General features: G+C 40.7%; 15 protein-coding genes and 2 long non-coding RNA genes across 56 annotated transcripts; 11 read left to right on the forward strand and 6 right to left on the reverse strand.

The window, feature by feature from the left end:
- The first annotated feature begins 6,833 nt into the window (after positions 1-6,833).
- LOC131575722 (uncharacterized) lies at positions 6,834-28,642 on the forward strand. The gene is made up of 16 exons (XM_058831603.1): positions 6,834-6,988; positions 9,149-9,309; positions 9,854-9,878; positions 9,970-10,083; positions 11,020-11,160; positions 14,113-14,219; positions 14,735-14,855; positions 15,046-15,581; positions 17,606-17,927; positions 20,098-20,258; positions 21,698-21,722; positions 23,960-24,073; positions 24,644-24,784; positions 25,385-25,635; positions 26,422-26,539; positions 27,298-28,642. Exons 1-16 carry the CDS (start codon positions 6,919-6,921, stop codon positions 27,837-27,839), a joined length of 2,949 nt encoding a protein of 982 aa, XP_058687586.1. The 5' UTR covers positions 6,834-6,918; the 3' UTR covers positions 27,840-28,642.
- A 770-nt stretch (positions 28,643-29,412) lies between these two features.
- On the forward strand, positions 29,413-37,267 carry LOC131576885 (coagulation factor X-like). 6 transcript variants are annotated; one of them, XM_058833986.1, is made up of 8 exons: positions 29,413-30,686; positions 31,327-31,459; positions 32,105-32,335; positions 32,930-33,043; positions 33,614-33,754; positions 34,321-34,571; positions 35,358-35,475; positions 35,962-37,267. In XM_058833986.1, the coding sequence occupies exons 3-8, from the start codon at positions 32,116-32,118 to the stop codon at positions 36,501-36,503; spliced, it is 1,386 nt and encodes a 461-aa protein (XP_058689969.1). In that variant the 5' UTR covers positions 29,413-30,686; positions 31,327-31,459; positions 32,105-32,115; the 3' UTR covers positions 36,504-37,267. The 6 variants fall into 6 exon arrangements, with proteins under 6 accessions (XP_058689969.1, XP_058689978.1, XP_058689952.1 ...); XM_058833995.1 differs by having other exon boundaries at positions 32,108-32,335; XM_058833969.1 differs by having other exon boundaries at positions 29,414-30,686; positions 32,060-32,335.
- A 1,079-nt stretch (positions 37,268-38,346) lies between these two features.
- LOC131585737 (uncharacterized) lies at positions 38,347-40,536 on the forward strand. The gene is made up of 3 exons (XR_009279030.1): positions 38,347-38,804; positions 39,279-39,305; positions 40,256-40,536. It is a non-coding gene; the product is annotated as an uncharacterized LOC131585737 (long non-coding RNA).
- Positions 40,537-44,436: 3,900 nt separating this feature from the next.
- LOC131585731 (coagulation factor X-like) lies at positions 44,437-45,845 on the forward strand. The gene is given in 5 exon segments (XM_058852133.1): positions 44,437-44,682; positions 44,685-44,832; positions 44,834-44,891; positions 44,893-44,948; positions 44,950-45,845. Coding segments are annotated over 5 exon segments (546 nt in total). The 5' UTR covers positions 44,437-44,519; the 3' UTR covers positions 45,071-45,845.
- A 5,067-nt stretch (positions 45,846-50,912) lies between these two features.
- PROZ (protein Z, vitamin K dependent plasma glycoprotein) lies at positions 50,913-61,983 on the forward strand. The gene is made up of 8 exons (XM_058826386.1): positions 50,913-51,222; positions 52,796-52,959; positions 54,325-54,349; positions 57,170-57,283; positions 58,627-58,758; positions 59,957-60,042; positions 60,122-60,245; positions 60,771-61,983. The coding sequence occupies exons 1-8, from the start codon at positions 51,156-51,158 to the stop codon at positions 61,280-61,282; spliced, it is 1,224 nt and encodes a 407-aa protein (XP_058682369.1). The 5' UTR covers positions 50,913-51,155; the 3' UTR covers positions 61,283-61,983.
- A 378-nt stretch (positions 61,984-62,361) lies between these two features.
- PCID2 (PCI domain containing 2) lies at positions 62,362-74,482 on the reverse strand. Of its 3 annotated transcripts, XM_058826400.1 has the most exons (14): positions 74,296-74,482; positions 72,733-72,822; positions 72,082-72,155; positions 71,327-71,394; positions 70,790-70,829; positions 70,232-70,286; positions 68,536-68,639; positions 67,807-67,882; positions 67,551-67,692; positions 66,415-66,515; positions 64,318-64,391; positions 64,034-64,159; positions 63,700-63,823; positions 62,362-62,716 (listed from the first exon to the last, which is right to left on the reverse strand). In XM_058826400.1, the coding sequence occupies exons 1-14, from the start codon at positions 74,329-74,331 to the stop codon at positions 62,624-62,626; spliced, it is 1,203 nt and encodes a 400-aa protein (XP_058682383.1). In that variant the 5' UTR covers positions 74,332-74,482; the 3' UTR covers positions 62,362-62,623. The 3 variants fall into 3 exon arrangements, with proteins under 3 accessions (XP_058682383.1, XP_058682391.1, XP_058682397.1); XM_058826408.1 differs by lacking the exon at positions 72,733-72,822; XM_058826414.1 differs by lacking the exons at positions 71,327-71,394; positions 72,733-72,822; positions 74,296-74,482 and having other exon boundaries at positions 70,790-71,026.
- A 783-nt stretch (positions 74,483-75,265) lies between these two features.
- CUL4A (cullin 4A) lies at positions 75,266-109,715 on the forward strand. 8 transcript variants are annotated; one of them, XM_058826324.1, is made up of 20 exons: positions 75,266-75,563; positions 76,086-76,201; positions 79,469-79,572; positions 81,615-81,684; positions 83,434-83,507; positions 84,895-85,057; positions 86,820-86,909; positions 87,348-87,430; positions 90,499-90,566; positions 93,673-93,791; positions 96,238-96,430; positions 97,865-97,969; positions 99,938-100,048; positions 100,440-100,525; positions 101,453-101,560; positions 102,777-102,890; positions 103,818-103,923; positions 106,671-106,843; positions 107,699-107,851; positions 108,131-109,715. In XM_058826324.1, exons 1-20 carry the CDS (start codon positions 75,398-75,400, stop codon positions 108,224-108,226), a joined length of 2,298 nt encoding a protein of 765 aa, XP_058682307.1. In that variant the 5' UTR covers positions 75,266-75,397; the 3' UTR covers positions 108,227-109,715. The 8 variants fall into 8 exon arrangements, 6 of the variants coding, with proteins under 6 accessions (XP_058682307.1, XP_058682314.1, XP_058682342.1 ...); XM_058826331.1 differs by lacking the exons at positions 79,469-79,572; positions 81,615-81,684; XM_058826347.1 differs by lacking the exons at positions 75,266-75,563; positions 76,086-76,201; positions 79,469-79,572; positions 81,615-81,684 and adding an exon at positions 82,307-82,375.
- Positions 109,716-109,829: 114 nt separating this feature from the next.
- ADPRHL1 (ADP-ribosylhydrolase like 1) lies at positions 109,830-220,029 on the reverse strand. Of its 5 annotated transcripts, none has more exons than XR_009276062.1 (9): positions 219,534-220,029; positions 215,441-215,605; positions 210,370-210,495; positions 207,698-207,838; positions 204,530-204,657; positions 201,475-201,607; positions 200,319-200,472; positions 187,324-194,375; positions 109,830-111,491 (listed from the first exon to the last, which is right to left on the reverse strand). XR_009276062.1 is itself a non-coding variant. In XM_058826265.1 (9 exons), exons 1-9 carry the CDS (start codon positions 219,745-219,747, stop codon positions 180,728-180,730), a joined length of 1,284 nt encoding a protein of 427 aa, XP_058682248.1. In that variant the 5' UTR covers positions 219,748-220,029; the 3' UTR covers positions 180,713-180,727. The 5 variants fall into 5 exon arrangements, 4 of the variants coding, with proteins under 4 accessions (XP_058682248.1, XP_058682239.1, XP_058682226.1 ...); XM_058826265.1 differs by lacking the exon at positions 109,830-111,491 and adding an exon at positions 180,713-180,748 and having other exon boundaries at positions 194,174-194,375; XM_058826243.1 differs by lacking the exon at positions 109,830-111,491 and having other exon boundaries at positions 182,283-194,375.
- Positions 114,307-133,013, forward strand: LAMP1 (lysosomal associated membrane protein 1). Its single transcript, XM_058826380.1, has 9 exons — positions 114,307-114,473; positions 123,469-123,584; positions 124,914-125,127; positions 125,232-125,393; positions 128,355-128,572; positions 129,992-130,114; positions 130,988-131,057; positions 131,225-131,395; positions 132,005-133,013. The coding sequence occupies exons 1-9, from the start codon at positions 114,437-114,439 to the stop codon at positions 132,142-132,144; spliced, it is 1,251 nt and encodes a 416-aa protein (XP_058682363.1). The 5' UTR covers positions 114,307-114,436; the 3' UTR covers positions 132,145-133,013.
- GRTP1 (growth hormone regulated TBC protein 1) lies at positions 134,493-168,622 on the reverse strand. 3 transcript variants are annotated; one of them, XM_058826472.1, is made up of 8 exons: positions 168,338-168,618; positions 166,707-166,858; positions 160,541-160,699; positions 153,293-153,417; positions 151,459-151,555; positions 137,071-137,243; positions 136,773-136,958; positions 134,493-134,979 (listed from the first exon to the last, which is right to left on the reverse strand). In XM_058826472.1, the coding sequence occupies exons 1-8, from the start codon at positions 168,373-168,375 to the stop codon at positions 134,890-134,892; spliced, it is 1,020 nt and encodes a 339-aa protein (XP_058682455.1). In that variant the 5' UTR covers positions 168,376-168,618; the 3' UTR covers positions 134,493-134,889. The 3 variants fall into 3 exon arrangements, with proteins under 3 accessions (XP_058682455.1, XP_058682463.1, XP_058682472.1); XM_058826480.1 differs by lacking the exon at positions 160,541-160,699 and having other exon boundaries at positions 168,338-168,622; XM_058826489.1 differs by lacking the exon at positions 166,707-166,858 and having other exon boundaries at positions 168,338-168,617.
- On the forward strand, positions 217,085-221,050 carry LOC131573003 (uncharacterized). Its single transcript, XR_009276104.1, has 3 exons — positions 217,085-217,642; positions 219,017-219,088; positions 220,693-221,050. It is a non-coding gene; the product is annotated as an uncharacterized LOC131573003 (long non-coding RNA).
- Positions 221,051-224,053: 3,003 nt separating this feature from the next.
- On the reverse strand, positions 224,054-249,914 carry DCUN1D2 (defective in cullin neddylation 1 domain containing 2). 5 transcript variants are annotated; one of them, XM_058826426.1, is made up of 7 exons: positions 249,448-249,914; positions 246,841-247,057; positions 243,550-243,718; positions 240,962-241,092; positions 230,000-230,082; positions 228,649-228,745; positions 224,054-227,247 (listed from the first exon to the last, which is right to left on the reverse strand). In XM_058826426.1, exons 1-7 carry the CDS (start codon positions 249,853-249,855, stop codon positions 227,168-227,170), a joined length of 1,185 nt encoding a protein of 394 aa, XP_058682409.1. In that variant the 5' UTR covers positions 249,856-249,914; the 3' UTR covers positions 224,054-227,167. The 5 variants fall into 5 exon arrangements, with proteins under 5 accessions (XP_058682409.1, XP_058682427.1, XP_058682441.1 ...); XM_058826444.1 differs by having other exon boundaries at positions 246,841-247,412; positions 249,448-249,548; XM_058826458.1 differs by lacking the exon at positions 249,448-249,914 and adding an exon at positions 249,007-249,408.
- TMCO3 (transmembrane and coiled-coil domains 3) lies at positions 247,769-286,981 on the forward strand. Of its 8 annotated transcripts, none has more exons than XR_009276070.1 (14): positions 247,769-248,370; positions 252,574-253,116; positions 257,573-257,794; positions 258,644-259,006; positions 259,470-259,661; positions 260,457-260,585; positions 263,584-263,676; positions 264,807-264,993; positions 265,932-266,049; positions 266,661-266,856; positions 272,988-273,138; positions 273,732-273,798; positions 279,225-279,304; positions 279,814-279,865. XR_009276070.1 is itself a non-coding variant. In XM_058826279.1 (14 exons), the coding sequence occupies exons 2-14, from the start codon at positions 252,670-252,672 to the stop codon at positions 281,707-281,709; spliced, it is 2,442 nt and encodes an 813-aa protein (XP_058682262.1). In that variant the 5' UTR covers positions 248,244-248,370; positions 252,574-252,669; the 3' UTR covers positions 281,710-286,981. The 8 variants fall into 8 exon arrangements, 2 of the variants coding, with proteins under 2 accessions (XP_058682262.1, XP_058682289.1); XR_009276068.1 differs by lacking the exon at positions 273,732-273,798 and adding an exon at positions 275,929-276,092 and having other exon boundaries at positions 279,814-279,851; XR_009276069.1 differs by lacking the exon at positions 273,732-273,798 and adding an exon at positions 275,929-275,988 and having other exon boundaries at positions 279,814-279,836.
- Positions 286,982-288,309: 1,328 nt separating this feature from the next.
- Positions 288,310-326,670, forward strand: TFDP1 (transcription factor Dp-1). Of its 7 annotated transcripts, none has more exons than XM_058852850.1 (12): positions 288,310-288,427; positions 289,874-289,955; positions 302,548-302,614; positions 313,013-313,119; positions 315,810-315,931; positions 317,365-317,530; positions 317,723-317,869; positions 320,371-320,439; positions 321,721-321,872; positions 322,436-322,602; positions 323,107-323,188; positions 325,336-326,670. In XM_058852850.1, the coding sequence occupies exons 2-12, from the start codon at positions 289,944-289,946 to the stop codon at positions 325,481-325,483; spliced, it is 1,239 nt and encodes a 412-aa protein (XP_058708833.1). In that variant the 5' UTR covers positions 288,310-288,427; positions 289,874-289,943; the 3' UTR covers positions 325,484-326,670. The 7 variants fall into 7 exon arrangements, with proteins under 7 accessions (XP_058708833.1, XP_058708819.1, XP_058708798.1 ...); XM_058852836.1 differs by having other exon boundaries at positions 288,317-288,427; positions 289,844-289,955; XM_058852815.1 differs by lacking the exon at positions 288,310-288,427 and adding an exon at positions 288,939-289,077 and having other exon boundaries at positions 289,844-289,955.
- Positions 326,671-335,205: 8,535 nt separating this feature from the next.
- On the reverse strand, positions 335,206-341,565 carry ATP4B (ATPase H+/K+ transporting subunit beta). 2 transcript variants are annotated; one of them, XM_058864498.1, is made up of 7 exons: positions 341,401-341,565; positions 339,838-339,966; positions 338,578-338,691; positions 337,532-337,731; positions 336,155-336,211; positions 335,548-335,640; positions 335,206-335,367 (listed from the first exon to the last, which is right to left on the reverse strand). In XM_058864498.1, the coding sequence occupies exons 1-7, from the start codon at positions 341,510-341,512 to the stop codon at positions 335,206-335,208; spliced, it is 867 nt and encodes a 288-aa protein (XP_058720481.1). In that variant the 5' UTR covers positions 341,513-341,565. The 2 variants fall into 2 exon arrangements, with proteins under 2 accessions (XP_058720481.1, XP_058720472.1); XM_058864489.1 differs by having other exon boundaries at positions 336,149-336,211.
- A 28,407-nt stretch (positions 341,566-369,972) lies between these two features.
- TMEM255B (transmembrane protein 255B) lies at positions 369,973-437,414 on the forward strand. 2 transcript variants are annotated; one of them, XM_058853958.1, is made up of 9 exons: positions 369,973-370,070; positions 377,272-377,414; positions 382,040-382,102; positions 398,818-398,907; positions 420,905-420,985; positions 424,860-424,945; positions 427,694-427,853; positions 433,855-433,998; positions 436,795-437,414. In XM_058853958.1, exons 1-9 carry the CDS (start codon positions 370,010-370,012, stop codon positions 436,960-436,962), a joined length of 996 nt encoding a protein of 331 aa, XP_058709941.1. In that variant the 5' UTR covers positions 369,973-370,009; the 3' UTR covers positions 436,963-437,414. The 2 variants fall into 2 exon arrangements, with proteins under 2 accessions (XP_058709941.1, XP_058709951.1); XM_058853968.1 differs by lacking the exon at positions 382,040-382,102.
- A 4,054-nt stretch (positions 437,415-441,468) lies between these two features.
- GAS6 (growth arrest specific 6) lies at positions 441,469-481,083 on the reverse strand. The gene is made up of 15 exons (XM_058828455.1): positions 480,981-481,083; positions 480,462-480,628; positions 466,913-466,937; positions 466,068-466,130; positions 461,241-461,363; positions 459,566-459,685; positions 457,437-457,562; positions 456,109-456,230; positions 455,876-455,994; positions 455,302-455,491; positions 449,728-449,892; positions 448,104-448,272; positions 446,389-446,561; positions 445,392-445,617; positions 441,469-442,071 (listed from the first exon to the last, which is right to left on the reverse strand). Exons 1-15 carry the CDS (start codon positions 481,048-481,050, stop codon positions 441,920-441,922), a joined length of 2,010 nt encoding a protein of 669 aa, XP_058684438.1. The 5' UTR covers positions 481,051-481,083; the 3' UTR covers positions 441,469-441,919.
- Positions 481,084-528,946: the final 47,863 nt, after the last annotated feature.

The following is a 528,946-nucleotide window of genomic DNA, read 5'->3' on the forward strand; positions in this document are numbered from 1 at the left end:
CACCATGTTCACCCTTGCTGCATCTGAAGAGGAACATGCTTGTGCATTCACTGACTGGTGATTTTAAAGACCATCAGGCCATGCAAGGTGAACTTCATACTGACTGGAGTGATTTGGGCTGAGCTGTTGGCCACGTGCATTACATGGTCCAGTTATGGTTTACTCAGACTTGATAGCTTTTTGTTTACTCTTGTCATCATAACAGCTCCCTCTGTAAGAGGTAGTCCTACCTCTGAGGTAGTCCTGCCTCTGCTCCTTTTCTGAGCAGAAGGAAGTCCAGCCTTTTTGAATAGATCCACATCATACTTGTTAGTGCAAAAGAATGAAAGAATTCCAGCCTAAATGTACCTTAGTAAAGAGTAAAAGTAAAGGGGTTTCTGTGTAAAAACGTAATAATGATTGGTTTCTCACATGACTGTCTCACAGTTGGGCCACAAACTCTTTCATTGGTACAGAAGCAGTTTGCTAGTTGGAATATAAAACATTTTCTCCATCCTGCACAGCTGTTGTCATTGAGCAAAACTGCAGAAGTTGTACCATAACTCATTACATCACCTAATTCAAAATGACAGGAGCTCCCATTCCCTTTCTCAGTGATATGTTAAATGTTACTATGAACTCCACTGTGATGGTTGGAATGTCCACACAAGTCCCCAGAATTAGCAGCCTCCCTAGATGTGTGTGGCAAGAACCAGGTCTGCCTGGTAGTATGAAGCAACCCAAATTCAGGGGTATTCAAGTACATTCAGGTAAAAATAATCAATTCCCTTAAATAAGGATGCAGGAATAGAAGAGAAATTCTGTTTCTCCCTAAGTCTCTGTGTAAACTGTGTTTAGAGATTGTATTACCAAAAATAACACATTTAGCTACTGAAGGGCCTTCTCTGAGAATTAATTTGAAAGGAGGTGAATTTTTATTTATTCCCCATCCATTGACAGGACAGCAAGGTCCCCAGCTACATTTAAAAGACTACAGATTTGCTAGTGGTGCTGTTGTAGCTGTGATGGCCTCAGTCAAGAAAAGGTTTGTAGCAGGGTTAGTATCTTTCATTACCAACTGAGATCTGAGGCATTAAACAGACAGACTTTGAAGCAAACTGCCTTTATTATCTTTTTCTTCTTTCATTCTCACTGTATTTTCAGACATTTTTATCCAGCAGTGAAAGAACAGAAAGATAACCCTCATCAAAATGTAAAAATATGATGTTAAGCTTGTATTCAGAGCTTGTCACAAAAACAAAAAAAAAGTCTTTCCATCTTCTCTTTCCTCTTTATGAGAATAATTGGGGTAGAGAACTGTCAAACAGGCAGGTAGTTTTATCCTAGAATGTGGTTCTATTTTGAGGTCTAAATCTCAAATAATTTGCTTTAAAGCTTAGCAGCATAATACACATATATTTGTAGATTAGCGTAACAGAAATTATTAACTTGCTCAAAGTCTTTGCTTTTAGTCAGTCTGATGAATGATTGATGGCAAGTTGCTATTGTAAATTCAAGAAGCAGATTATTTCTAAAGCTTTCTTACCTGGACACAGTTTTGATCAAATGATCTCTGATAGCCTCTTCAAAATGGAATTAATATTGATTTATTTTTTTTAATTGTTTCCTGACAAGAAAACTCATGTTGAAATGACCAGTGACTTGTTGGATCAGATCAAACAGCCCAGTTCCCAATAGCTTCCATATATATCTTTTCTTCAACTCAGCAGAAAGCAAAGAAAATATAAAGAAGGGCATGTTCTGAGACGTCATCATGTCTTCAGGCTCATATTTCTGCTTTAGATTTTATTTTGTAGTGTTAACATTTTTCCTGTTTAATTTTTTAACTTTCTTACTTTTTTAAATAAAAACAATTTGGCACATCAAGAAATATCCTAAATCATACTTTGTAAAGAGCTGTTCCCAGACTGATTCTAGTGGCATCCATGAAAAGAGGTACATGTTTGCATTAGTATATATTAATTTTTAATTGAACAGCAGTTCATTTTTCTTAGAATTGCTCAGAAAACATAAGCCAAAGCTGAAGACTGCACTGGCAAAGAGATTTATAGAGCAGAACTACAGGGGAGAGCTCATGAACTAGAGCAAGACCACACAAGAAGGAAAACAAAAAAATACATAGGGATCTTCTGGGGAAGAAAAGCAAACTGTTTACTCCTCTGGCTGGCGACGTGGTTTAACCCCAAACAGGACATGACCATGCAGCTGCTCACTCCCTCCTACCCAGTGGGCTGAGGAGGAGAATTAGGAACACAAAAGAAGTGGGTTAAGATAAGAATGCTTTAATAATTGCACCAAAGTAAAATATTAGAATACTAATAAACTAATGATACTACTACTAGTAGGAGCGAGAGAAAAAAAGAAAAACCAAAACAAACAAGAAAGAACAAGTAATGACTATACAATTGCTCTACACCTGATGACCAGTACCCAGCCCAGCTCTGACTGAGCAGCAGTCATCTCTTGCAGCTTATGTACTGGGCTTCTAAGAAAGGAATATCCCTTTGGTCAGTTTGGGTAATCTATCCAGGCCAGACTCCCTCATGGGCTCTGGTGCAGCTCCTCAGTGGCAGAGCATGAAATTCAAAGTCCCTCATTTAGGGTAAGCACTACTGAGCCACAGCCAAAACATCAGTGTGTCATCATTATTCTACTGAGTCCAAAATCCCAGCATTGCATTGAAGAAGAAAACTCTGTCCCAGCAGAAACCAGAACAGAATTCAACCCTTATTCATGTGTCATGCCAGGTCCCACACTTCCAAATACCCCATCACCTTTTCCATCTCTTGATACATATACACACAGATACCATTCTCTAAGTCTGTCTTAGACCATCCTTACAAAAGTCCACTGAATGCAATCAACCCATGACCCTAGTCCTTATCTTTCATAACAATTTTTCAGGGCAGGAAAGATGGCACATAGTGCTGGATTGTTGCATGTTGAAACCAGTTTGGATTCCATCATCACCGTGCCACCATCGGTTGCATGATGTGAAGAGGGGACCCTTCCTTTGAACGTGCAATGAAGCACGAGTAACCAGGCTGCCAGGAAGAGCTGTGCTTCAGTACCAATCACTTCCAAAGCTGCTTGAACATCTTCATAAGCTGCCAGTAGCTCTTCAGCAGTTACAGTACAGTGGACTTTCAATCCTCTGGAATCAGCGTGACTCCATATGGATCAATCTCAGGCTCCCCTGGTACTTTCTGCCAGAGGCTGCAGGTAGGACAGTCTCCCCTGTCTGTGGTGTAAAGCACATTCTTTACATTGTGCCCTGTTCAGACTGGCTCAAGGGCTACAGCATGAGTATCTCTTGCTTGACTTGTCCAAAGGCTTGTTGCTCAGGACCCCAGTTGAAATCATTCTTCCTGGACACTTGAGAGGGCTGACAATCAGACTGCAGTTTGGAATGTGCATTCTCCAGAAACCTGTAGCACTTAAGAAATCTTCTATTTCTTTCTGGTTAGTTGATGGAGACGTTGCTGTTACTTTATGATCACATCAATTGCGATGTGACAACACCCTTCTCTGCTGTTCTCTCATCCTTCTTCACTGCTGTATTCCCTAAAGCTGCATCTCCTGTGCAGGTCCCTTGTCCTTACTTTGTTTTATGGCAAAACTGTCATTCAGAACAGGTTAGACTACTTTCTTCCCTTTCTCAAATAACTTTTGCTGTATCGCCCCACACAAGATATCATCAACATACTGCAGGTGTTCCAGAGCTTCACCCTGTTCCACTGCCTCTGGATCCATCCATGGCAGATGGTGAGGCTGTTCTTCCACCCCTGGGGCACTCAATTTCAGGTGTATTGGACATCCCTTCAAGTGAAATCAACTGAAGTGCGAGTAGCCCCAATGTTAACAGAATTTGAGTAGCTTCAGAGCCTGTTGCTGGAATTTGAATCTGTTTCCTCCTCCTTCGAGTAGCAGTGCTTGTCGCGGGGTTTGGGGCTAGGTGTAATTATTAATAGTTCCCAGTAGATGGCTCCTGAAATACAAAGAGGACAGCGATGCTAGGAACACAGCGGGTTCGTTTCACAGCCAGAGGATCTATCAGACCAAAAACTGATACGAGGAAGTACAACAGAACCCAGGCCCCGAAGGCAACAGACACCAAAACAACAACAAACACTGCAAGTAAAGTATTGCATAACTCAGACCTGAGAACAAGCACAACCACTCTGGTGGCAAATAAATCAGCATTGTGACCAGTGACTATTAAACCAATGCAATGAATTCTTTTAAAAATTTTGTTTTAATACTCTGGTCAGATTGGTAATCATCTCAACTGTCCAGGCCCTACAGTGAGCATTAAGGGGGGACAGTCATGGTTTAATTGCAGACACTAACTAACTACCAGGCAGGTGCTCACTCAATGCCAGCCTCTCCTTGAGATGAGGAGAATCAGGAAAAATGGGTTGAAATAAGAACAGTGTAATTATTGAAGTGAAATAAGATATAATAATATTAACAGTACTAATGTAATAATATTAGTACTATAAAAAGCAGAGACATAGAGAGAGAAAGAAAAAACCCAAGAGAAAAAAGTGATGCACAATACAATTGCTCACTACCCACTGACCAATGCCTGTCTTACTTCCAAGCAGTGATCATCCCCTGCCAACCAACTCGCTCCAGTTTATATATTAAGCATGACATTCTATTCTATGGAATAGCCCTTTCCCTGTTTGGGTGTCCTGTCCTGGCCATGCTCTCTCATTGCTTTTTGTGCAGCTCCACACTGGCAGAGGATGAAACACTGAGAAGATCCTGACAGGAGAAGCACTGCTCAGCAACAGCTGAAATATCAGTGTGTTGTCCTTATCCTCACACTGAATCCAAACCACAGCACTATACAAGCTACTGAGAAGAAAATTGCCTCTATGCCAGCTGAAACCAGGATATTTGGGGTCTAAGACTGTAAGGAAGGGGAACTTCCCTTTAAAAGCACAGCTCTTTAAGCAATGAACAGGCCCAGCTGAAGTTAGTAGGAAACACCTGTGTGATGAGATCTGTCAGTACAAAGTTCTTAAATAGTTGGAATGTAGTCCTGAAGTGCTGAATCCTCAGTGACCTGTCTCAGGTTCGTCCTGATAGAGCCTACTTGCATTAATTTTTTTGGAAAAAGGATGGTCCCTATATGAACTGACCCTTGTTCCTAGCACTTAGGCTTCTTCCTGGGCTCTAAAAATAACTGTTTGGCTGCATTCCCAAGAAATAAAAGCAAAACCTTTCAGGTTTAAGGGATGCCAGCGGAGGAAGGAAGACAAAAGGAAAATACTGCATCGATCTGCTAAGGATGTACAGAATCTGCACATTATGAAGAAGGAGGTTGCAGAGGTGCTGCAATGTCACTGTGGAGTGGCAGCCACCCCACTGTTCCTGGCAGGGAGATGCCCACCCTGTGTAAGGAAATAAAGGGAGTGGGGGGTATAGGTGCAAGCTCAGGCTGGCCTCAGGCAGAGAAGGCAGAACTTCATTCTCTGAGCTGCATGACTCATGCAGATAGATGGGGATAGATCATTCCCAAGAAGATGAGATAAAAATAAATTTTCAGGCTTAGTTTTGCTAATCTGAACATGCACTTGCTATTTTCAACTCACTGCCACAGGCAAGTGAACAAGGAGTAAAGGCTGTGTTGGCAGGCTGAGAGGTATGGAGAGAGTTCCCAAAAAGCAGCAGAGGGCTGCTGTAGCTTCTTTTTTTGCATTTCAGTAACTGGCTTCCTTCCTCTGCCTGGGACAGGACATGCCATCTGTTCCCAGCCATCCCAGGAACTGGGCTGCTGGGAATTAGCCAGACTGTGATCCAGAGAAGTGCCTGGATACTGCCTCTTGGGAAAGAGATTTCAAAGCAGAATATCCAGCTGTGTGTACTGCCCCGAAACAAGAGGACTGCATGGAAACAACAGCCAGGAGCCTGACTTTCCTAAGCAATCACAGCTTCTGCAAGGAGTTATGCTGAGCGTTGACACAAAGTGAAAATCCAGCTGTTGATTTCCTTTGCTGTAGCATTCAGATGCAGAGCTGACCCTTCTTCCTTTCCAGGCAGGAAGGGGAAAACAGCCTGGAAAACTTAGCCTTCAGCTAATGCTTCACTTCTCGTAGACAAACATGCTCTTTACCTTGCTGCTATCTTGAGTAAATATTTCCCCAAGAATGTTGTCAGCTCTCCAGTCTGGTGCCATTAATTGATTTCCATTAAATCAGGGGATTGCTTATGTTCCAGATGAAGCACTGTCTGCAGAATGGCCCCTCAAGCCCCGGCAGTTCCTAATGAAGAACAACATGAATCAGCTCAGCGCCACTTCCAGCTGGTACAACCTGTGCAGGCCACACGGGTCTGGCAGCAAAGATGGACGGAACCAGTGTAGGGTGTCTCTTGCTGGTTAATTATTGTCTCCAAGCAAATTCAGAAAGAAGTGCAGAATTTCAAGTGGTGATAGAAAATTGAGAATAGATGCCAGTGGTACAATCATACTCCAAAGCACTGAAAGGCTATACCTTGACTGCAGATGCAAGATAAATGTCACATCACTTCTCTCTGCATGTGGCACTATGTGGCCAAATTACTGACTGTCCTATGGACTCAGGATCCGAGCATTCATGTTTCTCATGGAAAAGGTGTGTTAAATGGAAAATGCAGGCTGGGGCAGCAGCCTGTGTAACCAGTATAGCTTTTGCCCAAGTCAGGAGAGCACACTCCAAACCCAAGCTCCCTGTTTCTGTGAAAAGTGCACACTGCAGGATTTGCATGTGCCCTTCTGCTCAGCTTGCCAGGCTGTCATGGATCTTTTGCTGTTTCCATGACTTGCTGGCCCCTCCTCTGGCTCCGAGCATTTGAAGCTGAGCCCTTTGGCCAAACAGTCCTTGTTGAAATGTCAATACACTACCAGAACACTGGCTTTCAGGGTTCATCATGATTTCCAGGCAGTATATGGCTTTGTTTCTCTGCTTTCTGCTACTGATCCCTCTTTCTCTGGATGCAGGTATGTTGTAAGATATAGCTGTAATTATATTTACTAGCAATGGACCTCTTTCCTCTTTCCTGTTACTGAGGTGATTTCCACTGCAAGTTTTGAGCATTGTTGCATGTTTGTTCTGTCTCCTACTGTGCCTGTGCATTAGCTCTAATTTACTCTCAGCAATGGCTCCATACACTTGTTCTGCCAACTAAGGAAAAACACCTCTAGACTGCTAAATTAATTTGTTATCTTAGTGCACAGACAGCAGGCAAACCACCAGCTGTCTACGTGAAGAAAGGAATTGGGATTTACTGCTATTTCATGCAGAACTGGGACATTTTTCAAAGCAAAGCATCAGTAGCCTGTCATTCAGCTGATGAGTAATTAAAGTGGGGAGGATCCACCCTATTTCAGTAGAAGGCAGAGAAGAGGTAGCTCTTCAGTTGCTCGGTGTATGTCCAAAAACCAGCTCCCACATTAATAAAGCAGATCCAGTGCCCTCAGATTCCTCATTAGCCATGGACTAGGTCTTGTTTGTTACAGTGAGGAAAGACAGAAAAATAGGTAGCAAAGTCAGAAGTGATCCAATAGAAATAAGTAGATAATGGCAAAATGAGTGGATGGACAGCCCAAGCCACGTGCTCAGGCATGGTCCTGTGTCAGAGTCTGTGCCCATGCACTGGTACATGTGCCATGTATCTGCAGTATAAGGTTAAATAAAAGCCTTTAAGAAAGCCATATCAAATGCATTCAGCCTGACTGAAATCAAGGCAGAAAGACACAGCTGACATTCCTATAATGACCAAATGCTTATGAAGCACCCAGGGATGGATTATTCTTCTAAGTAACTTTGAAATACAGGGGATAATTACCACTATTCTGCATGTAATTCAGCAAATATCCTGAATTAGAGACAAATGTTTATGGAGACATCACTTCAGACTAAACCCTCTCAGCATTTATGATTTGGTATATATTGGTGATGCCACATGAGTCTGTCTTTCAGCATCCCTCAGGGCCCTTTCAGCAGGTAGAACATAACTCTCACTATTTTGGAGAGACTGTCCTGGGGAAAGGCAGGAGATATGCATCAGCCTCAATCACCAAATCTACCCACAAACAGAAGTGAAATAGTTAAAGCGCTGAAATGTAAGCTGTCATGAAGCTCCAGAAGCTCCCCTACTGACATAAAGGAGAAAAAAAGAGAAAAATTAATTATTTCAAGGCTTTTTCTGTGTAGTGCATGGAGCACAATTACCCATTGGAATTCGGACTTCTTGTTCCTTAACCTGAATTACACTGGGAGAGCACAGCTGTGTGATGTGCTTATATCCTCAGGCTGAGGAGCAGGTCAGCATGGGGGCAATGACATTAGTGTTTCCAGTGCACACTTCTGCCAGTTGAAGTGGATGCAGCTCTAGAAAGTGAGCTCTGCTGAGGCCTGATATCAAACCTGTGTACCCAATATCTTTCCAAAGCATGGTTGAGACATACAAGACCCCTTCAATGGCTGTAGTCTGTGGTGATGTTAAGAGCCAGGAGCCATTCACAGGCTCCACTAGGAAATGCAGTCAGCATTGTCCAGCCTTCCTATGTACCTTAACATGACCTTTTCCACAGAAGAAAATAAAAGATAATATATTAAAGCAGTAGTCCATAAATTGTGGTCTACTAATGGTGGGATAAATCCCCTCTTCAGGTCCCACAAGTGGAGGGGTGTGAATGTGACATATGACTGTGGGTGAAGGCATGACTATGGTCCACCTGTCACTGTCACTGACTGTATCAAGTACAGAAAAATCAGCTTTTACCATGTACACCAGTGCTAGATAAAGTGACACAGGCTCTCCAGCTGTGACAGCTGTAAGAAACTGCTGCATATGTTAAGATGCATATGAGATGCAACATGGGTCACTGACATGCATACAACACATACACATACCCCTCTCTGTTGTAACACGTCACCTTCTCCTAAGCTCCGGGATCTCTAAAATTCCTGTGCTGTCACTTTACTTGTGAGGCAAGCCAGAGGAAGGACACTCTTTCACATCTATCCATTTATTTTCTAAATTGTCTCAGAAAATGCTTGGGAAGCAGAAAATCTTTCAGGGGAAATCGTCCCTCCATCCTCTCTGTCTGGCAAGTGCAGCTGTATGACAAACAGAACGTGCTGCTGTTTTTCAGTCTTTCTAAAGCAGGAAGAGGCAAGCAACGTTTTGCAAAGACATAGACGAGCCAACAGCTTCTTTGAAGAGATAAAACTGGGGTCACTAGAACGAGAATGCATAGAAGAAAAATGTTCCTATGAGGAAGCAAGAGAGATTTTCCGTGATATTGAAAGAACAGTAAGTAACACAGGGCTGGGTGAGCACTCATTGTCTTAAGGACTCTCCCTGCTCAAGGGTGTGCTTTGACACTTTAAAACACCAGAGTTAAAAAAGCACTTTGTGTCTTTGCATTATTCTTTTCTATTTACAGGGGTACACAGTAGCAATGAATTGCAGGAGGGCACACTGCATGGCAATCCCAAGCAGTAACCATCTAGGGGATGGTGGGAAAATGGATCTCCCCAAACCCCCAGTAATGCCTGCCCTGACAACACCTTAAATTATTGTATTGTGCAACATTTTTTTCAGTCAATCCCACCTCAGCTATATAGAGCTAATTTATGTATGACCCATTTACGTGCATTAAACAAGGCCCTTCTCTGTTAGTATATTAAAACAATGTACAATCTAGAAAATAGAATTCTGTATGGATATTAACTGTCACAAACTATAAAGAAAGAAGTGGCATCACTCTGACTGTCTGTAACCCATCCTGTGCAACAAAGGCTGTAAGACTTGAGTTGATTCTTTTTTAATTAAATATCACATTTTTTTCTTCCAGGAAGAGTTCTGGCACATCTATTCTGGTATGATCATTCAGGATGTTCTAACAGCTGTGGAACATTCCCACTGCTGCAGCTCTTTGCGTGAGCTGGACTGACATTGAGTGTTTTACAGACCCTAACCAGTGTGCCTCCAACCCCTGTCAGAATGGTGGGATTTGTGATGACCAGTTTCAGGATTATGTTTGCCGCTGTCCCGTCGAATATGAGGGCAAAAGCTGTGAAAAAGGTCAGCTGTGGCATAACTTAACAAAATAAAAATGTTGTTATTAATTCAAATGCAAGGCATTCAGATAAACAGTAGCAGTCATTATAATTCAGGATTTGGACTTGATCCTCATTGGTCCCTGCCAACTCAGGCTATTGTATGATTCTGTGATTCTGCATCATTCTAGCTGTGACAGCTACCATTCATACCACTTTTGGTGTTGTGTGATGGATCATCTAACCAGATAGCAGTGGTTAGTGCAGATACCACTGCAAGGCAGCTAGATACTTAGTGCCCTATAATGACATTGTGGGGAAGAAAAAAAAAAAAAAAGAAAATTTGCATTTGTGCATCAGCTGAGAGAAAAGGAAGAACTCTTTCCTACTCGAGTGCTGAAGTTATTTTGGCTTAGAAGCTCCATGTAGTATATAAGTGAGAACTACATTGTATATGCATGGTAAAAAGCCCAAAGGGAAGGATCCAGTGGTTGATGAAGTTAATACACACCTTTCCACTGATTTCAGAGGACGCTGAACATTAAGTGTTATATCCTCAGAACACAGTCTGGACAAGGGCTAGTCACTCATCAAGTCTAGGCAGGCAGTCTCAACAGCCATCCCAGAACATCCTCCTGCTAAATGGCAAAATGTCAAAGAATTATAATTTTTCAGTCAAATTTTACAATGGTTACCACACAATTACAATATCTCCATTCTTAAGACAGCTCAGGTACTGTATTAATGCTGATTGATTTAATTTTAGGTATATATTTCTTAAGCAAAGCCTTTTCTCCCCTAATCCCTGGAGATCCAGGCCTACTGAGCTTTTGATGGAAGGCACTTTTGATGAAGTTGCTCTGTATATCTTTTTTCCTGCCTTGCATTCCTGTTGCAAGTTATCAATGTTAAGCACAAAAATCCAAGTCTTGAATCCTAAATGCTCTTTCTCTGACTTCAGCTGTGGCTGACAAACTGAAGTGCATTTTTTACAACGGTGGCTGTGAACAGTACTGTACTGACACACAGTCCAAAATACGACTGTGCTTCTGTGATGATGATTACACTTTAGCGAGTGATGGCGTGTCCTGCATCCCTCAAGGTAAGACACTAACAACCTAATGCTAAGCCTAAGCCAGCTCTAGAAGAAAAGTTTTCAATGTGTACATGTCAGGACATGCATAACCCTCAGATACCAGCTCCTCACCTCCATGGGCAGAGTCCCACGCTGTACATTTGGCTTCTGGTGCAAGTTAGCCTCCCCAGAAAAGCAATTGTCAGCATGACCACCAAGCAGAGATCCTTTTGGACTTCTTCCTAGAAGAAGTCTACCCCTCTGGAATGTGGGAAATTCAGGTTTGACCATTCAACCCGCTTACAGCTAGGAGGGAGCTGAACCTGTCTCTTCCTTTGGGAGCACATTCACCCAGCATAGTTGAGTAGAAAGGAACTGAGCAGTGGAGACACTGCTCACTCCTCACCATGTGATCTAAGTAAAGCAGGGAAGCAGGTGGTCAGGGATTTGGGGTCAGGCTGAGGGATATCAGGTGAGTGGAGGGCCTCTGGGCCTCACAAGTCCTTTTTCTGTATTAGCTTACACTCACAGTAAGAAAATACTTCGGAGGCAGATTTGTTTTACTGTTGTCTCTCCAGTCTGAAATTGTGACTAGATTTTATTACTGTATTTATTTCTGCACAGGAGTCAAGAGAGGAAGAGGCCTATGAAAACCAAAAAGAAAAACAGTTTTCCTTCCTTCCTTCCTTCCTTCCTTCCTTCCTTCCTTCCTTCCTTCCTTCCTTCCTTCCTTCCTTCCTTCCTTCCTTCCTTCCTTCCTTCCTTCCTTCCTTCCTTCCTTCCTTCCTTCCTTCCTTCCTTCCTTCCTTCCTTCCTTCCTTCCTTCCTTCCTTCCTTCCTTCCTTCCTTCCTTCCTTCCTTCCTTCCTTCCTTCCTTCCTTCCTTCCTTCCTTCCTTCCTTCCTTCCTTCCTTCCTTCCTTCCTTCCTTCCTTCCTTCCTTCCTTCCTTCCTTCCTTCCTTCCTTCCTTCCTTCCTTCCTTCCTTCCTTCCTTCCTTCCTTCCTTCCTTCCTTCCTTCCTTCCTTCCTTCCTTCCTTCCTTCCTTCCTTCCTTCCTTCCTTCCTTCCTTCCTTCCTTCCTTCCTTCCTTCCTTCCTTCCTTCCTTCCTTCCTTCCTTCCTTCCTTCCTTCCTTCCTTCCTTCCTTCCTTCCTTCCTTCCTTCCTTCCTTCCTTCCTTCCTTCCTTCCTTCCTTCCTTCCTTCCTTCCTTCCTTCCTTCCTTCCTTCCTTCCTTCCTTCCTTCCTTCCTTCCTTCCTTCCTTCCTTCCTTCCTTCCCAGTTGCTAGGAATAATACACTTCTCATATTCCAATAGACACTATGGTTAGTATTTCTTTCATCTAGCAAGGTAAAATTCAACTGGGACTAGGGTAGTGCAAGTTAATCTTTTTGCCAACACATCAGCTGGCACCTGACTCTTTTGCAGATGCCTACTTGAATTACTTTATTAGAGGGAAAGGGAGACCCCTGGGGATATGAGCATAAGAACATAATGGACAGAGCCACAGGAAGCATGCAAAGTAATTCTGAGGGGTGATGCCCCCCTACACATACCTCAATGGAGCACTCATGCACAGAGCTGGTAATGACAACCTAGCTCCCAACAACAGCAATTTCATTAGAAAAAAATGTCTACTAATGTGCTTATCCCTTATTAACAGATTCTGCAATACCACCTGATGGGAAAGCTGCTTTTGTTAAAAGCTGAGAACAAAGAATTCAAAATTCCTCACAGGCTTTTCAGTGCATCTTTCCCTGCAAGGAAGATGTATTTGTTGCTGCTTGCTTCTTGAGGACCAAAATAGCCGTAGAATTGAGCACGTGTTGCAAGTAGAAAAAACTGTGTAACTGCCAGGCTGACAGTCCCCTCACTGTCCCTCTGTCATCTCCCACAATGGCACAAATTTGTGTTGCCCTACACACAGCATTAGAGACTACAGGTGTTATGTGTTATCTGTTTAATCTTTCACCAGCAGCCACCAGAAAGTTAGTCCTGTTTCTCCATACCTTGTGTGTACCTGTAAAACCTTGATGCTGTCTTCATGTCAGCTGAAGTACTTACAGCTCCATGGAGATGTTGTATGCAGCTCAGCAGAGACTATAGGACCCTGGCTCCCAAAGAGACAGAAAAAGAGCACTGCTCCTCACAGTGCTGTCACACAGTGAAGTGACTGCCAGACAGAAGGGCTGGTGTGTTCAGTCACAGCACAGACATGTGGCACACAGCCAGCCCCAAGGGCAGACCTTCTTTACAGGAAAACTCGGTTGGATGAAGGATGTACCAAAACCACCAAGACTTCCTCTGCACTACAACTTAATTGCAAGTTCAGTCAGGATTTGGGTCTCTTTATTGCCAGTCTTTACATGATAGCTCAGGCAGAACAGAGATGTGCAGTCTGGAATAATCCAGCATGCTCTGGATGCATGCAAACAAGGTAGTCTGGGAGAGGCACACCAGAAGGCAGTGTCTGCTCTTGGGACATCTTTGGCTCTGCCCAAACAAAGGATGGCAAGATGTACAGCCCACTATTACACCTCTGTCTCACCCTATGCACTTGTTACAACTGACTTAAAGTCAGCAGGGACAAGGAAAATGTGGAGACTACAGAGCTTGTCAGGGTCACTTCTGCACTCCAGCCTGCATCCTACCTCATTGTGTTGATGTATATCTGAAGCAGGTTTATTGTTTGCAAAGACCTATGGTAGGTGACTACGTGTCAATATGCTCTAAGGGCCTGAACTCAAATTGTAAGAGCATTTCTGGCTGTTTCCAAACAAAAAAGACTACTTACCTGCGGAGCTGCTTTACGTTATTTTTGAGAATCCATGCTCCTAGACTAGAAATCAGTTTTTCAGCTAACATAGCTTCACTGAAGATATTGCACATTTTGCTGTGAATTCAGTACAATAAAATCCCACTTGATGCCTTTTGTTGTTTTGGATTTTGGGTTTTTTAGTTGTTTGTTTTTTTTTTTTCCCAGTGAAATACCCATGTGGAAAAATACCAGTTCTGGCAAAAAAAAATTCAACTGTACATGGGAGAATAGTAGGTGGTTTCATCTGTCCTCCAGGTGAATGTCCATGGCAAGTGAGTTTTCAAAAATCTTTCATTGCTTTTATTTTTAAAATTTCCTTATGAAATCACTACCTTAAATTTATTGTTTTAAATCTGTGATGTTAAAAATTCTTAAGAAGTGCCATGTCTTGATAACCAAATTCCTTCTTCATCCATAGCCAGCAGATCCACCTGTTCCACTTAGGCACCTTAGCATTGTTCTGGAGTATCTGGTTTCATAGGACTAGAGTGGAAGCACAGCTGTCTCTCTTTCCTGACCCCTTAGTCCTTAACTTTACTGCCAGCAAGAATTTTAGTTGCAGCTTCCAGGGATACACTCTGGGCCATAATATGCAGGGTCCATTCCACAAGATGAAGAAAATGTCTGTGGGAAGACTTCCCCTGCAAAGTTCTCCATGCAGTCAGCATAGTACTGTCAAACACAGCTGCATAAAGGGACGGGAAGAACCAATATGTAACTCATCTCTATGATGAGATTCATGTCAAGCACATTTGATGTAAGACATAAATTTGCTTTATGTTGGCAGGCCCTTATAATACAGGATCAGAAAGAAAAGTGTGGTGGCACCCTGCTTTCCCCAGAGTGGGTGATCACTGCAGCTCACTGTTTGGAGTATACTCACCCTAAACAGCTTCGGGTGAGACTGGGTATGTATCTTCCCCTCCTCATCTTGTCAAGGTGGTGGCAGCTTCTCATCCTGATAAAATTAGGGTAGAAGGCTTTGGCATTACAAGGTAATCATCCTTAGAGGTGTCAGACTAGAAACACCCTATATTCTCAAACTTCCAATGAATCAAGGAGCTACATAACATGGCCTGCAATTAATAACTTTTCCAGGTGAACACAAAATAAATGTTGATGAGAAAACTGAGCAAGAAAGTGGAGTCACCAGGATGATCATTCACGAAGAATACATGAATGGACACGTCAATAATGATATTGCCCTCCTGAACCTGGACACGCCGGTGAATCTCACTGACTATGTGGTGCCAATATGTTTGCCTGAGAAAAGGTTTGCTGTGTATGAACTGTCCACCATCAAGTTCTCCACAGTAAGCGGATGGGGACGCCTAATAGATGGAGGTGCGACCTCTTCTGTTCTGATGAGAGTTGATTTGCCACGTGTAAAGACACAAGAATGTGAAAAGGAGACTGGTTTAAATATTACAGAGAATATGTTCTGTGCAGGAGACCTGTCTGGGGTTAAGGACTCCTGCAAGGGAGACAGTGGTGGTCCTCATGCTACACAGTACAAGAACACTTGGTTTCTGACTGGGATTGTCAGCTGGGGAAAGGGCTGTGCTGCTGAAGGCAGCTACGGGGTTTACACAAGGGTATCCAAATACATTGATTGGTTGAGGAAGCACATGGACTAATGATGTTGAGCCACAGCTCAATTCCAGGTTGTGTTATTGCTGCCCAGTCCCTCTGTACCGTTTTCCCATCAAAAGATCCCTTCATTATCTTAGATATTTGATACATGCCCACAACACTATTAAAGATTCAAAGTGAGCCTAAGGCTTACTTGAACACATGAAATAACTTCCCTCTCGTGTTGTTTGTAAATTTGTGTATCTTGTCAAGCAGGCAGATAATGACCATAACAAATCAGACACAATGTCCCTTCTGTTCTGCATCCATTTCTGCTAAAGGTAAGAAATAGATGCCGAGAGGAAGACTGCCAGCAACACATCATGCAAACCATAAGCCTTCCTCCAGCTACTATCTCAGCTTCTGGTAATCAGAGAAATACAGCCTTCCTGAGACAGAAGTTGCATTAGATTGAACAGTCATGAATGAATGTCCGTAAACATGTGCAATTTCCTTTGAACACACTGATGCTTCTATCTGTCATAAATTCCTATGCTATGGGCCCTGTAATATAATGATGAAATAGCAGAAACAAAAATAGGAAAGGTGTTTCTTTTAGCTTATGTTAAAGCAGCTTTCTCCTGCAGTTGCAGTGGTAACAGGGAGATTTGAAGGGGAGAACTGCAGACACTCTCCAGGACTAGAAACCTGGGAAAAGGTTGATTCCATATTTACAGGTCTGCTATGAAACTTGATTTAAATCTTCTTACATCAAGCGTTATTGCTGTTAGGCTAGTATGCAATACTTAACCCTATATTTATGAGTGGTAAAGAATAACACTGATTTAATCTTATCTTTGCCTTGGTATTATGTTTGTCAATATTATGTATTATTTACGTTGATACAAAGAACACAAATGAAATGTTTATCAGTTGTCCAGTATAATCTCAATTGTATTGTCTATCCTGAGATCTAAAACCAGAACAGGGTAATTGTATACCTCTCTGAAAAATGCTGACCAAAGACCATTCACTAAAGTCTTCAGGTAGAACCTGAAGCTCTCTGAAAACATATACCATTCAAAAATGTACTTTCTAACCTTAGCATGAAATTGAAAAGGTGAGGAAGATAAAACTGAACTAGGAGATTAGAACACAGTTTAACTAACTCATGCAGAATTTATGCTCTAGATTGTTCAAATAATGCAGAATATCAACTCAACCAAAAAAGCTTATCAGCAAGTAGGGCACGATCATACTCTATTATTAGGGGAAAACATTGACACTGTATGGTACATATACCATGCAATACTGAACATCCTATAACCTGTTTTACTGACAGGAAGTCTTACTGTTCACTTAGGTAATGAACTGAACTGAGAAAGGCAGCAAAGAGACCTGAAAAACAAGAGATGTTACACTATATATAAATACATGCATTAGAGGTTCTCCTTACTCCTAAAAGAGAGACCACTCTCAAGAAGGAAGGTGACTGTAAGTAGTGACCAGCAAATAAACCTCATTTTCATTTAGATAAGGCGCTCAGCACTGTAAAACTATCCCTGAGGACTCCTCAAGGTAGAAGAGTTTGTGTTTTCCATGATCCACAACATGATTTATCCTCTGTAACATTCCAGTGTAAATACTGACATTTATGAACACATCACCTTGCAGAAACAAGGGTAAAACGCTGAAAGAAATCAGTACTAATACTTCCCACACAAAATTACTTTTTCAAAACAAATCTGGGTTTTAGATTAAAACTTTAATGTAACAGCCTGCTTAGGAAAGCCAAGGAGATGAAGGAGACCCGATGGCTGGCTCTGGAAGCACGGAAGACACGGCCTGAGCAGCGCACTGTGAACTCCCCACAAGAAAGGGGAGATTAAGGCCGATGTCAGTGGTCCAAAGCCAACAGGTTACAGTGCTGGATGTGGATGGGACACACGGCTGGGAGCAGCCAAGGACAGCGCCTGCTGTGGGCTGGGAGCCTGGCTTTGCCCAGCGCCGGGCCGGGGCCACGCCAGCCTGCTGAGGGGACGATTCACTTCCCTTCCTCCAAAATAAAAGGTGCGATTAAAAACAAAACAAGACAAACCCCACGCTGCCTTGGGCTTTAAAAAAAAAAATAAAGAACAAAAAGAAGAGCAGCCTCATGCCCCCGACTGAGAAATCCCGCCGCGGCTGTCACCCTGTCCCGGCGCTTCCGCTATTTCTGGGCAGGCTGAAGCAACGCGGCTCCAGTCTCACCCCGCCCGAGGGGGTGAAGACTTCGGCTCCCGCCCGTCCCGCCCGTCCCGTCCGTGCCGCCGGCGCGGCCCCGGCAGCGGCATCGTTGGGCGCCGCCATGGCCGGGCCCCTGCTGCTGCTGCTGCTGCCGCTGCTGCTGCTCCGCGCTCAGGGAGGCGGTGAGGCGCCACCTTTTCCATCTTCTCAGCGGGGGAATCTCCCTTCTCAGCAGTCTTCGGGGGAGGAGGGGGCTGCCGGGGAACGCCGGAGGCGGTGGCGGGTCGATGTTGCGGGAGAGTGGCGGCGGGGAAGGGGAGCGGCCACGCCACGGCCCGTCTTCCCCGGCTGAGGGCTTATCAGCACTTGTGCCGACCCCGCACATCGCCGTAAAGCGGGGGGCTGAGCTGCCGGGGCAGGGAGCTGCTGGCCATCTCGGGGACGGTGTAGGGAAGGGATTGCCCGCCGTTCGCACCCCGAGGACAGCTGGCCCCGCAGCCTGAGGTGCTCTCGTGTGTGAGGGGAAACCTGGCCGAGTCTTGGTTGGATGCGCTTGGCAGGGGAGAAGCTGGGACACAGCGTGTGAGCAGGTCCCGATGCCCTCTTGTGCCGCCAGAGTCAGCGGCTGAGTCCGAGGCAGCATCAACAAATAACTTCTCAAAAGTGTTAAATCTTCCTTCAGTGTGTCTGACTGCTTGGGATTTAAAACAAGGTCTTTGGCATGTTTCTGGAATATCCTGCTTCGGTTGACCAGTGCCTGTTGCTCCTTGATGTCTCTAAAGAAGGAAGTATGATAGAGAGCTTGGGAAAAAGAATGAGCAGCCTCAGAAAGAGACTAGTCCAAGTTTATGAAAACATCCGCTTGCGCGGGCGGTGTGAAAGCAAAGGAATATAAAAGTGATAACCCCACCGGCTGTGTCCTGTCACTGAAGAAAGGGATTTAAGGGCAAATGAGATAGCGGGTGAACGAACTAACAGTCGCTGAGCTGCAAGTTAAAAGTACTTTCTGTAAGCCTTACTTGAGAGGAGCCTTTTCAAAGTAAGTGGGGGCTTCAAACTACGCGTGGGATTGCTTAATATAAGAAAAAACAGAACTTGTCTCCCTGTGGATGATCCACCAATTTCATTGAAAGCAAAATAAATCTCCTGTGTGCTCAGTTGGTGGATATTATATATTATTATTATTATTATTACCAAGTTTATTTATCATTGAATTAAGCTGTGTGAAGAGTGCTCCAAAAGGAATGTGCAGGCCTCCCAGTGAGCATAAGCTACTGTCCTTGAAGTCACATATGTAGCATACTATTCCATACTCCAGCCTGTGATTGGAAAGTATTTCTTCAGTGTAAATTCCAGGTGATAGAACTTGATTAGATGTCAACTTCCAAATTATTCACGCTTTCCTAGAAGATACACTCTTTACAAGGTAATTGGCAGCTTATTTATTCCAGTGTTGTGTTTATTTTTCCTTCCTGGTAACCTGTGCACAAGTCACTGGAGGTTAATGCTGTTGTCCACAGAGGCAAGTGCCTGCAATGACTTTAATGGTTTAATGTCTCTGATCCTCCAGTTTAAATCAACAGCTACCTGAATCTTGAACTTGAAGGCAGCAAGCTCCAGGCTTCTGTGCCACCAAGCTTTTCAGAATAAAACAACTCAGCAAACTGACTTCAAGCTGTACTTTCCTGCTAAAGCAGGAAAAAAAGCTGATGTTCATTTACTCCTGCTCTTTGTAAAATCTTACAAGGCAGCTGCCTTAGCTCTGCATGCACATAAATCAGATGGCAGGAACATTTCTACAGGCAATTGGGAGGTGCTGTTAAGAGGGCAGGAAGATCCCAGGGCAGTTCAGTGGGATTTAGAGTGGTGAAGATTAATAGAACTCACACATGGGCTTTTTCCAGCTGCTAGAAGATATGTTGCTGCATCTTGAGTGGCATTTAGTTTCTGCAGCACCGGCCCCTGGAGCAGACAGCAGTGTTGCCTGGTGGTCAGCTTTAAAAACAAATCAAGGAATGTAATCTCCCCAGCATTCAAGGAAAGTCATTCCATTCAAGACTGAGAGTCTTGAGCTGAAGAAGCCGAAATATAAGCCCTATTGGCAACCTTTCTAAGATTAAAAAGAGTAGGAGAAAATCTGGGGGTCCTACATTTTTTTCTGAGGCACTGATTCTCAGAGAGACTGCTCTGAAAGATCTTGGAATGTATCAGCCTGTGTGAGGACTAACCACACAGGTAATGTTGTATATAGGTAGCGTGGTCTGTTTTGGTTTTGTTTCTACTTCACTCATTTGTCATGACTTTTCCACCACCAAATGTTACCCACCTTTATAATTTTTCTCTGCTATCTAGTATTCATCGAGAAAGAAAATGCCAACAAGTTCTTGGAAAGAACAAAACGTGCTAACAGTTTCTTCGAAGAAGTGAAGAAAGGGAATATTGAAAGAGAATGCAATGAGGAGCGCTGCTCAAAAGAAGAAGCAAGAGAAGCTTTTGAAGACCAGGAGAAAACTGTAAGGAAACTGTGAATATGAAACATAGGTTTATGTATTTCATGTTTAAAAAATGCTATTCAAGTCCTTTGAGCTGGGCATCAAAACTCACAGTTTGTTCCAAATCACTCAACACAAAGAACAAGTAGTGATTGACTGTGGGTAGAATTGCTAAGGTAATAATCATTCTCTAGCAGTCTTAATTTAGCTCTTGCATGGCCAGCCCATGTTAAATCCTCCATTCTTCTGATTTGTTTAATTGCCTTTGAAAGTTATTTCACCTTCAATGGCTTTGTTGCTATCAGTGTTGAAAATATGTTCACCCTATCTGGGTTACATGTGTTACCCTATCTGGGTCACTAAGTGCCATGACTGTGGTCAAGGCAGTCCACGGGAAGTCTGAGAAGGCAAATACTGAAGTGGAACCTCATGAGGGAATTTTTCTGAACTTATCTCAAGAGCTTTGCTTGTAATTTTGTAGCTCTCTTTATCTGAATTGAGAGAATGTATACTGTGAACAGTTCTTAAATGCCTTAATGTTGGTTGGAATGAAGTTTGTGTGACTCTTGTGTCACCTGCCCTCCCCCAATGGCTTGCTTAACTTTAGACAGAAATGTGATTTGTTCCCAAGTTGAAGGGGAAGTTAAAGAGATGGGACAGCTGTGTGGACTGGAGTAAGTAGAAAAGGTGGTATTGCAAACATAGACTGCAGCTGTATGGCTGTTTAGAACTACCCTGAAACTGGACCTAAGGCCAAATTCAATTCCCTTTAACATTACTTGATGGCCAGAATGTTCTTGGGGTGGCCTTGAGGTGTCCTGGGTGGGGAGTCATGGGTGCATCTCCAGTGTACTTTAGAACATAAATGTTGACTTACCTATAGCAGAACCGGCACAGCCAGTTCTGCCTGGTGACCAGATTTCACTGGAAAGGACTGTCTTGGACAGACAGCATCCTGGAGTCCTCAGTGCAGGCGGAAAGAGAACATGAATCACACAAAATATTTTTAAATGTCAGGATTTGTGAGGTCCTGATTGATGGGAGTATGGGGTGGAGATCAAGACCGAGAATTTGGCATTACAGGAATATAAGTAAATTCAGTCAAAACTGGTGGGAAGATAGTTATGCAAGAAATCAAGTGGCTTACGCTGAATGGGTCACACTGGAAAAAAACGCTAAGGAGTTTCAGATATTTCTGAAAAATGTATGAGACTTTTTTCTGTAGAGCTGGACACCATATGGATTCTGTAGAGCTGGGCAGCAGATGGGACCAAATGGTTTTGTTATTAAATGGTAATGGTGGGCTGCAAGACACTGTATGTACCTATAAGGTAAATATTTCCTTTAACAATTCTTAGCTGCAAGTATCTTGTATATGAAAAGGCTAATATTTTTCTGAGGAATTCGGTAATTCTTATCTATCTCCTTTTTTTTTCTCCATTTCCCACACTTACCTGTAGGAGGAATTCTGGAACATCTATGTAGGTAAGAAATACTCTGTGCTTGTTTAAGATTTAGGTTCCTTATTGCAAGGTTTGAAAGTATACACATCTGAAGTAACCCCTTCCTGCTCCCTTGCTTCCTCTCTTTTTACTCTGGGACATCCTCACATTGTGTTTCCTTTGAAAAAGGAATCTGATTTACTGCCTGCTGTTGTTTGAACCCAATTGCTTCATTTGAAGGCAAGGTTCAGCTGTCTCCAGTTGCTGGGCTGACCTTTGTCCTCTCAAAAAGAGGACTGTGGGGCTTTGCACGCAGAGGACAGTGAGGAGCAGAAACTATGTGTGGTACTGCCAGATAGTTTTCTTTCAGAGGGGCAGCCCCAGATGGGAGAATTCAAGATGCAAAGAGTCACAGATGAGAGTGTCTCTTAAATGCCATAACTAACACAAAGTTAAATTGCATTGCAATGTTATTTGCCAGTTTCCTGTCTCCTTCCATGCCAAAGTGTTGTTGATTCCTGTCTTAAAGAACATTTTTTAGGTTGTGTATTTTACAGAACTGTTTGGCATTCAAGGAAAATATGCCAGTAGATCAGCAGATACTACCTAACAGTTTCTGTTTTTTTATCTAAATATGTGAGATTTATTAGGGTTCCAGTGTGTGTAAGCACTGTGCAGGGATAGATTTTTAATGTATTAGTGTTTGATAACATGTTTTCCAGAAAGTATATGTCCACTTTACAAACTAGGAGGAGTACCTCAAAAATGTTGACCAGCTTTGTCTTTTGGAATCTGCAGAAAAATGAAGACAGTTGCCATGAAGACTTGCCACAAACTTTCACAATCCTCTAAGCAGGGGATGAACTCTGCAACCTACAGAATAAAATTTCAAGCAAAGCTTGTGTCAGTGTTACAGTAAACAGGATTGGAATATTTCAAACCATTTTCTCATGAGAATACAAGCAGCAGAATATCAGTGCCAATGCTCCTAGCAGAAATGTTAGTTTTAATACATTTTAAACCACAGTCCACAAATGCTTTATGTGTGTTCAGAATTACTGAAAAACACAGCTACATTCAGCCAAGTTACTAGAACAATTTGTTCTTGCTTCCTTTTTTAGTAGGGGATTCTGCAATTTGTGTGATATTTATATAAATTTGATATATTGATATAAAACTCATTACCACAGCTGCAACTACAGTGTAGGATAAGACTAAATAAGTATCTTTTCTAGCAGTAGAATGCTGCTTAGCTGAGAACACTATAGAATAGAGTGCTATGGCACTACAGAGCAGGCACAAACCAGAAGTTATGCTGTAAGCCCTCAGTCTGTCTTGTGTTTTTTCATTAAGGTTGGTCTTGCCTTCCCTCTGTTAAGCATGGACATCATGTTTCCAGAGCCTCCATGGCTGGAGCATTTGGAGAGCTATTGGTTTTGGCCACGTGCAGGTAGAAAAGGGATCTTGATGTGTGGGTGCAGTACACAAAGCCCAGCAACTGTTCCCTGTGACAGGCAAAGCTGCAGCAGATGAGGTCAGCATCCAGAAACGCCACAGAGGGAGCATGCTGGGTCCTTGGGATGAGTAGCTTCTTGCATGTTGTTTCTGCTCTGGGCATTGCTGTTCAGGCCACTCCAAAGAGGGGCAGAACAAGTGGTAAAATAGGGGGATTGCAGCATGTTATCTAAAGCAGCAAATTATCAAGCATCACTTTTCTGAATATCCTGCATTTTGTATGGAAACAGAGCAAAAGCTATATGGAAATGCAAGAGGACATAAGTTCAGTATCTTTAGGCAGTAATTCCAATGCAGAAATGTCCTGTCAGCTGTTACAGGCTTCACTCTATGTATAATCTGACCACCATCACAGTATGAAAGAATATTCTGGGTTGGAAGGACCCACAAAGATCAATGAGTCATTGATCATTCTTAAATGAAAAGCCCATACAGGGATTAAATCTACAACTCTGTCCATATCATCATCATGCCCTAACCAACTGAGCTAATCCCTTTACCTTCCCACAAAAAAAGGCTTGTGTACACGCTGTCAAAGAGTAGCCCCCAAAAAGAGATTGCAAAACTGAGGATATGTAGATGAATCATTGCAGGTTTGGAATGATTGCATTTATACTGTTTGTTCCATCTGGAATGTGGCAACTCACAGGACCTATATTGGAAAAGAAAGGATGAAAGGTGGCTTAAGAAAACTAAGAGCCCTTCCATGTTCACTGAAAATGCTTGCACTCTTCCAATAATTTGGGTTTTGGTTTGTTTGTGCAGATGGGAACCAATGCAGTTCAAATCCTTGTCACTATGGTGGCCACTGTAAAGATGGAATTGGTTCCTACACTTGCACGTGCTTGGATGGCTATCAAGGCAAGAACTGTGAATTTGGTAAGTTTCTGCTTTAGAGAGCTGTGGTGGTGATCTTCCCAGGGAGTCTTGCAAGGAAACATGTTTTGCATGGAAATCCTTCCTGGGGCTCACACCTGTGGCAAAGAGCTGCGACTGCGATCTTGCCATGGGCGGGTGTATCGTTAGCCCAGCAGTAAGAGTGGGAGTGTGGAACTGAGGTGCAGTCACAGCATGGAGGGGAGTGATGAGGAGTTGAGTGTTTTAGGGCAGGAGGGAGGAGTCGTGTGAGGGTTTACACAGTTATGTTCTCGGTGAGTTTTGTTCATTCTTCCCCTGACAATTTGTCTCTGCTATTCTGAGCTCACCATGCCATGGCCACTGGACCCACCTGGACTTGGCAAGTACATTTTGTAGGCTGGATGCAGCTGCTTTGTAAGGCACAAGCTGATGTTCAGCACTCACATGAGGGGTTCCTAAAAGGTGCTTCAGGTGCTCGGCAGGTGGGGATACGGATCCCATTTAAAGAGCGTGTTTTGTTTTGGAGAACTTGCAGATGTTCCGTGAAGTCAGTGTTTATGTAGAGATTTTCTCCCACCGTCTCTTTTATAGTCATACCCAAGTTCTGCAGAATAAACAACGGGGACTGTGAGCAGTTCTGCAGTGTCAGAAGAGATGGACGGAAGGATGTGCTGTGTTCCTGTGCAGATGGGTATGCTCTAGCAGAGGATGGCAAACACTGTGTTGCAACAGGTACAAAGCCACGAGACAAATCAATAGCGGTGGTGGTGAGACTTGTTTCACAGTTAAGCGATGTGTTGGTCTACAGTTGAAGAATGTTTTTCAAACCACCAGTATCCTACATGACATAGGCTCAACAATGAGGCCAAGAGATTTCCAAAGCCTTCCATTTGTGAGGTGCTGTGATGGATTGGATCAAAATCTAAGTGTTTTAGACCCTTTGCAAGGTGCCTCTCAGCAAATGACCAAGTTCCATTACTGCCAAATGAAAACTAATTGCAGTAATAACTAATATTCTTAAATACTTACACACCACATAAAGTGGCAGCCTGCAAAACTTTCTTTTCAGAACCTTTCTTTTTATAGAAACTGAAAATATTCAATACTCATAATTAGTGCTACTTACACCTGTACATTTTTAGACTCTTGTAAGAGGGCTGGTCAGAAATCTCAAACATATGGTCATGATGTTCTTCTTTATATCCTTTAAAAAATAACAAATTGCTCTTGTGAGCCACATTACTCCACTCAGTTTCCTTGACGTTGCCAAGAAGTTTTTTCATATGCTGGTGTTTCTCTTCTTCTTCAATTTTAACATTCTTCTCTTCACAGTAAAATACCCTTGTGGAAAAGTTTTTGTGGCAAGGCAAAAAAGGTCTGTTCTTTCACCCGCTGACTTTAGCAATGGAACAAGTGATCAAGAAATGACTTCTGCAAACGAAACGAGCGCAGAGGAGGGCTTTGCAATTACCACAGAAAGCCCAACTGCTCCCCCTGACAACAGAACAAGCAGCAAGACTCCATATGTCGATACCAGGATAGTTGGTGGGGATGAGTGTCCTCCTGGCCAATGCCCATGGCAGGTAAATGGAGGGGGTTTTGCCCTGCATGGGGCAGAGTGTGTCTCTGAGGGAAGGGGAGCAGTGGCTCCTTCCAGCTGTTGCCTTCTGAACGTGACGCGTGCCATGTGCCAGTGGCAGTGAGACGTAGCTGAACTGTGTGGCCCTGGGCACTTGGATGAGCTGTTCTGCAAACTGCAGCCTCACAGTGTCTAAACAAAAGGCTTTGTGCCATTTTTGATGGAGCTGCCTACCCTATCCACAGAGAGGACTTTTGGGTCATGCTGGTCTCCCAGGCCATTTTTGCAGGTTACATTTTGGTTGTGTCTGAGACCATCCACTGAGGCAGCACACCTGGGAGCAGGGTGATAAAGCAGAGAAAGCCAGTGTTTTGCTTCACAAATACAGCCTCGTGTCTCAGTTTTACTCTTGAGTTTGGGCCAGCCAAAATGAATTCCTGTATTTGGGACATTCTTTGAGGGAGAAAGTCCAAGAGATGGGGTGATCCGGAGTGTGCGCTCTGCCTGCTCAGCCAGTCAGTGCCTCGGGGACATTGCTCAGCAGTGGGAGTGAGGTCGTGTGGAAGCCAAATGTCAGCTTGACATAAAGTCAGTCGAGAATCTGAAGCAGCAGAAGTCAATCTGTGGCCTCTGCACCTGAGAACGCAATAGCAGGAGAGACCTGGCGGGCCACATGCCCACTGCTGTAAGAAGCATCTCTGTAATGTGCAGAGAAAGCAGTTAGCTCTTCATAGTTCATGGACATTAACCTGCACTTGCTCCTTCTGCACTTACCTGTTTTCATTCACAGGCTGTTCTGTTAGACGAGGAAGGAGAAGAGTTTTGTGGTGGAACTGTTCTGAATGAAAATTTTATACTTACTGCAGCTCATTGCATAAACCAATCCAAAGAAATCAAAGTTGTTGTTGGTGAGTGATTATTTCTTTTACTCCTCTGAGGTGGGACTATCTGTTGTGCTTAACCTTCTGTGGCATAAATCTCCTGTGAGATGTACTCCCGATTCATTAAGGTTTGTTACCTTTCTGCTGCTATTTATAATTTCTTGTTATTGTGAGAATCCTGATTGTAACAACAGGTGCCTCTCTTTCTTCTCTGTCAGCTAGCTGGGAGTGATTACAGTCAAATATTCTAGAACTGTTGGCTATCAATGTGTTCAGCAGAGCAGTGCTTCTGCAGGAAGCTCATCATTCCTAGCACTTCAGAAGCATCCAGGTTTGTTCCTGCAGGAGCCCTCGGGAAAGCCATGACTCATTGAATAGAGCACAAAAGAACAGACTCAGATTTATCATTGCTTCCCTTTTGAGCCAGGACACAGGATCAATACAGCTTCAGCTTTGCACTGTTGTAGTCCAGGCCATGTTCTCTTCCCTAAGCCAGGCTCAAGCTCCTGTAAGTGCTCCTACACAAAATTGCATTAGTTTAGCTGAATCAGCTTATGCCTTTATGTAAACTGGTACAAAAATCTCCATAGACCAAACCTCAGGATCAATGGTGATCCATTTGCTGCGAAGAAATATTGCCATACCTGTTCACAGTTTCCTTGTGTGATCTAAGGTCCTGGGCAAAGCGCTCAGAATGAATATTCTGCTCTCTTCCTTTGCCAAGGTTGTTCTAAAATTCTTATCCTTTCTCATTCATTAATGACCCTTTTAATGCTCTTTTACAGGTGAAGTGGACAGAGAGAAGAAAGAGCCATCTGAATCAATGCACACTGTGGACAAAATACTTGTTCATTCTAAATTTATTATTGACACTTATGATAATGACATTGCCTTATTAAAGCTGAAGGAACCTATCAGGTTTTCGGAGTACGTCGTTGCAGCGTGTCTCCCCAAAGCCGACTTTGCTAATGAAGTTCTGATGAACCAAAGATCTGGGAGGGTTAGTGGCTTTGGGCGTGAATTTGAAGGTGGACGAAGATCCAAAAAACTGAAGGTGCTCGAAGTCCCCTATGTTAATAGGAACACTTGCAAGCAGTCCACTAACTTAGCCATAACTGAGAACATGTTCTGTGCTGGTTATGACACAGAACAAAAGGATGCTTGCCAAGGAGATAGTGGTGGCCCCCATGTGACCAGATACAAGGATACTTACTTTGTTACTGGAATTGTTAGCTGGGGAGAAGGATGTGCAAGGAAGGGTAAATACGGTGTCTATACCAAACTGTCCCGGTTCTTGCGTTGGGTAAGAACAGTCATGAGTTTGTAGTGGTGGTGTGTCCCTTGATCCTTCTTGCTAGCTACCAAGATGCAGGACTGGTTATGGAAACTTTCTTTTCCTGCACATCTGCTAAGTTGGTTTTGAAATCTAGTTCCTTAAAGTTATGGTCAGCTTCCATTTGTACTCTTCCTGTCTTTAGAGCACCTCTCTGTGGACTGCAGAGGAGTTTAGAATTGGTTGAATGAGGGAATTTCTCTAAACAAAAAGGCTGCTGAGCAGAGTCTTTGGCTTCTTTCAATTATTTATCAATGGCCATTTTGGTTCCTATGTGTTGACACCAGTGCTCCTACCAGAGGCTGCTAAACATGCTCTGAGCAGTCCCTAGTCATGATGAAAGCAGGAAGGACAGGACTCAGCTAATCCTCATATTGCAGCCATCTGGCTCAGCAGGGAGTTTGTCCTTACTGGAGTTGTTTAGCTTCTACCTTTAGATATGACCAGAAGATTAAGGAGCAGGGGATCTTGCATGGCAAAAGCTGAGACACAATTAATTAATCAGGGTTTGGTGCTAAATGAACACATGTTCCACAAATGGCCTGCTCAGATCACAGCCGCTCATTAAAAGGGGTTTTGCTTTGTAAGGATTGTACTTCACTTTATTTTTATTTGTACACTTTGTTCATCGGAAAAAGATATATGTGCACATTCACTGTTTTCTGTATCTTGTTCTGGATTACATATGGCTGAGGGAGTGGAAAGCTCCTTACAAGTGTATTGTTCTAGATGTTTCTGTTAGGTGCAATATTGATGTACACCAGCATTTGAAATAAAACATTCTTTCTCTTTTGTTCTCCTTTGGTTGGGTTTTTCTCTAACAGAGCCCCATTCACTGACAGAGCCTCTATTCCACTGACAATTCTGATGGCTTTTCCAAGGCTCCTCCAATCTCTTATGCTCCCCTGTGCTCTGAGGAACACTGAACTTCATTAGACACCTGCTACTTCTTTCTCAGGCTTTGAGCTGGTACTGGCTTGTTTCACATAGCAGGTACTGTGAGCAAAGCAGACTGACAAAAACTCGAAATACAACTCTGCAAACAGCGAGTATTGCTGCAGCCAGCACTAATTGTGGGCAGGAGTGTGTGTGGGCAGGTCAGCTACCCCAGCGTGATGGTCTTGGCCTGTGCAACTCCTCAGTGGGATTTCTTCAAAGTTTCCTCAGCAGTGTTTGTTCCCTGGGTTGTTCTGTGCACTGGATTCCTGCTCAAATCCCTTGTCCCATGGGTACTGTGCCTTGTGCTCAATTTCCCTGTTCAAAGGAAAACCTCAGGTCTGGGTCCTACCCAAATCCTACTTCCATACTCTTGCTCAGGGCTTTCTTCTACTGAAGCAGAGCTTGAGGACTGAAGCAAAACACAGACTGGGCTGGAAAGGTGTTGAGGTAGCTGAAGGCATCACTTCATGTCCATTGCTCTTTCTGTGCCAGCATCTCTGCCATGCTGAGAGGCATGGGTGAACCATCTGCTTGCCTCTGGACCTCCTATCAAAGGTCATAAGCAGCCCTAGGGCCTGCAACAAAAGGAGGAATTAAAGCACTCTCTTGTTTTAATGTAGATAAATGATTTAGGAGTAATTTCACATAGCAGATTTGAACAGAATGCAAAATCCAGGAAAGGGGCACTGCACACAGCTGCTGAGTAAACTGGTGGATTTTAAGATACCAGAATTCCTCCTGGCAAGCAGACACAGCTGGATTAGGCTAAAGCTGGCATGTACCAAGGATGATGGAGAGAGAGGCTCTAAGGTACCCTCTAGTGCTCAGGCTTCTGCCTTCAAGGAAAAGCCAGTCCTTATGGACTTAAGGGCTTAAGGGAAGAAAGGAAGGATGGTATGTAAGCCCTGTGGCTAGAGGAGCCCTGCAGTGGATTTTCTCAGGAGGGCAGTGAAGTCTCTGGGGCCGGTTGTCTTCCAGAGTGCGAGATGTAAGTAGCTGTCATGTGTGCAGCATGATGGGGGCTGTCCTAAGGAACCAATGTGAACAAACTGCCTTTTGTTATGGTATCCCACAGTATGGGAGGAAAACACACTGCAGCAGGCCCAGGGTCCAACTGGATGCAATTTTCCAGATAGCGTCTTCCCTGGAGCCTTGGCCAGCGTGCCAAAACTATAATAGAGGTCAGCTTGATCCCCTGTTGTCCCAGTAGGCCAGGCTGGGTGCCCTTGGCAATCTTTCCAGGTGAGCAACACAAGCAGAGTGTCACTGTTAGGATTGTGCCTTTGTGTCCTGCACTAGCATGACAAGAACAAGCTTCCTGTGTCCTGCTCCCAGGCACAAGTGACTCACCTGTCAGGATTGTCCTCCATCGCCTGATTCCCAGACAACTCTGCCCTGTCAAGAGCTGTCCCCTTGGGGTGGTTTGAACAAGAGAAAACAGCACATAAATCCCATAACCCTCTGTCTTAGGTTACAATGTAATTGTAGCCAGAAATATGTATTCTATCACAGTCTTCATATGTTGTTTAAACCAGGTAGGGCAATGTTCCTTGTCTCCTTCATGACTCACCCCTGATCACTCCAGGGGTTATCTTCCGTTAATGGTTCATTGGGTCTCACTGCATGACTTCTAAAATTACATCATCCCACTGTGAGATGCTCCACCGAGGAGGAGGAGCCAAGCATTCCTACCTGGATATATTCTGAGCCTTGGAACACCACAATCAGCCTTATCCACTGAATTCCCAGAGGACAAGAGCTGCATAACCACCACTGGACTTTCAGAGGAAGATCAAACCCTTCTACAGGATCACTGCTTCAACAGAGCATCTATCACTTCAAGAGGACTGAAGCCACCAATTAATAGGACTGCTACAAACACACAGACAGACACGGTATCAGGTTGTATTCTAACTATGGCATTGCTTCTGTATTATTACATTTATTTTAATTTTCCAATTAAATTGTATTTGTGACTTGGGATCTCCCTCTGGTTTGCTTTCAAACAAGAACACCCCCCAACATTCATAAAGGGATGGAAATCAATGGCTTTGGGGAAGTGTGCTCTGTCGTTGTGCTTATGACGGAGCTGGTGGGTAACATCTTTGCAATGTGCTTGCCAAGATCTGCAAACTTGGTGCCTTGATTCACTCCTCACTTCTGGGGTGCCTTCTCTCTTTGGCCCCGCATGCAGGAGGCACAAAGCTCTGGCTCTGGTTGTTCTGCCTTCCTTGGGACAAGAGCAAGAGCCAATCACTTACTCTAGCTGTCTGCTGCCTGTATAGTCAAACTGTTTTAGATGGTCTGTCAAAATTTCCATGGGAAAGCCTCTTTGAGGTGCTCTGCCAGCACAAGGCTATCAGTGCAGCACACTCACTTTTTTGTGTCTTCACACTGTGCCATGGTGACATGCACAGTGAGAGCAAAGACTTTGCTCTCACTGTGCCATGGTGACATGCACAGTGAGAGCAAAGACTTTGCTCTCAAAGGTTTTGTTTTCTCATGAGTGAAGGACCTTTGCACTGCGGTGTTTCTCATTTAGCAGCTGCCCCAGAGCCCTGCAGAGAAAGCAGTGGGTGATGCGCAGTGAGCTCGGAGGATGAGCATGGCAGGTCATCGTGGGACAATGTGGCTTCTTCCTGTTGTCCTCCTTTTCCTTCAGATGAGGCAGACAGGTAGAGTGTTTGCTTTAACTTGGCTTTGTGCTGCTTTGCCTAAACCATGCAGGTAGCTGTCAATAGTTTTACTTTGCAGGACAGGGGACATGAGTGAACACCCGGTAGCTTTGCTGTCTCTGCCTTGCTTCCCTTTGCCAGCTGCAGTGCAATGACATCCAGGGCTCAGGCACATGGGGAATTCCATTTTGGACTGGGAGTTGTGTCAGTGTGAATTATGGGGTCAGTATGTTGATACACAGTGTTTTCAAATGCTCAGCACAATTAATGGGCTATTTCTGATTTTGTCAAGAGACATGATAATTAAAAATCCTTACTATCCATTTGTAAGCTTCTGAGGGACAAAATTATTCCCACAATGTTTTACTGTGCAGAGGAGAACAAGTACCCTACCCCATATAACACTGTGATTTTCTAATTCTCCACACAAACATCATAGCTGTACTTGATAAAATAAATTGTCCCACCTATTCTGACCCTGCTCCAAACAGGGGTTGAACAGGTGCTAAAATTTAGAAATTAGAATTTTTTCTTGTCTAAAGCAATGAATTATTAAGCAAGTGTCACTTTTCTGGATATCCTACTTCTTGTATGACACAGTGCATCCCAGAGAACATGTGTGAGGAGCGAACACATTTTTTGCAGCAGAGCATTAAATGGGAAAGACAATGTCAGCACCAGAGATGGGAGCGAAAGAGCTGCTACATGAAATGTGTCTCCAAATGCAGAGTTACCTCCCTATCCTCCATATTACTGAGTTTATGAGATATGTGTGGCTGGGGCCCTGGAGTCAGGTCTGCCAGTCGTGTCTGGTAAAGGAAGAAAGGCTGCAGAACTTGAGATGCCAGCAGAGATGTGAGCAGCATGAGGTAAGAGGTAATAAATTCCAGCTCAAGCTCGTACCTCAGTGGATACAGTGGGAAAATTTTGGTGCTCTAAACAGTACAGACATCTGGCCTGCTCATCTGTATTTAGCAGGTTTTCTTAAAGTTTGGGAATTTTATTAGCTTTTGTTTAATATGATGATATCTGTGTCTTAAAATTAACAGCTCTGCAGGAAGAAGATATGCAGAAGGCCTGAAATGAGCTTTAAGGAAATAAAAGTTGATGGGTTTTAGCAAGTAGTTGCAATATAAAAATTTCTGTCTGGTTTTACAGGATTCACTGCAAGTTACGTAGACTCTGTCCACTATGTATTACTTTACTTTGCTACAAAAAAAGGCTTGTGTACACGCTGTCAAAGAGTAGCCCCCAAAACGAGATTGCAAAACTGAGGATATGTAGATGAATCATTGCAGGTTTGGAATGATTGCATTTATACTGTTTGTTCCATCTGGAATGTGGCAACTCACAGGACCTATATTGGAAAAGAAAGGATGAAAGATGGCTTAAGAAAACTAAGAGCCCTTCCGTGTTCACTGAAAATGCTTGCACTCTTCCAATAATTTGGGTTTTGGTTTGTTTGTGCAGATGGGAACCAATGCAGTTCAAATCCTTGTCACTATGGTGGCCACTGTAAAGATGGAATTGGTTCCTACACTTGCACGTGCTTGGATGGCTATCAAGGCAAGAACTGTGAATTTGGTAAGTTTCTGCTTTAGAGAGCTGTGGTGGTGATCTTCCCAGGGAGTCTTGCAAGGAAACATGTTTTGCATGGAAATCCTTCCTGGGGCTCACACCTGTGGCAAAGAGCTGCGACTGCGATCTTGCCATGGGCGGGTGTATCGTTAGCCCAGCAGTAAGAGTGGGAGTGTGGAACTGAGGTGCAGTCACAGCATGGAGGGGAGTGATGAGGAGTTGAGTGTTTTAGGGCAGGAGGGAGGAGTCGTGTGAGGGTTTACACAGTTATGTTCTCGGTGAGTTTTGTTCATTCTTCCCCTGACAATTTGTCTCTGCTTTTCTGAGCTCACCATGCCATGGCCACTGGACCCACCTGGACTTGGCAAGTACATTTTGTAGGCTGGATGCAGCTGCTTTGTAAGGCACAAGCTGATGTTCAGCACTCACATGAGGGGTTCCTAAAAGGTGCTTCAGGTGCTCAGCAGGTGGGGATACGGATCCCATTTAAAGAGCGTGTTTTGTTTTGGAGAACTTGCAGATGTTCCGTGAAGTCAGTGTTTATGTAGAGTTTTTCTCCCACCGTCTCTTTTATAGTCATACCCAAGTTCTGCAGAATAAACAACGGGGACTGTGAGCAGTTCTGCAGTGTCAGAAGAGATGGACGGAAGGATGTGCTGTGTTCCTGTGCAGATGGGTATGCTCTAGCAGAGGATGGCAAACACTGTGTTGCAACAGGTACAAAGCCATGAGACAAACCAATAGCGGTGGTGGTGAGACTTGTTTCACAGTTAAGCGATGTATCCTACATGACATAGACTCAACAGTGAGGCCAAGAGATTTCCAAATCATCACCTTCCATTTGTGAGGTGCTGTGATGGATTGGATCAAAATCTAAGTGTTTTAGACCCTTCGCAAGGTGCCTCTCAGCAAATTACCAAGTTCCATTGCTGTCAAATGAAAACTAATTACAGTAATAACTAATATTCTTAAATACTTACACACCACATAAAGTGGCAGCCTGCAAAACTTTCTTTTCAGAACCTTTCTTTTTATAGAAACTGAAAATATTCAATACTCGTAATTAGTGCTACTTATACCTGTACATTTTTAGACTCTTGTAAAAAGACTGGTCAGAAATCTCAAACATATGGTCATGATGTTCTTCTTTATATCCTTTAAAAAATAACAAATTGCTCTTGTGAGCCACATTACTCCACTCAGTTTCCTTGACGTTGCCAAGAAGTTTTTTCATATGCTGGTGTTTCTCTTCTTCTTCAGTTTTAACATTCTTCTCTTCACAGTAAAATACCCTTGTGGAAAAGTTTTTGTGGCAAGGCAAAAAAGGTCTGTTCTTTCACCCGCTGACTTTAGCAATGAAACAAGTGATCAAGAAATGACTTCTGCAAACGAAACGAGCGCAGAGGAGGGCTTTGCAATTACCACAGAAAGCCCAACTGCTCCCCCTGACAACAGAACAAGCAGCAAGACTCCATATGTCGATACCAGGATAGTTGGTGGGGATGAGTGTCCTCCTGGCCAATGCCCATGGCAGGTAAATGGAGGGGGTTTTGCCCTGCATGGGGCAGAGTGTGTCTCTGAGGGAAGGGGAGCAGTGGCTCCTTCCAGCTGTTGCCTTCTGAACGTGACGCGTGCCATGTGCCAGTGGCAGTGAGACGTAGCTGAACTGTGTGGCCCTGGGCACTTGGATGAGCTGTTCTGCAAACTGCAGCCTCGCAGTGTCTAAACAAAAGGCTTTGTGCCATTTTTGATGGAGCTGCCTACCCTATCCACAGAGAGGACTTTTGGGTCATGCTGGTCTCCCAGGCCATTTTTGCAGGTTACATTTTGGTTGCGTCTGAGACCATCCACTGAGGCAGCACACCTGGGAGTAGGGTAATAAAGCAGAGAAAGCCAGTGTTTTGCTTCACAAATACAGCCTCGTGTCTCAGTTTTACTCTTGAGTTTGGGCCAGCCAAAATGAATTCCTGTATTTGGGACATTATTTGAGGGAGAAAGTCCAAGAGATGGGGTGATCCGGAGTGTGCGCTCTGCCTGCTCAGCCAGTCAGTGCCTCGGGGACATTGCTCAGCAGTGGGAGTGAGGTCGTGTGGAAGCCAAATGTCAGCTTGACATAAAGTCAGTCGAGAATCTGAAGCAGCAGAAGTCAATCTGTGGCCTCTGCACCTGAGAACGCAATAGCAGGAGAGACCTGGCGGGCCACATGCCCACTGCTGTAAGAAGCATCTCTGTAATGTGCAGAGAAAGCAGTTAGCTCTTCATAGTTCATGGACATTAACCTGCACTTGCTCCTTCTGCACTTACCTGTTTTCATTCACAGGCTGTTCTGTTAGACGAGGAAGGAGAAGAGTTTTGTGGTGGAACTGTTCTGAATGAAAATTTTATACTTACTGCAGCTCATTGCATAAACCAATCCAAAGAAATCAAAGTTGTTGTTGGTGAGTGATTATTTCTTTTACTCCTCTGAGGTGGGACTATCTGTTGTGCTTAACCTTCTGTGGCATAAATCTCCTGTGAGATGTACTCCCGATTCATTAAGGTTTGTTACCTTTCTGCTGCTATTTATAATTTCTTATTATTGTGAGAATCCTGTTTGTAACAACAGGTGCCTCTCTTTCTTCTCTGTCAGCTAGCTGGGAGTGATTACAGTCAAATATTCTAGAACTGTTGGCTATCAATGTGTTCAGCAGAGCAGTGCTTCTGCAGGAAGCTCATCATTGCTAGCACTTCAGAAGCATCCAGGTTTGTTCCTGCAGGAGCCCTTGGGAAGGCCATGACTCATTGAATAGAGCACAAAACAGCAGATTCAGATTTATCATTGCTTCCCTTTTCAGCCAGGACACAGGATCAATACAGCGTCATCTTAAATTCTAAAATTCATACCCTTTATCCACATTAATGACACTTCTATTGCTCTTGTACAGGTAAAGTGCACAGAGAGAAGAAAGAGCCATCTGAATCAATGCACACTGTGGACAAAATATTCGTTCACTCCAAGTTTGTTGCTGAGACTTATGATAATGACATTGCCTTATTAAAGCTGAAGGAACCTATCAGGTTTTCGGAGTACGTCGTTGCAGCGTGTCTCCCCAAAGCAGACTTTGCTAATGAAGTTCTGATGAACCAAAGATCTGGGAGGGTTAGTGGCTTTGGGCATGAATTTGATGGTGGAGAACTCTCAAAAAAACTGAAGGTGCTCGAAGTCCCCTATGTTAATAGGAGCACTTGCAAGCAGTCCACTAGCTATGTATTTACTGAAAACATGTTCTGTGCTGGTTATGACACAGAACAAAAGGATGCTTGCCAAGGAGACAGTGGTGGCCCCCATGTGACCAGATACAAGGATACTTACTTTGTTACTGGAATTGTTAGCTGGGGAGAAGGATGTGCAAGGAAGGGTAAATACGGTGTCTATACCAAACTGTCCCGGTTCTTGCGTTGGGTAAGAACAGTCATGAGTTTGTAGTGGTGGTGTGTCCCTTGATCCTTCTTGTTAGCTACCAAGATGCAGGACTGGTTATGGAAACTTTCTTTTCCTGCACATCTGCTAAGTTGGTTTTGAAATCTAGTTCCTTAAAGTTATGGTCAGCTTCCATTTGTATTCTTCCTGTCTTTAAAGCACCTCTCTGTGGACTGTGGAGGAGTTTAGAATTGGTTGAATGAGGGAATTTCTCTAAACAAAAAGGCTGCTGAGCAGAGTCTTTGGCTTCTTTCAATTATTTATCAATGGCCATTTTGGTTCCTATGTGTTGACACCAGTGCTCCTACCAGAGGCTGCTAAACATGCTCTGAGCAGTCCCTAGTCATGATGAAAGCAGGAAGGACAGGACTCAGCTAATCCTCATATTGCAGCCATCTGGCTCAGCAGGGAGTTTGTCCTTACTGGAGTTGTTTAGCTTCTACCTTTAGATATGACCAGAAGATTAAGGAGCAGGGGATCTTGCATGGCAAAAGCTGAGACACAATTAATTAATCAGGGTTTGGTGCTAAATGAACACATGTTCCACAAATGGCCTGCTCAGATCACAGCCGCTCATTAAAAGGGGTTTTGCTTTGTAAGGATTGTACTTCACTTTATTTTTATTTGTACACTTTGTTCATCGGAAAAAGATATATGTGCACATTCACTGTTTTCTGTATCTTGTTCTGGATTACATATGGCTGAGGGAGTGGAAAGCTCCTTACAAATGTATTGTTCTAGATGTTTCTGTTAGGTGCAATATTGATGTACACCAGCATTTGAAATAAAGCATTCTTTCTCTTTTGTTCTCCTTTGGTTGGGTTTTTCTCTAACAGAGCCCCATTCACTGACAGAGCCTCTATTCCACTGACAATTCTGATGGCTTTTCCAAGGCTCCTCCAATCTCTTATGCTCCCCTGTGCTCTGAGGAACACTGAACTTCATTAGACACCTGCTACTTCTTTCTCAGGCTTTGAGCTGGTACTGGCTTGTTTCACATAGCAGGTACTGTGAGCAAAGCAGACTGACAAAAACTCGAAATACAACTCTGCAAACAGCGAGTATTGCTGCAGCCAGCACTAATTGTGGGCAGGAGTGTGTGTGGGCAGGTCAGCTACCCCAGTGTGATGGTCTTGGCCTGTGCAGTGGGCTTTCTTCAAAGTTTCCTCAGCAGTGTTTGTTCCCTGGGTTGTTCTGTGCACTGGATTCCTGCTCAAATCCCTTGTCCCATGGGTACTGTGCCTTGTGCTCAATTTCCCTGTTCAAAGGAAAACCTCAGGTCTGGGTCCTACCCAAATCCTACTTCCATACTCTTGCTCAGGGCTTTCTTCTACTGAAGCAGAGCTTGAGGACTGAAGCAAAACACAGACTGGGCTGGAAAGGTGTTGAGGTAGCTGAAGGCATCACTTCATGTCCATTGCTCTTTCTGTGCCAGCATCTCTGCCATGCTGAGAGGCATGGGTGAAACATCTGCTTGCCTCTGGACCTCCTATCAAAGGTCATAAGCAGCCCTAGGGCCTGCAACAAAAGGAGGAATTAAAGCACTCTCTTGTTTTAATGTAGATAAATGATTTAGGAGTAATTTCACATAGCAGATTTGAACAGAATGCAAAATCCAGGAAAGGGGCACTGCACACAGCTGCTGAGTAAACTGGTGGATTTTAAGATACCAGAATTCCTCCTGGCAAGCAGACACAGCTGGATTAGGCTAAAGCTGGCATGTACCAAGGATGATGGAGAGAGAGGCTCTAATGTACCCTCTAGTGCTCAGGCTTCTGCCTTCAAGGAAAAGCCAGTCCAAAATCTCCAAACTTGGTGCGCTAATTCACTCCTCACTTCTGGGGTGCCTTCTCTCTTTGGCCCCGCATACAGGAGGCACAAAGCTCTGGCTCTGGTTGTTCTGCCTTCCTTGGGACAAGGGCAAGAGCCAATCACTTACTCTAGCTGTCTGCTGCCTGTATAGTCAAACTGTTTTAGATGGTCTGTCAAAATTTCCATGGGAAAGCCTCTTTGAGGTGCTCTGCCAGCACAAGGCTATCAGTGCAGCACACTCACTTTTTTGTGTCTTCACACTGTGCCATGGTGACATGCACAGTGAGAGCAAAGACTTTGCTCTCAAAGGTTTTGTTTTCTCATGAGTGAAGGACCTTTGCACTGTGGTGTTTCTCATTTAGCAGCTGCCCCAGAGCCCTGCAGAGAAAGCAATGGGTGATGCGCAGTGAGCTCGGAGGATGAGCATGGCAGGTCATCGTGGGACAATGTGGCTTCTTCCTGTTGTCCTCCTTTTCCTTCAGATGAGGCAGACAGGTAGAGTGTTTGCTTTAACTTGGCTTTGTGCTGCTTTGCCTAAACCATGCAGGTTGCTGTCAATAGTTTTGCTTTGCAGGACAGGGGACATGAGTGAACACCCAGTAGCTTTGCTGTCTCTGCCTTGCTTCCCTTTGCCAGCTGCAGTGCAATGACATCCAGGGCTCAGGCACATGGGGAATTCCATTTTGGACTGGGAGTTGTGTCAGTGTAAATTATGGGGTCAGTATGTTGATACGTAATGTTTTCAAATGCTCAGCACAATTAATGGGCTGTTTCTGATTTTGTCAAGAGACATGGTAATTAAATAATCTTTACTAACTATTGATATGCTACTGAGGAACATATAGAACCCCACAATGTTTAGCAGCGTAGAGGGGAATGAGATCCCTACCCCATCACCCACTTTTGTTTTGTTCGTCTCCGCAAAATCATCCCATCTCCACTTGATATATCATCCCACCTCTCTTTCAGGTTGGACCCTGAGATCTTCTCTACATAGTAAGTTTCTGAATCATATTGCAGACAAGATGCATGCCTTATGGTTGAACTTTCTGTTGTCTCTGATTGGAGACAACCGAACAAACACCTGAGTCATCACCATTACAAGAGCTATGAGTTAGAGGCGGATTTTGACATCCCAGAGATGAGATGGGAGAGGTACTTAGTGGGACACAGGGTGCCCTGAGAATCTTCAGAATGAGGATAATCTCATATAAACATGTCGAAAGCAATTTTGACTGCATTTATGTGCATTTAATATTAAAATATAGACTAAAACTTCCTGAAATAACAAAGTTGGAAGGTAACTTTTATGAAAGTAACTGTAAAAATGACAGAGCTCATTAATGAAGTAAAGAAAAAGAATAAGAGAATAAAAATAATGTATTTGTAAAAGAGAGGCTACTTCTAAAATCCCCACAAAACCCCAAAGTATCTAAGGCATATGTCAAAACTATCCCAAGGTCAGGAAAGTACAGGACAACTGATTAAAACTGTGAGATCTTTCGTGACCTGACCTCCAAAAACAAGTGTAAAAGTGCCTAGCACTGTATCAAAGAATTGTAAATATCCTGACATAAAACCAGAAAAGCTGAGGAGTAAATACAATAAGATAAACATGATGTGAAAATCAAGAGCTGATCTAAGCTAAGTATTTGAATAATGGAAGAAAGACTATGAATGTTAGTCTGTGCCCGATGAAGAAGAAAGTCTTTCTTTCTTAAGGTACCAAATAACTTACACCCAGCAAAGAGGAAAGAAACTGCTGAACTGCACTATTTGGGAAAAAAATCACATCAAATTTCTCCAAGTGAAAAATCACATCATTTTTCCCCAAATACAGGATAACAGGCTGGGTGGCTGCAAAAGATGGAATAAACTTTGGGTCTCTCCTCTAAGGGAGGCTTCTAACATCATTTCATCTGACACTTTCATTGCAACAGAAAGAGAAACATCTGTAAATTTGGTGCAAATCTGGTCAAGAACCTATGCTACTTGATTGAAAGACTGTATGGAGTGCAAATCTCCACATAGGTGAGTCTGAAGACCTCTGACACTGATATTTTCACAGCAACATGCAAGACAAAAGAGAGTGTTTTCTCATTGCTTTTTTACCTCATTCCAGACTGGAAGGACTACCATAAATTGAGATGAGCATTCAGGCAGTCTTGGGAAACTGAAACACTGAACCAATGTAAATAGAAGGCAATTACGTAAAGATGAAGCCAAAATTTCACCTTTGGTCCCGCAACATGCAACCACAGAGATTTGTAAAATATGTAATAAAAGCAAGACTTCTTCATTTTCATGAGGATGAACAGCTAGGACAAGAAGTAATAGGATCCCATCACTCTAAGGGCTACTCAGATTAGATATTAGGAAACACTTTTTAGACATTATAAGACTAATTAAGGAGTGCTTTAAGTTGTGTGGGTAAGCTGTTGAATCTCATTAGGAATCTGTAGGAACAGGTTAGACAACATCCTTAGGACCAGTTTACTTGCTCTTGCACTGTTATGGCCAGAAAGAGCTCTCTCACTCTGCCTGTGGTTTTGCAATACCAGGGTTGAGCTAAGGTAGCATGAGCCATATACAGATGGAAAAGGAATATTGCAGGGATCCACCAAGAGTCTAATACCTCATTTGTTACTGATGCTTTAGTTGTTGATATTTTTTGCCTCTCACCCACACCCAAGTTCATCTTTGCCTTAGTCCAATGGCTGGTCTGGCAAGTACAGGGTGCTGCTCCTTGAGCTTGCCTCTGAGAGTTGTTAGTTACACCTGGAAAACACAGCATAAGGTGTAGAATAATAGTGTTCTACGTCATGTTGACAGCTTACCATTTTTTAAACTATAATACAACTTTTGTTATTATTAAGGCCTTTTGCAGGAACTGTACTGCATTTCCTAAAGTGCTGGGGTGGTTGGCTAATGTTTGTGAGCCAGTTTTATAAGCTACTTCTACTTTTATGAAGTCACCACAAACTTGTAACCTGCCTATACGTCTGCCTCCCTTGCAGTCATACCAAGTGATGCAAGATTTCAGAACTGTGAGCAGTTCTGAAAAACTGAAGATGGAGGAATTATATGTTCCTGTGCTGCTGGCTATGCCCTGGGCAATGGCAAACCTGTGTTTCTGCAGGTACAAAACACAATTATAGTTCATTCTATGGGACATATCTCATCTGTACCACGTTTAGGAAGTGCTGCGGTGTTGCAGTGCTGCTGTAGCATAAAGAATAATGTTAATTATTATTCAGGCCTTTCACATGGCTTACTTGAGCTGCTTATAACAAGTTTAGTAAGACCTTAGCCAGAGGACATAATTTTAGTAACATCAAATTATGCAGCTGTGAGGGATGTGTGGCAGCAAAAATAGCTCAAGAAAGTGTTCTGTGCAATTGAGTGTGTTCTCTCAGGGGACTGCAAAATCCATGTCCCAGCAGGGGGAAAAGCATCTCAGAAAGTGGTGATTACAACAGGGCTCAGATTCCTCTTCTCCCAAAGACAGAAACAGGCCTTTCATGCAAGGAAGGATTTTGTTAGAAAGTAACAGGTTAGATTTTTGATTGATAAAAGTTGGTGTCTTGTTTCAAGGCCTCTGGGACATGCTGAACACCTACAGATCCAAATAAGTAGAAATCCAAGAGATTTCTCCTTTTACAGTATACAGTTCACAAAGATTCATTTTCATTTCAGTAGTAGTAACATCATGTGACTGAGTTATATTTCACTTGTTTCTCCTCCAATACCACCTGTCCATTTGAAAGAAATACAATCTGCCTTTCTCTTTTCTTCTAACAACAGGTTTTCTGCAGTTAATATGTGGCAACCTAAATACATTAATAACTACTGCCACTGAACTTAGTTCCATCAGTTTTGCCTCCATTCAAATTGAACATTAACAATTGCTAGTCTTAGTCTATTCTTCTGGGTATGATATATGTTATAGTACCCTTTGTAATTTAATGCCAAATTATTATCATGACCTTATGATTCCAAGCATTGAATACTTTATTCTCTTTTCTAATTAAAAATATTTATTAACAGCAGGTACATAACAATAATTAAACCAATAATGGAAGATGTCTAACTTTTAAATACTTTGAAAATGCTGAACCAATTTGCCTACTTGCTCAAAATGGGTAAGTTTTAAAAGAAATTAAAATTATTTTCATTATTCAGACATTCCAATCTTTTTGCATGTGCAAAGTTTGTGTTAATATCTTGAAAAATCTAGCAGAGCCAAACCTGACAAGGACATCTGCATATTTAATTAGATTGTAAAAGACTGCTGTCAAGGAGTTTTCCTTGAAATTAATGTTAAGCAAGTTTTCTCTTGTTTTCAATGCAATGGAAACTAGGTGTACTTTCCTGACCATAAAACTATTCTTTTATATCAAGGGCTCTGTCAAACAAGCTCTGCTGAATGGCACTTCAGTAACAGAAATTGCTTTCAAGAGCAACTGTCTGTCCTTCTGCTCTGAAAGTTTCCTTGCATGTCACTCAGCTTGGTACCTCAGGGACAGCACAGGCACCATCTCGCACAGAGATAGAAAACCATAGTCCTCCATTTTCTATATATTGGCTTAAATCGTGTATTTCTGAGCTCAGGTGGAGGCTGGTAACATCAGCAGAGCATTCACAGAGTGTGTTCAGTGTTATGGACAGCGGCTCTTTGCCGTCAGCATGCAACACATGATTCAAAGTCCCAGTACCATACATCAAGCATTTTGGTTTTACCTTTGCAGTCCAGTTATTCTGAGCATAAAGCTCAGAAATCATGAACTGGATGTCAGGACATCACAGGAGTCACAGCAAATCAGATGCCCATCCTGAAAACGAGGAATCCCCTGAGACCTTGAGCAGGCAGTTGGAGGTCACCAGGGAGGCTGGCATTCACCCAGCACGTCCCCGTGGCAGCCAAGGACCCTGGGCTGGCAGCTGTTCTCTCCTCATGGTGCTCATCCAGCCCTGGTCCCAAGAGGGCCAGGCTTCCCTGGTGTCAGCATTTTCCGTGGGTTATTCCACTCTACTGTGACTACTGTGCTTCTGCACAAGTCTCCAGCCCTGAATGATCTTGTGTCTCCATTTCAGCATCAAGCAAGTGCTGAGAGGGGCAGCCTAGGGAAGAAGTGGATTGCAGGTGTGGGTTTGTTGGTAAGTGCTCCTCCTTTTGCCCTTTACCACAAAAATAAGAAACTGCCCCACGTTTTATTCTCCATATGCGAGAAACCATATTCTAGCAGAGTTTTTCTTACTCTCTTGTTTCTCACTGACTTATTTTATCTCTTGACTAACAATGAAATACATAGACAAATTTATAGAATAGACAGTTTCTTTAGGCTTGGCTTGACCTAGTGTATTTTATGTACGTTAGAAGCCAAATATAAACTAGGGAGTCATGTGGGCAGGTAAGGCTGAGATGATGTAGTTAAATTGCTGTAATATTACAACTTTATGCAATTTCCTGTTTTGGCCAAACACTGAGGAATTCCAGATGCCTCATTCAGATATTAGCAATAACTGTTTCAACAGCATGTAGATATTATTCTGGGACTGTTCCATACTGAAACCTCCAATGTATTATTTACTATTGTTGTTTATTAAAAAGTAGTTTATCACAAATTCTAGGCACTGAAAAATGGTGTTCTGAGTCATAAAATTTGTATGCAAGAGTAGAGCAAAAATTGTAGTTGCCTTAACTCCAATTGCCTGACCATTTAATTCCCAAAGATACTTCATATAAATTGAGGAAGATCATATATATATGTGAATTTGTTAATTTTTGTATGCAGAATGTTGAAGATTTAAAAGACCATAAATATCTATTTTCTGTTTAAGTCTGACTATATTGCTCTACAAATGAGGCACAATTCTTCTGTGTTGAGGCTTGTCTATCATGAGATAGACAGTGCCATCGGAATACTGTAATGAAGCTCAAAATGTTTTATCCAAGTTTTCATTGAAAGAATTTTTCTGATAGAAAAGTTCTGATTTCCTACCTTCTTGGTATTTTGTCAGCCCTCTAAAATCTCTCCAAAATGGGTATTAATTGTTATAGCCTCAGGATACAGGATTGGTTGATTTTATTTGTATAGCATATTACCTATATAGAGTGTAAGGAATATTTCGTCCCTTTTATTATTGAGATGCCTTGGAGTAGTTGGTGTTGTTTTATTAACAGCTACAAGGAAAGGTAAGAAAGAGTCAATGCACAGAGTGGAAAAAATAATTAGCCATGCTGAATTTGATACAGAAACTCGCAGCAGCAGAAGCAGCACAGTCTTTCTCAAACTGGAGAAACCTATCACATTTTCTGAGGTTGTTGTCTCAGCATGCCTTCCAGAAGATTTTGCTACATACATTCTGATGAATTAATTGGAATTGTCAGTGGCTTTGAGACCATGTTTGAATGTGCATGGCCAGTCAAAAGAGTGAAAGCACTTCAAATCCTTTATGTGGACAGGGACATTTGTAAACTCACCCTTCATAGCCTGGTCACAGAAAACATGTTTTTTACTGGTTAGGACAGATGGAAATCATGTCTTCCAAGAAGATGGAGGAGACCCCCATGGAACCCAAGAAAAACTGTGTTTGCTTTGTTACTGGTATCATCAGCTGGGGAGAAGGCTGTGGGAGGTGAAAAATATGGGATATACACCAACTTGTTAAATTTCCTACCCTGGGTAAGAAGTGTTTTGACAAAAAATGTAATGGCTTTGACATTTGATAAACCAAGTTGCCTTAGTGATCAGACATAATTCATAAGTAATATTTTCTTCTTTTTTAACATAGTTGCTAAAATTTTGACAGTTTGTTCTACCTTTAAGAGATGCTATATATTTATTCATGGGCTAATATCTGGTTCTCGGAAGGTGGGCTTGGACAATCTGAAGAGCTTGCTGGTTCCAGACAATAATGAAATTTCTTTAAATGGTTTAGGAAGGTCTTCTGCTCTTGCTGTTATGACCTGGATTTGTTTATTGGAGGCTTTGCTTTTGTGGATAAGCCCCCCACCCCTCACAATGAAAGTTGGAACTACCTCAATGTTTTTGTGTCAGTACATGCTTTATAGAAACAAGCTGCACCAGGATAACAGCAAAGCAAGACAGTATCCAAGTTGGACAGCATTTTAAAAGCCTCTGAAAAATCTACCTGATTTCCTAGATATATAAACATGTATACAGAAAAAAGCCCTAGAAAATGCAAAAAACACTCCAGAAAAGTCTAATCAACTGTGCATGTCACTGAGTGAAATGAGTTGCTAGATGAAGTTCCTTGAATTGGAAAGGCTTTCTTGCTGTCACCAAAATCACTGCTGTTCTGATAGCTTCTTGCTTTCTTTCTGAGATACTTTCTTCACCAACATTATTGATATAATGATTTTGGCTATCATAATGTAAATGCATTGCATACCCTACAAATTATAATATTTCTATATGTTATTTATATAAAGTATTATTTAAATCATTCATAACTGAAAAAAATTTAAATCTGCAAGGGTAGCTAATATTTCAAGACTAATAAAAGCCTAACTCTCTTATCATCTGAACCTGACATCCTCTATCTGCCTTATTTCAATCCAGAGAAAAAAATTATTTGTTTTGCAGCCAGTTCAATGGTATGTAAAAACTGTGAAGCAGTACTGAGATATTTGAGCCTCTACAGAAAAAAACTCTGTGTGGTACTTCAAAAAGTGCATCAGTATATATATTTTGGGAGAGAAGAAAGGTGTTACAAGTTGAATTTTGGCATAAAATGTGCAATATTTTTCTCATTCCCTACCTTCACCATATCCAGTTTTCAAGTCTGAAAGTCACCATTTGGGGATGATTTTTATAATGAAACTTGTTGATCAGTTTGAAAGGAATAGAACAGTCAACTTTGTTCTGCAGTGATCACTGTCTGGTTTCCCTATAAAACCTCAAAAAACTCACTCTGGAGTCTGCCCCAGTTGTATCATTTCCCTGACGTTTTTCTCTGTCACGTCCTGAATTTCAGGCTGCTAAATGAACTCAATTCAGGGGGTGACAGTGCATTGTCGGTCATGGTGTTCAAGCCACGGATAGAAGCTCAACCCCTGATGGCTGCATATGTCAATCCCTAACATCTCTGCTCCAAAGGATATACCCCTGTTTGAATTCCCATAGGACCTTCTCTGAAAGCTCTGATTATAGTTCAGCCCTAAACTATAGAGAGAGCCAGCCTGATACATGGAACAGTGGGCCATGCTCAGATGTGCCCCAGGGACTACAGGGAGGCCATAACACAGGGCTGGCAGTTGCTGACCCATTCCCTCATTGCCATCCATCTCTCCTCAGTTGCTGACCCATTCCCTCATTGCCATCCATCTCTCCTCCCACCCAGCTCTCCATGACTGCTTGTTCCAGTTCTGCAGCACTCCTGGTTTATCCATAATCAATTACTGAGGGCACAGACACCTCTGATGGACTTTGATTGCTGTCTTTAGCTCAACATGCATTCAGAGGAATCAGTCATCTGAGCTTCTCCTTCCTCACCTCCCAGTTTGCATTGCCAGGCATGAAACACCATCATCAACCTCCTCAGACATTCAGTACCAGATAAGAACAAATTCTGTCTGCAGGGACACTCACCACAGCTGCTTAATTGCACAGAGCTGCAATCCTCACTCAACACATAGCTAGGCACACACCATCAGTGCTCTGCCCCAATGCTCTTGGGTTCTCACAGACAGGATAGAGTTTTAACTCTAGTCATCCTGAAGATGCACTTTGAAACTTGAATAAGCTTTTTTTGCCATCCAATTTCATTATGGATAGAGCATTTTCCTGTGGTAAATGCAGAAGCCAATCTCCAAAAGCTGTCTGGCAGTGTGACAGTTGCACAAGTCCACAGAATCCATGTCTCCCCTGGCTTGGAAGTCAGGTTGATGGCAAAAGGCAGTTCCACCACACAGTTACATATGTCTGTGTGGGCTGTGGGTGGAAGATGTCGGGTGCAGTCTTTGCACTGGTGCCACTGAGGTCATGTTAGGGCTTCCCTCCTGCTGAGTCTGTTGCAGAAGGACTAACTGGTTGGTGAAAGGAACAATTTAAATTACAGTGTCTGGATGCAGCTGCAGGGCTGCTGCCCCATGTCCTCAGTGATGAGAGTCAGGCAGAAAGACAGAGGAACAGGAAACTGCATTAAAAAGTCTGAGTTCTGGGTAAAGTCCAAATACTTTCTTATCTCTTCATTGTCCACTTCAGACTGCATCAGTGTTCCAGGAGTTTTCCTGAAAAATCTGCTGTTTAGCTTTCTCTGAGAGCCATCCTTAATAATTTTTATGCTGAACTCCAAGTTAGGGCAATAAGGAGATATTACCAGACAAAACTGGAGGGAAAACAAAAAAATCATCATCCAAATGGCACAGATTCCAAAGTGATTTTGCTTCATTTTTCACATAGGATGAGGGGATATTCCTCATCTCAGAACAAAATGAAGCATCTTACCAACCCCTTTATCCATCACTGAAACTGTTATCAGGAGCTGAAGTGCAATGATGCTGTCTGTGCATGTGCTCTGACATCTCATGGTTCTTCCAAAGCCAGTTTCTTTGGTTGGAATTTTGGTAGGGAAAAGAATTTTAATATATAAACTGAGGGAAAAGGTAAAGAAACATGAAGGTGGAAGTAAAGAAATAATTTATTTATTTTAATAAGTGAAATATCAACAACAATTGCTATTTTTAGCAATATATGCACAGGAAATGTCAGAGCTTGCATCTACAGAGATTACAGAATCATAGAAGGGCTTTGGTTAGAGGAGACCTTCGAAGATCACCTCATACAACACTGTCTGCTATAGGTAGGGACACCTTCTGCTAGACCAGGTTGCCGAAAGCCCCATCCAGCCTGGCCTTCAATACTTCTGGGGATGGAGCAAATGTCAGAGGAGTTCCAAGGTGGTTTTTGTGTTCACTGCCAGGCCATCAGAACACTTGCACATCCTTGAGGGTAGGCTTGTTGTGAGTGCAGCACCCAAAGGAGAAAATGATAGCTCTCTGGGGCTCCATTCCTTCCCTGTTCTCTCCTCCAAGGTTTCCTGCAATCTGTAACCAAAACATTGAGTGCTGATGTTCTGTTGAAACAGCCGCAAGTTCCTCCTGCATTTAGAAATGCTGATGCAATTTGGATTTGGCAAGAAAACCTTTTTTTTTTTTTTTTTTTTTTTTCTGCAGGTGGTGGACAGGCTGGACTGATCTCAATCCAGGTGTTTAGCTGAAATCACTACCCATTTTAACTGCAGTAAGCAGCTCACCAGCTGAGGTATGCATTTCCAAAAATGAGGGGTTACTCAGGACAGCTGCCCTTGGCACATCATGCTGCAGCAGGGTTGATGGCCAACCCATAGCATGAGATGGGTGGCACTGACGTGTCCCCATCACTGCTCCGTCACTGCCTGGGCAGCAGGTCTGCAAACCCACTTCCCATGGGCTGCTGCACTGTGCAAGGAACAACTTCCTTCCATGTGAACCAGTTGCTAAAGCAGGACTAACTCCCTCAGCTACTCCACCCTGAAGAGCTGCTAATTTCCCATCTGACACTGCCTGCAGGCTTCATCCTGGAATGAGTAACCCTTCAAGAGGAAGGCAATCCCTAAACAGGGCTGCAGGAAATAGGGAGCAGGACTCCATAATGAAACATGTCACCATACGATTGCTGTGGTAATTTAAGGAAGGGAAAAAGAAATCCCAGTAACTCTTTATAAAGAAACACATGAGCAAAGGACTGCCCTTTTAAACCCCTCTGTTTTATGAAGTTTTCCATAGTAATATGAAAGTTAAAATGTAAACCTGTTGTATTGATGTCAATACAGAAAGAGCAAAGTCAGTGCCATACGTACTGAGTACACTGTGTCCCATTCCCAAGGACACAGCTGCTCAGTCAAGGGATATATTTTATAAAAATGATGCCACAGTAAGAGTAAAAATGACCATGTAAACTAAGATCTTGTGAGAATACAGCTTCTGAAGCTCTGTGTTATTAATATTAAACCAATTTGAATGGCAAACTTATCACTACAAGAGTTCCTCAGTTGACACAGGTTTAGGTTTTTGAAATGTAAATATTTTCTTTAAAAAAAAAATACAAATCTGCGGATCCACATTTTTGTGCTGGGCTCTGCAAAGTCCTGTGCTGACATCCAGTGGTGACATGTTCTTCACACCGAAGGGAGCCAGACTGGCTGTGCTGTGAATGCATGGGATGATACCCACTATCACAAGCAGGTGAAGGTGTAGGTGGGACTACAGCAGCAGCCTCACTGGCAGGTACTCCCGTGGGGATGGACAGCCAGAGGAGTGTGGAGAAGCAACACAGCCACTGCCATGCAAGGCAAGGGGGGTGAGGTGAGCCTCCACAGTGACTCCTGGGCACAGAAGGTGCTGTCTGAGCCCCCAACACCCACCAAATGTGACCACTGGCAACAGCTTTCCCTTTCCTAGCCAAGAAAGCTCTGGCTGGGAGAGGTACAATGGGGCTTGGCGGCCTCAGGGGACTGAGGAGAGCATGGAGAGCTCATTTACTAAGGAAAGCTGGACACACAGTTAACCAGATAGGAGGCTGAGTTAATTAGTTCTGCAGAAATATCAAGGAGGGCAAAACAAATATGTAAGGACATGAAATGGCTGTGAATAAAATTAAGCTTGGTATTAGAAGGGTTTTAACTCCAAGTGAACTTCTGGAACCACAGCCCTGCAGAAACTGCAGGAAAACCCTCCCACAATGGAGTTTCAAAGTGCAAGTTGATTATTTGATGGGAATTGAAGTTTTATTTGTGTATTTACCCATGGATGTTCAGGTCAATCATACTTTGTTAAAAGAACTGCATAATCAAATAATAGCTGGGGATTTATGATATGAAACACTGAATGGCCTCAGTTCGTAACTCAGATTACATAAAAAAACACTCTTCCTGTCACTGGTTGCTGCTCTGTAGAAATGGTTTCCTGCTCTTCCCAGGAGCCAGCCTGTTCTGGGAGCCCTGCAGAAACACTGCCATTGCATGGAGATGGGTTCATCCTTCTTCTTGCCCAGGGCTGGCAAGCAGGGTCACCCTGTCCACAGCCCTGTAGTTCAGCAGGGTTCAGCTATGCACAACCCTGCATAGCTCAGCAGCCCAGGGAGTGTTTCTGCCCTCTCCATACCTACAGCTACTTCCATGGACTCCGTCTGTCTGTCTCTGTGTGACTGGAATCCTGATGTCAGGAAAAATTTTCCATGTTCTTCTTCATGGCTGAGCATTACAAACCTAAGAGTGAAGAAGAAAAACGCCATATCCATTCAGATGCATCCCTAGGAGGAAAATCATGTTTGTGGGCTTGGTTTCTCCAAAAGCAGGTGGGATTTCCCCATTGCAGCCAAGCCTTGATAAATGTTTTGTGGGGACAACGAACAAAAGGGCCACATCATGTAATTGCTCCCTGAGGTCATTGTCCAGCCTGTGCTTTGATCTGGTACAAAGAAATGTTCGTGCTGCTCATCTCCACCCACGCTGTGCTATGGTAAGTGAACACTGGGGCATGGGAGGAGCACCCAGATCCCCGAGCAGCTCTCAGTGGCACAGGCAAAGGGCCCCACAGTCAGGGCACAGAGAGAAGGGGCACCGTTGCACTACTGAGCTGGGCGTTGATTTTTTGGTTTGGTTTGGATTTGTTTTTTGTTTCTTTTTCCCCCTTGTGTTGACATTGCAGCCAGGATTTGCCCATAGAAGTTTTGTTTTCTCATGAGCAGCTGGACTTTAAACTTCAACACCTCTCCTGTAGCCATTTCCCACAAGAGCTGCAGGAATGCGGGCAGGCACCATTAGGCTCAGAGGGAAACAATGGCAAGTTGCTCTTGGATAATATTCTTCCTTCTCTCTGCCCTTTTCCTTCAGACAGAGCAGGCAGGTATGGCTTTTGTTTTGTTGCACCTTTAATTCTGATTTGTGCTGCTGCTTTTCTAAAAGCACTAGCAAATTTGTACCTTGTAAAATGTTTACCTTGTAGCACAGAGTGAAATCAATGAAAACACTCCGTTCCTTGTTTTCTTTAAATTTCTGCTGTTTATTGCATGGAGACAAGTGAAAACTGCTCTGGGCTAATGGGGCAATGCAGTTTTGAAGTACCATCATTTATGCCAGAGTAATATTTTGTCTTTCCTTACAATTTTTAGAGTGTCTCAGGTATTAAAAAGAATTTTGTTATATATTTCTAATTACTGCTGAAATAAAAATAAGAGAGTCCTATGAAAGAGGCCATGCTTGTTACAGTATGAAGAAATTTATGTTTCTGTATTAATCTTCCATGGTTTTTCAAAAATAAGGAGGAACCAGGCAAGGAAGAAAAAGATGGTGATCTCTTATGAAAGTCAAAACACCCCGCAGCAGAAGTTCACTGTCAGCTGTGCTGGATGTGGCAGAACCACCAGCAGAAACTTGTGCTGGGGATCAGATAATATTTAAAATGCAGAACAGAGTCATAAAGCTTTTGTTTCTTTAATACCATGTGCAAGTCAGCTGCTTATGGGATATCCTTCAAAAAGATAACTAAATATCTGTACACAATTTCAGAATAATTTGCCTATTGCTCTTACTTTTTCCAGTTCTATGATTATTGATTACTTCAGCTCGCAGTCAAGCACTGTAAAAAAGAGAAAAAAACCTGAATATTCCCTGCCCCAGCGCATTCACTTGCCAAGCACAGAAGAGCTGACAAACATGTGCTGACATACACAGTCACACATTGCTTCGTGTGGAAGAGGAGGCTCCAGGGCAGCACCAGCTGCCCAGCTGGCAGGCAGTTTTTGATGGAGGTATCATTTGCAAAGAGGAGTCTTAAGATCTGTTAACTTTTGTGTCTCTGGTCTCTCCTCCTCTTTACTCAAATCTGAAAGATTACAGTGTCTTCCACATAAACAGTGGTATGGGATATAGCCCTCTTAACTATGAGCATTGCTGAGGGGTAGTTTTTATTTACTCTCCTTAAAAGAGAGCTGATTGAGAACTCAGCCATGCCATGGCTTTGCTTCTCAGCAAAAAAAAAAAAAAAAATTGCCATGAATGAAGACTGAAAAGCATCAGTTTGGATCCACCATCATAACTTAATACAAGTAATATCCACTTCTACCAGTGACTCTGAAACCCCCATGCAGTCTCACAAAATAGCCTCTGCCTTTTATAATAATGTTTTTCCCCTTTTCCTAGCAGTGCCACCACACCCTGCTCTGTATATTTTGTGCAGTAAAATAATGTGCCAGGAAGGGCTTCAGATTCCTCCTGCTTGGGAGCAAGTCAGGCATTCCCCAGAAGTAAAAGGTCACAGCTCCTCACCTGAATTTGGGCTAAGACAGTAGAGCTCTTTAAGTATGTAAGTTTTATGTGGCTGAAACCCCAAATCAACCAAAATCATTTATCTTAAAAAAGAAGGTGAAAGGAAATTAATCTAGGTACTTACATTAGTGTTTTGTCATACAATGCTCTAGTATTCATATCAGCTGATGATGCAAACAGTGTTATCAAGAGACAGAGACGTGCCAGTTCCCTGCTTCTGGAGGAAGTCCTTCAAGGTAGCTTGGAAAGAGAATGCCTGGAAGAGAGATGTACACATGAAGAAGCAAGAGAAGTATTTGAAAATGATGAAATGCTTGTAAGTATTTTGTTTCCCTGCATGCACAATAAAAACTGCTGCCACGATCCTTTACTTATGAAACACAAGACTGCTTCATTTGTTTGGGTTTCTCTCCATGTGAAATCTTTGCATTTGCCATCTCAGCAGGTAGCAAGCAGGTGTCTTCCATGGTCAAAATGGAAATGAGGAGGTCAGCTCTGGAATTTTTTCAACTCCTCTCCTGAAAATGATGTGTCATGCTCCTTATATTAGTAAATCACATGGCTGTTGTCCCATCCTGACCATAGAAATACAGCTTCAGCATCCCTTAGGGACCAGGAGGGGCAAAGGGGTGTTGGTGAGCAGCAGAGCACGTGGAGAGCAGCACGAAGGAATTCCAGCCACTCCAGCCAGCAAATTGGCTTCATCAGGACCCAGCTCAAATGCCTCTATACATATGCATGCAGCATGGGGAATAAATGAGAGGAGTTAGAGTTGTATAGGGCACTGGAACAGGTTTCCCAGATAAGCTGTGGATGCCCCATTGCTGGGAATGTTCAAGGCCAGGGTGGATGGGCCTTTGAGCAGCTGGTCTAGTGAAATATGTCCCTGCCCACAGCAGGAGACTAGAACTAGATGATTTTTAAGGTCCCTTCCAACCCAAACCATTCTGTGATTTTATGATTGGGACAGAGGAAATCAATGCACCAGCAAGTAGTGGGACCTATAGCAAGAGACTCAATTGATGAGTAGCTGCAGATTCCTTTGCAACAAGGGCTCTCCAGACACATACAGATGGATGCTGGGCTCTTTAATGGGAATCTGGGTGGAATTTTGTGTGCAGGGAAGGCAAAGGAAACAGCTGTAGGGCTGCCCATGGTGCTTTGGGGAAGGGAGGGGTGGACAGAAGTGTTGCTTCAAGGAAAGCAGCTTCAGGGTCAGCTTGCCAGGGGAAAGCAGGGCACATGGTGGTGGTGAGCAGTGGTGGTGCCCCACAGCTCTGCTCTGTGCTGACCACTCTGCCTCCAGCAGCACCTGCCAGGGGCCAAGTGGGATGGACAGGATGGGGTCACTTCCCAGGCTGCTGCACAGAGAAACAATAGCCAGACAGTTTTGTCAGGAAGCTGCGTTGCTAAAGGGTCCAGCTGTTCCTCTCTGGCCTGTAAAGTGTTTCTTTTCCTTTACAGCTTCTTAAGAAACAATAAAGTAAGCAGGAGGCAAAGGCCCTCCCTTCTCATGTGCATTTTGCTAGCAGGGCAGAAATTATAGTTGTGCAACTTTGTAAACATAAAACCATTGCATATATGCTCTCATAACATGTTTTTTGGTTTAGCTAAATATTTATGACATATTACATTACTTGAGAATTAAAATGTAATTTCCTTTTTTTTTTTTTCCACCCAGGATATGTTTTGGGATATCTACTATGGTAAGATGGCCTCTTGATTTCTCTCCTTCATAGTACTGTCACATTATGAACATTATGATTCAGTCTAATACTGGTTTTCTAAGAGTTTATCCTATGAGAATCCGTCTCTATTTGTCATGTCTGTAGTAAAGCAGAAAGAAAATTCTTGATGTGAAATGATTTTTAAAAAGTAATATACAGGAAAAAACATTTAAAGCTGCAAAAATAATAAAAGTAGAAGGTAAGTAAATGTTGTCACAGCAAATAGACGACTTCTTTTCCTGAATCTAAATCTGTTCTGAAACAGCCTGTGACAAGAGAAAGTATGTTTTGCTGATACAACACAGCAGCACAGTTGAACCAGCAAAATCTACCAAATACAGAATTAGCACTTAAACCTGAGAAAGATAAATAGATATTAAAAGCTACTGAGCTGTCTACAAACTCTGCACACTGGGATTGCGTCATTCCCTATCAGCTGCCAAGGCGAGAAACAAATCTAGAAGCTGAGGGCCTGATGTAACTGAATGCCACCTGAACAAAGAGCCTTTGGCACCAGCTAATGGTGACTATGCCCTACTCCCTCCCTTTTTTCTGTATGCTTCATCCCTAGTTTTTCTCTTGTTTTTAATTTAGCTATTATTAATTTCTAATCCTAGGTTTAAAGAGTGGATTAGGAAGTAGCAAAACCAGCAGTCAGTAATAATTTTCTGCACAAGCCAGTAAACCACTGAGTCCTGGGAATCATTGCATAGAAGGATCCCATCAGTGCTATAAATGTTATGAAGAATGATGCTAAATATCTGGCATTTTATTACTTCTGTGAGGGTGGGATTAATTTCTAATTTGAGTCATTGGATATTTGTACTAAGCATGTCATGCAGGCTTCCTCTCTAGTCTGAGAGGAGAGAAGGGCAACCAGTTTGGAGTGGTCCCTGCAAACAAGCTTAGCCACAATCAGGACACAGGACTTCAGTCTCAGGAGTGGCTTTCTTGCTGTAATTGAAACCCATGTGCTCTGTCTTCTTCCTACAAACTACAAACAGCAGTGTGTGTTTCCTTCTCTGTGATATTTTCTTTAACATTTTGAAGTGTGTTGCCTTTGAAAGGTGGCTTCTTTCCTCCTTGCTAAACACACACATTTTTTCATCCTGTCTTCCAATAATCTCAATTTCTAGACCTCTGGTATCCATGTTGCTTTCCCCTGAAAGTCCAGAGTGCAGTGGATAAATCTGCATGTGAATGAAAGAGGGCTGGGCAGAAAGGCTAAGCACCCACCCAACTCCTGGGTCACCCACCAGCTCTGTTTTGTACTGCTCCACCTTTGTCCCTTCAAGTCAAAACTGATGTAGTGGCATCTTGCTGGATGTCTGCTGTCAGGGTACTTTGCCTGAGGTCACACTTGTCCCCAGCCCTCTTTTATCAACAATCTAAACTTAGCACTTGACAATCTCTCTTTAAACATCACTTTCCAAAAGTTTTGTGCATGCCTTATAGCAGTCTGCTCACTTAATGACAATATCATTGGAGACATTTCTATTCTATGCTGTTTACTGATTCCCCCTAGGTCCCTTATCCTATCATATGATTACATTTAAATGGTTTGAATTATCTGATCTTGAAAAATGTATGATGGTTTTTACTTACCACCTTTTGGTATTGCTGGGTGCTTACAGTTTAATTGTAGCTTGCCAGTAACAGAAATCAGGCCAATTTCTCAATATTTCCTTGAATTTTCTCTTTCCTCCTTTAATAAAGCTAGGTGCTGGATTTATTTTCTTCCCAGCATGCATTTCAGAGTCTTGAATCCATCTAACTGCTTCAGGCTGCAGGGGCAATCCCTCCCTAGCTCCAGCTCCTCAATTCTGCCTGCTCAGCTGTGTAGGTGAGATTCCCCTAATTCACCCAAACCCCCTCCCTGGAGGCCTCCATTGTGCTTGGATATGCTGCTGGCATCTGACTGCAGATGGGTTGAAGGTGCTAACTCTTTCAGCCAGTATTTTAGTACATCTAACACTCAAAGGTATGGTGACCATAGCCTAAGCAGATGGTGATGGGTGTGTTTTTTCCCTGTAGCTGGCAGAATTTTCGCTTTTCCATCCCTGAAACCAGCTAGGGCAGCTTGCTGGCTGAGTTAAACTCTCTGATGAGGCTAATTTTTAGAAAGGTTGGACAACATGTCCCAGGTTGGTCTCTTCTGGCTTGCTTACTGATAGCCTATGTCCATAATAAGTAGTTATTACTTGGAGCATGTTTTCAAACTGCTTAGGAGTCATTCCTGTGGGCAGCTTGAAGGGGAAGTGGCAGCTCTGCATGGTGCTTCACTCATGTTGAGGACACCCTCTTGTTTCAATGTTCAGTTCATCAGAAAGAGTAAGCTTGCTTGTGTCTGAGCTGCTGTATGATAATTGTGCAGATATATAAAAGTTATATTTCCTCCTATTTTGGTGTTGCTTGCTGTACACTTGCTCTATAATTTTGATGCCAGTTTTTCTATCCAGTGCATATCAATCTAACATAGGAGACCTTAAACACCAGTCTTATATTACATTTGCAAAAGAGCAGGAACTGCAACTCCATTCTTTTCCCTAAATCAGAGCATCCATCCTTCAGAAGGAGTCTCTGCCTCTGGGCAGTTCCCAGCCACTCTTATGGGGGCTGCAAGAGTGCTTCTGGAAGCAGATTTGAGCTAAAATTACTCCTGAGGAGCAGTTCAGTGACACTTAGCTTATTTCCTTCCAAACTGCTCTCACAACATTTCTCTGAACGGCTCATGCGCCGTGACGGGGGCTGTGGAATTTGGGATCGGTGGTGGTGGTGACTCCCTCTCCATTTCTCCAGGTGGCAGGAGGTGCTCCTCAAGCCCGTGCCAGCACAATGGTGTGTGTGAGGACAGCATCCGCGGCTACACCTGCACCTGTGCTGAGGGCTACGAGGGAGAGAACTGTGCTTTCGGTGAGGCACTGCCCCGCTCCCGAGGAGCCCCATCTCCGGCTGTCACAGGGTGTCCTTGTGAGTGGCAGCTCTCCCGTGATGCCACTTACCATGGTTTTGGTTAAAGCACACAGCTCTGGGCAGAGCAGGGGTGATGTGTGGTGCTGCCCGTCTACAAAACACTATGGCATCCTCAGGTTCTGCAGGCTGGCCCTGGGCCCTGAGCCTCCCTTCTCCGGGGATGCAGCAAAAGGGCTGAAACCGAACCACTTCATGGGTATCCCCCAAAGCCAGCCCTGCCACTGCCACCTGCACTGCCTGGCTGCTGGTCCTGCTGTGGTCCCAGGTGTGTGGCCTGAAGGACAAGGCTGCGGTGCCAGCGTGGCTTCCCAGGCACCCTGCTGCCTCCGAGGCCACACACACCCACAAGACAGTCCCTCAGGACAGGACTCCAGAAAACAAACCATTTCCAGTGGAAGTAAAAGCATAAAGCAAAACAGATGCTTTCTGGAACAGGAAAATCCTGGGCCAGATATTACATTTTTATATCTGCCAGGTTCTACTTTCCAGCCCTTACATCAGTATTTCTGCTGGTTCAGAGGTCCCCTGGGGTGGGAGACGCCCTGGTTCGAGCAAGGCAGGGTCATCTTCTGTAAAGGGGTGTGACTGTGACCAGCTCCTGGGGGAGCACAGAAGGTGACACAGCTTGGACCAGTGCTGGGAACAAGATCATCTCAGTATGAGCCTCAGGCAGCCATGTTACACAAGATTTTTTGCTGCCTATGAGCTAGGTCAAATAGCTGTTGCTTTGTGCTAAAGGTTCAAGTGTTTTCTCAGCTACGGAAAGTTGAACATGTTTCTAAGTTAATACTACCTTTCTTTTTTTCTTATCTTTGGTGGCTGATAATTTAAAATAAGTGTGCAAAATGAGAGCTACGGGTTTGTTCTTTCTCAGAACCAGAAACCTTAGCTGCATTCTTCCTCAAGCAATACTTGTCTTTGTAACACTGTGCAACAGTTCCCCTCGCTGTAGATACTTGGTGTTTTGTTTAAAAACCATGATATCCTTCCATGGGTTCACATGGAAGACACAGTTTGACCCATGGCTAATGCTCCCCAGAACTCAGGGGTGCAATGTCTGGTGCAGGGAGGTGCTGAGGGGAGCAGCTTGCAATGAGTCTCTGAACAGTGCAGAGACTCATCTCTCTCGAATTTCTGCTTTACTAGGGAAAAAAATCCCAGTGGTAAATACTACCAAGCCAGAGTCCCTACTCACCTCCACACAAAGTAAATAGAAAATAAAACATAGAGGACTTGGGCAATGAAAGAATACTCCATGTTTTTCCTCTGCCTGTTCTGTTTAGCTAAGAATGAATGTCACCACCAAGCAAAGGTGGGATGTGACCACTTCTGCTACCCAGGAAGTGATTCCTACCGCTGTTCCTGTGCTGATGGCTATGAGCTCGGGAAGGACCATAAACAGTGCATTGCATTAGGTAGGTGTGAGCATGGACGTGCTGGGGGCACCTGCTCAGGCCTGGGATGATCAGCCTGCTTCAAGCCTAAAACAGTATTACTGGGTAGAAAAAGGAATCTAGGGACCACCACCCAAAATACCAAAGTAATGGTAAAAGAAGGGCTATTTGATCAGAACATTTAAATATGAATCAGCAGAGAGGACTTGCATCACCCTACGTATCACTCACTGCACCAGGTTTTCCACTCCTGTGTTTAGTAAAGAGTAGTTCTGCCAAACACCTTTTTGCTTGGCATGAGATTTGGTTGATTCAGGTGAAAAGTGATCTGATAAATGGAGACATTTGCTGCCACATTAATTAGCTTGAAACAGTAGCCCTTTTTATTTTTTCAGTCTCATATTTGGTATCTCATCCAATTTCATCCCCTTACAAAGTAGGTCTACTATAAACACAGACATATGCTTAGACCTGTGTCTGTATTAGCAAAAGCGGGGCAGCCAAATTGGAGTTCAGCTGCAGAGCCATGCTTTTGGTGGTGAAAGACAGATGTCCACACTCAGTGCACGCTTCTGGTGGGCTTTACATCCAACTGGCTTAGTTCAGTCCTGTAGACTAAGCACCAGCCAGCTGTGAGAGAATGTCATATGTGCACCTGGAAGGTGTCCTGTGGTTTAGCTTCACCTGAACAGAATCCAGTGTGTGTGACCCAAACCAAGTGTGACAAATGCAGATAACCAGGTGATCCAATCAAAAAGCATATGTGTTGTTTGAACCAGATGAGAAAGGCACACACATCCCTAGAGTGACAGCTGTAACAAGGAAAACCCAGGATTTACCTGGTCCAGACTGGGCCACAGTTATCAGATATTTGATGCAATTTGAATATAGGATACAAAGATGAAAAAGCAAGCTGTGCTAATGGATGGCTGGAGAAGAAGCCTCATTTCATTAGTGACAGGCATAGTGAAACCTGGTCACTACAAGCCTAACACAGTGACCCAAAATGTTCAGTCCATTGCTAACTATTATGACTACAATTGCCAAACAAGTGATTCTGATTTTCACCAGCTGAGAAACTGTCATTCTTCTTTTCCTTTGTGCAAAACCAGAACCCCAAAGTCTAGGTGGAACAGTAAGGCATTTCCAGGTATTAGCTATCTTGAAATGATACAGCATGTAGTATTAATTTTTATTTTTTTTAAAATTTATTTGTTAGATGCATGTGCATGTGGCAGACTTCAAGACAGTGATAACCTCATAAGTGAAACCAGGAAGAAAAGTGATGAGCGATTTCCTTGGCAGGTATTCCTAGCAATTCATGGAAGCCATTACTTACCCTCACATGGATAGCGCTATCTATTGTCTTTTTGCATTTTCTTAGGTTTTGCTGCTAAATTCAGAAGGGAAAGGCTTCTGTGGAGGAGTGTTGCTAAAAAGTAACTTCGTGTTGACCACAGCAGAGTGTGCCCTTCTGCACAGCCATTTTCACATCAGGATTGGTGCTGGTAGGTAATCCAATACATTTTTTCTTGCTGCAGCACATTTCAGTATTGACAAGCTAAATTTTAAAAAAGCTTACGAAACTTCTTGCTGCATAAAAATATTGTTAAAAGAAACAAATATGCTGTCATTTCATTTGAGCACCTCAGTCAAGTATCTGAGCTAGAACTACAGCTACCCCACGTTCCCCTTTACAAGGCAAGCAGAGACGAGTGCCTCTTGAGCACTGCTCCGAACTCAGCACCCAGAGATCAGCTAAACATGGTGGATTTAGTTGTGACTTTAGCTTGATGCCAAAATTGACATCAGTACTGGCTATATTTATCCTCACTGCTGAAATTATGCATGCTCCTACCAGCATTAAAAAGCTGCCAGTGTACTATTCCTCATTTCCCTTTACTGCAGGTTTTGAGGAAGAGTCCTTTTAGCTCCTCTGCTGCATGTCTCTCAGCATGACCAGGCAGCTTGCATGCAGCTTTCAGTTCTCTGATAAACATTCCTAAGAGCAGTGAAATGTCATTGCTCCACAGGGCCTAATGGAACAAATGGAACCAGGAAGATAATGCAGGTTAGTGAGAAGCACATACACATCCGGTATGACGAAGACACTGGTGAGAACAACATTGCATTACTACAACTTCAAGAGCACGCCAAGTGTGACAACCACCACCTTCCTGTGTGCACCCCTGAGAGAGACTTTGCAGAACATGTTTTAATTCCAAAACTGGCTGGCACGGTCAGTGGCTGGAGAATGGAAGGTGATGAACTTCAAGTCGAAGAGCTGCAGGTTTCCTACCTTCCTGCTGAGGACTGCAAACAAACACTCAACATCAGCCTCACAAACAGGCAGTTCTGCGGGCACCTCCAGGAGGCCGTAGACAAACGCCTGGCTGGAGGAAGCTTCTTGGTTACTGAGTACAAGGGCACATGGTTTCTGACTGGTATCCTGGGATCCTGGCCACTAGAAGATACTGACTGGGAAACATTGCTTTTCACCAACACTGCAAGGTATATGGTATGGGTTAAACAAAAAATAAAGTAAGACACAAACACAAACAACTCTCAAGCACCAAGCCCCTATCAATCATTGCAAGGAGACATATGGATGCAGCCAGTACCCCTATTTGACTACTACTATTTGCAGCAATGGAAGTTGCAACAATGACACGTATCTAACTCCAGTTTATACAAAAAGCCTGTTTGTCTTCCCTTCTGCTACTGTGAAAGTCATGATACAGTAAACCTAGTTATTGAACTAAAAACTGATTTAACTTTAAATTTCCTAGAACTGTTCATCCTAAACCTCAAAACATGATAAGTATTTTTCTGTGATTTTAAATGCTGCTAGTACCCTGAGGTTTGATTCAGCAAATTCATATTCTTGTTTCAGGATCCATAGAAGTAAAACTTACAAAGACATAAGGAATGTCAAGCTTTTAAATGTCTATGTAGGACTTGGCATTTTTATCACTCTAAAAAATGCTTCCCTTCATACATGGAATCTATGTTTTCCCTTATGAATGATGCCCATGTCAGTTAAAGAGTAAAATAAAACCCAACTGTCAAAGAGAAGGGGAAAAAAAATAGTATTTATTTTAAAAGTAGTTTTAAAACCCCAAAACTACAATCCTATCAATCTGGATGAAGTTATATTGTACCACCCCCAAACAAACAAACCAGCCCCCAGGGTAGTAACATTTAAAATACTGGATCCAGTGGTAGTGTTTTCACCAGAAGCAAAGTAAAACAGAGTATGGATAATTTAGCTACATGAGTTTGTGTTCATCATAACAAAAATTAAACAAAATATTACCAGAGTTTTAAAAAATCCCAAAGCCATCTGTGGGCACCTACCACATTTACTCAACAGCACAACTGACACAGTAAAGCTTTTGGTGTCAAACATTTCTCTATTTATTAGAGACAGTTTGAAGAGAATATTTAATACCAGCAAAATTGTTGAGACCTAAAGAGAACTGGAAACCATGTAAGAAAACATTACTTCCACTCTGAAGAATGGGTTAACACAAGTAACAAAGGCTGATACTTCTCTCTGAAGAATAAACACAGAAATAGCAACATGAAGTACTTTATAAAAGCTTTTAAGTAGTTCAGAAGGAATTTGGAATGCTTTGCTTTATGAAATACTCTGAATGATCTAGAAAGCCTGTGGAAATGACCATTTAAAAGTCAGCATTTCATTTCAATGCACTTTGTAACACTGGCAGCCTTGGCCATTCTGGGAAAGGAGCCACAAACAGTTCCTGATATTTCAGTCCTGGACAAGAACCAGGCCATTTACAGTGTTCTTGGGGTCACTGGGAGCAGTTCCACTGGGCAAGTTGAGCATCTGAAGAGTACTTGCATGTCTAAGATGCAGTACTCAACAACACACTGTTGACAGTGGAGGAAATGGGTTCTGCTTGCTGACCACAAGCTTCTGATGCTGATGGGATATGTAGCCTTTAATGTGACCCTGGCAGAAGTAATAAAAGGCAGTGTTAGTACTTAGAGCTGGTAAAACAATCCCTACAACCCAAGCAAATACCTACAAACTAACCATAGCAAAGCTGTGTGTGCTCATTCACCACTGCACTACTGTATTTAAATATCCATAAGGGTCCAGTTTATGTAAGTGGGTCACCTTGGGGAGTAAGCAGAACGTTGGAGCCACCACCCCGTTTGTGTACTAAGGGTGCTGTCAGACTGAGAGCCTCTTGCCAGGGCTCCCTACGGGTCTGCTTACACTGCCTCAAAGAGACAGAGCTCTACAGAAGTGTTTCTAGATTCACTCTTGTTCACTTTAAAATGAGGATTTTAATCAATTAGTATTCCATACCTAATAAACTAAATGATATAGTACTTCCTTTTCAGACATAGTGTTGTAACAGTGAAAGAAATCTAGTTACCTAGACCACACCAAATGTTTCAGAAACAGAAAACTGGTTAATTTTCTTGCTGACACTACAATGATGCTTCAAAATCTCTGATTGAATACAAATATTTAGATTTCAAGCTTTTATCCGTTCATAAGCAGTTGAGATTCATTTAGAGTAAGAGACAAAATGTGGAACAGAACCAAAGAAATCTGGCTCTATTGTTTTCTAATTTGAGAAGAGCAAGAGTCTCCAACTTCAAATACTGAACAAATCTTTTTGGTGCCACTTGAGAGGTTTGTATTTTTAAATCAATATTTCTGCATATATAGAAATGTCAGTATTGAATTTGTAATGTGAAATTCAACTTCAGTTTTAACGGATTCCTGCAAAAAAAGGCAGGAACTAGAGCAAGTCTTCAGGGCAAAAGAAAACATTTCACTTTGAGCACAAGTCCCAAAAAAAACCACAAGAAAACTTGGGATTACTGATGTGCTTTTTGTCACAAACTGTTATTCTCCATCTAATATTTTTTCACTTTTGGAAGTCTGGAAGTACCAGAAAATGAGTGGTCAGCACTTACCAAATATATAAGGTTAGCTAAAATACACTGGACTTCATCAATATCAACATCATCTACTTGCATGAACTTCAGAGCAATCAGAAAAGCATCTAGAGATAGCTGATGGGTTTTGAGTAGTAAATATCTGAAAGAAACAACACAAAAAATGTGTTTTTGAGAAATAATCACTTAAAAATGCTGTTTCTTAGAAAAATTGCCTTTCTACAATAAATTCACCTTAACAGGAAGTCAGCTCCCTCAGAGAAAACTAAGGAGCATATACAAGTCTACCCCAGTTCCAGGTGAAGCCATATTAAATCTGCTTTTGCAAAAATGTAGGTTTTGTTATGCTTACACTTTCTTGAAGAGATTCCTGTATGTGATGATTTTCAGCTTCTCAAGGATAAGAAAGATTCCACATCGAATAAAAAAGGTCTCATGCTTTGTCAGAGCATCATTCAGTAGAAGAAGATTTCCTTCACTGCAAGGATAAAGAAAAAGTGAGAAGGTCTCACCTCTATAAGAAAAGAAACTACAACTTGGTAGGAACATAACCTCCCCTGCCTTCCTCAATCACCCCAAAGAAACACTTTTTACTTAATACTTTCGGAACACAAAGCAGAAAAACAAGCATCATACCTCACAGACTTTGTTACTTCAGCAAACTGCATAAGGTCATACTTTTTTAAGAGCTGAACTGTTGGCATATGGCCCTGAAAAATAAATGGTGTCCAAGTTTTCCAGGGTAAAGTCAAATGAGTTTTAAATAGAATCTAGTAAGCTATAAAAAAAAACACTTGTAAAGAGAGAAAAGTGGAATGTTTAACCACTTTTTTTTTGGCTACAGAGTAAGAAGTGAATAGAAGTATTTGTAAGACAACCCCCTTCTCCCTCTCAAACACCTCATAGCACAACTCACAACATCTAGTGATTTATCATGATTTAGGGACAATTAATGTTAGGGAACAACTACTGAACTTGTAGAATCAAGATTCTGTGACATGAGGCCTTGGCAGATTCAAATTTTATGTCACAACTGTATCATCTAATCTATAAACAGAAGAACTGCAGGAATCCCAAGGGAATACGAGCAATGCTTCAGCCTTGTTAAGTGCTATCTCAGTCTGTAACAGGCTTTCTCCCCCTCTATGGCTCCATGCAGAAATAAAAATGTTCTCACAAAAAAACAAACACCACCACCATACCCCCCGCAAAAAAAAAAAGGCAGACAAAATGTTAAATTTAAAGAAACAAAATTAATTCTTATTGCTAAATCAGGTAAGACAACCATCTACAGAATCAAAAGGAAGCTTTGTCTTTTATCCCCTGCAAGGCAAAGAGCAGAGTGCACACTGATTTGGTCAGACTTTAAATTTAGTTACATCATGCTATGCTGTTGCTAACTCCTTTCCTGGATGAAGGATTAGCTGAGAGCAGAACTGAGCTGCAGGTTTACTGAGAGCTGTTAGGAACAAAAAAACCAACACACAATGTTTGGGCTCTGATTTAAAAAAAGCAACTGTAAATACAATGACCTTTATCTAGTTTCTTTGATGCCTCTTACACACTCAAACTGCTTTAAAAAAGCATAGTAATTCTAGGCACTAAGAGAGCCACCAGTTTAAGGCACCCAGTCAGGACTGGGACAAAGCTTTTAGGAAAACTGTTAATAAGTTCTCCTTTATCAACCTGACCAGTGACTGATGTGAAACCAACCACTAAGAAATTCAACAAAAAAACCAAGGAAAACAGAAGCCAGTTACCATACCCACTATACTTCCCTTTTACCCACTTGACACAGCAAGGGATTGGAAAGGCAGCACTGAACGGAAAAGGCAGAAAGGTCACAAACAGGTCAGGGGAAGGCAGAAAATGGCAACTCAATGAAGGCAGGTGATAACATTTTCCATGGGTAACTGTGGTAACAGGGCCACAAAAGGAAACTCTGAAATCTAGTTCCTGTCCCCTCAGTTACAATGAGTTAATACTCAGCATAATCCACTAATTCAGGAATACACAAATGTTAGCACAGCACATGGGAAAGGACAGGAGCAAGAAACAGATGTGCTTAATTCTTTTAACAGAAATACAAAATTATCAAATAGTAAGTCTTCACTGATTTTTCAGAACCAAATGCTGTCTCATGACCCTTCTAACATGCCTCAAATGGGAAAATGTACAAGTACAGATAAAAAAGCCAAAGACAGGCTGTAGCTGTGGCAAACCCCTCTCAACAGTCCTCAACCATCTGTTTGCACATCCTTCTTTCTTCCACCAGGTGAAAGAAGCAAACAAATTTGTTCTAGTGAATCCACACCTTCCCTGGCTTTTGTGTGAAGTTGATCAGCAGAGAGGCACTCTGCTACAAGGCAGAAGTTACACTGTTGAGTGCTTCTCCAAAGAATTCAAATATACCTTTATTAAAGTAATAAGATGAGGTTGCACCCTTAGGAGGGGTGGGAGAAAGACAGGGGGAAAGGAGGGCGGGGTTGGTTTTGTTTGGGGGTGGGGTTTTCTTCTTTGGCTGTGTTATTTCTCCCCCACCTCCTTTCCTGTGTTGCTATAAATGACAACACTTTTTGCCCTCACATAACAAGGTGTGCATACGCTGCCTCTTACAGGGGTAAAACAGCCTCTGAATTCCACTAGGGGAAAACCAGGAAAATACTGACCATCAGTTTTATAATCTGCATGTGTACCCCCATCCCCTTTTTTAGGAACGTAGTATCTACTCACCAACAACATTTTTACTGGCAGCAAGTAGATCAAAATCATTCTTTTGTTCTTCTGGCTTGATCGGTGACAGTGCTCAAAGGCAAATGAGAGATACTCTTCAGCTGCAAATACGAGTAACATAAATCAACCACAAAAATGGATTAAAGCTGTAACCCAAATTCTGTGTTCAATGCCCATCTCTGACTTGAACATATAATATTTGAAACTGTATATAAAAGAATCACACCACTCAAAATACATAAAGAAAAATTGGAGATTCACACAAAATACAAAGTATTACCAGAAAGGTAGGTTCTCCTTCAGAAAGTCAAAGAAAAGTTGCCAAGATCTTGATGTCAGACATTACAGCTATAAGTAATACAGGAATTTTCATCTCATTTCAGTAATATTATTGTGCTCCTATTAAAGAAGCAGAGAATCTCAAGAAGCACTGATAATACACTCTATTTCCTAAACTCAGATCAGGTTCTTCAAGAGATGAAAGCTGAATGCAATGCACGCATGTCCTGAGCTGCAGAAACGTGCCAGTGAGACCACGCAGCACAACAGCATGAAAATCTCTCAGCAGCTTCCACTGATAGAGAAAAAATTATAAGCCTGACAGACAGAACACACTGTTTGGAGTAAGAGAACCAGCTCCAGAACAGATGTGAGTCAGGGGCTTCAGTTAGTGATGAAGCTGAACACCTTAGCTCTGGAAGCATTTGTGCTAGTGTAATCTATTAGAAATCTAGGAAATGCAGTTTGTACATCTTCCAAGATCAATGAATCAAGAAACTAATTCTACACTACAGTTTGCTGAAGATTTCCTACATGGCACACAGCAACTTGAAGATTTGAAGGCTCCTCTGTGAAACTTTTACAAACCTACTCTTTTGGATGCTCACACATTTTGTAATGCACACACATAATGCATAAGACTACAGGATACTTCAGTGACACATACATTTTAAAGCTGGGCATATGCTACAATTAGAAGTGTCATGTAATCTCATCTCTTTCGAGTCAGCCTGTGAGCCTTGGACCTTTCAGCATGACTTTTCCTTTGATCAATGCAATTTTGAGTCACACACACACACACAACTTCAGCAAGATTTCATGCCAAGTAGCAAACGTGTCTTACTGGCACACATTACCTTGCTTAAAGTCACTGTCAAACATGGCCTTGCGTCCAACATAGTATTTGTATGTAACTCTCTGTGCCATACTATACTCATCCTTCAGATTTGAGCTGTCAATTGCTCTAATTAAGGGCTTACAAAGATGGAGCTTGTTGATCTGTTAAAAAAAATACCATTTTAATCACAGTGTAGATAGATGGTATATAAAAACAGGGTGGGTTTGACTTAGAATATGAAATACAGAACACAGCTTACCAGACTTGAACCGTACCTTAAAATAAATTTTAAACAGCTGATTCACAAGAAACAACATGCCCCACTTTTTTGAGTCTTCGATGCCTGCTCGACTGTCATAAGGAAAAAGAAAAAACCTGCTAGTACTAAACATTGTAAAAAAGTAATAACTTTGTCCTCACAGTAAATTCATTCCATAGATATCCACTCCATAGCATTTTCAGGGTAAACATAGGTGTAGATCTGCTATATATTTTCTCAACATAATGGAAAGATTTCATGCAGAATATTATTCACCGGCATCAGGGTCCTCACTCCAGTCTGCAGATAACATACACAAGCACAGCAGTGGCTTATAATACGTGAGGTGAAAGAAAGACCCGGAAAAAAGCATTTTTTCCACTTCAGAAGTGTTAAAATTGCTAACACTAGAAACCAGAGTCACCTCTTTTCCATCTAATTAATTCTAATGGAGCAAACTTCACAACTAACAGGGCACAGAAGCATTAATCATCTTTCCTGAGAGACAGGGACATAATCAGTCCCTCCCAACAATACCTGCTAGGAATGCTAAACCTGAAGTGAGGGCTCTCCCTCTGTAGTTAATAGTGAAGAGAGAACAGCCTATAAACGAGAAGAGACAAGCCTCAGAAGTGTTCATTCTAAGATCCATATATGGTCTAAGTCAGTGGGAAAATCTAAAGCAAAGTTCATTAAGTTCTTAGTAATTTACTAGTGCAAGTTCAACAGAGGGTCTTTCACTTACGTGTCACTGGCACAGACTCGGAAGCAGCCCATCAGCAGTTCTGCTGCTTTTTCCAACATGTCACCAACTTTGCTTTTCCCTTTCTTCACAAGCTGTTGATCTGCCTAGCATTACACAGCGAGAAACAATAAGCAATTCTACATCATGGTTCACTGTCTGCAAAGTTTAATTCTTTAATACAGCATTTTATAAAGTATTATAGAAAGAGATCTCTCATGGCTGCTATCTCCCAAATCTAGAAGACAGTCAAGCTCACAGAACAAATGAAAACACTCAGAGAGGCTCCTGGACATGTATCGAGCCCAATGTAGAGAAGGACAATCCTTGGAAAACAGCACTGATCACTATTACCTTTAGCATCACTCTGCCTAATGCATGTCTCAGAAACCTAAATTCAGGTTTAACACCTGAATTAGAGCATTTACACTTCAACTCAAGTGTATGAAGACCAAGAGCCTGGAAAAAATTATGTAGTTTGAGTCTTAGAATTTATAATTCAGTTTATCTCCACAGGCACAAAGACTAGATTTTATTTCTAAACTATATTCAACAGTTTCCAGTAGTAACATACATTGCTGGGACCTGAGACTTCCAGAAGAAAGATAAAACATATATTACGGCAGCAAGAGGAAAAAATAAGAAGTTCAGCTGTCAATATATGGGAAAGATCCACACACTGACTAATGCAGAACTTCAACAGAAAAAACATAGCAAGTAGGTATTTATTACGTGCTTTCCAAAAAGTTTTATTATAGTGTTTGCATTCTCACTAGCTGAAACATAAATAAAAGAAATGGAAATGCATCCTGCTGCAGAAGTCTTCTCTGAAACCAAATCCTCTGAATACATTAAGGTTAGAAGACAGAGTTCAAACACTTCCAGCATGACTGATTCAACACTTCCCTTCCTTATGCATCTCAGAGACAGGGATTTCGCTCATTCAAACTGAGAACTGAGACTTGCTGCAGAGCAATCACACACATGAAAAATACTCCTATGCAAGCATTCCACATGTGTGGTTTTGTGGGTAAGTGGGCACAAGAGAGTGATGAGAGGATGAACACTGAAAATACTGGATATTGTCAAACCCTAACCTAACTTGAACTCTAGCCTCAGCTCTTCAGGTAAAGTGACTAGGAACAAAATCACAAATCTGCCACTTACCTTAGCCTAGAAGTTCTCAAACAGATCCCTACACAAGCTACTTCAATTCACCAGACTGGGAAAAATAATGTAAATTTGGGCATTATTTGCATGTCAGCATTTGTATGGGTCCACCAAGGGCTCCAAAGAGCATCAGAAAGTTCCCTCTTCAGATCTGGTGAATGGTTAGATCAGCCTGGTTGTCTGTGATAACTCTAATTTCCACCAAAACCCAGAGATAATATGAAAATAGTGACTTATACCATGTGTTACTCAATAAAGAAAATATTTATCCCCTCATAAGTTCTAAGCAACTGCTGGGAGTTGCATTCAGCTCCTCAGAACCCCTCTAGCTCCATCTGCAAATAGGAGGTGGACAGACAGAGCAACCTCATTTTTCAATAGGACTGGATGAATTTAGTGTGTCAACAAAATCATAAACAATGAGTTAAAGAGAACTGAGCAAAATTAGACTGTGTAATAAACTCTATAAAAATATTTTGGAAATACCAAAGAGATAAAAGTAATGAGGTTGTTAATCAGATGTACTTACATTATTAGCAAAAATTCGAAGATCAAGGGCTACAGAATACATAATAGGTAAGGCCCTGGGAAAAAAAAATAAATCATAGTATACTTAGAAGATGCAAATCAAGCAATAAGTATGACATGAGAAACAAGAATTTTTTTTTTTTTGTTAGTTGGTTATACAATTTAAAAACTTAAAAAGTTGGTCATATATTTAATCTTTAAATGAAGAAGGATGCACTTCTTAAAAGGACAGTTCTTCAAGATCTCAGCATTTCAGAAATCCTACACTACAATAATTATTTCTAATGTCTTTTTTACTGTGGCTTTAATAAAATTCCACTTCTCTTTGAACAAATCCTTCATATATTTACATATGGACCATTCCACATAATTAAGCTCAAATGTTTAGTTTTCACACTTTGGACATGAAAACTCAACCAAGAAACAAAGCCAATTAGGCTTGATTTTTAGCATCACTGGGGATAAATAAAACTATAAGTATACTTTTAGTTTGACTACAATGGTATTATACTATAAAAAGATGAGTCTATTTTCTAGTAGCTTTCTACCATGTACTCACCAATTTTCTTCTTTATGTGCCTGAAACGCTCGCAGGAAAGATGTATAGTATTGAGGGAAATTTAAAATGCCATGAAATGAAGCACAGATTTGAGAAACAGCTGTTCTGTGGTACAGCTTTCTTTCATGAAAAACTAAAAATCAAAACACCATCAAGAAGCTGAGGAGCCGAGTTTCAGTATGGAAGAACATGAGCACAGCCACGCACTCCTTTGAGTGGCAGCAGCAGTATGAAACACTGGCCAGAGATAAGAGAGAAGCTTCTTTATCATTATCTTCCCCTCTAGCCAAGTACAAACTGCAAGGTATTATAATGATTTGAGACTCTCCTATATTCTAGAAATTAATATTCTATTTTAGACCCAAGTAGAAAATTCCTTCTTAGCCCTTTAGAAAGCTGGGAGAATGTATGTGCTTGGAAACATAAAAAACTGAAGCGTATTGAGAAGCAGACCCCATTCTATTAGATTTTTAAAAATCATACTTATTCAACAAAAAGTTAATCTGAAAGCAATATGCAAGATTTATGGAAAAGGATATTGGACAATAACTGTTTGGCATTTGTATGCTTCTACAAAGTCGTGGTTTGCAACAGCATAAGTACACCTGCCAAAGAAAAGGCGCATTAGTGCATCAGAAAATATACATAAATGACATATTTATTTTTGTGTCCTACCAGGCATGAAGTTTTACAGTTTATTTAAGGCACAAAGAAATAGAAGTATTTCTTAAAATTGGCACAAGTATTTTAATAGAGCAGTAAGTTTGATAATTGTAGAAAACAAATCCTAGAGATGAATAGGTATTTGTTTTATATAAGCTAACACTTATTGAAACTGCCACCAAGATTAGATTTTAAAAATGCATGACTGTTGAAAGAGACTAGATGCAGAAAATTATTAAGTAAAAGCCCCACAGAATTACTTAGATACTAAGCTCTCTTAACAGTACTTTTATGATTAAAATTCCCGTTTAAAATTTTTTATTTCCCTTACTTATTTCACTCTAAATTCTGGTGCAGCTAGTAGGCAAAACAAGGTCAACAGCAAGCACTGACACCAAAGCTGTGTCAATGGCCATACACAGATGACAGCCAGGTACATAGAGCAAACTTTATACGGAGAGGAGAAAGAAAGTCTTTATTTCCTGCAATTCTAGCATTATTTATAAAAGTAATAAATACCAAGTTTTCAGGTGTAAGCCCTTCAAAACAGGCAAGTAAGCTTAAGGATATCCTTCCCCATCCCTGCTGTAAACCTCACAAGCACCTTTACATTACAGGTCCATCTTTACCTTAGGTGGGCTGCAAACATTTCATCATACGGAGATTCCAAAACTTGTTGACACTTCTCCTCTGGAGACGGAAGCTAAGTGTAGAATAAATCAATAAAACATTAAAGGAACATCCAATGCACCAGAAACATCATGTGCATATTTTGTCATGGCAGTTCTCACAGACTTCCTAGGGTTGGAAGGGACCTCTGGAGATCATATAGTATGCATCTACCAGAACTTTAAATTACATTAACAATCATATCCAGAGAAATTAATTGCTAGTGTGCATTCTGTCTCCAGAACCTGAACAGAGCTAGCCCTAAGTAAAAGCATCAAAACACACAAACACCAGGTCCTTACTACTGACTGCTTTTTCCTCTATAGTGCCTTGCACTGTGCTATGCTAATAACTAATGCAGACCTGGTCAGACAGGATATTCAAAACTGTATCTATCCAGAAAACAATTCAGAGTGGAACACAAAGAGCCAACTGGAAAACAAAACTTTTACATAGTATCCTTGTAAGAAGAAAAGGGAAGCAAATCTACAAGGGGATCCTATCTCAGCCTGTGAAACAGATTTCTGAGGTTTCTCTCCCATGGAAAGGAACCCACATATAGAGCTAGGAAAACTGAAAGTACAATAAAAGGTCAAAAAACAGATCCTCACCTGCAGCCTTGGGTTTGCAACATGTGGATGTTTAAATGACACTAATTCTGCACAGAATGTACCATCTCTGGTCTCAATGGCTTCTTGTACCTACCAAAGTAAACAATCACATAACAGGCACACAAACATATTTACACAACTACAGAAGCCACCACCTTGTCACCACTGTTCATACATAGTAATATCAAACGAAATGTGAGTCTTTAAAGGCTTAAAAATGAATAAATAATTTTGTATTTCCAATACACCTGTTGCTCAAAAAGGTCTCAGGGAGAAGGTAGAGAGAACATCACTGTGTATTTTTCCTTATTTGTAGGATGCAAGCGTACCCCGTACATGGGTTTAGCATTGTAAAACAGCAGTTGAGAGCCAGATTTGGTTATGCTTTTTAAAATTCCTGTTGGACTTCTAGGCATCAAACATAGATGCAAAGGCGTGACCTTTAAGAAATGCTTTAAAATGACAACAGGCAGATTTAACATGTAGATATTATTCCAAAGGCAATGCCTGATATTAGACTGATATTTTATCTATATCGAACGCTTTTGAAACCTGCTAAGACTGTAAATGTTATATTATGTAGAATGGTTTAATTCTGCTTCCTGCTAAAGATAACTCCTTGTAAAAAATAGTCTGCTTGGACAGGTTATTGTGACATCAAGGTGGAAATTTCTTCAGTTATGGAAGTAGCTTTAGGCATTACTTCTCAAGAGCTCCCTTCCCACTGCTTGCGCTTTGTCGTATTTTTGTGTCCCAATGTGAAACAAAATATTTTTTTGATGTATAGAAAGCTCATACCAAATGGGAAAAAATCCCATAGACTAAAATAGCAACAAAAGAGGGAAAATCAACTATTTAAACTCTTTCAGAAATTTGTGTTTAGCTTTTATTTAAGGAAAAAGAAGAGATAATTTTATGTTTGCCGGATAGCTTTCCATACTGAATGTTCTTCAATGAAGTGTCAACCGAAAAATGTGGACTTCTCAGAGCAGACCACTGTCCTGGGAGAGCTCAGATGCTCCATTTTTGGAGACTAAAACCCAAACAATTATTTTCTTTTTGTGCCTTAACGAATTGCAGATGAAGATAGATGGCAACAGTGATGAGAATACGATAGTCCAGGAAGAACCATGCAGAACAGACACACAAAAAGCTTGTCACTGACAGCTCCGTCCAGCTGGAATCCCTGCGGCTCTGCTCCTGCCTCTCCATCCTCCATTTCAGCAGTGTGTCCGCAGTTCTGTGCGCCTCAGATCCCTGCACTGCTCCAATCCCTGAGCTGCACCTGCTCCTGGACACACACACAACCCTCCGTGGCGGCTCTTACAAACAAATTATCTCAGAAACCTCCACGCTTTGCAGCCATTCCAGGTGTACATCCTTGCCACTCAGACGGCGTGTGCTTCAGGCACACTGAAGAAATAGATTTCCCCACCACATCACTCATCCTACGTTGATTTATTCTTAGCCAAGGCAGCACATTTACAACGAACAGGAACGCTCGCGCATACTCAAACAGGGCCCACAGACCAATTTTAAAAAATCAATAAAAATCTTGCTTACTTGCTGCAAGTACTGATTTATGGTGATGTGCGCCATGAAGGGGTATGGGGATGCGGCGGGATCCCCACACCCTTGGCGCCCTCCGAGCCCCGGAACTCCCGGAACTCTCTCCGCCTTTCCGGATCCCGGCACGTCCGAGAGGAGGCGGGGACGCACCGTGAGTCACGTGACGGCCCCCAGCGGCCGCTGCCCCGCCTACCGCGGGTTCGGGGCGTGGCTTCACTCGGACAGCCAATAGGGGTGAGCGGTGGGCGGGGCAAGGGGTGCGCGTCAGCGGTGAGCCGCGTGCGCTGGGGCGCGCCGCGCGTTCCTGGCTGGCGGTGCGTTGACTCCTGTCGCTGTCCCAATTGTCGCTGTCACCTTGTACCCTTGGCTTGTGCAGGAGGCAGGTGGCGGCTTCCACATGGCAGGACCCCAGTACCGGGATAGCCCAGTTAATTCCCCGGGAGAGCGATGGAGACTCCCCTCCCTCCGCGCTAACTGCGCCGCGCGCGGGGAGCGCTGGAGAGGGGTCTCGGTGAACTTGGGTCGAAAAAGTTGACTCGAGCTCATAAACTCCCGAGCAGGCTGACTCCTAAAGGCACTGCCGCCAGGGAAATGTGTGAGACAAGGATGCGCTCCGTGTTCCTGCAGGCTGGGCTCGGTTGGGTTTGGGGGGTGCCGGTGAGCACGGCGCGGGCGGCCTCTCGGGCTGGTTGTGGGCGGGAAGCGCGGCTGCTCCTTGGCTTTCGTTCCGGCCGCCCTTCGGCGGGCACCAGCAAAGAGAGCCAGGGCAGGCGGGGGACACCGAGGGGCTGCTGCCGCCCGCGGGAGGCTGCCCCGGCCCGGGAGCCATCTTGTGAGCGGGGCTGGCGCTGCCCGAGCGCCGCGGGCCGCCCGGGCTCCGGAACTGACTCGAACCCGGACCCGCACCCGAGGCGGCGGGCGGGCGGCTATCGGAGCCTCCCGCCCCGGCGGCACTTGGCAGCCGCCCGCGGGCAGTGGGGGAGGGCGGCTGGGTGGTGGCGGAGGAGGAGGAGGGGAGCGGAGGCGGAGACCAGCCGGGCCCGGCCCGGCCCAGCCCAGCGCGTTGCCCCGGCCGGACACGGCGCCCGGGGCGGAGATGGCGGACGAGCCGCAGAAGAAGCCGCACTTGTCGGCCTTGGTGGGACACACGAACGGGCTCACCAAGCCCGCCTCGCTGGCCGCCACCGGCACCCGCTCGACGGGAGGAGGAGGCGGAGGCGCGACCGCCTCCTCCAAGAAACTCGTGATCAAGAACTTCAGAGGTGGGTACGGGGCAGGCCGGGCCCTCTGTCCTGGCAGGTGCGCTCGGCCCGATCTTTGTTTACTGCGGCCCCGGCCGCTCCCCGCCCCTTGCCCGCGGACGGGCCCCGCCGCCGTATCGGGGCGAGGGGCGGCTGCCGCGGGGCTGATAACGCCGTGGGGCTGATAACGCCGCCGGCACCGTGCCCGTGTCAGGGCTCCCGGGGACACGCGTGGGGCTCCGTGCGCGGGGGCAGCGGCCGTAGGGACCGGGCAGAAAGCCACCTTGGTGTCACCGCTGATTAAAGCCAGGCGACGATGGTTGCCTCGCTAGAAGTAACACGGGCGTCAAACAGCGCAGCCGGGGGGTGAAGCGCGTCGTGCAAAGGCTCGGGTGGAATTAGTGACCCCTCTGAGTGTGCCAGAGTTACGTGGCCGAGAGCAGAGTGGCTTGGCAGAACCTGATGGAGCAGCAGGGAGAGAGACATTGCTGCAGGTTCCCGTTGGGTGGCCGTTTCAAAACTACCTGTGTTCTTACTTCACAGAAAGACCCAAATTACCAGATAATTATACTCAAGACACCTGGCAGAAACTTCATGAAGCGGTGGGAGCAATACAGAGTAGCATTTCTATAAAATACAACCTTGAAGAGCTCTACCAGGTAAGCAACATAAGGTTTTGGTTTCGTTTTTAGCAAATAAACTGCTTTGGCACACATTCAACGTAATGTATTTTGATTTGTTAAAAACTGATTGAATACTTCGCTACATGCTCTGTTTCTAGTCAGTTTCTGTGTATCAGTTCCTTGGAGAGCTACCAGGATCTGGGCCCATGAAAAAGGAATTTATGTTGGGAGGCATAGAACGCTATTCCTAGTCAGGGTGAGAGCTAAGTCTTAGGATCTTCAATACTGTGCCCATTCAGCATGCTCAAAACAGGATGTTATTCTAAAAGGGTTATGAAGATGTATATTTTATTATGATCTTTGTACATGCTATGGTCTCTTGTAAATAGTAATGTTGAAATGTTTGATATTATTAGATTATAATATTACACTTCTATACTTTTTGGGGAATTAAAAAGGAATCCTGATTGAGCAGGCAACAAGCTGTCACTTTACCCACATTTCAGGTTACTATTGCATTTTCAGAACAATCAGGATCTTAGGTTTTTCTGTTCAAGTGGTGAAAAAACATTTCTGGAACACTGGGACTATTGGGGCAGGGGCTAGGGAGGGTAAAAGAGCAGTGGACTCCCAAGCCATTTCTATTTTCTCCAATTATATGTGGTTTAGGTCTATGTTATTTTAGATGTGTGTACCTTGAGGTATTTAACTGAAGCAGTAGCTTTTTAGAGTGATCATGTTATAAAAAATTACTGATGCGCTGAATTGTGCTACATAGCATAAGTTAGTTATGAGTTTTCTGTGGGTTGAGGTGTTTGATCTGCAGATTGATGTCCTTACCATCAATCAACAGGACTGGCCCGTTTGGAAAACATTATTATACACACCTAAAACTTTCTAAATGTTTAGTTGAGGTGCAAAGGGGAGACTGTGAGAAAGGAGAACACCAGTAGTATGTACTACGTCCCTGTTCAAGAAAATCAGGATGGATTTCAGAAATGACTATACTTGTCTCTTTAGTTAGGGTATGTAATATATGGGTCTAAAATGGCTGATTATGTAAATGTATATTGACTTAATGTAACTATTCCCTTTAAATAGAAAACTTGACTGTAATATATTTATCTAGTAATACTTGCAGGTTTGTAGAGCTTGAGTGACATAATGCATTTTATCGTTTTAAATTCAGCATTTTAAAAACACTGCTTTTTCATGTCTAGCAAAAAAATAAGAGAAAACCAGCCCACAGATGCTCTTAGTGTTACCTAATTTGTTTGCAGAGGCTTAGAAATGATATTATAGTAATATGGGTATGAAATCACTAGGGTACATGCTTGAGAAGAAGAGAGAGGTTTCAGATAAACTGTGAAGGGTAAACTGTAGTTCTTTCTCTTTTTGTCTGCTTAATTGTTAAAGCTGTTTAAGGCTGGTCGAATAATCTGTAATGCAGCAAAATCAGAAAGATTTCTGCACAGTGGGTGGTGGTGCTCAGTGTGCCTGTGCATAGACAGGTACTTACTCTCCTGCCAGAGGAATAAAAGATGAGGTTCAGCATCCATTGGAAACCTGATCTGTATTTACAGATCATTTTAACTGCCTGTTGGTGAGCATCAAGTCATTCACAGGGAAATTATCTCTGGGTGCCATCAGGCCTTTTTGGTGGTTATTTTTTTTTGAGTCTTTATTTGACATTATGGGAGGAAGTGAGAGGCCTGCTAGAGTTCAGTGCACTCAGCGGGTTGGTGTACCAGCTTACAGCTGAACCTTCTGATTTATTTATTTAATTTGGCACAGTGGCTCAGAAGAAACTGAAGAACAATGATGAAGCTGTGTGGGAAGCCTGAAGGATACTCCTTTCCAGGCATTAGAGGCAGCATGGGATCAGGCTTGAAGGTGCTTGGCAGAAATTTAGTCAGTGAGCAATGGGAGGGTGGCAGCCAATTTTTTTGCGACTAAAATAGAAATGATGTCTGGGATTGGTGGTAAATTGCACAGATTGTGATAGAAGTGGCTTATACTTGATGGGATAGAGAAAGTGGGGCAGTACAAAGAATTGTCAAATGAGGAGTGAGTGATAAAAATAATGGAAAAAGAAAATTACCTTTTCAGCGAGGTCCTAAATAATGTGAAGTGGGGCAGCACTGCCCTTCTGGAGGACATAGAACAGGACAGTGTAGTAGCAAAGGAAAGACAGGAGAGAAGTGAAGGAAAAGATAAGAGTCCTGACTTATATTGGGATGGGTAGATAGGAGTGGCTATAACACTATCTGCAAAGTGATTGTCTGAATACTGTTTGTTGCAAGTTATCATTTTACTTACCTTAAGGCCAGATGAAAAATACATTGTAGGCACTGTGTTATAATTTTGTTTTCTTGTATGCTTTAATGTATCAAAATTGTGGAGGCCATTTTTATGTGCATTTAAATAAATTTAGATTAGGTAGGTTAGAATCCTCTGGAGCAGAGGAAAACATTCTTGGGTCAGTTTAGTTGCCCAAGTGACATAGTGCTTTAAATCCTTGGCAGTGTTCTGTGCAGTATTGCCTCATAATATAAGGGCAGTTGATATTAATATAGCAACCACTAGAACATTTGGTTTTGGGCAGAATTGGCCTCCTTAGTTAACTAAGGATAAATACTCAACTAAATCCTATGAGCTCCCAATAAATCAGTTCAAGTCTTTATGTAATGATTAATGTGGGGTTTTTTTTGAGGGTTATGATATAGTATGGGATTTTTCTTAATTATTTTCCCCCTCAGTTTATCTACCTTAGTATGAGTGTGTGAATCAGTGGAAATACTTGGGAAGAAATAAGTTGATTAAAAGACAGGAAAGTAGCTATACTCATTTACCATTTAGACAGACTGGTTGAAATGTCTACCTTAAAGTTAGGGTTAGAAGAAATTAAAGTATTTGGTATGATTGTGTTCCTGCCCCAAAAAGGCACTTGTGTGCATATCGAAGGATGCACAAAATGGACCCTCTGGAGGAGTTCTACTGATGAGCAGTATTGAAGGAGGCAGAATTCTGGTAGTGTTTAAGAGCACACCTGAAATATGACCCAGATTGTGGTGGTGGATCTTGTTTGAGACACAAAATCTAGCAGAAGAGGGGACCAAAATCAGAAAAGACTCCTGAAGTCTTAATTTTTCTGCATAACTTTGTTTTGATGTTTTGGTTTTGTGCAAAGCTTGAACATATAGCGCTGATTTTTTTTTTTTCCTTTGTCAGTCAGTAATTACACGGACAAAAAAAAATTAAGTTCTCTTTTTGTCTCATTCATAATCCTTTTTTGGTTTTTAGGCTGTTGAAAATCTCTGTTCCTACAAAGTCTCTGCTACACTGTACAAACAGCTGCGACAAGTCTGTGAAGAACACGTGAAAGCACAAATCCTTCAGTTTAGAGAATATCCTTTTGTCATGCACAGAAGTGGTTAGAATGGTTAGTTTAAATGATTATTTTTTAAAACAAGACTGAAAAAATTGCACCAGTCAGTGTGTTAAAGAGGTTCTTTGACTGTTTACATATTTTTAAATCAGTCAAAGGCAACTTTAGTCATCTGGGTGAATAGTTTTTGTGTATTGACATGTAGCATGCTAATAAGAATGTATTTATCATTTTAATAGGGATGCAAATTTTACACTAAATCTAGAAAATGTCAATACCACTGTGAGATTTCTCAGCAGGTATGAATTTCTGTGGCAGGTGAGTAGTTGTGATGCTTACAGAAGCAATACCTTAAATCACAGTAATTGTCAACAACAGTGAAAGAATTTTCAAACATACTGCACCTGTTTGACCAAAAATAACTACTGGTCAGGAGTGATACATCAGAGGCATTCAACAAGCCTTCATGTATCTTATATGTACCATGGGAGGTTCTTGGAAGAGACCTCTAAGGTCAGGAGATCATTTGGCTGTCTTGGGATGCATAGAAGGATGAAGTTTTATAGTAGATTTCCCCATGGTTTACTGAAGTTACATTGCTGGACTCTTCTGGCTGAATAAGTCACAGAAGTGCCTGTAGATCTGTGGACACCTAGCTGTAGCCAGCCCTGTTTTCTGAATCCAATCAAGCTTTGCATGCTGAGAAGGTGCTTTATATCATAGGTGTCTTTTATGTAGTAGCCATGGGGTTGCATTTGCTAGAGCAGCAGATTAATAGTCTTTGTCCACCTTCCTGTCCCCATATTCCTGAAAATGCCTTATCCACCAGATGATGGATGGAGAGTGCCATGTTTAACAGATATTACAGCACTGTGGCTGCTGGCATTGTTTCCCAACTCTAGAAGAAAATGATAGGATAAAGTAGAAAAGATAGGATAAAATAGAAAGAAACAGAGGGCCAGGGCCCAGAATGAACCTCTTTTCCAAGTGAATGCTTTAAATGTGCTTTGGATTGTAACTCTTCAATTTCTTGGTTCACTGCACTCCCCAGGTAGGTGCCTACACTCAGAATAATTTGGGGTTTTTAACTGTATGTAGCACCAATGTGGTTTTGGGCTGTGTGATTTTGGTTTTTTTGGGTGTTTTTTTGAATCCCATTTATGGCATCTAGCTTCTACATAGCACATTAGTACAGTAGTCTTTAACATACCTGGTCTTTGAGAACCAAATCTTGCAGTCTTTTTTAAAGCAGTGTACAGCCATCTTTTGCATTCCTGCTTTTTCAGACTTCAGATGATGTAATAAAAAAAAATGTTTTAAAGCTAGTGTTTTCAAACTTTACTTTCACCATGCCCTCTTGACAGGGTGATGGTGGATTGGAGAGTTGAAAATTTGATATTTTACAGGTGTACCATTTTGTCTCCCAAGGGCGTGAGATCAGATGAGTCAGATTTGGCCAGAATGAGCTGGAAATGATAATGTATGAGAGAGGAAGGTAAAGCCTTATTTAGATTTGCTTGTGAGACACATGATTCTATTATTTGTAAATAACAGTTGGATCTGTTGTGTAATGAAGAAAACTCAGTAGATTACTTAGGGTGACCTGGAGATGTATATGAAAAGAGTGGTATTTGGATTTGTTGAGGATTATTTAGAACTGTAACTGCTTTTAAGAGATTAGGGTCATTCCTGTTGTGCACAGTGTGAACTCATTAAATGAACAAAATAACCTCTCCATCCATCTCACCTGAGTTGGTGACAAACGTGTGTTTGACGCTGGTGGGATTTCTTGTTTAAATCTGTATTAAGGTTACACAGTACAGCCACTAGATGGTATTACTGAAGAGCTGTGAGTGTTATTCCTTAAAAACACAGGGAGGCCTTCTGGAGAGCTGCCAGCCACTGTGCTGGGCAGCTCTGCAATTAACGGTTTATCCCTGGCAGGCACAGTAGCATTGGAATATCCATGGAGCAGCTTTGCCTAATGGCTGGCAAAGATCATCTCCAGAATCTGGCCTCTAAAGATACTGGCAAACTAGTTTTCCTTAATGGATGCTGTACAGATTCTCTGGATAGTCTTTTATTTTTGAAGAAGATAAATAAATGCTGGCAAGATCATTGCAGACAAATGGTAAGTTGAATGTTTGTTCAGAGTACATATCCTTGAGGTGTGAAATCTGGCTAAAATGAGTTTGTTACAGTTTTAGCTTGGGACTTCACCTCCTCCTCCAAGTTTCAGCATTGCTTTTCACTTTGCCCTTTGCTGGCTGAGGGAGCTTTTGTTGTTGAAATGTAGGTTCTCTTAACTCTGACTTTCATAGGTTCATATGAGATTTGAACATCACTCAGAAATATATTGGTATCTCTTTTGCTTTGGGTGAAAAGAAAAACTAACCAAGAAACAGTGAAGTTGTTTGCTGTTCATAATTTTAAGTAATTGGAGAGTCTTTGTTTTTAGATAGTTCCAAGAACTAGGTTAACTTGTGATTTTTTTTTTCCAAAGCAGAGGTGATTATCCTGAACATAGAGCTAAGAAACAGAGAGGATAAAGAACTGAAACTTGATTTCTATTTGCCTTTTTTGTCTTCTACCTCCACAAAGATTTATGTTACAGAAAGAAGTCCTCTCTGAAACACTATGAAAACACTCTATGAAAATTGTGCCTTCAGGAAGGCATAACTATAATTCCAAACCAATTTTTTTACAATGAGTTTTTATTTCATTGTCACTTAGCTTTGGCTGCAGATGCCCTATATGGTTGAATTTCTATTTACATTCCTCGAATCCACTGATCTTTACTTTCCTGTGAGGTTTGGGTACAGGTATGTGATTTTTATCTGAGTTAAAAATGGAAGGTGTTAGGGAAACTGCTTGAATTCAGCAGTCTGATGAAAACAGAGTTGAAGATACTGCCTTGAAAATGTAGTTAGCATGAACCTGTGTTTTCATAAAAGGGTTTTTACTGTGATCACAGTTTGCTTTAATTACTTCTAAGCATTTTTTTTTCTTCTTTGAAGCAACAACTGTAGCAAGTGGCTTTCTTGCCCATGTGCTGGGTTAGCACTTGTGCGATATAAGAAAAAGAAAAAAATCAACCTTGCTGCTGTTTTACTTTAATATGCTTGGCCAAAAGCTATGTCGGCTTGAGAATTGCTTCAGAGGCAATGAAATCTCTTAGGGAAGGAGTAGGTGGACAGCTGGGAATAGAAATCTCTATCTGGCCTGGGGGTGAGTTACTGACATCCGGAGTTATGCTAATGCTAAACTGGGAGTTGAGTCAGGCAGCCTTCTTATGAGCAAAGTTAAAAATGGATTTTTGAATGTAAAAGTCTAGTAATCTACGAAACCACCTCCTTCTCCCTCTTTTTTAATTTGAAGAAGAGATAATATATTTTTATACCCTCTTTCTACTGTTGGATTTAATGTATCTCTATTTTTCTTATGCATTTTGGCAGCTAACTTTTATTATGGAAAGATCTATTGCACAGCTTATTACTGTCTCAGCTTAAACCTTTGTTTCTTTGTTTGTTTGTTTGTTTTATAGCAAAAAGCATGGGAGCATGCTCTTTCAGGGTGTTTAATGGCTGTATTGGAGGTGCTGTTTGAGTAGCTTATGTATATCAGTGGTATAAAATTCCTAACAGGCTAATAAAGCTATTTAGTTAAAGGTTATGAATTTAAAAGCTGTCTTGGATGTACTTGGGAATACCACCAATAGTATTAACTTCAATAAATTGCATACCTCTGGTTGTACAAATTACCATAAAAGTTTAAAATACCTACATCATGTGTGTCTGTGATGTAGTTTTTCAGAAGTTGTTTTAAAATTTAAAATATCACATGGAGGTGAAGAGAAAAATATTTTCTTTATATATTTCAGATCATGATAAGAAGCATTTTCTTATTTTTGGATCGTACATATGTGCTTCAGAATTCAGTGCTTCCTTCTATATGGTAGGTATCCATGTAAGTATTCCTATAATCTTTAGAGTGTTGGCGTGCTATTACATTTGCAAAGATTGAAAATAAATTTTTTACATTATATTTGAGCTATATAGTAGATCTCTATAATTTTGTGTCCGTTTGTGGAAATGCATGTGTCATGTCCTCCTTCCCCAGGAATATTCACTGTCAAGTGGGAGTAAAAGGTCTGTGAAAATGGGCTTAAAAATCAGGGCATATGTGTAGCTGTAGTTGTCAGAGCCTGGGTGAGGCTGGGTCTGTGGGAATCTCCTCTTGACTGCTGCCTCCCACCTTAGCAGCACCCCAGCATTACTGTAGGTGCTCCTGGTTTTGACCAACATTCAACTTCTTGCCCTGTTTTTTTAAGTAAGTCAGATACATTGACAAGGTGCAAGTTATCTTTCCAGCTCTGGTCACTTGATGATGCTTTTGTACTTTCAGCCCACCATAGTCACATCTTTTGGCATTCTGCTTTGAAGCATCCCCCCTGAGGGGCATTTGACATCATTGCCTGAGCAAACAAACAAAAGCTTTGCCAAAAAATTCTGGTATTGTTACTCTTTCATCTAAAGCACACCCTCCTTACCTGCCCCCAATCCTTGCCCCCCCACCTGCAAAAAGAAAAGTAGATAAAGTACTGAAGTAAGAGCATGTCTTCTCCCTGCCTAGCTGGCTGCTGTGCTCTTGTGAGTTCCTCAGGCTGTCTGAAGAGCCTGGTATGTTTTGTTCCCAGCTTCAGCAGTTTTCCTCTAACTCTTCGTGTTAGGCTTCCTTTTACTAAATATTGTTGATGAGGTCTGTTCATACTTTGTTTTATTTTTCTCCCACTGGGAAAATTCCTTTTTTTGAAAGCCTGTTGCATGTGAAGAAGTGGGAGGTAACAAGCTTTATCGAAGATTGCTCAGTTTTCAATATTTAACAGTTAGCTGCTTCATGGCATAGAGGCACCATTCCTCATCATCTCAGAATGGAACAAGAATCTAATTGAGGTGATAAGATCCTAAAGATACAAAGAATTCATGCTTTTGAGCAAAACTTAAAAATTACATGTAGAATGTCTGGCCCAGGGAATCTTATGTTAAGGTATATGATCAGGTTTATTTTTTTTAATAAGCAGGGAAACTTACAGTCTATTATGTGAAAGTTGCACAGGCTGGTAACAGTTTTTCACTGAAGTGTATGCCTGTGATAGTTTGTGATCTGGTATTTTTAGAATAATTCATGTTATGATTTTGTTAGAGGACAGTGTCAAAAACAGCATACACACCCTTAATATATTCTTTTTGCATATAATATGTATACACTGTATACATTTTAAACCTATGTATAATTTTTCAAAATTATCATCAGTGTTGACTAATTTTCAATATTTACATAGGGATATGGGGCTAGAGTTATTTAGAAACCATATCATTAGTGACAAGCAAGTTCAGACCAAGACTATTGATGGAATTCTCCTGCTAATTGAACGAGAACGAAATGGTGAAGCTGTAGACAGAAGTTTGCTGCGGAGTTTGTTGAGCATGCTCTCAGATCTGCAGGTGAGTGCAGCCAAATTCATTAGTAGCTTTGTTTAGAAACACAGTGTGGACTACCTAAGTCATGTTTTATACAAAAATTATTCTGTTCATCTAGTAAATGTGTGTAAAATCTAGCTAATACATGGATATGATTGCCTTGTCTTTACCCCATGTGCTGTCTTGTACTGTTTTTAATGAGACCTCTTTGCCTGTTTTCCTTAGCAGAAGTAATGGCCTCAGATCTTAATAGATGTACAGGTCTTTTAGTATGTGCAGTGTTTTGTCTGTCTGAATCACTCACTGTCTCATCCTAGTGCCAGTTAAATGTAGGAACAGAAAAACTCTCTCTGTCACTGTAAAAAGTGTCACTTTTTGGAGTCCAGATCTTGGGTCTGTATCACAAAAACATCTCTACTGGCAACTTCATAGAAATGCTGAGGATAGAATGGGATGCTGTAATAAGGCCAAGGTTTTCAGATAGATCATATCAAGCTGCAACTTATTGGAATGAGCAGAGATAGTAAGTAACCGAGGAGATTGACAAATGCTGTGCTTCTGTTAATCCACATAGGTTGTCCTTGAGTTAATGTTGCAGCCTTGTGTGATGTACAGTGAAACCTTTCTGTGCTTCATTCCTAAAACTTTGTGAGGTTGCTCCATTTCAAAGTGGCAGTACAGCATTACAAAATTGGCTGGAGATTTGAAAGAGTTTGAAGAGGCAGACTACATAAAAAAGTCCTTTCTGGTTAGGCAGTTTACCTGTTTTTCTGCCTTTCATGTTAATCCTCTTGACATTAATCTGTAGCTTCCTCTATCATCCCAGAAAAATTAGTCTGTTCAAGAGAGAAGCCATTGAACATATTATTGTATCACTTCGAAAGTGATACAATAATAGAATGGTTTGGGTTGGAAGGGGCCTTAAAGATCATCTAGCTCAAACCCCCCTGCATTGGGCAGCAAACTTTCAACTAGGCGTCCTTAAGAGACAAAAAGTAATCAGAATATAATGAGGTTTATAGCTCTATGTTTTGGAAGAAGTACTTTCTTCTATTCTTCCACCACACTCACGGAATTTTCCCTTTTTCTTTTCACTGTCCCTCTGTTTACGTGTTAATCCCTAGTTCTTCAGACTGTTACAACTTTACCTTTACATAGTTGTTCTTTCTGACTTATTTCCTTTCTATGATAAACTGTTAGTCATTATGCAGAAGTTTTTTAATGTCTCTGACTGTTATTGGTGCTCTTTTTTACTCACTTTATTTGTTCTCTGTAGAAAGAGTTCACCTTACTTGATACACATTTTTCCTGGGCAACTGAGAGAAGCCTGGCAGATCTGAAGATGTGTTACTGAGCATATTAATACTTTACTGATGAGAATTACCTGTTTTGTGCCCATGTTTCACTAGCTGGAAGGGGTTTCTTGCCACAGAAATATCATTGGGAGTTTAGGTCCTTGGATGGATTGGATGTTGCTGTGCTGTGATGTTGGATACTGGTGTTGGGCTGTGTGCCTTAAACAGAATTAAACAGACTGTTAATCTAGACTTGTTCAAGTACTGATGACTGGAACAAACCATTGCTGCTCTGGGAAGTCAGTTCTGAGCTCAGTCTTTCTGAAACCAGTGGGCAAGCAGAGAGTTTAACATAATGTTACATTGACATTCCTCACAGCTGTGTATATTCTTAAAATTTTACTTGTCCTCTTATGCCTGACAAACAAAATACGTTACAGCTACTGTTACTGTGAGCTTAATGTAAGTAACTAAATTGATTTCTTGAGCAGGTTTACAAGGAATCATTTGAACAGAGGTTTCTGGAAGAGACTAATTGTTTATACGCTGCAGAAGGCCAAAGATTAATGCAGGAAAGAGAGGTAGGTGCATGTGGTGGATGATTGCTTTTATATTAGTTTTATCAACTCTGGGATTACATGAGAACTTTGGTAGTGTCATGGTGTATTAATGTCCAGTGAAATTTACTGGCACACAGGTGTCCATGTGTTTTGATATGGACCATGGTATTGTATCAACAGGGAGAGCAGACCCTAGGTTGTCATGGAACTTGACAGATACAATTGTGTAGTAACCCAGTGATGTTTTTGTAGCTAAAGTCACATTACCAACTATAATATGTTTAATATGAAATAACATTGATTAATAAAAATACAGATTATGTAGTACATAACAGTGTTCTGGTGGAATAGTCTTATCCAACTAATGTTCTCTTTAAAATGTAGTTTAATTGTCATGGAACAAGATTAGCTGCCTTTCATACCTTTATAGTTGAACTGGTTGTTCTCTTGTCTTATTAGGTCCCAGAATACCTTCACCATGTTAATAAACGTTTGGAAGAAGAAGGAGACAGAGTAATAACATACTTAGATCACAGCACACAGTGAGTACAAATTTTATCATTTTTACTGTAAGTTAAGCATTCTTCATAAATCAGTATAATTATCTCTGGTTGTAGAAACAGTGAGATAATTTCTTCATTATCTTACACATATTATCTTGTTGAGAGTGCTTGTGAAATAGCTTGTTTTTTACAAGACTTCAGTTTTATCAAAAGTTACTTATTTAAAATAAAAGGATATTTTCAGTAAGAAATAAGAAATTTATTCAGAAATATTAATTCTATATATTGCAGCTTAAAAAAAACATTGTATAAGAACTCAATTTTCCATTTTCAAAATAGCAGCTGATTTTATGTAGCAGCCATTCATGTACTTGATAACATCTTTGACCACAAATCCCTTGAGGGAAGAAAGGACTCATTAGAAAAAAACCCAATCAAACAAGCAAAACCACAAGCAAAACAAACAAAAACTTAAACAAAACCTGAAAAAACCCAGAAGGGCAGAGGATATGAGTATCATTTGTAAACAGTCCAAGGTGTGAGCTTAGCAGTACATCAGCTGCTGCCCATGTACTATATGAGGTTGCTTGTCCTTTTTTCACTTGGGTTTTAAGTAATAGTTTGTGTTTTGTTGGGTTAACACATTCCTGCAGGAACTGACACACTACATAAATCCATATATAATTTGTCCTGTAGGAAGCTGGTGCTTTTTTTCTTTAGTTAAGAATGTGGCATTGAATTTATTGGGTTTTAGTCTTCTGGAGGATTTATTGGCATTTTGTTTGGTGTCAAAAGGATAACTGAATAAAAGTTTATCTTTTTACTTACTGTTTTCTTCAGACATTTTATATATATATATATACACATATGTGTGTTGTGTGTCATGGCACATATTTGAACTTGGATCGTCTTTCTGTAAATGCTGATTGCAGGGTGACTAGCTTTTCCTAGTGAAATCAGTCACATTGAAATACATGGAACTATTTCTGTTTATAAAGTTACAGAAAATATATGTATTTATTTACTGTTTAGGTTAAAAAAGATTGATACCATTACATTTTCAGTCTAGATAGACATCAAGTACTTGTGTTGAATCTCACCCTTAGTTAAAGGCTTAGAAACCTACTTTTAGAAGGCTTCACACTAGTTACCTTCCCTTGCATTAAGAAACAGCAGTTAAAATTAGAGCGCTTGAGTTTTCCTGAGGCCATACTTGTTTCTCTGTGTGTGCGTGAGAACAGCAGAAAGGATGCTGTTTAGTTGTGACTGGCTTGATCTTGAGATGGAAATGGTACTTCAAACACAAAAGCATCATGTGAAACGCCATTCCAAATACTCCATACAACACCTGGGAAGTGTGTTGTTGCAGCCCACACAGGGATTCTTTCGGGCCAGCGGTACATGCTCTTCTGGACAGCTGACCAGATAAACGTGTCTCCTTGTCAGTCAGTAGATGACCAAGGTACATGGCTTTGAGGTCATACAGAAGGTGCCTTCTGGCTCCTTCCTTAGCCAAGATAAATATTCATTTTGTTTGCTTGCTAGGATGTGGTGCTTTGCCTTTTGGCCTGAAGCAAGACAAATTGTCCCTTCTCCTGCTCTCAGAATAGGTCTTCCAGAGCAAGGGATGTATTTCATACAACCCCAACTCCTGCTCTTGGAAACAGCCAGCAAGTACAGATAGCAGTAGTTGGAAGTGGCAGGCAATATGGAAAGTACTATAAAAATAGCCATGTGTGTTAAAAACATGGGTCTGTCTAAACAGTATTTCATATTCACTTACAACCACTGAAGGGAACAAATAGAGGAAGTGTATGTGATGCCCTGGTACTCTACTGGTGTCTGCCTGTTTTCAGCTCAGTGTTCATTTTCTGAACCTGCTGTGGTTCGTGTCTTTGTATCTGTGAAATACTTGCAGTCTCTCATGGGTATTCACATCAGCTGTTCTGTCTGTGCCAGGCAAAGTGTTCCACAGGTGATAAAGTGCACAGCCACCAGGTGATAAAGTGCTTCCTTTTAAGTCTGGTACCCAGTACCATTGCTGATGACCCCACTGAAAAGAAAAGTGATCAGTCAGTTCCCTTCACCCCTTTCCTGCCTGTTAGTGGTATCCCTAAGTCATCTCCTTCCCAGAAAGAAGAGTCTTAACATGTGTAGTTGTCTCTCGTGTAGCTGCTGTTGCATATTTGGATCATCCCTGCTTCCTTCTCTGAACCTTTCCAAATGAAGGACCTAACCTGGTGTGTTGTATGGAAGGTCAGGCATGTCACAATGGGCAGTTTCAGGAGTGTGTTAGCAAAGATTCACTTTAGTTTTAGCAAAAGTGTATCCTCCTACAGGAAAGGCTTCCATCAATCCAAGTTGAGTACCTCTCTCCTAGGAAATCTCGATTAAGGTTCTGAGAACCAGTTTTATAAAACTTTACTCACAGAGAAATGGTTGGTCTTATGTTGTTCCATTGTAAGCAGGGTAGACCTTTAAACACTGGAATTAATTATGCCTTTTTACTTCAGGCATTTATTTTATCTTTCAGGCATTGAAAGATGTTAAGGAAAATTACCCACTATTTTTCAGGCCTGTCTAAAATGAATGTATAAGTGTAAAAAGTAGGGGATATTCAAAGACAAATTTAAAAGTTTCTGCAAATTTCTGTTTTTTGGCTCTAACTCGATTTATGCTTGTGTACATACATAACACAATTAGCTGAAAATTTTACAGTTAGCTGAATTTTGAACATAACTAGTGTGTATTGTTTTGGTTTGAAGTTCAAACCCTCGGAAGTTTTGGTTTGTTTTCTTGTTTGTTTCCAGAATTCAATATGACTTTTTTCCAGTTATGCTTTTGTACTGGCTTTTGCAATGTAAGCTTCTCCCTTCTGCTGTGTAAGGAATTTCATTTTATCAATTTTGTTATTTTTTAATTACATACATTGTTTATTGTTGTCTTTCTTAAATCACGTGATGATTTTTGTCTTAATTAGTAACCTCTAAGCAGAAAATCGTTGGGGTTTTTTGCATTATAATGTAAGTTATGCACAAATACACTGTGACAGAAGGCAACTCCTTTATACTCTAATGCTTCCTTTATGTTTTTCTTGCCTAATTCAGGAAGCCCCTGATTGCTTGTGTGGAGAAGCAGCTACTAGGAGAACACTTATCAGCTATTTTGCAAAAAGGTATTTTTTAAAATTAATGTTATCTTTGATTAACAATGGATTCTCGTTTTCTGCAATAGCTATAAATTCCCCAGCTTTTACTTTAAGAGGTATATTAGCCATGAGACAAACTTCCACAGACACAGAAAGCCAATCCTGTGATTGTTACCCTTACTGTGACAAGTAAATGGTGTATTTGGAAAGAAATGTCTAAAATCTAATTCCATATTTGTAAAGGTTGCTAAGCCTCTAAATCTCCTTTGATTTGCAGTAGTAGGCTTAGGAATTAAACCTTTGGAACTGCTGCTTTTCTAGAATTATATAAACTCCTAAATGAGAGCTGCAGTTACTGTTGTAGCTTCTTTTATGTGATAATCTCACAGCTCAAGTGCAATAGTTTCACATATTCTCGTGATTTGTGGCTTAAAAATTGTGAGTTACTGGCAATGGCAGCATTCGAGGCAGTGAGCTTTTATATACTTTTGTCTGTACTTTACCTTTTGTCTGGCAATTTCAGATGAGAACTGCAGCCTTCTTAGGAAGTCCTTATTCAGACATTAGTGTGTTCAAATTGTCATTTCTTTGGTCCTCTTAAATTTTAATCTCTCCTTTTTTACTGAATTTCTGAGTTTGTTCAGTATTCCCAGATATTTTAGATCTTTTTCTTCTTTTGCAGTATTTAAAGTTTTAGATCTTATTGCAAATTGTCCTTACATCTTTGTTTTCTTTTATGTTGCAAAACAGATGTCCCTGGTAGTCTGGTATCTTCAAACTCCATCATATCCATGTTTAACACTTTGATGTTATACATACTTTCTCTGTGTCTTTCTTTGTCCCTTTTAAAGATGACTTATGCTCACAGTTTTCTCTCAACTACCCTAGGAATAGGTTGTTTCACTATTTTCAGTACATTTATAGAAATAAGCTTAGTTACTTCATCTTGGCTATTATTAAACTTACAGGCAGAAAGTAAGAATAATTATATTTTGCTGATGTATGCCAATTTTGCTTGCTCTCTAATTCAAGTATGATTAAGTAACTTTCCTAGTGAAATGCTTGTTTATCAAGTGGCTTAAACAGAAAGTATGTGGTCTTGTTTTAAACTAAACTTTTTCTTCATTTACAATGTGTATGAGCCATCCACGTAAATACAAAGATATTTTTACATTTTTCTAGCTTTCTGGTTTTACTGTGCTTCAGGACTCAAGTATTGTTGGATCAGCTTTTGCATTCTATGTCTTCACTGGAAAAAATAATTAAAAACGCTTCTGCCATCACTTGGCTTGCTTAGTTTTCTGTATTCATTTGATCTAGGACACATTTTAATTTGCTTATGGTATCTTAGTGTTCTGTTCAATTAGAAGACACTGCATTTTGCAGGTTTTCTTCATTAAATCAAGGAATGTGAAGTAGTCAGTTTGATACAGGAGAAAAAAGCTTAGAAATGCAGGGTCTGTGTGAGAAACATTTTTTTCCTTATGTTAGTATAACTGCTACTGACTAGGTATTTGGGATCATACCTAGTGGTGAGGTGGGGTTTTTTGAGTAGATTTTTCCAAGGCTATGGCAGTGCTGTCTGGAAGCTCTGTGAAACCTTTTATCAGAGGACTTTGCTGCATGTCTTTTTTGTTTGTCAAATGTGTGACTAAATACTATTTTTTCAGTCAAACAGCTCATGTTAGAGAAAGAGGGAAGGCTATATTTAATTATCTAGTTTATAATAAAGCAGATAGTGTACTGGTGTCTTTAAATGAATAGGAGGTAATGCTTGAATGGGATGGATGTTTCTTAATTAAGAGAGGTGGGTTATTCAGCATGGAAAAGAGAATGCTCACAGTGACTTTCCAGTACTTAAAGAGGGCTTATAAAAATGGGGGAAGAGGGGGCAGGGAAGCAGATAGTGATAGATAAGGGGGAACGGTTTTAACTAAAAATGAGATGTTCAGAGAAATTTTCTGCTATGAGGGTGGTGAGTCACTGGAACGTGTTGCCCAGAGCTGTGGATACCCCATCCCTGGAAGTGTTCAAGGCCAGTTTGGAAGGAGATGTCTGGTAGAAGGTGTGCTTGCCCACAGCAGGGAATTGGAACAAGATGATCTTGAAGGTTCCTTCTAATCCAAGCCTTTTTATGATTCTTTGATTTCCAGGATTTTAATTCCATGCTCAATGAAAAGAGAGCACTAAAACCCTGTATTAGAGACTGTGTAGTCTGTTGTCTTACATTTAAAGTATGTCTAGTCCTCTGATATCTCAGATGTTTAGGAAATCTTAAAATAGCAGACAAGATTTACCTGATATCATTCTGGAACAACGTTTGCCTTTCTGAACGTGTACATAAGTAACAATATACAGTGAAAGTATTTTTGAGCTGAAGAATATAGTAGAATATGGGATAATTTGGTAGTCATTTGCAAATAAATTTTTAATATAATTTAAAAATTAGCATTAATGAAATATATTTGGTGAAACAGGACAGTTGTTCACTGTCAGCTACACTGATGGTGTGAATTGTCAGCCTGTGCAAAAACAAGCTTTTTGTTTTTTAAAAAAAATTGTCTTAAATCTTTGATGCTATGCTATGGTATTACTAAAGCCGCTGTAACTGACACGAGACAAAGTACTTCTGATTACACTGGAACTACATTTGTCATATTCTCAAATGGAAAAATGTGTATGAAGTTATTTGCTTGTTATATTTCTTGGGCTTCACAATTTGTTAGCCCAAAGCTTAGTCTCACGTGAGGTGAATTTGACAGAGCAAAAGTTGCTTGAAAGGGATTTGTAAGCTTGTGTTACTCCATTGGTAGGAGTGTAGACTGTTCCCAGCATGTTCTTAATCTAAAAACATGGCTCACTGTGCTCCACAGAAAATAATCTCGTAAAGTATTTATCATTACTTTAAATTTAGGACAGCTTACTTAGCTTTTTGTTTTCTCTAGAGGTTCTTGATAAAACTATACCCTTGAAGTCAAGCGCTCTTCATGATTATTCTCCAAAAGGCTTATGATCATCACCTTGTTGGGAAAGTATTTCAGTTGAAATACTAGTATATTCTCTAATAGATATAGTCTCTAATATATTTCTAGCTGTATTCAAATTTTCTTTTTTTCTAATTTAATTTTTGTAGGACTTGATAGCCTGCTTGATGAAAATAGAATATCAGATTTGACCCAGACCTACCAGCTATTCAGCCGAGTAAAAGGTGGACAGCAGATCCTTTTGCAGCACTGGAGTGAATACATCAAGGTATTTCAAAGATCTATTACTAACATAAAAGTTTATGCTGTTACAATTTCTTCTGTCAAAGTCAAAAATAACATAGGTGTATCACCAAACTTCTGTTTTAAGTAAATATGGGGAGGGATGTTAATGCTGCTGCCTCAGTAACAGTCATATGATAAGTAACAGCAACACCTGCTTTGGTTTTAAATTTCTCCTTAGAAATTACTTTCCTTATAGGTTTGAATATTATACAGGATGGTTTTGGTTGCATTGCTTTTAAACAGAACCACATGCACATGTGTTTAGACTATGCTGAACTGTGCTATGTGTTGTTTTGCTGCAAATGCACTCAACTCTTTACATACCTGCAAAAGCAGTGAAATATCAGATGTTGCTATTCTTCTTCAGCTTAGGCAGTGCTACTCACTTGATGGGTGTTATAGCTGTTGGGAAGGGAATGGTCCTATTGAAAATAATCCATCAGTTGTATTTAGATGCTTTGGTTTGTTAGGCATAATGTCCATATAGTATGCTGCCCCAGAGAGCTTGCACTCTAGTGCCCTTGCAAGATGAAGGCAGGAAGGCTTCACAGAAGATTTTTCCTCCCTGGAGTTGATAATTCCTGATGTCATGACTCTCCCCTGAATTGCCCATGTGTTCATCAACCCTCAGGACTAAGTGCACAACATCACAGAGGTGCCTTCTCTGCACAGCTATGTCTGGAGTTCAGCATGATCCACCAGTGCTGCAGCTCATGGGAATGGAACATGGTTACCCTCTGTCCCCAGAACCAAGGTGGAGTTTACTCCTTAGGATGTTGTCCAATTGAATGGTGGTGCTGTGGCTGAGGAGGATCATCTTTCTTCTTCCTTTCTCCCAGATCATGCTCCTCGCTTAATCCTAGAGTGCTGCCTGCCACTCCATAGGCTCTCCTATGACCTGTTATATTACAATACCTGGGTAAGGTCAGTTTAATCCCAGGTTTAGGGAGCTAAAGAGACTCAGAGAAAAGTTCATGTGCTGGTCCAAGGAAAGAAGCAGGAGTTCAACATGGGTAAAAAATAAGGAAAGGAACCTTTCCTTTCACAGCAACAAGTTGTTAAATTGGCTTATCATCCCCTGTATCTCGCAGAGTCAGACCTCCTATGGCTTTAAGATGGTTTTGTACATACTCAAAAACCTAGAAAACCTTTTCTGTAGTGTCAGTAAATCTCCTCCTTCCAAGCTTTCTGTATGGCAGTAAAGAGAGGCTTCAAGAATTTGTAATATTTATCTTGTGAGCCAATTTACTGTGGTAAGGGTCTGTGCTCCTTTGTCACCTTTTTGTGATTTCAGAGCTGTCATTCAGCTTTCTTTGTCTTGGTTTGCCATTTACAGAGTGGGGGAATAGCCCTGCAATTTACGGATATACCTGACAGAGACTGTGAGACACCCAAATGCAGTATTAATGAAGGGGAAATTGTGACAAGTGGAAGATCTGATGGACTAGGTGATCATCAGAGGTTTCTTCCAGCCCAGACTATTCTGTGATACATGTGTTGAATCTAAGGATCTTGGGGGCATAGTGTTCAGCTTTACTCTGAAATGGTACTTGAGAGAAATCTCCATGGCAGATGCCAGTGTCTTAATTAGATAATGCAGTGAAAATTCTGAGGCTGGAGAGGGATTTCCCCCTATCTCTTTTACTGTTGGCTAACATACTTAAGTTGGTGAAAATATACCAATTGAATACTGTTTTGCTTTTACTGTGCAGATGTTCCTCTTTCTCACCTTGGAAAACTGATCGTTCTGTCCAGGGCACTGATCAAAGTGTTATTAAGCAAATGTAAATAGTCCATTAGGTGAAAATCCTCTCCTACAGGATATTTTGGTTCATTAGACAAATGGTGTTCTATTTCTGAGATAATAAATGTAGGGACAGGAAGAGAAAATCAAGTCTGTGTCTACTCCTTGTGCATGAGAAAGTTTTGTTTACTTGTAAGTCAGCTAGGATTATTCTGGTTTAGAGCCCTTGATGAAAGAAAAATAGGGCTGAGCAGCAGTTAAATTTTTGCTACCTGTTTAATCAATTAAGCTTTTTAGTGGGTTTAATAAAAACAGTGCAAAGTTTTCCTTTATGCTTAACATTTCTGAAGCAGTTTCCATTAAATTTACTTTACATGAATCATAGTTCTGTATGTCACTGTAAATTTGCACATCATAGTCATGTCTACTGTGTATTTATTATTTTTTTTACTTTTGTCTTAAATGTAAATAATCTTTAAATCAAACACTAATGTTTGAAATCCATTAATGTGTGTCTAGTTTTTATTTTAAATTTCAATGCATCTCATTTTTTAAAAACTTGCAGTCATAAGTAGTTCTGTAAAATAATTTTTCTAATGATACATTTTATGAGGGTAAATGATTCTGTTGGGGGAGATAGGTAGCACTCTAAAGTATTTTACTATCAAAAGTGTTTGTTTTACAGAACTTTGGGACAACAATAGTGGTTAATCCTGAAAAAGACAAGGATATGGTGCAAGAGCTACTAGATTTTAAGGATAAAGTGGACCATATCATAGAAGTGTGCTTTCAGAAAAATGAAAAATTTATAAACTTGATGAAGGAATCCTTTGAAACATTTATCAACAAGAGACCAAATAAGCCTGCAGAATTGATAGGTACACAAATATTTTTCTGTAAAATATTTCAAAAATCTCTAGAAAGCATGATAATGCTGCTGAGTGTGCTAGTGCAGTAGCAGTGCAGTCGCATTCTGCTTTAGGAGACTGGTTTTGGGATGAGGCAAATGTTAACTTGGGCGTGTGGTGGGCCCCAAGAGCTTGGGTGTGCTGTTAGGGGGTCCTGGTGGAGCATGTCACCCTCCTGTCCCTGCGCTCTGCTGCTTGCACGGGGCTGGTGCTAACAGCTGCTCAGTGGAACACTGGGGCTGCCATGGGAGTAAATGGTTAGGGGGAAGAGCAGCTGTGGCAAGTAAAGGGGATTTAATTGTGATAGTATAGGAGTTCTGTGGATGTTCTGGATCTCTCAGAAAGGAGTGAGTACAGCTCCTCCATCTGCCTTGAAGGCTGAAGTTGGGATAACAATTTAAAAGCCTTCAGGTACAAGGAGTTTTATAGAGGGGAAAAAAACCCACTACGTTAACAGGAGAACTCATACTTATTAAGGGGAAAGATAATAACAAATACTTTAAAAATACTATTATTTAGTTTATCCCTTATCTGGCAAAAGCTATCCTTACAGTTTTGCCTGCTGAAAAACTGGAGCTGTGGCATTTTATATCAGGAGAGGATCCTGCTTCTTGGTTGTTTGTTTTCCCTCTTTACATTCTTTTGCCTTTATTTGGCTTATTTTGTGTCTTCCTTCTAAAATCAACTTTATGTAGGACAGATTGCACATTGCAGTCTGTACACAATTGATTGTATCGCATAGTGATACAGGCTAAAGCCATGATAGGAGCTGTTGTAATTTGTGGATCATGGTGTTCCAGCTCCCACAAAGGTTTTCTTCTTACACAAAAGGTTGTGTAAGGATACTAATGTGGCTTAATAAATACCTAGCTAAACTCAAGGCTTAACCTTATTTCTGGCATTCTGAAACTACTAACTGGAATTTAAATTTTAATATGCTTCTACTAAGGAGCGAGGGACACAGTAGAGGTCTACAAAAATATAGTCTTCTTTATGTTGTTTGTTTCTGTTTCTCATAAAATGCATTCATATACATTGTACACTTCCAAAACATTGTCTTTCAACAAGTAATGTGCTTGTGTAACTATAAAACAAAATGTGGGAATTTCTGATGTACTCATTTTAATTATTATACTGTATTAATTTTTTGCCTTGGACTATTCCTTTTTGCAGTACTTTTCCGTTAGATATAGTAGGGCTCCAGTAATATTCCAGTAATATAGTAGGGCTCTGTCATTCCACTGAACATAGGGATGGGAAAAGGGAAAATAGAAAATTTAGCACTTATCCTATATTTTAACATCTAGTAGTATTTAACACATAGTAATATGTCAAGCAGGAGATGCTTAAGTCGGTTATTTTAGATCTATTTTTAAGCTGTTACCTAATTTTATTTATTTGTAGCAAAATATGTGGATTCCAAGTTAAGAGCTGGTAATAAAGAAGCAACAGATGAAGAGCTGGAAAGAATCCTTGACAAAATCATGATCATATTTAGATTCATTCATGGTAAGAAACAGCAGTTCACTGTTGATGCAATTAAAACTGTTCCACTTGCTACTAGCGGGGCTGTGTCACTGTCAGACACTAAATGATTTACACAGACACAGCTCGAAGTGTGATGAAAGATGAAGAAGGTTTATTTGTTCTTTCAGTATTTATAGATTTTTGACAACGACCAGGGGTTGGATAGTCAGGTCACCACCTTCCCAACCACACTGGCTGTGAGAGACGTCCATCAAAGGCATATCTTTAATGGAATGTATAAACACCTATGTTTATTGTTACTCTCCTGGGAAAGTGGCTAGAAATTGTGAAAACAATATCAGAAGGCCTGATTCTCAGGGCAACAGGGCTGCTTTCCTCTGAATGCAAGAGATCTTTTTCAGCATGAATTTCAGCTCAACTCAGTCTTTAATTCAGGTTGCCTTACACCAGAGAAGACATGTAGTTCTGTGGAGATTTGCAAGTTACAGACCTTTAAGAGCCTTGTGAGTGGAGACCTAAGAATTCAAGGTGTTGTTGGAAGATTTTTAACATAAATCAACCATGATTGTAACCACAAACTCTCCTCTAATGACAGTACAGACTTTCTCTTTCCTGTCCACTTAGGTATGTTGCAGGTACAAAGCATGAAAACCCAGCAACTTTTCTTGATTTCTCTTTTCTCTTCATAGCTGAGGAGGAACACAGAGGAGGGCTCAGAATGATAGAAAAAAGTGTTATGCTGAGTTTCACTGCTTTTGAAATGCATTTCCCTCATGTATGTCTCTGTCTGAGCAAAACCCTTGAATGTGTTAGGAATTTTTATTTTTTTTTTCCTAGATTGGATATCAGAAAAATCAATGGTCTAATCCAATACAGTTGCATGGTCACTGCTCTGAGGGAAGTGGAATGTGTTTCCTGGGGTAGAATAGCAGGAATTACCCAATTCTATATTAGTTTGTCTGAGATCTGTGGGGTTCTCTTCTCATAAAAATCCCAAAGAAGTACAATATGATGGGAAAGCAGCCAAGTCAAAAAGTAGTATTACCATTTGCATAGTTGAATCATAATTGCATAAATTTTGTCAGATGGAGATGGTGAATGAAAACAGTTTGTTCTGGCAGCTTCTCAACATAAGAGATTAATTTTTTTTAATCTGATACTTTCACCAGCTCTTTTTCTCTTCATATTTTAAAAGCACAAATTTCATTTTGAGCTGTCTAGTACATAAGAGCTCTTGTAAGAGCAGATGATAACTAGTAGGTAGATTGTGGGCATTGGCCAGATATTTTCGATAATATCTTGATGCAGCTGATTCATGAAACTTCACCTGGACAGGATGGGGAAGGAAGAAGACTACCATAAGAAGAACTAAACTGGAAGCTGTTTACAAGGAATTACAAGGGGCTACTGTAGGCAGCACAAGTAGTGGCTTGGGTTACAGTAAATTTGTTCCTCTTGCTGGTATCTTTGCACTGTCAGTAGGGAGAAGCTTGGGTTTAAGGTGTGAAAGTTTCTGGGTATCTATACGACTCCTTCATTTCAAAAGGCTACTGGCAAACCATGTGGGAAGACTTCTGTTAAATTTTCTTTCCCATAGGCTTTTAAAATATATTCTTAATACATAGAAAACCTCTTCCCCCCCCCTTCTTTTTTTTTTTTTTAATAAATCAGACCAGTGGAGGGAGACTGTTTTTCTGGACCCCAGAGTAATTTCATGTGTTTTGGAGGTGATCCGACGGGAAATACAAGGCAGTCCGAGTTTCTGGGGCAGAAATAAAAAAGAAATAAGAAATTTTTTTTCAAATTATGTTAAAATTATTAAAATATAAAAAGAACAAAATGTCTACATGTTTTTCTTCACTACTGCATAATGAATATTGTTCTGCTAATCAGCCTTTCATGAGAAAGGCTTGTGCCACAAGCCTGAAGAGCAGTGATGCAGATAGAATGTATAATTTAATTTTATTTTTTGTTTCAATTTCCTTGCAGGAAAAGATGTGTTTGAGGCATTTTATAAGAAAGACTTGGCCAAAAGACTGCTGGTTGGAAAAAGTGCATCAGTAGATGCTGAGAAGTCCATGTTGTCAAAACTTAAACATGGTAGGTGTCTTCAGATGTGTTAAATTTGTATTAGTTTTTGGCATGCAAATTTGGAATCCCTGTTTTCTCATGCTTTTAAGAAGGGACAAGCCAAATTTTAATTAATAGCTGGACAGCTCTTAACCTAAACACTTAGGGGGAGGTGTGTATATATATAGATATATATAGATATCTGGCCTTTCATTATGCTCAGCAAGAACTAATAGGCTGCCATCTTAGGTATGAGACTGGTTTATTTAATGTACCTACAGAGGAGCAGAATCCTGAAAAGTCTAATTGTGGGTGCTCTGTAACCTGGTAATGTGGCTCAACTGTCTCAGGTTAAATGTTTATCACTTGTTCTGTGCTTCTTTGTAATTGTGGGATTTTTACTTTCTTATGTGTGTGACAGAATGTGGTGCGGCTTTCACCAGCAAACTGGAGGGCATGTTCAAGGACATGGAACTGTCCAAAGATGTCATGGTACAGTTCAAGCAGGTATGTTTAGTTTTTGTTTGTATACAAAATTTTGCACAGTCACGTGGAGGCATTTAATGGTGCTATCTCCTGGATTAAGCTAAAATAGTCATAATAATAGTGTCTACTTACTGTTCTGTTTATGCAACAGAATTTATTTATTGTATACAATAAGTTTACAGTTCTATTTGATCCCTTTTAAAGTAAATTAGTCTAAATACCACATAATAATTTAGTTGACTAATATCCTTGCAAGTCTGTATCCTTTCATTCTGTAAACTGGTACTGCTCCGATGAATTTTTTGTGAATGGCCCGCACCAGAGAAACTCCCTGAAGGTTTGGATCTCAGCCCCAAAGTTTCAAACATGTTGGTGACCAATGAATGCTTGCAGGAAATACTGTACTTGCTCACCCTGTTGCATTTCTCTCTGGGTGCTTATTTTGGGGCCTTACTGAAGTCAGTATGCTGAGTTAGAGATCTGACCCAGGACAACACCCATAATAAAATACTGTAGTGACTCTTCTGTCCCACATTTTGCAGTCTGGCTTGACTAATGCTTTCCTCCAATTAAATTACAAAGTTTTGTCTAATAGATGTAAAACTCCAAGGGGATCCTTTTGATCTCACAGTCCTTACTATGGTTGCTTTTCTTTCGCTTTATTTGCCTGTGATTAAGGTTTCTTTGACCATAGCACCCTGTATTGACAGTGGTCTAGGATATTTCAAGGCATGTTGATCTTTTCTTTGTACTTCCAACCTCTTGCTTTGTTTTGGAAGTGGTCATTAGATAGTTACTCAAAATGCTGGTAGAGCATGTAACCAAGAATGTGGCCTGTAAGAGTTTTTCATTGTTATACTAATCCTAAATTTCTAATTTAAGTATATAAATTTTCTAATTTACTATGCAGGTAGTATACTTGAATAATTTTTGTCTCTTATATTTCAGTATATGCAGAACCAAAGTGATCCAGGAAATATAGACCTGACAGTAAATATATTAACTATGGGATACTGGCCAACTTACACACCTATGGAAGTCCACTTAAATTCAGAGGTTTGTGTTTGAACTATTTTTCTAAATGCACTTTACAGAATGGAATCATTATCACAGGTGCATTAATGCCCTTCATTCGATGTTTTTCTGCTAGATATTTAAGGGGTTGATAAAATTTTAAGGATTCCAGAATTGCAAAATATAAAATGTAGTGGATAAAATCCACTTTCTTCAGATGATTATTTCATTCAGTGTGGTTTTTTTTTTACCTGTATAGTAATATCATTGCCTTACTTAACACTGTGGTCAGTTACTTAAAAGTTTGCAATTGGTCAGTTCACCATAATTAGTCAATCTTTAACTACATTGGTTAGGCACTTTGAATTAGTCAATAGTTAAGTTATTGCACGTTCTTTTTTTCAAAGATCCTTTCTCTGTTCCCTGCAATGTGTCACACAAAACTAGCCCCTGCATTTAAGTAATATTTGCCTGAAAAATGATTGTTTCCTAGTTGAGAGATTTTTGCAAAGCTCCTCCAGTAGCAATTTAGGTTGAAATGTGTATTTGGAGTCCCTATTTCCTACAATACCTTGCTTGATCAGAGGTGTGGGAAGCACTACAGAGGCCAGAGGTGGTAATGAGGGTTCCCACTCAGTTTGGAAGGTATGGAAGCTCTTGTACTCTTCTTCCTGAAGTGTCTTTTCTTCCATGGCAGACTACTTTTGAAGCATCCAGCCTGAGCCCTCATTAAAATGGAGGGGTAGATCCTTCTTACTTGGAAGCAGGAGGGCATGAAGTAGTGGAATTGGACTGGAGTTGCATTCCATCCACAAACTACAGGAAGAACTTAAGAGCAGATGGTACTAGCCAGTGTAAAGGTGTGAGATGGATGTTTCTTGTCCCATGAGAGATGGATGCTTTTTGTCCCATGGCTGCTAGGTCAAATTCAAAGTCCGGGACATTGAATCTCTGATAATGAAACCATTATCTCTCTTGAGGTTTAAAACCTTTTACAGGAAGTTGATTTTACTATTACTTGAAACAAAACAAGCAAATTAACCCAAGGAAAATTCAGTTATCTTTGAATTGAGGCTTTCTTATGTGTATAATAGTACCAGCGTACTTGTGAGCAAAATTTTGCTCTTTGGATTAATATTTTACCACAAAAGAAGCCATTTTGAAACATGGTTGAGGAGAATAAAGAAATTACATGTGTGAAATCATTTGGCATCACTGCATTGATACAATGCTGGTGGTTTTTCTCTTCTCTTAACAGATGATAAAGCTTCAAGAGGTATTTAAAACCTTTTACCTGGGAAAACACAGTGGTCGAAAACTTCAGTGGCAGACAACTTTAGGGCATGCTGTTCTAAAGGCAGAATTTAAAGAAGTAAGTTTGCCTGCATAATACTTCACCTGTTAGGTTAAAATTTAAGTCAATTATTTGGAATCTAATCATGTGTTGTGTTTTTTATAAATCTAGTAACATTTTTGTGGCAGAACAATCACAATTCAATACTGTTATTTTGTACAGAAAGTAGGCTTTTTATTATTAAACTGAAATACTACTTAGATAACACAACAATGTGATACCTTTTGGTAATACTAATTTGATAGGAATTCTTGCTCATTCAAATAATTTAAGTTGTAATAAAGCAAGAAATTAAAGCGAGAAAAAGAACACAGTATTTTTTGTCTTTAATTTGGAATTGTTTTGATTGTAGAAATCCTGGTGATGCTCTTAGTACGCTTGACATACATAAAGTGTCTGAAGGGGTGTTAGTCATGTGATGGTTGTGGTTAAAATTTAAATGCTTGTTGAATTATTTAACTGTTAAATAATTGTACTGTTTTTTCATGTAGTTTTGTTTTGTCTTATGCAGTATCTTGCCTTGTAATAGTGTAGCTTCACTGAGCCACAGCAAAGACATAAAAACCCTTGAATTCTTTTACTAACTCGTTGTGAATATTGACTTAACTATGGACAAATTGGCTATTGATGGAGGCAACACCAAAATTGTTTATATTGTAATTAAAATGAAGTGAAGGATGTGAAGTAGATACCAGGCCATTCTAATGACCTTCTGCTGTGTATTGTATTGTTACTGTTAGAGGAGCAAGAAAAAGAGGTTTTACAAATTTCCTGTTTCTCCAATACCACATTCAGGCAGATTTTTCTGTGTGCCAAGCATTCTAAAATGCATATCCATTCTTCTAGAAATAAAAAAATGAATGTATACTTTCTGTAACTGTCAAATGTAGGGGGTACAATAGAAAATTCTCTGAATATTGCTGTTATTTGTTTTTTCTCTTTTAGGGGAAGAAGGAGTTTCAAGTATCCCTCTTTCAGACATTAGTATTACTTATGTTTAATGAAGGAGATGAATTCAGTTTTGAAGAAATTAAAATGGCTACTGGTGTAGGTAGGAAGAATACTTTGATTCTTAAATTTATTCATCAAGTGATCAGCAATTGTGATTTGGTGTGTGAAGGCCTAATTTTAAGAAATTTGTCACAACCATTAGGACAAACTTTGTGCCAGTAGCATACACACACCAAAAGAGATGAGGAAAACACAGTGCACGTATTTCTTAGTGTATTTTCTTGGCGTCTAAAATGGATGCTTTATGAAATTATTTTTAAGAGCTGTGTCATGTGGTACTACTAACAACCTATTAGATTTACAAAATGTATCACTGCAATTCCTAAAATTTAAGTGGTGATAAAGACTGTTGTGTGTTGTTGTGTATTTTTGCTCCCTTTCAGTTTCACATACTATATTTTGAAAATGATCTGTTGTAGAATGTCATTTGGGGGTGTTTTAAGAGAGTATTTTCAGTTGAATTGTTCTGTGAGCTCACTAAAACACTGTCATCATTACTCTCTGCAAGTTTTGCATCAATCAGCAGCTTATACCCAGTAGTCCTTTACATGTTGAAACTTAGGATCAACCTAATACAGCAGTATCTGACAGAGTATTTGAGCCCTTACAAGTACTAAAATATTGTAATATATTTACTAAAAGACGGTAAAATGAGGATACCAAGAATCCTTGCAGTTCAGAATGATGTATTACAGAAGGAAGTACAGCATGGGTGCTCCATTGTCTCAGTGTTGGTGTTTCAAGTTACTTAGTTGTCCTCTCCCTTAATGGTAAAGGGAGCTGAAGAAAATCCATGCCAGTGATAATAATAATCAGGATTGTCTGGAGAGGCTCATTAGGTTGGAGTACAATATTTACAGAACAAACACAGGTTCATGCAAGCCTCATCCAGGTCCTGTTTTTGCATCTTGGATTGTTGTCCTGCTGTCTCATCTTGGATTGCTCTCCCTTGGAGCTTGCATTGTGGCTACCTGACAGCAACAGCTAAAATCTGGTGCGTGGAAATCCATTACATATAGCACAAAATAAGGAATTCATTTTAAGGCAGGTGGCTGGAATTGGTAGTTAGGAGCCACCTATATGTCATTGCACTGAGCACCATGCCTGTATTTCTCTCCCCTTTGGAGAAGTGGTATAGAAATTAGGTAGTAAAGACAGTTCATGGTCCACAGGGTTCCTGTGAGGCGTGGATGAATAGCACAGAGTCAGGGAATGGCTTGGGTTGTAGTTCCTGCCCTCTGCCCTGGGCAGGGACACCTTCCACTAAACCAGGTTGCTCAGAGCTCCATCCAGCCTGGTCTTGAACACTTCCAGGCAAAGGGCATCCAGAACAACCTGTTCTAGTGCCTTGCCACCCTCACAATAAAGAATTTCTTCCTAATACCTAGTATATTCTGTTTCAGTTTGAAGCCATTCCCCCTTGTCATGTCACTACATGGTCTTGTAAATTTTCTTTTAGGGATTTTTTCATGTGGGGATTAACTGGCCATGATTGGAACTGTTACAATAAATTATCAGTCTCTTTAATGAGATTGTCCCTGGAACATAGGAGAGTGAGAAGATGGATAAACTTACTCAGAGAAAGAATGGTCACCTTCTTTCTAATTGTGCTGCTTTGAGATGTGTTATCCAAATATATTCTCTCCTTTTAATTGCCTTATTATCAAGGAAGCCTCTAGGAGCTGTAGTTTTTATTTCAGGGATTGATAGGTAATTGTGAATTCCTTCCCTCTGGCATATTCTAACCTGTGACTTCACATGCAAAGTTCCAGAGTCTTTTAACAGCAGCCTTGTATTTGGATAAAACAGAGTTTGACAATCTGCATTTACTGAGACTGAAACACAGAAAATGTCTCAAATGTCATAAATACCTGTTCAGCCCACATTGTTTAAAAGGTTCTTTTTAGAAATCATAGAACAGTTGGAATTGTAAAAGATGGAAAAGGTTGCTCTGTGCAAGAGCTTAAGTATTTTTAAAATAGCAATAGTGTTAATTTTTTACTCAGCTGTACTTCAGCACTAGATTGCAAAACTTTTCTTTCAGTTTTTAAACTAAAACTCTGTTCAGGAGATCCAACACATTTAATGATAATTTTATACTGTGAATAAAGTATTCTGGAGACTGCAGAGCATGTTTCAAAGCAAAATATTGATACAAGACTTTGCAACATAATTAGAATGTTTAAGTCTTCATTTTACCTTCTTGTCTAAATGCTTTTAGCCTTAAATATTACTAGATAAATTTTTTCTCACACACTTGTCTACTACTTTCCTGTTTTGGGGGAAGTTTGACTATAATAGCTGTCAGCTCTACCCTCCCACAAAACATCTTCCTGTCAATTTAAATTTCTTTATTTTTATTCTATTAGATTTTTTTGCTGTGTGACAAAAACCCTGATCAAATCTTACAATAGGTGGCTTTGAGTTTCTTGTCATACACTGACTTTTTGTTTTCCAAAGTCCTGTTACTACCACGTAAAACTAAAGCAATAAAACTAAGTTTGTGTTCATGTGAAATCTTTTCTGAAACTGTTTTGGATGGAAAACTCAGATGAGCCTAAATCTTTCTTTCTGATATATATAATCCTGTGCATGCTCTCAGCATTTAACCTATGAAAGATAAAACCAAGTTTGAAGGCTGTGAGCTACTTCCTAATTGGAACTTAGTTGGAAGAAAGTATTAACATAAAAAAAACTAGCTTTTAAATTTATTTCTAGATTAATCACATAAAGCTCTTGATGTTAATGTTTTGTTCTGATTTCTCTCATATTTGAACTCCTTCACAGAGGACAGTGAATTAAGAAGAACCTTGCAGTCTTTAGCTTGTGGAAAAGCACGAGTATTGATTAAAAATCCAAAGGGCAAGGATGTAGAAGATGGAGACAAATTCATCTTTAATGATGATTTCAAGCATAAATTGTTTAGAATAAAGATCAACCAGATTCAAATGAAAGAAACAGTACGTACTTTTTGCATTCATTCCGTTTATGTATTAACTGTTTATCTACAGATCCCATATGGATTTGTATTTTTTGCATATAAAGAAATGAATATTTAATTTCAGAGGATATTTAAATTTTTTGAGTAGTCAAGATGACTCAAAGAGGCAATAAAGATTTTAAAATCACTGAACTTGAATGCAACTTAGGTTGCTTCCTGTGGTTGCAAATTTAAATGCCTATATATTAAACTGAAAGGATCTTGTAGACATTTCAGCCCATCTTAGAAGTTTCTGTGGTATTGCTGAAGTGTTTGTACTATATTGAACTCGGGAATCAAATGTCACCATGCCACTTCTATATTTAGCAGGTAAGAGCGCTATAAAATCAGGGCTGTTCCCTTACTCTGCAGTGAAAACAAACCTTTTTTTGTTGTATCTGAATCCCCATTCTTGACACATTCTAATTAACATTTGTTTGTTTCTTTTTTGCCTTTGCATATTAAATTCCAGGAAGTCAAACTGGAGTTCAACACAAAATGCTGCTGTATTTGGGCTGTCAAAGTGTTGTGTTCTTTGAGAAATCTGAAGGGAACTTCTAAGATTTAGTTTAGTTTATCAAATAATGTAAAAAAATAAGGCACATTTTTTTTCCTTCACATTATCCTTAATTTTCTCTTTTTACTTGCTTTAGCAGTACACTTCAGAAAACACTTAGCAATTAGAATGCAGTAATGCGTGCATCTGTCTCAAGGATTAGAGTGCATGAGTTTCCTTTTATTGTGAAGGTTAGCTATAGAGATATAATTAATAAAAAGTAGCAACAGAGGATGATATGATGTTGTGATGATATTGTGGTGTTGTGTTGTTCTTTAGGCTGAGGAACAGGTCAGCACAACTGAAAGAGTATTTCAGGACAGGCAATATCAGATTGATGCTGCTATTGTACGAATAATGAAGATGAGGAAGACTCTTGGTCATAATCTTCTTGTTTCTGAATTGTATAATCAACTGAAATTTCCTGTGAAGGTAACTTACATTTTTGTTTGTCAAACCATCCTAGATTTATGTAAATATATGTAATATATGTTTCTATTCAGCTTGTCTGTAAGAGCAAGAAATGAGAAATACCATAGAATTAAACTCAAAGATTAAGGTATTGTGTGGACAGAAATAAGTTGGAGTAGCAGTACTACATCACTTATATACTATGGTGCATTTCATATGTAGCTTTTAGCAGTATTTTTTATTTTTAAATATGTTTGCCTGTATGTTACTCTTATACTAATCTCTTTTTTCTTCTTGTAGCCTGGAGATTTGAAAAAGAGAATTGAATCTCTCATTGACAGAGACTATATGGAGAGAGACAAAGACAACCCCAATCAGTATCACTATGTTGCATAAAGGCAAAGAAATAGTTTTATTTAAAAAAATTAAAAAACTAAAAAATAAAAACCAAAATCATCCACATATATCTTCAGGACACCAAATACCTATGCTGTTCCAGACTTTCCTTTTTGCAGATTTCAGGTTGATATATATTATTCAACCAGCTGCATGCACTGCTGTGGAAAAGAAAAATGACATGTTAATTGATCACCTTTGTCAAGACTTCTTACTAATTTTAAATGTCCTGGGGTTTTTTTCCCCCTCTAGTTAATCTTTTGTTCTCCTGGGTTCTTCAAAATTTAGTTTTACAGTTTTGTTTAAAAATGTCATTGAAGTTGGATGGAAAGGTAAAATGACCTGAGAAATATTTCTGTCACGGATGCAAGTCTGGTTTCTTCATTTAGGTGTTTCTGCATCCATAAAGTCCCTAAATGCTGCATTCTTTAGCTACAGTGACAACTTGGGTAACTTTTTAAAAACCTTTCATTCATGAACATGTATGTACAAGTAGTGTTGTTGAAATACACTGAAGTTTTGCACCATGAAAACCCTTAAACTTGTGTTCAGTTAATTTTCTTTCAAGTTATTACAAACTTCAGTCTGGTTTGGATAAATCAGGTTTTGAAGTGAGATTCTTGAAGTGCCAAGAGGACAACTGCATTGATGTGTGTACTGAGCTGTTGGATTATTTAGCTAAAATATGGATTGTTCTATTATTACTACTTCTGCTGGCTTGGGTGGCAAAGATTAGATCTGAGTCAGAGGCCCTACCTCATTTTAGGGCAGCAGGTGTATTTCACTGTTTCCGTAATTGCCGTAACATTTAGTTCTGCCTTGAAAATAACATCCAGGGAACCTACTTTACAGCGTGCTCCACTTTGAGAAAACAAAACCTTTTTTTAGAAAAAATACTTTTATGGTCTCAATATTGGGAAAGCATAGCTTTTTGTTTTGAAAGACTAAGGATTTTGTGATAATATTGTTACATATTGTACATATGTAAGTTGATTCGAATTAAAGAGTGAAAGACACTGTAGATCTGTTAGGTAACTGTAACTATAAGGAAGACACCTTTTCTGGTAATACTTGCAAGACTGCTTACTTTCCTGATTTATCTACTGGCATGTTTAATTCTGAAAAAGTGCTACCAAAGGAGTTTTGATCACTACATAAATAGTAATTTAACTGAGCAATATTTTCTTGAGAGGTACCTTGCAAGTTTATGTAACATATGGGGTTTGTGCATCAATTAAAAGGCTACTTCTTAAAGTAAACAATGCTATGAGGTGACAACTTGTGGATCTACATATTAAAAGTCTTTATTCTGTCATCTGGTGTCATTAATTGTATTGCATTCTGAATTATTTTTGTTCCCTTTGTGTTTAGAAACTAAACACATTTAGTTTATTGTATTTAAAGCATATTTAATATTATAATTTAATGTAGACCTATTTTAATATTGGAATCTTCAGTTAATGCAAATAAAATCTTTGATGCATATTAATTTCTTAGCCTTTGTGAGAATGTGGCACTTCTGTTTATTTTTCAGTTGTTATTTTTTTAGTGTTAGTTATACCATTCACTTTGTAGTTCACTTTTTATGTATATGGTAAGATGGATCTCATTGGTTTCCAGACTTCTAAACCAGAAAGGAATGTGTGCCTCACAGAAAGGTAATGGCCAGAGAGGCTTTATCCACACTGAAAGCTGTAGTGTGCAGTAGCTGTTAGGAAGCAGTGCGAATGTACTGCCTGTCCCTTCTCAACCCAGATGTTCTGGTTCAGTAATTTTAAACAATAGCTTAAAGCAGTGGTGTTATCCTGAAGATGACTAAAATGGTTTTGCTTCAAGAAGCAGTGTTAATTAAAAGTGCTGAGATGTGCAGTTTTTCTTAATTGCCACAGACTAAGAACTCTTTGGCCATATTATTCTGGTCTAGCAATTAAAATTAGTTGTTCCACAGCAATGGATATTATGAAGCCTGTCTTTCTGTGCTGGATGCCCTTGGTCTCCAACTGTATCATCCCCTCCAAATAACCTCAAGCATCTGTACTTAGAGGGGCTCTCCTTGGTTCTGCCTTTCTGTTTGTGCGAGTGTGGGTTTTGTTCCTCGTCCAGCTGCTGATCTGTACCCATCCCCTTACCACCCTGAACATACAGAGAATGTCATGATCCCTGAAGACTTCTACTCTTCCAGACTGGTCTGCAAGTGAGTTCAGAGGTTCAAAAGCTTTGGGAGAGGCTGATAGACTCAGGTAATTGTGACTCTTTCTCAAGTCTTTGTCTTTGTTTCCCTCAAATTTTTCTTACTGGGATTTTTTATGTGCTGAACCAGACAGGTAAGCAGTTACTTCATGAGTCAGCATGGAAACCACTTCTCCATAGTGAAATAGCTGCAGTTGATTGCTTTTCAGTAGCTGGTGATAGAATTTGGCTGAGCAGCCTGCCTCAGTCACTTGGTTCTTTGGAGTCACATTGCCTGAGTGTACCTGTACCCATAGGGCACAGGTTGTTAAACATTTATTCCTGGAAGATCACCCAGTGTTGAAGATGCTGGGCAGTAGCAAGGTAACAGATGTCCTCTATAGAGCATCTATGTTCAGGTATGTCTGGGAAACCTGGATCTTGGCAATTCAATGTCCTTAGAACAAACTGTATAGCAGCTTCTATGGAATGATAAAAATAACAGCAGGAGCCTGGATACAGATAGGGGCTCATTTAAAAAGCAGTTTTCCTAAATGTGACCTGCTGTTAGCTAGCCCAACATTTCTTCAGGGAAAGCAAGTGTGAGAATGTAGGCTGGGGGCGGACTTAAAGGTGCTTCCCAAGTCTGGCAGGTACAGCTCTCCTTAACCAGCCAAGAGCCTCCTTTCTGCTCTCTCCTTGGGTCTTCTTAGTTCTGTATTTTAGCTTCCCCTGGACTCCTTTATCTGAACCTCAGTTTATCATTTAACTCTCTTGATTTGCTGCAGCTTTTTTCATCTTTTCTTTGTGCTATACATCTTTGAAAAAAAAAAAAACTACACCCTTTTCAGGTAACTTCAATGTCTCAATTTATGCAGACCTACCTGTGCACTGCTCCAGGAAGGGCCACTGGATGCCTGGAAAGCTGCCTGGTAGAAAAGGACCTGGGGGTGCTGGTTTGACAGTGGCTGAACATGAGGCAGCAGTGCCCAGCTGCCCAAGAAGGCCAATGGCACCTGTCCTGTATCAGCAATAGTGTGGGCAGCAGGAGCAGGGCAGTGATTGCCCCCTGTACTCAGCACTGGGGAGGCCACACCTCAAATCCTGTGTTCAGTTCTGGGCCCCTCATTACAAGACACTGAGGGGCAGGAGAGTGTCGAGAGAAGGGCAGTGGAGCTGGTGAAGGGCTGGAGCACAAGTCCTATGCGAAGCAGCTCAAGGAGCTGGAGTTGTTAAGGCTGGAAAAAAGAAGGCCTGAGGAGGGAGCCTTATTGCTCTAACTGCCTGAAAGGAGACTGTAGCCAGGTGGAGGTCTCTTTTCCCAGATAACAAGTGACAGGATGAGAGGAAAAGAACTAAAGCTGTGCCAGAGGAGGTTTAGATAAGATATTAGCAAAAATTTCTTTACTGAAAGGGTTGTCAATCACTGGATCAAGCTGTCCAGGGAAGTGATGAAGTCACTATCCCTGCAGGTATTTAAAAGACCTATAGATGTAGAGCTTAGGGATACAGTTTGGTGGTAGGCTAGGCAGTGCTGGCTTACCAGTTGAACTCAGTGATGTTTGAGGTCTTTTCCAACCTAAATGGTTCCTTTCTGTTTGTAGGTTTATTATCTTTGGCAGGTATGTTCAGGAGCGTGGACTCTATACCATGAACCATGGTATAGAACCATAAACAATGAACTCATTTAACCATTCCTAGCAAATCTCTTCAGAAAGGAAATAACCATGTGATGTCAGGTAATCCTCAGCAACTGGCTATGGGAAATTAGGGTCATGTTTTCTGGAAGTTCTTTACTGGTAAAAATTCCTAGCCTTGTACTCTGTCTCCCTTGCTTTGTACTCTACCTTGACCTCACAGGACAGCTTTTACTGTAGTAATGGGTGCTACATCTCCTGCCTGTTACCCATGAGTGGCCCATTCTGCATCTATGGCTCTGAAGAAAGGCCAGGGAGTGCATCATGGTTCGTATCTGGGCCTGTGAGCATGCTGGTTCGCCAGCAGCTCTGTCAGATGAAATGTGTAGGGGCTGGGCATGGATGGACTACATTTTGTTTCCCTCAGTGACAGCTCAAATTTAGACCACCAGGCTATGTATATAGCAGCTTTTACAGAAGCTGTAACTGTTTGTTTATGTCTTACCCTGCTATCACATTTGATTGATATCAGCCAACAAGTTACCAAACAGTAGGGCTGATGGCCAAGATGGTTGTGCAAGACTTGATGCATTCATCTAACACCCTGGTAATACTTGTACTGAAAGGAGGTGGAAATTGGTATGGTGCCATCTCCATTAATAAATGGCACCATTAATAAAGGCCAAGTGAGCCAATGATCCACAGCATGGATCCAACATCATTCTGTGCTGGCAACCTTATGTTCTTTATTTACCAAATTTTACCACAATATTGTTGCTTTATGCAACTTATACATATATGTGTGTGTGTATGTATATATATATATAGTGATCATTTTTTTAGTAGCAATCCAAGCATCTGTCATTTTTCCATTGATAGACACCTACTGACTTTCCAGTAGAGAGGCAGAATATTGCACACCAAGTTTAAACCTGACCTTGGGCCTCCGTCTCCACTTGTCTTGTGGCAGACTTTGTGTTCCACAGACCTTCCACCACTCCCAGTGCAGCTTCCAAAAACAGTGATCCATAATGAAAACAACCCATGTCCCACCTCCATTACCCTCAACTCCTCTGCAGATGAGTCATTCAAACACTTGACCAGAGCTGTTCATTATGTCCTTTTTCTAACCAACTTCTGCTTTTAGCAATGCATGGCAAGGATAAAGATTGCTAGAAGTGTTCCAGGGAAAAAACAAACTAAAATAATACATTACTGTGTCGAAAAGTGTGCAGATAAAAATGCAGCATTAGTAAAGAAATACGTGTTTATAGCAATAGCATTGAAAATGAAAGGTAGATCCCCATGCCACCCTAAGGAGCAACTAAACTTATCCAGGATGTTTTGGGGAAACAGGAAGTGTGAGTGAACTGAGACAAAGAGCAAGGAAAGGTCAAGTTCACAGCAGCTGAACTTGACTTTAGCAGCTGGGAGTAGATAAATTGCATTTCAAATGGGTTCAGAGTAAAAATGTATAAAGGCAGCTTGGGAGCAGAAATCGTTCTGCCTCAGAGATGATTAATCTGGAGCAGCCTGTAATGAGGAGAGGGACTCTATGACAGTCATTGTGAGAAAGCAAAGGCACACCGCTCCTGGCACACATTCCAGTCGTACTAGAAACAGGATTTCAGGAGCAAGATACATGCTTCTGAGGTTTCAGATGAAGTAAGTGTATCCCTAACAGTGTGGGTAAGAGAGAGCATTGGATTACAGAGTGATCAAATGACCTGGGCTGTCCATCTCCATTACATCTGAGAATGTTTACAAATTAACTTCATCTTTCTTTTCTGGTTTTCTCAAAAAAAAAAAGTATTCTTTAAAAGCTATCAGACATCTGTGTCTGATATCAGAACATATCAGAAGCTATGTGAAATTGTAATTTTTACCCATGTAAACGCACGCCATTAGCAGTCCCTGTTTTGTCCTGAAACACATGTGATTCATATGTATGTATACCCGTGTATATACAGATAGAACACTTCATAGATAACATACCACCAACTTCCAGTGTTATTATACAGCTGGGACTGAATTAATTCTTTGCGAGACGACTGTTTTCACCTCAGACTGCTCATGTTCAGAGGCATGAAGCACATTCTGGAGGTAAAGCAGCGCTCCGTGAGGTAACTTTCACCCCTCAGTCACCCCCCCTCACACCGCTCCCCCGGAGCTCCCCGCGGCCCCGCTCCGCTCTCGCGAGATCCTGCCTTCCCTCGCGGCCGGGGGCCCCGCAGCGCAGGCTGTGTCACGTGACGGGCGGGCCGGCCTTGTGACGTCACAGTCACATGACCGGCCGGGGCCGTCGCCAGAGCGCCCCGAGCGCGGAGCCGCCGCCGCCGCCCCCAGCCCGCGACCGCCCTCGGCCCGTGCCCGCTGCCGCCGCGCCCTGTCCCTGCGCCCCGACATGGCCCGGGGGCTGCTGGCGGCAGCCGCCCTGCTCGGTAAGGGGGGCGACACGGGTGGCCAGTGCGCTCAGCGGAGTGGCGGGGGGGCGTCGCAGCGGCCTGAGGTGGCCCCGGGGCCGGCGGCGCTGGACTCGGCACCTGTAACTGGAGACCCGCCCGCCCGTCCGCCCGCCCGTCCGCTCCCGCCTGCTGTCGGCGTTCCCGGGTGCTGACTGACCCACGGGGGCTCAGGGTTCTTGGGGGATCCCGCCCCCTCCCCGCGCCGGGCCCCTGTGGCGCCCCGGAGCCTCTGAGGGCCTCCGAGGTACGAGGGCAATGGTGGACGGGAGGCGGCGGCTGCCGTGCTCGGCGCGCTGAGCCGCGTTAGAGCCCGGGAACGCCGCTCTGAGCACCTGCCTTGGATGTAGGGACAACGCTCCGGGAAGAACCTAGAAACGAGCCTGGAGCACGAGGCGCGGGAGCTACTGGTGTCATTGCTAGGAAACAGCGCTTTTCTATAGGGCGTGTAGTGCTCCGTTGCTTAATGTTTTTTTTCCTGCCCTATCTTGAGTAAAATATGAAACGTGTCTGGAATAGAGAGATTTCAGTGCCTTGATGAGAAGGTTTGTTAGGACAGCAAGGCTGTTTAACGAGGAAGTGTGTCATGCTTGTTTACTGATAACTACCTTGCTTTTGGTTTCTTGTCTTGAAAGCCACATCACACAACGCTGTCAGGTTTCTGAGATGTGGCTTTGGCAGCAAAGGAAACTTGTTCAGCAACTGGCCAAAATATTTCCCAAATACAGTAGCGGTTGAGAATGTTTATCTGCCATCATTTTCGAGATAGGACAGTCTTTGCGACTCCTGTAACATCTCTTTGGTAGTAAATATCGTTATTCCCGTTGACTGTAGTTCAATTTCACAGAGCCCAAAAGATGCCACTCACAAAGGGCAGTGAGCAGTTCAGACATCCAGCCCTCATGAACCAGTCTAGTGAGCACAGTGATTCACAGTGCTCCTTGACTTGCTTTTTAGGGCTGCCAGCTGAGCTGTCGTTGAACTGGTGTTATCGTAGGAATTACTTGAATAGTTTGTTTGAGATAGTTATGGCTTAAATGAATCTAAAGAATTGCTTTTTAGTTTGCTTTCAAATCAGCTTTTATGGTTTTTATGTGGTATCACAGTTAATGCTTTTGGCCACTGCAGTAGTCTTCCTCTGCTTAACTGGCAGTTACAAACATCATTCGGTGCATTATCTTTGTCACTTTCTGGCATGTAAAATGTGTTAGGTTTCTGCAGCTGAGGCAACAGAATAGTTTATTTTACCACAGTAACTATTTACTGGTAGTCGGGACTTTGTACCAGTATCTAGTAGCTTAGTAGCTGGGTGTTTCTGCATAACCTTAGACTATAATCTTAGGGGAAGATTTTGTGGTGCAAATAGAGACCCCTTTCTTGCTAGAGTGTGGGGTTTGGGTTGTAGGTGAGGGGAGAAGAAGAAGAGATAATATATGAGCTGAAGTCCTCAGATATTTTAGCTCATTTACAGCCTTTTAGTTATCTGAGTGAACACTGGTTAGGATAAGGTCGTGATCACAGGAGACTGCACGATTAGCATGGGTGGGGCAGATGTGAAAACTTGTTTGGTGATGCCTTGACTTTGGGACAGCAGAATTTTTTTTTTTCTACCTGAATATCTCATCATACTTCACTTACTGTTTCCGTTTTCTGTTTTGATTGTGCAGCAAGCACTAAGCTGACTAAGCTGAATGTTTCAGGTGTCAGCCTTGAGCATTTGTAATTAATTTCCTCATTAACATCAAACATACATATGGAGTTGAGAGAGCATTTTGGTAGTGTATGGTACATGCAGGGAAAGGGGCTATGGGAAATGGAAGTACCTGCCCTGAACTTAGCTGCTGTTTTTTGAAATACTGAGTAAGATGGTGCTTGTCTGTTGTTGAGCACGATGAGTCAGTTGGGTTGTGTGCCAAACCCAACAGAGCTGCGTGTGCTGAGATTTAGAGCACCCGTACATTTTTTCATTACTGAAACACACATCAGAGAACACTTTCCTGAAAATTTAAGATTAGAATCAGACAGGGATTCACTGTAGTGAATAAGTGGTGAAGTGTTTGAGATTTGCAAAAGGGAAAATTATTTTTTTCAAGGTAGCATGATGTCATTTCAGAGTCACTGACGTATAATCCACATGTTTCTATTGCACAACTCTAGTCCAGAATGGAATTTTAAACCTTGGTACCAATGTAGAGATAGTTGAGAGAAACTTGATAATGAATTACAGTCAGTGAGCAATCTGGTGCTGAATTATTTTTTTTTCAGGTTTGGCATAATCGGGTGTTTGGAACTGAGACCAGTATAACTTGATTTTCGCAAAATCTAACTGCTTGAACATTGAGCAACTTTAGAAACATTGTTTTAGTAAATGCTGCCCTTGACATAGTGTTTGCTTGATAGCTGCTTGAAGGGTGTTGACAGAGTCTCTAAGGATCTGAATTAGTGTGCCAGTCATCATGTGATAGGTTACTTGGCTTTGACTTCAGCAGCTTTTCTGACTCGTGAAGTAACTTCTTACTTGCTGAGAACTCCGCAGATTCCCTGACAGGCCGCTTTTGAGATCTGTTTCCAAGGTTTCTGTTCAGGCTGACCAAGGAGTTTTATTTTTGGTGTAACCTGCTTCTAGGTTGTTCTGTAGAGATTAGGATGTTTTCTAATCAGTAGCAGATGACAAAGTGAAGAATTGCCTCTAAGTACAGAGGAACCTGACTCAAAGAAAAGATTGATACTCTGTTGCAACATTAACTGCTGTCGTTATCGCTGATAAGCCTTTGTAGGCCTCAAAGATAAAAGCTTATTTGTAGCAAAAGGCACATCTCGCTTTTGCTTGTTGCAGCTTCAACAATTTGTCTTTGCTCTCAAGTCAGCCATTATTTGGAAATTCCTTGAGAGAGCTTGGTGCTGAAATGGATTTCTTGGTATGTGCTCTCTTAAGCTTGGCAGAAGACATTTTTGGGCATGTGAGTGGTGGGAATTATGACACCTATTTCGACACTCCCTTGCATTATATTGAGTCTATATTACATACTTTTAAATGTACCTTATGTTTTGGTAAATCAGGATTACGCAATCTGACTTCAAGATGGACTGGTGTCCCTTTCAGTCTTAGTATAACAGTTTCTTAACCTTCTCTGTCCCTTGACAGCACCACTATCAGTACTACTTTTTCTACTGTTAATTGTAAATGTGACAGTCTTAGGTGCACCCTGGCATTAGGAGTACGGAGTTTAAATGTGCTTCAACTCTGCACAGTGGATACTTGTTCCCTCTTTGGTGTTCACCCTTGAGTACAGTAGTTCACACTTAATATATTTGGTTTTCTTGTATTAAACTTCTGATGGCATCTGTTTTCTTAACAAGAATTCACTCCGTGTGATACGGGAACACCTGTATTTTTACTTTCCTTGACAGGGTTAAGATCTACTCTGTAGGACTAGGAGAGTGGTTTTACTCAGGCAGTTAGTTTATTGCCTTATTTCCAACATTCCCTCTCCCCTGGGGAGGCCTTCTCTTTAAATTGTCACACAGTGCTTCTTTCTTCAAAACATTGTTTGGGGCTGGCAGCTGCCTTGAAGAATGTGTGTTAGTTGTGTGGTGTGATACAGCAGCACTAACCAGAGCCAGTGCAAAATGGACTTGTGTGAATGCTGAAAAGGGTCTGGCCAGGGGAGTTTAGCTCTCCCAGTGCACTCATGTAATTATTTGATGTAGAACTATCTCAAGACTTCCTTCCTCTAGACAGAAAGCCATAAAGAAGTTTCATGTGACAAAACTTGATGCAGTTGTGCAATTCTCTGGTCAAATGGCAAGTGTATGGCTGTTAGGTAGCTGTTCCTTTCTAATGCTTTTGTACTTGTATAAATCGTTTATAATTATAAAGACAGAAGTTATTCATCTGTAAACTTGAATTGAAAAAACAAAATGTTTACTGCCTTAATTGAAGTCAATAATACCAAAACTATAATCTGAGATTGCATGAATTTGTCTCTTGGTTGGCAAGAATGCATATTCTGGGCTGGATCAGGAACTTGATATAATCAGATGCTGCACCTGCACAAGTACAGCTAGTTCTCTTATCCCCTAATGCAACCTTGACTTAAGTTCTGTTCTCCCTTTCCCCACCACTGTGTGTGTATTCAAGTGAGTCCACCCTTGGCTTTTCAGTCTCGTGTCTGTTCTTGAAAGGTAATAACTCATAATTTCATGGAGACCATCTTGCCTCTTGCAAAGTGTTTTGTATGTCAAGCCTATCAAGGGATTTTCCTGCTTTCAGTTGTTCTTGTCTTTTTGTATTATCTCAAGGTGGTTCTGAATCCTAAGGAAGTGATCTTGGTCTTCTGATAAAGGACTTGGACCTGGTGTCCCTCAGGGAGTGGTGTATACATTAGTGGACCGAGCATTGTAGGAGAGCATAACTCCTCAGGGATTTTTCCATTCTGTTCTCTGGCATAGATTTAGGAGTTTAAAGTGGTGACTAAGGTTACCATTGGTCACAAAATGGCACTGAGATGACAGGATCATTCTGAACCATCAGAATGAGTAAATTACTGGGCAGTTTTGTTGACATGTACAATAGAGAATAAACCTTTAGATAATAACCAGCATTTCTTATCTCTGTGGAGTAATGCCCCACAGGTATCAGTGTTCGCTGTGTTTGTCATCAAAACACCTGGGCAAAGGTGCAGGGCAACACATCAGTGCTGCAGCTTAGCTACAGAATGATTAAGGGCTGGCATCCCTTACCCCAGAGTGCTCTGCACAGTAATTCCAGGGTGGGCTGGAGCTGAGGAGAATCTGTGAGTGTGACTAGGCTGTGGGATACTCTGAACCCCATCCCAATATCCTGGGAGCTGGCAGCTGCTCTGTGCTGCAGCCACAGTTTTCCTCCTGAACAGCATAGGCAGTTAATGTAACTGCAAGCAATCTCATCCACTGGATATCTGTATGGCTTAAAGTACTGATGATGTGGGATATGTGCCCAGGTGGATTTGAATGGCTTGCTGCCCTTTATTCCAAGAGGGAGAAGAATGCTAAAGAATTTTTTACTTATGCAGGAAATGTGACTATGTATCTCCAGTTTAAAAAGAAGTAGCTTTTGTGTTTCCTTATTGTCAGTGTTCCATGTTTCTAATAGAAATTGGAGACAAAGTAAATCATTAACTGTAGTAACTGAAGTCCTCTTTGCAAGCAGATGGTGTACTCAATTGCCATTAAATGTACTTGGTTTTCTAGTGCACTGCAACCATTCATCTCTCTCCCTTGGTAGGTTTCCATTATATGGGAGAGTAAATCAGGAGTAGCTGTGTTTGACAAACAGGATTTCAGTTATAACAAAGTTGAAACCTGAAAGCATATGCTAGATTGTTTTATTAACTTTGTAGTTTCCAGATTAAACAAACAACTTTATGAGGTGGATTTCTTTAAGACAAATTGTTAGACAATCAAGGAAGTATTTGTTTTGTTTGTCTTACTTATTTTGTCTCAGACTGTTAATATACTTTGGGGTTTTTTGAGGTAGGTATGTTAGATAAAGAAGGATGCTGGATTTAATTCAAGCAACATCTCTAGTTGTTACTTTAATAGTTACCTTAAGTGTTTTCTTGCATGAGACTGTAATTGCAGAAATTAGGTATAAAGGGAGAGAGTGCCTTATGATTTTCAATTGGAAAGATGCAGCTAGAATAAATATTATAAGCTGTCTTTTTTTGGAGCTTACTGGAATACAAAGGAAGCATCTGAACCAAGTGAAACTTCTTTGATGTAAGTACATTTTTGGTAATTCCTTTACTAGATATCCATAATGTAGTGTTTCCAGCCAACTGAATAATGAGCCTGACAAAACTTACTTTTTGCTATTGAAAGGTCTTGGACCGCTTCATTTAAATCTGAAGTACTGCACTTGCTGTGCCACAGATAGTTGTCATAGAGGGCTCTGCAGTTTATTGAGAGAAACATTTAAAGCTTAAAGTTAAGAATCTGGAGGTTGCATCAGTTTTTGTGTATAACTGCAAAGAATGATATTGTTATGAGATCTACAAACAATATTCTCAACTTGTAGATATGCCCTGATAGAATTAAGCAATACGTTATGTAACATTATTAGAAATATTCCCAGGATGGATTGATTCAATGTCAGTTTGCTTTTCTGTAGTCTTGACATTTTGACTGTAGGGTTGTAGTGTTTGTGGGTTGGTGATGATTCATGCATTAATCACTACTCAACACTGAAACTGCCTTCACAGAACTCAACAGCTGCTTTCCTGTGAGACACAGCAAGCTGTTCCTCTGCCTTAAACTGGCTGGAGCAGAGAGTAGTAGGCATGACCTTCTTTCCTTCAGTGTCTTGATTTGTTCATCAGTGTTTTTTTCCTAATTTTTCTTTGCTCCTATGTCCCATACATTTCACTCAGTATCATCTGCATTCTTTCAAGACCTTGGGAGCGGATGATGCTGCAGCTCAGTTCCCTCTGATCACCATCCCTGTGAGTCTTGCCTTACTTGCAGTGAAACAGCTCTCACCACTCCATTGAGGACAGCTCACTGTCTCGTGCTGGATGCGTCTGTCTCATCACTGAAACTGCAAATCCAGCAGCTGCTGAATATTTCTTAAGAAGGATTGGGGTTTTATAGCAGTTATTCCACACTAATGAAGTCAGGAGTCATGTAATGATGTGACTTTAACCTTACAAAAATCGAGTAGTTATGCAAGTATTACTATTTAATGTTTATTTGTGTCCCTTATTCTTTATTACTTAAACTTGCTGAGGGTGACTTATCAGCTCTTTATTACCAGAATTTGTCTTCCATTTGATGCTTTCTGGTATCTCTGCATTGTCTGTTGTTCTCTGAATCATTTGTAATGGACAGGTCTGTCATGTTTTCATTTAGGTCAGCAACATTTTTTTAAATTGTTTTTCAGTCTTTTCTTTTCCCTGCATTTCTTTTAAAAATTATTTTTCTTTCATTCTCTACTCTGTTACTTCATTATTTTTAGCTCTAAAATTGCTGAGATCTTAATAGCTATCAAACAAGGGAGTCTGCATGCAGACTGAATGTTTTCATTCTAGCACATTTTTCAGTCATAGTGTTAGTTCAAGGAGCAATGGATTCTTATTCCCTACACTTTTCATCTTATTTCCCTCTTTACATCTTATTTCCCTTTACATCTTATTTCCCTCTACACTTTTCTATGCTGTGCTAGAAATCTTCAGGAAAGTGTAAGCAGCTTGCTTTGGAGAAAACTAGTGCTTGCAGTAAATGTAAACAAGTTCCAGATGTAAATGTAAAATGGAAGGAAACTTTGCAAATTGAAACTTCCATGTGGATGAACATGTTTCTGATACTGCTTTGAATTGCAATAAATAACATTTCTTTGTGAATATGTGGTCCTTAATGAACAGTTTATGCTGGACATAAGGCAAAGGTAGGACAGTTTTTGTTTGAAATAAGTTTTCTACACTATTTGTTCTTAAGTACTTTGTTTCTTCTGTCTATATCTGATTTCAAGTCCAGACTCTCCAAAAACTGGGTAAAGTTGAATGAATTCCAGTTTCAGCTTTGCCCTCTCTGGTGCTGGGAGAGGATGTGATGTTGCTAAGGGGAAGGCAACAAGGGAAAATGCTTGCTGGGTGCCAGAGAAATAGTTTCCAATGTGTTCCTGCAACTGATGTGCCTTCTACTGAAGTCCAGCTGATACAAGTCCAATTTTTCCTAATAATTGTCTTAGTACAATTGTACACACCATAGTTTTGCAGTGAAAAGTTTTAAGATACGTTTTTTGAAAACTTCTCAGGGAGGGAAGCTAGCTAATGGATAATCCCTCATCTGGATCTCTTTGCTATTATCAACAGTTGAATGGATTAGCATGTTTGACTCCTTAAAGCTTATTTGCTTGTGATAATGGCTTATGTCTTACAGCTGTTTCTTTATCAGGTTTTCTGCAAGACTGAAGTTGTTGCAAATGCAAACTGATAAAGTGCTAGCATGAAAATGATGCAGGCTTTTTGCAGTGAGGTTCACTTGGGGGGTGGTGGTGGTGACAAATTGAGGATCTGAGAAATAAAATAAGAAACCGGTCAGGTGCAGGAGTATCTCTTGCCACAAATGAAGTAGGAGATAACCATCTTTCCAGCTGTTTCCAGCCTGCCACAGTGTGAAGCTTTGTTGGCAGTGGACACTGTCACTGGTGTGACACTGGTGCCAGTCCATGCTGCCATCAGAAAGGACGATTGTGTGCTCCCCTTGCTGTGTGTTCTTGCCCTGTCAAGTCGGTACTTTGGGCAGTTGTACTCAGCGTGCTATGGGCATAGAGGCTGGAATGGAACAGGGGGCAGAAAAGCTTTTCTCTGCTTTTCTCAGCAACTCAGTCTGAGTTCAGCTTAAACCAGTCAGGAAAACATAACCTCAGTCTGTGTCAAGGTCTTGGCCTCCTCCTCTAAAAGTGTGGACCGTGTGAGGACACTAAAGAGAAGTTCTGGCAAGGGTAGCATGCTCTATCATGCTATTTTTGGCAGTGCCTTCAAAACATCTGCAGTCAATCCAGGCTTTCTAAATGCTGCATTCAGTGCATGTGCAGCTGAGTGTCCTGGTACAGTGGGAGTGAAGGCTGTGTGATACGCTGTGGGGGGAAGGCAGAGTGTTGGAGACATGCAGGTTCAAATAAGCTGAGTCAGGTCTGAAGCTGCTTTGAACACTATGACTGATGTTTGTTGCATGTTTTTCTTACCTCTTAGGACCCAGCGTGTCAACAGTTTTGGTTTGGGTGGCTTTGCATTTTTATAAACGAGGTGTTTAATTTGTCTTCTGTTTGTTAGTGATGTCGAAGCTAATCTAGCGACTGCTAATGCTCAAGTTTCCAAACTCCATCGATGCTTAAGTTGTACTCCCAAAATGTGCAGTGGTGCATATTTGTCTCTTTGGGATTAAAAATGCAGATTTATGTGACACCAAGTTAACCACTTTTTATTTTTATCAGGCTTTTTACAGGCTTCTTCTTCATTTGAAGTGAAAGATTCAAGTGGTAAGGTCTGCATAATTGCTGATTTGACAGTAGCCTTCTCAGTGGAATACAAAAACAATGGGCAAAAAGAGGTAAGGGCAGTGAGTATCTTACTGCTTGTCATTTAGTAGTATTTTTAGTATTTATAAAATATGTGGTATCTTTGCACATGTGCAGTATTTAAAGTTTCCTCAAGTATCTGCATGAAAAACTGCTTCAAGGATGATTTTTACTCTCCCAGTCAGGTTGCATCAGCTTTTCTTTATTACAGATGCTTCTTCTGATTAAATGGTGAGATTGAGGCTGCCTGAAACAATCACAAACAAAACATGTGAAATTACTTTTTGACTGAAATTCCACACCTGTCCTATTGATAACTAAAATGGCTTTCACTGGAACTTGTAAAGGCAAAAATACTACGAGTTCTCTTTTGGTAACTTGGTCACTTGCACGTGGACTAAATCTGAACTGAAATGGCTGTTGGCACGTAGCTTTTAAACTTTTTAAACTCTGGAAATCTGTGACCTTCTTACTTAGCAAATCTCTAGATTTCAGTGTATCTATAGACTAGTGCAATGCTTACAAATTGTTCCATGTTAACAGCAAAAGCTTGTTAATGGAAAATTAAGAATTTGCTGTAACAAATAAATTTTGGTGTTTTTTTGTATCTTCACTACTGAATAGGAGTTGAGGATTATTTATAGTCTTATTGCAGTTTTGTGTTGTTGAAGTAGATTTTTTTTTCCTAGCCATCAGTGTAATATAAGGTTAAAAAAATCCTACTGTTTTACCAGTGGTGCACTTGCTATGTGTGATTTGAGCTGAGCCTTATATTGTATAATCCATGTTTTCAGTGATGGTCTGAAATCCTGCTGATACTAGTATATGTGTTTGCATTCAGAACTGACTTCTTTCATAACATACTTTTGTCTGTTTCTTCTTGGAAGCAGTAAGCTCAGAAGTTCCCAGTAAATGTATTCATCTTCAGATATCACATTTCTTCACAAAGTGTAATAAACTCAAAGTATTACAGCCAAGATATGTAGGATGTACCATCTACTTTTGTTCTTGGTCAGTTGTACTACAAGAAGTAAATCTTAAATTCTCCTGTTTTTCACATGTCCAGAGTTTACCAGATTTGATTCTTGTGGTACAGAATTACCTGCAAATTCATATTGCTGGTTTAGGAGTAAAAAAAGTCTAAGAGGTGCTGTGGGTATGTACTGGTTTGCATCCTATGATTTCACAGAGCAAGATTCTCAAACTTGAATGCCAGTAACATGCTGCTTGCTATATACTGGTATATAAGTAGATATCTTATAGTATATATTATTGTCTGCTGTATGTTTATAACAGTTTCATAGGATATCCAGAAAGCTGTGAGGAAAAGCTTACATGTGTTTTATTTTTTTACCCCACAGTTTGTACACTTCTTTCTTCCACAAAATGCTTCAGTAGACTCACAGAGCTCATGTGGTAAAGATAACACATCTCATCCAGTTCTGGTATTGGATTTTGGAGCAGGGCATTCATTAACCCTGAATTTCTCAGAATCTGCAGACAAGTACCAAGTTGAAGAGTTAGTTTTCCACTACAATCTGTCAGATGCATCTTTATTCCCAAATTCAACTACAGGTAAAATGAAAACTTCCTGTTGTTATTGTGAAACCTTTCCAGATGTAGTACTGAGTCCTTTCTTTAAATACTGGTACTTACTAAGGCAGTGTATCTTTTTACAGGAGAAGTGAAGACTGTATCACATAAAAGTGTTATTCAGGCACATATGGGCACAAAATACAGATGCATCAACTCCAAGCACATCAATATGAAGAATGTGAATGTTACTTTCAGCAATGTCACTTTGGAAGCCTATCTCACAAATGGCACTTTCAGTGTGAACAGTAAGTATCTTGTAACAGAAAATGTTACAGAAAACAGAAACTTGATGAGCTAATATTTCCAATTATAAGTTGTTTAAGTCCTGATTAATCATATTTAAGGTGGGTACAAGCTGGATCTGAAACACTGATAACAGCATCTTTGGAAATGAATGGACTTGCCTCAGGATGTCTCTGTAGGATGTCAGAATCTGTGGCCGAGGAATAGTGCCCTAGGTTCCTGTGGGTATTGTACTGTGCTCTTCATGCATGTGTGTGTTAAACACATGCTGCAGTAGGCTGAGTGGGCACATGGCCAAAATCCTAGTTCAGAAGTATCTGATAACTTCCAAGCATTATGGCCTTACCAAAGCGATTTGAACTAGTTACTGCGTGCTCTGGGAAAAATTAGTGAAATAACGGCAGACAGTAGAGAATTGGTCTGAAGAGAGCAGAAATGTACATCTTTCTACAGGAGGTTTTATGTCAGCTGTAACAGTCAGGTTTTTCTCATTCAGACACAATCACTAAGTCATATTTTTATCCTGATTGCTTGTATTTAAAAGTAGTGTGGAATTTTACTTCAAATTATTAAAGGCCAATTATTTAATGGTGTAAAATGGTTCAGGTCCTTTGGTTTTGTGGCACCAGTCATCAAACACAAAAGAGCTGTATAAACTGATCACCAGGATCTGTCTTCAGGGGTGATAAGTCTTTGCCTTACTTTTAGAGTCTTCATCTTCCCTGGGAAATGTGGAACTTCTCTTTAGCTGTTAAATGAAATAAATATTAAAAATTAGGGTAGCCAGCGCTAGCATGGAATGGATACAGTGAACAAGTGCCTTCTACTGGAGTATCTCTACCTTGTCCCATTTCTGAAAAATACCTTGCCTGATGCAAGATGATGGTGGCATTGACTTCTCTTATGGCTGCTTCACATGACTGGCTCAGATCTGAATGCATCATTCCCTTGTTCAAACTTTTCCATTCAATGAACTAGTTTGCAGTAGCGATGCTTACCTACATTTATGCATAAAAAACCCACACCAAACCCCGATTTCTATTACTGCAGTTCTTCAGAACTGTATCTTTTTTTAATTATGAAACTTTGATCTAATTGTTTTACCAGGTAAGTATGGTAAGTGATCATTTATCAGCAGACTCAAACATAAGACATGATACTGGAAGAAGCTGATTTTTAACTTCTACAAAACGTCAATAAAATCTGCCTACTGTGTAATACTTTCCTTTTTAAGACCTTAAGATCTGCTCTTATATAGTCCTCTGATTCCCTTCTTGAGCCTTCCCCTGTCCCCTAGGCAGGTAGTTGTTGATAAACTTTAGATCTGGACTTTTTCCTTAATTTTTTTTTTTTCTGTAAATCTTTAATGAAAGGATATTTCTGCCAGTGGTCTGTACAAGGCTTACTGAAGGGAAGAAGGGTCAATATTGAGTGCATCTGCATAACTAGTTATTGACTGAGGGGGATGATAGTGGTTATCTGCAGCTCTGAAAGGGAGACTTCCATTTTCTCGCTGTTGGTAGTTTTGCTAGCTTCTTTCCTGTAACTATCAAGAAAAGATGTAAGAATTTGTCTCATCTTTTGATCTACTCTGAAATGCTACCAGAAACTGCTCTAAACCAGTTCAGTAAAAATAATGTATTAAAACTCCAACTAGGCTAAACTTCCAGTCAATGTGATTTGGTTGTTTCCATCTCTGCCGACTTAAATAAGAGCCTCTATGTGTTGAGGTCTTGCAGATAAAGGGTAATTCTCCATTGAAGTACCCAGAAGGCTGCTTTTTGCTTTGTTAGGAAATAATTGCATTTTGGGATCAGTCCATTATCAGTCTAAAAAAATACGGGATCACTCCTTCTTCATCCACCTTCATTCTCCTCTTGGACTTTCTAGCAGTGGAGTAGAAATAGGAAAGCATGCTATGTTGGAGTGTGTGTGACTTCATATGGTGTGATTAGAGTTCCTTTCTCTGAGCCCTAATCAAAAGTTAAGCTGCTGTTTAAGGCTATTTATTAGGTGTCTTGTATCTGCAAGATATGTATGCATTAAATTTTAGAAGTAGGCCCTTTGAATCAGAGTTGATTGTTGCTGCAGTTGCTGTTGTCCTTAAAAAGTTGCAAGTTGTTTTCCCTGGCATGTGGAGATGACCTTGGCTTGGAACATGGAAGCCTCTACTTTAGTAATGTCTTTGTTATGACCTTTGGTTTTGGCTTAGATGTTCAATGCAGGAATCTTCCTGGCTCCCAGATCAAGTTAAGATCTTGCTGCCACATGTTTCCAAGCACTCTGGCAAATAAATCAGAGTTGCTGTTCCTTCGAAGTTGCTGCTGGACTGGATGAAAAAAGAAGGTGAACTTGGACACCTTCACAGCCTTGTTAACCCTGTGGAAGGTGGCTCCTCATGCAGGGCTGAAGGGAGGATGGGTGTGAGACGATACAGCAGAATCCCCTTGTTAAGGACAAAAAGATTCACAGCAGTATATGAAGGCTGCTTTGGGTATTGCCAGAATAATGAGAGTGAGAGGAAGGAGAGCACATCTCCTGGGAGACCACTTTGAACAGTGGGCAGGAGAGCTGTTCCTCTGCTTTTCCCACATGAGTGCCCAGAGAGAGTTATAGGGATCCCAGCCTGGCTGTGAACAGACAGCAGGAACGCTGGCCCTGTCAGATTTATCCTGACCCCATGGGAAAGCGAAATGATGGTCATGAATGAAAGTGGATGTGGTCACCATGAACTTCAGTAAATTACCAGCAGAGGTTTTTCATGTGCCGGGCTTTAAAAGGGTCTCAAACTTTGCAACAAGAGTTTAGGTAATGCTTTGCCATTGTGTTTCTGAGCATTTATTATCTTTTATTAGGAAAAAAAGCTACGTGAAATTGTGTCTTCCTTTCCCTCGATAATTAAAAATATAGTTCATCTCACAGCTTCATTTTGTTTGGTGGTGACTGTTTTCTTTTCTCTGCAGAGACAGAATGTGCTGAAGATAAGGTCCCCACTACTACTGTAGTGCCAACAACTCCTAAACAGATCACTAGCCAGGTTCCAACGACTAGCCCAACACCAACATCATCACCCCCAAATCCTGCAGTTGGTAAATACAATGTGACTGGTCCAAATGGAACCTGTGTACTTGCCTACATGGGCTTACAGCTTAATATCACCTATCAAAAAAAAGATGAAAAGGTACATTTTGTTTTTTGCTTCTTTAAAGCCTTCAGATTTCTTCTGTGGGGAAGACTTGGTAAATTATTATAAGCTAATCTTTTTTTTTTAAAAAAGCCCAGGTGTTAATGTTCATCCATCATTATTCTCTATTTGAATTGCTTAACCTGGTCTAGGCTGGTGACATTTCAAACACTTGTACCGAAAGTGGTTCTTAAGGATTCTTACATTCAATAAAAGCAGTATAAAACTTGTCTGTTGACTCTACAAAGTGTATATATGGTCATTTAAGAGAAGTAGTAAAAATTACCAAGGTATGAGATGGGGAATCCTGTTGTCAAAGTTGCAACTGAAACAAGATTTTTAAAATGTTAAATAAAATACAGAAATTGGGCTGCAGGCATAGAAAGAGTGAATGACCAGTAGAAGAGAAAATTCCTGCTGTAAAACTGGACAGGCTTGTGACTTAATTACCTTCCAGCCAGCACTGAAGACATCTGGGTTTGACTTTGATGCTTAAAAGCTCCTTAACAGCTGATTTTAATAGTTTAAAAAAAGAAAAATACAAGGTTTATGTAAGATCCAGCCCTGCTACAGGTTCTTTCCCTCCACTGTTGGTGCAGAGCCTGATATGCCAGCCCTATAGACCCAAAGGCACTGTTGAATGCCTCCAGTAGGAAACAGTGGTGTTGCAAAAGGAACTACTGCGTTTATGATGTTGATAACTGAAAGGCAAAATCATGAGCCCTTATAGCTAGTGTGTGGCTGTACAATAGCTTGGTATGATGGTAACTGTGTTTTAGGCACCTTAATCATGTGAAATTACCTGATTATGGTGTTCTGCTTCTAGTGGAACAGCTGATTTCTAGTGTAATGACCAGTGAGAAGGTGGCAGATAGGTTTTCTGGTCACATAAGGATCAGCTAAGAGCTACTGAAAGGGTTTCTAACCCACAGCCTTCTGCAGATGCAAGATGGTATAGAATCATGAACCATGGACAAAAGTAAAACATTTTGAACTGAAATGATACTCAAGATGATTGTGCTGACAGGTGGTCCCCTTAATTGCTTCTTCTTTATGTCAAAGCAGTATTTTATAGCATCTTGCCCTCTGTGTAGTGTGCTGGTTCTTGATGTTTTTCCTTCTGCTGCAAGGACCAATGCAGTTTGTGTGGAGAAAGCAGTGGGTTCTTGGCTGCAGCCAGTAAGAGCTGCAGAAAGCTTTGTTAGATGTGCCCTTAGTTGTCTGTTAGCCTGGTCACGCAGGTGCAGCCTGCACAGGTCTGAAATTTGCGCCTGGATCTGCCCTGGTGTCTGGAACATAGAGAAAAAGAAAACACCACACTGTAGGCACGAGACACAAGCCAGCTGCACCTCAGCTGACTGTAAGGTGATGTGCTCAGGCTCTTCAAGTGTCATAATTGCTCCTCTTCTCTCTCAGATGGGTTTGGATTTGCTGAATTTCATACCACGTAATACAACTTCTTCTGGGAGATGCGACAATACATCTGCCTTGTTGAACCTGACTTTTGAGAAAACCAATGTTATCTTCCAATTTGCATTGGTAAGAATCTCTGCACCAAGTATGTAGGGTCTGCAGGACTTTCCATGGGGGAAAACTAACTGGGGCAAGTGCAAGAGGAAAAAAGCTACAGGAAGGGGAGAAACTAGTTCCTTTGATTTTAATACTAGGATTTATTTTGCTTTTTATGCTTGGTAGCCACTGTGTGAAAAGAATATGTTTATGTATATATGCACATATACATATTTGTACACAGAAAATTATTTTGTTTGGAGTGGGAACTTCCTTGAAGATTGTGTTGTTTACTCTTTAAGGCTTCTTGCTGAAACTGGGAGCAGCCTGTGACAAGCAGGCATCTCATCTAATTTTAAGCCTGGAGCTGAATTTAGTCCTCATTAATATTCTGTGTACTGCCCAAAGGCCAAGTGTGCTTGTCTTCTGGTGTCCTATAATGGTTGGGAATCCTGTTTTCCTGCCACAGGTGCTGTATGGAAACTGCATACCTTCAAGGACTGAATCCACTGTTTATCACAGCTTCATGCTGCTTTTAATGCTGATCACCTTGAGCTGTTGCTATTAAATGACTGCAGCTCTGTGAGGTACCTAGTTCACTGCAAGTAGGCTGCTTAATCAATGAGTGGGCCTATGCCTGCAGTGTGGAAGTCAACAATTTGGGGGTAACAAGGTCCCCTTTCTCTGTCTCTTTGCCCTCTCACAAAATATTCTTCCTTAAGGTGCATACTTTATGTTGCTTTTCTCTCCTAAAGTCCAACTAAACACCTCCTATGGATGCTAATCACATTTGTGGTCTACGTTTTAAAAACCTTTCTCAAAATGCATGCAGAATGGCATCTGAACAGCTTGTGTTGTACATAATCAGCTACTGATTTGTTGGTTTTGTTTTTTTTTTTAAAGAACACAAGTGCTGAAAAATTCTTCCTGCAAGGTGTGAATGTAAGCACGATCCTCTCTTCTGAAGCAAAAAGTAAGGACTTCTAAGAAGTCTACTCTCTGTGATTTCTTCTGTAAATATTAAGGGTGGCCTGCGTTAAATGTATGAGAAATGTTGGGAATGAATGTATCAAATTGCAGATCTAGGAGCTTACAGGTCCTGCTCTTCAGATTAGTATAATAAGACTTTCTCTTACACAGATCCAGATTTTAAAGCATCAAAAAACAACATGAGTGAGCTGAGAGCTTCAGTAGGGAACTCCTACAAGTGCAGTTCTGAGGAGAATCTGCAGGTCACGGACCAAGCCTTTGTCAATGTATTTAATGTTCAGATCCAGATTTTCAAGATTGATGGAGACAAATTTGGGCCAGGTAAGAGGTTTGCATTTGGCAGCCCCTGTTGAATCCAAGATTTGTTAAGTATACTTCGATGTAAACATAACATTTTGTAGTCAAATGTCAGCTTGAGAGTGCTATGCTTAGTCTGCATGCCCCACTACAGATGATGTGGGGGCTGATTAACATGTCCAAATTGAGGCTAGTGTGAGAAGTAATGTAAAAAGCTTTGAAACAACTTGGACTTGTTCCTGACGGTCCAGAGAAGAGTTAAGGAGGGCTGCTACCTTTCCTTCCAAACTGTGTGCAGACAGTTGTGTGAAAGGGGCAAACCTGTCCCTTGTGACTATGATGAAAGTAAAATGATTGTGGAAAGGGTCACATGGATGTTTATGATGGCTAAATTTGTGAGTAAGTAACAGCTCTTGAGGAGGAAACAATCAGTATTATCTCCATATTGTGTATACAGCTGGTACTAGAAAGACTTCATCTTGAATAATCATAGTGGACTTGGCTTCCTTTTCATTGTTGGCAAGCTAGCTGAGCCAGTTTTATCTACCTGCTGAGAGCAGAATGCTGAAGTTCTGGATGTAGCCATCTGTTGGTGTATTGGTACCTAACATGGATCTTCTTCTCTCTCTTCAGTGGAAGAATGTCAACTGGATGAAAATAACATGCTGATCCCTATAATAGTTGGAGCAGCCCTTGCTGGTCTTGTTCTAATTGTCTTGATTGCTTACCTGATTGGCAGGAAGAGGAGCCATGCTGGATATCAAACAATTTAATTACTTGCACTAAAATCCAGCATAGATGAAAAGCAATTGCAAGAAGCTGGGGGGAAAAATCCCCCTGCATTTCCCCTGAACTGGTTGATATTGTAAGGTAACATCTTTTCTTGCAAATTGCTTCTTTAAAGTCTGCTTTATTAAATGTGAAATCATCTTGCAGCATTTAACTATGCACAAAAATAACTTCTGAAGATTCTGGTGTTTAATTTTGCTAACTAGTTTTAATATTTACCCACTTAGAAACAAGCTAAAAGTTTTTAAGGGTGCTTTTTTTGAATTGGCGTAAGATCATGTCAGCTGCAGGTTCCAGAGAGGGATGTTGCTAATTCTGACTCAATTTCAGAACTCTTAACAAAGGGAAAAGGTTCATTATTTGCACCGCTGCCATTGAGCAATGATGTTAAGTATACTGATGATGTATTTGAAAAAATTAGTAACAACTGACAAAATTGAAATCTAAAATCTGAACTTCACCTTGTCTCTTAGGTGTGTATTTTTTACTAAGCTTTAAACTCAATGCCTGGCACATGCAGGGTGTGAATGACGCAATACTCAAACCTTACAGGAACTCTTTATGATTGGACAACTCCCCTGTTTGATATTTTTGATGCTATGCCAGCTCGTTAGGAGCTGGTACTTTTTTAAAATGGGTGTTATTTTTATTTACTTTTTTTTGTAAAGTGATTTCAGTCTATTCTGTTGGAAGGTTCAGAGAGATCCTGTTACTGCACATGTGTGTACAATATAGATCTCAATCTGCTGATTCTATTGCTTTAAACTTGGCTGGGGGGTTGTACACTTTAAGGATCAGTTCTTATGTATGCATTGCCTGTAACAATGCTAATAAAGACACTTTTTTTTCTGTATTTCTTAGTATTGCTGATCACTCTTAAAACTATTTGTTGACCATTTATTGAAGGCTGAAGTCATGGTTTGGTGATACTTGAGAAGCTTCAAACACTCTTTAGTGTGGAGTTAAACAACTGCTTAAGTTTTTTCTTCGTGACAGTGTGTGTGTGTTGGAATCAGGTTCGATTTGAACTTTGGAAACAAGGAAAGCTATGGGTTGGTGGTAACCAACCTGAGACCTGGAGAAGTTAAGTCTTTAGACTGCCACTTCCTGCAAGATGTTGGTACACCGGTCTGGTACACCGGTCTGCCTGGCCAAGCCTCACTTTCTGACAATGCTACTGAGGTTCTTAGTCTAAAGACTCTGTAAATGACATTTCATGTTTGTTTCTGAAGCTCTTAGCACAAAGTGGGAAACAGACCTCTGCTGAGGGCTGTGTGCCTTGTTATATGCTGGAAGTGAACCTTGGTGTTTAAACCTTCCCTGACTCCCTTCTGCAGCAAGGCTTTGGTGTTAACAGTACCAGCTCCACAGGGCAGGAACTGGGGCACACCAAAACACTGCACAGAACACTTCTGACCTAGAGAGCCTAATGCAGGGCAGTAAAGCTGCTGTACTTTGGACACTGTCCTGTGATGTTGAAGCTATGAATTTTGCTAGTAGTGAATAGTGTTTCCTCGTACCTGCTGCCATACTAGGAGTATGTTACTGCTGCTGTCCTTATAATTCAGTACTTGAGGAAAAAGGTGTATGTCTGGTACCATTAAGGATAGGATAGCTCAGAATCATTGTTGACACTGGTTATTGGTAGTGAGAATTGTTAGACAATAACAGTCTTTAGTTGTCCAGAAGAGCACTCCTCTGCTTCCTCTGAAAAAGGTGATTTTTTTTCTTTTCCCCCTGCTACAGAATGAAAAAAAATCTCAATTTGCAGAATAGGGGGAAGCCATGCTTCACAAGGAATGAAGAAAGCTTGAAGTAAAGTCTGAAAAGAATTGTGCTGTTAAAATGTGAGGTGTTCCACAGTAGTTTGTTGCACAGGGACCATAAAACCCCAGAAAGTGCTCCAGTTTTCTTTTTGCCTTTCCCCAGCTGGAAGGAGAGGATTTGGCCACGAGAGGGCTCTCTTTGGACAAGAAAGTAATTCCCAGACTTCTAGCCCCAGCAGGGCTGGTAGGGGCCCGGTGCCAGTACAGATTTCGGAACTACCCAGTGTCTTCCCCTGTCAAAGAAGTCTGTTGGAGGATATCTTTACAAATGTTTCTCCTCAAATTTTTAGGGACAGGGGTGGGAGAATTGCACTACAGCTGCTCTATCTCATACAGCATAAACCAACTGTTAGTGAAGATCACTGACTGTGCTCTTGCCCTGCACTTTGCTGTATTTGAGTTCCTGAAGTGAGAGCAGTGAGGAAAAAGATGCTTGTATTCCAGCCACTGACTGGCAGTGAGGACTCGGATCACATATTTTACTCTCTACACCAAGAAACAGGTTCTGACAATTTAAATTAATTTATTTTGTACAAATGGTAACAGTGTCACAGTTAACACAGTAATACATAATTTTATACATCTGTTTGCTTTTAATATTACAAAATTCCCTGGGACTATTTTTTTTTAAAGGAGGGTCCTGACATTGATCACATTCTAGTCTGAAGATACCATAATCCTTAAAAAATAAAAACAACACACCACCAACAAACAGTAACAGAACCACCAGTTCCAGTTATCAAATCTGACATACAGTACAAAGTATTAACACACTTGAAAGGCAGGAAAAAATTGGTCAAGTGTCAATTAATTAATGGAAAGCTTAAAGTGTGCTTTAATCAGTGCAAATAGAGGAATGTGTCAATTGCTGTAGTAGCTGACCACCTGATTATATCTGGCACGTTATCCCTGAGAAAGCAACTTCTCCCTGCAAGTCTCTCGGAGTTTGTTGATTGTTGCCATGGATAAGCTTCCAGGATCGGTGAATATTTTCTGAGGGCAAAAGAAGAAAATTCTTAGTTAAAACGCTGGCCTTGGACAGCATGCTAGAATTCTCACATAATTCTCTGAGGTGTGAAATCCCTGCTTCAGTGTCCATACTGTAAAATTGCTCTCTGCTCTTTGACTTTCCTGTAACAGGGTAACATCTTCATCTACTGAGCTGTAAACACACACTAAACCTGCAGCTCAAACAAGTGCAGTAAATGACGCAAAAGCAGCAACAGAAAATCAGATCTGAATGTGTGTCCAGTTGAGATTATTTTAGATGGCAGGTGGTGGAAAGTGGCATATTTAGAACATATTAAACTGTCCTGGGTAATGTGACAAAACACCGGTGCACTTGTTGTGCGATGCTGGCAGAGGTGAAACCAGTGTCTTCCTACTGTAGAAAATCAGTTTTAATCCCTCATGACATTACCTTTTGCTCCTCTTCTCTACCAGGCTTTCCAGGGGAATAATGGATATGGATGTAAGAACTTGATGTGCTCTGAATTCCATCACACATCTTCAGATACTTTTTTTCTTTTGTTTTCACTTGTTGTTCAAGAACAATACACAGTTGTTTCCACTACTTCACCCAGAACTTCCGAGTGAACAAAACTGTGAAGCAAAGCTACAGGTTTATGCACTTTAAGCTACAGTTAAGGGCATCTCAGTTCTCTGGAGCTGTTAAATGACAGCTCTAGAGATGAGACTAATTGAACCAGTTCAGAACACCTTTCTGGTGAAGAAGCCTTTAAACTAAAAACTAAGGTTCTCTTCTGGGGGAGAAGGCATAAAGACACCTTGGCCAGTACTAATACATGTACTGCTGAAAAAAACCCAAGACAACAAACACCCAAGTACAAAAGTACACGTTTCAAAGTTACAGAAGAACCTAACCTAAATTCTTCACCTAATTGCCTTCAAAACCCCATTACTAGAGTAAATAACAGTTTGAAATCTTTTACTAAGAGTAACTGCAAGAAAAAAGGTGGGTTATTTTCTAAAAACAGCTGGTGTAAAATTTAACACTATTAAAAAGTGGAGAGGGAAGTCCTTCAAGGACAAGTGTTAGCATCAGCCTCTGAACAGGTGTTCTTAAGGCAGTTAACATTTAATAAAATTCTTACTCTAAACTGTTTATGCAATGGAAAAACCTCTCATGCATCTCCCTTCTAAATGAAAGCTGTACCTGTGATTTTTTTCTTGCTCCTTCAATTAAAAGACTTAAAAGTGTCAGTAAGTTATGCTCATTTTTCTTCTATATGAATAATGAAAGTTAGTATAAATGACATCCTGCTGTGACTGACCTATGCACAGAGATGTGCCAGGAGCATGAAACACTTTGGGGGGCAAACGTCACCATCCAGGGCGTGGTTTTGTGCACACTGAGCAAATAATGATAGTGGAGTTGACCGAGTGATTTATGACAGATGTGCTCCTGTTACTTGTTTTGGAGCTACCACCTTTTATGTTTCCATAAGCCCTGAATCTAATGTTTTATACTGATGTGGCACCCACTGTGTTAATATTTTAAAAGAATAATTTGAAATTTCCCCATATGACAGATAATGTGGATGGATTGCTATATATGAAATTAGATAATAACTATTAAATATATTAATTGATAATTATTAAATATAAATTATTTAATATATTAATGTATTTATTATAAAGGTTTTTAAAAAACAATCCTAGCAGCTATGTTTCTCCTAACTGTATCCATCTTTTGCTCAGTGAAAAACATACCTAAGTCAGTCTTGGTTTTAATTTGGAATGACTAAAAGCTGCAGAGAATTTACCTGCATGAAGCTGTGACACTCTGTTACAAATGTTCCTTTGGTGATCTGCTTAAATTTTTCACAAATGTCAGGGAAATTTGTGGCTTCCAAAATAAAAGCTTGGTTTTGCTTAATCAATGTTAAGGCCACACGGAAGATGATTTTTGACCCTTCATAGAATAAACAATCCCATATTCGGAGCACAGTCTGCAGGAAAGAAGAGAATTCAGATTAACCTTGATTTCCAGTAAGCAATTATTATAAGGCAGTACAAATGAAATAATTAGGGGTGTAGTAAGAAGTTTATGTTACCAATTACCTCCACTGGAAGAATGTCAATGAACAAGCATATAAACCAGCGTGACACCACTAGGGTCCACATGACTCCATGTCTTTCCATCAGCTCTGCTACAGCTGGAACTTTCATTTTCACAAGTTCTCCAAGGACTTCCTGGTCAGTTTTCAGGCCCAACATTGCAGGACTGTAATAATCTTAAAGAGAAGAAATCAAAACTCAGGGATCAGTGCACATGATTTTTTCATGAAATTGGAGAGAATGTCCTCTGCAGCTGAATGTACAAAGGCATGCTGAGCCTAGGAATCCCCAGGTGAAGGAAATTAACCCACAGCACTAAGATCTCTGCACTGTGGTCATAGAGTGCTGCTCTTTCAGCCAAGGCTGATCCCTCTGCACAAACACTTCATTCATGCCTACTGAAGTATCTTTTAGAGTATTTCTCTCTGATGTTTTTTGGCGCTTCATTCTTCTTTCACAAGGGAGGATTGTCTACGTGTTTTTTAACTGCTTGCTTAAACTAAAAAAGTGTTACTAATATTTAAGCAGTTCAATATAACCACCACCTCCTTCCTGTGTGGGGGGGCTGCACAACTCCCAGACAGGTAACAAAATACCCAAACCACCACAATAACCTGTAGCCTTTAGACCAGGTCCAGTCAAACTGGAAATGCAAATTCCCCAGAGCATCAGCTGTACAGGGGTGCTGGAGGCCAGATACTCCCCATCTTCTAAGGTGTGACCTAGCCATTAAGGCAGGAATTTTCCACTGTTCTCTGAGCCAAGAAAATCCCACTTCTCATAGAATAATTCTGAAAGGAAGTGAATGACAGATCCCTCAGGCAACATCTCTTCCTACTTAATTTACCTGCAAGACAGGGACTGAAATAAGTCCTACATTCCTGCACTTCTGGTCACTGCAGTAACTGGTAAATCCACAATTAAGAACAACAAGCACTCTGGCTGTCAGTCTACAGCCTGTTTGTCAAGGTGAGCATTTCCATTACCAAGGTGCAGGCTGAGTAATGAGTGTCTCAGCTCTATAAACAAGTAGCTTTGGGTATATTTAAAGGAAGAAAAAGATGGTGTTTCAATTCATAAGTATTCATGCCCCAGTATGACACAAGAATTACACTGATGTTTAAGAAATTTGTATTTTGGGTTTATGTGTTTACAGAAACATTTAAGCTGGACTTGGCCACTCCGGTCCTGGGAAGCAACTTTTGATAGTTCACAAGTGCTTTGCTGACAAGACCTATGGTTTTTGTTTGTTTTTTTAATGGAGAGAAACTAGTGGTAATACAAGTGCCTTTCTAGGCCTTTCTTTCCTTCACTGATTCTGGAAAGCTTCAATTCAGGTTTCTCTGTCTTAACTGGTTTCTGCCAATGTCCCCAGACACACACAGCTTAGGCCAACAGTTCATATAAAAGGTGAAGGAATCAGAGCAAAGTTGAAGACTTTCCGCTCCATGAGCTATTTGTTCTACATTTGTTCTGTCAAAACTCTGGAACATCTACAGGAGTTTTTAGCGGTACTACAGAGCATCACAATCAATCTTTAGGAACCTAGCTTTCTGTCTGGGATCCTTTGTTCCCCCTGAAGAGTGAGGTCTAAAACTCCTCTACAGACCTATGAGTCAAGTCACTGCCACTTATATATATTCTTTAACCATCTGCCTTTCAATGGCTTGTAGGGAAAGTTCCAACAGTTAAAACACACAAATCCCATGGAAAAGTGTATTAAAAACACACCATGACCTCAGAGCTAACACAAACCCCTCTCTTTCTGCATATGTTGCATTACTGCTATGCTCATTTTTGAGCTGGAATGCAGCAACAGTAACATTAATTAGCTGAGTACATATTTTTAAAAATGCTGATTTAATACAAGTGAAATCTAATAATTTCTCAAATAACAAGTAACAGAACAAGCCTTTTCCCTTTCCTATCATTCCTCCTGCTCTCATACATCCACAAAACATTTTTTCCTCTTTATTTGTGCTCCTGAAACACATGCATACTGAAAACTTCTTCAAGCTACCACTGGCAAATGTCCTCAGGAAGAAGGACAGCAGCCCACTTGCTCTGCTCTCTGCAATCATCTGATATGCTGAAATCAACAGCAGCTGCTATTTTTAATTTGTACAGCAAAGTAAATGTCAGGGTCTCAGGAACACAACTGGACACCTACCCAGCTCTTTGAGAGCTGGGAAGCAAAAAGTTAACAGAGAGGCAACATTGATATGTCACTCCACAAATTACTGAAGCAGCCAGGAAGCTTTGGTGTAAATTAAAATTTCATTCAAGTCTGTTAGATTGTACTGCTGGACAGAAAGGAAAAAAGGAACTATTCATCTATCTGGGGCAGCCCCCTGCTGTTCCTCGTGGAGCAGGAGCAGCTCCCATGTGCCCTGGTACACAGCACTGCAATGCTCAGCCCAGTGCTGCTGGAGAAGCCAGTGGGAGGAGTGCTTAACGATTTTTGCAAATGCCAATAACTCAGTAGCAGGGGTTTTCAGGATATTAGCTGCTAGCAGCTCACAACAGAAGTTAGGTTAAAAGAATCTGCACTCAAGACATTTTTATGTAATTATTGTATGTTTTATGTATACAATATGTAATTATTTATGCAATCATTATATGTTAATTATAGTTAATGTGGGTATTAATTATAATTATTACACATAATATGCAATTATAATTTTCTATTTGTTTTTCCTATTTATTTATTTTTGTGTATATACTTTTTATACATAAATATATGTAAATAAAATTACCTCATCAAATTAGGAAAGCCACATTTCCAAATCCTTCAGAAACATTCCTGGAGAGCCTCATATTTGTGCAAAACTTGCCCACAGATCACTTACAAGGAATACCTTTCACAGTCTACATCTGGTTTCCCTAGGGAAAATTATTTTGTAACTTGGTTCAGTGACTCAGTGCTTGGTAACATTTAACCTACATGGCTCTTCTATTCCCTTCTTATTCACTAGGGATTCCCAGCCATTAAGCCTTCTGGAAATGTCCCCTCAGCAAAAATCCTGCAGCTCTCCCTTGTTGCAAATGCTTCACTGTGTGCCCTACTTTCCTAATATTTTATAATTGGCTGCTCTGCCCAGAAGTCAAAATATCCTTGGTTATAACCAAGTCTATACATGCCTACCACTCTCCCACACCACAAAGCTGTTTTTCCACAAAATATAGCAGAGTCAATTATTTTTACTCATCTGTCATTGAAACACATTAGCTTTATATTCCTTACATGTCTTATATCTTACAAATTATTTGAAATTTCTAGATTTGCATGATCCACATTTAATTAGCATCTTAATTATTTTTCCCCTCTCAATAATCTGGCAAAATACTGAGCAGTTGATGACCCAGAACAAACCTGAGTAAGTAACTGCTCCCAATCTGCCACTTGCTAATTAAAAAAAGAATCTAATTATATTGTGTATCTGTTGATCTAGCTGGTTTATAGGAATGTCCTCTGACAAAGTATCATTCCCCTGAAAAACACACATAGCCAGGTTGTTTCCATTTTTTTCTTCAAACGGTCAAACAATTGATAATTTTTAGGTGATCACAAACTACATTATTTTTCATCACATTTTCTGGAAGGCAACAAATGAAATACTGTATTATAAATTATTATTGTATTATTAATTTATTACTAAATTCCAGAAGAATATCTAGATGAAAATCAAACAGCTTTGCATTTTCAAGTGCTTTTGAAAACTGATCCAAGGCTTTCTGTACTTTCCTCTCAGCTTTCCCACTGTTGCTTACCCATGTGCTTTGCCCAGTCTGTTGTTCCAAGTATCTGCCTATGGATTTTGAATGCTTTGCTAAGTTCAGGAGTGCCTGAGAGCATAATAGGGCAATGTGGACAGCATCCCACATGGAATTCATCCTGCCATACTTCCTCATCAAAGTCCTGACCCTGAACAGCAGCGTAGCCCTGTGGCTCTCTCTGCTGAGAGAGATTGGGATCATCAGCTTCTTTTTGGAGTCAAGCAGCAAACAGGAAAAGCCAGCTTCACCAGCTGCCAGCTACTTTATTGCTACTGTACAACACAGGTGACCACATTAAGGGACTTTTTGCCTTGTTCAAAGGGCTTTTCATTACCAACGCTGCACTGCCTGTGGCATGCAGTCACTGAGCTGGAAGCCTGTCCTGGCAGAGACATTATTAACACTACATTTCATTGTCTCCCTGTCACAGTAGTTAGCACCTCTCTGGATCTTACCCGAATGTCCAAGACTAAGACATAACTGGCTGCTTGTGTTCCAGAACATTAATAAGATTTGCAGGAAAGAAGGATAAAGCTTGTAGGGACTCTATGACCTTGTTCTCTATTACAAATAGATTAAGAGGTTCCAAAAATAAAAGTTTAAGAAGCAATACTCTTATAGTCTTAAATTATCTCTAGGAGTCAAGAGCTACAGAGGTTAAAAAAAACCAACCCCTTCCAGTGTGTTGTGCATATGTCAGGTTAAATATACATATTCCTAGAGGAACTAAATTCCTAAGTGTTACAAAAATGCCCAAAACAAGACATTAGCTCTGCTGCTTATCTTACAGCATTTCTATTATTTCAAGAGCCTACACAGCCCAGCCGGGACAGAATGATTTGTCTCGGAGATGCAAACCAACTGAAGTTAAAAATTGGCTGGCTGAACTTTTCTCAGTCTACGCAATGCAAAGTATTTTATTCACAAGAATATGTTTATAATGTCCATGAGAAATGGGGTGGGTGTGTGTGTGTGAGATGATGATAATCTCTCTCCTCCCACAGTAGCAGAAATAGTTCATTTTTATACCACCAGGCAACATTCAAGAATATCTCCTTGCTGGAAATACCATTTGCTACCAGACCTCACTGGAATCCAGGAGGGAAACAGAGCAGGCCTAAGGGCTGGCAAGAAAATTCAGAGGTTTCCATGAACAGAATTTAATGAAAAGCACTCAGTTCTACGTTTCCTACATCTCAAGTCAAACCCAAAATAGATTCCATCATGTGTAGGGGAATTTCATCCATTTGTGAGGAAAAAAAAAGAACATTTAAAACATACCAGTTTTTGTGTCTTTAAAGTATCTACATCATGAGCCTTACATTAAAAGCTGAACAACTACATTTGGGAAAAAATCAGAGAGCCACAACAGGAAAAGGAGGAAACCCAGGAGTACTGCCAATTCTTTCTGCAGTATCAGGACAGAGTGACCCCTGCAGGTGTCCTGGCCAGAGTGATATCCTGCAGATATGTGGTTAAATGGCAAGCTAAAACCTCTTAACTATGTTATTTTTAAACAGAAATTCCTAGTTTTCCAGGGAACAGAAAAAAAAAAAGAAAAAATTGAACAAACCAAGCAATCCAAAACAGGCTCAGCTATATTTTATCTCTTCCTTCAAACTAAACTGACTAAAAACTTCTGTCCTGGAGTACTAAACTTGCACCACAACCAGCATTAGCTGTATCTTTCACAACTGAGCATTTAAGAAAACGTAAGGAAGCCAAAATTATTTTGGATGGCAGAACTATCTTTAAAAAATGGGAATGCAAGCATTTTATAGATCCTTATTGGTTGCTATTGAGATTGCACACAAAATTTAGAGTGATATATCTTCAGAAATTACTTACTATTAACACCTTTCCAGCAACTAAAAGGTAATGTTTGTTTCTACATAATGCCATCTGCCTGTATTCATCTTCTGCTTCTGGTCCCAAACTTGGAAAATAGATCCCAGGGAGCTGAAAGAGCCTTTGGTTTTCCATTTGCATTTCACAGAGCACAATGGGATTCTGAGCAGGTGTAGTAACTACCTGTCATTTGGAAACTGAAGAAGGATGCTTATTAATTAGAAAGACAATGGAAAGGCAGGCAAAGTTGTTATCCTTCCAGACATTACAGAAGGCAGAGATGAAATGCAAAGAAACAAAGACTTATGTGTAACTCCTGCGAAAAAGAAACTGAAGTTAGCAGCATGTTGGAAAACACAAATGCAACTTTCAGACATTCTGCTTCCAGAGAATTAAACTGGCTATGTTAATTATTAATTTACATACCAGCTCTGTTATGTGCTGCTCAGTAGAGACATTTGCATCATTTAAAACTAGTCCACCTTAAAGTCATAGATACCAAACCACTCTCATATAGCTTAGATACAACTGAGCAAAATACTGTTGGCCAGCTCTCCTCTCTTCCCTCTCTCCCCTCTTGGTATCCGCTACCATTGGAATGGCTAGCGGTTTTTTCACAGTATCACAGAGCTGACACAGACACAGTACACACAGTATTCCCCACTTGGCTGTTTCCAAATAGCCGGGCCTGAGCCTCACTACACCCCATGAATTGTGCCTGTCTAAAGAGTTACATGCTTTGGAGAAGTCTGCAGCTTATGGGGCTGACGTTGGTCCCAGGAGCCAAGGCTTTTGACTCACAAAACCCTCTGGCAGACTTTTATCACCAATTTCCTCAAACTGAGAGGAAATACAAAACAAGCACTAAAAACTACAACTGCTTATCACACTTGTCGAGGAAACAAACTTTAAAAATATAATTAAAAAGAAAAGCTTGCAACTGTATAATGAGTCTTAATGACTGATAACTTCAGCTGAATAAGGATTCCTGGATCTGTATTTTTAACTCCTCCACAGGATTAGGAAGCATAGGTATTTTATCAGTTGACCGCACTGACAAGATTTTTCTTAACAGCTCAGCACAAAACACAGCAGTGAGATCCTCTCATGCTTAAGAAGAACCCCAGTGTTATATTTTCATCAACTCTTCACAAGAACATTAGAGTCAGACCATAGGAACCACTGAGCACATTGCTTGAGAGTAGGACAGAAGCACCTTAAAACAGAGCTGGACCAACACATGGTTCTAGTGTGGCACTGCAAGAAGGAAACCAATCTAACACTCTGGTCTGAATAGAAGGGGAATGAAAGTAACAGTCCTCTTACTTTAAGCTTGAAGAAGCTAACGAGAGAATTAATTTTATTCTTGAAGCAGCAGGTTTTAAAACTGTAAGAGGAACAAGACTTCTCCAGTAGCCATAAACTGACAGCTTAGTAAAGCACTCCAGTCTTCTGAACGTGAAGACATGAAATGCAACCAAGGCTGCATTTTCTAAGCACCTCTCTCAAACTAAACACTCCTGGTACATTTATGTAGACAAAAGTTACCACTGTACATGATTTTCTTAATTTCCTTTACTCCCAAAGCTAATCTCCTGACACCAACACATTCTTTATGTTGCCACCTACACTGCACGCACATTATACTATATTTTGAAACAGTATCAAAGCCTGCTGTCAGTGCTTCTTTCTACTAGGACGTATTTTAGAAAACCCAACACTTAATGGAGTTGAACTTTTGAAAAAAACTCTGAATTTTGTAGGATCTTAAGTTGCAAATACAATAAATCCAGAGTAAGCACATCTTCGCTCAGAAAAAGCCAAAGCAATCTTCAGATATATTCACTACCAAAGAGAGAGTATATAATCTCTGATTATGACATTAGCAAAACTGAGGTTAGAAAATTGCACCCAGCTCTGATATTTACAATTCAGGCAGAAAGTTGAAAAACTGAAAGGACATGAAAGAAAAGGTTATTAACATCATAACAGGTTGGAAAAACCTGAGTTCTGTAAGGAACCTCTTTATTTGTAGCATTTATGCAAGAAAAATGAAAAGCAAAGTTAACCACTTTATAGAGAAAATACACCAGGCATTGTGGGCTTTTCAATACAATAGGAGAAAGACTTAAAAAAAAGCAATACCTGCAAATTAGGATAACTCAAATTCCAATTAAAAAATATAGCAAGTGTTCTTAATAAGACTGATTTACAGTTTGAATACACTACTAGCAGTGGTGGCACGGGTACTCTTTCAAACCAAGTCTTAGATATCCTGACCTGGCCCATAACACTTCCAGGGATGTGGCACCCACAACTTCTCAGCCTGTTTCAATGCCTCACTATCCTCTGAGTAAAGAATTTCCTCCTGACATCTAATCTAAGTGTCCCTGTTTTAATTTACAACCATTCCCCTTTGTCTTATCACTATCTGCTCCTGTAAGACATTGCTCTCCACCTTTTTTTAAAGCTCTCTTTAAGTACTGAAAGGCCACAATGGGAAGAATTACTACTATTTCCTCACCTGGCTTTTTGCATGGAAAGTTAGATTTCCAGTTACATTTCCAGTTTTTTGAGTCCTGGCATTTAATACACAGATAACTTCAAGACTATTAATACATGTTATGGGGATTTAAAAGTTAAAATACAAAACTGTATACTGGGATCTGCTTTGATCATGTATAATCCATCATACATTTGTCAGCAGACACGTTATGCTTCTTACTGTCAAAGTGACATATTCAGGAAGGTTCATTTATTAAAATGGTAACAGAACATACAGAGTCCTGGCTCACCATCAGACAGTAACAAAAAATCAAAAAGGTGCTGTGGCTTTGCTGCGTTAATTCTGCAGGTAGAACAGCACAGTCCCTTTAGCATGGAGATGACTGTCAAAAATATAGTTTCAATAACTCATGTACACATGAGTGCTTTCACAACTCCAGCCATTAGATAAAACTAAAACAACCAAAAAAAATTAAAAAAAAGAACATTCCTCCAAGATGGCTACTCTAACAAAATATAAAGCACAAACTAAGTAAGCCTTGTGCTGCATACTAAGGCTTAGACACTAATTGGTTCTTCCACATAAAAAAAACCAAACACATTCTCTTCTCCCAAACCTACACTTCTGTGTTTATACCACTCTACCTACCTTCCTCCTTTGCATGCAGTCTGGGAATCCTACCTTTGATCAGTCCTAGATGAATTAAGATTTCATTTGGCTAGTTATTTTGCTGATGGCTTTTGAAAGGGATGAAACTTTGACTTACTGGGTAGATAAACAAGCAAATAGCACTGTCTGCACAGACAGCCAAAGGCTGCGGTCCCACACAGAGCAGTGCCATGGATGGCCTACTGAAGTAAATGCCATGGGTGCTTTTGCTACATGTTTCCTCACAAAAATAAGGCTGATAGCATGGATATTCTTGTCACATACAGCAAACTTCTGCTTCACCCAAAAGTGTAAAAGCTCTACCCAGCCACCTAAAACACACCTACTAAATACGGAGATTGTTCTTATATTGATGAGGTTTGCGACTGGTGGGAGGGAGGTAGGATACAGAAAGTAAATAAATTATTTCAAATGTATAAATACCTGTGTAATGTTTAAGAAAAAAAAACCCATCAGTTGCTTATTTCCTGCTTGCTCAAGTCTCAGAAATCCCCTAGCAATTCAGATTTGTAAGTAATGAGGATTTCAGGCTTATCACGGTTTCCAGATACAGGCACATGACTCCTTCATTCCACCTTCAGCTTAACAGGACACTTCTTGCTTAATTCCTAGGTATATTCAACTGACCTCTAATGCTCAAACATTAATGCTTTCATCATGTCTGAAGGTTAACAGTATAACATGATCAAGTCCAATATTTCAAAACTCTTAATTGTTCATCTGACCACCAAAATGCTCCGGTCTCTGAGTACCAGATGTGATGTTGGAGGCCAGAAGGGCACACCACTGGCTTCAAATGCAGTCCTGCCAATTCACAGACCTGTAGCTGAGTGCTGCCAGAGGAAGAAGAAGCAGCCTAGAACTGATCAATCTGCTGAAATTTTCTGGGTTGACAGTGCTATAAAAAAGCACAGTTGTCAAAACCTACTTTGCAAACATGGTGTCATGCTTGTCACACATAGCCTTGAATGGAGCTTTCCACACCAAAAGCACATGCTTGAGGTGCTCAAGTCTTCTCTCTGAATTGAAATGCTTTTCCTCACAACAGTCCCCACCTTAGGCTGCAAATGCAGCTCAGTTTAGGTCTAGCAGTGTTTTTTACCTGCACAACTAAATAAAAATGCTTCCTGTGAAGAGTACCACTCCCTTTGGAGATGCAGATCTGAAAAGATGCAGCTGCCAAGCCATTTCTGCCTTCAGAGGTTCTCTGGCAATACCCAATTAGGGTATTTAAATAAATTCAGCCACAAGAACAAAATAAATACAGGCTCAATTGCAATTAAAAGCAAACAGTATAAATAGAAATGCTTTACGACTTAGTACATACAGCCTTCTGCATTTCCCAAGTGGTCCTTCCCTTCAAGCCTGGAAGTTTTTATGATGGGACTCAAAGACTGTTATAACATGAATCACTCAAAAGAGAAGGATATTCAAGAGTCTGATATGTAGCTATGATGACATTCAGTTCAACCATTCACATCTCTTACTGTGCCTAATCTCTTGAGCAACCTGTGGGTCCCAGGCTGATATAATTGCGAGCCAGAGAGCTGAACAAACATGGGAGCTATCTGTTATCTCAGCATGCAGGCACTTGCCTTAACCAGCAGTCACTACACTACACACCAGAGTGGCACCTTGCTTTGCACCTCGTGCACTTGCAGCTAATGCAGTCTAGTACTTTGGTGACTATTTAATCATTCAAAACTCTGGTCTTTTAATTTTTTATAAACAACCAGGCTGTACACATGGGTAAAAAAAATTTAGAAGGTGCTAAAAAGTAATGAGACTGAAGAAAGATTGTTAGACTGATTCTTGAAGAATGCTACACCTCATTTAAGATTTTTATTAAGAACATTGGAGAAAAAGAAAAAAATGCTATTTGCTGACAACCCTAAACTAAGAGATACTGACCCATGTCAATACACAAAACAACAATGGAAAGACTGGAGTAAGAGACATGATGACATTTAAAATAACAACAATGTAGAAATAATATTCAGCAAAAAGGTGTTATGAATTCCTAAATGCTGTGGAAAGAACATCTTTTGACAATGAGAGAGATGGAACAGTACATGAATTATGATGGAGATCACAAATCAAAACTAGAGTGCCACCGGGGAAAAAAGGCAAGAGAAATCCTACAGCTTTTCTCTCAAGAATTCTCCACTGGAAAATAGAAGTGTGCCACTGTGATCAGGTTTAAAAAAAAAATAATTGAAAAATCAATTCAAACTGGAACAAGCACACAGTAATTACTAGGCTAAAACAGGAACAGAGAAAAGTTTCATGCAAGAAAAGATTTTGACTGAAGGAGCATAGCTATACAAACATACATAACCTCCGAAATTAATTGACTGCACCCTACAAATCCATGAAAAATAAGCACAAAAGAGGGGGACTTTTCTCACCCCCAGAAGTCAGCATTGACACTAGAATAAAAGGATATTAAACTGGCCATGAACGAGGTAGTGCAGAACTCATGAGACCTCTCTTAACCACAGCAGAAGTACTCTACAATTAGTTTTCAGTAAGAGTAACTCTAGTATAATGGTCCAGTAGACTAGTTAGAGTATAGGTTGATACACACAATTGCTTCCAGACTGAGAACCACTGAAGGTAGGAGGGGGGATTATTCTTCTATATATAAGCATAACTGTCATGCTAAAGTGAGACCAAATTGTTGAGTTTTTCTTCTCATAAGCTCACCATTTAATCACAATGTAAAGCATGACAAGTATACTCCTTTACTTACATACTGATGTGATAAACAGAGGTGCATTCATAACACTGAGGTAACACAGTTAAAAGATCCTACATACGCAGTGTTTTCTAAAGCAATCTCCCCACTCTTAATAGAACAAAAAACTCCCCTGAACTTCTCAACAAGGATCAGAGTGATGAACAGAACAGAAACATCAGAGCTACACTGAGTAAAAACTGCAGGCATTTCCATTCTGGGCTTGAATTGAATCTATAGTGCTTCTTGTGGGCAATGCTGTCTGCTCCAGCCATCTGTCTGAATGAGCCTGGGAATAAAACAAACTTGGTAACACCCAAAACTTCAGTTAAACAAATAATTCTCTTCCCCCTTGCTGTGTTTAAATGATAATCTCTCCAAATCCCTGGCTGAGCAGCTGACACACAAGAGTCAGAAATGCATGGTCTTGCCCTCAGCAGAAGCAGGAACCTTCTGGCCTCAGCCAGCTGTACCCAGGAGTGCTACATTCAGCCAAATGAAAGGCGTGCACACAACTCCTCTTACCAGTCAACCAAAGCCTAATTTACTGTCTCTCTCTTCCAGCTGTGCTATCTCCATTTGGATGTAACAAAACAATTCAGCCAGAAAACCTTTACTGATGGAGTCCCATTTTCTGTCACTTCCCCAGAATGTTCCCATCTGTCACACTGTACATTTTTCAATCAATGGCATTGATCTGTGGCTGGCTTATAGTTCATCTGCTGACCAAGAAAACCACTGTCAGCATCGCGGCTCTGGAGCAGCTGTTTAATGTAATTAAACACGTGTGGGCAGGGGAGGAAGCACCCACAGGGACATGGCAGAGGACAGAGAATGGATTTCTAAATTGTCCTAAAGCACCACTGATTTTACTGGCAATGACAGGACACACTCGAAAATGAGGACATGACCTGGAGGCATATTTAATGCAACAATAGGGGGAAATTACGTATATTCTAATGCAAACAAATCAAGAAAAACAAATCAGCAACCAAACTAATGGAAAAATGTTGGCTTATCAAACTGTTAGCATCCAACAAAACAGACTCCTAGTCTTCCCTCTGAAGACCTGGAAACATTCAAGATCAACAAGATCTTGAGAAGTACTCTGCTTCCCTAACAAATAATAATAGGGCTTAAAACTGAAATGTGCAATACCTTGCACTGTTAACAGAAAGGCAGTAATTATTTACCTGAGTTGCTTTATGATTATGGTCTGTCTAATTCTTTCTCTCACATATGCACAGACAGTATTTCACTGAAATTATTCCAATTATTTTATCTGTCATGCTTTGACTTTTATAATTATACAAATCAAACTATATAGGAGAGTAGTGGGACTAGAAGGGATAAAAATATTTTTAAAAATCTCAGGGGGTTGGGGGAAAGAACATCAGCAACAAGTTTTCTGCTAATAAAGCCTTATATTATTCAATATATTCGTATTTATACTATATAGAATATTCATGTTGCCCAGCTGGACCCAGGATAAAGTCTTGTTACAGAAAAGTAAAAATATACCTATACCTTGAGTAAATATACATCTCCTTTATACACAGTAATTGCATTTTATGTTATAAGTTTCTTCCCATGACCAGTGCTACCTGCCTAAGATAAAGTCAACAGCTAAGAGGGAAAAGTAAGAACAACTTTTGCCACAAGTATCAGTAAAGAAGGATATATAAAAATGAAGGTTTTCTGATGAAGTGAATTAGGTTCCCTACCAAAACCAGCAAACATAAAATCCTGACTCTAACTCCTTTGCCTCAAATAAAAGTGTGTAAGACTATTGAAAGGATTAACAGCAAGAGTTTCCTCACATCTCTTCACAATAAACCTGCCTTTTACCGAGTGCCTTATCCCTGACGGTGATGTCAAAGCAGGCGTCCACCCAAGCCTGGCAGTGGCAGGTCCTACAGCAGACAGCAGCCCTGTCTCCTGTTTGCACAGCTTAGAGCTCTCAAGGCTGAACAAAGCAACAGACAGCTGATTTCTTTAGACTATTTTTACAGCTTGAAAGTAAACTTCAAGGCTGCATAATGTTAAATATTTGCAGACTGATTCAACAACTCATAACATTCCCTGCCTCTCTCTACTCTTTTGGTCTGGAAACAAAGTCCAACCACTGTTTCCACAGAAGGAAAATCCAAGTTCCTACATGGTGTATTCAGTGTAAAATAATTTCTTACAGTCATTTGAAAGCATGAGAAGAATCTTTCAGCTATTCTTTATTTCTCAAGGTCTTTATATTCCTATCCTAATTTCTATTCTATTAAAATTTGGTTTTTGTTTAATCTTAAACATGAACAGACAGAAGGAAAAGTTAAAGTTTCAATCAACCTTGATGTCCTTGACCAGTACCTAGTTGACAGTGTAATACTGAATTCCATCTCCAACTATTTGAGATAAAAATCTATGTAAAAGCAAAACTAGGCCAATAAGGATTAGTCCTTCATTTTCCACTGGTCTTCCAATGAGACCTTCCACCTACATTAAAGTTGTATCTGTAGTCAGACCTGTGCAATGCTAATGGGAATTCACAATAAAACCATTCTCCCTCTATAATTAAACCCCAAGAAAAAGCATTCCCAAATGTATTTTCACAGGAGTAAAAAATATAGCTGTGCCTGGTGTCTGCTTCTGGTTTTAAATTACCTAACATGTGCAGTGAGGTTCAGCTTATACATGGGGCAAAACTGCTTGTGTGAACACCTCCTGCAAACCCCAGAGATCCAGACAAGGGACTTCAGAAAGCTACTGAACAGACCGATACAGATATTGTCTACAACTGGAGAAGAATGCAAAGATAAAAGCCAACCTCCAATATATAAATAAAACTATGTTTTTAACATACCAGGCAAGATTCTTCCAATAAGGGCATCTAGCAACCAAAAGGACTCCTCTTCATTCTTTGTAATAAGAATCAGGTATCCAGCAATGAAGTTCATACCCTGAAATAGAAAGAAGGGTTTTGAGACGCATACATTTATCTTAGGAGTTTCTAGCTTACTTCTTTTGATTAAGGGCTAAAATACTACAGTTCTACAAAGTGTGCATATTAAAACAATCCTAATGAAGAATGAAGGCCACTGGTTGAGTAACCTGCTCAACCTGCACAACAACAGCTAACAAGAATTATTAACAAAGATCAAGGAGAGGAAAATTAAAAGAAAAAGCTTAGCAGTATTTTTGCATTTCAATTTTGCATTTTTTAAACTCCAAAGCCCAATGTAACTGAAAGCTGCTTGATCAGAACCCAAACACATCTGTATTAGATGAGCACTACAAACACAACAAACCTGCAGGAGGAGAATGTCTGACCCAAACACATTAAGTAAAATGTTGCAGTTCCAGCAGATTTTACAAGCTGTTGCTGCTTAATTCATCCAAAGGCTGTGTACAAACCATTTTCTTCTATATTAGCTCCAGTACTCCACATATACATATAATAGCACTGATCCTGTGAGGAGACCAGATGTGCTAAGAATGCACACAAGGGTTTTTAAGTGTTCTTCTTTTGTTAGCCCATTAAACAGTAAAGGTACCAAAATATTTTATTAACAATTGGACATGTAGAAGCTACTATGGTTTAGAAGTTTTGTGTTATGTTGTGTATAACCACCTCTATGTAGAAACCTGACACTTGCAAGAGTGAGTATTCATAATTCCACCCCTTCTGTTATTATCAAAATATTAAAATTATATTTTGATAAATACATATTACTGAAAATAATATAAATCACTCATATTTTGAAGAATGGGAGTAAATAATTTCTGTACTAAAACTAGTTGGGGTACACAAGAAAATAGTTTTTTTTTAGAGACTTCAGTGTAAGTTGAAGTCCCTGTAAGTCTCCTCTCAAGATTTAAAAATATACTGTTCATATTCTTTCAGCTTTGGAGTAGCTGTATTTACTACACTAACTTTTTCAACTAAAATGAGCTATATCTTAGCACACATTTTCTTGCTCAGGAAGCAGAGAAGACAGGAGAGGACTTAATAAGTGAACCAAAACCACATTTTGCTTAGGACAGTGCCTGCTTCTTTGAGATCCTTAAAAACAGATGCTTTTTTTCTTGACTGTCAGACTATCATGAATCAACTTATCTTCTTTGTCCCACAGGAAACTTTACAGTACTTGACAGTGACAACAGCTTTCTTGAGCTGCCATCAAAGCAGTATCAGGTTGAATTTCAAAGACATTTTCTTCTTACTTGTGCTATCTATATTGGGAGATGGCACTAAATAAATGCTACCAACCCCCAAGTACATGACGCCACATTAACACTGGTCTTTCTGTACTTTGAAAAATGTAACAGTGAAAACAAAGGAAATTGAGATTTCATGATGCCTTGTACATACCAAGGACTGTTTGGGGAAACATGGCAGGACGAGGGGAAGGCAAGCTGGCTTCCTCTTGCTCTCCAAAGCAACTACTCTTCATACAACCATGTGTGATAAAATACTTACGTTGCAACTCACAACTGGAACCAAACTGATCAAGCTGTCTACGAGAACAGCCACTGAGAAATTCAGAAGGACTTTGAACTGGGGACACCCCCCAACCTCCCAGCACCAGTTTACGAACAGAAATATTTTGTGGGTGTGCTTCTAAAACCACACAAATGGACAAGAACAGTTACCATTGGTGAAATGCAGCATTGTTTACAAAACAATGATTACCCACCTGACAATATCCTACTGCTTTATTATGATGCCCATATGCTACCAATACATTGTAGAGTGCATTTTGCAAACACGGATCAGCGGTTTTGCGGAATTTTACATTATCTGGAAATGTTCTGTTCATGTCTAGACAAAAGGGAAAAAGACCAAAATTAAGAGCTGTTCCTTGTCACTTCCCAAAAAAACTTTTACAGGTCTTCTGAAGTACAACTGAAGCTTCACTGAATTGTTGTTTTGGCAGATTAATTTCAAAAAACTGCTTTACCTCCATTTTGGCTAAAAGGGCACTTTCATTCAAGAATAATCTATTCCTGGAAAGAATAATCCTATTAAGTGTACAGAAATCAATTTCAAGCAGGCCTAAAGAAATTCTCCTGCAGACTGGACTCTCTCCATGTCTGACTGCCAAGGCTTAAATGAAAGCTAACCAGGTATTTAGACTGACAGACACAAGACATGGCAAATGTACCAAGTCAAGTGGCATGAAATGAGTTGTGCCTCTAGGAAAGCATATTCTCGTAACAAACCAGATGAACTTGCAATTGACTTACTCAGTGAACGTCTACCAAACAGTAGCAGCCCAAAAAAAATCCAGACCTTTTTCCACAGCTGCTGACTTACACTTAAAAATCACTTTTTAAAATTTAACTTTCTCCATTATGTGATCATGAGAAGAGCTGTGTCTTAACTGGTGCAAGATCATCGAGAATGGGAGTGATTTCTGATAACCAAGCAGCAGAGCACGTTTCCACATGCTTCAAGCTTAGTGCTTAACCAAGTAAGGAGAATGTAATTACTGACATTTCCAACTATTAATTTCTTTCAGACCAAACATTTATAGTAGGACTCATATCTCCTTACAAAGGTCTAAAAATTAGACATCCAAGTCTGAGACGGTCACCCCAGAACAGTCCTTAGTTGTTGGAAAGAAATAGGCAGAGTTAATTTTTGGCCTGCTTCACTCCATAAAGAGAGAACCCAAGGTCACTTGCACAGATCTGTGCATCTGATCTTTAAATAGAATTTTTCTCTCCAACTTAAACACCTAAAAGCAATTTTGCAGATTTTCAAAACCTAAGATTATTAATAAAATATAAGTAGTTGTTTGGTTTATATTTAACAACAACAAATTGGGTTAAAGTTAAAAACAAACTTCAGCACCTCTGTACAGATCTTCATGTCCTAAGAATTATCATGTTTTATCATGCCTTTTCTGGCATAAAGGAAGAAGTCTGTTACAGCTTTGACACAAAGTTCAGCTGTAAGCAACCAAAGCAAAAAAGCTCCCCAAAATCATAAGTAGTGTAGTCACATGCATGAAGAAATTATCACACTAATTGCTATTTCTTCCTTTTAAAGGAAACAAATCACTTGCAGGAAAATATTTCACTTCACCTTCCATATGAATGAGAAGAAAAACACAAGGAAAAAGACGATTTTTGAGGGGATCTGAACAAGAGACAGTTACAGGATAAATAAATTTCTTTTGTTTATTCTTGGTAGGAAGTTTATGCAGCATAGTATTTGCATAATCAAAATTTATTATTTATTAAAGTATATGCTGAATGTTACAGAAAAGATTAATGCTGAATTTTAGCCATGGCTCTTCTCCTCAGCTATGCAGAGAAAGAGTGAGGGGAGAATAAGAAAAGTCCATACATACAAAGCAGGGACTACTCAAGCTGAACTCATCTGTAATTTCACAACCTGCAATTGAGAGAATCAGCTGCAACTTGTTTTCTGATTCCAGAGCAATTTTTTTCCCTGGAGGACTGGAGGAAGCCTTCCCTAGTTTTATGAAGGATCTAAAACTTCCCTTTAGTAACAATACTTTATTTTAGGGCAAGGGGATGGAGAGAAAAAACAAGATACAAGAGCTAAAAGGCTTTACCCTTAATAGAAGATATGAAGCATGGTCTGACAAGCCTACTTGTGCCAGATTATTACTTTGAGCACAAGAGCAGAGGGTCGCATTCCCTCTCCATCCTGCCCTTTCTGCTCCATTCGCATGCTCTCCCTCCCCCTCCAGTTCTGAGCCTCCTCTGACTCAAGGTGAGGGGAACTCAATCCACTCCATGGGCACACACAAGCCAATATGTTTTACCATGCTACAAGATGAGGGTGAGATATGACTTGAGGCAAATGGCAGGCGTGGGCAAAGGCTGTTCATCTGGCTTCACCACTTACATCTAATTTAATACATCTGTTCCAGAAGAGACATCCAAACACCTCCTTCTCATGCTCTGCACAGCCTACCCTCTGACCTACTGTCCATCAATCTACTTTGCTCTTAAATAGACATTACTATCCAAAGGAACACAGCCTCAAACTAGTCCAGTTTTGGAAAAAAAAATCAAGGTTCTTTTCAAGCAGCAAAATGAACATCAGAATCTTACAGTGCTAAGTGTAAAGATAAATCCCATAATTATGACTATCCTGTCATTATATGCAGATCTGCTGATAAATAAACTAGTATGGGAGTATAGGACCAGGAAGAAGGTCACAATGAAAAGACTAGCACTCTTTTGTAGTAAATTCAGATTAAATCCCAATAGCAATTTTTTGGGCAATCTTTCAGCTCTCTCTGAGATGGCACTTTTATGCTGCTATGAAACAAAACCAGCCACGAGCTTTGCTCGTGATTTATCTCTGTGCAGCAACCATGAGAAGCCCATTGGCTTCTTTTCTTCTCTCTCCGAGGTCTGCAGTATTTCTACCTCATTCAGTAACACAAACAGGCAGAACACATTAGCCTCAGTTAATAAAACAGATGTCTATTTTGGTACCAAGAACCACAGTCACTCATGCTATTTCTGGAGCAAAGAGATTTAAAATCACAGTCCAGAAAATCAACGCTTTTGGAACCAGACTCATGCTTTTCCTACTTAGGGTACTTTGAAGGTCAGGCATCTACAAAACAACCTTCTTCACCTTGCTATCTCATCCTTCCTTTTGGTCCTGATTCCAGCCAGGACAGAGTTGATTTCTGCAGTACCTGGGAGGGAGTGTGGCTTTAGGGCCTGGAGGTTGCTCCAGCAACCACCTCATCACTGCCAGGGGTCTGGGAAAGGGACTGTCTTCCAGTGAGAAGGGGTTCCATCCAGTGGAGAAAGTGGGAGGGAGCCTGGTATTGTAAATTATAATTTGTTTTCTTTCTGTGTGAATTGTTTAATACACCTTTTGTTATTAATATTGCTGCTGTTACTGTTCATTTTGTATCTCATCGCTGTTTCCAGTAAATGGTTCTTATCTCAACCTGTGATCTTTGCCTTTTGTCCCTCCAACTGGAGGCAGGGAAAGGAACCCTGGTTTTAGCAGTAGTGCTAAATTGAAGAATACATTTCCTAAACCATGGCACTTTTACTTTCATATCCAAGTATTTCCCACTCAAAGACATAGGTGGTCAGTAAATTACACAAGTATTTTTATAACTAACATATCCTACTCCACTTATGGTCATTTCTTTGCCACTGCTACATCCATGACTGCATCTGCTCTGAAGAGCTTCCAGACAGGTAATTTTTTCTTTATTTACATAGTAGAAAGCAGAGCAAAAATTCACTACAACTGCCAACTACAAGTGCTCCACTGCAAATCCAGAATAAGGAGGTCAGGTCATAAATTGCAACTTGTAAAAACAGTATACTTAGAGAATATTTTAGATTTCTTATAACTGAGTATTTAGTAGTCATTTTCAAGCTTTTCCCTGCAACACCTGGAACTATAAATTGTTTTGGAGGCTGGGGGGGGTTTGCTTGTTTTAAGTTAAAGTCAAGTTTGTCATTAACTAAAGTCAGAAGAATTGACCCTCACAACCCTCAATACCAAGTAACAGTTCAAGAGCTTTCAGCAATCAAGAAAGCCAACAGGGTTAGGACTCCTACAAAAGAACAATATTGACACTGTAAAAATCTGAGAAGCACATGCATAAATTCCAATCTCCAAAAGATGCTACCAGAATTAGAGAAATTACAGAAAAGAGTGGTAACGAAGAAGACCACAGATATAAAATGGTTACCATACATAGCATAAACCCAGGTGGATAAAAGCTCCTTAGTTTAGAGGGAGATGCTTAACAGCATTTTGCAGCACAAATCTGCAAAATCATGAGCATGGTAAACAACATGAAAAAGGAGCAACCAGGAGAGGTTTTGTGAATTTTTTTCCCATCCAGCATTATTAGGTACAAACATACAGCATATGTCTTGGCAACTCTCCAAACAGCAGATAACTGGAGACTAGGAAAAGTTCCTAGTGGAATTCTAAGGAAGTGTCACTACACACTTTACTCCTCCAATTCTCCCTTCAGCTGTTCTGGTACACCAAAGACCAGATGAGGCAGCTGCTTGGATATGACCCGATAGGGCTCCTCCTACAGAGAGCCACAAGAGTTGACAATGCTGTTCCCCTTCCTCTTGCATGGTTAAATGCTTTAAACTTACCTGATAATTCCCAACTTCCACTCACAGTTTCAATGAAGCTTCTTTGTGCTTTGACAGCAAACTATTGCCTGTCTCCAGTGAAATGGCAATGGCTATTGTTTGAATTACTTTTCTGAACCCATCATTAGGTATCATCCAGTCCCTAGTCAGATCCTTACGCCAGCTGCAGCTCAGGCTCTGGGACTGACTGATAAGTATCAAATCGTAGGGTTCACAGCACCTACAATTCCTCCTCATGAAATGCAAGAGTGGAAACACAAATTAGCAGCATGTACATGCCTGAGCACTTGCAGACACAGACACACTTCGGTCCAAAAGCATGTTTTTTCAATGGAGAGAAAAGACAAGATACAAGAGCTGAAATTCAAAACAGCCCAGCCTAAGGGGAGCTTACTCCAAGGAAGCTACAACTTACACTCCAGTCTTTTTGCACCCAGCACGTAGCTTCTGCATTAGGACAGCCACTTTTTATCTTACAATATCATTTGTCCTACTAAACTTTCCTATAATAGGCCATGAAAAACAAAGTGTTGCTGGAATGCATGACCTTTTAAATGTGTATTTAAACTACGACACAAAAATCTAGACACCTGCATTCTTTAAGCTCTTTTTTAATGGTTAGAGTAAGAAGCCTGTTCCCTTCTACATTTTTCTCAAAAAACCAAAAATGTTCAAACAGCAAATACCATATAAAACAAAGTAGCAAAAAAGCTCATCAGTTCAGAATCGGGAAGTTAAAGGGCAAAATGGTGAAAGAACAGATTACAGATTTAATTAGCTGAAAGACTTCCATTGCTATTACTAATCAGATTTTTCTTTAAAGATTAGACCATTTCTTTACACAGTCTACCTGCCCTTTTTAACCTGATTATACCACATTAAAGACTTTCCCATATGAAAACTAGTTTCAAACATTCCTTGTTTACAGTAATGGGAAAACAACACTCAAAGAAACAAAAGGAAAGTCAGGCAACAATTCACACTGAAAGAGTCTTCAGCCAAAGCCCACTATAATATGTGCACAGTCAACAGGAGCACAAGTTCATTAAACACACTAACCACAAAGGTTCATTCACCTTAACTACTTTGTTCCTTTCATCCCTCCTATGTCCACATCAGTTCTTCATTTCTGAAGGAGTGTGTGAACTCTTCATTATATTATTTCCCCTCCAATAAAATCTTCCAAACCATTTTCTTTATCTTTCCCTTCACTTGTTCCATGTTAATTTTCTCTTCTGCAGTATTCCAATCAATGCAGTAGCTCTTCTGAAACTTTATTTCCTCCATAGTTCACAAATAAATCTTTATCATCTCCCAGTATTTTTCCTCCCCGAGAAAAATATTTTAATTTCATTTCAACCTGTGGGGAAAGCCACCTACTGACTCTTCACGTCTTTGTCTAGTACTGGAAAAAAGTTGTTTTCAACTCTCTCTTGCAATAATTTTACTCCAGCTGAATAGTTTGATGCCTCTCCAGACCCTTCCCAAGATGGACTTTAGAAAGTCATCTTACTAGCTCCTTCCTTATTCATAGTAAGAGCTCTACTGTTTCTTGTTCTGAGCAGGATATAAGCCTGCAGATTTCTGGCAAGTCTCCATATTCATAGGAACATAAAGTTTATGCTCCTAAATACCTTACTAAGGCGTGTAGTCTCAAAAGCCCGAAGTAGTGCTGTTGCAGGGAAAGGCAGAGAAGAAACTCCACATAAACTGAAAGTGTTTGGATGCTTATCCAACTCTAATAAAAATCCATAAAGCCCAAACTTTAAGTACCTGTGTTTTTGCAAGAGAAAAAAGACAACCTGCCTTTCTAACCAAATAACTGCAGGATTGTTCCAGAGCAGAGCCCAACCTCTTGACTTTGTAATTGGCAATTCAGCCAATATCAGCTTCGCCACAAAGGCTCTGCTGTAGCAGGTTTCAGGACAAGTATCAGTTACATCAAACTTCTACTTGTTTGTCCTCACCTGCTGCCTTTTTCCTCCCAATGCCTAAGTTCTGTTTGCCCTTATATGCTGCCACCAGTATTGGCCACTGATCAATGTTCACAGAAAGCACACATGGAAACAGACTAATAGAGCAGGGGTATTTCACCTCCTACATTTCTCCCAGGGATTTACTTTTAGTGTTTAATATTTCATGCATCAAGTGGATTCCCCCATCTATCAGTTTATCAAATTTTGTTTAAACCAGTTCATACTTCTAAAGTCTGCAGCAACAGGTGCCACAACTCTTCTAAACCTGCAGCATAGCAAATTTCAGTGTCCTTGGTTCTAATGTTACAAGAAACAAGTAACAATTGATCCTCATCCACCCTCTCTGCACCATTTATAATTCATATAAATCTATCAACAGCTTTTTCTTATCAGTCTTCTTACTCAACCTAAAATCCTAGCATAGTTCACCTGCCTCATATGGGCCCCTGTACCACATCTTCAACCATCCCTGTTGCTTCTCCAGTGTCCTATGGGACAGAATTAAGGAGAAACAGACTCAAATGCAATTGTCATGGCTCAAAGTTACAACTCTTCAATCACTTAGATGACGCTGTAATGTTTTCTAGTTTAGTCCTTCTCAAATTATTTCTAATCTTCCTTAAAAGCATTCCTTAATGCTTTTAACCACATGATGAACCTGGAAAGATCTGTGCTGTTAAGGAGCTTATGGCTAATCTAATTTAAATGTTATTTCAGCACTTAAACCACTACTACAGAAACATTAAGTTTTCCATGACATAACTTGATCTCTAACACTTAAAGACATAGGATGGATAAATACGGATAAACAGCATTATCAAGAGAAATAACCTGTTTTGATTGCTTCAAGCAGCTTGGCATTCTTCTCTCCTTCAAGCAGTCTGTGGTAATACCCAGGGTTTTGTTCCATGTTGGTTTGGGCCCCACTCACAATCATCCAGACCAATGCACGGTGTTCATTGGGGATGCCTTTCCTGATATATCTCTTCACTGCAAGACAAGAAGTTTGGTTTTGTTTGTTCATTCTTAAATAAATAAATAAATAAAAAATTCATCCATATTATTCTTTTTCAAATGAGGAGCCTGAAGTTAAGACATCATAGGAAAACACTTGACTGAAGATTATTATATTTTCTCTCCTATGCTAACATTTTAGGATAAGCTTAGGATTTACTTCTCAACTGCACAGTATATTTTAGATTCACTCCTAAGTTCTTGTCACTCAGACTTCCCTCTCAGATCTTCACACTCAGGTTTTCCTCCCTCCTCTCTTCCCTTGCTAGACTTTTGAATCTTTTCCTTTTCTACTTTCCTGGATGGAGATACAAGCAGCAGTTTCCCTTTGATCTTTGTCCTTTTTCATTCAGACAAGCACTGACTTGACTTTTCCTACATCACCAGTGGCCTCTGACATGATGGGTCTAGCATCAATGGTCATGTTACCGTAACCCTAGTGCTTCAGCTTAGTGCCTGACCTCTAAAATACAGCAGAAACTGAGGAATATGCCTCCTGTCTGAATGAGCCCTGGAAGAACTGGAGATGTGAGTGAGCAGCAGATGACTTTTTCCTAGAATAACTGTGGAAGTCTTTTCAAATCTAAAGTAGCTCTTATCTCCTGCATCATTTTCATCATAAGGGTGTGCTTCAGGGTTTTTTTTTTAAGCAGATGATTCAGTGTAAATAACTATGATGAAAGATTACAGGAAGAAGCATCAAGCTAATGACAACAAAAGCGGCTTCCTCTTGGGAATGGTATGAAAAATATTAATAAGGAGTCAATGCTGCTTATGGGTACATAATCCTAAATCAGTGTTACCTTTTCTGACCCTAAAAGACAGCTGAATGTTTGAGATTCTTCTCTTTCCTTTGGGGAGAAGAAAACGACAAATGAAACAGGCATTTCGTACTAAATGAATCATGTTTTATCAATAAAATCATCAACTTCTCCTCTTGAAATTTTATGGGACTCAAATCTGAGGATTTTATTCCGCCCACACTCTACCACACACAACATTATCACTACCTAGCCAGGTTTTATTGAATCACACAGTTCTGTAATAAATGCTGCCTAAATTAAAGGCCTGAAAAACAGCAGAGTGAAGCAAGGTTGAAAAACCCAGCCAGACACCTTTTCAATACACTCCACGTAATTACAGCTGTATATCCTTTAGGACCCAAAGCTGCTTTCCTCGTGTCACCCAACATAAACATGCACATATAATGAGCATTTCACCCACGTAAAATCTGGTGTTTTCTCTCAAAGAATATATTTGGAATAAATGCCTGGTCTTCAGGGTACAGTTTTTGTTTAGCTTTCCAATGAGGATTTATATTACAGGTTACAGACTCTACAGTTCCAGTCATAAAGTCACCTTAACTACAACCTTCTTTTAGACTGGAAATGATTCTCTTGTTTCCATGGTGGTTCAATAACCCCCAAAAATATTTTTTACAAGATCTTGAACTGTAATGCTCAAGAAATCCTGTAAGTTGACATAGCAAATACAGGAATGACTATCAAGAATCAGTCCCATTTAAATTAACAAAGAGACATTCAGATGAGTCTAGAAACAAACTTACTGGCTAAAATACTGTATTATCACATTTTAACACATAATCCCAATGGTATTTTTTTCTGGAACAATTGCAAACTCTGGAAGCACAGCCAACATTGATATCCAACAATACACATTAAATCCAAGATAAACATGGACAAGCCTTTGACAGTAGCACAAGGGGAAAGCAGCCTGAAGCACAGCACACACTCATTATTCCTCAGTGTCATCGTTCTCATGGCAATAGATAGCCAGGGGCTTGAATCACCCCAAGTGACTACTGACCCAGCTCCCTCACTCCCTGAGGAATGCAAAAGCCCTTTACATTGTGCTTTTTTTCCTCACACCATTATAATACTTGCTAGGATCTGCAAACTGGCATTTAGAAACAGCAAAGTAGTTTTGAAAAGAAGGACAGCTGCAGTTTAATATACATCATTTATATATTTATATAGATCATTCATATATTTAGATACATGTAGATATATTCTATACATAGAATTGTGTTTATCCAAATATATATATATAAATATTTTTAGGCTGTCTTCCACATATCCTTGGGAACTAAGAAGTCCACAACAACAGTTCACACTGCAGAATATCCTCCCACTGTAACATCTGAGAAGCTTTCCCAGATGAAGTCAGATCATGCATGGGTCTCCACCCACACATCCAATCCCAGTTGTAAACCAAGGTCTTGATCTCAAATGTAGCACTGTTGTGCAGCCCCAAGTACTGTACACAGAATCACTCCCAGGACAATCACATTATGTGGTCTAAATTCTAGAACATACATAGGTAAGAAATATCTTAATGTAAAATTTTTGCCTTTGTTCATTAACAAAATATGAAACAGCAATTGTTAAGAAACCCTCTCCCCCTCTTAATAATTCAATTGCCTCTGACACTTAGTGCTAGTTTCACAAGCTTAGAATCACACTTTATGAATGTGGTTTCCTTTTTACAAGAAAAAACAGCTACTTGATAGGGTAGCAGTCCAACAGTGATGATAAATACCCAAAGTAACGTCAAGATCAAGATATGCAGAAAATAACACCTTTCTAATACTGTACATTATTTACAGTAACAAGATGTAAAAATAAGTAATTTCAACCTGCCTGTCCTTGTTTGATGGTAGAATATGAGAATTTTGGAGACTTCTGCTTCAAGGTAAGTGTTGTACTGCCTTTTTCCCCCATTAATATTGTTTCACTCTACAGCATAGACTCAGTTTATGTAGGAAAAAAAACCCCAAACATTTAAAACTGAAAATTATCTCATCTTAAAAATATTAGAAGAGTGTGATTTTGAGAACCATCTGCACTTCTACTTTTTCAGGTACTAACAATTACTGTTGAATGTTGAGGAAATAAACTTGGGCCCTAGAAGAAAAATTCTACAGAAGAGCTGGAAACAGCATACAAGAAACTGAAAGCTTTATTTCATGAATACATAACAGAAGAAACAGAGCAGATCAGTGCTGTAAATCTTAAAAGTTCCAGTCAAACTGCCTTTTCTTCCACCAAGCCCTGGGCTGGAACAGAAGTGCTCCTGTTATAACCACTGTTTAATACATTTGCTTTTCCCTTTCACTGTATTTTATCAAAGACCAGAAAGTATCTTCTGCTACTGGTCACTTTTGACTAATCCACTAACAACCAAATTCTTTTGTGTAGCATGAATTTGGTCAGAATTGGGATACTTTGAGCAATTATGTCAGTGTGTTGCCCACCTGTAAACAAAATAGAGCATAAAGTTGTATTTTGGTCCCATAAAGATAGAGTTGAATGAAGCAAGGAAAAAAAATTGAGAGGATTTCAGTAGTGGCAGAGGGAGAGAGAGAAAGATGGAGAAGGCAAGTGAAAAACAATGACTATAAACTCTCATGTGCCGAGGAAGCAAGGTGAAGATAAGAGGGTGAAACAAAAAAAAATACCAGAAAAATAAGAAAAAGGAAGAAACTGGGGAATGAGTGAAAGGAACTGTCAGCCAAAATTCCCATCACCCACCCTGCCAGCAGGCTGCAATACAGAACAACAGGATACACTGCTTAATTACCATTGTCAAAACATAGTCTAATTATTTTTCTTTATAGTGGAACAGAATTATATACATGGACATATACACCCTGGATATGAGGCAAACTCAGTAGCATGTGAACATGCCACATTTCCAAACTGGAAAATTAACACAGGTCATCACTTCTTCCTGTTCACCTGGGCAGAAATTATGAGCTTCTCTATGTGTAGACAAATGGGTGTGGAACTACTGAGATACCACACATACACTGTGTCATATCTACTCACAGCAGGACACACAACACTGGTTCACAGCTACTGTGTTTGGGGAGGCAGGTCAAATATTCTTCTCAGTTCTAGCTTCTAGCAGAGCCAGCAGCTCTGAGCAAAGCTTCACAGCAATGAAGTCAGGTACTGGAGGAGGGAAATTCAGTGAGTAACTAGCAGAGCTTCTGCTATTTGCCCACAAAGTAATCACTTCATAATCATCTTGCAGGATAAAGCACACACCTGCTTACACAATTCCATGTGCATGTCACAGACTTCAATCTTAATATTGAAATGAGAAGGAAAGTATTTAAAAATCAGTAATTGCACAGGTCAGCCTTTCACTCTCCTCCTCTGAAGTATCAGATGAGGCTAATGCAGAAACCTTTTTGTAATAACTCTGAATCTACACTCTGACTACATATCCTCAATATTACTTATCTTTGTCATGCTCCCTGGAATTACATGTATATGTGAGAATCCATAGCCTAGAAATCCAGGTATCTTTAGCAGAACTCAGTAACATTGAAGATGATGCACCAGCCCACAAGGATGTGCAACAGCCCAGAGCCATTGCCTGTGCCTCCTCAGAGGATTTACAGAATCCCAGTTTCCACAAAGAGCAACCTGCTGGAGACAATCAAAGCCATGTTAAAGGCTGCTTCCATTATGTGCCCAGTGGAGCAGCGTGACGATTGGTTCTGAAGCCTGGTGGACAAATTGAGAGATTTGGTCAAAGTTTTGGCTCCAAAATAAGACCAAAAGCATTCATAGTTAGTATCACAGTAACATTCTGTTTCTAAAATGTTAAAACTGGGAACACAAAGAGAAATGAAGTGAACTCACAGAAATTGCTAAAAGCTGCCATTGCTACCAGTCACACATTAAGAGAAAGGTATGAATCAAAACTGAGATTATTTCTCCTCAACTAGAAAACTAAATTCTGCAAAATCTCAAAATCCTCACTAATTCAAAATGGCATGAAGTTTGCACTGCATTCAAACTTGACACCCCAAACAAAAGCATCTTTACATTTCTAAGAAAAAATAATACAGTAGAAGCAGATACTTTCTTCTTAGCAGCCTATGATCTAGCAGCTACAGCTCAAACCTACATTTTCTGGAATTTCACACCCTTAAAACAGACATCTGTACACAAAATACACTGTTACATTTAAAATGTCTCACTAGTTATCATCCCATTCCTGGTGCCAGGGAAAAAAACAACCCCAAAACAACAAAACCATCAGAATCATGAGCCAAAGGCTGCACCTGGAGCACAGTTCTAAATACCTTACCCATGTTACAATATCTGAATAATCTTTCCTTAGTTTTACTCAATTTTTCCTTAATGTACTTCAGAGAACTTTACCCAATTCCAGAAGACACCCAAAGAGAAAGCAACCTGATTAGCACCATTTAGACCAAACAGGAAAATTTAGATGCTTATATGAAAACAACCCAGAGAGAGTGGGAGGAAACTCCACCCTTTAGTTTCACAAGATTCCCTAACACCTTCTGACTCTATTTGTTTCTACCTGTATCTCTTGCAAGAGATAACCCATTACTAGAGGTTTTCATGCTCTTCGAAGCAGACATTAACACTTCCATCAGCATTTTATCCAATGTTGCATTAGCCCCTGCATTAATCTCACTTTCTTCACTTAGTAAGGCATTTCTCATCAGCTCTCAGCACACACCTTTTTAGCTGCACGGTTAATGTCATTTTACAAAATGAGGATAAGGAGGGCTAGAAAAATCTCAGCAGCCTAAAGAACTGTTAAAGAGGCAGCAACTGAAAGGCCTAACATCCTGATCCCTGGGGTTCAGGACAGCATCTTCCGCATAATCTCATGTCTTTTTAAAGAGAGCACAGAGTACAATACAGCCAACAGCTGCAAAACGGCATCTTGGAGTGTCAGTGGCAACAATAGCTGGGTTACAGATGTAACAAGATATTTGTTGCCTGAAGAGGGATTACTCCTTTGGAAGGTTTTAATGAAATCCCTCTATCAACAGCATACCTGCTTATGCATTATTACTGTTTATACTACTGGCTTTCATTTGAAGACAGAAATAGTATTCAACATTCAAAACCAGAAACCTATTGAACCCTAACATAACACAGTTTTACCTATAATGAGACACGAAGCTCACCTTTTAAACTCTTCTGTATACTGTTATTCCCTTTTAGGAGCTTGGACCATTTTATTGCTCTTCTAGTGAGTACCACTAGGTATCTGGAAAAGAATGCTTCATAGGATGCATAGTCAAAGTCTTCTGGCCTTTCAAACCCATATGGATCAACCCTACAAAATAAAAAGAACTCCTATAATAATGTTTCTACATACCTACAGCTGAAGAAAAATAACAAAAAAAGCAAGCATGCTTTAAATAACTTCCAGTTGCTATTTCTAAAAGCAGCTTAAGGCTCCCTCCTCCCAGCAAAAACCTACTTTACACAAACTGTTACACTCCATTTAGCATATCAAAGCTCTTAAAGTAAATTAATTTAAACATGCACTGTTCACTCAGTTTCACAGATTTCACTGGGTTTTTAAGTAAGGCGTTTTTGGAGCAAAGAACCCATCGTGTACAAAACTGACACAAAATTATGGCCACATAAAAGTCTGGGAAGTATTTTTCTCCACAACACAGATGAACATGAGATGAACACAGAAGTATGAGGTACAGCACAACAGCTCCAATATGGCCTGAATTCTCTTCACAGGCAGTTCTGTGCAGAAAAATGACAACAGAAAGTACAAGTGTAACAAGTTACAAAGGTTATTTTTAAATTGGTAATTTCTGAAATTATCTGCATGAAAATACACAACATGGAAAAAGACAAATCCTTGTGTCAATCTGCCTTCTTCCTATGTAGTACTAAAATGCTTATTTTATTATCTTTTACAATTGTTTACTGTTACAGCACATTATCTCAGGCAGCACAATAATGACAGAGCATCAGAACTCCACGGCTCATCCTGTTCTAATATACCAACTCACCTCGCTAAATTAGATTTATCGCAGCTTCCCAGGGTGTTCCATACCTGCAAATTACCACCTGAGTACAGGACATTAATGGGCTTCACAGAAGTTAAACAGGCAGAGGGATCTGCCAGTCAGACAAGGTTTCTAGACAGACTTCAGAATTTAACTTCCCAAAACACTGCCTGTTTCATTCATGAAGAAGGAATCTGGCCATGGAACAGCATCAGCACAGCCTTGGGAAAACCGGCTCACAGGAGCGTCACAGGTAGTAAAGCATGAATCAGACGAGGAACAATTAAATATTCAGACCCCAAGTTGGTATTACATTGTTGGCTGCTTAGAAGAACACCTTATTATTCACGTACTCCTCAAATCTGACACAAAAACCACAGGTGTAAAAATCAACGATACCGACACAGGTTTCTTTGAAGACACAGAACATGAAAACAGACACACACAAAACACGTCCATAAACACACATCTCTCATTTACGACTGCGACTGCCCAGGCAGCAAATACAGATTAATTTCATGCTCCACTCCATTCCTAAGGCAGAAAAGGAAAAAAAACAAAGAGCGAAGACGCAGGGTTTTAGGGGAGCCACCTCCTCCGCCTGTCCTGGGGCAGGGAAGGCTGCGGCGGCCGCTTCTGCCCTCAGCCGCGCCCGGGCCGGTGTGTGGGGGCTTCCCCCGGCCGCGGCCCCCGGCAGGGCCGGCTCCGAGCGCTCGGGGGGCACAGCTCGCCCTCCCTCCCTCCGAGCCCAGCCCTGTCGGCAGCCCTGTCGGCAGCCCTACCTGTACGCCCAGTCCCGCCCGTCCTCTCGCCCCGCCATCGGCCGCCCCGCTGGCGCCCGGCGGGGGGGCGCTCCCAGGCCGAGCAGCGCCGCGGCCGCGGCCCCGCGCCGAGCTCCGGCTCCCCAGTTCAACTCTCTGCCGCCCTGCGAGGGGCGGGGGCGGCCGCCGGGCCCGCCCCGTGCCCGGGCCGGCAGCGGGCAGGGCACGGCAGGGCAGGGCAGCTCCGCGCCCGCGGGGCCGGCCCGCCTCCCCTGCCCGGCCGCCTCCCCTGCCCGGCCGCCTCCCCTGCCCTGCCCGGCCGCCTCCCCTGCCCTGCCCGGCCGCCTCCCCTGCCCTGCCCGGCCGCCTCCCCTGCCCGGCCGGCCTGGCTGGGAGACGCGGATCTGGTGCTAATCCCAGGTCAGATGTGTGCGTTTCACATTTCGCTCACGTCTTGGGGGGGGGGGGGGGGGAAATTCAAATATTTTAGCACGAGGGAAATGTCTCATTAGTACGGGGGAAAGTGGTTTCAGGTACAGCTCTTCAAACCCAAAGAATTTCCCTATAACCAGGTTGAAGAGGTGGTTGTGTTATTATTTAAATTCGCTGGCTTGGTTTGGGATTCTTTTTTTTCCTCAAATCCAAAAATGGTTCTTTTTAATTTCCCCTAATTATTCATTACAGTCAGAATCACAGAATATTCTGGGTTGAAAGATGGACCCACAAGGATCATAAAAAAGCCCAACTTCTGACCCTGCAGAGGACACCCAAGAGTCACAGCATGTGCCTGAGAGCATTGTCCAAATGCTTCTTGAGCTCTGTCAGACTTGGTGCTGCGACCACTTCCCTGGGTAACCTGTTCCAGTGCCCAGCCACCCTCTGGGGGAAGAACCTTTTTCCAATACACTGAAATATTGCTAACTTCAGCTTCTGCTGATTAGTTCCCACTGTAAACTAACGCACATTTAGATACGATTTAAATAATAGATGCAGATTGGAAAAAAAACCGTGGAGTATAATACAGAAAATTATACTAAAAAAATTGGCTTCCCCATTTCCAGAATCCACCTCAAAAATTAACACACTGTTCACGTTAAGAGGTCTTGAACAAAGCCTGAAGCCCACAAGTCCTACCGGATTGCCAGCAGCTTAATTCGTAACACCCCGCAAAACAGAATGGAAAGAGCAAAATTATATCCCTGCTTGTCCTTTTTCGAACTGAGTTCTGACTTTGCACCCAGCGAAGTGCTTGGAAAATTACAGCTACTGCTGGGGAAACATTATCTTTTTCAGCCAGCAAGTAAGAGTTACTGCAGACAACAGATGGGATTTCACAAGGGAGATCAACAGTTCTTCCAGCACACTCTTTAGGAAAGCTACCTTCCCTCTGCGGGATCACAGGCAGTCACCCACACAGAAATGTAAAAGTAGCTCCAATGGGAAGGAAAAGAAAATAAAGAGGTTTGTACTTGGTTTGACTGCCATTGCAGTGCTGTGAAAATCTGTGATTGTTCAGCAAAACGTAATTCTTACTTCTTTTTTGTGCGGGGAGCAGGGAGGGAATTCTGTGCTTCAGCGGGTATAGGGCTGCTCCTGCAGGAGGATGGTCCTGCTCAAATTACTGTGCGGCATCACGAAGGCGCTCGGGTTCTGGCACAAGTGGAGCGTGATTGCAGCGCAGCCGGGGAGCGCCGGCCGGGGCCGCTGCCAAGCCGGGCTTGAGTCGCCGCCAGCGTTGCCTTGGCGGAGCGTGGGCAGAGGCACGCTCAGCAATCAGCTCTGCCCGGAGAGACGGCCACAGACTCACAGAAAATCCTTGGCAGAGGTGCGAATAGGAGGCAACGTTGTCCCACGGAAGAAAAGAAGGAAGCCTCAGTTAAGCAGAATATCCTTTTCTCCTCTAAACCCTGAAACAGTAGATTTGTTAGGTAACAGTTATACTTCATCTGTCAACATCAGGCCCTTTGATGTGTATGCCCTTTAAAATGGATGAACCAAAAGTTCCCTGCAAACAGCAGACTGTTTCTGTGATTAATTAAGGTACATCTGCTGTGTGTCAAGGGTAGCCTTGTCTATAGCACAGTGTACTTTTACTCAAGCCTCAAATGTTATGAACAGTTTATTTTGGTCTAACACAAACACAACTGTGTGGCTGACTCAGATTTACGCTTGTTACATACAAAAGTTCCCACTAAGAATGCTTAGGTTATTAATTGATTAATGGAAATAATTCCTAAATTTCAGAACAATAATTGGATCCCCATATTTTGTCTGATAGTACAAGCCAGCTCACTGTCTTGCAAGAGAGAATACCTTGGTTGTCCTTCCCGGGGTATCAATGCTGCTCTCTTCTGGGCAGATGATATCATGTTGCTTTTAAAGGCATTCAAAGAAACTAAATAAACCCTTGAATGTGAAAACTGCTTTGGTGGTGTGATCAGCAGAAAAGGATACTATTTACTTTTGATCCTTTACTTCTGGAGGGGCTGGTGAGAGTGGCAGAGTGCAAAAGGGTAGGCTTAGCTGATGTTCGGACCAGTGAAGCTCACAGCCTTCCTATCTGCCACCTGGTGCAAAAGGAAATATACCTTATTTAACTTCTCTCCCACCCCCTTTTTGCATATGAACCTTATCCCTGAAGTTTTTATGTTATGGTGAACGTGTGTGGTAGAAATTATCATCGTTCTGCTCCCAGAGTAAAATACTGACTCCCTTAAAATAGTGACTTCCCTTTAAGGGTAGGCATTTAGACGTGGTATTCCCTGCAAAGACAGATGAAGACAGCAGATGAGTGTTTCACAGGCTGAGGCGTTCAGAGATTTTCTTGTCTCATACCCTGCATTTTAGTGAGCAAGCCTTCCATTCTTGAGTTTGCAGAGCAGTTGCTAAATAACGATACCAGCATGATTGTCAGCCTTATCAGGAATTATTCTGGAGTGGCTTTATGCTTCCTAAAATGTGACATGTGACATGTGTGCCACGTCACCTCTGTCTGATGTATCAGCAGTGCTGAAATGTGGTCCAGTTCCTCACATGCCACCCCACAGCCATTGTTACTCTTAAAGCCAGAAGTGGAGAAGGAGCATCAGGAGAAATTCCCTAATAATATTTGTGCTGAAAGTATTGGTTTGACTGCCTGTGGACCATAAGGATTCTTTATCCATTCAAGAATGAAAGAAATATAGTTATTAGGAAGAAATATAGTTATTATTTATTATTTAAATATATATTTATATTATTTAAATATATATTTATTATTTTGAACATCAGATATGTGTTTTTTTTCCCTGAGGTTCCTTTTTTCTGGCTTCAGGGAGGCCAAAGAGTAGAAATTGTTAGGGGAAAGAAAAGCATTATAGGACTGAGAGTCCTATAAGGTGTGTGTGAATATAGGTGTACATGGATATAGTGTGCCTAATATTTTTAAAACAGCACGACTCAATCTGTTCATAAGAAATACCAGTGAGAAACACAATTTCCAGCAAAGGTAGCAGCTCTGCCTTTTCATACCCACACAGGAATTTAAACTTAAAAAACCTTAGCTGCTTACAAGATGGTTTAATAGCCCCTGTTTAAAAAATATGAATCCAGCAGTATTGAAGAAGAGATAAAAAGATAATTCTCAGTACCAACTGGGTGCTGTAGTATCCTAAGTAAGGGATGAAATTCCCACAGCATACATGGTTTCCCTAGCTCATGTGATTTTCTGTACAGACACTCATCTTTCTGTCTGTACTTGGTTAACCACGCCACACAAGTGTACCCTGCTTCCATGGAGCTCTACTCTGGCTGGAGCTACTTTCCCATGACCTGAAATAAATCTGCTGCTCCATACTTGGGGAAGATAGTTAAGGTTGAGTAGATTTGGCAGTATAGAATATCCAGTAAGAAGTAAACATTATCTATCTATCTATCTATCTATCTATCTATCTATCTATCTATCTATCTATCTATCTATCTATATCTATATATCACTGCTTGTCTATATTCTAACATAGACATAATGTGCTCCAGGACTAGACAACTCATCCAGCTAATGAGGTTAGGGAATGCAACCATCACATCCAGACACCTTTTGTTCCTGTTACAACCAACTACCTACCAAGTTTAGTCAATCCTCATCTACATATGGATTAAGGCTCTCGATCCATAACAAAATGTAATGAAATGCTGAACTTGCTCCATGTTTTTGTCCCAGCAAATTGCATCATGCTTACATAATTGTAGTCTGCAGGCCTGATTAAACCTGTTCACGTGAATTGTTCCTGATGGAATGCTGATGCATTCACTGAACTTTAGAACAGACTACATAGCAAGGACAGAAATGTATTTTTAAATGTTAATTTCCACTATTCCCTAAAGGCTTCACAACTTCATGTCTATGAAGGTTACTGGCTGTTAGCACAAGTTACATCCACATGTAGTCTGGGAACCGCCAGTATTTTGATAATTCTCAGTATGACTGTGGCCCCAGGAGTCAAAGCATACTGATAAGAGCATCTATAAAAAGGAGCTCTAAAGCTTGCTGCATAGCACTGCAGCTGCCTGGAGAATCAACATTACCCATGGAAACCTCTGCAGAAAGGTTTCTGGACTCAGCTGCCATCCTCCAGCTGCGTCAGAAGAGAAGGCTCAAGGCTGTAAGTGACAATATTGGAAACAGCAGGGGAAGAGAAATTATATGGTAGTGCCCTCGGTGTGAAAAACACAGCAAAATTATATGTCAAAAGTGATATGGGAAAGACACTTTAATATTATTAGCAGGAAGCATTCCTAAGGCTGGGACAAGGGTGTCCTTAGGAAAAAGGTCAGTAACTATCAGAGATCAGCAACTTTGCAGTGTGGAACTGTGTAGGGCAGGAGAGAAATTAATGAATCTACCTTAGGTCAGGCTGCAACTCTGTAATACATGTTTGTTCTTCAACTGACAAAGTGAAGTATTTTCTAGATGCCTTTGTTCTGTTTATCTTGTTTTTCCTTATCTACTTGAATGATCATGAGGGGTGTGCTGAAAGCCTGTTAAATCATGCTGATGATGTTTACCGCCCTGGCTGCATGAGTACAAGGCTTATAACTGAACTTTGCAATTTCATAAGGAGAGATGATAGGCAAGATTGGAGAATATTAACTCCTTACTTGTCCCATCCCCTTTTCTTTCTTATCTCAAATTGTGAAGGTACCCTGCCTAACAAATCTGGTAGCTCAAATAACTACTGATTAGGGATGGGGTTTAATTCGGATGTTCTCTGTCTACTATGATTTCACATTTGGTCCTAGCTGAGAAAAGGCAAATCTTCTCCTGGCCTTTGATGGCTTCTTCATTAGGATTCCTCCACAAGGACTCTAATTTCAGTTGTCTCAAGTAGTATCCCAATTGGTAAGCAACAGGAAGAGTTATCATTACAGGCCTTGAAATACAGTATTTGCATGTAAATACACAGCCTTAGCTGTGAAGAACATTAGCTATTTCTCTCTTAGTTGTCCCTATGCAGCAAGGGGTTTCTTTATAAATAATGCATTAGGTAAAAAAAAATTCCTCAAAGTAACTACATGATTTAGTGTAAAGAGAAGAAGGAATATCTACCCACTCAGGAATAGACATCAATTTCACACATGGAATAAGGATGAGTTTTGTAGGAGCACAGATGTGAAGTTTCTGTAATTAAATACTATTTTACAGTGCATACATACAGGGGTATTTAGTTTAAGTTAGATCAGCAAATTCCCTTCCTGTAAGTTCCAAGCTTTGGAGTGCTGAACTCTGTGAAAGGTAATCTGGTCCCAGGAAGGTTGTTCTTCACCACAGCTTTCCACATATTTATCCCTTACACATTTTTCAGACTCACAGCCTGAAAGAAGAAGTTTTGTGAAAACCTAAGACTGGGCTTGACAGCAAGAGCGAGTGGAGCTCCTTGGAACTGCAAGGTTATAGGAACAACCGTCAGTACAGACATGCCTCAGTATTTACATGGGATCAAGATATCAGCTGAAGTATCATGTTTTTAAATTCCTTTGCAAGGGAAAAACTGTGATTGCAACATCTAGGATCAAATTATTACTTTCTTCTGGCTTACTTTGGCAGGTTACAGATGACACCACATGACTAATACTAGAGGAAAAATGTAATTTCAATTTTGTGTTAATTTGTAGGTTAGTGTTCCTAGTACTATGACAAATTGGTACATTATCAAAATTGAAATAATTTAATTTTTCTTTTTCGTATTTCAGGTATTTCTGACACTGTTCTTTCCCATCTTAGAGTAACATATATATTATCATTAACATATATTCTGCTCGTGACATATATTACATGTGGCTGCTCTGTCTCTCACATGGCATTTCTTTGCTTGTGTTACAAAAAGCAGAGGCAGGGACTATTACTACATTAAAGCAGGCCAGATCATAAATGTGAAGGTATACTCACAGTTTTACTTCACATCTGCATACTCTGGGAAAGTAAACATGAAGGAGCTGCAAGTAGAACAAAAGCAAGTTCAGCCTTCCATCTGGTAGAAAGAAATCTGCTGGTGCATTGGATATTGTGCAGAGCAATGCAGAATTTCCCCTCTGCACATTACAGGATCAATTATAGCTCACAACAAAGCTGCAAGTCTAACATCTTTATGCAAGCTGAGAATCAAATGGTCAGATTCTAGGAAGATGGACACCTTGCTGAGAACTTCCTCAGATTCACCCAGTGCTTCAAAAAAGGAAAAAAAAGAAGAAGAAAAAAAAAAAAAAGAAAAAAAAAGAGAAAAAAAAAAAGAAGAAGGAAAAAAAGAAGGGAATCTTGGAAGTCCTCTTCTAGGGAGGACACAGCTTTCAAAGTGCACACAGTTTTCATGAGCATGACTGGGACTTATTCTGTGTGGAAAAACACTGTAGTTCTTTTGATTGCGCTGGCTGTATTTTAGAGTACTGCTGTGTGGTTACTACAAGGAGTGGTCAGAGTTCACAGTGTAGGTTCTAACATGAAACAAATGCAGGATTAGCAAGGTGTTGTATTTCCCACAGCAATGATAGTATGTCCCTGACAATACCTTTCATATTCCCAGGAGAGAAAGCTAATGCTGGTCCTTGCAGTCAAGCTTATGTAGTGATAACAAACAGTACTTAAAAATCTCACAGTTGCTGTCAAGGGTCCTCACAAAGGGTCATTTGTCAAGAAACAAAAGACAGCTCTGGCGGACTTATTTCCGGGAAGAAGTAACAATTAGGTAACACATAAGAATCAATGTCTGGCTTTAGCTTTTCAATGGTCTGATTTGTTGCTCCGGCACCCTTCAGTACCTTTTGTAAACACATCCTCCTGTGCACTTTTTGGCAATTTGCACTCCCCTGACCCACAGAGCTGTCTGGATCCAGCCTGCATTTAACATTCCTTGCTAAATGGTTTTGAACACTAGTGGAGTAATGTCAAATAATATTTGAGAAATTTGCAGCAGATGATTGCAAGGAGCAAAGCTATGAGCACTGAAATATTGACAATAAGAACAGGCAAGATGCTTATCTTTCTGATTTACCACTTACCTTTAATTAAACTAAAAAACAAAGGCATCTTGGATCTCCTCCTTGAACATACATACTGCAATACAGCAATTGTGTTGATGGTCTGTACTATTAAACATGGATAAAAATGTTCAGAAGAGACAGAATCTGTCTTTGACAAATGTGAGGAGAGATGAGGCAGGACACCACAGAGAACCACTGCATCAGGGTTTCTGCAGCTCTAATTTGAACATGACTATTTTTAGAAGACCTGTTGTACATACCAATAACATTAATGACTGCCAGATGAGACAACCATGTTCCTAAAGCCAGTGACATGTGCAGCTCTCAGGATTTAACTAAAGCATATGTTTGGCAAATAGTAATAAAAAGTAACTAATTATTCTTGTTTTCATCAAATTGAATTATGCTTTTATTTTGTCTCTCTTTTCCTTTCAGTAATTAGTCCTGAGAGTAACTTTACAGCCTTTAGTTCTTACTATCTGATGGAGTTAATGATTTTTCTACAAAATTCTGACTTTTTATGATTGGTGTGTGTTATGGACAGAAACCATGATTTCCCGTTGCCTTCATTTTATTGCTCTTCTGTGATTCTTCTAAGATTTTGGGAAGCAAATAATCCCCACCAAGAAACTTGTCTCCCACATTACTAAATGGTGAGAAAAGCAGAGAAGAAGGCTCTATGGTCTCTCACAGGAGACATGCAAACACATTTGCCATATAGATCCACATTTGTAAGAGAGACATCCTAAGATAGCCCAGAATAAGGGAGTAATTGCAGGGCAAAATTCCATCTCCCTTTACCAAGGGCATCTTTCTTATTGCTATTTACTACTAACAAGCTGTTCACTCACAGATCTACCCACAGTCCTGACTGATAATGTTCATAAGTGATAAAGCAGCCTCATTAGAGAAGTTTCCAATTGGTTGTGGTGATTGAGGAATGCAAGTTGAGTGACAAGCAGCGAGGAGTCAGAGAGAGCACTTTGATCTATGCCTGCAACAGAATAACACCCAAAGAAATCAGCAAAATACCATCCAGACCTTGTCAGTTGTGGAAAATGGAAAGAAAGAGTCAAAACCTTCAAAATGCAAGGGCTCCAATTAGGCAGAGCCACTTAGCTGTTGGTTCCTGCTCAGTGCAGGTACTGAGCCCACTGCAGACACAACATAAAATTACAGAATCTTAGTGTCACCAAAACCATGGGAATCAAAGAAACTCTCCAACACCATCTTTTAAATATTGGAGAATCAGGCATTACTTTACTCTGGACACGGTTGCAATGGAAATCTTTCCCTCCACACATGACAATAGTATCAGAGTATCATTTCTATTGGCAACGACCTTTAAGATTATTGAGTCCAACAATTAACCCAGCACTGCCAAATCCACCTTTTGCCCTGAAGTGGCAGAACTTTACAGAAATTGGAAGGGGGGGTGGGGGAAGGGAGGGAGTGGCTCCAAAAATAGTTTGTGTGAGGTGAAGGAGCCAGTGCTCTTCTTAGAGAGATATTGCCGGTGTTGCAGTCCTCCTTTCAATCCTGCACATCCACATCATCTAAATGATGACAAACTGGGATTATTTTTGTCCACAGTAACCTGGAAAAGGAGTTGAAGGATTTCCATCCTATAAAATATAGAAGTACACTCTGTGCCAAGTGGTAATAAGGCTTTAAGACCTTTGTGATCTGGAACTCCTAAGTCCCTGTGGCAACTTCACTGTCAGCTGAGCTTGGAAGCCCTGTGTGCATCAGGAAAGGCAGAGGTAATGACATAAAAGGTCTTGCAGCAAGGAAAGGAGGTTTAGTCAGCCAAAACTGCTGTGTTTTATCAGCCAAAAAGTGCTCTGTGTGCAAAGGGAATGCCCCCAGGCTGGTGAAATATGCTATGGTGTTGCCTCTGCTCCCCTTAGCTTTGCCCATAGGACTCACAAGCTGTTGTGGGGTCAAAGATAAGCTATTAAAAACTAGGAACAAGATAGGGTCTCTGGATTGCTGGAGGGAGGAGTTACCAAGTGCTGCTCTTTGCCAGAAACATGCTCTTCTGGGCATAAATCAATGTTTCCTCTTTGTTACCACAGCCTTTGCTGTGCATTTCTCCTTCCCTGGTACTGTCAGAAGCTTCCACACTCTTCTGTGCCCCAGAGCTGCTCATTGTCATGGAGAGCAGCCCTGCAGCAGCTCCAGGACAGCTCCTGTCATGGCAGCAGCCCTGCAGCACTGGGAGTTGGATGAGCAGGGGGAAAGCCATGGGCAAATACACTGATGTATATGAATGTATATACTCACGTATTTTGTCCAGGTTCTAGCAAAACCCACCCATTCCCATGGGCAGTTGGGGGACAGTGGTGACAGTGGCAGAGCAAGAGGAGGCTGGTGTTTGTACAAGGTTTTGGATCAGGGCTGCAGTACAGAGCACGTCTCTTATGGTCTTGTGGCTTGTAGAGATGAAGACGATGGCAGAGCTCAGCCCTGGTGCAAATATAAGAGCCTGTCTTGTTTGCTGTGCTTTTGTGGTGTGATAGCTAAGTGCCAGATATCCTTCTGCCATGCTGGAAATGTCAGAGGGGATGCTGCTACACACTTTGTAGCAGCAGCAGCAGCTGCCCATCCCTTGTGCTGCCCAGGGCTCCAAGGTGCAAAGGACTTGGCCTTCCTTACCAGGCTCCTCCTGCAGCTGGGGTGGTGGCAGAGAGGAAAATCCCAAGGTATCCAAGGATGAGTGAGTACTGCCCTAGAGCACAGGAGGGGTGGAAAAGCTTTCTCTGCTTCCCCCAGTATTTTAGTTCTTTGAGCACCCAGTTGTCACCAAATTTGAGATCTGCTGCCAGAATGCAGTAGATGTGTGCATATGCGTAGCTGATCAAAATAGCACGTTCAAAATGTTGGAGTTTTTTTAATGTCTATGAGTGCTTTCTTTAAAAAAAACAGCAGTGAAACTTCAGAAGGGAAAGATTACTATGTTACTGAAAACTCTCTTTGTTTTCAGGGTTTTCCCAGGAATTAATGAGCAGCTGCATGTTGGAAAGAAATTCTTTCTCATGAGGCTCTTGGGAAGGCTCAGGAGTCTTTATTGAACAATAACGGGAAAACTTGTCCCAGAGAGCAAGTTCTCTATGCTTCTTGGAAACACATGATTCATGTTCCAGTCTCATTTTGCAGCCCTTGAACAAGACAGAAATGTAAGGGGAAAAGTAGGAAAATGGAAAGGTAGAGAGGGAAGCCAGCAATAAGAAATGCATGTGTCACAGGATGAGCTTAGCAGAGTTTCCATGTGAGCAATGAGGAAAAAATATATATTCTTTTATCTATTAAAATTACTCTTTGCAACATCTAATTTTTACTTTTGTGAAGCATTTATAATTTTTCTTTTGTGAACTGGTGAAGGAATCCAGATGAGTTTTAAACACAAACATGGATTCTGAAAAAATAGATACGAAAAACATATTTTCCTAGAAAGATGCCATGATTCAGTGGGGCCCAGACTCAAAATTTTTGAACTCTAGAGAATTTAACTCATTGTGGCACAGAGATCAGTAACACTGTGTTGTAGTCTAGGGCATAGCGGAGCGGAAGAATTCGGGATGTAACGGAAAGTTAGCAGACCCCTCTCTGTTAGGATAGTAAAGTCTTCTGCAATTAGCCAATAGCACCTAGGTGTGACGTATGTAGATGGGAGTAACACAATGACCCTAGGTTATAAAATGTTAAATTCCCCTGCAATAAACACCATTTTTCGCCATCCATCACATTGATGTTGTGGGATATGGTCCGTGTGGCGAGGAAGGCCACCGTGCTGGCTTCTATTCAGGGTGCTTGCCTTGCCTGAAAAACCTACAACGCTGCAAGTCATTGTTTGAGTCTTAATCTTGGACTTTGCTGTGGGATCTTTGGGGTCAGTCACTATGGGTATCTCTTAATTCATGTCTGTGTATTACTAAAGACTGTAGAGGGACCAGAAAATGATCAGATGATCATCATGTAATGTTGTTTCACCTCCTGGAAGAGCGGTCCTAGTGATTTTGTGCTGTGGGCTGTGCTTGCTGAAGTGGGTAGTAAAGATCGCTATTTCCATTACAAAGAGTAATGTTTAATGATCAGCTGAAATATTGATATTACCATCTTCCCTCCTGCCTGGTAAACAGATGCTCATGCACACAAAACGAAGCATTGTGGGAGAACTCTTGGGCAGGGTGAATAGTTAACTCTTAGCTATCATCTTCAGGCAGAATTTGTTTTCCATATTCCCGTAAGGATGCAGGGCTTTTCCTTGTCAGCAAAGACACATTTCCATATGGCAAACTCGCCATCTGCAGGCCAGTGAGACAACTCGCCAGGGACGGAGAAGAAACAGCCCCACAAACTCAGGAACGCCTTGCTTATGGTGGTCTTATGATTTCCTCTTCTTTTGTGCCCCATTTAACAAAAGGAAATCGCTCTCTGTGTGTTATCCCAAAGGAGTTTAGAGTGTCTGTCTCTTGAGCTTAATCCTATCCCAGTGGATTTCTTAAAAATGTAAAAAAATTACATTTTATGTTCTTCTGCAGCAGGCTTCTCCTACCCTTATTAACTCATGTCTGGTCTCAGCTGCAAGGAGAGAGCACAGCTTCCCAGCCCAGGCCTTAACACCCTCCCCCAGATACTACAAATCATCACTGTTTTGTCCTATGAAACACGGTTTTGATTAGAACACACTGTTTCATAAGCATATTTTTGCCATGAGAACATGTTTTATTTTTTAAAGATACTAAAACATAGTGTTTCAGGAAGTTTGAGCTTTCTTTGTCAGGCTGGAAGAATATTAATGGAACGCATTTTTCTATTTGAAATAAATCTTAAGGAGGATATTTACCTTATTTCAGTGGTTATTTTCTAGTGCTCTTGAATGTCAGTTGCATCCAATTAATCATAGAAAGTCAAAACCTAAAGAAAATGTTTCATTTTCATAATAATGTTTCCATTCAGACCTCAAAAAAAATACCCCAAGAGGAAACTGAAGCAACCTCAGTTTCCCCCCCATTTTGAATAAAACTATCTCTAAGCTGATATGATTTTTCATTTAAACCTGGTTTCTAAAGAAGAAAGCATACATAAAGACCTGATTTTTCATTTCTATCTGCCTAGAGTTGGGCACTGGTGGAATACATTGGAGAGCAGTGTCCACTTATTTTTAAAAAAATATTTAAAGAACACTGAACCAAATTTTTAATTCAAAAACTAAGCCTCAGTGTTAGCTTGTTGAAAGGGAAGCACCCAGAGGTTGTACAACTGCCATGTATCTGCTCCCAGGTGAATTCTGAAAACAGGGGACTGAAGTTTATAGAAAATAGTATTTGGATTGGGTTTTCACATTGCCTGGAAACATCAGGTAAGCTCTGGGTAGCAGTCAGAAGGGTAGCACATCTGAATATATACACTTGTTACAAACTGTCTTGACCCAAAGAACTGAAGTGTATAGACACGGTGAGGGGAAGAGTCATTCATTCCCCTAACACAGGGGGAGAAACCAGGCATAGATCAAGGCTGATTCTTTTGGCATCAGAAAGCCTTACTGCACTGGGGAGGCAAAATCTCGACTTAACTGTATTTTCATTGTATTTTCTTAGTACCCCATTTGGCTTAAGTGTTTGTTTTCATGGGGTACTTAGACATCTGTTTCTTTTAATCTTTAGTGACATCCAGCTTCATACATGGTCCTTCTGGGAATTGTGTTCCCACACAGTTTACACACACCCCTTAGAACAAAGGCCCAGAGCAGGTGTTGGGGGTCTCCCCAGGTTTGCTCCTCACAGACTAGCCCCAGGTTTGCCCAAATGCTCTGGCTGAGCAGCAGGCAGGGCTGGAATGCTTGCTGGTCACACCGGACTGTCAGTGGCTTACTGTATGTCCATGTCCAAAGGTCTCGTTTTGCTGGAGTTTCCTGTTCTGGGGAGGACAGCATCTGGCAATCTCAGCAGTAAAAGCTGTTTTCCTCAAAGGAGTAGCTGCCTGACGCCTTTCCATGGTTCTAACATACTGATTTGGTCACCAGATTACTGACTTCTCTTGCCAGCCTTGAACCACAGGTAGCCAAACCTGATCCAGCCCTGCCACAGCAGCGGGTTTGTTTCAGGTGTGCATTTAAAACCTGCCCTCCCCAGGCAAAGGCAAGGCGGGCAGTCGTGTCAGGTGGTGCAGCTCTGGCCAGCCACCCCCCTCTATGGGCAGCGTAGGAGGAAGCTGGTCCAACCAACCTGTTCCTTAGCCCATTACTGCTCCTATTTCAGTAGCCAGAGTCACCTCCCTGACACAGTTTTCCCCTTTCCCATATCTCAGGAGCCAGCACGGAACAAGCTGCAGAAAATGTAATTTGCTGAGCTCTTTTCAAAACCATGCCATTTGTGTAATTAATGTTCCGTATTTTCTACCTATTCCCAGCTGTCACATGAAACTTGGCATGTGCCAGCTCTCTCAGGCGTAGGGAAAACAGTTTGTACACTGATGAGACATTTACAGGTGCTTCTTGTCTTTATTTTTCATGCTCCTTCCCTGATAATGACAGAATGAATATGAGGTTATTATTTTATATGCTTTTACTATTTTAATCTTCTCAACACACAAAGAAGACTCAGTGGTACAAATAAGGAACCCTCTGAGGAGGAAAACAGTTTTATTGAGAAATCTGTATGGCATGACAATGGTACAGACTTTCTTGTCACATTATGTGTGTAATTTAAATTAATTAATAAAGAAGATGTCTTTTGGGAATTTCTGGTCTTCTGCAATAAGTGTCCTGGAGCTTGGAGACAGTTAGAGTTGAGATATATTTGGTGGGACCTTATTTGGGTGTTTGGGTCACTGCTGCCTGCGCTGTTCCCATTCCTGAGAAGAAAGATCTCAGTAACTGGGTTAGCAATCCAGAGCTGCCTTTTGATAGTCCATTGTATTGGTACAGATCCCAAGGGTACAAGGATTTCACTCTGGTGGTGTAATTTGACTTCACAAGGTTTCTTGAGAAGGATGGACTGGCTCTAAAGTGTCCAAAAGGCTTCTTTCTTTGATTCCTTCCAGAAGTCTTGGGAAGTACAGTGATGGGAAGGGTTCACCTACTATTTAGATTGCATCTCAACCAGAAACTGCAGCAAATGCTGTTGTTCAGATCAAAATGGTGTGTAGCCTGCAGAAAGTAGTTGAAATTCTTTGTGGTAAAAGCATGGCACTGGCTGCATTCCCTACAGGGCTGCAGGGAGCTGGCTGTCTCTGCACACCAATTCTTTTGCTCACGTACTTTTCTTTTGTAGGTGCAGGGGCAAGTAGGTACCCATGAAACTCTGCTGCATTTCTGGAATCAAGGGCATTTTATTTAGAAGGGGCTTTGGTTGCCTGCCACGAGGCATCTTATGAAAGAATCTTGGTTTTCAGAGAGCAAATGCTGAGCACTTTCCCCAAAAATCAGATCTGTGATAACATACTCCTTTTTGGATATCTGGGTTCACTATCAATTTTTCAAAAGAGAACTCATGACAGCTATTTGGTGGCTTTTTTGAGGATAACCAGTTCAATGCACCATAGATTTTTATGGCTCTATTTCCCAGTGATTTTTCCCCCTGGCAGTACATTTCTGCTGTCGCATGACAAGCATCACTGAGAGCCTGCTGTAGTGCTTGTTTGCCAAATGAAAATCTCACCATCTTACACAGTTGTTCTTGCACCTACAACTGAAGGCACATTGAGGTTACCACCAAGTACAGTAAAAGGAAGTGTGTAGTAATTCCCTAAACTGTTTCAGGTCATTCAGGTCAAAAGAGGTAAAATACTGACCTGCTGATTCTTTGGTTATTCAGTATACAAAAAATATTTTAGTTGGCAGGAAGGCAGATACCTAGCAAGCTTTCTTCTCTCCCTATTTTTCCTAAATTCTCATCAAGGAGTGAAAAATATTTAAATTCTATAAAAAGAAGTTTATAGAAATTAAAAGGAGAAATAAAGCTCACAGGACCTACTAAAATTTGGGAACCGCATTGTGAGTGCAATAGCTAAAATGTTTTTCTGATAATACATAACCCTGTGCTCATTTCTCAGGTAACAGAGATTTACTTTAATGTTCCAGAGAAACCCCCTGCCCCAAAACCTGTAAGGATCCCGGCTATTACGTGTCAGGTTTCTCTGATCAACCAGACAAACTTCTTTTGGATGGTGTCCATAGTGCACAGGAATAAGAGAAGAAATGTTTTCCTACTATTTCTGGCACTATTTTTCCTCTGCTTTCGCCACTGCTTGCCTGCATCCCGCTTTACAAATTCAACCGTTAGGTGGGGCATTTCTACTGTCAGCAGCCCAGAGTTCATCTGCTGCTTATTGTGCCTGGGACATGCAGAACAGTCCTGTGTGCTGGGATATGAGATCTCTTCTGTTCTCTTTAGTGCTTTCTCCTTTTATCAGCTCCAAAATAGTATAAAGGGGGAAACCTGAGTCAAAAAGTACAACTTAAGGTCTTGGTCTCTATCTTTTTCGTCATGTGTGATGTGTTAATGGTTATCCAACTGAATAAGATGCTGATCAATTACTGAGTTATACAGTTCATAGCCAAAAGTGCGCACTCGTTAATTTTTTTTTTTTTTTCATTTCACTTGAACAATTTGGAATCAGATAGTACTACCAGGACAACTATTTCTTTCTGGTTTTGATGTCTGGGTGAAAGCAGTGACACATTTCCTGACACTGTAGTGGACCAGTTGTGTCTCATGATACAGCACTGGCCTCTGTTCTTCCATGGGGTAAACTTTCATAGGATTTGAGCTTCTTTTGCTGGAAATAGCTATGCTTTATGTGCCCTTTTAAAATCTGAAATTAATGAAAAATAAAAAAAAAAATCAACTTAAAAAAGAAAGAAAGAAAAAGATCTTTGTTATACAGAGACAATACTCATCCAGCATAGCTGAGCAGCCCTTTCTGAACTGGGGGGAAGTGGAGCTCTCCTATGGCCCTCTGAGCTCTCCTATGACCTGAAGTCCCAGAAATATAGGCATCATGAAACTTCATGAAACTTTTGGAGAAAGTGATTGTCTCTTTGCAAACCCAGGATTCTGAGGTCTGGGTTTATCCCAGTCAGCCCCAAGCACCTTAATCAAGGACTGTGCTGCTGCAGGAGATGGAGAGACAGGCACATCCAGGGGGCAGTTGAACTTGTTCTGAGATTTGACTATGGCCTAATTAGAGAGGACATAAAAAAGTCTGAAGGACTTTAGTGATGGCTGGTGCTGGGAGCCTGCCTGTCTTCTCTGCTGCCTCAGTCTCTATGCACCGCTAGTTTCTGAGTCCCCCTCAGACCTGCTTCTGCAGATGGGATCCTTCAAATACCCCAGCTCCAGCTCAGCATCTGGACTCCCTTTAAATGCCTCTTTTATTTAAAAACTTCTGGAAAGCTTCACTTTGGAGACTCCAAAGCAATGAACTATGCTTGAAGCAATAACATTGTCACTAATTTTGCTCAGTCTCCTTAAAAAAATCTCTTTCCATGAGAGTCTCAATCCACAAAAATATGAAAGTTCAAAATTTCTTCATATTCAAATTTCCCACTCTAGAGGGGGAACCTTGAAAAACCTTGTCTACCTGGGCTTTGGGGTTTTTTAATATTCCCTGTTTCTGGCCTGGTTGTGATTGTGTATCTGTGTCTATAGGTAAGCCAGGGCCTTAAGGAACAATTACTAAAAAAATTCCTGTTACATTTAGTATAGGCTGAGGATATAATTTCTCCAGTGACCTTGAGAGATGCTTGCCTTGAGAACTGTATTAGTAAAACAGAGGGCTGTAGTATGGAAAAGCAACAGAACTGCATAGAATTGCACCCATTGTCCAGAACCACAAAAGCAAAGAGATGTGCTGGAAGATGCCTCAAAAGTATCTGTTATTAGGTCAGATAAATTGAAACAGCAGCTAGGAGGGCTCTGTTCATTACCTCTCCTGTGATGGAGATATGCCTAGAGGATAGCAGGGACAGAAGGGCTCTGCTCCTGGGGGTAAAAAATTTATGAAGGACTACTGGACACTGGGAATGAAACTGTTTTGTGTCAGAAAGGGTCTAATACAAATTCAAGCCTGGCCATTTGCACACCTGGCACCATTTGCATAGATTAATATATCATTCTTCAAACTAGTTTTCTTTCTGAAATACTAGTTTCTAGCATTTCTTTGCTTATCACCAGTGCTAAATTTCCTGCCCACATGGTCTGTAGTGACTTGTTTACTGCAAGGCACACCGGTCTTCTACTGCTCCATCATCACTGGAATTTTTATGGCCTTGCTCTCTTCTTTCCTGAAGGATTAAGTGTGCTAACTCCCAGCACAAAGTGATTTCCTTAAGTGAGGCTTTACCCATAAGGATAGATTTAATGCAAATCTATGTCCGGTTTTAAGTGTACTTTGGGGAGGGTCATTTGACTTGGATGGATGTTTTATTTTACCAGCAGAGATTGAGGCATGTCACAACCTAAAAGTTGACCCCCCACAAGATGACTCTTTCTGGCTTACCCTGAACACAGGATGCTGGATCTTAGTCTGCTAGTGTTGCATCTCTGTTGAGAAAAGCAAACAAGGCAGGTGTAAAATGAAAGACTTAAGGGCCTCCTGGTGTGAAAGGACAAGCGCTGCTGAGAAGTACCTGCTTAATATTTGTCTAACTTTCTGGCAGAGACAATAATTTCAATTTGTTACAGAGTTTACAGTTTGTTACAGAAATATTACTATATTCCCAGGTGGGAATAAGGGGCAAAGTCCTTTTAAAAAGTTAGGAAAAGAATAATTGAGATGGCTTTAAATTAGAATAATTAAAGTCTAATAAGATTACTTAAAACTCCCTCTATGACAAGGTGACCTGTCTAGTGGATAAGGGAAAGACTGAGTATATTGTCTAACTCGACCTTAATAAAGCCTTTGACACTATTTTCCACAGCATTGACCTGGAGGAATTGGCTGCTCATGGCTAGGATGGGTGAACTGTTTGCTGGCTAAAAAACCAGAGGGATGGCCAGGCCCAGAGGGTGAGGGTGAATGGAGTTGCATCCATCTGGTGTCTGGTCACCTGTGATCTTCCCCAGGACTCAGTACTGGGTCCAGTTCTGTTTAATACTTTTATCAATGATCTGGATGCGGGGATTGAGCCTGCTGTGGGTCAGTTCCTGGGTGCCACCAAGCTGGGCAGGAGTGTTGATCTGCTGGAGGGAAGGAAGGCTCTGCAGAGGGGTCTGGACAGGCTGGATCGATGGCTGAGATCAAGTGGTGTGAGGTTCATCAAGGCAAAGTGCTGGCTCCTGCCTTTGGGTCACAATAACCCCAGGCAGTGCTACAGGGCAGAGAGGCTGGAAAGGTGCCTGGAAGAAAAGGATCTTGGGGTGAACACGAGGCAGCAGTGCCCAGGTGCCCAAGAAGGCCAGTGGCACCTGGCCTGTATCAGCAATAGTGTGGCCAGCAGGAGCAGGGCAGTGATTGTCCCCCTGTACTCAGCACTGGGGAGGGCACACCTCAAATCCTATGCTCAGTTTTGGGCTTCTTGCTACAAGAAGGACATTGTGGGGCTGGAGCATGTCCAGAGAAGAGCAATGGAGCTGGTGAAGGGTCTGGAGCACAAGTCTGATGAGGATCTGCTGAGGCTGTTTGGCCTAGAGAAAAGGAAACTGAGGAGGGACTTCATCACTCCCTACAACTGCTTGAAAGGAGGTTTCAGTGAGGTTTGTGTTGGTCTCTTCTCCCAGGTAACAAGCAATGGACAAGAGGAGATGGCCTCAAGTTGTGCTGGGGGAGGTTTAGATTGGATATTAGGAAAACTTTCTTCACCAAAATGAGTGTCAGGCGTTGGCACAGGCTGCACAGGGAAATGGTGGAGCCACCATCCCTGGAAGGGTTCAAAAAATATGTGGATGTGATGCTTAGGGAAGTGGTTTAGTGGTGGACTTGGTGGTGCTGGGTAATGGGTAGACACAATACTCTTAGAAATCTTTTCCAACCACAACTATTCTATGATTCTGTGATACTCCTGTGCAGGCAGAAGAAGCCAGCTAATAGAGAATTTATTATTCAAGTCTGGTGCAAATACTCCATGCTGTAAGGTCTTTTCTCAAATGTGAAATGAAATCTTCGACAATAAAAAGTAAATTGTGCTTTTGGCTTAGTACAAAGTGGCCTTTACGGTTCCCAGCTTATAAAAGTTTGGTGGGCGAAGTAAACCCCTGTGTGCAAGGGCAGTGTTGTATCTCCAATAAAATCTATTTTAGTTTTTGAGCACTGGTATGATATACCAATACATTTTTTATTTTGTGACCCTCTGTATGCCAGAAAGCCTAATTCTTGGCAGGTTGGGAAGGAAAATGAAATCAAAGTTTAAGCCTCTTCAGTGGTCAGGAGACACGATGTTCACGTCCCCACTTCCTCCCAGCAATGTCCCTGACTGGGCCAGCACTGTTGTCACGTATGTGACTCGTGTGCATTGTGCTGACAAATGGGTTTGACCTCAGCTTGCTGTCAGCCTGTTCTTGTCCTCAATCTCTCGATGGCAGTGCGTGGGGGCATTCTGCCAACCTGGGCTTAAGGAACAGCCAGCCCTCAGCTGCAGAGGGTGGTTATGGAGAGCATCATAAAAATGGAATTCGCTGCCACAGGGAGGCAGGGCCTTGTTTGCATGAACCCTCTCTCCTGCTGAAGTTGAGTCCTTAGGATATGCCTTTAGGTTCCTCCACAGTAAGTTTTAATATGAATGTGCTGTTAAAATGCTAGGCTAAACTTGTGTATGGGAGAGCTGGCACTGTGAGACGTTCTGTCTGTCACAGCTTTACAAAGACACCCCAGGCAGCAACCCTGCCCTCCCTTCTCCAGAACAATGTTCATCAAACACAAACCTTTTGCAGAAGATGCTATTATTGTAAACACAAAAATTCATACCCCATTAGTAGGATTCAGTGACACTGGCTGCTTTTTACTGCTTTGTTTCACGTTGCATTGTAAAATAAAAACTTCCTAAGACTTTAAATGTGAGCTGAGGCACCTGCCTCATGTCTGTGTGCCCCAGCATTTGGAATGGGACAGATGTTCCAGGAAAAGCTGAATTGCTATGTCAAAGTGTTGAGCCCCTCTGGCTTACCTTGTCCTCATGGCCTTTCAGCATTGAGCTTTTTTGAGCTCTTACACTTGTTGCATATTCATTTGCAGTAATTAAGAACCTCTTGAAATGGCATACTTTTATAGCAATAATGCATACAGTGTGTGTGGACAGAGTGCAAATAGCTTCAGAGGAGGTGAAATCACAATTTTTCCAATATTAATATTAATGAGGCTGACCATTTGCATTTGCGATAAATCCCCTTGTAGCATCAATGTCCTTTGAGGATTTTTCTGCAGATAAATGAAGCATTCCCCTCCTTCCCTCACTACTTCTGCTAACAGTGTCACTCAGTGCAGCAATAGATCAACAGTTCCTGCTAATCTGTGAAAAGGCAGAGCTTAGAACAAGTGCTTTTTGACATAATTAAAACTATACTGCCTACCACTATTCCTGAAAGAAGTACTAGCAGAGTTTCATTAGAACAAGTAAATACAAATAGAGTTCAGCCTGAACAGTTGTCTTTGTTACAAACAAAGCCCGTTAGTTAGCAAGGAGAATTTGAAGCAGGGCTGAATTCACGCTGATCTTAAAGCCCTTCTCATATTTAATTTATAAACTGATGATTAATTCAGTGATTAGCTAATTCACTTGCAGTGATTAATTTAATTCATGTCTTCAGGCTAATGTTTAAGAAAGAAAAAAACCCTATCTCTGATAGATGCACTTCAATGTCCTTGTGATTAAAAAATGATAATATAATGCCCTGGAGAAAAAAGGAGAAAAGAAAGATCAAGTGAATCGGTAGCATGATCTGTTGTAAGTTCTTGCCTAAGCTGTAGCTGTAATTTTTAGCTGTGATGTTTAAATGTGTCAGTTACTCTAATGATCAATGGTTTGAAAGCCGAATCTAAGGATCCTTCACTGTAGCTTTCCACTGTGTATTTTGAGAATGGTGTTACTTTGGAGCAGTCCTCCAGCTCTGCTTTTTTCTCACTTGTTTTGCCAGCTGCCTGCCTGCTCCCCTCCCTTTCAGCAGCATCTTTCTCATGCCTCACCAATGTCTTTGATGAGAGTGCTTTGTACTTCTTAAATCCAGGGTGCTTTTCTCTGTTTCCAGCAGGATTTACCTCATCTTTTGATGCAACATGCAATGATGAGGATGATTTGGGGGATTTCTCTGTATTAGACAAACTGGTCTCTTTCAGGACAACACTGCTTTTACAGTTTATGCCATTGCTTGGCAATGGAGATTGATAGTTTCTGAAATCATCCACAGGGCCCTCCTGTCCTGAGCCATCAATGCTGTGCCTCTCTGATTGAGCTGAAGAGCCTAGCTGGTATTTCTCTCTTCTCTCAGTTTCACTATTCTTTTCTGGACTATCAGCTTTATATGTTGGCTTTTCATCATGTGGCGGTGGCAAATGCTCCTTTTTGGTTGTGGCATTATTTTCTTGAGACTTCACAGGCAAATTTGGGTGTGGGGACTGGCACATCCCAGAAGATGGATCTTTGCTTTTATCTTTTAGAGCATTTGCATTAGTCTTTGTAAAAGTTTCTGATGCAGTTTGTGGTTTTTCTCCTCCTGGAATATTTTTCTCAGGCTTCAGTAATTTACTTAATGGAGGTAATGGATGGTTCCCAGAACCTTGGTATTTATCTTTCTCTTTTACAGCCTTTTCTTCAGGTGACTTGGTGTCCTCTCCTGCTGGTTTATTTTGCTTCCTGTCTCCTGAAGTGCTTTTTTCTTGAGGATTCAGCACTTCTTTTGAAGAAGGCAGCTTCTCAGAATTTGGATCTCCATCCTTTTCTTTTACATAATTAGTACCAGGCTTCTTAAAACCTGAAGAATCTGATGTTTTTTGCTTTTGTTCTGGAGTAATTTTTTCTTGAGGCTTAACCAATGTTTCTGGTGTTACTGATGGATACTTCCTGGAACTTGGAATTTTGTCTTTCTCTTTTGCAGTATTTGTATCAGGTGTCAGAAAATCTTCAAATCTCATTTGCTGTTTGTCTCCTGGAATATTTTGCTCATCCATTTCTGATTTTCTTGATGGAGGTAGCTGGTTCTTCCCAGAAAACTGCTGCTCAATATCTTCTTTTACTACCTCTGTTTCAGGTGATCCAGTGTCTTCCGCTGCTGGTATATTTTGCTTCCTCTCTCCTGAAGAACTTCTGTCATGACAATTTGGCGCTTTGTTTGAAGAAGGTGACTGGAACTTCTCAGAGGTAGGTTTAGTCTCTTTTTTGTCTGTCTTAGTTTCAAGCTTTACAAGGTCACGTGGTGACATCTGTTTCTGCGTCTCTGGAGCAGTAATGTCCTCATCAGCCATCTTACTGTCCTGCCTTGCTGTATTTCTTGGTGGCACTGAATAATTGTGGAAGTCTGACTCAAGGTTTTCTAGCTCTTTACTGTCATTAGTATGTTTCATTGGCTCATCTGATGAGTCCAGATGTTTTTTCCTATTATTGCAATAGATGTTTTCATCGCCTGTAATATCATGTTTGTGTTTTACCAAATCTCTTGGAGATGCAAGATGCTCCAAACTCACAGTATTTTTCACTCCTTGAATGTTAGTATCATTCTCTGATGAAGGTAACTGGGATGTTTGAGGACTATGAGCATCATTCTCCTTTGAAGAGTTATTATCATGGCCCACAGTATCATTGGGTGTGAATACTTGTTCATCCTCAAATTTATGCAAGACATTTCTCTCTTCTTTCTCCTCTCTCTCCATCCTATCACTTTCATGCTTCATGTCATCATCTGAGGAGAAGAGCTTATCCCTTGTGTGTTCAGATATTTTATTTCTACTTTTTGCATCCTTCTTTTGGTTTGAGACCAATTCAGTTGATGAAGGAATTGGGTTCTCTTCTAGAATATCACATCTATGCTTTTTGGTATCATCTAATATTGGTGTTTGACTCTTCTCCAAGGGTAATAGGGGATTTCCTGATAGTGTGGTTTTATTGTCACATTTTTCTGGCTTTGTGGTTGAATGTGAAAGACAGTTCTCAAGTCTCTGACATGTATTTGTCTCTTTGTCTGTAGAGTTTTCATTTTCTGTTGCATGATCTGGAAATCGTGCTTGGTTCTTAAAATCAAACATAGTTTTCTTCTTCCCCATTGTGTCATTCCCACCATCTGTCAACTCATCTGAAAGGGGGTGTAGATGCTTCTCACAGCCATGGCTGTCATGCTCATGTTCCGCAGCACCAGCTCCCTGTCCCACCAGATCAATAGGTGGAAGTGCTGGAGGATTTCCAAGAGTGTGATGGATACTTAGTCCTGCAATCCCACTCATTGATATTGGTAAAGGGATTGACAAGGGTGACTGCCATGCCTCAGAGTCAGACCAGGGCATCTCATCTGCAGTGTCCTCTTCATGCTCAATGAAAGATTCAGATGGCTCGTGGCAGGTCTCCAGGTCAGTTAAGGAACTCCTTTGCAGGGCTTGGTTGTTTGAGTGATTCATCACTTCATTTGATGAAGATAATTTGTCCTGCCCAAAATCTTCTGAAATAAAGAAACTATGCTTCACAAGGTCACCTGGCAAAGGGCTCAGTGTCTTTTCCAAAGAAGAGATGTCCTCCTCTTCTGCAGCACCAGGCTTTGGCTCCAGGCTCTCATCTGAGAAGAGTGTGGGTTTGTTCTGATTTGCATCTGGAACTGGCATATCCCCATTGGAAACATTGAAGTTATATTGTGAGCTAAAATACACTTGAGGAGGCTGAGCCTGCATAGTTTTTAATCCATTTTGCATTTGGCTGTTGGGTGTCTTATTCTCCTCCTCCTCTATGTTTGGGACATCACTATCATTTTTGCTAGAAGATATTTTGTCTTCACTGTGAAATGTTGCTTCTTTTTTGGCTTCCTTTGAACATTTGACTCTTAAATCCAGCGCCCCTATTGGTGGTTTTGTGCCAGAAGCTGGTGTTAGGACAGTCAGCTGTCGATCATCCATTGAAGGCTCAACTTCACAAGATGCTGAAAATTTTGGAGAGTAAAATGGCAGAATGTTTTCCAGTACTTTCTGCTCTGGAAAACATTTTTGGCCTGCAAAGAAAGGATCCTTTTCTGGCTCTGTGAGCTCTGTGTCATCTTCATCTGAACAGTATACATACAGAGATATTTCAGGAATCTCTCCTGGTTTAGTATCCTGAGGACTTTGTTCATGGGATTCTTCAGCTGTGCTATAGTCAGATGAGTCAGAAGGTGGGCTGTCTTCCTTAACATGTTGCAGAGCATTGGTAATTCCCAATAGTGAAGATGTGTCAGGCCCAGCTGGCATGTTAGTCCTGTCACAGTCTAGACCACATTCAGGTAAGGGAGGAATGCAGTTTGCGAGAGCTTTGTTTTTATGTGTAGTTGAAGAGTTATCTAGAACAAGATGAAAGTTGTGTCCCTGTTTTGTGGAATCTATTTTAGCCTCAGCACAGTCCTTCTCATCTGACATGGCCTCTGGTGCTACCAGTAACTCTTCTTTGTCCTCCCTGTCCTGTGCTGCATTTGCCAGTGTTTTGTTCTCTCCATGATCTCTGTTGGATCCCTCCTTTTCCTTCAGTAGTGCAGCGTGACCAAAAGGCTGCTTTGTGGCATTATTTTTCGACCAGCTCCAAGGATGGTTAATTTTGGTAGCCATGCTGAGTCTGGGCACTGGGACCATGGAGCACACTAAATTTTGTGACTCTGGACTCTTTATACCTGTGGCTGTCATTGCTGCCATGCGCAGCACTCTCACCTCAGGCTTATGAATAGCTTTTCTGCTGGGGAAGTTTTTAGTCTTTCTCTCACCTTTGCGCAAGAGTGATGCTTTCACCTCTGCAGTTGAGCAGAGAGTGCTTTGTTCAAACTGCTCCTTCAGTTTGGACAAGACTGAATTCTTGTTGACTATTTTTGGCAAACTGCTGTTTGTTCCCTTCTTTTTCCAGCTGGGAGACTTCTCCTTGGCTTCTTTTTCTTCAGCAGCTAAAAATTTCTTCAGGATGTTCTTCACTGTGTTTTTTCCAGTCACACTACTCCACCTTGCCCTCTCACTGGGTGTTACATCTGAATCCTCCTCCACTGCTTTTCCATCTCCCTTCCTGTCTCTACTTCTGTCCAGCTTGTTACCAGTCCTGCTCACCCACATCTTCTCTTTAATGACCAGTTTGCCAACTTCTCTTCTCTTCTTGGTGTACGGCTCACGATTGTTGTTCAGAAACCTGGACCGCAAGAGCTGAAATCTGGTTGGATACTGAACCCTGATTGGATCTGGACATTGCTGGTTAGAGCTCACCTGGTTTTCTTTACCTTCTGCCCATTTTGTCCTCTTGTTGCTGATCTGTGGATCCCCGGCCGCGAGCTCGGTGACGTATAGCAGCAGGCTGCTGAGAACAGCAAAGGCTCCTGGCTCTGTTGCCATCCTATTGAGCTTCTTCTTCAGCACCAGAGGGTCAATAAGCATCTTATTATCTCCACAGAAGTGTGCGCTTTTGGTGCTGTGCAAGAGAAAACATAAATGTCTTTTCAAGTCATCAACTTTGTCACTACCTTCTTACTTTGCTTTAATGGCATGCTGCTACGCATGAAATGGGAAAAAAACACTTAAATGTAGAACTTCTCAAAGAGAGTTGATGTTAGTGGCCTGTTAAAAAGCATGCAAAGTGCTCAACAAGCTTCATGATGCATGGTGTAGCAGGAATGTGAGGGCTTTGTCCCACACAGCACCGCCAACCCTTTCTTCTGTGTTTTGTGGGCAGTGGAAGCACTTAGGGAAGCAAGCAATGCTAGTCAGGGTCGCTGCATCTCCTCTGTCCCTCATTTAGAATTACCATGTTCTAAAGTGAGGGCAACACTGAAGGTATTTTCCTTTCCTTCTAGGTAAAATGTAGGCAAAGATAAATATGATGAGATTGCAGTTAGCAGGAAACCATGGTTCTGTCTCTGGTTTATAACCATTAAAACAAAATATCAAGGCTGAGAGGCCCAAATGTTCCACTGATGGCTTTTACTATTGGTACAGGTTAGAAGTCAGTAGATACCACCCAAGAATTAAAAAAAAAAACCCAAACCAAACAACAATGGGGTTGCTGTTATTTGCTTTTTGATAGCATTCAAATCCCACATCAGGACTATGCCCTTAAATCTGCTTTGTGAAGGCTATCACCACAATAGTAACCCTGGCAATGTCCCTTGACTACAACCTCTTTTAATCTGGAGGAAGAGGGATGGTATGTTGGACCTTTGCTTGTTTGAAGAATCAGGCCCTCGGACAGCTGGGGATTTAGGCAATGCTTTAATTGGTGTGGATCTGTTACTAAATAAAATACTGAACTCAGCACAAAAGCTGGAGCTTGAAGTCAATAACAATAGATGGGTCTAGGAGGGAAGAATCAAGAGGTGTCAGCTTTCTGACACCATGAGAAGCTGGAAGGGTACTTCACCATTCAGTGAAGTAGCTTCATGAACAGAATGCAGCTTGCATACCGACAGGGGATTAATTTTGATAAGCAGAAGTGGAATAAAACATTCTTTAAATTAAGTCCACATGTAGAAAATGAAGAAAGGCAGCAAAGACACTCATGCTTTAGGGAGTGTCAAGCTCAAAGGTTGGGGAAGGCCCAGCTGTGCCTCAGCAGCTGGCACCCCATGGTCTCTGAAAGAAACTGGACCCGGCCCCTCAGTGCAATATTATGAAGGCTGTTTGCAAAGTGAGGGGCTGGTCCTTGTCCAGTTTGCTTGTGACATTTGGATTCCATTTGGCTGCATTTCAAGTGCACATATTGAAAATTACATCCTTCAGCAGACGGATGCATTTGCCATCTTGAATGGAAGAAAGTCTATTTATAATGACTTTGTGGGTATTTTTAAAGGCCAATAAAAGAAAAATGCCTGACAACTGGCCCATGTCTAATGTGAAAAACAATACCTTGTAGGGAGTGACCACATTTCAGCATAGCACAGGTGGTATCATCCACCCTTTCCCTTACCAAATTGACCACAGCCAAGGAGACAAAGCTTCTATGTTACACCAAGAAGCTCATTTGTCCCAGCTATGGGAATTTTCAGAATAAAGAAAGAACTGGAATTCAGAGTATAATTCACTAAAAATATCCAGCTTCATTCCCTCTCCTAGCAAGTCTGCTGATATTTTAACTTCAAGATTGCCATCCCTCTCCTCCCTAACTAGTATCTGGTGTACTCAGAAAAACACATGGGGCCATCAACCAATGTGCTTTAGGGTCATCTCTGATCTCTCAGAACAGCAGTGGAACCAGATGCCCTGCTTACCCCTCACTTCAGGACTGCTTTGGAGCTATAAATGGCCACAGTAAAATACAGACTAGTCTTGCTTTCAACATAGCCAAACTACTATTGACTGTGAAGGGAAGAAGATCAGACCCTCTCTGCTAGGAATATTCACAGTAATTAATCACATATGAGCTATAAAATTCAAACAACTTCATTAAAATACACTACAAGTGAGCTCTATTCAGGGATTTCCTTTTCCATGTTAGAGTGTTATTACAGGATGCCATCTGAAATGTAGCATTTGTGGGAATACTCCATTGCCTTAAGTACCAAGACATGTTGCATGGGTTGAGTATTTGATCCATATTCACCAGCCAGCAGCAGAAAATGAACAAACAGCTATGGCACCTATTTAGGGCATCTGCAGTTCTTCCAAGATGACGTCACCTGCAAATGACCATTGTGACCATGTAAATCTGAAATGCATTCTGTGCAAGGGCAGTGGTACAATGACACTGAATTCTGAGACCACCTCAGAAAATGAAGGTAGTGGTAAATCTGCTTTAACCTAGTGTTTGGAAAACAACATGGTTTCCCCTCAAGGAAGGAGGCCTAAGTAAGGGCCTCATGTTTGGGAGCATGACCACCATTCTCAGCAGGCTAAGTCATCATCCCTAATTTTTCCTTACTGTCTTTTCCCAAGTTGCATCCTGTGGCTCTTAAACTATGTCATCTATCAATGAAATATAGTCACCCCTGTATCAACTACAAAGTCAGTTCTAATCCCATTGGCAGTATCCAGACAGGTAATCCCCATGCACGGGGGAACCCTGTGCCAGCAGAATTCACTTCCCAGCGCTGTGAGCCATGCCATATGATGAGGCAGACACTTGGGCTCCTCCCTGATCCTGCAAAATGGTCTAACATGTACTTTATCTCCCTCTCTTCCTCTGGAGAGAAATTTTGGTTTCAAATCTTTTTAATGTATGTGATGTGGCTCAGTGTGCTGCTGGTTTATGGAAATGGAACTGCTGCTGCATGGTTTTCAGTGTCTGGAGGACAGACTGCTTAATCCTGCAGAGGAGGCAAAGCCACCTTCAAAAGTTTCCTGTCTTCTTGGCCCACAAATACTTAGGATGCATAAGACAGGCTGCTTAGTTACTTATTTATAGGTTCTTTGGGGACACTTATCACAGGCAGCATCAGAGTGGTAACAGCCTAATATGCTAATGGGCAGCAGTGCAACCCTATCCTGCTGGCTGGCCTGTCCCAGAGAAACCTCTGCAGTGGACACCCCTGTGTTGCAAGAGGAGGAGAGCTGAGGTGCCAAGGGAGAGGAGCTGGCACTCTCTCCCAGACCTGCCTGCTGTCTCCTGCACCAGTGCACTCCAAGTTTTCCGTTCTGTTAGGGATCCAGATGCTGCTGAGTAGCAGGGTGTGGTGGCATCCCATGGCATTTGCTAAAAGCATACGGTTGTAGGATTTTCTGGTTTAATGTCTCTGGTGTGCAAAAGAGAAGGCCCTGTCTCCTGATCCTGAATTTCATGTTAAATATCTGATCACAGTTTTAGACACTCTGGCAGCCAAAAGGACTGGCTGTTGCAGGGACAGTGGAATGGGCAGAAGGAAACAGCACTATGGAGGCCTCATCAAAAAACAAGAAACAAATTGAAAACACTGTCCAACCTGCAAAAGTTGTCAGAAATCAATGGATTGGTCTGCCTTACTGTTGGTAGGCTCTGGGGAAATGGCCATGAACGGGTGTGTGCAAGGTGCTGCATCTCATAACCTCCCTCATCCCTGGGCATCTCATCACTGCCTGGCTCTGTGAGGTGTTTGGTCCAACAATCTGCCCCTAGATAAGGAAGACAACCAGGAACAGCTCTGCCCACTCAAAACAATGCACAGGCCTTTTGAGTGTGTTCAGTGAAATGATGTCCAGGGCACTGCTCACCCCAACAGCTGCAGAAAGGGTGCTTTATAGGTTCAGTCTTTTTTTCCAATGAGATTCTCTTACTGATCTCTGAAACACAACTTGGTCCTGCCCAGGTTAGATAGAAGGTAAAGTGGGAAAAATTATGAATGCTCTTAATATCTGTTGGTGATTATTTTTTCTAAAGGAAGAAGAAAAGCCAAAGTACTAGAGAAAGTCCTACCTTATGCAGAACATGTTCTTCTCTCTTCTCTACAGCTGAATCTATTACAGGAGAGCTAGAGGCATCCTAAACTAGAAGCAATGTTTTCAGAAAGTCTTGGTATTCTCTGGCACCACAAGCTACTGACACAATTGCTGCCTTTGGTTTAACACATCTCCAAAGCAAACAAGAAAGCACCTTGCGAAGCTGCCAAGAGAAAACATGCTAAAACAACAGAACAAGAGGTAACGCATAGTACGGAAAACCTTTTCATACGGACATTGTCATGCAGGCTGCTATTCCTACTGACAGGCATCACCTGCTCCTGTGTCTGTCACATAACATCCCAGTGATGATTCCAGCAATGGCTTACATGGAAAAAGGCGTAGGAAAGTACTCATGTATTTTTAGCTATCATTTTAAAACACAGGTCAGCAGCTGGAGAAAGACAGGAGAAACCAACACCACGTAGGCAATCACACATGGTAGAAATTAGAAAGTATTATGTGGATCTCACTTTCTGAACTTCTAAGGTAAACCATGAGGTTAAACTTGGGAACAATTTCTGAGCTCACATCTGTGTTATTTCATTGAGGATTCCATATTTGTGCCTGTGCTGCTCTTGGGGGCATTGGGATCTCCTTCATCAAGGCCTACTGTTTGCTTTTTTTGTGGTACGCAACTTTTAACCCAATCGTAGTTTGCTGGTTTTCTTGAAAAATGAGAAAATAAGAGAAAAAGGAAAACTGAAAAGAAGGAAAAAAGGGAAAGGGAAAGGAAAAGAAAAAGGCATGAAAAAAAGGACAAGAAAAAAAAAAGGAAAAAGAAAAAAGAAAAAAGGGAAAAAAAAGAAAAAAGAAAAAAGAAAAAAGAAAAAAGAAAAAAGAAAAAAGAAAAAAGAAAAAAGAAAAAGGAAAAAGGAAAAAGGAAAAAGGAAAAAGGAAAAAAGAAAAAAGAAAAAAGAAAAAAGAAAAAAGAAAAAAAGAAAAAAGAAAAAAAGAAAAAAGAAAAAATAAATGTTGAAGAAGAACTTGGACAGAAGAGGGGAGATGAAGCCAGGCAAGGAAAGGTGAAAAAGAACAAAAGGTAATAAAGGGAAGGAGCAAAAAAAAGGGAAAAGGTAAAGCAGTAACTTTTCTTCTTGTGGTTTTCGTGGTGTTCAGACTTGTGAAATGTATCACAGCCTAACTGTTGACCTATTACAACTGCTTGAAGACCTCAGCCAAAAATTCTGATACTGATACAGCAACATATAATCTGTTCAATCTAAAAATAAAGACTGATACTAGAAAATAGTGCAAGATTAATTTATTTACAAATATTTCAGCCAGTTATATTTTAGAGAAACTTTTGTTCTGAAGACTGAAGAAGAATAAAACCATAATTCGGAAATTTTAGACACACTGATCAGAAATTTTAGACACACTGATGCTTTGCTGTTCCTTGGAGGTATTTTTAGTGTTGGCTTTTCCTTTTCTGGAAGCTTCTAATGTAACAATACCTTACACCACAGTGCTGATAGAGGGATCAGTGATTCATTAAAAGCTAATCCATGAGACATTAGGTTTACAAGTGTCACAGACACATTAGATTTGAGAACAAGGAGGGACACAGTGGTGAAAGGATTGTCAAATATACAGAGAATACCCCCGTGAGTGGGTACTACCATTAGTTTTGCAAGAAAGCATTAGTTCTGAAAATTAATTTTGTATGTGTAATTACTGGAAACAGCTGTTTAGGAAGTGGTATTATAGCAAGTTAGACTGAAATCAGTCAAAAGACATTTTATTTATTTTTTGCCATTTGAGGTTTAAGCAGCACTCCTTATATTTAGAAATCCCTACATCTGTAAAAAACCCACAAATATCACGTGTATCTAATCAGTCTAATAATCCTAAGTAGTCTAAGAACTCAGCTATCTTCACTTGCATGCGATGTACATAGAGCTCTTCAGACTAACCCAGGGCCACCTCCTTCACTATGAATGCCAGTCAGATATCTACAGGGTTTGATTATAGTCTTTATAGAAAGAGAAAATGGCAGAAACTGCTTTACTTTTCCTCCATGGATAGTCGGTAAAGATTCTCGCCCAAGAACTCGAGCCTCTCCCTTTGTTCCAGGTCCTGGTATAAGCCCTTGGGCACCTTGCTCAGGCCGTAAACCAGGCCGAACAGGCAGCCAGCGATGGACCCAGTAGCCGCGCTCTCCCCTGCAGGATTAAGCACAATTGCAGTGGTCTCTTAGTGTCACCTTCACATACACAACTGAAAACTGCACTGGAGGGAGCATTCCACACTGATGGGAGCACGTTGGGCCAGTCCCAAAGGCTAAGGATGCCTGAATAATAGTTGCAGAAGTGTCTACTATACAACAAAGGTCCTGGACTGGACTGTCCCTTCCCTTCTCACAGCCCAGCTCAGCCCAGCCCAGCCCAGCCCAGCCCAGCCCAGCCCAGCCCAGCCCAGCCCAGCCCAGCCCAGCCCAGCCCAGCCCAGCAGTTTTAGAGCACTGTGCAGGCTCTAAAACACCCAGCCTTGCTGAGGATGAGGAGCACTGATGCTCTGTGCATGCTGTGACTGTGGGTTCGTGCCTGCCAGGGTCTGCAGTGGGGGGTCTGTGAGCTCTCAACACTGTGTTGGGGCAGGTGAGAGACCTAGAGCCCCTGCAAAGAGCCCACACCATGTAGGGAGGGAGTGGGTGATTCAGCACTGGGATCCTGCCCCCCAGCTATGCTGGCCCTCCCAAAAGTCCAGCAAGATGCAACTGCTAATGAGAAAGTTCTCTCTCACAAATCTGTAGAAGTAATTAATTGTGTGCCTCCAAGTGCTGGATTTTATTTGGCTGGCCCTTGTTCGGGTGCTGTATTATTCTTCTCCCTTACTTGGTTTCATTACATGCAGCTAAAAGGTTGTTTTGCCAAAGGTGCTTGTGTTCTGTCAGGATCTGTCAGCCCTTTAGAAAGTCATGTTGGCTTCCTCCTCACGCACCTCTGGTGGAACCATGAGATGTGGATGGAGCAACATTTGAAAAGTGCTGTAATTGGCTTGTGTGGCAGCTGCTGCCAGAAGAATGGGGTTTAGAGGCTAAAACCAGAGGTGACAATGTTACAGACAACATGGCAGACTGGCCAAACAGAGGCAGATGACAGCCAGGAGGGCTCTGTGCTGGCCCTGGCGAGGGAGCAGGGGTGGGAGGCACAGGGGACCCTCACCTCCATGGAACATGGAGCGGTTGCAGAGCTCTGTCCAGTCCCCGCCGCAGCCCATCAGGGCATCGTACGCGATCATGGGGGCGTCGTGGCCTCGTCTTCCCCCTCGGCCTTCGGAGCTCCACCGCCTGTACGTCTGTGGGAGAGACAGCACCGTCAGGGCAGGGCACTGGAGCTGCAGGCGTGGGGCATTGGCCAGTCTGCCCTGCTGAGTGGGAATAGCTCCTTGGGCTGGAAAGGGCGGCAGGGGCTGTGCTGGGACTCCTCTGGTGTGGCGTGGGACAAGCCCCAGCAGCCGCTCCAGCAGTCCCGGCAATGCCTGAGGCGCCGGTATAAGCCTGCAGTCCAGCTTAATGCACCAAATTCTTGGCGGGCCAAGAGGCTGGTTTAGGCAAGCCAGAAATGCCAAAAAGTACATCAAGACAGATTTCAAGTTCGCATCCTAGAAATTCCTTATCATATAAAAATTTGAGGTTGGTAAGGACGTACTTCGTCAGTCTTCTTCCTGCCTCTGGGAGTGTTCTCAACTCCCCTTGCTGCACATTTGCAAATGTTTAAAATAGTCAAGTTTTCACGAGGGGTGAAAATGTTCTGATCCAGTAATTTCTTTAGGGCCTTAGTTTCAGACTATGTGATTCAAGCCCTCTTCTCTGTCTTTTTCTTGCCAAGCCTTTTCTCTCCTCTTCTTCTAAAAGCACTTGTCCAACAAAAGGGAAAATAATTTGCAAATGTAAGAAACAGTTCTTCCCCAGGAGAAGAAGTAAGAAGAAAGAACTCCAAATCCACAGTGAGGTTTGCAAAGGAAAATTGGATTTTCTCTAAAGCAGGTACCTCCAGCCCCAAATCCCCAAATTATCTCAACACTGATGAATGTATAGTTAAAAAATACCTTCCCATTAGAGAAATGGGCAGCTTTATTTCCTGAAGTTTAGCTTACATCATGGCCAGTTCAGTGTTGCTGGTTGGCTGGCTCTTGGCTTCTGCAACATGTATGAAGGGTTTGCATTTCTCTCTACTCATTTTCACCTGAGGTGTTTCATGCTTGGTTGAGGTTTATCTACACATCCATCAAACACAGAAGAGTTGGACAACAGCTTTACTCTGCTGCTTTTTTTTTTTTTTTCTTTTTTTACAGTCTAGAGAGATTATTTATGCTTTATATTGTTCTCTGCCCCATGTAAATTTCCAGCCCTGTTGCTGCCGTTTGGATGCTGCTGGTGCAATATGGACACACATGCAATGCTACCAAAGGCAGGAGGGCTCGGCACAGAGGGGCTATTCTGGGTGTGCAGCCAGGCAGATCGAATGTCACTCTGGCTATTCCTCCTCATCCCTGATGCTCTGCACACATCTGATGTCATCCTGCCTTGCTGAAGCAGTTTTATACTGGGGATAGCTGTCCTAGGGCTGAACCTGGCAGGACTTAACTGCCCCAAGGCAGCACTTCCCAAAATGCTTCCTTCTCCTTTCAGCTCCAGCATCTTAGTGCAGCCCTGTGCTGTGCTGTGGCACCAGCCCAGCTTCCCTTGGGTGGGCCAGCAAAGACCTAGGGCTTGGATGGCATTGTGCCTGCAGAAAGGTGCACCTGGCCAAGCAGGAGCATGCATATGGTGCCCTGTGGGCAAGGGTTGTGCCAGATACTGGTGCTTTAGTAATTGCACGTGGAAAGGCAACAAGCTGTGCTCCCAAACACGAGGGGATAGCTAGTCTGGAGGGAAGGCAAAGAGAGAGCACACCTGGGGAAAAGACAGGCAGAATGGTCACCTTCTCCTCATCTATTCTTTCCATAGCTATTAGCACACTAATGAAGTGTCTCAGCTTCTGCCAGGCGATGATCTCTGCCTGGTGGGGGAGTTCGAGGATCAACCAACATTTTTTCTTTCTTGTTCATCAAAATAAATAGCTCAGTAGGCCAAAAGAGTTGGGGTAGGGCAATGAAGGTAATTTTTGTTTCAGCATTAGGAATTCATACCGTTCTCTCTTGAAATGGTCATGGGAAATTATTGTGTGTTTAATATCTCCTAAAGCTTTGCTGAGACTCCATCAGTACTGGAAGGAATATAAAACTAATAGAGAATTCATGGCATTGAATTACTAAAATAAATCTGGAAGGAAATCTATTCTTTATATTTAGAGTAAGCAATTTCTTATTACCCACAGTCAATCAGACTTCCATAGGCACCTTTCACTGCACAGAAAATCACCTAAAGATACACAAAGTGACTTCTCAGCATAGAACTATGCTTAAATAATCTGGGAAAAAAGGATTGATTTATGGCAAAAGGTGACAAGAACCACATACTTATTGCTTAGCTACTAAATGGAGAGATTTGGGGGGTGCCAGCCCATATCAGGAAGCTGTAATGAGCAAGGAAGACACATTTCTCTTGAGTTAAGATGATATAACCAGCAAAGAAAAAATCATGTACATTATAAAATAGTATCTCATGGAATGTGGTGAAGCACCATCTCTCAAGACACTTAAAACTAGCTTGGCACAGCCCAAATTGGCAGCAAATCAATCACTTGGGATGTTGATCTTCTGCTCAAAGGACCAAAAACTTCTAGACTGGTTTGGGTTGGAAAGGAACTTTAAAGACCACTGAGTTCCAATCCCCTGCCATGGGCCGGGACACCCTCCACTAAACTTGACCAAATCCAGATTCTAATACCTTGGAGTATTTTTGTGGGACTTTGGCCACGCTCCATTACCCTTTAATGAGAGTCCCTTGCAGGACATTTGCCTTTTCCACCCTCAGATAGACATGGCCCATCTTTGTACCTGCTTTGGGTGCCAGACCATTAAGCCTGGCTCTCTGCACTGTTTTCTCCCATTGCAGCAAACCCAGGACTGGTGGTAACTGTTTTTCTTTTTTAAGCTAACATGTACCTGAGTTGAGGATGGGAGTTGTTTTTTGTTTCTTGAAATTTCAGGGGGAAAAAAAATATTTCCTGACTACTCTGGCAGTGCAATCAGTTGAAAAATAGTGGTGTGTCTCTTTGAAAATACCTCTGTTGGTTCAGAGCCATCCCAAGAACTTTCAGAAGTTGCAGTTACCTTTTCTCTCTCCTCTGCATCATAGTTGGCTGGAAAGACAGGTTGATTCTGATTTTCCTCATTGATTTCTCTCTCCTCCAAATAAAACTGCCACTTGGCTTCAAAGTAAAACCAGTGCTCTTGATATTCTAAAGGCAAAAGAAATTAATGATGTATTATTTAATTTTGAGAAAATTTTCAGTTCTACTTTAACATATTTTAAGGATAATGACAGTATTTACTGACATGAAACCCCAGGTATTTTACAGTAATGTACTGCATATATACTAAGTATAAAGCAGGACATCTAATTGAAAGCAGAGGATGCAATTAAAAAAATACTTTCATAATTTTGTGCTATTTTAATGTCATTTAAGATATATCAAGATGAAATTTTACAAGAATTTACTGAAGAGCACTCCAAGGAAAAGATAAAAGTCAACAAAAAGAAAATAATCAATTCTTTGCCAGTTTTTATTCCTTTACTATGATTAAAGAATATCTAAAAATGCTTCCACATCCTAAATACAATTTGCCACCTAGATCAGTTATCAATTTTTTGATTGCATAAATTCTCCAGTATTTCTGTTTTATTTTCATCACAACTTTTGTGTGATCATTCAGGAAATATCATCAGATATGAAAGTCCAAATTTCCCATTTGCATATATTATAATAGATATCAAATGTAGCAAAAGGATAAATAACACACACATCTGCTATCTGTGCCCATAGAAATAAGCCTTTTTTAATAACCGTATGTCTTTCTCCCTTTTTTCTGTCACTTTGGGAAGTGATTTCTAATCATGCTTAATGTTCCCCATGTAAATCAACTTAATAAATTTAATTAATTTTTGAGATAATGTTCTGGTTCACCCTTTTTATAAAGAAAAGACACTTATGGACTGTAAAGCACATACACATGCACCTGCCTGCAGAATTGAGGCCTGAGGGAAGCCCTGCCTGGCAAGGTGAAGGGGATAAGGAGTTAGAGAACACTGAGGTGGCCCAGATGGGTAAGTATTCCAAGGCAAACCAGCAATTTTGGATGGGACTATGGGCATCAAATAAAATTTAACATTCCCACTTTTTCCGTCCCTCTCCCCCACTTGGCTGCTCAGTGGTGTGTGCTGCAGGTGGCTGAGAAGCACTCACACAACCAAACCATTCACCTGAAGGATACCATCTGATTTTGCTTATTGTCCTAAAATGCCACAGTGGTGACTGTCTTTGGCAATTAAGATCTTTAAGTAGGGGCATTTTTGAAAAAATCCAAGCTGCTTTGTAGGACCTGATACTTTCACAAATTTGTCAGCTGCCAGTGCCCCAGACATTGATGAGCATTCAGTCACATACCCAAGACACCTGGAAATGTCCAGCTGCCCTTTTTCTGAGTCTATGACCCAGTTTGACCTCATTTCAAAGAAACCATTCACCAGAACCCTAAGAAGGGGTGGTGTTTACAAAAACAGAGTGAAAGGGTATTTACAGCCATCACGCCAAGGAGAGCATCTAGATGTATCTACAGTATCTAGAGGAAAACAAAGGTAAGCAAAACAGATGTAAACTATCAATACCCACTACAGCAGCTGATTATGACAGTTTTTAGAAATGTGAATAAACTGACTGGTCTCTTTCTTTTTTGCTGGCTTTTTGTTTGTTTGTTTGTTTGTATGGGTTTTTTCCTTAATTCCCCCATGACAATAAACCAATGTTTTCTATGTAGCACCTTTACAAGCAAGGTGCTTGTTCCACAGTTGCAGAAATAGAGGGATCAAGCAGCTGAGGAGATTTTTGTTGGGTGGACCTGTAGCACGATCAGAATCCTGTGCCACTAACCCTAGCAAGGCTCTGCACTGCCCCCCGAGCCCAGCAGAGGTGATGGTCACATTCGGGTCCATGGAACTATCTGGGCAGTAATTGCAACTGGATATCAGAGAGGGCTGTAGAGTCGAACTCTCTGTGACACAGATAACAAGCTCTCTGTTTGTTATCCATGGGGGATAATATAGCTAAAATAGGATTTTCTGAAACTGGAGGACTCTGTTTGGCAGGATTTCTTTGCAGCGCATCTCAGCAGCCAAGGAGCTTAACTTTAATGCAGGACACTTTTCCCCACTACCAAAATAGGATGAAGCTCAACAATAAAGGCACTGGCTGGAGGGCATGCCTCAGGAGTCCAGCACACATACCTCCATGCCGAGGGGTCCTGCTCGGGTGGAGTGACAGGGACCTGCTGCAAAGCCACCCAGAGAGACGCCCGATCATATTAATCCTGCACCTGCTCCTCATGGGTCTCTGCTAAAAAAATCCTGGTGTGCAATGAGGCACAGATGAAAACACAGGGTCTTTGAGAAAGCCTTTCTGGGGCTCCTTTCAGATTTTAAAGCAGCAGCTTTTCTTAAGGGGTAAGTTTTAATTTCTGAGTGCTCTTGAGTAAAGATTTCTATTGAGTTCAGTCTTTCCCAACAGCTGCCTCTTAATCTCTTTCTTTGATGTTTCAATGTAATGATACTCGTCTGTCCATGGCAAGCCTCACCATTACAAACATCACTTCCTGACAAGAGGGGACTTTTCCCCAAAGACCGTGTGTGTAGCAATAATAAAGTAGTAGCATCAAGTTCAGTAGTTGGGTGACACACAGTTGTTTAAAACAAGGATTCAACAGGTTGTATCTTAAATATTTGTTCAGAAAAACAACAAGCCAAATCTAAACTGTGGTCAAAAGCTAACTCTTGGTCAGGAGGCATCTCCAGGTCAAATTTTCCTGGCAGGATGAGGAGTGTCAGTGGTTTTTCTTCTGGAAGATGTTGAACTGCACTAATTGATGGAAGGCAGATGAATAATTAATCTCAAGAGTCAGTTTGCCTGATAACCTGCTAAATATAATTTCCTTCCTCCCCCCACCCAGCAACCTCTGAAGATTCCCTAAAAATAAAACTGCGGTAGGGCACAGTCACTGGCTTTGTATTTTGCTTTGTATTTTTGCCACTAATACACCAGTCAAATAACTGGTGGTAGAAGAAGGTGACACCACCTATGAAGAGCTTACTTCCCTGAGCAGAGAAAGCGGGTGGACAACCTTTGGAGGGGGGAAGAGGGGGAAAGCAGCAAGATGTAGACATTTCTTCAGTGCCTTTGCAGCTAAACATAGCTTTAGGAAAATAAACTCTTGATCCAGACTCAGTACCTGCCATGTGACGAATGGTCTTCTTACAGTATTCTTCAGCCATCGGCACAACCTTCATCATGTCTCTTCCCCATTTTACAAGGGGTTTCCCTTGTATTGCGTATGCCACGAAGAGAGCTGTGCAAAGGGACCCTAGAAAACCTAGAATTCACAAACAGCAAGGATTACCAGTGTGCATCTGTGCTGGTACCATCCTTTTTGTCCTTGTTTTTCCCCATAAAATCACCAGTGGAATACCTCATGGCTGTCAGGTAGATTAACAAATGTACACAACCCATCTCCACCTGTTTGCAGCCTGACTTGTGGCATGTTGAGATTATTGGCTAATGACTGCTGCCCATTGGTTTGTGACTTAGCTTACATAGTAGGGAGCTTCTGTTCTCAGTGGTGTAATGTGATAGAAATTGAGGTAGGGGTCAAAAATAAACATCATCTACCAATGGGATACTGAAAATCTTCTAATTGAAGTCACATGGAATAATTGACTTGTACAAAGTGATTCAATTACAGGCTATATCAGCTTGTTTACAGCATCATCCAGCCCAAGAGGAGTGGTTGCTAGATCTAACACTATTTCTGGCTCATTTGACTCTAAGGGAACAAATCCATGTCCCCTTAGAGGAAAGTAGAAATTGTCCAAGAAAGACATGCTGGTCTTCTATTTGTAACTTCAACATTGTAAATATTACAAATATTATAACTGTTGATGAGCACTCAACACTTCCATGACACCAGAAACAGTAGGGCTCATTTCTTATATTTGTTTGTGTCCTTGGCATTCTGTCAAGGGCAACAAAATCAACCTGGTGCAGTGTGCAAAAGAAGCTGAAGAAAAGTAGTCAGTCATTTAAATAAATCCCAGGTGAGCAAAGTATTAATGCATGTGCTTCTTCCAGTGCATGGGTCCAAAAGTGTTCACTCATGCATAAAGATAATCATGAATTTTGTGTGTTTTGCTGAAGGTAAAACAAAATTATCTTAGGAGGTGACAAGTCTAGATGAGGTGATTACCAATTCCCTCTGCCACAAGACCTGCTGGGCCAGGCCCAAGGTGCATCCAACTTGAGCCCCGTAGATGTTTTCATAAAGAGTAACAGCCCGTATAGACCCAGCCCAAAGGGTCTCACCCAGGTAGGCAGCAGCCAGCCCAGATGCCACAAAGATCCTTGAGGGCCACATGTGAGGGTGGAAGCAGAGGGTTTAGAGCATGAATCAAAGAGCTATCAAGGGGACACCTCAGTCAGAGGGGAGAGAGGCTGGGGTGTGCCCTGAAGGTTTTGCAAGGGCTGGCAGTCCCATCCTGCCTGCTCCCCAGGCTGCCCATGCCCCTGCTGCTGTTCCCTGCTCCCCCCGCCCACAGCAGCCCTCGCACAGCCTGCTGCTCCTCACTGGGGAAGAAAGCACGCCCCAGCCAAGGTGTCTGCCTCTGCAGGACAGAGTGAACTCCTATGTGGTTTGGCTTCTCCATTCCCAGAACATCTAGGCTAGTTTTAGGGGCCAATTTAATTACACAGCTCAATTGATTTTGACAAGACAGCCTCTTTGACTGATCTCTGAACCCATGGACTTTGCAGCTGCCTGCAGCCGAGAGGTCTAAGGCTTCACTGTGCATAACATGGGGAAGTATTTCCTTTGTCTGTTTGTTTCAGTCCCAGCTGACACACTGGTTGGGTTTTTCTGGGTCAAGAGGATCATAACTGGCATTTTCGTGATACATTTCAGGATGGCAGTGAGGTGCATGTGGCCCTTCCACCCCTCTCCTTCCTGCCTCCCTGCTGTGCCACACTTTTCCCAGCTGAGAGCTGTTTCTGGATGTAATTTCTCGTGGTATGGAAGGTGTGTGACAGCTTGAATCCCCCTTGCTGCCATTTTCTGGGTCTCATAAGCCCTTTCTGACATGACAGACACAGACTACAAGCGGTTTTATGGCTACTAATGCACCATAGACTCTACATACCAGCCTAATTTTCTGCTTTGTTTTGAACCCTTTTCCCCTAATTTTATGACATCCTGATGGCTTTTCTGCCTGCTTCATAGCACTGAGGGTGTTGAACATGTCACCATTCATTATGGTTTTATTTATTGCTGTTTAAAACAGACAGAATGACTACATAGCATAAAATTATTAAATTGCATAGCATAAAATTATCAAAATGACAGACCTGAATATTAAAACAACATTAAATCTGCTTATTTAGGTTTTGTTTAGAAAATGTTTCAGATAGTATCCAAACATATGTAGAGTTAGGCTTTTTTGGCTTACTACCTTTACCTACAGTGATTAGATATGACAAAACCTGCCAAGAGAAAAATGTTGTTATCCCCTGAACCATAAATCTGCATGATAACAGTGAGTCATCAAGATATACATGAATCCCAAAATTTGATCAGGGAAACTAACATGAATATTGGACAAGGCAGGTTATGCTCAGATATTGGGATTTTAGTAGAGAAAACAACTATGCCTGAGGATGCTGTTGGCATAATATACAAACACATATATAAGCCTATATAAGTTATATACACATGTATGTATTAACCAAGCAACGCTCAAACTGAGGCCTCGAAGCCTGCAAAGCAGAAGTGGTTTAACCAGGGGAGCTCACAGGAGCCATGTCAGTCCCTGCAGAAGAGCAAAGCTGCCTTAGGGGATGTCAGAGTGCAGGCATTACCTGTGGGATGGTTATGAGTCATTCGTCCACATTCAATGCTCACTTCAATAAGTGACTCCAGCCTTTCTGGCTTCCAGTATCGCATCCCCAAACACATGGCTTTTGTGGAAGCTCCAAATCCAGAACCTAAAGTAAAAGGATAACACCAAGCATTTAAAAGGAGACTGATCTCACATAAATATGTTGGTAAAATGTGAGACAAGCACACTTGATTAATTCAGCTCATGTGTGGGAAGGAAACTCCTCAGGGATGGGAAATTACCATGCAAAATGAGTTACAAGTTTTGAGAGTTTCTTGTGAGGAATTCTGCTCCTACATAATCATTCTGGTTTTACAGTTATATTCCAATATAATCAAGTGCTACGAAGAGCACAGTGGGTTCAGAAAGCCATGCACTCTCTTGCTCACAGGATTTGCTTGATCCAAACTCTCATCCCATCTTCACTCCTTTTTGGCTGACACTGCTGTTTTGCCCACACCAGAAACAGAACTTTGAGAAACAAATACATTTCTCCAAACCCTTATTTTATAGTTGTAAGCACACAATTAAAACACTTTATACGAGCTTCACAGTTCACCTTTCAATTTTAATGCATGTTTCATCCTGGAGAGCCTCACCAGTTTCTGCTACTTACAAAAATAATGTGTCCAAAAGAAACTAAAGGCTACTGAGCCAAATCCTATGAATTTAAGCAATGTCAGAACTGAAGTTTCCCATACAACCTTAAATTAGTGCTTGTTGTGCTACAGCCTACACTTACTGAGCTTAGTCTTGGGATCCTCCACCTCCATGCAGCACAGACTTTATTTATTGAATAACAAATTCAGAATTTCTTTTAATCCTTAGCACTGAGTTTGTGATCCCAAGTGTTCAACTTTTAAACACTTCATTGAATGGAGTTAAATTTACTAATGAGTTTCTCTGCAGTACTTATCACAGTAATTTTAGGATCCCAGAAAAGTTTTAATGAGCTTATCTTCACCAGCCACCAGTGAGGTGATTATCTCCTCTTTGCAGCTGGTGAGCCAGTGCCCAAAAAAGCATTAACTCATTGCAGACAACCACCCTGAGATGGATAGGCTTCGATTTTTCAAAGTACTTGCATTTTTCAGTGCTGTCTTTGCTCAATCACACTTCCCAGTGACCTTGGGAATAGCTGAGAGCAATCAGTGTTTCTCTTCTTGGCTCCTGGAAGATAAGGGGCATATTTATGCTACCTAATTTTAGCCTATGTGAACCTGCATTAGCAGCCCAATCTCCTTGTCTTTCCCAGACAGGCAGCATGGAGAAAGGCTCCATGTGTGTTTATGATGGCATAGTAGGAGCAACCCAGGGGCCAGAGTGGATTGAAGCAGCAGATGCTAAGGAACCAGGGTCACAGCTTCCTGTCACTTATCTGGAGAAGGGTCCTCAGCTGCTCCACTGGGCTTTGTCTCCTCTGGAGCAAAGCACCAGGGGCTCTTTTGGAACACCTCTTGCCAAGTGGCTCCAGCTCTGATGTCCTAGGTTGTGAGTGTGATCCAAGTGGGGTAGTGAGGGTGGCAGTGAGATCTACTTCAAGCCAAACTGAAGCCTGAGCCAAACTAACATAAACCACCTGCTGGCATTTCCAGGTGCAATATCTGAATTTCCCTCTTAGGAAAAGAGTTCTTCTCCCCTGAGAGCATCTCTCCAGGAGCAGATAAAACTGCCTATCCCACAGATCACATAGAAACCTCAAGGAAGAGTCAGGAAGGAAATCCAGTCTTCCAGGGCACCATTCTACTGGGAGAAAATACCTTCTCCTGCTTGCAAGATCAAACTCTTCATTAAACCATCTGAGAGTCTTCACTATGCAAACGTGGTTTCTCCGAAGGACACAGTCCATGCTGGTTATCCAAGAGGGGAAGTTCTTGCACTGCACAAAGCTGCTAATTACATGACATCTCTCAGTATATCTGAAGTGGAAGATGTACTACAGTAATCTGACTGCTGGTCTGGAGGAGCTTGTCTTTCCCACTTCATTGCATTCCTACAATCTGGGAAGCTCCATTAAAACATTCTGCAGAATTAGGCAAGTGAACTTGGCAACAAAAAATTCCATCCCATGGAGTAGTATTAAACCCAGACAGAGCTTCAGGGAGCTGACTCTCATGTCCCACGTCTACCATTTGAATTAAGGACACAAGGAACAGCAAGACTAGTCCAAGCAACAGAGGTGACACACGTGACAACATAATGACTGTCCTCCGTGATCAGACCAAAGGTAAAACCAACTCATCACAACTGACAATGAAGAGGATTTACTTAAGAAAGAGTAAAAGAGAAGTAAAAGGACATTACTATTAACTAAACTGCTCACAATTTATCTCCCTGATCCAGGAGGCAGCTGGCTATTCATCTTTCTGCTTAAAAACCCTTGAAGGATTTCCCCTGGGTGAATTTGCTGAGCTCATTTTTGAGCTCACATGAACTGCAGCATTTGAAAACTGGTATTGGAAAATAGTTATGCAGCTTGTGTAGGGGTTGTGTGAAGAAGTCCCTTTTTTAACTTGCTTTGAGCTCATGAACTACTAGTTTCATTTGAAGTCCCAAGTCACTGTCCTGGAGGAGACAGTGAACTTTTGCTGTACCTATCCATGCTTCCCAGTTATTTTCCTTTTCATTCATGCACTACGTTATTCTTTCCTAGTATGTCATACCTCAGTGTGATTTTCTTCACTCTACAACTGTAAAATAACAAAGATTAGGGTAATGGCTGCTAAACTCTGAAGAGGATGTGCCTTTTGTGACTACAGATCATTCTGCATGAAAACTTAGAGCTTAATACCTTTATCTCCTGTGCACCTGCAGCTTGACCTCTTCAACTTTCCCCTCAACTTTCTGCATTTTTCCTCACACTTTTCCCTCAAGCTCCTCTGCCAATACCACCAGCATAAAGTTCTCAAGTGCTTCTAGGAAGCCCAGAAGTTGCTTCCACAGCTGCAAATAAAGACCTGCTTGGATACTGCAGTCTCGGCCTGAAATACATGTGATACAGGCAGAGCCCAGCTATCTGTCCCACCATTTAACTGGCCTTTCACAGTGGCTCCAAAAGCAAATCTCTGGCTCAGGGGATACTACCTTACTCAGATTTTGGTCCCAGTTCTACAACACCAATGATTCTCTTCTGAACAATTTGGAGTTTTGGCAATGGGTCAAAACATTTGTCTCAGAAACAGCATCATAAGCTGCATCAAAACTTTAAACAAATGCTTACAGACAAACAGAGGCAATTGCTTAGTGGAGAGAATTTTAGCCTTGTGCTTATCAATGTTGTGATTTGTAAACAAGCTCTTAAAATGGAAGGTGTTAGACAATCTTGGGCAGGTTTTCTGATGGTTACAGGAATCTCACCAGCCTCTAACATAACACCAGGTATCTGCAAGGAGTGTGGCAATGAGAGTGACATGAGGTGGCAGAGATACATAGTCATAGTTTGACTTAGGGATTCAGTGTGCTGACTAAACCCACAAGAATCTGAGCAGAGAAACATCCATAAGCAATGCAAAATTACCTAAGATAAGTCCATGAAGGCTGGCACATGAATTATTGCTGCAAGCAAGATAGAATGTCCCAGCAAATCATCCTTTTGGTTCCAGCCCATCCAAAATATAATCTGCTAGGCATTTAATCACAGGTATTCAATGCCTGTGGCATGTTTTTGCCTCAAAAAGAATTTTGTGTAAATTCAATTAAAAGTTAATTATGTCCATAGCAGTGTTGGGTCCCATAGAAGACAGAACATCTCCAGGTCCCTGGTTCTTCTTCTCTCAGGGTGAAAAAAAGGCTTCCTGAAATGTTCCAGATGCTTACTTGTCAGACCAGATGGAGAAGGTGGCTTAGCTGCTAGATCTCAAGGCAGGAATTAATTTTAGATTCTTCTAGCCCAGAGTTTCCCCAGAGCAATAGTCCATCATGGAAAGCTGGGCAGGAGGAAGGCTGAAAGCTCCAACTCTGCAGTGGACCAGGGAACAGCCATACCCAACTGCTTGTTGAAAAATGGTAAGAGCTACTTGGGGCCAACAGCAGCTCCCACAATTACTTTCACCAAATTTTATCCACTGTCAGTCCCAAGACATGTGATAACTGCCAAAGGGGCACTTTCTCAGATCTGGCTGGCTGATGGCAGGGTGGGAAGAACACACCATTTTCATTCCCAGAAGCTGTTGTGAGGAACGGGGAACGAGTGAGAGATGCTTTTTTTGTCAGAGAAATCTGGCTGCAGAGACCCAGAAGCAGCTGTGGCATTGTACCACCGGGTCTTTGCCATGGTGTTGTGTCCATACGCAGTTCTGCTGAGGCAGTGTGTTCTGCAGTGGTTGAGTGTCACCTGCACAGCCAGCACCAGTGTGAGCTGACACGTTTTATGGCTGTCTGGGTCTCCCTTCTCTGATCATGGGGTGTCTCCACAGGCTTTCAAGATTAATTGCACTGTGTGTGTCTGTGTGTGCACATAGCTGCTTGTTATTTAACTTGAAATGGAAATTTTATTAATTGTAAAAGTAAATTAACATAAAGGGAATGAAAGAGAGGGTCAGGTGCAGGTAAACCAGGCTAGGAATATTAGAGATTATCAACAAAACAATCATAGTTGTTAGCAGGGCATCGAAATGGAGAAAAGTCTCAGTTTTCCCTCCAGTGAATGTGATGGTGCTTAAACCAATTTATATGCTTGGCATTTTGTTTCAGATCTGTTGTCACTGAAAAGATCCAAGTCTACAAACATTTAAAGGAAAAATGGCAGAAAATATTTCTTAAAATAACCATTAAACTCAAGGACAAAGATCTGGACCCCGAGGCACACAGCCAAGGACAAAGTCTCTTTAAATAGATGTTAAAGAGGGAGGGGTTTGCTTACAAGAGGACACAGTGCCCTACAGAAGGAATTCTTGGCAGATCTCTTGTCATCCTCAGGCAAACATGGAAACGTTTCAGGGGTAGTGGTCTTTGATGTCAGGGGGTAAAAGGAAACAATTTCCATATAGCCACAAACACCAAGAGCATGCATTAGTCTAGCCAGGCCCTCTAAAAGGCAAGCGGTACTGTACCCTTTTCGTTGAAGGGAGTGTGCCAAGCGAGAAGGTGGTTGTCTGGTTTTAACTCCCTGCAGCCTTCGATGGTGGCGGGGTCCGGCCGCCTGCCCGAGAGCTTGTCCACAGCATCCACATAACGCTTCACCAGCTCCCGGTACAGGTCTTCCAAACACCAGTAATCTGCTCAGAGGACGGAAGAGAAGGATGTTGTGTGAAGGCAGAAGAGCAAAAAACCACAGAAATCATGCAAGCAAGCTCATGGTTCATTTGAGAAATGTTTCCACTTCCAGTACAACAAGTCATGTTTCTGGTGCTGCTGTCACACTTTTACACAGCATGACAGCAGGCTGGAGGGAGAATGGTCTTGATTCTCAGCTCTCATCTTTCTCATCTTTCCCTCCTTTCCTTTCTACATTTAAATCCTTCACTGAAATGATGAAGCATTCCGTTAATGAACAGTAGCTGCCTTTATTTGAGCTCTGTGGTGTGAAGTCATTACAGAGATGATCAACTGTCAGGTGACAGCAAGTCTGGGTAAAGCCAATCGTGCCTGGCTCAGCCCCTGCCTTTACAGATGTGAATACAATTTAAAAATTAAAGCCTTTTTTTTTTAAATTAACATATTACAGAATCACTTTAAGAGGTATGTATGACTAGATACAAAAGCAAATTAGCAACTTCCTTTCTTTGCTCTGTATGTTATATGTATTTTGTATAAAATACTGCAGGTCTTTCATGCAGGGATCCAAATATCTTATAATATCATAAACAGTGAGGTTTAAAGAAAAATAAAAATCCTAATAAAATATAAAAATTAAAAAATAAATATAAAAAATTACTATAAATAATTTTGTATTTAAAAGTAGTAAATCCCTACTGCCTGAAGGCAGTTTCCAGCACATAAAATTCTCTCAGTAATAAGTTCACTAACTTCTCTCTGTAATAAGTTCACTAACAATATCTGTTTATAGATTATTTTTACCAAGTCCTACAGTCTTGCCTAAGGAGGAACCTTCCCCCTGTTAAACATAGGCTGCTTCTTCAGAATTGCTGCTTCCCTTGGCTGGTGTTGTCTGTCACCATTCTTGAGGAATCCTGCCTTTGACTAGTGTCAAGGAAAACCTTCCACTGGCAACTATTACAGCTGTGTAATCAGTGCAAACAGAGGCTAGAGGGATTTATCCACTTATAAATTTTCTTCATACTTAGAGGAACCCCATTTAATACTTGGTTGGTTGCACAGGTTGAATGACACAGCAGGGGAAGAAGTCCTTTCAAAAATATCTTAATTTTGTCAGAGATGGTGAATTTTGGAAATTCACGATTTAACTTAAGAGAAAGTTTGAAGTCCCAGAAGCAAGAGACATTCTGAAGTACCAGTCATGGAGGCAGGCAAAAAAAAGAGATGAAGGGTAGAACAAAGATTCCTCTTCTTTCACACAAAATAATACCCTATCAGTTCCACTGGCCATCCTACATATAATCCTAAAGAAACAAGACACGTTCAAGCTGCCAGCTCTTTCCAGATTTAGGAGTCAGGTGTCACAGTTTATCCAGACAGGAGCAGGGAGCAGGGTTTACTGCCTGGCAGCACCTGCAGAAACCTTGACCCCAGAGCACAGAGTCCCTGTGGTCCAGCACCTCCAGACTGTTCAAGCCCACCATGGTTCCCACTTCTGGAGCCAGATTGCTGTCTCAGCCATCAATAGGACAGGTTCTTTCTTTAGAAATGAACTATTATTGTTTTTTTAACCCATGTGTAAGCAAGAGAGTAAAACACCAACACTTTTGTTGTTACAGAGATAGCTTCCCTACAGAGATAGGGTTTGATGATGCTGTCCTTGTTCCTCCCTTGTAGGACAGATTCCTCCTGGAAGCAGATGTTTTGTCTGTCCTTCATTGTCAGATCGGGGCACATGGTGGATTTGGGGAGCAGCAGCTCAGTCTGCAGCAGTGCACGCAGCCCCAGTTGCTTGTGGCCAGGCCCCTCCTGGGATGTTCTCCATGCAGCTGCCAAAGTGCTGGCCAAAATCCCCTCCCCCGGTGAGAACTGCCTTGGTCTTTAATACAAAGCTGCACCTCACTCTTGGCTGCTGCCTCAGCCTCAGGCTGGGAGCTCCCCCGAGGGCAGTGCCCCGACAATGACAACAGGACTTCATGGCTTCGAGCCGTGGGCAGGTTTGTCCCAGCCTACAAGCATCCCACAGCTGCCTGCAGGTGAGCATCCGGGGAATGCTGTGTTATATGGCAGCCAGGCAAAGAGGATGTGCAGGGAGCAGGACAGTGAATGACAGAGATATTTTTAGTGCTGATTTCCCCTCCTTTTGTTTTGGTTTGTTTTTTGTTTTGGTTTGTTTTGGTTTTGGTTTTTTGGTTTTTTGTTTTGGGCTGGTAATGTTCCAATATATTCTTTAAAATCTGTTTCCACAGCAATAAGGGCACAGTCCCAGGGCTGGTGGCAGATGCCTTCAGCCTCACAGACCTTGACTTCTTCAGCTTCTCTCTGTTGACGTGGGTGATTTGGCACCTAGGCTGGGCCATGAGCAAGCCATGGGGCTTTTTTGCATTTCCTGTGTCAGGAGGAGACACTGCCACGGGCAGGAGTGGTTTGTGTTTCCTTTGTGGAACACAGGGAGAAAGACTCATTTTATCCCACTCACAAGTGTTGCTGTGAAATGAAGATTTTTTACTAAAATTCCCTACTCCATCTTGCTGTTTCTTCTCCAGCCCATGAAAGCACCTTTTTAAAATGCTTGTTTGATCAGGTCAAAGAAATGAGTGTAGGATAAACACAGTAAATGGAAACGGTAGCTTCAACTTTTTTCTTTAGAGCAATTTGCAGGCTGCTATATTTAAGAAAAGAATTATTATTTTACTGTTGGTCTAACTGACTTGATTGCCCAGAAGTTATGATTTTAGTGGGTTCAATAAGCAAGAAACATATGATACGTGTTTAATCATAGCCTATATTCAGAAGTATGCTAGTCATCTTTTTTCTTGATAGGCTGACATCTTGCCCTTATCTTTAGTGTATTAGCTACCCCTTAAACCATTGGTTAGCTAATAGCCAAGTATGAAGTGTCCTACACACTCTTCAACTGATCTCTACCTACTAAATTTAGAGCAGATTGAAAGCAGGCAGATAAAGGAGTGAAACACTAGCACAAAGGAAATCTCATTGATGTGAAGGATACTTAGCTACATTGGGAGCTTCTGCTACTGGTAGTTATGCAGTGTTATGAGCTTTAAGAAAAATCGGGAGTACTTTTACAGAGATTAAAAAAAAAAAGAATCATTCTGAAGAGGCAAGATGCTATTGAGAGGTCACTGTCTTCTGGTGTACTTTTATGATCTTGCCAGACTCAGAAAGCTTTAGTTTGATAGGTAAGGTGTCAAGACAAACACTTCTCATCTTAAAAAGACTACCCCCACCTTAAGAAAAAACAAATGTTCTCTCTCAAACCATTGTGATTTCAGAAGACATCTTAGTAACTTCCACCATTCTGACAGATTTCATTATAAATACAGTACTTTAGGATACTTTTTGGACTAAAGACATGGAGCTCTTATAAAACAAATATGTTTTTGCAGATGCAACCCTTTGTCTGAGGAGAAGCAAGGAGGAGACAGCACTAGTGCTTTTAGCCTGAAAGAGGTACAAAGGTAACTCTACTCCAGCCTGGAGTTCTGGACACAAGCATGGAAAAAATGCACTCAGGAGCGTTCTTATCTGTTACAGAAGGCTCTCTAGTGGCTATAATATTCTTTGATGTATTTCAGCATACAGATGATCTACTTGGCAATTATTTTTGTTACGCTGGACATGTGGTAGTTTAGTCTTTAAGCTTTAACCAACTGTGTATCTCTAAGAAAAATATAGGAAGAGCCCCTCCACACTCTAGAAATCAAGACCCCCCCCCCCCAGTTTGTGAGATGGTCACAGGACTGTGCTCATGGAGCAGCCAAACTAATGCACATTATCATTCACATAAACAGCATTTCTGACATGCTTTCTCATGACTTTCCCAGCAATCAGTCTTATTCTAAGAAATGCAGCTCGACAGTTCTGTTCCTCTGCAGACTTGTTGGCTATTCCCGCCGTACCTACCTGTGATGACAGCCTCAGCTGTAGCCATGTGCATGAGCGTGTTGTCACTTACTGGCCACTTGTCGGGAGAGAGCACCAGGTTCTCAAGCCCTCCAATTTCCTTCAGCTCCTGCTGGATTTTTGCACCGAAGGCATTGTTTTCGCGGGAGAAATTGCGATAACCGAGAGCATCCCCGACCCCAGCCAGAACAAGCGCAGCCTTAAATTTATCCATCCCAAAGACACTTTCCACTTTCCTTTTGCCTGAGACAGCCACGGAATCTTGATCTTCCTTTGTTCCTTTGCCTTCAACTCAGCTCCCCTGACACTTTATATCAGCCATTGTGTCACACCATGAGCTCTCTCTATAAGGCAAGGACTTCCTTTTCTGGCTCTGCAGATGCCATCTCTTGTCTGGGACCCGACAGAGAGGAAATATTTCATAACCCAGGGATTTTGCAAGGGCTTTGTTCAATGAAACTGTAAGAGCAGACCTGCAAAAGCCTTGTTTCTGCAACCCAGCTTAAAGCAAGCCAGGAGATCCTTAGCCCTACCCAGCCAAAGTAACTCTACACCCAGAAAAACAGATGCCTCCACAGGGGTGCTTATTTATTCAACAACTTGTAAATTAATATTTTTTCTTCTGCCCGTTTCTGATATGCTGAAGTCAGCCTCCCTCTGAGGGACCAGTCAGAAGTGAAGGCTATTATAAAAGCAGTTTTCCAGGCTCTGTACACACTAGAAGGTGGGATTAAGCAGTAAGAAATCTAGTGAATTGCAGATGACCTCTCTCATTTCTATTACGCCTTATGGAGATATTTTGTTAACAACTTTCTTGTTCTGTTCCACCTAGTGAAAGAATGTTCTGCTAATTCACTGCACCCACTGAGCAAAACACCAACTTCAATTCCATGCCTCGCACTCCCTGGCAAATAGTAACTTTTTCCTAAAGCTGAGGTCAGTCTACACTTGGACTCTGGAAGGAAACTATTTTGAAAGATGCATTGAAATGGCATCCTGTGAGTCTAATAAAATCCTAACGGCTCACAAATTACTACCACTTTACAGACAGAAATAGAAATGTAAATATAAATGTAGAGAGGTAAACATTGATTGACCTGACTGTAATTTTGATAACTGATACCAGGGGAAAGGTCTTTGTTTTTCTGATCTTTTTCAGAGGGCAATACTGACTGCTATTCAGATGGAAAAGACCAGCAATGTAAAGGATGCATCATCCTAGCACCCAAACCAACAAGCTAAGAAGCATTAAGTTAATCACGGTCTTAGTTATTGACCTGTGTAGAAATACCTCTGTACTTAGTGGATTTTCAGGACACACAGAAGCATTGCCATACCTGTTCTACATTAGAAGAAATAAAGTGTCCAAATGGTGAAAGTAGCTTCTGTTAGTGCACTCTTGTTTTAAAGACTGGGATTGGTCAACAGATATGCTGGAAAGGACACTGAAAGTGTGTTTTCATTGCTAGAAAGTAACATCTCCACACTGAAAAAGCCAAAAAAAAAAAAAAAAAAAAAAAAAAAAAAAAAAGAAAAAAGAAAAGGAGGGCAATTATGCCCTAGGGACCAGAGGATATACAGGGACAAGTATCAGTGGGCCACAGCCAGCCTGCTCTAGGACTGGCTTGCCCCTGTGTGGGGCAGGGGGAACAAGCATCATCTCCCACCAGCAGGGCATTTACGCAATACTGAGGTAATCTTAGAGTCACCTCTGCTCTGCCTGTTACCTCACGTTCCACGTGTCTGAAAACAAACACTAAAAATGGAAAACCAAGGCCAGGACAGCTTACAGAACACACCAGGCAGAAGCACTGACGTTGATATCTCTGTTACAGGTCCTTCCACCCCTCTGTGGCACACACCTGTTCTCTATTCCTGCATAGCATCACGGTTGACAGGCACGTGGGAATTTGAACTTGCAAAGCAAGGACAGGAGGAATCACCTGCTGAGGCACTGTGGTGAGCTACTAAGGGCCTCATCAGATGGAAGGTTCCTCCCTGAAAATGGGCAAAGCTATTCTTAGTTTTCCATTTATCTTTTTCTTCTTAATGTGGCTGGCAGTTGAACTGCCCTTTTGCCTCCCATAGGCTTCACTCTGTTGAAACACACTCAGCTGCTCAGAACACAGCCCAAATTAGGAACAAGGCTTTAATAAAAAGAGAAAATTTCAGAGAAGTTTTATTTTTCAACTCTGTAAAACAGAACATGCAGTGAAGACATTTTTATTTACTTTTTTAATTAGACATGATCTCCTTTTCATGTGGTACTTCCAGCTACTGTGAGCTTCCTGGGCAGAGGTAGGCTAGACACACTAAACTACCACTACTTCCCACAAAGGAGACAATTGTTTGTAAAATATCGTACCTACACATCTTAAACAGAGATAAAATACAGTAATTCCTTGAAGATGGATGACTATTCACAATAGGAAGAAAAAACCCAAAACAAACCTGAGCAGAGCTGGCAAAACTATTTGGTAAATCATATTAAAATGCGTCTTTGGTGTCTTTTCATTAGTGTACATACGATGGCTTTCAGATGGGGGGAACCCATAGAAAAAAGGAATGGGAAGGCAGGACAGAGAAAAGGCTTGTCTGTGTTGGTGGCAACACACTGTTCAGCTCAACTGCCTTTGAAACCCGAGGTGAGAACATGAAAGAAGCCTTTGGCAAACGTGGCTGCTCCTGCCCTCCTCCGGCAGAGGGATGTGTGTGGATGGGCTCCAGGCCCAGGACAGAGCCTGTGCACACTACAGGTGCTAAGCTCTGCTCCCAGTCAAGGAACTGGCAAATGGAGCTGGACTGACGTGGTGTCCACACAAGTCCTTTTTAGGTTAAAAGAGGATTACACCCCAAATGCTGCCCCCATGAGTGAGTGAGTGATCCTTTGCCATTTGAAGACATTCGGCAGAGAAATGCTCTTGATTCCAGGTTCACCCATATCATAGAGTCATATCCTGGAAAAGCAAGGCTGAAACCAAATGGGTGCCAGATTTCTGTCAGGGCTACAATTCTTGAAGTGAAGGACTTTACTTGAGCATCAGGATCATTCCTTTAAAATACATTCATTGAGATCCAGGATAAAAACATACTGGTTTTACTCAATTCTTTAACAATGGAGATGAATTATTTCCATACAGCTTTACACCACTGCCTTAAAGGAAGAACACCACAGGATGGACTCCTTCTTTATTGTCTTGACAGAAAGCTGAGGTCATGACATGAAACCTAGAGGGTTTGCCAAAAGAGTAGCTCACTGCTTGGAAAAGGAGGCACAAAAAACCCCCCATGGGAACTGATCAATTATATGCACCAATGAAAGGAAGTATCCTAATACTCCAACAAAATGTGAATGCCCCTAAACTTCCCCAGCCCTTCTCATTAAGAGCTGAACATTGCACCCACTTGTCTGAAATACAGTATTTTCTGCATGTGGCTGTAGGGGCAGCTGCAGTTGCAGATCCCTCTGTCAACAGTTTAGAACAAAATATTTAATTTTAGAGGTGTGTCATCTAGTTCTACCCAGCACACTGCAGATAACGAAAAGATCAGAAAACATGTTTTACTGAACAGGTTTATGGTTGTAAAAACATTACACTTTTTCAGAAGGGCTGTGCCTTTTGAGCTAGATGCTGGTTGGCATCAGCTGAGGGAAGTTACTGGTGCCAATGCTTTGAAGAAAAAATGGTTCAAGTATCAATGTCTGCAGCTTCAGTGTCATAGGAGAAGGAAGACAAGACTTGTGCAACACCAAAGCAGCCTGTGGTTGGTGAAAGCACTGGAGAACGATGGCAGCTGGTGAAAGTAGAGGACAACTTCTTATTTTTATTTCAACTTTCAGAAGAGGATTAACTGATGCCTTAAGTTTTAGCTCTCATATTCTCCAGATTCTGTACTGCATTAGTATGTAACTCTGAACTTCATATAAAGTGTTGTTACCAAGTTCTCCTTTCAGTTTAGTCAGACAAAAATTTGGGAGTAGTCTCGGTCAGGATCTTGTAGTGCCCAAGGTACATCTTCAGAGGGACTTTTTACTAAATACCTAGCTTATTCCTTTCATACTGTCTAGCCTCTGTTCCAGGTTGCCTCTTTAGGCATTGCAACGATAGGTGAATGCAAACCTCTGAAGGTCTTTGCAGATTTCTGAGCGTGCTACTTCTCCCACAGAGCTCAGAGCCAGGACTGAGCAACACTTTTCTGCAATCACAGCTCCAATTGCCAGTACAAACTAATGACACAAATTGTGAAGAGTCTGGTGACCAGCAGATACATGCAGTGAATACGGTACTGCAGCTAAATATTTTGAGCCTCCTAAAAGCTTAAGGGTGACACAGATGATCAAACCAAGTATTTATTAAGGCCATATAAAAATTAATGAGTTACATCCTTACCCTCTTCTGGCTGATGGAGTAGTAACACAAGAACCTAATAAATGAACCAGAAAACAACAAAAAACCTCCCACTAGACCAAGCAAAAAACTGACAAGAACCATACAGACATCTCAAGTGACTGACTTCAATCCTTTGACAGTCCATTTATTTCTTTTTCCACTGCCAAAAAATATACACACATGTACAGCTTACTCAGCAGCAAATCTCCCAGGTGCATTGAATGAGCAGATGCCTGCAGGTTTGCTCTCCTTGGCATGACACACATGATAAATTACGTTTAAATTTAGAACTGGCAAGTACAAATCCTATGGCTCAGTTTCAAACCAAACAACTTGGCACCAAGTTTAAAAATACATACAGCATATCTGTGAAGTAATACTGTATGCACTGAACAACTTGAAGACATCTGTACCATTTAGGATTATAAATTGACCAGCCTAGGTGTTACCACTGTATCAGCTTACTTAAAATGGAAGTCAGAATACCCTGTAAAGTGGAACTGTGGACAGCAGCAAATGATTAAAATATGTAAGAAACTCATAAGGTGAAAGCAGTTTGCTTTTTAAATTATTATTATTTTATATATGTTAAAGTGTGAAGGTGTTACTTCATGCTGTTATATATGGGAACGTAAAAATCACATGTGGTTTAAAATGGGTAGAAGACCAGGAAGAACAAAAGAAAAAGGAAAAGCATAGCAAACCTCAGAAGCTGGTTGACAAGGATCAGTTACTATCTTTGGAGTATTTTTCCCAGTCTTCCTCTGCTGGAAGCTGTCACCCATGAAGGATCCCCCTGGGGAATGAGGTTTACAAGTGTGTGTACATATATACATATATGAACTGAATCCTGGGCTAAGCACCTTCCTTCTTGCTCAGATTAACAAGGAAAAAAAACCTCAACCCACATGCATTTTTTATGCTCTATTTATTTTAAAAGGTAGAAGGTTCATCAGAATGATTTGATGGCGCTCTCACCATAAGCAAATGTTTCACAAGCTCTACTGCTATGAATCTTCAGTTACATCACATACCAATAGATTAAGCTACTTCTGGTCAGTTTTTATCTATATATTTTAAGTGGCAATTGTGTGAGTAATAAACATTCCACTGCTTCTGGCTAGATAAATGCACTTGATGCTGTAAGATGGTACACATTCTGCAAAGCCTGCGGGACAGATATAGAAACAGTTTGTTTTGGGGAGGGGGCATAGATAAACCAAATGCAGCTAAAAGAGCATAACTGCTTCTAGCTCTCTGCTGACTTCTGTAGAATACTTGGAGTTATGTACACAAATGCCCTTCTAAAAAGATGCATTTGGTAATTTGGCATAACCTCAGTGGGTAATTCCGCACAGGAACGCCAGGCAGCAGCAGTCTCAGACGCTGACACCTGGTGGCTGGTTGGCCAGGGCTGACACAAAAAAAAAGACAAATATTCATAACAAATCACTCATAGGGCATTTTAACTTGCTTGCTAGGCTCTTACTAAGAGAAAAATCACTAATTTGTTCAAATTTTCTCTCATCCTGTTTTTTAAACATCATTCACAACTGAAATTTTATCGAGTGGAAGAATGAAGGCAGTCTCTATATGCAGCACGTACACTCGTCCTTGCAGGTTGTGTTGACATAATGAAAGCTGACTGCTTGTATGAAACTCTAAATATTAGAGTTTAAGAGAATATTAAGCTTTTATACTCTGGCAACTACAAAATAAAATAGTCTGCTGTCATGCAACACTTCAACGACCCAAACATATAATTTATATAACTTAATGCACTATTTTCTCCAAAATTCTGGCATCTATTCAGCCTTAAATACAGAAAATATATTATGATTATAGCTGTACATACTCTTTAGCAACTCTTCATTTTAACACACTTTTACAGTGGCTATGACAAACTCATTTGGATGAGGTAGCATTTGCAAGAGCCCTGTGTGAAGACGCGCTGAATAGTCTCTGGTAAAACTTTCTTGTGCTTAGACATTGGAAGACACTGATGAGAAACAGAAGACTGACCTCTGTGCACTTCATAGTCAGTGGCTGGCAAAAGGGGAGAAACAAATGACTCAACAAGTTCAGATTTGGTGAAAACTGGTCCAGTTCCACCAGCCTTGAGATCACTGAAACTGCATTAATTTGCTTTTTTTCCTCCCCTTAAATAAATACAATTGAATGCACATCCACAGGCATGAATACTTACAATCATTAATATAAAGTCTCCTTACCCCTAACTATTTCTCTACCATGGAAGCCAACTTCTCTGAAGTCTTTGGGCTTATTCACATCTATTTTCCATGAGAAGTGCCAGGAAATGAATTTACAACTATGTTGCATTTAGCTAGAATTTATGATATGTTTCAAGCAAAAAAAAAAAATCCATATTCCACCAATTCCTTATTAAAAAGAAATAAAACACATAATAGGAGACTAACTGAATTATGATAATTAAACATTAATTATAAAAGCATCTTTGGTTGCTTAATGTCTACTTTAAAATGGCTATTAAAAAAAGCTGGAGTTGCAACACAGCATAGAGCAGCAGCCTGTCCTCAGCAATGCTATTGTTACATGTCCAAGCACTTCAAGAAGAAAAACGAGGAAGTCAAATTAATTGGGAGAAAGCAAAAGGCTGGATGTAATCACGGTACACATCTAGGATGTGAAAATACAAATTTAGAATTTTGGCAATAAGTTTAAAACAGATAAAACATACTTTCATTTGCTTGGGGTTTTTTTACAATTCTGTATTAAGACAGATCCACAGAACTAGCTTTTATAAAAATACAACATACTGCATAAGTTTTATTTATGGATTTAATTTATATACCACAAATACTGCTTTTAATATAAGTACAATATAATACATTTTTATTTATGTAACTGCTGGTGTTCACTTTGGATTATGAACTGAATGGCATGCTGTGCTGTCAAAACTTTAATAAAATGGCCTCTAGTTAAACTTCTCCAAAGTATAAAATCATGCAAAATCTACATCCTATATGATACAACCAGTACAATAATTGAAGCCAATAGCCTACAAACTGCTTGGATCTTCTGAGTTTGTTCTTGAAGTGTCCAAACATCAGTCATCATTTTCTTTAGGCAGAAAGGAGGAATTTCAGTTTTGTCTGCAGAACATCATCATGACCCCTGAAACCAGCACCAAGGTGCAGTAATCAGCTAATAAATCTTCATTACCCAGTGCAGTTCATTTAGTCTGTACCGACAAATCTGGGGTTAGGAAGTTTTATGTTTTCCTCCTGTGACTACTGGTCGTGCATATTCCACAAAATCATCTATTAGAACAGGCCACGCTCCTACAGAGAAATCAAGGAATTGAAAAATTAACCTATCATCATCAGCAATAAACTGGAATAAAAGTACAAAGGATTAGAAGATCATCTTGACATTTTTTACCTAGTCTAGCTTTAACAGGCACAACATGATAAAACACTTGAAAAAAACACCTAACTAATAAATTCCACATTTGAATCTCTTGCATCAATAGTTCTTAAGACAGTCAAAATGTATTTAAACCACAGAACTCCACAATACAAATATAAACATTAGTTGACAGCAAAACCACTGCATTCTTATTATAGCCATTCATATCTTAGGACTTATTTCTGCACACATTCCAAAACAGAATTAGTAACAGAGAGTAAACTGCATTTAGGATAGCAAAAATTTTGTACAAAACTTTGTTTCACTCAGAGGGCTGTAGCGTAACACATTCAAATAACGTGCTCTATCATAGTGTGACTGTATCTTCTCTTTTCAAATTACAGCAAACCAGTTGACCTTCTTATCACTACTATTCTGGCAATAAGTATGACACTGTACTGGCAGATGAAAATTTAAGGGTAAACAAATTAGGACACGAGGTAACAACATTCTCTTCTTCATTTAAAGCAGTATTTTAATTCTGCTGTACCAATTTTTGAAGAGATTTGTGGGAGTCTGAGATACAGACTGTGTGCCCTTGTTTTTAATATTTAGTTCTAAGATTCAAGGAAACACTGAATTTCATATAATATGAAATTCATGAGCATGTTTTCATAGTGATACATGAAAACAAATGCTAAAGTTAGATAAGAAAGGTATGTGTGTAGATTAGAAAGTTTTTTAAATCACTGGGTGAAAAAGTTAGTTTAGAGAACAGGAGATAATATGGAGGATTTAGAGTGTTGTCCCTTGTCCCTTCTTTCTTCTTCATGTTCTTCTCCTAGAGGTTTTTGGGTAGTAGTGATTGGATAGAAAATGCTGCAGTGCATCACAGAGGTGATGGGTCATTGGGTCATTAAGAAAAATAACATACGTGTCTATTGTTAATTGGGTAAAAATAGGTATAAAGATAAAAGAACTGCGTAGTTCGGGGCCATTTTGTGTATCAGACACAAAGTGTGCCACAAAGCCTTGTTTGTACCATCCGAAGAAAGAAATGTACCAAAATGCAAAGATTAACCTTGTAACCAGCCTGGAGAGACCTGTTAAGTTTTGTAAGGATCCTTCAATAAACACGAGAAACAAGATTCTAACAAGCTCGAGAGTTTACTTCGAATCATAAAGACTGAGATAAGTGGAACTCCCCACGAGGGAGCATCCCAGAAGAATTCAGCCCAAAGGAGGCTGAGAGACTAGAGAAAAGTTGTATCCACAGAGAATTCAGCCCAAAGGAGGCAAAGAAAGAGAAATTACAAGATTCAGGTACTGCTTACCTTCTTCATCATAGTTGGACATATCATCTGCAATCATATTCCCAAAATCTAACAAAAGATTCCAAGTATCTTTTGGAATTGATCTTTTATGATGTTCCTGTACAGAGGAATAACAGTACTTTTCAGTCCAAACTACTTTCAAATTCCACAGCAGTATTTTATATTGACATATATACACATACATTGATATATAGAAATACACCTATTGCAAATATTTCTTCACCTTACCTTAAAAAAACCAATAACCAAAAAAAAAAAAACAAACAAACTCTTTCAGAGTTCCAGCTTGCTTCTTTCTTGGGTTGAAATCTTTAAATTTAAGTATTTCTTCTCAACTAAACATTCAGGTTAAATATTTCTTCTTAACTAACACATTTTAATACCAGGTCGTAATTTGCAGATTCTTCTTCAGTAACATCTATAGATCTGAATTTGGATGTTTTAAAGTGTATTAAGGCAGTTAAAACATTAAATGTTTTCAGAAGCCCTCTTGATAAAACTGGTACATTATTCAGTGATTCAAATAAATACACTGCCAAAAAATTTAGAAAAAAGCTACTACAGAAAAATATTTCAAATAGTCTACACCCTCCCTGTTAAGCAGTGGGGGACAAAAATGCAGAAAAAACTTTTTACTTTTCCTAAACTACAGATAAAAAGATAAAATGAAGAAGAAAATCAAGATAAAATATATTATTATGTAACTTCATTTTTTGTAATTATATAGACATGCAAATGTAGAAACATGGATAAGTGAATTGGGTCTTTTACAATAATATTTTTGAATTTATAAGGTTTAATTTATGCATCTTTACTCCACTGCCCACAGAATTGCACCAGTAATAACAAAACTGTCAAGATCAGTTCACAACTATTGGCTAAAAAATTAATAAAAAAAAATCAAGAAGTTTTGTTGAAAACAAAGTCTCAATGTTAAATTCTGGTATGACTGATTTAAAAAGACCAAGTTTCTCCATTAGTACTACAAAAGGCAGAGCATGGTAAAATTCATGGTGGACAATAATCACAGATGTCTTGAGAATCTGCAGTACCAGTTCCATCTACAATAATGGCTTCCTTTCATGCAGGAACTTTCCTAAGTAAGAGGATGCAGGATTAAGCAAGCAGAACACTATCACTTTGCTGCATTCTTTTGCATTCTTCTAAATTAGAAAATCATAAAGAAGATTTAATTTGGCTTGCTTTCAGACTATTTTATATCAGTTCTCAAAAAGAAAAAAGTTTGAAGGAAGCATAGAGATATCCTATCTTCTTATTGGAAGCACACAGCCAACAAAAGCCAGACTACTGTGGAATAAAATAGGCAGCAAGTAATAAAGTACATACTTACCAACAAAAATTTATTCCAAAGATCTAAAAATTTAAACCTTCCCGACAAGACTAAATTCCAGTATGCAATTGCCATTTCTAGATCTGCAAGAGATAAAGCAACATGTATATATTGCAGCACATTATTAGCAATAAATCCCTTCTGGTTAAACTATTAATGCTACATCTAGTATATTACGATACAAATAAATAACACTCTTTTAAAATCACTAAAAAAATGCTAAGGAATTGTTTTCTACTCTCCCTGACCCAAAAAGTAGAAAGCAAGCAGTAACAGTATAAATTTTGTATTGAACATCCAAGTCAATAAAACTAAAGTATTTTTGTCACCATCCACCAGTGCCAGATTAAAGCTACTTGCAATCTACAGAAACAGAATACTTAAGGATAAATCTCTGAAAATCAAAAAAGAAAAATATACACACACATGCACAAACATAGCAAATATTGATAGAAACAAACATTTAAATCCACAGATGTCAAGTCCTCTTAATTTATTACATTTTGGACACATTTAACTTTGAAAGGAACTTAAGGACATAAGGGGATGAAAGGAGTCATTTGTCTCTGGTATTATGAACGTACAGAAGCCCTTACAGCAGTAATTCTCCTCTTCTGGCATCATTCAATAGACAAACACCTATACCAAGTACAGAAAATACCAGTCCAAGAAATCAGTCCTTATTCTATGTCATGACCAGTGATCTGAGAGCAGGGTTCAAGGAACTTTCAGCACTGCCACATACTCTAGCAGAAAGGCAGAAGCAACATTAGATGAAGCTTAAGGATAGAAAGGATGTTTCCTTGGAAGTCTATTTTCATCCTCAGCAGCTCAGAACACCTAATGGCTTTGGTGCTTGCTCCCACAGGTAACAGCACTAACTACATGATTAATACTGGGCTACCACAAAATAAGGCACGGCCTTTCTTAAACAACAGAAATATTTCAGCTTGTGCTTTCAGTATAAAGGAAGTGTAAACAGAACATGAAGCCTAAGAGAAAGTATTGTGATAGCACATAAAACAGAAACTCAACCTGCACCTACAAGAAGGAAGAATGGTTTTTGAAATTGTATGTATCACACTACAAACCGAAGGCCACTCTGTCCCTGAAATCAAGAGTGAACTTCTGAAAGAGAAGTTCCAGATTTTAACATAGCCATGCCCCTGGAGTCCCTGTTTCAGACAAGGCTGAGGCCTGGATGGAGTGCAGCAGTTGAGATACAGAGATATGTAATATGCCTCTACCTACCTACACAGGGACAGTGTTGGTGTTACGATGATCAGTGCTCTTCAGTGCAGAATTTGAATTATAACCTAATAAACTTCCTTCAATTCTTCCTGTCTATGCCACCACACTAATCTTCCACAAAAAAATTGTAGAAAAGAGTAATTAATAGCACTACTTGCTATTTAGATATGAAGATTAATTATTCTTACCTGTTATACCAAATGAAAAGCAAAAAGAATAAAAAAGGAAAAACTTTAAAAATCTTAGCAGTTTCTAAACTTCACTGTGAAGTAACTGCCTTTGATCCCACTCAGGCTTCTTTATGAAGACTCAACCTCTCCAAGAAAACCTTGCAAATCTATCATGTGACAACTTTAAGCAAAATGCACTTGGAAGAAATAACACCTTAATAGTTCGAAAAGTTTATACTTCTGATGGAAATATTCCTTGAAAAAAAGAAGAAAGTACAGGTAGGGAAACAAAGATGATTAAAAGTACCACAAAAGAAGAGGTAAAAGGGAAAGAAGAGGTTTTTGTCAAAATCAGTATTATTTTAAGGTGAACTTGATTATTGCAAAATTGTATTTAATGTGAAATACTGTCTTAAGTTGACATTTGAAGGATACTGTGTACATGTGCCTGCCAATGAATTCTCCTGTACAAGGTCATGCAGAAATTATTTGCTATAACATGAAAAATGCATATCCCACTAAGGATGCTGCTCTGTAGTGGATAACAGGTCCACAGTGGATCTGCTCTTCCCAATAGGCACAAGGAGGAAAGTTCTTATCTTGATAAAATTTGCTAAATGGGGCGGGGGGAAAAAAGTCCAGTCTTCCTCATCTGGTTCACTGTAATCCCACAAAACCATGAACTAACACAGTATTATATGAACACAAGGACTACGTGGGACTATCACTTTTGGTAGTGGTGCCAGTTTATGCAGTCCTAGAGTACATGAGAAAACTAGGCCTCAAGGTTTGCCACAGTCTCAGAAGATATGTCTACACTTTTGTTTGAAGACAATTCCCTACCTAGGTTGAAAAATTCCGCGGACAAAAAATTAGAGGACAAAAAGGAGGATTTTTCTGCTTTAAAGGGAAAATCTAGTTACAGAGTTCAAATTCTATGTTAGCATGCTGACAGTAGTATCAATAAACAGTAATGCTGTGTGTCTGCTACAATTAGTGCTGCACTGATAGATATTGAAAAAAGAGAAAAGCTCTTATGCCATTAGAGTTCTGCATCCCCACAGGAAGATGCTTTTGCAAGGCAAAAATTCCTCAGGCAGTCTTAGGAATACCTCTTTCAACTCTGCATAGATATGAAGGCATCATTACAATAAGAATCAAACCACAACTATAAAATATGCTGGCCTTTTTTTTACCAAAATATATGCTACCCACATTACAGACCAATAATGCAAGTCTTATAAACAGAAAAAGACAGATGCATGATCTCTGAAAACACCTAGAAAAAGATCAGTCTAAAAGAGACTTCATTGCTAACATCCATGTTCACATCCAAAGCATATAGCTGCTAAATGGTTAAAGTACATTGTAAAAATACAACATCATATACTGTACATTATGTAGTTTGAACTTCCTTTTCAACCTAAAAATATTTTCAGTGCCAATATCTAGTGAGAGTTGCATGTCATGCAGACCCTTAAACAATCAGTTTTTCTCAATCAGAAATAGTACTTTGCATGCAGTAAGAGCTATCCTCAAACATTAAAACCTCATTCTAAACTTGCTTTTAAAAAACCTCAGCCTCCTCCATCCTGATTGAACAGAAAGCTTGAAGTGCTAACAAACAGCACAATTAATGCAGAATGAGAAATACAGCCTGTGTCTACTTTTTAGATTTGATCAAACACTGATCTTGTTAAGAAAGAAAAAAATCATTATTAGGTTGCTGCCAAACAGAGCTTTCTAGTTCTCCGTCTGCCCTACCAACAAGACCTGTTCATGCACTCATGTTTGAAAAGGACAGAATACTATCACTAATTCACCTGAATTACTAATATAACTTTTCAACACTGTATTGAAACTGATGCACAGGTAAGATCAATGGAAATTGATGCCAATCTGTCTCAACAGTAGGACTGTTATACCTGCCTGACCAATAAGCATCAAGTGAATACTTGCAAGATTCAGTGAGTTAATAAATTCCTTATTTCTTCATTTCTGAATGATTTTAAGAGTCTTCTTTGGCCTCCAAATTGCTAAGAACACAGACACGAGAATTAGTTTCTTCTCTCCTAATCAGCAAAATAGCAAGAATATAGGATTAAACCTAAAAACACTTAATTGAATTGCCAAAATCTTTGAGCAAAATAGCCTGTAGCTGCAACTGGGAGTTCCCCCACAGAAGATAGGCAGAAGGGAAAAAAAACAAGTAAGGGGGGAGGGGGGGTGGTGATATAAATGCAGATCATGGCTAAACTTGTGATCTAGCTGAGCTGGATCCACACATCCCTGTGAAGACGTAAGCAAAGAGCTTCCCAATGTGCTGTGTTAGGGCACAGATAATGCACAGTGTCAGGCTTAAGTGCCTGTGGTGGACAGGAGGAATGGTAAAGCACGGCACACGGATTTCAAAGGAACACTGCAGGAATCCAGCAGGGTCTGGCTGGGCTCACTGGCTCTGTCTCAGCATCTGCCACGCTGAAGCAGCCTGACTCCATGTAAAACCTTTCATGTTTATCTGTTTATCACCTTAAGCATAAAAACAGATCAACTCCTTTGGAATGCAAGTTAGACTTAGGAGATGGCCGGCAGCTGAACACTAGTTTGAATGCTGCCTAATGAACCGGATTGTAGCCAGTTCAAAAATCCTTCTGCCTCTGCAAATTCCTCCAGGTACCATTCAGATAAACTACAACAGATGACTTAAAGTTGACTGGATATACATTTCCCAAACGAGGTCCAAACATGAGTAAAAGAATCAATGAGGCATTAGTAGAACTGGCAGTTATGCCACATTTTACTGATCAGAGCACCTCTTCTATACCAAGTTTCTCTTAAACTGCTGGCATTTTCAACATAGAAAATGTGAAAAAATAAAGCAAGAACCATATACACAAACTAAGGTCACTGGAATATCTAAAATACAGCATTCAAAGACCTCTTTCAAAATAAATGTAAAATTCATTTATAGACCTCACTCACCTTCTTCCATGCACTCCTACAAATTCCTATGAATCTAATACTTCATTGAAAGGGGAGGACATAATGATAACTAGGCTGGGAGGAGGGCAGGAGTAAAAAAAGAAAACAAAATGGAAAGAAAAAAATGTCCTCTCCTAATGTCTAAAGATCTCTTAAAAGAATCTTGAGATACTGCTATGATAAAAGCCAAAGTTGATGTTGCTTCAATTAAAAAGAGTACATTATACTCATCTGCTTACAGGAGAGGAAACCTCCTTGAAGTCCACATACCGGATGCAAAGATAGTCATTCTTCTGGTCTTGAGGTAATATTTGATTCAAGTCTGAATGCCCTCCTCATCTTTCATCTCTTGCTTGATCCCAGGCAACTGGCAGAGAGAAGGAAGCACAACCTTTTGAGCCAGCAAGCAGACGAAGGGATCACAAAGAAGTGATGAAGGACCAAATCGGCTTTTTGTTTCCATGTTGGAAGGTGAAGACCATGAAAGAATGCATTAAGCTCCTCCCTGGGACTGAAACAAACTGTAACAACCTCTTGAGCATGTCTTTTTGGGGCTCAAAGGGAGACCCAGTAAGAGAATCACAGCAAGTATCAGGTTAAAAAAACAAACAAACAAAAAAAATTGAGATAGAATTAAGGCCTTCTTTTGAGCTTGAAAGTGCCCTTAGAAATCTGAACTGCTCTGTAGACAACATGACAAAAGACCTATAATCCTATTATTTAATACACTTACCAACAAGAGCTAGGATACAAAATTTCACTCAGACTGCAGTAGAGAAGCTGAACCTTGGGAGTAGAAGGCAGGATAAAACTCTCTAAATTTGCACCATGCAAAAAATTAAAGATTTGACTATATACAGTAGTAAGACTGTAAGAAAGTGGATTAAAGACAGAATCACAGTCATCCATAATAATTCTTTCTAAAGTCTCCTGGCAAACCAGATAACTTGATAACTACACCTTCAAAATATAAAGACAAAATGCAAATCAAGTTTAATATATCTAAATGTTATGTACTCCAGGTCCAACATGCAGCCATTGAGATGGCACTACTGTGTTAAAACTTCGCTGTTTTTTTCCTTAATTCTGTCCACCACTTACAGAGTCACAGTTCTAATAGTTATAAGCATCCATTGTCTTCTTTGATAATGATGAGGTCTATTCAGAAGTATTTGAAAGACACTCGACAGTTGGGCGCTGAGTAACATTAATCAGAACATCATTTTCACTTCAAGATCATCATGGCAGATCTTATGCACTGAGCCTTTGCCTCCTGCATCCATCCTTACACAAGATATCACCCTGGGGGACTGCTACTATTTTCCCTTATTTAAACAGCTTGTGTCCAGACTGGAGCATTCTACTTGGTAATATTGAGCTAATAAAAGTAAATGCAAATATTCGAGTTGGATGAGACCATAGCGACAGAAGTCCTGCAGATACAAAGAGAAATAAAAATTCCCTACTGTCGCCACATGAACTGTGGAAAAGAGATTCCTATAAAAGGCAGTCCTATTTCTAGGAATGAGTATCGGTGTACTGAATTCTGTGTCTATTTTAGGGAATGACAGAACAGATGTAACTTAGTTTATTGGAGAGGATTCTTCCTATCTAGCTTGCATTGATTTTGAGGGGAACTGGAGAAGAATAAGAAATTAAAAAGCAAGGGAAGACAGGCTTTTCCAAAAATAACTAAAACAAAACTATATACACACTCCTACCCTCCAAGACCACCTTCTTGGAGCAAAATCCCCTCTGAATTATGAAGACAGCTGTGTCAGGTATCATCAAAATTCTTGTATCATCAAAAAACCTTCTAAGGACAGCTTCTGTGACTTCCCACTCCCCATCTTACAAATGGCAACTGGTGTGATAAAAGGTACTGTGTCCTGCTGATAGTAACTCCAGAAAGTCTGGACACACAGAGATTTTTTTCCAAGCTATGTTCCAAGCAAAAAGATTCAATGGAAACTGACAGTTATTTCAGACAAAACTCTTAGAAATACCGTCTTCAAGCACCACTGGCTAAAGTGAAACCAGACACGGTGAAATTCGCCTCAGCAATCTCAAACTGCTTCCCACCATGTTTGAAACTTCATAAAGGTCAAAGAAGTTCTGGAAGAACCTCAGGCATTCCCTGCCAAACTGGAGAAAGCAATTCATCCAAGCAGGTCAGTCATGTATCTAAAACTGCCCAATACTTAAGTAACTCAGGTAATACAACAAAGAAAACTTCCGCTAAATTTGCAACTTAGACAAGACCTCAAAAAAGTCTAACATGATAGAAGAAAGGATTAGGACTGAAAATTATTTGGACAAATTGGAAAATCACTTAGAAATAAGTAAGAAAGATGGCACTAAAGAGAAGTGCGAAGTCATAGTGCTAATGAGAATAATCAGTTGCAGAAATGTCAGATCAGAAAGATCAGACTTAACTGGATACACTGCAGTGCTGCAGAAACCCAAGAGTAAAACAGACTGCAAACTGCAGACAGTATCAGACTTAAGCAAACTCAAAAGGATGCAAAAGAAGCAGCAAAATATCTAAGACACATGGAAGGCATCTGGCTTGTTTGGGTACTACATGACAAGAGAAAATTAGACTAATTTGATTGCAAAGGAAATGAGAGTTGAAAAGACAAAATTCCAGTATCGGAGAGCTAGGAGATAAATTTTATCAGGGTAGTTGGTTTTACTCAGTCCAGAGACTAAGTGAAGACACATACATAATCTCTAATTATGTAAGAAGTTGTTTCTCATTCTAAGGAAATGTATTCTGCATATTTACTGGTTAATATTGGCTGGTTAAAGTATTAAACTAGAAAATTCAGAAACAGAGAATTAAGTTATATGCTAGAAAAAGAAGAAAAAAAAATAACAATAGGTTTAAGCAAACATGGAAAAAGATGTATGAAACCTGCCATCAAAAAATTTAAGATTCTATTTTGTGAAGGCAATGACTCTCACACTTATTCAGCCAGAGGACCAGTACAAATCAGACCTTGAATCTTAATACCTATTGAAACTGAAAAGGCAATTTAGTATATATTGTAGCATACCACAGTGCACTTGGTTAGAAAAGCGTGTGCAAGAATGGGTTTTGGTAGATGTTTAGCCTGTCTAGCACAATGGAATACACTGTATAAGTATTTCTCTACCTTTTAAATTTAAAGACCATCTGGCATATTAAAAGGGCACCCACAAGCTGCTATTTCCTGGTGTTTTTCAGAGGAGAGGGGACAATAAATAAAGTAGTAACTGTTGCATATCACTTCTTAAAACAGCAGATAGATTTAAAAAAAAGTAATCTGAAATGATGGAGCAATGAACCTGACTGTCCTGGGGTGACAGGACACCAGACCAGTTGCGGGGAGGAGTCATTTGAATTTTGTTTTCCTGGGGGAACCCCATTTGGAGTTTTCTCCCAAATTTGCCCTAAACTGGGACACTGACTCATAACCAAACCATTGCTGCTTGAACATTCTAGAGGTATTTCACTTGTTTCTTATGGTTTCAATATCCTAAGATAACAAACAACAAAAAACCATGACAAATAATTGTGTAAGTCAGTTTGCCTATCACAGACACATTTCTGGTCTCTAGTCTGGTCTCAAGCTGTATTCTCAAAAGTTATTTCTGTTAAAAAAAAAAAGATGCCCTAGCACTTGGAGGACCCAACAGAAGGAATTTAATTACGTCTTCTTTTATAAAAGGTTTCTATTAACAATCTGCTAAGAATATGAATTCCTCATTTGTCACTGGCACTATGTCAAACTTGCTTAGTTTTCAAATAGACACATTTAAAGGTCATGTGTATATCCAAGAATCAAACAATATTCATTTAGCTTACAGATCAGTCCCCTAACCAATGAGTACAATTACCACACTTGGTGATTTAAGCTCCCAGCCAAATAAGAAAAAGCACTGAATACTTCAGACCCTAGAAAAATCACATATTCTGCAACTGAAATTTAGGACAGAATTCCTAGATTATTTTCAATTCATTAATTCAAAACATTCACTTTTATCCTTTACTTAACATTAACTTACAGACTTCTCAGTGTCCTCCAAGTTTCAATTCACCAGAAAGACTTTTAAGGCAAGCAGCTTGAGCAGGAGCTAAGCAGCATCCTATGAATGACTGAATGATGACCCAGACAGAGCTAGGCACAGATTTCTACCAGCTCAGATGGTAACAAATCTCTTTATTCAATCTGTTTAACTATCTGGACTTAATCAAAGTAAAGGCTCCAAACTGAGTTAAGACAGAAACAGATTTTGAACATGGCCGCTATCAATTCCCACATCTCCTTGGCAACAGGGGAAAGAGTCATTGGACACAAATACCAAACAATCCTGGAGACAGGGATCAAACAGCTGCTGTACAGTTGCTCATTCCAGAAGAAAGTACATAAATGTACACAAAGAGAATGTGAAATAAAAAAACCAAAAAACTAAACCTGTATTAAATGTAGCTGAAGCAACTAAAATTCTCAGCTCATACAGGCACTCCAGTAAAATAACTGGTGGGATCTTCTTCCTTGGTTACAACATACTGCTTCCTTCTGTGATTACTACAAACACCTACCTGTAAATTTAACTTTTTCCTTCACCTCTTTGCTCCACTATGATGGATAATCCCTGTAAAGATTCCATCTCCAAACCTATATACAGTGCTAATTTTTATTTGGGTAAACTATCACTGGCTTCAGTCACTCAAAAATGTCACATTAGTCCATATGTCTGCTCAACAGTCTCTTTCTACTCAACCTATGGTGATCCAAGAAATATGCTGTATCTCCACTGAAGAGAAGTAGCATCTGCTTATACTTCTTTACTATCTAAAATCTTTTTACCAAAACCAGAAAAAGTCTGATGAAAAATGCCACCAATATACTGCCATACAAGAACTAAGTACTACGAATTAAGAGACTGTAAATATTATCAAAATGACTAAAATTCCTGAAAACTGAAATCAGCAACCATCAATTAATTCCAGAGTTTAAGTTTTACTACAATTTTTGCAATTCTTACTTTCTCCTGCTAATAGTTCAACTCTTAGTGCAAGAAGGATCTTTGGTACTTTCTGGCAATAGAACATCTTTCTTACACAACAGAGAAGACAGATTTACAAATGTAAGAACACCCAATACTGAATAAAACAGTACATTCAGTTCCAAATCTGGGTTGGGCTGCCTCCTCTCCTACACTCTTTATAAGTCTTAGGTGAGAAGCTTTTGAAATGTACTGCCCAAGTTAATGAGCTTCATGTTGGAACGACCCAATTAAAACAGGAAGGTATTTGTAGTACTTCTTTAAGTATCCCATCAATTCCAACCTCAGCTGTAACTGACTTAATCTTTCATGCAATTTTAAAGTACTAAGCTTTGTTAATGAAGACTAGCTAAAGGACTAGAATTCTAACCAACCTCAGAGAGCTACTACAAGACCTCCTCATTTTAGTGTCAGTGGCACATGAGCCATGAGTGACAGATGAAGTAAAAAAATAAAAATGAAACTGCTGAAAAAAAAAAGAAGAAAAATATAAAGTGGCTAAACGTAGTCCTTAGTTTTCAAAAAAAAAAAAAAAAAAAAAAAAAAAGACACCAGAAAAGATGAGAGAGATTATTCAAATCAAAGAATATGGAACAGACACACCTGGTTGAGGTATAAATTGATATTTTGCTCTCCTAAGAGTTCTTGAGAAAAACATTTACCAACTTTCCAAGTAAATTAGACACAGATTTAAAGTGGCTATGCTAAAAAAAAAAAAACAAACCCAAACCCTAAAAAAACCGACAAACCACTTCCTCTCACACACAGTACAAAGAACAGGGATGATGGTACAGTGCTATTCTATATACAAACATGAATTCCTTCCTACACACTATCTTCTGAAAGTGGACATAAATTTGAAGAGTGGACTTCATCTTACTATTTTTTTCATCTATTCACAAACTAGAGATTTTTGATTTAAAGAAAGCAATGGAATTTAAATTATGTATCAGTTTTACTCCAGCAATAAAAGGCATGGATTGGGATACACCTCAAACTTTATGAAGAATAAAGTTTAATGCTATATGAACTATGCCTACTTTTACTCACTAGTTTTAAACCAAGTCCATAGAACCCTTTTTCTAAATTTTACATAAAAACTTCTTAAAATTTTTAGTTTTAGCTCAGAACAGTAACTCTTTCCCAGTTTTCTCCCTCTTCCTGAGCTGATATAGACATCTTGTTTCAGTAGTTCTTAAAACACAGAGCTCACTAGCTCAGTATTTAAAAAAAAAAAAATAAAATTTGTCAGGTCTTGAAGAACTGCAGGAACTTCTTTCGACAGGAGGTGAGAGAATGTCAATATTGGCAGAGAACCACATTAAGTTATCTGTACCAAGGGGACATCAAGAAGAGATTAAATGAAAGAAGATGGGAAAGAGAAGTCAGTGAAAGAAATCAATAATGAATTTACTATACAATTGCCAATGAGAATATTGTAGTACTGGAAACATTTGGAACACTTCACTGACTGCAGACATTTTCTCATTTTTTTTCTACTTACCTAGACCTTTTTGTCCAGGATTTTTAGCAAAGTTAAAAGTAAACTGATAAAAATCTTTGAACTTTACTGGATCCTTTAGCTCTTGTTCCAGTCTTGGCAATAGAGCTTTTAGCTTTTCTGTGGTGTCACACCTGTTCAAAAGAGATTACATTATTTGTATATATTTAAAGTTTATTCCTACTTTCATCCCACCTTTTTTATGGTGTAGTTTAAGAGCAAAAGAAAACAGTGGTTAAGATAAAAACAGATTATCTTTGTGGATAGCACTCTGAAAAATATAAATGCTCACATGCCTTCACTGAAGAATTTTAAGTAGAACATTGTATACAGGCATCCATTAGGTAGAGAATGCAAACAGGATTCAGTGGTTTAACTTCTTTTCTATCTCTTTATGAACTTCTGAACAGATGCTACTCTGTTCTTAAAGAACACCCAAACCTCACTGAACTCTGTTATTCCTTCCCCTGAGACAGATGCTGTACCACAAGTGTGTGACGTTTTGCTTTAATCTAGATAGACATTGCTTATTCCCTGCTCCCCTGAATAAAGAGCTTCACACTGCATTTTTATGGTTCATCTTAACATTTGAGAGCTTTCCAGCTAAATGAACTATTATTTGCAGTCATTTTCTCCCCATCACAGAGCACTTTATTATAAAAGTGAGGAACAAAATGAGCCTTGAATGAATGCCTGAAGGCTGGCAAACTAACAGCCTGGCACAGGTAAGCTAAGACAGAATCAAGTTCCTGAAATTCTAACAGAAACACATCCCTGAATAACACCACCAAAGCATTTTCAGTGGAGACATGTGAGCTGACAAGACACTTTTAAAGGGAAAGTGCTTCTGCCACAACGAGGCATTACATGAATGTTCAAGGTTTACAACAGGACATTATCAATACCTTGAATTGTACCTAGAAACTCAAAGTGAAACAAATAGGTTTCATAAGAAGCAGCTATCACAACACTTTGTATTTGAAAGTTCTCTGTAGGTAAATATTTGTATTTATTCTAAAGAGTCAAGAAAAATTCTATTAAAGCATGGGTAACTATAACAACATCCTTAAAACACAAATGCAGTTTTAACTGTCTTGCATGGTAGAGATAAAAGTAAGTATCTTTCTTGCCTCCAGCAGTACCTGGAGGAGAAAAAAAAGAATTCTGCCAACAGTCTTCAAGTGAGACACTCAGTTTCATTGGGACTTGATCTAGTCAATAAATATACCATCCCATATGCATCCTAAAGATGCTGTGTGATCTAAGCCTCAGGGAATGTCTTTCCATTCAACTGCTCACTTGTGTTCATTGCTAAAAACCACAGACACTGTGCCTCCAAGTATGTAACAAAATCATTCCAAATTCTCAGTAAGTGCTGTGGCAAGCGTGTGCAGCCACATTATGCTCCCAAGAACAGTTGTTCCAAGAACAGGTGGTTTAGCAAAACCTTTTAAATCACTTATGAGGAAAAAAAATAAAAAAGGCAGCCTTTTATATAATAGTATGAGCACTTAATTTCTATCCATGTTTAGAAAATCATAATTATTCTTGTCATTTCTACCCAAAGATAAACAACGGAGCAAAATAAAGCAGTGAACTTCAGATGGTATCAAAAGTAATTTCATCATAATTTTATAAAAAGAAAAGTCTAAAAAGAAATCAATAACTGATGAGGTCAGTAACATCAGACTGCTACAATCTCTGCTCAAGAAACAACCACCACATTTCCTAAAAGCTGGTCTGTCTTAGAAATGTATTGATAAGGTGCCATTCTAAGATCAAAAGAAATTGTTTAGCTACAAAAAACAGGAACAAGTAATAAACTGTACTTATCCACCCATTTAATGCAATCTATTAAAAAGAGTAATTTGTCATCTCTAAATATTAGAAATGCTGCTACTCTTGCAAAGAAAAGCTATACACAAAATATTATTTTATGATGATAGATGCTTGACTTCTTTGGTAAACAGAGGCAACATTCAAAGTTTATTATCCAGAATAGCTCCATAATCCAGGAAAGAAATTTTTATCAGTTACATCACAGTTGGACCAATCCTTTCTACTACCTATATCCTCATTTTTATTTCAATTCCTCAGATATTTTATACAAATGAAGTATCTAGTATAAAAGAGAGAAAAGTATGTGTGGTAAAATGGACAAAGAAATATAGGTCCATTTGCTGGTGGCAACATTAAGGGAAAGAATTGAAGGCTCTCTTCTCTTTTCCTATTTCTTTTCTCCTTCAACACTGACATTTTTCCCCTCATACAACTCCAGTGACTTTCAGTTTTTAACAGCAGGAGGTCCAACTCAAATCCTTAACACAAATATGCATATGCTTACTATGAACTATATAAAAAAATAGGTGAATCCATCTACTCCCTTGCTGTACAGGTAGAAATTGTTTTGCTTCCCCCCAGTTCAAAGCACTAGTTCAGGGATGACAAAACACTACGAGCATTTTCCACCTGTTAAGCTTGGCACTAGCCTCAACAGCTTTTTAAAGCTCCATGCAATTTAACTGAAAATGTTCTGAACAGAAACACGGTTCTGGCCTTACATTATGAACTATGCAGAAATGGATACTTACCCCAACTCTGTCATGCCATCAATAAATTCCTTTTTACTAAATTCACACTGAGTAGCTGCCCTGAATTTCCATGCCACAACCAGAACACTGATACTGGCTGGGTCCAGGCTTAAATCATCACAGAACTGCTGAATCCCATCAATGCCAATTTTATTTTCATCTTGTGGGTCTGCACAAAATACAAAGAGGAGAATTATAATTATTTACAAAACATAGTAACAATCGTGTCAACTCTGATGTGCTGCATAATACAGGTATACATTTTTTCATAATCTTCACAAATGTTTTCACTTGAAGTCTAGATATTTTTAAAAGAGAATCAATAAACAGATTACTTAATCTGTAAACTTATAGAGAAATTGGTTTGCAACTTTTCCTGAAGTTGTCTGCTAACATCAACTAAATAATTTTGTTTTCCCTTCACAATCCTCTGTAAGACTTGAATTAACTCAGGAGATGCTGCCTACATTTAGAAACAGGCTGATAAACACATCAAAATGTACAGCATATTTATATTGGTCAGTGTGTATTAAGCTTAAAACAAACAGAAAAAGCAACCCAAACCCCCATTAGATTTTTTTTTCCTGATAGTGACATATGGGTATCCACTACATCCACTTAAAGACCACATTTAAACATTTTGGGGGTTTAATTCTCTGTCAGGGAAATCACTAGAACATTGTTCAAACAATGCCTTAGCATATATAGTATAGTCTATAATGCCTATAGCATATATAGTCTTAAGCTAATTAATACAATTTAGTACAAGCGAAACACAGTATTTTACCAGTAGTACCTTTTTGAATGTTGGTAGATGCCTTATAATAATTCTGTAACAAAATTCTCTCCCAAAAAAGCCCCCAAACAAACAACTCCCTGCATGCAAACTTAGACTGGAGAAGAAAAAAACAATTGAAAACAAAAGAAGATAAACCTAAACCTATAGTTTTCAAAGCCTGAGGTTTTACAAGCCACAAAACTGTCTTTCCAAGCTTTTGAGAGGACGACGTTCCTGTATCATAAGCTGGGCTATGTAGAAAAGGATCTCTTGAGTAGATTTAATACTAACTTCTTAAACTGATACCATTTTCAACCATGCTATTTTTAAGTCCTGACCCAAGTAATTGATTTAAAAAAAAAAAAAAATCAAGCCTAGATAAAACCTTTTGAATTTTATTCTAATTCTTAAGCTCTCTTTTACTTTCCCAGCCAATACTACAGTGAAAAAAATCATAAATTCCAGAGAGAACATTAATTTGGCAAACAGACTTACATCTATTAAACCAAGAATTTCACCTAAGGTATAATTCAGGGACCTTTGATCCCAAATAACAAGTAAATGTATCTATTCAACTAGTTCTAAGACATTAGAATACATTTATATATGTAAAGCATATTTAATATGTATTTGGGGAGGAATTTTAGAACTGAAGGCGAGATATGCACTGTCTTGAAATCACTGGAAAAAATCTGCTGGATTTCAACAAGGACTTTTCAACCCTATCATATTTCACATCATCCAGGCAACTAGTAACAAAATGCAATTGTTTTTTTGACAGAGTTGCCGGATAAATAGGTAGGAAAACTAAGAAAAAACAGCACAGAAAAAGACATTTCAGATTTCAAGTATAGTCCACTATCTTACAGGCTTTGTAGAACAAAGGAATCTCTTATTGCTGAGGGGCCAGTGACTCAAGTTTAAGCCAGATATGAATCAAGGAAAGGTGCTTAACCAAAACTTTTATAGTCTTCTGTCAAATCTTGTCAAAGTTATTAATGTTTACAGTTTCAGTGTTTAAGTGCCACAACTACAAAAGTGTACTGCTAACTAAAACGCTGACTTAAAATGGCTAGACTTGCTTTCACAGAAGTCAGATGGTGCAGTTTGCCACTGCTAGAAATCTATAAGTAACAAACAACATTTGTGATAATCTTCTTCCATTTTAGATATTCTTAACAGCATTTATGAATTTGAATCATATATTCTTGACCCTGTAATCTCCAAGACTTAAAGGAGCAAACAAAAGATTCATATACATATATGTACTATTATATATATATATAAAAAAGCATGTGTATATATGCTATATATATGCTACATATATGTATGCATATGCTATACATATATGTATGTGAACATACACATAGGCATATATAAAGCAAAACATGGTTATGTGAGTTTTGTCTCCGGGTTTTTGTTTTCAGAAGGAAATACTATAGCACTGCTGCCTCTTTGTCCCTACACAATTCATTACCACACAATACTGAACTATTAAAGAATCCCTACACTTAAAATAGAACAGATTATGTAAAGAAGAACAAAAATGATAGAAACAGCAATGTAAAAAAAGGATAAAGTGTACACAAGGCAAACCATATATTTAAATTAGAAAAGTACATAAAATCATAGTAGAGTGGTTAAGGGTTTGTGTTTTCAAACACAAGATGTATGGATTTCAACAGGAGCTAGCAATGATTCCAGCCCACGCTGCTCCAACATGAGCAATGCACACGCATGTCAAATGGCCACAATTCAGCAAGCTCTGTCACCTGGACCACATACATTCTTATATTTAAATGCCTATCTTTTTTGTTGTTGTTGCTCTTTTACCAATGATGTAAAATGAAACTCGGAAAGGAAGCAGCTCTGCCTTTAATCTACTTTGGTGTGGTTTTCCCTCCAAGCCTCTCGGAAAAGGCACGTTACTTTTGCTGTAACATTCCAGCATGAAGGAATTAAATAATGATGTAGTTTCTAGTTTTTGAGTTTTCTTATCTGTTTTGTCACACTCCTAGCTGTAATGTTATCTGAAATATTTTTTATTTTAATATATAGAAGTATTACTGTCTCTGAACAGAATTCTCCCAAATGCTAGTATAAGAACAGTATGTATTATTTTCCCATGGAAAGACCATCATACAGATTTAAGAGCAGCTACTGGCAAAAATTCACATAAGTTGCATAATAAACTTTGCTACCATATTTGACAGCTGGCACTTTTTCCTCACTATTAATTTCCAACTTTTCAAGTCTATAGAAATCTCTACAGAAGTTGTGTACAGATCATTAAGAACATCTAAAACCTCCTTTCATTCTCATCATATTACTATAAACACATAGTGAGAAGCAAAAGCTAGCAAGCTTTACTTAAAATTCCTTAAAACTGGTAGAGGGAAAAGCAGAAAAACTCCTCACACAACATAACGTAGAAAAAACCAAAACAAAATTCACAACAACAACAACAAGCCCAAGCTCACCAACAAAAAACACCCCAGAAAACTAAACCTTACCTTTGTATCGATTATACAATTGTTCTAATTTCTTCTTGTCTACTGAATTTTTCATGGATTCTTTGTAGTACAAGTCTGGATTCTGGAAGTAGTTGTCTGTTGCCACTTCTAGTTTCCATTCATTCTGTGTTAAGCAGTATATAGCAGTCCTTTCACCAGCCTGGGTAAATGCCATAAACTGGCGGACCTTGTCCTTCTGGGACGATTTAAGCTTATGCTTTGGGATGCAAAAGAAGCAGGAAAGCCAATGAAGCTAATCCAGAAGTTTGTTTCAGCATTCTACTACTAATGCCTATCTTTTAAAGGTTTTAGTTTTCTTGTTGATGACAACTTTCACTTCAGAATTACAGGAAGACAAAGCCTTGTTCTTCTGCAGTTAAATAGACAGCATTTTCTTCTGAAAATTGAAATGACAGCATCTATATGTACATTTTTAGCAGCACATATTCTGTCAGTAACAAACTTGTATTTCTGCTTTATTGCTCACATATGCTGACGTTTTTTCTGTTCTGTAACAGCAGTAAACACAAGTTTCGTCATATTACAATATGGTTATCTTCTGAAAGATATGCCTAGTGGTTATAAAAAACAGAAATTAAAAAGGTGCAACTTACAGATTCTCAAATTCTGTATAAGTCCTTCATACATGGAGAAAAATACCCAAGAGTTTTCCTAATATTTTCTTAGCAACAATTAACAGGGCAAAGTTTAACCATTTTAAGTCATTTGAAAAAGGCAGAAGCATCTCTCATATAATTATAAAACATTGCCAACAGAAGACATAAGGCAAAAATAAAATAGACGAAGTGACAAATCAGTCTACTGAATGTTACAATGAAACTAAAGGATGAACTAAAATTTTACATCACATTTACAGCAAACTTTGAAAAATATATTTATACTAGTAATACATTAAACAACAAAAAAGCCTGTTGCAGTGGTCTACAGGAACTAATATGATGTTTCTCTCAATTGCAGCAACCATATTGAGACAATATCCCTAAATTCTGGAACACCCAAGAGGTAGGAATGGGCATTTTACAGGGAGAAAATTTGCTAGTAACATATTTCAACATTATTCTTTACATGAAGTAAAAGGAGATAGCCTAAATCAAACTCTATTTTTTATTATATTCTGTACTTTCCAATTTTGTTAAGCTATACTTAACAAATGTTATGGGGCCAACAATTAAGCTGAAGAATTTGTATAAATTCCCCACTACAGCTTAAATCATCAGGCTTAATGGAAAATTTACGGGTCTCTTATAAGAGAACTGAAGCCTGTTCCAGTGAGCAGTAAACACGAGACCATCTTTCAGTTTACTTTTTTATCTCTTGTACCCATATGAACATCGTGACTATAGATGGTCCTGAGATAAGAAACACATCATGTAAACAAGATAAGGATTTTGGGTTTTCCGACAAGATTTTTCAATTTAATAGAAGAAGAAACATGCTGGGTTTCTTTTTACATAAGAAATACGTAACGTGGGAGGAAAACCATGCAAAATATAACTACTACATACTTTGGTAAGTAAATAATCAATACGCCTTTGGCTGCAAGCTCCAGCCTGCCTCCAAATTTTCCTAAGGGTTTAGCTAAGGGAGACTCTGCACCTACATCTTCCTCAGTTACATAAACTTCTTCTGGGCAACAAACTTAGAGATAACCACTTCAACACAGAGGACTCTTCCAACAACGCCAAAGCAAACCCCATGTCCTTTTTCAAGCCCAGTTAACGCCAGGCACTTACGGCAATTTTCTAGCTTCATTTCTAGCGAAATGAAACAGCGAAATTATTTGAAGCGATAAGAAACAAACTGCAGCCCGCTACCCTGCCACGTAGCACGGTTCCTACCGCCATCCGCGGCCCGAGCCCTGCAGCGGGAGGGCACCGCGCACCTTCCCTGGGGGCCGGCCCGGCCCTGGGGCGCCTGTCCCAGCGCCAGCCCTCGCTGATGGCACCCGAACAAGGATGCGCACCTCGCATCCAGGCACAGCTCAGCTCCACGCTTCTGGAGCCCTCTCCCAGCGCTAATGACACCGTACCGCACACCCCAGGGAAGGGCTGAAGCTGCTGCAGAGGCACCAGGAGAGCCCTTCTTTCCCAAAACAGCCCCGGCCGACCCCGCCACCCCGACCCAGTAAGGGAATTTGTACCGCACCTTTCCCACCGCCTCAGGCTGCACCTGCCGCGTCCCGCGGCGGGGAAGGGGCCGGTGGGAGCGAGGGACTCGCAGCTCCGGTGACCTGCCCCGCCAGCCCCAATCCCAAAAAAGGGAAAGGTACGCGCTAAGCCGGCTGCCTGCGCTCGAAATACCCGCGGCGGGGCCCTGCCCCCTCCCTTCCCCCGCCGCCCCCGGTGACCTTCCCCGCTCCTGGCCCGGCGGAGGAGGCGGCGGGAGAGCGACTCCGCACGGGGGGTGCGCGTCCCCGCGCCGCTCGTCCCCCCCGCCCGGCGCCTCCTCGGCCAGGGCAACCGGACTCGCCGCGGCGGGAGGCGCAGGGGCACTCGGCTTGCCAGCCCGGGGGGTGCCTGGGGGCTGTTCGAGCCTCCCCCTCCCCGGTTTCGCCGCCTCCCCTCCCCCCCGGCTCGCACAACCTACCATTTTATCACCGGCGCTCCCACCAACTTCACTGCCCGGCGCCGCCTCCCGCGCAGGCGCGCACCGGCCCGCCCGCGCCGCCTCCCGCCGGGGAGCGCTCCGGGCGCGGGCCGCAGAGGCGGAGCGCGGGGTCGCGGGAGTGCGGAGCCCGCAGCGCTGCCGGGGTGAGCGGCGGCGGCCGCAGCGCTGGGGCAGCTGCGGGGCCGCGGCTCCGACTACAACTCCCGGCGTGCGGCGAGAAGCCGCCGTGACGTTTCCCGCCGCGAGGCGGCGCTCGGAGCGCGGGTCCCGCCCGGCTGCGCTCCAAGGCGCCGCCCCGGCGCTCGGGCACCGGCGCGGGGCGAGGGGCGGCCGCAAGGACGGGGCTGCTCCGTGCCCTCGGCCAGGGGCCGCCGCCCACTTACACATCTGCTCGCCGCCCTGCGATCCCGCCCTTCCCTCCCCGCCGCTGCGGGCCTTCCTCCGTCCCTCAGGTGAGCGTCGCGGCCGAGAGCGCCGGGCGGGGCGGCCGCCTCTTTTCCCCCGTCACTCCGCCGCCATGAGGGAGGGGGAGCCGGGCCGGTGGCCCCCGCGCTCCACTTACCTCTTTCTGTTGTCCCCTTGTGCCCCGCCGTCCGCCCGGCCTGCCGCAGGAGCGGACGGGAGCTGCCATGGCGCTCAGGTGCGACCGCACCGGGGCGGAGGTGCCGGGCGGGCACGGCCCGGCTGCCCTGCGGCTCCCGGGGAGGAGTGGGATTGGGAAAGGGGGCGACTGGAGAACCCACAGATGTGAAAGGACTCGCAAGAGGGGTCTGGAGGCAGGGTCCGGTATTATGAGCTTGATGAAATCTGGTGCTACAGTGTCGTGTTCAGAAGGAAAAAGGGGGAAGATGAGCTGCAATCCAGCAGGAAGCGAATGCTACTTAAATAAGGACTCCAAACAACAGTAGTTCCCTCCGATTTGATACTTACTGGCTGCGAATGGAGAGGAGTGTTTTTTTGGTGTTTTTTTGTTTGTTTGTTTGGGGTTTTTTTTATTGTTGCTTTTTGGAGGGGGTTTGGGGTTTTTTTTGCACTCAGCATCACATCATTTATTTTGGTACGTGAGATCGTTATCCCCTTAAGAGCTTTTGAGCAGTGCTCCAGGTGTCGCTCCTCTAAACAGTTTTTGCTAGCCAAGTTAAAAGCCCTGAAACAAAACTGTCCCATGTGTGAACCACAGTGCGAAGTTTGCATGGCCCAACAGTGAGTGAACTTTGCTGGTGTAAATCTCTGCTCAAAGTTTAGTTATGTGGTTTGGTCTACCATATAAGACATGCAGTACTTTTCTATTCATCTTGAATATACAGTGGATGTTTTCTTCTTCCTCTTTCTTGCAAAAATAGGTTGTAATACATACTTAGCAAAATCCCTGCCCCAAGCCTACTAAACAAGAAGAGCATTATATATATATGAAGAAATATTTCCTTTAATTTCACTCTAGAACTTTTCCAGGTGGTGGAGATTGTTATTTTCCTGATTCCTTAAAGTAGTAAGCCCCACAGCTTTATCAAAGTAACAAAATGTTTATACTTTATTATTTTATTGACATTAGACTGATTTTTTTATTTTATTTTTTTATAGACATTAGACTGATGTGATACGCTTTTGCTACTTTGACTGCACTTTCAGTTCTAAATTTTAAGTATTTTAGCTCTTTGTGTTGTTAAACCCTAATCCACAGTCAACTATTGGTAACTAATATTCATTTGGCTTGCATTTCATGCATTGAAAAAAGAAATAAACCAACCCATAGACAGATTTTCTCATTTTTCTCTGAAACAGAGATGGGAGGGCGTTTAAAAAATGAAGGTAGTGCCATGACTATGCTTGCTGTATTTCCTTACCAAGGAATCACAGGGTGGCCTGGGTTGGAAGGGATTGTAATGATCAATGGCTCCAACCCCTCTGCTGTGGCCAGGGACATCTACTAGACCAGGCTGCTCAGAGCTCATTCTATGTATTGATGTCTGTCTTGGATATCTGGGATTGTGACTGCTACTGCCTTGTAGGAAAAGAAGATTCTCTCTTAGGCAGACTGCTTCCAGATGGCTGTCCATGTGTTGGGTCCTGATTAAGGCTGCTGGCCCAATGATCAAGACTGTAACTAAATTTTTAGGGAAATGCCTGCTGTTTTGATGATCTATTAACATGTTCTGTGAGATGTGAGTTTTTAGAATGTCGTGTACAGAATTTTGTATATCCTTATGTGTAACTTTGTGGTAAAAGGGGTTTTTTTGAGAGTTTTTGTTTGGATTTTTTTAAAAGAAAATATAGGTATTTTTGCAATAATGTCAGTAGTTCCTTCTAGGTTCTGAGTGGAGGAAATTAGCTTTTAAATTCTATCCTGTTTGGTGTTAAAATTAAATACAGCAGTTTAAGTATAGATCTTCAAGTAGTTGCTGGGAAATGAACTTATGAATTAAATGATTTAGTGTTTTTAAAATTTACTTTAAAATCTTGAACATCCCTAATAGGTTTTGAAGTAAAGTACCTCTAGCCCTGCAGCCTTTCAGGTGAAGGAGGTCTTTGATCCAAACTAGTAGCACTCAGAAGTCCAAGAAGTTTTGCTGTTCTTTCTTCCACAATTATGATTTATAATGTAATCTGATTCAGATAAGTTTTTTATTATTTTGTTTTGTTGAATGTGTGTAGTTGAGTTTGTTGATTCTTCTGAGACTTTATAAATAACAAATTATTATGGTACAATGTTTTAGGATAGGTTTGAGAAGAGACAGGAGATTTACGTATAGCTAAGAATAATGAGTTCTAGTGCTGGGTTGAAATGCAGCCTATGACATCATAGCCTGGTATTTTTAAAGGCTTTTCTTTCATGTGAGAAGTGCAGATGAGTACCATGTGAAGTGACTAAGCTTTCCAGTCACTGCTTTTAAAACAAGATGTTATCTAGGAACTAGTCAAGGGGAAAACAATCTATCAGTAACCTCAGACTATTTCTTGGTTTTCATAAATGTTGGGTGAAGAAGACTATATGTATTCTGTTAAAGCTTGTGGTGCAGGAGGCAGTCTTGGATTTATTTTCTATGTTTGTTTGATCTAATGGCCCAACATTACCATCTTTGATAACTGATTGGTACTGTCTTGCAGCCTGGTGTGCATACTGGAGATGGAGAAACCATGTAGCAGAAAGCTTTGAGCAGCTGTGGATTATCAGTTTCTCCCAAGAGCAATATACAGTGAAGAATGAAGGCGACTGGATTTATTTCCCTGTGGACGTTGGTTTCGCTGCCTTGTGGCCCCTTAGCAAACCCTGCAGAACGTGAAGATGTAGTGAAGCATGCAATAAAGCTGCACCGTGGGAAAGGAGCGGTTATCACTCAGAGGAAGCAGTGGGTGTTGGAGAGCTGCAGAAAATTGTCTGGTCTTCTTCGCCAAAAGAATGTTGTTCTCAACAAACTAAAAAATGCCATAAGAGCAGTTGAGAAGGATGCAGGACTGTCTGATGAAGAGAAACTTTTTCAGGTGCACACCTTCGAAATTTTCCAAAAGGAGCTAAATGAAAGTGAAAACTCAGTATTTCAGGCAATCCATGGCCTCCAGAGAGCTCTACAGGGTGATTACAAAGATGTGGTAAATATGAAAGAAAGCAGTAGACAGAGACTGGAGGCCTTGAGAGAAGCTGCAATTAAGGTTGGTTTCCCCATGTTTGTTACTAGAGGATTCATATCCTACTTATGATTTTAACTTTATTATGGTATGGCTTCAGTCTGTTTTAATAAAAAAGAGTATCTACATCAAACTTGCAATATTTACTGTTTAATGAAGTATTTGTTTTCATTAGTAAATTTACAAATAGTGTAGAGCTTAAAGCTTACTAGCAGTCAATAGTTCTTATCACAAAGCTAAGCTTAATCATAAGACCTATGGCAAATATAATGTTAAAGGGAGGGGAATAAGAAGAGTGAATCAGTGCACATAGCATGCTTGCACTAGACAAGCCAGTGGCACTAGCTGAGTGGAAATAATGCCATCAAATGATGAAATACTGTTTGGAAAAAAACCTGTTTTTTCCATTTTAAATGAGAATTGCTCAGCTGAAGTCCACAGTTAGAACAACTTGCTGCCTTTCATTTCCATGTTTGTATAGATATGGGTAAAATTAACATGCTAAACAATAGGTGACTATATTTTTAAACTCATTATTGCACTCCTAGCCTAAGAAGTGCAGGTTTGAAAAGCAGTGCTTCCAAGAAAGAGTCAGCTGAAAAATTTGCCAAGAAAAAACACAGCTGAGTAACAGTTGAACACAAATACTTCATGGAAAGTTTGAGTTCCCATGTCCCATTAGGTTGAACACAATCTGCCACTGTCTTCTGGACTGGGTAGTGCTCAGATTGTGTACTGAAAGTCTTCCATTGAGAGAAAATGTAATTTTATGTATTTGGTATTTAAATTGTTATTTTCCTTTCTCCACCCCTCAACTACTGAAGGAATATACTAAGGATTTTCTTTGTTTTCTGTTTTCCAAAAGAAGAGGCTGCCCTTGCACAAGGGAGTGAGAGAAGGAAGAAAAATGTAGTTGGCATTTAGCATTTGAATTGTGAGAGTCTCTGAAGGGCAATTGTGCTAAGAAATTTGCAGATCTTGACAGGTGAAGACAGAAAGAAATTTTGTGCAGGAAAGGTGTCCATTGAATTGTGCCAGGATAGGCTGATGGAAGTAGAAGTTAGGATGTAAACTTAGCAGAATGGAGTGACTGTGCAGTGGAAATGAAGACTGAATTACAATAAATTTGAATAGAGAGTATTTTGGATCTAGATGTATTCCAATGAACTGCTTTATATGACTTGTATATTGATACTTTATGGTAGTGGCAGCCTCTGCTGCATAGAAATGTCATAGAAATTTTCATGAGCTTCACTTGATTTTCCACCTTTTTTCTTTCTCAGAGTCTGTAAAATAGCAGCAGTGAGGCTGTCCAGAAACTTCTTTCCCATTTACCTAATTCTTGGTAATGTTACTATAAAATAATGAACTAACTTATCCTTGAACTTGAGAATACTGCTTCCCTGAGAAGGAGGCCCTTGTGTACAGTGATGTGTTTTAGGGGTGTGTCCTGTTGAAAGTTTGCTTTTGCAGAAGTGGATTGTGCAGGCTTTTTTTGTAATATCAAAATATTTACTTGCGTGAGCAATCTTTTGCACCTTCCTTCTTATGCCATGCATGTGATTATTTAAACAGTATTTGTGGTTCTAACCTTATAATTATTGTATAAAGGGAAGCAAAGAATATGGAAAAATACATGCCAAAAAGATGAAAATTGCGTGGGATACATTTATTTTGGACTTGCTCTTACTTTGTAAGACACACTTAAGGTCCAACTTTGTCCCAGTTTCATTTTTCACTGTAATGATTATTTTTTTGGTACATATATATATATATAGAACATCTATTTTTTAAACAGTGAGTGAATGGAAAATACAGTTAACTGTAGGGGGCGCTGGACTCTTCCCTTTATTTCTGTCGAGTTGAAGTGCTTGGAAGTCATTAGTGCTGGGATATGTATGTATGTCTGATGCATTTCTTGATGGTTCTGCTGCTGTGGAAAGATGTAATGGAATCATTCACAGTGTGGGGCAGGGGGAAGTAAGAAAGAAGCACTGAAGATGGTTTCTGCCTTCTTTTGTTCCAGGATCCTGTTTGGAAGTTCAGGAAAAAGCAATCACATCTTACCTACTTTTCAATTAGCTCCTAATTTCTTGGATGCCTTCTAATCAGATATGTGTGGAAAAAAATAAATTACAAGTATGGCAAAGGTGCAACCTCTTCTGCATGTGCTTTTGTCATCTCTGATTAAATAGCAGAGAGCAACAACAACACTGCATTCTGAATCAGCATTGCCCCAAAGTCTTACTTAATCTTACTTCATTTTGCTTATGCGTTTTTAGGTGCTCCTGTTAAGTGCACAATCCTTATCTGTATTACTTTGCTTAAGAGGTTGCTTGGTATGTACCTTGTGATCAAGTGTCTCCAATCCCAGCCTGAGTTGCAGAACAGTGTTTGTACTGTGATACACTTCTGCGTAGCATGTAGCAGGTTGTTTGAATTAACCTGTGCTTTTTATGGACACCACTGCCTGTGGTTGTCCCAGTCTATTGCTGTCACACTTGTCTCTTGATGGAAACAGATGCCGCTTTAATAGACGACAAAAACCTTCATCTCCATTAATTGAAGGAATGTGCAGTTAAACTCAGATTTTTTCAGTGCTTTTCTACCTTGCTATTCAGGGAAAGTTAACTTATTTGAAATTAGAGAATTATTTTTTATGTGGTTTGCGTCTAGCTCTGTTCAGCCTGTTTGTCTTGGCCAACAGAAAGGGCTGAAATGGGCTCCTTGCACCCAAAGCCTCTTCCATTTTTTAGGAGAAACAATCTAACTGTTATCAATTTCATCTTGTGTACTAAGTTGTTGCTGAATTAACAGAGAATCTGCAGCTCATATGGGGGCTGTTTCTTACATCTTTCAAGCAATGTCTGCTAGCAGAGAGCAACAGATAGGAAATGTTTTTCCTTGAGGCTGTATGAGAGTGACTGTGTCTCCTACTTACGTGTTGCATAAGAACCAGTTGTTGACATTGAGCCAAACACATTAATAGTTACATTCTTCCCAGCTCCAGTTATTTTGGGATCTGGGTAACTTTCACCATGAGGGTGTAACTCTGATACTTCTAAACACCAACAGACACCAGCACTGTGGTTTCATCACAATCAGAGGCATTCATCTGACTGTCAGGATTTTAAAAGGGTTCGTTACAGTTACTGGTTGTACTGAACATATTCTTGTCTTTGCATCAAGGAATTGATTAACTTATGTGCTTGTTCCTGCAGGTTCCAAGGGGAAAAAATGTCCATCTGCAAATGTGTGGAGGAGGAGACACTCCAGTTATTTAAGCCTAGGTGTTTAGTACCATTTTATAAGCTCAGGTTATTGAAGATATCTATGGAGGGTAGGCAGATAAAACACACAACCTATGGGAGACCTATGTTCTCTGATTTCTAACTGGGAGTGGCAGGGCATCTGGAGACAGAAACTTGTATTTTCTGGGAATTCAGTCAGACCTATAGATTGCTTGCATTTTTTTTCACTTTTCCCCCACTTTTTAATAATACTGTCTCTCTAAAAGAGCAGAAGAAGGATCTCTCTCATCCAAATATTCTCAGAATAGAGACTTGTAAAGGAAAGAATCTTTTTTTCTCCCAAAAGGATCAAGTTGTTTTCTGTCAATACACAAAGTATTCTGTTTGGTTACTGTCGTGGTAACTATGTAAAACGTGTTAGGCCCAGTTGTGAGTAAATTAAGCTTTTTAGTTCTCTTTTTGAACCTGAAACATCCAAAGAAAAGTGAAACATCATAACTTTATCAGGAAACTTACTGAAATATTTTCACACCGTATCAAACCATATTAGCATATTTTCTCTTTTTGCTTCAGAAACCTAGTAATTTCAGAAGTTGTCAGTGCAAGTTGATAAGAGGCCCAAACCGAAATAGGGGGAAAAGTCACATGTTTTAATTCTGATAGGAAAAATACTTTTTGGGAAACATGAACAGGAAGCTTGGCTAGAGTGATTGGCTGCTCATCTCTTCCCCAGCCCTTTTTCTCTTCCTGTTTCCAAAGTTACTGTAATTTTTGAAAACCATAAACGGACCTTTTCCTATGTTTATAAAAGGGCTTATGGAGTTAAGATGCATTGTGCTTTATGTCTAATTTGTTTGTTTGTTGTAGATAGTATAGCTATGATTTCAAGGTATTATGCTTCCTTTCAAAAGCACAAAGTTCTGACCTTTATTTGGCTCTGAAATGTTTCCTAGAGTTTCTCAAAGTAAATCCTTTCTTGTATTTCTGTATTTTGTATTTTCTGGATAATAACCTTGGGTCAGGTCTACTGTTTAATCTAATAGAAAAGGCAGTTGGTAGATATTTTGATTGGTTGTTGTTTTTCTTGCTCATTTATGCAGTGAAAATTGGCACAAGAAAAAGCAATTTTTAAATATCTTCATGACGTCTATATTGCTTTTGTTATTCCATTGATAAAATGTTTTGTGTCAAAAGAAGCACACATTTATGTCAATTTTTTTTCTGCTCAGAGGCCTGACAAGACTTTATCTGTGTGTTGTAAAATTCAACAGGAAGAAATGGAATATGTTGAACTCTTAGCAGCAGAAAAACACCAGGTTGAAGCCCTTAAGAATATGCAGCACCAAAACAAAAGCTTGTCGATGCTTGATGAAATTCTGGAAGATGTCAGGAAGGCAGCTGATAGATTGGAAGAGGAAATAGAAGAGCATGCCTTTGATGACAACAAATCTGTAAGTGATGCTTTAGATTCAGTCATTTCATTGGAGTGCATTTATTTATAGTTGGTTTTTACACTGTGTGTTTCTCTTGTGTTACATAGTTGTTAGGATTTTAGTGATTGTTAAAGAGTGAGCAAACAGGAGTAATTGCTCATTTTTGCTAGTGATTTCTATGGTTTTGATTTGAAAGTCCTCCCTGCAGCTGTCACTTTGACATGGACATCTCAGTGATACAGCCCTTGAGAGACATGACATCTCTGTGGTGGTGGGGACTGTGATGGTTGGACTTGGCAGGATATGGAGTCACCATGTTAAGTGTTGTTTCCACTTTTTAATTTTCTTGAGAAAGTTACGGGAGAGCAAGAATCCTTGCATTTGGTTTTCACAGTCTGCAAAAAGATATATTGTTCAAAGGAAAGATGTGAAGTGTGTTGGTGATGTTACTTTCTTCCACATCTGACTTCTGTGTTGTACCTTGGCCTATCTGCACTGATATTTGTTTTTATGTTGCATGATGGGACAGTGTCCTTCAGGTGAGGCTATGTGTCTCTGGAGCCAGGAATACGTCACTTTATTCTAGTGTTTCATTTTGCCGTCCTCAAATAGACTCCCTAAATTTTCCCTGTTTGCATAAACACAGGTTACAATTTATTTGGGAGTTTTTTGTTATTTCCAGGTTGACTCCCGAGGTGAGCATAGCTCTTGAGTTCTGCTCAAAAGGAGAACTCTGAGGAGGCAAAAAACAGTTTCTCTGTAGCAGAGAGCGTCAAGCTGTGTGTTGTTTTTTGGTTTTGTTTTTTGCTTGTTTGGTTTTGTTGGTGGTGGTTTTTGTTTGTTTTTGTTTGGTTGGTTTTTTTGTAGCAGTGCTCGAATAGAGAGAAAGCGAAAGCAGCTTTTTTATTTGGCGGCTGTGCCGCACCTGGCAGCGGGCGGGCCGGGCCGGGCCGGCGGGAGCGCCCTCTCCTGTCCCGCCGAGAAGAACAGCCCTGCCCGAGCCGGAGCCGCCTCTGCACCTGGGCGCTGCCGCAACGCCAGCGCAGCCTTCTCCTGCCGGCAGCTCCCTGCTCTTCTGCTTGTAGCTCCACCCGCGAGAGAAGAGCAATCATTAAGTGCAACCTGGAGGACTGTGTGCTTCCCCATCATTGCAAGGAACATCATTTTAAACTTAAACAGTGGGATTTTGGAATAGAGAACTTTAATACAGTAATCAATATTCTGAAAAAGGTACACAAGTTTCTCTTAAAATATAGCCAAATAGTGAAGTGTAGCAGGTGAAAGTAAAAAAAAAAAAATCTGCACTACAACCTGTGTTCATGAATTGCGGTTCTGAGAAATAAAATCCTGAAAATAACTAGGTAGAAACTGTTCTTATAATCTCTCCTTCAAATTTACAGGATAGTGACCTTTTATTGGTTTAGAATTCTGTCTTTAGTTCAGATTATTGTGAACTGAATATCACTTTGTAATCTCTGATTGATTTTGTTCAAGGTAATAAAATGCTACTTTTAAAGACATCAAGTTTTGATAAAGAGAGTGAAATATTTTTAGAGAAAAAACCTGCAGTATTTTTAGTTGGTGTCAACAAGTTCTGTAGAAACTTCAAGCACAGCTAAATAGTCTTTCCCTTTTTATGATATGCTTGAATGATTCCCCTTTTTTGTTTCTTTGATTATTTGTTTTCTTAAAGGTAAGAGGTGTAAACTTTGAAGCAGTTTTAAGGGTAGAAGAAGATGAAGCCAACTCCAAAAGAAATGCTTCAAAAAGAGAAGTGGAAGATGACTTAGGTCTTAGTATGCTTATTGATTCTCAGAACAATCAGTATATCCTTACTAAACCCAGAGATTCAACCATTCCTCGTGCTGATCATCATTTCATAAAGGTAATAATTTTAGAGACATTCTTGTCATTTGCTTTTAAATTTAGTCCCACTAGTTTGCATGTCAGTTCTACTTGGTTGGAGTGAGTATAGTTTCAGAATTTGTCTCTCTGAAGTTATCGCAGTGTTCATGACTCCTCCATCTATGGTGATTCAGCCATGTGTTCCCTACTCTTAGGTTTCTCTTCACAACACTGATCATGATGCCACCTGAATCCTCTCTGTTTTTATTTAGTTTCTCTTGTTAAACCTTTGGGGTACTGTCCCTTCTCTCAGACTACAAAGTGTTAAAGCTACTGCTGTGCTTAATAAGCCACTTGCGTATTGCCAGTAGAGAGAATTTACCTGGTCTTGTGATGAAAAAATGGCTACTAGAAAATACATAGACATGATAGAGTTTTGATTGTATTCATACTTCATACAGAATAACTGGATTGGGATTTTTGTTTTAGTTATAAAACCTAAAACAGTTGTTTCACCATCTTATTTTAATGCAAGGTGTCATTCCACCCAGGAATTTGCCTATTTTCTATAATATATTTAAAATATCTATAAATTGATTTATAGTCCCCCAGTTATTTAAGGTCAGTACCTCATCTGCTTCATCTGGAAAACTGATGTGCTTACACCTGCAACAGCACTGAGGTTAATTTACAGAAGTTTTGTTTCCTTTTCACAGGAAGTAATCTACATTTAATTTTACAGTTCTATTTATCTTTTGAAAGATAATAGTCTTCAATTTCACCCCAAATTTATGTGTTCTTTATATTAATGCCTTTGTAAATTTTATGTATTTAGGATATTGTGACAATAGGAATGTTGTCTTTGCCGTGTGGCTGGCTGTGCACAACAATAGGATTGCCAACCATGTTTGGATATATCATCTGTGGAGTACTCCTAGGACCCTCAGGACTAAATAGCATCAAGGTAAGTGTGCAAGTTACTTCATGATTGTTTTAATTTGTTGAAATCTTTAAAAGTAGTTTTAAAAGAATGCACCTCAAATGTATTTAAAAAAAAAGATATCCCCAAACCTTTGCAAGAGGAGGGCTTCAAATATGATGTCTTTGAATCATTTTGTTTTCAATCCTTTTTCCTCCTGTAAAATTATGACAAGTGTTAAAAGTGAAAACTGGAGGTTGTTTGTTGTGGAAGTTTTATGTAACGTTCTTTTTTTTTCTTTCTTTCTGTTTGATTTTAATCATAAAGCATCACAATTGGGAGCCAAATTATTTAAATTACATAAAATATACAGAAACTTGCAAAAAGTCAGCGTTCACAGTGGAGGAAGCATTTAAAAGAAATAGTTCCCAAAGAACATAGCTTGGCTTTCTAGACAGGTATTTTGTACCTCTGTAGTGCTTTCATCCACCCTAGTCCCCCTATTCCTTTCCCAGTAAGTACCCTGCCCACATTCCTGAAGTCTTTTGAACCTTTTTAGCTCCATCACGTGTACCCTGATTACTGGCTCCTGCGAAACCGTGAGCTGTGGTTGGCTGGACATGTTTTGATTAGTGCTCTGGTGTGCATTAACAGATTGTTTAGCCAGCAGGCAAAACAGAACACGTGCTAGGGCTGCATGGTAATGTCTGCTTAAGTTGCATGTGTCTGTTGCATTGATATCCATGAAACCACTTGGAACTTACTGTCTTTGCAACATCTGCTCCTGCATGGGCTTCTGTTGAAAATGATTGTTGAGCTCAAAAGTAGGGATTAGTAGAAATTGTAGGAATTTGTTGATCTTGTATTGGAAGAAATTAAATAATCTCAGCCTCTGTGTTATACATAATTTCTGAGTTGAGAATGTCTGGAAAGTTTGACCACTTAGACTGAGAAACAATTTGGTAAGCTGACATGAGAAAGAGACCAAACAACAAATTTTCAAGAGACTTACATTGAAGGAGATGATGTGGTCAGAAGAGATACAAGAGAAGTTTCTTTAGGACAGTTTAAGTGACTTGCCTTTTTCTTGTGCACCTGTGATTAAACATTATTCACTAGGATAATACTCATGTTGACTGGGTCTCTTGTGTTTGGTCTGTTCTCTATTTCCTAAAAAAGTTGAATGTCTGAGGAACTGAGAAGGCAGGCATATTCTAATCTGGTAGAAAAGATACACATTTCTATAATTGATGATAAACCTTGTTTTCTTCTACTCTGGGTGGTATATACATAGAAAAGAAATACTAGATTTTTAAAATAGAATAGACTGTTTCAGTCAGCTGCCTGAACACTTCAGGGCTGACCAAAAGTTAAAGCATATTTTTAAGGGCGTTGTCCAAATGCCTCTTACACACTAACAAGCTTGAGGGACCAATCAGCTCTTTAGGAAGCCTCTTCCAGGGTTTGACCACCATCTCAGTAAAGAAATGCTTCTTAATGCCCAGTCTGAACCTCTCCTGGCGCAGCTTTGAACCATTCCCACTCATCCTGTCAGTGCATACCGGTGAGAAGAACTCAGCACCTCCCTCTCCACTTCCCCTTTTCAGGAAGCTGTAGAGAATGATGATGTTGTCCCTCATCCTGCTTTTCTCCAAGCTAGGCAAACCCAGAGTCCTTAGCTGTTCCTCACAGGACATTCCTTCCAGCCTTCCATCAGCTTTGCCCTCTTCCTGGATTCATTCAAGAACCTTCACATCTTCCTTCCATGGTAGGGCCCAGAACTGCACAGTGCTCCAGGTGAGGCCTGTGGGTCCTGAGACCATTCAACACTGAATACAGCAGGATAATTTTGAGTGGCTGGTGATGCTCTCTTTGATGCACCCCAGGACAGGGTTTGCCCTCTGGGCTGCTAGAGCTCTCTGCTGACTCACACTGAGCCTGCTGCCCACCAGCACCCCCAGATCCCCTTCTGCAGGGCTGCTCTTCAGCCACTCCTCTCTAGTCCATACTTGGGCCTGGCATTACCCCCTCTCTAGTCCATACTTGTGCCTGGCATTACCCCATCCTAGGTGAATCAAAATCCAGCATTTTGAATGGTTAAATAACTTCCTCCCATTAATCATTGCCTAATGCTCCAATGTGTGTCTACATCCCTCTACAAGGCATCTTGTCCCTCAAGAAAGTCAAAAGCACCCCCCGGTCTGTTACCACCAGCAAACTTGTGAGTGGTGTATTCATCTCCTCCATTCTGATCACTGATGTATATATGTATCTATTGAACAGAACTGGCCTGAGACCTGAACCCTGAGGGTACACCAGCTGCCAGCCAGGGGTATCCCCATTTTTCTGTTGTGATGGGGAATGTAGCCACTCTTCTTGCTGTTGGATCCTTCTCACTGTAGCACAAAAGCTGGTAATTGTGCTGGTCTGAGAGATGGATGTGTGGAGCCTGGAGGATGGAGAACAGAACAGCAACCATGGTCTAGCAGAAAGATTATACCAATAGACCAATAAAATAACTAGCAAGAAGTAGCTTCTGGAATGCAAGCCTTGGAGACTTAATAGTACATGTATAAAACATAACCTATTTTTTTTCAACCAGCAAGCTTACTCTTAAGGAAACTTCCCAGTCTGACCATTGACAGAGCTCTCTGCCTTCTTCACCTCTGTGGTTATCCCAAAGGTTGGTAGCTCACTGACACTTGTTGCAGGCTTCCACTGAGAGTTCAGTGTCCATCTCAATCTGCAGCTTGCCAGCCAATCTACTTGGATCAGATGTGTTCCTTGACACTTAGCAAGATCAGTGCACATGTTCATGTTGGGTAAACAGCACTCTCCCACCAAATTATAGCCTAGTATCAGCCAGGTGATGGAAAAAATAATTGCACTCCACAGGTGCTCTGGGAACTTCTGAAGTCATATGAGCACCAAGTGAACTACCTGTGGAAACAGAATCAATTTGTTTTGTAACGTACTTAGAATTTTGTGTTATAAGTCTACTGCTGTGCACTGATTTTTTTTTTTTTATTTTTTTTTCCCTAAGTCTATTGTACAGGTGGAGACATTAGGAGAGTTTGGTGTGTTCTTCACTCTCTTTCTAGTTGGCCTGGAATTTTCTCCTGAAAGATTAAGAAAGGTATTTTTTATATCTCTGTGTTAACGGATTTAATTGCTAATTACGGAAACTGTATATTTCAGTTATATTTTAGATTTTTACACATTCTCCACAATACACTGGTGTAGCTTTCTGCATTTTTGAAAAGACAAATGTGACATTTGCTTCTGCACTTTGGAAAGAACAGAATGCATTATTTATTCAGTTTCTCAAAAAACCCTACATTTGCTCCCTATTTTAGTGAAACAGTTTGATTACTACAAAAATCTCTCACAGTTTGACAGTCCATCTCTGCTTTATTCTAACATGCAGAAATGTGCAGTTGCTGTTATGGAGTGTCAGTGATGTTTACCATTCCTGTTATAAAAAAATCAGAAAGTTTAAGTACTGCATACTGAATTGATAATATATACTGGCTAATAAACTGATTGAGCAAGTATGTTAACAGAGGAATATTAAAGGATGTGGCCATCAGAATTCTGCAAAACCTACAAGTTTCTCTTGGTCTTAATTAAAAAAAAAAAAGTTATAAACCAGCTAGAATTTTAATAATGGAAAGTGTGGCTACAAATATGTGAAAAACTGTATTATATATGTAAAGAATTGCACTGTATGATCTGTTCCTAAATTGATGGTTGTGAGTTTATGATACTAGAAAAGCTTTAATTGAAGTATGTTACAATTTATGACCACTTAGCTTAATCTGCTATTTCTAGTCCATCTAATGTCCAAGATAAAAATCAGTAATTCAAGGGATCCTGAACTGTAGTAAATTGCTGCTTCAGAATTGCTTGTGCACTAGTTAGGAGCAGGTTACGGGTATTGGTGACTGCCTTTGCCACACCCATTTTTTCTGCATCTTAGAATTACATCACATAACTGGTCTTCCATTTGATAATTTTAATGTATTTCAGCCCATACTGAACCATTTGGCCCTTAATTTCTCCATGAGCTTTGGGAAATTCACCTGTTTTCTGGAAGGGAGTATTCTGTGTAATAAGTTGGGGGTTTTAGGTGATCTAGTATGTATGACAGGCCATTACTCTGTGCCCCAGTACTCCAGCCCCAAACCACACATCTTTAACTGCTTATTTACAGTGAAAAACATTAGCAGTGAGAAAAGTGTCACAAGAATTTGTTTTCTTCCCAAGGTATGGAAAATATCTTTGCAAGGACCCTGCTACATGACAGTTCTGATGATTGCCTTTGGTTTACTATGGGGGCACTTGCTCCAAATTAGACCAACACAGAGCGTCTTCATTTCTACTTGTTTGTCTTTGTCAAGCACACCACTGGTGTCCAGATTTCTTGCAGGTAGTGTTCGAGGAGATAAAGAAGGTAAATATGACTTTAAATATAGACTACTATAGTATCTAATAAAATTTGAAAGAAGTTGACTTTGTAATATAAGAGAAGCTAGTTAAAAAACCAAAACAAAACCTGCTCTTAAGCCTGGTTACAAACAATCATCCTTGTTTAACACTGGCCAGTGTTGTGTGTATTCTTGCTAGGAAGCGTACTTGATTTGTACATAGCCAGTCCTTTTTGGGCAAAGACAGTGTAGTACTCAACCAGTGCTCTCCATTGAGAACTGACTTTACTGAGTGTCTGGAATCCTTGAAATTTTCAGAGGTTACCAGATTAGCCCACTGCTGCATGTCATCAGGGCAGAAAGGTTAATTAAAAAAATTCACATCCTTCTTCAGGAAACAGAAACCAGTTCAGATGGTCTTTCATAGCTAACAGCTCTTCAAATAAGGACCTTCAAGGGCCATATTTCTAGCTTCTCAAATACATTGAAGTTTTTTCCTTTTGAAAGTTTTGACATCATGCTTTCTTCCAAATCTCCCTCATACAAATTGTGTTAGAGTGCTCCTCACCCTCTAGAATATTCATTCTAATGCCAAAATTCAAGGTATATATTTTACACATGCTGGCTTGAATGTGTGTGTTCAGAATAAAGCCTGTATACTCTCAGTAGAGGAATTTCACTAAATGTGTAACTAGTGCTTAACTGCTAAGCAAAGTCTATGTTTTTGTTGTGTAACAGATGTTTCATATGAATATTTTGGTTTTATTTTAATATGTCTTTATAGGTACATTTTAATTTACCTGTTAGTGGGGGAAAAAAGTCCTTAGACTGCTTTGAATGACCTTCAGCCCATTAAGAGCTATATTGGGCTTCCATTTGATTAAGCCTTTTCTAGATTTCTGCGTGTTTGCAAGCATTCATGATTTCTGATGACTGTTTCCATGACCACTTTGCTGATGTACAGGGGATATTGACTACAGCAGCGTACTGCTTGGCATGTTGGTGATGCAGGATGTGCAGCTTGGTTTATTTATAGCTGTCATGCCTACACTTATTCAAGCAGGAGTGAGCACATATTCCAGGTAAAAAAAAAAAAATCATTGTTGGATTGTATGGATCTTCCCCCTGCCCCTTGCAATTAGTATGTAGATTGCCAATATGAATTTGAAAGCACCACATTTAATGTCAATTCCATGGAAAACAAGCCCTCTGTTCAGTGAGATTTCCTTTACTGCTCCTACTTGTTGTGAAGCAGAAACCTGTAGTAGTCATAAAAAAGCAGTTGTATGAAAATAATCTCTTTGCTGTAGCTGCTTTAGTCCTGTGTGGTAATTAAAATTTTTAGTGAAAGTTTTTTACTGTAAGAAGAAATGTTAATTTCTTCACTTTCTTTATTCCTGCAGGGTATGTTTTTGTCAAAGACTAAGTGATAGTATTATTGTGCCTAATGGCTTGCCTTGAAGATCAGTCAGTGAAAATCAAATCAACATGGAAGTAAATTTTAGACTGTAAGAGAGGTTTCTGGGCATTCCGCAGATTTAGTCTTAATCTTGTTTACTGATATATCTAAATACCTTCCTGTAGCTACTCAGTTTTGAGCATTTATGGAATTGGGTATTTTCATTTATGGGGAACCTGCTTGGGAAGTATGAGAGCCCTTGAAAGAAACTTTTTGTTTGTTCTTCTCTTCCAGCATTTTCAAGGAAATTCTGAGAATACTGATATTGATTGGCCAAATTCTGTTTTCTCTGGCTGCTGTTTTTCTTCTATGTCTTGTTCTAAAGACTTATCTCATAGGACCATATTACCGCAAGTTGCACACAGAAAGCAAAGGGAATAAAGAAATTCTCATTCTAGGAATAACTGCGTTCACCTTCCTTATGTTAACGGTAATCCTTTAAATTGATAAAACATTTTTATACATGTGGTAGTTTACTTCATCAGTATCACAAAAGCCATCACTCTTAGTGTTATTGCATATACACATGCCTCTGTAATTATTTGGTTTTAAATTGTTTTAAAACAACCCCCAAATGTGCAGATGATTCCTGCGTTATAGCTCAAATGAGTAAGAACAGATACAATTTGAATGTGAATCAGCTGAAATTTTGCTGTTAGCTTTTAATAGAGCCAGTTTAGGAATCATGATCTGAGTTTTAATTGTGGGCTACTTCATGCATTTGAAAATAATTCAGGATGGGTTTTGAGATGCTGATAATGACATTTTTAACATTTGCTCTCAAGTTTCTTCTCAATAGCAAATTCTCAACATTGTTTTTATTATAAAATAATTTTCTTTTTGTGTGAGAGACACATTTTGGGATAAAGTTAAGAAAGTAGAGAAATGCCTTAAGGTTTCTAGATTTTGATTAACCCTATTGGGTGTGTTTCTTTTTCCCATGCATTCTCCTTTTTTGTTTCTATCTCACATTTCAGCATTCTAAAAAACTATACTGCTGGGAGAGCAGAATGTGACAGTTGCTTGATAACATTGTGGGTTTGACACTCCATTATCCTGAATGTACAGATTGTTACATCCCCTGAGAATAATTAAGCCAAAAAGTTCCTGTGCCTGTTTTCTGTTTGCTTAGTTAGTACAGTCCAACAGGAAAAGCTGGCCTTCTTTAGGAAGAAGTTTAAAAAGAAGCTAGTTAGTGATACCATAGCTTTAGTTAGTGACTTCTATTGGATAATTTTAAAATGCCATTGCTCTAAACAGCAATTCATTTTTCAGATATGTCCTCTAATGAGAGAAGAAACAAAACTGGTTTCTCATTTTTACTTTCTAACAAACATTACACTTGTAGAACAACTTTAATAAAAAACAGCAAAGAAACCACTGAAGTGTAAAATATTGTGCTATCTAGAAGCAATTTTACTTTAATTAAAACCATGGCCTACATAAAATTTGGCTTCTTGTACCCAAATTGCATTTCAAATACACAAGGAGTTTGTCTATGTGACTTTTCACAATACATGTGTGTACACAAAGATCAGGGGGGAGAATATGTTTGAGTTTGTTGGATTTATACTGCAAGCCCAGAAGGCTTCTTCAGCATTTTCAAAATTCTTTTTTTTTAAAGTTAATGAATAATTTATCAAAGACAATGGTAAAAAGGATACTGCAGGTAACATCAGTGAACCAGTTGAGATGCTTGATATTCACTGACACTTATAGATTCATTATAGTAATGGTACAAGTTAACTTAAAAAAAATAAAGTAAAAAAATGCTTGGTTGTTGAGTTGAATAGGTGAACAAACAAATCTTCTGGAAAACCAATCTTAATTGGTATGGATACTGTACTTTGTTAGGAATACAAACATAGGATGAGTGACTGCAGTCTAAGCTGAAAAAAATGTTATGTATCTTTGGAAAGGTTAAATTAAGGTTTTTGGGTGCCAGGTTGCAATGAGTAATTGAACTGTCATGGATTCTGCAAAGATCTTTCTCCTTGGAATGCCAAGCCTAAATATTGAAGGAGGTTGTATAATTAATCTGCAAACACAAAATTTTCTGTACTGGTATAATTCTAAAAGAGCTTTTGAATCTGTAGAGGATCAATAAGAGAGTGCCTATTTTAGTGTCCTTAACCAAAGACAACTCTGTGGTTCCATTTAGAAAATTTAAGATACATTTTAAAATAAAATAATTTAACTCACTGTCTAGCATTGTGAGTTACTCTGCAGTACTCATCCTTTCCAATAGATGAAAAAGAGTCTAGGGATGATATGGTGTTCCTGTCTCATGCATATAGTTACTTATTACATGCTTCAGTGTTGGCTTCAGTTGGGATTCTGGGATTCAGCTTAGATTATTCTGTATTTGGATTAATGTGTAACACCAGCACATGTAATGCTCCTTATATATAAACTTGATTTATTTTGATTGGTTCCTGTGTTTGAAAAATCTCAGATGATTAATTAAGAATTACCATTTCCCTGCTGATAAGGGCAAATTCTGTATGGGAGAACAAGAGGGAAGATGAGACAGAAGAGGTTTCTATACTGCAGTGCGAGTAAGCAATTTTCATACAAGGAGTATCATGTCAGTTGAGAAGCTTTGAGTATGGTTGTGACTTTTGAGCATTTCTGAACTTGAGTCATTTGGATAACACTGCAACTTGTTATACCTACAGATATTTTAGTAAGACTTGGAGCTTAAGATGCCCTTTCTGTTCCCAGTATTCTCAGAAATAATTGAACTTCCTCTCCCTTTTATCCTTCAACTAGTTAGGCAGATCAGGGCTGGGAAGTGGGGATTGTGTCAAGTGCCAATCCTGTAATAGTTTAGATGACACAGTGACAAAATTGTTCGTCTTTGAATCATGTACCTTGTCTTCAGTAACAAAGGTTCAGTAGTTCATTATTATATTTTCAGCAGCTCCTTTTCAAGCTTTGAGTTATGCAGATAGTGATTTGATTGTTTATTTGCTTTAATTGGTGAACTGTTCTCCTAAATTGCACCATAAGGAACAAATCTTAACTAAAGGTTTTAAACATGACCATTCAGGATCAGTGGAAATGGCTCAGTGATAGTTTTAAGTCAAGATATTTACCATGATAAGCTGAAGTATATGTCAGCCTGAGCATTCACTGGTGTAGTGTTGCTTTTTCATATTCTATATGTATGGAAACATTACAAGGAAGATGGCTTTAAACACTGTCCTGATAATGAAGTGCTGTATTTGAAACCTGCAGGACAACAGTAGTCAGTTTTATTGCCTTTAAAAACTGAAATTCTGGAATGTTATAAGGGGAATGGAAAAATATAAAACTTGACCTGACAAGAAGGACAGCAGTTACATTATATAAATTTAGTCTTTATAGGACTGTGCCTACACATGGGGAAAAGTGGCTTCTAGTTTCACTGCCTGATGGCTGACCTGGGATGGTGGCAGCAGGTGGAGGCAAATTGCCAGTTTGCTTTATATACTGAAAATACAGTGATGTTATTGCAGTACTTTACATATGAAAATTTTGAGGTTTTTCTGCAGTGTCTCATAGATATAATTACTAGTATTGGAATATCATTCTTTGCTTGCCTGAAGTACTTCTCAGTGGCTTATAACCTGCTTATGAACTCTTTTCTATCAATTAAAAGAAGATTAAGGAAGAACTGTAATCTCAAATATTTTAATTAATTATGTCATAAAATACCGTTGAGATAGACAACAAGGTTCACTTAAAATTGTTTCAGTTTCCATTACAGCTACACTTTCTTGAAATGCAAGCTTAAGATTCACTCCTTAACTCTTGAGCAGATTTAAGTTACTAAAGACTGACGTTCTAATACCTTTATTTCCACCAAAATTTTATTTTATGTTACTGGCTTACCATATTCATTAAGCTTCTGTGATGATTAAAGAGTAGCAATAAGATAGACATCATTAGAGAATATAAGCAAAACAACTGTTGAACAGATGGTTGAGATTTGCCCAGAACATGTTATAGCAGTAATGTTTATTTCTTTATTTATTGATGTGGTAGAACATTTGAACATAAAAATCCAATATTGTAGTGAAAGCAAAGCAATCCTTTCTAAATTGGAGTAAAATGGGATGCTAGAATACAATTGAAAACTAAGTTGTGTTGAGAAAAACATGTGTATTGACAAAATTTTTCATGTCATTTTGACTGAAAAAGCTTTCTGTAATGCAAGAGTTGAGAAGAGGACAGTGCAAAGCCCAGGGATTAGTAATGGCTACAGCCCTGTTTGGTGAAAGCTGAACATTACAAGTGATGCAAGCAAAGAGGGAATACTAAATGCTCAATACTTCCCAGGTTTTGCTTATGTAAAAAAGCTCTGCTGCGAATGCCTTCTTGCCAGTAAAGCAAGTCCTCTCCAGTACGTGTGTGCCCATACATTATATATAATAAACCCTGATGCTACGCTTTTAGCTGACGAAATGTGTCCACTTGTAGGTAATACTATGGGACAGCTGGCAACCAGGGTGGGAATTGCAAAAGTAATTTCTGTATAAAGGTTGGACTCGATGATCTCAAAGGTCTTTTCCAACCTAGATGATTCTGTAAATCTGAAGAACAAGTTGGAGGAGGGGAGAAAGTAGATGAAGATGATGTAACTCTTGGTTCTTTTCTTGCTCTCTGATACACATTACACTTTCCTGTATGTAGAGAGACCTATGGATTTTGTAGAGCTGAAGTTGTGTAGTACCCAGAGACTAGACAAGAAATAGTAAAACTTGCCTATTTTTTTTACTAGGCCCTTGAGCTCACTCTTGGTTTGCCATAAACTGAAGGAATGTAATTCAGTTTTTATGCTGTGGGACCAAATTCCCAGTTAGACATGCAGTTTGCTCCAGTTACGTCTGATGCTTTCTGAACAAACATGTTTCTTTCATGCTCAAATTGCTCCATGCTTGAAGAGTGATTCTCACAACAGTGCAGTATCATGCAATTCTGGTACAAGATGTGCTGCATCTCCTCCTTTATGGTAATCTAATCCTGTCCAAGGGAATGTTTAAAATATTAGCTATAAAAGTTTTGATGTGGAGCTCTGTTAAAGCTGATAGCACTTAAGTGTGTGAAGATTATAGCTAAGTAGTAAAAATAATTCCAATTTTATTTGAATAGGTTATATTGGATCTTAATCATTCACAAGAGACTGTGACTTTTAAAACAACTAATGTATGATTGAGAAGAACTTAAATGTTTCCTATTCATAACTGTATCCTTAATTTTATTCATCTCCTGGTGTTTTTAAAGTCCTTCATGTATATGTATTGCCCTCTTCCCTCTTGCAACTTCAAATTGTTCTAAAAAGCACTGAAATTCCTTCTGTCAAAATGAGAATAACATTGCCTTGTTTGCTTTGCATGATCAGCAGTCAATTATATTAGTTAACAGAGCCAATTTCTTACATTAAACATCTTGCAATAAATTAGTGTTATCACAAATACAGTTCTGTGATGAACATTCAGACATTATTATTACCTCAATATGCAAAGGTCTTGGGGTTATTTTTAGGTGGCATCTTATGCACAGCATGGAGACTTGTTTATTGTGTCTTTTGCACTCCTCCATTAGTTTCATATTGCCTGAGTTTTTGTTTAATATCTTACAGTAAAACACCATTCAAGATACGATGAATGGTGTCCCTAAATGTACTACAGTGTATTTTTGCTTAATCTAAATTAGAATAAAAATAAGTAGTTGGTTTTAAATGTTCTATTAATATTAATAACATTTTCCTTTCTCAGCAAGATGACCATCTGCAGCTGCGTGATTTTGAAGTAATTATTTTAAAACATGCTTTATACTATACCATACATTAGAAGTGCAGTTAGCTTTTTTTTGTATTCCAAGCATTGCCTTAAGCAGTTGCTTTGTGTTTTGTTTAGTCTCTTTACATGTGTTTCATCTCTTCTTCTAGTACTGCATTAAAGTATTAAAAAAGAATTAAGCAGTCTGAATTCTTTCAAGCAGTCATTGAGCTTCATCTCAGCAGTTTACTTTACACACTTAAATGAATCCCTGTTCAGTAAAGCACACAGGCACATTTGAACCAAATTTACAATAATAAAACATAATTTATTCCAGGGATTTCTGCTAGATTAAGAATCTTCTCCCAAATATAAACTTGGATTTTCATTTCTTCCTTCTTGTTTGACAGCTAGAAAATACCTTGTTGTTACTGCTTTATTTCACAGCCTCAATGTATTATGTAATCCTGACTTCAAAGCTGTCATAGTCTCTCTCTGACTTGTGAAATCAGATGCGGTCCTTAAGGGTCACACAAAGCATTGCAATGTAGATTAAGAAATTGATTTTAGTTTTTGTGGGAAAGGAGGTAACATAAAGGGAGAAACTAGATTTGTGAGTCTTCTGTATAATTACAATACTGCAGAACATTGAAATACATACACTGAATTCTGTTTGTTGTTGAACTTGCGTAAAGACATTGTAATTTGCATTTGGTATAATGTAAAGTTTTATGGTTTCATTGTGAAATGGTATATAAAGTCACTCAGCAGTAGATTCTCTGTTATTCCTTAACAGATCACAGAGCTGTTGGATGTTTCAATGGAGCTGGGATGCTTCTTAGCCGGAGCTCTGATCTCTTCTCAGGGTCACATGGTTACTGAGGAGATTATGTGCTGTATTGAACCAATACGTGACTTTCTTGCCATCATTTTCTTTGCATCTATAGGTAACTTCCAAGAAATCTTACTCTAAAATATTTGATATTTATATGTAATATTAAATAATGTTACATCTATACTATATAAAATATATGTAATATATAAAAACATTGTTTACAATGTGGTTGAGGAGAAAAAAATGGTGTCTATAACGTGAGGAGAGGAGATAGATTTTATTTTGTTCAAATACTGTACTGTTAATTGACCACAACATTGGTTTGCCTTTGCTACTACTTTAAATGCAACATTCAGTTTCAGAAGATACTTCAATGTTGTACTCCCAACTCTTGGTTTAGTGTCAATATTTCAATGTTAATTCTGAAATAATCCTACTTCAAACATGTAACTAAATACTTTAAGAGAAAAAAGCCTTGGTTTGGTTGTTGATTCATTGAGGGTTTTTTGAATGTTCTTTTGACTTTCCAGCAGCTGTAATTGATACTAAAATTGTATTACTATTTTGAGTCAATTGATAGAGTAGATTTCAGATTTTTGTGACTTGGTTTTCTATAGAAGCAGAATGTCATAATAGCATATTTTTTACAGTTTGTTTCTTTAGAAATTTAGTTGGGAGAGTGTGATCTATATGTTCTCAATGCAGGAAAAAAATAATTGAAAAAGATGTGTCTCAGAGACTACTTGAATGCCAACTGAAATGCAGCATTGAGGTATGAGGGAGTAACTCACTATGCTTGATATCCAAAAGGAGTTAACTCAGAATACTTACAGTAAATCAGTAACTTCCTTTAGAGCTGCTGCATTCTCTAGCTGTCTGTGCACCAGTCCAACCTCCAACTCGTGTTGACTGACTCAGAAAGTCTTGGGTGTTGGGCTTGGATTTTTTCAACACCACCCTTGCTTTTTCTTCGGCTGTTAAGTTTTTTATTGTTCTTTTTATTTCCATAAATTTATTCAGATAACAGTAAAGTCCTATAATCAGCATAATTTTAATGTTTTTCCTTATGTATCTGTTTGATACTCATTGTTTCATAACAGAAACTAAAACTGGTGGCTGTCAAACAAAAAATTAAATACCTAGGCTTGCCAGTCCTAATTTTCTTTTTTTTTTAATCCTGCCCATGATAAAAGCTTCTGCTGAAGACTCAGATCATTTAATAATAAATACATGTATTTGAATAACTTATTTTTTAATAATGGGAGGAAAGTGGTAAGCTCTGATGAAACTTGGGCCCATATAACTGACAAGCTTGGATGAGTAATTGCTAAATGCTCACAGATGTAAGTTGTTTATGTGTTTCAGTAAAGATGGTGATGGAATGGATAGTGTTATCAGGGATACAAAGCATGACAAGTGATTATAAGCCCAAAGTTAATTTTAAAAGGGACTGAACAAAAATACTGTCCTACACTCTTGTGGCTGCATAAATTAAGACTAGAGATAAGATTTTACTAGAGTAAAAGAAAATAGCAAGACCTCAGTTGGCATGCTAGCAGCACTCCATACAGCCTACATTGTACTCTAAGGAAATTATTTTAGTTGTTCTGCTACACAATTTAAAAAAAAAATCTGTTTAACAAATGTTGCCATTATAATTGCAAGAAGGGGAGAAAAGAAAATTGCCTAACAAATTGGTGTGATTTTACAGAAAATGGACATTATTCCTGCCTCAGAAGAAAATTAGCTAAAAAACTAGAACTATGTTACAGGCCTCTGACAAAATATGATAATGCTTGCTTGTTAAAAAGAAACCCCAAACAACAACAAAAAACCCTCCAAAACCAACAAAAGAAGAAGACCCAGAACCATATAAACCTCCCAAACTCAAACAAAATCTCCTTCCTCCCCAAATAAAAATTATCCCCTGCTCCCCCCTTTACTTTCATTTACTTTTAAATTTTGTGCTTAACAAGAAGTTCTGTGGGATGGCAAGGAGGTAGGTTTTAAAAGGCGTGATGTGGTGTTGCAAAGAAAACCTGAGTAGAGCAAGAAGTATTCCTTAATTTTTCTTCTTACTAGATTTCTTTTTAAAGACTTCTTGCTTGCTCTCTACTTACATATGTACACATGCAAATTATATGTATGTATAAATATATAGAGATCTCCTGTGTGAAATTATGTAAAAGCCACAGGGAAAGATTCTTCTTAAAGACAAGGTTGGTTTGTTACTATATACAGCAAGCACCTTATAGAGAGCAGAAACACTTGAGATCCTGAGGAACACTACTGCAGTAGTGTAATTTCTGGTCCCTTTAGAAAAAAGGTACAAATGGAAAAAAATATCTTAATTGAAAAGTGACTGTAAGTATGTCATTTGGAAAAGTTCATTCCTATTTTGCTTGTCTTAACTGCCTGCTTTTCTGTTCTTACTACAGAAACTTAAAAGCTGAGCTGAGTAGTACTTGTTAATGTAATATCCATAGCAGTGGACCTGCCCTTAGCTTGACCTGTGCAATGGTACTGCTTTCAAATTTGCGCTTGGGTGCATTTGAGGGAATAATTTGCAGTTAGGCATTAACAGCTGCAATTTGAGTTACTCTGTCTGTACATTCATTTAGACCTCTGGTGTTCTTCAAGGTTCCTGGCACTCTTTATGCCGTCTGCTGAGGTTAGAGAGTTTCTGCTAGTCTCTGTCCTCACTGGTAGTTTTGAGAGAACATCTTGACAAATCCATTAGAGATACATTTTGGGCACTTTCTTTCTCATTTGTTTTTGTACCTAGTACACATGTCTTTACCCATGCATCGTTTGATCTAGTTTTGATTACTTTTTGGAAAGATGGAAGGCATCTTTGCGTAGACTGTTCGACTGTTTTAAAAAAGTTCCGTGTTTTTTTTAGTCTACATGTGGAGTATAGAGTTTGAAAGTGGGCATCAAGACCTTTTCTGCCACTGGTGAGGTAATATATTACTTCCAGTGACTGACAAGTTGTGTGTTTTCAATGTGCTGTACAGATGTAGCCACCTGCCAGGTTCCATATTTCCCTTCTGGGTGACTCCTATGGTAAGTGTTGGACCTTGAATGCAAGGTGCTGAAAACCCTTTAACAGCTCAGTCCTTTTCTTCAGAGGATGGGTGATGCTGACACTGCCAGCACCACCACTGTCCAGAGCAAACATGCACACAAAGATTGTCCAGTGAGCCTCTTAACATTTCTGTTGAATCTGGAAAAATCAAAGGAGGATCCCAACTGGAATTTGTTAGGTGGCATGCATTGCCTTCTCCTTATCCATCCCGCTCTAATGTTTTGTTTTTCTGCATGGAGCACAATGAAACTTTGAGGTTTCATGCTTTCAGAACTGACAATAGAATCAAAAGGACTTTCCCCTTTGCAGAAAGATTAAGCAGATTGCCTTTCCCCTCTGCTGCTTAATGATCTAGCCAGGGCTGTAGCATTTATTGCATTTGCTGGCTATGATCTTAGGTTCATTAAGACTCCTTGTGGAGACAGCATCTCATTGCATAGCTAATGTGATTTTTCTGATGTCTTGTCTTGAGGATGTGTCAGAATTAATTCTGCTGTCTCCAGTTTGACCCACAGAGTTCTGATTTTTGTAGCCTTGTTTGCCATCAGGGATCTCCAAGATGGCTTTTTTTGATGTTGGATCTAACCAGGATATGGTCAAGACATTTGGATCCTCACATGCTGTTTAGAAGCTATCCAGCAGATTGGTAGAATCCGTCTAATTGAGGAAAGAGGGAGTTTACTTGTTAAGAAAAAAGTACTTTTAAAAAGGTTGTGTAATGTCTTGCCTGTAATTGTCTACAGAATACATACCAACTTCTACCAGTGAACTGTGCTTTTTGGCTTGACAATGATGCCCCCCAAGGCCTCTGTTCCAGCTCCTTGTGAACACTGCTTAGAGCTGAAGTCTTGTAGTTTGTGGTCAGCTCTGTAAAAGCAGACCTAAGTGTTATCCTAGCTGTTGACTGCTGGCCAACATGGTGTGTGCTGATGACACTACTGAAGTTTTTGAGTTATTTGAAGTGTTTCTTCCATGTTAGAGAATGATTTCAGAATTACTCCTGAGCTTAGTCAAATCAAAATCATTGCAATAATTGGCTGTATTCATGTCATATTCTGCCTATGAAATGAATCTTTCTGATGGTGCTTGTGTTGTCAGGAAGGCGTCATGTGCTTGTATAGGAGTCTGATAGCACTTCTGGCCTTACCCTGGGTTTTCATCTAGGAATGGGGCAAAGGTCTGTAGTAACTATAAAAATACCTTATGATAGGATTCGTTTCCTTAAAAAAAAAAATTTGATTTCTGAGATGTTGATTTGTCTGCTCAGAATAGTGTATGTGAGAGGTTTAGGCTTGTTTTCACCTTGCAGACACTCTCCTCCAAAGGATTGGTATAGAAATCTGCTGTAGTTTGTGCTTCAGCTCTTTGGAATATGGCAATAATCTCCACAGTGGCCAGCTGTTCAAATGGACTTCAGACTGCCTGTGTGCTCTAGAACTGAACACATAGTGCCATCAGTAATGATGAGAGCGCTAGGCTTTACTTATAGCCTTCCCTGGAAACCTTCAGTTCTAGATCTGGCAGAATTGTCACTTATCAAAGATGCCATTGCTATGGAATGTATTTCTCTAATTGCTTTCATGTATTTTCTGAGGTCAGCCTAAAGCTGACTGAGCACATGATGTACAGTGAAAACAGAGAAGCTACTTGCCCTTTCCACATGCATCTGTGCATATGTGTGGATTTCTTTTTTTGGTGTGGTTTTCATCTCTTATTCAGCTGTCTCTCTTCTTACTTTGATAGTCTTTTGCACTTGTGCTTCAGTAGTTGGAAAGAAATTAAGAAATAAAACTGGGTGTGTGGGTGCTGACTGGGTGGCACTTGTGTAAAGATCTCTGATGTAATTGAAGAAGCTTTCCATCAGCAATTGAATGTGCATACAGATAAAACCCTGTGAAATTACTGTAAGTCTGGAAGAGATGACGACTCTTGGTTCTCTACAGCTCATCTGGGTCTGCAGCACTTACAGGGAGGGAAAATTGGTGGAACCTTGTCCCACATTAAAATAAGAAGTTATTTACAGCATTGATTTACATGCCTTATGCTTTAGAAAGCTAAATTCCTGTCCTTCATCAGAAATAACTGAGTTGGAGAAATGCCAGCTATTATGAGTTTGTCGGGAACACCACATTCGATTTCACTTTTTAGAAGGTTTTATGAAAAAGAAACGCGCTTCCGAAGACATGCAGCTATGTTTGCCTACGCAAGTTCCTCTTGCTTCAGGAGATAAAAATGGACTTAGTTTGTAAGATTATTCCTCAGTGACTCTAGGACTTCTCCAACAAATATTTCTTTTTCTTATGTTTAATATTTACAGGATTTAGTTTTATGTTTCTGAGTTCTTTGTGGTTCTTGTTACCTTTCTTTATAAAATTACCAAGTTAAAATGGCGAAATATTGCAAAAAAATTCCAAAGACGATCTACTCCAACAAAAGAAACCCCATCAATATCATAACTGGGTTTTTCTATAATTCCTTAACTGTTAGACTATGCTCAGGGGTTTCTGGCTTTACCTGATTCCAGTCTAAGTGACTGTTCAAGTTCAGATGACTTTCAGTGTTTGGAAGTGAGGGTTAGAGAATGAAAACAGTTTGGATTTCTGTTATAGCTGTAGTCTATGCAAATACTGAGTATCATGTTCCTCCCACTGTGATAGTCCATTACCATATCATAAAAACAAATTAAATGACCAGCAAAATATTACAATGACTGTGCATAACAATGGAATTACTTTCTTGCAGGATTTTTATAGCTTTCATTAGATGTGTGTTTCAGTTCAGATTTTGTATTGTTGACTGGTGTGGAAGACAGAAGGCTTTAGAAATGAAAGTACTTGTGCATCAGTCATATGTAACTTAATTCAGTTGTGAGTATTGCCTGTGCTAAACCTCCCCAAAGGAAAAAAGGGCTGGATATTGCAGGGAATGCTTTTGTGATCAAGTAGGTAGTTAGGGCTTTAGTGATCAAGTGGTTGGTTGGTAAGTTAAGGCTTTTTGTTTGATTGGTTCTGTGAATACAGTCTTGCGATTAAAATATATTATTAACCCAGAAGATTACCATAGTAAGATATTGGCCTCAAACTGTGTGTTATTGTTTTCTTTCCTTCTAGGACTTCACGTTTTTCCCACGTTTGTAATATATGAACTCACAGTCTTGCTATTCCTTACACTGTCTGTCGTCATAATGAAGGTATTTTCTTTATACTTTCAAAAAATATTTTTTAATTTCAATAATCTAAGTAATCTTTGTGCTGTGTGCCCTAAAGAAAATTCTGTGCAAGAACTGAACATTTGATATATAACAGAGAATATTACTGCAAACCCGTATTTGGAGGAATCAGAATTAGAATACAGTTTGATACAACATTCTTCAGATATTTAAAAAGAAAGTTATTTCATGTTAAAAGTAAGTTGCATGTGGCAAAGCATCTATTTCTCTAGTTTGGGATTTGTGACAGTTACCAAGTGTTTTATTATAGTAAAGAAGATGCTACTTTTTACTGTTCAATTTATATTTGTCTCTTTTGACATTATTACAGAAGACACACTTGCAAGTCCATTATTTTATATTATGTCAAAAATTATTCTATTTGATGCTATATATCTTACAGAGATAGTACTATTATATTTATTGCACTTCTTTATTTAAACAAACAAACAAAACAAACCCACAATAACTCAAAAAACCTGTTTTTAAAGTTTGTCTTGGCAGTGCTTGTCCTTTCTTTGATTCTTCCAAAGACCAGCCAATATATCAAGTGGATTGTCTCAGCAGGACTGGCACAAGTCAGTGAATTCTCTTTTGTTCTGGGAAGTAGAGCACGCAGAGCAGGGATCATATCTCGGGAGGTAAGCTGTTCCGTGGTTATTAACTTCATTTTTTTGCACCTGAATAACTTACACTGTAATACAAAATCCCAGTATTTGAAATACCAATACACTCCAATTTTGTGGCACCTCTCAACTCTAAAAAAGTAGGTTCATCCCATACAAATGGATACGTGAATGTCCCTGACAGGATTCTTAGTGCTGGTTTTTATTTGTTTCATATTGGTTTTTAGTGTTTTAAATAGCTTAATTATAAATACTTTAACTTCTCTCACAACTCAACTAGGTGAACAGGAGTTGCAGATAGCACCCAAGTCACAAAGACTGGGAGGCCTTTGCTTTTAAAATATTGATACAGTTATTAAAGGAGGTATAGGAGAGTACAGTACAGAGAGAATATAGGATTTGAAGAAGGAAATACCAGTAAATAAGAACTAGAGAGCAGATACTGTGAAAATTGCCGTAACATTTAAACAAGCTAATAAACTTGTAATCACTTTAACCTGTAAAGTTTGTTCATTTTAAATCTTCCATAGAAGAAACAACCAATGTTTTTGGTAGTCATGAAAAATGTCCCCCAGGAAAGAAGCCCTAAACTTAGTTTATACTGAACCTGTGAGAATGTTACTTTTATTTGGAAGATGAAGTCTGATTTATGAAATTAAGTAAATTATGGCTATAGAGATACAGCAACTGACCTCACTTTTTAGTACTACCTGCTTTATCCTCTGCTTCTGCTCACAAAAAATGCTCTCCTGGTGCTCTGAGGTTTTCATTATTTGAGCAAGTGGACTACATAGTGTTGGAACCAATTCCAAATAAAGCACATGTGAAAAACTTACACAGTACAGTTCACTTGTAGGTAAAGGTGATTCACTTGCATGTTCACTCCTTCATATAATTAAGAGTTACAAATATTGCATGTTTGCATAGAGTTTCAAGATATCTGTATGTGATCACAGAACCAGTTTAGGGGCCCACCCACTGAGCTTGGAAGCTTTTAGACTTTCATTTTTTTCTGCTCTCACACGATTATCTACTGTATTGGTTTGTATACCTCTGAAATTTCCTAAACTCTTTCTTTTGCTTGAGACCTCAAAACTACTTCCTGCCACTGTTTTCTAAGACTTATTCAGACTACATAGTTAGGATATTATTTTTTTTCAGATGTACAGTATGACTTAAAGATATTTTATAAGTGAACTACCAGTGAACTTTGCCATTATATCATTAAACCAGAATAGTTTAGAGTGGCGGTGGGTTTGGTTTTTTTTTTTTTTTTGATTGCTTGCTTGGGGGTCTTCTTGGTTTGTTTTTTGGGGATTTTAGGGGGTTTTTTTTAAAACAATTGGCCTTTGACTTTTTAACAGACACTGAATATTCAAAACTGATCACTTCACATAAAAACAACTGTTCTTCTATAAGCTCATAATGATGTTTTTGAAATTGGATCTTCACACCAGGTAAACAGGTAATCAGATGATTTGAGCATGCACTTGTTTGCTTTTGTAGCAATATGCAAAGTTGTTTAGGAAGACAGGTGAAATCTCTTGAAAACATGGTCTAGAAGAGTCTAATCTCCTCACACTTCTATATACTTTTTTGTATTACCATGTAGATAAGAGAGTAATGGCTTTTATTTGCCTTTTGCAGGTCTATCTTCTTATTCTGAGTGTTACTACTCTAAGCCTTTTACTTGCCCCTGCCCTGTGGAGAGCTGCAATTATGAAATGTGTTCCGAGACCTGAAAGACGCTCAAGCACTTGATCAAGATTTGCACAAATAGAAGAATATATCCTCTTGAAAGGAAAACACCTTCATTGTTTGTTGTATTTCTATGCACTCAGAAAACAAGATCTGTTGAGTAGTCAGTCCTCTTGACAAGCACTTGGTTATAAGCCTTATACTGACCTTAAAACAAAATTCAATACTAAAAAATAATAGCATCATTTGATTTGCACACCTTTTACAAAATTTACTTTAACTCTGACAGGTTGGAATCTGCTAGAATATTTGTTTCTGATCCAATCTGTTACTCAGAGCATAAATTATTTTTTTAAAATATAGCATCATGCAAACTATGTTGATTATTTTTTTGCCTGAATGTGCCTTTTAATTTTCATCCTGTTAATGCTGGTTCATCACCAGATTTTGTTCAAAAAGGAAAAAAAAAAATATATATATTATGGTGCCTATGGTATCTTCTTTCACTAAATGACTTGAGTCATTTTCACATTTAGGATTTTAATATAGCAGTATAACATTAATTACAAAAGAAATTTCTAATGGTGAATAAAAGAGTGATCTTCTACACAAAGAAAAGGTTTAACTGTTTAGCATCAGTTCCAAGCATATAATTACATATTCCAAATCATGCAGCCAGTACTGCATGATATTTTATTCCATATTGCAGCATATAATGTATTTTCTTATAGTGGTATATTTTGTGTTAGCTCTTGTATTTATTTCCATATTTGACTAAAAATTGACAGTAAGAAAGGGCATAACTTATGTTTGCAGACTGACAGTTGTTTCCTGTTCTTGTTGCTAAATGCTGCTACAGTAATGGTTTACAGGGATGTTTTCTTTTAAATCAAAAAGAAATGTAGTAAAACTGGGAAGTGTAATTTCAATTAGATGTGAAAAATAGCACTTCTGTAACCTTGGAAGTTGGATCATAGTTGACACTATTCTAGATTTGAAATTATTTTAAGTAAATTAACTTGCAGAAAACTAGAAACAGCAGACTGGATGTGTATTTGCAACCTCATGACCTTTTAAGTTACCTTTACATTGAATAAATTGTTAGTCTTTTTAAAATACCACGATATTTTAGAAAACAGTGTTTTGAATGTGATTTTAAATGTGTTTTTTCTTTAAAATGTTGTATGTAGTGAGATAGGTCTTGTAAAAACCCATTCTTTAAGTGTCATAGAGAAAGCTTACTCGTAGGCTATAGTCTACTCTGACAAAGCATTTAAGCATCATCTTGAGGTTTATCTGATAAAACCAATACCATTTAAGATACATTAACACTTCAGTCAGTATTGCAGTGTCATCTGAAATAACATTGATAGCCACAAAATGGTTCGAAAAATGCATGTTACGAGGTTTAATTGCCAATTAAAATGAAAATTGTCCTCCAAGCAGCAGAACAAAGCTTTGGATGGATTTTTGTGCTCTATACCTCTTTCCCCTGTAGCAGCCTCAGTTTCTTCAGTGTTTTCTCTGACATCTGCTGGGCTTGTCCAAATGAAACTTGGATTAGTCTGGAGTGTGTATGTACTGGTGGGACAGGGTAGAGATCATCATATTTGAGTTCTTGCTCACTGAATTTGGGGCTTTCCCTCTAGGCATAATACTTCATAAAGATTGGAGGAATGTATGGCAATTCCATCTCTCCTCAAATGGTTTCAAAAGTTGTTGCAAAACAGACAAATGCAGAGCAAAAAGCTGCCCTATAAATAAAATATTTTTTAATAAGATTAATCTATAAAAGAAACTCAAAACTGATTTTCTGGCGTGTTTCAGTATTTTTATTCAAAATACAGGAGCAATTCAAGTTATATGGTTCCATTTAACAGTCTACTAGCTCAGATGTTTTATTCTTTTCCAGGTACCTCAAAACAAAATTTGTTTCTTGACTGTCCTATCCACTCCCATCTACTGACCTAGCTCATTGTTTCTGCATGAAATACAAGCATCTCTCTGGAATACTTCATTTTGGCTTTGAAAGATGCTTATTTCATGTGTAGTTTGCCACCTGTTTCAAGGGAAAAAACGTATGACAGGTCATGGTAGAGACTTCTGTATGATTTCTATTATGTGACTTAGTTAGCCCTTGAAGCAATTATATGATGTATTACACCTGTGAGGAGTAAAACTTATCTAAATAAATTGCTGTGGGTAGTTGTAGTTCTCTAGAAAACTCTTTAAAAGTTAGGAAGGAGACTAGGAAACACTGATGGCTTGTGTCTCTTAAAAGAAAGAAAATATTTTTTTTCATATCTTTTAAAAGATTTGGGTGGAAAGCTCTTTTGGTGCCATGTTCAAAAAAGGAAAGCAAGCAGCTAGATACCTTACTGGTTGCCTCATCTTTCTCAGCTCTCTCCCAAGTAAACTTTGTCATGGTTTAGGAATGGTATTCCCCAATTTAGTGCTCTCACCAAAACCATGCTGTCAGTTGTTTCCCCTCTCCCCCCAGTTGGAAGAACAAAAGGCAAAGATTATGGGTTGAGATAAGCACCATTTACTGGAAACAGCAATGAGAGAAGAAAACAGTAACAGCAACAATATTAATAACAAAAGTGTACAAAGAGGACCCCCAGACAACAGTTCCCCAGCCTGCCACAGCCAAAGGGGCCACCTTTCTTCCTGGAAGTAAGAGAGGGAGCCCCTTTCCCTGCCTCTGCCAATGAGGTAGGCTGGTATAGAATAATGAGGTACACATGCCCACACCACTCCAGTTTCCACCTCCTCATGCCTACTGTGAAGAAAGCTCTGTCCTGGCCAAAACCAGGAGAACTTGGCTAGGCTTTTGGAGAACTGGGGGAAGAGAAATAGCCTCGTGTGAATACTGGTGTCCTGTCCCTCTTTATTGACACTGACTTGGATTGCCTGGTTCAATATTAGATATATGTGCAAATTAGTAATCTTAACAGACATATGGTAAGTTTGTTTACAATCAGACATTTGAGATTGCCTCATAGATATATGGAGGTATATTGAGATACTGTAAATGTTTCCTGAAATGCAAATAATGGCTCCATGCATAATTCCATGTCCAAATGGGGTAGTCTCATGATATGATCTTAGTATAGAAACAACAGACCTTATTACTGAATGATCACTCATTCCTGTATGGAAAATGGGGAGAATATTGCATAACCAGCCCACTTAGATATAATTGCAGCTTTTTGGAAACCTTATGCTTGTACTGTTGAATATTCTGTTTCTGTGTCAAGCAGATAAAATTAAAGCAGAAGTTCCAGAAGCCCTGAAAGGAAAATCTACTGATTTGTTGAAGGTTTTTTGAAAAACAAAAGGTCTTTTTCTGGAAATTTTTGTTCCAGCTTGTTGGACAATGGTTCTACCTCATTCATTAACTAATGATCAGCATCATTTGAATACAGAAACACTGATACAGAGCAGAAACTTCATTAAGTGATGAGAAGATGTTCCTGTGGTCAAACTGAACTTAAGGGAGTGAAAAGGAAGGTCTGCTTTGTGCTTGACTTGCAATTCATTCAGCTAACATAATTTGGGGTTGAGATTCGTTTTTTGTGGGGTTTTTTTTGGGTTGATTTATTTTGTAGGTGGGCTTAGCTGTGCTTGTTTGGCATGGCTTTCTGAAAATTTGAGTTCTTGTGTGTTACCCCTTAATTGCTATCCTTGATAATTCTGTGAAGGTAAAGGAGCCAAAGTAGTGTAAAAGCTGGTAGTGTGGGCTGTGCTTTGTGAGCCATTTCCCTGGCCCTGGGGTCAGATTGGTGTATATGGACCCACAACCAACCTACTTGCGGCTTATCCCATACAAAGCAGGTGGCTTCAGTTTGTCAGTAGGAAGGTATTTGTGGGAGCTGGTTTCCTGAAACTGTGACTGATGTAGGTCTAGGATGGCTCAAGTATGTGGTGATAGTGGACTAAGTCCATGGGACTACATAGCTTTTTAAAAGCTGTAAGAATTTATACTTCCTGTAATTCTCTAATATGAGGAAAAGCATCCTCACAAAGCCTTGTACTTCACTTGTTTGATGATTGGACATCCTAAGCTTTGCAGGCAGAAAGATGTGGAGGGGCCTTGTGTGACAGGATATTGCTGTACAATGATGCTTGATGGAGGGACTGAGAAATCTAGTGTGGTCTTGCCTCTTGGAACGAACCCAGGAACAATCTAACCACAAAAGCACTCCTGGGGTTAGTGTAGGGAAGGAATCCATAGTTCTGCCCTGTCCTGGCAGTGTTCCAGCATGTGGGCAGTGCCAAAGGTGGAGGAAACAGGATCCCTGAATGACAAGAGGCAAGCCACACTAAGTGTTACTATTTTGTGGGTAATGCAGTGGCTTGTAAGGAGCAGCAAAGTATCAGACGTCCAGTGTCTGACCTGACAACGAGGAAGCCATTGCAACTACTGCAGGGAGGAGGAAGAACACTGACATGTCCCTAAGACTGAGAGATGTGGAGCCCACTCAACCACTAAAGGCAGAAGGGAAAGGTATTCCTCTAACAGCTTTGCTTCTTAGCCCAGGAGATTTGCTTCTTGGGTTCTCCCACCACCTCTGTTGAGTTGTTACCACTGCCAGGTTGGACTTACTGACACTTTAAGGACAACGGGACTAGGAAAAGCTTCTGCTTGCTGGAGACAACAAACTGGACAATGGCGTGACAAGAGTGACTTAGGGAGAACTGATCCTGCCTTGGGGGGCAAAACCTAGATCAGAGGGTAGTAAAATTTTCAAAGTTATGCTACCAAGCTGTATGTTTTATTTCCTAAAATAGAGTAGAAATTTGAGAATTGGGAGATGGTACCTCCTGACACGGCCAGATGCTGACAAGGTGGTCAGGTGGCATTAGGTCTTTAATTAAGTCACGAGTTTGTACACGCCGCAGTGTTCAGATTGCATGGCTCCCTGTTTGCTTGCATTTCCTCTGGCAATTCTTGAAGCTTTCTGCCTATACACTAGATGACCTCTTGAGACTATTTCCTTGCATCTGTCATGCAGTCCTGCCACGCTGATGCTGTTTATAGTTATGATATGTTCTGCTTTTCGTGCACCCTCAAAAGAGAGGCACTCCCCCGACAACTGTGAAGTGGAATAGCCTTCCAACACTACTACGCAAACGAAATCCTAAAGCTCCAAAATACCTGAAAAAGGTGTGCTCAGAGATTAGAGAAGTGTTGAAAGTTTTTTTTTCACCGGTACAAATACTTCAAATTCGTTGTGAAGAGCCTCGGCTAAAGAAAAAAAACAAACACTATCCAAGAGTTGGGCGTGTTTGGGCAGTTAGTATGTATCAAATAAGTTCTAACAAATTAGGACACTCCTTGTTTGTGCTTGTTCTGTTGACTCCCAAGTGTTTTTCCTACTAGAATTAATGTAAAACAAAAGAGCGGGAGGTGGGTGGGTAGGGATGTGAGATACATAGACGGTTTGAACCCTCGGGCACAGTATATATGACCTGGAGGGTGGAGAGCAGCACTATCTACTGGAGATGTCTTTCAGGAAACATTTTTTTTTTCTGCAGCTGGCTTATGGGTTTTGTGTGGGAAAGTTTTTGCTGCTTTCTGAAAAGTTGTAAAGTTACAAATACATTTTCATTATCACCTTCTTTCTTTGATGTCCACTGCCGTTAAGCTTAATCAAGAGGCATGAAGAAATGGGGTAATAACCCTAGAGCAGCACGTTGGGGGGGGGGTGGGGGGTGGGGCGGCGGGGGGAGGTATTGTTTATTAGAAACTCCGAAGATTGCTATTTATCAGGAAAATGAACTTAGTGTTTAATTATTATTGTAAAGCACAACAATTCAATGTCTTAAAAAAAAAAAGAAAAAAAAGGTGTAAAAGTGAATGCGAATCTCGTCGACTCGTTAAATGCATCTTCTCCAGCACTCTCTGCTGGATATGTCAGCTGCTGCAATGTAGTGGTTCTGTGGTCGTGTGTTCTATTCCCAGCTAGTCTTCTTTCCCAGGAAGCAGCATGATTTTAGCGAAAGAACGAGGCTTTTACTTCCTGCTCCCCTCTTCATTGCGTTATGAGGAGCCTTGCACCGTGCAGTCTTGATTTTACGTGCAGAACTGTGTATAGTTCCTCCCCATCAATCAGCCTTGCATCCACCCCTATGAGCAACACGACTCTTGAGCTTTCTCGGCTTTCCCGCAGTTTCCACTATAGCGGCTCTGCCTTTGTAGCCCCCCAGCAACGCTGCAGGTTTTGGGTTGTTTGCGTTTTTTTCCCCCAAAATTTAGGGGACAATGATGTAATTACATCACACAACCCTCGCTAGCATGCTCTGTTCCTGCGGTCGTCATTGCACGCAGAGGCTGCACAGCCCCGAGGTGCTTTAGTTTTGGGCGCAAGGTTAAGAGCTGCAATCGCCCCAAGGAAAACCATGGCTTGGATTACCACAAAATCCCTAATTTTAGCAACGATCGCTGCAAGCGAAACTTTGCTCGAGTAACGGCCGGGCAAAACGCGATGAGGAAGCACCGGCAGCAGGATGTTGTGGCAACGCAACCGCACGGCCCTGCCCCGCCGGGTCCCGCTCCGCGCCGGCAGCGCGGCCGCGCCCGCGGGCACCGCTCGGCACCGCGGGCGGGCGGGGAGTCGGAAGAAGGCGCGAAAATCCCGCGCATGCTCCATCCCCGGCTCCCTCCGCGCCTTGGAGCGGCGGGCGGGCGGGTTGGCTTGGCCGCTCCGCGTGTGCCCGTGCGAGGCGCGCCGCGCCCGTGACGTCAGCGCGCAGCGTCAGGGGGACGCACAAAAGTGTAAGTTTCAATTTTTTTTTTTTATTTCATTAAAAAAAAAAAAAAAAAAAAAGAAAAAAAGAAGAGACGGGGAAGAGTGGCGGGGTCGCGGGCGCAGGGTCCGTGGGAAGAGGGGGGGATGGCTGCGCTCGCTCGTCTCCGCTCGTTTACCCGCATCGCCCCCATTCCCGCGGGCAGCCCCTCGGCGGCAGCGGCGCCGGGCAGGTGTGCGGGGCCGCGGCGTGCGGGGGCGACCGGCCGGGAGCCCGGCGGGCTGGCGGCCGGCGGGGACAGAGACGCGCTGGGAAGTGACAGCCCGCCGGGGGAGACCCTCTTCCCCCGCCGCCTCTTCTCCCTGCACCCCCTCCCCCGGAGCGCGGGGGGGGAAGGCGGTCCCTGCCGGTGCCCTCTCCTCCCTCCTTGCTTCCCTCCCCTGTTCCCGGGCTGCCGATGTCGGTGTCCCGCCGCCTCCCCCCGCCCCTGCCCCCTCCCGCCAGGCCCGCGCAGCCGCCGCACATGTGCAGTCGGGCGCCTCCGCAGCGGCAGCAGCAGAAGCGGCGGCAGCAGCGCGGCGGCGGCGGGCGGGGGGTGCTCCCGCTCCGCGCTCCGGGTCCCTGTCTCGGGGCGGCGGCGGGGGATGGAGCCGGCTCTCTCTGCCTTCGGCCGCTCAGGTGCGGGCAGCCCGCGCCCGAGGATGGGAGCACCGGGGGTTGCGTGGGACGGCGGCGGGGGGCGCCGCCGGCGGCGGGTCGGGCACGGTGGGGATGGGGACGGCGCGGACCCGCACTCCGCCCGCCGCCCCTTCCCCCCGCGGCCGCCGGCGGTGCCGCCGGGCGCGTCCCCCCTTGCCCGCGCCCCCGCCGCCGAGGCGATTAGCGCGGCCCCTCGCTGCCGGGGGGAGGCGGCGCGGGGCTCTGGGCTCTGCCCGGGCGGTGAGGCCCCGGTCGGGGGGCGCGGGCGGGCGCGGGGTGCCCGAGGCGCAGGGGTGGCCGCCGGTCTGTGCCGCCCGGTGCGGCCGCGGCCCGTCCGCCTGCGAGGAGGAGGAGAAAAGCGGGGCTGGAAGGCCCCGGGGGGAGCTGCCCCTGGGGCCTACTTGTGCCTGCTGCTGGAAATGGGGGTGGGGAGGAGGAGGCCGTGATCGCTGCCCGCGCCCAGCGCTCGGTGTTGGAAGGGGCGCAGCTGGACAGGGACCGGCCTCGCGTGGGATCGGACACGGGCTGGGGGAAGGGCTCTCGCTGCCGGGGCGCAGCTCAGCCCCGCCGTCGCGAAAGGAGTGCCCCCCACACGTGAGCGTGGGGCTCAGGGGACGAAAAGGTGGTGATGGGAAACTTTCCCCTTTTTAAAAACGTGTTTTTTTCAAAAAGAAACGTAAATTGTACTTGGTAGTAGTCAATAATTTCAATTGTAAAAACTTTCCCTCCTTTCATTTTTTTATAGCTGGTGCTGTCTTTGCTTTCTGCTTTCCAGAAAATAGCATTGTCCCTGTGTCCTGCAGCCATCAAGATTTTAAAACGACTGGTTTTTAGTCTTTGGTAACATGGCAAAAGATGTAAGTATATTTGTAGCATATAAAATGTAGAAGCATAGAATGTTTTTATTAACAAAAGCAAATGGGGTCATGCTTTATAATAGCTGGCATTGATGAATACGTGGAACTTTTATCTATACTGTGCATCAAGCCTAGGCTGTTTTCCTGTAGACAGTGTAAACCAGCTTCAGATCTGCTGCCATTTTTTCAGAGTGATTAATCTTGAGAATTCCCTATGCTAATAACAGCACTTGGGCCGTTGTCATTATGTGCATTCATATTGAACACTAAAACAGCTTGGGTTTGGATTGGATTGAAAAAACCCAGCAAGCGTTGTTCAGACGGCGGGGCTGTCGTTGCCTACTGCTGTCAACTAATGTTGCCTTTCTTGAGTTCAAGAAGGCATCAGAGATTTGAAGGAAGATGGTTCATTCTCCATATGTGTTCATTGTTTATCTCTGTCTACCAAAAGATGCCCGTTAGTGTCTGTAAAAACAGGCTTTGGGAACTTCCACCACAGATTTCCATTACTGCTGTCGTTAAGGGTGGCGGATTTGATTCTGCGACCTGCCTCATGGAGCTTGTTTGCTCTTCACTTAATAAAAAGAATTCAATTTATTCTGCCTTTAAGATGTCAGTCATTGTTCATGCCTATTATAATTGGGCTTTCATCTTTTCTTATTGAAAAGAAGACAATATACTAGCCTGTATTCAAATTAGGATAGATCTCCCCTTCAAAAAAACCCAAAACCCCCAAAAAGCAATGGCATGCAAGCTAAAGAAGAGTGATACAACTCACTGGTTAAACAGCAGGTTGCAACCTAATGTGGAATATTGCAGCTTTCAAATAGTGGGAATTTCCATGAGTGAGTGGTTTAAAAATTTAATCTTTTAGGGAATTTTAGTAGTTCAGTGAAAAACATCTTAATGTGTGGAGAAGCAACCAGACATACGTAGTCACTCAAAGCTTGCCTGGAAGAGATAAGGGTGGCCAAGTACATTACAGATAGCAGAGTTCAGGGAATGATAGGCCATATAAGCGGGAAGAAAACGAAAGTGGAGTGTTAGACTAGGAGATGGTTTGAAACAGTTCAAAGTAATTGAGATACTAAAGTACATTTGTTTAATATTAGCTTTTGGGAGAGAAATCAGCTAAGTGAAGAGTTGCTAGCACCTGGAAATACAGATGAATGTCCTACTAGAGCTAAGTGAGAGTAAAACATTTAAGAACAAACCTTATTTTTGAAAGCTCTAGTTTATTCTAGCAAAGAGGGTAGTTAAGGAAGAAAGGAAAGAATAACCTACCTCACAGTAAACTTAAGAAATAGGAGAAGGTGCTACAGATAGGAAAAGAAGTTGCTTTTTGGTATCTTTTTAAAGAAGTAATAAACTGAATTTGGAAGAATGAAAATCTAGGTCAGGTTTTAGATAAAATTTTAAGTGTTCTTGAGCACTGGAACAGAGTAGCTAGAAAGGGTATGAAATCTTAACTGAATATTGTCTAACCTGTTCTTAAAAACATCTACATATACTTCAAACCTGCCTCAGGGAAGAAATATGAACTGCTTACCTTTTTGCAGACTGTACCCACCATTACATGACATCTAGAATGTGTACTGAGTGTGACACCGTAATGTGTTGGGAAATTTTAAATTTCTAGGTCTGAATATGGGCCCTATGAATTGTGGTTTAATGCTATAACATAGAGATGTTAATTGGTATAACACTTCTTTAGTTTTCAGAAGGGAAGATACTTTCATATTTTTGTTCAAAGTCCAAGTTCTTTTTCAAGCAAAATAATGGAATTAGGCATGATACAGACAGTATCACTAAATTTCTGGGCACTGAGTCTCTGAAAATTCATGTTGCTGTAAATTTAAACATTCTGATGTGAAAATATTGCTGTGATTAATGGCTTGTAGTTCTGCCATGTCACCCATCAAGTGCTCTAACTGTCTGTGAGATGTAGTGGTGAAGAAGATGGCATAGTTGATGATTGCTCCTGCCTCTTCCTTCCCTTTTTCTCAGCAGAGCTGAGATGGCTAAACTGTGGAAAGGGCCGTGCTGCTGCAATCCTAAGTCTGGGCTTCAGGTGGCATTTCCATGGCCAGGGATGTTCAGAGTGCTCCAGCCTGGGAGTGCAGGCGTGATGTGCATCCCGCTGGTGTCCTGTGCTGTGGTGACAGTGGAGCAGGGAGCCCTGCCTGCAGAAGGGGAAGGTGCACCACAACAGAACACGCTCCTCCTTAATGCTTCTCCCTGCCTGCTGCAGTAGAGCACTTTTCCCTTTATTGCTCCCTTCCAGTTCTTCTGATGCCACTTTTCAAAACCTATAATTTGATAAGACCTGCTGGAAAAGTCAAATACTTGTAAGTATTTGCAGACCTGAGACTTTACTGGATAATTGAACAAATGGGGGAGCGTGATGGAGAGTACTGACAAACCCAGTGAAATGTTTCTGTAAAGTATTAAAGAATTGCAAAAGTAGTGATCAAGCTACCAAAATAATGTTTATGAACCATATAATCCAGGTCTAAATTCTGTGAAGTATGACTTTAAAATGTATCTCTCTAATGCTTTTCAGAGTGTACAGTCGAGAAAATAAGCAGCAAAACATTGATTCTAATTTTTTTTTTTCATGTATATTTTGGGGTTTTATGTGAAATACTTTGATTTTCCTCACCAGTAGTCAGGAAGCTATGAGGTGGGGGAAAAAAATATATTCATGCATAGCACCTTAATTAAGAACCTGCAGGTGGAGTTTAAGTGCATAATCACAATGCTGTAGCTGGGTAACTTGACAAACAATAATGTAAAAAGAAATACTAGCTTGTGAAGGTTAAAGTATCCATGGGTATATCAATTTATGTTTTGGGTAGGGGATCTGAAGTGCAGTAAAGATAAAGGGCAAAAAAAAAAAGGAGCACTAATTTTCCAGTGTGATCTGGTAATAGCAATAAGCACAGCCATTTTTGAATTTAGGAGCACCGTGTGAAACTGAGAAGCAATTCTAACAGAATCAGGCAGATGTTGTATATCACTTTCAATTCAGGACATCTTAGTTTCTAGAAAGGCTTTACACTTTGTGCAGTTTAAAGAAACAATGGAAAAATACATGTGGACAGGAGAACAGCAGTTGCCATATCTCAAGGACTTGTGTACCTTGAGAGTGGGATCATTGCATTGCTTTTCAGAGTCTGGATGACAAGTTGAGATCAGGAGTTTTTGGTACAGTTTTGCACCTCCATTTGCAATGTGTGGGAAATTTCTTGGTCCTTGCATATGGGCAGTCTCCAGAGACTTCATCTTAGTCAGAACTCCTCTTTCTGGTTAGTCAGTATCACTCTGAGTTTGCCTTGTCTCCTGTGAACTCTTCCACTATTTAAAAAACGTGGCATCTTCCAGGCAGGAGCTGAAGGAACCAAATGTACAGCCAATAGGCAGGATAGAATGAAGTAGAAGGAATTAATGTAGCAAGAAACAAATCTGATAGATTTTTTTTTTTCCAGCTCCCAGGATAAGACTGAGCACTGCTTGCTGGCCACTTTTATATTCAATTATATGTTGAGAATTATCTGTAAATTAAGATGATAAATACTTTTTTTAGTAGCATTGGTTAACGTACCTTCCACCACTAAATTACCAGCTTCTGTAACATGGCTGAAGATCCAACTTGTGGGGTGACCATGTTTCTCCCCTCAGTTACTTCTGTCACTGCTGAACTGCTGAGGCCTCTCAAGGAACCATAAGGAAAGAGTTGCTTGTGGATATTTTCTCCAGCACTCAGTGGAGGAAAGAGGTAGCAGGAGCAGTGGATCTATTGTCTGCTGAATTTCTGTACTCTTAATACAACCACTTGCAGGAACTGGATCTGTTATTGAGGATAATGCATGGTGTTACAGTAAATATTGAAGAGAAAGAGGCTAGACAAAAGGAATGAGTATGGTTCCTTCTGATCTCCAAAATTACACTTACTAGAACAGATGAGTCATGTAAATGAAATATTCTTATCTAGTCCTGTTGTTTGTGATTGTTTGTTTTTCACCATTAGTGGATGGACTGCTTCAAGCTGTTTAAAAAATAAATTGTGCACAGAGAAATTGAAAATGAAAAAAAACTTCAAGAATGTTTTGAACTGGCACACCACTGTTAGCCTTTAGAGTTTCTCACAGGCTAAAATACCTTTCTTGAGAGCTGTTCTTGAGTTAGTGTTTCATAGGTAACTGACAGTGGTGTTGGCTTTGAAACTGGTTGTTCTAAAATTAGATTTTTTAATTTATTTTTAAAAATTATATTCTGCTGTTATCTTTTGCTTGAATTATTTTATGAGGGATTCTTCTCTTGATGCCTGGTTTGTAGAAAAGTTACTGTATCTCTTTATATTTTTGTGGTACTTTAATGAATCTTACTGAATAGTAGATAAGGCACATCTATCCAGTTTTGCAAAGGAAGCCCCCTGTTTGAGGCTTCCACATGGGCTTTCCACATGGAAGAACATGTGGAAATATGAGGACACACCATAAAAAGTGTAAAAAGTTCATCACCTGATCTAACGTTACTGTTTAAGAGCTGTACAGATGTGGGAATTAATGCTGGTGGTTTATTTTAGTTGAGTATTCAGAATACGTTCAGGTATGTAGCTTAATCTAGTGGATTTATTTCACAGCATTAGTAAATATTTTGCTCAAAGAATATTAAAAAAATTTAAAAACCCACAGCAAACTGGCTTCTTCACACAGTTTTACTGGATAGGTTAATGTGGCTGCTGTTTTTGTGGAAGGTCAAAATCTATGCTTTTGTATTAATTTTTTGCCAGAATACCACAAAAGTTGTACTTTTTAATAACTTCCGTGTTATGTTTCTACATCAATCTTGAGTGAGTCTAAAAAAGTTAAGCTTGGGATGGATTAAAAACAAGAACCCTGTGGAAGTAGGAAAAACACTTTATTTTGAATTTTTTTACATGATGCACTTTCAATCCCTAGAAAGTATTGAGAAGTCTTCAAATCATTTTTCAGACTTTCCTTAAAATACCAGCATGAATTTCTCCTTTTATGTTTATTTTTGGGTTATGTACTGGAAATTTCATTGAGTCGGGCTAGAGAAGTTAAGTCTTTGAGGAATCTCAAGCGGTCATGCACCTTCTTTGATATCATTTTAGTTCAGTAGCTTGATCTACTTCTGTTTGCCTTTAGTGAGTTCTAACATGTCCAGAAGTTTGCAAACTAGTGATCAAATAATATTACGAAATTAGGTCATCTAAAAAGGCATCTCTGTTTGGGATTTTGGATGTTGCTGATTTTTTTTAATTTGCTTTTTCAAACAAGGCAGGAGGAAAGGGATCTTTAAGCTCTCTTTTATACATTCCAGATATACAGTCAGAGCTATTTTTCCCCTGTGTTGGTTTGCGTTATAAAATCAGGAAACAGCAACTCAGAAGTTGCCTGTCACCTTGCCAATTTATTTGTCTAAATGAAGTATTTTCTTGTAGTCTGTAAGTGTTACTTATTAATTAAACTTTACTAGTTGTATGTGCCAGTTAGTGACAGTGGCTTTATATAGGTATGTTGCAGTATTTTACTGAATAACTACACTGTGACGGCAACAGGCTCAGCAAAAATGCAGATTTTGGAAGTTAAGTTACGCTGGGGATCAATTGTTTTAATGTTTGCATTTGATTGTGTGGGTATCTATTAATGGAGATTTATTATGGCTAATTAGGAGTGGGAAGAAGAATGGATCAGTCTTTACTAAATGTTGTCTATATGAGGACAGTTCTCAGATAGCAGACAACTTGATTTTAAAGATGGACAGTGGTCCATGTTCCCCAAAAATGCTTCTGGCTACTTGTTTTGTGTTACATCACTTTTGCTAAGGGTTCCAGAATTGCATTATTTGTTACACAGACTTGGTTGAAAGCTGTACTGTGGGCCACTCTAGCCTTGTAATGCACTGATAAGGAGGTTGGTGAAGCAAATGGTTCTGGAAGCGTCCTTTGTAATGTTATTTGTCGATTTCAGCTGTGGTTCACATGCTGGTGAACAAGCTGCTCTAAAGTCTTGGCTTTGGCTGGAAAAACAACAGTCTCTTACGGTCAGATCTGGAATGGTTGCAGGATGTAGTTGTGGAAGTGGCTGCTGCTGGTACCTCCACATATGAGTATTTAGTCCTGGAGGATACTAATGATTATTTTATTTTCTGATTAATTTATGTGGTAAAAGTTGAAAAGCGGTGCTTTGATGTCATATTCACCACTAGGAGTCTCGTATTCAATTCTGCTTCGTTCTTACAGCTTCACAGTTAGTTTTGGGGACGTCAGCTTTAATTTTGAAGGGGTTATATCACTTGAGCAATTGAATTACTGTAAGAAGCAACAGCGTGGAATGACTTGTGACTCTTGAGGTGTTTTTGATCTGTTGGCTGCTTAGACAGGACCACCATTTGAATTGTCTTCAAAGCGAGTTTTTAGTTTAATTTTTGCTGAATTCTGGATGTGTTGCTCTTGTCAGAAAGAGCAGCCAAGAAGCTAATGGTCATGACATATTCTGCAAAAAAGACCTCGGGTGTAATTTTGTGTATTGCTCAGTGTCCAGCTTACCTGCAGTATCAGCAGAGCCTGTTTTCAGATGAACGACAGTGCTTGACTGAGCTTCTCACCTGTATTTAGCTTTTTGCCTCCACAATTCTGTGGTATCCAGACCTTTATTTTAGTGCTTTTGACTATGCCTTGTTAGTTAAGGTGCTAAAAATTCAAATGTACTCCTTGGAAAGCTCATTTCTGTGGTTTATCTCATTGCTGAGTGGTTGGCAGACACATTAATCTTGAAGATACTGCCATGAACTGAGGATGTGATATGATTATCTCTGTTTCAGAAAAAGGCTACTGAAACAGTAAAACAACACATCTGAGAATTTTGAGCAGTCAGATTTCTGTAGCCCAACTCAAAAGTTTTTATGTTGTTTATACAGTAAAGAACAGTTCTCACTGGCTTAATTTTCAAAATGAAATCCAAATGTTTTGAATTTAAGAACTTTTTGCTCTTTTCTACAATATTCCTTTACTTGATATCTTGATTGCCTTTTAATTTCTGCAAAAAATGAAATGGATGTCTCATAAAAATAATCTTTTGCAGTTGCAGAATAATTTATTTCCATAGCACATTTGCTCTGGTCCCTGGATGATGGGGAAAGTAGTTTATCATCTTGTTATAAATGATATTTGCATATGGATAGGGGTGAAAGAAAAATAAAGGTTGTTTAAGCAGTCTTAAAATAAGATTTCTGATTATAAGCTTTATCCAGTTCCACTTTGTAACTTTGCTTATTTTCTGTTGCTTCCTGATATTGAAATAAGGCAAACAAAAAAAGGAACTCTGCATTGTCAATAAAGTGGCCCATAGTAAAATTGCATGGCATGGAACCTTTAGACATGTTCCCTTTAAAATGACTGGGGATCATCATGGATCGAGTTGGGTGCAGTTTGGCACAAGATGGGTGGTTGTTTGCTGGTAGGCTTTGCAAATGCCTGTAGACAGCAGAGGCACCATCCTGGTCATGGAACTGTGGAATTGTTACGGTTGGAAAAGACCTCCAAGATCAGGAAGTCCAACCATCAACCCAACAGCACCAAATGCCTCTGACAAGCTCTGGGTGGAGATGCTTTTCTTTCCCAATTCCTCCATTATCTGATTCTGTCGTCGCTGCTTCTTTCCTAATTTATTTTGAACTTCTCTGTCTGAGTCGCAGCTTATTTCCCCTTTCAGTTGTAGTTTAGATTGTATTCATTTTCCCACTTTCCATGTTCTTCCCTTCTCCTCACAGGATTTGATCTCATTGTTCCATTAAAGCTCTCTTAGGTTCTCATCAGTTGTATTGCCTATACTTTTTCAGTGACTCACAGTTTCTCTACCTCAGCTCCTAATTCTGCCATCTTCCATCTGATTTTGCAGCTCATTTTTTGTGTCTTTCCCAGCCAGTCCCAAAATAGTGTCTATTACACACTGTCCCATTCTGACTCCCATTCTTTAACCATTCTTGTATTTTTGGCACCTGTATGTCTTTGTCAAGCCCAGTCCTGTGCCTCCGTACTCTATGTGGCTTAATCTTCTGTTAACAACTGAATATTTCTTTTCTGAGAAGCAACCTTGTAGCAGGTACCTCTGTTTCCATATATCTCTACCCTTTTTGCTCTTCCTCAGCACTTTTTCAGGTAGTTTTCTTAAAATTGGCTCATTACATAGAAACAGGATAGAAGAGGTATTTCTGTGGCACAATAGCACCCTTCTCTTTCCCATACTTATTTGAAGTAGCGTCAGGCAACATGCCTCTCGGGTTAAATCTGATATATGTAGTGCATGTACTCATTCAGCCTTGTTTTTGTCAGATAAACTTCTTGCTTTTATAGGTTCTTTGTCCTTTAGTCCAAACTCACCTTGCATATTTTCCTGTTTGGTTTAAAGGTTTAGTGAATAATTTGATGCCAGTTTTTGTTAACAAATTGAATTGCAAGGCTGGAAAGCTGTGGAAGAAATTACATTTTTGTTGTAAGGATGTTGATTTTCTAGTGCATAACTTCAGAGACTGCAAATAGTAGCTTGCTAGTAAGGTACTAAATTATTCTCTCATCATCTCTAAGGACTTTTCAATAACTGAAATTCTCTGCATCTTAAGAAAATTTTGTTTCTGATTAACTTCAGTCCCAACAAAAAGATACTTCCCAGTTTACTGATTTTCAGGCTGAGGGCACTTGTAGTGCTTTTCAGTTTTCACTTGTAAACAAAACAGAAATAGACTTCCCAGTCCTTAGGACTGCCGATGATCTCATAGCAGGCCAAAGCTAACTTTAGTTGACTTTTTATATGTTTAGCCCTTCAGTGCATTTCTTTTCCTCAGGAGCTCTGAACAAAGAGCTGAGAGCAAACTTCGGTGGTGGTTGGGATCTCCACTCCACCACAGCTTCCACAGTTCAAATTCCCAGATCTACTAATTTGTCCAGTGGGCTTTACCCTCCTTTCTGATGATCTGTGGGAAGATACTAAGCTATTACAGTTTAGATGCTATGTTGGATGTCAAAAGCTATTTTTTAAAATCATTGTTGTCTTTGTTGTAGTGTGTGAAGGATGAAGGCTGTATCTGTATCTGTTGCTTGTTCAGGATTTCAGGGGTTTCTTTTTGTAGAGAAGTAGACATAGCCAACGTGCGTCTTCAAAGACGAAAACTTTGCTGAATTGTGACATTGCACTCACTTACTGAGCTTTCAAAACCAGATAATAAGAACATTATTATTTCAAGCAGCCCCAGGATCACCATCAAAGGATGTAACGCATCTTGAGATTGAAAATCGTGAGAAGATAAGAAGAAACTGTGTAATACAAAAAGAACACAAAGGAAAATAGTGAAAATCCAAATTGTTATGAGTAGCTTGATTCGGCCTAAACACTAAGTGCATTTTCTCACTAGAAAATAGAATTTCCTTGATGTCTGAACCCTTCCTGACAGAAAGTTACCTTTTCATTGGGGAAAAGCCAATCCTTTTTCCTGGGTGGGATTTTTTTTGGGGTGAGGGGTAGGGAGGAGAGTTGGTTTTAGTGGTGTTTTGTGTTTGTTTTCTTTTTTATGGTTCATTGTGAATCTGTGATTATAATATACAGAATGGAAGTCACGTTTTCCTCTATTTTCTTTCTTTCTTTTGGGTGCTATGCTACGTAGATCCCGGAGGAGTAATCCTGGTGCTTCATCCAAAATAACGTGACTTGAAAAATAGTGAGATTGTTCTCAAAATGCACACTGAGAGATGTTTTGTCTAGTGTTTCCATTTCAGAACAAATACACCAGAATCCTGTATGGGATGGAAGTTTTGCTTTTTGGTTTTCTTTTACCAAAACTTGTTCCTTCAATCAGAGATAAGTTTTGCTAACCTTAGAATTAAAAGTGTATCCAGGAGAGTGAAGAGCATACTGGGGCTGGAATAACAGAATTTTCACTAGAATTGAGTTTTCACTATGAATAATAGCAGCTGGAGGTGGTATTTAGCTGTGATATTCATTCCAAGTATCTTTCTTGGAGTCTTTCTGGGCACGTGCTTACAAATGAGTTGAATATTTACATGCCATTTTAACTGCTAGAGGTGAACCTTTAGTAAGACACTGGTAGAAAGGTAGTGGAACTGTAACTTGTATATTGGTCATTAGTAGTGTGGTCCCTGAGGGGATTCTTCTTGTTATTCCGTGATTGCTCTTCTCTGAATTTGCCCAAATTATTTTCTTTTATTGATTGTGGTGTATTTTCCCAAATGTTCTCTAGTTTTTCAGTGACTTAAGTAATTTCAGTCACACAAAAACATTGTTTAGGGCACGTATCAATAACCTGATCCTTTGTAATGCTAGATTAAATTATGGTTTTTGGGGTTGCATATTGTTTTGGGTACTATTTTTTCACTGTATGTTTTAATTATGCAGAAGAAGACAGATTATTTGATACTACGATGTTGGTTCATTCACTTAAAATTAATAGAAAAGATTCTACAGGAGATGTTCTAATTTGAAAAAAATAGGAAATGGAAGGGACCAATAAGTACTTGATTACTGAATTGCCTTATTTTCCAATAACTGAAATAATGATTCGCATTAATACCTGAATTTGCTGAATATCACAGCTTAAATATTTGGTTTTGGAATATCACTGTAACTGACGTGCACTTGGTGCAGGTTTGCATTTGTGTATTAAACCAATGAATGGATTTAATAATTCAAAATCATTAAATTCATGTGCTTAAAAGAAAAACATTACAGATTAAGATAGCCATTTTCTTGGTGGTTTTCCGATCAAAACCACAATATATTAAATGTTTTCCCGGTCTCATTTATAATCTTCATTTATTCTCATGGAAAAAAGAATTTGCAGGTGTCCTGCGTACAAGTCTCCTTCTGCTGTGGAACACAAACTTAAGTACCACATTGAAAGAAATTATGATAATGAGACTGCACTTCCTGCCTGGTTTAACTCTTCTGTTATGAAATTTAGGTAGAATGGGAGTATTAGGTAACGCTTAGCCAAAAATTCTCCTTCATATTTTCCCACAGGGTTTTAGTGTTCTGGAATGTCATGCTGCCGTAGTGTAGCTAATAACGTCTGTACACAATACTGATCTCAATATTGATGAGTATACCTTTTTCTTTGGAAGTGTCTGATGTTGTCTGTTGCCTTTCTGATTTATGTAGTTAAGTGTAATAAAGAGTGAGGCTTATGAAGAGTTCTGGTGCCTGGGAATAGGGTGCTAAAACCATGATTCGTTCGAGTGAGTCTTAGAAATACCAGCTGTGGGAAGGAAGGACGATAGGGCCGTGTTCCAAAACAACTGAAGAGTTGTTGCAGCCTCCCTAAAACTGTGTTACTGTGTTACTTCTTAGGAGGGGGGAATGGAGGACAGAACTGCCACAGGCTCTTTATTCTATCCGTCACTTCTATTGTCTGCTCACTTATTTCCTCTGTGCGACCAGGTCCTCACTGGACTACAGGCCACTGCCCTTTATGCCTCCCTTAGCAAAATTTGTCTTCTGTGTAATTCCAGCCTGTCTCCTATGCTCCATCATCTCTCCCCATTCGCTGAGGAGAGAAAGTTTCCTGTTTCTTAGAGTTCCCTGTCTTTGGTAAGAAATCCTTGGTCTGATACACCTGAATAATAATGGCTCCACAGCATCATCTAGTGGCTTCCTTGTTTCCCAAACTTCTGGCAGATCTCAACTAGGTCTCTTCAGGTAGACTTCTAAGGGAGAAGCTTTGCTGCTGACTGACAGCAAAGCACTTGATTCTTGCTCAGGGTTGTCAGTAGCCTGCAGCTGCTCAAAATGCAGCTCAGGACTTTGCAGCCTCTGGAGCACCATGTGCTACACCATGGTTAAGTGCAGGTATTGACTAACTTGATATTTCTAAATGGAAACAGTGTGTCCTGTGTTGATGAAATTTTTCCGAAAATGTTTTCTCTGCAGATACAAAGAAATTACTGCATCCTGTTCTCTATTCAAAAATTAATAATAATTTGAAAAGTAATCATTATTGAGGTTTATCAAGGATGGTGATGACTTTGTAAACCTTATGTCACCCTGTAGCTTTTTTTACTTAAGAGGTTTGTATTCTGATCTTTAAAGAAATAATAATTGAAAAGCTCAAGATATTTCTTACTAATGATATTTTTCCTGATTAAAATGGCCCAGGCACTCTCCACTACTGGTACTGTTTTTGCTGTAATGTTTTTACCTTATGTATTAGGTGAATAGTATCTGCAAAGAGAAGATTGTAGTTGCAGGTGTCAGTGTTTCAGGTTAGAAGGGTGTTCAGCTGTCTGTTAAAACAGTGTATACACACTGTAAGGGCTTAGGACACAAATAGCAAAGTAGGTGTAAACTGATTTTTTGCTTGCTCTTAAAGAATATGGTGTTCATAAAATCAAGACCTTAAAATTTGACAAGTACTATATCCCAAACAGTACATAGTGGAAGATTTGTGACAAAATGAGAGTGGTAGCAGTAGAGGCTACTGGTAAGATACCTTTAATCTTTACCAATAAAAGACTATTTGTGTTTGTAAATTTAATAAAAGTTGCTTTCTTTAACAGGCTGGACTAATTGAAGCCAATGGAGAGCTTAAGGTGTTTATAGACCAAAACCTAAGTCCTGGAAAAGGTAAGAACACAATTCTTAGTAAGACTCTCCATTTCTTAATTTTTAGTTGTAATGCATTTTAGTGGCTTTAAACTGCTCTCTTAGCATAGATTTCATAAAGTTTTTGTTAAGTTATATGATCAGTAAGAAAACCGTAGATTTGGTGTTGTTTATAATTGTCTTAAAACTTGGGTGCAGTTCAGTGCTGGTTTGTCCCATATGTGATGTCCTTAGTGTAGCTTGTGTTTAAGTGTAAAGACAAGGATGTTCTGAAACATCTTTGAGGCGCTGTGTTTTAGCAAATGGGAAAAAAATGCAGGAGGGTGGAAGTTTAAAATGGGTTATTACAGTTTTTGTGATAGTGCATCCACTCTGCTGGAAGCTTATCTCAAAATATATTGTGAACAGAACTGCTTTGGACTTGCAGATAATGCCTGTGCATGTATGATAATGTAATGTCATTAAGCAATTTAATAAAAGGCAAGATGTGAATTTGAACTTGAATTTGATGCATGAGTTAAAAAATGAAGAGTTCCTAAACATTTGGGGAGTTAGGAGCTGCACTTTCCCAGTTAGCATAGTTGGGGGAAAAACCAGAAGCGACGCTGAAGTTCTGGACATGTGTGTCATGTAGCCTCTTCTGTAAACTGATTATGCTACATTTGAAGACTACATTTCATGTATTCTTACAGGAGGGCTGTTTCCATAGCAAGACTATAGGACTCTTCCATAATTCCAGTAAAATATATTCTTGTCAGTTTATGCATTCTGCTGGTGACAGTTGTTTATCAGGTTAATAATTTTCTCCAGCATGTTAACTTGCTCTTTATAAAAAACAACTGAGTATCTTAACAGTATTTACTAATTTGACAGACCAACTAGCCACTGTTTCCTAGGTTGCTCATCAGATCTGCTCTTTGTCCCCTGTGTTTTCCTTATTGTATCCTTTGAGCCTGATTGATTGCTTTCATCAGCTTTCTTGAATACATGTGACTAAAACAGTGTGTGTGACTCCCAAGTGAAGTGTCAGTCTTTTTTCTGTGCAACATCATGTTTGGTTCATAGGCATTTCACAATATATTTTGGTGAAATGGCCATTTTCCTTTGTTGCTTCCAAATAATGGCAGTCTGCTTTATTCTTTTGTGTGACAGATGGTGTCCTTTGATAGGCTGTATGAAGTAAGGTGAAATTTATATTAGGACAGTAATTTACTTACTGTCTTATAAACCTTACTGTTGACTAATCTACTGGTTTTAAGCATTGTTGGAATACTGCAGTACTCCCAGATTAACCTGTAGACCAGTTCAGGTGAACTCCTTTAGTGTTACTGCTTTAGTATTTTATATACTGTTTCAAGAAACCCATTTAACTTTTGTCACCCCCACTAGGTACAGCAGGTATTTTATTGGCATCTCACTAGACTCTGTCTTGGACATTTCCTTGTCTAAAATACAAGTTGCTTTACAAAAGTGGGGTATTCCACTAATCTGTCCTGTTCTGCATTTGGTGGAGAGGGCCCTGAGGGTCAGTAAAGACATGTATTAACTGGTGTATTTCCATAACCACAGTTACACCCCCCTGAGTAAGTGCAAGTAGGTACCTGATCCTTAACAGCTGTACCATATGTCCTAACCCTGTGGGCAGTAAAAGTAGGTTTTTTTTTTTCAGGGCAGATACTTGAGGATGATACATTTTGCACCCACACAGGTGGTGCAAACCTTTGTTACAGTCAGTGGAGATCTAGTCAAAACAGTGCAGTCTAGACAGCAAGAACTGGAAGTATGATTCTTCCATTATCACATAACTCTTTAAGTAGAAAAATTGGAGGCCATTTCGTTGTGTATAGAATTTTGTAAATGAATTCAAGTTATTAAATTGTTTATTATAGCCCTGCGCTTTGTCCAGTTTGAGAGTTGGGCTCTATTCTCAATGTATAACACAGCAAACTGAACTAGCCTCAGTCAATTTCTGCATCTCATTGCTTTTAGGGGAGTTCTGTGAAGTTAATAGGCAGTAACTTATTCTTAATAGTGAGAAGAAACGACTATTTCTCTTGGCTTCATCTGTTTGTGGATTTTGTCTCTAGCTTGTCTGTGTTTTATGTACAGGCTCTGTAGTTTTAATCAGAACTTAAACTTGCAAATATTTGTCACTAAAGAACTCAGATATGTATTGGAATTTATTCACTAAAGTAGTACTTTTTTCCTTTGCCACTTTTTATAATTTTTAGGGGGTTTTGTGCAGTCTTTAAACTTTGACAACTACACACAAAAGTACTACGCTCTCTCTATGAGCAGCTGTCTGCATTGCCTGCCATTATATCAACAAAGTGCTGTCCTCTGCTACTTTTTAAAGTCTGTGCAAAATTTCTCTTAATTTCACAATGGAGAGGGTTCAGTCCAAAACAATCATGAAGTAAACTTTCCATAGGATAGCAGAAGTGTATCTGGTATACTTTTTATGGTGAACTGAAGGTGGTTAGGAAAAAAGCTTTATGTTCTTATCTGGTGGTCATCTTTAAAAGGGTTTTTTGGTGTGTTTTTGTTTGTTTGTTTGTGTTTTTTGTTTTGTTGGGTTTTTTTCATTCATCTCCCCCTTTGGATTTGTATTTCTTAAAAGAAAGGAGTCTTTTCTGGAAGTTGCAAGTCAATCACAAGAAGAGATTGAGAGTACATTGTATGATTGATATTGGTTATGGGATCAAATCTCCCTGCTGTGTAAGTTGAGTGGTTTGTTTAGCCCAATCTGCTGCCCTTGACAACAGTAATTGGGCAGGTTCTTGAGGGAGAAAGCAGGAGCCTGGCTACTTTTTCAAGTTAATTCTTCTTATGTTCCTACAGCACTCAAAGTCATTGAATTAGTAATAGCATTCCATCATAGTTTTGGAAAAGTCCAACTTTGAGACTCAATGAATTGAGAATGAAAATCCAACAAGAAATCTATTTCTTGCTTTAGTTTCTACTTGTTGCTAGCCAGATGTGAAAGGAGGAGGAGTTCAGCTGTCAGAGGAATAAAGGTTTTAGGGGGATGCTAGAGGACAAAAAATGGCTTGTGTGCTGGGTCATAAGGACATGCTTGCAGTAACAGGGTCAAAGAGAAAGTGCAGAATATTATTAGTGAAATGGTTATGTAACATTATTGTCAGCAGTCTATAAGGTATGTGACTAAGTGGTAGATACATGACTCAACTATGAAAGATAAGCATAGATTTACTTTTCTGGCCAGAACAGGTTATGATGCAAAAATTCTCACAGCCTGAACAGCTTTGTTGCAATGCTTTCAAAGTAGGCTGTGAATGAGCTTCTGTAAATTTTTAATCTGCACTGGCACAAATATGGTAACTGGATAAGTTCTTTCCAGAATTGAGTTTTGGTGGTAGGGTTATGTTGCTGTTGATTCTTAGATGAATAATGAAGAGGGGACATCACCATCTTGCTGAACAGTTATGATGAACAATCTCTTGCTCAAAAAGTCCTAAAGATTTGGAATCGGAGAGAGTATGTTAGAGAACAATCTCTGTATGCAAGTCCTATCCATACATTCATTCCCTGACTGTTCATTAATGTCTGCTGTCAGAAACAGGTTACCAATGTACAGAACATATTTACTTCAGCAAATGGGGACGTGCTTCCAGTAGCTCATTTTGGAGAGATTGGTCTCGGTCAAGAACTCCAGATTAGAGTTTTTGTTTTAAAGCAGAGACTGAGTTTATTTATTTTAAGAGGAGAAGACAGTATGTGAAAAAACCCAAAACAAAAATGCAACAAGCCTCACAAAGCCAAACAACAACCCCACAAAGGTTTGTTTATAATGAGTAATGCATGCAATTTTGAATAAATTAGTCATGAGCATAAAATGCCATTCTAGAAAAAGCTCTAAAAAATTATTTCCTCAAAACTATCTCTAGTGTGAAATAAGAGGTATCAACCTATATATATGGCAGAAATGAGAAGGCAGCTTGTGTTTTCTCCAGTGCTTGTGCAATCTCCAGAAAAGGTTGCCTGTAAATTTGGCCATGTTTTCTGAAAGCCCTGAGTATTTCCATTACTGGAGTGCAACATTGCATATAGCCCTGAAAAAACAGTATGACTGTGAAAGGTTTTTTTTACTTTGTAACTAGGTAGGTGGTTTCTAACTGGCTAATTAATTTTGAGAGTTAGCAAGTACATATGGTTTGGAAAGATAGAAAGAATTTTTAAAAGGGGCTGAACTAGTAAAACTTCCTCCTGAATTTGTGTGTTCTATTGGTATTTGGCAATAACTTAGAAACTGAGAAATTTTACTGTTTCTGGATGTTATTTTGAAGAAAACCATCACATTCTGGTCCTTGTCGTATTCAGATGAGTGTTAAGTATTAAACGGAACACTATTCAATTCTAATCCTTACCCTCACTTGTGGAGAAATTTGGATGAAAGAAATAATTTTGCTTCAGATGGGTGTGAGGGAAAAGGTAACCAGTGGTATTAATATTGTTTTGAAATTAAAGCCCTTAGTTTAAAAATTACTCAGAAGGTTGGATCTTCTCTTATGCCAGTAGGTGGCATTATTGGTATGTAAGAAAATGCTTGTAAGGTATGTCTCTAGATCCTTTCACCACTTACTTTAAAAAAAGATTTCACATTTTATAGGTTAATTATATTTACATTTCAGATTTCAAAAAATTGAAGTCAAACATGTAGCATTTTAAGTTCTGTTCAGACTCGTATTTCAACACTGCCTAGCTATAAGATTGTTTTGTTCTTTTTATTTATATGACAAGGAACTTGTGGTGTAATGTTATTGTTACTTTCACTTGAAAATTCATACTCTCTGATTTTTAACAGTGGCTGAAATTGTTCCTCTGGAATAGAACTAGAGATCAATTTCAGAACCCATGAATTATGCTTCTGCTAACAGATTTCATGCTTGAAATTCATATAAAATGCATGTGTATTACTGCAGCTGAGGTAAATCCAATTATTATTGTCTGAAGTCAAGCTAAGGAAATAAAACTATTTCTGGAAGTAGAAATGGAATTTTGGAAAGTCTAAAAGTAGACCCCACTTTATTTCAACACAGACTTGGAAAAGCTGGTTCATAATAGCTGAACTGTTACTAGTCTCATCTAAGGATAGTAAGAATCGCATAGAAGTCTGTGTTGATATAAGCAGTTAGTGAGTACTACACACTGGGAGAGATGGATATCTGTAAAAAGTCTCAAAATTGCTGTATAAGGATGTTTCTTGTCTTAACAGGATGGTGTAGCTTGTTCAGTAAGTAGAGGTGATTTTAATTGACTTGGCACACAACTGGAGACAATCATCTGTGTGTTGTCACCCAGATACCCTCAAAAAGAATTCAGTGTTTTCTGAAAATTAGCATATAACTAGCTTATAAAATAGCCTAAAATATCTGTGATGTTTGCCACAGAAACATTAACAACTGCAAACATCACAGGAGTGGCATGTGAGGAACCATCTCCCAGGTATAATTACCACTTCTATTGTATGACAAAGCTTAGTTTGTTAGAGACTGTGTTGCAAGGGAACTGAATTGCTTTTCTGTTGACTGCTGTCTTTTTCACAAGTAAAGAAAACATGAAGGCAGATTACTTCAGAAAATGGTAGAGTATCTAGAATGAATGGGATTTCAGCTCCTGAGGCAAGGAGTACCTCAGCCCATCCTCTCTAACCTGAGCACCAAATTCAAAGGCACTACTATTTCAAGAACTGGAGGAGTCAGCTTTTCTGGAGATCTACCTCACTGTCTGCAGAGGGCACTCGTTTCTTTGATTTTAGATATACTGTGTCTTTTTTCTGTGTAATCTTAAGTTATTTTAAATGTTCTTAATTAGCTGTACCACCTATCCTTTAAACTGCCAAAATTCTGCAAGGGATTCTTTCTTTTTGGTAAAACTCTTTAGTTTGTTTTTATATGCAAGCAAAGGTCCAGTTAGCCAGTAAACCAAAGAGCACACTTACTTGTTTGTAGACAGATAAATAACAGATTTTGTTAGTGCTGCTTCTTGTGATCTGCAAATTTTTTTTTTTGCCATTACTCCTCGATTCCACCTTCATCATTATCTTGTATTTGGAGGTATTCTTGAACATCATACTGATGAAGTTCTATTTCCCTTTAGGCTTAATGATTGCTTATAAGTTACTAATAATAGTTTTCCAAACATTTGGGACACTGAGAATGGAAGAGTAGTAGTAGTAGTTATATCCTTCTGTATACATTGTTTTTTCTGCTCTACATGGCACTTTCCTGTGGTTCCTGAAGTCTTTAAAGAAAAAAAAAAAGATGTGTCAGTACTAGCAGTATTAATAATTTGTTTTGAAAAGGAAGAAGAGTTGATGCCAGCAAAACTGTTTGCAAACTTGTGGTTTTAATTTTTACATGCTGTTATGTACACTGTATGTTGTCCACAAATACAGGATTATGGGGATTGCAGTGAATGCTGAGTAACAGTAAATAAGAAATTAGTAGTGAGATTTGTTTGAGAAACTGAGCTGTCAGTCACTTGCAAATCTAAGTTGATAAAATTACTTCTGGTTGTACTTCACAAAAACCCCCCATATATTATGAGGCTTTGAAAATGCAGATGAGTATGAGTAAAGTGTTGCATGTGAGGCAAATGAGAAAATAGAATGCACTTAGGCAGAGACATTGAAAATATTCTCCTTAAAAAAATTACTCTTTTCTGTATAATTGAGCAGTTATACTCTTTTGTATTTTGTATGATAGCTTTTATAAGTTGACTTTGACTTGGCTTTCAACTATGTTGTTCGTGTCACTATTCATTCACTTACATTTATGTTTCCTTGCCAGTTTGTGCTGTACAGGAAGATGAACCTTGGAGTTTCTGTTTAGAGCCACATTGGTTCAGTTGCATGAGTTAACTCTGGTATAGCACTACAGGGAATTTTAGTGTAATTTAAAAAGTAAAAGACACAGAGTGTGTGCTCTTCCCTTCACATTGATGTTTTAGTTGCCAGATAGCTATTTCTGTTCAGAAAATAAAATTATTAATAATAGGAGGCTGGAAGTCATCTAATAAACCTTACCTTCAAAGCAGAGTTGCTTTGATGCACAGAGCCTTAAGTTCTTGAATTTTGCTGTGTATCACCAAGGAACCTCCTATGCAGCTGTTGCTGTGCACTGCCTTTGGCATTTTTCCTTGGTTGGAATTTGCTATGCAACAGCTTGTGACTGTTACCTCTTTTCCTTTTGTTGTGTCCTCTGTCATCTCTATAACTTCCATTTAATATTAGAAGGCAGTGATTTCTGCAAATAACACTCCTTGCTCCACCTTAACCTTCTCTTCCAGAGGCTGCACACACCAAGCTCCCTGAGCTCCTTGTGCAGGATATACTCCAGTACCTGAGGCACACTGGTGTCTTCCTGCTGCATTCTCTCCTGTTTGCTAATGCCTGCCTCTCATGCATCGTGGGCCCCAAAACTGAACAGAGGTATCCAGGGACAGTGTAAGGAGTGCTGAAAGAAAAGGGAATAATCACTTACTGTTGTATGCTTCCAAGTGCAGCCCGGGATGTGTTTTAAGTCTTTATTAGCATAGGGGGAGCATCTCTAGGTCACATATAGCTTATTGTTTGCCCAGGCCCCCTGATGCTTTCCTGAGCATCTGCTTCTTAACCACTGACCCCAGACTCTGCTCTTGTGTGGACTTACGTTGGCACAACATTTTTGTCTTCATTGACTGTGTAAAATTTTTTAATAAACAGCATAAACAATTACTTTCTTTTTAAACATACCAGAATAATTAAGTCTCTTGAGTGAATCTGAGGAGTAGAGGGTCTCATGGGAGTATTGTTCTTTATGAAGTTGTCCTACTGAAGTAATATTTGGAAGTTATCGTAGGAAAAAGCTCATAACATGAATGGGTAGCAGTCATTGTCAGAAAGCTGTCTTTGAATTCTTAAAGGAGCTAGCAATGTACTTTTATGTAACTCAGTATGTGTTTAATTGATACAGTACCAGAAGGAAAGATAGCCATATAGCCTTCACCAGTTTGTGAAGGGCTCAGATAGTGGCAGGTGAGTAAGTCAGACTTCTGACTTACTGACTTTCTGCAATGGAGTGGCAGCTTGGTTGAGCGTGTAGCAGAGAAGCAGTGCATGTGTGGACAGATGTGATAATGGTCTTCAACAGAGCTTTTCTAGAGGGAGGGAAAAGGGAGGGTCTGCAGTTACTTCTTTTCAAAGTCATGCTTTGAAAGAGTCAACAACCATGTGGATAAGGATTATCTAATCAGAGTGATGTCCTTGGATTTCTTAAAAATAATAAAAAAAATTGATTATCAAGGTCCTTAATCAGCCTGTTAAGCTAAGGTGAGATAGACTGGGATGGTCCTCCCATGGGTTAATAATTGGTGAAAACTGAACTTGGTACAATGAGTATCCCAAGTGAGCTATTAGTACTGAAGGAAGATCATGAAGTCATCACAGGTTATATTAATGAAAATGTGGTATCATTGTTTGGTGGAGAATAAGCACATTGAATTTTGAGAATTCCCAAGAAACAGGGCATAAATTAGTAAATGAGCTATAGAGACATAAATAACAACTGCATTCCATGGTCATGACTACTGTATGGACACCTGTCATGCAAAAGAAAGGTCAGGAGAGCTAGAAAACATGAGCAGCAATGACCATCAGAGTAGGGGAAGGTTGGTTAAAGCATGGTGCTCATAATGCCAAGGTTGGGAGTTTGATCCCTGTATGGGCCATTCGCTCAAGAGTTGGAATTGATGATCCTTGTGAGTCCCTTCTAACTCAGAATATTCTGTGATTCTGAGAAGATGATCAAATAGATGAGGTGTCTGGACCTTGGAAAGCAGTTGCAACTCCTCTTTTATGCCGGAAATACAGTCTTCAGATTGCACTGATTTTGGTTTTTTTTTAAAGCATTGAGGAGAAGTTTTAAAGAGTCTTCCAGGAAGCTGAGAAGAAGCTACACAAGAACTACTAGCCAGGGTAGCTTATATTGATTTATTGTATTCTGCAGAGAGGATGAACAAACACAGTTCAGTTCATGATAGTGATGAGTGTACTTGAAGTGACAGGAAGGTATAACAGATTTCTATTACAACCTGGATAGCTGCTGACTTTCTGAAAGAGCACTGGGAAGCTGGTTAATAATGGAAGAAGGACATGCTGCTGCATCCTGTGTGGGAATAGAGTGATCACTGAGAGTAAATTCTTATGTGAAGCCATCACTTTGACATGGTGTAGTAATAGCAGCTAGGAAATACAAGTCTTCTGGAGAGCAAGGGCTTGAAGAAGATTTGAATTGTCCTCAACTTCCTGTAGACTTCCTGAATGTGTAAATAGGGATGATGGACATCAAGGACCAGTTACAGCCTTCCTGATACAACCCTTGTAAAAATGCTTATTTATTGCTTCTGTACTGGGACAGTGGGAAAAAGAGAGGGGAATGAGAGTTGTCCCAAGTCCTTCTGACCCCACTGACCTTTTTAAAAGTCATCTCAGACAAACAGCCTAAAATTTGGCTAAATTTGCCAACCAACTTGACAGTTGATTTGGCAAAAAAAGGGTCTCCAGTATTTTAAGACTGATTTGTTCATTATTTTCTTACTGTAGTCAGTCTTTGTTGCTTCTTGTTTCTTTGCTCTGTTTTGTTGTTGGCTGGGGAGCTTTTTGTTTTGAATTGGTGGGTTTGGGGTTCTTTCCTCTAAATTATATCATGGAACATCAAACTGCTGGTAGATACCCGGGTTGTTATTTTTGTAGTTGGTTTATCTTTTACATGCCTTAAGACTTGCTTTATCTACCAGTGCTGATTGTGTACAGGTTATGAACAGGGAGAGAGAGAACAACCTTTCCTGCAGGGTTGGTCTGCTGAGTTGCATGTATTTTTCTGAAGTAATGGATTCTTGAGGATGTTTGTTCTTTAATTCCCTGCCTTCAGTTGGGAGGGGACACTTAGAGGAAAGTTGGGAATATTGTCTTGGAAAAGGTCTGTTCTAGCCAAATATTATCTCCTATAGATCAATATGTCTCAGAAGACTATGCCATATATATATATAGCATATATATAGCATTGGGCATGTTTGTCAAGAGGTACTGAAAAAGATTTCAATAGCCACAAAGGATAGGGGCAGAAGAAGAGAGGATTATACTTTTTGTCAACTGCTGGTTGCCTCTACTGTGCTTTAAGGGAAAAATTGGAATGCAAGGAATTAAAACATACTCATATGAAAACACTGACCTGTAAGATTACATAGAAGAAAGTTTGAGAGAACATACTGTGAATCTTAATTTCTTTTTTTGCTGCAAATATGTAAATGCTACATTTATATTGAGACTACATGTTTCAGGGCTGGTTTCCATTAATATGCCTTTGCTAAAACTATACAGCATGCTGACCTGAAGCTCTCTACTTGTATTTGTTTTAGGGGTTGTTTCTCTATTGGCTGTTCATCCTTCTACAGTAAATACGATTGGAAAACAGCTCCTGCCAAAAACATTCGGACAGTCTAATGTCAACATTGCACAACAAGTGGTAAGGAGACTTTGTTGGGCTTTTTTGGTTTGTTTCCTTGTTTGTGAGATGTGGAATTTCTTTGGTTGATGGGGTTTTTTGGTTTGTTTTGCATTTTTTGTTTGTGCATTTTGTTTGGTTGGTTATTTATTTACTTTTATTGCTATTGTTTACAAGTACTGCAAATCTGATGTAGCCTGGTAGTCTGTATCTTCATAGGCAGATTATCTAGACTTAGGTTAAAAAAAAAATATGTATTGCATAAAGAAGTTCAAATATGACTCTCAAGTCAACATGAGGTTACCTCACTGTTCAGATGGCTTTCTTTTGTTAGTCTTGCCATTTAAAATCAGTGTCTCTTTCAGATTCTGCTGTGAAATCTGGCATAGAGAAATGTAAATGAAGTCCATAAACATGTTTTTATGCAGATTTGAGCTAGGTGAAATAAAATTGAAAACATAACTGTATTTTAGTGCTTAATTTAAATATTCTTTTTCCTGAAATACTTACTTTGAGCTTTGTGTGAGAGATATGAAATTAGATGTTTCAAAGAATCGTATAATGCAGCAGTTAATACATAAGTTGTGGTAATTCTTGCAGTAATCAAAATTAAAATTCAGTGATCTGAGTGGAATTGGTCTTAATCTTCTGGAAAGCAACTGTGGCATATAAACATCTGAACTAGAGTATCTTATATTTGGGTTTCTTCTTGAAAACAGTAGATTTTGAATGTAGAGTAGGTTTTATCCAGACTTCTCTGTCTCACTCTAGAAATGAGCCTGTGAATTTGTGCACACTTCTTTTCTTCCTTTGTAGTGTTGAGTATTTTGGGGCTCTCCTGAATGCAGTAGAGGTTCAGGGTTTGCTGCTGCCACTTTGTTTTTTCTCCAGCTGTAATTCCTCTCCTCCTCATCCCCGTCCCTGTACTGGTTTGGCTTTCATCTTTTTGCAGAGTGATACAAATTCTAGATGTGGCAGAGTGCTGGGGCTGCTCATGGAATTAGTAAGGTAGGGAATTAGAGAGTGGGACTCTCGGCAAGCAAGGTGTTAAATCACCTATTGCAGTCTTCTGCCACTGCATCCTAGGGAATAGAAACCAGCTTTCTTCAGTTCTCCATGTAGTCTATTTGAATAGAACATATTCAGCCACGTGGGTGGTTTTCACACTCTTTGGAGACGTTCAGTGAGCCAGACCAGTTGGTATCAGAACTGATAATATTATTTTTGTGGGGAGAAAGTTAGCAGGTTTACATCCTGTGCCAGCGTTCCCCACCCTCATGCCGTTTCCTACAATCTTAAGTTTTGTCTATGAAAAGCTGTAGAGGAGATTTGGCTTTTCATAAGAGGTAGAAACATTTGAAGTATGGTAGAATGCTGCTAGAAAGGAGTACCTAAGATATTCTAGCTGTCAGAAGCCAATGTAACAAATACATATATTTAACTGCTCAGAGAGGTGGCATAATATAAAGAGAATATTTGGGAAAAAAGCATCTGTTTGTCTTCCTAGACAGCTGAAATCAGGGACATCCAACAGTCGCTAGACTACCTTTGGCACCTCCTATATAACTTTCACACATGAAATGTTTCGTTTTCAGTTTTTGTACTTTACTCTTGTTGAGACTAAACTGTTGAAGTTGTCCCAAGGAAGAAAAATTAAGTTTTGCTGCTCAGACATAATGTAGCTGCAGGGAAATACTGAAAGCTTGTGGGTTGAGGTTTGTTTGGTGGTTTTTTTTTCATTTACCTGATATCTGGGAGATGCAACCAGCTGTTTCCACTGGGAGATAAATGTACACCAAAAAAGTAGGCATATCTTTCTACAGAAGAGCAATCTATATCATAGAATTTTTTCCCCCTAAATCCATAATGTCTAGAAAATTACATTTAAAACAGTTCAGAGATAAAAAACATCACTTGCAAAAGTGGCTGTTTTGTTTAGCTAGTTTCAGAGGTAGGAGGGCACAGTTGTGTGTGCTAATATATGTATTATTACTTATGATCAAATTAACGCATCTTCAGGAGGATTCACACGGAGGTTGAAAGACTGTGATTAGCCAAGTGTGTGCTCTTAACATGTTTGCAATGAAATGGGTTTGCCTAATTTGATGTCACTCAATGCAATGATGAGTAAAGTTCGCCTTTATTCTTTCTCACCTCTAACTTAGTAGTTTTTACCCTAGTGATAGGCTGACACGAGGAGAGATGGCTCTTGCAAAAGCTCTGCATTTTCTCTCTGGTTTTACTGATTTTCAGATTTTCTTGCATTCATATTTTAACTGTAATTTACTGCAACAACTACTCCTTATACATAATTTTGTAGGGTAGAGGTGGTTTTTTTCCTCCTTTTTCCCCCTCATTTTCCTTGGAGGGAGAGGGTGTGTATGTGTATGTTTTGATCTTGTCTAAGTTAGTGTTGAACAGTGTTAAGAAATCCAGCAAGCATGAAGACCTGATTTAAGGAGGTTAAAATATAAACACTTATAACTTGGGATGTGCTCTAATTATATTAACTATACTTGGAATGTTTTTATGCTAGAGTGTACAAATTAAGAGATATATCTTTAATTAAGATTAAGATATAAATTAAGACATTAATATAAGAGAAGTATGTAAAGTACTAGTGTTAGGATAGTTTCAATCATTTCAATTGTGTCATTTACAAATGTCTTGGAATTCTTACCATTTTCCAAATAATTTTATCTTTACTGTAGGTTATTGGTACACCTCAGAGACCTTCAGCGCAAAATACTATCCTGGTAGGAAGTCCACATACACCTAACACACATTTTGCATCACAGAACCAGACTGGAGATTCTTCACCTTGGTCTGCTGGGTGAGCAAAATGAAAGCTAGAAAGGATTAATAAAGTATTGGAACTTTTGTTTTAAATGTTGTGCTATAGTGTATGCACTCCTCAGGCTAGCAGTGTGGGAAAGTCTTTTCCTTTTCATCAGGGGCACTTCACCACTGAAGTCTGTTGTACTAAAATAGGGAGTAGTCACACAATAAAAAGTACCTCTTCATTTCTTGTATAAGAATGCAGAATATTTCCTGTAAGCTCTGGTAGATATTCTGACATTACTAACATTTAGAGAATTTAGCTCTTAAAAGGACACAGGAGTTTGTCTGACTTGATCCTATGATTTCTCTTATGCTGGTGTATTTTCAGAAGAATATGGTATATTTCTGATTGAACAAGGGTATCCCAGAGTGTCATGTGAAATAAGAATGTAGTCCTTTTGAGAAAAAATATTAAATACAAGGAATGCATTCTTTTGGTGTGTTTTTTTCATGCGGCTTGTTTTTAAGGGCATCTTGTTAAATGTAGTTGCTTTAAGACTAAATTTATTATCAGTGGCCTGTTACACATAAATAGATTTCTGCTTTGGAATTATATAGTGAAATGAGATGTAAGAATCAAGACTTCCCCTTGCTGAAACTAATTTTGTTGATACTTGTATTTTTCCTCTAGTTACAAGGAAGTTTTTATTTAAAAACTTTGAAAAGCAGAAAACCTTGTTATGCTGCTTGTATCTTGTAACTTTGAAGTTCTAATAGCAATTTCATATACTGTATAACTTCAAATCTGTGTTACAGTAATAGTGTAATGTTCAGTGAGTTCAACCAATACCAGACTTTGTTCAGTCAGTATCAGTATCACACTGCATAGAAAATGCTCAATCTATGTGCTACTTTAAATTAAAAATAAAAATTTTAAAAAAGGACAAAAAAGTTTTCTCCTGTGATTCAGTTTCAATGTGATTCAGTTTCAATGTTTTAGTATTTATTCTCTTACCTCTTCTTGTCTTGAAGTTTGGAATGTTTTCTTTATTGACTTCTTCAAGAAATATCCCTGTTGTTAATTTATTGTCTGCTACTGGAGACATTTCAGGCCAGGTTGGATAGAGCTTTGGGCAACCTCACTGGGTTGAAGATACCCTGGCTCAGTGCAGGGGGGTTGGACTAGATGACCTTTAAAGATTGCTTTCAACCCAAACTATTCTATGATTTTGTGATTCTACTGGAGTTAGCACACTTGGCAAAAGAATGAATTTATATTGTGTTTCACGTCAAGACAGTAGAATTGTTTGTAAATACTGTAAATTGTAGGGGAAAAAATGTAGAAGGGAAGGTTGGGAAGGGATAAGAAGCAGAAGAAATGGAAAGGCTTGGGTTTTTTACAGCAGTGTGCCTGTATTTGAAAAAGAGACATCAAATATTCCAAAGTTTAAATCTTCTTAAAATATATATTATACATATATTTAGGAAGCGGAACAAAAAAGGCGAGAAGAATGGCAAGGGTTTACGTCATTTCTCTATGAAGGTTTGTGAGAAGGTACAAAGAAAAGGAACCACCTCATACAATGAGGTGGCAGACGAGTTGGTTGCAGAATTCACTACCACTGATAATCACATTTCACCAAATGAATCAGTAAGTATATGGGAAGTCAATTAATGTGAACTGAATGGGGAAAGAAAAATATATTTTTGAGATTTTTCTGGTTTTCCTTCTGCTAAATGAAACAGTTCAGATATTAACTGAGTTTACCCATTTGCTGTAATATGTTTATTTTCAAATATTTTTGACACAGGTATATTTTTGATTAATGCACTGTGTCTACAGCAGGCTTATGACCAGAAGAATATTAGACGACGTGTCTATGATGCCTTAAATGTCCTTATGGCCATGAACATTATCTCTAAGGAGAAAAAGGAAATCAAATGGATTGGTCTACCTACTAACTCGGCTCAGGAATGTCAGAATTTGGAGGTAAATGCATTTGGAAGTTGACAATGGATTTGAGTAAATGTTTGCAGCTTTAGTATGTTTATAAATATATAAATATAGTATATATACTATATATAAATTATTAATATAATATATGATAATAAATATAAAATAAATGTTTAATATGTTCTGATACAATATGTGCCTATAATGTGCCTGTAATCTTCTGAGATAGCAACTTAGAATATGTCCCAACAAGAATATGGTCCTCTTTGACTCCTTTTATTTTTTGTATACTGAACACACACTCTTCAACTTCCAGATTGTTCAAATGTGTCTTTGTTTAATTTTTCTATGTCAAAAAAACAGCTTTTACAGTACATGTGAAGTGGTTCTGAGTGGAAGGTAGTAAAAAATTAATGTGTATTTCCAACATTGCAGTAGTGGTACTCAGGAGTCGGGAAGATTTGTTTTCTCCAGATGCCAAACAGACAGTAGATCTGTGATGATAGATGTTGCATGTGGGTCAGTACGTATAGGCATCTCCATTGCTGCAGGCCTTAGCTTTTTGTGACAATTCTCTTATGTGAGTATGTCAGACTTTCTTATTGCATGCCTTGGGAAAGAAGTGAAATGCTTTATACTGAAACAGATTCATAAGTTCTGACAGGATTTTTTTACTATCCTGGGATTTGCAAGATAATAAAGTTACTGAGGTTTACTGAAGTAAATTCACTTCATCAGAACAGAGTGAGATGTATTTATTCTTAATAAGTCTAAATTTCCTTTGGCAGGACAAAAATCAATGTAGAAGGTGTTAAAGTGAGGGGGAAATTGGAACAAAAGTGTTTTGGAGCTTTACTATAAAGGGATAATTCTAATTTTTGTTTGATTCTGATAATTGATTTTTCATTTACTACTATAATTGCTATCTAGATAAAGTTAATATAGGGTGTCTAATCATGAACTGAGATTTATTTGAATATCATCCCAAGTGAAAGTGGTTAGTTGAGAGAATGATAATTGGGGCGTAATTAATCGGGTGAGTATGGAAGGTGAGGTGGTTCCAAGATGACAGTGCTGTGTGCTGATCAGGGAACAAGCTAACTGGAGGGATTTTAAAAGTAGATCTCCTTGGATCTGTCACACAAAGTATGGCATTGCCAACAACGTTGGAGCAAAAGAAAAAAGTGTGGCTCATCCAGCTGGATTTGATGTGATGAGTGATAATGTGCTAAAGAACAGTAGGATAATATTAGTACTGAAGTAAGAAAAAGCAGGTTAGAATGTAATAATGCATAGTGAAGGTTCATGCATTTAAGGTGGAAGCAGTGGTATCTTCTGATTAAAAAACTAGTTAATTGGCTGTCACAAGAGGAGGAGAGAGTTCTGTTAACCATTGAATAATTAAACCACAGGTGTAATACAGTGAGTTTCTGAAAGCTAATGTTTAATTTGTAAAATTTTTGCATCTAATGAAGTTTATTTTGCTATTCTATCTGATACTGTTTAACTTCATTCTTACACTGTTGAAAATCATGCCAGAGAGTTTGTAAGGAATATAGGAGTTTGAGGGCTTCCTCATAAACTGTTTGTTGTTATAAATATTCTTGAACTTCTCCTTTGTGTATAAATTAGAATGTTAGACTTGGTAAAATACGGCATGATAATGAAAAACAAGAGTGTGTGGAGCGATTAATAAGGTATGTAAGGCAGTGTAGTTTATGTGTATGTGATAGAAAAAAAGTCTCAAGTGAGTTTTGAGTTTTTTGGAGAGAAGCAGTTATATACCACACTATATTTACCAGAAATAATTTAGGTGATGTAATCACAAAGTGTGCTTCAAGATGCTTTGAGTTTGCTTTATGACAAACTCTCTTTTTTACTGTGCCAGGTAACCGAGCACTGCGAGCAGATTCTGTCACCTTGTCACCTAAATCTGATTGTCTATCATTAGAGTAACAGTCTGTCAATTTAATCCCTGTGGGAATCTGCTGGGGAGCTTCTACTAAGAAAGCCGCATATTTCCTAGCTTTTTGTCTCTCACCTTTTTGTTACTATTTAACACATATTAAATACTGTGAGGCCTTAACCTTGGGCTCCATAGCAGCTTCATGTCTTTAACTATCTCTCATGGATCATCTCCAATACCTCCAATATCAATAGACTTTATGTCAAATGGATCCTTCTTGTCTATCTTTTCCTCTTTGAGAGAATTCCAATAACCTTTTGGTTATAAGGTTATAACCTTATATAGGTTTATATAGGCATAAATTCTGTTTGCAAAGATGTTTTTATCTTCTTCACAGGTCGTTGTATTTTATTCCCCAGGCTTATAGTTCTGCTTTTTGTTAGTTTCCATAGGTAGTACTGATGTGTTTTGATAGTTAAGTCTCTAAATTATGTGTAGAACCTTAATGATTGATTGCTATATCTCCTACTTCTAGTTCTCTGGTATTGAAATGATTTTAAAGGGAGAAAATGTTGACATAAAATGCTACTTAAAACCAACAAACTGACCAGTCCTTTTTATCTGTCTTAAGGTGGAGAAACAGAGAAGAATCGAAAGAATAAAGCAAAAACAGTCTCAGCTACAAGAACTCATTCTACAGGTACAGTCAAGGTACTCTTGTCTATAGGGCAAGGTAACTTATATCTGTATTCCTCTTGTTTTATCCCAATCTGAGGGATGGGAAACTTCTAGGAAGACTAGAAGTAAATTTCAGGATAAGGTGTATGCAGCTTTATTTAACACTGTAGTTTAGCTGGGACCATGCTGTTGGCCGTTGCTGTTGGGGATGCCATCAACCTTCTGTCAGTTATGATGAATTTGTTCAGAGTTTCAAGTATGTTTAAACAAGGTTTATGCTGATAGGAGAATGATATGCATATCATACTCTCTGAATTTTTCAGTTCAGTTCAAGAACTGAACTAGATACAGGTAACTAGAATTTTCTTCTGTGCTAGCATCCATAGATAAAATTATATGACTGTAGAAGTTGTCTGTGATAATGCTCTGCATTGTGCCTCTCTGGAGACTCACGGTCACTGGTGTGTACATGGCTGGACCCCTGTGAAACAGTGGCTGAGCTCCTTCCCAGATTTCCCTTACTACACTTGGGGAAGCAATAGTCTATTTTCCAAGTCACTGTGCTGCTGATCCACAGAAATGTGTTCCTGGGTAGTTGTGTTATCTACTCAGAAAGAATGAGAATCTCAGGGATGCAGAAGTACAGACAGCTGCCTGATTTTTATGAGTTTCTGTGTTGGCGTCGGATTTTGGTCTTAATTCTTGTTTATTTCATTTGATTTCATGACCAGAAAAATATCTTTCTTTGTTTGGTTGCTTACTGTATGATTTATAACTTGAGTTTCTATGGTTTTTAATTATTCAAATTGCTAGTTTTTAAAATGGGAGCATTCCATTGCAAAAAGCAATTTTGCTAAGATGTTAAAGTCACTGATTTTAAATGGGCAATTCAGAAACCTTGGTATTCAAATCCCAAACATTAACTTTTTTATCATATAATTAATTTCAGTATTAGCATGAAGGAGTATTTTTTGGAAAACAAATGGAGAGGAAATAGGATGCTTTGCAAAAATTTATTTTTCCAATCATTGTTCTCTCTCCATTCTGCCAGGGATCTGTCCAAGGAACTGTCCTGATGTAGTTAGTAGAATGTGTGTGCTTTTTTTCCCTCAGTAAAGTTTTACTGTGTTGAATTTTTAATACTCTGATCTCTGACTCTTCTTGCATCTTAACATATAAGAATATGGTAAACACTCCTTTTCTGCATTTACTTGCTGCAACCATTGCTGAAATCCTTAGGGATTTTGTTAACGTGATCCTAAAAGCTTCATTCATACTTTGATATCACTGTTGCTTTTTCTAGCAAATTGCCTTTAAGAACCTCGTCCAGCGAAACCGTCAAGCAGAACAGCAGGCAAACCGACCTCCACCTTCCAATTCTGTCATCCATCTGCCATTTATCATTGTGAACACCAGCAAGAAGACAGTGATCGACTGCAGTATTTCAAATGACAAGTAAGCTAACAAAGTTTTCCATCTGGCTTTTGGTAGAACTCAGAGTTCATATAGATGTTCATGTAGATTCGTTAAAGATTAAATACAAACTTAATTTACTTGTGCCTTTTGTATATTGAGAACATGCACTTCAGACAGCTGTTTTATATACCCTTTTAATAAATAGACTAATTTAATTGATTCACATTTGGTAACTTATTTAAGACTTGCAATCTAGAGATACCAGGCATCTTCCTTGACGTTTTATGTCATACTTAACCAAGCAGTGTTTTCCTTTGGCTTTAACACCATGAAATGCAGCCAGCGGAACTGAAAATGGATTTTGCTTTCAGGACTGCTGTTCTCCACTTTTAGTTCAAAAATCTGCATTTTTCATCAGCTAAATAAAAACTGAATGTAAGCAGTCATGAGCAAATACATAAATCTTGAAAAATTTGATTGCTTAATGTGATGCGTCGCGAACACTTAACACTGTGTGTAAAGCTTTTGAAATGCTGCAGTTCCTGAAAATTGAAAGGTAGTTAAAATTATTGAAGTTAATTGAGACATTTTTTCTTCTCCAGGTTTGAATATCTATTTAATTTTGACAATACTTTTGAAATTCATGATGATATAGAAGTACTAAAACGAATGGGAATGGCTTGTGGGCTAGAATCTGGAAGCTGTTCAGCAGAGGACCTAAAAATTGCAAGGAGTTTGGTTCCTAAAGCTCTGGAACCATATGTGACAGGTTAGTTACTCCAAAAAGAGTTGGTATTTTTCCTCCTTAATATGACTCGATGAAAATATCTTAGATCAGTTAATTTCCACTGGTTTGTGGTAGAGATTTCTATCAAGTTCTCAAATTTATCTGCTTTTTTAGTGTTCCTTAACATGATTGATAAAGAATGGACTCTTGCTCTTTGCAAAACATTTTGCATCAAGCCACATAAGTAGATATTTGAAGCGTGTAATCCTTTTAAGAGAACAGTATTTGTTTGATTCACTTGCAAAGGCAAAAGGTAGTAAGTGCAAGCATATGAAGTCATCTGTCTTCTTTAAAACGAATGGGTTTTTTAAATGTATTTTGAAATTTTGTTGTTGCTTGCACTAGCCTTTTTTAAAATTACACTGTTTTGGATACAGTACATAAATATATTTTGTTTATTTGGACTTTAAAGGATTAAGCATTTCCTTTAAAGGATAATGTGTGTGTTTGGAAGGGTTTCTGAAATGCATGTTGTTTGTTTTACAGAAATGGCTCAGGGATCAATCAGCAGTGTATATGTCACATCTTCATCAGGTTCTGCATCAAACGGCACAAGATTTTCAGCCAGGTGAGATGAAATTTTCACTTAGTTTTTAAAATCTGGGGTCATCATAGAAATTTGGATATTAAATGGTTTATGTAACAAATTCTGTTTTGATTAAATGTGCTGTGGATATGTGTTTTGAGTTTATTCTTAGATGTCACTTCTATGGTGGTTCTCAGCAGTGTTCCTGTATAGTGGAAAGGTGTTAGAGTGGTGTTATGCTTGAACGTGTTTTTGTTTTTTGTTTGGAGGTTTTTCCTAGTGTAGTTTGTGACAAGAAAACAGATACTTCTCTAAAGTTACAGTATTGGAAAGATTACTTCTTGATCATTAGTGTCTAACTTTGAGAAAGATTTTGATCTTTGGGTTTTAAACAGCAATCAGAAGCTGGTAGCGTGTTAAACCATAACTAGTATTCAACTTTGTTACTCACTAGTTTCTTCCCTGCTGTATTAATCAAAAAGCTGTCCTTCTCTGAGCTCCACAAGGTTTTAAAATGAGTCAAATATTCAGCAGTTGGTTTCTGTGATCTCTAAGGTCTTTTCTAGCCTAATTGATTCTCTGATCATTGAAACGTTTGACATTCGTAACAAATGCTTGAAATAAGTTCTGCACGTTTTGTGCAAGGTGACTGAAGCTTGAGTGAGAATTCTGCCAAAATATCTTTAGAGATGCTGAACAGTACCTGAAATCTGTGTTTTCAAGTAAGTTTCCTTCTGTGGTAATGAGCATGGAATAGTGAAAAAGAGCACCATGTGTTTTTAAGACTCTGAAATTTGAATAGGCCACTGTTAGCCAGAGACCAATAGAAAACCAGAGGCCGACTGAGGTTCATTATTTTGGTGAGAGTACAAGAATTTCTACCATTTCCATTTCTTAGGAGTTTGGAAAACAGCAGTGACAAATTATGTTTAATTATAGGATATATATGAATATTCATGACAATAGCCATGAACATTCATGGCAATACAAGTTGCGCTGCCAAGGCACATAAAGACATTTATTTAATAAGGTCTCTAAAGAAAGTTTACAGAAGTCTGAAGATGCTGCTACCAATGCCTTCATCCCAGTTTCTTTGTCTTACTAGGATACTCAGTTTATGAAATCCAGTTCTATTTTTATCAAAAAGAGAGGAGAACCGATTTTGGGTTTGTACTTTCAGAGTTTACAAAAGGACAAGAATAATATCTTTCGTTTTGTTTTGTTTTGCTTCTCTTTTCTTTTCTTACTGCAGACAATTATGGCAGACCTGTTGTAGGTCATCCGAATACAGCTAGGCAGATATCTTAGTATCTTGCTGCTGAATAAGTGTGCAGAACAGCAGAAATTCTTGAAAGTGTCTCACTGGATATGTTTTTCCTGTGAGCTGATAGGGTGTACTTCTGCAGTTTCATTCTGCATGATAGACTATTGAATTGGCTCCATACAGCAACAAGTGTGCATGGTTGGATATGTGCATTAGCTGGATTAGCATTTAAAAAGTTACTAGCAAACATATTTTTGAAAGGAATTTTTATATGATTAATGTCTTTCAAGGGAGATGCTATAGAGATAAGGGAGATACATTTTGTTATTTGAAATTGTGGCCAAGTTTAATAGTTTAGCGAACTATTTAGAAAGTCAGCAATTAAATAGATTGGCAAAGTAGCAAGTAATAATGGAGCTAGGAGTTTTCTGGCTCTATTAAAATAAAATACTGCACAATGAGAAGAAAACAGTTTCAAATTAAAAATACAGCACGTGACAGTTTGCTATATAATATCAATGAGTTAAGGAAAATCTATTAATTCCTCAATTTTCCAGGTCTTTGAATCAAGATGAGAGATTCTGAAAGACATGATTCACTTGCAAGTGTCCAGTGCTACACAGAAATACCAAAGAGCTTAGCTTTAACCTTAACACTAAATGTACTTCAGAAGAACCCTGAAAAACATATTGATAAAGTGCCCCTGAAAACCTAATTAACCATATTAAACCTAATGAAAGAAACCTAATGAGAACCACTTCAAAATTACTTGAGACCGTTTCAGCTTTTTGGAGACAGCTTGGACATACACTAAAGATAGTTTATAAGTGGCAGTGTCAGATTCATTAAAGGAATGGACTAGATATGGGAGAAATCATGAAGCAATGCCAACTGGCTTTTTTTTTTTTTCTTTTTTTTTTTTCAGTGACTTTTCCAATGGTGGAGATGGGATGTTGGCTACAAGTTCCAATGGATCTCAGTACAGTGGCTCCAGAGTTGAAACACCAGTTTCTTATGTTGGGGATGACGATGATGATGACGATGATTTTAATGAAAATGATGATGACGACTGATGCCCTTTGCTTGTAGACTATTTTTTGTTAAAATTCAGCAGGCTTCAGGAATAAATTGTTCTAGGGAGAAGTGTCTCAAATTACTTTGCCCCATCCCCCAAGGAGAATATTGGTAAGCAGTTCTGAGTTTAGAAATTGCACCTCTGATAAGCAAACAAGGATTGTTTTATGTAGGATATTTTTAAATGTGGTGTGGATGTGTGTTTTTGATACCAGTGTGTTAATGCAGAGCCTTTATTTACTCTTGTTTTAGGGGTTTTTGGTTTGTTGGTTGTTTTTTGTTTGGGATTTCTTTTTTACTTGAAGGAAAAATAATTTTGCCCCAAATGTTCTTTCAAAGTTTGCTAAAGAAAATGTAGACACATCATTGAGAAATAAAATACTATCCTTCTGTGGAAAATGAATACACTGAATGGCAATTTATTTGGAGTGTATTTTGATTATGCCACTTTTTGAGGGATAGTGAGCTAATGTAGTAGTGTTTTTTGTTAATCATGCAGTGTCCAAAGAACCAAACAAGAAAGATACGTCCTACTTTTTTTACATGTTAAATTCCAGGAATGTTGTTATGAACTTATTTTCCCTTAAATTATATCTAACATTATGATTCCATCAAGTTTATATACTTTTCACTGTATGTTGGGACATATGAATAACAAAGTTTTTGGCAAATGTTTACTGCCAGTTGGTGCAGCTATATAAAATGTCTTGAAGGTTTGGAATGATTTATTGCTTATGGTAAAATTTGCCTGATTTCTTACAGGCAGTCTTTGGAAACTTTTTATTATATAGTTGTTTACATACTTATAAGTCTATCATATAAAGACATGTACTGAAACAAATGTTTGTATTTGTTTCATAAGCATCTTCCTGTAATCTATTATAAAGTTGAAATTAAATATAGAGAATGTTTTAAGTTTTTTAACTCAAAATTTGTCAATCATTTTTAATAGTTCATTTTTATAAAAGGAATTTCAGGGCAGGTGGTAGTCTTTTTAAATTTATTCACAAACAATTAACTGCACAAATACTGTCAGCTGCCTATTCTAAGACAGTAGTCTTTTTATTGAAACACAAATAAACTTTTCTGTAATATTTTATGGAATATAAAGAGACTATAATTGTTTGACTTGTTTAACCTTGGCACTGTTAGTTTTTATTAATAAAACGCGCATGGGCATTTTTAACAAGCTCTGTGGTTTTTCTAATTCTAGGATTATTTTAGAACATTTCACTTCTCGTCACAAGACCTAGAATTAGCTGTCTTGGGATGCTGCATCTGTGCTACAGAGGGCCCAGAGTTTTTGCTTTGATTTAGTAATTTGCCCTTAGAGCTCCTGATAACTTAGGATGCAAAAGGCAATAACTTACCTGGTATATTCTCTTCTTTCACACCTCCTTATTTCATCCATGTTGCTCCTCAGGTCAATCTTAGTACTCCAATCTAGCTTCTGTTTAAAATTCCATGCCTAATGTCCTAACTTTTCATCCCATACTCCTCAGTCCGAGCTTTCTGTCATATATTCCTATGTCCTCGAGAAAGGTTTTAATCTACTTTGCATGTACTTCCTCCTTAAACTGTTTTGTTAGATCACATCCTCTGCTGGCACTTGCGAGAGTGTACTGAACTGGCTCAGTCACTGCAGGCTACTGTCACAGGCAGGATTTGATACTTCAACAAAGCCCAGGGTGTCCCTGCAAAGTATTAATAACTGTTCTGGCTGTGGTAAGGGTTCCTGGATGCACACTTAAACCCTGTGGTAAATGTCAAGTGTGTTACATAGTTGTTTTTTTTCCTTGAAGGGATTATGCATAGACAAATCCGCTGTGGGAAGGTGGGGCTCAGCATGGAACAGCTGATACACCCTGAAGGTTTTCAAATTCTATCAGACCTTGTAACATGAGTGAACGTAGCAAATTACCTTGTGGAAGTGGGGAAAGATGTGGGGGAGAGGAGAGTAGTTGAACGTTGTGCTTCTCAGTGAAGAGGCCGTTCTCTGCAGTGCTAATGCAAAGCACAAGGTTCTTGTTGTGGATGAGAAGGTTGCTTCAAATTGCCTTTGATGTTGAATGGCACTTCAGTTTACAGAGGAACTTTGATTGTTCCAGTTTCTCATTGCGTTCTCCAGCGTATGATCCAAGATTTACCTGCAAAGAGTGAGTAGAGGGATGTTAGGGAAGAAAGGCTGAAAGAATCTGACAGTTTTCTTTTGGTTCTTAGTGGCAGAATAGTCCTCAGATAAGATAAGGTCATGGTGGGGGTGAAAATGTGACTAAACAAACATTTTTAAAATGTTTTTTCTTTTGCTTGGTGATGAATCTGAAATGGAATTTGATAATTTAAGCATAGGGGTGGTTTGGGGGAAATTATTTTTTATTATATTTCTGGTTGAACTTGATGATATTTAAAGATTTTCTTCTTAACAATTCTGTGATTCTGTATAACCTTTGTTTTGGGAGAGCTTTCTAGTAATGGCAGCAATCAATAACGAGAGAAAGTCTACAGACTTTTTAAATAGTTAGCTTGATTTTGAGCAGTCACTTGGGTAAAGTGTTCAGGTGAAAGAGGAGGAAAAAAAAAAAAAAAAAGACAAAAGAGACCAAAGGCAAGGGGCCAGGCTGAGGTGAATTTGAAGGAAATTTGAAGAAGTAGATGGAGAGTAGCAGTAAAAAAAGAACAGAATAAAAACCAGGGTCTATACAGAGGAACATAAAAAGAGAGGAAGGTGTAAATTGGAAAGAATGAGAAAACGAAAGACTAGTCAAAAACTACAAAAAAGAATAGTAGTAGAAACTTATTTTAAAAAAAAGGAAGGTAGAGAAACACATGTTTAATAATGTCAGGCATAGCATGAAAGGAACTGGAAAGTGAAAGATAACTTTAAACTGTATGGGTCCAATCTCTGAAAAAAGTGGTTGCACATATACAGATGGAAAATGAAGATTAAGTGCAGGAACAGAACATAACAAGAAATTGTGACAGTAAATTGTTGAGGAAATCTATGGGAGAAAGTACTGTAAGGAGATAAAAACTAGAATTCAGTATAAGAAAGATTAAATGATGGTAAAGGGCTCAGTTTGGGGTAAAATGTGGCGAGAAAGGAATGTATTTTTAATTCCTTTGCTTAGCCAGCATATTTTCATGATGTGAAGAAGAGGAAAAGAGGAAGAGTTGCAAAGTGTGTATTTATGCCTTTGAAATGGTCTTGCAGATAAGTCCTGGGAGCAGTGTGTATCTTCTGTGCTTTCTAAAGTGTTACTGAGCTTTGAAAGACTGATTATTTTGACATGTATAATAAGGATTTCTTGAACTGTTTCACAAATAATCTGTTTTGTTTTCCCCATAGGAATTTGTTTTAACCAAAGAGAAGCAGTTAAGACTTCAGAAAATTAAGGGGTTTGGTTTGATTTTTTTTTTTTTTTTTTTTTTTTTCTTTTAACTTTCCTTCAATGAAAGGTGGCAACTGTTGCAGAGAGAAAAAATACATGTAGCTGATAGGGTACTGACTCCTCAGGGATACCCATTTATTTATTTGAATGAAAGGATGAATCTTTAATGAAAGGATGTACTGTCACGAATCTCCTCATTTCTTAATCAGTGAATACATAGGTTGTAAAATCTTCATTATTAATGAGAAGTCTGAAAATTGGATGCTACTTTAATATAGAAAGGGCAAAAGTTAAAACCAAAACCAACCAACATAACGTAACACTACTGGAATGTTCACCAGTATAAAGCATATACAGTTTTTCCCAGATAGATTTCTGTTTACTGTAGGGATTTCCTTTCTCTTGTCTGCTTATGAGAAGTGTAGTAGGACACTAAGTGTAGTATTTACGACTACATTGAGTTAGCAACTTGTCACCACTTCTCAGCCCTGTCTGCTTCCAGAAAGATGATGCTACTATCACACACACACTTTATTGTTGAAGCCTTAATTGTCATTCATTTATCAGGAAATGCAAAGATGAGCCAGCACATTGAGAGCAGCCTTTTTGTGTTGTTACTTTCTAAATTTAGGATTTAAGGTTTTTCCTGGGTTTTTTCAATAAGCAGCAATGCATGGATGTTTCTGACTTCAAGCATTTGGTTACACTGGAAATTCCTGTCTGGCGTGACAATGGTTCTCACCTAGCACCATCTGCCTCTAACTCAGAACTTTATCAACAATTGGAGAAAATCATGCTGATTATTGATGCACAGTTTAGCTGTGGTAAAGGCACAATGTTCTGATTTGGAAGAGAATAAAGAAGAGAGGCTGGCGTTAATTGAAAGTCTCCCATGTAATACCATTTCAGGTGCTTTTCTTTGTTCTGCCATGACCTTTTTGTTAAATTTTTGGATGTTTTCGACATGTTGAAGTCCAAGCTTAGGCTGAAAATTTTGATCTTCTTTTATCATGTTGCTGTGTACACATCATAGTACATTGCTGTAAATCATGCTGTTTCATCAGCCCTATCTGGTCAGAATATCTGCATTGTAGCATGTTAAAAAGACAGAAAGGTTGCAGACTTCAGGCAAGATTCCTGTTCTTTATTCATGTAAACTTGAGAGAATTTATTAAAAATAAAGCAGAACATTAAGCACATATTCTTAAAACAGGCAACTCCAATAATTAATGTTGGGCAACTTCTGATGCTGATTTTTAATGAACCTTAGAATAGTTCTTACAGACTAAATAATGCTACAGTGCCAGTTTTTGAAGTGTGAAAAAGTAAAATGTGTCAAAGATGTGAGGAAGTCCTGTCCAAATGTGTGTGGTCTAGACAGCTTGAGATCAGCCCTTAACCTTGTATTAGAAAATCTGTTGAAAGAAACAGCTAGAAGAAAATGAGAAGCCTGGAAGATTAATTGTTAATGACAAAGTACAGAATAGGTTTTATCAAATGAATATGGGAGGAGATTGCAAATGTTTAGCTGATTAAGGAAACAATGGCTATGCTTCAGCATACTTAAACGTTTTTAATTTCATTGCATTCTGATTTTAAATATGTTTTACAATACCTCCATATTATATGTTAAGGGGTTATGAATTACTTACTGCTGAATCATTTTTGTGGCATTATCACTAAACAGCTGCATCAAGTAAGATTTTACTCCTATTTAACAATTTCTTCAACAACCCAGAAGAAAATTAAAAAATACTCTGAAGTAGTACTGGTAAGAAAAGAAGTAAACAATGAAGAGGAGAGATAAACGTGAATTGTTTGGCAAGCAGGTCATATCCAAAAATGTTACGGTTAAACTCCACATCTTGTGAAGAAAGGATCCAAGGTACACTTACAGGAGGAAAGACTATGCTGGAAACACAAGATCCTAAAAATGATCCAGGGCATCAAGGTAGATTATAACTGTGTATGTCTCCTACACTGTTTTGTGAGGAATTAGCTAATCTGAGTTTGGATGTGTAGGTAAAACTAATAATGGATTGGAAAATGGTGTTACATCCGGATACATTCTGTGAGACCAGAAGTGAGCAGCTGCGTATTTGTTAGCATCATCATTTCAAAAGGATATTGGAAATATCAGAAAAACTCAGAAGAAAAGCCCTTCCCCCAATTACTTGATTCCTAAAGTCAAGATCTATTACTGTGAGATTTAAGGAACTCTTATTTTGGCGTGTTTAATAAAAAGGGGGGAAATTGAGAGATTAGTGGATTTGTGTCAGGTCACACAAAAATATACCATATCAAGGGGCTCCAATATCTGGGGAAAAAGTGACAAAAGATTTAAGAACTGGAACTTGAAATCAGAGTAATTAAAATGAGTTACCCAGTTGATGATAGTAATAAACCCCTGGAACATATTTTTATTGGAATGATGACATTCCCACACTGGTAATAGTAGGACTACATGTAAATATACAGATTAATGAATGGTGTTATCCCACATGTTTCTCCAGAATTCAGTTCTTTCTCAGAGGTATCACAGGATCCTAAAAAAGGGAATTTTCAGCCCAATTTCTGCTCTTAATAAGTTTGGCGCATCCATAGTTATCACTCTGGTAAAAAAAAAAAATAATTAGAAGAAAAGTGAAAAGTCTTCATTCCCCGTGAGAAGAGTCTTTCAAATCAAATTGAAGAAAAGGGCACCTGTTCTTTCATGCACATATTTATTTTACTTTAAACAGAATAATCTTGTCTGAGCTTGAGATTTTGTGCCTGAAAGAAATGAAGCTTGTGAAGGGAGCTTAGGTGTGCAGCAGAAAATATTTTCTGCAAGCATTATTGATGTAGCTGTTACTTTACATCCAATTACTGAAAGTAGCACATGGTTAGCTTTATTTGTTGCAGAATCAATTTCTGCTTGACTTTTATTACAGGTAAGAGATTAAAAACAGCTCTGTGAAGTGGTGGGAGGAATTCCCAAGTGCAATAGCAATGACATCATATGAGACCATTAAGCAAAGACTCAATTATTAATATCTAGTACTTGGCAATTCTGAAAGGTAGAGGAGCATTTGAACTTGCTGTAGTCTTGTAGCCATAGCACAAAGTCCTTTAAGCTTCAAGATGCTTGTATTCAGTGTTTTTCTCCACTGTTATTTTAATAACAGACATTAGGACTTTACACTTTAGTAATTTACCACTGCCATGAATGTTGATAAGAAGGAGGTGTGGAAAGTGCATCTCAGAGCAACTGTTGTGTTTCTGTTCTCTTCACACTGATCTTCAGGAGTTTTAACACCTTTAGCAGATAAGTCTGGAAACTAAAAAATATTGGATATAAAAATTCATGGTGTTAATGTATTACTTTCATGGCCTATTTAGCATTCCCCATGCCTTTTCTTCTGGCTAGCCTTGCTGTTGCACAGTTGGTAGGAAAAAAGGGCAGAGCCTGGCACTGTGCAGAGCTACTGTGTGGTCTGTGATACTGCCTTCCTGGCCCCTCCACTGCTCCAGAGGCCTGGAATAACACCCATCCCCATCCTAGTTGATCTATACTCAGGAATTTGCATTTGCTTGCAATTCATTCTTAAATATGCTGCTTCAGTTTCTCATGTAGCCTGATGGGTTTTTTTTCCCTGTTCACGTGGTGTGGTCTAATCAAATACTGCTACTGAATGTATATATAATAGGCGTATATGATTATACCTAGATATACATATATATATATTTATATATGTTCTTGAATGTGTGTGTATCTCTCTCAAGGAATTGTATTCTTGGAGTAAAAGTGCTCGAAAGACTGATAAACGTGTCTGGTTTCAAATTTGAAAACAAAGCTTTTAAATCAATTCCTTAACATGCTTTGTGCTAATGTTAGCTACTGCGTAGTAATAATTATTGCCATGTGTATACAACTGTTAGTCTGTAAGGCTTGTCAGTCTCTGACACTAAATTAATTAACTGTGACTACACAGTACCTTGCAGCTGCTGCTGTACAGCTGGCACTGGTGGCTGGGGTCCTCGGTCTCCAGGGTGAAGGTGATGAAGCTAGAGAGCTCTTAGACAGAGGAGATGTCTCTCTTCATTTCTCCCCTCTCATTGCTGACATTTCCTGCTTCTTGGCCTCCTTCCCCTGGATTCAGATGCTTTTTAGTTTGTTTAACTTTTGCCAGTCATGCTTCTTGTGCCTTGGGCAGGATGCCCTGCCTGTTTTTCTTCCCGTGTGCTTGTTTTGGTCTGTATTTTGTCATTTGTATGCCTCCAAAATGCTGCTGTGCTCACTAGATGACTCACTTGTACATAGTGTTGAGTTGTGCCATGCAGTTATTAGTACTACAAACTATTTGCTTGATGGGCATTCTGCTGTTTAAGTGTGCTTGCATTTGAGGTTTGGGCAGACTAATATTAACTACACTTTTCTACTTCAGCTACATTAGCCACAAGCCTTGCTCTTTGCTGTTACTATTTCTGATTTCAGTAAAGAAAGAGAATAATCTCAGATGGCTAGAAGTTCAAGCAGCATTTAAATTCAGGATGGCAATCTTTGCACATAGAAAATCAGATTTGGTGGATCTTTTTTTGATGTCAGAACACATCATTGTTTGGTCAGTACAGGGATGCTTCCCTTTATCCCATCACAGGTCTTTCTGTGAAGCTCTGGTCTAGGCTGTTCTGAAGCTGTAGCTTTGCAGGCACACAATCCATAGGGAATTTGTTCAGCATATTCCTGTGCTGTGGTTGTAGGGCTGACTGGAATGTGAGCTTGTGCCGCTGCATTGCCCAGCTCAGTGCAAGCTGTAGATATTAAATACAGTCAAGCAGAGAGTCTAGAGCACCAAGGGAAGAGTTCTTGGTTTTCTTGGAAATATTTATATGTTCTGTTTGTAAACAACATTTAACCAAACTTGAACTGAGTTACTGTTTTATTATGAAAAGTATTTTATTGTTTTCTGTGTTATTTTGGAAAGATGCACCTGTGTTCCAAAAAGAATATAAAATTGATTTTCATTGTCTCTTAGAAGAAAGGCAAAATTACTGTAAAATTCACTGTAAAAATTGAAACAGAAAAGGCCAGGGGGAAAAAAAGGTTTTATATTAGGAAGCATTTTCTTACTGGTTTTGAAATGCAGAATTTTTCTAAGAAAGGCTCAAATATCATTTTTGAATTTGAAGATTAAATATACCCCCCCTCCAACTGGATTCTGTCTACAAGCCGTCTGGCTGAATGTTGCTGTCGTACAAGAGGTGATCTTTTACATTTTCTCACTTTCTGAAATGTCCAGGCAGTGAAGGTGTAAAATCATTTCTGCTCCTGAAGATGGTTTTTTTTTTTTTTGTGTGTGCAGTGTTTATTCTCTGGCTGGAACATCCTGGACTTCAGGTAACATTAATATACTACACAGACACAACAATCCTGTCTCTTTGTATTGCATGTGATTCAGTCAGACTTCTCAAAGTTTAGGTTCACTTAAAGATTTAGTGTTATTTCAGCATCTTTCAGATTACTCCAAGTAACCCAAAACTCATCATTGCAGTACGGGGCTATTCTGCTGAGTAAAACAAAACCATCACAAAAACAACAAACACAACAACAAAACACCAAACATATAAAAAACCCCAAACAAATTACAACCTCTAGTTAAATGAACCGTTTCTTGGATGTAGCTGGATGTTACAGTCTTACCAGTCATTTTTATTACGTTATATACATGGAGGTAAGTGGTACAGTGAAATCTGTGAGCTAGAGGACAGATTTCAAGTTCACTTCTTTTGCAGTCATTGATATGTCAATTAAAAAAAATCTGACTCAGCTGACTAGTGCAAAAAGGCAATGCCTTGGGATACAGATAATTTTAATGCATTTTTATACATCCTATACAACAGAGATTGAAAACGTAATTACTTGCTAGTATTTCAGAGTATTGATTGCCTTTTCAAGCTATCTAATTTCTCAGTAGCCAAGATTTAGTATCATACATCAATTATTCGTTATGGTTTGAAAAGTGATTGAAAATAATTGTTTGAGTCTATACTTAATGTTCTTTGAAGGAACAGCTGCACCCTTTGGGGGAAACTTGTTTTGTACAAATATTTGCATGAAGGCAGCAGCGTCCTGTAGCCATGAAATATTAAGCTATATACATTGAGATAATCTTCATCTTTACACGTGGAGAGTAGGATCTTGATTTTTAGCTCTGTAGGCCATCTTGCAGTAGGAAATGTCTCTGCACTGTAATTTATATGGGAATCATAGTGAGAAAATAAATATAGATGAATGTGATAAAGGTTAAGTTTACTCTTCGTACATCTTTCAGAAGTGTCTCTGTTGCTGCTCAGTCTTCTATTTTCAGTTTAAATTCCACTTTTCCTTCATACGGATCATGAACATTATCAAAGGTAATTCCAGCTCCAATGATTTTGCACACTATTTTAAGTTCTACATTCCTTGTAATGTTGAGAAATTTCACAGCTACCAAGGGATTGCTGTAGCTGGGCTAGGAGAAGAAATTAAAAAAACAAATTAAAAAAAACCCAGAAAATACTTAAATTTTACACTTACAGTTTAAAAATGTGATCTTGGAAATAGCCTCTTTGTTTCTCGTAGGATAGCAAAGATGCTCCACATGTTTCACCTTACATAAATAGAAAGAAAAGTTAAATACAGGAGCACCCACCTGGGCCTTTTTCCCGTAGTAGGGGAAGTAGTGCAGGTTGAAGGTGCCATTCACAGGGTAGTAGTCCACCTCCAGCGGGCGAGACTCCTCACCCTGATTGTAAAACAAGAAAGGAAGAAGCTCTGTTGGTGAGGAAATCATGGGCCAGCCCAAGGCAAGGGTTTTAGGGCTGTTAAGTGTGAGTTAAAGCTCAAGTTCAGCAGGCTGTTTAGCACCAGCCTTATTTTTCAAGTAAAAGTGGGAATCTCCCGCTGTTACTATTGCCAAGAAAAACAGGCAAGTGTCCTTTGGTAGTGGCTGGGAATTCGGTGAGTTGGACTTGCTGTGTTGAGGTGTGAACATCACTACAGGGAGCTGAAAGCAAACAGCAAATGTTCTCTGCAGCTTGAAAATGCAATTTTTCAGGTGATTTAGAATGAAGCAAACTTGGAGGTTTTTCCTTAGCATGTCAGCTGGTGCAAGAGCTTGCAAAGAACTGAGAATATTCCAAGTATTTGGGATCTGATTTTCAGAGCTGCAAGGGTATTTTTACTGGTCACCACTGCACTTTCTTGCTCTCAAAGCTGCAGTGCTTGAAATGTGTGAGACCCAGACCTCAAACCCTTACCACATATGAGCAGTTCACCCTTGGTGCAGTGCCATTGCCAGGGTAAAACTTGATGATCTGAAAAAGAAAACACATTTGGTCATCTTGGAAATTGTTTTGAGATAAAACTGGGCAATCAATTATTTGAGAGCTGAGCTTCAAAGGATGCTTAGTATGTTCTTGTGGAAGGCTTTCTCAAACAAAGCATCTCATTTATGTAGGTGAAAATCCGTTGTGGCTGGATATTTAGGAAGCAGGACATGGCATTACCTGGGATGAGCACTGCTGATAGGCTCTAGCCTGGCCAGAGCAAGTATCATTGCACCTCCTGCATGTCCAGCTCACTTACCCACCCATACCACCTGTCCTTGCTGATGCCCAGGCAGCCAGGGGTCTCCTAAAGCTGTTAGTTGTGTGTCAGTAAAGGAAAAGCTGAAAATCCATGCTTTTGATCTTATCCTTCTTAGAAAACCTTTGTTTTGGCAGAAAAACCATTGGATTAGTTTGATCCTACAGAGCTAGAGGGGGTTGCATCCTGTAGAGGCAAAAGTGAAAGGGGGTGAAGCCCCCTGGTCACTATTCACATCTTTTCCCTGCTGGGGATGGCACCCAGTCTTGCTAAAGAAGGCATTTTTGGAAAAAACTTGTTTCACCAGACAGAGGCAGGGGTGCAGCTCCCCTCCCGGTTACGGCTTGCACAGATTTTTGGAAATACCTAAGGTGCAAGCCAAACAAAAAAAATGCAGTGTTTTTTTCTATCAGAAACTGGTGGGGAATTTGAGCCCTTCACTTTCTACCCAAACTGAATCAGAAGGCTCAAAATTTTACCCAAAACCAAATATAAAGTGCATATGCCTTTGTCTACATCCTGAAAAAAAAATTAAAACATTGAAAATTCCCTTTATTCCTTTCCAAAAAATGTATTGATGGTTTTCCCTGAGAAAAATATCCTCCAGATTTGAATTTTGGCTTTATAGGTTCTTCTAAATATTTTCTTTGCTGCCTGGAGAAATAAGATATCACCTCTCTGAAAGCATATCAGTTATTGTCACATCCTGATGCCTCAGCTGAAGGCACAGGAATGTGGTATTGCAGGATGAAACTTTTGGTGCTAGTTTGTGGCCTACAGAGGCACTAACTGAGCTAAACTAAACTGAACTGAACTGAGCTATAGAGAGTCACTTCAGAGATCACTGTCATCTATTACTTTTGTAGGAATGCTAAAAAAGTTTGGATTTCCCTGGTAAGTCCAGAGGTCTGTCAGGGAAAAACACATAATTTTTGATTCTCAGTAGAAAGTAGAGTTTAGAACCCACAGCAGCAAAGACACAGCAGCTCCCCAGCAGAGACTCAGCTACTCTTACTTTTTTCTGCTCAGCACCTTGAACTTGTACTTACCCTGTTCATTTTTATAATAAAACAGGGTTTTCCTTCTGGAAATCCAAAAGTTGGGTCTGTGATGCCGGAGCAGTTTTGAAGCATGTCTGAGGTAAATTTGCAGGATAGTTTTGTTTTATTCGGGCCATCAAAGGTGTCCTGGATGAAGTATGTATTATTGGTGCAGTTGATGTTCAGGTGCTGAGCAGCTGGTGTATATGCTAGATGTGTGAAGGAAGAAAGAAAAAAAAACAACCCTCTGAAGCTTTTCATATGCAAATTATACATCACAACATCAGGCCAGAGATTCTGTCATGGGAGACTGTACTTCAAGTGAAGTTGGGATTAGATGGAACAAGGAAAGTTTAAACTTTTTAGGGCTTTAGTTCAGTTTTGTTATGGTTTTATTTTTTTAATATCCAGCCAAAGCAAAAGAAAAGAGATTGAATTGAGTTAAGGCTGGCAGTTTGTGTTGATAGCTCCATATAAAGTAAATTTCAAATACAATTTTTCTCAATATGTGTGTGAGAAACATGAAGAATTATGATATTAAGACTCAATAGGAATATAAACATGCTAAGACATGAACAGGCAATTGGAGCACATAACCTACTTTGAGTATTCCCTGGAGACACCATGCTTTATGAGATTTATTATGGCATTTTGATGTTTGTAGTCACAGACAAATTAATTACATTAATTTAGATGAGACTAATTTTGAAGACCTATTGTCCTCTCTCTTCCATCAGACTTTCTATTGGTCTGTTTTATTAAGACTGTTTAGGATTAAACAAAGTAAAAGCCCTGAAGCAGAGCCTGGATTTTAATAGATGTGTACATCTATTGATGATTCATGAGGTGAATTGATTTATAGATTTATAGATTCATGATTTATAGATTCATGAGGTGATTTGCTCATCCCTTTCAGAAGATGCACTTTCCAGTCAAAATCTGTGGTTTGGGAAGGGCAAATGTAAAATGGAAGCACTGACCTAAAGTCCTCAGACCTAGAATGGGAAATAAGGCAGCACCTTTTTCCAGTATTATGCAAGAAATTTAATTTTTACCTGTCAGAAAAGTGTGAAGAGTTGTCACTAAACCTTCCCAGGTTTTGTTGTCAGATACGTTGTAATAAATTTGTAGTCCTCTATCCCCATAAACATCCGGTCGTAAAGTTACACCTTCACAAGGAAGAAAATGGAAGACAAAGCAGAGGAGAGGTGCCAGGCACAGATTTGTTTATTTAAATTGACAGTAGCAATTATGCTGCATCAAGACTCATTTTAAGTGTGTAAGATCCTCCAGCCTTTTTTGGGGAGGATTTAACCATATACAGAAACCACCTCAGCTGTGAGTTGTTCAACCAAAACCCTAAAGCTTGTGCTGCTGCCGAATTATTTTCTTTTCACATCTATCCATGCTGTTACAAGAAGAGCTTGTAAAATCATTCCAGCAATTGCACTGGATTTCCCCAGGACTTGTTAGCAATAACAGTCACGTTGGGTTAAAGAAACAGATCATATGGCAGCACAAGAAAAAACTTTTGAAAAAGCCACACATAATATGTCACAAGAATTGTTTTCCCAGCAAACACCAAACTTCCTGAATACTGGGAGTGGAAACTTCAAAATAAAAAAAGTATCTGACAGAATAATTTTTAGGGCTGTTTTTTTCCCCCCTCCCATTTTGGAAATAAGCCATTGGGGTGTGAAGTTTTATCAGTGTACTTATCTGAGGGTCTCTGATCATCTCCCTCTTTTCATGTCCCACAAATCTGTATTCCTGTATTTGTCTTATTTTTACTTCCTTGACTACTGGCACAGCACATCCTGCTGACAAGGATCTGCTCTCCCAGGGACTTTCCATGGTGCTGGGGGAGCATGGAAGTACCCACCCCAGGCTGTTCACCCCATCACCTCTACATCTTGTTGGACACCCCAAAGCCCTCTGGTGCTTGGGGATTTGGAGTAGAACCTAGGACTTCCCCACGGACTGACCCCTGCCCATGGGGAGAGAAGGTGACCTGCAGGCAGAGACTGATCACCCGAAGAGCAAGATGAATAAATGAATATATATATATAATTCATATTACGTATTCATAAATGTATGGATATATAGGCATATTAATATATCAATACAAAAATAAATGTGCCAGATTTTTTTTTAAAGCCTGAAAGTGTTTTCAGGCAGAGGTTAAACTTTGCAGGGATTGTCTGGGCAGAATTGACCTGATTTATTCCACGTTGGTTTCCCCACAGCCCTGGGCTCTGCCAATGCCTCTCAGCCCAGGGCAGCCCCACGCAGCAGCTACGGGACCCTGGCAGTACCTGGGGATTTCAGCTGGTCTTGGTAATCTGGCTCGTACGGATTAATCGTCCTCATTAAACAATAAATGGAGAGTGCAAACAGCCCTGACATCACCACGTAGAAAGCCAGGTAGTAGAGGCTGATCCACACTGTGGAAAAGAACAAGGGCAGAATTTCAAACTTTGAGCAAGGCTGTGCAGTGCTCTCTCTGCAGCCAGGATGATCCTGACAGCAGCAGCTATCTCCTTTCCACACTTGTCCCCTGGGAAGTTCTCCCTGTAAAGGGATAGGTGCTTTGGACCATTTTCTCTACACTCAAAAAAAATATTCTTAGAGAAAAAAATTGTATAATTCTACAAGGATTTTTGAAGGAGTTGGTGCTGAGCTCAGATAATTTAAAGTTTAAAGGTTATGTGGCATCTTGAAGTAATTTCACATACTAAGACCATTTATCTACTTACTACTCATGAACTAAGTGACACAGATGACAAGGTATTTCTTTGACAAACCCACGTTGCTTCTTGTGTTATTTGGATGACAGATGACAGTACTTCAGGCATTTTGGTTTTAGACCCATGTCATTTTATTGCCTTATACAGCTGAAATCATCAACAGCAAAATGTGCCATCTTTCTACTTAATTCTGCTGTGAGATAATGAAGGATTAATGGTGTGTTTTTGTCTGTATGTTCATAAGGTGTCTTACACATGACTGGTGCTGTACAAGCAGCCAGTGGTTGTTTTGGACGGGTGCTATTAGAAACCTCTACTCGTAATCACAGGTGCCTTGTAGCACCTTCTTTACCAGCTTGAAAGGCTCACATTTCAATTGCATTGTCTGTAAAATTCTGGTTTAGGAGTAGCCAATTAACTACATGCACAGGCAGGAAAAAATCACCTGGAAACTTGCAGCTACTCCTACAGTCTGTGGGAAGAGTATGGATATTCCTTACAATGGTCCTGGCTGCTCTTCCCAGAATGTAGATCATAATACAGATCATCATTGTAGACACAAGTTTGACTGTAGGAAGGGAGGCTCAGCTGAAATACTTGCTTTTGTAAAATACATGCTGGTGTGAAATACCTGCTGGTATGAAATACATATTGGTATAAAATACATGCTAGCGTGCAGTGGTAAGATACAAGATCTACTGAGCAGACAATAATTCAGAAAGGAATTTCAGAGAAATGAAACTTGTTTCCAAAGAATTGGACAAACTCACCAATTAAGCAAATTTCTCAATGTACCTGAACCGCCTTTTAATTAGCGATGTCAAAACTACACTATAACCATCACTCCTAGCTATTAATAAGTTTCCTGTTCATGTGTTAATTTTTCTCCTTTTGAAGTATTTGGTTGAAAACCACTTTGGATTCATGCATTTGCAGGAATTACACGGATCAATGTTTTGATCTACTTGATCCAGCTGATAGAGCTGCCCAAAAAGTGGCTTAGAAACACATATGAGAACTGCTGGCTTCAACATATCTACACTGTGTCCCACTCATTAGGACAAGACCTTCCCCCACACAGTTTTTAAGTCTGCCAGAAGGAAGAGAAGGCTCTTGCAGGTGAACACCTACCCCAGTTAATTAAGGACCTTCCCATGAAGAGCTTTGTTTCTGGATTCCAGACGAAACGACGGAAATCTGCCATACGTTCGCTGCAGGTCTTCTTTTCATTTAAAGTTGCCATTTTCTCAGAAAAGTTCCCAAAAATGTGTCCTCCTTGGAAACTAAGGAATTCAACTGCTGCCCAGACAGTCTACCAAGAAAAAGACTTTGGGTTTTATACCTTCTTCTCCACTGAAGGTCACTGAGATTGCTTCCTGCGCCAATGAAAGCCTCTGCTCACCACTATCAACCTTTATAAAGGGTGTTGATAACGCTGGCAAGGGAAAGTTTGTTCCTATCAAATGCCCTTCTCCTTTCTCTTGACTTCCTTAGCAGGTCAGCAGAGTTACGCATTTTGCCAAGAGCCCGTAGTGTTTGCGACAGACTCTGTGTGATAGCTGTTATCAGAGCAGATAAAGCAACAGAGAACTTGTTTCTCTCTGGGCTTTCTTTTTTTACCTTTTTTTCCAAGTAACCTGCAAGTAGTAGATACAGTGCTCCTACTCCAATGTGTAGCCATTTGTTGGGACACAGGCTATTGCGGGGTGGATGGTTAGAAAATAAGTAATTGCTTTTTAAATATACAACTACTTTTGGAAGCTGTTTGCAAGCAGATGGAAGACAAGAAGGTGGTTGGGATTTACTAAGAGTGCACCACATCCACCAGTCTGTGAGATAAGTGGACTGGTTGGCAAACATAGAGGCTTTCCATTTCCACATCACCCAGTTAGACATCCACAGAGCTGGTGGGAAGCTGTGCTTTGGTTTGGGAAAGACCAGGGAATAGATGGCAGCTGTATGACAGCTGGCACTCAGCATGTGGGCATCCAGCTTCAACCAGTGGTGTCCCTGAGGGGCCAGTACTGGTACTGGGACACAGCCCAACTCAGTCAAGCCAGACTCACAGAATGGTTTAGGTGGGAAGAGACCATAAAGATTACCTAGTTCCACTCCACCTTGCCAAGGACAGGGACACTTTCCACTAGACCAGATTGCTCAGAGATCCATTCAGCCTGGCCTTGAACACTTACAGGGATGGGACACCCACTCTGGGCAGTTTTATTGTCTCACCACCTTCACAGCAAATAATTTCTTCCTAACATCTGGTCTTCAGCTGAAGGCCATTATCCCTTGTCCCTGAGCATGCAATAGGCCTCCCCTGTTTCATATCACAAAAAACCCTGATGGGCTGCCCTCCCCTCTTCCAAAACCCAGACCTGGGAATGCATGCAAAAATATTAATTAAGTCTTCAGTGAGATCCAAGTGGCAGCATGAAGGGCTCAGAGGGGACACTGGTCTGTGTGCTGCATGCTGTGAATGTGGACAGCCTGCTCCCAAGCCATGCCACCTTCATGGACTTGTCCCCTGTCCCTCCTGTTTTGCAGCAACAGAGACCGTGAAGAGAGGAGGGGCAGAGCATCAAGAGCAGAACCTCCATAAGTACAAGAGTTCTGAGTGTAGAAGTTTCCTATTGCAAACCTGGGAATTTTCCACCACCTTACAAACAAGCTGACTTGGAACTTGGTGAATTGCCAGATGCTTGGCATGGCTGAGCCATGGGCAGCATCCATGTGCAGCTGTGACAAATCTGGGATTATCCTAGAAAGTTTGTACGTGAGGGAGAATGAATGCTGCCTGCCTGAAGTGGTTTATCAAGGTAGGATGGAGCAATTGTTATTCTATGGGCTCCGTTGAAGGGCTCCTGGACACTGCAGTAATTTGTAAGGACACTTGTTACTGACCAGTAGGCAACTCTTCATGGCCCCACAGGAGAGCTGGTCTAAGCTCATTCTTGATTTATAGTCCATTAGGATTCACCCAGTGTCCCCTTTCCTCATCTGCCCCTGCAGGGCTGCCCATCAGTGTCCATCCCTGCCACACTGCCGTGGCATTGTGGCCACTACAGCCAGCCCTGGTCCCATTGCAGTGCCAGTCCCTTGACCCAGAGACTTTTGTTGTGTTCAGTGTACCCCAAACTGCTTGAAGAGGGACTAATGTTTGCTTTCCTTGGCCAGATTTTAATGCCTGCACCACTGACCTTGAGCTGGCCACTGAAGGGAAGGACAGCTGAGAGGGAAGGTCACACAGGAGAGAGGGAAGGTTGCTCAGGAACACGGTGTGGCACAAGGCTGCAGGTGAGGCTGGGGCCTGGCTTCCCCCCCTGCACAGTCCAGCCATGGTGGTGGACAGGGCTAGGCAGCATCCATTGCACTTTTTCTCTCTTGCTGACCAAGGCACCAGCAAGACAAAGCCTGGGCTCAGGGAGACCAAGAAGCTTCAAAAGAAACCAGTGGAGAATGTGTTTGCAAGGATCACACTCCTGTGACCAGAGCCAGCTGAATGATATGTACAAACAGGGAGGTGAAGCCCCTTTCTCTTTCCATGGTTTGCATAATTAGCAACTTGAGCAATAAGCTTGAAGGCCACTTTTGCAGCACTGTGCCTAAAAGGTTAGATCCAGGTTGAGACATTATCCCTTGGAGATGTTGTCCTGAGCAGACCTGTGTGCCAGCACTCCCTGGCACACCAGGCCTGGCTTTATCCCAGGCTCCTTACACGCCATACCAGCTTGAACTGCTCTGAGTTCACCCAGCGCTGACTGGGAACTCGGTGTCAATGTTAATAAAACATTAACTTTGTTTACTCATGATAAGGGCATTTACAGATTCCTCCCTCTTGTGGGGGCTGTGCAGGAGGTGGTGGTGGTGGGGAATGCCAGGAGGGACAGGTCACTGCCTGAAGCCTCACTGGAGTACTGCCAGCACTGTGGTGGGGGTCAGCCTGCTGGCTGGTTCCATGATGCTGCCTCTCCAAGCACCATGATTTCAGCCTGTCTCCCGAGGGAGGTGCTCACCCCAGGATGCCTTGGCAACTCCCCAGTGTGCAGCACGGACTGCATGGAGGAGAATCCATCCTGGTATAGCAAGATGTGGGGGAAGATCCCATGAGCTTCCTCCCTCTTGTACCTGGGGGTTGTACACTAGGCTGCCATTGGAAGTTCATCTTCCTTCCGTGGTAGAAATGAGGTTTATGCCTTTGCCTTTGGCCCATGAATGTCTACTGTATTAAAAAGTCAGAAGGTGACTGGACATGTCAGGCTTTCTCTGCCTTTCTCATGGAGAGGGCAAAAATTTCTCCTGAAAGTTTTCTGAAATTAAAAATTTAGCATGTAAGAGAATCCCAGTCCCTCAGAGGATGTAGCACAGTGAAGGAACACTCTTTGCATCCAGCTTTCTATCTAGTTTCAGAGTTTGAGATGTGATTTTTTGTGTGTGTTATGTTTTTTTCCTTTGATGCATTGTGTTTTACTAATAATTCTCTCATTTGCATCTCTCCTGTGTTTTGCAGTTTGACAGAAGAAAACACACTGGAATTTTTTAAAGCTAGGGAGCACAGTTATTCTGTGTTTGAAATAAAGACATCTGATCTGCAGCCTGAGCAATTCAGAGAAGCAAAACAGGGAAAACATCTTGGAGCTGAACTGAACCGATGCTCCCACTGTTTTCAGCCTCAGGAGAAGCAATAAGAGCAAGGAAGGGTATTGGCAATTGTGCTGTGCTGGGTTTAGGATAGCACAGCATGATCAGGCAGCAGAAAAGGCAAAGCAGCCTCTCTTCAGGGCTTGGCTGGTCTCTGCTTTTCTGTCCTGCTCTTGTTTGTCAAGGGCTGCAGACCCCTCCATGAGCCTAGTCAGATCCCTCTACACCCCCTCTGCCTCCTGGGAATCCAAAGGAAATTACTGCTATGAAAAACTGCTGAACTGAATGCAAAAATAAACTTAGTGAAGCCCAGTGGTGTTTCTTTCAGACATGGTTTAGTGCCAAAGCCTGCTGTTTTGGGGCAACTTACTACTGCTTGTAGTGTCTTTCAGATGATGGCAAATGACAGGATCCTTGGGAACATTAAATATCCCATGGGACATCTCCAGCAGTTCTGACCTCATCCTCTTCCTCTGAAGGGGTATCTCTATCTGCACAGGTTATCACAGGCCACAGAGTTTCAGGTGGTGAAAATAAGCCACGTGCCCAACTGAATGCCCATCTGCAAAGCTGCACCCTAGCTCTCATTACACTCAAAATCTTGTTTGTGGACAAAAGCGATGCTCATCAAGTAAAGGAAAGAATTTATTGATACCACGAATGAAATTTTAAGGGTCTAATCATTATTACTCCGAATCTAGCTGTTACAGGAAAGAATAACACAGTAAAAACCATACACAGATTTTCAGCCTCTGCACTTTTTTCTTGAATTTGCATTCCCCCATCCACTGCTTCTTGGAGTCCTAAGGTGGTGGGGCATTTTAGGTGGCAGGGACAGAGACATCCCTCAAGTGGCTCAGCCTTCAAACCTGGGCTTCTCCCAGCCTTACCTCACCATGGCTGTTGTGGCACGGTCACCCTGTGAGATACTGCTTCCCTCTACCTTTTGCTCCTTCCTTTATGCCTCCCTGCTTCAAAGACTGTTGAGATACTGCTTAGCCAAGCTATTAATAATTTATTAAGTCTTCAGTCTTCCTAAGCCAGTTACCTTAAACTCTGTTACTGACATTTTCTTTTGAACTCCTCCCAGTTTGTCAGTGGCTTGGGGGTAATCAGTCCAAAACTGAATGGTGTTCAAGATGTGGCCTCACCAACCTCAAATCCTCTAAAATCCATGGCAATGTTCCCACTGGCTTAAGTTTACTTTGGGATCTGGCCAGAAGAGAGTACTGCTTTGTCAGCTTGGTAGCATGATGTGTCAGCATGAGCCACTCAAAATTACATATGGATTTTTCTTTTTTGACACAGCCCTATTAAGTTGCAAATTCACGTGTATTTTGAGAGTGTAACCTGGTGTCAGCCGAAGCAGACACTCACTGACCGTGATGGAGCCTTGCCAGACCCCAGTGAGAAGATGACTGGGTTTTTTTGTCACAAATTCAGAACCTGGTCCCCAGCAGGCACTGAAAGCTCCTGTCCTGCCAACACCACAGGGAGCCCAACTACGGCAATGAAGCCTGGAGCCGTCAGGGTTTGGCTGCACACAGCAGGTTTGCAAAACCTTTGGCTGTGCTGGTTTGGACCTTAACTCTGCATCAGGCTGTGCAGGGAAAGGTCAGCTCCAACCAGGTGAGAAATCAATACCAGTGAAAAGCATTGTCTCAAGCTGTGGGTGTTAAAATGCTACTGGGAAAATCTGCTTTTACAGATGCCACTCCTCATTGAAAATTTCCCTCAAATATGCATGGCTGATTCCCCCACTGATGTCAGTCTGATTAAGATCATATTTGTTATGAGCTAAATCCCCCATAGGCCTTATTTCCCCTACAGACAACAATCAAATCAATCAATCAATCAATCAATCAATAAATATTTAACAGAATTTTTTTAACACATACATATATGTATATATAATCACAGTGGCTGTTCAGCTGTTAATGAGCTCACTTTAGCATGCAGACATCCTTACACGTCTTTTTACACTCCTTGTCCCTCTGGAGCCGCTCAGCTGTCCTCCTGGCTTTGTTACAACAAACCAATACTCTTTTTATTGATGTGGTTCCTGTCACTGCATAAAAAGATATTTGGTTGAATGAAGTCTTCTGAGCTATCAAAAAGCATATGGAATTATGCTATGCTATAAAAATCTCATTTTTTTCCCCAGACTCAACTGTCACCAGCTCTCACTATGGCAGGGATGACAGTGGGGCTGTGTGGTGCTGTCCTGCACCCAGACAGGCAGCAGCAGCAGCAGTGCTGACATGTGCAGCCACCACAGCATCCCTCTGGGGCTGCCCATGAGGATGGAGTGCAGGGGGATCAACCCCCAGGGTCCTCTGTGATGACCTGCATATCACTGCACAGCTCTAGAGACCATGGCCAGTCTCACTTTGCACATCCCCAGAACAGGTTATCATGTTAAGGGGCATTTTTAACTTATTTAAATGTCTGAATGATTCAGCAAAAACAATGCATTCCGTCTCCATCCAGGGGCAGAAATATCTACCTTATTCCAGTAAATGCTGGTAAGTGGGGGAAGATGATGGAGACTTTTCCTGACAGAGTGACTGTAAGTGCTAAGATCCTCAAGAGAAAAGGAACTGAGGGAAATGTGAGGACAATGCCTGAGAACAAGAAGATTTTAGTATCAAATTATCTCAGTGTTGTACCTACTTGTACAGCCATTAACCACCAGCCTAAGCTACACTGTCTTCTGAGACAACCTGGCATTGAAAAGGTGCATGGTTAAAGATTAAATAGTTCTACTTTGGCTACTAAGATACAAGACTTAAAAAACTGAGTTTTCAGAGAGACAAGGTGAACAGTTTTAACAGAGATACTGTTAATTCAAATGGTGTCTGAATCAACATTTCAAAGGAAGACCAGAAATTAGAAAAAATTATATAGAAATTATAGAAATTATACAAAAAAATACGTAAAACTAAGTGTTTAAAAACAGGTTAGGAGCATTTATGGCACTTTCATATTTAGCTGTCATCTTGCTGAGATTGGAACATCTCAGAATATGGCTATGCATTAGAATTTCAGTATCAGTACATCTTTATATTGATCTGAGTGCCTGGATCAGCATCCATAATAGATAACGAAGCTCATGATCCCAAGGCACCCTTATGAAATACCACTATTTAAAATTTACTATGGCTATAAGCAGAAACTGTGGAGATACTTGTGAATGCCAGGCCTGGCATTCCAGTTGTTACAAGAAACTTGTTCTGATCCTAAGCTATAATACTGGCTCAAAGATGTATGTTGAATTTACAAGTTGCTGTGAATATGTAGCTAGATTTTTCCTTCCTAGAAGTAAATATTGATTGGTGGATTTGGCAGGGTGCGTGGCAAAGTTCACCAACCACTGCACAAAACAATGAACCTGCTTCTGATGTGACATGTACAGCATTGCCAGAAAGCCAAACTTGAATCTGAAACCCTCAAATGAAGAGAGAAAACAACTGATTCAGCCTTCAATCCATCCCAATGGCTTCAAAAACCCTGTTTGAAACTCATGACACAGAGTTCAATAAAAATCCCGCTCCCCCCACCACTCATCCTCCACTCCTGCTGGGTAGGACTCTTCTTGCCGAGGGTATTCAGTGAAGTGAGAGACATCTGTGTAATGACAGTTTTCAGAAAACTGCTGTTATCAGGGGAAAAAAACAAACAAAGAGAAGGAAAGGGAGAGAACACAGTTCACTGGCATCTTTAAAAAAAAAGAGCCTAATTTATCTTTTTAAATAGTTTATACAAATGGCAATCAGGCAGAGGCACACAGAGCTGTGGCAGGTTTACTGGGTGGGAGGAACACAGACACAGCAGGCATTTATGAGACTGGTCAGAAACTTATTTTGGACATGGCCGTGTTTGATATGTCTGGAATGGCTTTTTCCAACCCTAAAACACACATGTCCAGAAATAGATTTTATCTAGCATTTTTATTTTCCTCTCTGGACAGATTTTCATAATGTTCTAAAATTCAACTCCAATCTCTCTTCTTCAGCTGTGACAACAATAGCATCATTCAGTGCCCCAGGACAACAGAGCTGAGCAGGTTATTCCTTCCCATGGCCCCAGGACAGCAGCACCCTCTTAAGTGTGGGGGTACAGGGCAGAAGGTCTCACTGATGATCTTTGATTTCTGTGCCCCTGTAAACAGCTGCTTTTTCTTGACTCAGTAAAGTCACTGTAAATGCCATTACTGCAAAATGCAGTTATTGATATATGAATCATTAGCTCTGAGGATGGGTAACATGATATGGAGACTTTCAGTAAGAGGTCACAGGACCTGAGCTGAGGCCAAGGTACTCTTTGGGACACATAGCTGGGCTCCAAAGCTGGGCATGGGATGCTGCTGGGTGGGTGCAAAGGCTGTCAGCTTCCCCTGCAAAGGATGGCTGGGGTCTGAAGCTCCATAGTATTTTGCTGCTTCCCTGCAGTCTCCCAAAACTACTGCACCTGAGGCTGTTTCCAGCCCTCTTATGTCCCAGTGACCCTGTTTACCTCAATGCACGACACTTTTTTCTAAGCCTGGACTATTTCCATAGAGCTGTTTCTGCTGCTGGACTGGGGGAGGCAGTGTCTGGCTGTTGCTGAGTAGATGGAGAGAATGTTCCCCTGACTTTAGGGGCAGCAATCTGTCCTGCAGCCCTGACTGGAGCTGTAGGGGCAGGGCTGGGGGCTGCAGCCTCTCCTCACATGCCTGTTTTTCAGGCAGTGCAGAGCCACAGGGACACTTCCCTAGGGCCCCCTCTCAGCAAGAAGCACCCTGATTACCCTGATCATGGTATACCCATGTAGCCAAGAATTTGGGGAAATGTGGGTTATTTCTGATTTCACAGACATCCTCAGCAACCCAGAGCTCCGGCACTGAGACTTGGATGAAGCTGATGAGTTTTGAAAGAGAAAGAAAAGCTTTCAATGCACCTTGAGGATAGCAAAGAATGCAGATTTGCTGCCTGATGAAGTTGCTCATGCTTTCTCTTCTCTTTCAGTTGCTGTTTCTCTCCTGCATTTCATCTTCTATTTTCTTGCCTCTCCCTGCTGCTTTTACAGCTGCTCAGAGATCCTGCTGCTCGTCCGGTGTTCTCTCCCACCACATCTCCCACTGGTCTCTGCCTGCCTCCAGCTGTGTCTTGTGCTGCTGCCAGTGGGGTGCTTCTGACAGGGGCAACTGGCCTTGTTCCTGGACACAGCAACCATCCTCACATCGCACCTTATTGTTGTTGGTTGCTGCTTTTGGGGATTTCCACCTCAGTCACATGAGCTGTTCCAGGGGCAGCCAGAGCCCAGACCATAATGCAAATATATATACTGTGCTAAGTGGGCAGTTTTCCCCATAAGCTGCCACCCAAAAGCCCTGCACAGAGGATGTGCTTGTGCTCAGCAAGTGAGAAAATGCTTGCTATGCTTATGATGGAAAGTGCTTGTTGTCTAGGTGCCTGAAAAATGTGGGCTCACTAAAAAATTATCTTATTTAGAAAGTAATCTAAAATAATTTTTGGAAGTACCCAGAATGTTCCTAGTTGAATATCTCTATCCCCAACAGTGCATTGCAGGAGTCACTTACAGATACCAACTCTCATCCAGAGCTGCTGCATGCCCTTCACATAGTGGACAGAAGCAGGGTAGCTGTGTGTATACGTACACACCCATTGCTGATTCCTGTGTGCTGTCATTCCATTGAAATGCCAAAAGTCCAGCTGTTTGGATCCTGTATTGCTGGAGGTATGGGAGGGGGATTATGGATTTGGGCTGACATCTTCTCTATTTATGTCCATGAGGAATGCATGCACATGTGTCTGGACCTTCCTAAAGATTTCTGCAAATACATTTATAAATCGATGTCATTTCAGTCAGCCAGACAGGAGGATCAATATTCACTCAGTGTCCTGAACAGCACTGATCCCCCTCATACCTGCACCATAGGGACTAAAAGCTGAGCATGTGTGGTAGCTGTTAGAAGCTGTCTTTCAAGCTATATGTTTTAAGGATGCACATGTGCAACTGCCCTGATCTGAAGGATTAAGGGATAACTTGGTTATACCTTCCTCCTAGAAAGTGAGAATGGATGAGATAGCAGGTTGTAACCTACTGTCACATCTGTTACCAGGTATTGTGTTTCCAGACCAACAGCATTAGTGAGAAGGTTCAGGTTGAAGAGCAGCAGATGGAGAAACCTGTCAGGTAATTTTTTTCAACATGGGAGTAATAGCTGCTGTGGGAGGACCCACCAACAAAATCAGAAAATCAGACCTGCTTCTGGAGGTGAGGACCTGCCTGTAGAGGTGACCTCAGCACAGAGCAGGGAGAAGAAAACCAGGTTTTGGTACTAGTGTGTTTGACCCTTAATTATTGGTCACCTCGCAGAAAGGACATGATTAATAGAAGAAAAAACCTACATACTTATTAAAAATTGTACAGTCATTTTTACATTGAAGCTGTTTTTAGTGCTACTTAGGGGACTTTACTCTCATAAAGCTGGGGAAATTGAATTTCTCTGGAGCTAGGTGTGAAGTACTGAGTATCAACATTTTATGTGCTCATGCCCTTCTTGGGAACTTTATCCACTTTAGCTTTTCCATTCAGTTGCAAATAGCTGCTGAAACTGTAAGCTATGAGCTCACTGTACAAAGACTGGGTAGAGTTTCTTGGTGTGTGTTGTATAGGTGAGGAGTAGGGGCAGCCAGGGTGGCTTTCTCTAGCCTCCTACAGCAGCGTGAAGCCATATGGAAAGGGTATGGAAGAGCTTTTCAGGGACAGTACTGAAGGCATAGCTATCCCTCCCTTTTGGCTCTCAGGGTTGATCTTGAACAGACTTTCCTGTTTCCAAACCAATACAGTCAGTCAATAATGTCAATCTGAATATTTGAGGAGCAACTTGAGCAGGGCATATAAGGTGTCATCAATGCATGTATGGGGTGCCAAATGAGCTGAACATAATCATGTGTCGTTTGGGCCCAGGAGTGGGGCTTGGAGGCTGGAATGAAGGGACAGCCTTCCCAGCACACATACTCTGGATACAAATTACCTTTTGGGTTTTTTTGTACCAATGGTTTGCAGGAAATCTCATAACAACAATGTGGATTTTTCCCCAGCTCAAGCAGCTGCACCCTGTGGGGATTGTGGATCTAACACCCACCAGACAGGGAACTGCTCTGCATCTTGAGACCACTCTCCCAGCAAGAAAAAAGAGGGGACCCCTCTGGCCTCATCAAGCCCCACTGTGTGCCACGGGGTTGGGAGCCCTGGAGCTGGTTGCTCAATCCCTATGCTCAAGCAGCCACTGCAGGCTGGGCTGGGAGTGAGAGGCAGCGTGTCTGGGTGTAAGATACGGACCCAACTGACTCCAAGGGACAAGCAGACTGACTTTTATCATCTGAACCGGTGGTGGTGACCCTCTTTTCAATTGGTCTGTGTCTTTCTCAGCCCAGGTGACCTTGGAGCCTACAAACAAAAGGTCTCTGCCAAGGCAGCCCACAAATCATCTGCATATTGTGTGTATAGGTATTTTTCTATCCTTTGAAGCTTCTGCCTGACAGGATCACTTGCTGCCCTGTGCTGCTTGGATTAGAAGAGACAGCTGGCAACTGCCCCCTTCTGGCTTTCTTACTGCCATTTATGCTCTTTTTGATCTCCCTCAAGCCACCCTCTCTCCTCTTCTCTTCAAACAGAAGAGTCCTCCTGGGTTTGGTTTCTGGTACAGAGGCTTTTCAGTAACTTTGATTATCCTCACTGATGATGCACTGGTGAACCAGGAGCATCTTCACATCTTTTCCAGTTCTTCTGTAGCTTTGTGGATGTGGGGAGAAGCACACAGTATCCAGCTTAAGAAACATCTGCCCCTAAAATCAATGTGTCTGTTCACTGCAATATTACTGGTGCCTGTCGGTCATGTACAGAGCAGAAAGCAGGAAGCATCCAGCAGGGGCAGACAGATATTCAATCCCATTAAATCCCAATAAATAAATGATGCATTGCCTAGCAGGGCAATCTGGGCTATCAGATGTCCTTTCATTATAAGGGAGTGTAAAACCTTCTCTCCTGCTGGGAGAAGGTCTCTCTGCAAGCAGCACTAACATGCCTGGGGGGTATCAGCAGCCTCTATGTGTCACTTTGCTCAGTTCTGATGGGAAACTTCACCTCTCGCCTCCCTATACCTCCATAATTTCTCTAGATGAGTTTCAATTTTTTAGGACACTGATGAAATATTGTGACACAATTCAGCATATTTTTCTTCTATTCAGGAAACCACCCATTATGTCACAACTTTTTCTCAACATATTCTATATGGACTGTGTAGAGAAGAAAAGCTATCCTCCTCTGTACAGTGGGTAAACTGAGAAACAATCCATGACAAGAGAGGAAGGAAACCTACTTTTTACTAGATATCTCTTTTCTGGAAGTGCTTGGTTGTAAGATCTCAGAAACTGATTCTTCAGTGCCAGGGTTGCCTCCTGAACACTGTCTATTAAAGCTGTTTACGGAAGATCAAAACTGATTCTGTAGATGAAAGAAAACTGAGCTGGACTGAACTACTCCAGGACACCCATCTGTTTGTGAACCAACTGGAAAGCTGGACAGGAAGTTCATCTACGTGCAGACTTGATGTTGTCTGTGTGAATGGTCCATCTGGGTTTTTGAAGCTAACACTCCTCAGTCAAGCTGTTCCATGATGAACAGAGTCAGCAGATGCTGTTTCCTATGTTTCTCTCCCTGTATAACATCTCTGGTGCTTCCCAATGTGATTGACCTGTCCTTGAAACCCTTCTAAAGTGAAAGTATTTACTCCCTCTCCCTTCATGGTCCCTTGTTTTTCCCCCAGGTATGTTAATCTTGCGATTGCCAGCCCTCTGCAAAGTGTGATTATGTTTGGCCACTGGGTTCAGGTGTTATTACAGGAATAGACAACACAATTGTGTAAGTTCCAGCTTCAAGAGAAACAAGGATAAAAATCCCATGGAGAGAACAAAAAAGAGAAAAATGACCTCATTTAAGAAACCTCCATGCATTCATTGGTTAAAATCAGAGCCTTCCCAGGCAACTTCCACTTGGAAGAACATCCCTGCACTGAAGAGAGAGTTATCACACCAGGCCAGACCTTCAGATGTTCTATTAACAGATACTTTATCTGCATACCAGCTGATAACCTCCAAAAAAAAAAGGGCCTAACAATTATACATAACATAGAGACTTTAAAGAAACATGTGTTTGGTGCCTCTGATGCCAGTTTTGGATTGCAAAAGAATGGTAGGCATATCGCTTAGTGGGACCTCAATTTCAAAGGGACCAAATCTCTCCCAGGTTTCAACAGGCAGATCAGCTGCATGGAGGAGTTTCATTTGTAGCTGCACATGCAAATCCCTGTACTTTATTTACCTCACCAAACCCAAGCCCTCAACCCCTGCACAGTGTGGGTGTGCCTGTGTAGATGTGCCATCTAGTCCTACACCAGAGACTGTCACAGCTCCTCTCAGGGGGATGTCAGGCCTCAGAATGCATGGCTTGTCTTCTCTGCTCTGTAAATGTGAGTCTGGAACCAGGGTCCAAAAGAGCAGAGCATTTCTGCTGGTGAGCTCACCTTCTCAGTGACTGACATCTCTGCTTTCACCCAGGAAAAAGGGCAGGAGATCTCAGGTTTCTTCTGATACAGGATGAAGACTAAATTTTTCCATGCAACTGATTCTTGCTTAGAGGCCTTAGAGCCTCTTTTTTCAGTGATGCCTTTTAGAGGCACATAATGTATTAAACTAAGGTTTTCTAAAGGAATGAGATATCACCCCAGATAGTCTTAGAGCTCCTAACTGGCAACCTAAGCAAGCCAGCATTATTTATAAATGAAACCAAAGTAATTGATAGCAGCAATACAGACTTGGTATCCAGTTTCTCTGTCTGAAATTTCTGGCACTGCTGTACTCAGCACTGCAACTCAAAGCTGGCTGCCACAGGGTATTTAGTGATCTAATAAGCAATATTAATTTTATTTTCATTGAGTATTTGCTATCTATTTGTGTAGCATACTTGCAATACTTAGGGATTTGAGGTATTTTTGCTCCTCTGGAGAAGCCTTGCTCCAGTTTTTCTTGCTTGTTTCTCAACTTCCAGACCAGTTTCTTACATGACAGATGCTTGCCAGTTTTCCCCTTTCATGATCTGTATTATGAATAGAGGGATTTATTATGTCTTTCATTTATTCCTTTACTCTGCTCCAGACTCCAAGTGATGGCCTAATGATTTTCCTGGCAAGAAGACCTGTCTGTCTCCTAGGATTTTAAAAGAGAAATGTATTTACTTCAATGACTTTAAGGTGATTTCTGTCTGGCTGCGTGGAAGGTTGATGAGAGGGTTTTTAGAAGACAATGACTGCATATATGAAGCATTTATTAAGAGTGCATTTCATAACCTGTGGCATGCACTGTTTACACTATGCCAGAGCCTCTGGACCATGATTCAAAATCATTGCTTCAGCCAACATCTATGGGCTAGCAGCCACCACTACATTTTGTATTTGCCCTGTGGAGGACAGGCAGGGCAATGACTGCTGTTTTGAAGCTCACAGTAACTTTTCTCTTGGGCCTGCCCACTTATTTGAAGACTGCCACCACATGAAGGTCGTGCTGGTTCAGAAACTTCATCCGCTGTCACCAGTGCCTGTAGGAGCTGCTTCTGCTTTGGCCAGTGCTGAATTGAAACAAAATCAGTTTCAGGAAAGAGTTTCAGGAAATAGATGTTCATCACTGTGACCAGTGGAGCAGCCAAAATCCCCCAAAAAATCTGTTACAATGAGAGACAATAGTAAATCATTCATGGCCTTGAGGCGGGTCAGTTGCAATTACAGAGAAGCAATGCAGAAGATGAAAAGCAGATAAGGGAAGAGATGGAGCATGATCAGAAGCAGTTAATAATCAGATAGAAGGTACAATTAAGAGTGACTGTTCTGTGATGCCAAGTGGAGGAGGGGAGATAATTCAATTCCAGTTGCACTGCCAGAGCACCACAACACTCTGCCTTGCATTTATTTAGACAGCAGAAGAGCACTATCAAATACACATCATCATTATAGAAAGAAGCACTCATTTCTCTCTTGTTCACTGTGCAATTAAATAAAAAGTTATCTTTTATTTGTCAAGTCACTGTAAAGTTTGGGTCAGTTTATGTCTTGCTGAAAGCACAGTTGCTATTTGAGGAGTTAAAACATCAGAGCATTTATTACCTGTCCCCCACATGCATCTTCCTAAATCATTCCTCTAGCATTCTCCTTCCCTGTCAAAGTCTTGTCTTGGCCTCTTGTCCCATATGACGCTTGGTCCCTCATGTCTGTGCCTGCCCTAGCACTTGTACACCCTAAACACCTCAGGGTCTCCATCACAGCCACTTGTGTTATGTGCTCTGAGCTGAAGTCCAGGAGGCTCTCTTTGGACAGGGTTCAAAAATTTTTACTGAAACACCTCCCAGAAAGCACTCACAGGCAGCATGACTGCTTCAGCCACATTTCCAGATGAGAAAATCAAAATTGAAACCTCTTGAGTGAGCAGCACCAAGTCAAGATTTTCATATCCCATTTCCTTGGGTTAAGCTTTTCTAAAGCAGACTCTGGTCCTTTTATCTTCACATGAGAAATCAGTACATGTTAGGTGCTGCATGTACAGCAAATAAACAGCAGACTAATTCTACGTGAAAAGAAGTTTTCACAAACAGCTGTCATATATAAATAGATGAAGGGGTAATATTTAGATTAAAGACCTGTGTCCTTACTTGGTAAGGGAAATGTAGGATGCTGTATAGGAGATCATTTTTAGTAAAATAGGAAAATTGTGTCTTATAAATCAGCAAGCAGCTTCTAGTTTAAAATGAAAAGTCTAAGTAAGAAGTAAAAAATGTAACAAAATATTCTAGGAAGGAAATTTTTCCTGTTAAATGCTTCATGTTTTTATTTATGTCCACTATAGTTGAAAGGATAGTACAAAGGAAGACATAGATGTCCAAAGCAGAGCTGAACACCCAAATGCATGCACATGAAGAACTTGCTCATAATTAAAAGTCTCTGAAGGCTGGGTTAGATTAAGCTTTGCTGTCAACAGGTGGTCATAATTTTCCAGACTGATGAAGACAGTTTTGTTCAAATGTATGGAAATCCTCTAGATTTATAAGGATTCTGTAGTAATTAAAAGTATTGAATGTTTATGTTCAGAAAGAACTACATAAATAAATCTGAATGTTTTGTATTTTTATTTGACTTCTTCCAAAAGCTGTTTGTATTATAGCGGGAACCTTGGTCTCATCTCTTGTTTTATTCCTATAGTTCATACTGCTTTAATGTAATTTATCAAATTAAATGCTTTTTCCCTAATGAGCTGGAAAGGCCTTGTGTTTATCTTAGATAACAACTACATACATGAGCAAGTCAGCCCCATTTTCATTCATTTGTAGTAGAAGAGAGGAGAAATATTAGAGTATTAGAGGAGGGTGACCTGACATAACCATAGAATTTAACCTCTAGTTCAAACCACAGTAAACTGGATGTTTCTCCATGAGCTGAAGAACCTTCAAATTCTGTCCAAATTTAATTCAGACCTCTGAAAGAGAGGCAGTCCAGGGTCTTTTTAGCAGAGTATATGGAGTTAGGTCTTTCCCACAGCATTTCAAATGTTGAGCACACTGAGGAGGGACCATGTAGAGTGGTTTATACCCCGCAATGTACTTTCAGTTCCAACCCCTAAGCTGATTTTCCTCACCCTAAAAGACTATGGCATTTCATACTGAGTACTCAAGACCAGCTTAAAATGGCCAAAGGAACAGAAGGAATTTGTCTTTGCAGGTTGGATTTTGTGGTTACCATTTCAGATGTAACACAGAAACATCTCAAGTTGGAAGGGACACATAAGGATCACCAACTACAGCTCCTTGCAGGACGACCTAAAACCAAACCGTATGACCAAGAGCAGATGTTGCTCAACCTTTGGCAGGCTTGCTGCTCTAACTAAGGGGGAGCCTCTTCCGAGGCCTGACCACCCTCTCAAAGAAGAACCTTTTCCTAAGTTGAACTTTCCCAACAGCTTCATTCCATTTCCTTGTGTCCTATAGTTGAGCAGCAGAGAGAGATCAGTACCTCCTCCTCTGCTGATGCCCTTGAGGAAATTTTGGACTGTGACAAGGTCACCCCTCAGCTTTGTCTTCTTCCAGTTGAACAAAGCAAGTGACTTCAGCCACTCCTGAGTCTGGCACTCAAGGCTGTTCACCTTGGTCACCCTCCTCTAATACTCTAATATTTCTCCTCTCTTCTACTACAAATGAATGAAAATGGGGCTGGGTTTCTGCCTAGAGGTGCTTGTGCCAGAGACATGTTCCAAAGGCATCCAGGAGAGAGAAACTCTTGTATTTCTGTATCTCACCCCAGCCAAGGGTTACTGAGGACCTGAATCAATGTGTGCCTGCTGCTAATGGTGAGTCCAAACCATTGTCCTGTTACTCTCAGATATCTGCTCATAACAAGGCAAGTGTAAGATTTGAGGAAATAATTGCCAGCAGCTTGCAGAGAGGTTTTTCCCTGTGCTGATATTAAATAACTTTCACATTAAAACCACAGTTTATGAGTGACTTCTGTTGGTGCTCCAGCTTAGTTTATCTCTAAGTGAGTTCAGGAGACCTGTGTTCAGTGAATCCTGAACACCATCAATACCTCCCTTATTTTGTTCTCACCTGTGTGAAGTTCTGGTTTCCAAAGCTTTAGGCTTACCTCATTTCATTTTGCTAATCTGAAGTGTGCCAAATTCTGACATCATGTATAAAAGCTCTAGTACAGAGAAAGGGCCAGAATCAAAATATTGAATTATCCTAAGTGTACTGTCAGAATAGAGAGCCCTTGGAACTGATGCCACTTCCCTGATGCATGCCATCACACTTAGCAGGAATTTCGATGCAAAGGAAATGAAAATAAAAGCAGATTTGGTTTAGGACATAAATGCTCTTGCATTACTAAAAAGTGACATTGGAAATGTACATCTTCAACCTATGATCAGGAAGCCCTCCATGGACAAGAGCCAAGTGAGTCAGTAAACTTTGTTATTACTGAAGGAGTTGTACTGAGAGAAGAATGCCTTTAACTTGAAAGAACCCAAATTTAAATTTAACAGTGAAATGAAGGCCCTTTTGAAAGTTTTATGAAAGGATAAAGCAGTAAGAACCAGTTGTACTTGAAATAAACTGGTATATATTGACAGTGGTGATCACATCTACTGACTAATTTGGACTTTTGGGTAAGTATTATTTAAAATGAAGGCCAAACATAACATGTTTGAGATCTGGCTATTCAAATGCAGAAAGCAGCTATTTTAAACTGGGTTTAGTTCCTTTTCTGTCTTATGCAGCCCAACAGATGCAGAGATCCACAAATCTGCACCCTTCCTCAAAATCAGAGCTCTTTTTTTTTTTTTAAGATTGAGGCAATTCAGTTGAATTCAATGGTCTTAGTGGTCTTTTCCAACCCAAATTATTCTGTGATTCTAATTCTGAACCACTGCAAGGTTCCAGTTCCAAGAGTGGCTGGTTTGTTCTTCTTAACTGCTTAATGTGTACCTTCTGTTACGTGTTCATAACTTTTGTGTGGGTGAGGTTTTGGTTTGCACAGATGCTCAGGAAATGGCTATTCTCTGAAATAACATGTATATTGATGAGCAAACAATAGCATATGGGGTATGTCCAATTGCTATTTGAGTTAGTCTTCAATTTTTTTTTTTTCCTAGGCAAGGTGCAGAGACATAGGGGCAGGAGCAGGTATGTTTGTGTAATGCAGGCTGAAACTTTGGGTTTGGGAACCATCAGGTTATTTCTTATATTAAATTGTATCCTTAGGATTAATTATAGAAACAAATATATGTGTAGAACTTAGGATAAATTAATAAAGAAAAAGTCAAAATAAATTCAAAGTTTTACAGTTAAAAGAAATTGTATTTGATCTGAGGCCAGCTAAGGACTTAAGATTTGGCTCATGTTTTTATGAATCTAACATTTATCCAGCAATAACATAATCCAGCACATTTGTAATGGGACATGTGATTATGCCTGTGCAGATATTTAAATAGAAATAGATATGCCTATATAAGGGAGTTATGGCAGTGTGACAGTTCTAGCTGTGTGAAGTTACATTTCATTCACTAGGCAGTTTTGAAGCCTCATCTGCACCCTGTCCCACTTACCAGTATCCTCAGGGTCTAGTGTGGACACTTCAAACTCCTGACACTTTCAAACTGCTGCTGCCAGAGGGGCTGAACAAGCAAAGCCCTCCCATTATCATGAGCTCTCAGAAAATGTTTCTCTTCCAAAGACAGATTTTTCACTGACTCCATCTCCACGATGCTTTTCTGCCTGTCCTCACAGCCTTTCCCATCCCTGCCAGTGGCTCAGGCAGCAGGGCAATATAGTGTCCTTTCCTTGGAATGAAAACATGCTACAAAACCAGGACTGAAGGCTCTGTGCAAATGGAAATGAAGATTCCCACCTTTATAGCTCTGATCTTCTGACAGTTGGCACAGCTCCTAACGCCAAGGTACTACTGCTCATGGAAAAGCAGCTGTAAGTAATTGTCAGGGAAGTCAGAAACTTACCAGTTAGCTTCCAGACTATTTTGCATTCTGGTACCTCTGTTGTAAGGCAGATGGCTCTGTAGTAAGGCAGTGAAAACTGTCCTTAGCATAGTTTTAGTATCTTTGCAAAGAAGTACCTTTTTCTGCCACCATCTGCTATATACACCATACCCTTTAGATCCTGCTGGGAGATGGTACATGGTCTGGATGACCCATCTGGATGCCTCCAGGCCTTTGCCACAGGCCAATAGTGCAGGCATCTGCCCAGTCACACTAATAAAACTTCATTACTTCACTTCAAATAGTCCTTTCTGTGTAGATTGTGAAAATTAAAACTTATAAAATTAGAGGACCCAAATCTGCACTGAGCTGTGTTCAAAGGGCATTTATATATTTTACACACCCTCTGAAGGCCATTGCCAGCTTGAAGTCAGAAGAATTTGCCACTTGGTTTGAGGGATCTGCCTTCCTCACAGTACAGTAGAGTTTCTGGGGCGTGTCCATGGAAGTGAAAGGGATAAATTATAGGGCAGGACATTAAGCAGGTGTCTACTAGGTTGCTATTTTTGAGACTTTTCAGCATGTATTTCAATGGCTTCATTAATAACAAAAATAATTTCAAAAGTAACACTTTCAGATTTAACCTGAAAAATGTAGATAGGAAATCAAGATGTTACACAACTGTGTGCTAATCAATCTGTTTTACCAACTCAGAGTTTCACAGAAGATGGGAAGATACAGCAAAATATAATAATAAAGACATACTGCTGACATGGCGTAACAGTTATTTATGAAAATTGGATAATATCCATGTTGCTCTTGGAAAGAGAAAGATATGTGAATACTAGCATAAATAAATATTCAGCATTGTATTCTGCTGAAAGTGGCCAACATATTTTTCTAAAAGTTCCTTGCATTATTTGCACAACAAATCCACTAGGCAAAAAAAGAAAATGTTTGAAGATGACTTATAAAAAAAAAAAAAAGAAAGGTTTATTGCAGCTTTATTTTCCTTATCAATGTACAAAAAATCTCAATTCACAGATATACAATCATGGTCTTGTAAATCCTCAGGAAAAAGGGCCAGAAACTTGTGAATCATCTGTTGCTCTTGCATTTATGCTGGAACCAAACAGATGCAGTGTCTAAGGGACTCAGCCTGGGAAATGATATCTTGATCAAAGTCTGGGAAGGACCTGCAAAGGACCCTGGAGGCAAACTTGTAAAGGCTACTTACCACCTTAAGTCCCCACTAGCTTGAATGAACTGTCATGTGAGTGGACAAAGTTACTGTAATATCAGATGTAAACCACCACACATGGTCTGTGAGGCAAAAGGAATATCCCATTTATCACCATATCTGTTTACTACAGTCACCTCAGCTCCAAATGCAATCTATTTTTTCCATTAGAAGTCTATGAAATCAAGCATGAATCTGGGCTCCATTTGCATTTATGTTTGCAGGTGTTTCAGTGTATCCAGCCCACAGTTTCACCTCTCACTCACATTTTTGCCACCCATATTTCAGTGACTTTTTTTTCACCGAGGCTGAGAAAACGTGATAGGGAGACAGATGTCCTGGTCTCATTCTATTCCCTCTTATGTATCTGCTTTCGTACATCCACAGGCAAAGAGTATCTCTGTGTGGTGTAGTTTGTTTGCTGAGAAGGAAGAGAACAGGTAACTAAAAGGGGGCTCTCTTCAGTGTCTGCACACGGAAAGTCCACAACTCCTCCTGTGCCACAGCGTTTTGTCACATTTTGAGCTGACTCCCCTGTGCAGAGCTTTATTCCAGGGTAGCAGAAAGTTCTCCACAGAGACCAAGCAAGACTGAAGAGCTTTGAAATTGTCCTGCCCCTTCAAGAGCATCCCCTTGACCTCTGCACAAAACTCATCTGGTGACTTGAGGACTCCATCTGTGGGTGTGCACAGACAGGAAAGGATCTTATTACTGAGGATGCAAGCCTTGCAATACCAGTTTAACTCTTGGTCATTTTGAATCCAGTCTCAACATCTGTTTATGGCTTAGATATTCTCAGTTTAGGGAGGTTTCTTTTGGTTTCTTTTGTGTGCTGTCCTGTCCTGTTGAAAATACTGCTTTTATGGTCTAACCACACAAGGCACAGGGACTCTGCTGCTTAAGTGACAGCCCTGTGTTCAGGAGAAGTGTCTATGGCTGATACCCAAAGGAGACAAAACAATTAGGGGCAGAAGAAACACAGAAGTTGTAAGTGCTTCCTAGACTGAGTTTATTTCTATTATTGCCGTCAAAATGTCATAATTTCACAGAATACTTTGGACAATGAGGTCAAAAGGAAATAGAGGTAGACATGTAACATATTCCACTTAACCATTCTGAATATGAGGGCCTCAGAGCTGTAAAAACAAAAATATGTGGAAGGGCCAGGGAAGGAGAATACTTCTAAAAATCTCCAAATAAAGTTTTCTGCCATGCTTTCTTCCTTTGTGAAATAATTTGGGCTGCAATGGCTCTACATCTTTCATCTTCTTCTTGTATGTCCTAACATCCCTGGCAGCAAGCCATAGTCCATCTCCTGGACAGTTAAATCTCCTTGGCAGCAAGTCATGGTCCACCAGCTACTTTGAACTCTTTTTTCATTATTGACAACATAGCATTTTACAAAACAAAGTACATGTAAGACTCTGAACTGCTGCTGGAAGTGTCTTAGCCCTGACGGTAGAGAACGCATTTTAACACCTGTCACCATTTTTAATCTCAACCCTACATCTCCTCTTTATCTCCTCAAGCAGCCCATGTCACCATATGCACCATTAATTCTGGTACTTTCAAGTCAAGCAGAAGAAATAAACTAGGCTGTAGCCCTTCTTTTGTGCTGCCATAATGAACCAAGCCGGCATTGGGAAGACGGAGTGCTGACATTTTAACTTTCAACAGAAGAATTTCTTTCCCAGAGAGGTATCAACAGGGAATGGAGGATCACCCTCCCTTTTAAAAGTAGAGGCCAGGTTCCTCAGCTGTTTTTGAGCCAGCATGGGTACAGCCACAGGTGGGATGGTGTAGAGGTGACTCTTGCAGGGCTGAAGGTGCAGCTGAGCTGTGGCCACTTAAGCCCCTGCTCTAGCTGAACAACCTTGGATCTGACACTCAGAACCCACCTGCTGTTTGCATGTCCTCTGCTGTCTCCAGCTAAATTCCAATGATTCATCTCATTCACCGCCTTATTCTGTCAAGTATCCAGGAATCCTCATCCCCCCAGCATCACACAATTTCCTGCAGGAGAACCCAGCCTCCAAGTCAAGTTTTATGTTCTTTCTTCTGTTACACCTTCACATCTTTATTAAATCCTAAACACAAGCACAATTTTAAGAATTGATAAGCTGCTTCTATTATGTGTGAAAGAAATGCTGCAGTTGTGATCTTTTCAATGGATATGAGTGCTGTGAAAATGCTGAAACACTGGACTGCAGTAAGAGCCTGCCATCTTATTCCCCTCTAAATAGGTAGGTGGCTCCTAAGGACCCTCTGAGAGGGAGAAAGAGACTCACTCAACAGTACTGATATAGCTCTCCATGGCTGGTGGATTTTCTTCTAGAACAAGCTCCAAAGGTTGACCCACCTGTCTCTGCTCACCTCTGCCTCCTCTCCCCAGCTGAGCCACCCTACCTCATTCTACAGACTTCACTGTTCTCCTTATCAAGACATTTTTGATTCAGAGGGAAGAAACTCAGTGCATGTCAGAATATGGCTCTAATTCCATATTTCATTGTCCGGAGTTTATGAAGAGGACAGTGAGTTCTCAAAGCTAAAGGAGTACATCAGTAAAACAATTAGGAGATCGGTTTGACAAATGTTGCGGTACATTACGGCTCTTGAGGGGTTGTCAGTGTGGAACTTGGCTCTTGACTCTCCTCATTTTCCATTAAACTTGTAAAACTGCCTGTCAAGGGAAAGGAGAACTTCGTAAGTGAGTCTTTAAAACTCAACCAAGCAAAGCTGTTCAGAATATATGGAGGAAACAACCTTGCCTGGATGGGACAAGTGAGGTGCAAGGAGCTCTTTTCCCTCACTGAGACTGTACTGCACATTGACCTTGACTTTGTGTCACTACAGCAGACAAGGATGGAGGGCACCAACTGACATGAGAAAATGTACAGGGTGTCTCACTTACTTCTGGGCTTCAAAAAACTTAATTTGAAGGGATGGTATAATTCACTATATATGCTATCAAAGGAGTTTTTTAAGAGCTAGGAAAAAATAATTAATCAAGCTTTATGTTAACTATTGCAAAGTGTAATTGAAATTATACATCTAATAAAAACTTCATTACTACATCTGCATTCCAGATTGATTTAGTCTTTTGGTGATATCATGGTTTTGAAATTTAAGAGGCATTTTCCAGAGTAGTTTCCTCATGCATTCCAAAAACTGATGATCTGTTCCTGTTTGGACTGGTATAAATACCTCTGTGTAGACGTTTCTACCCATATACAAATTCAGGTAACTATTCACAATACCAACCAACTGTTTTTGTTTTTTTCTTCAGTTATGCTTCTGATGTGTTATTGTTGGTACCTTTCAAACACACCTTTATTAATCATGTTGCAGAGATACATATGCAGCTTATATAAACCTAAGCTCTATCAATATGACAATATTTCAAAAACAGGTACTTATCTGAAAACCTTTTCTTTACTTCAGTTTTCAGAGATTTGTTGTCTTGATATGGTTATGAACTACAGCATAAGAATGGTCCCCAGTACTTTATCCACACTTTTCGTTATCCAGCTTTATTAACAAATAAATAACACAGTAGCTTTTGTTGTAATGTAGCAATGGTTTGCTTGTTGTTATGATGGGGTGGTTTCGTAAGGGCAACATACCTGCCCTCAGGTATATTCTCCTGTCACTTTAAATATACCTGACATTTAACTTGACTTTTATCCTGCTCTTTTCAGTTTGCCTCTTGCTCCCATTGGGGTATCCCATGTCTTCACAGAGCACACATGGAGCTCCTTGTCACAACATGTTGTGAATGTTAAATGTTTATAGAATTCAAAAACTGACTGCACAAATTAGTGAAAAGTGTACTGAAGGCAATTAAAGAATTTAAAGCTGCTTTTGACAAACATATACCACGAATGAATGTGCAATTCACTTTTTTCCGATGCCTATGCTGTAAATAGCTTTACCTTTTCAAGTCCCTTTTAAAGAGGTCAGGTAGAGTCTTTTAAATCTTGTGCTAATAAAACACACCCTGGATACTGACTGGCACCAGGAATCAGATTTTTTTGAAGATAATTGCCCAGAAATTGTCTTTTAATAACAATATTTTAGTCAAATATTCAGTGGCCATTTACCTCAACGTCAGGGCGACTTCTGTTGTTCCTTTGTGACTTTCTGCATGATTCCCTTCTACTGCTCAGCTGAACTAAGGCAATGCACTTCTCAAGGGATTGTACCAGTAACCATGCCAATAAATACTATTTATATCCTATGAATCAAGGAAATTTACTTGGCTTGCTGTCATGACCCTGTGTGACTGGGCAAGCCAGCTTATTAAGCATCCTGAATTTTGCCTCCGCAATGATTGGCTGCTGGGCATTCATATAATGAGAGGAGGAGACAGTTCCCAGACTTTTTGAGGAATACAGTAGTCCAAGTACTGTGGTGAAGAGTTAAGTGCATTAAGCTGCTTCCCACTGGTAGTCTCTGTGATTGATTTCTGAGCCTGTACCTGACCCTTTACAGAGAAACAGTATAAATTATAATAGTACAGAAGAGATGAAGTAAGTAGCTGGAGAGCTGGAGTCAGTAAGTAGCTGAATTGTTTGGACATAATCCTGTGCAATATGTTCTACAATGACTTGCTTGATCAGGGAGGTTGGGCCAGGTGATCCACTGTGGTCCCTTCCAACCTGTGATTATGTGAATATTGCCCAGTCATTGTGCATCACCCTTGAAGAAAGATGTGCCCCGCAAAGAGTGTGATAGAGAGCCTACAAAGAGTGTGATGACACAGAGGCTAGAGGCAAGCAAAGGGAAATGTCTTCTAGCTTAGTAAACATGAGCTGAAAAGAAAGACCAAACAGATTGATCACGTTCAAAATAAAGAAGAAAATACTTCAGGAACACAGGATCAAAATCTCATGAGTGACCAATCTCAGTTCCAAAGAATGCATTATCATAGTGATGACCTGTAGGAAAAAAGGCAAAAATGCTTCAAACCTGCAGTGTGCCACAGTAAAGGAGAAGAAGAGATCAAGGACATGATGGAGGCTTTCAGGCTTAGTGCTGATAAGGCAATTTTTGGGTGAGAATGCAGACATTATCTTGACAAATATGTCACAAACACACATATTACAACAACTCTTAACAGCCCTTGCCAGCCTAACCCTGGAGTGTGGGAACTCCTTTTGGGCAAAAATCCAGCAAATTATTTAATTTTGATATTGGAACAAGGTACATGAGCCAGGCATCTGAGAAACAGAGATCTTAAGAATACTAATAAGGAAAATTCAGGTCCAAGTTACACATCAAAATAGTGAAAAAACCACAATTTTTTATTGCTTTGGAGACATTCAGCAACATAAATATAAAAAGAAGTACTATCACACACCTGTTGAGCAGCATTCTCATTGGTATCATGTAGTGATACATAGATCCTTCCTCAATTTCACTGAAGTGGGGGGACTCCAAAATTACAGTAAAAGCTCCCACTGTTAGTTTTTAAGTAGGTAAGCTCAATTTCAACACATTTTTAACATGCTAGTATGCTCCTGCTCCCACTGCCCTCAGTAACAACAATAGGGATAGCAGTAATAGAATTGCGCCTGCCAGCTTTGTGATGGCCACATGCTTTATGACCAGATATACACTCCCTAAACCCAAGAACATCAGTGATCTTACCTCCAGACTGTGGTACACCTCAGGTGGTCTGCCTTTATTTTGGCTCCTCATTTGCCATTGCTGTACCTGATGTTAACCCATACTTGCAGCTGTCCTCTCCATGTCAAGACTTTTCCTCTAAAAGACCCTATTAATGTGTAGACATCCAGACAGATTTGCTTCACTGCAATGCTCTGGCCTGAGGAATCACTTACCTTATCAAACACCTTGGTAGTCTGACATGATCTAGCTTTGATGAATCATAACGTAGCTGAACTCATTTTTCTCTTACCCCTAAGAATTTTCTCAGTCAAATTAAAAGGGCATGGAGTTGCTGTTCCTCTCCCTCCCTCTGCCTCTTTAGAAGGTTTAGAAGGTTTCCTGTTCTCCAACAGACTCCAAAAATTGCGCTTCAACCCCAGCTTCACTGATTTATGAGAAGTGTTGTTCAGGACTTGACACGATAGATAACAATTTTTCAGCATTTGGGGTGTGATTTTCTGGGACTTGTCACAGGAAATAGTCTAATTTATGCTTCCACTTCACATCTGCTAATATAGTCTTTTACATTATCTTGTCTACTTTATGCTCTCTGTGAATACCCTCACCTTATTTTTTTTCTTTTCATTAAAACTGAGGCAATGTATTTATTCAATATTTGGAACAGCCTTCATCTCATCTCTGGCATTTAGCCACCACATATCTTGCTTCTTTGAATCACTTGTATTTATGTAGTTGAAGAATTCTTTGTTACCTGTTATCCTTTTCCTTGCAACATCTGGTTCAGCTAGATTTTTATCCATTATTTTTCTCTGATCCTGCAGTTTCCAACCCAGCAACCTGTACTTTTTCTATTTCCTGTAGGTTCATTAATTTTCAGGATCTATCCACTAGCTCCACAATTATTCTTGATCTATTCCAACCTCTTTTATGGGATGTAAGTGCTATACAGGATTTTCCATTTTGGATTTAGAGTAAGTCCATGATTCTTCCAAGCTCAAATGCTAGGTCCATGCAGCCTCACCAATCATTTTAGTTTATTAATGTTTGCCCTCTGATATCCAGGACTGTAGGATATTCTTGTAGATTCATTCTTGGTTCTAAAGAAATTTGCAGCAAATAATGTTAATCATTCATCAAAGGTTATTTTCTCTAATCAAATTATTTTTAAAGGATTTATAATATCCTCATATTTTACTGAAAAGAATTGTAGAACAGCTTCCCTTTAGGCTGTTGAGTCTGATCAGTGACTGCTGATCAATAAAGAGTTTATTGCCCATCAGACCCAATGATACATGCTGTGTATGGTCTTTGTCTTGCAGCTGTCTAGGGAATGGAAGTCTTTCCCAACCTTGTTGTTATTTACTGTTGATGAAAACTTCTATTCATAGCCAACCCCAAACCCAAGAGTCTTTACCAGATTTTGGGGCATTTGTATCAGTTTTATCCACTACCACTTTCCAACAAATTTCTTATTTATACCATCACCATCTCTGTTTTCTCAGTCTATTGCTTCATTAATTTCTATTAAAAACGAGCAATTAATAATACAAATACTACCTCTACCCTATTTTTTTCTCCCCTTTTCTACCTCTTTGGGTTAGAGGATGCAAAGAGAAAAAGTGGATTTGTGTTTGGCCTTAGCTTCTGGCTTATTTATCTTCATAGACTGCAGGGGTAGTACCTGAGAAAGTTGTCTCTTTCCACTTAACCATTTCCTGGGGAAATCTGCCAAAGACTGAAAAACTTAAATACATTTATACATATACATTTAGAGGCTGGAACAGAAGAAAAACAAGAATGTTAAATAGAGTTGTGCTTTTTGCAAGTGGGAGAACACGATATAAGCAAAGCACTTGGCAGCCTATCAAAAATATTTTCCACAATATTATGTTCTCTGCTATAGGGAAGTCAGGCAAAAGGAACAGTGGACACCAAAACAGCACAGTGCCTTTGGTTATTTCTTCTCAGTTGTTGCTAGACTCTGCAGCAGGAAGAAGTCACACACCCTGCGGCCAGTAGCACTAGAAGCAACAGCTGGCAGTTCCTGGGAAGCAGCAGGACAAGAGTCAGAATCTGCAGAAGGAATAAAAACTGAGACATTGAGGTTGAGAAATTAATAGACACCATGTAAGAAAAAGAACAGCCCTGCAGCATCTCTTGACATTTCCTGTCTTAGCAGGTCTCAGGTGTAGACCTGCCTTAACCTATGTCTTTGAAACACCAGCTTTTGTAATGTAATTAGTATTTCTGGTTGCTTTTGTATTTTATTTCTGATTTCTATATATAAATATATTCTTTTAAGGCAAGAAGAAAGCTGAAAGGAAAATTTGGGACAACTCTGATCTTCACCAGGTGTCAAATTAGCCATGAAGAAATCCGTAAGTGACGCCGAGGCTGAGATACGGGTAGGGCAGATAAGGAATTAAGCACAAGGAAAGACCCGGTCCGCTCTTCCCCGAGGGCCGGCACCGGGAGCTGCGGGGAGCGGGGCCAGGTCTGGGAGGGTCCCCCGGCGGCGGGGGCAGCGCCGCTCGCCCCGCCCCGGCCCCGGCCCCGCGGGGCGGACCCGCCGCTCCCCGGGCAGCGCCGGCCGCGGAGCCGAGCCGAGCCGAGCGGGGCGAGCCGCCCGCGGGAGATGATGGCCCCGCCGCCCGCCCCCGCCGTGTCGGGCCCGCTGGCCGTGCTGGACCCCACAGGTGAGCCCGGCACCTGCCCCGCCGGTGCGTGAGCCCCGGGATGCGGCGGGCGAGAGCGGCAGCCGGCGGCGGGGCTGGACGGACGGGCTGCCCCGGGCTCCGTCAGCGGGACGGGAGGGCGCGGACAGGGGCTGTACCCGGGCTGTACCCGGGCTGTACCCAGGCTATGTTCCGGACTGTGCCCGGGCTGTACCCAGGCTATGCCCTGGCTGTGCCCGGGCTGTACCCAGGCTGTGCCCGGGCTGTGCCCCGGCTGTACCCAGGCTATGCCCTGGCTGTGCCCGGGCTGTACCCAGGCTATGCCCTGGCTGTGCCCGGGCTGTACCCAGGCTGTACCCAGGCTATGCCCTGGCTGTGCCCGGGCTGTACCCAGGCTATGCCCTGGCTGTGCCCGGGCTGTACCCAGGCTGTGCCCGGGCTGTGCCCCGGCTGTACCCAGGCTATGCCCTGGCTGTGCCCGGGCTGTGCCCCGGCTGTACCCAGGCTGTGCCCTGGCTGTGCCCGGGCTGTACCCAGGCTATGCCCCGGCTGTGCCCCGCAGAGCGGCGGCGCAGGGGGAGCTCAGCCCGAGGTATCCAGTGCGCGCCGCCTCTCATCCTCTGGCTCGCCGAGGTGTTCAAAAATACCGGTTCTTCTCCAGAGCTTTCAGCTGCGCTCGGTGGATCCCTGTGCTGGAGATTTAACATTCGGAGGAACAGCTTGGTACGGGACGCGGATAGGAAATTAATGTGAGAGCCATCATCGTGCTGGCCCGTGGCTGTGCTGGAGGAGGCGGAGGTGGCCGCAGGGCTGGGGACAGGTGTTGGGTTAGTTTCCTTCCTCCCGGTTCTCTTGATTGAATGGCTTGTGTTTACCGCGTTCGCCCTGAAATACGAACACACAGGCAAAAGAAAGGTCAAGTATTTCCTTATTCCAGCGCAATTTGTTAAAGTTTAGAAAATACAGAACTTATTGCTGGGAATTACTCTGTATAGCCTTGGAAAGGATAAGCAGAGACTTTGCTATGCACTCAAGGATCTTAACAGCTGGATGAAAAATGTATCAGGTCTGAATTTATGTCTTAAACCTGGAAGAAAAATTACGTTGGTGTTGAAAATGTGGCCATGGAAGATGCACTTAAAACACTTTCAGGTAGTCGCTGGAAAAAGAAGAATCTGTATGCCAGCTTTAAACTAGTAATTAGCTGCTCATTAAATTATTTATCGGTGAAACAATTGCTGCCAATACAATGAGGTCATAGTGATACTGCGTGGTATCACTTACTATAGCCATTCTACATAGCATATGAGGGCTTGTGAGATTGCTTTTTCATTTTGTTCAGTATGGATATTTTCTAGTAGAGTTGTAAACTGTTTCCCCTGGTCTTGAGCACTCATAGAATCTTACTCAACAAATTAATAATAAAGGTAAGAGATGGGCCTGATAAAAGCTGCTGTCTTGTGGCTTGAAATGAGTGCTGTTGCATCTGCTTTAATTAGTTCAGCAGTCTGGACAAGTCAAGCATTTAATCAAAAAAGGGAAAGTAATCACCAACAGCAGGTGTGAGTATCTCTTTGAAGCATCTCAATCCGTCACATTTAATTTTGGGAGGCAATGTAAGATTAACTCAATTTCACTGGCATGAAACAGTTTTTAAAATACACAAAGCTGAGAGAGAGATGGCACTGAAGTGAGCATTGCAGTAATTAAAAAATCATAATCTAGCTCTAAAAATCTCCTCAATAACAGCAAAACAGAGGATACCTTTGATACTAAGGTTTGTCCATGATGAATTTCCACTTAAATTATCTTCTTCTGTGTGCTTAATGCCACTCTCTGAAATGTGTCACAATTTCTAGTAGTATCCATTACATAATAAAATTGATCACCATAACTAGATCAAAGAAAGTATGGAATTACATAGTGCTAATATTCAGCAAATGTGATTGTAATCCCAGTTAACTGCTACATCCTACAGCGACCTTTTTCCTCACCAAAAATTATGCCACACTTTTAAATTATATGATGTCTGAAAATAGATTTTAAAAGAAGTAATGAAGTTAGCAAAGTAAAGTTTCTTTGGTCTAAATGTAGATTTTTTTTTTTTGGTTCAGCTGCAGATTGTATGGAGGTTTTCCAAGGTGGAGAGATGCTGTTTAATTCTATTCTTTCTTTCCCTTGGTCCCTGGACACATTCTGTACCATGGACATATTTCATCATTAATTAGTTCATTCTCTTTTTAAACTCTTTGCTCAAATCCAGACCCTACTATTCATCATTAGACCCACCACTTTGCAATCTCATGCATACCCTCCCCACAAAACTATTCATTTTCCCATAGTCTTCCTACAAATTTAATTTAGACCCCACCCATGGCAAACAGAGCATTGTAATACAATTTTGTTTTCTGCAGCTGATGAACAGACAAGATTTTTTTTTCTGAGTGCAGCAGAGTGTGGTCTTCAGCAGGCACTTTTTCTTTTTGCTCTCTGGAGGGTGATCTCAATTTCCCTCCTCACGGGACTTTCTCTGTCCCAAGGAGGTGGCAGTCTGGTGTCTCTCTCACTTGTCTGGTGGTGTTTTCTCACCTTCCTTTGCAGAAGCAGGGCTCAAACAGATACCTTTCCTAACAGATATTTAGGGAGCAAAGCAGAGAGTGTTTTCTGTGACTGTTCCTTTTTGTGCACAGTTAAGGTCTGCGCCAGGCACAGCACAAGCCAGTCATGTGGAAGTTCTGTCACCTCTCTAATTTATCTGTAGTGCCTATTGCTGCAGTTAATACTGCAAAAACCTCAGTGCCCAAGACTCAGTCAATACTTCACTGGCCAAAACTGCTGAAGAATATTGCCAATAGATGCTAATAACATACTCATACCCTCATTTGACCCCAGCCTCAAGCTAATGCTAATAAGGATGACAAGGTTTCTTTCTACAAGCTTGAGTTTTGGTATGCTAAATATAAGAATTTTAAGTTATAATTAAAGTGCATTAAGGTCCAGACTAGGAGTTTAATAATATTCATACCAAATCATTGTTAAAGAAGTTGAAGGTATGTCAAAATATTTCTGAGAGTTAAATTATTCTGAGAGTTACTTTCAGTACTGAAAAACTGGAAAGCGAATAGCCTCCATTAACTGTTTCCTGCACTCCAGGAACATTGGTCTTGGAAGAAAATTCAGGCTACAAATATTGACTGCAATGTTTCCTCTGCTCTTAATTTAACTGTTATTCTTGTGTATGGCCAGCCTTCAGTCCAAGCCTTGCCACAGAGTGTCAGGGAAGAAGACTGGGCCAGGCACACTGCCTGAGCTGGAGACAGGGCTTCTGAGTCTGGCACTGGGGTTTGGCTGGCAGGTACATTAAAAGCAGATCCAAATAAACTGCATGGGAACGACTATAAACAGCAGAAAGCAAAGGCTTGAAAAATCTTGGGACACAACATGACTGAAATGGCAAAAGGAAGTTAATAGTGGGAGCCCTTTGCAGCTGTAACTTCTGAAGATATTAAGCTGCTTTGCAAATATTATATAGGCCTCCCAGTATGCTGGTGGCTTATATGCATGTAATTATACTTATTTTGATAGAGCAAAGATTTTTATTGTTGTGGCTAAGGAAAGCCGAACAGCCATGATAAAAAACAATTTAGGTCTGATTTCTACCCATCTCTGAGCATGTGGAAGTCTTTGAGAATAAGTCCTTGCATGTGCCTCTTCTCCAGAAAGAGCATTTCTTTGCTGCTGCACGTATCTCTCCTAAGGGTGGAGTTCACAGCTAACAACATGGTTATTTATCAGAGTTTCCAAACTGGACTAAGAAAAAGGGGAGATACAATTGGCTATTTGCCTCTATTTTGAGATGCAAGTGGTAAAAGATCAATAAATATGAGGGTTGAAGAGTATTGCATTCATAAATTTCTTCTGGCATGTGTAAGTTTCAATGTCAAAATGTAGTTCATACCAGAAAATGTCCCTACCAATAATGACATCTTTTTCTATTCTGTCACTAAATCCACATCAGATTTACTCCAATTACAAACAAGAGCATGCTTGTCCTGAGACATTTTCCAGCAAATTTAGTCAGGGCCATCAAACTCATTATCCATAATCAGAACTCAGGAGGGTGGGTTGGACCCATAGTTTATCTCCATCCAATATTATCAGCCCTTACCAGTAGAGGTGCTACCCTGAGGAAAATGTGCAGGCTTGGCTTCTCAGGCACTTTTCAGTGGTTTCAAGAAGTCTTGGCTGAGGAGCATCTGCCCCACTGGCTTTGGGAAGGTTTGTGTTCCTATGGCCCTTTAGAGTATGTCTACATTGCAGCTGCAGTTTCATATCAGTGGATATGAGCACACATACCCAACCCAATTTTAGTCTATCTGTCTTGACCATCATAAAACCATAGAAAAATTCAGGTAGGAAGGCACCTCAGTTGCAATTCTAACCTCCTGCTCCAAGCTGGGTTAACTATAAGGTCAGGCCAGGTTGTTTAGTGCTTTTCCTGCTTGAATCTTGAAAACCTCCGAAGTTGGAGAGGGCACAAGTTCTTTGGGAAACTGGTTCCAATGTTTGACTGTCCTAATGTTGTGGGTTTTTTCCTCCTTATACCCAGTCTGAGACACTTCTTTGTATTTCAGTTTGTCTGCTGTTATTTTTCCTCCTGCTGTGCACCATTATGAAAAGTCTGGGTCTGTTCTCTCGGCAACAACTCGAAGGAATTGGAATACTGCAATTAGCCTTGGCAAAAGTCATCTCATCTCCAGGCTGAGCAAGCCCTGTTCCCTCAGCCTCTTCTCATGCAGAGAGTACCAGCCCCTAACCTTCTCTGCAGTCCCCTGTTGAATTCACTGTTGTTAATTTATGTATTTCCCTATACTGAGGACCCAAAACTGAGTGTAATATTGTGTAAAAAGTGCTGAATAGATAGGTGTAGTTGCTCCTCTGATCTACTGATGATGCTCCTGTTAGGACAGCCCGGGATTCTGTTGCACAGGGCATTAGGGCACACTGCTGGCTCATGATCAGCTCATCATCTACCAATACTCCCAGGTCTTTTCCAGCAGAGCTGCTTTGCAGCCTGGCAGCCCCTTACCTGTATCATTGCAATACATTATTCCTTCCTTTGCTCAGGAGTTGGCATCATGTTAAAAACCTTGCTAGAATTAAGGCAAAAGGCATCAAATGTTCCTCAAGTCCAGTCTTTTTGCTGTAGCTGGCACCTAGGCTGGTCAGACATGACTTGGCTCTGGTAAATCTATCCTGACTGTTGCCAGTTACCTTTTCCTTCTGTGCCCAGAAACGTCTTGCAAGAGGACTTATTCCACCTTTTTGGTCCCAGCATCCCAGGAACCAAAGTGAAGTTGGTTGGTTTATAATTCCCTGAATCTTCATTTCAGCCTTTTTGAAAAACAGGTGGAGCATTTGCCTTTCTTCAGTTTGTCAGATTCCTTAATCTCCATGACTTTTCAGAGACGATAAGGTATGGCAAGGGCATCAGATATTATTTACAATCTGGTAGATATATTTAACGAATAATTTTAGTTTGTAGGAATGACAGCTGATTTGGGGAGCTGCACATCTGAAATCTAGTTTTCCCTCTTGGCCATGTGAGCTGGCTTCACTGAAAGAATTGTCTTCAACTCCACACACTTGGTGAAAAAATGGTTGCTAACAAAGAAACTCTCTGCTTCCGTGTGCCCAGTGACCCTCCATGGATTAACACAGAATTGCCAGAGGAAGACAGCAGAGACATGGGCTGGAGAAGAGGTGTTTGGCAAGTCTTAGGAATTATTTCTTTATCATTAGCAGGAGGACTTTGCCATGCAGGTGAAAGAGACTTGTGTAAGCTCAAAAGATGGTATTTGTCTTTAGGAAAGTTGCTTGTATTTCATACTAAAAGACTGGAATAACTTTGACTGTTGTTCTGCTAGAGAAATGTCAGCAAACACAGCTCGTTATTATAAATTCATTTTTCTTCTGATTGAAATTATTTGACTTGGTTTGCAAACATCACTAATCTAGTCTGGCTTTTGAACTATAAACATTTAACTGAGTTACATGACTTGAAAACAGCCACAGAACTCAAGTGACTCGTTGCAAATGGCTTCTGCTTGTGTTTTGTCTTTCCTGCATTTCCCCTGCTTTTGCTTCCAGCAGTGCCCCCAGAGCCTGACCCACGCAAGCCTGCCTTCCCCTCTCACCTCCTTCTTCCTGCTGAGGGCTGCTGCCTCCAGTCTTCAGTGCAACATCACCATCTCTGCCTTGTCCTGAGGCTGGGCAGTCAGGCCACAGAGGGAGAGAGACTGGCCCTGCTGAGGCCAGGCTGTGCTCTCTCAGGAGCTCCATCCTGCCCAGGTGCAGTGTATGGTCCCATGGCATCGCATGGACCAGTGCTACTCCTGCCAAAGTGAGAACACCAAAAATGGGGACCACAGTTTGATTCACTTGGGTGTTTTTTGTTAGCTAGAATCACATATTGGTAGGTTTTTAAAGTCAGTTTTGTATAAGTCTGTGCTATGGGCTGGGGCCCTGGTGTGAGTAACCTCTGGCTACAGCTCAGATCTGCCACTGGCTAACAAGGTTAAGTGCCTTGGAGCAGGCTGCAAGCTGGAGGTGAGCGTGCTGGTTTTCACTTTGGGGTATCTGGATCCAAACCCCAGTGAAACAGAAAGGATTTCACTGAGCAGCCACTGTTAGAAAAGTCCCACGTATCATTACCTGATAAACTCTATTACAGCTTTGCTTCAAGGATACAGGTTTCTTACCCCAGTAAATATGGAGAGCACATTCATTTTCATGATAGCATGCAGAGTGCCTGCTAATCTTATTTAAAATATTCATTTTTATGTTCAGGCCAGGTAGAGTCAAATTGGCACTTCACACAGGTAAGAATTTAAGGCCTGCAGGATCTCACCAGCGTGAACAACAGCTATAAATGTTACAGAAGACAAGGCATAATTATCATTGTCACTGACTTGCAATTCAGTTTAATAAAAACTCATCTCATGCCTGTACCCAATGTGTGTGCATTAAGCTATACTCTAGCTAACTCTGCGGGTTTTAATTCCTTCTGTTGTCTGGCAGCAATTTTCCTTAGTGGGAGATCAACAGAGGGTAATTTACAGAAAACATTAACAGAAGAAAATCTTTCATTTTGTATTTGTTCTGCCACGTTTGTAATGAAAAGATCTTTTTCTTCCCCTCCCCTCCCCCCCACTCCCTACAGGACAGTTTGCAAAAAGGAAGAAGACTTCACTTTGGTTCACAGTCGCACTGCTGGTGGTGTCTGTTTTCATACTGACCATAGGTCTGGCAGCTACCACACGAACAGAAAATGTTACTGTGGGAGGCTACTACCCGGGCATTGTTGTAAGTAAAAAACACATTTTGGAATATTAGGTACATCCAAACAAATTATTATCAGCTGTAAATGGGAAGCTCTGATAGATTGAAATAGAAGAAAAAAAGACCATTAGTCCTGTGTCATTTCACAGGAGAGAGATGCTGCTTTGTTTTGATTTTGTTCTAGGCAGGGGGGTAAACTATTTTTCTGCAGTGCCCTGAAGGGGAGGCTTTTAGGGGTAGAGGGAGGCCAAGGTTGCATTGCACTGCACTGTGCTGGGCTCAGGAACCCACTCCATTGGTGGTGGGTGTCTGTGTGACTGGACAGTAGGCATGGGACAGATTTGAATAACCTTTTAGAAGTTTGCTGCTTTGATGGAAGGAAGAGCCATTCTGCTTGTGTCTGTGTGCCAGGAATTCTGCTGTGTCCATGGCAGGGAAAGCCCTGCAAATGGACACGTGGAGCCTTCTCCCTGACATCCTTCCGTGCAGGCTTGCTGCCAGTTCTCTCATACAAGGTCCTGTTTCCAAAACCCCGAGTCTTGTCTTTGCCTTGGGAACAGACTGCTTAAAAGCATTCCTGCAGTGGGCACAAGGTTCGAGCTCTGCCTGCTTTGCCCTGTGGTGCCTCTGTGACTTCTGGGGAGGGGTAACCCTGCCAGCCCCTTGCTGGTTCAACCCCCAGGCCCTTTCTGATCTCAGGAGAAGGGATTGCTTATATCCCAAAGTGTCAATGCTGGAGAAAAAGAAAAAAAAAACAACAAACAAAACCAACAAAAACCCCCCCAACAAAACAAAACCAAAAAATTTCACCAAACAACAACAACAAAAAACTAAACAAAAAACCCAACAAAAACAAGAATGAAAAACAAACAAACAACAAAAAAAACCACCTGGGCTGAGTTTTAAATATGAGGAGTGTGGACAGAAGATAGAGAAGGGCTGAGTCAGCCATGGGGAAGTAGGGGCTGCAAGGTGAAGAAACAAATTCACACTACTTAGGTGTGTGGCTCCACTACTGCCAATGTCGCAAGGTACCATAATTTCTTGCTCTCTCTGGAATGAAATGCCCAGGCAAGAGGGATATGTATCTTCTAATACTGTGCATACACCATTAATAATTTGTGAGTTAGAATTGTTCCTCCTAAACAATTCCTCTTACATCTTAGTGTTATGCTGAGAACAAGGCTTGCAGGAAGATAATTTTAGGATAATGATCTATAAAGAGTGGTGTTTTAAAAATAGAACAAAAAGCAGTTCCAAAAATATGACCTTAAAAGAATGATATTTCCTTTCATTACCTTAAAATTGATAGATTAATACTGATAAAGGTCTCTTCTTCTTCCAAAATTTGACATACAATCTTTTGTAAGACCATGTTATTTACATTCATCCCTAGAAAGAAGTTTCATTTATAAACTGCTGTTTTTAACAAGTGCAATAATAAACCTATGTGCACAAAAGAGCATTTAGTTTCTTGTAATAATATGTCTATTTACTTGTCTGATAAATATCACCTGCTAAAATATTTTTTGAGAGTCGTTTTTTTTCATTAATAACCAAACAGAAAAGCAAGACTTTATTAGAATACTTTGAAAACAAAACCTTTGTTAATAATATTCCCTTTCAAAATATTATTGAAACCAAATAATTTTCATAAAATTCAGAATTCTTTTTGTGCACACGTGGTGGATTATTGAAGTAACTGAGAAACAGTAATAGGTAATTGCCAATGTAAATGTCATCAAGATATTAAATATCACAATCATTTAACAAGAATTAAAAGTGCTATGCAGATCTTTCATGGTATCTTGCCAAAAGCCTGGTCAGAGGTGTGTGACAGCACTGTTGTGTTTCTGCCTCACTTCCAGAAGTGACTGACTCCAGTGCAGCATTGGCAGACGGACTGTCATAGAATCATGGGATGGTTTGGGATGGCAGGGCCTTTAAAGGTTATCTCAACTCCTCTGCCATGGACAGAGACATCTTCCACTAGACCAGGTTATCAAAGGCCCATCCAACCTGGCCTTGTGCACTTGCAGGAATGGGGCACTCACAAGTTCTGTGGGCAAGCTATTCCAGTTCCACCACCTTCACAGTAAGGAATTTCTTCCTAATATCTAATCTAAACCTACCTTCTTTCAGTTTGAAGGCATTGCCTTTTGTCCTATCTCTTCATGTTTTCTTGTAGGGCACCTCTAGGAATTGGAAAGCAGTAATTGGGTCTCCTTGGAGCCTTCTCTTCTCCAGGCTTAACAACCCAAACTGCTCCATCCTGCCCTCATAGGAGAGGTGCTCCAGCCCTCTCATCATCTTTGCGGTATATATATATATATATATATATATATAAACCCCCACATTTATATTTATCTCCAGGTGGGGTCTCACCAGAACAGAGTAGAGGGGCAGAATCCCCTCTCACCATCACCTCCTTCAGAATGTGCTGAATAGCCCTCGAAAGGTGCTTCTCTTCTCTGCTGACAGTAGAGGGAGCTTAGAAAACCAGTATAGCCCTGATCCCAGACTTTTAGATACCTAAACCAGGAGAGTGAATTTGTCACTACTTATTTAACTGCTGGGCTCAGAGAAAAAAAAGAATATGAGGACAGACTGTTTATTTCAAATAAAAATAAGGTCTAGTTCTTGTAGACTTCAGTAGTAAAATATTAATTTCACAGCTGGTAGACGAGATGAAACCTCCACTGACCATAGGTAAGAAATTCTCGTCTTAAAAAACATGCAGAATTAACCCTGTCTTGAGGGCACCTATGAAGATGAATAACACTATTCACTGGCATAGATTTACTTGTTTCTAGAGGTATTTACAGAACAGGTCTTCAGGGTTAGAGCCATAATACACTTTGGCTTCTGCCAAGTTCCTACAGGTTCAAGAAGGGTTAAGTGCCTTAATTTCCCTGCAAATGTGGTCACTTGTAATTTGTTTTGAAAAAAATCTTTTTTTCTAAATACATCTAGGTATTACCTGAACTTATGCATCCAAAGTAATTGAACATAAAATATTTCTGTGTGTAGATGAGTTAATATAATGTTATGCTTCGGAAGGTGTCTGCATTTAGTAGATTACTGCTTGAGCATCTGTTTGGACTGCATTTTTGGAATGGTCTGCCCGGACAGAGTTGGAACTTCTTCAGCCTCATTTCCTTATTGATATTGTTAATATTTAAATATTTAATGTCACTTCTCTGTGACTACTTATTTAATATTTTTGTTCGCTATTTTTATACTCTTTCAACAGGGTCCAGTTGTCTCAGCACCATACTGACATGGACTCCCAGAGCTCCCAAACAGCCTGTTTAAGCAGACAAAAAACTAACTCATATGACCTTAAAACAATCTCAATAATGCTGTGGCTTTCATCATGATCTCTATGGTTCTATTCCTTCGCATTTAATTGCTATTGTTTTGGTTTTGGTCATTCTTTTTATTCATATGGATATTACTCATTTTGTGTTCCTCCATCAGCCATAAATGAGGCTTTATGGATTGCTCCTGTTGGAATGAAATATGGGGCTTGGAACCAGATGTAATTTTGATGTAGTTATCTTAATTTACAAAGTTGCTGTCCCCTGAACAGAGTGTCCTTGCTCACAGTTCCAAATATCTCTAGTATTTAGCTGTCAGCATGGATGCACTTGCCCACTCTTTCAAAGTCTCTGCTTTTAGTCCTTGTGCCTCCCTTTCACATAAATTTTCCCAAAGCACTCAAGAGCAAATCTCCTTTCCCTACATTCTTGAAAGCAAGTGACGGATTCCTCTTGTGATACTGAGTGAGCAAAGTGCTTGCAGGGGATTTGCTTTCTGCTGTGAGCAGTTGTGCGTAACAGCAAGGAATTTACGGGCATTGCTTAAGCCCTTGGCTGGGACATGTAGTCCTTAAAAACTTAATTTGTGCTTGGAGGAGAGGCTCTGAGCTTGGTTCAGAGGCCTCATTACAGAGAGGGGCTGGAACTGTGAATTCAAGGAGTTTCTACTGCTCCAAACCTTCATGTGCCCATGATAAGAAGGAGGCTTTTCCTACCACCCCCATGTTGAAACAGCACTGGAACATTAAGGCCAGCTTACTTGAGTGTCCCTTCCTCCCCCATCTCTCCTGTGATGCTTAGTGATTCAGCTGACTGTACTGGTCTTTTTAGCATTTTAACAAGGATTTTTTCTGGGTTCTGTGATAGTGTCTACTCATTAAAATCAAACAAGTGTAACTCTAAGGGTTTGAACTTTGGGGAACACATACATTTTTTTTGAGAAAAAATGTCTGCAGTAGCCTAAAGCTTTGTAATTTTCAAAAATTATGATGTGTGGACTAAATGTGGTTTTTTCTCCGACTTTACTTAGCTTTTCCTTACAGTGTGTAAAACTATACATGACAGTAGTCAGGTTATAGGTGCGTGTCTGTACAGATTTCTGCTTACTACATGACTTATTTTGCACTGAACTATCAAAAAGCTGCAGTCCTGGCCATTTCCCATTACATTATATGACTTATGTCCAACAGTAACTTCCACCTTTTCCCTTGACCTGCCCCATTTATCCCATCTGTGTGGTGCATTAGCTCAGATATCACTGTGTGTATTGGTATGTTGTCCAGATAAGCTGACCTCATGTATTTCTGTTGGTTTTGTTCTTTGCCTTAGCTTGGCTTTGGATCTTTCCTAGGGATTGTTGGCATCTACCTGGTAGAAAACAGAAGACAAATTGTAAGTAACAGCCTTTTAAATTTTTTCCTTTTCTTTTTTAAATTTTTTTTAATCAGACTGTATCAAATATGAAAAGCAGGGATTTACAGTTAACTTAAAACTGCTTCATCTGCCTCAAAATGTCAGTCATCTGTTTCACCACTTCTCAGACGTTTTAGAGAAGCATGAATGGGCCAGTAAGTTCCTTTGTACAAGGCAAAGAAAAATTGTTTCACTGAATTTGCTTTCCTCCTGGTTTAGTGAGTTGAACTGACTGAGGGCAGAATCACTCAAGTGCCAGAGCTTGGCCAGGACCGTGTAACTGGGAAAAGGATAGGAAGAGAGCAAAATAGCAGTTTGAGCAGCAACAAGCTACATGATCATCTAGCAGATGATCTCATCCTATGCAAGAAGTTTAAGTCAGGAACACTTTCCTGAAACTGTATGTGTTAAGTAGAAGAAAAAAATCTAGAGCTCTTGCTATCAATATTGCCTGGCTATGTCAGACAGGATCTGAGATACCATGTGATTTGTTTGCAGATTTAGCTTGGCCTCCCAAATCCTTTGCTTTTATTTATGTGAAGAAGTCATAGAAAGTCCTTGGGGCATCTGGGTAAAGGAAGGTCTAAGAAGAAGGAAGGAATTTGTAGAAATTCTTAACAATTTCCTTCCTCTCTTTGCAAAAAGTAACAGTCTTGGTTGAGTAACAGGATGTCCAATGGGAACTTCACAGGAGAGTGATTATAGACAAGCATCATGAAATATGACTAATTTCATAATGCAGAGCTTTCACTGGTATAAATCAAGAGTGGTGTTGAGCTCAGAGGAGGAACTGATGGATTTAGCTTTCATTTTACTGACAAGAAACTACTTTACTTACAAGTAGTCATAATATCACACCTTCACAGTATCACTCTTTTTTTGCATTACCTGTAAGTGTCAGTAGTGTATTTGCAAGAATTCCCTTGCTTTTAACTTCTGTTTCTAGCTGTTTTCTTCACAAAGAAAAAAGATTTATAAAGCTGTGATATTTGTCTCTGTCTTTTTCTGTACCCCATTCCATTTTTTGAATATGTTAACCAATTTCAGGCAAATTCAGGAGGGAGGTAGAGACTTCTAAGGTGTGCAATTCCATGGGTGTGTAGAGGAGAGAATTACAACTTAGTTCCCCCATAGTGGTAAAGGCTGCAATGTCAGTTCACCACTGTTTAAAAGTAGAGAATCCAAATGGGGCATGACCTGTGAGACAAAAATCTGCAGTAGGTCAGGTGTCATTAAATTCTCTACTAACAAAACAGCTTAATTAAGAGCTATTGCTCCTGATTTTTGCATCAGAGGCCAGGATGAACAGCAGGTTCCAAGTTGCAGGCCCAGTGCTGAGCAGATGAAAATAGCTGTATCTTCCACAGCATTCGTGCTACCTTACTAACAGGCATAACATTCTAGGGTTGTTTGATTTTTCACTTTTCTTCTAATCTGCCTTGTGGTTTTCTATGCTCCTGTCCTTAGGAAAAGTAAAATGTCTGAAAAAGCCATGAGGTGGGTAAGCAGCAGTTAAAGTATGTATTCCTGGATATGTTGTGTCATTTACACAAGGACTGTGGAGGCATAAGTGTCCAGTACACTTGGGATTAGTGCCTGCTTGCATTTCCCAGCATGGAACAAGGAAAACTGCTATCAGCTTATAACATTTACAGATGATTTGGCTGTTGGGAAGATTGGGAAACAAAGAGAATAACTAGAAAGTTTAATTAAGCTTCTTGCCTTGAGAACAATCCACTGTGGGTCTTTTAACACTGTCTTTTCTGAGGCTGAGCTGATGGTTTTAAAAAGTGGAAATGAGATTGAAAGGGTTTACAACAGAAAGCGGTAGTTATTCCCTGGGACATAACTGAGTATATTTGTTTGTGAGAGTTTAGGGCAGCTTTAACAAATATGCAGCCATCAGTAAAGGCTTATATAAGCCCAGAAATGTAGCATAAATGTCATATTCCTGTACCTAAAAATTATATGCATTGCATCAGGGCAAAAGGGATTGGAAAGGAAAAGAAATTGCTTACTCAGTTGATTCTATTTTAACTAGATTACCTTTGAGCAGTTACTGCAGTATAATTTGAATTTAACCAGTGTAGCTCTGACAATTATCTGCCCCTGTAATGACTCAATACTTCATTTCTTATTTATTTTTATTTTTAAATTGAAAATGAATGCAAATTCAATTGCACTAGGGAAAAAAAGTCTATTTCAATTTGACCATTCTACTTAAATCTATTTCTCTTTTTGTCTTGAAGTTCCATTTCAGTATTACCCATCCATTTTAAGTCCAGGTTCTTTCATGGTTGACAAAATGCTAAATGCAATATAAAATACATAATGATTAGCAGAACCAGTACAGCAAAACCCCAGCACTCAGTAACTGATGAGCATGGAGTTTGAAAAAGAACAAAAGCACAGTTAGGCAGAGTGGACAATGGTTTGTTCTTAAAACATGACATTAATAATGTTGCACTTCTTTGACCTCCTTCTTGGCATCCCAGAGCCCGCAGTGGGAGTTCAATGTGCTGACCAAGGTATAACCCTTAATTCAAAGGAACTGCTGCTTGAAGAAGCAGGCTCTGCTTCATTGATTAGCATGATTTCACTTCAGCTCTTAGCATTTGTGCTTGGCTCTGATATGCAAAGCTTGGCACCAGTAGAAGAAAATTTTCCTTTGACTAAAGATTTGCACTGGTTTGGGATGTTTCTAATGGACAAACAGAAGGCACTTCAAGCATAATGTGTTGCTGTCCCTTTTTGCCTCTCCTGCACTCCGCAGAGCAGCTATGGATTGAAGAGCAGTGTACAGCTGTATGATGTTTCATTCCAAAGGCACACTTAGTCCAGCCAGATGGGTGAAAAACATGATACTGTTTAAGTCAAATGGGTTTGATTGTAAGACATGAAGTGTTCTCACTTGTTTGCTCACTTGCCATCTCCTCACATTGCAGTACAGAGTATTCCCAGTTAGAAAATGAGATGCTGAAATTACATATAGGAGTGGGGAAGGCTGGGTGTGCGGGGGGCTCCTGGCAGCAGAGTTGAGCTGAGAGCAGTGAGTAGTGCTGAGAGAGTGCTTGAACAGGTTTCTCCTCAGAAAATATGTGAAGGTGGCATGAGCTTGCACCCAGAAATGAATCACTCCCTAAATGTGCAATGTTGATATGACACCATGCATGCAGTTTAGCTAACCCAATGGATACACCGAGCAGTGGCTCACAGTTTCCACTCACACGTCTCTCCAACGCCAGCCTCACCAAGCCATGCTGCTTGCAAGGCTGAAAATGAGCACCCTGAAGCTGTGGTGCCTACCAGAGCGAGGGGGAGGTTCAAGAGCAGCATAATAGCTGCCAGGGTTTTGAATATTTGCAATATCACAGTGCTGCCTGCAAGAGCTCCACTGGGGCAATGGGAGGTACGACAGCCCCAGAGAGTGGGCAGGAGGGGCATGGGAGGAGGTACAGGAGAAAAAAGGACACAGGGAGGATGGGGAGGGGGTCATTGGAGCAGGAGTGACCCTTCATGAGATAGTGAGTAAGCACAAACCTTGGTACTTAGGATGGAAGTAGTGTGTGCAGCAGGTCTGACACCCAAAGTCATCCACTGCTGAGTCTTCCTCATGTTTTCTTCATGCTAACAAATATTTGATTTTCTCACTGACGTGTTTAGGATATACTCAGATATGAACCTGGTGCTCAGCCTGGTCCTTGACTTGTTCAGAGAGATGGAGGCAGTGCTTCCAACATAGCAGAATTTGAAAACATGAGGGAAGTACAAACATGGAGCTCTGCACACAGAAAAGGCAAAGCTATTTATTCAGGCTTCTCAAGGGATGCTAAGTTTAGGTCCCTTAATATACTTGCTTCCCAACCTCTGTCAACAAGAGTTAGATTTTAAATGAAGTGTTGAAAAGATACTATAGCTGAAGTTGGAGAAACAAAGCAATAATTTTCTCTCGTGTTGTCAATTGATAGACTTCCCTGACAACACAAGCATCCCTGTTTTGCACTGACATTGTGTGAAGTAGTATTTTAAATCTCTGATCATTTTCTTGACACCACACTTTAAATTTGTTTCAGAATATAGAATATTGAAGCAGTTACATGTGTGAGCCAGCTTTCAGAAGAGCGAAACCTCTTTCACTTTTTTAAAAACCAATATATCTTGTAAATTATGTCCATAAGAAAATGCCCACTGGGCATTTTATGAAAAGGTAATGGTTATTAATATATACAGCTCCCCCCCAAAATACTGGTGTATATACACCTAATTAGCTCTGTTCAAACATGTTCTGTTTCATTTGCTGTTTGCAAATCAAACATTCTAGAAGAAATTAGCTTTAGTGCAGATTTTGATCAAAGATACTAATTTCTGATTGATTTCATACCACATATTAGGCTAATTAAAGCAGCTTATTTTAATAAAAAAGACCACTAAAATTCTGTAGATCCCCTGAGAATATCTTTGATGTTCCTTTGCAAATAAATGGAAGAAACCTTTACTGTTGCAGGGGAAATGCAGAAAATGTAAAGGCAATTTTTTGTAATTACTAAGGTATTATTTCTCTCTTAAACCCAAGTTTCTGACAAAATTAACAGCACTTCTTTCTTTCAGTATTGGTTTTCTGTATGCTCATAATTCACACAGTTCAGAGAAACACAACTAATGCTGAGGTAAAAGCATTAATAATGGAAGAAATTAGTAATCATCCTCCTCTTGTTTAGCACCTTTAAAACGATTGGAACGGAAAAGACCTACTAATACGTTTTCAGGCATAAATGTGTGCTGGGTTTTGTGGTGTGATCTAACTGTACATTTCAGAAACAGACAAGATTTATATAAAGGTAATCAGAATAGGTTGACACTGACACTTGAATGAGTTTGAGTGGCTCCTTTTTATGTATCTGCATTTTTTCAATATATAACACCATCTCATTACCTGTTAAGTGCAAGCGGCTTATTCTTTGAGAATGTCTTCCTGCTCTCATGACCAGTTCTTCAAGACTGTAATGAGGTGCTCTTCAGAGGCATCTTGTTCTTTCCTTAGGTTCTGGAAGAGATCTTGAAGGATAGTTTAAACTGGATTCTGGAGTTTTAGTTAGCTGAAGTGTGGTAAGAAAAATCCTGTGTTAAGTGACAATTATACTTCTATAATATTGAGGCTATTATAAAAGATATAATACTGTAATTCTGTCTGGTTTCAAGTTGAGAGCAGAGCAGCCTATGTTAGGCATGATGTTGTAGTCTTGGGTATTAGCTGCCTTATTTTGCAGGAAACAGCTTTGAGACCCCTTTTTAACCCTTTCTGGAAGGGATTTGGAATGTCCCTATGGTCTACCATCGTCTGTCCATGGTAGGTCTGGGAAATCTGTGTTATTCCCTGTAATGCAGGAGAATATTCCACAAGAACACGAGATATTTTGAAGGCTAAGTTATTTCAACTGCAGAGGAGGAGAATAGATGATATATCAGCAGGTATGAAAGCAACATCCAAAATGAAGACAAGTAAAATTAAAATAAGGAAGTTCTGTGGGCAAGTAAAATGTAAATAAGTGGGAAAGTTGTTTCTAATAGTATAATATTAGAGATTTTATTTTGCTATTATTAGTGTTATATAGTCCATAAATAAAGACTAAGTAAAATACTTTGTATTTCTTTTTGCAGGCAGTTCTTTGACCTTGTGAATTTAATGTGAGGATTTCCAATTTATAATAAATGTGAATACTCACTGACACAAAGAGCTCTTTTCTCTTCCGTCCTTTGCTTCTTCCTATATCTTGCTGCTTCCTTCTGCTCCTCTTCCCTGCCCTGGCTAAAAATACTCTCCACTGGTGAAGTGAGTAAAAAGGCTCACAGCCAAGTGAGCATCAGACACAGCAAAACTTAACTGGTGGGGCTGCATGGGTATGGGTAGAGAGGAATGCACAGAAGGAGGAAACAATATTTGTCCCTCTTGCTAGGAATAATCTGTTATATCAACTCACTATGGTGTGAAACCATCTTCTAAGTGTTGTCAGTGAGTTAAATGCCTGAAGATAGATAGCATAAATTTCCCAGCAGTGTTTGAGAATTCTGAAGTTCAAGGACTCAAAGACAAAAATAGTCTTTCACTGTGTGAATTACCAAAGGAAGTGTGGGAGGTCTTTCAGCTCTTCCCTGATCTAGTTCCTTATGGATTGGCATTTCATATTACATGTCTACAGGTGTATGCTTTCAGATTTTACCAGTGAAGATTCATCAGCTAGACATGCAAATGTTTATTTATATATAAATATTATAATATAGAAATGTACTGTGACATTACAACCATATAACCTGTAATATATGCTCACACATGTATGTATTTACAGCTGACATGTCCTGGGAAATACCTATAATAATGACATAGAAGTCTATGCCACTGTGCCACTGACATTATGTCTTTATTGTGCCAAATGCTTTTTACACTCTTCATACATGTGTGTGCCAGGTTATTTCAGCTGGTAAAGCTGTAATGGAAAGCACAGTCAGATCTGCAGCAATCCTTGTCCTCCATCATCAGGGCTCTGTCTGTCTGACATGGCCAGAGAGATGCCACCAAGTACCTCCACCTACAGCCTAGCACTGTAGTTCCTTCTCTCCCACAGCCCTATGCTGGTCCACTGGTACCAGTCCCAGTCTTACCCACCTCCAGTTTCTCACCTCATTGGAAGAAAGAAATGGAATATTGGTTACAAAGGGGAGAAATTCTGAAAGAGATGTTTTCATTTCTATCTGGAGTGCTTCCTGGGCAACAAGAATTACTTCAGTTTGCTTCTGGAAGCTTAAACTCTATAGAAACAAAAAGAAAATGCATACCTATATGAATGAAATTGAGTGGTGAATTTCCACCACCAGAGCTTATTTTCAATACTGCAGTCTGTAAAGGCTGTCACCATTCTTTTGAGACAGAGACTCAAGCCACAAAGCCAGTTTAAGTTCTTTATCTTACTAAGTGGCAGTCTTTTGGGCTGTGGTTCCTTTCAGATCTTGCTTGGGAACAGCACACAGGATTAAGTGCATAATAAGGCACTTTTTAACTGCCAGTTTGTCTTCTTGTGCTGTTTATGTAATGAAAGTGTTTCTGTTACACAGTTGAGAACAAAAGTAAACCTTATGACCCATGAAGTGTGTTTGTGGAACAGTAAAGATGTCAATTACTCTTCCTAGCAAGCAGGAACATGGGATAGGAAGTATCAGTGAGGAATCTGATACAAGTTCTGGTTCTTAATTGTGAAGAAGGTGAGGTGGGGTGTGCCCTGTGGAAAGGACAGGGAGTTTCTGAATCTCTTGTTGAGGAATTAGTGCAACTTAAATAGCTGAACATCCATGGTGGACAGATAGTCTTCCAGACTCTGCAGGTAGAATTTCACTACATGAAAACTTGTAATTTATACATTTCTATAAAGAGTGTGTGTGTGTGTCTTAAGAAAGCAATGAAGTCATTGTAGAGGGAAAGAGGATTTGTGAAAACAGAGACTTTGGTGTAAAAACAGTTCTTGCTCCTAAAACAGTCAGCTCTGACAGTCTTGATATATGTAAATTCCACCATTTTTTACCAGGAAACATAAACTTTTATGATATATGATATGCTATGTATTTTTGGTTTATTGTTCTCATATCTCTCTGAACAGCTGTTTGAGTGATGAAATTACCTTGTTTCAGCTTAAGCAATAAAAGAACATCTCTAAAAAGAAATATGTACTGAATTCCTATAATGTCAGCTCTGTTGATCAGTGAATATAAATTTATTTCAATTTTATTCCCTTTCCTGTAATTCTGTATTTAGCTTTTTCTTCTGGACTGAATTTGATGTCCTTAAATGTGTAATAATTGTTAACTGTTCTTATCTAAGTGTTTTTATTGATGTTTGCAAAGGGGAATTGTTACCAGTTTGGAGTGCCTGCTGGACTAAGCCTTGATTAAGCTGCTTCCAAAACCATTAGCATTTCTCCAGCTGTGAGATCTAGATGATTTTTTTTTCTCTTTTCTGTATAAAGGTGGCCAGAGAGTGGCACTATCTGGAAAAGCACACTAGACTGAGCTGCCCTGAGAAGCCCCAGTGCTGCCCTGTGTAACAGTAAGAGCCTGAAACAGAGGGAAGGGGGTTGATCAAACACTCAGCACCTAATTTAATGGGATGGAAGAAAAATAGAGCAGCTATTTTAAAAAAATCTCTCTAAAAAGAGCAAAACCACAGGTGGAGCAGAGCATATGCAGTGTACCTCCTTGAAGAATAGAAGGTCAGCTAGTCAAATGTTTGGATCAATTCAGACTTGGGACAAAATACAGCAGCACTGTTTGAATGAGCTGAGTACAGCTGAGATGTGCTGCTGCTAGAAGAAAACTGCAGTAATGGTTACTGCGATGATCTGAGGTTCTTAGGTCTGGAGGCTTAAAAGAGCACGGATAATAAAGCTAAGCCTGCACCAGGAAAAATATTACTTTTTTTTTGTTTCCTTCTGTTCCTTGTCTTAGAAAATATAAAGCAAGTATAGTTCAGTCTCTTTTTTTTTTTTTTTTTTTTTTTAATTGTTTTAGTAATATCTGTTGGACTCCAGTGAAGCCTCAGATTCTATCAAAATCCCAGGAGACTTGATAGTGCATCATCAGTGGTGGCATTTTTAACTGAATCAAGACAAGCATTTTACTCATCATGAATGAATTATCTTGAATTTAATATGGGTTCATTTCAACATATATCATATTCATTCTCTGATTGCAATGTAATGGTGACTCCAGTTTCAAAGTCTTAAGTGCCCAGAAACTGCTTGATATAGGTTTTTTATTCTGTAGATTGGTCATTCTAGTAAAGATTTTCTTGTAAAACAATTTGAAAGCATATCCTAGCTATTTTGTGTCTGGTTTTGTAGCTGATATTAGATTATGACAGAAGAAAAAATGTATTAATTAGGTAACCTTTCCCAGTAATTTTGTTTCATGTTTCATAATGGCTATTGATTTAATTCCCACCAATCTTTCTTTGCTTGAAGATAAAAATATAAGAAAATTTGTCTTTATTTCATATAACATTTTTCACAGAAACTGTATTTTCCTATGTTTTATCAAGTTAGAAAAGAAAGATAAGATGAATTACAGAAAGAATAAAGCAAATGTAATGGTAGAGGTTAAAGATTAATGCTCAAGACAACATTTCTAGAGGGTGAAAACAACAGAGAGACCTAGACCAGGGAACTATTAGTTAGCATACAAGGTTTTATTTGGACAGTACAATGTTAAGGCAAAATGTTTCCATGCTACTTTTCTAGGGACAGTTTTGGACTATGGGTTATCATGCCCTAAAGGGAAATAGCAAGCAAAAGTGGCTGTGTGAGCCCTCCTGTCGTGGGACATGTGTCAGTGTGGCCAGATGCTGAACTCCCCCATCCCCATAACAAACTGCCACAACAAATGGCACAAGGAAAGTCCCCAGGAAAGTCCCCAGCAACTCCAGCAGTCTGTTCATCTGATCAGGAAGGAAGTAGTCCCTGTCCTAGACATGTCTGTGTGTGCCTTTAGGAGCTGCAGCAAGCAGACTCAGAACCTGTGCTCCCTTTCTTTTCTTATTCAACTGTGCTGTGTAAATCTTCTTGGGCTGGGGGAGAGCCAGGACCACTAAGTCACCCTCCTGCACATTTTCCATCCTTGGATACTTCTGCAATCCCTTGCCATTGTGTGTAGCCTAAATGATGAATTATCTACAAAAGCTGAGCACCAATACCACTGGAAGAGGAGAAAGCAATGTGCCTACTTTTTTACTGACGCCTACATGTGATAAAAATTACACTAAGGTGTAACAGAAGATGTAGCAAATCCTGCCTTTTACAATTTCGCCCTTCAGGATGTGGGGCAAGGAAAAAAGGATAAATTTTCCAAACAAAAAATGCTACTTTGATTTTGAAAGTGGATTTTGATCTTGTTTTTTCTCTTTGGCATAATAATTTATACCTCTAATGTGGTTTCTGTATTCTTTCCCCTTTGTTTATCTAATTAGTTCAACCTTTTTATGCATGTGAGGTTGCTTAAATTTCTCATGGGACTTCTCTCCTGCCTGTGTTATACCAACTGGCCTTTTCATGTTGCTATTTTTCCTAATTATCCCTGACATGATACTGGGAAACAGCAGACTTCTTCACAGGCAGTAAAACAAATGTCTCCTTGACCACAAACAACAGAATAACCCCAGTCCTTATGATTTATTCATTACAGCTAAAACCTAGCTTTTACTTTGATAATCTCTAGGACTGTAAATTATATTGAACAGGTGAAACAATCTATTAGTTGCTGTCAGCACTTCTGCCTCCTTCCCTTCTGTTGTGGCTCCATGGTGTCACCTTCTCATTTGCACTGAGTCTAGTGCTCATCTCCCTCTGCAGTCTTCTGATTTAACTCATTTGAGAGAATAAGTAGTTTCTGCCTATGGAGTGAATTTCACTGAATTTCCTGTGTGTTTGGGTAAGCACAGGAGCTGAGATGAAGGAATGCAGCCCTTTGGGACAGACAGCAGGAGAAAGGGCTGAACAGCAAGAAACCAAACTAAGGACTGGAGGAGAAGCCCTTTGAGTTGGGCAATCACACAGGCTCATGTCTATGCCCTGAGGTGCTGTTAATAACAGAGAGGGGGAAGGAAATCTGAATCAAAGATCTTTGGTTTTGCTGATAATATTGAACAACATATGACTGGACTTGATGAATTCAACAGTGAAAAGGCCATAGTTTTCTAACTTGGTCATTTGATCTAAGGATAAGACTTAATCTAAACACCTGACAACACAGAATCACAGGATGGTTTAGGTTGGGAGGGACCTTAAAGAGAAGATCACCTAGTTCCAACTCCCCTGTCATGGACAGGGATACCTTCTGCTAGGCCAAGTTGCTCAAGCCCCATCCAACCTGGCCTTGGACAGTTCCAGGGATGTGACATCCACAGGTTCTTTGCGCAACCTATTCCAGTGCCTCACCACCCTCACAGTAAGGAATTTCTTTCTAAAACCTAATCTAAATTTTCTCTCTTTTCATTTGAAGCCATTTCCCCTTGTCCTCTCACTACATGCCCATATGAAAAGTCCCTCTCCAGCTTTTTGTAGGGTTCCTTTAGGAACTGGAATGCATAGTTTGGGCAGTCATGAAGTCTTTCACCATTATGAATTCTTGTCATTGTAACCAGTGCACAGCTATGACTGGAGTTGGCATTAATGAATAACGAACATGATGTAATCCCATCTCCTGTGGTGTGACAACCCTCCAGCAGAGCCTCAATTACAGCCACACCATTATTCAAGAACCAGCCTGTGGGAAGGATGTGTTGTCAGGCCATAAATTGTGGAGCATATTACCTGGTGTAGTGAGAAACCTCCTAATTAGCTCAGTTGTGAAAACTGGAGAGAGTCTTGCCTATGCTTCATTTTCATCACTGCAGCAAAACATCTGTCCCAAGGACAGGGAAAGGAATTGGCTGTTGTGTGAGAAGGGGCCACACAGGACAGGGCATTCCAAATAGAGAAAATTAACTCACAATTTAAGTACTTATATACAGGCCCATTTCACAAGACTGCCAGTGCTTAGTTGACAGCAGCATCTGAAATACAATGCAACGCAATGAATTTAATTGTCTTAATTTTGTGGACTATTAATCTATAGACCCACTGAGGTACCATGGTAACAGATGGAGCTCCTGGCTGAGATTGGTTGTTCCAGCTCGCTGGTTGCACCAGGGTGAAAAATCATTCTCTGTTTTGGATTTGTGATAAGAGTTTTTGTAAACTTCTATTCTTACATAATCCTCCCCACTGAAAAAAGTGCAGCAGATTTATTTAAGCCTATAATTCTGATCTTGGGGGCATGGGGAAATCAAACCAGTAAAAAGGCCCATAGAATTAAACTGTAATTTGGGGAATGTAATATTAGGATCAGTCTGCAACAACTGCCCCATGCATTTCTTTTCCAAATACTTGAACCCATGTGGGAATAAAAAAGGACTTTACAAACCTGTGGCATAACATTTACACTTTCATAACAACATAACATAACATAACATAACATAACATAACATAACATAACATAACATAACATTTTATCCTTTTGCAAAGACTTAACTTTCTAGAGCAAAAAATATTGAGTGACGGTGGTTCTCAATTTACATCAGTTGGGGCAATTCTGATTCTTTCTCTGCCTGGAAAAGAATCCCTGAGAGATTTGATGAACAGCACAATGCTTGGAGACAAGCATGACCGAAGTATGCAGAAGTAGCCATTTAGCATGAGCGAAGTGAGTCTGTTAGTAATGTAGTGCAATGTAACTTACATCCACTACTGAGGTTTTTGAAAACAAAAAATCCACACATTTTCCAGTCTCAGATCTACTTGGTCTAAATCGAGAGACTGAGGCATCTCACATAGCTAGAATTGATTGTCATTACCTGAGAAGTTGTGCTTTTTGGCTGGGGATAGGTAAAGGCTAAATCAGAATCATGAGGAAGCCAGGGATGTGCCAGAACTGAGAGTCTAGCTAGCTCCCAGAAGTACTGCACAGGGATGCTGGAAACAGCGAGAGAGGTGCCAGCCTGTAGGCACCATGTGCTCGTGCTGAGGAGCAGTGTGGTGTTCTGTGGGTCTGCTGGCAGGTGTTGGCTGCAGGTCTCTGTGTGTCACGCAGCAGGGATGTGGCACCATCAGCGTGTGATTCAGCACCCAGCGTGCCTGGGGACCTGAGGTGCAGACTTTGTGTGCAGTGTGTGCATGAGAGCGTGGCTGCAGCTGGGGTGCAGCTTATCACACTGCCTCTTGGGTCTGGTCTCTGGACAGCTCTTAACTCCAAAAATGGGAATTGTTGTGGGAGACTTAGCTGCCAGCTCCCTGTGCCAGGTGCACTTCTGGCAGCTGAACAGGAGTCTGTGCCCAGCATCCCTGGCCACTGTGTGTCCCCTGTTGCCTTCACTACTCTCGCTTGCGCAGGAGGGTGACAGTGCAGGCAGTGGTGCTGTATGCCTGCTGAAGGACAGGAGGTTGTCCAAGACAGGTGAATTCTGAGAAAAAAAATGCATATCTTTTCTGAAAGAAGGCCGTGTGCAAGAATTTAGCAGTCCAGCCTTTCATTAGTTCTGCATTTTTGAGTGTTTTCATAGTTCTGTGACACAACTGAAGATAGATTACAGCTCTTCAGTTAATATTGTGTACAAAAGTCCCCCATTCCACGTGTTATATTGTTAAACAACTACCTTTTGAGTTTGTACACAGTACAGTTTTCAGTGTTTAATATCTGGTTTTATGTAAATAATCAAATTATTGTATTCTATACAAGAACAAGGGATAAAAGTGTTCTGATGGCACCAGCTGTAGAGAAGCCTGGCTGCACACCAGTGGAACACCAAGAGCAGAACTGTTTCTTGAATGACTGTTCAAATTGCTATAAATAATGAATAGTTGTCCTGACAAAACATAAAACTGTTGAAAATGGAGATAAGATGATGTGATGGATTAATATTTTTTTTTTTTAAGTGCTATTTCTTTTACCTGTCAGCAAATATTTTCTATCTTTAATTGAACTGCATTGCTTCTCTTTCTAGACAGTCCTAGGTTTGTGAACTCACTGCTCCAGCAATCACCTACTCAGGAAAATTAGCTTTTGAATTTACAACAGCTCTTCATTTGGTTGTCTTGGCAATTCTCAGAAGTAATTAATTTTGTACTTGGTTTTTATGTTTCTTACATTCTTAATAAGCAATGAGAGATTTGAGAGAGAATATAAATCTCTAATTTTATTTAAAGGAATTTTTTTTACTGGTGCTCTTGTATTATTGTTTCTTTTGTCATTCAAATATATATAAGGCAATTTAAGTCAAAAAGCTCTCAGTGTCATGTTTTCCCACTTCGGCTTCATGATAAATATTACTTCAGTCAAGAAATTATATTCTAAAGTGTTCTAAAGGGACTGCTCACTGAAGTAGTTGCTCATAGTCATGAGTAAGAACAACAGGCTCTGGCTGTAAACCTTTGACTTGCACACAACTCCTTGGAAGGGCAGATGATCTCCAGCATAACTGAGGAGTGCAAAGCCAGCTCCATAGCTCCTTTCTATACTGTGATTTACTGCACCTTTATACGTGGTCTCCCAAGGCTATATGGTGAAACTGAAAGGCCAGCACACTCATTAGGTGATTTAAGCTATCTCAATGAGTGGAAAATGTTGGTTTGGGGGTTGTAGATCATCAATAAATTGTTCATGTGTGAAATGAAAAGCCACCCTGAGGTCAGCTTCCAGTAAATTCATCTTGAGCTCAGGCAATTTGGAAACACCTGGCTTAGCCCACTAATTATTTGATTGACTGCTATGAATTGAAAAACAAGATAGAGGTATCAGACAATAATGGCTTAATCAGAACTTTTAAACACTGCTGCTTTTTCAAATAAAGAGATCAGGATCTGTAGCAAATGCAGCTGCCACAGGGCAGCACACCCCACTGCTCTGCAGTGATAGGAGTCCACAGCCTTCTCAATCTGATAAATTGCATGCCAAGATCTTTAGACAACCAGATTCATGAGACTTGACCTTCCACACTGGAGAGCCACAGGACAGCAGAGGTTGAAGGGTGATGCAGCTAACAGGGTTTTCCTAGGGTTTCAGCAAGGTGGAGCTGGCTGCAGGAGGAATGCAGCAGGTTCCCAAGATCAGCCAGCACCATCAATCTTAGCCACATTTGTGTGCCCCTTTTCTCCCCATGCTGAGGATTCCAGTTCCACAGCAATTCCTGTGGCAGTGCTGACTCACCTCTGATTGCATGAGACACGAGCTAAGGGGAGATTAAAGGAGTGTGTCAGCATTGTGATTCTTCTGCTTTTAAGTTGTATTTTTTGCCAATTCTCTAAGAGCTCTTATCTCCAAGTGGGTGATATTGCTTTGACTTGTGCATCCAAGCTATGGGCTTACATGGTTGTAGCTGCTTACTTGCCCAATATAAATATTTTTGAGAAAATCACCAATGCTGCATCCCCTGGAAGCGCTATTAACATTGTACTGTTCTTAACACAAGCTAAGGAGTCCATTTTTCAAGTGAGTTAGCCATGCCTTACAAATTTGTGAAAATGGCATCTAGGCAATGCAGATTTTGTATAGGCAAAAGGATTTATGAGCTGTATGGTTATAATTTTGGTAATCTGTACCTGGACATTTCAGGAATACATCTTGTGAAGGAGCATTTAATGAGTAAATGTTGGTAAGTAACAAAAAAGTTCCACATTCTTGAATCCCTTTTCCATGTGCTCTGTCAATAAAAGAATGCTGTTCTGACAGTTTTCAAGAAAATTTTTTAATCTCTTGTTGTTATTAACTATAACTTAATACTGTTGTAAAGTAAAATCAACCTGTCATTTCTTGTGACTATGCCTGAGAAATGCCAGAGATATGAGAAGTATGCATTACATTACATTGAAAAACATAGCCTGCAGAGAATGCAGGTTAGGTTCACCTTATACCCTGCAGGAGCCCACTCCTTCAAACTCAGGGTGCTGAGTCCTCAACATCACAAAATCCTCTAAGCAGGGAGAGGAAGGACTGTCAGCATCTCTCCCTCATCTGATGGCACTGGGGGTAACAAACCCAGGGGAACACCTTGCCAAGTGTACAGTTGGTCTTTCAGGGCTTTGTCTCACCTGGCTCACAGCACTGGACCCTTCAGATGTGACCTCAGAAGGAGCCAGCATCATCTCAGAAGTGTGTGCCAACAGCACACTGGTGGAGGGGCATTCCATATTCTTTCCAAGTCCTGTTGCTCTCTCTAGAGCGAGTTGGGCAGGAAGCTGAAGGTGTCTGGGGTTGTTCTAGCCCTGTAGCTGCTGTCAGAGCTGCAGCACAGCGAGCAGGGGGCTCAGCATGTCCAGCCTGCACAGCCTTTTCCCCCAAGCCCTCCGCACCAGCTCTGCTTGTGCCAGAGCTGTGCTCCAGCCCTGCACCATCCGCAGTCCTGTTCAGAGAGAATCAATAGTGCTTAATGAATGAAGCAGTTTGGGAGGTGGAACAAGGTCTGAAGCTATGGCTAGTAGGTTGATGAAGACATTGAGCTGTCTGTGCTGCAGCTGGGACACTCACTGAGCTCTGCTGTGCTCTGCTCTGCCCACTCTGAGACTGAGGGGCCGTCTGGAAACCCCAACAAGGGCAGGGCCAAGGCAGCACACCCCAGCTGTTCTGCATGTAGCAGCCCTCTGCATCTCTGATTTAGTTGTGCCATAAGCTATTTGGGATGATAAAAGATTTCTGATTGTTCACAGGCTAGTTATTAACTTACTACAGATGTTTTTATCTATTGATGTGAAATACTACCACATAGTAAAGCTCTAAAGATTGATGTGAGCCAATGGGAACATGACTTTTTGCCATGTCCTTATAGAAGCACTACTGTTTTATGAAGTAAATTGATTTGGAAGAAATCAGCATTGAATTTAACTCTTGCAGCTGACCTTACTTTCTCTTGAAAGATTTAAACTTTTCTAGTAGGCTTGATGGTCTGTCAACTCAGCATAAAGAATTTCTGCCTTTTTATTAATCTATGACTGTCATCCTGACACACTGATCTAAAGTGAATTACAGCAGCGGGAACCATCATTTCAGAATACTAGAAAAACTAGTGTAATTTTTTTATTTAAAGAATTATAATGAAAAGATTGCTCAGTCTGTTTTTCTCTTCTCAGTTGGTGGCCTCCATCGTGTTTATCAGCTTTGGCGTTGTAGCAGCCTTCTGCTGTGCAATAGTTGATGGAGTGTTCGCAGCACGACACATAGTAAGTACAGTGATTTTGTCATCTTTCAATTTTTTATGTCATTTCTAGCAGGAAAGTATTTTCCTTTTGTTTATGTTTAGCAGTATATTAAGGTTTTTGATAGTTTTTGGTGGAGATTCCAAATAGAAAGGTGATATAAAATGATGTCAGGAAAGGCATGCTAAAAGGTATATCTGCTTAGAAAAGGAAGACATTTCAAACACTACGATTTGTTTCCTATTGCACAAAGTCTTTGTGAGCACAGTATGGATTTGGAATGCACCCAGTGAGGAGCATCAGAAGACCTGATGGGATTTGAATGTGCTAGATTATATGTTAGAAATGTGTTTGCTATTCTATCTTTTGTGATAGAATGCCTAAAAATAGTCAAAAATAATACCTAAATAGTATAGAAATAATCTGAAAGAATACCTAAAAAATAGTCTAAACCCTAACTTTTAACTGAGCTTTGATTTCCAAAATTATCAAGAAATAAGTAGCCATATGTGTTAACAGACAATAGAGGTCAGATGTAGTATGCTAAATAATATGGCAAGTGGGATGGTATACAAGCCTCTCTCTGCTGTGAAATACCATGGGCCTGCTCATCTTTCTGCTTGTGTTCATTGGGTGGTAGCATAACTCCACTGGCATCAGTGAGACCCTACTTGAATTTCAGTTAGCAAATACCTCAGAAGAATTAGGCTTTAGATCACTTGGAGTATAAAGTTATAAACTGATTTATATTATACTGTTACTGAAGAGGGCTTTAAGCCAAATGTGGGTGTCAGAGCCTCGTGTGCACTGCACAAGACAAAAGACATCTATTGGTATAAAAAACTGAGGTGTGCAATGTGAGCATGGATAAATGCTCTGGATTGTTCTCATGTTTTGTGCTATACAGACCCTGCAGGATGCCAAAGTGTTTTTTCCTTGGATTTACCCTGTAGTTGGTCTGGATGACACCTGGTTTAACTGTCCCTGATTAGTGTAGGCCCAGAGAACCTTTCCATGGGAGCTGCTTAACAGAGGAGAGGAGCAAATTCCTATTTAGATTCCTTACTCCAGAAAATTCAGTGGTTATGACCTGGAAAACCACTGCCTCTCATTGAATTTTTGGATCTGTCCTGAAGTGGCTGAGGGAACAGGAGTTGTTTAGTCTGGACAAGCAGAGGCTATTTATCTGCAAGGAGATTATAGTGAGGTGAAGGTCAGTCTCTTCTGCTATGTCCCAGTTGAAAGTTTGAGAAGAAATGGCCTTAAGCTGAGCCAGGGGAGGTTCAGATTGGGTACTGAGAGGGTGGTTAAGCATTGGAGAAAGTTGCCCAGGAAGTGGTGGAGTCATCATTTCTGGAAGTATTCAAGAGGCATCTGGATGTGTCACATAGGGTATGGTGTAGAGGTAATTTAGGGTTGATGGCTGGACTGGATGATCCTGAAGGTCTCTTACAACCTTGATGATTCTGTGATTCTGTAATTTCCCAGGAACGCAACTTATTTCTGTCCTGCTTTAAAGTGATCATTAGGAAGTGTTCAGATGGCACTTGTACAGCCTTACACCCTGTAATTGCAGTGCAGCTGTGCAGCCACAGCCCTCCACTGCTGGGGTAGACACAGCTTCTCTGAGGCCAGGTTCTGTGTCAGGGGACAGTGCGTGCTCAGTCTCAAGCACAGACACAGGCATTGCTCCTCACACCTTTCTAGGTGCTTTCAGTAGGAGAACACCAAGGCACAAAGTCATTGCACTGACCCAAGGAAAGAGCATCTTCCAATCTGGGGTGTGGTTCTGTGTCTGGTTAAGTCAGTGACTGGATATGACTGCATCCCCTGTGCAGGGCTGGAAGGGGCTGGTCACCATCCAGCCATTCCCCAGAGTGCTGGAGATGTACAACCCAAGAACATGATCCTGCTTCAGATATATCATGACAGGCTTCATGGCAATCCATGACCAGTTGTTTACATCTGGGCCTAGTTCTGTTTGTCACATCTGTGTCTTGCTGTCTCCTTCACCTGTTACAGAGCAAAGAAATACTTAGTAGCACCATTTGTTGGAAAGCTAATTTGCACCTCAGCATGATCACACCCACTGCAACTCATTCTCCTCCATCTAATAAGGAACTTGATAGGATCAGGTGAATTAAAGGTGTACATCACCAAGTTTCTCTGACTAACACACCTCAGAAAGTCTGTAGGGATGATAGCATAAGTGAGATCCCAATTTAATCTACAGTAATGGTGGGGCCTTATCAAAAGAACATGTGCCATGCAGACTATGGTGTCATTGCCACTGTGTTACATCCTCTTTGCATCCCAGCTCATTTCCTTCAGGAAGAGCAGCAGCACCACGTCCAGTCCACTCCCTACAGGCAGTACCAGCCTTTTTCAGACCTAGGTTGTGCCCTTTTTGTCCCCTGCCTTTGGGGCAAAACTACTTAAGAGTTGGACTAAACTGTCCTCCAGTCAGCAAAAGGACAAACTCCTGCCATGTCAGAGTGGGTGCCTAGTCTACACTAAAGCCATAAAAATTTTGTGAAAAATGGTAGCTGAAGACAAGCAGTCTTCAGACTGACTACAAATACAACATCTTTCACAACAACTCAGAATAAGAAATGTGTCCCCTTTTTCATTTTGTTTTTAGCTTCATTTGAGTTGGGAAGGATGTGAAGAGGACAAATCACATAATTACAGATTTTTCTTAGTATGTGCCTGCAGTGGAATGGAGGCTATTATTGCCTCCATTCCACTATATTGCACATTTTCTCCTGCTCTTATAAAACTGTGAATAGAATAATAAAATACTTTTCTCTGTTTTATTTCCTTCCTAAGAAGGCATGAAATTGACAAAAATTCTCCCAGGAAATGGATGTATTTCAGAAAAGAGATACTTAAATTTTTTAAGGCTTACTTTGCTTTATGGAAAGCTCTGGATCTGGATCTGGACACCATTTATAAAAATAAAACCACTGATTTAAAATAATTGATTTAAAATAGCAGTAGCTTATTTGAAAAATAATGCAGATATAATTCACCTTAAAGAAAACAACAACTAAACCGGAATGAAGTGAAATAAATCTAAGTTGAAATTAAAGTGCAGTGATGTTATTTCAGAAAAATATGGTGATTAAAGGAATGTATGTGCATTTGTGTGTTTGCTTGAGACATTTTGTTATTTAGTGGATGAGAATAATCCAGTTATTCTATTGGAGATCATTCAACAACCTCCTCCCACCACACATACTCATCCTCTGCAGTAGCTATGATCTATTCATGACTGCCTTGACCATTACCACGTGATCTTTAGCTTTGCAGTTGTGCTCCAGGAAGAACCTAAAATAGCCAGCAGCAAGAAATCCAGGTATTAAATTGCCTTTTCCAACCAGGTTTATTCTGTGATTCTGTGAAGGAAAAGCTGGATGCTGTGGAAGGCAGAGTTGCTTGTCCATTATGAGATCTAAAATGCACACCAAACCAAGCAGTGTTAAGTTGTTCCTCTCTTCTTCTGCAAAGCCACTTCTGTGCAACATTGATTTAATCTAATTTTAAACTGACCTAGTTTCTTCCTCATGATAGCAATGGCTTAAGAAATTAATTATAGTAGAATATATCATCAGGTGCTAAGCCCTGAAATGAACCTGAGAATGAACATAGCTGAACTAGAGGATACTGAAACACTCCTAGATTCAGATCTTCACCCATACAGTTTAAGTGCAGCTTGTGGACTGCTGAAGTACATCAGCTGGGTAATTACCTATTGATTTGGTAGTTTAGAAATTAAACTTGAGATATTTGCTTTCTCTTTATATATGTTAACGCAAGATACTGTTTAATGAGACAGGCATTATGTAAATTCATCTTCTGTGAGGCACAGAGACAAGGCAATGGGAAAATGGAGTCTTTGATCTGGGGGATGCTCATGCAAATTGAGATCTGGTTGCTAGAACTCCAAAGCTGCTGTATTAAGCAATGCAAAGTTGGCAGCCTCAACCCAGTGAACAAATAGCTACATTATAGACACGTTCTATGTGATGAAGATGTGCTTATTTCCGTGTTAAGAAGGGTTCCCTGGCAGAGACACAGACTCCTGCCCTGCAGTGACGTGGACTCCCAGCTGCTCCCGAGGCCTGAGGCAGAGGATGCTGGTGCTGCATATGTGTGGAGGCAGAGAAGCTTGCCACAGTTTTCCCCTGGAGGGACGTCCCTTGAATGGGCTGTGATAAGCTTATCTCAACCCTCTCCTGGAGAGATACCTCTTAGATGGGACAATCCTCTTTGTCATGGTGAGGTCTCCAGCTATCCCAACATGCCTTGATGCCTGTGCTAGTTCTTTGTAACCCATTGGTTTTTCCCGCTTGGTACCACCCTTGCTTTCCCCCATAAAGACCCCATCCTCTGGCCAGTTCAGAGGGGAGCTGTTGTTCCTGGCCACCCTTTGCAGAGCTGCTGGACAAGAAAGGCTAAAATCACCATACAATACTCCTCTCTGTGTCGGCCTGGGATAACCTCACAAGCAGAGCTGAAATCACTGAGCTGGAGTTCACTGAGATCGTCACTTGCAGCCACAGACTGCACCTTGCTGAGGTTATCCAGTGGCCAGAGGATGGCCTGAGACCCCTAGAAAGCTGTCCCTCGGGAGACCTCTCTCTGGGAAGGTCATGGCATCCCAGGTCGGACCAATGGATCTGCCTGGCTACCACACATGTGTCCTCAGGAGCCGGCAGCAGCATCCAGAGGTTGCACATGCAGTGACCAAGGATGTCAATCCCCTTCCCATCCTTGGAGCTTCTCATGCAGGGTACAGACACTCAGGCAAGGCCAGTGGCAGGGGTGACTGGCAATGTTGCTGGCCACTGCTGCATTCTACTGCAGGGTGACTTCATATGCCCATGGCATGTAACACAGGTCAGTCTTGCATGCTACAGGCCAGATGCTCTAAAAAGCCATTTGAAAATGTTCTGAGCAAGCCTGTTGGCTTTCCCATTGAAGAAGAGAACAAGTAGTTGTATTCTATATCTGACAAAGTTGTTACCTTGTCAACTGGTGGTAGAAAACACAACTCGAAGAATAATTTCTCCCTGGAATTAAGTTAGGTGGATTCCCTGGAGAACAACACTAAATGCATTTTATATTCTCCATGTTGCCACATAAGACAAAATTGCACCTAATTACTTTAAATTCTATTTCCATCCTGTATGACTCATTAATATAATAGCGTGGCATAGCACATACTAAAAAAAGCATCAAAAGTGGCGTGTCCAGCAGGTCAGGGGAGGTGATCTTCCCCTCTGCTCTGCTTTGGTGAGACCCCATCTGGAGTGCCGCATCCAGCTCTGGAGTCCTCATCAGCAGAGAAAGGACATGGATCCCTTAGATCAAGTCCAGAGAAGGGCCACAAAGATGATCAGAGAGAGGGAGCACCATTCCTATGATGACAGGCTGAAATAGCTGGGGTTGTTTAGCCTGGAGAGGTTAAACAACCCCAGCTATTTCCATGGAAACCAGACTGGGACCATCCAGTACCTAAAGGGGCCTGTGAGAAAGATAGAGACAAAATTTTCAGCAGGGCCTGTTTTGATAGGACAAGGGATCATGGTTTTAAACTAAAAGAAGGTTGATTTAGATTAGATATAAGGAAGAATTTTTTTACAATGAGGATGGTAAAACACTGAAACAGATTGCCCAGAGAGGCGGTAGGTGTCCCATTCCTGGAAACACTCAAGGTCAGCTTGGACAGGATTCTGAGCAGCCTGGTCTAGCTGAAGCTGTTCATTGCTATTAGATGTGCTTTAAAGGTCTCTTCCAACCCAAACTATTCTGTGATTCTGTGAAAGGTTTTGCAGTTGTATTTTTCTTTTTTCTTTTTTTTTAGCAGAGTGAGTACTAAACATTTATAACTGAAAACTAGCACTAGTTCAGTAGTGATTTTTATGCTGATGGTCCACCAAGGTAAAATTGTTTCATTGGTGAACCTCCTAAATACAGAGTGCTTAAGTTTGCAACCAGTACATTTTGATGCCAATAGTGAACTATCCCACAGTATTAATTCTAGTATTAAACCTTGCATCCAACACTGAAATGGGAAGCACAGATTGCATTCCTGCAGTACCAGTCATTTACAGGGTGGAATTAATTCTTTTTTAGGAACTTAGTTCAAGGATTGGAGCAAAGGAGGATTCTTGCAAAGAGCTTAAGCCCATCTGCCAAGATTTCTCTTTTGTACTGCAAGACAACCCCATTCACACATTCAAATGCAATTGACTGTATTGTGAATCAAAGGGAAATTACTTTGAAAAAGAGTTTTCCTGGAGGGCCTGAAAAGCTTGGAGCCTGAGTTACTATCATTTTTGTTCCTGTTACTCATATATATTTTCCCTGTGAAGCACATTACAGCTTGTGAGTGCCCAGTCCTATGAAAGGTAAATTAGTCAGAGGTACATAAGTCAAAAGCCTCACAACAGAAGTCAGAAAGAAATCCAGTAGAAGAAAAGGTACTGATATTACAGAAGAGTTTCAGACCACCTCCACAACCAGATGTGAACTACACATATAATGCTATATAATGCATATAATGCTAAGCTGTGTTGGTGTGAGCAAAGTGCTGGGACTGTGTGGAGTTTGTCCTCTGGCTTTTATTTGGCAATATAGGAATAGCCTGTGGGAGCAGTGTTAGATTACTGATTCCAGCTCTGGTATTTCTTGGTGCTTTGCCAAAACCTTATTGACTTGGAAAGAGTTTGGAGAAGAAAAATCTGAAATCTGAAGTGGTAACTTTTAGAAAAAGTGCACAGAAGTTTGATTTATTTCATTTAACATAGAAAAGGTCAACAGGTAAATTGATCATGGTCTTTGTAAGGTATCTGTGTAGTCAAAAGTTATCTGATAGCAGAGGACTTTTAGTCCCTCACAAAAACAAAAGAAATGTAGTGAGTTGAAGTCAATGCTAAAGAGATTCAAACCATGGAGCAGACATGGTTTTGAAGATAATAAATTATGGAAGCAGCTTTGTCAAGGTTAAGGATAATTCTCCATCACTGAAATATTTTTGTGTAATCTTATGAAGCATATCCAGAGGTTATGAACTGAAGTATATGTCTTGGGATGAAATTATTTCACCTTTGTTACTCAGGAGGTCATTCTAGAGCAGGGTCTTCAAGGAAGGCTCCTGTGAACTATTTTTACTCTCAGGTAGAAATTCTATTACCTCTTGTAAAACTTATCTGTGTGGTGCCAGGACCTGTTCTCTGCTGGAAAATGTTTAGGATGTGATAGATTAAAAACACTTGGAAACTGTTTATCCAGATTTCTGATCTAGGTTCACTGGTCTTCAAATCAACAGAGGGCATGCAATCTTTAGCGTGAGCATAACTTAAATAGTATCTCTACTAAAACCACTATTCCTCACATACTAGATAATGTACAAGACAACCCAGTGATGAATACATTGAATATATTAATATATATATATCTATGAGTACATATATATTGAATATATTGGATGCATCCAGGGACTTGTCAGCAAAACTGCCATCTTGCTATGTTTTCTGGTCTAGAACACAGATACAGGGTTTTTTGTACCCACAAAACTGCAGTATGATATTCCTCTGTTTCCAGATAGGTAACTATTACACATATAGCCTGAATATACTGACATCACAGAGGAGCTGATAGTATGAATTATTTTGGTTGCCAGATATTTTGCAGTAAAAAAAAATAATGGCAACTTTTTTTTTTGAGAACCTCTTATGATTCCCCCTTGATTTTTGCAGCCTCTCACATTGGCAGGGACAAAGCCCCCAGTTTATACAGTGCTTTTATTTATTTATTTTTTAAATCCCTGAAATTCCTTTCAGGTTTAGCCAAATTGCAAATTCTTTAAAATCTCTTTTTTCCTTTCCTGCTGTGACTTGTTCTCCTGAGGGAAAAGGGCTGGTATTGTGCCAACCAAACAGAAATGTCTGAACCATTAGGCACCACACACACTGTTTGGATACCAAAGAGGAATTCACTTGTTGATGAGAAGGGAAGAGAGAGGTTCCGTGTTCCTTTCCCATCTGCCCCACTGTGCAGGACAAATACCTTCACTGCTGACAAAACCAAGGATTGGTCCCTGGCTCCCTGACATAAAGACTGGTCCATTGGCTTCCCTCTCCGAGATGTAACAGCCCACACTGACATCTCTCATTAATGGCATTGCTTTGGTCGTTCAAAATGCCGCAAAGCAGCTTTGACGGAAGAGTTCTGTGAAGATGCAGTAAAACCATCTTACCTACAATTGCATGAAATAGGGAGGGAGGAAGACTACTCTTGTATTTTAAGTTGGGAGTTCATACTGTGGGGAAATGTTAAGGGAATGACCCATGCATTTGAATATTTGAAAGCTAATGGTTAAATGCCACTGCCATTTAATTGCATGATCCTGTTGCACAGAGACCACAATGTCAGTGTACAACCCGGCAGAATTTTTAGTGCATTGGGGTAGTAGCAATCTGGCATTCCAATTTCTTTGGCTCTGATAATTAAATTATTTTCTTTTAGCTTTGCTTCTACTGTACTTAAATAGGCATGAATTCCATTGACTATATCATAAATCAACTCCAGAAATAAGGAAATAATTAGGGAAATTATACACATTTTGCTGATTTTAATAATATGAGATGTGAGAAAGTGAGAAGAATTTGATCCAAATTTAAAATTACTCTGGTATTTTAGTTCCCACAGATTATAGTCTTCTGCATTTGTACATAGATTATTGGCCTCTGCATCTGTGTGGCTTCTATACATCCAAAAATCGTGTGAGTGGCAGAGATGGTGGAAATTGTTTAGCAATGTAGAATAGCAGCTTGGGTCAGGGGAGATGTATTATCTACTTCCATCTTTACTTTGTTGCTTTGTAAAGTATGGGCCATGATGGAATTTATGCAAAGCATACAAAGCAAGTTAATCCTTGGAAAGGTGTGTGACTGGGCCAAAGGGCTTGCAGTCTGTTCTGAAAAGCATAATCTACTTCACTCTGATGTGCTGCCAGCAGAAGATAATTTCCTTTATTGTTTCCTATTCTCAGAAATGTTTCTAGACTAACAACAGACATTTCATTTCTATGAAAAAAATTCAAAGCTTCTACACAGACAGAGGGAGAGAAAGTAACCATCTGCAGACTTCAGATTGCAGCAAAAATACTTCATAATTTTTTCATCACTTCTCAAAGGAAAAACACTGTTTTCAGTTGCCCAGTGCAGAAACTAGTGGCATAGGAAAAAAAAAGGAAAAGGCACTGTTTATTCACAGGATCTGAAATCCTTAAATTTTATTAGAGTAAAAATTAAGGGTGTTTCAGTATGCTGCAATTTGCCCTAGTAAAGGGGTTTATTTGTTTCACCTTTAAGAAGAAAGCATGATAAGTATAAATAATCATATCATGGAGCAGGAATTTCTCTTTCTGTGGGTGGTTGATTGTTCAGTTGCATATAATGTTCATGGAAAGTATGTTCCCAGGTATTCAATGAAGTTTTGATTGATGATTATTTATTAATCTGTTAATAGATTATATTATTAAGAGCTTATTAAAATGTGTTTCATCACTGCTGCTAGATTATGGAACTTCATACTTGTAATATATTTATTTAGTCTTTTATGATAAATTCCATGAAGGTAACATACTTAAGAAACTTTTTTTACCAGATCTGCCTAGAATTTTCTTGTATCGCTCAGTACAGTTCTCTCCACATTCCCAGCCATCAGTATATCCAGTGACGTTTTTTCTTCTGGAGCACTGAACACCATGTATTTTAACACTTCTGATCTTCTGAAATGCATGTGAGCTTCAAAATGGCAAGCCAGTGGAGGTAGGGAAAAGCTAAGCAGTCTGGGCATTCATGAAACATTTCACTAATTGTTTAGACTATATTACTTTTAAAACTCATGTTTTTCATTCCTCTTGAGGTTTCTCTTTTGGATTTTTTCCTCTCTTACATTTTGGGTCCCAGTCCTGCAGTTCTTCTCATTTGGATGAGGCCTGCCAGCCTGGCTCACGTGTGTCAGTAGGGGTCTTCCTGTTACAGGAATGATAGGGAGCTTTGATGACAAATTGCTGGGCATAAACTGCTTTCTGCTCAATACCTAATATAAAAATGTCATGCATAAAGTTGTTATTACATCACTTAAATTATAATAGGGATATGTTGTGCCATGCCCTGAAAATTAAAATCAACACTGTAATGTTAATTAAGCCTCCAGCATTTTATTTGTAGATGTAGATATTAAATATATTTATATATTGCTCAATTAGGTGTACTTAGTGCAGCCTCTTTTCCTTCCCTTTGCTATAAAATAAATCCAAAAGAGCATTATAAATTAAACCCCTGCACATTTCAGTCAGCAGGATATTCAGTGTTTCAGATGTCTAAAGACTAATGTCTTTCAAAATGACATTTCTTTGCAGTAGTATACTTATAGATTTATATGAGATTAGTGCTGTTGGTTAAAACATGGTGCTCATAATTCTGGTTTGAACCCTGTGTGGGATAATTCCATTCACTTAAAAGTTGGACTTGATAATTCCTGTGGGTCCGTTCCAACTCAGAATATTCTGTGGTTCAGTGATTTCTTACATAATCTGATAGCGTTAAGGCAATAGGAAGGAGATAGAGCAGTTTTCCATGTATTTGAGTTACATTACCAGAAACAGAATAAACAGTTCTTGCATTCTTGTGGAAATGTTAATTCCTCACACAGCACAACATCATTACAATCAAGACAGAGCAATCAGTTCATATAACAAACCCTATAATCAAAGTAATGTAATCAATGCAACTAATCAACTATAATAAGCAATTAAATACCTAACTGCATCAAGCAATAACTAAAATTACAGCCTTGAATAGTATCAGCTAATTTCATCATTAGAAACTTGTGTAAAAGCCAGTGGTAAGTCTAAGTTTTTAGACTTTTTTTATGGGAAGGTCTATAGTCTCATCCTGAGAGATCTTGGCTAGCAAGGCTTGAGTAAAGAAAAGCAGACCTATTCCTGAGCCAGGCTTGGATTTGCTGTACTAAGGGAGGAGTAGGCTTCCTCTCTGGAGCCTTGTGTGGCCTTATCCCCAGAGCATTGAGCTACCGCGTCACGCAGCAGCTCCGCACACGCCACTTTCCTTCCTGCCACCAGCCTGAGCCTGAGCCTGAGCTGAGTGTCAGCTAAAGGTGCTGCAGCCACTGAACCTCCTTGGGAGTGTGCAGGGGAGTCAGCTCCCTTTTCTTTTGCCTGTTCTGCTGCACTCCATCTGCTTGTGAGGGATCATGGGCCTTTCCTCCATGCTACTGAGAGTGTGGCCAAAAGTCACTGAGAAAAAATCAGCTGTATGAGGAGGTCTTAACCTCTCCTAATAGATCTGTATCCCTCTGAGAACCGACCTGTCAGTCCTCATCAGGAAGTATTCTGTCTGTGCCCACTGTCCCACAATAGGACAGCTCCAGCATCTGGAGGTTTTCCATTTGACTGTAGCAGCACTACAAGAGCACAATCTTCACCAAAATAAAGAAGGGTAAAACAAAGGCTACCACTGCAAAGTATTTACATAAAAAACAGTGAGGAAATATAAAGTGAGACAGAACTATATATGTGTGTTTTTCATCCATGACAGTGTATGGGTATTCTGAATTTTACTGGTTTGAAAGACCTGAAATGATTATGTACTGCTACCAAGTATTAAGAGAAGAGGATTCTGTAGGATCCAGTCTTTCACGTAAAATAGAAATCCTAAAAAGAGCCCCTGGAAAGCACATTGTGAAGTAAATCTGGTTTGTGAGAGTTAAGTTTTAAGCCCCACCAGCTGCTTTTCCTATTTTCAGCATTCAAGTTGGGTTGCTTTAGCATAGCAGACAAAATAGGCAGGGTCCCTAGGCTGGAGTGCAGCATTTTTGGAAGAAGATTAGCTCTTAAGTTCATGCAAGGCAGACATAGAAGCGCAAGAAAGGATAAGTGCTGTCCGGAATCTGCAGTGGAATTGCTGTCATGGCATGACCTCACCCAAAGAATGTAACCAGATACGGTGGCGGCTGCCTCTGAAGTGCTTAAACAACACTAGGAATGTATTATTTGCACCAGGGGATCACTAATGTGCTGTAGTTACAGTAGCAGTATGGCATGGACAGAAGCATGTATGTCTGCTTCGCTTTGAAGTGTTTGATCAACTGTACATTTGGGAATGCTTGACTCCTAAGGCAAGGGCAGTATGTGTAGAAACTGAATTAAAGCACACTAGCCATGTCTGCACTTTAGGTAACTTGGAAACCTAATTCTACAGCTTAAAGTTTTGAAATAAACTTTCCTAATTATTGGATAAATTTTGAAAAAAAATAGCAAAAGTATTGAAAACATTCTATTCCTGACAGTCTGGCCCATTGCAGCCCTTGGCAGTATTGGGACCTTGGGGCTGGGCTGCAGCACTCTCACAGGACTGTGGGTGCCCAGAAATGGCCTGCTTCTTTTTTAGCAAAGAAACACCCTTCCAAAACCCCACACAGCGTGCGCTATGCACACCCTGACAGCCTAGGACTTTCCATGTCAGTAGTGAAGGTGATGCTATCAAGAGGACAAGACATCAGGAAAAGTAGAAACCACTACTAGTATCACAGAGGAGGAAAGTGGCTGAAATGCAGAAATGGAAAGGCCTGGAGGCCCACTTGATGAAGTGAAACTGAACTGACGCATTTGGATACAAAAGCTGATTATGACCTTGGTGGCTATGAAATGAAAGTTGTTAATAATTCTAGAAAAGACTGTCTTGGTGCATGGTCAAAAGGTGAAATAGGAAGGGCTTATTGTAGAACGGTAAAATTATTTAGGCTGGAAAAGACCTTTAAGATGATCAAGTTCAACATAAACTTAACACTGCCAAATCCAGTAGTACATTTAATTGTATGATCATAACTGTACTTTCCCAACTTACTTAATCTTAAATTTTAAAAAAAAATTGCTTGTTTTTGTTTTACAGTTCCTTTCTTTCAATCATCTCTCCATAATATCCATGACTTTATTTTCTAGCACCTGGACTTCCTTTCAGGGTCACAGTGGTTTTTAAACCTGAGGTTTTATAGCAACCACAACATTCCAAATAGCTTTCAGCCAAATGCTTACAGGCAATTTATTATGTGGGTTGAATTTCTTTGTGAATAAGAGAGGTGGAGATGCAATGGCAGCCTCTTTAGAATCCCTGGCACTGCCTGAAAGAGCACAGCCTGGCAAAGGGCAGGAGCTGATGCCTGGCACTCCCATAAGAGCTGTCCCAGATATTGAGAGGTGAGAAGAGAAGCCCACTGAGCCCCATGGTGGTGGTGGGCAGCCCAGGACACTGCCCTGTCCAAGGAGACAGCATTTCCTGTGGGAGCACATGATCTGTCCTGCCCAAAGGCTCCTGGCACACAGTGAGCAGTGACCCCTCTCTTCCTCTCTGTCCAGCTGCTGTCTGAAATAGAGAGGTTTGTATGGTATTACTAATACTAATAATGTATTGTATGGTATAACTAATATTAATGATATTAGTTGCAGAAATAAATTTTTATGAGGCATATCAGGAATATTATGTTAATAACTCTATGTAAACAAATAGTTTACAAAACAAACTGTATATAACTATATGTATACAAAAGTTTGATATCTCATGAATTATGAGTAAGTCATTCTGTTGCACTACCAGAAAGTTAAAGATTCTTTAACAACACAAGAGAAGATACAGGTCTTTAGGAAACTAGCCATTTTAAAATTGTTATTTTTATTAGCTAGTTTTCTGGGTGGGTTCAAGAATTGGAAACATGGACTTGGAGATTTCAGGAGGTATTGTTTCTTCTTTTTCCATATAACAGTGAAATTCTGCAAACTAAGTTGTTTTCTGAAAGCTATTTCTGCTTCAGAAATTACAAACTGAAAACTGAATTGCAGGTTTATCTGCCAGTGAGTAAAAGCCCAAAACACTTTTCAAAAAAATCCACCCTTATTTCTGATTCTAGAGGGGTATGGTCATGTGCTCTATGTGGGAGTCACAAGGCTGGGGAGAAAACTGAGATATAAAATGATTAGTTCTTCAAAGCTGACGCCCCCTCACTGCAGTATTGATGATACTGGCCTTGGACTCAGAAGTTCCTAAAGTCAAACTGGCCAGATCCAATATGGAAACTGTTCATAAAAGTTTTTTAAATGGACATATTTCATTTGTTTATGATTAAAAGCACAAAGATTTTTGTATTAATCATTCCTGTGAATCCCTAGGATTTTCTAGCATTCTTCCTCAAGGGAGAAACCCTTCTCATTGGGAATACTGTTGAAAAAGATGGAGAAACAGCCCTTGGTCAGAGAGAGACAGGAATTACAAAAGACCTGTAGCATTTCCTCTCATTGTTTGTACAGGGTGGGATCCAACCAACTTTAGCTTGGGCCCCTAGACAGTGATCCAGTCTGCCTGCTTTCCCAGGCTCCTAACGTTTGCCCCTTTTTTTAGGAGCTTCTTTTATCTTTGCTCTGAAAGCTCTCAGGTTTGTGTGCTCCCATGTGCCATGTGCTCTCAGCCAGAGTGGGACAGACACAGATACCTGTGCTCCATCTAGCCCTCCAGAGGAGCATAAAAGCTAATTGCTAATAACTTCTTATTGTTCATATTTGCATGCCTGTTTTCAGAAAGTTAGCAGAGAGTGTGATCTTGAAGGGAATTATAATCTCCAGAACACCCAGCTGTTGGCACAAAGCTGAACTGGCAATGAAGGGTGATGTTTCAGTTTGTTTTTAGGATTAAACTTGAAAAATCTTGGCAGCTATCCCTCTCCTATTCATTGCTAGCTTTGCTGTAGATGAAAACAACTGAAAACAGAAAATTAAAACTTGACGCTAATGAGACACTGAAAACATTATTCTGGTTTTGGACTCCTCAGTTTTATCTGTATTCATCTTACACATGTGACCAGGATGGTTTCTTGCTCCCCAGGCCAACTGGCATGGTGAAGCCCACGTCCCCACTCTCAAAGTCTCTTGGAATGTAAATGGCAATGTCCAAATTACTTACTGGGAATGGCCCATACTAATTTACAAACCATGCCCAGAAATTATTTTGGAAGAGTAATAGTTTGCCCGGGCCAAAGCCATCACCAGCACAGTCTAATAATTTAATGGGTTTAATGTTCAAGTTTCAGCCCTGGGAACATTCCTGGGCACTGATTAATCTACACCTCTCTCGATGCAGCAATGGAAGCTAAGACTAAATAAATACTGAAATTGAAAAAAAAAAATAGCCCTCTCTTTATAATTTTTTCAATAAATTATTAGCCATGTTTTGTACAGTATGGCTTACATTGCAGTCAATACAGTTTAAGCTATATCTCTGTTTTCAGCTTACACATAAGAGAGACAGAATTTTCCATTATCCAAAATATATCTGTTCTCCACGGAAACAAAAACTGCCATAGAAAAAACTTCTTTCCATACCTCAGCTAAGAACCTTTCAACCTCCCCACAGACATTTTATCAAATCCACCAAAGATACTGTTAAAAGAATACTTTTCTTACACAAAAAGCATACAACAATGCTCCCACCATCAAAGAGAATGTGGGGTTTCTATTGCATGCTCTTAAAAGTAAGCAATCTGCTTTATTTTTTTTTTTTTCCAAAACCCTCCATATTTGGACCAAACCTTCTCTTCATTGGCATAAAGCCTTGCCTCTTGTCCATCTGTCACTCTCAGGTTTTAATCCACACGCTAGAAAAATTATTGAAATAAAAAATTCAAGAGGGAAAGCTACAGTTTGTCTTGTAGGGTTCAAGGCTGAGCAGTTCTGACTTACTCTGAAATTAAAGGGAAGTATTGGATGTTCTGGGTTTGGGTTTTTTTTTTTACACATCTGAAAATTTTCTAAACTTAGCTTGATGGCATTCTGACTGTACCTGCTCAGTATCCACAAACACACTCAAATGTAGTTAGCTAAGAGAGCTAGTGCTCAGCTTTCTAGTGTTCAGAAGGATTGAATAGAACCTGTCCATTTTTCCTTTGCATCAATAAATAAACAAACCCAATAACACAATGACATTTTTATAGAGAATTCTTTCTCTTTTTCACCAGCTGATATATTTTGTCCTCTATGTGTATCAGCAGAGCTTTAACCAACAGAACTTTCCCACCTGCCCATTTCCACTTAAAGGGACTTACTCAAAGAAGCAGAGGAAGGGAATGCATTATTTATTATATATTAATGTTACATAGTAGTGGGAGGTATTGCCTAGCTCTGTTTAATAATAGTAGTTGAGGAAGTTCTTGAAATCTAAGGATATTAAATTAGTTAAAAAGAATATTGTTGCTATATACTTTAAGAGTTACTCTTAATAGATGAAATGTATATATATACACACACATATATAGTATTTAAAAGTAACTTTGTCTCAACCACAATTGCTGTAAGCAGTAAATTGAGAAGAATCAAGGACTGGTAGGTACATACTATATTCGTACACAGTCTGTTGTGAGCCATGTGAAGTATTTTAAGACCAGTCTGTCAGGAATACTTTTATAGCTTTAAAGTATGTCTCATTTGCCTTTGGTATTAGACACTTCTATAAAGTCCAGCGGGTGCTTATGTGGTGTGACATACTGTTGGATAACTTTCAAACACTCTTAAATATCTATGTGGTGCCTTATTCATATAAACACCTTAGTGGACAGACAGGCAGACCACAGCACCTCTGTGGCATGAAAATGGAAGCTTTTACCGATGCGACCTTTTGGCATTCCCAGTGTACCTTTACTTAAAAGCTGTGCGCTTTAGGTGTTGAATTCTCTAGGTGTCTGGACAAGGCCAATGTTATCTAATCTTTGTTATTTTTGTACACTTGATCATCACTCATTTATTTGCACATAGGGATGCATTTAGAAAATGGACTGAATGTAGAAGGCTGGCTGTATTAGTGCAGTAGGCTTGCTGTTCAAAATTAGGTGCATGAAGGAAGGTGATCGTTTGCCATGATTGTGCATGCAAATGTAATAATTGTATCCACTGTGGCCACTTCCAAATCACAGCTTTGACCTTTTTACTGCACAGCAATATCAAGCCATAATAGGTGGTATAGATAAATCAATCAACTCTTTCCTCAGAGAACAGTGATGCTTCCAGTCACAAGCACACTTGGATGAAAGGTGTGCTTGTATTCTCCATCAAAGACCAAACCAATAAAAGAAACAATTTATTTTTCAAGAGGAAGAAGGTCTAAGAGGTAGAAAAACTGTGTAAGGCAAGAGGTCAGGGCCAAAAGTGTCTTCCTGTACTTGATGGAGGCAGATTAGACAGCTCTCTCACTGCCTTTAAGAAGGAAGATATAGTGGTGTCTGGGGGCAGTATCTTAGCATTCAGGGTCATACTCAGCCTCATATTGTGATGTGATAGTGTCACTCATCAGCAACCTGCAGTAAGATATGAATGCCCCAAAGGTAAGGCCAGGGAGCATCTGTCTCCAGGTGCTAAGGTATATCTGCTAAACTCATAACCTATGATACTTCGAGAGAACTTGTTGATCTGCTCATATCCTGACATAGACTCAGACCCTCTTCACAGAATCAGAGTTGATGAGACTGGGCAGAAACTCTGGAGATTTCTAATCCAACCACCTGTGCTTGGAGCAGTGTCAGCTAGTACAGGTGGCTCAGAACTGTGTCCAGTTTGACTGTCTCCAAGGATGAAGACTCCACAACCACTCTGGGAAACGTGTTTCAGTGTTTAATCACCCATAGAATAAAAAACGGTTTCTTCTTATGTTTAAATGGAATTTCCCATATTTCAGTTTGTGCCCACTGCATCTCATTTTTCTGGACACTTCTGAGAGAATGGTGGCTCAATCTTCTTCACTTCCCCATCAGGTATTTATCCATATTGATAAGGTACATGGGAACCTTCTCCTGTCTAGGCTGAACAGTCCCAGCTCTGCTTCTCTTATGACAGGTGTTCCAGTCAGTTACTTCACAGACCATGTCTAGGATCTCTCTTGTACTGGGGAGCCCAGCACTTTACCCAGTATTCCAGATGTGTCTCACCAGTGTTAGGAGGAAGGATCATCTTCCTGGGCCTGCTGGTGGTGCTCTTTGTAATGCAGTCAAGGATACAGCTGGCTTTTCTTGCCACAAGGACACACTGCTGGCTCGTATTTAACTTGCTACCTACCAGGACGCTCTGTAAAGCTGCTCTCCAGCCAGTCAGGCCCCAGTCATTTCTGGTGCATGGGATTATTCCTCCCCCGGAGCAGAATTTGACATCTTCCTGTACTGAACTTGTTGAGGTTCCTGTGGGCCATTTCTCCAGCCCAGGTCACACTGAACAATGACATGGTCCTGTGGTGTTTCAGCCACTTATCCCAGTTTTGTATCATCTGCTAGCACTCTACCCATCATCCAGTTCAGTAATTGAGATGTTACACAATATTGTCCTAGTATTGACCCCTGGGGTAGACAACTATTAAGTCACCTCTGGCTGGACTTCATGTCACTGCTCCCAACACTACAATCTCAGCAGTTCTGCCAGCTTTCAGTCCACCTGGCTCTACCTTTATTTAGCCCATATTTCATCAGCTCGTCTGTGAGAATGAGACACTGCCAGAGGGATTAGTGAAGATAAAGATCCAGAAGCAGATGAGCAAGAAGTTCCACTCGTCCACCAAGCCAGTCACATCCTTGTAGAAGGTCAACAGGTGGGTCAGACATGACTCTCCCTTTGTAAATCCATGCTGACTAGTCCAAATCACCTTTGGGTCCTTGAGATGCTTGGAAATTGTTTCCAAGATTATTTGCTCCACCCTTCCCATCAGTGTGTTGTTCCCTTGATTGTCTTTCTTGTCATCCTTGAAGAGAGAATGTATCTCCAGTCTGTTTAAATGTTCCAGTCCCCCTTTAGCAAGGGTAATTCTTTCTTGTGCCAGATTTTCTCACTGGTTTCCACTGTAGACCAAGGCAAAGAAGGCACTGAATACTTAGATCTTTATCATGTTTTTGTACTGTGTTGCCTGCCTTATTCAATAATGTGCACATATTTTCCTGATTTCTCTTTTGCTGCTAATACACTCAACAGAAGCCCTTCTTCCTGCCCTTTACAGCCCTTGCTGGACTGAATTCCAAGTGAGCTTTGGCATTCCTAGCCCCATCTGTGCATACTCATATAATTTTTTCTATTTTCCTCCCTGGTGATTTCCCCTTTATTGCACTTCTCATAGACTTCCTTTTCATGCCTGAGTTACATCTGGAGCTCCTTGTTTATCCACACAGGCCTCATGCTGCCTTTACTTGATTTCCTGCTAGATGGGATGAACTGTTCCTCAATTTGGAGGAGATGGACCTTGAATATCAACCCACTTTCCTGGACCTCATTGCTTTCCAGGACTGCATCCCATAGATTCTTCCAAACATATCACTGAAAAGTCAAAGTCTCCTTTCTTCAAGTCCAGAGTTGGGATCGGGATCCTGCTCCATCCTCTCCAGATTCTGAACCCCACCACATCATTAGGGGCAAGGCTGCCCCGACCTTCACATCCCTGAGCAATCTTTCCTTGTTTGTAACTATGAAGTCCAGAAGAGATCCTCTCCTTGTCAGCTCCTTGTTCTGGCAGAGATATTGCAATCCTCTTAGACCTCCAAACCAGATCTGTCCCTGGAAGTCATGGCTAAAGGCTAATGCTTTCCCAGGACTGTGGAAGAATGTTGACCTTGTTCAAGACATGGCATGCTGTTCATGTGGTATTTGTGCTTCCTGTAGACAAAAAAAAATGTTACTGAAGCATTCTTTCTTACACTTGTGTAGTATAAATAAATATTTTTGGATGCAGGAAGCTAACCTTTCTCTAACCCCTGAGAGTTGGTGTCCAAACTTGCTTAAGCTTGCTGGAGTAATCAGAAAGGCAAACAAGCTGATGGAGGAACTTTATTCATTGATCTGTCTGCATTCCTGCCTAGCTCTGCATTTTAACTAATTATGTACTTTGGATCAGCAGATTTATACAGTTCGCACTTCATTATCCAACAAGCAGAGAATACTCTGCTTGTGATCTGAAGTGGTGCAGATCTTTCTGCAAAATCCAGATTATTTCTGGGTGGATCTTAAAGATTTAAATTGCAGTGAAAGTTAATCAGTGAAGATTTCTCTTAGCAACATAAATAGTCCTTTTTGGCATGGAAAGAGGGGATGACAGTTAGTGTTTCCATCTTCTGTCTTGGATCTGGTCTGACTGACATGCTGAGGAGCAATGGGCATTTGAGTGCTTTCACAGAATCACAAGGTTGGAAGAGACCTTTAAGATCATTGAGTCCAACCCATGGCCTAACATCTCAACTTAATCATTGCACCAATGCCACATCCAGTCTTTTTTAAACACATCCAGGAATGGTGACTCTATCACCTCCCCAGGCAGACCATTCTAATACTTAGTCACTCCTTCCGTAAAACATCTTTTTCCTAATATCCAACCTATATTTCCCTTGATGCAGCTTTGGACTGTGTCTTCTTGTTCTGCCAGTTGCTGCCTGGAGAAAGAGACCAACCCCACCTGACTACAGCCACCTTTCAGGGAGTTGTAGAGAGTGATAATGTCACCTCTGAGTCTCCTTTTCTCCAGGCTAAACAACCCCAGCTCCCTCAGCTGTTCCTCACAGGGTTTGTGTTCCAAGCCCCTCACCAGCCTTGTTGCTCTCCTCTGGACACACTCAAATGTCTCAATGTCCTTCCCAAACTGAGGGCCCAGAACTGGACACAGCACTCCAGGTGTGGCCTCACCAGTGCCAAGTACAGGGGGAGAATGACCCCCCTGCTCCTGCTGGCCACACTATTCCTGATCCAGGCCAGGGGCCATTGGCCTTTTTGGCCACCAGGTCACAGGGCTGGCTCATATCCAGCCAGCTGTCACCAGCACCCCCAGGTCCCTTTCTGCCTGGGCACTGTCCAGCCACACCATCCCCAGCCTATGACACTGCAGGGGGTTATTGTGGCCAAAATGCAGGACTCAGCACTTGGACTTGTTAAACTTCATCTTGTTGGACTCTGCCCATCCATCCAACCATTCCAGGTCTCTCTGCAGAGCTCTCCTCCCTTCCAACAGATCGACACATTCTCCCAGCTCTTCACATTTTGAAAACACAGGTCAGGACTAGATAAGTGACAAAAAGTTGGAAAAGCCAACATAAGTAATTCCAACACTGCTTTGGGGTAGACACTGGATCACAGAGGACTCAAGCTGTCAAATCCTCGCAAAACAAACATGGTCTAGTCCTGAAACTGACTGAGGTATGCACCCTCCAGCTTTCAAAGTGGCTGTTTGCCAAGGTCAGAAACACACATTTTCCATCGGGCCAAGGATATTTCATTGTGTTCTTCCTTTATATCAGTTTGTGGGAACTGTTACAAGCAAAATATGAAATATGAGCAGTGAATGCATCTTTTGCAATAGCATAAATGGAAAATAAGGCAAAAGCAAACAATGTAAATTGCTTTCTCTTTATGCCTTAATTTCTTCATTATTCATTGTTTTACTTCTGGGGTTTGGAGTGTGTGTTATAAGTGGAATATCCAAACTATTATCTATTTTACTTTGTTCTCACCATGGACACTGAAAATTCTTTAAAAAGAAAGTCCCATATCTTGAAAACAATCTGCAAAGTAAATCTTGGTTCTTAGGTAAGAAACTGCACCAGCAAAAAGAGTGACTGGACCATTCTCAGAGCAGTACTATTTGACGTCAAGTGTGGTTAAAAGACATCAAGTGGTTAAATGCCAGAGGTGATGTACTTTAGAGAAATAGGTGAAACCAACATAGCTTAGTGATAGAGTGAGGATGGAAAATGTAACCCTGAGGAGAGCCATTCCAGAAAGAAAGCTAACATAGGGGGTGTGAGCTGTTTACTCAAGTGACTGCATTGTTTTACCTCCATAGAGGTGTACGCATCCACATGGGGACGTGGGACATGGTGCCTTCCCTTCCTCCAAACCAATCACTTTTTCTGGCTGCTTTTCTCTTTGCAGGAACCCAGACCTCTGTATAACAAAAGATGCCAGTTTTATTCGAGTGGAATAGGATTCCTGTATGATGCCTACCAGACTGAGGTAAAGAAACTCACCTCATCATGTGTTCATTTCTGCTGTGCTGGGGAGGAGGGAGGGAGATGTTTGAGAGCATGTCTGTGCACATAGATCATGGGTAGATAGAAACCCTACTGTTTTTCTCCCACAAGTGACTCCCTGCTTGTCCAGGCCTCTGATGATTTCAAATCACTACAGTCAATGAGGTTTTGAGTCATCATCAGTGTTTGTATCCAGTACATTACTCTGGGACTGGAATGATTCCTAGTCCATCTATGCTGTAGAGTAACTGTCTGGAATGTGTTTGTCATATTGGCATCTTCCTCTAAGAAGGCTTTTGTAGACTCCAAGTGGAATAAGAAATATCTAAATTAATCCATTTGTATCATTCAGAAGACTTCAAATCTCTGTATTTATCCAGCACAGGCCAAGAACATCAGTGGTTTGAATGAAACATTTTTATTATCTCAATGACATTGTCATGGTCAGAAAAGTGGCCATATCCAAATGGCTAGCTTCCTAAGAAGTTCAGATTTCATTTATTTTCCTATTTTATTATTGTGGTAAATTGGTGAGAGAGAATAGAAAAGCAAAATGGAGAGCAGCTAAACAGTAATATAACTTTCAAGAAGCCAGTTGTTCTTCATCACTGTTCCTGCCATGGCTAAGAAAAGGTGTATGGGGAATGTTGCCACTAATATTTCTAGAAAGCTTAGTAAACTATACTACCAAATTTAGCAGCTCCTTAAATCTTGCTGCTAGGGCGTCCTCTTGTTGATTCCAGAAAATGTATGACAAAAATATTTCACTGATCTCCTCGTGTAAAGACTGACCCAGACAAACCTCTGCAGTGTGACAACACCCTTTCCTGTAAGATTTACTCCTTCCTCTTCTAAAGTGTGTATGCACACTCAGACATGGCCTGAGAAATGCTTCTGACTCCTGTAATAAGCATGTAGTTGGCGTCACACTGACCACAACTCCTTGCAGGTGACCCCAGCCTCAGGCTTCTGGTCAGAGAGTTTTCCACAGCTCTGTTGATTCTGGGAATGTCTAAACTTGGGCACCCAGAACTCCTTCATCTATTCTGGAAAAAAACCAAACCACATATCTTTCAAAAGTTTCTAGGTAGTTTCTAATAACATTCTTGTCTGGTTGTTCACTGATTTAGAGTTAGGGTATGCTAATTCAGAGTTAAGGATCTGTGGCATTTATACTTGGCTTTTGCTTTTCCAGAGGTAGCCAGCTAGTGAGCAGGAGACATGCTCTGCATGTCAGGCAAACACTTAACTAGGAAAGCAGATTATTTACTGGCTGCAAGTTTCTTTTTGATTGACATCTCTCACCTGTAAGTGGTCTCTGGCTCATTTGGTGTGCCTATTTCAGTTGTCTTTGCTCAAAGCAGAAAGAATTTTATTTTCTTGTAATTACCATGAGAGGAGAACATATCTTCAATTGGTGCCTTGGAGATAATCAATCACAAATGTCCAGGACATGAAAAAAGCTGTATGTCTGGTCACTGAAATGAAATAATAGGTTTTGACATGCAGAATACCTACAAATGGCCACCACCCTTGCTCACACCACACACTGTTTCGTTTATTTTGGTTTATTCACTGTTCTCCTAAAAAGGAGTGTCTTGTTCTATGCATGTTTTAAAAATGCAGTGATAAAAATAGATAACTACTGTTACTTCCTTGGCCAAGAATATGTGTCTTGCAGTGTAGAAGCAGTTAAGAACATGTTTAAGATTATGCTAATCTCCCTGTTTTGCACTTCTAGCCTTCTCCAGTAAAACAGACAGACTGGCCTTGTTATTGTTTGGAGAGGGAAAAACTACTTTTATTTCCTAGTGGTCCCCAAATCATGCATCAGAACAAACCATGTTTTAGCAGCCTATTCCATCTCATAAAGCCCTCCTATCCCAATCATGCATGTGTAATGGGAAAAGGGTATTTTAACTCTGTAGGTCCTAGGCCATTTTCACCACATACAGGAGGTCAAAACCAAAGTCTGATGATACACTGAATGCAAAAGCATAGGGCATCCCACAAAATGGCTGAGGTGGCACACTGTGCTCCAGGATTGGTTTTCAGCCTGCTTTGAGATGTAGCCAGGTGGGATGGTTCAGTCACTGCCTTGATAAAGCTGATGCAGTCAGGGGCAGTACGTGCTCCTCTTCTGCAGTAAACTGCAGCTCAGGCTGACAGCTGCAGCTGAATATGACTTCAGGCCAACAAAGCCCTTAGGTTACTCCAGTAAGTTCAGACACAATGGAACAATGGTGATGGAATAAGGCCCTGTCCTTGTGACAAGTGGGATGTGTCTGTATCAAATTGTGAGCTCCATTTCCAGACTGCAACCTAGACTGAGGCTGTCCTTTCATAACCTACCATGTCAGGATAGAAGAGCTGATTTGTATGAGATACTAACCACAGGTACAGCCTTGTCCTGAGCAGCAAAGCAATCCCAAGGAATAATTTTAATCTCCTTCTGACTTTAGTTTTGCCACCCATCATCCACTGCTTGATCAAATCCTGCCTGCTAAGGACAAGTGTGATAAGTCTGAGACCAGTTGTGAGATGAACTTCCTCTGTTGCTGAAAAAGGCTTTCCTTTTTGCTGGAAACAAGCACGTGAGGAATACAGACTCATCAATAGTGACAGTTTTCATACTAAAATGATACACAGATCCAGAACTTAGGAAGTGAGAAACATCTGGTTTAACATCTCTTGTGGACACTGTTCCATACAGTAACACGTTCGTGGCTCAGCCAGAGCTGTCTGATAAACTGATAAATCAAAAGCAGGCATGTATTCCTAAGCATGCTCCTACTTATTCATTATGAAGGGTTTTCCATTCAATAATACATTTTAATTGCATTTTGTGAACAAAATAGTTCTCAGTGGTTACGTTTTGTTGGGGTTTTTTTCCTATCAAATAAAAGCTATAGAAAGAATGTATTTTCTGACTGCTAGCTTTTAAAACCTGACAACTCTCCAGGATTTCCAAGTCAATAAGCTAAAACTCTCAGAAAAAAAAAAAAAAAAAAAAAGCCTTACATATTAAATATTTCAATTGGTCTGTAGTGCCAAATAGAAGTGATTAATGCTTACCACACTTAAGGAGTCATTAAAATGATTTTGTGTCTGGATGGAGAGTAGCTTACATGTGCCTGCCTTTATTGTTCTAACATCTGTCCATCCCTGCAATTTCTCCCCACATAAATAAACCTTTTCAGTTTTGTATTCAAGAGCCTGCAATAAATGGTACTCATTTGCTGGAGTGCTTGGATCTTTTCTGAGTTATTCTGTTTGTGGGTTTGAAGATTGTTCTAGCTGTTGTTCATAATTATTTCCTTCTTCAGGAGGGTTTCACTGAAAGGGGAGAACTCCCATTTATTGGGAGCTGTTCAGATAAATTGGCTCCCTTGTCATTTCCCCACTATAACAGATTGGTTCTCTTATCCACTTCAGTGCTTGCTGTAGTGTAGTGTATTTCTCCAGACCCGTGGTCAGCTCATCACAGCTGTAGAGGTCTGAGTCTCATGACTGCACACTCTGGGTCTCAGCAGAATAGCACAGGCACTGCAGCAAAGTGCTTGAAAACTCTGGCAGCCCTGGCTGCAGGCTGGTGCTGGGAGCTCTGGGCTTCGTGGTGCAAATACCCTCACACTCAGGGGCTGTCATCCTGGCTACAACTCCTGTGAGCTCAGGGATGTCCTTCTGGCTTCCAGTCATGAATTTTGGAATCTCGGGATCTTTCTGCACAACAGGTAATACAACTTGACAATGTTGTAGTAGCTGTTTTGGTTTTTTTTTTTTTGAGGTCAGTACAGTACAATGATTCACACAACTTTGAAACACTGAGCATAAAAGTAATTCTGCTTTTTTGGCAGGTGACATGTCATACCTTAAACAGCAAGTGCCAGCTGAAAGTGAAGAGTAACACATGCTATTGCTGTGATCTGTACAACTGTGAGAAGTAAGTACCTGTGTGCATTCCATGGCCTCCGAGAAATTCTTGATTGGTTGTACTTATTCATAAATGGTAGGGCCTGAAGAAGTAACACAAGGAGTTTGTATGCTGAGAAACCCAGTTCCTCTGCAATTGAAGTCCTGATGCCAGCATGAAGTGGGTCAGGAGTTGTTCATTAGTGTGCTGTGTGATCAAAACTGATCACTCAGTTACATTCCTGTTCAGATATACTGTTGGTATGGCAATGCATCTTCCCATTAGATTTACTGAATCTTCTGCTGGGCTCACCCTTTGCACATCTCACTGTTATAGAATGACAGAATGGCGTTGGTTGGAAGGGACTTCCAAGACCATCTAGTTCAATCTCCCCTGCCATGGGCTGGGAAACCTTCCACTGGACCAGGCTGCTCAGAGCCTCATCCACTCTGGCCTTGAGCACTTCCAGTAATAGCACATCCACAAGTTCTCTGGGCAATCTGTTCCAGTGTCTCACCATCCTCACAGTGAGGAATCTCTTCCTAATATCTAAATCTTCCCTGTTTTGTTTAAAACCATTCTCCCTTGTCTTATCTCCACCTGCCCTTGTATATCATCTTACCATGCACTCTCATGCAACCTGTGCAACCACTACAGTTCAGCCACAGGCACTTTTCTTTCTTTCCCCCCTGTGTATTTCTCATCTTTCTTCCTTCCTACATGTATCTGGTTTTGGTTTTGCCTCCTCTTCACATGCTAGCAGCCCTGAATAACCCCAGTCCTCTGTAAGACTTGGCTAGTGTGATGCCAGACATAAACACTTTAGGCATGGGGCAACAAGGTGGGAACAATCAAACTTCTATAAAAGGCTTCTGCATGAAGAAGTAACTCTTAGCCAGATGATATCTCAGCTAGAGAAGTAAAATGACATTTGAGACTAGAGGGAAGTGATTTATGCATGCATATTTCTTATGCAGATGGGAGACACAAAGTGAATGATTTATGGAGTGGATTAAAATCCTCTGTAGAGTCTTTTGCTTAAGTAAGAAATGTTAAATCTGTACATGATAGAGGTATACAAAACAGGTGGGAAAGGTAGAGAATGCTCAACTTTGGTACCTTTTCTATGACAGACAGATGATGGAACATCATATTTGCAATGCAGTATGTATATATTGAGAGTGTTTCCTTCCGTGGTACGTAGCTAATGCCTGCATGCTAACACTGAACCAAACAGCCCAACTCAACACAGAAAAGAGCAAGGGTGTTAAAGGGGTGAAAGTATTTGAAGTTGTCAAAAAAGGTGACTGAAACTGTTGCTTAAAGTATAAAGTAACCACAAGGAGAGATGAGGCATATTTTCCCTTTCAGATGGAGATCCTCAGTACCATTTTTCTAAGACATTGAGTTTGTCTGAAACACTTGGGACTGATCACTGCTGTGACATTATTCAATGATATAATTAAATGTGTGTGTTCTACTAATGTCAACATTCTACAGTGGACAGCAAGATCTTATGCCACTGGCATAGACAAATCCAGGGTAAATAAACAGTCACACTTCTCGGGAGACTTGGCAATTCCAGTTTACAGGATGGCTAGAGAGAAGTAGGAGGAGGCACAGGCCCCAAAAGTGATTTTTTTATCAGCCATGGAATAGACTGATATGAAGGCAGGGTTACAAATCCTATTTTCTCAGCCTTATGGCAGTTGAAGCTGTAGATTTATTTAGTTAAGATGGGCTCATGGCAGGGACCAGGTGAACTCAACAGTAGTGGTTCTTCAGTGCCAGAACTATGAGCTGAAGCCATTGATTGGATATTTCCAGAAGTTACTGTGCCTGGCTTGGTTCTTCCCAGAAATGTTGTGGACTGCTCTGCAGAGCTTTCCCTAACCACACATGCACATGTACTGGGGATGGAGGTACAGAAGAGTGAACACAAACTGCTCACTTCTGGTTTCCACCATAATCTGATGGCAATTTGGCAATTTCCTAACAGTGGAAAAACAGGCTTGGCATTTAAAAAAATCTTTCTAACTCAAATAGCTGCCCTAGGAGCTCATTAGTGGTCTCAGATTAAGGCAGGTACTGGAAAGAATTGCAGGAACCTGTGGTTTCAAATTTGGCATATAGGATATTTCTGGCTTTTGGCAAGGCACTGAGGTGTAACTTCACCACATGCCTGATCTACAATAACCAATGTGGTGTAGAAATATGAACAAAGATTTCTGGATAGTACAATCCTGAGTGTAAAGACATCTTTATACTGTACTGTGTTGCATTAATTTGGAACCACGGACACCATAAACAAATGTAGCCAGCTGGCAATATCTCTCTTCCTGTGGTTGAATTAATGCTTAAGCAACTTGCCTTCCCCGATTTCTGAGATGCCAGCAGATTTCTAGGTGAGCTGAGAAGAAAAGCAAAGCTAAGCAAGCTTTATCTGGTAGCTAAATGACAAGGGCAGCATCCATATAGCGAGATTATGTCTCTGTTTAGAGACACTGAACAAAAAATAAAGAAGGGTCCATGCTGGTAACCACCACCAATCAGCCAAACTAGGGTTGGTATTAGTTGGGTTACATTTGATGCTGGTCTTAGCAGAGCCAGTTTTTCAGCAGGGCTTTCTCCAGTTGTTCTGAGCAGTTTTTGGTGAGAGCATGGATGTAGTACTTTGCCAAAGACAAAAGCAAGCAGGAAGGAGTCAGATCCTGTAGTGCTCTGCATTATGTGCAAAACCATTCCTGCCCCAGTGATGTTGACTGCATTCCTTTTCAGTTCAGACCAGTCCTCCAGCTACTATGAATTTCTCGGTGTGAGCAGCTGTCAGGATGTGCTTCACCTGTACAGACTGTTGTGGTCCTCCACAGTCCTCAACATCATCGGCTTGTTTCTGGGGATTATCACAGCAGCCATTCTTGGGGCATTTAAAGACATGGTAAGGCTCACAGTCTTTTGCCTTATGTGAGGGCTTTCTGCTTGTTGGCATTATCAAATTAGTTAAGGACATATAAATGTACAAAGGAGATGCTTTAAATGTGTTTCCTGCGTGTTGTGGGAGTTTGGAGTGTTGTGAGTCACTGCAGAAGATGAGTGTAACCCAGATTCTTGTTAATAGCTCCTTTGGGGCAGATTAGCATGAAACAACACTGAATGGTCAGTGCTCTTAAATAAACAGTGTAGGGTTTATTATAGAACAATTTGGTTGCAAAGGAAAAGAGGTATGGAGCCATTTCGGTGGTTATTATCTATAGTAACACAACAACACAAAAACATTGCAATAGAAAAGCACAACATCACCCAAGGACACACACAAGGGAAGAAAAGAGAGAGAGAAAGTTCAAGCCTGTGAGGATCTCACCATCCACAAGCAACAAGACTTGGTTGCTGCACAGTCTTGGTTAAAGTGATGGTGGCTGACCACATCTGTCTGGTGGTGGGGAAATCCCCAGAACACAACATCTATTGGGTCTATGTTCACTGTGATTCAAGAGGGAATGCTCATGTACCTCCCCCTAGGTGGGGAGCTTGATGTAATAATGTGAATCACCTTCTAAGACAACACAGCTGCCCATCCTAGCAGCAGTTCAGTAAGTTAAGTCCCATCAGCAGAGATAAACATGTTGAGGCCACAGGCGAATATCCTGAATTCCCTGGTACTTTGCCAAGGGGAGGAGGGGAAGCCCCACAACTCAGTGGTCTGTGCGAGGGAGCACAGCACAGCGTGACAAGGGGCACAATCCTCTCCACAGGATCCACAACCACATTCACCCTGTGCCTTATCAGATCAGAGGTTTAGCCACTACACACACAAAAGTTGACCTCCTCCATCTCAACGCAGCACCCTGGGGTCTCAGCAAAGGTGGGGATGTTTTGAGTCATTGTCCCTTAACAATTCAGCCTCTTTCATGGATTTATACCTTTAGGCAAAGCTGTTGCCAGCTGTTCACAGCTAAGTGGGTCAAGCCAAATCAAACACATGAATGGACGAAAAAACCCTCAACCGTGTGCACAAATGCTGGCAATTCATTTAGCGGGATATTTTTTTCCCCTTCTAATTCATCACTGAATGTGTGGGCCAGCACAGTGGAGTCTGAGGATGCTAGTTTGTAGCTAACATGTGAGTCAAGTCCTATATGTGATTGTTCAACACTTCAACATCCTGTTTTGTTTCACTAAGGAATGCCACCTTCTAACTGCTCCCTGTGGTGTTGTGCTGATGTGCACCACAGCATTCAGAAGAGACTGTGTGGTGGGAGGGATTGTCCAATAAAGTCCTTCATTTGCCTGGGCTTACTGACACGTTAAAGGGTGAAGTTGTGCTTCCTGGGATTATCACTGTCAGTGGCCATGTTTACTAAAGCAATGCCTAAAGATCAAGAAAGGGGCTCACTATTTCCTAGGCTCTCAGGTGAGTGGTAGAATTAAATTGGCAGAGGCTTGGAGATGGAGGTGAAATGCAGGAACCAAAGGGAGGTGTGATAGCAGCACAGGTCATCTTAGATCCGTGACATGTCTGGTCACTGTTGCAGAGGATGAAACTGAATAGAAAGATGGGTAAAATGAATAAAAAGAGAGAGATAGAGCAGGGAAGAGAAGGCAAGAGAGATAGCTAAGATGCACATCAGGACAGGAGGGGGAGCAGACTGGCAGGAAGGGGCTGCTCAGAACTGGCACCCAGTAAGCCAAGGACCCAGTCAGACTGGAGGCTGTCCAGGCCCAGCTCTGACCACCCAGCATTCCTTAGGAAACATGTCCAGGCTATCTACAACATGTGTTGGGTGCTTAAAATCATGCTTAAAATAGAGCAGGGCCATATGAGTTGTTTGAAATTCACCTTTGTTAAGAGTTGCAACATTTCCTGGAAATATTCCTCTATCCATCTTAAGCCAAACAAGTTCATTGAGCTATCATGTGTAAGAAATGTGCAGCTGAGGTCTCCTTTTGTAGGGGACTCCTGCAAGGAGTTGATGATAACAGCTTGCAGCCAGCCACTAAAGAGTTGCAGCTGCCCAAAGGGAGTAAAAGCAGTTTTCCCACCTTAATTAATCTCCTCCCTGTGAGAGGAACTGAAGGAGAACAGAAACAACCACAGTGGGAAACGAGGGGAAGAGCAGCTTGCATGTGGAGTGAAGGCAGTTCTCGTCTACAGTAAGTTTTTGGGAGAGCACTGCAGCTTAGTGCTGCTAAATGTTTTCTCCTGCCTAGCAGATGGGTGCAAGTGCAGCTGTGGGAAGCGTGCAGAGAGCCAACCTGAGTCCACCTAGCATGTCTTGCTCAAACCTAAGCTTACATGAGCTTTGGGCTGATGCTTTGATACAGCTCTGTGCTTTGCAAGGGCCATCACTGCACTGCTTGTGTGAGGAGCACCAAGCCAAGGAGATGTTCCAGGGAGAACTGCAGTCTCCATGATCTGGCACATTCCCTTTCTGGGACGCGGAGTCTGGTCTGGGTCCTCTGACTGGGTGGCATAAAAGCATGGAGGGAAATTGCAGCAGCAGTGGATGTGCAGCTTGACCCCAAGCTTAGCTGGAGTGAGTATGTCAGGGCTCCAGCTAAAAACTTCATCTGAATAAGCTGTTCAGTGTCTCCACTGAGTGTGAGCAGAAAAAGGATGTCATAGTCCAAGGGAAAGATGAGTTTGTGCCAGTCACCTCAGCTACGCTTGTAAAAGTCTTACTAAAGCACCAGTCCAAAATGAAATGTTTGCTCCTTGCTCCTGCCTGTGCTTTTCAGTTTTCTTTTGAGTTAGTACCAGAGATAATTTTCTAATCTGCTTCTCCCTTTCCTCACAAAAGGAGTAACTCTTGGGGGAAGACAGGGGCCAAGAAAACAGCAAGCAGAAGAGGAAAAGAAAGGGGCATGGGACTGAAATAAAAAGATAAAAAAACCCCATTAAAATATGTGAGAGAACTATTTGCTTTGCTTTAAGATTTCACCTTCTCACATAAACGCTCACTGGCATTTTTCAGGGAGAGCTGCAAAGCCCCCTGAAATGCCTCACAGCATTGCTTTGGGATTGACTTCCAGAATACACAAGTCCAGGCTGACCAGTCAAACAAAAAACATCATGTTTATCTCTGGGGAATGCTGGCAGCCAAACCATGTTACAAAGGGGAGAGTTTGCAAAACAGTGCCCTTTCCTTTAAACCCATCATATTTCCTGGACAGAAAAAAAAAGTGTTTTGGTTGTTTCGGCTTTTCTTTCTTGTGACAAATCCCTGGCACACTCCCTGTGGTTTTGCTGCCTGCCTGAGGGCTGTGCTGGCTCAGTGGGAAGTATTTAATTCTCTTCTGACCCCCAAGGTGTCAGCTCAGTGGCTGCTGTGATGCCCATGGGACTGCCCTCTGTGGTCTGCAGGATGCTGGGGGAGCTGCAGCGCTTACAACAGGAACCCTCCTTTTAAGATCTACAGCATGCTTGGATATAGGACATGGAAGCAGTTCCCTTAAAGTCACGCTGAAAAGCAGATTTAGATATTACATCAATAGATGTAAGAGCCAATAGATATAATAGCCAAAGTACGCAAAATGATAACGCACTGTGATTATTTCTTAGAGAAGTTGCAGCTAAAGAATTACATGGAAATTTTCACTTGCTGATGCTGAGTTAATTTAGCAACTCCCTTCCCTGTCCTGGTATTCATTTGATGCCTTCTGGATGTTTTTCTGACACACCTTGCCAAGGAATCTGCCTGCCCTGAGTTTAGGGCTGCATTAATCTGAATTACTGATATTCCTGAGGGGAGCATGGTGGGGTGGGAAGGGGATGCCTTTTAAAATGTTTATTAATTAGTCTCCTTCTTGCAGTTCTTAAAGGAATTTAAACAGATGAAATAACATTGCTTTATCCCCTCTCCTCTTCCCTCACTCTGCTCTAAAAAGGAAAGCAAAATTAACCCCTAATTACTGAGCTACCTGGCACAGGTTTATGTCTTAGCACTCATGCAACTAAAGATGCAGTCTGATGTAAAAAGTAGCTGGAGGTCAGACATAAATGCTCTGACAGGTGTGTGTGTGAAGCCAGTGAGCTGACACTGTTAGCACTCCCTGGCTAGTTCATAGCTCCTTATCAATTTGACTTGGGTGTTGGTGCAGTTTAGAATGTCTCAACCTACCCTAGTATTTTAGGTGACTAATTTGACACAGAGCAATTACTGGTATACTTGATAAAAGCATCCAACCCACTTCAGTAACTGCAAATTGTTGCTGGCCCTGGGCTGAGGCCAGAGAGCATGTTAATAAGGTGCTTTGATTAGTGTATGTGGCATGGATGATTCCCCAAATTTGTCTTCTAGGACTGTTGAGATGTTCATCCTTAGCAATTAGAGAGCCCTACTCTGTGGGTGGATGGAATGTGAGAGGACTGAGAGAGGTTCCCAAGAGAAGAAGCCAAAGGGGGTCAAACAGCGGCACCCAGAGACCCACAGCAGGAAGTTGGTGACAGAGGCAGAACATCTGCATCTGTATTCCACATCTGTGGGTAAAGCAAGTGTTTCTTGATTGATTTATGTCAGAGGGATCTGATTTCATCCTTCCTCTGAGGGAGGAAGGGCACACTCTGGGGCTGTGGCACTGGCCCCAAACCTTTGGGTGTGAAGCAAGCAGGTTACCTGTCCCTCCCTGCTCCTGAGGCACTGTCTTTACATCTCTCCCCACCATATCCACCCAGCAGGGCAGGTAGAAAGCTGGGTACCTTGCAGATAAGAGTCTTTTGAGGAGGGTGCCTTGAAGGTGAGAGTCTTGCCTTATCCCATGAAATAAGCTTTCTGCCTTTGATCCAAGCCTTTCTCCATGCCAGCTCCTGAAATGCCAAATTTCTTCAGGAAACTAAAGCCTAGATTTTTCAGTAACCTCATGTGGTACATCAGTGACCTAGATGATGTTTTCCATGTACAAATACCATTAATATACCTCTTTCCCAATCACAGAGAGATCTCACACTGTCTCCAGAGGATGTAGTAGTTTATATCTCCCACTGATAAATTTGAAAGGAAATTAAAAAAAAAAAAAAAGTCCTGGCTGCTGGTTTCAGCATTTGTCTGGCAACTACCATATTTTATTATTTCAGTGAAAAGAAAATTCCATGCTCTCATGTGGAGGAATCTGCTAACAAAAACAAAGGAAATAAAAGAAACCACTGGATTTATCTCATGAAAATATTCCACAAAGCTTTGTTGCTCTGCTGTCCTTCACAAATTGTAATATGGCATGGGGTTTTAGGGTTTAACACAAACCCTTATTCACATTTAGCATTTGGGGTTTTTTTTCCTGACCACGATTTTTTAGCTGGTTTAATGTGAGTTATTACTTCTTCCTGCAAACTTCATTTTGCATTGTAATTAAAAGACATGCCAATAAAGCCATGAGAGAAGGATTTTCTGCAGTAGGGATGAGGTAAGCACACTGAGAGTGATGCTGGAGAGCCAACAGCAAATTCTATTTCCCAAGTGAGAGTGAGCTGTGAAAGAGGAGCAACTGGTCTGGAAAGGGAGATCTAGGTAAATCTGTGTAGGAAAGCAGAGAAAAAAGACTTGAGGGCATCAGGTAGTTGCTGCTGGAAAGAGTCTGCAGCAAATGGTGAAGGACTTGGTGTTTGGTGCTGGATGAATAAGAAGAGGCAGCCAAAGCTCTGTTCTGTGCTCTTCAGGGTGTCTCAGATCTGGAGCCCTGCCAGTGCTTCTGTAACTGTTGCTAGGGAAGCACCAGCAGCCTTTTTCCAAGGGAAAAAGATTAAAATAGCTGTGTATTTTTACTCAGAAAATTAATTCCGGATACACCCTCCTCTCATTCTGTCTGCTCCTTGGTTTTCTGTACTACTGGTATTGTGTTGGAAAATAGAAAGTTGTTAAATTGTCTTGTTGCTTGTGTTAGGAGCAGTTCCTGCTTCAGCCCCCTCTACATTGTACTGATATATTGCTGTCTTCTGTGCTCAACAGGTACCTCTGTCCCAAATTGCTTTCAGTGCTGCACCTCCTCCTCAGATCCTGTACAATCCTGCCCAGCAGATCCTGACATACGCTGGGTTCTGTCCTTCCGCGGCAACAATTTCTACATATCCATCCTACCCATTACCTCTTCAGGTACAGTACAAAAACACACCCTTCTCACACCATCAGAAAAGCACAAGCTGCTATTTGCTCAGTACAAACTTTGCAGATCTTAGCTGGATCCCAGCTCCCAGGTTTGTCTTTTGGATGTCTGTGCCTTGTTTTCTGGTCTGTTCTCAGACCTCAGGCTTCCTCTGGTTGTGCTTTGGACTCTTACCTGCTGATGAGGTAAAAGTAGCCAAGAGTAGAGAGACAAGGGTGTAGAAACACATGAAATTAAGCTGAAAATATTCAGGTAAGTAGTCATGAGGATCCATTGTGACTGTTCGGTCCTGTGTCCACTGAGAAACAAATACATTGCATTTACTCCAAATTCTTATCTGCACTCCAAAAGAAACGCAGTTATTTCCCCTAGATTTCTACTTTTTCAAATAAGTGTGTTCATTTATCTTCCTTCCTCTTCATGACATTGAGGGAGACACCACCAGCTATCCTCAAGTCAGGAGAGGTTAGTAAGAAACACTGGAATCCACCGGGATGGTTACTAACAAACAATGGGAAAACTTAACTCTATTCCTGAGGAAAAAACATAAAAGCAAGCCACCTCCCTGTATGTATGAGCTCATTATGTTACAGTTTGGAGAGAAGTAATTTCTGCATCAGTATATGAATTGAAAAAATCATAATAAATATATTCAAAGGTACAAATTGTGAATGAATGATTAGGAGCAGCCAAAAGCTTAACTGTCATCTGCTTCTATAGCTTGAAAACTGTGGGCTGAATCCATGGGACTGCAGGTCTGAGGTCTTCATGTTCCATTTAAGTACTTTAAGCTACTGGATTCAGGCCTTCACAAGGCCTGCTCAGATGTAGCCCTTAATCCCAGTCTGGGTCTGGGATTCATCTGACTGAGCACAGGGGCTGTTGGCATGTAGGGATCTAGAATGATAACTGCTTGATAATGAGATCAAGTAGCCACCTGTCCCCTGCTGCTGCTCTGAGAGGGCCCAGGTTCAGGTCCCATTGTCTCCAGATCACATCTGTGTGGACATCTGGGATATCCCATGGCATCCCAAAAGGGCTGGACATTTAGATGTGGGAAACTGAATTAAGTTTTAGCAGTCCACAGAGTATAGAAGACCCTGCCTGAGCTGGTCTACCCTTTAGAGTCACCAGTGGATTATCTCAGGCTAAAGGTATATGACATTCATTCCTGGACCTCTGCTGAATCCAGTATCTCATTGAATAAATGCTTGCCAGAGAGGCAAAGTCTAGAAAAGAAATCAGCCATATGGCAAAAAGGAAGGTTTATAGCAGGAATGCATTTTGAAAGGATGTAACCAGCATTTATTTTGTTTACTGTGACATGTGCCAACAAAATAATACATCCCTCACTGGTACAGTTCAGCCACAACTGATCTTGGTAACAAGCCTGCCAGCTGGGCAGGTAATGGTCCTGATTATAGATGGGCAGGGACTGGTGATGACAGCAGTTATGGGTTGTGCCTGTTATTCCTGCTAGAGAAGAACTCACTACAGAAACAATTCCAGGCAAACAGATGGAAGCAGTGGTTGCAGTTTGAGAGGGGTGGGAAGCAACAACTCCAAAATAAATAAAACCCCAATCCAACCCAAACCCACAACAACTAGGTTTGGAGCTGATGTATCTACCAGGACTGTCAGTATACCTGCACTGCCTCAGAGAGTTAAAGGGCAGAAATAAGCCTTCCTGTTGGGATGCCCCCATTCTCACTCACTAAATCACCGTGTGGTACAAATGCAGGACAACATTCTCCTTGCCAGGAGGGTTTGACCCAGGGCAGCGGCCCCTGCTCACATGGAGCCACATAGAAGAAGCAAACACCTTGGCATGGGGTCTGCCAGCTCTGGACAGCTCTGAGATGCCATTGTCCAAGGGCCAGCCTTGGTCTTGGCCTTCTAGATTGTGGCTATTAATGTTTTTAGCAGCAGGGAATATCACTTGCCCAGATTTTTCATTTCCTTTGAAAAAGATCCATGATTACTTTATCTTGTTTTTAAATTCCAGGCACTTTAAGTTCACTTAAAGTCTGAACCTGAGGGGGTTGAGCCCAAGTCTTCAGTTGAAGCCCATAGACAGGCATGTGCTAGAGTATGAGAGGAGAAATAAAATCCTCACCCCCTGGAAATCAGTCACAAAACTTGGCTTAAAGCAGTAGTAGGATTTTATCCTAAATATTATTCCCTACATGCATTCTTTTCTTTTAATGAACCCTGCTTGTTCCTGAAGATGGGCTACTTCCAAAGCTCTATTTATTTTTCATGCCTTTTTCAGCTAAAGCCCCATCACAGCTGACTACCAAAGAGGGAGACACATGCCTACCTGTAAAATTTTCTCTTAAGAAGAATCTGCATTTGGCAAAGGAGCAAGACCTTGCATTTATGCAAGTATTATAGCAGAGATTAATTACAACTGAGGTAATTTAAATTTCACAGCGATGCCTGGAAACGAGCAGCTACACGTAACCTAATCAGTCAGGCAGGTGCTGTGCCTCACCCAGGAAGCCAAGCATCTTTTCCTGAAGAAATTCCTGTTCTGCTCTATTGCCTAGCTGTCTACACAATGTCTATTAAAAATGACTTGGCTTACAGATGGAATCTCTCTTGTTTCACTAGACACCATCATTGTTACACTTAAGCAGGTGCTTTGGAAGTAAAGTTAATGTTGTGCTGCGATGCATGAGAAATTTAATCATGGGGCTTATTATATAACACGTGGCAAACAACACCAAACTGCAATGGGGTTGTACTCCTTTACTGAAGAAGTTATTTCTCTTTGTCTCATACAGCCTGCCAGCAATTTTCCAGGAACATCATCTACTGACATTTCTTTATCAGAAGAAACCCAGCCTCCTTCTCAGTCCAGCTCCAGCTATGGTCTTCCCCCAAATGCTCCAGCCCTCTATACACCAACCTACTGCTTGCCTGGAGAAAAGCCTCCACCATATGCTCCATAGAACAAAGAATTTATTTTAGTGGCTGGTAGTCTTTTATTTTATTTTATAGAAACCTCTGGAATCTGTGCTGTGCAGGTACTAGGCTTCCCAAAGCAACCCAGCACAGCATGTGCTACCGCCACTCCGTTTGTACCCACATCTCCTGTGAGCAGGGCAGAGCCCTGGAACTCTAGGGGCAGGAACATCACCACTCAGTTTGCCTCAGTCAGATGTAGTAGAACCTTCTGGCTACTGTAAGCATGAGATGTTTCCTTCTCAGTCCACTGCAGAATAGATTTTCTTCAAGAGGAAAAATGAAGAAAACACTCTGGATATGTGTTCTGCTTCCATAAACCAGTATCAAAGGGTTTTAGCCTGTGTTGTCTGAGCTCTCAGAGTCAATCATTTTGGGTAGCAAGAGTTTGCTTGTAGTGTTTGATAACTCTTCTGGTGAAAGTGTTGTACCAATAAAGTGTGGCAATTATTTTACAATAAAGTTCACAGTGTATATTTATACTACACCTAAGGCTGTGTATATTTGGAAGGAAAGGAAAACAAAAGAACAGAGGAAGAAGTACCCTACCAAATAGTCTCCCTTTTCAAGTTTCAGATAGAAAGGCTAATTCTACTGGGACTCTTTTAGCTGAACTTCGTGCCAGTCTAGCCTGCATAGTAAAATGTCATATTAATGCACTAAAAATACCATTTCTAGATGTGTATTTTAGGCTACACTTTAGTGTTCAAATTAATTCCTTTCTAGTCAAAAGAGCACCACAACCAAAACCATCTTAGGTTAAATGCCTCTTATTTATTTTTAAGTTAATCCAAGACCTAATGTAGGTATTTTACAATGACTGAGACAGAGTGAATGAAGGAGCCTAATTCCTTTTTTAAGTTATTTATTTTCTCCTCAGGCTGAGCAATACCTTTGCTCAGTGCCACTGACAGGAAAAAAAGCCATTTTCTGTTGTGTGCCCCCTGCTTCCTCACCATGCACCACATTAGCTGGGATTCCTTTTGGCACACACCTGCCATATTTTGGGACAGGGGTACTTACAAGCAGCATGAAATCCCTTCTGAATGATGCATCCCTTCACTGCATTGTGCTCCTGCAGGAAGGGTGTTGGTGCTGCTTGCTTCATAGATCTTACAGTCTAGACAGCAATGAAGCTCTAGAAATTTCCTGAAATGCCAAAAACGGGGAACAGAAGGTATTTCTCGTTTACATTTTAAGTAGCTGCTCTGTATTATGAAGATAATGAAAAAAACTATATAAACAAAACCAGCTTACTTGACAGTTTCCTTTGAAAGGAAGTGACACCATCAGACCTGCTGAAAATAGAAAAAAGATGATCATCCTTTTGCATAACACTTTGTAAGTTTCAAGAAATATCTGTTAATTCATATGTTTTACCTCTATGCATAAAAAGCAGATTCAGTACTGATACACATAAGAAGAGAGATTAATTCATGTGGAGAATTAAAGCCACCTTTTGTTCAGTTAAGGTTTTTCTGAGATGCAAAGTTTTAGTGAGCAGTGATGAGGTGTATTGTTGACAAGGTGAGTTATACGAATGTGGCTGAGAGAAATTAAACATTACTTTAATGCATACAAAATGCTAAGTTCTTGTGGAAATAGATGCTGTGAAATGCACAGTCACTCTGATTATGAAATAAGTGAAGTTACACATCTACTTCCTTTTACTTGCTAGGAATACTACCAGGGGAAGCACCTGGGTTCATTTTGAGGGCTCAAAGTCCAGAACAGACTTGATCCCTTTGGGTTGAGCACCTAGGCTAACTGAACAAGGATGAAATCAATGTTTCTCTTGGGTTGAAGCAAGTGACTGAGAAGGAATGAAGGAATGTTTATTGCAGCTACCTCTTCCTCCAGACCTTTTTCCAGTATGGTACTGAGGTAGGGTATGAAAAAAATTCACCTTTACACTACCCTGCTTCCCCACATACTTCCCCACCTCTTTTGTCATTCTCCAGACTGAGAAATTCTGAGTTTCTCTTCTAAACCGCATTTTGTTTCAAGGGTGCATTGTGGTCTATGCAAAATATCTTCACATACATGCACACATATGCAAAGTCCAGGAGCAATTTCTGCTCTGAATTAGAAAATTAAATGTTCTTGTACATGTGACATTTAGTATGGAACTGCAGAGTACCATAACATACCACAGGATTCACATTTCCAGGACCCAAAATAGTTCTGGCCTCATAAATAGTGTCACTTACATTAACACAAAGGTCAGACATGTTTGTGATTCATTTATGCCACATGGTAGTTTTTTGGGAACTACCACAAAGATTTTACAAATATACCAGACATGAAACTATTTTGCTAGCATATTTAATTTGAAAAGAACAAAGTAAGACAGGGCTTGTTTCATCTTCTTTGTTTAAAAATAAGTGTCTTCTGAGTCTGTATTTTTTTTTCAGTGGAGTTTTTCCAAGTTTAATAGATGGGAGATTTTTGTGGTTGAATCCCAGCCGGCAGCCTGGCCCCAGGCAGCCTCTCACTCACTTTCTGTCGCTGGGACTGGGGAGAGTGTCAGAGGGGTAAAAGTGAGAAACTCGTGGGCTGAAATAGAGACAGATTAATAGGTAAAGGAAAATCTGCACACACCAGCAAAGCAGAACAAGGAATTCATCCACCACTTCCTGTGAGCAGGCAGGTGTTCAGACATCTCCAGGAAAGCTGGGCAACGTTCCATGAAACAGTGACTTGTGGCTTGGGAAGACAAAGACCATCACTCTGAGTGTCCCTTCCCTTCCCCTTTTGTCCCCCAGCTTTATGTGCTGATCATGAGGCCATATGGTGTGGGATATGCCTCTGGTCACTTGGGACCAGCTGTCCCATCTGTGTCCCTTCCCAACTCCTTGCGTACCCCCATGCCCCTCACTGGTGGTTGGGGTGAGGAACAGAAAAGGTCTTGACACCGTGCAAGCCCTGCTCAGCAATAGCGAAAACATCCTAGAGTTATCAACATTGTTTCCAGCACAAACCTAAACTGCAGTCCCATACTGGCTACTGTGAAGAATATTAACAAAAACAAGCACAGAGTTCTATTTCAGTAAAGGACTAAAATAGCCATTAAAAACGTACAGAAAATAAAACACTGCAGTGTGGACATTTCATTAAACAGACTATCTTCAAGATTTCCAGCTCTTACTGAAGAAACAAATCTAATCTTTCTTGGGTATTCCATCAAATCACAAATTGATCCAGTGTCATCAGCTGTAACATAAAGCACCTTCAGGAACAAGGTGGTTTCCCTTGCTCAGCTGAAAAAAGCGAAAACATAGAACTGTTCCTTGGTTTTCTTCTCCATGCACAGTCTGCCGCTAAGGTAGAGGGAAATTTCCTTTCAAACTTCTGTCTGACCTGAAGTAGATCCTTCTCCAAGTATAAATGAGTAGGTTGGTTGAAAGTGATAAAGTTCTGTTCTTTTCTGCCCTATTGCATTACTGCTAATTGATTTGCTCATGATAAGAAGCTATGATGCCATGTCTAATGGCAAATAGGGTACCTTCCTCTTCTCTGATAAACAAAGCAGGGATCCTTGCCAGAAAATATGCTTGGAACAGTCTTCCCCTTCTTTCCTCTTTTCCTCTGGGACAGTTGTATCTTCACAGTTGGGTCACAGATGTCACTGCACGTGAGGATTATTAGATTAATGTGTCATCTCCTTATCTGCTTAGGGAAAATAACATGACTGGCCAAGAATAATTTATAAACGACCTTGTAGAATTAGACCTTTTTCATGCTGATCCTCTGAAGGGTGGTGTAGCATTAGCCACCCAGTACTTGGATTTTGCACCACAGCATATACCACTATTACTCATTTTATTTATTTGATGCAAGACAAAGACCAAATAACACAAGATTTAAGTGACTCAAGACAGTCTAGGCAAAGCCCATCCCAACTTCAGAAGGATAGCTGAAAAGCTGAACACACTTTATGGCTCTAAAACCTTTTCTGCATAAACCCCCACGGATATTCTCACCTCATGCAGTTCAGCCTGGCTAACTCTCACGGCTCAAGCCTCTCTGCTCCCACTAGGCTCACAGTGAATGAGCCAGCCTAAGAATGCAGCAGCAAAAACATGTCATCACCAGATAATATTCCCCAATTCTCAACACCTCATCATTTGCTCCAGCAGCTATTGACACAAAAGCCGTATGACTTGCAACTTATTGAGTCTTTTCTTCTAAATGTTTCCTGCTGACCCAACTTAATTTTCCATTTTCTGTTGACCAAGAGTTTTTCTAAAGGTCACAACAGTCTTCTTCCTGTGGTACCAGAAAGAGAAACTCCAGCAGTAAGAATAGCAGCCACCATTTGCTCTGCAGCTGAGAAGATGTGAAATACTGATGTAAGCATTAAAAACCCCCAACCTCAAAAAAAAAAAAAAAAAAATTAAAAAAATCCAAACCGAAAAAGCAGCCCTTTCCCCTCCCCCCAGTGTAACCTCCACATTATGCACAGTCCAAGTCATTGTCTCCAAATACCAGAACACAGAATAATCTCAGTACAGATAAATTAAAAACTTGTATGTAAATATTTTATTCTCTCATGTTTTGCAAATCAGAAAGCAGTGTTTGGTAATAAAAAATAATACAGAATTATTATTTTTCTTCCAGTCCACACTCATATAGGTTTCCCACATTACAGATGAAACTGTCTCTTACAGTCTAAAGATAGCATTCACTTTCAGTATATTCTGTACTTTTGACTTATTTAATATTAGTCTTCTGAACTATTTACAAATATATTACAACCTTTAAACCTCAAAGCAAAGAGTATTTCAATAATCAATCTGACATAAGGATCAGTAGCTTCTACATAACTTCAGTGTTTAAGAGAAACTATACACGCAGTGCGGTAGATCTGAATAATTTATATCTTTTAAAAAAAGAAAAGCACTGAAAGTTTCTGAGTATAAAACTTTCGCATTGCAGGGGTACCTACTGACCCTCCTGGACTGGAGGACAGGAATGTGAGGTGATATCACTGTGCTTGTAGAGAGCCTCATCTAAGTCCAGTGCCGTGTTGCTCAGCTTGAGGGTCATGCAGCCGTGGTAGGACGCGGTGACTGGAGTGGAAGTGACAGGAACGTCTGTTGGAAAGGGGAGATATTTATCTCTGACAGCTGCTTTTAAATAAATACCTGCCCTACCTAGGCTCATTGGCTCTCACTTCAATGAATTCAAGCTCACCTCTTTCCATGCTAGGGGTTCTACCTCCCTCTGCCCAGGCATGAGGAAAACACCATCTGTCTTGGTGCACAAAAGCCCTTCTCCCAGGCTGAACCCTTTCTCAGCTGTTCTGTATCCCTGCAAGGTCTCCAGACGTGATGAAACCACGAAACCTTGTGCTGCACAGCAGCAAGGCTTCACTGCCGTGGCACAATGTGCTCACACAACCCCATGTTTTCCCCCCTCCATCTCCAGACCCTCTGCTTTGTTATTGGAGGAGATGTTAGACCTTCCCATAAAGTTCTTTCTCTTCAAAATAGCTTCCAAAAGATTACAGGAAGAATTTTATGACAGGAAAGCACTTCCCATATGCAACCTCTAGCACTTGCTGGACTCATCTTTACCACAATTTTGCTGTGTATGAGCACAGGAAGGTTGCTGGCCTTCATCAGAAAGGTGCTGGAATGCATCAGTTGAATTGGTCAGACTAATGAGACTAAATTTTACTGTGGAGATCCACACTGATGTTCTTTTAATCAGTTTACTAGCGGCAGAAAACAGATGGCGAGGAAGAAGACAATAAGTACAATCCAATAGACTAGAGGAAATTAGTCAGTCTAACTACTAACTTCTGTAATATCATATACACTCTGACCATAAACAAACAAAAAACCCCATACACTAACATAACGAAAAGAAAACCTACATGAGCTCTGTCCTCTACCTTTCCCCAAAGGTCATTAGTTTATTTACAACCCAAAGCTGAGCCAATCAAACTGGTTGTGCAATGGAAAATAATGAACGTCTCAAAGAATATTTAACTTCACAGTGATTCAGGTAGCTAAATAAGTCACTTATATTTGCATCGAAGCAAGGACAACTAGAACAATAGGTTGTCCTGTTGACCCAAGATTATATGAAATTTAAAGTGTTCTGCCTGGAGATATGCAGGGCTGATGTGATCAGACACAGCTCAGACAGAATCTATGATTGAGTGAGAGACAGAACATTTGTGGGAGATCTGTAAGCCACAAAGAAATACTAAAAATCTTTTCAGCTTCCTAGATGAGAAGTACCATTACTCAGTAGTTGTTTTAACTAATGATGTTACCTGTTTCCCATTCCTCCACATTTACCAAAGTTAATCTGCAACGTCTGCTTAAAGGAATGCAGCCTCTCTGTTGTAATACCTCAGATAAATGTAAACTAAATTTTGAGTCAGGAGTTGAAGTTCTGTCTTCACAGCTTGAAGACTCTAAGAACGAAGCAGATTGCTGTTACATGTGCCACAGGGCTGGCTGAAACACAGTGTGTGCTTTCAGATGGATTTGTTAGAGATTAAAAAAATATTTTATTTTTTTTTCTTTGTGTTGTAGCTGTAAATCAGATGAAATACTTCATTTTCTGTTTTGACTAGAAATGGATCTGTCCAAAATGTGGTCATGTAAAGATCTGGAAGTCTAGTTTAAAGGTTCCTTCACCTGGTGGAATGCATATTTCCTGAAAAATCACCTATGCATCACATAATTTAGGACTTACCAGAACTGAAAAGCCTATAGGAAATGTAATAAATGCCTACACGTTCCCTCTTATCTATTGCAACTCTAGTATTTCTTCCACATTTGCAACACTAGCTGTGCTTAGGATGAGATATATTTCATATTTGGATCCAGAATTCTTTCTTTATTTGTGCAAATGGAATAAAGACGTGAAGTTTGACCACTATACTGTTTTTCCACAGGGTATGGAAGTATGGAAAAACTGAAAACTACGTAACGTTTTCAAAATCTGAATGAGCCAAACTCACTTAGATCTGACCATTCGGTATCGTTACTTAGCCCAGAGTTATTAATCCAGCTGAAGTGCTGAAATGTTTATTTATTTGGCAAATGACAGGGTTTCTCAGTGTTGGGTTCCTCTCAATGGCAAAAGCAGAATGCTGGCAGGAATCCCTGTTGCTAAGCAAAGCAGATCAAAGTGGGGATAGTAGCTAAACCTACAGCAGCCAGCTGAATCTGAGCTGCCACAGCCATGGTATCTCACACTTAGTTCTGGCAAATTAAAACCAGCCCTGCACCCAGCACAGGTAATCTGAGCAAACCACAGAGAACTTGGGACAGTGACAGAATGGGATAATTTTGTGAGCTGTGGAAATCTCCGCTGTGCATCCGAGAGCTGCTTAAAAGAAAGCAGGCAACTTCTCCTGCCTGTGCAATGGCCAGCTTACATAATTCAATCTGAGACTGGAAAATGCTGTGTTTGGGATTTCAGCTCTGCTCCTGCCAGAGGATGTGGCCGCCCCCTTTCAGGTGTGACTGGGAGCCATTTGCAACATCAGCATAAAACCTCTGTAAACTCTTGCTCATGGTGGAGACAGCCAAGTGTCCTAGTTCATGTGGCACCTCAGCCACCCTGTTCCAGCCTGACTGCTTCAGCAGCTACCAAGGGGCCAACATTTGTACTTCTCCCTTGCTTGGGCAAGTAAGGGCAAGATTTTGCTTAGCTGCTGGCATCATGTGCATCAGAGACATAAGTGTTCCTTTAATAGCATTCCTCAGCAGAAGGGACTGATAAACCAGTTCAGGCAGAACAAGAAACAAACTCCCAAACCTGGCCAAAATTCACGATTCAGATGAAAGTTTGATTTTACAGGTTTAGAAGAGAGGAGCAAACTGACGTCCCAGAAGAAACCCCACTGTTCCTGAAAAGCCAAAGAAACTGTCAGTGGTGTTAACCCCTTGGTTGTGCCATACATGCTGTCTGCTGGAAGGCAGTCAGTTAACTGTGTCATGCTGTGACCAGTTCAAAGAGAGCATCAGCCAGGGAGAATCACCACTCTGGGCTTGCCAAGTTTCAGGGAAAACAACTTGAGGCCCTAGTTCTCCCCTCAAGGAGTGCTCCCACAGGTTCATTACATTAATGAACCAGCAGTCCAGCTCCTATGGATTTTACCATGTTTAAGATAATAACACAGTATACAGCAATCCTTCAGATTAAATCATTCCTGTTGTTGAACAAGCAAAACCCCCTCTATTTTTGCCTCCAGCTGCCCTGAGAAGGACACAATCATTCAAGGAAAGTGCAACCCCAGATCCATTATGTTCCTGCACTGCAGACAAAGCCTGCTCAAGCAGAAACAGAGAAGGAGTCTCACAGCTTGAACAGAAACAGTTTTCCCGACTCCCAGCTCAGCAAGGCAAGTTGGAAGTCTGTGGTCCATGGTACAAAACTGGAGGCTCACCTGGCAATCCTCCCACGTATGTCTTCGTTGACTTCAAAGAGCTCTCCAAGATAGACAGACTATCCTCCAATTCAGAGCTGCTTAATTCACTCTCTCCTGCTACCCCATCTACCCTCAGGGATAAGTGGTCTTTCTGGAGGAGGATGTCTACAGAGTGTTCCTTCTTATCACAGAGATTTATTGCCAGTCTGGACACAACTGTATTCTCCAAGGCCACGATGACAAACTGAACAGCAGGGGAAAGAAAGAAAAACAGGCAGTGAGCTACACTTACCCCGTACCAGGATGAGCCCAGTGTGCCCTTTATTACAAATATTTTGCTGAGCCTCCAGAGAATTAGGCTTATTACTATTGCTGATTGTGTTCTGAGCTCATTGCATTAGATGAAAAACCAATGAACCAGTGGGACTAATTCTTGAAATCATGTTTTGTCAGAAAGAGTTCTTAGTGGGTTTTGCAGAAGTCATTACATTGCACTGGAACTAAACCAACAGAAACAACTATAAATGAAAACTGGCTCATGGGAGTTAGTGAAATCCTCCCTGGTTTACCCCTGTGGAATGCCAGAATCTAACCCTTTGTTATGAATGCCATTAAATAGTAGCTTCAACACTCCACCAAAACTGGTCTTTCCCAGCATCTTTACACCTAAAGCCTGTCTCTTGGCTACTTTGGGACAGTTACTGATAAGCAAGAATGGAAATCCCTGGTTTATGGCACTAAACAGTTTCTGTGCCAGGAAAATAAAAAAAAAAGCCTGCATTCAAGAGAGCAGTTCTGTCTTTTACCTAAGCCACATTTGCCAAGAGCTCTCCATTAGCATCTGACACACACCTGTAAGGCAGAACTTCAGGCAAGCACTGTTGTTTCAGACCATGCTCTGAACAGGTGGGACAAATAACGAGGCAGGCAGCAAACCTGACAACTGTTTTTGAAATTGACTTCCAGTTACCAGGAAACAGCAAGGAAATTTCTCTACAGAAATACTTGTTTGTACCTGTTGTTTCAGTTTCTTTGTGGAGTGATAGTCAATCAGAGATAGTGATAAAGGGACAGATGCTTCTTCTGTAACCAGGGCAAACAGCACACCGGTGTCTGTTGCTGGCTGAATTACAGCATTTACTTCAATTTCCCAATTTGTCTTGGTTTCATTTCCAGAAGAAGGTTGTACTGCAGAAAAATAAATTCATAGGACAATGTGTTAAATGGGTAAGCTGTTCAATTCCTCCCTGGAGAAGAGCATAGGCAGATGAGCATCTGGAGGGACTGTCACATTTTTTAATTAAAAAAAAAAATCATTCCAAATCACCTGAACATAAAATTGGATGAGAAAATGGCATTAGATTCTTCTTGTTACCTTATGCATTCTGCTGCTTTTCAGAATTCAAAGGATAACATTAAGTTTTTTTATCACAAAGTTATTTTGTTATAGTCCCATGGCTGCCAATCTGACACATTCAAAGAACTGCTGCAAGATAGGTCAATCAAAAACCAATTTTTGAACCAGTCTGCCCAAAGGTCGTTGAGAAATCTAAGTTGAAATCTGACATAGTGGAAACATTTCTATGAATTGTATAAGCATACTACACTCAAATTCTTCCTGATCACCAATCCCTCAGAAGTGTGGCATGTTTTATTTTACCTGTTGAACCCTGAATTAAACTTTCTGGTATCTTCTTACTGCCTCAGTGCCCTTATAATTTAAAAGGTAATGCAGGCTGCAAAGAAAGATCTCAGTCCTGCTCCTGCAACCTCTCATCACATATTGAAATACAATGATCCATTCCTTATTAAGCTTACCACTGCAAAGCAAAAAAAAAAAAAAAAAAGAGAATAATTGTTTGAAATAAAATGCAGGTGCTGAGGCTTATCTTGGCTGAGTCCTGTCATCTCCACCTCTTCACCTGCACTTTACATGCTCCCTTGTCTTCACTTTGCAGCTTTTGAATCCATGTGCTAAGTAATATGACAGACATATGGTACTCCCTAATTTACCGTGGCAGAGCAGAAAAATGCACACAACGCTGAACAGATGGCTCTTGCAGAGCAGGACTTAAACACCACATTGAAATAGATGGTCTGCATTTGTGTGGATTCAGAAATACTAATAGTTGATTACACAGATAAGCAAAGATAATAATCTAGAACAATGAAAGGTGCCTTTCTGAGTACTACATTAGTATGGACAAGTTTGATTTGAAGCCTATTATTACTGTATGCCAATTTCATTGGCTTCTATCAGAGATATGCTAAGTGCATCTGTCCCAAGTGTAAGTAATGACACCCCATGATTAAAAGTGAATCCAAGACAATAGACAATATTAATTTTTCTGTCTATCATAACCTCAAAATACAGCAGTATGGCTTGCAGATCTCTCTGTTGAGCAGAAAACAGTGGTAAGGACCAGAAGCACCTAAGCTGCTGACAGAGAGATGTAAAGCCTCTAAGGCTGAGGATGAGCTGGAGGCAGTCTGGGTGTGAAATGTATTACTGGAGCTACACAGAAACCACCTAATCCATGCTGGGCGTATTTGCACTGGCTTGAACTATCACATATAGGCCCTCCTTCACAGGAGAAGAGCCACAAGTTTATTCTTTTCTGCAACAACCCACAGTGAATCTGGCATACATCTAAGTTTTACACTGTTTGTTAGCCAGGTATGATTAATGGCAGGACAACAGGTCAGAAATAAAAATCCCAGCCTACTTACTGTAAGTAAGATTAAACACAGCAAAACCTCGGCCAGGATAGAAAGACCCTCGTCCTGCTACAGCAAAGCACTGCATCTTTTCATTCATCTTTATGGTCTCTTGGATAGAGGTGTCCTCCCCATTCAGCCAGTTCCACGCTCGCATGCAACCATCCAGCCGAGGGTTTATCTAGGAAGATAAAGCAGTATCTTATGTCTCAAACTACTGTTCAGTGAAGAGGGATTGTGTGCAAAGGAACACTGAGTAATACTATGATACCAAACTGTAGAAACAATTTTGACTTGTTATGCACATGCAAACCAATAGGCTGCAACCCCAAACCTGCAACCCCAAGCAAGTGAGTGGTCAGAAAATTCCCCTGAGCTCAGCCTGTTTCCACGGGCCAGAAGGGCACTAGCTAGTGCAGGTGTTGATTTGGTTGTATTGATTCTGTAAGCTCCTCTATGTGTTGCCCATCATTAGTACAACTTATTTCTAAAGTTCTGTAGCCAAAGCTCTGTAATTCTGCATTGCAAATGCTGGAGGCTAACTTATGACTGAAAATCCCATTCCATTTTGTCATTGCAAACACCCTGACACACAAGACAGACATTGGAGCTGATCATGGTATAAGTTCTTAGATTCTGGCTCAAGGAGGGGCACCTGCACCATAAGACCAGCACACCATTCTGTACACACCTTATTCCTTCCAGCTTCTAGTTAGGCTATCCTGTACCAAACATCAGCATTAAAATGTGAGTCAGTGTGTAACGAGAAGGCTCCTTGCAAAGCCTCTAAACCAGCACCACTCCCCCCAATTAACTGAAGGAGAGAGAATTAAGTGTCTGAGCCAGGATAAAAACCTGAGGAGTTTCTGGCTCTCAATTCTAGATTCTGACTACACCCTAAAGCTTACTGTTTCTGACATGCAGTGGCCCTGAATGACTTCTTGTGAGGCACAGGAGCAGTGAGGCTAGGCTGCTGCACTCCCAGTCACAGAGCCACAAGCTCATCACCTCATTTAGGAATAAACAGATGCAAATTTGGATTTCAAGGTGCCAACTTTGATTGTGGTGGACATTCAAACCAGCCTGAGCAGCAGCTATTCCAGAAACACAGCAATCATCCAATCTCACCCAAGCACCCAAAAGAATAACTTTGATTCATGTTCTATATCTACTTCAATTAGGAGGAAATAAAGAAAAATAAGCTTCTGTTTTTCCTTGTGTCTCACTAAACGGGAACTGCAAACTGTGACATGCTATACATGAGGCACAAAGTTTGGTCGCAACACAAAACATGCCACTGATGTTGGTTCCAGATTCCCCTGAGCCACTCGTGCTCTCCAAGCCAGCATGATCACTGTGAATTCTGTCACGTGCTCCAGTTTTGCTGTGCCCTAACTCTGCAGGTGGGATACATCTCATCCAAACTTACCAATCAAAAAATCTGGAGTCTCAACTTTGCTACTGGTTTAGGCTCCTGCTATAGTCAATGGACAGAAAGCTGTATCCAGAAGGTGATAACATACCTGTTTCAGGGGAGGTGGAACTGCTCTCAGGAATGACCTACATTACCCCAAGAGAAGATGAAATCAAGCCCTTCAGGCATGCAAAGGAACACAAGTTATCATGCTATACTTACTGGTAGAATAAGGTCCTTTGTTTTGAAAGGAATGCCTCCTACTGTCAAATTCAGCTGATACACTCCCTTGTCTAGTGTAAACAGGTCCCCTGAGACAGCTATTTTCATAACTGCATCCCTGTTGACCTTTATAATCAAATTTCTTTCAAGTTCCTCAACAGAGATCTGAAAAAGCAAAATTTCAAATTGAATAATTCAGTATGAAAAGAACTTAGTATCTGCAGCCTCAGCTATAGGACAGACCCCAGAGAAATCCCCAAGACAAAGAAATATTTTCAGTCCCCAAACCTCTTAATTCACCTTTTAAGTTACATTCCATCTTGATATGTAAATCTACTCTACAAAGCAGTCTGTGATTACTCTTAATAGTGAAGAGACTCCAGCTACTTCAGAGCAGTTACATGTGAAAAATGTGACTGGATTAAATACATGACTTTTGTAGGTTGTTTTATGCAAAATGTAAATGAAATCATGGCTTAATAATGAGAAACTTCCTATTGCACCTGCAGGTGAAAGGAAAAGCTGGAAAGACAAACAAGATGTCTTTTGTTGGATCAGTAGAACACAACGCAGAAGACTCCCTGATCCAGTCTTTGAATACCAACCCCTGCAAAAAGCACAACAGAGGATGTAATTCTTGAGAGGGTAATAAAAATGTGTAATAGGCAATAACTTTTCTCTCAAAAAAGCATATGCAAATTTTCCCTCCATGTCTCTGAAAAGCTACTTCTAGGAAGATTTTATTACCACTGAAATTTTAAAAAAAGTCTCATAACTTTGATTATAATCAGACTGCATAGACAGGCACTATAAAGCTTCTGTGGAGGGAGAGGAGATGAAGCCCAAAGCTGAAGCACCAGGCTGATGAACAGCAGATGAGATTCTGCTGCCTTGGGATGTGGGTCCCCACCACCAACAGGGTTTTCTGTGGCTGTAGCAGAAGACAGTCCCAATCCTCCTGCAGAGAAGAAGAAAGGAACACACCTCCACTATTTCATAATCTTCTCCCCACTCTATGACAGATACTCCACCTACTCATTCTTCATCTCTACAGCTCTGTCCCCTGGGACACCCGGATGCTGCTTCCATCAGTGAGCTGCTGTACAGAGCCCATTATCTATTTCAGAGGATGTTTAGACATGTCCTTCCCTCTCCCTGCTAGCAGGCTGGGTCCTGAGCACCTTTCTCTCTGCATTTTGCAGTCCCAAAACTGCTATTACCACCCATTCTCAGCTCTTGCTCTGTGGCTGTAACACAAAGGAGGACAGGGCTGAGCAGGTTTGTACCTGGCACTCCCTTTGGATTGCTGTCTTCAGTAATGAAGATAAAGTGAATTCGATAGTTGAAAAGATTATTCAGAGACTTTCTTCTTCTCATGAACCTTTTTTCTTCTCTTGTAGATTCCAGTACAATCTGGTTCATATTGCTACAACACTGTTTACACCTGGTGTGCTGTCCTGTGCCATATCCTACAGGACATGAACTTATTTGTCTGCAGCTTGCTTGTTTAAAGTAGCACCTGCACCTCCAGACTGCATTCCATGGAGACACACAAGCCAGTCTCAAACAGGCTTTTTTTGGATATTGGATGGCTGTAAAGCTCATTCAGTGTGTGGGAACATAAGCCCACAGGTCCTGGCAGCCACAGCTGAGCTACACGGGCTGTGCAGCCAAAAACTCAGACACCTCTGCTCAGTGTCGTGGTCACCACTGCCCCAATGCTCTGGGCTCTTGGGCCACAAGGAGCTGGCACAGACCATCTCCCTGTTCCTGGCACAGACAGTGGGCAGACAAAGAACATGGGAATTGGGAAAAGCTGGCAGCAGCAGTGCCCATACTGTGAAGAAATACTGCTACTTACAGGGTCACCAGAAATCAAGGGCCTTCTAAAATTTTATTAGACTGCATAGCAAGTAATAACATAAAAATTAAAAAAAAAAGAAAAAAAAAAGAAAAAAAAGAAAAAAATTCTGAGTTCTTAGCTGCATCTGATCTTTAATACAAGCAAACTCAAATTAGTGAAGACTTGCATAAGAGAAGGGGCTAATCCCTGTGGGAATTCTCAACAGATTCCAGTTTAGGAAATTACATTCTGCTTACTTTACAATGCCCTTTGGCTGTTTAAGCTCCTGCTTCTTATAGTCAAAACTTAATTGCTGGTGCACCACCATGACATATGAACCAAAAGAGGAAGCTCTTCAGTAGTTAGCATTCTGATCCAGTTCCCCACTCTTGTGGCAAGGATAAGCTACTTGTGCCTGCCACCATGGCTTAGGGACATTCAGGAGGACAGTTCTCATAGCTAAAGGTTCCCATATGGTTAGCCACAAGGCATTCAGCTTTGTGTTTTGGATTCATGTCCAGGATAGCTCATAGCACGTAGCCAGCCTGTCCACTGTTTGCTGAAAAGCAAGTGGACAGCACTGAAAAGGGACAGAACTACAGTCAGCTGCAGGGTTAGAACCAAATACCAATCTTGTGATTGCTTAACTTTCAGCCCTGACATTTAACAGTGCAGGTAAGTTGTTATTTTTGCTAACCAGACTGTGTCCTCAGAGCAGTACTGAACTGAACACTGAAAATAAGACAAAATGATGGCTGTTTTTGGAAATGAAAAACAAACAGAAGGCGAGTGCATTCTCTACTATCATAATTTCATATGTGCCACTTCATCCAGCTGGGTTACACACAAATAACCACATTAAAAGTTTTTCCTGAGGTTTGCTTGTTTGTGTTTTCAATGCTGGTTCAACGCTCATTTCAAAATATCTTAGGAAGGACTGACACCAGCAAAAATACCTAGGCAGAAATATTGGCCTGAAGTTTTGAAAATGCCATTGTATTTCCATTAAAGTATGCAACTTTTGCTCAAGAGGTGGGAACACTGCTTGCACTTTTTCATATACTTTGCTTTTAAATACTTGTTTTTCCATCCATTGAAAGTCAAATACTAAAACTGCTATTTTCTCATGACCCATAGGAAGTTCTCTCCAGTATCCAAAGACCTCTGGTTAATATCTAACCAAAACTAAGGGCTTGATTCTATGCATACTGAAGTCCAGACTAAAGCTCACAAATGCACTTAAGCCTGGACTGTGACGTCTGAAGATTGTTGGGGCTGTGCTTCATGGAAAGCGAGGCAGCAAAGTACACACAAGTCCATGCTTACAATGAAATGTGTGGCTACATGTTCTGTAGTAGGAAACAGTAAAAAGAAATCCTTAAACAGGATTTCCTAAATTAAAAACCATGCCAGACAAAGAAAAACAGAAATGCAGGAGGAGATAAAATGTAGGAACATATTTATAGTTGTATCAGTCAGACATATAGATTAAATTGCATTTAGAGGTGTGTGACGCTAGATGTCAAGCAGAAGAGAGCCAAATATCTCTAGGGTGTAAGTGAGAAATAAGAAAATACAGCAGAAAAAGGAGAAATCAGCAGCTCCCCAGCAAACCAGGCAAGGTCCCAGGTCTCAAGGGTGTAAACTATGAAATCAAGAGACTAAAGGCTCCTTCCTCCTGCTGCTGTTCATCCGTGAGTAAATCCTTGTGCTTTGGGGAAGTATCAGCACTGTATTGTGTCACTTTGGGAGGCAGTCACCAGAATTATGGCCCTTGACCTGCTCCAGGCACACATTCCTGTGCCAGCCCTGCATGCTGCTCTCTCCTCCACTCGTGCCATACTATCTATGCCTCTGGCAGCTGCCCAGCCCTGCTCAGCCCACATGCAGGGCAGCACCACTGGCTGCAGGGACACCTCTGCCTCCACCCCATCAGTGTGGCTCCTGCCCCACACAGCACCCACAGCTTGGTCTGTACTGTCCCAAAAAGGCTCAGGGAAGAATTTCTGGGGGAATCACACAATCCCTCAGAAAATGTGCAGGGTGCATTGCTGCAGCCACTCAGCCAGGCAATTTCTTGGTTAGGATGATACCTGGGGATAAGAGCCCTGACACTGATAGCTGGCAGGTGGTATTTAACTCTTGCCTAAACATGACACTTACTTTTATCACACTGCCTTTCTCCCTGAAGAAAGAAAACACATTTCAGCTGTGTCCCCTCAAACTAATATGGGGTAGTTTGTAATTACCTCATAACAAGTATGTTAGCTCCTGTGTTAAATGAATTAACTTGGTAACTGCTGATTTTTGTGACTCCCAAGTCACCCCAGTGGCATCCACTCTGCTTTTCACATCTTCTGTCACCATCCTCTCTTTGCAGACAATTACAATTGTCATATTTCAGATTAGCAGAAGTACTCTTACAATAAAATTCAGTAAGAACTGGCTTGAAGCTATTCTTATATGTAAAGATACAGCATGTCACATATTTTATCTACAGCTTCACTGAACCTCTACAGTTCTCCATTTGGAATCTAAAATTATTTCACTGACATGAAAAGAACTGAACCAAACATCACCTCATCTGCTGGAAACATTACCAAATGTCAGTAGCTGATAGTGAATGTATTCAAGAACTTCTTCATTTATTAATTAGAAACAAATTTTTCCCTGCCTTGTTTTTTCTTTAATGTATAATTTTGAGTTTTTATATACTAAAAAATGTAAACCAGAAAATGATTAAGTTGCCAGTATCTCATCTGCATTTGTCTCAAATGTGAATTAGCTGTGAACTTCCCACCCACTCCCCAAGGGGCTCATCAACTTAAAAGAACAAATTAAGTACAAAAAAATGAAAAGAGAGGAAAAGGCAGAAGTGAGAAAGCATGTATAAACTGCTCATCTAGTGTAGATCATACTGCAGGATGATTTTCATGATCCTGGCACAAATGGCAACAACCGTAACACTCCCAAAATCAGCAGTCGATGTTCTGTGAGATGCCAAGAAGAACATGAATCCTGACAATCTCATTATGGTAATTATAAATTATGGTAACTATAAGAAGATGCTTTAGGGGTTAAAGTGGTGGTGCTGGATTGACAGTTGGCCTTGATGATTTTAGAGGTCTCTTAAAATCTTTTTCAGAATTCTATGATTCCAGAATAGACCCCAATATCTTTACAAGGGAAAAAGTTTATTTTGTATATCAACAGGCCTGAAAACTTCATAAAAAATATCCGGTACTATAAGAGATTTGTCAGGGCCTCAGAAAATCTGAGGCCTGTGACTAAACAAATGAATGAATAAACAAAAGCAACCACCCCCCCACACACACCAAACACACTTGGAAACTGTCTTAAAAGAACAGATGCAGAGTTCCTTCCCTCTTACTCACTTCCAGCCCTCATCCAGAGGGCATCTTCTTGAGCTGACGTGAAGTCCTCCTAGCCCTACTGCATCTCAAAGGCACTGTTTGTGCAAGTGGTTGCTCTGGTTGTGCAAATTAGAGATGCAGTCTATATTACAATGGATATAAAGTATAATTCAATTTATTAAGACAAATATCCCCTTCTCACCTTAGAATGTATAACATACTGGCATACATATCCATTATTTGATAGATAGGTTGGAAAAGCATTTTCTCATGAATACACGAAGTCTATCTGCACTTGATGAGTACACCCCAAACGAGCCAAGAAGGAGTAAGACCTCGGCAGGGGTCTGGACTCACCGTTTGCCACATGCCATGGCTGATAAGCGGTCCGGTGCTGGTCACGCGGCCGATTCCATTGTATTTCAGCTGCAGCTCTAGCCGTCCTTTGCGCAAAGCCAACACTATCCATGTGCTGTCTTGATGGCCTCCAGCAAAGAAAAGGATACCTTCAGGATCAAAGGTTCTAAAGTCGAACTCAGCCACAAGTCTGACCGCACAGGTGCCAAGAAATAAATTAGTTATGCAGAGTTCAAAAACCACAGAGTACTTTCCATACAGATAGCATCAATTCTAGCAGCTCTAAAGCTCTAAAACATTCTAGCTTTTAATGCAGTCCTGAAAGCCTTAAGATGTGAATACAGCTTTTAAAACATCATTAAGAATAGAGATTACAATACTATATTTCAGTAATTATCCTAACAGCTCTGTGGTCAAGGCTGCCTTTCTTAATTACTGGGTAATGTTTAGCCTTACGGGACTTCATAATCCAAGCAAATAATGATGAATGTAGGGTAAATTACTATTGTAACAACTTCCTTGCATGCATCAGAGCCAGTCAAAGCGTTTCACTGTCATTCTAAATTGTCCTCACCTCGTCAGTTGTTTCCTTTTGAAGCGCAGCCTGATAACAGGAGTGCCGCTGAACATCCTCCCCAGGTGCAAGGATTTAACACTCCTTCCAACAGCAAAAGGCACACATGGTATGATATTCTATAATCAAAACACATTTCTGAGTGCTTATTCTCCTCATGCAGCAGAAAGAGAATCAGAGAGTGCAGTAAAGTAAAGGTTTGTTTGCAGTTACTGTAATGAACACTGACATACCTCACATGTATTCATGTCCTGGGAAAGTTTCACTCCCCCTCTGCCATCACAGTGACAGGTGTAACTCCCTGCTGAGTTGACACAGGTCTGCTCACAGAGCTTTTCTTCACATTCATCTATATCTACACAAGACCAGCAAAGAAGAAGAAACTGAGTTTTTTAAAATACGATGGAACTGAGGGAATGGCCTGAAGTTGTGTCAGGGAAGGTTTAGGTTGGATATTACAAAAAGGTTCTTCACCCAGAGGTGGTTGGGCACTGGAACAGGTTCTCCAGGGAAGTGGTCACAGCACCAAGCATGACAGAGTTCAAGAAGTGTTTGGACAATGGTATTGGGCAGGTGGTGTGACTCTTGGGGATGGTGCTGTGCAGGGCTGGGAGTTGGACTCTATCCTTGGATCCTTGTGGGTCCCTTCCAACTTAGCTTATTCTGCAAAATTTATTTTCACAGATAGATTCCAGCTGCCCAAAGATACATAGCAAGTCAGTGGGAAGGCTGGAAGGAGAACACAACTACTTGTCTGCTGGAGCAGAGCCCTAGGCTTTCACTTCTAGACAAGATTCCTCCCTTCAGGCCCCTTCTGCTATGCCTGTACTGACTGGCTCCTGCTCCTTGCAGTCAGGGACTGCATATAAAACCTGAGTTTCTCATTCACTGTTTTCTTTCCTTTTTTCTTCATCTATTTTTTATCTTCTTCACAAACAAGTGCAGGAAAGCAAACTGTGACAGCCCACAGGGATCTCTTCAGGCAGAGTTTAGCACTTAATGCCCAACAGAACTGGTTGGAGTGTGATTTGAGTCATTATGTTAACTTAGACGAAAGGCAGAGAGCAATGCTGGTTTTGGAATACTTTCAAAACTTACTCTGTTGAGAAAGCTTGCAGCAGTGTAGCCAGCAGAACTGTGCATGGTTCCAGTATATATTAAGTTCCTAGTTCAGAGTAATAGCACAAGACAGGTTTTGAAAAAAGAGCTACTGCTTTGTAACTTCTCTTGTCCTATGAAGAGAGACAGCAACATGCACAGATGCTTCTGAGTTTTCACCAGATCTTGCACTTGTTGAAATTACAAGAAACCTCAGTACTTTTGCTCGTACAGCTTGATTCAAGTCATCAGAGATGACTGCAGGCTCACTGAACTCAAGGATGGCAGCAAGCTCGATGAACTCAAAGGTGACCACAAACTGCAAACTCACTCCCAGCCAGAGAAAGGGAACAGAACTCCAGTGTGTAAGCAAGATTAAAAAAAGAAATAGCCTGAAACTAAATTCCTTGGGTTCTACAGATTTAAATTATGTAATAAATGCTAACGTATTTATTGAGCTTACCCTGACAAGTTTTTCTCACATCATCGTACTTGTAGCCTGCATCGCAAAGACATTCATACGAGCTTATTAAATTTTTACAATGAGCTTCTCCACAGATGTCTGCTGATGCTGTGCATTCATCTATGTCTGCAAAACAAGCAATTAAACAACACGACTTCAGAGGAGTATAATCACATCACTGTTCACATGGAGTGATCCCTGCATAATTTTGGAAACTGAAAGAATCAGTATCTTTAAGAATATACTTTTACGGTTAGCTAGCTATAAGAAGTGACTTCAGGCTTCAAAAATTAGTTGGTCTTTTTTAGCTTAAGCCATTAACCACTCTTGGAAAAAGCAATGCAAAATTAAACAGGAAAAAAACCTGTAAAACAAAACAACTACCACAAAACCAAAAAGCCCCTCCAATCAGGGGGGCTGAAACTGCAGGTTAAAAAAAAGCAACAGGCAAAAACTTAGGAGCAGCAGCATGAATTTTACCAAAACACTGAAGGAGCACTCAGCCTGTGGCGCTCCAGAGATTTCTGTTCTGTGTCCTCAGACAGGCAAACAATAAATTTTCATATATTTACAAAGCTAAAATCTAAATCTGCTAGTCTGTAGTGGCAAAGGAGAATTGAAGCAGCCCAATTTGTCACAGAGAACAAGCCATGCCAGAGAGCTGTGGAGTTTCACCATGAAGCAATGAACTGGAACTGGCAGCCCATAAAAAAAAAACTGTTTTCCTCACATGTTAACTAAAACCCTGCAGAATCTCGGTGTTGACAAAACATTTGCAGTATACCGAGAGTTAAATATTTACTTTTGCTTTCTAGTATGTGTTACAACTACAATTACACACTGCTCGTGTTGATTTTCCCATGTTTGAGTGAATTGGCTGAGTACCCTATGTAGCTTAGACTGCAAATTACACCAAGAGGGAACATTTGTGTGTATGCTCATGATGACAGGAACAAACATAAGAAAAGTCAAAATGCAATGATAAATCTGAGCTATCAATAACCACACCTGACAGTAATCCCAGCAGCTGGAAGGTCACACGTTGAAGCTACAGAATGCTTAAATAGTAGTGCTCACAGTGCTCTAGGAGACAGTACTAGGGTACGGAACAAATGTACATACACAAGAAAACAAACACATAAGTGGGCCCTTCGCCATCCACCTGTCCATGCTGCTGGCAGTAGAGGACAATTCAAAAGTGAAGTTGGCTCTTCTAAATTGCTGCTCCCGTTAGGAAAGGATGCCATGTAACCTATACAGTCATCACTCTTTTGAGTGAAAGTGACATAGAAACAAAATCTTGCTCTTTTTCTTTTTGCTGGTAGCATTAATAAGCTGTTCAGATCATGTATGCAAATTGTTTAGAAATACATCATCATATCTATCCCTAAGAGATATATACCTGTTTTTTCGTAGGATGAATGTAACTTTAACAAGCCACCTGTTGTTGAGTTATGGAGTATGTCTCAGCATGCAGCTTCTTAACACTTATAAAATCTCAGTTGCTTAAGTTCTGGTTATGTAAATTCATAGTTTCAATCAGAAACTTCAGGTCCTCACTTTCTGATCTCAGCTGGTATGTAAAATAGCTGCCAAACTTCTCTAGGGCCTTTCTACACCTATTAATATTGAGTTTCAGTGAACTTGAAATAGCTATCTGTATCTATCTGAATGCATTAGCTGCTGTACACATCCAAATCCAAAAAAATAAAATAAGAAACACACGAAAGAAAAACAAATGGCTCACATACTACAACACTGTGAGACTGGAAAGAATCATAACAACACATCAGGCCAGCACTTCCTCCTCTCAATGTCAGGATATGAGGACTGATCAACTAAACCAACTTAGCACAATCCAAGCCACAAATCCTCCATGAATCACGCCTGTGCTATGCTTTTGAGAGCATCATTGTCCAACTGCTGACAAGCCCAGGCATGTAGGCTGGCTGGAGCACCCAGCACAACCCCAGTGGAGGGGCTCCTGGGGAGTAGAGGAGCTACCAGCAAGTTTCTGCTGGGCTAGGGAGCAGACCAGGACTGCTCAGGGCAACCCAGCTCTCCAAAACACAGACACAAGTCACAAAGCATCCCCCCTGAAGCAAACTGAGAGTCCCAGGAAAGCTTACCTTCACATATTTTGCTGTCTTTAAGAGCATAACCACTGTAGCAGGAGCACCGGTAGCTGCCTAGCTTGTTGAGGCAGAGCTGGTTACAGCCACCGTTCTGTGTTCTGCATTCATCAATATCTACATCAAAAGAATGAAAGTGAAAGCTTTTCACATCTGTAAATAATCTACAGGGTGAGAGTGGAATAGGCATTTGGACTGAGAAAGACCAAACAAGAAGCAGGATTAGAGATGCAACACAGTGATAACAAAAAACACAAACATTTCATTCAAATTTCATGCGTATAAGCTCAAGTTGGTTTAACCTACAAAAAAAAAAAAAAAAGGACAGGGGGAGAGAGAAGGATCTGTAACAGAATAATACCTCTTTCACAGCTCTGAGAATACATAGAAGTATCCTTAGTCACTCTGGAGGTAAAGAAGCCTGTTTGCAGAAGCAAACTAGTTATGTATTTTATATCACAACTAAGTACTAAAATTATGCTATGGCCAGTAAATTCAGGACAAAAGCTTTAAATAAAACAGAAACACTATATTGTTACTATTACAGAACTCATGAGAACACAGGAAGTTCCAAGTTCACACCTGCTGAACATTGTGAGCTTAACTGTGCCCCACTGAAGCTGGCAGCAAAAGCCTGTAAAATCCAGCAGAGCCTAAGTTTCACCCTCAATCTACCCTACCTGCTCATTATGTCCTGCTTGTCTATGGGATTCCAGAGTTAGCTGATGCGTAGAACAGCATGTCATGGCATTTTATTAGAAAATAAGAAAATATGTTTCAGGTTGATCTGTGTCTGAGCTCTCAAAGCCAACTGGATACTGACTGGTCTGCTTTCTGAACTGAATAGATAACATGCTTGAATGATCCTATAAACCCATCACAATATTTACATGAGAAGGAAAGGCCTAGATCTCCTGCTGCCTTGGCTGCCACAGTTCTGGACTGTCTGAATACAATTTCTAGTCATTACTTACTATTGGCAAGCAAAAAAGCAGTGGCCCTGAGAGGAAGCCTTGCAGGCAGAAGGAAAAAACACAAATAAACCAGAAAACAAGAGGAAGGAAGATAACTTGTAGAGAAATTCTGTGGGCAGCTGGAACATCTTACACAAATAGTTTCTGTCTGAAATTCTCTTTTGAAGTGATGGAAATACACCAATGGAATATGTGGAATAAAGTGGACATGGAATAAAGTCCTACTAGCAAGGAGGCTTTAACAGACTAATTTTATCAGTTTGTGTGTCATCAGACTCAGACCTCAACTTGCTGACTGAAGGTCATTGTTCCCACTGCAGGGATGCTAGGATGGGAATATGGGTCAGCTTCTCTGGCTCTATGGTCTGTGAACACTGGGGTTCACAGCAGCAGCTGATGCATTCTGCTTGAAAAGCCACTACTACTCTATTTCTGCTGCTGCTTTCAGAGGGGTAGAGCAGAAAGCTGGAGAGTAACTTCTTGGATTACCTTGCCAAGACCACGATGAACTCCACTAGAGTCACATAAAAATGTTGATGTGAAAAAACTGCCTGTTTCCCAGATGGGTAAAATGTGTGTAATCCAGTTCAGTTCTGTGACTTTCGAATTGTGCAGCACAGTATTAGTGACCATTTGAGAACACAACAAAACCCAAAATATCTTTGATACAGGAATAAAAGATAATGAAACCAAATTACCTTTTTCACATTTTTTTCCCTGCCAGCCATGCTTGCATTCACAGTAGAAATCCCCCTTGAGATCCTCACATTTGACGGTCCCTTCTTCGTGACAAGGATTGGGAGAACACTGGTTCGGCAAATCTGATTTAAACAAGGAATAAAAAAACCAAAACAAAACAGAACAATACACTGAAGTCACTGACAACCAGGTGTTCCACTCTCATTAGAAGATGGGAAGCTTGAACAGTATTGGGGAATCACCCAAAAATACTTGCAGCTGGCAAAACTATAAGCTAATTCTTAGCACTCACATGCCAAACAAGGTGTGCCAGGAATTTTGCAGTTGAAGTGGAATTCACTTCATTGCGAAAGGGAGTGAGCTACCACCCCCATATCTGAAAGACGCATTCTGAAACAACCCAAAGTAGCTTATTTTTCTACTCTCACTAATTTTTGAGGGAAAAAAAAAAAAAAAAGAGCAGCATCAACTAAAGTACTCAAGAAAGGATGAGTACTCTTTTCAATTGTTTTTGGTAGTTCAGCTGAGGATCTTACCAGGGCTGATAGATTTCTGGCGAGCAAGTTTATAAATGAAATTTTTTGTTATATCTTTTCTATTACATAGAATGAAAATAAAAAATCAATACCCATATATCAACAGCCAAGGAACAGCAAACCATTAATCCGGTTTACAAAGAGCACAATGTTCCTATGGGGATGTTTAAGCCAGATTCCAGGATTCGGCAATGAGCTTTTTCATTGGAAAGAGGCAGGGGAGTAGTAACCACACTTTGGAAACAATTAAAGGAATAAATCACAAAGTATCATGTAACTACTCACCAGCTGTAATCACCTGTCCAAATTTACCTCTCCACTTACCTGCACAACACCCAGGGACAGCACTTCACAGAGGTAGCTAAAGGAAGGATGAGACAATACCCTTGTTTCCACAAAAAGTGAGTTGCTGTCTATCATGTACTAGTAACCTGTTAGCACCAGTGTTCTAGACCAGTGGTCTTCAAGTACAGGAACGTGTTAACTGTTTCCACAGCTTCAACCAGAAGGAACAGTGCAGAAGCTCATTCTGCAGATTGCAAACCTCACCAGTTCAAGAGCCTTTCTTTTCATGTATTTCCTCCCAGCATTTGAAAGTGCCCAGTGTGTACACATTAAGGGAGCAGCAGCAGAAAAGGCTTGCACTGGTTTCCGTGCACTGGTTCTGCTGAGTCCAGTACAGACTCTTGATATTCTGAAATAATGACTTTGTAGCATGGCAGGGAAGCTTTTAGGAGAGGAACTGTTCATAGATTAGCAGCCCCATCAGACTTCTCAAACAGAAAAGTTTAGACTCCTACTTTTGTCAGGATTGTTCTACTTCTACATGTCTCTTCTTAGCTTCCTCTGTGTGATCCTGAAAGTCACTGTCGTGACTTTGTGCTTGGAAAGAACTTTAACACTTCTGTGAGTGCAGGCAGTAGCAGCTCTATTTGATGTCTCATAAAGCACTGAACAGCAGTTTTGTTTGCAGTGACTGTTCCAGATTTCAGCCTCAGGTGGTTGAGGTTGGCAGGCATCTCTGGAGGTCACTTGTGTGACCTCCCTGCTCAAGCAGGGCCACCTACAGCCAGTTGCTCAGGACCATGGCCAGAAGGCTTTTGATTATCCCAGGGATGGTGACTCCACAAGCTCCCTGGGCCACCTCTGCCAGTTCTGGTTCACTCTCACAGTAAAAAAGTGTTTCCCAGTGCTCAGATGAACCCTTCCAGATGTGCAGAGCTGGGGCAAAGCCACAGCCAGAGGCCAGGCCACACAAAACAAAACACAACTACATGGGCTGTCTTAACATCCACCCACCAGAACACCTCCCAGTAAATCACTGCCCAGCTGACACACTGCTGGAGGTGGAGGAGCTGGGGAAGGAGAGGCCAGGTTAAGGTGGCCATGAACCACAATAGAGCAAGTCTGCTCAGGATTCCTTTTCCTAGACAGATCAGAATGTGTACATTAAACAAAATGCTTTAGGTATAGTAAGACAAGTATTTTTTTTTTAGCAGCATACACTAAGCCTCCTAAATATGGCAGTGTTTTCAGTCATTTGATAAGCAAATCAAGTCAACATGTTTATGCACAATTTATGTGATGTATCCACAAGTTTCTGATTCTTCCCCTCAAACTGGATTCTGACATGCCTTGCAGAGCCAGATGGTAGTAACACTGCCCAGCAGGGTAACAACCCGTGGTATAATCCATGGATATCAACCACAGAGATTTCTATCACATCACCACTGTGCTGATTGTTTGCTCCCTCTTAGGAGAGTCTGAGAACATAAGACACACTCTTATACTCTTCTGATGGCTTCACAGTTGTGAAACCATTCTCCTGGCTTCATAGAAGGTGCTCCTGATTGAAACCTTTGCAAAAGGAAAAAAAGGAGCTTTTGTTTCCATTCATTTACATGACGGATTTTAGTAAAGCTGTTAAAAGTGCTGAGCATGACCTTTTCATGTGCTTTGAGCTGTGTCTGATAGCACCTGTGAAGTTCATAAGTGCAGGCAGAGAATAGAACTACCAATTCCATATTTGAAATCTGTATGGAAACAAGAATTTGCTTATGCCCACTGACTGTCACTTTCAGTTCATTACTTTGTTTTGTGAATTTATTTTTTGATACTTCGATACAAAATGGTTCTTACTGAAACTTCATCAAATGCTAGGCTGCAAATAATATTGCACACAGTAATTTAATAGTAAAAAGTAGGCACTTGTGACCTACAAAAATCTCATTGTGTTTTTTAAGGCCGTGTGAAGCTTCACTTTGCAAAAGTCCTGTAGAGTTTTCCACAGCCTTGCAGAACCAAATCCTTATTTCCTAGATGACCTGCAGGATGTCTTTTAGAAAAAGATCCAGATATGCAAAGAAAGTATAGGTATCTAAGTGTAAAGTAAGCATCTATCTGCAAAGCAATTATAAATACTCATTGCAGTCAGTGGAGACAGTACAATAAACAGTCTGTAGAGGGTCTCAGGTTTCCCCAGAGCAGACAGTTTGGTTGGGGAAATCCCTCTAGAACCAGAGGTACCTCTGATGGGAATACTGCTCATGTAAGCACCCATGCTGGAAATACCTACTTACACACTGTATTGAATCCTCTGAACCTGGAGATGAATCCTAGCTGTAACTTGACCTCAAGAGTTTATGAAATTAGGAATCCTCACATATTCTGTCTAAGATGTCTAATCACTGTCATACTTAAAATCTCTACCCTATTTCCAGCATAAACTAGTGCAGTTAATCACCCTCCAGCCCTTAGGCTGCTCAGTGTCTTTGTACACCAAGTTAAAAGAACCTTCCACTACCCGGTTTTGAGAAGAGAAAGGCTGTTAAGAAAAAAAGTTTAGAAGTGTCTTGCAGGCACAAACCCATCGAGCTACATGGTCTTTTGGCACCATCTGTGAAAAATTAAGAGACACGCTAGAATTGGCCAAGCCCAAAGCCTGTCATTCTTCCAAGCATGTTTCAGGCTCCCTCTCTGTTACTTCTCCTGTGAATTGATGATGGCTAGCCAAAACTCAACCTTTTTAAAAACCTTTTAATATTCTAATGGGGGAAAATATTATCATTTTCTTTCCAAACCATTGCATCTGCAATGGGCAGAAATCCCTGAAAACAATTATTCAGCTTTTATTTGTTCAGATTTTTTTATCACTACCCTTTAGACTCTCATTTCCACTGATCAGCTGTTTGGAACAAGTGTTCCTAGTTGTTATCACCATTTTCAGCAGAAACTCCTGCCTCTTTGCTGTGCCACATGCACAAGTAAATGTAAGCATTCAGCCTCACATCCCACTCTGGACTAGCTAGCATACTGCAGCCAACACAGGTACCACAGGTCTGAGAACTCCCAGTTTGAAGGACTCAACATCCATAAGTGATACTGCTGCAATATGTGAGGGAAATTCTTCACATACCACTAATTAACCTTGGAATTCACGCTTAAAAAAGGTTGTTCTAATGCAGTTTATAAATGTGAAAAGTTGACTAAATACTGATCCTGCTTTGGAAGCACTTGTATGAACACATGATTAATTAAACTTATAATTAATTAAACTTAAATCACAATAAAAGTCTGAAAATCAGGGCTAAAAAGAAAATAAATATACATACATCTATTTTTTACCATATTTGAACAGCTCATTTGAACGGGACATATTTAGAATACCTATGCAGTTTTCTACCTTTGGCACTACTAAGCTTCAAAAGGCAACTAGAAAGGTATTAGAAGAATTCATTAAATTCTCTTCTCTAGTGCTTGTGAAGGACAAAAAACCCTTCACCCTCTACAAAGTTATCAGTTTGGCTTCCAAACTGATTTGAGGTTTTAAAGGTAGCAATATTCAAACACAGTCACATAATACATGAAACTGTTCTCTTGATGTAAAGAAGGCTGACACAAGCCTGATTTGACTTTAAACTTTTCTTGAGGTTCCTCGAGGAACCAAAGCTAACATTCAAGAGAAAAGAAAATGAGGGGCCAAACATAGTGCACAGCCTTATGGTAACTCCTATTTCTTGTCCCTCTTGCTTCTCATAATATTCAAACCTTGGGAAACTGGTGGGAAAGAAACTTGCACCATAAAATATCAAAGCACTAAAACATGACAGCAAGACGGCATTAGGTTATAAAATGGGAAAGATTTTGTTTAGTGATATGGAGTCTTAAGCCTGGAGAATAGGAAGAGCAGAACTGAAATATTACCAAAAATAGAGATGGCTGACCTAGTCCCACACCTTCAGGTAGAAAGAGAGAACATTTAACAACAATATAACAACCAAAAATGCTTACTATGAACACATGTAAGGAAATCTGGATTTCTTGTATACGGAGACCCATATTTCTTAATACAAGCTGAAAAACAGAAAATGAAATTGTTATTGTTACTATGGTAAGGGACAGCTGTTCAAAGCACATAAAATGATACCTGGCCTGCAAGGATTTGGAAGGCGGATGCAAAATCTATCCAATATTATCATCTCCCAGATGCCTTAAAATTCTGAAGTTCATTAAAATCTTTTCACTTTGAAGTACAGCAGTTAAAAGCCATTTGAAGAGGGTGATCACTTAACCAGGCACTACTACAAGTCTAAAACTGTGGTAAGTAACTACTCCAATTTGACCAACGGAACTTCTTAAAATTTCTGAAAAGCACATGTTTTTTTCTCCCACTGTGGCATTTGTGATCTAAAGTACAACATATTAAACACTAATAGAAAACAGTATGATGCCATGGCTATGATACAGTCAATAGAATAAGAGTAGTTCAATCAGGCACCTTTTTTTTCTTTTTTTTTAAAGGAGATTAGTTAATAACTAACTTAATTTAAAAGGGGAAAAGGTAGAAAACTATAAATTATGTCATAACACTGCAAGTCACAGATATATATGCAACATCAAGATTTTAATATGGAGGAAACACGGAAAGCATCTCTCTCTGCAAATTTAGGCATAAGTAAAAACACACACCTCAAAGTATAATAAGGAACATAAAGTCTATCTGAAAAGCTAGCAATATATGTTTATTGCAATCAGATTTCTATCGCTGTCCTTAGCAGAGACTTCAACTGTGACAAACTGCAGTGCTAGGCATATACCAGCACTCCCACAAAGTGAAAATAAAAGCTGCAACTCACCTAAGTATTTCGGGTAAAAATATTCCTGTAGAAGAGAAAAAAAAAAAAAGCAAAGATTTACTGAATCATATTTGCTTCTATTGTTGTGCTATTTAAGAGCTGCTGTTACTTCAGTGGTTTTGTTTAACAGTTCCAAATACCTAATTTCCTTTTATTCAGAGCCAGAAGCAGCACAGTACTATACATGTATTATGTCATTTGAACAGGAAAAAAACATTAGCTCATCTCAAGGTATTAATTGATGTAAGCTGATCTGGTCAGTGCCTGAGCATGAGTACAACCACCAAGAGATAAAGCTGCTGATGGCATGAGGTAGGAAAAGGAATTGGAATCTAGGGGCAAAACCCTAGAGGGAAGGGTACAGGATCGTGGAGTCACCCTGTGCCTCCTCAAAGGCATTCTGCAGATGCCATGGCCAGCACATGAACACCACAGCCACTAGAAAAGGTACCTTTTGCTCTTGCAAGGAGCACCCTGCAACTCAAACAGCGCCCATTGCTGTACCACCCACACATCACATCCTGGATACTCAAAGAAGGGAGCAATGACACTTTGCAAGAGGGGGAAAAATTGATACCCATTGCTCTAAAACCAGACTGCAAAGGACATTGCCATTTCTCTTGTGCTACATGGTCATGCATTACTGTTCCCTACTTTCCATCAACAAAGTGCAGCCATACAGTGAGGGCAGCATCATTTTGCTGATGTGATGTGACTCTAACCTTGCATGGTAGAATAGTCAACCTGGTGAGGCCTTGCAAGTCACAGGGCTGCTTGCACCAACATAGGGAAACAGCAGAAAAATGCAGTTGTGCTGCATGGAAGAATGGGAGATTGGCTGAAGCTGACAATTGCATCACATTATTAACAAAATACAAAATTTCATGGCCAGGAAATAAGCATTTTTTTTCCCAGCTTTATGCTGGTTTTCATAATATATAAGTCACTAATTCAAGTGCTTTTGAAATGGTAATTTGGGCATTGAATGAGGAAAACTTATGAATTGTATCAGTGCTTAATTTTTATTTGTTTAAATAAACCACTTCTCAGCTAACTATGAAAGCATATGCACAGTATAATTATCTTTTATGTAAGAAGAGCAATTTCCATATAACACTATCTTCAGTGACATTAGGACAATAAATACCCTGTATTCGACAAAATTGAATTGGTCTATACAATGTGCAAGAGAAGAAACTATTTTATCTTCTCTTTTTATTGCTTGGATGCTTGGATTGGATCTATACAGGCATGTATAAACAACAGAGACAGGCACACACCATGATTCAGTTTGATCTGGACTGTCCAGTGCAATCAATGACGCTGCTGTCATTTACCAGAAGAATCAATTGCTTCTGGCAAATATGCTCCAGTTACTGAAATGCACCAGCCTAAATTATGAAAGCATCATCAAAGAATTAGAAACAGCAACTTATGTTAATTTTCAATTCTGACATGAGGGCGATATGCTTGGCATCTTTTGGGGTTGAGCTTTGAAACATTTGTTCAGCTTGAAATGTAGTGATGAGCTCAGAACCCCCTATAGTCCTTGTTCCCCCCATTTTTCTTTTTTTTTAAGGTTTAGTTTGGAACAGACAAGTCAAAAAATGCAGTCAAAATAAAAATAAATCTAAGCAGTCTAAGCATTTAGATGTGTGTCCATTTGTGCTATAACCACAAGCTGAACTTCAACCAGCACTTGAGGAGAAAAAGATAGGGACATGTAATAAAATATTCCAAACATTTATTTCATTATTTCCCCTTTATTCCATGTACTTCACAAGAATGTGCAGATGTATTTAACCACCAACAGGATAATCCACACTCTGGCAAGAACAACTGTTTTGGCACGAACAGGACAATGAATAGGAGCTTTCATATTCAAAGCTATCAGCCTAATTGCTCTATGTCAGTGGTGGCAAAGGCATTTTCTCCTTGACCTCTGATGAATGAGTTGAGTGCTAGAAAAGTGGTATAGAATTAACTTTTGTAAAAGTAACTTCCAAATTCAAACTGACTGTGTGTTGATTCAATGCCAGTTGAACAGCAGATAAGTGAAACTCCAAGGTATTGTACCACCACAAGCTTCATTCCACAAAGTATGTAGCCAAGTGATTTAAACAGGAGGCTATTAATAGAAATTTAACTCTTCTTTCCCTGTTCTTCTCATTTGCTTATGTTATTCAAAAGCACTTGCTGATCAGTAGCACTTCTCCAGGTTTACAGAACCTGCTGATACTACCATTCTAAAATAAAGACACATGTTCACAAGTTCTAACATTATTTATTCTTGTATGTTTAGCTTTTAATTTTTTCCATACTCAATTTTTCTTACAGCTGGCTTCTGTAAATACAATGACAATGTATTTACATTCAGAGAAAAGAAGAATGAAGAATGAGATCTTACACCTCAAGAAAATGAAGCTGCTTAAACTGCAGTCCCTTTTCAAAAACACTGATGAGAAATTTTCTCAGTTAAAAATTCAAGCTGCACCTAACCCGATACAGATACTGATTATTTCTCACTTGAGCACTCAACTCTTCAATATCTTTTCATGGATATCTATGATGTACTAAGGTACTTAGTACCTGTGATGTACTAAGGTTTAATGACCCCCAGATGTCAGGGAAAATGAAAATCCTATGCAGGGTTAGGTCCCTGTTAATAAAAGTGTGCAACTAACCTTCTTTCTACGAGAAATCCTCAACTGTATTTTCAGGATTCTACAAAAATGCCAAGAGAAATGCTTTGAGGCATGCTAAGGATGAGTTGGCAAAGATTCTCTGTTACTATTTTTCTGATTTCTCAACAAGCCACCTTCAATTTCAGGTTTAATAAACTTCTCACCATCCAGAAAGTCACACACTGTTCACAGGATCAAAACACAGGAAGCTACTTAACTGTTACCACTAGGGTGGCAAAAATCAGCATAGAATTATGTAAATGTTAAATTTTCAGCTCAGATTCTTACAAAAAAGGTCAACATTTAAGTGTGGTCAGCCCTTCCCCTTTAGATTTGCTTCCTAATTACTGCTGACAATAAAAGCAGGAGCAATTGGCTTTTTAAATAAAAAGCTATAAAAAAATTCATGTTGGACATAAACATCCTCTGGACAGGCTGCTGCACAGACGCTGACCTCACCAAGCTCTCTAACCCACCTCTCCGGAAGTTTTGTCCCAGTGCAGGCAAAAGGAAGACAAAGGCTGCAGAAGCTCCCACCTCCACAAGAGGTCAAAAATCACAAATGTGGCTTCAAAAATTCCAACATCTCTGACTGTTCCCACCAAGAAAACTTCAGTGTATTTCCACCTCTCTTCTTTGTGACCCACCAAACTTTCTGTCTGTCTGGTTTCCACGTATCAAGCAGTATGGCTGGGACAGGAGAAGCTACAGTAGTCAAGGACACTGGCAGCCTGTGGTGCCCTGAATGGTCCTTTTGTAAATGACATCTTTTATCAGCTGTCACTACAGGTCAAACATGTAGTGGAGCTAGACACCTGAGTTGTAGCTCACCCGTGAGTTACATGCCATGTGCCACCCAAAGTACAGCTCAGCAGAGATCTCAGGTAAAGAGGAAGAAACAGGAGAGACTGGGAAGTGCCTGACATCTGCACATCTCCACCCTTTCAGTGAGGTGGAAAGCACGGCATCAGGCCAGTCTCTCCAGGCAGGTCCTGGCTTGCTTATTTCAGCTCAGTTCCAGAGACTTTTCTCTTGCTGCCCAGGAGACAGAGCTGTGCATTAACAGAAAAGATTTAAGCTCCACACCCCAACCCTTTCACACAAATATATGTACATGCTAGAAGTAAGTCTTCTGATGCATTAAATGCAATTATTTGCTTGCACAACAGTGTTGCAAGATCTAAGTGCAACACTGTGGTGGAAACAAAAATGCATGCTTTTGTTTCAAGGTAAAGCAACACCAAACATGGGCATAAGAATTGTGTTCATGGGTCTAAGGTGCACCTCTCCCACCTGCAGCTAAAGTTTACTATTACCCTGATAAAACAGCCACTCAACACTTAGTCTGGATACCTAGGAGAGCATAATTCTAAAAGTGTCCTCAAAAAAACTAACCCAAGCAAACAACCCCCAAAACTCTAGCTTGCTCATTTTTATGAGTTTGGCTTTTTCCTTCCAAATGATAAGAGCAGTTTCTCTCGGGCCACCCCCACAACACCTCGCATTGAAACAGCTGAGGAGAACAGCAACATTCACAGCTGTGGAGTGGAAGGGGCAGAAACACCTAGCCTCCCTGCCAAAGGAAACCTACATTGTGACTGGGGTCACCATCCATTTTCAACTCTATGGCCAAAGTCCATAGTGGTACAATCCAGAAGTTTGTGTAATTACACGGGGTATGCATTAGCCCTGCTGCATTTTTAGAGAAGATGGAAAAACACCAAATCAGAACAGGCGTTAACATGAGTCACTGTATAAAAATAGCCCTTCTGAAAACATAACAATGACCCTGTCGACACCAGGAAAATGTTCTCACTGTTGCTTTACTTGAAAGTAATTGCTAACACTGGAGACCTCAGGAAAAAGGCCTGCTTACTGCTTCTGTTTATTTTGCTTGAGTGCCAGGTCAGGTAAGACTGTAAGGCACAGAATCTAATGAAAATCATGTTTGAGTTCTAGAGGCCACAAATAAAAGACGTAGTTTGTAGGAAGGTTGCTTTTGTTTCTGGGCATCTGGCTCTTGGTGGCCCTGCTTGGGCAAGGAGGGACCAGAAGGCCTCCAGAGGTGCCTGCCAACCTCAACCAGTCTGTGATTCTGTCACTGCAGACTTCTGCCACTAGCACTGGAGCATTTCACTGGCTTGTGTTAGCAACAGTGATTTCTAAAAAGCACTTTCTTAGTTACCTAGTTACATCTAAGAGAGTAGCAACAACTCCCACATTATGCCCTTTCCTCATTTCCATATAATGACTCTCCCTTTTCCTCTTTCCTTCAGGGCTGAATGTTTGTCTTGGACATGGCCAGACCCCATTTATAAATGTTCTTCATGTTTCCACACTATGGGCTTGCATTATCCTTGAAGAAATTACTGCTACCAGCCATAATTTGCTATAACTCAGTCTTTGCCAGTTTTTAACTGTTACAGCCTGAGAATGCAAATCTCACTAATGCTCAAGAACTGTCCTCCTTTTTTTTTAAATCTCATCCCTAGACTTTAGGTGCATAGCAAATCTCACACTGCCCTTCCACCTATATCAAGGCATTAAGCAGTTCTGCAATTCAGATTTTTAAATATGTAGAACCAGTAGTTACAGAATTTATGCTCAAATGAATGCCATGTTGCCTGAACAAGCTCTCCTTCTCATCATGAGGGATCCACCACTCAGCCAGGTTAATTTCCTTCCTATTTTGCTTTGTGGCTATCTGTACTCTCTATAGAGCAAAGGGAAGTTCTCTCCACAATTTGGCAAGTGAAGCATTAGAGAAGCAAGTAGGTCACATTAGAATCCAAAAGCAGCCTCCAAGTCTCATCTCCTACCACCCAAGTTACAGCTGCTTAGGGTAGTTTTCAGGGGGTTTTTTCCATTTGTCAAGTATCCACTTCACACTGTCCAGCTATTCAGGTGCACAAAGTCTGGGATTTCCCCTTCTACCAAGCTGTTGAACTTTCCAAAATAGAAGCATTCAGGACCATACTCTCCAGCATGACATCTGCCATAGAGACTAGGTACCTCTGCAGAATCCTTAAGTCTGAAATAAAACCCCTCTATTGTCTTAACTTCCTTTGCTCCATTCTGGACAGCAAGACTGTTTCCCAACAGCTTACTGAGGTGCCACTTCAGCAAAAACTGTTTCTCTGCAATGAGGAAATATCCACCAATTATTGGAATGCATAATTAAAGGGGGAAAAAATACTGAAAGGAAAGACAAAAAAAAAATTTCACATGTCACAGATACTTCACATTTTGTGAAGATGCAGGGGGCACAGGGATATGATTTCTACAGGTGGCCTGAGGCAGGGTTTGATTAGACAGTGAACAGTGTGAAATTGATATAACTGATGCCAAATACTTCAGCAACAATAATTTGTAGTGTGATTCCAATTGGTTGCATGTGCTTTTTAGTTATTCTGACAGAAATCTGATCACAAATGCCTTGAGGTTTCCTCCACTGCTTCAGAACTGAAAGGCTACTTTACCTCCAGCTGCAATGAAATGTGCAAGGTCTCAATTTGATGACAAATATTCACTCAATTCACTTGTTTGAATCCTTACTTGTTGCAAGAGTTACAGTATTTGTATGTGGGTAAACTAACACTCACTCAGATAGTTTAGTCAAATTAAGGAAAACAGAATCTGACAAAACACATAGCATAAGTAAAAGGCTGTCTCTCCAACAACATTATATTCACTCTGTAATTATTTTGGCCATATTTGAAACAGAACATGTCATATATCCCACCAAACATGATTTAAATATCTACGATTTCTCATAGGTTTTGTGACATTTTATCACTGAAGTTTTCCCTTCCTGAGTAATATAATCACACTGTTTCTTTGGCTCTTGTTTATCTGCAGAGGCTGCAACTCATACTAACAGCACTCAATCACATTAAGGCATTTAAGGATTTGGACTCAGAGGGCACAGGCAAATAAGGAATAGGGAGGCGACATCTTAGATGACACCAGGCCTTTGTGACAGAATCTGATCTCATACTTCCCTGTTCATTACTTTAAAAATTAAGTAACTTTTGCTTTTCTGTTCATGTCCTAAATATTTTGTGGAATTGAACTAGAACTCCCTGTTCCAGGAATCAGCCAAATATGGTAGCTTTCCTGGTACATGTGTTTCTGGGCAATGCAAGCATGACCCGTTCTCCATTCATCTCTTCATTTATGTACCCTTCCTCCTGGCAGGTGAGTAGAGTGAAGACAACACCAACACTTATTCCCCTCCCTGGGTATCCTCCTTACTTCCCAGCTTTGCTCTTCTTCTAGCTCCCACTGCTGGTGCTCAAAGGAGCGGGGAGAAAACACAAACCCATCAATAAGTAAATTTCCTCTCAGATGTCCATGCGTGGGGAGCCTATAGAAGAGCAGATGTAACAGAACTGTGATGAAAACAAAGATACAGAAGGGAGACATGCTGAAAAACTTTGATCAGATTCTCCAAGGCTTGGTTGTTCATTCATTGCTTTGACAGGCTGAGCTGTGACAACCATTTCTGTTTCTGTCCCAGCACCTGTCTTTCCCATCCTAACCTCAGGCTGTCCTTTCCACTGTGTCAGTCCCCACTGGACTGGGGAATGGATCCAGCTGCAAAAATTACCATTTTTCTCTGCAGACTACTTTTCTTTAGGTTAAGTTAGTTTAATTGGTCCATGCACTCACCCAAATTGCTGTGCAAGAAGGGTGAAAAGAACAGGCAGAGGAGTTGCTTACCTCTGCTAGAACAGCTGAATCCCCAGTGTGAAACCAAAGCAGTTTCTTCTAAATCTTCTAAATCTGTGGTAGTGCCTCCATCCTTATTCTTCATACTTAATGGAAAGTGACTGCTTGTAACTCATGAAGCTCACTCAGAGTATGGAACACATATCAATCACAGCTGCCAATTTATACACATTCAATGTTTGTCTTACCTGATTCTTAAACAGCTGCACTAAAAAACTGTATTAATTCCCAGTAGGCTGCTCCTTTTTTTTATAATTAAAAAAAAAAATAATTAAATGAGCTCATGACTACAAAACTGTTTTCTGAAATTTTAATTTTCTTTTTTACCCTCTCATGTATTTACACAAAACTTATTGTACTGCTCTAGAAAACTGGCTTGCCCTAACTTCATCACTTTTTTCATTATCATCCATCTTGAAACCAGTATAAACCCCCCATTTCAATTTGCCATTCTTAGCACCTTTTCCCACCCTATCTTCAAACAGCCCTTCAGCATAATACTGGTCCCTTTTGTCTTCTCTTGCTCCTTCCCTCCTGCTGCACAGGCCATTTAGCATATACTTCTTCTGTGACGTGGTGTGTCGGTATTTCCAGTCTATTCTGAATTTTTGGGCTGCTGTCCCATGAGTGGAAACTGATACAGATGAGGTAGGTATGAGTCCAGCAGAGCTGATGAAGTTGTGTCTGCTTCCACAAAAAGCAAACTTGGCTCACTCTTCTCAATAACTTTTGAAAAATCAGCATTTAGCCAATAAATGCATAACCTACTTCCTAAGGCAGGCAGGGAAAAAAATATCCCCATATTTTCTTTCTCAAAAGCTATTAAGCATGTACAACTGTGCCTGGGAATCCATTCTTCCATGTACCGAGTCCAAACAGGTTAAAGCATCAGCACAGAGTTTTCAATAACTCTTTCTCTGCATCAACAAGAAGAGCTAAAGAAATTTACACCAGCTATTAATCTAGCCCTTTCTCCATGCTCTGCCAAAATGTCAAAACAAATCAGTATATTGAGAAGAACTGTCACAGCAAATAAAACCAGATTCTTGCCCGGATCTAGGAAGGAATATTCTATACAGGGATGATGACATCTGTATCTAAAGATGATACCAGTATTTTTCATGTCTAGACTACACAACATTCACTAAATTACTTGAAGAAATTTTACACTGCTTTATTCTCCCAGTAGCTCCTCTCTTCATTCTACATGCCTTCATACTTTCCTGATTAATATTTACAAGTGTTATTTCTAAGAATAACAATGTAGAGACACATCTAAACATTGCCTGACAAGCATGCCTCCTAAAAGATCAGAGTGAAGATTGGATGACCCTAGTCCATGGATGAAGCTCATCTGTGTTATCAAGACATCGTGTAATGGAACACATAAAAAATAAAACCAAGTGAGCCATCAACACACTGAAAACCAATCAAATTGACCCTTATCACACCCTATACATTGCTTCATCTGCATTTCAGCTTCTCAATAAACCCAGCCTTGCAGAAAGAATGTTGACATTGCTGGATGTCTAGTTAGGATCAGTAATTTTCAAGAGAAGATTGTTAAAAGCCCCCAAAAACTTGGTCTGGTGTCACTGCTGTCCTTGCCATGAGTGGGAGAGAGAAGAAGATTCTTCTTCAGTCCTAAGTTACACTGTGATTGTCTGCCAGTGTTTTGTGTATCTGACAAGTGGTAGATTTTAATAACATTTTGGATGCAAGTCCCTCAAAAAACAGAATTTTCACGTGTCTGCCTATGAATCAGATGTCCATTCTGCACGCACATGGAAACCAGCTGGCTTTCCAAAGGGCTCTACTGAGGGCCAAACCCATAAACAGTAAACACAGGTGGCCAGGCTGACCTACATCAGCGTTTCTGGTGTGCCTAACAGTTTTCAATGCATTCAGCACAGTAATTTCAATGGTGAGCTGCAGGAAGAGCAGTAATTCTTCAGCAGTGACAACAGCAAGCAAGAGATGCAGGGACAGATGCTCTACTGTGGTACCAAAGGATAAGAGGCTGCATTCAAACATCTTCCCTGTGCTGAGCCTTTCAAAACAGAGAAACTCCTTGCACAAGGACACTTTCTTCCTAAGTGAAATACAATGTTTCTGAGAAGATCAGGATCTACACTCCCTTCTGCCCTTTGTTTTACATGCTTGGATGGCCAGATTTTTAGAACTGGTCAACCAAATTCCAGAGTAGTTTATCAGTCACTTAACAAGCTGTAATACCTTGACTGCATACCAAGGTCAAATATTTTTGCAGTGCTGCTTTTATAAGGCCTTGTCAACATCTTATTTAAGATAACATTCTTATCTCTGTATCCAAGATATTTTGCAACTTCATCCCATCTATCACACCTAGCATATATTTTGAATAGATCACATTTAGAAACAGTCTGCATACCTCCCATCAAGATGTTTTCTATCCTTCTTTTTTTTTACCACTATATTATCTTTTAATTTTTCTGTTTGGCACCTCTAGCATAAATGAAATCACGAAACAGGAGCCACCCCAGAATTCTGCAGCAATGTTTAAGGATGTTATAATCAGCTTCATAAAAAAGGTAGGCTGCAAGACTCATTAATCCAGGCTACTTGCTTTTACCATGTATAGTCATACAAGTGGCACAGACTGAGTTTTGTCCTGCCTCTTAAAAAAAACCCAAAAAAACAATCTAAAACTGTTTCAATTGATCTTCCTTCCTCTAGTCTGAGTGAGCTGATATTTATATTTTCCGTAGCATAGAAGACAAAAGCTGCACTGCCCTGCACATGAATGGCTCTTGGGCCCCGCCTGATACACTATTCTTAGCAGCTGATGTCAGAAATCACACATGTGAAAAAACCCACATTCAGGTTTCAGGGAATGTGCATCTTCTGCTGACTGCCTGCAGATGTTGCTTTGGAAAGCTGAGCACTGAAACAATGGAAGGCACAGAAAAAGGATGCTCTGGTACAGGTATGTGACACTTAGTTTCATTTACTGATCTGCCCAGGAAATAGACATATTTCTGTAAAATTCTTGGCTAGATGTTACAATTGGCTGCATAAAGATATGGCTTTACCTGGGAAGCATCACATGAGCTACATTACAGCCTTACTTCATCTTACCTCAACTTCTGGAACTGTTTTATTGAATCAGTTAATGCAATTTCCTATCACATCTTTAGGTCTTGAAATTAGGCCTTGAAATTCTCCTCACACAACCACAGGATAGTCAAGAATGGCAAGGTTGGTAAGGAAGACTCTTACATTTCATTAGCATCTAATGGAGGGGAAAAGGGAAGAGGGACAACACTTTTGGTCTGACATCACAAGCTTTCCTTGAGGCTGACCCAAGAAGCATCATGATTGATTTACTAATCTGAACCTAACTTTCAGTTGTCAAGGCTGCAGGACCTGTTCCCATGGGACAGAAAACAGCCAAATGCCATCACAGATGCTCAGCTGGTGCTTTAAAGCCTAAAACCTGGGAGATGCAACAGGACAGACTGCACTGCTGAGTTTGTCATGGCTTGCCTGCATAGCCTCACAAGCTCACAAGGGTTTTTTTTTTTTTGCTGTAGCAAACAAATGCTGTAGCTGTTTCTTTGCTACAACCTAGGTAGTTAATCCCTGTGACCAGGTTCAGCAGGCATATGTAGAAATTTCAGCCCTAAACTACAAGGAATCATCTTCTGCCAACAGAAATTTCTACCCTTCCCTGGTCAGTAAAAGCTCACTTTACCAGCATGGCTAGCTGCAGCCTGGCAATATCCTGAAGCGTGACTGCAGTTACTGTAGTTCTTCAAAAAGCTTGGTGCTGTTTACAACAGCTTTTGGCTTTCCTAAATCAGGTCTGTCTCAACTAGCTTCCTTCTTCTGTCGGTCACTAGGACTGGATGTACAGCACGGCATCCGTGAAATGACAGCACAACAACTCCCTACTGCTTAAAATACACTTCCATTGTGAATTAATACTCTGTCCATGAAATCCACAGGTGCTGCTGGAGGAGTAGTCACCTATGCATTACAAAACAGTGAAGTCTTCCAGTGCAGAGCAGCAACAGCCCCCATACGTAATCTCTGCCACCACACATTAGAAAGCTGCTACTAAACAGTAGCTGCTGCTTTCATGTCACATACTGATTGCAAAAGGGACAGGAAGGGCCATAAATCCCCCTGATTTATTACTGCACACTTGCTTCTCAATCAAATTGAAGCAAAGTAAAGCAAGAAGTAGGACATACTCCATTTAACAAGCAAATTCAAAGCTCTTGGTAGGTTTGTGTTAAAAAAGGTAGGATCTTATGTTACTGCAGATCTAAGTGTCCTGGTGTGGAAGAATATGTTAAGGGGGCACAGACACTAGAAATCCATCCAGCCTTTCTTCAGGTTCTCAGAATGGAGTGAAACCTAGCAGCAATAGCAAAGGAAGTGCACCAAAAAATCAAAATCACTTGCAATGACAGAAAGCCAGCACTGTCCTACAAAACACAAAAAGTATGAGGGTATCTTAAAGAATTTTTGTTATATGTGAAAATATTTTAAACCAAAATTATTTCACTATTGTAATTTCAGTAGGAGAACTGTGTATTCTTTACAATTTACAAAAATCAGTACCAAATACTGTTAAAAACTCCTGACATATTTGTACACTATCCTACCCTTAAACTGATCTACCAATGCATTGCCTTTGGCTACTTTCTTGGCCAGAAGCCAGCTAGTAAAAGTAGTGACCTTACATCACTTTTGTTCCAGAAGGCTACAAAATCACACTCATCATAGTTTTCCCTGTAGTCACTGCTATGTAATGAATATTTACATCGAGTTTAAAGTTATAGTACTCAACAAGAATATGGAAGTAGTTGTGCCAGGCACTCTCACCCCGTAACAGTTATCCACATTCTGAAGTAGCTCAGTTTTTGCAGAACAGAAGCAAACACTGCTACATGCAGGTGTGACTACACATACACATATAAGGTGTAACATTAAACACCACCTGGGCAAGTGTTCCATATTAATCTTGAAAATAAAGATTGTCAAAAATCTACTTGGCTTTTGCTGTACTTACTACTGCCTTGTGACAGCAAACTACTGCACTGTCTATCCAGTGCTGAGGCTGCTAATGAAGCACACATGTCAAGACTTGCCTTACTGAAGCATAAAACATCTCCTCTGCCGAGTCCCTCCCTCGCCTGTGGTTTGTGTCTCTGTGTACACACACACGTGCTCACTTGCTCTCTCTCCCTCTCTGTCCTATCTTCTCCCTGGAGCATCATACCATTAACAGGAACATGCTGTGCAGAACTGAGCTTCAGTTTGAACACCAAGAAAATCCACTTCCCACTACTAAATCAATGCCAGATAGTCTTTGCAATGAGAAGAGCCTATCCAAAACAGTGTTGAGAGGAGGTGTAAAGCGACTGGAGGAGTAAGCCAAGCTTAGTAAAGCATCCACATGCTGCTTGAAGTGGGAAGACTGAAGTGAAAGTCAGCCTTGATAAGACTGGAAAAGACAGCTCTGCATGCGGTGTGCAGTCTGAAACTGTGTGAATCCACAGTGTTAGAAGTACAGCGGTACTTCCCATGCATGTGCTCTCCTGCTGTACTGGTGGCAGGTCCTGAACCTACTGATTCTAAGGTGCTGACCAAGCTGAACTGGTCCCCAAGGATTTAAGACACAGTTAGGACATTCTGAGAAGCCCAATTGTGACAGATGCTGCAACACTACAGGGATTTTAAATACATCTGGGATGGTAAGTTGGAGGGAAGAGCAGGGATGGTAAAGTATCCAGACAGAGAAGCTGTATCATTATGATGCACTGGTCTTGCTTCATGGCTTTAAACCATGGGTGAACAGGATCCTTCCACTCTCCAGAGACAGTCCTGCAAGCCGGTGCCAGGCTGGGCTGCTCACCCAGACCCCGCTCACCGAGGCGCTCCTGACTGCACAGCCCTGACACTGCCCTTGTTCAGGCTGAGCACCACTGTGTCTTCCAGTCATTCACCTAATGGCCCTGGGTCCTCCTCCTCCCGATGCCTTTCCCAGCTGTGCCGGTAGCTGGCATCCAGCCGCGGATAGAGAGTGGGCGGGAGCGCAGAGCCGGACACCCCCCGAAATCTCCGCGGCGGCTCTGCGTCCTTACCGTCTCTGGGTCATTCTCAAACACCTCCCGGGCCTCCTCCTTGCTGCAGTGCTCCTCCACGCACTCCCTCTCCAGGTGCCCTTGCTTGGTCTCCTCGAAGATCTGGAAGGCTCGCCGCTGCCTCTGCCGCAGGAACTGGGCAGCTTCCGGGGCTCGCAGCAGCACGGCTGGGCAGCCGAGGGGGAGGCCAGGAGCAGGACGAGGAGGAGGAGAGGAGCAGGAGGAAGGACAGGCAGCCGTGAACAGCTGAGCCCGCCTGCTCTCCCCGGATCCCCCGACCCCCACCCCGCGCCCCAGACCGCCCCTGCTGGGGGCACCGAGCACTCTCCCTGCTCGGGGAGCCGCCCGTGGCTGCCCGCGGCCTCACCCGCATCCCCCTGATCCCCCGCAGCCGCGAAGCTGCGCATCCCCCCGCACCGCAGCCCGCCCCGGCGGCACAGCCCGCAGCCGCACACCCGCAAGGCGGCGGGGGATGCTCGGCGGCGTGTGCGGAGGGACGAATCCCCCCGCGGTACTCACTCTGCGAGGAGTCCGCAGCCAGCAGGACGAGCAGCAGGGCGGCCCCGAGGGGCGCCGCGGGATGCGGCATCACGATGCGGCGGCGGCGGCGACCGGGGCCGGGGCCGGGCGCTGGCGGCGCGGCGGGAGCGGGAGCGGAGCGGGAGCGGCGGGGGAACGGAGCGGGAGCGGCGGGGGAACGGAGCGGGAGCGGCGGGGGCGGCGAGCGCGCTGCTACTGCGGGAGCGCGGCGGCGGAGCCCGGCGGGGGAGCCGCGGAGCCGCTCGCCCGCCCTGCCCAATCCTCAGAAGGCAGCGCCGAGCAGCGCTGGGACACACCTCGCGGCGGAGCGGCCGCCGGCACGGCCCCGCGTACCTGCCCGGCCGGCCGTGCCGAGCGGAGGGGGCGGTCACGGGGAGTCGGGCCGAGGGGCGGCCAGATGGACGTGGGGAGCGGGCGGGGAGACTGCGCCCTCACCTCCAGGCACATCTCTTTAATAGCTCCGGGGCTCATGGCTAGGAAGGGAGAAGCTGGCACCAAACCCAACCCAGTCTTGCCGTAAATTAGGAACTTGGGCTCTCCCCTCACACCAACACAGGTTTTCGTCAGAAATGCGTTTTCAGTTTGTTCCAGTATTTTAGGATGAGCTCCCCAGGAAAGAGATGAATGTCGTTTATTACCAATATGTTGCAAGCCATGCTTTACTGTCCTTTGTCCATCTGTGGTTACACAGGACACGTCCACTGTGGAAAACCCTGTTGGCTGTAACCTAGAGCTGTAGGGTCAGAGCTCAGAGCTGCACTTAGGATATCAGTGCCACTGCTTTAAAGCCACCCTTTTTATCTGTACTGCTCTGTGGAAGGGTCAATGTGACTGATAGCTCCAATAACATCTTATCTACATATTCTTCAAGAAAACGTCACTGACATAATTTGTTTCAGAAAAAGAACTTCTCTAGTTTAACTTTGTTATTTAGGTATATCTAATACAGACTTTGTGTCTCCACAATAATTACTCCAAATATAACAATTGTAAACAATGTATTCATATCACATGTAGTTGAAGTAAAGTAGGTGAAAACAAAAGAGCCAGCCTCATTCAAAGCAACTGTCCCTAGGCTGGTATCTTCTGTCTGACAACAGCCAATAGTAGAGATACAGGTAAACGATAAAAAAAAAACATATAAACCACCATTTACTGGCCTTTTCTTTCTGTTTTCAGTTTGTGAAGTGCAGAGGAAAAACTCTCAGGTGAAAACTATATCCACTGCAACCCTAACAGCCAGAAATGTACCACTTCTCTATGACTTTGTCAAATAGCTTTTTGATCTCTTGTACCCCTGGCCTCCAGGAGTGGTGGGAGGGTCTCAAATTTGCACAAAGGCTAGACAGGAACTTTTTTTCACTAGTTTTAAATCCAGTGCTTAATAATTTTACAGGGTACTTGAATTTTTGTCATCTGAGAAATAGTGAATGATCATGTCCTGTTTGTTTTCACCATAATGGTTTATAGACCTCTCTCATTTTTGAGATTTCTGAACCATCCTTTTTCCTGAATTATGGAGCTTTGGTATCTTACTTGTTTCCAAACCCTTTTGAAATGGTATTGCTCAAAGGAGCAGTGCTTCCAGTCACTGTTGCTTTTTCCTGTCCTTTGGCACATCCATTTTTTGTGCTAGCATGCCGCAAACCCAATCAGAATAATCCAACAAAAATTAATTTTGTTTCAGATCAGCTCCCCCACTGAGCTGCTGAACAGCTGCACAAACACCAAAATGGAGAGGCTTTCAGGGGTGACAGCGAGTAGCTGCAGGCAAAGGAGGTTGGGCCTAATTTCATCAGCAAAGCTGGCCAAAATGGTTGCTGCAGCTAGAGCTGAAGGTAGAGGTTTCCTAGGACTGGCTGCCACTTTGTGTCCCCCTGCCCACATCCACAGATGTGGCTGTGCCATTTCAGCTCAGTCACCTGGCAGGTGACCTTTTTTGGTGTATGTGTGTTTTCTACCACGTTACTGTGCTGAACCAGCTCAGTGACAGCATGGAGAAGTGTGGAGTGGGATTGCAGCAGTAAATCCATAGTCTGTTCTGGGATTGCAGCCTGAGCCTCTCAAACAGAAGCCATTCCCCATCTTTTCATCCTGCCCTGTACATTTTCAATTTATACTTCTTTTCAGACAATGTGGACAAAACTACAAGCAATATTCAAGATATGATTTTATAGCAATAGTGTCCTGCTTCTTTCTTCTGTTTTTTCCATACAATTTTCAAATTTTGCATGGGTCACTTCTTGACCTGTTCTTTCCAAAGAGCCATGAACAAGAGATCCGAGATCTCTTTCCTGAGTGGAAAACACTTTTCTGAGTGATGATTTACCAGTGAAGGTGAGGGTCGTCTTTCATGGGTGTGTCACTTTGTGTGTCTGTATATTAAATTTCGCTTGTCATTTATTACCCTGTCACATTAAGATGGTACCAAGTGATACAGCCAAGCCAACTGAACAGCTTCTTGCTGCCAAAACAGGTTGTCCCACTCTGCCTTCCCTCTATGCTTCCGCCTCATCCCTGGATGTACAGTCTTTGTACGCTTTTGTCACTGATGTGACCTCTCAGCAAGTCAATTCAACTCACTAAGCCAAGATTAAAGTTGGGGTTTTTTGCTAAAAGTCTTTTGATATTCTTGATTACCAGTTAAAGATTTGTCTGTTCAGATGAATTTTGTATTATCTGCCAACTGACCTCATGGCATTGAGCTTCTCCATAAAATTTCTGAAGATGTTGAACAGCAGAGATTTTTGTGGGTTCTGGAAACTGCATTATATTGTGTAATCTAATGATGAGTTTTCTTTCAGATGTTTTTTTGTCCTTTTCTGTTTATCCCATATGATCACACTTTGAGACCACATGGTAAAAGACCAGCTCAATTTTTTTTTTAAATCCAAAAAATTTTTTTAAATCTACTATTATCAGAACCATCCTTATCTAAATAAATATTACTTCTTGAATCTCAAATAGGTTTGCAAAACAAGACATCCTTCTTGGTATGCAATGCTGATTCTTCTCCAACATATCGTTCAGTTCACCAGTTCTATTCTTTATTATGTTTTCCAGCAAGTTACTTGGCACAGACATCAAACACCGATTTTGGTGAGCTCACAAGTCTTTTCAGTAGTTGTATTTTCCACCTTCCATTCTTCTGGCATGGTAGCATTTCAGGCAGATTTAAGCAATGAACTGAATAAAGCAACAGTTTAATTTTCTTCAGAATTCATGTTGTGTTTTTTGGGGTTTTTTTTGTTATCTGGTCTCAGCAGTCCCAGTAATATCTTAGGGAACATGAAAAACAGGATAGAGAAATAATGCTGAAAATATTAAAACAATTTTGTACTTTCAGCATGTCCCATTGTAGACTCTCTTCTGATTTTAGAGTAAGCTAGACACAGAGGTTCCCAAATATAAATATGAACCTGTAGGATTAGTTTCCAGTGGTTTTTACATACTAACTAGAAATACGCACCAAATTTAACAAGTTTTGAGAGAAGTGACTAAAAATACAACTAGAAGGTGTTTGTTAGGGACCAAAAAATCTAAAAGTGATTCATTGTTTACCAGACCTTGAGACACTCCAAATTCCAATTAATGTCCTTTGGTTTCTTTTCCTCAATTAATCCCAACAGAAACCAGTGTGTAGTGTGTAGCCAAGCTGCACAGGTGTAGCAGAAGATGGTTTAACTGAGCAAAGTTCCTTTAGGTTCCTGTAACTAACTAAATTTGTAATTTGTCACCAAACTGCAGAATGAAATATAGGTATATAGTATATAGGTATATATCAGGTATATAAGTATATAGGTATATAAGTATATAGGCCTCACAACTTTGGAGTTGAAGAAGAAGGACAATGAAGCAGGTAAAGGAGCACAAATCATATGAGGAGCTGCTGAGGGGGCTGGGGTTGCTTAACTTGGAGTAAAAAGGGCTCAGGGAGCACCTACAACCACAATTACCTGAGAGGAGGCTGCAGTGAGGTGGAGGTCAGTCTCTTCTCCCAGCTAACAAAACATATGACAAGAAGAAATCGCCTCAAGTTGTGTCAGGGGAAGTTTAGATTGGATATTGGGAAAAATTTCTTCACTGTAAGAACAGTCTGGCATTGGCACAGGCTGCCCAGGGAAATAGCAGAATCATCATCCCTGAAAGTGGTCAAAAAATGTGTGGGTGTGGCACTTGGGGACATGGTTTAATGGTGGACTTGGAAGTACTGGGTTACCAGGATCTGATGATCTTAGAGTTTTTTCCCAACCTAAACAATTCTATGATTCCACATATTCACTGTGGACAGTTAAAGGGAAGCCTGCCCTTCCTTCCTTCCTTCAGTCCTCTAGCCAGGGACACTATGAGATGCACCATTTTTGACTTCTGCTCATCTGTGTAAAGTACTTTTTTGACCTCAAGGTAAGACTGGTTAGACATGTCCTATGAGTTGTCCCACAATGCCAAAGTATCTCAGATTTTAGAGTAAGCAATTGTTTCACATGCTTATTCCACATTCATTTCCTGTTATTTTTCCTTTGAAAGTATTCCTAAGATGTAATTTCTATTTTTTTTTGTTTTATTTTTTTTATTCTGAGTAGGGAGAAGTAGAAAGCTATAAGATTGCATCAGAATATTAGAATATTAGGAAATTAAATGATTGTAGAAGGCAACATACTTAACCAGAAAATCCATCTGAGAGTAAGAGAGCCGATACCATGATCCTTGACCTCAATGCAGTACAGACTGGCCATATGCCAAATATACTCAGCACATTAAGAATTGGAACTTGCTGCTTAGTGTCAACTAAAATTCATGGGCTGATGCCAGGAAATAAACTGGAAGTTTCAAGGACAAAGAAGTTCTGAACTGTCATCTTGTTCTCTCCATGCCTGTCTTGGTTCCAGGTGAATGAGATTTCCTTTCATCAGAGGCTAAAATGGTGGCTGAAAATGGCTTTCTAGGTACTAGCAAAACCAAATTGCTTATCTGGGCAGTGGCACACCATCTGCAGCAAGCAAGACAACAAGCAAACTCCTGGGCAGAATGCACTGCTGCCATCCACGAGTGAACTCTCAGACTAAATGGCACCGACCAACAGCACCAGACCTCCTGCCACAGCCCACAGGACATCATGGCTCCTGGTTTATTATATACCTCTGCAGGACATTGAAGGGTTGAGGTGGGGATGCAGGACCAGAGGGTCTGTTTTCTGTGCAGTCTGGATCATCACTGAGCACCAGGCGGCAGGAAGCCCAGTGGGGCTGTTGTATTTATCATGACAAGATGCTGTGGAGAAGAGGAAACTAGAAGAGAATCTTCCATAACTGACTCCGCTTTTTGCTTCTTACTCCCTTTGAAAAGAATAGCTTTGCTTTTCTCTGGTTTCAAAGCAGCCTCTGTACCTCTGGGATCCAAGCATTAGATTGTGAAGTTGACTGCATTGTGGAGGAAGCCCAGCTCCTTTTATCCCACTCCTGTCTTTGCATGTCTGTTATCCAGTGGAATTCAGTTAAACTCAGTTGTAATAGATTTCTTGCTTGATGATTAAGTGCCCACTGCACCATCACTAAACGTTTCTCTAGTGTCTCCTTATGTTGCCATTTTGCATTAGAATTTTGTAGAGGTTTAAATTATCTTGATTTTCACCCACCTGACAAGGCAAAGAAGGGAGCTCACAAACTGGAACTACTGTTGGCAGACAGACCACAAATAACTTTAGAAAACCCCTGACAAGTAATTTACATCAAGAAAGTAGAACCCCAGATATCCTACTTTCTACACACACACACACACACGCAAATCTTGATTGCATGGAAAAATCACACAAAAATTCCTTACTGAAACAGCATCATTTTGAAGACCTGAGAATTTCTAATTTTGTTTCACTCAAAGATGAAAACGCTCCTGTAGCAGTGTGTGTAGCTTGCCCAGGTGAACCACAGTTAATTAGACAAAGAATGGGTTCCCACACCAAAAATTTAAGATTCCTTCTTGCCATCAGCAGGATTTGAACACAGACTGCAAGACAGGAACCTTTAATGGTACCAATGCAACTCCTGCTGCTTGGGAAATCTGTTTGGTTCATCCATCTGGACCTTCTCCTAATGTGCCTCTGTCACAGATGAGCTGGAGCTTTTTTGCACAGCCTGCACTTTCCATTCTAAAAATTCAACAGAGTTTTGAACATGTCAGCTTCATTTAATGCCTGGCTGTAAAGTGAGTCAAAATAAATTAAAACTGTAAAGTATTTGTGATGATGAGAATTGAAAGTTGGAAGGTAACAAAAACGGGATGTGAGCCTTCCAAGAACATTTCCAGGCACTCAGCATGGTGCTGGATAGTCATGCAGCTCTACTGAAGGACATTACTAACACATATGTGAAACCTCATTCAAAGACACACATTGATGTAGAATGGAGGTGGTGATGAAAAAGAGTGTCAGAAGGATGAGAAACTGCAACTAAAAGCTATTAGAAGCCATACTTAGATTCAGGGATAAATATGAAAAACTACTTTCTCCTCTTCCAAATACAAGTCCTCCTTGGAGCCACACCAAACATGTGTCTTAGTTTAGATCAGGCTAATATTTTTGTGTGAGAATGTGAAATTTCATTCAGAGGTCTTTAATAATGTCAATGGCATAACATTCCTCTTCTCTGGTGTGTTCAAGTTAAACATTTTCTAATAAAAACAATAACAGAAAAGGTGCCCTTATACTGCATAATTCTTTTGAGTGATTAGCATATATTAACTCAAGAAGAAAAGGGTTAACTTTCAAACATGCTTAATTCTAGTGATGATGAAATGGATGAGAAGAATAAGTAAATGTAGATTAGAGACAGAAACAAAGACTTGGGTAAAAAATGGAGCTGAATGCACGGAGAGAAATGTAGAAGAAAGGTTGTTCGTCTTTCATACATGTCATCTACTCAAAAAGAAATTTCATAAAAGGCTCTGTAATTAATGTCTCTCTTCAATAAGGGATCCAAACTCTATTTTTTGACAGTGATGCATTATGATGGAGGGAGAAGGAGAAAAGCTTATTTTCCTACAGGTGCTAGTCATGCCTGTGTCCATACGCTGAATCGAAGGACCAGAGGAATAACCTTTGCAAGGACCAATTTCTCTTCAGGGTCATCAGCTTTCCTCCTGGATGCTCTGCAGCTGAGACAACTAAATCTTGCTTTGAAGGATTGCACCAACATGCATGCTTATGTTTCTTCTTCTGTTTTCTCTGATGTCCTCAGCCCAGTGGAGGTGTGCTGATTTAAAACAAGGGCACCCTGATGGTGAAGAATTTATCATGACCTGCAAGATTGTCGGGAAAGAGTTGAGAGAAAATGCAGAGTCAGCAGATAGAGACCAGTTCTGACTTACACTGAGGACAAGAGTTCAAGAAACCTGAATCCCAAACCAGACTCTGAGCAGGAATGAACTTTTGAGTGGTGTAAGTGGTTTCATAAGCATTGCTGGTGGATGGGATTTGTGTTTTATTATTGGTGTATCAATGTACTGTGAGGTCGTCATGGCTTCCTTTCCTATGCATTCCACATGTGCTTGTGTCCTAGGGAATTTTTAGTTGCTTGAATAAAGCCTAAAATAAATATAAATAAATTCAAGGGTGACAGGAGGAGGAGAAGAATATTGCAGAAAAACTGTAAGAACAAATATAAGCCCACATGTGTTCTGTCCTACAAAACCTCACTAGGAATGATATAAACACCACAATGGCAAGTGGAGTTGCTGAGACGTTCCTTGAGTTGGAGCTGTCTCTGCAAGGCAGGAGACAGAGTACTGATACCCATTGCTGCCTTTCAAAAGGGCTTCTTAGCAGAAGACCATGATATGTTCTTTATCATTCTCATTAACTCAAAGCAATAAACCCCATAGCTTAAAAAATTATTTGTGCATTGAAAAAATAATTAGCTTATTTCAAGTCAATGGCTAAACTCCCAGCTGTATAACACAATATAATGTGACAGTGAGAGGCAAAAACAGAGTTTTAATGAAATGTAGCTCTTGCGAATGCTTTGAGCTCTTAGAGGGAACCCTGCTCTGAAGCAGCCTCCATGCATCAGTCGGGGTTTGGAAGAAGGAAGAAGAGCTGTCACTGTAGAGCAGCTTTCAAACCCTGATCCCTGGGGCAAGCTGCTGATGGTTGGGAAGAGTTGCCTGGTTACAAGGAGCTGCCGCCTTCTCATTTCCAGCTGTTAAACTGCATTGGAAGGAGCTGAATAATACCAGAATAGAAACCTAGCTTATAATTTGAGGTTTAATGTAAAAAAATTAAAAAATTAAAAAATAAAAAATAAAAAATTAAATGGAAAAAAAAAATAGGAGACATTTTATGGCATCTCTAAATTGTTTAGGACATGAGTCTTTGCAGCAGAGTTCTAGCAGGTCCATGCTGCAAAATGGAAACAGAGATTTCTCTAATCTTTTATTGATCAGCTTCCTGTTCCAACAAGATTTGCCAGTGGAGTGCTGTAACCTCTAGTGTGTGTAAAGGATGGGGAAAAGGTAATAGCAGAGGGGATTTTAACAGAGCAGCACAAGAAATAGATGTAACCAAGAAAACAAAAGCTCTTTTTCTGGAAAGTGTATGCAAATATATGTATTAAAATATCAACATTTATGTTTCATTTTTGAATGGAAAATACAATATCTAATGTGCTGATTTCTTCATGCAAATGGAAATGTGTACATTTACCTATTGGTCATAATAATAATAATAATAATAATAATAATAATAATAATAATAATAACAATGGTCAGAGTTTAATTCTAAAACGGGTGTTCTGCTTTCTTTTCTGGAATGGAAAGTCTAGCTCACCAGTTTGAGAGGGACTGAGATGTGAATGAGACCTGTTAATTTCTCTGTGAGAAACAAAGAAAAATGGAAGTGTGGGTCAGGCCAGAGCAGAGGGTTATCCCACCAGAAGATATCATCATTGAGAGAAGGAGTTTCCAGATATGTTGTTGGGCAGCCTGTAGTGACCACCATGAAGTTTCCATCTTCAAAAGCTGGAGGTAAGGAAAATTCCTGCAAAAACCCAAAGCAGCAAATGAAAAGGAGGTGTGAGCCATCCTCTGAAGTCCTGGGAACAAAAGGTGGCACTGATGTGGGCTTTGGCAGGGAAGGCAGTCATGGGGCCTGCTTATGTTCTTTCAAAGGGTTGCAACAGAAACCCTTTCAAAGGTAAGCAACAGAAAAAAAGTATCAGCTTTGGTTGAAATTTAAAAAATCATAGTTCAATGTTCTGCTTTTGGCTGGGGTAGAGTTAATTTCCTTTATAGGAATAGCCATTATGGGGCTATGGCTGTAAGAGTGTTGGTACCTTGGGATGTTTTAGCCATTGCTGAGCAGGGCTTGCACAGTGCCAAGGCCTTTTGTGCCTCTCACCCCACCCACCAGTCAGAGGCTGGGGGTGCACAAGGAGATGGAAGGGGACACAGCTGGGACAGGGGACCCCAAGTGAGCAGAGGGAATATCCCACACCATATGGTGTCATGAAGACATGGGGGAAGAAAAAGGAAAGGGGGATTGTGTGGATTAATGGTGTTTATCTTCTCAAGTCACCATTGCACGTGATGTTGCTAGCCTTTCCTGGGTTGACTGGATACTTGCCTGCCCATGGGAAGTGGTGGACGAGTTCCTTGTTCTGCTTTGCTCATGTGTGACTTTTGCTTTCCCTGTTAAGCTGTCTTTGTCTCAACCCACGAGTTTCTCACTTTTACCCTTCTGGTTCTCTCCCCTGTCCCACAGGGGAAGAGTGAGTGAGCAGCTGTGTGGGGCTGGAGTTTGTTGGAGTCTGGAATACAGAGTGTGTGCCCTTGTTTCTGATATTTAGTTATAAGATTCAGAAAAACACTGAATTTCATATAATATGAAATTCATGAGCATGTTTTCATGGTGATACATGAAATCAAATGTTAAAGTTAGATAGAAAAAGATAAAAGTGTAAGTGTGTAGATTAGAAAGTTTTTTTAAATCACTGGGTGAAAAAGTTAGTTTAGAAAGCAGAAGACAAGATGGAGGATTTAGGATGTTGTCTCTTGTCCTTTCTTCTTTCTTCTTCATGTTCTTCTCCTAGCGGTTTTTGGGTAGTAGTAAGTGATTGCATAGAGAATGCCACGGTGCAGCATACAGATGATGGGTCATTGGGTCATTAAGAAAAATAATATACGTGTCTATTGTTAATTGGGTAAAAATAGGTATAAAGATAAAAGAACTGCGCATTTCGAGGCCACTTTGTGCATCAGACACGAAGTGTGCCACAAAGCCTTGTTTGTACCATCAGAAGAAAGAAATGTACCAGATTGCAAAGATTAACCTTGTGTAGCCAGCCTGGAGAGACCTGTTAAGTTTTGTGATCACCTGTTAATAAACACGAGAAACAAGATTCTAACGAGCTGGGGAGTTTTCTTCGAATCATAAGAACTGAAATAAGCAGGGCTCCCCATGAGGGAGGATCCCAAAAGAATTCAGTCCAAAGGAGGCTGAGAAATCCAAGAATAAAAAGAAAAATACAGAAGAGATGCAGCAGAAACAGAGAATCAGAAAAGGGATTTTTTAGAGAAAAGTTACAGGGTTCAACCATGGCATTCAGAAACATGGTATTTTAACCAGGAATATTAGGGAGGGAGAGGGATATCTAGGTGAAATATGACTTCCCTTTCCACTACAGATTGCTCTGAAAGATATGGTAGTGTCACAATACGTTGCTAGTGAGAGCTGGTTTTGAGCCTGTGTTGTGCTAATTTTATCAAATACCAAAACCTTCTAACATTGGTACTTAAAATGGTCAAGAAATATGTCAAGAAAATATGTTTCATTCATGTGCAATCTGATCCTCACTAAACCTACCAAAATTCTCTTCTCTACAAGAAATCTTTTGTGTATAAGGAAGATGGTGATAACATGAAAACAAAAAACAGGGGGCACACAAAAGCAAAATCATTCTGTACCCCCATCCATAGAGGCATATAAATACGCAAATATATGTATCTCCATAGCCGTGCATGTATTGCCATGTCCCAACATCCTACAAACATGACTCCATTAAGCTCCTAACAACAGTCTTCTGAGACAGGAAGGTATTATTTCTGTTTACAGATTAGAAAGCAGAAGTCTGAGGGAAGTTCAAATGTAAAACCCAGGAAGAGTTGGAATTGACTTTATTTTTTAAATTCCAGTGTGGGGGGTTTATGTCCAAGATTTAAGATATCATAATTTCATTATTTATTAATTTATTATTAATTTTATTGTTTGACTTGATTTCAAAATTTCTATGACAAAGAGAAAAAAAACCATGGAATAGAATAGTATTCAAATAAAAGGAGAAAATTATTATTTCCTTTTAAGTTGAGAGAGGAAAAATCTTTCTTTCTTCTTAGCTTGTATCAGAGTGGTAATTTAAAAATGAAGTGCTGATTCTTCAAAAATAAATTTTGTTTTGCTATCATTGATGCCAGCTGGGTCTGCAAGCTCTACCACAGGAAGAGATGAATAAGTGGTTGAGAAAACCTGAATGGATTACACTTGGACCACAGTAATTAAACCCCTTCTTGTATCTTAAGGACTGGAACCAGAAAAAACAATGATCCAAGAGACCCAGTCCAGCACCACTGCATTTTGGTGTGGGCAGTCCAGTGCATAATAAAAACTCAGCAGCACCTTGCTTTTAATGGGATCAACGGGGCAAAGCAGGTCTGGAGGGACAGCAACCCCTTTCACAGGGGCAAATAAATCCGCTCCCACTGCAGGACACAGGCAGGGGCTTTCTTCAGCCTGTGCTGCAGACTCCTTGTCCCTGAGGAATGCACCTTCACTTCACAATGTTGTGAAGCAATGGAGATGATGGAGAGACCTGTGATCCTGTGGTGTATGGAGTGGATGCTCAGGAGGGAATATGGTGTCTCCTACAGAATTTTTATGATGTTTTATACATTATATAATGTACAATATAGAGTGACTGTATATTGTATACAACACCCATCCTAACACTGGATACTGGCCTCTGCTGCAGATTCTTCTCTAGATTTACTCAGAGATTATTTGTATTCACTCTCTTCAAAGGAAACCCGGTCACCAAGTTGTTGCTCTTTGTCTATAATCACTTTGCTTTCATCTATGGTTTGGCACCAGCTGTACGTAATTACAGTTTGATTCTAAGTTATTTGACCAGAAATTACACATTGGTTATAACTAAAAAAAAAAGAAACAACAAGTATTCTGTTAAGAAAATGGTGTTAGGCAGAATACTCCTAAGTCAAACTTATTGCAAGAAAAATACCTTAATATCTGAAAAAAAACCTCAAAATAAAATGGACAGAAACTTAAAATGTTATCTGGCTGTAAAATTAAGTTCAGCTGTTTTCTTACTAGAGCTTCTCAGTTATTATTTTTATTGTGTGCAGTGTTTATATATTGTGCTCTAGAAATATTTCATTGCATAAATGGTTGGCTTAAGAGAGGGAGTAAAGTGTGGGAAAAAACCTCAATGAATAATCCAGTGTATTTAAGGATTTCAGCCTGTACATGCACTGCAAGGAAGATTCCAACAGTGTGGCTTTCTATATGTCAGGTGCATTTGCTGCCTGGAAACGAAGCTCAGCTTTCCACAGCACTTGCCACCCCGTTGAAACTAGAAATCTTCAATATGCCCATCACTTGTGCAGACACCAGCTCTTAGGGCAAGTGTAGTAAATGCACAGGAATGCAGATTTTGGGGGTGAAGCCATCTAAATCTCACATGCAGCATCCTGAAGCAGTAGACTTGCTGTGTGTGGGCAGAATGAGTTACGTACCATGAGCAGAGGAGCTGCCCTCGCTGTGCAGTGGTGGGTTTGCAGCAAGGCCAGCCAGTGCAAGGCACCTGATGGGACATGGAGGGGAAAGATGCTGTACCAGCTGCACTGCTGCTGTCCTGCAGCACCACACTTCAACCTTCAGTTAGAAAAGGGCACGAGGCCAAAACTTTTTGCTGGGTGTCAAACATAAAACCCTGTGGCAATGCCGCTGGTATGACTCCTGCACATGTGTTAACCCATAGCACAGGAGCTCATGTGTGGCCCCATGTGCACACATCTCACACAGCTATACAGACTCTGCACACGGTGAAGGTGATTGCCCCCAGCAGTGCTTCAGGTGTCTCAACCCAAAGCTGTGGCTGCATCCTGGGTGCCATGCAAGGAGCCATTAAATCTGGGCCCAGAACCTCCCCAAGCACCAGCACACCCTTACCTGGGGGGCAGAGGCATAGAACCTCCAACAGCCCTCTCCATCCTTCTCTGTGTGCCCAGATATCTCCAGACAGATCCTGTTGCTTGAAGCCCATGGATGTGAGCCACAGAGGAGCTGCAACACAAGCTGTTCCCATGTGATGTTCCCTGAACCCCGGTCTTGTCTCCCCCTCTCTTGCTGCAGTGCCCCTATAGCACTCCCTGGGGGTAAATGGAGGGGCTCCTCTGATGCTCACCCAGCTCCTCCTGCTGTGCCTAGGAGTGCTGTCTCCACCCCAAAAATTCTCCCTCCAAGTGCACAAGTGCACTGCCTTCTTCCTTCCCTTTGTTCAGCTTTTAATATGCATCCCTATAGCATTGCACAGCTTCTGATGGGGGCTGATAAGCAGATTGCTGGTTTTATTTCTTTAAAGGCAAAAAACTAATGCAAATGACATTCACTGTGGGTTTTGATATGTGTGGCTTGATGCTTATCAGCTCAATTATACTGCAGGGAAAGGAATGGCAGGCTTGTTCTCCTAGTCCTACAAGGAGTTTAACAAGGAAAACCTAAACTCTTTGTGTTACAATCAAGTGTAACTGGGGCCTTCACAATTCCAGAAGTAAAGCTGGTTCTCTGGCCAAATTAAAGAAAGTGGAGAATTGCCAAGGAAAAACGTTTTTTTCCGGTTTAGCTTATCTGATGTTACCAGCATGTAGTGATACATTATCATAGAGAGATATTTCCTCTGTTAAACATAGAAGCAAGAGTAAGGATGGATAAACAATGCATGCAAACAAACCCCGAGTGTTTAATTATTTTAGCTTACCATGGTGGGAAGCAAGGGTGGAGGGGGAAGGAGATAAAATTAAGCATTCCTCAAAGAACCCAGCTACTGCTTTCTATGTTGGAATTGTCTCCATCAGAGAAGGAAGCCTGAAGCACACAGCAAGTGGCTGTCCAGGAGACAAAAGGTCTGTTGCAAAAGAGGAGCCCTCTGAGCAAGGCTGTGGGGCATGAGTCAGGGTGACCCAGATCTCATGGCCTGGGAAATTCACAGGAGGAATCAAATATTTTACCTGCTTTCAGATGTGTCTTGAGGAGATATTTGTGTATGATCCACTCACTCCAGGCTTTCCTCATGACAAGCAGAGGGATGCAGATACTGGAAAGGGCATGGCTCATCTGACACTTATTTCAGGTGTCTGGTTTGGGATTAAATGATTCTCACCCTGAATACGTTATACATTGGTTAAAAGGGGATTATTCCATACTAGATGTCTATGTTATAAATATCAATATTTCATTGAAAGAGCCCATAGGCCACCACAAGATTTCCTTGTGGCAGTTGCCATCAGCAGTCATTGCTGACCACAGGGATCTGTATGGCTTTGCACACCCAACAGGCAAAGAAAGGGAAGGAAACCAGAAACCTTCCTCTCTATGAATAAGATGCTAACCCTTCAAAGCAAATGAGTGAAGTTGCACTGCAACAAGGAAAAGTGACAAGGCTTATCTACTCAGTTAATGCAGTTTCACAGGCAGTTATCCCTTTAATGTTGAATCCCATAGTTGAAGTATTTAGATAATTCCAGTGCATCTCAGACCAGAAGTCTCTGAGAAAATCAGAACTTACAGAAAAATGTCAAAGAGAAAGTATATGGTACAGTAAATGTTGCTAATTAGCACTATAAACCAGTCTTTAGTACAGCAGTTTTGCTGCAGAACTGTTTGTTAGGATAGATTTTAGTACTGCCAAGATAACATACAAAGGACCAGGGGGATTTTCCATGATGAAGGGCTAGTGTATGTTAGTGTGGCTGAGATGGGGGTTTTGTGTGGTGGCACCCCATTACCACCATACCTAGAAGATGAGGAGCAGAGCTTTGGCTGAATGTCCAGAACAAGTTCTGGGTTGTGAAATCTGTGTGAGGGAGCAATGACAGCTCAGCTGACCTTCAGGTCTGGCTCAGGTAAGGCGGTGTCAGCACGCTGCCTCCCCTCCTATTGCTTGGAGGGTAAACCATGAAGGGGGTGTCATTTCCTCACTGATAATCTGCAGGCCACTGGATCCTTTTTGCACATAAAAATGTATTTGACATGCTAAAATACAGCTCCTGACTATACCTTTTTCAGTTAAATTGTGCAGGGTGAGACACAGCCTCTTCCAACAGCATATTTTGGTTCATAAACTAGGACATTCATTGGCACAGCAGCAAAAAATGTGTTTGCTAACCCTTATGTACAACAAACAGGTGTTGATGGCAAAAACATGTTTTGCAGAAGGTCCCAAGTAACCTCAAGGCTGAACAGAGAGCTGTAGAGTTGTCTCATTCCCTGCCAGCAATCCTAGGATGTCATCCAAAATTACCTGTGGCTTCTCGAGTTTAGTTCAGTTGGAGCTGAGAATCAGCAAGATAAGTGTGTGTAAGCACCTATATATGCAGAAGCAAAATAAGTGACATATTGAAGACTGTATCTTGGTAACCTCCATGTAAGTCCAGGGGAACACCATAAAAAAATACATATTTAAGCATGTATACATTTTCCAGTAGACACTTGAGAGCCTCAGTTTTAATTCATGATGCTGAAAGTCTTGATTCAGAATGACATCGATCAACACTGTCTGTCAGAAGCTGGTGCTTTGGATTTCACTACTTTGTCTCACAGTGGTGTGGAGCAATATCTTATAGGGCTTTCTGTACTAGATCCAGTCCAGACAAGCTATCAAGTGTGGGTTACTTCAGGTGTGTAGAAAGTCATTAGTGCATCTTGATTTGAGGTAGACTGCTTATATTCATTTGTGGTGTGGAGCTGTACATCTAGATTCATGAGTGGGAACCAGATGCTAAACAAGAATTGAGAACATCAATGCCTTTGCAAAATTAAACCTCTAAGTCAAGTCCTGGATATTTTCCTCCAGATAATCCTCCAAACTAAAAATTATAAAGAAAGAAACCAGCCAAATCTTGAATCTAGATGAGGTCTAATGAAATTTGAATCAGCAACAAATATTCCTATTTCATGATATTAATTGAAATTCATGAAATATTCCTTATTTCATGAATGAAATAAGGTAGGGAGAGTATGGTGAAATCAGCAGAAAGTACCTCTAATGCTAAATTTCTTAAAACCCATTTAAAAAATAATGACTCAGTGACATAAAAGCCTAGTCTAAGCAGTCGCTTGTTCTCTTTCTTTAACTAATTTCTAGAAATTAAGCTAGAATAAGTCCCTGCAGTATAAAAGGCTCCAAAGCTCACAGGAATTGTTAGAGGTTTCCAATAGGCTGTGGTGGGACTCATCTGAATAGGACAAAAAGATAGGATAAACGGTAGATGGACGTTTTTCCTTGTGTGCTTGTAGGCATGTCCATATACCGTCTAAAACTGATTCTTGTAGACACCAACAGTTGTGTGGGTGTGAGAAGAGAGAGAACTAAGCCAAACAAGCCAACAGAGAAGCTGTTCACCATTTCTGTGGAGATAGGGTAGTTGCTCCCACATGGAAACCGCTCATCCCCACACACCATGCTCCACCTGCCAGGAGCAGTGTCACTGCAGTTCACAACATCAGTTCAGAGCTCTTGTGAAGCTAGGAGAGGGGCATGGAGCATCCTCTGCTTTAAATGTGTTTGCACACTGCACAGTGAACTTCAACAGGTGATTTCATGGATCCAGCTATAATATCTGCAGGAATTCTCAAGACCATGCCGTGCCCAGCAGTCTGGCTGCTTCCACCCGTTGCCCTAACAGTGGCACAGGCAGTGGTAGCAGAAAGCACAAACTGGGTCAGACTTTGCTATTGTTTCTTCGTCTGTGGGAAGTGTACAGAGGGCTGAGACTGGAATCAAAAGGTCTGCAGTGGGGAAAATAAAAAAAAAGCCTAAAGGGATGCAGAGTGGTTTGAAAGACTTCAAGTTTGTTTACATCCACTTATTTTTCATTTTTCCTTATTCTCTGGTACTTCAAGGGTAGTGTAGCATGCAAACATCTTAAAGTGGAAAGGTTAGGCCAGTCATGGAAAGATATACACTGAACAAGGTTCTGGCATCAAATAAAGGTCTTCCTACCACAAGCAATACTAGCATGGTCAGGGTTAATTTCATGCGTGGGATTCAAACCTGTGCAAGCTGTTTTGAGTAAAAGGACCTTTTGGCTCCCTGCAATTAAAAATGATTGAATTTTTCATCAGCCCTGTTTATACTTACACATACTTGTCTGGTTAAAATTTGGGAGTTTTGTGGGTCATTTGTGTTTTGTGTCTGTGACTGTGGCATATTTTTTAAAAAAAACAACCTGAAATGTCAACAATATCAAGAGGAGACAACAGTGGCTGTCTGAGATTACTCTAAGCACTCTCTTTCTTACAGAAGAAGAAAAAAGAAGTTTATATCTACTTTTATATATATACTTAATATATTTTTATTATAGGATTATAATTATATTAATTATAATAATATATAATAATATATTATATTATGAATTTATAATTCATAAATTATAGGATAACTTATGAAGTCTTTCAGGAATTCTGTACTGTTCAGACAATTTTCATTGTCATTGGGGGGAAAGAGCAAAGTTTGGTACCTTGCTGAGGAATGTTTGTGCCTTTAGCATCTCCTGAAGACTCATCTGCAGTCTTACTGTACACCACAGTGCTCCATTCTGCAGGTCACTTCAAGCTTAGTTCTGATTTTAATGGGAATAATGGCAGTTCTAAATACTCTCTTTTGGAGCAAGTGAATACAGCACATTCATTTCAGTTGACAAAAGTTAAGTATATGTAATATTTTCCTTCTGAAAATAAATGGAAATATCTTTAAAAATGAGCCTAAAATAGATATTTACATAAAAGACTGCTCCTTATGTTCTTCCAATTTGTATTCATTTTGGCTCCTTCAACAGCAGCTATTGGTGATGAAGTAGTTGAAAAAGAGCATAACTCATTGAATCAGTTAAATCACGTAGCACCATGACCCATATATTCCTATTAGGTGACTTGCTACACTTGCATGGTTCCAAGTTGAAAGGAATGTGTGTTTCTCTGGGAACATATAGCTTGGAAAAAGCATATATGTGATAATAATAAAAAAGCATCCAGCTGAACATGGAAAGACATATCTGTGAGTAACTGCTGCTGTACTTTTTCTCAAAATACATCTATTTATCATAAATTTTCATGTCTGTGCAAGCATATTAAGAAATATTAGGTGGTGTGGTAGTTATTGGAATCATTACAAAACCAACAAACCTGAGGAGAAAGCCAGTTTTTCAACATTCTATTTACTATAGAGGACAAGCAATAGAATACGCTGGTAAAATTTTGAAACTTCACAGTTACAGTGAGTAAGCACTCAGTAAGAAAAGCAGCGTTTTGCAGCAGGTTTCAATTACACCCATAGTGGATTTCAGGACAGTTACATCAGCTCCTATATGCTGGGTAAATCAAGAGACTGATTAGCATGGATTAATTGTGCAAATAGAAGCTTGTGCTTCCTCTCTCAGTAATTTCACCTCCATTTTCTTCTGTGAACACACAGATTTCTTGAGAAGCAGTCAGTGTTTTCAAAATAGTCCTGTAATGAACTGTAGGCAGGTTTTGCCTGTTCAGGGATCTGGCTGCTGATGAACTTATCCTCCCTGAGAACCCAGGATTCTGTGATCATGTTGGCTGTTTTCAGTTGTCTGTTCAGAATTATGTTAAATTCTTGCTTTATGTAGGCACAATTGCTATTGCACTATTCAACAGAAAAAAAATACCAGCAACACAAACATTTCCCCAGTGCAATCACTAAGAGGCAGACTGCTGTTTGGAAGTATGTTTTAAATGAGAAGAGGAAGAGACTTCACAAAAGATTATGTTGTTTGATACTTTAAAAGCAAACTGAGAATTGCAAAAAAAATCTGTAGGATAAATATGGCCTCTATAAGCTTTTTAAAACCCCAGTTTTTATACTGGGGTTTATACTGGGGTCCTCTAGGGCTACAATTATAAAATCGGCAAGCCAAATACCATGATCAATTGCTTGTGTAGACATAATCCTTCCACCTCCTTTCCAGGCCTTCTCTGTCTCAACAACCATTCCTGAAAAACCTCAGCAGTGACTGCCTGCATGTCCTTGTAGACAAGCAAGGAATCCCCCTGTGATGGTCTGAACATCCCAGTGATCTATTTCATTCTGCAGTTTGACTCGGGGGAACAAGCTTCCTCTGAGGCAAGAGGCAACGGAGGACGAAGTGTAGCTCCAAAATGATGTGGTAGGAAAAGGTGAATGCAGAGATGTTTTAAGCAGATCTGAGGGGATTGGTGTGTGTGGCTGTGGTGGAGGGTGCCTGAGAAGATGGTGAGGTTGCCAAGCTGCCCAAGCTGGGAATTGTTGTTGACTTCACCAGTGCTGGCAGGTGCAGCAATGGGGGCTCACGTGGCTGCAGGAGCCGTAAGATGCCTGTGAGGAGAAGGTGCAGCAGCCACAGAAGACTCTTTGGCTGTACCCCTTTGCCTTGTCTTCCCCTTCTGCTCTCAGCAAACCTGGCGGTGAGGAGAAGCCTGCAGGAGCTGCAGACAATGGCTGCAGCTGAGGTGGAGGCAGGCAGGGCAGATTCTACTGCCGGCCAAATGTCTATGGCCATGGGCCACACATGGAGCTCACAGCAGATCTGCTTCCAAATGTGGGAAGAGGTGGGTGGGATGAAGATTGCCTCCCTGAAGGGTCCCAGGACTGGTGGACAGCACAGTCCTTGTGTGAGCACTGTGAGGGCAAGGGGCTGGTGGACATACAGGGCTCTCAGTGGTTAGAGAGGCTGGGAAAAGAAGTTCTCTGGGAGCTGGGATAGAGGGCTGGCTTTGCTGCAGCAGCAGGACAGGGTGCTGTAACCCACAGAGCTAACAAAGGGGAGCATGCTGAAAGGGCTTCAGTCGATTGAGGACTACACTGATCTGTCAGAAAGAAGGACAAATTCCCATCCTGTCATTGCATGGCTGGCCAAAAACTTCAGAAAAATTCAGTGCAATTTCCTTTCCAAAGGAAAATGTTGTTTTGAAGTTAGCCTGTGCATTTCACAGATGTGCCAATATACCGGCTGACACAGCTCCTATTCCAAAAGAAGAATATATTATTTCATTTTGATAGGAGGTCAAATAAAGAAGGGAATGGACTGAAACCAAATTCCAGTATATTTGTTATTTCCAAGCTCCTAATTCAGAAACACAGTGTTGCACAACATTTTTTGCGATTTCATCCATGATTGTTCTCTGAGGGATCAACATTACAAGACACACTCATGTGGACTGCCTGGGCAAATATCTCCTTAAAAATTCCATGAGGATGAAGAACAAGACTTTCTGGAAATCACTCAGTTCAAAACACTGTCCAGATTCCATTTGAAGAAAAAGACATGTACACTAATCAAACACACAGAGAAACTTTCAGACTTTGATGGCAAATCTCATTTTGCTTTTACTTCTGCTCTCAGATAGGAAGACTGCTGCGCTCTTAAAAACCCTATAAGCACCAATACTTCTTCCTCCTCTCTCTGACCCCCAACAGGATCTTCTGATTTTAGCTTCTCACTTTGGGATTTTCATTGCTATTCCACTCAAGAAAAAAGGACAGAGGGTCAGCTAGAACCCTGTACTGCCTGCACACATGTTTAGCTGAGTTCTGGACTGCTCTGCACAGCTGTCTGCTGCATGAGCCTGACCTAGAGAGCCTTAAGCAGCACAAATGTGACCTGAGTTCTTCAGTGATCCTTGAGTCCTTCAGTATCCTCTGATACATGGTCCTTGTCAGTTTAGCTGAGAAGAACCATCCTCTAAATCCTGTTTTTGTGAAAGCAGAACCAGAGAGCTCTACCCTTTCCAGCCCATGCTGCTGCAGCCAGGTGTGCATGGTGTCAGGCAGCACAGCTGGCAGCGTTGCACGAGCAACAACAGGTGACATGGGAAGGAACTGGGAAAAGGCTGGGAGTCTTGGGAAAGACACAGTAATATTCCTTTGGTTTAGAGTTCTCGTTTAGTCTGGTTTAGAGTTCTAGTTGTCTTCCCTCATCTCATTCTTTCTAGTGTTTGGTTTTTTTTAATAATGATTTATGAATTCATCTATACACAGGATAGCCAATAAGCATGGCCATAAAAATAAAACAAAGTGAAAGAAAAGGCAGTGCAGAGGTTGGAACAGTACCTGGAGTTACAGCAGTAGGATGCAAAAGGTCACAAAAGAAAAAAAATCCATGTGAAAACAGATTTTGTTGACTCTTCTGTTGCCAGAACCAGCTTGGGTTGTTTTCTGGGACTTCTTTCCCTCTTTTTATAACTTTTCAGGCTGGCTAAATTTCTCAATACTCTTCAAATTCAAAAGCAAACTGTGGCTATAGTAGCACATCTGTCTCAGCTGTCACAGAATCACACACTCCTGTTTATCCCTTCCAGCACCACCAAGCACTCCCAAGTCACAAAGCTGAGGTCATTGCTTGAAGTTTTGCACCATTCAGCCCATGCATGCCTGGGACCTTGCAACATGAGGATGTCAGCTGCAAAATACCCACCAAAACAAAAATGGCTTGAGGCATCATTATCATGGACTGTGGGTCATGTGTGTCGAACAGATCGAGGGTGAAAAATGTTACCAAACCAGAACATCGCCCCTAGCCCCAGGTGAAGGGGAGGTTGGAAGTCTCACAAGTTGTGGGAAACAAACTACAGAGAGCCTGGGGCAGGATCTGTACCTCTTCTGAGTAGCTGCTCTCCACTGTAGTTACAAGCTGTCCTGAATTCACCTGCTTTTAAACCTACTGCAAAAGATATCCTGAAACAACAGCAGTTTTGGAGCAGTGCTTATAGAGAGTACCCACAAAGTGTTGGAGCAGCAGTACCTAAAGGGAAATTTAGGTTTGCTTTTCCTCACAGGTGGCAGCTGCCAGCTATGCACAGATGAATGTGCAAGAGTTCAGCTCAGTCTGCCTTCTTCTGAGGTTCCCAACATTCATCTTTTTGCCATCCAGCAAAAAGCATGTTCAGCTTTACCTCAGGCTACCTCACTGTGTAATCTCAGACATCTTTATTCCCTCAGGCACAGCCCATTGCAGCAGACCCAGTTTAGAGGAACTATCACCTCATGCACCAGAGACTGCATCATGTCCTGCAGGTCCCCATGGTTCTACTCCTGCTAACACTGCTGATATTCCTGTTAATCCATGCTGCTGGTTGGGGAAAGCCCACCCCAGATGTGCATCTGTAGCTATGGAAGCTGGGCTCCCACTCCCCATTCCCCTGTGTCACATCAGGATCAAGTTTGTCTCATCCCATCAAGCAGGAGAAATTTCTCCTCAGGTTATTTCTCTCCAAGACAAATACTGAAAGACTCTTAATTCACAATTAGCCTCAATAAAGGGAAAAGACTGAAAAATTACAATATTATGTATTTAATCTCAGGGCAGCTTCATGGTTGCCAGCTTTTCCTAGGAATCCATCCTGAGCTACAGCTGCTTCAGTAGCTCCCTCTCATTCTAGATGCAGATGTGGCCTCATTTTCCAGAATAAGAATCAACATCATAAATGTTTACATTGCAATAAAGCCTAAGGAACCCTCCATTTCTCAGCATTTTCAAGGTGATCAGTAGTCAGAAGGCACCAGTGAGCAGCCACTCCTATCTGTCAGCCTGCTCTCTGCCATGCAAAAGTCGATGATTTCTGCTTATATGCAGCAAAAAGAATCATTATTGTTTCTGACTCAGTTCAGAGTATTTTGTCATGTCTGATTTTGCTGGAGGCTCCAGCCCTTCACGCCAAGTTATGTTATCACACAGCAAGAACAGCTAAATAGCCCCAGATGGCCTGGTTGGTTCAAATTAGCCTGCTAGGTTTTTAGAAGCATTGTCATATACCCTGTTACTCTTGGACAGTGCAGAGATTGCTTTCTTGAGCCAGGTTTGTGAGCAGTCTAGGTGGATGCTCCAGGGCTCTGTTCGGAGACTCGGGGAGCTTTGACTTGGCGCGTGTTTAAAGTATTCTGGGTTTAAAAAACCATATCCCTGTGTACTACCATAAAGGAATGTGGATGATACTCTTGTGGTTATCCACAACATCTTTGTGGACATTTTGGGAAGAAAAACAAATAGCACCCTTCCAAATATTTTGAAATGCTACCTCTGACTGCGAGGGAGAAGAAGTTTTAAAAGAAATTAGGCTGTCATGAGTTATTTGGACTAATAACCACCAGTAGAAGAATAAGTTACCTTCTAAAAATATTGTTCAGCTGAAACCTCTGTGTCTGGTTTTGGGGGAATTTTTTACTGATCCATGCAGTAATGCACACACTGTAAAGATTAAACATTCACCAACTTGATAGGCAGGTTTAGTTCTAAGACAAATTCATCATACAAATGTTGTCCTGCATAAACTGAGAGCCATGGCATGGTTGGTACTCGAGTGCTGTGGAGAAGCATCATCACCCATCTTCTTTTAAGGTGGCTCATTTTACTGGCAACAACTCCAGTGGTCTCAGCCAAGGTATTCTAACTGCAAAAGTTGAAGTGAAAAGATCTGCAGAGAGTTCTCTGTGTGGTATAGCATAAAAAATTTGCTAGATTTGCTGAAGTGCTAGGTTTGGAATTTCAAGCATTCCTTCAGTGGGACACAACAGATACTTTGATAACTTGTTTAAAAGAAAGATCTGGTCTCCATTATGTGCAAGTCTATGTCATATAAAGTTGAAATAGGAAGACGCCATTCTTTTAGCTCAGTTTTGGTCATTATGACTATATCCTGCCATTGATCTATATCTAGGTCTCTAAGCTGTGTCCATTAGAAGGCCTGAAAATGTATCAATGGCAGGATATGGCCCTTTGTTCTTTCATGTTACAATCACAAGGAATTAGAATGGGATCTGGATCCCAGGACTTTGAGCTGGCCTGCAGCTTTATGAGAGTGGTTTGCATCCCTCAACGTGAAAAGCCTTTGGAAAAACAGGCTGCCATCTGACAGCTTCCAAGCTCTGACGCTGCCAAGTACAAACTCCTTTCTCACTATATGAGCATACCAGCCATTGTAGAGCTTCAGTGATGACTTGTAGTTGATAGCAGGGTGTTCTCGGATCTTTCTGGCAACACTTCTTGACCCACCTCCATTTATTATGTTTTGATCACTCATCAAACAGACGTTTGATTTCCCAAGTGCTCTTGCACACTACATTAGCTGTGTGTCTGCAGAATTGGCTGGACACCAACAGGGAGGAGGGAGAGAGAGCTCTGACTGTGTTCCTCTTTGAGTGTCCAAAGCTGCCTGGTGGCTTAGGGCTCCTCAGAGTCCTTAAATTCCAAATATCCTTGCCACATAACCCCATAACCTTGCATCTTCTGTGGCTATGCACTGTGCAAAAGAGAAGGGTACTCTTGGTGGTCCAGAGGAAAGCTCTTCCTCTCCAATGTCATAGCCAGCACCTTCCAGTGCCAGGAAGGGGCAGAGCTGGAAACATTTCAACCCCCAAACATGTGGGATATGCTTGTTATAGCCAGAGGGCATGGTGTCAGCTCAGTAAAGCAATATTTGCTCAGCTGCCATAAATGTGTCTGTAGAAGTAAATCTTGCTAATAATGAGCCAAAGAAAGGTGGCAACCTTGCAATCAGAGAACAAAACTGCTTCCACCCACTTCCATTCACCACCCATTTCATATTTTGCATTTAATGCCAACCAGAAACCCATTAACGCTCTCAAAGTATTTGACCAGGAATACTATCTTGAAATTTAGGCCAAATAACTTAGACCATTTTTCTAAATAATTTCCTTGCAGAAATTCATTTTTATCCAGAACACTGTTGTGAAAATTATTTAGGCATTGATTCTGTACTGAAAAAAAATGTCCTCTGTAATTTTGCAGTCTTTGAGGGTAGTTTAATATTGAATACTATTAATAGATTAGGTTAAAAATAAGTGCCCTTTTTAATGTCAGGAATTTAAATGAAGATTTTATTTATACAGAACAAATGCAAGGTCGCAAGATAGTGTTTTTATACATATTACATTATTAAAAGAGTCACAATACCCTTCTCAGCCATTCCAGAAGTCAGTTTTACACTTAGATACTTGTTAGTGAAAGGACAATAATTTTGATGATGATTTTATGGTCAAATATTTTCTAATCTCAGAAAACTTTCAACTTCCAAAATTTATTTTCTTATTTACGTATGATGTTAACAGATGCGAAGAACATCACAGTAAAGGAGTATTCAGAGCAAAAGGTCTTTAAGCATAACATTATGTGATGTTCCAGTGTTTCCTCAAATGGACTTGGATTCTAGAGGATGTGCGACTGACCAGACTACAAACTCCCAAACAACTATACTAACAATACTAACAATACTAACATATTGTTCACGTACAACTGCTAATGTACCCATTTTTAAACCTTTTGTACTTTAAAACAATACTGAAGTGAGAAGGTTGTGGTGTAACTCTTTCAAAATAAAGCATTTTACTTCACTATCAGTAGCAACCTTTGCATACCCCAGTCAATGTCAGGCTGATAGAGATCGCTTGCAGTCTGCAAAACGTGGAAAGCAATTTCAAATCCGCCTTGTTTGTCAGGTGCAAGGCCCAAAATCACTGGAAGGGGCAATGAGTAGGGTACACCTGAAACTCAGGTGGGTTCACCACTTGCTCTGTTTCTTGACTCTTGCACGTTCATTTCTGGCATTCCTGTATTACTGTATTGCTCATGTTTATACTGTATAGTTTTATTTTGCTCTTTTGATCAGTTTGGAAGGAAGGACTTGCTGTCCCTGAGGGCTGAAGGCAGTGAGCCCTGAGCAGCACAGGTGTGGAGCTGTAAGTTGCCTGGGAGCTTTGCAAGCTGTAAACCCATGGCATATCCTCCACCTCACCCCTTTCAATCCTTTCCCTCCTCGCTCATTGAAGGAATCTGCAAGGTGGCCAGGAACACTTTGAAATTTGAACACAAAGAGGCAATTATGGGGTTCAGGAGAGGATACGAGCTTGATCAGTAAAACACCATCACACTGAGCTTCTATCCATTGCAAATCTCCTGAAGCAAGTGAAAATGCAAAATGATGCCTCCTGATGGCTCCAGCCATCCCTACATAGGAGAATAGTTCCGAATTAATTTTCCACAAGAGTGGTTTCTTTTTCTTTTACTTGGATAGTGCATAAAAACAATATTTGGGTTTTATGTTGCTTCCTGCCTGAAACAACACCTCCCCTGCGTGTTCCAGATTGCTGCTGCTGTACGATGGAAAAGCAAAACACAGGCTCTTGTTTTGGACTGATTACTGGTTTGGAGGCATTTCATGCCTCATCATTACCCGATGCTCAGAGCTCTCCTGTGTCGCACACACTATTAACCAGCCAGCAATTTCAAAAATATTTTTATTGCTGCTAATTACCCTTCAGGGAGACTGTAAAACAGAGTCTTTATGGCTCTGATCTCTGATCTGTCCATGCCTGGGGAAAAAAATGTGAGAATGATTAGCCATGTTTGCTAACCAGAGCATCACAGTGATTTTTCTCTATGTTCCTGTGCCTGACTTGTGTCAGGCTGCTTGGGAGATGTTTACAGCTCCCCTTCTCACAGCTATTCTGAACAGTGATACTCACTTGGGAGGAAAAAGAGTCATAGTGTATTAAATGTGTTTCTGTTCCTGAAATAAGCACTTCATCCAACCTTCCACTGTTGGACTGAAGATGTCCCAGTTTAAAATAACTACACTCTAACTGCAATGGCTTGGTCTAAGGCAGCCAAGGGATTTGGTGTGGTGCTGTGGAGAGATGTTGTCCATGCAGTCCTGAATCCATCCAGATTTACTCTTAATGTCTGTGTGCACAATATCACCCATGATATCCATGTGAGTGAGGTGCTGGGGAAAGAGCTCCTGTGGATATCTGGGGCTTCAAGAGCTCCTGACCTGGGCTGCCCTGCCAGGGCTAGGTCCACATGGAACCAAAAACCAGCCCTCCCTCTGTTCCTTTACATCTGATCATATGGGATGTCCCCCTTTCTTTAGTGCCAGCATCAATGCTTGTAACTCCAGAGCCTGCATGTGGCAGATATGTGAAAGAGGAGTGTTCAAATGGCTGGGGATTAGGGATGGCATTAAGATGCCTCGTTTTGTCACCATATAGTTTCTATACAGAGAGAGAGAGAGAGAGAGAGAGGGGTTGTAGCAGAAGTGCATCATGAAGTCTCACCAGGGTGTCCTCAAGCCACACACCTGGCCACACATCTGTAGAATAGGTGCTGGCACCTGGTTCTCAGGTTCTGTGGGTCTGCATGACACTGATGAACTGCAGCAAAGAGCCAGCAGTGAACACTGCTGCAGCAAAGAGAGGGTTTATTTGTGCTCAGGAGGAAGAGGAAGGAAAGAATTACACTCAAAAAGGGAAAGAGAAGTGAATAAAGACACTAGCATGATTCCTTCTAGGGGACTGAGAAAAGGAGAGATGAAAAATAAAGCTACTGAGACAAAATAATCACATCTCAACAGCTGCACAGCGAGCCTTACCAGGGCAGGGCTGCCCAACATTGCTGAAAAATGTCAGTGGGCAGCACAGAGTTGGGGAATATTGTCTTATCCATGCCCTGCTGCCACTCCTGTACCTCTGAGTTAGCTGCTTGCTCCTCGCTGCCCTCAGCATCCCTCAAATGGAGATGAAAGTGCAAATTGCTCCCTTCATGCTTTTTCCTTAGCTGCCACACAAGACACCAAATGCTGGTCCCTGCCTCCACCCATGGAAACCTGGATCTGCTTCTGGGTCCAGCACAGGGAGGTTAAAGGATGGTGAGTCACCATCAAGAGTGGTGTGAATAGCACCTCATTATGTGGATTTGAACATTGCAGGGCAAATTAAGGATAAAACACTTTCTCTAAGCTTAAAATTTCATGTTTTTGCAGGACTTGAGTCACACTTGAGCTATTTTAAATCTCTCTTAGAATGCTTAGTTTTATTTTTCAGGAATAATAAGTAAGATGGGACAAATTAAAAGTTGTGGCCCAAGCAGTGCTGAGCTTGTGTGAGGGTCAACAGAAGTCTATGTTGCAGTTTTCCAGTTTGGCTCATCCTCCTGTAGGAGACTTTTGGAAACTATCTTGTACTCAAATGCTCTTTGTGCTCGAGGTTTTCCTTCCACAGGTAGAAAAGCCCAAGATCTGGTAGATCCCTGCCAGACTGAACTGCAAAGTGGAGTGGAATGCAGCAATTTTTATTTGAAGTCCCGTATATAAAAACCTTTCTATACCAGGGGATCTTGAACCCAAACAGCCTTTTCTCTTTCAGGAGCCAAAAATTTTTTGCATGAAACCCTTCCTGGAAAGATTTGCACGCTTGCCCTGATGTGATCATGCAAAGAAATGTTTCAGTAACCACAGAAACTGAAAATCAGAATGTATCTGCTAAGCCTGAGCTCTGTTTCTGTCAGGAAACACCCTCTTTTGTTAGGTCTGGATGCCTGCTCCTTCTTCACCTGTGTCATGCTTAACTGCCATGAGCACAGATCCACCAGGAAAGAGGTATCCAGCAACTGCCTGGGTTTATTCATGTCAATTCAGGGTTGGAACCCACCTCATTGGTATGTTACCCATTCCCCTTGATGTCAGATTCTTCTTGAGATTTGGGGCAGCAACCTCTGAGGTCCTGAGCAGTGAGCAGCTGTATTTACAAAAAACAAAGTCAAATTACTGTCGTCCCTCAAGTGCACTTGCTACTTGGGTGAGCAGCAACGTTTCCCGTGAGTACTGTCACTGCTGCCAGCTGGAAATGGGTTGGAGGTGTGGGGTTGGTGGCATGCTTCCAGGGTGTGCCTGCTGCTGGGATGGACACTGAAGCCAGCTGCCAGGAGCCCAGGAAGTGATGTGGTAGGTGAGGTGGTGCCACAGCAGCACGGGAGGCAGGGCTGGGCACACACAGACAAAACCAGTGCTAAATGAAGGTCCTGCTGGGGTGGAAGGACACGTGCACACAACACACACAGGTGTCTCCTGCTGCCCATGCCACACTAAAAGGACCACCACTGGACTTTCCTGGGTGCAGGGACTCCATGAGACTTTGTGGACCAGAGACAAAAGAGCTGGGGGTTCAGTCGAGGAAAATGCAGCCTGATGCCTTTGTCATTTCAACCCATATTCCTCTGTGCCCTTCCCCCAGAGTGTGAGTCTCATAAGTAATCCACTCAGGAGGTTATCCTTCTCTTGACAGCCTTCTAGGCCTTAGCTTTGAAGCCATAAAATGCTTCCAAGAGATGTCAAATGCAAAGAAAGCAAGTATCTGCTGCTAGCACTTGACTTTTCACAACAAGCTTTCCCAGCACACAGAGGTAAAATTAGTTGTGAAGTTGTTGAAGGTGACACCTTCCTCCGTTCACATGCATTTTTCTGAACTCTGTAAAGAGCAATGACAGATGTTAAAAGAAATTAATTTAAAAGATTGCCAGGAGGCAATTGCAGACAAGCCTCTTTCATGACAAGTCTCAACTTACATTATTGATTTATAATTTGTGCACTACACACCTTGACATTTCAAAGGCCAGGACTTTTTTTGCAGCAATGCCAAAGCATGAGCAAATAAATTACATATCCATAAGCAGAAGTACTATATGGGAGGTTCAGCCTCAGGAACAGCTCTATCTTTGGGTCCTGCCCAGCATGAGCCACTGGTGCCCTGTGGGATAACCTCACTCAGATAAAATGATGGATTGCTACAGGGCTTTTCCAAAGAAGTTACGTGCTTGCTAGGAGCTTCTGTCAAAGTGAAATCCTACTGAATCATCCCACTGAGGTTGATGATGATCAGGCCCATCAGAATCCGAGGCTGAAGGAGAATAGATGAGTTAATTTTCAGCAAGAGCATAGAAGAGGAGTAAATGTGAAAACGCGTTGCATTTTCTATGACAATATTCTGTATAGAAATGGGAAGTCCTGGGCATGGGCACACCCAAGTCATTATGCTTTGTTTCTGGAAAACAGAAATATGAGAAAAACATCAAACTCTGATCACAAACCAGTTGGGTACCTTCCCTATAAGCAGCTTCTTTCCTGTGTCATTCCCACTTTGATATCAATCAGTGGGGAGAGATGGTTATACACATATCTCTGCTTTCCATGTTCATGAGTAGACAGGGTCCAGGCTGGTAGAGTCCTTAGCAGTAAGACTTGAATGGTGGTTTGTGATCCATCTTGCCATCCTCAGAGCATGCATGAGGAGAAAGCTGGAATCCTGACTTTAGAAAATAATTCACAGCAGTCAACAAAATCAGATGAAGTTCCCTTTAACTTCAGCAAGGGCAGGATCAGTCCCAGAGGACAGTGTAGCTTGCTTTGGCCAAAGGCTTACAGTATTTAATCTGACACTATCCAGTGAAGAGAGTCACACAAGCCCTTGCTTACATGACCATAGCTTAGTGCTCTGAGGCTGTTTAAGGAAAACATCTGCTGAAGAAAGCAAGGGAAGAAAGGATGGGACAAAGTGAGCCTGGTTTAGGTAGAGGCCATTCATGAGTTTCAGGTGCCCACTAAAGCCACTCTAGCAGTAAGTGCCAAAGTGCCCTGCACAGCTGCACAGCTAAAGGTGATTTTGCAGGTGGGTCCATGCAGAGGACCTGCCAGCCAAGGAGCAGGGCTGTGTGAGGTGAGGCCATGGGTATTGACCCTACCCTGCAGCTGTGGTGAGGGCTGAGCAGTACCTGGTCCTGGTCCTGGGCAGTCCCTTGCTCCTAAATAATCTCTTTTGTGATAAAACAGTAGGGAGGCAGCAGCTGAGAGGTGTTTCTCAGGGCTCCTGGTTCAGCATCGAGGCAGGCAGTTAGAGGAGGCAGTGAAGGTATTTGGATTCCCAAGCCCTTTTGTTGTGAAATTCTGGCCATAGTGAAGCTGGTGGGAATGCCGCCACTGCCTTCCACCAAACCATGACTTCACCCCATAGGTATTAGTTTTTCCTCTCCTCCCAAGACCAGTGCAGATATCAGAAAACCACATTTATCAGGGTGTTGCAAATAAATACTCGTCACAAACCTGCTTACTTTGTCAAGAGGGGCCCAATGAGCCTATGAGAACAGGCTGAAGAGCAGCAAGGATACAATGCAACAAAACACAAATAACACAAGAAAGGACTAAGAAAAGCAGATTCAGTCCTTAGGAGGAAATAACACTCTGTTCTGCAAAAATAATCAGCTGACACATGCAGCTTAAAGCACTCTATGAACTTTGTTCTCCTGCAGTTACAAGCAGTGTCTTCCTGCGGTACCCAGCACACAGCCTTCGCTCTCTGCTCAAGAAGCAGGCAAATCAGATGAGATGGTTCATGAGCAGCATGACAGAGAGAAAAGCCTTTCCTGACAAAAGATCATTTTTTTGCTGAACTAAGTCTAAACACAAACCAAGCCAGAGGTGATAAAAGCAGGGAGATGGTGGTGTGTGGCATGGGACCAGCAGAATAGAGATGCTTCTCTTACGTTTGGCTTTCTCCAGCCTAGACCAGAACATGCACCAGGTCCAGCCCTCATGTCAGGAGAAGGAGAACATTTACATTGACTAAAACTTATTTTTTCTGTTTTTTATATCCACATGGCACCAACTCATCTGGTCATTGAGAGGCATCAGGTGATGGTGCCACATACATGACGCACATGGTCACAAAGCACTTTCTACAGGTGACTCTCTCAGGCTGATCCCTTGAGTTTTATCTGATAATTAACTGTTTTAAGGCAGGATGTCTTATATGAATGTCTGGCACTAAGGGAATGCTGCACAGTTAACATAGCTGCTTTCTTATAGCATCTCATCCTGACCTGGAGTGTTGCCTGTTTCTGTCAGACACGATAAAAATAAAGATGCTGTAGCAAGTATAAATGAAACCAAAAAGGGAAACAAAACTGATGGTAACATCAAAAATATGGATTTGAAAGGACACTTCCTAAGTGACACTTTTTTATTGTAGCACAGAGGAAATTATCTATGTTGCATATTTTTTTAAAAAGGGTTCAAACTTGAAGTCTGCCAGATGACCCAAACCCAAACACAGTCCACATCAGCTTCCAACCCACAGGTATGGAGGGAATTTGTCTCAGTATTGCATCTAGTAACATGACCTGAAGACCAACATTTTTAACAGAAGAGAAATTCCCCCAGCAAAATCTGCTGAGGTTTAATGGCCTCTCTCAAGATAAATACTGAAGATACAAATGCATTTACATACTGCAGTCAAACTTATTTTCAGTGTTCCTTTGACAGCTGGTGTGCATATGAAAATATGCAGGTACGCTAAGGGCTCCCACTTGACCATCCCTGAGGACCTTGCACAGACAAAAACTCAGCACTGACCCTCTGGTAGGGCTGCAGCTGCCTGCAGTGACCCTGAAGGAAACCAGCTTAGTGAGTCAATGGGATGTGGATAATGTGGAGTCTTTGCTCCTGTCACCACTAACTTTCCAATCCAGAAGGAAGCTCCTCTGTGGGGAATGTATTAGGCTCTTGGAACTGGTTTGAACCTGTATTTTCCATTGAGGTATTATCCCTACTTGGAGTTAATGTCAGAGTTCGGTGATGGGAGAGCAATGTTTCAGAGGATTAGGCTGTGAAATTTGCTCTGATTTTTAATATTTACAATGAACAGGGGACATGAGCCATGAGCTGGGGGAATATCTCCAATGCCATCAGACATGTGAAGTGCAGTGGCCAGGGTAAGAAAGTCACACTGCAGCATGTCACATCTGATGCTAGCAGGAACATGCCTCAACCACAGCTGATGTGCTGCTCCTGCAGAGACCAGAGTAAGCTGGAGGTCCCCAAAAGGGTTTTCTTCATGAAAGATTGCAGGGGGCAGCTCCCAAGAGACTTGTCCTACCATCAGCTGCTTGGAAGTAAAGTCTTGCTGATGTAAAAGCTCAAAGGATAAAAGTAGGACTGTCATCTACTCATTCTTATCCAAAACAGCAAAATCCTGCTGGTCTAGTACAGTGCAGTGTGACATTTTGTGACAGCAAGAAAACATGCCCACAGCAACATGGGCTTGAGCAAGTGGGATCCATTGAGGACTGTCCAAGGGCATCACACACAAACTCATCACAGCAGAGACAGGGAATATAATGGGAGCAATCTGTAATCTCTGGGGGCTCACTCATGCAGCCTGGCTCCACTAGTCGTGCCCCTAACCTAGGACCCCAGCTTTTTCTGATTTCCAAAGGAAATCAGGAGAAATATTTAAAACCTCTTTTCTTTTTTCTTATTTTTGGAGGTTGTTGGTACATATCGGAACTGGAACAATCTTGAAAAATGGGATCTCAAGCTCATGCAGGTGGAAAACCCTTATTCTGCAGCACTGTAGCCTAGGTCACGCTGCGTTGTGGGTCCTGTCTGGAGGGTGATGGTCCTCAGAGGATGAATGCTTATAAAGGGTTCCTGAAAGGTACTAAGAAAAGACAGGGAGTAAATAAATACAGGGAACCCACTCTGACACAGACAATTGTTTAAAAGTCAGAAAACACATGGTTTGTATTTCTGGCTGCTTATCCTGTGTGGTTTGTCCTGTGGGCTTTTTTAGTTTTTTTTCTTTTGCATGAATTACTACATCTTGCTTGTTTTGGCTGCCAGTTGGAATAGGTATGCCACTGGCAAACAGTGGGATAGAGAGTGCTGTTTGCATATCCAAACAACTGGATTTCACACAGAGTCATGCTAAATGCTCTCTGTGTGCATCCTTCAGTCAGGGGTCCCTGCAGACACAGATTTATGACAAAGTTGCAGTGATACTGGAGAAACCGTCTAATTCACTTCTAGTTAGTCAGCTTTAGTATTCCTTGTTCTCTCTATCATTTCAGCATATAAGCACATAAAAGCAGAAAAAACAGTGAAAAGGCCTGCTCTTGACTTGATAATCTTGAGTATTTTTTTTAATACCAAGAACAACTGGATCATATTTTGCAATCTAAACTTTAACATTTTATTTTCTTAAGATGAGACTGCCAGACTTTTGCACTTATGCAAAAGCAGTACAATTAATGTGTCTCTCTGCATCAGCACCACAGAAAAGAAGTCAAGCTAACATTAAATCCATCCAAAGACTGAAACTTTCTACACCACATGTCAGTCAAGAGCTCCCACAGGAGCAATACTGAGCCTTTTCCATGGGGTTTTCTAGTGACAAACTTGCCAGTTTAAATTTCTATTTCTCAATGTTTTCTGAAAGAAAAACGTGCCAAAAAAGTACTTTGGCTGAGCTCCTCCATCCCAGTGGCTGAGTAAATGTGCAGAGCCAGCACCTCTTCTGCCAGGCAGCCGCTTGGTGCCTCTCACATGAGCTCAGGGGATTCTTGGAAACTCTGTGTCCCCACAGCCAGGAAGCAGGCCATGCTGGGACATTGTGTAAATCTTCCTGTAACTCACTGAGTGCTTCTTCAAGGTCCCAACCCAGAAGGGAGGAGCCTTCCTCAGCTAAGCATTCATTCATGTTCAGCTGAGAGGTAGGTGATCCTTCTTTAGCCCTCACAGATCCTCCCTTCCAGTGATGCTCCTCCAGCAGAGGAAGCTTGAGGAAAACATCTTCAGGGCTGACTGCTGCTTTCAGGATACACCAGGAAGCTCTGGTCAAACCAAAACATTCACTTACCAATTGCCAAAAGCAATGAATTTCAACCAGATTGGAGCCTTGTCTGCAGACCTGTTCCCATCCATACAATCTCCTGCCCTGTGCCTCTGCTGGGAGGGAAGCTCAGGAAGACAGAGTGCTCTTAATGCCATTGCAAGGTGTGAAGCACTGTGTGTTTTTCACACAGTCTGAAGACTGACCAATATTAAAACAGAGCCCATCTGAGGAGGACAGCTCTCCAGCTCAGCTCCAAGGATGGTGGCACTGCTGACACAAAGTTGTGGCTTCTCCACCCAGTTCCTGTATGCTGGTAAACCAAACCTCCTGCCAAATAAAGAGCTGCAAACACTTTGTTATGGAGGCTTGCCTCTGTCCCTTGGTAGGATTGCACTCCAGGTCAGTTCAGCTAACAAGGTGTGCAAACCACACCTCCACAGGAAAGCAGCAGGAAGACACCAGTTACAGTGGTCTCAACACAAATTTCCCCAGAGGGTGACTGTTTTGCTCTTACAAACACCTGATGTGTCTCTGTCACTGGGACCCTAAAATCTTGCATCTTATCAGGTCTGATACAGTGTATATGAAGCTCATTTTGCAATATAACTTTTTTCAGAATCACTAAAGGAGCTTTTGGCAAACAGAGCCAATTTCTGGTGCAGAAACTGGACAGCTATTACTCTGTCTGCTACCCCACAGAGAAGCTGTCCTGGCCCAGTGATTTGATGAAGGAGAGGTGGTGCCAGTCCCAGTGGAGCTGTGGGCTGGCCTCAGTCAATGCAGAGCTACATCAAGCTTAGCTCTGTAGGCTTTGTTCTCCATCTGAAGCTTTGAATCTTCTTGCAGCAAGTGGAGTTAGCTGATGAAAGCACTGACTGTGGGGACACACTCCCTCCCACCTTTGGCATCCAGCTGGAAAGCAGCTGCTGGGGGCTGCACCTGAGGCCACACAGTATTTCTGGCCCTTTGCACCAAAAGGAGACAGCAAAGCACAAACATGGCTTTGGGTCCAAGAGGTACCACCAGGCTTAGAAGAGACCCAAGGTGAGTGTGATACAGCATGAAAGCAATCAGTGTGGTTTAAATCTGCCTAGCATGGGGCAGGTAACAGCCAGTGGCCTCATGATGGGTCCCCAGTTCTCTTTTATTTGGCAGCATAGAAATACTCTGTGTCAGGGCTGGAAACAAGGTGGTGAAAGGGAAAGAGGGGTTCCCATGCCAGATCAATTTTCCAAATCATGAGTCACTTCTTAGTATGCTTTGGTGCTTGATCTTTTTCCAGCTAATATTGAAAAGAAGACAGTTGGCATCCAATGAGGGAAAGAACAAAAAGCCCAAAAGAATCAGGCTTCCATTGGCAACTCTTTTAGAGACCTTGAGCAGTTTCTTTTTGGCTTGTTCCTAACTTCATCTTTCCCAAGGCAGGGCATGGTGTTTGTAGGGGCAATGCCAGCCAGCTGTGGTGGCTGCACCAGTGTGGCCTCCTGTGGAGGGAGCTGGGCAACAGAGTTCACAAGCTGCCCCTGTGCCCAAGAGCTCCCTGTCTGAGATGGGTACAACACTGCTAGGTAACAGGAGAAGGACAAACAGAGAAACTTTATATTCAACAGAACTACTCTGTAAACCTTGCAACTTTTCAGTCTGCACTCCACCTCCACCAAAAAAAAAAATAATCCCCATTTATGCAGCTGGATGCTTGGATGTACTTGGAACATTTGTCCAGCAGTATGAAATTCCAGTGGCAAGTCTGTCACTTACAGGATAAGTTAAAAATTTAAAAGAAATAGAAGGGTGAAGTAGTTTTCTCTCTCACCATGAGGTAGCACTATTGAGCTATTCACAGCTAAACCCAAAACAAACCTGTCTCGATTTTACAAGCAGCGCTTCTGCAAGTCGCCTGTCATTTTACATTGACCAGCTCAGAGATTACGTTTACCACTGTGCTAATTTAGTGATGAGTCAAGCCATGCCAACCTCTCTTGGCCATTTCCCCCCTCTATGATATTTCCAATTCCAGTGCATGAAAATCAGCATTTTATTGACTATGTTCTTATCAGGTCCTTTGCCAAGATGTCTCTGGGCCCCTGGTGAGTGCTGGTGAATGCAGACTCTGCCAGGCTCTCAGCTGACCAGGGCTACCCTCAGCCAGCCCCACCACACCACTCCCCAAGGATGAGCAGAGAGAGTGGGACAGGCTCAGTCTGCAAGCTGCAAAGTAGGAGTTCCAAAAGATATTTACAGGTTTGAGTGGGGAGCTCAATTTGAGCTCCTAGTGGTGGTTTTTATGTTGAGTACATGAAAAGATAGATAGAAACAGACAAGTCAAATCTATTCTTGGACACCTGTATTTGATTATATTATCCACCTCTTGAAAACATTGAAGAATTGGAGGCACTTTGCTGCCAGACATCGTCTGGAAAACATCTGACCATGGCCTACAGGACATCCACTTTGCCCCAAGGGAGCTCTCTGCTTTGTTTTTGGGTACCTTTGCCAAGAAAATCCACTGGTCAGAACAGAGTGAAAAAATTCAGCTTGCAGAGATGCTTTGCTGGCCCCCTGCAAGCCCATTGCTCTGAACAATTTATTTCCTACAGCAAAAATGATCTCAGGGAAAATAATAGCAAAAGAAATAATCTTCTGAAAAGCTATTTCCATCTGCAGCTGCACAGTTGATGGGACCCACTCAATGACAATCAAGGGAACCCTACCCTTAGCCTTTCAAGGAGGCTGCATGAACATCAGATTAAATTCTTCAGTCCCAAATGGCATTTACATCAGGAAAAGGGAATTATGCTTTCCAGAGCTTCTAGGGACACAGATTGTGCTGACATCCAATGATATTTACTTCCCTGTGCAACATTGCCAGGGGCAATACAAGAATTTCCCAATATTTCCTGATGATGTATCTGATACACAAACTTCTTTTTTTACTTTTTTTTTTTAGTGATTGATTTGGTTGCAGCAAGAGAAGAGAAAGTATTGTGCTTTTGAGGAATACAGCAGGGCTTTCCATGACAATGGAAAGTTGCTGGCAATTGTACACTGGTAACTTTGAAGAAAACATGTCAGCCCCATCGAATGAAGGCAGAACAGAGGGGAAAATGTTACAAGAGAAACATGGAGTAAGTGGGAGATTTTACCCAGCCTACCCACTATGCTGCAGCAAACCTTGTGCTTTTTAAGATGGAAAATGATCTGTAGTTCCAACAAACACCACAGGGCTGCTGACGTGGAGGCAAGTCCTACAGGATGGAAAATGATAGTGACCTTGGAATATATTTTGGATGCCTCAGTCTGAGCTGGAGCAGCTGTGCTGCAGACAGCCCTGCTCCACTGAGGACTAAGTGGCCACCCTCAGGGATCAGCACTGCTCAGGCTCTTCAGCCCTCTGGCAGCCTGACTGCATGAAGGTTTGCTGGGAGGTTTTGGAGGACAGCAGATTTCTTTCATAATTCTAATAGTAAACAGACATGGTGTCCTCAGACCTCCCTCACTGAAGGGCCAGCTGACAGACAGAAAGCTCACACTTTAGCCATTAATCCTCTGAATACTTCAGTGAAAAGCAGTCCTCTAGGTAAGATACTGCCACAGCTCCAATAGTGCTGATGATAGGTCCCAAGCACAGACAGTGAGTGTTACTGAATGTGACAGGGGCACCTCCACACCCCCAGCATCTAATTCTGCACCTCTCTCCACTGAATTTAGGTTAACAGTGGTGCCAGAGGAGTCTGGCTATTTTTGCACCTTCTACCTCAGAGATTTACAGATGCAAGCTCACATTGTCCAGAGTTAGCAAAAAATGGAGTAGGCAACAGAGAAGTTTGGTAACTGCTGTCCTGTGCTTAGCAGGGCTTTGAGGTGTTTTTTTTGTTTTTTTTTTTTTGTTTTTTTTTTTAAGATTAAATGCCAGCTCTTAGTTTTGGTAGGATTTTAAAGAATCTAAGATCACACAGGCCTTCCTCTCATCACAGAAATCTGAGCAGGATGCTCAGCTCTTCTGTTTCAAGGGAACTGAACGATGAGCCACTCCCATGACTTACCTTGCTTGACTCCAGAGTTTATCAGGGGCCATTGAAGTCATATCCCCTGCACTTGCTCCAGAAGCTGTTTCTTGGTGCCAGGCAGTGACAGATCATTTCTGCTTCTCCTCTACCACAGCAGGAACACATTCTCAGGAGTGAGTGCTTGCGATCGGCTCAGGGTTCAACCAAGGAAACAGCACCAGCGTCCCTCAGGGATTGTGTGAGGTGGAATCTGTTGTATGCAGAAGAGGATACACGTACAATCCCCTTGTGCCTCCAAAAGCCTTCAGTCCAGAGAATGGCTTAGGGGAGAGGAGACAGTGGGATGATGGAGCTAGCTCACTCTGGGTAAGGCATAATCCACCAAGGCCTCACTACTGAATCCAAGCCTTGTTTTGTTTGCTGATAATTCAAAACCCTGAGGGCAAAGCTTTTAAAACCCATTTAACAAGAGAATGTGTTTGTGACTTGGGCTGATATAAGTGTTTCATACATTCACTCTACCGAAAACATCTCCCAGAGCAATTTTCAGATCTCTACTGAGATGGGGGAAGTCCTCTATTAGGGAGTGCCAGACTGCCAGACAGCCCAGCTATCATAAAACAGACTAAAGTATGTCTGGATTATGAGTTTTTGGCTGTGTGGCTCTCACTGCACCAGGAAGAGGTGGTTTACCTAGACCAGTGTGTTGCATGTTTAAAAGCAGAAGTTTACCTAGAGCATGCAAACCTCTCTCACCCTGTGAAGCCAGCACGCCCTGGAGGGCAGCAAAGGCAGAGATTTAACCTCCAGCAGGTTTCTCATAGCTGAATTAGCTCTTCATTCACCCTTTTCTTCATTTTCAGTTGCAAATCGCAGAGAGCTTCTTAGTGCTGGAAAATGTTTCTGCTAGGTTTTAGCCCAGTAGTGCTCTCACCAACCTCTGAGCAAACACATGGAAACACACAGCTTTTATCAGTGGGAAGCAGCCTCTTCACTTTTTGCTGAGTATGAATCTTCCAGTCATCTCATCTGTGTCTGTTATAAGAGAAACAAAACAGACAGCAGGGGAAAGGAATATTGTATCTAACACTGGTTTCTGCTCTCATAGGCCTTTCTATTTCCCACAGGCAAATCTTTGAGAAGAGCAGCCTGAGCCAAGCCCACCTCACTGGTGCAAGATGGACCTAATTTTGTGCTTTGCCCCCAGCCCTTCCCACCAAAACTGTACTTTGTACTACAAAAGCAATGACCGTGGTGAAAGAAGAAGGTAAATTTTAGATGAGAGAAAATGCGTGTGAGACAAACCAGCAGCAGGAATTTAAGTAGCAAGTGGGGTGAGAGCAGATGCTCACCTAAACCTGAAGCCACACATTGAAGGAAAAGGAGCATGGCTTCAGCATAGCCCCTTAGAAATAAGCATTAGGGATCACAGCCTCACCCTGCACCAACTGTTGGAGTCTGAGACACAGAGTGTGTGCACTTGTTTCTGATGCTTGCCTCTGAGATCCAGAAGAACACTGAATTTCATATAATATAAAATTTATGAGCACGTTTTCATGGTGATACATGAAAACAACTGCTAAAGTTAGATAGAAAAACTAGAAGTGTGTGTGTAGATTAGAGAGCTTTCTTAAGTCACTGGGTGAAAAAGTTAAAGTTTAGAGGTTAAAATAGTTTAGAAAGCAGAAGACAAGACGGAGGATTTAGAATGTTGTTTCTTTTCCTTCTTCTTTCTTCTTCATCTTCTTCTTCTAGAGGTTTTTGGGTAATAGTGAGTGATTGGTTAGAAAATGCCGTAGTGCAGCACACAGGTGATGGGTCATTGGGTCATTAAGAAAAATAATATACGTGTCTATTGTTAATTGGATAAGAATGAGTATAAAGAACTGTGTAGTTCAGGGCCATTTTGAGCCATCAAAGCTCAAAATGAGCCACAAGGGCAGGATGAATTAAATTTGTGCAGAAAGTCTGGAGAGACCTGCCAAGTTTTGTGATAACATCCTAATAAACATGAGAAACAAGAGCCTAACAAGCTTTGGAGTTTTTGTCCTGACCCTGAGAAATGTGATAAGCGAGACTCCCTGTGAGGGGGTATCCCCAAGGAGCTCAGCTCAGAGGAGACTGAGAAATCCAGGAGTGGAAAGAAATGCAGAAGAAGCACAGCAGCAGAATCGAGAGAGAAAAAAAGAAACAAAAATAATTTTAAACAAGTTACACCAACCACAGCACCATACAATGGGTGTTAATCCTCTGTATAAGGTGATTTGGACATATAGAAAATCAGACTGAAGCTCTGTTTTTCTGCTTTAATTAGCATCTGCTTCTCAGCTGGTCCATGTCAAGCCTCACAGCCAAGAATGAAATGCTCCAGCATCTGGAGACAGAGAGCTAGCCACTGCACAAAACATCCAGTCTCTGGCAAACGTAGCTGAAGGCAGCCTGTGCCACCAGCATGCAGCTCCTGCCAGCCCCCATGTCTGTTCAAGGGAAAGGCAAAATATGCTGACAATTTTGGGGTGTTGCAGAGGAGGAGCTGGCTGAGAAATGCTCTACTCCCAGATCCAAGTGTTGGCACAAATCTCAGGCAAACATTTCTTAATAAGGGATATCTGCAGGCCACGCACCACGTGAAAAAACAGAGAGCAAACAAAAAGAGATCAGCTGATCTGTGCAGAGCACTGGGAGAAAGCCACACAGCCAGCGTGATTTATGCTTCCTCTTCCAGGATGTGCCCTGGAGAAGTGCTCCATGGCCACATGTCACAGCCTCCCCAGTGCCAGCTGGGCACTTCTCTGGCAAACTCCCTGGGCTCACACAGTCCTGCCAGGGATGGCTGGTAGTCTGTAGGGAGCAGGTTCTGCTCCTTCCAGGAGAGCTGCCAGCAGCCATCCCCCCTGCCATGGGAGGTCACTGACAGCAGGAGGGGCTGTGGAGGTCAGGGTTCGATTAAGGTGTGCCAGAGAAGAGGTCTGAATGTGTGATTCTCAAGAGCGGGCATGGAAGAAAACTATGGGGAAAACTTCTCCCAGTCCAGCTGATGTCCAGATCCCTCCCCAGATCAGGTCTGAGCAGCTCCCAAGATGCAGGTGCCTGTTTAGCACTGCTCCTTCTCTCCTGTCTTGTCTGGCCTGGGAGACAGCCCAGCTTCTCTGGTGCCTGGACACCAGGACAGAAACGGAGGTGGTTTGCCAGCAGCTCCCTGCTAAGGACTCCACACTGCTGATAAACCCACCTGATCCCTGAACACAAAACAGTAAAGCACAAGGAATACTTTCTATGTCTTAAGGATGTGCTCGAGAGTTGTTCTTGGTCAGACAGTAGAGGAGCTCTGAAGAAGTCTCACAGGATTCAGGACTCACAAGACTGATCAAATATAGCAGTATTCTTGTTCTGCTAGTGCTTGCAAAAAGAGTAGGATGATGTACCCACTTTCAAATTTAGGAATGTCAGTATCCTTCACACTGTTTATAATTATTTTTTTTTTCAGAACACAAATCCTTTGGGTCAGCTTCAATGTGGTGTGATGGCAATGTGGATGCGGATGTACTGTATGAATGCTGTAAGGTCCTCTGGCCTTGGATTTTCTTCCCAGCCACCCCAGAAATGACCACAGGGCCACCTGTAGCTCTCTGACCCACAGCACAGGAATCATTTGTGGCACTGGAGACTAAAATATATGGTAATTTTCCAGCGTGAGTTTAACAATAAGGATGTACAGGTCACCCAGTCAAGTGCATTTCCCTTTGCACTTTGGAAAAGAGGACAGAACAGCAAATCAGGGGGGCAGAGATTGTTAAAAATTAGAACAATATCCCACACACGCAACATAAGAAGTATGAAGTAAACCAAAAGCAACGACCAGGAAATCCATTGCTGTTTTGGCGCTCTAGAACTACGTGGTACCACATGAGGATTGCCACTCTCCTTGTGCTGATACAGGAGGATTTACCTTTCTCATCTCTGCCAAGCGGGAATATTGTTTTATCTGGCATCCAGTAGCCAGCTGAAAGCACTGTGGAATCGCCATGCAAGGCTTGAACCGAGCTGCTCGGGTTCTGCCAGCCCAGCTTTGTTTGGGAGGGCGCACTGGGTCCTGGGGCAGCCCCAGCTTTGTGCCTGACCCACCGCAGGAGGCAAAGGAAAAACAGCCCAGTTGAAGCCCTCAGAGCATGCTCTGGAGAGTCAGTGGGAACCCATGACGGGCTCACATCCCACCTGGGTCCGTGTGTGGCACCAGCAGAGCCAGCAGCGCACAGAGGCAGTGCTGGTGTCCCGGGAAAGCGCTCCCGAGCTCCCCCTGCTCGGGATCACCGCTGAGCAGCACGGCCTGAGCAGGACCCTGCGGCTGTGGGACGGATCCTGCAGCAGATCCTGCACCCCCATCTAGCGGCCTCAGCCGTCCCTGTGGCACCAAAGGAAGGAGGGAAAACCCCGTGAGGACATCGGGGGCTTGCAAGAAAATCACCAGCTGCACAACGGGGTGAGTAAAGAGTGACAACACACATCAGAGCAGCTGGGATTCCCTCCTGGCACCCTGGCTGTGCTTCATCTCACCAGCTTCAGATGTCTGTACTGTAAGAGATCACGCCAGGTTCTTTGCAGTCTACTGAATGGAACTGAAAATTTTTAAGGTTTGATTAATTTCATCCTAAAGTAGACATTCTAAAATGTGTTGTGAATCACACTTTAGAGAGGCCTCTCTCTTTCCCCTGACTACTGGAGGATGAGTAACTCATTGAAATGCCAGCATCTACACGGTGGATATCTGCCACTGAGAGGCAGATCCTATATTCTTTGTCTTATAACGTCTTATTGAATTAATTTAAATACAAATCTTGCTTCTCACGGATGTCCCAAGAGATTTGAGATTGCCTGGTTAAGTATCAGTCTAACAGGGCTGTCAGAGTTGTGTGTGAACATATTCAGCAGAACATTATTCCCCATCTCCTGCAAAAGAAAACTCCCTTCTGGTTTACGCCATTTCAAAGCCCCTGATGTCTGGTTTTGAACATTCAGCCCCTGCCACACACAGATACTCAGATGAGTGAAATTTTACAGGCAAGAATGCTGGCAGAGTTGCCTCTGGCATGTAAATACTTCTCTTTGCATCTCATTATCTCTAAGCAGTACTGAGATTCTTGGAAGAATTAAACTTCCCAGAGAGCTCACCAGCTTTTTTCTTCCTCTGGTGCAGCATTGTATCACTGCCCAAGTGACCTCCTCGACTGAGTGAAGTGCCAAAGACAAAGGCACTATCAGGAGCAGTGAAAAGACCTGAGGGGCAGGTGGGATGAGGGGTCCCCTAGAGGTCCCTTCCACACTGAGTCTTTTGGTGATTAGTGATGACAACCAGCACTAGGGCAATGGTGAACACAACATCAGAGACACCAGAATGGGCAACAGGCTGGGCCTGCACTTGGGACAAGAGGAAGGTGCTGGTAAGCAGGGTCTGTCTCCATCTATTCTGTCCAGGCATCAGGTGAGGAGAAGAAATTGGGATAGTTTTGGAGGGGCAGGGCCAAGGAAGGAAGGAAGGCAAATGTGCCAACCTTGCCTGCAGAGCTTGGGGAGACTCCCAGCAGCCCTGTCCTGCAGCACCCATATGCAGGGAGCCAGGGAAGTGCCCCACTGTCCTCCTTGCTGGCCCCAGGCAGCTGCAGGCGGTCCATGCACATGTGGCTGCATGGCAGCTCATAGGGTTTTCAGCTCTGAAGGAACACAACAGAAAACAACAGCTCTCTTTCACAGCAGGAATTCCTTAGGCAGGAGAAACACAAAGAGGAAATTGATTATGTGACAGCTTGATTAAGAGAGCATCATTCAGCTTTGGGAGTGCAATGGACAAAACCAGTTCTGATTCTTCTACTTTAGGCTGCCCATAGCCTCCTGCTCTTGTTTTACATTGACTGTGTCAGGTCTCACCTTAAGAACTGAGCAGCCCCTTAAACACCAGAGCACTTGGCCTCTTCCTGTTCAGGAACATGGATCTTGCCTTCCCATGAGGAATTTCATACCTTTCTCAATGAGACTGATACTATCTGCCCAGGCCTGCCAGTATATTCATCCCTTCTCCTGTAGTCACAACCTCTAAATAAAGCAAAAGCATCAGCCATCTCTGACACCAAAATAGCTTGGGAACCAGCTACTCTTTGGTGAGACTCATGCTAAGTCCTCTCAAAGGGCTCTACAAACTATGAGGGTTTTTTGCTTACCCTCTTCCTGCATCTTTGACAGGAATTATACCAAGGTAACTTCTCTGAAATGAAAAAGAATTACAATATTCAAACAAAGGAGATTGAGGCCCAGACGTCTAGTGGGAAAACTAGCCTGCCTTTGAGCCTCTCTCAGTCTTCACCATGCCAACTCGAGGCAGCAGAGGGCTGGTGGGGAGGGTGCCAGAGCAGCTGTCACACATTCTCTCTGGTGGTAAAGCTCTCCAGGTGGCTTGTCCTCATCTCATCAGCTGTGCTGATGCAAGTTGTTTATTAGACTGCTGTAAACCTGGCTAGATAGAAGGTCCAGGTTTTTCCAAAATCTCCTCCTAACAACTCCCAATTATTTCACTGATTCAGTTTCATCAGTGCAATCAATGGCATACAGGAACACAGCCAGGGCAGGCAACAGAGTCTCTTGAAGGGGGCCTTACCACAAGAGGAGACACCACTGAGTTGTTCTCACAATGATGTGGCACAGTGGGAGGCAAAGTATTTGCATCTCCAGACGCCACAGATGAGTCTGTCTATTTTTAAAGTTGCTTTTCTCAGCTGTGATCCTCTCTAGTCATACGCTGTCACGGCTGCCAAAAAGATAGCTTCTATAGAGAAGTAGGAATTCTAGCTAAGCTGAAACTCAGAAAACTTGCCAAAGAAAGTAAAACACAAAACAGGGTAGCCCTCCTTTTTTTTTTTTTTTTTGTGCACTGTTTGTATTTTCTTCAAGTATTTCTTTCTTCACCTTTAAGTCATAATTCACTTGTATTCCCATCATCAGATTTCTCTACACAAACAGAACGACTACAGCTCTGGTTTCCAACCCCAAAGAAATAAACGGCTACATTTATTCAAAGTATAGTTCTTAGTCAATTAAATGTACAAATTCATACCTTCAGTACATGATGGCAATCCTGTGCACTGTGTACTTACTTTGATAGTAAGTCTATCAAAACTTACTCATTTGCCTGTAAGTCCATATCTAGTAATACTTTTGTTATAGCCTCAAGTAAACAATAAAATGTGTACTTCTTTTTGACAGCTTTAGGACAGAACAATGCAATTGTGACAGAGGTTAAAGATGATGAATGGATTTAGCAAAGTCAGTCAGACACCACACAGACCCCACACTTCTAGAGAGAACTTGCTCTCAACACTAACCAGACCAATGTCATCTAGGGCATGCTTTTGGTTAAGATACAGCATAGCAATGTTTTTAAACTAGTAAAAAGCCAAATTCTGTTTTGGCCATTTTAACCCTCCTTGCATCTGGTCCAGCATCAACCATGATGCTGGTGAGCCTTTTGTTTAATCAAGATTTCCACATTATTTTTGCAGGCAAACCTACTAATACCAGGCAATTTTGTGGTTGAAAGTAACAGCTTTGCACAAAACCAGTAAAGCTGATGATGTTAAATTTACAGGTAAATCAGAGAGGCTCAAATGGAGTAGCAGAAGAAAAATAAGGATTGAAATGAAAAGACACATGTAATTTGTTCACAAGTTAGGAGGGCTGGTTTCAAGATTAAGCTCCTAGGATCCTGTTTTATTTTAGGAATCCAGAACAATTGGTTCATGATGACTCTTTGCAATCTTTTCTTTGACAGACCATATCCAGAATCTTATACATATAGGAATACAGTGCTTCTGTCTTAAAACTTCCTCTGTTCCTCAGTACCCACCAGAGCTTTTGAATAATTTATTTACCATTTAATGACAGTAGCCCAAGAGCCAGAAGGAAATGCTGTCTTCAGTCAGCCCTGCTAGCCCAGCTGCAATGCACCCACAGAAGGTGGCTCATGGGAAGATGCTGTTCTGTATCGCCAAGCACCACCCACTGTCAGTCCTGAGGACCATGTTCCTCCTGCAGCACCCATTTCCTGGACCTAATAATGGGGGCTGGCAGGGTTCACACATTCTCCTGCTATCCAGGTGAGTTTGTCACACAGACCTTTAAAAAGGTGAAACAGCACAGAGTATTGCAGAAAGAGGATGGGAATCACATCGAAGTTCAGGTGCCTCAGACAGCTGTCTCACACAGCCAGCTGCCTTCTGTATCTGGGTCCTGTCCCCACGTCAGTCCTGCCCTAGCACATTGCTTCAACAAGGGAGAAAACAGGCACAGGGAACTTCTTTGGCAGTAGGAGTCCCAGGAGAGAACAGCCCAGCTTCTAATTATTTTTTCTATCAAAAATGATTTTGTTGCTTTTCAGCCTCAGAGAGAGCAGAGAAGAAAACTGACCTGAAGTGCTTACTTATGCCTATGTTTTGGTTTTTTTTTCCCCCTAGTTTTTTCATTCTAGACACAAGGGATGCTGTCCCAAGTTTCCCAGTCAAGCTATTTCTCTTGTGGGAAGGATTTCTGAGAGTTCCTGAAGATAGCATCGGAAACATATGCTGCAGACAGACAGGAGACAGAGACTAAGCACCTACTGGAAGCCCAGTTTTAACACAACCCCCTCACCAAACAAATAATGTTATGCTGTAAGAAAAGCAGATTGCAAAGACTTCCCATTGACTTAAGCTAAGATATGTTAGTAGGAGAAGAAAATTATTGTATACACTGGATGAGACTGAGTGAAAAAGAGACAGAGCTGGAAACGGTATTACAGTAATTCTGCATTTAACTCTTCTCATTTCTTAGAAATCTTGTGTCGGTTTCCTACCCCATTTTATGTAAAATTTTGTTTTCAAAACAAGGCTTACAGTTCCTCAGTAAAACGCCACATTTACACAATTGTGGTCAAGTTCACCTTCACCAGGACACTGGTGATGTGTCTTCCACCATCAGTTTGGTTTTTGTTCCTGGATGTGGTTTATCTGTTAAACCACTACTGTCACTCGGCTCGAGCGTGCCTGCAGCAGCTCATCCCCAGATGCTTCTTGGAAGCTCACACCTGGGTTCTGTGAGAGACACTCACTACAGCAGTGGGAGT

Source organism: Poecile atricapillus, chromosome 1 (assembly GCF_030490865.1).
Source record: "Poecile atricapillus isolate bPoeAtr1 chromosome 1, bPoeAtr1.hap1, whole genome shotgun sequence".
NCBI lineage: Eukaryota > Metazoa > Chordata > Aves > Passeriformes > Paridae > Poecile > Poecile atricapillus.

Excerpts from the sequence above, each read along its gene's own strand:
- LOC131576885 (XM_058833986.1), top strand. The coding sequence starts at position 32,116 with ATGGGAAAGACAATGTCAGCACCAGAGATGGGAGCGAAAGAGCTGCTA. Across the intron at positions 33,755-34,320 it reads CAAACACTGTGTTGCAACAG|TAAAATACCCTTGTGGAAAA; the intron begins GTACAAAGCCAT and ends TTCTCTTCACAG. Across the intron at positions 35,476-35,961 it reads AGAAATCAAAGTTGTTGTTG|GTAAAGTGCACAGAGAGAAG; the intron begins GTGAGTGATTAT and ends GCTCTTGTACAG.
- PROZ (XM_058826386.1), top strand. The coding sequence starts at position 51,156 with ATGGCAAGTTGCTCTTGGATAATATTCTTCCTTCTCTCTGCCCTTTTC. Across the intron at positions 54,350-57,169 it reads GTTTTGGGATATCTACTATG|GTGGCAGGAGGTGCTCCTCA; the intron begins GTAAGATGGCCT and ends CCATTTCTCCAG. Across the intron at positions 57,284-58,626 it reads GGGAGAGAACTGTGCTTTCG|CTAAGAATGAATGTCACCAC; the intron begins GTGAGGCACTGC and ends TGTTCTGTTTAG.
- TFDP1 (XM_058852850.1), top strand. Across the intron at positions 302,615-313,012 it reads AAACCTAAGTCCTGGAAAAG|GGGTTGTTTCTCTATTGGCT; the intron begins GTAAGAACACAA and ends TATTTGTTTTAG. Across the intron at positions 323,189-325,335 it reads GGCACAAGATTTTCAGCCAG|TGACTTTTCCAATGGTGGAG; the intron begins GTGAGATGAAAT and ends TTTTTTTTTCAG.
- LOC131575722 (XM_058831603.1), top strand. The coding sequence starts at position 6,919 with ATGATTTCCAGGCAGTATATGGCTTTGTTTCTCTGCTTTCTGCTACTG. Across the intron at positions 6,989-9,148 it reads CCCTCTTTCTCTGGATGCAG|TCTTTCTAAAGCAGGAAGAG; the intron begins GTATGTTGTAAG and ends GCTGTTTTTCAG. Across the intron at positions 24,785-25,384 it reads CAAACACTGTGTTGCAACAG|TAAAATACCCTTGTGGAAAA; the intron begins GTACAAAGCCAC and ends TTCTCTTCACAG.
- TMEM255B (XM_058853958.1), top strand. The coding sequence starts at position 370,010 with ATGATGGCCCCGCCGCCCGCCCCCGCCGTGTCGGGCCCGCTGGCCGTG. Across the intron at positions 377,415-382,039 it reads GCTACTACCCGGGCATTGTT|CTTGGCTTTGGATCTTTCCT; the intron begins GTAAGTAAAAAA and ends TCTTTGCCTTAG. Across the intron at positions 433,999-436,794 it reads CCTACCCATTACCTCTTCAG|CCTGCCAGCAATTTTCCAGG; the intron begins GTACAGTACAAA and ends TGTCTCATACAG.
- TMCO3 (XM_058826279.1), top strand. The coding sequence starts at position 252,670 with ATGAAGGCGACTGGATTTATTTCCCTGTGGACGTTGGTTTCGCTGCCT. Across the intron at positions 257,795-258,643 it reads CCTTTGATGACAACAAATCT|CAGTGCTCGAATAGAGAGAA; the intron begins GTAAGTGATGCT and ends GTTTTTTTGTAG. Across the intron at positions 266,857-272,987 it reads TCACCTTCCTTATGTTAACG|ATCACAGAGCTGTTGGATGT; the intron begins GTAATCCTTTAA and ends ATTCCTTAACAG.
- CUL4A (XM_058826324.1), top strand. The coding sequence starts at position 75,398 with ATGGCGGACGAGCCGCAGAAGAAGCCGCACTTGTCGGCCTTGGTGGGA. Across the intron at positions 87,431-90,498 it reads TACTTAGATCACAGCACACA|GAAGCCCCTGATTGCTTGTG; the intron begins GTGAGTACAAAT and ends TGCCTAATTCAG. Across the intron at positions 96,431-97,864 it reads TAAGCCTGCAGAATTGATAG|CAAAATATGTGGATTCCAAG; the intron begins GTACACAAATAT and ends ATTTATTTGTAG.
- GAS6 (XM_058828455.1), bottom strand. The coding sequence starts at position 481,050 with ATGCCGCATCCCGCGGCGCCCCTCGGGGCCGCCCTGCTGCTCGTCCTG. Across the intron at positions 461,364-466,067 it reads TTTCCTTACATGTGTTCATA|ATTTGCCGAACCAGTGTTCT; the intron begins GTAAGCATTTTT and ends TGTTTAAATCAG. Across the intron at positions 442,072-445,391 it reads ATACGTGGGAGGATTGCCAG|ACGTTCCTGTCACTTCCACT; the intron begins GTGAGCCTCCAG and ends CCTTTCCAACAG.
- PCID2 (XM_058826400.1), bottom strand. The coding sequence starts at position 74,331 with ATGGCGCACATCACCATAAATCAGTACTTGCAGCAA. Across the intron at positions 72,156-72,732 it reads TTGCAAACCCAAGGCTGCAG|CTTCCGTCTCCAGAGGAGAA; the intron begins GTGAGGATCTGT and ends TTCTACACTTAG. Across the intron at positions 70,830-71,326 it reads CCAAACAGTTATTGTCCAAT|CTTTCCTGCGAGCGTTTCAG; the intron begins ATCCTTTTCCAT and ends AATACTATACAT.
- DCUN1D2 (XM_058826426.1), bottom strand. The coding sequence starts at position 249,855 with ATGTGTAAGTGGGCGGCGGCCCCTGGCCGAGGGCACGGAGCAGCCCCG. Across the intron at positions 241,093-243,549 it reads GATGGCATGACAGAGTTGGG|GTGTGACACCACAGAAAAGC; the intron begins GTAAGTATCCAT and ends TCTTTTGAACAG. Across the intron at positions 230,083-240,961 it reads TCCTGGACAAAAAGGTCTAG|ATCTAGAAATGGCAATTGCA; the intron begins GTAAGTAGAAAA and ends TATCTCTTGCAG.
- GRTP1 (XM_058826472.1), bottom strand. The coding sequence starts at position 168,375 with ATGGCGGGGCGAGAGGACGGGCGGGACTGGGCGTACAG. Across the intron at positions 160,700-166,706 it reads TATACAGAAGAGTTTAAAAG|TGAAGAGATATATCAGGAAA; the intron begins GTGAGCTTCGTG and ends CTTGTCTTGCAG. Across the intron at positions 151,556-153,292 it reads AAGCAGTAGGATATTGTCAG|GGTATGAACTTCATTGCTGG; the intron begins GTGGGTAATCAT and ends TTTCTATTTCAG.
- ADPRHL1 (XM_058826243.1), bottom strand. The coding sequence starts at position 219,747 with ATGGATAAATTTAAGGCTGCGCTTGTTCTGGCTGGGGTCGGGGATGCT. Across the intron at positions 215,606-219,533 it reads AGCTGAGGCTGTCATCACAG|ATTACTGGTGTTTGGAAGAC; the intron begins GTAGGTACGGCG and ends TCCTCTGAGCAG. Across the intron at positions 207,839-210,369 it reads GACTCATAACCATCCCACAG|GTTTTCTAGGGTCCCTTTGC; the intron begins GTAATGCCTGCA and ends TGTGAATTCTAG.
- ATP4B (XM_058864489.1), bottom strand. The coding sequence starts at position 341,512 with ATGGCAACTTTAAATGAAAAGAAGACCTGCAGCGAACGTATGGCAGAT. Across the intron at positions 338,692-339,837 it reads AGACCAGCTGAAATCCCCAG|GTGTAACTTTACGACCGGAT; the intron begins GTACTGCCAGGG and ends TTCCTTGTGAAG. Across the intron at positions 336,212-337,531 it reads TTATTATAAAAATGAACAGG|ATCATCAAGTTTTACCCTGG; the intron begins GTAAGTACAAGT and ends TTTCTTTTTCAG.
- LAMP1 (XM_058826380.1), top strand. The coding sequence starts at position 114,437 with ATGGCCCGGGGGCTGCTGGCGGCAGCCGCCCTGCTCG. Across the intron at positions 128,573-129,991 it reads ATCAAAAAAAAGATGAAAAG|ATGGGTTTGGATTTGCTGAA; the intron begins GTACATTTTGTT and ends CTTCTCTCTCAG. Across the intron at positions 131,396-132,004 it reads TGGAGACAAATTTGGGCCAG|TGGAAGAATGTCAACTGGAT; the intron begins GTAAGAGGTTTG and ends CTCTCTCTTCAG.